The following is a 571,947-nucleotide window of genomic DNA, read 5'->3' as shown; positions in this document are numbered from 1 at the left end:
GTCATTTAACTTAGAAATATTACATTTGGGCTTAGCCAAAAGCATGAGAAATGATATGCAGAAAAAGCTGAATAAAGGCACATTGATTCTGACAGCATATTACAAAATAAAATTTTCTTCTTGATTTTAAAAGCCACTACTTCTTAGATTACTCAGATGTTGAGTAAGCAAATCAAGTGTTCCAACTTCCTTTATTTTCTCAGTTCAGTGGATAGTTTTTCTGCCCATCCTATTTCAAAATCAATCATATACTTGAAAGAAGAAAAGATAAAACTCTACACATCTCTGTAGGTACTTATAGCAAATGGTATAGGCCTGCTTACCTCTACCCGTTCTTTACAGATTGAGGGATGTCACTCTCTATACACGTCTATTGTTGGCATCCTGCCATTCTTAATATTTAATAGATTACTTTACTCATAGGCCATGTCCTTTTCTCTATCCTTTCCAAGCAATGTCTGATTGGTTTCCCTGTAACCTTGTTCTTGAACGTCTATAGCTAAAATGAGGGCCTACAATTTCCCTCTTCTAGACAAAGCTTACTTTTAAAAAAAGAATAGAATATTAGAAAAAAAAATTTCTTTTTTACTGAACGCAAGGAGAAAGGAGTACTTTTCTGACAAAATAATGATCTCTGCTGGTGTATTTGCAGTGTATTTGTGATGGGGTCATTCCTGCTCGTATCACATCGTCTGATATCACCTATAACTCATTAGTGGCTGGTTAACTTCTCTTTCCTCCTTGAGCTTTGTGAGGACCTGGAGAGATTATTTTGTATAGCAGTGAGTGAAACAGCCGTTCTTTGATTTACCTGGAATTAAGAGTGAGCATGTAAAAACGTTCTTATTCATTTAGCAGGAAACAATGATAGAGGGTTCTGTTTCTCACTTATCACTAGTCAAAAAGAATTACAATTCTCAGGAGCAAATTGAAAAGTTAGGAAGAAAAAATGTTTTCAAGAGTACAAGTTCTCCAGGTGCTGAAGGGATTGAACACATCAGATCTGACGGATGTATCAGCATTGACTTTTGTGAGAATGTACATGAAGAAATACGCATTGATTTTAAACGGTATGGCACAAAAGCCTAAAAAATAATGCACGATTTTCCGTCTTCTAACTTAGATGGAAAAACATGTGTTTTGCTCACAATTTTGTCTAAGGGAAATGTGAACTTACAGCCAATTGTATTCACATGCAGGCCTGTTTTCTGAGATTGCTTTCAAATGTAAGCATAACATATGTTGTTCTGTTAGAAAAAAAATAATAAAGTGAACTTTTACAATGTAAATGCCTAATATATAGGATTATGGGAAAGAGTTGTGTTGTTTAAAACAATGCATAGTTTTCCCTCTAGGTGGATTCATAGGGATGGGGTGAGATGTCATCGATTTTAACCCTTGCGTATTTTACATTACCCCATGGTGCCTGCATATGTTGTCAGAACAACTTTCCTCTGTTGGAGTGTAGAGAGTCAAGCTCCATAACCACATTAGGAAGAATAACAGGCCAATGGCACAAGTGTTGACAGATGTTTCTTACCCAGTGGAAAGGAGATAGAGGAAATTGGATGATGAATTTTAAGGACTGAAGCATACATTGTAGTTTTTCTAAATCTCCAAGTATTGTGTTCTTCCTGAGGTCACCAACTATGTGTTGGCTGCCTTTGGTGATGCTGAAAAATCCTTAGAGTCTAAATGAATGAGCTCTGGAATTGTTCCCATGATAAACTGCTGACCAATTTGTCTCAACCGGCACTTGAATACGAAATTAAAAATGAAGGTCTTCTGGACTGCATTGTGGTTTGTGGAAAAGCACTGAATGATTTATTCTCACTCATTTTCTCCACTTTCCATGCTAAAATATTTTTACATGGTCAATAAATTATGAAGACTGACATTAACGAGATGAACTGTGGATGAAAGTATGTGAACCTGAATATTTATAAGAATGTGAAATTGATATTTTACTTTTTCTTCAACCAGCTCTGGACTTGTGGGATCTCAGTTAAATGAGGGCATCTAACTTAATTTAGATTAATTTAGTAAGAGGTCCTGGAGCCTGATGATCATGCGTCATTAATAATGGAAAACAGAGTGCCTAAGTACTTAGGACATTTTAGTGAAAGAAGGTGACATATTTGGAACAAGTTAGATGAGGCACTCTCACTCCCTTTTGGGGAAGCCTTTGGCATCAAAACACTGAACTTGATGCTGACCTGGGGCCATACACGAGTTCTGATGTGCTGGTGATGTCTACTTATCATCCAAAGGATCAGGTTAGCATTTGGCAGAGGTTGCTGAGGGCTAATATTACAAGCTGTCCCAGTGATGGAGGCATGTTCTAAGAAAAAAGGAAAGGAAGTTTAATTCAGGCGTAGTCATTTAGACATTGGAGAGAAGCTAAAACGTTCTACTTGGAGAATGTTATATGACTTACTGCTGAGGAAAAAAACTCAAATGGTTTGAGAAATCGAAATGCTACAAAGGAATCATTAAGAAATGAGTGTCTTAGGCGGAAGACAGGAAATAGCAGTATGAGCAGCTAACATTTTGAACTTTACAATGTACTATGTTTTGTACTCTACTTTTATTTCAGCTAACTCTCAAAACTATACTATGAGATGGACATGTCTTAGGTCCTTTCTAATTTTTTGGTTATGGACTCTGGTATTTGTAGCAATAATAACAAATACGTGTTAGGCTTCTGTAGGATACAAGGCTCCATCCTAAGTCTTCAAGCAGGTGCAGGCAGGCAATTTAAAAATTTCAGAAGAGAAAATCATTACTAAACACTTCATACTAAATTGATTTATACCTGGACTTTGCATAATCAGTAATCTGAAAGCTCCCTGTGTTTTTCAGTCCTGAAGGGAATAACCTAATATATTTCCTGGAATCCATTAGGATCTAAACATTGACTCTTTTTTTTTAGATGCCAACTTCCTGAGCTTAAAAGAACTGACATGACAAGCACTTGAAGTGTATGAGTTGCTGTGACCTCATAAACATTGAAATGAAAGATGATAAAGCTTATTTTCAGCAGAGTATTTAGAGGGGTCCCATGGGCTAATTTTCACTTAAGGGCTGCTATATAACAGTTGAAGATGTGCTAATAGGGCACACTGCCATGGTCTATGATTGTTGTTATTTAGCACTTTAAGAGCTTTAAACATTATCCAAAAATATTTATTAAGTACATGTATGTGCAGGGCAAGGCTGTCTGAGTGCTGGACAAGCTTTGTAGATCTAAGAAGTGAATAATTTCCGTCTTCAGCACATGATGAGGAATGAAGAGCCATTATTCCCTATGCCCCCATTGAACAGAAGAGAACATGATTTGCTTAGTTCTTTCCACAAAAGGTATCAAGAGTTTTGAAAATTTGGAATTAGGCTTTTTCTACTCAAGTTACCTTCTCACACATATTACATATACAAAATTGAGAAATGAAAAATAACTTGGGTAGTTTAATTAGTGTAGCAGGATAGTCTGGATCAATGTAGTGCAACCCCCCCTTTTCTCTATAAAAGTTGTTTGGTGGGTGTTGTTTGGTGGGATTTGGTGGGTTATATGGATAATTTTTTACTTTTCATTGCTCTACTTCATTATGTGTTGTAGGATTTGCCAAACTTAGAGAACTACCCTATATGGACAGATCCAATTTTGATTTTTTTTTTTTATCACAATGGGATAGAAATACCAGGATATCAAAAGACAGTCTGGTCAAATGATTTTATTTGCCCTTAATTCTTTATCAAATTTAATGCCCTGCAAGATCATGTTTCTTCCAGTCCTCTGCAGAAATATGGAAACCTGCAATCATCAGAATGATCTGGAGCCCCAGAGCTGATCAAGTTCATTAATGCTGAGGATGGGGACAGAAGGTTTTCAGCCTTGTATGACAGCCAGAACCCTGTAGAGATTATCCAATGACCTGTCCAAAAAGGGGTAGGGTGTTCTGATTGCTCCATGACTTTTCCTGAGGAAAAATGAACAGTCTGTGGAGACATTTGGTTATAACTTCTTTTTGCTTTATTTGCACAAAAGACAGACTTCTTCTTCCTCTATCCGTAGTTAAGAACATAACTAAAAACAGAAGAAAACAATTAATAGGCAAAGGGCTTTCAGCAAGATATTTGCAGATATGTCTTCTTTTTCTTCTCTGCAAATAAGCATCTTAAATTTAGGAAAAAGGTATAATGACTTCAGCATACCCCAAGAATAATGATCATAATCTAATTAGACTATGCATTGCCGTGAAAAGAAAAACTCATTACACAGGGATGCCAGAGATTTAAGGTCTCAGGTCTCCACACATTCAGTCTCACAGGTGTCTTGGCTGAAGTTCAGATACTTTCAAATGACAAACAACAATCAATAAAAGAGTACATTGTCCTTACTTTGACATTTATTTTGTTTACCCAATGATTTATTTAATTCTTCTCTAGTAGATATTCTTAAACAGCACATATTGAAAAATATATATATTTATCCAATAATTAGCCATGTGAACAGAGAATAAGCACGAGCATGCATTATTATTTTGCTAGACTCAACTGTTAATACTGTATAAAAATAAAAAACAAAGCCATGAATTAAAATAATTACATTTGAAAATTGTTATGATGATCAAATAAGATATTTCTGTAATGACTTGCACAGTGCTTGGCATATGTAGGTGCCTAATAAATCTTTAATAGAATGTTTTTTGGGAAAAGATATTGATCGCCTATTAAGGGAAGATGAGCTGCTTCCCTTGCATTCTAACATCTATTTCTGAGTGTAGGGATTGTATTTTATTAATCTTCAGATACCCAGTACTCTCCAAAGCTATTTTTTGAAACTTCCTTTCATTTCTCTCTTGTGTCAGAGCCACCAGATCTTTGATTTTATGTCTCCCTCTTTCTTGCTTTACTTCATTTGCTAGAGCACATACATAGTATCTTCTTTTTTTTTTTCCTTTTTTGATTGTTAGAAGATTCCCACCATTTAGTTAATTAACACATCCATCACCTCACATATTTGTCTTTTTTGTTGTTGTTGAGAACATTTAAGTTCTACTCTCTTAGCAAATTTCAATTATATAATACAGTATTATCAACTACAGTCACCATGTTTTACATTAGATCCTCAGATCTTACTCATCTTGTAGCTCACAGTTTGTACCCTTTTACCAGCCTCTCCCTATTTCCCCCATCACCCAGAGCCTTGCAACCGCTTTTCTACTCTCTGTTTCTTTGAGTTTGACTTTTTTTTTGGTTTGGATTCCACATATAAAAGATACCATGCAGTATTTGTCTTTCTCCATCTGGCTTATTTCACTTAGCATAATGCTCTCGAGGTCCATCCATGTTGTTGCAAATGGCAGAATTTCTTTCTTTCTCATAGCTGGATAATATTCCATTGTATATATATATACCACATTTTATTCATCCATTCATCTGTTGATGGACTCAGATTTTTTCCATATCTTGGCTTTAGTGACTAATGCTACAATAAACATGGAAGTGCAGATATCTCTTCAATATTCTGTTTTCATTTCCTTTGAATAAATACCCAGAAGTGGGATTGCTGGATCATGTGGTAATTCTATTTTTAATTTCGTGAGGAACCTTCATACTGTTTTCCATAGTGGCTGCACCAATTTACATTCCGAACAGTGCACAATGGTTCCTTTTTCTCCACATCCTTGCCAACACTTATCTTTTTTCTTTCAATAATAGCCATCCTAACAGGTGTGAGGTGGTAGATATTTTATTGTGGTTTTGATTTGCATTTCTCTAATGATGAGTAATGTTGAGCATCTTTTCGTGAACATGTTGGCCATTTGTATGTCTTCTTTGGAAAAATGTCTATTCAGTTCTTCTGCCTAATTTTCAATGATTGTTTGTTTTTTTTGCTATTGAGTTGTATGGGTTCTTTATATACTTTGGATATTAACCCCTTATCACATAAATGATTTGCAAATATTTTTTCACATTCCATAGGTTGCCTTTTCATTTTGTTGATGGTTTCCTTTGCTGTGCAGAGCTTTTTAGTTTGTTGTAGTCCCACTTGTTGATTTTTGCTTTTGTTGCCTTTGCATTTTGTGTGATATCCAAAAAATTATTGCTAAGACCGATGTCAAGAAGCTTACTGTTCATGTTTTCTTCTAGGAGTTTTATGGTTTCAGGTCTTATGTTCAAGTCTTTAATCCATTTTGAGTTAATTTTTGTGTATAGTGTAACATAAGGGTCTATCTTCATTCCTTTATGTATGGCTGTCCAGTTTCCCCAACACCATTAATTGAAGAGACTAACTTTTCCCTGTTATATTTTCTTAGCTTTTTTTTTTGGATAATTTTTTGTCATAAATTAATTGACCATATATGTGAGGGTTTATTTCTTGGCTCTCTCTTCTGTTCCATTGATCTATGTGTCTGTTTTTATGCCAATACCAAACTGTTTTGATTACTATAGCTTTGTAATATAGTTTGAAATAAGGAAGTGTTATGCCTCTGTCTTTGTTCTTCTTTCTCAGGATTGTTTTGGCTTTTTGAGGTCTTTTGTGGTCTATACAAATTTTAGGATTGTTTTTTCTATTTCTGTGAAAAATGCCATTGGAATTTTGATAGGGATTTCATTGAATCTGTAGATTGCTTTGGGTAGTATGGACATTTTAATAGTCAATTCTTCCAATCCATGAGCATGGAATATCTTTCCATTTATTTGTGTCTTCCTCAATTTCTTTCATCAATGTATTATAGTCTTCAGTGTACAGTGTACCACCTTGGTTAAATTTATTTGTAGGTATTTTATTCTTTTTGATGCAATTCTAAACGGTATTGTTTTTTAAATTTCTCTTTCTGATAGTTTGTTGTTAGTGTGTAGAAATGCAACTGATTTGTGTATATTGATTTTGTGTCCTACAATTTTATTGAACACAATATCTTCTTAAATTAAGGTATGTGGCAAGCAGCTGTTTTGACAGTTTTAATTTCACATGTTTCTCTTCTAGTCTAGACTTAATATAATTTAGTTGCATAAAGAATTCTAAGTTAAAAGTAATTTTTCTTCTGTTGTTTTATGATTTTGTTGTGTTGGTTCTTTTGGACCTCAGTTATCTGGATATATTTTTTAAAAGGCATTGTCTAATGTCTCCTGGTATCTGTTGCAGCTGATGAGAATTCTGATTGCAGTCTCTTTCTTTGTCTTTTGTAGTTTTCTTTGATTTATCTCTGGAAGTTTTCAGAATCTTGTCTTTATTCTTGGTGTTCTGAAAATTCACAAAATGATAAATGTCATTTTTTAAAAATGTGTTATGATGAACACCAAATAGCCCTTTCATTTGGAAAAATGTTTGCCTTTCATGCTCATATATTCTTTTGTATAAGTGTTCTCTTAATTCCTTTCCTTGTGTCTTCTCTTTTCTTTATTCTTGTAGGTCTAATTAATCAGAAATTGGACCTCATGGATTTATGCTCATGTCTCTTAATTTTTCTCTATTGTTTTCTCTTGCTTTTTTGTTCTTTTAGGAGATATTCTCAAATTTGTATTCCTTTTGAAAGTTTTGGCGGTCATATTTTAATAGTTTTCCAAGAGCTCTATTTCTCTTAGTTCCTTTCATAGTATTATGTTTTTGTTTAGAAAATACAGTGTCTTCAAAAACCATCCTAAAGTATCTAAAAGAGTTAGGTGTATTTTTTTTTTAAAAAAACCTGAGTTGTTTTCCCTAAATATCAGTTTTCCCTGGCATAATTTTGTTCTGTCAGCGTATCTTGGTTTCTTGTTCTTGTTCTACGATTTCCTTAAATGTCTGGGGAGCTTTGACTGAAAATTTATATTTAAGAATGAGGCAATAAAAAGCCATATTAGAGCTCTAGGTTCAAGGATAGGGCTTATTAACTTTTGTGCTTTAGGTTAGTGAGTTAAAGGACCTGTTCATTACATCAAGGGATCTCCAAATGTCAGAACACAGAAGACTTTGCACTGGAGCCATTCAGCTTCGTCACTGAGGAACCCTTCCAGCTCTGGCCCTCTTGGGAATGAGAGAATGGAAAGAGATGTCTGGCTTCTGGGAGTTCTGTGCCATGGGGATATAGGAGTTTGAAGACATCCTATACAGAATTTAAATCAGTACCCTTGTCTTCAGCCCCAAGTCCCAAGTCCTGAGCCTCTCCAGAGTTCTGGAGGAACATGGACTTGCTTTCCACTGTATCCCTGTCTCCGTGTCCTCTAGGCTGTCACTTCACCCACTCTGCTTAATCAGATATACTTCTCTATTTTCCATTTTCCAAAAATTTTGACAATTTTCAGCTGTTCATGACTTGTTCCCCATTCCTCTGTCCTTGTAGGAGTATTCTGTTATATTTTTTAAAAATTGCTTTACTGCCATTTACTAGGGTCTCAAAGAGTGAGGATATTAGCATGTTGTCACTCTACAGTATGAATCCAGATGTCTTAAAGGGGCTTCATATTGTGTGCCTATTCTAGTCACTTAATAGCAGATACCTAGGGCACTATGTTCAGAAGGATTCTAAGACAATGGTTGGGCTACACGATGGGAGAGAAAGGGAGAGAAGTGATACCTATGCAATGCAGTGCTGTCGCTATATGTGTCACAATATGTGCAAAACTAGAGCATGTACTATACATTTCTGTACAGGATGTGTGTATGAAGAAAACTTGGAGCTGGAATAGATTGAGAAAATAATTAAAAAGTTCAAGGTGGACACAGAATCTCTAATTTAAAATTTTTACCTTTTCATTATAGAGAGATAAAAGCTGAGTGAGTCATTGAAAACTTTATGGGTACCCTTGTAGTTTTAAAGAGTTAATTGTAAGTTAAAGAATATGGAGTTATAGAATTGGTGATTATCTCTAGAACTTATTCAAGCTTAAAAAATAAATAGATTCAAGAAGGGTTTAGATAAATTTATGGATTGTGGATCTGTAACAGTGAATAAAGGAAATTGGGGATATTTACTGATTTATTTACTTCTAAGATAAAAGAACTTGTCATTATTGAAAAGATATGTTGGTACCACTGTCATTTTGATAGGAAAGGCCTTAATCAGCATGGCATTTATTATGTAATCACTATCCAGAGATATTAAACTTCTCAATACATTTTATACCCAAGAAGATAACCATGCAAGCTTTGCAGCGATCTTGAGAAACCGTGTACAATGATAGAATTGTTGGATAGAAGTGTTACTTACAATGAAGTAAGAGTTAGGAAACCTGGATTCCAGTCTGGGATAAGCAGATAACTCCCTGAAAGCGTGAGCTAGTCATTTAGGCTTCTCAACAGGACTTCATCTTTAATAAATGATGGGAGCGTTATATTTCCAAGACTCTGTTAACTCTTACAATACCTCTCTTGCTCCACAGGCTGCATAGCCTATAGCTAAAAGGCCCACATCATATACCATAGATCAAAGTACCACTAAAATTTGAAAAGTAACAACTGCCCCAAAGTACTTATTACAGTCACTTGCTTATTATCCATATAAATGGACAAAAAAAATAGAGGATCATCTTTTTTAAGCAGATGAACTTTAAAAATATACTTGGCTTGGGGTAGTATCACACTTAATAATATTTTACGAGAACTTTCTTTCCAGGTTATGTTTTACTTTGCCTAATGTAAAAGTTGGTGGATATTTCCTAAGAACACAACATTTGGAGAGGGCAGCCTTAGAATCAACTCAGTATGAAATGTTTTACATTTGTTGTTAATAATCCCCAGAGAGAATGATCCACAGCAGGATAAAATTAATAATAATAATACTTACACTTTATAGCAATTTGTGGTGGTTTTTAAAGATGTCTGCAATTCTTTGACACTCCTCCTATGTAGAGATAGAGTCTATGTCCCCTCGTATCAACCTGAGGAGGACTTGGTGACTGCCTTGATGAATACAATGAAGCAGAAGTGATGCTGTATAACTTCTGAGTTTAGATGAGGAATGGCTATGGTTCCTCTGCTAGTTTTTCTTGGGATACTTACTTATAGAGCTTAAGCAACCAAGTAGGAAGTCGGGCTATTCCAAGGCTGCCTTGTGGAGAGTCTACATGGAGTGATGACATATGGAGAGAGAAACAGCCCCAGCTCCAATCCCCAGATCTTTGAGTCTTTCCAGCCTAGGCACTGTGAATGAGGAAGCTTTAGAGATGACCAAAACCCTAGTCATTGTCTGACTTCAACTCCATGAGAGACCCTGAGCAAAAACTGTCTAAGTGGGCCTTATCAAAACCCAGACTCATTCTCAAAATAAGTAATAGTTATTAAGTCATTGTTTTTAGTGGTTTGTTATGCAGCAGTAGATAACTAGAACACACTTTAAAAATCATTTTTTATCTCCCAAACTTCCCTGGGTAGGCAAGCTTATATTTCTGTTTCATAGATGAGGAAATTGAGACTCAGAGAAGTTAAGTGGATAGGCACACTAGTCTAGTCCAAGTTTCTCTTTCCACCAGTGAGGAAAATGAGGGTCAGAGAAGTGAGATGACTCATAGATATCGTATAGCCTGTCAGTGGAAGTGCGGAGACTTTTCCAGTCCTCTTTCCTGTAATTGGCTATACGTATGTCCCCTGCTGCATACCAACTAGACTTGCTTTTCATCCAGGGAATAGAAGCGGCCAGGATCACTTTTATATTCATGTCATATTTTTCTTGGATCCGTAGGAATAGTGGAAAGAGCATAGGCCTTTTGGTGACAAAAGGATTTAGTTTCAGATCAACGTGCTCACAGTTAAGTTATTTAACTTCTCTGAACTATATCTTCATCATCCATAAAGTGGGGATCAAAGTACTGTCTTTGGAGCATTGTTAGAAAAACAAAATATAATGAATATGAATTGCCTGGCACAATATAAGTACTTGATAGATGCATGTCGTAAAAAGTCTCTTTTGAAGTAACTTTTCATTGTCATTATTATCATTTTTCCCCCCAGAGGGCCTAAAATGATACAAATGATAATATTATAGTATAACAATAGCAACTATAATTTAGCTCATTTAATCCTCATAGTCATCACATAAGGTCAGTAATATTATTCACATTTTTAGATGAGGAAATAAGCAAGGAATGGTTAAGCAATATGCCAGTGTTAGCTGGGATTTAAATCTTGGCAGATTGAGAGGGCAGAAAAAATGATCTCTTAGCACGATGGTAAAAAATATATATTGTTACTATTTGACGTCCTCTTAAGGCCCTTTAGGGGAATAGAGCTAAGTGTGGTATGCCTGATAACAGCCAAGTCTTCCACCAAGCCAGATCATTTCCTAATCTTGATGGAAAATAAATCAGATTCTATGTAATTGCATCTAATGTTAATGTTGCTTTAGAGAAAGTCTTTCTGTTATGTCTGGGATTCATTGTCTAAGGTCTTCAGTGTAATATTCATGTTCCAGATAAGGGCTCCTAACCTGAAATGTGCATGTTCTGATGATGCTATGAAGAGTGTTTGCAAACTGAAGCACAAAATATCACCATTGACTGTTTCAGGCTCAGGGTGAACCTGAAATGTCTGTTTGAATTACACTATAATTTTCAGATTCATGGTTCAAAATTTTTTAGTAACTTGTCTTTATTGTGATGTTACAACTAACTAGTGCATGTGGATTATATTACTTTTTTTCTATTCTTGTGGTTTTTACATTATAAAAAGCTCTGCCATTGGTCACATCATTCTTTAGTACATAATGTAATACAGTTATTACACTAGTACAAATTTCTAGTGTGCAAGTATCTTTTAAAGTTGTGACAAAGCAATTCTAATAGTTTTGATCATTTCTCTTGGCAGCTCACTAACTATTGCTCTCTGGGGAAGAGTCTGGGGAAATATCTCAGATGTTAAATCTCAAAACACACTGTGCCTGCAAGTTCTTGATATACTCAGAATTCAGACTATTACAACAGTCAGCTCATGCTCTATACTTTCTCTTCTGCCCTCCATAAACATCTCCAGGTCCTTGCTTACCCTTCCTTGCAGCTCAGATAGTAAATGAGAATGCATTGCTTGACTAATGTAGTTACATGTATGCTTTTGATTCAAGAAAGGAGAGCTGATGATTTAGCATGTTTGTGAATGAAGTCCAGCCTTTCACTTCGCTAGAAACACTTGGTACTTACACGATATCATTTGAGAGTGCTGGGAAGCCAAGTGTCCACTCTAAATTTTTTCCCAGTTTTGGTAGCCATGTCTAAAATTTTACTAATGCAGATAGATTCCTACAGTTTTGACAACACAAACACATAGAAATGCTGGATAAAATAACGAAATACACAACCAAGCAAACAAGAAAAGAAACTTACATGTGTTAGAATTAAGAGTGAACAATAGCCATAATGATAATCATGTGAGTTCATGAGGCCATGGACCACGAGGACATAGCACCTAGAGGGAGTACCTAAAATCTACTCATGAAAAAAATGTAGACTACATAAAGAAACAATCTATCAAAAGGAAGAGAAATAACACAACAAAAAGGAGAATTTGCATTCCAAGAACCTGAAAAGACAGAACTACCCAAAAGACCTTATAAAATAAATACATTTAATGTAATTAAAGAAATAAAATATGAAAATAGGGATTTTTATGAAATTGCACAGCAGTATTAAAAAAAACAAGAATATTTGAAAAAGGACATTTTAGAAATTTTAAAAAGTCATTAAAATTTAAAAGTCAATGGCCATCCTATAAGGAAAATACTATCATCATCCTCTCCATTTAACATATAAAGAAACTGAGGCTCAGAAGGTTAAATAATTTATCTAAGTTCACATAGCTTATAAATGGTAGACCTGGACTTGAACTCAGGTCTCTCTGACTCCAAAGTTTGCCTTTTTATCTATTATTTTATACTGCCTAACAAAAGTACGAATCCTATAACTATAACAAGGGTGAGTATGTATCTTTATATGTTTATCTGTATAAACATGTATGTATGTAAACCAGGGATATAGTAATATTAATAGTGGTGAATTATGCAGTTGATTTACTTGTGAATTTCTCTGCATCCAGAACATTCTACATTAAACATTATAATAGAGTAATAAATAAACACACCCTAAGTCTTCCTTGGTAAATACATTAGATGAAGCAAAGAAAAATTGTGAAACAAAACAAACCTCGGTGATAAAGATAACAAGCAGATTAGACTCACCTGAAGAGGGAATGTGTGGCATGAAAAATAGCTCTAAGAAATTACCTAGAATGCAGCAAAAGAAAAGTTATACATTCTATTTATAAATTTTAGTGCCTGCCCTTATATTTTTAACATGTATATCTGACTTTATATAATCTTAAGGTAATCAATATCTTTAGCCTCTGCCCTAACAACACAAGTTCCAACTTTTGACTCTGATCATCTTTTTGTTTCAAATATAATTTTTGTTAGTATTTTATTTCCAACTTCTTTGTGTGGCCCCATTATTGCTATTATTTATATTTCTTATACAATCAATGCTGTTTAATCACTGCTTTTTATATCTCCAGTTTCTATCTTCTTAAAATATGTTGTATTAGTATTCCATGACAGTGTAACAAATTGTTACAAACTTAGTGGTTTAAAACAATATACATCTGTTATCTCTGTTTCTGTGGATGAGGAGTCCAGACACAGTCCAAAGCTTGGACCTCTGCTCAGTTTCTCAAAAGATTGAAATCAGGTTGTCAGTTGGGCTGCATTGCTTTCTGTAGGCTCTAGGAAAGAATCTCCTTCCAAGAACATTCAAATATGTTGGTAGAATTCAGTTCTTTGTCGTTATAGGACTTGGATTCCCATTCTATTGCAGATATTGGCCAGGGGTCGTTCTCAGCTCCTAGAGGCTGCCCACCGTCCCTTGCCATGTGGCCTTCTCTATGTACTCTTATATATTTTGAATCTCTCTGACTTCATCTATCTCTGACCCCTAGGCCCAAATTTAAAGGATTCACGTGATAATCTCCCTATCTTAAGATCAACTGATTTGGGGGACTTCAATACATCTGCAAAATCTCTTCACAGCAGTACCTAGATTAATGTTTGATTGAATAACTAGTAGAAAGTGTGTTTACAACAGGGGTGAGTATCATGGGGCTGTCTTAGAATTCTGCCTACTACATAAACTTTTAAAGATTTTTTTAAAAAAGAAATTATTATTAGTAAAATCTCTCAGTATTTTCTTGTCTTAAAATCTTTATATAACTTCACTCTTGAATGGTTGTTTAGCCATTCAACTTGAATATAGAGTTCTATGTTGACAGTAATTTTCTTTCAGCTTGAAAATATTATTCCATTGTCTTCTGGCTTCTATTATTGTTGTCTATGTGTCTGCTGTCAGTTAAATTTTCAATCTTTGTAGCAAATCTGACCTTTTTTTATGGTTTATTCTTCTTTAAATTTCTCTTAGTTTTTGAAGTCCTGCAGTTTCACTAAGGTCTATCTAGTGTGGATTTAGTTTTATTTATCCTGCTTGTTACATTTCCTGAGTCTGACGATTCATGTCTTTTAACAACTTTGGAAAATTCTCAGCCACCATCTATTTGAAAATTACTTCTCTTTCCTTTTTTCCTTCTGAAACACCTATTAAACTTATGTCTTGAAACATCTATTAAAAACATTTATGACCTTCTTATTCTATCCTCCATTTCTCTTTATTTTGCTTTTAAATTTTCCATCTCTTTATCTCACTGGACTGGATTCTGAAGAATTTCATAGATCCATGTTGTAGTCTATTAATTCTCTTTTCAGCTTTGTTTAATATGTATTTGACTCATGCATGGACTTGTTAATTTCAATGACATTGTCTTTCATTTCTAATGATTCTCTTTGGTTCTTTTTCAAATCTGCCTGGTATTTTTTTTCTCCATTTTTTAAAAAAACTCTTGTCACTTTATTTTATATCTTGATTTATTAAAAGTATACTAATTTACTATCATTTGGCAACTAATATAGTAATAATTGTTTCAAGCAAGAATCATCAAGGGATCCTAAAACTAGTGAGTGACAAGTTTGACAAGAAATAGGATATTTACATAGTCTCAAAATATCTCCTCACATAAAATTCATTCACTACAAAGGGGAAATAGTAACTTTATAGTGAAGAAACCTGACACACATTGCTTAGTGCTCAAAGTTAACCTTCATAGTAATGGAGAAAATAGACATAATTTGCCTCCTGATATAATGCACTGAGAAGGATACAATATTACCTCTGTGGCATTCCCACCCAAAATGCCTAATTTGAATCTAATCATAATGCTTTGTTCCCCATCAATTGTAATTTTCCTTTGGAAAGCTATCAAGCTCTATTAATCTATAATGATGTAATATATATTAGCTGCTTATTCAGAGTACAAGATTTGGAGTTATATGGACCTGATTTTGAAAACTTGAGCCATCATCCACCTTGAAGATATAAAAAGTTGAAGCTGAAATGGCTGCGAAAGAGGATTACTGTGGAGAAAGCTGTTGATGTGTTTTGCATTTCCACTCCTGTGGGACAGAAGAGGTGCTACCTCCTCCCCCTTGATCTAAATAAGAAAGAGCGCTTCAAGGGAATTACTTGGAGGGGCTGACCTATTATCCTGGAGTCTGGAAGCATAAGGATGGCAAGAGAACCTGGAGATAGATTGGCCCAAGGCAGTAGAGCAGAGAGAAAGAGGACTACCTTGGGAGTAAAAATCTCTTCCACCAACAGCATGTAGGACAAGGACGTATGAGTTTTTCTTGTGGATCAGATACGGGAGAGAGGTATATGGAGCTACTTTGAATTCCACTTTCCCACCTCAAGAAACTGCATGGATGGAATTGCAACCTCAATGAGAGAGTTAACTGCCACATGCTCGGAGACTGAGGGAAGAAGTTTAAGCAGCCAGCAAGCAACAAGTAAGCATCAGGGAAGCTGTGATTGGAAAGATCCGGTGTGATATCATTGAGGAACTCACAGAAGCATCCTACAAGGGGAAGAATTAGCTTTAGAACACTGCCACTCTCAGAGGTTTCCATCACAGATTACTTCCATGCCACTAAAGTAAGATCGTTCCTGTTGCTTACCTGTCCTCCCTTCCTACCTCATCTCCAATTCTGATGGACCCAGAGAAGGCCTAAAAACAGTAAGAGGAAGAGAAGAAGAAAAAGGAAAAAAGAGAGAAGCCAAGAGTGCTCTTCCCTCATTCTGGATTCCAGGCCTAAAGCAATCCCAAGATGAAGGTGAGGTAAGGGGTGATGGTAGTGGTAAGAATAAGGAGCAGTGATTATGACATTTTTAGTCCTATAATGATTATGCATTAAAGTGGCTGGAGTACTTGCATTATCTGAGTATACCGGAAAGATGCTGCCAAAATTTCATTGTAGCAGTGAGTAAGAAGTAGCCCATAGAGTAAGTTTTTTTCTCTCCCTTTTTTTTCTTTATTGTGAAATTTTTGTTGTACATTATTGTTTTTCAGTCACCATATAAATGCATCCCTTCACCCCTTGTGCCCATTCCCCACCCCCTTGCCCCCGGTAACTACCAAACAGTTCTCTCCGTACATGTGTTGGTTTATCTTTCACTTATGAGTGAAATCATGTGGTGTTTGTCTTTCTCTTTCTGGCTTATTTCGCTTAACATAATACCCTCCAGTTCCATCCATGTTGTTGCAAATGGGATGATTTTGTCTTTTTTTATGGCTGAGTAGTATTCCATTGTACATACATATCACATCTTCTTTATCCACTCATCAGTCGAGGGACACTTGGGTTGCTTCCATGTCTTGGCTATAGTGAATAGTGCCATGAAGAACATAGGGGTGCATAAGCCTCTTTGGATTTTTGTTTTCAGGTTCATTGGGTAGATAGCCAGTAGTGGGATAGCTGGATCAATAAGGTATTTCTATTTTTAATTTTTTGAGGAATCTCCATACTGTTTTCCATAGATGCTGTGCCAGTTTACATTCCCACCAGCAGTGAATTAGGGTTCCCATTTCTCCACAGCCTCTCCAGCATTTGTTGTTTTTTGTCTTCGTGATTATAGCCATTCTAACGGGTGTAAGATGATATCTTAGTGTGGTTTTTTGTCTTGTTTTTTTTTTTTTTTTGTGAGGAAGATCAGCCCTGAGCCAACATCCATGCTAATCCTCATCTTTTTGCTGAGGAAGACCAGCTCTGAGCTAACATCTATTGCCAATCCTCCTCCTTTTTTTTTCCCCAAAGCCCCCCAGTAGATAGTTGTATGTCATAGTTGCACATCCTTCTAGTTGCTGTATGTGGGACGCAGCCTCAGCATGGCCGGAGAAGTGGTGCATCAGTGCGTGCCTGGGATCCGAATCCAGACCACCAGTAGCAGAGCACGCGCACTTAACCACTAAGCCATGGGGCCGGCCTCCGTGTGGTTTTGATTTGCATTTCCCTGATGATTTGTGACGTTGAACATCTTTTCATGTGTCTACTGGCCATCTGTATCTCTTCTTTGGAGAAATATCTGTTCATTTCCTCTGCTCATTTTTTGATCTGTGTTGTTTTTTTGTTGTTCAATTGTGTGAGTTCTTTATATATCATGGAGATTAATCCCTTGTCGGATATATGGTTTGCAAATATTTTTTCCCAGCTAGTGGGTTGTCTATTCATTTTGATCCTGGTTTCATTTGCCTTCTAGAAGCTCTTTAATCTAATGAAACCCCACTTGTTTATTTTTTCTTTTGTTTCCCTTGTCCGAGTAGACATGGAATTCAAGAAGATCACTTTATGACCAATGATGAATAGTATACTGCCTATATTTTTCTCCAGGGGTTTTATAGTTTCAGGTCTCATCTTCAGGTCTTTGATCCATTTTGAGTTAATTTTTGTGTATGGCGAGAGAAGATGGTCTACTTTCATTCTTTTGCAAGTGGCTGTCCAGTTTTCCCAACACTATTTATTGAAGAGACTTTCTATTCTCCATTGTATGCTCTTTACTCCTTTGTTGAAGATTAGCTGCCCATAGATGTGAGGTTTTATTTCTGGGCTTTCAATTTTGTTCCATTGATCTATGTGTCTGTTTTTGTACCAGTACCATATTGTTTTGATACTATTGCTTTGTAGTGTGTTTTGAAGTCAGTGATAGTGATGCCTCCAGCTTTGTTCTTTTTTCTCGGGATTTCTTTAGCTATTCGGGGTCTTTTTTGCCCCGAATATGAATTTTAGTATTCTTTGTTCTATTTCTGTGAAGAATATCCTTGGGATTCTGAGTGAGAGTGCATTGAATCTGTAGATTGCTTTAGGTAGTATGGACATTTTAACTACGTTTATTCTTCCAGTCCATGTGCATGGAATATTTTTCCATTTCTTTATGTCATCATTGATTTCACTCAATAATGTCTTATAGTTTTCATTTCATTTTTTCGCTTCCTTGGTTAAATTTATTCCTAGATGTTTTATTCTTTTTTTGCAATTGTAAGTTGGATTATCTTCTTGAGTTCTCTTTCTGTCAGTTCATTGTTGGCATATAGAAATGCAACTGATTCTGTAAGTTGATTTTGTACCCTAAAACTCTGCTGTAGTTGTTGATTATTTCTAATAGTTTTCTGATGGATTCTTCAGGGTTTTCTATATATAAGATCATGTCATCTGCAAACAGCAAGAGTTTCACTTCTTCGTTGCCTATTTGTATTCCTTTTATTCCTCTTTCTTGCCTAATTGCTCTGGCCAGAACCTCCAGTACTATGTTGAATAAGAGTGGTAAGAGTGGGCACCCTTGTCTTGTTCCTGTTTTCAGAGGGATGGCTTTCAGATTTTCCCTGTTGAGTATGATGTTGGCTGTGGGTTTGTCATATATGGCCTTTATTATGTTGAGGTACTTTCCTTCTATACCCATTTTGTTGAGAGTTTTTATCATAAATGGGTGTTGTATCTTGTCAAATGCCTTCTCTGCATCTATTGAGATGACCATATGGTTTTTATTCCTTGTTCTGTTAATGTGGTGTATCACATTGATTGATTTGCAGATGTTGAACCATCCCTGTGTCCCTGGTATAAATCTCACTTGATCGTGGTGTATGATTTTTTTAATGTACTGCTGTATTTGGTTTGCCAATATTTTGTTGAGGATTTTTGCATCTATGTTCATCAGAGTTATTGGTCTGTAGTTTTCCTTCTTGGTATTGTCTTTGTCTGGCTTTGGTATCAGGGTGATGTTGGCCTTGTAGCATGTGTTTGGAAGTGTTCCATCTTCCTCTATTTTTTGGAATAGTTTGAGAAGGATAGGTATTAAATCTTCTTTGAGTGCTTCGTAAAATTCTCCAGAGAAGCCATCTGGTCATGGACTTTTATTTTTTAGGAGGTTTTTGATTACTGTTTCAATCTCTTTGCTTGTGATTGGTCTATTCAGGTTCTCTATTTCTTCTTGATTCAGTTTTGGGAGGTTGTATGAGTCTAAGAATTTATCTATTTCTTCTAGATTGTCCAATTTGTTGGCATATAGTTTTTCATAGTATTCTCTTATAATCTTTTGTATTTCTGTGATATCTGTTGTAATTTCTCCTTTTTCATTTCTAGTTTTATTTATTTGAGGCTTCTCTATTTTTTTCTTGATGAGTCCGGCTAAGCGTTCGTCAATTTTGTTTATCTTCTCAAAGAACCAGCTCTTTGTTTCATTGATTCTTTCTACTGTTTTGTTTGTTTGTTTGTTTCAATTTCATTTATTTCTGCTCTGATTTTTATTATTTCCCTCCTTCTGCTGACTTTGGGCTTTGTTTGTTCCTCTTTTTCTAATTCTGTTAGGCATAGTTTGAGGTTGCACATTTAGCTTTTTCTTATTTGTTAAGGTGGGCCTGTATTGCTATGAGTTTCCCTCTGAGGACCACTTTTGCTGCATATGAGTTGGTATAGTGTATTTTCATTTTGACTTGTCTCTGGATATGTTTTGATTTCTCCTTTAATTTTCATCTATCATCCATTGGTTGTTCAGTAGCATGTTGTTTAGTCTCCATATCTTTGTCACTTTCTGGGTTTTTTTCTTGTAGTTGATGTCTAGCTTCATGGAGTTATGGCTGGAAAAGATGCTTGTTATGATTTCAATCTTCTTAAATTTATAGAGGCATGCCTTGTTTCCCAACAAATGGTCTATTCTTGAGAATGTTCCATGTGCGCTTGAGAAGAATGTATAATCTGCTGTGTTTGGATGGAGTGCTCTATATATGTCTATTAAGTCCATCTCATCAAGCTTTTGTTTAAGTTCATTATTTCCTTATTGACTTTCTGTCTGGATGATCTATCCATTGATGTAAGTGGGGTGTTAAGATCCCCTATTATTATTGTGTTTTTGTTAATATCTCCTTTTAGGTTTGTTAATAGTTGCTTTATGTACTTTTGTGCTCCTGTGTTGGGTGCATATATATTTATAAGTGGTCTGTCTTCTTGGTGGAGTGTCCCTTTTATCATTATATATTGCGGCTCTTTGTCTCTCTTTACCTGTTTTATCTTGAAGTCAACTTTGTCTGATATAAGTATGGCCACACCTGCTTTCTTTTGTTTGCCATTAGCATGGAGTACTGTCTTTCTTCCTTTCACTCTGAGCTTGTGTTTATCTTTAGAGCTGAGATGTGTTTCCTGGAGGCAGCATATTGTTGGGTCTTGTTTTTTAATCCATCCACCACTCTATGTCTTTTGATTGGAGAGTTCAGTCCATTTACATTTAGGGTAATTATTGATATGTGAGGGCTTATTGTTGCTATTTTATCACTCATTTTCCAGTTCTTTTGCATTTCTTTTGTTTCTTGACCCATGTGTTTCGGACTACCACTTCAGTTTGATAGTTCTGTATGGAGGTTCTCTTAGTTTTCTCTTTATATATTGTGTGTGACTCTGTTCTGGTTATTTGGTTAGTGGTTACCATGAGGTTTGTATTAAAAATCTCATGGGTGTGATAGTCCATTTGTTGATGGCCTCTTGTTCCCTTAGACTAAGTTGGTTGGATCCCTTTCCTCTTCCCCTTCAAAGTTGTTGTTGTCACAACTTATTCCATCTTGTCCTGTAAGTTTGTGTTTAAAGTGATGAGGTTATATTTATTTTCAGTGTTTTTCTTCCCTTGATCTTTGGTTTTAAAATTAAGTGTTTGCTAATATATTCTGATAGACAGCTGGATTTTTTTCTGGGTTTTTTGACCTATTTTCTTCCTTATTCAAAACTTTGTATCCCCTTTCTCTTTTTTTCCTCAGGCATGAACTCTTCTTGTAGTGGAGGTCTTGTAGCAATGAACTCCCTTAGCTTTTGTTTATCAGGGGTAGTTATTATTTCTCCATCATATCTGAAGGATATTTTAGCTGGATAGAGTATTCTTGGCTCAGAGTTTTTGTCTTTCAGAATTTTGAATATGTCATTCTACTCTCTCCTAGCCTGTAAAGTGTCTGTCAAGAAATCAGCTGAGAGCCTGATAGGAATTCCTTTGTACATTTTTATTTATTTATTTATTTTTTGGTCTAACTGCCCTTAATATTGTTTCTTTGTCGTTAACTTTTGCCAGTTTTACTACTATATGCCTTGGAGTGGGTCTTTTCATGTTGATATATTTAGGAGATCTATTGATTTCATTCACTGGTATTTCCAGCTCCTTCCCTCAGGTTTGGAAAGTTCTCAGCTTTTATTTCTTTGAACGAGTTCTCTGCTCCTTTTTCCCTCTCTTCTCCCTATAGAATACCTATAATCCTTATGTTAAGTTTCCTAATTGAGTCAGATCTTTCTTGGAGAGTTTCTTCACTTCTTTTTAGTCTTAGTTCTCTTTCCTCCTCCATCTGGAGCATTTCTACATTGCTGTCCTCAACACTGCTAATTCTTTTCTCCATATCGTCAGCTCTGATGCTTAAGGCTTCCAGATTTGTCTTTATCTCCTCTATTGTGTTTTTCATCTTTAAGATTTCTAATTAGTTTTTCTTTATGGTTTCAATCTCTTTTGTGAAGAAATTCCTGATTTCATTGAATTGTCTGTGTTTTCTTGTATTTTGTTGAGCTTTTTTATGATAGCTATTTTGAATTCTCTGTCATTAAGGTTATACATTTCTGTGTTTTCAGGGTTTATTTCTGAGTGCTTGTCATTTTCCTTTTGGTCTGGAAATTTAATATATTTTTGCATAGTGCCTGTCGGTGTTGGTTTATTTTTCCTCATAGTGAAAGTATCTGGTCGAAGTTTCTTCTTGCTGCTGCTGGGTGGGGGTCAAGAGCTGCGTATTCTGTGCCTGCCTTGATCCACGGATGCTCTGGTTGGCCCACAACTGAGCTGAGGCATGAAGCACAGCTGAGCAGAGGCTGCTGGGGCTGGAGATGAGAACAGCTGGGGCTGAAGTGAGGCTAGGCAGAAGCAGCTGGAGCTCAGGTGTGAGTGGGTGGAGGAAGCTGGAGCTGAAGCACGGCTGAGCTTCAGCGTGGCTGAGTGGAAGCAGCTGGAGCCAGAGCATGGGAACAGCTGGAGCTGGAGCACAGCTGGGTGGACACAGCTGCAGCTAGAGTCCAGCTGCACTGAAGCAGCTATAGTTGAAGTGTGAGCAGGCTGAAGAAGTAGGAACTGGAGCTGGAGTGCCGCTAGGCCAAAGAAACTGGAACTGGAGGATGGCTGGGCCGAAGTAGCTGGTGCCAAGTCAGCTGGAGCCTGAGTGCAGCCAAACTAAAGCACCTGGAGCCAGGGGGCAGTTGAGCCAAAGGAGGGGGCAGGGTGCGGTCGAGCCGAAGGAGCTGTGGCTGAGGCATGGTTGAGCCAATGCAGCTGGGGCTGTGGCACAGTTGAGCTAGGTCAACTGGGGCTTGAGTGCGGTCAGGCCTGAGCTGCTAGTGCCAAGGTGTGGGTGCACCGCTGCCACTAGTGAGGGGGCTCTGGGGCGCCACTGCCTCTGGTAGGGCCAGGGCACTGGTGGTCACCACTGCGGGGGCCTAGTTGTGGGTGTGCCGTTGCCACTGTTGCCCTGGCACCAGGTGGCTGCTGCCTCTGGGACTGGAGCGCTGGCACACTGGTGCCAGGGCTCCAGGGGGGCCGCCACCACTAGGGGCAGGGCTCTGGGGAGCCACTGCCTGGTGCCGGGGTGTGGGCACACCACCACCACTGGGGGGGCTGGGGTGCTGGGGGGTTCCCGCTGTTGGGGCCTGGGCACGGGTGCACCACCACCACTGGCACTGGGGCTAGGGCTGAGCTGCAGTGCCACTGAGCTGAAGCACTGGGTGGGCAGGTGGGGGGGTGATTACTTTTGCCTCCTGATCCCAGATGTTTCTCACTTCCCTGTCACACTCTGCTCTCCTGAAGGGCTAGTTTGTTGAAAGTACCCTCGAAACAGTTCTGCTCCCTTCATAGGGGGTTCCCCATGGGCTGTGAGGGATCTTGGAGAGTTTTCCCTGCAGAGAGCTGCCCCTCCCGCCCTCTCTCTGAGAGCCACGTGGTCTCAGTCTCAGCGTCCCCGGCCTTGGGGAAGGAAGGGAGCTCCTCTTACCTCCTTCCACTTCCTCTGGGGGTTCCAGCACCTCAGCCCTTGGGTGTACAGCTGCATAGGTGCCTCAGACATCCCTTGTGTTGTGTGAATAACTTCTGTTGGAATATGAATGTCCTTTTTGTTGTGTCTTAGATGGGGAGAGTTCAATGGGGGAAGCTCACTCTGCCATGATGCTGACATCACTCCCATAAAGTAAGTTTGAAGGGACAGCAGTGAACAAGAATAAAGTCATTTTATTTGTTTTTTGTTTGTTTTTCTTCTTGTATCCTGTTGAGTTCGACTCATTCAATATCCACACAACTTGTCCAGGTCATGTGGTGGTTAACTGGTGAACTGAAACTGAAATTCAGGTACTATTTACAGTATATGAAAATGACTTTCATTTTAAAAAAGAGAGAGAGAGATTGAGTGCGAGACAGAGAATATTTGGTATTTATTTACATAATTACAAAGCTTAGTTTCATCTTTGGATAATTTTTGGCCCCAAGGATAGACACATGCAAAGTGCTGGATCCACAAAATCTTCTCTCCAAGGGGGACAAGCCGAGTCTTTGCTGGCTTGAGCACGGAATTCCCCCGGATGTGAGGCTGAGACTTTGGGAGGCCAGGATTTCCCTGGGGGAGGCAATACTTATGGAGAGAGCAGATGGTTTCCAAAGTAAAACCTACAGAGAGAGTTCCCCAAAGGCGACCAGATCTTAGGTTTTTGGCAGAGAGGAGGTTGTTTCACTAGTAGAGTGAAAACATCCCACCCCCCAAAATCCACTTCCCTCCATACACACACTTGTAAAACTTTTTCTCCACAGTGACAACACACAGCACGGTGTTCGCACTGAAGGATGATCATATCTTTCTGTTGAATGCAGTGGGCTTTTCAAACAGATTATGAGGAGCCTGTCTTTTGTCGATAAACTTCTAGTAAGACCCGGAGGGAAACCAGAACACAGACTTGGGGTATGAAACTGTAGCCAGGCTAGTGACAGGAACCAGGCCTGGGCCGCCCTCCGCTGTGGAGGGGCTGGCAGGGAAGGGGGAGGGGAAACCAGGTGCGGCACAGGAAGGGGATTTTGTGCAGGATCTGCTTTCAGCTCTGCATCAGTTGGAAACGTCACTCTCGCTGGAAACCATGTTAATGAAGGGCAATCAAAGCACACAGGGGTGTACTGTTTTATAATGCAGTATTTGTTTCCCAGGGCCACTGGCCCGAATATTTGCAAGAAATTTGTGTTTTAATGTAGCATGGCTGCAATGTCTTGCGAGGGGCAGGACACCAGCCATAAATTGGATGTGAGTTTTTTACATGAAATTTTCTATCCAAGCACTTTGCCAGCCCTAAAGCACTGAAAATCAGCATGTCAGTCCCCTTCAAGAAAACCATCTGAAGCTTACTGGAGGACTCAGTATTGACAGGACGCTTAAGGTGGGTTTATTGTTCCTCCATCTCCTTTTTTATAAAAGTTACATCTTTACCCCACTTCTCCAAAAGCACCTATAAGTGATTTTTATTTACTTCTAGATAATAGGAAGGGAAGAAAGTAGAACTGATAATAACAGCCAATGTTCTTTTTGCTTGAAATTTTAAAACATTCTTCAAGAACACATTATCCTCAGCAATCATTCTCCGTTAATGGCAGCCTTAATTATTTGGACATAATTTGTTAGAAGTTCAATGTTTAACTAAAAAAATTTAGCAATAAATATATTAAATTATTATATAGAAAGTATTATAATAAACTATAATAATAAATATTTCTCTCTTTGAATAATGACCCCAAATATATAACCTACTTAATTTATTTATACACTCCTTCATTTCCTGCATAAAACATAAAGAATCACCTGTAGGAAATATTGATCATATGTTCATCATTTTTGCCATCTCTGGTTCTGATTTTACTGCTAATGTTGACAGTCAAATGATAATCGTTCAGTTTATATAGGTGTGATGTATTTAAAATAGGAGGCATGATGGGGAGGTAGATTTAGGACAATTTCAATGAAATATCCTTCCCTCTCAGACCTGAACTTGGTGTGAATGACACATAAAAATAAGCATTTATGTATTTAGGGTCACAAAATAGTAAATGTGAAATCTGTTGCTTTTCTTTTTTTTTCTCTCTCAGTGATTCTCTGATCATGTCTACTATTAATGGACTGGCCTCCCCTAATTCTAGGAGAAATTGGAGTAGCATGCTGATCTAAGAAAATATCTGATGAGAATATGAATTATTTTAATATATTGTGAGATATAAAAGAGCATGCTATTATATAATTGGAACATTATTTTTCATTTACATGTTTATATAGTAGGTATTTCATTATACTGATGCCTGACATCTATTAAAAACAATACACCACTATCAAGTATTTAAGGAAAAAATAATACCAACCCTATATAAACTCTTTCAGAAAACCAAAGAGGAGGGAATATTTCCAGGCTCATTTCATGAGGCCCCCATTACCCTGATCCCAAAAGCAAGCAAAGGCATTAAAAGAAAAGTATAAAGCAATATCCCTTGTGAACAGAGACTCAAAAATCCTTAGAAAAATACAAGCAAATTAAATACAGCAATACATAGAAAGATACTATATCATGACTGGATGGATTTTTATAATAATTATGCAAAATTGGTTTAACATTTGAAAATCAATCCATGTAACTCATCATATTAACTGAATTAAAAAAGGAAAAAAACCATATTATTATTTTAATAGATATAGAAAAAGCACTTGACAAAATCCAATTTCCATGATTGGTTAAAAAAAAAACAACTAGCCTCAAACTATGAACAGAAAGGAACTTCCTGAATTTGACAAAGTGTATTTATTGAAAACCAACAGATAATATTATCCTTAAGAGTGAAAGACTGAAGCTTTCCCCCAAGATTCTACTCAACATAGTACTAGAGTTCCTATTCTTAGTGTTCCTAACGCTAACGCAAGTAAAAGTAGAGGCGTGCGGATTGGAAAGAAAGAAAGAAAACTGTCTTATTTGTAGACAACATGATTGAGTGCACAGAAAATCCTAAGAAAACTAAAGAAAAGCCATTAGAACTTATAAGTGAGTTTGAGAAGGTCACAGGATACAAAGATAATATACAGAAACCAGTTGTATTTCCATATACATGCATAAAACAACTGGAAATTAAAATTTGAAAATGAAAAAAATGCCATTTACAATTGCATAAAAACAATAAATATGTAGAGATATAGTTAATAAAATAATACAAGTCCAATAAACTGAAAACTAGCACTTATGAAATTGAAGAAGACCTAAACCAATTTAAAAGTAGGCTATGTTTATGAATCAGAGAACTCAATATTGTTGTCACTTTTCCCCAAATTCATCTATAGATTCATGCAATCCCAATCAAACTCTAAGCAAGTCTTCTTGATAGAAATTGACAAACTTCTTTTTAAATCTATATGGAAATGCAAGTAACCTAGAATATCTAAAATATTTCAGAATAAGCATATAGTTAGGAACACATATTATCTGATCTCAAGACATACTATAAAGCTACAGCAATTGAAACAGTGTGGTATTGGCCTAAGGATAAAAACATAGATCAATAGAACAGAATGGAAAATCCAGAAATAGACCCCCAGTCAACCGATTTTCTACATGCTGTCAATGTAATTCAATAAGGAAAGAAAGTCTTTTCAACAAATCATGCTAGAAAAGCTATGGGTATGTGTATGTGTGTATATATATATATATATATATATATATATATATATATATATATATATATATATATGGAAAACTAATAGAACCTCAACCCTTGCCTCATATCAAATGTAAAAATAAACTCAAAATGGATTAAAGGCTAAACATAAAAGCTAAAACTATGAACGTTATCAGGAAAAACAGAAAAAATCTTCATGAGCTTGGATACCACATAGATTTCTCAAAGAAGACAAAAATAGCACAAAGCATAAAAAATTTGATAAAATGGACTTCATCAAAATTTAAAACTTCTGCTGTTCTAAAGATACCATTAAGAAAATGAAAAGCATTCTGGGTGAATGACAGGAATTGTAGGAGAAGGCGTTGTCTTCTGAATGATGGACTTGCAGATGGCGTCAAGGCATAGGGCAAATTGTCAGCTGTGGATTACTGGCTCTCTTTCCTCTGATATAAAGAGAAGGGTTGCAAAGATGAATTCAGGAAAAAAAAGATAGAGACATTCTTAGTGGTTATCAAAAGATGGGAACTGAAGAAATTTACCTTAGTTACCTTGTTCTTTGTAAAGTAATATGCAAGGTCATCTGTGAATAGTGGATATTGGGGTTTAAGAGAAAAGAAGAGGTTTGGAAACTGGTAACATTGGAGGTAGTATTGAGAACAATGCAAGATGAGTGAAAGCAGGATTTCACTAAGTATGATCTTAGAGAACACCCACATCAGAATCACCTGTGGGTATTTGGTAAAAATGGAGAGTCTCCAGCACCACTCTAAACTGAGTGTTCAGATAAGATTAGGTAACTGGAGTTTGTATACGAAACATTCAACTAATCTGAATTTTATATTAAGACCAAGGAATAAGAAACAAAAGCTGTCTTTAATACTAGTAGCCAATAATAAAAACATACTTAGTATTATGACAAAGGCCAGCTAATGACTTGTGGGAAGTTGATAAAAAGATGGGAGGTGGGAGGGTGGATAAGAAGATAAAGAAGTTAAAGAAAGAGTGGGAGAAGGAGAAAAAAAAGATGACAAAAGAGAAATATTTGAGAAAATGAGAGGAATACAAGGTGGAAGGAATTGGAAGCAGAAAGGAAAAAAGAGGTACACAGTTACATGGAAGAAATAAAAAAAATGTGAGAAAGGGCTAAATCAATTTTGGGGTTAGTATTAGCATACACTGCTTTTTAACTTAGCCTTCAGAATAAATTATCACATTGTTCCCACCTTCTTTGCAATTCTGATTAGCAAATTTGCTACCCTTTTTCACGGTTAGGAATTTCAGTAGTGTTGGCTAAACTGCAGTGTTTCTCAGAGGGAGGATGTTTCTCTGCAGCACTTTTGCCACAAGATGGCAAAAATTACACCCAGATCTGATGCTCTTGGAGATTTCCTATTCCGACTAGCCCCCAGGGCTCAAATAACAGGGAGGAATGGAAAAATCTGAGATGGGAGCTGTAGACGGTTATCATGGTTGGTAACCTAACCTTTGGTCATATACAAATCATCAGGTCAGTACTTTTCCTGTTGGTAATCACTTGTTACCTAGGTAACTAATCAAATAACCCTAATCTGGATGCTGGATCCCTAAATACATCATCATGGCTGATTTATATTCCTCTATAGAATAAGTTGAAACTAAAACTCTTCATTATTACAAGCCCAGCACTCCTGTGTTAGATCTGTAGCCCAACGGTGGTTGATGCTCATCACAGAGAACTTAGTGCCTAGTTGACTGATGGTATGGTGACTTTCTCGGAAATTCCTAAGTCAGGATTTAAAGAGCAGAACAGAAAACAATGAAGGAGAATTGTTCTTCCAGGTACTAAAATTTGGTATAAATAAAACTGTGTACTTATGTGATGACCTTCAACGGAGTTGGATGAGATTCAAAGAGGCATGTGTGGAGGAGAAAGAGGAATTTCTTTCAGTAAAAGCTGGAGAAGGCCTGTGGCCTCTGTGTACTTCATAGTCATCTCAACACTCTTCCCCCACTGTCTCCACCACCAATAAGACATTCCCCTCCTCCCCTAAGGCTTCAGGGCATTCTTTCATAACTTTTCTTCCCCACCATTTTTATTGTCACCTGATTTAATGAAGATAAAGATGCTTCTGATGGGATTGGGCAGCTAGTGCAGTTCTCTTTTTCCAGAGATGTCCTCCTTAACAGTCCCTGAGCCATGTACTCTGCTAAAAGTTTATTTTTAGATAGAAGAAATACTAGGCTGTTGCTATAACTTCATAGAAGATAGCAGTCTTGGACAGAGCTAGATTAATTTTCTAAATGAGTCCTAATTGTATATTATTACAAAGTTTCTGAGAGCAATTTGACATTGTATCAATAGCCCCATATCACACTGTATGCAAAAAATAAAGCTTAAAAATAATATGAAACCATAAAAATATGCATATGCTTTGGCCCCACAATCCTAACTCCAAATAGCTGTCCAAAGAAAATTGGGATACCACTAGCAACAGCTATGTGTTTACCAATCCCATTTCTCTTTCCTTCCAGGCACATAGCTCCTATCTCAGTCTGCTTTGCAGTTAGGTAGAGTTATGTGACTGAGTTCTGGCTAATGAAATGTGGGAAAAGGTGATGTACACCACTTCAAGACCTGGACTATAAAGAAACCTTCCATATAACCCTTCAGGCTCTCTCTCTTTTTCTCTACCTATGTAGCTGAATGCTGAGGAGAATAAGGTTCTAGCAGATGACTGGGCTATACAATAGGAGGCACTTGGGTCTGGGACTAATTACATAGAACAAAGTTCCCCTGCCAACCCACGCTGGACTACATGATTAAGAATTCAGTTTTATTAAGCCACTGAAATGTTTCATTTGATTATTATAGCATTTAGCCTATTTTCACAAATATATATACTACCAACACTTTACAACATTGAGAAGGAATGCCTAAGGATTAGAAAGTAGAAACAAAATGGTTAAGTTTTGCTGTTGTGGTAATCTTTATGTAATATCTAAGAGCATTGACAAAGTATTAGAAATAGTAGCAGAAGTTCAGTTATATCGCTGGAAACAAGAGGAATATCCAAAATTCATTTGTGTAACATCTATACTCAAGCATCAAGCTATATAATGAAGTTATAAAAAAGGTATTGATTATGATGCCAATAAAACCTATATGATACTCAATAAAATCTAATAAAAGATGTGAAAGAAAGACTTATATGGAGAAAAATTGGAAAAGATGACCCAAATAACTAGAGAAATATGCCATGTGTATAACCAGGCTTCTCTAGAGAAACAGAACCAATAGGATGTGTATATGTCTATGTGTGTGTATATATATATATACACATACACACACATATATACATATATATGTATACATACATATCCATATATACACAACATATATATACATATATATATTCCTTTATATATATATATATATATATATATATATATATATATATATATATTAAGGAATCAGTTCCACAATTATGGAAGGAGCAAGTCCCAAGGTCTACAAGGTGAGTTGGCAAGCTGAGACCCAGGAGAGCTGGTAGTTAAGTTCCAATCCAAAGGTCAGCAGGCTTGAAACCCAGGAAGAGCCGATGTATCAGTTTGAGTCTAAAGGCAGGAAAAAAATTGACGTCCCAGTTTGAAGACAGTCAGGTAGGAAAGAATTCTCTCTTACTCAGGGGAGGGTCTGACTTTTTGTTCTATTCAGGCCTTTAACTGGTTGGATGAGGCCCACCCACAGTAGGGGGAGCAATCTGCTTGACTCAGTCTACCAATTTAAATGTTAATCTCATCCAAAAACACCCTCACAGAAAAACTCAGAATAATGTTTGACCAAATATCTGGGCACCCTGTGTCCCAATCAATTCGACACGTAAAATTAACCATCACACCATGTTTATGGATAGGAAGAGTTAATATTATGAAAATGGCAATTCTTATCAAATTGGCTAGAATTTAATCAAATAATTTTCTCTAAAATTCCATTTTTCACACAATTTGATAAATTATTTCTAAAATTCAAATAAGAGAGTGAAGGGCGAAAAATAACCAAGATAACCTTAAAAAAGAAAAACAGTAGGAGAGAATTGTTCTTACACTTGTATTAGTTTTCCATGGCTGCTATAACAAATAACCATAAAATTAGTGCCTTAACATAACTCAAATTTATTTTCTTACATTTCTGTAGATTGGCACCAATGCATGTCTTACCAGGCTAATATCAAGGTGTCAGGAAGGCTGTATTCATTTCTGGAGGCTCTAGAGGAGCAGTTTCCTTGCCTTTTGCAGCTTCTAGAGGCTGCTGGCATTCCGGGCTCTTGGCATCCTTCCTCCATCTTCAAAGCCAACAATGTTTCGCGTGTCTTCCCGATCTTCTGTGGTCACATCTCCGTCTCACTTTGATATCTGCTGAGAAAGGTTCTTCCCTTTCAAGGATTTGTGGATTAGATTGGGCCTACCTGGATAATCCAGGATAATCTCCCCATACCATGGTCCTTAATTTAATCATATATGCCAACTTCCTTTTGCCACGCAAGGTAAAATCTTCACAGGTTGCAGGCATTAAGATGGGGACATCTTTGGGGAAACATTTTTCTGCCTACCATACTACCTATCAAACTTAAAATTACATTATGTAAGAGAGTGTGGTATTGGTATAAGTCTATGAGGATAGAAACCTAGAAAGAAAACCATGTATATTTAGAAGCTTAGACCTTTAGCTTTTCATAGAAGCTTTAGGCCTTCTATGAGAAAGGATACTTGCAAATAATAGGGTAAAGGATAAATTATTTGATACTTGGTACAGGGACAAGCTAAAAACAGATTCCCATATTATATTTTATGCAAAAATAAGTTTTTAAAATAATGTGAAAAGAAAAATTGTAAATCTTTTGAAGGAAAACATTAGAGAATAATTAGAAAATACGGCATTTTTTTAAAGAAGCATTTCTTTAACAGGATACAAAAAGCAGAAACTATAAAGAAAAGGTCGATAAGTTTGAACACTTTAAAATGAAAGCAATTTTCATGAAAAAGACATCATAAATAAAGTGAAAAGACTGAGACAGACAGGGACATATTTTGCAAGCTATATCTTAAAAACCAGTAAGAAGAAAAAGACATGCAAACCAAAAGAGAAATAGCTAAAAGGTATGAACAGACAATTCACAGTAGAAGGAGTGTAAACAGTCTTAAAAATATTAAAATATTCCCAATATCATTAGTAATCAGAGAAATTAAAATCAAAACCTCCATAAGATATAATTTCATGACCATTACATTGATGAAAATTAATTAGTGGGATGACATCAAGGGTTAGTGGTGATGTAAGGAAACAGCGATTCTTATTTATTGCTGATGGTAGTGCACACTGTTACAATCATTTTAGAGAGCAACTTGGCGATACCTGATAAGGTTGAAGATGATCATTCCATAGGATCTAGCAATTTGACTCCTAGATTTCTCCTCTAGGAAAACTGTCTTATATGTGCTCAAGGCTACATGTATAAAAATGTTCATTTCAGCAGTAAAAAGCAAAAACAATCAAACAAAAAACCTGCTATCAGGAGTCACATTTTTCTGTGAACTCCCATACATATGTACATTAATAAAAATACTTGATTAAAAAAAACAACCTGCCATCCTACTAAACGGGGCCAATCTAGCAGTTACTGTGGACTTGGACTGGTCCCTCAGGGGAAGAATGGGTTAAATACACATAAAGGAATGTTATATTGCTGTTAAATTGAATCAACTAAATCTACATGTATCAATATGAATAAATCTTAAAAACGTGTTAATTAGAAAGTTGTAAAAGGATAAATACAACATAATGACATGTATGAAAATTGTTACATAAAATGATACTACGCAGTGTTCAGGAACACAACTTAAGTAGTAAAAGTACAAACATATGTGCAAAAATGATACAAAACAATTTCAGTTAGGTTTTTACCTCTGAGGAGAGAGTGAGGGGAAAAGGATGAAGGGGTGAGGATATATTCCTACAACATTTTATGTCTATAAAAGAGAGAGATATCCAGCTTATATTGAAAAATGTTAACATCTGCTTAATCTCAGTGGTGGAAAACACAGGTCTGTTATATTATGTTCCATACTTCCCTCCCTGTTTTCTATTTCATATGAAATGTTTTATAATTTTTTTATAAAGGAAAGAAAAGCAGAGATGGGCAAGAGAGGAGAGAAAGACCAAGCAGTGAAAGAAAGCAATTCTTGAACTAAAAATCATTCACTACTTTTTTCAACAGGTTTTTACTACAGATTTACTATGTGACTTATTTTTGTGCTAGGAATTTGAACAAAACCCTATTTTTTTAAGCCATGCCAGTGGTAATTATACCACTGTTATTTAATAGTGGAACATTATGCCTTATGACTTCACCCAGCTGAAGATAAACTCAGTAAGGATGCTTTATTTTGTGTAATACAGACCAGTCCAGGTCTTTAGTAACTGCTAGATTGTTCCTGTGTAATTGGATGGCTGCTGAATCTTTCAAGGACGTAGCGCTGTTCATTCACTCAGCTTCTTCTGCACCATTCAGTGAAAACTAAACCATCTGTTGTAACGACTATAAGGCTTCCTGCTCTCAGTTCTATCTTCTGGTTCCCCCACTAAATGCTGGTTGTCACTTTCAATTTAGAGAAACATCATTATACTCTCCAATTCCTCCTTTAGAATTTTCCGGTGAGGATCTCAAAGCACTTTATCTATTTTAGGGAGGCATTGCAGTTTGTTAAGGGAATTCAGTTGTGGTGTTAGCTCCGTTTTACAGACTGGACAAATGGAGATTTCACAATTCCGGGGTTTTGTACTCATCACTTTGAAAGTTAGTGCCAGTCAAGCAGCGAAGTATGAGTTGCTACTCTTAGACCTAAAATGTCAACACCAGGTAGCGCTCTGTGGAAAGATTTCAGAAAAATGTACACAGCGTTAGAATCTAATCTGATGGACTCTGTGTCAGCCGTAGCTGACAGGTTTTCAGCACTTTTCCACTTGTAGGCTGTGGGTGGTCTCCAGGCTGCAGACCCTGGTAGAGCTGGCTAGTGAATCAGATGGGGCTAGAGAAGGAGAGAGGTGCTTGGGGAAGAGAGGCTATGAGCTGGAGTAGGGAAGGCTTTTGCCAATGGAAGTAGACATTAGAGTAGAAAATCTGGGCCTTAGAAAAGGGAAAGTATAAAACAAGCCATTAATTAATCAAGGTGCTGGTATTTAAGAGTTGTAATAGAAAAGGCAGACAATGCTCATTTGTGCATAGGAAACAGAAAATTTCACTTTAGTAATCATAAAGCAAGGAATTTAAAGGTGAATTAATCAGTTCACCTAATGTGCTTGTTTCCTTTTCTTCCCATCTTTCTTCTCTTCTTCCCTTCTCCTCTTTTTTCAGAAGCCTCTTAATATCCATTAAAGATAGTCCATGGGATATTGCTATGCGACACCTCAGCAGTCCGACCTTGTCAGATCTTGAACCACAAGATGTTCTCATTGATTGTTTTCTGAGACCCCAAGTAACACAATTCATTCCACTCAATTAAGAAATTTAAATTTTCATTTTCTGCCCTCTGTTAAAACAGAAAATCAACTTCTTAGTAATCTGGGACATAGCTAGGTCTTAAGCACTGAATCCAACCCGTTGTTGTTGTTGCTTTTTTTTTAGTGAGGTACATTGACATATAACATGATATTAATTTCAGACGTACAACATAAGTATTCAATATATATATATTGCAAAATGATCACCACAATAATTCTAGCTAACGCCTGTCACCATACATAGTTAAAAATTTTTTTCTTATGATGAGAACTTTTAAGATGCAACCCATTTTTTTAAGAAAATATAACCTATATATCATGTTTAGATGTTAGCCTAACAAAAATTAATAAGAATATATTAAAGAACAAAGCAAACAGTTACTTCACTGTGCAAGCACAAACGTCTGATTTGTCAAGAAAACAAACTTTTCATTCTGAACGCCCAAACGCCACTCTTCTTGTTTGAAGAATATATTAATCTGGTTTTTACCCTAAATATGGCCACTCAGAAGAAACCTTATGAGGTTCTGGCTTGCCCTTTTTATTGACAGAGTCAGATCTCAACTATATCAGGCCTATATCTTAAGTCTCTTTGTTAGGGACCAGCAATAAATTACCTGAGGTCAAGTTCTGTTTATACAGTGGACTGTTCTGAGAGAATTACCTTCTTGACTTAATAGCTTCCTTTTGGGTGACATTTCTCCCTGAAAGAAGACAAATTGTCTAAGGTCAGCCTGCAGATCAGCTCTGAGTGTAGGAGGAAATTGTAGTGGATCAGCCAAATTGCACCAGCTCTACCCACCAGCATCAGGCAGCACGCCGCCAGTCACGGTCCGCCCTGAGGGATTGCAGCCACTGAAGCCTGGGGCTGCTCCCTGAAGAGCAGAGTCTTCAAATCTTTCTCTTTGGGCTGCTCTTGAATTTTATTGCCCTCTCCCGCCCCTCCCCCTCAGCAACAATGAAACGGTTCAGAGCTGAGTTGCTTTAAAAGTTCTTTATTTCCCTCCATCTACTAAAGGTAATTTGGGAGTCCGGAGGGGAAACGAAGATGTCTCAGACTCAACTTAAGCTTGACTCTGTTCGGTTTCATCCACTGGAGCGGTGGAGTGAACTCCAAACTGTCATTTTTACTAAAGGGGCAACTTTAGAAGTTAGAAGACTCCACGCAATTAATAGGTTTGGGGGCACTAAAAGAAGAGTAGTTTATTCTTAAATGTGATTGTCTTCCATATGAAGCAATTCAAAAAGACAATTTCCCTGTTTCATGTTCACCTACAAAGGAACTGGTGGCTTTGCCCAGTAAGTGGGTATTTTACTCCTCCTTTAAAGGAAAAACACAAAGAAAGGGAGAAAAATAGAAATACAAGTCTCTTTTTAATTAAGCATTTTATCCTTTGAAGTTATTCTGATTTTTTTCACATTGATGATGTAATTTATGTAAATAATCATCTATCTATGAAAGGAGTGTGTCTGTCAAAAGCTGAAATAAAAAACATCCGTCATTTTGAAGTGATTAACATTCTCCAGATGTTTAAATCATCAGATTTCAGGCGTTTCTCTTTGTTGTGATAATGATATAGTATCCAGAACAAGAATGTTTACTTTTTTGTGTGGGTCAAAGGCAGATTTTTCACAATCCTATTAAGGCATGCAGTTCATTGTGATTGTATGTGCAGATGAAAGTGTATGCAGTTATTATTATTCCCCTTAATTGTAAACCGCTGCTGGTAATTTCACTGTAAAGCTCAAACAAAAGGAGTATACTTGAAAGGACCACCACTGCCCACTTATGTAATCAATTTATATACGTCAAGTTTGTACTGGGATGGTTATCCCCTTCTGTTACCAGACATGTGACAAGCTACCACCCTGCAGCTCGGGGCCATGCACGCATGCTGCTGGCTCTCTTTGCAGGCTGCTTGGAAATACAGTACATGTTGGTGATAATGTTAAATGACAGTTCCAAACTATTTCCCTGAGGCCTGTTTGACCCTTGGGTTCAGGGTAAAACAAGAATGGTTCCGCTTACCTTCAAGGCCTGAGCATCCTCACCACTGGCAGATTTAACTTGGAGGCTCGGAGAAGGTCCCTGGAGGCCCAATTACCCTTATTAGGGGACCTATTGAAACATTAATGACATGTGGGCACTTCATTCATAAAGTTGGACTCGACTCATGTCTAGTATTACCCCCCACACATCCTTGCTGCTTCAGATCTGAAATGCTGGTAGGGATTTATTAAAACCGCTTGACTAGGGCACAAACTGACTACACGCTTATTATATGCTACCTAAATGCAGTCAAGGCTGAGAGGGGGGTCTCAGATCTCCATGTGCCCAGCTCAGTCTTATAGAACTGCATTAATTATGAACAAGAGATACAGAATAATTTCTCAAGGACTGGGCATTGGTAATAATGTCTCTGGCCTTTTTTGTCTGTTGAGCCCTTGATACATATGTTCAGGAATTTAATGCAATATTATTCCATCAATGGCCACACAATTCTTCTCTCTTGAATATCAGAGAGATCTCTTGGCATCAAGAGAGGGAGGAAATGTCTTCTTTACTGTTCTTACAAGAAATCAAAGCATTACAAGGGTTAGATGATGAGGAGTAAGACATAGAATACCTTCTTTCTTACTGGACTGAAGCCTTGGTAATAGGCTAATAATTAATAGTTACCATCTGCTATCCTTTGTGCCCAACCTTCAAATCATTCTTCATTTGTATTTGAACACACACATTCCTTTTAATCATTCCATGGCCATTTAAATACTTTGATAAGCCTTGGGTCTCTAAAATGTTTCCAAATCATCCCCATCTGACATAGGCCCTCAAATTAGAACTTTATTAAAGAGGAAGTATGTATAATAAGCGACAAAAGGCTGTAGCATTGGGCTGGGATTCCGGTAACTTGGGCTCTCTTCCTTGTTATGTTCAAGCATCAAAGCAAGTGCTCAAGCCAGTCCATTAGCATTCTTGTCCCTACCTCTTCCTAAGGATTTTAATGGCTCTTCTGTCACATAAAGATGAATGTTTCAACCCTTTTTCCTATGTACTACTCATCTTTCTTCCACCTAGAAGGATGTTGGGCCTGGGATTATCTTGGAACCTGAACATCATTCTTTCTCTGAATTAGAGAAAAAGATTTGCTTCCAGATTTTTATACAACATTTCAATTCTCTTTCTTCTGGATAGTTAAAGGGTCAAGATTTTCCTGAGTAAAAGAAAAAATGTGCAGAGAAATCTGGGGACATCACAATATCATTTTCCATTCTTCACCATCGTCATATTAAGTCAATATCACTCTTGGCTTAATGCTGAGAGAGTACATTTTTATCTCTTCATATCAAATTAAAATGAGGATATTATTTAGAAATTTAAAATGGATCCAGATAGGGTGAATGACTTACCTGAGGTCTTATATTTGTTCATTCATTTATTAAGCACCTCCCATTGCTGAGCACCGTGCTTGATGCTTGTAATAGAGCAGGAACAAGCTAAGATCCCTTGTTCTAAAAAAGGGACTGGAGCCAAGACTAGAAACTTAGGAGCAGGAAAAACCATTTCTGCTTCTACTTCCGACATTTTTTTCTCACACCTGGATTCATTGTTTTTAAGCATAAAAGGATTTTCTATTGTGTTCTGGTTCTATTTTGATAATTAATCCCATGGCATAGATGGTAGCCATGCTTCTCCAGGTGGGATAGGTGATGGCCATAGAGGAGAAGAAAGACCACACAATTTATTTTTTTTGAAGTGTTATCCCTCCACATTATGATAATTATTTTTGCCTGAAATCCACAACTCATGTTTTGGCTGACACTGAAAAACAAATCGTGTCATTGCCAGAACAAGGTTCTTTTAATAAGCCAAAAATTCCTAGCCCAATTTTTGGCTCATTGGGAATTTTGTGACAGTTTTCAGAATAGCTCTGAGAAGGTTAACAGCAAACCTTTCACCTTGAGCAATTTCTCACCAATAAGTTATTATCATGGACCAATGATACTAAAGAGCTTCAAAGTTCACTAACATGAGAAGTTGGACAAACAATGGAGAATGTATCAACAAGATGTTCTCAAGACTGGCCAATCCTCCTAGATCCCTAGGAAGTAATGTAGCAAGAGACAGAGATAAACAATTTATTTTTCTGTCAATACCGTGTTAAACACATTTCTTACCAAAGCCTGGAGGTGTTCCCTTCTTTGGCTTATTGAGACTTTTAATGTACTTGAAGTCTTAGGCAAATCTTTCCTATTTCACCACAAAAATGTGATGTTCAGTTTAAGCTTAAGTATTTTTAAAAATTCAGTGAGAATGGCTACAGCCTGTTGACAAAATTAAGTTTTTGGTGATTTGTTAGCAAATGAATCTAACAAAATCCTTTCTCTCTCTGTCTTACTCTCTTTCCCTTCCTCCTCTCTCTCTCTCTTTTCTCCTCCCACCATTTGTTTTCCCTGGTATATTGCTCATACAGACTCACTGCCTCTTCCTCCTTAGTCTGTGTTGGACCTAATTGTTTCTATTACCATACCCAGGCTCTAGCAAACACTTTTTAGGTCTTAGCTTTAAGTTCATTATTTCATCTCTTGAATCACTGCCAGATTAATTTTCCTCATATTTCATTTTCATGTTAGTAAATATCTACTAGCCATTATAAAATCCAAACTCTTTTGCTTGATCTTTACAAAGTTTTCTATCACCTCACCCTCTCAGAACTCATTTCTAGCTAGGTATTATGTAACACGTTGCTGCTTGCAATGTATTTCACATCTGATAGCCCACGAGAACCTCGTAAAAATATGAGATGAAGCTCAGAGAAGTTGAGTGACTTGTCCAAGGTCTAAGAGATACTGAAAGAGAGTGCTCAGGCTTGAACCTTGGCCCATTGCATCTAAACCCTACGTACTTGTAAAAGGGTTGGCAAACTATGACCTGAGGGCCAAACACAGCCTGCTGCCTGCTACGGTAAATGAAGTCTTATTGGAACATAACTATGACCGTTGGCCTTTCCTATACAATGGCAGAGTTGAGTAGTTGCAACAGACAGTGTATAGTCTGCATAGCTGAAAATATTTAACATCTGGACCTTTACAGAAGAAGTTTGCTAACCCTTGGTCTAACGTAGCAGATTCTGATCTTTAAAATAAAAAATACTCCGCAAAATCACCTTTTAAAAAATTATAAAAGTAATACATGTTTATTGTAAGAACTTTGCAAAATATCAAAAAACTCTAATACTCATGCTATTTTTTTTTCCTTTCCCCTTCCTGACCAATTGGATCTTAGAGCCATTTGATGGGGCAGAGCAGGCACCTGTGCCTGGGGTTGGCAAGTTGCAATGGCCCAAAGCAGGAGCTCTCCTTACCCCATCCTCTTAGAGTCCTCGAGGGATTAGGGCATCTTCATAGGAGGACTGTCCTGAGCCCAAGCAAGGTGAGGAGGGCATCCCTGTGGATGGACAGCGTGTAGTACAGAGTTCCAGGGGGGTGAGGAAGGTCGGAGTAGGGCAGGCTGCCGTGAGGAGTCAGAGCCCTCGTGGGACAGGAGATTGGTTACATCTAAGGGTGTTAGTAACATAAGTAAATATACTAAGAATAATGGGAGCTAGGTTTCTCAATGTCAGGAAAGAGATTTGCAAATATGAAAAGGGAGAAAACTGGAAAGAATTGTGTGGTGTTTGATTGGAATTGAAGACATTGGTATGAATTCATAGATTTCAATAACAATAGATAGATACACTAGTAAATATAGGTATAAATGTGTATGTAAGTACATATATTCCCCAGCTATGTACCCTGAGAGGGCCTGAGGACAATGACACACTACTAACAATGAGCACATCTAGCTCCAAGATCTTGGCTTTTAAAAACCATTTTCCACTAAAAGGAACCAGGGCTCCTTGGAGAAAGGACTGATCCCAGGACTGGGGCAAAGAAAGTAAAAGATGAGCCCAGAATATCTTGTGACAGAAAGCAAAGAAGTACTCAACAAATGATAGGGGCATGCCAAAAAACACACAGACATCAGCTTGAATAAGCTCCCATGCTCAAACAGGAGATGAACTAAGCATCAAAATGAATAATGTTATTAATGAATTATAATAAAATAGGAAACCATGAATCCGTAGTGATATAAATGAAAAACCTGAAGTTGGATGAAGTACAGGATATTTACATAGTCCCCAAATACCTCCCCACAAAAATACTCAATTGCAAATAAGGAAAGAGCAACTTTACAGTGGAGAAACCTGGGAGACACAACTTTAATAAAGTGATCGAAGTGAACATCACTGCAGGGCTGACAGATAAAATCATGAGCTCCCTGATAGGATGCAACAAGAACACATCTTCACTTTTCGATATTCCTGCCACAGATGCTTAACCGGAATCTAATCACGAGGGGATACCAGACAGACTCCTCTCTCAAAAGCTGAGAGACACGCCACAAAATTACTGGCTTACAGACTTCAGAAGTGTCAAGTCACGAAAGTCAGGGAAAGACTGAGGAATTATTCCAGAACAAAGGAGACTAAAGGGCAATGAGAACTAAAGGCAACATGTTATTCTGAACTAGATTTATTTCGCTGTAATATGCATTTTGGAGACATTTAGTGGAAATTGAGTGGGGTTGAGGATTAGATGGCAGTAATGTATTATCAATGTTATTTTCGTGATTTTGATAGTTTTGTTGTGGCTATATACAAGAATGTTCTCATTTGTAGAAAATACACCCTAAAGTATTCGGAGGGGTTGAGGCAACATGTTGGCAAATGACTCACATAGTTCAGGAAATACAATGTCTTTTTACAGTACTTACAACTTTTTTGTAAATTTGAGACTGTTTCAAAATTAATAAAAATTTTTTAAGTTAAAAGAAGAGAACAAAAGTCACTTGTGAGTTCCATGTATAGAGATATATAACCATTGGTAACCTTGGTTTATAGCTTTCCAGCTTTCGTTTCTGTATATATATTTTTTATATATTATTTTATTATTTTAGTGAATCTGATCATACCATTCTTAACATTTTATAGTTTTCTTTTTTCACTTAACAATAAGCATGGTAATTTTCTTGTTTCATTTGATGTTCTTATTACTAAATAATGTAAAAGGTCTGCTAGTGTTTCATCATTTGTATTATAACAATTTAATAAATCAATTTCACATTATAAGGACATTTAGGTTTTTTTCAATCCACTCTGGTTATTTCCTTATGGAAATTTATAGAAATATAATTTCTGAGTCGAAGAATATGGATAATTTTAGGGTTTTTGATACATACTGAAAATTACCTTCCAGAAAAGTTGAACCAAGTTACATTACCATTATCAAATATTAGTGTCCATTTTTCCACAAGCTCACCAATGATGGTTATTATAAATCATTTTATCTTTTAGCAAAGAGTCAAAACAAAATATCATTTTAATTTTCACTTTGATTTTAAATAGATTATACATATTATATATATTATTAACCATTTGTATTTCTTCTTTTGGAAATTTTCCTTTGCTTATTTTCTGTGACAGTATCCTTTTCTATTGAATATATTTATACATTCTTTTTATATAGAATGATATTAACCTTTTTTCTCTCATTTATATTGTAGGTATCTTTTTTCCATTTATATTAACATTATTTCTGTTGTAATATTCTTAGGAAACAAAACCTTTTCAATTGTAATTTGTCTTTTATTTTTTTATGTTGGCAAATGTATTTATTTTATTTAGAGTCAAGTATAGGAAAGCATTTACCTCCTGAAGATCATCTATTTATACATATTCATCTATTTATATATATTATATTTTAAAAGTTATTTAGTCTGGAAATATTTAAGTGTACAGTTTGAAGTAAGGATATAGCTTTTTCCCAAAAAATAGTGATTGTGAAGATCCATTGTTAGTCACAGAAGACAACAAAACTACAAACCATGAACTCTGCTCACTTCGATCTACTCCTGGCCTTGGAGGCGCTCTCTCAGCCCAGGAAAATCCTTGTTTGTAGGCCTGGTTTCTTGGAGCAGGAGGAAAAGCAATTGTCAAGCTCCAGAAATAGAGTATGACTATGCAGTTTGAGGGCCAGTCGGATGCAGTGAGGCTTTCCACCTGATGGTCCTTGTAATTTTTCTGTCTGTGGTTTCTATCTTGAAGAAATAAAAATCTATGCTTTTTATAGTGCAGCAGAACAAATAGAATTGTGTTAGTTTACATTTTTTAAAAGAATACGTCTATCCAATATACTATCTGCAGTATTAAGAGGCAAAGATATCTTGGTGTATCTGAAGTATGTTGAAAAATCAGTGACTTGTTTTCTGGTATGAAATTTCCAAATGAAATTTAGAGGAGTCCAATTTCTGAAACAATTTCATACAGCAGTAATTAAGATTAATCCTTTTTGAGTCTAGATGGCACCTTATTTTCTTTCTTAAATTTAGTTTTTATTTTTATCAAAACATGTTTATAGGTTAAAGAGTCAAACACTATCACTAACAATAACAAGTGTGGTAGTCTTTTTGCCAAACATTTCTGGTTCTCTCCACTTTTGAGTGCGTGATAGGATTATATGTTTTTGTTCCCTTCTAGGCGGATGGAGCCAGTGAGTTGTAAGCAGAAATAAGGCAGGAAGCAGTGTCACTTCCATGCTGGAGCATTTCATTACTGAAGTGAGACTCTCCAGAGGTTTTTTTACTCTGGCACAGTGACTGGCATCATTCAAGATGGTAGCTGCTCCATCAGCCTGGGTCTATGAGATTACAGTGAACAGAGACTGCTGCTGTCAGCAGTGGACATTTAATGTGAGCAAGAAATAAACATTTGTGCTTCAAGCCACTGAGATTTTGAGATTTTTGTTGCTGCAGCATAACCTAGCCTGTCTGATTGACAGGATAGTAATGTATTAATTATTATTTTTATTATTTTATATTATTTATCATAAATATTTTATGTTTATTTATTTATCATTTTATTATTTTATATTGTTAGTTTATATTATTTTTTCATATTTATTAGTTTATCATTATAATCATTATAATAGCAAATACGTCATTCTTATTATGTGCCAGGCACTATTCCAGTGCTTTACATATATCAACTCATTTAGTGTTCATAATTATCCACTGAGGTAAGTACCATTGTTATCCCCATTTTATACATGACAAAACTGAGGAACAAGGAGGTTAAGTAGCTTGTTCAAGTAAGTGGTGGGACAGAATCTTGAACTCAGGCAGTTGTTCCCAGAGTCCAGCATCTTAACCACTGAGGCCATTCTATAAAGCTTCCTTACTTTTCTGTTGCTGCAGAATTACCAAAACTTGGTGGCTTAAAACAAGACATATTTGTTATCTCACAGTTTGTGTGGATCAGGCGTCCAGGCCAGACTTAGCTGGATTCTCTGCCTCAGGGTCTCAGCCCACAGTAAAGGTGTTGGTGTGGAGGCTTGACTGGGGAAGAATTCCCTTCCAAGCTCTTTCAGAGCTTGTGGCAGAATTTTGTTGCAACTGTGTGACTGAGGAATCTGGCATTTTGCTGGTAGTAGGGGGGTGGGCACCCTCAGGTCCAAGAGGTCACCTGCAGTTCCTGGTCATGTCAACCTTTCCATAGGCAGTACACGACACGGAAGTTTGTTTCTTCAAGGCCAGCTGGAGAGTCTCTGTAGTATGTGTGTGTGTGTGTGTGTGTGTGTGTGTGTATGGCTCCATCTTGCTAGTTTCTCTCTATATATGAAGTCTTTCTATATGTATGAAGCCATATATAGCTTCAACTTGCTAGTCTCTCTCTGTACACGTATATGTTTATCGTAATGTAACCATAGAAGTGACATCTTATTATCTTTACCATATTAACTAATGTACTTATGGACATGTCAGCCTGTCACCTTTGCCATATGATGTAATCTAATCATGGGAGTGACATCCCATCACCTTTGCCATATTCTGTTGGTTAGAAGCAAGTAAACTTCCCACCCACACTCAAAGGGAGGGAATTATACAGCGTGTGAACCACTAGGGGGTGGTCACCATAGGGGCTGTCCACTACAAGTGGCAGCAGAAAATGGAAGTGTAAGGACACATAGAAAATACCTACCACATTTTCCAAATAACTCATGTATAGAATTCTATAAAAAGGGAAAAAACATTCAAAGAATAAAAGAGGCCCTTGGATATTAAAAATATGATTGAGTTTTTTTTTTTTAATTTATGCTATCATATTTTTAATTTCCAAGGGTCTCTTTTATTCTTTGAATATCCCTTCTCCTTTTTATAGAATTCTGAGCATGTGTTATGGATGCATTATCTCCTTTTATCTCAGAGAATTTTAATAATAGTTATATTTTTCAATATTTCTCTTACCTGTATAGCCTTGCCTCCTCTAAGTTTCTTTTATCTGTTTGTTTATTTGGGTCTCAATCTCCAATATTAGGTGCTTGCCTCAAAGGTCTAGTGATTATTGACTGTTGGCTTATATTTAAGGGTGTACAGATAAAAATTTGAGTGACAGCTCTGTGATTGTGGGTGAAGTTTACCTACTGGGTTCTTCCCTGTAAGGCGATCTCATTGGGCCCTTTCATGCACCCTTCATTGTTAGCATATTCTCTTGCACTGGTCAGTTTCCCCAGAAAATACTCTTCCAGTCATGAGTGTGGAGAGCGCATGCCTGGCTGTCAGCATTTGGGGAGCTGAAAGCTGGGAGAAGACTAGAGATCTCAAGATTAAGTGAGGGAACACACACTGAATCCCTCAACTATTCTTGGTGTCCCCTAGTTGAGAGAGTAAACCTCTAGTCTTTCAGCTGAGTGGAGGAGGGAATCTGATGGGCTAACTGCTTTCAATTACACCCCTGAATTTCTAGGCCCACCGTCATCTCCCCTTCCAGAGATACCTACCTAGTGCTACTAGTTCCCAAGACTCTTCAGGGTTCCTGGAAGTAAATCATGTTGCCTCTCATGTTTTCCCACTGACAGTTTAAGATGCTGTTTTCTCAAGTCTGCAAGGTCAGTTACCTCTCATCCACACGTTTTCCAGCTTCTGAAGTTGCTGCTGCAGCCTCCTCTCCCATTCTCTCTGTCTTTGTGATTTATGTCTTTAAAAAAAAAAAGAAAAAAAACTCAATAGGTTTCAGGGAAGAATTGAATGCAAATTGGTTTGTTGAATCTACCAATTCTAACTTGAAATGATGGCTTGCAATTTATATCATCAGTTTCATGCAATATCAAATTTCATGTCCTACCATATTTCTGACAATTTCAATTTTTTTGTCTGTAGGAATAACAAGATGTTACACTGAGATATCACTTCCCTCCCTATTTCACCCTCCATCTGAACCAACCTCTTAACATGCTCAAAAGAGTTATCTTGGTTTTGTATGTCTTTTTCCCTGAGGAACATATTGTCTTCTCCTTGTCCAACAAAGGTTCATGGGGATCTGTCCTTGTGTATCAGGTATCTTATTACATTGAAGACAGCTGGTCTTTTAAAGGATGGTTCAGACATGCATACAGTATGGAGAAATAGCAAAAGCAAAAAATCCTTTTTTTTTTTTGGTGAGGCATCTGTTGCTAATCCTCCTCTTTTTGCTGAGGAAGATTGGCCCTGGGCTAACATCCGTGCCTATCTTCCTCTACTTTATATGTGGGACACCTGCCACAGCATGGCTTGATAAGCAGTGCATAAGTCCGCACCTGGGATCCGAACCTGTGAACCCCGGGCCGCCTAAGCAGAGCGTGCGAACTTAACCACTACACCGCTGGGCCAGCCCCCCAAAAATCCTCTTGTTTAGGATAAAAAGAACTAACTTTCCTGGGTCTGCTCTGAGCCTGATTTTCCCATTCTTAAAAGCGAATAATACTACTTATTTCACAATGTTGTTGTGAAGCGTCAAAGGAGAACACATGCAAAGTGTATAGCACAGGTAGACTACTAATTTAAAATGGCAGATAGAACCTCTACCAGACAAATGTGTCCCTTAAGAAAAAAAGAGTGCTACCACAGCAATCAAATAAGAAAATGACCAATAAACTTCAAAATCTAGCAACCATCAATAAGAACTGCACATTCTGAAAAGCCCTGGCTCCCAGACAACCACCCTCCACCTCCTACCCTGCTCAAAGACCAGTCTGGTCAATCAAGTGATAGGAGCCAAAGTCTGAAGGTGTTTCTCACATGGGAATGACACAATCCCCCCTAGTTAGTTCTTTTCTTACAAAAAATCCAGATGAGATCATGGTGGCTTGGAGCAGGATGGTGGATAGAAGCAGTCATAGTGGGAAAGATGATTAAATTCTGGATATAATTTGAAGGTAGAGCCTTCAAGATTGGATGTGGGTATGAGAGAATGGAGTCAAGGATAATCCCGAGTTCTTTTGGTATGAAGAACCGAAAGTATGGAATTGCTGTTAATTGAGTTAGGGAAGACTGTAGGGGAGTAGGTTTATATAGGTGGGTGGGAGAGATAAGGAGCTTAGTTTTGGACACGTTATGTTTGAGACACCTCATAGACATTTAAGTAGAGATGTCACATCAAGTAAGCTGGTTGGATATATAACTGTGGAGTTCTGAGAAATCTGGGCTGGAGATATAAATTTGAGAAGTATCAGAATATATGTATGTGTGTATATCTATGTACATTTGTATATACATGAATGTGTGTATGTCATGGGACTGAGTGACTCTGTCATTAATTCAAAGAATGAGGGAAAAGAGAGACACTAAATACCTAAAAACAGTTGTAGCAATCACCTAACTTAACCGAATATTATATAAGCCTCTGACATATGAAAGTGAAAGAGCATTATTTTTGCTCTGAAAACCAAGTTGGGGAGATTTCTGGTTAGGATGTGAAAAGCTGTAAGAAACCATTGCTCTCTACCTAATTACCAATACAAGCTGGATAAAATTTAATATCATTGTAGAACTGAGAACACAAAGAAATCAAAATTATCCATATTCCAGAATATGACATGCCCTTCATAGAAGAGAAGAGACACATGGCTACTCTCATCCCTACTGGAACAGTAGGAGAAGGAAGAATTTACCAGAGATAAAGATAAGGAGAAACCAACCAAAGTTTCAAAGAACTTTTAATGGCTACAAATGAGCAGGTATGACAGATTAGAATTCCAAGAAGCCTCAGCCACAGACAGATCTGCATCCACCCACCAATACTTTTCTAAGGACTTCACTGAGCACTTGGGGGTAGTATGCCAAAGCCTGAGGGCAGAGCAGGCAAGCTGAGAAAGAGCAAGACAGGCAGCCACCTGAAGGCAGGAGACAGGGCAGGAGCATTTGAAGAAACCCATTCAAGGCACTCTGGGATTTCAGCTGCCAACGTTGGGGTGGGGCAGGAGAGCTAAAAGAAAGCTTGCCAAGGCATTCTGGACCTTCATAGCGTATAAGCAGCTACCCTCTGAAGTTGGCAGCAGAGCAACAGGAAGGAGAGAGATTTCAGGTGCGTAAATCCTGAAGCTGACTGGAGAGCAAAGAGAACTTCCAAGCAACTCCAAAATCTGACATCCTTGTTGTAAATGGAGGGAGATCTCCCCCAGTTCAGAAAGCTACAGACGTTGCTGTAAAGCATAGAGATCTCAGGAAACTCATCAGTACGCAGAGGCTAACTTCTACTGATGGAAAAATCCTGATGCCATCCTCAAAACATTTAAAGCCAGTAGTGAACTGAGTCAAACTAATGCTGCCAAAAAGACCAGATCCACGTTGACAGCCAGTTCATGTCACTCAGCAGCCCCTCCTCACTCCAGCAGCCTGGCAGGAAAAGGGGTGTGTACTCTTTTCTGAAGGTAAATATTATTTACTTTATTCTCTATTGTTCTTTTATTAAAAATATCTGAAATACAGTAAAATATTACAAGGTACCCACAGAAACAAGAAAATGTGCTCAAGAGAGGAAGACGTCAGTAGAAGCAGACTCAGAGATGACCCAGTTGTTGGAATTATCAGACCAGGTCTTTAAATAACAATGATACAAATACTGAAGGATCTAATAGAAAAGGTGAAAAACATGCATGAAGAGATGAGAAATTTAAGCACAGACATGAGAACTATAAAAAAAAAAAAAGAGCCAAACTGAGATAGAGGAGCAAAACTGAGTACTCTGTGTGTGGTACTTGGTACGTAGATCTATACCCAAACAATCCCCATGGAGAGAAGGCTATAAGTTAAAAAGAAGAGGAGAGGGAGGAGGAATAATGATGTTGGGTGTACCCTGTGGTACCTAATAGAAGCAGCAGGGAAGGTCAATAAATGGGCTAGCACCCCATGGGAACAGTAGAACAGCAAATATCTCAAGATCACTCGCTCAATTTATTCATAAATACATGATATCTTCTGGGGACTCCTAGGAACAGGTACTGAGGACTTTGCAGGGCTCTGAGGTCTTGCAGAGTCTGTGGGGGCAAAAAACAATGAAGTCTGGGTGATTACTGTTGATATTATTCCAGCTATAAAGTAGACCAATGAGACCTGCTTGAACTCAGGTTTTGATAAATTATAACAAATCTAGTTCTTTTCTTCCAGAACTTTCAGGATGGGGAAAGTGGCTTATTTCCTTCCTGAGTATAAAGTTGCTCAGTTGATAGAACAGAGTCACTTAAGAGATCAAAGAATATTCACCTTGTTTTAGAATAAGTCTTGTTGATCTAAACCACACGTGTTGTTCTACTAATGGTTCCATTTGTTCCTGGGCAAGTGTTTCTCCCCTTCTATTTGGCATTCCTTTCTTTCCAGAGCACAGTTTATTGTGTGAGGCTATGCCTTTTCTATTTTCATTTTATAAAAGCTACTAGGAACTGTTGTAGTTACCTGACATTTATCTAACAATTTCTTGTTCCCAACTCACCTGCTTTTATTTCTAGTGAAACTTGACTATACTTAATAGGCCTTTCTATTTTAATTAATTACTTATTAGCACTGCATTTTAACTTCACTAGGTAGATTACAATCAAAAGCTTTAACTTCCTCCTTCAGTTCAGGTTTCAGTGTATTAATCTGAACAAATATGCAACTCTGTCAAAAATGGATTAATCGTGTCCTTAAGACTCAGTTATATTCTTAGCAGAGCCTCAACTCAAAGTCACTTTCTGAAAAAGTAATCTGGGTGACACATAGTACTAAGTTAAGTGGAAAAATAATACAGATAATCAGTTCTTCCTACTTGTGTACAACAGAGTTTTATGGAAACATTTCGGCTACACAACACTTGAAATTTTTAACACTATATTTGCAATAATATTTGCATCTATAAGATAAAAGGTAACAATGGTAGTTACTGACTTAGTTTTATCCAGAGTTTTGGTTAAAAAGAACACTCTGGGGGCCGGCCCGGTGGCGCAAGCGGTTAAGTGCGCGCGCTCCGCTGCGGCGGCCCGGGGTTCGCTGGTTCGGATCCCGGGCGCGCACCGACGCACTGCTTGGTAAGCCATGCTGTGGCGGCGTCCCATATAAAGTGGAGGAAGATAGGCACAGATGTTAGCCCAGGGCCGTATTCCTCAGCAAAAAAAAAAAGAGGAGAATTGGCGGATGTTAGCTCAGGGCTGATCTCCTCACAAAAAAAAAAACACAAAAAAAAAAAAAAAAAAGAACACTCTGAAGTTTACTGTAAAATCAAATAAGAGTACTCCTCAATATTTTGTGCAATTATACATGCTTTTTGGGTATGGGGGCTAAATTCATAATGGATAAAGGTGGGAAAGGAGTGAGAGTCATCTAGGGCGACTAAACTGCATTGTGGGTACATCTTGTTTATGATGCACAACAAAAGCCAGAGGAAAATCCGGACTCACAAAGTCAACTCACTAACAATCCATTCTTTAATTTTCAAAAGGATTCACTGCCGGGTACTTGTAAATTGCAGGCTCTGGAAAGTATTGAAACGCTTGCCGCTTTTATTGCTAAGAGCAAGGTGCATGCACCTGTGCTACACTCGAGCCGCGCCATGGATATTACAAACAAGTTCTAGGTCTGCCTCACAGGTAGATTTCTTTTTTTTTCCCACAAGGAAAAACAGATACATTTATTGTTAACAGTTTTAACCACATCCCTATCAAATTTGTCTGAAAAACTTGGCATTCAGCAGTGGTTGTAAAGTTGCTGCTATTAATCACTTATGTGGGTGTACCTGAGAAGAAGGAATTTCACAAATAAGGTAACACAGTGGGCCTGGGAGGGCAAAGCTCAGGGTCTCCTGCCTGAGGATGGGCTTCTTTGCATCCTGATTTTTCCTCAGCCATTGACTGTAACGCAGTGGTAGAAGCACAAAGAGTAGTGTTCATGGCTTCAGGTTCATTTATGTATGTGCATTGTTCAAAACCATTTGTGACCTGGGCAAGGCTAAATTTTGAATTCCTGCTACCCTAGTTAAGAAAAGATTCAAATGACCCACATGAAGATAGCAATGAAGAGTTAAAAAAAAAACAAAAACAAAAACAAACCTTTTTCTCCTAGGGAAAGCTTTCAGATTATTTCAAAGGAAAAGGATTAGCAAAATCATTTCTTCCTTTTCTCACACTGACTCAAGTATAGTTATTGATTTAGTTTTTAACGTTTTTTTTGCAGGGAAAGATTTGCCCTGAGCTAACGCATGTTGCCAATCTTTCTCTTTTTTTTTTTTTCCCTCCCCAAAGCCGTTACATAGTTGTATATCCTAGTGGTAAGTCATTTTAGTTCTTCTATGTGAGCTGCCACCACAGCATGGCAAATGACCGATGGGTGGTGTGGTTCCACGACTGGGAAGCAAAGCCAGGTTATGGAAGCAGTGAGCCCCGAATTTTAACCACTAGGCCATCAGGGCTGGCTCTGTTGTTAACCTTTTACTTCATTTTCTCTCTGATTCTTTAAATAATTATATTTAGAACTGATGAGGCCGGGCCCGTGGCTTAGAGGTTAAGTGCGTGTACTCTGCTGCTGGCGGCCCGGGTTCGGATCCCGGGCGCGCACTGACGCACGGCTTCTCTGGCTATGCTGAGGCTGTGTCCCACATACAGCAACTAGAAGGATGTGCAGCTATGACATACAACTATCTGCTGGGGCTTTGGGAGAAAAAATAAATAAAATTAAAAAAAAAATACAAAAAAAAAAAGAACTGATGGAATGTTGTACTCCATTAAGAGTTCAAAAGAGATTTGCTCAAAATTAAAATCTTTTATGCTTCAAAGACACTATGAAGAAAGTGAAAAGAACCCACAGACTGGGAGAAAATATTTGCAAATCATATATTCAATAAGAGACTTTATCCAGAATATATAAAGAACTCTTACAAGTCAATAATAAGAAAAAAATCCAATTAAAAAATGGGCAAAGGATTTGAATAGACATTTCTCCAAAGAAATATATAAATAGCTGATACACACATGAAAATATTGTCATCGTCATTAGTCATTAGTGAAATACAAATCTAAACCACAATAAAATCAATTTTCCACTAGAATGGCTATAACAAAAAAGTCAGACAGTGCTAAGTGTTGACAAGAATGTGGTAAAATTGGCACTCTCATACATTGCTGTTGGGAATGTAAAATGATGCAGTCATTTTGCAAAACAGTTCAGCAGTTTCATAAGTTAAACAGATTTAACACATGACTCAGCAATTTTACTCCTAGGTATCTAACCACAAAAACTGAAAACATATATCCATATACAAACTTGTGCACAAATGTTTGGATCAGCATCAATAATAGCATCCAAAAAGTCAAAACAACCCAGATGTCTGTTACTGGATGAATGTATAGACAAAATGTAGTGTAGCCATGCAATGGAGTAATACTCATCAATAGAAAGAGACAACATGCTACAATATGGGCGAACTTCCAAATCTCAAAAACATCTCAGTGAAAGATACTGACATAAAAAAAAAAACATATTATTCCATTCATATGAAGTGTCCAAAAAAGGGAAATATATAGAAACAGGAAGTGGACTAGTGGTTGCGTAGGGCTGGGAGTGGGCATGGTGAGTGATTGTAAGTGGGCACAATGTTTCTTTTTAGGATGATGGAAATATTCTAAAATTAGATTGTGGTGATAGCTGTACAACTCTATAAATATACTAAAATTCATCAAACTGTACATTAAAATGGGTGAATTATATGGTTGACAAATTATATCTCAATAAAGCTTGTGAAAAGAAAAAGAGATTTATTATGAATTCTGACCCAGATTGTGAGGGAACTACTACTTACCAGAGGATATTCTTAATTTTGGTAAGCCTCACTTAAGTATACAGGTTTATTATGATCCAGACTCGGACAGTATATTTAGAAAAATGCTAATTTGGTATTTATTTCATGGAAGTTATCCAGGCATATTTATTTGGGGGAAACAGAAGCGGAATTGGGGTGGTGGGACACAGGGTCTTATATGTGCATTATTATTTAATGATGACTGATAGGATCCAGGAAATTGCCCAAGATGATCAGCTAATTCCAACTCTGAAACTCCAGTTTCTTCTGGGAATTCTCTAATGAATTTCAAGAAGTAGAGGGGCTGAACTTAACTCCTAACAAAAATATTTCCTTATTGTTGACAGTAAGAACAGATCACCTTAAATTAGAGGAGGCATTAAATAATTTTTGAACCTGACAAAACAGGACTCCAATTTCAAGAGCTTTTAACACCTTTATCCTATAGACCTTAAATTTGGTGAAAAACTTATGAAATGCCCTCCAAAAGAAAAGCAAAGAAAAAAGCCCTTGTTTCTGTATCGTTTCCCAGAGAACAAAGACTATGCCAGTGCTAAAGCTAAATGTGCCCTCAGATGCTTTAATGTCAGCTTTGTACCCCTACACCTGTTTTATCTGGTGGGATAGATAAAGAAGTGTAAAATATACTCTAACATGCTTCAAGTCTCTGTCCACACTTATTTATTGAGTGTAGAAGTCCAAGTTCCAACATGATTGTTATTTTGAGTGAAAAAGTTTTCTCTGAAAATGTAAAATAGGCACATTAGAAAGCCAAATATACATTAGTTACCTGCTCCCATCCCCCACCCTTTATTTTTTTTTTAAGGATATATTCTGCGTGATGGAGACTAAAAGGTGGCAGCTGTGCCAAAGTAGTGGACCCTAAATCCCTGAGCAAAAATGAGAGAGGGGAGGCTCTGATTGCTCGCAGTACAGGAGTGAATATGTGCTCTCAACCACAAATCAAGCAAGCTGAAAAAAAAAAAGGCCCAATCAAGGCAGTAATGGCCTCCACTTCACAATCAGACAAGTGCTTCTTACTTGAAAAATCCTACCATTTATAGCTGATTGCTAACCCTGGCCTCATTTCTAATCTAAAGGGCGAGTAATAATTTGGAAAAGGAATTATAACAACTTCCCAACAATTTAGCAAATTGTTATTATTTCAGGAGGAGGAGAGGAGGTTGGAAAGGAGTTGCTTTTGTAACGTGTTTCTCTCGTGGGCTACCATTTTCATGACATCAAATCCCATTGCTGCCATGCTAGAACAGCAACTAATGTATATTGGAAATATGTTTTTTTTTTTAAATGGTGATATTTTCTGTCATGGCACATGTTTCAATGTGGTCAGAGTTATGGGTCTCCAAAGAAAAAGGGAAGAAGGGAAGCCGTCAATTCTTTTGTACACATTTACCTATAGTTTTCCTAAATAAGTTTAGTGAATGTCCTTGAGTATCACAGTGTTAGAAAGGACTTGACCTTTCAGAGAATTTGACTTCATAAAAAAATAATACTGTTAAATGCTCCACTGAGTTTTTCTTTTAGTGTTGCCGTGTTGATGGGTTTTGCTCAGGTAATGTTTCTGTAACTAGAAATATAGTAATATATAGTCATCTTCCACACTGTTAGTTTTGAACTTCTACATTAAAATGAACATATATATATGGTAATCACTTCATTAACATGGTACATCCATAAAAGCAAGTTATGTTTTACATAGAACTATTTTGGAGATTAATGGAATTATTTTCTACTGAGCAAACCACTCACATGTGTGCGTGCTTATAATATTCTCTTCACAAAGCAGCTGAACATACATATCTAAGGTAATATTGTACAAAAGAGGTTAGGACCATGCTGCTCTCTGAGAAAGAAAATTAGCTGATAACAGTCCAGGACAGAGGGATATATTGAATCACAGAGGCAAAAAAGGTAGTGGAGACTACCCTATTCAGCCTCTTAATTATTATGCAAATAGGGAAACAAAGGCTGGGCAAGGGTAGTAACTTCCTAAAGGTCACATGGCTAGCAAACGACAGAGATTAAATCAAAATTTGGATATTCCTACTCCCACCATCACACGTTTTGCAATATAGCCTATTCTTTCAACATCATTCTTGCAAATGGCTTTAAATTACGTGTTTTTAGGAATGTGGCACGTGAGCCTCATATAGTACAGACATCAGTGATTTTTGTAATAGGATATGCTTAACATCAACATGCAACTTTAAGCCTATAGTGTGAGCACTAATATTGTTTCTGCATGTTTCACCACTTTCCACTATCCTTGTAATAAAACTTCTCTGTAGGTTAGAACCCTTTTGTCCTTAGATATGAGAAGATTCAAATGTCACCTCTTGAAAATATACTTCATTCTCTTTTATTTTCCACATTAAGACCAGTTAGCTCAAACAAAATAGACAATTAGTAGCAGAACCAAAACACAGCGTTGTTCTTTCGTTTCTCTTTTCAGGTAGGCAGCTGACAGAAGAATTCTGTGGGCAGAATACAGGCCTCTGTAGCTGTAGCCGTGCACAGGGCAACTGACGTGCCAGCAAAATCAGGCCACAATTCTTAGTCAGAAAAAGTGGAACTCCCTATCATTTGAATCAATGTAAGCATAATGAACATTTTCTATTATTTATTCATTTTTAGTAGAAAAAATAAATTTCTTTCGGTATTTTCCATATGTCTAGCAAATACTAGTGTAGAAAATATATCTAGTTTTTGAATCAAAGGAAATACTTTGATTTAAATTGAAAATGTTAAGCATAATACGCTATGCTTTCTGAAGCACAACAGATTTTAAGCAGATCTAAAAAATTGGATTTAGAAAAACAAATATAACTATCTTTATTTATGTGTGTAACTAGAGTAAGAAGGCTAAAGTTTTTGGATAGCCAGAAGTGATTTATAGCTTGCAATTATCCACTCCATTCAATATAAACAGGATCATAATTTATATTACATAATCTATAGCGCATTCTAAAATATATAATGCTACTCTGAAAAAAATATTTTCCGTATATCATCTCATATGTTTAGCACCATGGCTTTAAAGTAGATTTTTTAAAAGAAATGAGGAATTGATATTAAGTCCCAGAGAGGGAAACCAAAGTACTTTTAGGAAGTACCTTGAAATTTAAAAACTTTAAGAGTAGGAAATCTAAGACATTGTATTGGAAGGTATTCATTTTGTTATGAGAAGGAAAATCTCCGTTCTAACGGATGCATTTGCTATACTTCACGGCAGTTTGAAAATTAGAGAAAAATAAGTAAGACTTTCACTGTGGGTCAGGAGGATCAGAATGTAAAAGCTTGAAGAGCAGGACCAAGCAAACGCACAAGTGGACAAAATATAGAGTAGCAACCACAGGCAAAAATGTGAGATAAAGCATTGTGCCCTAAGAAGCAGCCTGAACATTTTAGTAGAATTAACAAAAATGAGCTTGAGATGAGAAACTCAAAGCATACTTTTATTTTACAGTTTTAAATTAGACAAAGTACAGAATTTATTCACAGTCCAACTCAGGGAAAATTAGGGATCTGAGTCCAGCAAAATGTTTTTCAAGGATAGCACTTTTCTAGGAAATGTCATATGCCTAACCTTCTCTTTTATTAAAACTAAATATCTTAGAATATTACCCAAGCTAAAATGACCCCTAGTGTTAGGAAATAGATTCCTTGGGGTGAATCATAAGCACCAAATATCGTTTATAAATACAGTAATTGTCAGCACACTCATTTAGTCACCGCCTGTAACACAATTAGCTGCGTTAATAACACAAAAAGACACAAAGTGTACAATAAAGGCAATCTCTTTTCTCTTGCCCGTTAAATAAAAGAATATCTAATCCTCAGATCCACTTAAGCAATTTTAGATTTTTCTCATTCACAAAGGACTTTTCTCTCATTTCAAAAATATGTTTATAAACTATGAGTTATAGCAGATGTAGCTACAAGGAGAAAAAAAGGCAGGGTTTTTAATAAAAATGCTGGTAGCATCATCAAGGACAATGTGTGGAACAATTTCAGGGCAGGCTTCTCGAGTAGTAAAGTTACCTATATATGGGAAATCCTAGGTTTTATGGACTAAATGGAAAAGTATTCAAGTCGTTTTAGCTGTGTAAATCATTGGACACATTATAAGCAGATTCCAAAATTTATAAGTATTTAAAAGTAATTGTATCATTAAACCTACACAAATGAATTTTGTGGTAGCCATTTAACAGTTAATTTTTATATCTTAAAGAGCAAATTTTGGAGAGGAAATATAATATTAAGGAATATGGTTCCCACAAGGTATCAACGAAGTGCGACATGCACATTGTAAACTGATCTTTTTTCTAAGAAAAACACTTCCGAAAGAGGGTGCATTAAGATTCAATAATGAATAGCTAAACACTATTATGACTTTTTTGTATTTGTGGCAAATAAATAAAATTAGGAAATACCAGTCAGTGTGGTTTAGAGAAGCAAGAAGGGATTAGAAGAAAAATTAACAAAAACCCTGCACTTTCAATAAATGCAAAATGAAACAGTAAAATACAAAATATAGGCATATATTTAAGCTTTTTAGAAACTACAGATTGTAAATGATCGATACTTATGTTAAAAACAAGAGGTTTTATTTGCCCTGTATTATTTATCAATAAAAATTAGAAAAAAGTGAAAGTAAGAGCTAATAAAATACAGATATATGATATAGGTTAAAAAATAAAAATTACTTACCTAACATCCAAGTACAATGTAATTAACTTCATAAAAAGATTAATACTACATACATATGCATATTAAAAATAAACAAAACCATTTTCAAATATATGTTTTGAATTCTGCTCTGAGCCTTACTTATTTGAAGGCTTTCCTGGAAGAAAAAAACACCGTGTTTCTTCCTATGTGCTTATTGTTACCAGACTAATTACCTAAGAAGAATAAGCCATGATGATAAACTTCATTACTCAATAACATTAGTAAACATTAAAATATTTAAAGAATATTGTACTGCATTATGGTTTATTTTATTTAAATCTGACAATTATAGCAGCCTTTTCTTCTTGTATTTTTCTATGGGATGAATTGCTAGGATTTGATAATCTGCTGCTAATGCAAGCTGATATTACAGTCATATGACCTAATTAAACATCAGGATTCATATTTAAAATATATAATTACCAGAGCGTCATTTTTAAAAATGTAATTACTAGTTTCTACTTTAATAGCAGAATTTGATGTTCATGTCAACAGACTATGGAAAACTTTCTGGAAAATGTTTTTCTTTGATTGTAAAGGAACAAAGAAAAATCTCAGTGTTGAAACTCATTATTAATATTATTTTCATGGGATAAATTCCCTTGTCTTCCATCATTGTGGAAATTTTTGCTTCCAGAAGTATATTATGTGTCATTTCTTATTGTCACTTGGAATCCATACATCTTTCTTTATAGGAACATATTTTCATTTTTGGCATTTGAGAAATCCATGCACAACACTAGCGTGATAGGTAAGTGAAGCAACAAATTTCCATTATTTTAAAACAAAATAGACTCAAAGATTTGGGGCTTGGTGGTGGTGGAGAATTTTTCATTTCTGAATTGCACAAAATCATTCATAATTACCTCTTAGGGATTTCAATATCACAAATCCCTTCTGATTAGCCCTCTTAAAAAAAGAGACAAACTCGCTTCAGAATTGTTTGGCCCTGTTGGAAGCCTTGTCTTAGAGAACGACAGATTATATAATTAAATTGAATCGTGTATTTTCCATAGAAACAAGGCATGATACTGGAACTGATGCAAGCTATATGCTCATTTCTATATTTAGGCTGCTCAGCATCAACAGGGCAGCAGTCCGCTGACCGGCCCACCAAGAGTTAAGGCATCATATGCAGCTTTTCAATTTTAAAAATACGGAAAGACAGAAAAAAGAAGTGACTGTAGAAATGACTGATGAAACGTAACCCTTTGAAAGAACTATCCTTCATTCCTTGAGTGAAACAACGTCCCCGCAAATAGTCTTTTCCCATTTAGAGGACTGATTTGCTTAGAGTGCAATATAGACAAGTCTGGGGAAACAGTTAAGTTTAGGATCCAAAAAGGAGATCCAGACAAGAAAGCAAAGACGTAAGTTCACGGAGGAACACAGGCCAAGTACCTCCAGAAGTTTGTAAGTGAGAATACAAGTGTAATATTTAAGAAAACCGCTCCTTTGTTTTTCAAATGCAAAGTGTAAACTAGAGATTACAAGGATAAACCAGATGTCACTGTGACTATATCTAACACACAATAGCAGGAGGAAGGAAACACATTGCTAAAGGTTTCTCAGCATTTGATTGTCTTTATCTTTGTGTTAAGGATACTATTTCTTACCAGGCTTCACTTCCAAATTTTCTTAATTTGTTTCTACTTTTTACCACCAAACCACAATTTAGTCCTAAGTACCCAGCTGTGCTGTATTTTGAAATTCTGAGGACTACACTCTGAATTGAAAGTGTATTATTTACATTTTACCTATACAATCACAAAGAAAATTGTGTCACAAAAGTCCCTCAAAATCAAGGGATCAAAAAAATCTGTCAACAGTTGTACAAAATCTAGAATACGTTGTCATCAGGAATCAATGAACATTGATCTTAGAATGATTGTTTTACACCAACAGCAATGGATTATTTATAGACTTGGTGATTGAATGTAGATATTTAAATTTTGTAATCACTTGTCTAAGTATTGAACTTTATATTTAACATAAAGAATAAACAGGACTGCATGAGGAATAGTATCACTAAAAATACTGAAGAAAAAAATTTGACATGAAAATCGAGAATCCTGACAAATTTAACTATAAAATTACCCACTCTTTTTCTAGGATACCTGTAGATTTAATACAGAGATACAGAGAGAAATAGCAATTTCCTTAGAGGCCTATACACAAATAAATACATAGATTCATCTTTTGAATTTATACAAAATGATGCTTATTATGAATTCCTTACATGTACACTTTACGTGTGAAAAATATTTGAAAATATGAAGATGATCTTACAATTCTAACTGTATGTAGATTTTAGACTCAAGCAGACTAAATATTTGAGGTAAAGCTTGTTCCCAACATTTCTTTCATTTTAAGCCTCAGAAGTAATATAATTTTAGTGGCAAACTGAAACAACAAAGGTGGAAACTTCTGGATATATAGCTTTTGCTATTAAAATACCAAATGACTAAAACGTCATTTGACATTAGACAATTTCATTTCACAGAAGAATAAGTGGCAGAGTTCTTTTTTCCTAACATTATTTTTCTTAAAAATAAAATCATCAAAATATTCTGGAACTGGTTTTGTAAAGAAAATAAAACAAACCAAAGCCCACACTCAGCACCTCAGTCTTAAATGATGCTCTGTTCTTCCAGGTCCACTGTGTGTAGTGCTCTGCCACCTGGTGGCTGCGTGTGAAAAATCTGGACAATGTATTTGGGCATTCTGTTTCTTTCTTTCTTTACACTCCCCTTTACAGAACTGATGAATATACTTCAATTTGACAATATGCCTGTTGCTGTGGGGAACATCGGCTAGTTCATGTACTTACTGATTTGCTTTTGCTTCATTCCAAAGCATCGGTCAAAATTAGCTGCAAGATTCACGGGAGGTTTGAATAAGTTATTGGCAATTGTTAAATAAAATGAAATTAGCCAGAATTTCTTGATCTCTGCATAGTGCTTTTCTCCAAGGAGTTAAGAACAGTTTATTTAAGTCTTACTATATCCTGGCAAATAGGTGGGGGTAGATATAAGTCAAGAAAAGCTGAAGAACAAAGTAATTCATTAAATGCATATAATGAGACAGCTTTTCTGTGTATTAATATGAACATTTCTGCAGCTACATCGCAGAGAAATGAACTTAGTAGACAGTTTTGGATGTCATTTCTTTCAACACATCTCATGGATGATGTAAACTGCAAGATCCAACATTTGAATAATGATCGCTTACTAAATGATTATTATACACTGATGAATCATTCCATAATTATATATATGATGTATATAAAAAACAAACTTGCTGTCATGAACACACCTAGTGTTCAGAACACAGTTTCTAAATGCCAAGGAACCAGGGCTCTTTGGCTGATTCTATGGCTAGGGGCAGTATAAGATGAACCTGGAACATCTTCTTGTGCAAAACAATAAGGAAATGCTCAAAACCTGATGGGAACATGTCAAAAGAGCATGGGAGCCAACTTGAAGTGACCCCCACTGCCCAAATCTGGGACAATATAAGCATTAAAATAAAGAGTTATAGCAATAGATTATAACCCATAGAATAAAATAACAATCCATGAATCTGTATTGATCTCACACACACATACACACACACACACACACATATGGTGAAGAGGAAGTTTTCTCTTGAAGTAGATTGTCGACTAGCAAACACAGAAGGAATAAAGAACTAGTAAATTACCATTTTGCAATCATCATAGTAATAACAGATTCAGACAAGAATTATGCTAAAACTAGTGGGTAAAATTTTGATGATAAACAGGTTATTTACATATTCTCAAAGTATAGCATCCTACAAATTTCTTATTAAATACAAAAGGAAAAAATATTACCTTTAGAGTGGAGAAATCAGGCAGATACCACGTTAACCAAATGATCAACGTTAACATCACCAATAATGGGATAAACTGAAGTCATGTGACACCCTAAGTGACACATGGACAAGAACACATCATTGCTGTAGTATTCTTGCCAAAAATGCATAACCTTAATCTAATTATGAATAAATATGAGAAAAATATAAATTGACAGCTATTAAAAAATCCCTCTTTGTGTATTCCTCAAAAATGTCAGTGTTATGAAGGACAAAGTTTATTAACTGATTATTAAAGATTAAACGAGACTAAAGAAACATGAAAGCTAAATGCAATTCATGTTCCTAAATTGGATCCTGGACCAGAAAAACAAATTACTAAAAAGGATATCATTGAGACAACTGATGAAATTTGAATAAGATTTGTAGATTATATAAATTACATTGTATAAATTTTAAATTTCCTGATTTTTATATTTGTGGTGAGATTACATGAGACTATCCTTGTTCTAAGGAAGTATGCATTGAAGTATTTAAGAGTAAAGAGGCATGGTATCTTCAACTTACTCTCAAATGCTGCAGTAAAAAATGTTTATATATACATGTGTATATATATATATATAATATATATACACGCATATAACATATACACACATATATATAAAAAGAGAGAGAGAGACAGAGGGAGATGGAGTGGTCAGTCTGGGTAAAGTGTATTCAGATGTTCTTTATACTATTATAACTTTTCTGTACATTAGAAATTATTTCAAAATAAAAAGGTTTTAAAAAGGCTTGCTGTAAAAACCGACAGGACCTATCACCTTTGGTCACAAAGTATATCTTGGAATCTTGAAATGCTGGATCTGGAAACTTGCATATTTTGTGAGATATAAAGCAAGATATTATGCACATAGTCAGTGTCCTCTAAGATTATTTTTCCACTCCAGTCCCTTAATTTTATCAGTCATGTAATCAAGATTCTTCCAAGAAATGAATTTCTTGTAATGAATGAATTTCAGGTAATACAATTTGGTTAGGAATTTTGGTTAGATAATGCTCCTGAACTCTCATACAATGTGTTTATAAATTGAAATAGTGTAGAAAGTACTTGTTAAAAACCAACAATATGCAAGGCATTGGACATACAAAAGTGATGGAAATACAGCTTTCTCCTTTAAGTAGTCAAAGTTTAATAGAGTGGTGGTAGTGAATGTATATATGTGCAATTAATAAATATCAAGCTACTCCTTGATATGTATGATTATGGAGGTGTAAACCAAGTGCCATGTAATGTATAGCATTACAAAGTGTAGCAATGGGAAAGTGCTATGGGAAGACAGAGATGGAAGAAGTTAATTCTGAAATGGGCTATCAGGAAAGATTCTCAGAAGAGGCAACATGTGAGCTGGGTCTTGATTGATGAGTAGAATTTTTTGTCACTGGACCAAATGTGAGTCCCCTTCATGGTGAGTTAAATCAAACTATGCCAGAAGTAGTTGTCACACAAAGCAGAAATTTCATTTGCAGCAGGCAGCAAAGAAAATGGAGACCATAGAGAATAATTTCACAAAGCTATGGTTCCCCAAACATGAGGAGCAGGTGCCTTTTATTTGGCGTAAGTGATGAATATGCACAGAGGTAGCTTTATCTGGGGTCGTGCACAGATCTCCTTTCTTGCACACGGCACCTTCTGCGCGTAGCACCCCATTGCCATCGTGGATCCTTCTGGTTTGGGCCAGTTCTGTGGTTTGGCCATCTGACAACATTCTGTCTCAATGGGCCACCTTAGTTCCTGTAAGCATGCATAACTTCAAAAGGAAGTGCTAGGTGTGGCAAGTTGTTTTAAGGACTGCCCAACTACTCTGAGGAACTATTAACTGCTGATGGGGCTTTTCTTTTGTAAGCAACTAAACAACAAGCAACTCTTTAAGCCTAAGTAACTCTCTAAGCAACTTGGGCAGGGAGCTGGTGACAGAATTGAAAGAGTATGGAAGAATCTAGGCAGCTGTGTGACAGTGTCCGCAATACAAAGTCTTTAATAATGTTACTAGAAGGAAAGCTCTGTGAGGGTAGGGACTTTGTCTTGTCTTTATATGACTGACACATAGTAGGCACTCAACAAATATTTGTTAAGTAATAAATAAATAATAAAACTATTGTGCAATTGTTGTATATAGGTAGGAATGGCAAGTAAACAATTTGGTCATTGAGAAAGATTTCACTTTTCTTCTTGCATGACTTATATTTGGAGGAGGGACTTTCTTTTCACTTATCCTTGGATTAGCTAGAGAAAGTAGGTCATTTCTATGTCATACAGATGTATGAATAGTTTATGCTAATAAAATTGACAGAAATATCTGGAAAAGGGTATATAGAAAGGAAAAGGAATTTCTGGAATCTTTAAATAATCTGCCACTGATTTGAAAATGAACCAAACAGAACTGCTAGAAATAATAAAATATAATCTTTGAAATGTAAAACTCAGCGGGCCAGCTAGACAGCAGATTAAACACAGCTAATCTACTGTTAGATTAGAAGAGGGAGTGAGTTTACTGAAAAATAACCTGAGTAAAGGACACAGAATGAAGCGTATAAAGATAAAGAGATGGAGGGGAGGGGGTGAATGAAAAGGTTAAGAGATATGAAGAATAGATGGATAAATTAGGTCCAATGTATGACTAATAGTTTCAGAAGGAGAGACTAGAGATGAGGAGAGGAGCAAATTATGGCCTTTAGCTAATAATTATCAACATTGGCTCAACAATTGTAACAGAAGCACCACACTAATGTAAGATGTTAATATTAGGGGAAACTGTGTGATGGGGGTGGGTGCTAGGGAGGTATGTGAGAAATCTGTATTTCTCAATTTTTCTATAAACCTAAAAGCGCTCTAAAAAATGAAATTTAATAAAACAAATAAATGTGCAATGAGTTAAAATTAAAGTATACATTGAACCATTTTAAAGGCAAAAAGAAAAAGAGTTGAGAAATAAATCCTTAGCAAGAACTGAATGCATAAAAATCCAGGATGTTAAACGGTTGAGTTTAAGAACATAAGCATTTAGGGGTATTAAAATTATTTTGCATTAAGAGAAGCCTGCATGTTGAGAGCAGCAGGATAGAACAAAGAAAGGAGAGGCCTGAGGGTCAAAGCTCATTGTTAAAGGCCAAAGATCCTAAGCAAAAAATATTCCTCATTATAAACCTTATATGGCAGTGTTAGATTTGCTCCCCCTCCTCCTACCAGATTGAAGCCAGTTCAGGGTCCACCCATAGAAGGGTGACAACAGCTGTTTTTCAAGGTTCTGCAACACTTAATCCAGGAATTTACACAACTCCTGTTGAAATGGGGGAAGCCTTTGTTTTCAGAACATGGTGCTCCTCACCGCCTTTGCTCTCATTTGAAGTCCGGTGGCTCTGAAGAAGGATCCATTCACTTGCTCTTAAGTTTAGCCACTGAGACCTTTGCCCTAGCTTCCAAAACATCAGTGGTGAGTGCTCAGTCCTTGCAGGCTCCCAAACAGCCGCCCGTGGTCCTGCCACCTCAGGGGTGCGCGTGTGAGCAGGCGCCAAGTCCCCAGCACGTTGCAGAACCTGCAGCACCCCCCTTCCTAACGCGGGGAGGAAGGGTGAACACCCATTCTCCTCTTCAACTCGTAAAGCACCACGCCTCCAACCCAGGGCCAGCCTCAGGGATGTATAACTGTGCAGCTGCACAGAGCTCTGTCCTTAGAAGTGCCCTGCACTTGACTTAATGCTCTGTTGTTGCCATTTTATAATTCTTAAACGTTTTTTAACAACGGACTCTGCATTTTCATTTTGCACTGTTCTGTACAAATTATGTAGCCGGACCTGCTCTAATCTCTTATTTATTGTGTAATATACTGACATCATAATATAGTTTAATTGTCCCCAAGTACTAACCAGGCTTACCAAGGCTGGTGCCCATAGGGACCTAGCGTTGAAGTGGGAAGGATTGCAGCAGGTGAGTCAGGGAGCCAGTAGGGGGCGCTGTGACTGTGGCGAGCAGGAGAACAAGCTTTGTCCAAAAGGGGCCCCCAGTTCTTGGCTCTGCTAAGTGTTGTCATGTGGGAATGTGGGCCCGGTGTAGCCAGATCTTCCAATTTGCAAAGAAAAACTAGAGATATACTGTTAAAAAAATGAAATCATCATATTTTAAAATATTAGCTCATTTAGAAAAAAGATCCTTTGTGTGGGCCAAGCCAAACACATCTGCTTGGTCATAGCTTGGCCATTAGTTTATGACCTCTGGCCCAGAATTTCAAAAACAAAAGCATGTTTCTTAGTTTCCCTCCCCGTTTCTCAATAAATCTGACAACTTCTTTTTCCTCTTTTAGTAGTTAACTCATAGGCGATATAGAGAAATGGAAAATCCAGGCCTTAGGAATAAATGCCTGCCTCCATCCTGGGGGAAGGAAAAAAATTCCTTTCATTTTGGATGGAGCAACAACAATGAAAACAAACCACGAGATAATTCTCAATAAGTGATCTTATATATTAAATTATTACTAAATTGCCCTACTGCAGTTACTAATATTGTTGATCAGGCATGTGAATTGAATACATAAATAAAATAACATATTAAGGGATGCTAAGGAGTGAGTGGAAGTCAATGTCTTCTTGGGTTTATGGCCAGCACCTGGTCTCTCTTCTCTACCAAACTAAGAGGTCCAGGGTGGTTCTGTTACCTTAGAGAAAGGGACTAGGAGGCAGCCCCTCTCTTCCAGATTCTCATGCATGTACTCGTTTATAGAATCTTTGGAATACATAGGTCCCTGGGGGATCAGTTTAAATAAGTGAAGGAAAGTCAATGGATTATGAGCGCTTTAGAGAGATTTTTTTTTTTTTTTTTTTTTTTTTTTTTTTTTGTGAGGAGATCAGCCCTGAGCTAACATCCGCCAATCCTCCTCTTTTTTTCGCTGAGGAAGACGGCCCTGGGCTAACGTCGGTGCCTATCTTCCTCCACTTTATATGGGACGCCGCCACAGCATGGCTTACCAAGCAGTGCGTCGGTGCGCGCCCGGGATCCGAACCAGCGAACCCCGGGCCGCCGCAGCGGAGCGCGCGCACTTAACCGCTTGCGCCACCGGGCCAGCCCCTAGAGAGATTTTTAAACAGCAGAATGCATAGTCATTCCACCACAGGCCTCCCTTCCCCAAACACCGCCTCCCCCTTTCCTACAGGGGCTTATGTATTTAGGGCTTAGTTTTAAATTGTTTCTCTTCTCTTTCCATCCACCTGCCTGGCAGATATTTCCATATTCTATTCATTAAATTAGAAGAAATGGTCCAGACATTCTGACACTGTAGGATTTCTTTCCTGCCCAAAATCCCTTCTGGCAGGACTGCTATATATGTTAGTATATAAGAAGGTGCACTGTGCTACTCATATTGTCATGAACGGGAATGTCCCCTCCCGGAGCCATAAGGAGTTCAATTTATACAGCTGTACGTGTTGCCATTCCTCCTGGCAACTGCCTTAGACCTAAGGATAAGGACTGTGACTTAACTAACACGTTAGAAGCTCCTGCTTATCCTCCTATAGTACGTATACACAAAATCTATGACCCAGGTACATTGCAACATCTGATCATCTCACATTCTTTTTTCTTCATTAAAAATCTTCAATTCCTCATCAATCCCTTCAGGATGAAGTCTGTTACCACTGGATTCTAAAACTGCCAGGCTGATTGTATCAGAATCATTTGAATGAGTTGGTTAAAAAATAAAGATTTCTAGACTCCAGATTGAAGATTCTGGCTTGAGAGATCTAGAGTAGGGACTGGGAGTCAGTGTTGGAGAAAGCAGCCCGCATGCCCTGTCCTTGCTTGGGTAATTCTGACGCACAGCCATGCTTAGGAAATGCTGGTTCACCTCGACACTGGACTACAAGGCCCTTCATAATTGGGCTTCAACCCAATTGACTCATTTCATACCATATGTTATATTTCAGCTTGTCTGGAATATTTACCATCACTGAATATATCATACTCTTTGGTGCCTCAATTACATTACACATTCCCCCTGTCTGCAAGAGCTTTTCTTGGATTCTTCTGTCAAGTGAACTTGTTTCCCGTCCTTTAAGTCCTAAATGAAATGGTATTCCCTTGAATTGGACTTCTAGTACTCCCTCACCCAAAATCAATTATTCCCACTTCTAGGTTCTTAAAACAGTATGTATTATAAAAGTGATCCTCAAAAAGTGTTGGTTAGATACTCCCCCAAAAGAATTTTTAAAACTACGTACTTGACATCAAATTTATTTGCATCGTTTATATCATAAGTTTAAATCACTACCAGTGATTTAATTTCTACCGACTCTCTATAATAAATATATGCCATTGCTTTTTCAATATATCCAAAGTAATCTCAATACCTGTCTTAGGTCAGGTTCCTGCAGACGAGGACACCATTCTAGTGCAAGTGATTTATTAAGCAGGCGCTCCCAGGAGAAACCGTAAGGGAGTGGGAAGAACATGCGAGGATTCAGGTGAAGTCCCAGCCTCGGCCTGATGCTGCTGGGAGCTTAAACGGCAATTGCACATCCGAGTTCATCCCACTTCTGGGCAACGGAGATGTCTTTTGGAGCTCTGCATTTGTCATTATTGGCTATGAGACCCTGGGTGTGTATGTGTTGGTGGGGGGTGGGGGAGACAAGAAACAGACTTCCAGATTTTTCTTTGCCTATTTTAGGGTGGAGAGGCTCCAGTAGCCTGAAGTCAGAGCAGCAAAGCGTACAAGCTGGGAGATGGGGCGCAGCACTAAATTAAGGGATCTGTGTCTATTTGGATGGGTTCCAAGGGTGTCCTCAACACCTCAACAATGTGATATTAGCAATAATTTTAAACATACATTAGACTTCTGATTCTGGGAAGATGGAGTAGATATACTTTTTCCTATTTCTTCTACTAATTGCAGCTAAAGATTCTGAACATTACATATAAAACAAACATAAGACTCTGAAAGGTGAAGAGGGGAAGGTGGGCTGGCTAGGGATCTCAGGACCTAAACAACACAGGGGTGAGCTCCCTGGGTTTTCCTATCTCACATGTGCCAGGCTCGGCACTGGAAAAGCCAGCAACCCAGAAATGCCAGTGGGCTCAGACAAAAAAAAAAAATCCCATCAAAAGCCTGCTCTTTCTAACCAAAGAACCAGGAAAGGAACAGTCTCTTGTCTCTCACTAACAAGAGAGCGAATGTTTAGAAAGGAAACGCCCTACCAGAGAGGCCCAGCAGTTAGCCAGAGCATAGGAGACAGGGCAGGGCAGGAGAGTTGGGAGTCACTGTCTCAGAGGGTAGGGCTACTGGAATGGATGAGGTGGCACAGGTGAAGAGAGGAATGCAAGATGAGGGCCAAAGACAGAAACCTGACAATGCCTACAGCATTATTACTCTTTGGTTTACAATTAGGGAACTTTTAAAAAGACACACATGCCCTGGAGATTCTTGGGCCCTTTCTGTATTTTTGCAAAGTTCTAAAGATGATTCTAAGGTGCGGTAAATGTTGAAACTGTTAAAGGACTGGAGAGAAAAAGAATTGAGAAGGATTCACTATAAACAAGGAAATAATTTAGAAGACAGCATTCAGGATGCCGTGAAAGGACAGACTCGTGGGATGTGCGAGTGGTCACCAGAGCCAGATGCTGCAGGCTGGCGAGGAGATGGGGGACTCTAAGGAAGGTCTTTCTGAAACAATGAGACAGAGGGCTGTATTAGCAGTCTTCCTAAACGTTATGGGAATATTAAAAGAAATTAGGAAAGTAAATATCAGGATCTTGTTTTCAAGGCCAAAAAGAGAGCAGTTCAGAGTTAGGATAGAAAAAGGCACTAAAGAAAAAACCTCACAGTTAACTTTAGAGCTGTCTGGACACTCTCTTATGATTTTATTTAGAGGACAATAGATGTCTCAGAAGTCACTCTATTTTAAAAATGAGAGTACAAAATATGTTAGAAGGTAAGCATCTGAGTTACAAATCTAATTTATATAAAGACAAGCAAATTTTTAAAATATTAGGAAATGCCAAAATCACAACTCAATGTTTACTACCTTATATAACTTTTGTTTGATGTTCTGGTATTTTTATCTTATAATTTATTAGTTCTATGACTAGTAATTTCCCTTTAAATATATAATTTTTATGACGATAGATCCTGAATATAGTGTGAAAGCATCTTCACTTTATAATGAAAATAAATGGAAAAGTAAATAGTAACGTACATGCAAAATAGTCTATCAATAACTGCTTTCACATTTCTATTTAACTTGATCCTATGGTGTAAATACAGTAGGTATTAGAATTACTATTCTGCAGAAGAGGAAATGGAAGCCCTTGGAAATCAAGTGATTTGCTCAGGGATCTCCAACTTCTGTGTAGCAGTCAGAACTCAAACCCAAGGCTTCTGATTCCTTGCAGTTTTCCACAGCACATTCATTTTCTTAAGATTTCTGAGTCTTAAGTTATCATTTCTGTTCAGGCTCAGTGACAAAACATGCCGACCTGCCTCATGGAGACCATGCAGTGGGGAGCTCTGGTCTGTGAGCAGTAACCGGGAAAGATGGTTCAGGTATCCTGTCCTGAACAAAAAGGGTATCAGTTGTTCTATCCCCAAGGTTAAAAGAGAGGGAAAAACTTATCATTGGACTCCATGGCAACAAGAAGCAAACTCTGATTCCCCTTTAAAGGGTGGAGATTTCAAAAAATAAGTAAAATATTACTATGATTTTTATTTAAATATTCCTAATGTTAAGGTTCTCTTGAAAAGGTATTATAGTTATCCTGTTTTGCAGAAGTAGAAATTGAAACTTGAAAAAGAGAGAGACATTAAAAATCATAATTTTATTTTCGTAATGAATCTCTGTGTGACTAAAAGATGATATTTAATCAGCAAACATTATACACAGCTATTTTAAAAAGGCATCTATGTTTATAAGATGGGTTTCTCTAAGATATAGAGAAAATTAAATCTTGCTTTTCTGAATGCCTGATACACTCAACAAACTAAAATACTCTTATAAAGAGCAGCTCTACAATATCTATTAGAAACATTATTCTACCAAGACACTTCAGAACCAGATCTTAGTAATCTTCAGGGAAGATAATAACACTGACTCCTGGATCATCGTCATCATCGTTTTCAAGTTCTTTATCATTTTCTTCAGTAACACATCTGCCATGTGCTTTTTCTGGGTTTCTTTTTTTCTTAGGAGAATATGATGATTTCTTTTGCTCTTTGATTTTCTCTCTGGGATATGAGTTAGTAACAGCTTCATTTTCCAAAGCATGTTGTAGGCAGTTGTAAAACCTGTAAAGAAACAAGTACTCCTGTTATATCTGTGTGTTCTGAAACTGAATGACTGAAATAGACCTAGAACTTATAAATTATATAAATTTGATGTCTCATATTAACTTTAAAATATAAAATGAAGCAAAGAAATAATATGCTTCTTGCCTTTATAATTGTTTAATTAGGAAAAGAAATATGTTTTCAGTTTTTTAAGAACAGTCCTAAAAATTGGAGTGGAATCACCTCCTGACAACCTCTATCCTACCTCAATTTCTATTGCATGTAGGGGTCAAACAAAGAAGGTGAAAAAAAATTATTTCTTTGTAAAAAGTCATTAATGTAGTAGAGGCTCATTTTAGAGATTTTGGAAAATATATGAAGTTACAATACACGTCACCGCTACATAACTACCTAGAAATAACTACTCTCAATAATTTTCTTTCCAGTTTTATGTATTCTGAATTATGTATTTATATATGCACACATATACCTACTGTCTTCTACACAACTGTGGTATCACATAGAAAGTTTTACATTGTTTTTTCAAATTTAATATTTATTGAAAACATTTTCCATATCATCAAATTAACTACAAAATAACACTTCCTAATGGTAGTATAACATTACGTCATCTAGATTGGCCTGAATTTATTTTCAAATTTTCCCTAATACAAACAACATGACAAACATTTTTGAAAGTAATGTGATCTGAGTTTCTAGCTATTTCTTTTTTTTTCTTTTTTGTGAGGAAGATCAGCCCTGAGCTAACATCCATGCCAATCCTCCTCTTGTTGCTGAGGAAGACTGGCCCTGGGCTAACATCCGTGCCCATCTTCCTCCACTTTATGTGGGACGCCCCCACAGCACGGCCTGACAAGCGGTGCATCGGTGTGCGCCCGGGATCCAAACCCGGGCCGCCAGCAGTGGAGCGCACGAGCTTAACTGCTACGCCACGGGGCCGGCCCCTCTAGCTATTTCTTTACAATAGACACCTAGAAATGTAATTACATAGTTAAAAGGTATAAACATTTTAAGGCTCTTGATAAAGACTGTTTTCCAGAATGGATGTTCAAAACACATGCTTCTAATAGCAGTACTTGAGAGATTACTTCACCCATACATTGAATATTTCCATGAAAAAATATGCTTTACTTTGATAGGTGACAGTGGTATCTCATTATTTTAATTTTCATTTCTTGTTTGCAAGTGAAATTGAATATTTTTCATTTATTTATTAGCTATTTGAATTTTTTAAATGTAAATTTTTATTTACTTAATTTTCTACTGGAGTTTTAGTGTTAATTCTGTGATACAATAAATTATTAGGTTTCTGAAAATTCGGCTTCATTTCTCTTCTACTCCCATAGTAACACCTAACATGGTACTCTGCGTCACACAGGAGCCTCTGGCACATGCTGGAGGGCAGCAAGGTGGCATGGTGGGTTACATGCGCTTCACACCAACCTTCCATTGAGACAGCTGAGGTTGGCTAATTCCAACCTCACTGAGTCCTGATTTCCTCATTTATAAAACTGGATATTATCCTGTCCCTAGTGGGGCTGTTAGCAGGTTACAGGTAATATATGTACCTGGCACAGTGCCTGGCACAGAGTAAGTTTTCAATAATGACAATTTTTATACAATATAAACTCCATGAGATCAAGGACTCCATCTATCTTGTTTTCCATTATATTCTTAGTATATAGTGCAGTGTGGACACACTTGGTAAAAATATGCCAAATAAGTGAATAAATAACTACTGAACAAAAAAAGTAAATATGGATTTATTATCCTAGGTCCCAAATTAGAATGATCTGGAAGTTGAGAACTCCCTTGCCATTGTAGGAATCTCATCATGCTTTTATATCCTATTATAACGGGAGACTATGATAGGAAATTTTTGACCTCTACAAAATAGATTGCTATTTGGACCAATTTTCTTCCTTCTTTAATTCAATAAATAGGCTAAGTTCTACCTGCAAAGGCTCCAAAACTGCCCTAAAAAAACCCCAAATTCACCTATTTCCAAATAGTCCACAGAACTCTAACACGTACCTAACATGATCACTATGTATCCTGTCCATATTTCAAGAATGCATGTATTCACCACTGTACACCCTGATATCCAGCACCATGTTGGCATAACAGGTGCCCAGTAAGTGTTTCTTCAATGAATAAATCAATCTCAGAGAGGGAGGTACAGTAAAAGGAAAAACAGTATAGTAAGAGGTATAGCAAAAGCTTTGAAAAATATTAACTGAGATATAACGTTTTAGACTCTGTTCCATGGTAACAACCTTTCCATTCAATGCACCCTTTATGTCCTTTCTTAACTAAAACGCAGCCTCCCCACAAAGACACCATCTGCCTGCATTCCTCTCACATGGAGACTGCTGCTTCTTTCCATATCCCACCCACCAGAGTTGAGGGATGAGGTCAGAATTCAGCTGGCTCCCCAACACTTTGCCAGACTAAACTCATGTCATCTACCATGTCATGTACCAATATTCTGTTCAGTCCCTTACATTCACGAAAGTTCTAGGCTTGGCTTGGTCTTCCTCTCCAGGTCTTGTTAGGAAACTTCAAGAACTGGTTTTCTTCTCACCTTCCACACTGCCTATTTAGAATGACTTAATAAAATGACCCAATAGAATGACCCATTTTATCTAAAACATAAATCCAGGCATGCCACAAAATGGTGTGAATCACCCTTATTTGGGTGTAAGAGGCTAGCCGTGATATGCAACTTCTATCCTTCTCCACCCAACCCTGTACTTTAGACTCAGGTAACCAAGTCTTTTTTCTGGATTATACTTTATTCCTAGAAAATTAAAGGTAAGATTAAATTGCTCTTTTATGATCACAGAGAATTAACAGCTTGTGTAAAATATCTTATCAATCACATAAAAAAAGGTAACTAGAGAGGAACAGGTGCCTTACTTCAGTCTTCCACTAAAGAACCTAAGAATTCAAAGCTACATCCTTGGGGACCAAAAAACAACTGGTAAAATGGAACAAAGACCTTTTGTGCTGAGAGCGAAGAATAAAAACTTCAAATACTTTTTCCTTTTCCTTTTGTAAGGGAACTTTTACAAAGTCCTTTGGGAAACTATCTTACTCAATAAGTCAGAAATTTGCTTTCCAATTACATGTTCTCCCCTCATACCATGACCCTCGACACAGCCTGCTAAAGCCCAGTTCTGAAAGTGTAATTTTCTCAGCTCTCACAGGCAACAAAAAGAGCTCAGAGGATAAAAAGAGACGTATGCTCAGGCAGCTGGTTTTTCTGCCCCCTCAAAAGAAAATCAAACTGTCACCAGTTCTTCTACCTCTGCCATCGAGATTCTCATGCCATAGGGCAACCTGTGCTTAGTTCTCTTCATGAGAGAACTTTCCAGGCCAGCCCTGGGAAAATGCATTCTTGTTTCTCAAGTCAGTTAGAGGACCACTTGCAATAAAAGCTGCTATTTCTTTGACTTCTGAAATAGGAATATTAAATTAATGAAATCTAGGCACAATTTCACACCATTTCAGGCTTCCATTATTCACAAATAATAAAGAAGCCTATTCTTATAGATTATGTATTTGAGTTTTAACTGATTAAGCTCTGTCTATCATTTTTATTAAAAAACATCTATGTCACAAGGCCTGTGCCAGGTGCTGGAAACAGAGGTTTCTAGCCCTTAAGGAGCTCAGGCTTTCATGGGAGCTGCAGAGCTGCAGAGCTGCAAAGACACATTCAGTATGCCATGAGAAAGATAAGACAAAGTGGGAGCACACTGCTTCAAGCGAGATCATGAAATGCTCCATGGAAAAAACCCAATGCCTGGGCTAAATGACAGGGATGAATGGAAGCCGGCTAGGTGACGGGAGAGGAATTATGAGAGGAAAAAGATGACGGAAGGGGACATCCAAGGAGAAACTATCAGAATTTAAAATATGTTTTTACTTTATATTATTTATTTCCTTGATCTTAAATATCTAGGGAAATGTGTGAGTTATTTATTTACCTGCTTTAGTTCCATTTTTAACAATAAGACTAGCAACTATGGAGTCTAAGACACCTGTTGTCCTTGACTCCTCCTCCTCTGCCCCCATTTCTAATCTGTTGCCACGCTCTGTTTCTGTTCTGCAGCATCACTCCCATTCACCTTGTTACTCAGGATCCTGTAAGTCTTACCTGGACTATGTAGCAAGACCTACAAGGAGCACCTGCTCACCCCATCTCTAAGCCATCCTACTCGTCTCCCAGAATAATCATCCTAAGACTCTGAAGCCTTAAAAGTAGCACTACTTTACTGACACCAGTGTTCACTGCAGCCTTATTCACAATAGCCAAGACTTGGAAGCAACCTAAGTGCCCATCGAGGGACGAATGGATAAAGAAGCTGTGGTGTATATACACAATGGAATACTACTCAGCCATAAGAAACGATGAAATCCAGACATTTGTGACAACATGGATGGACACTGAGGGTATTATGCAAAGTGAAATAAGTCAGAGGGAGAAGGTCAAATACCATATGATTTCCTTCATTAAGTAGTAGATAATAACAACAATAAACAAACACATAGAGACAGAGATTGGATTGGTGGTTACCAGAGGGGAAGGGGGGAGGGAGGAGGACAAAAGGGATAATTCGGCACATGTGTGTGGTGATGGGTTGTAATCAGTATTTGGGTGGTGAACATGATGTAATCTACGCAGAAATAGAAGTATAATGATGGACACCTGAAATTTATACAATGTTATAAACCAATGTTACTTCAATAAACAAAAAATTAAAAAAAAAAAAGTAGCACTACTGAATGAAAAAGTCAGTTAACTAAATTTAACAAACATTTATTAAGCACTATTTTCATGCTAGACACTCAGAAAATAATGAGTAAGAATTGTCTCCAAAGATGATATATAGATGGCCAACAGGCACATGAAAAGATGTTCAACATCATTAACTATCAGAGAAATGCAAATGCAAACTACAATGAGATATCACCTCATGCCTGTCAGAATGACTATAATTAGTAAGACAGGAAACAACAAGTGGTGGAGAGGATGTGGAGAGTAGGGAACTCTCATACACTGCTGGTGGGAGTGCAAACTGGTGCAGCCACTATGGGATGGCGTAGTGGTTAAGTTCGTGCACTCCGCTTTGGCAGCCTCGGGTTTGCAGGTCCCGATCCCAGGCGTGGACCTACGCACCGCTTATCAAGCCATGCTGTGGCAGGTGTCCCACAGGTAAAGCAGAGGAAGATGGGCACGGATGTTAGCCCAGGGCCAACCTTCCTCAACAAAAAGAGGAGAATTGGCAATGGATGTTAGCTCAGGGCTAATCTTCCTCACCAAAAAAAAATGAAGAGCAGGACTATCATATGATCCAGCTATTCCACCCCTAGGTATTTATCCAAAGAACATGAAAACACGAATGCGTAAAGATACATGCACCCCTATGTTCCTTGCAGCATTATTCACAATAGCCAAGACTTGGAAGCAACCTAAGTGCCCATCAAGGGATGAAGGGATAAAGAAGATGTGGTATACATCAACAATGGAATACTACTCAGCCGTACGAAACGATGAAATCCAGCCATTTGTGACAACATGGATGGACATTGAGGGTATTATGCTAAGGAAAATAAGTCAGAGGGAGAAGGTTAAATACCACATGATCTCACTCATGAGTAGAAGATAAAAACAACAACAAACAATCACATACAGACAGAGACTAGATTGGTAGTTACCAGAGGGGAAGGGGGGAGGGAGGAGGGGGCAAGGGGGGTTTAGGCACAGGTGTGTGGTGATGGATTGTAATTAGTCTTTGGGTGATAAACATGATGTAGTCTACACAGAAGTCAAAATATAATGATGTGCATCTGAAATTTATATAATGTTATAAACCAATGTTGCTGCAATAAAAAAATTAATTAAAAAAAAAGAAATTTTCTTTGCCTTTGGGGAACTCAATATAATGTGTTCACTTTTAAGTTTCTTTACTGTTTATGATTAAATCCATAAACATTTATTGGGTTTCTACTATGAGCTAGACACTACCAAGGTTTTAGGATAAGAGATTTTTAAAGTGTGCGTTTGTGGTCGGTGGTGGGGACAAGTCAGTCCTATTTTCAATGTGACCATGTTGTAGTGGAAAAAAAAGATACACATGCAATTAAATAATTGTAATTTAATATGGTTCACACGTCTGTTTTGCACTGAGGCATAAGCTGTATGATACTGGTAAGCGATAATAAGAATCTGAACCAAGGAAATGGCTATAGGGTTGAGACTAGGATAAGAAAGATATGAAGGAAAGGCTGATGGGATACTGTAGTTAGACATCTTCAATAGGTTATTGGGTATATGGGCCCAGGACTTGGGAGAGATCTGGAAGACCCACCAGTATATGGGGAAGTAGCTGAAGCAATGGGCCTGGGACAGAATCCTGGAGAATAATGTTTAACCAATAGGTAGAATAATAAGAGAAATCCAGACGGAAACTAAGAAGGAGCACCACAAGCAGGAAGGAAAGCAGCAAAGTGATATAACAGCAATTCTCACAACAGTTACATGAAAAATTGCTCAATGTCACTAATCTTCAGGGAAATGCAAATCAAAACCACAATCAGATATCCCCTCACACCTGTCAGGATGGCAATTATCAAGAAAACAAAAGCAACAAGCGTTGGCAAGAATGTTGAGAAAAGGGAACCCTTGTGCGTTGCTGGTGGGAATGTAAAATGGTGCAGACCTCTGGAAAACAGTATGGCACTTCTTCAAAAAATTAAACAGAATTACCATCTGATCCAGCAATTCCACTTCTGGGTATATATACCGAGAGGAACTGAGAGCAGGGATATCTGTACACCCATGTTCATAGCAGCATCATTCACAATGGCTAAAAAAAGGCTAAAAGGTGGAAAAAACCCAAATGTCCATTGATGGATAAATGGATAAATAAAATGTGGTATATAAATACAATGGATTATTATTCAGCCTTAAAAAGAAATGAAATTCTGATACATGCTACAACATGGATGAATGTTGAAGACATTATGCTAAGTGAAATAAGCTAGACACAAAGGGACAAATATGGTAGGATTCCACTTATATGAGGTACCTAGAATAGCCAAATTCATAGAGACAGAAAATAGAACCAGGAGCTGGGAGTTTGGGGAATGGGGAATGATTATTTAATGGGTACAGAGTTTCAGTTTGAGATGAGGAAAGGGTTCTGGAGACGGATAGTGGTGATCGTGGTGGCTGCATAATAATTAGAATGTACTTAAGGCCACTGAACTGTACACTTAAAAATGGTTAAGAATGGTAAATTTTATGTTATATATATTTTACCACACACAAAAAAACCACCAATGATTGGAAGTAGATTCATTTACTTTGTCTCTACGATTTCCTTTATTTTTATCAACAATATTATATGCCAATATATTCAGCCCCTTTTATTCTACAATTTATTTAACATTTATTTTCTTATTACTCAGTTGGCAAAAAGATCAACATGGTTAATTTCACTCTACTCAGCCAAATAGTGGGTTCATCTGACCCACATCAGTCCTGATCTCTTATTAATAGATATAAAGATAGCCTTCCTCACATAATTGGTAAGTAGATCTCCAAATTTCATATTTTTCACCTGGAAATCATAATATATGAAATTATCTTACTCTTTCCACTAAGAAGTAGGATTGTTTTTCACAAACAAGACCTTTTTTCTATTAAAAATATTTTACCTTTTAACTTTGGTTTTCACATTTCCAGAATATTTCTTGTTGCTGAAATGTTACTCATTAGGATTTTAACTTTTAAAAATTCTCTTACTAAAGCTATTAGAATTGTGAAACTTTGGTCCTATGACAAACCAATTTTAGTATTCAGTGTCTAACTGTAGAACTCATCACCTCCAGTTTATTATCTTTTCTCTTTTCAACATCAGAAGAGTAACTTTCTTTGCATTTGGTTGCATACACAGCTGTTCCCAAAGGAGCACCCTAATTTGTTCTCCCTTTCTGAATTCACATGTAATCTTCTAATCAGTATCTTAAGACACTTTTTAACCTTCTCTAATTTTTCCCTGATTTTGTATGATGAGCATGGCTCTCTTGATAGCAGCACGCACACTATCACCTCAAAACACATTTTTGAGTCAATGGATTTATAGCATAATTTGATTTTATAGTTGGTGAACGTGGCTCAATTAACTTCACCAGGTGTACGGTTAGTTGATCTTGGGCTATATTTATAATCCTGTTGAAATTCAAGTAAGGAAACAGAGAAACTGATTTGCTACCTCCTATGTTTTAGCAAACAGTCTCGCTGGAATACTGTCGAACAAATGAAGTAAACTTTTGGAATGGTACCAATAAGTACCTACAGACAGTTCAAACCCTGTAGTCTGGTGGAGTGGCTGGATGCTCTTCAGCTTCTTACCTGAAATCACCACTTTATTGAGAAGGTTCACTCAAAGCACCTTGTGGCCAGGTAACCTCTCAGCTTCTTTCAACAAGGATTCTTCGAGAAAATTAGCCCTAGGCTGGCCCCGTAGTGTAGGGGTTAAGTCCGGCACAGTCCGTTTCGGCGACCCGGGTTCACAGGTTTGGATCCCAGGCGTGGACCTATACCACTGGTTACCATGCTGTGGCGGCAATTCACATACATAATAGAGGAAGACTGCCACAGATGTTAGCTCAGAGCTAATCGTCCTCAACAACAACAAAAAAATTAGCCCTAATGCCCTAAGACATCCATTGTATACAATGAATTAACTTCTCCCCAATCTTTCTAGATGGTACAAGTTATATACCATCCTTGGGAGAACAGAGAAATAGTCATTTGAATAATTTTGTGAATTCTGTGGTTCAACTGAGAAGCCCTGGTTGATAGAGCCTGGATGGTGGTACTGATGTGATTATAGGTTTGTTCTCACATGAATTAATGAAGAAAGAGAAGGGCTATCCTATCCTGAGAATCCATGGCATGACAGAGACAGGGACAGTCATTATACATATGCTACCTAATGTATACTAAAATTGTATACTAATACTTGAGGGAAATACCCTCAAGTTAGAGATAAGAAAAATGAAGCCAAGAGAATTGACTAAGTAGTGGTAAAACCTGGATTTAACTCGTTCTGCCTCTGAAGCCTAGGTCTACCTCTTCCCATCAGGCTACACCACTACCATTGGCACTTCTGGCCTTAGCTACCTCAAAAAAGTTCTAGGTATTAAAGAATTTTAAGCAGGGAAGTTAAGCAACAGGATTCCTTTGCACTTTACAGATAGGATTCTGATGGTGATATGGAGAATGGCTTAGCAGAGACATACTAGAAGCATTCTGCTATGAGACAAGCTAATGAGGCTATCACAATGGTCTTGAATGAAGAAAGTGGCAGTGAGGATGGAGAAAGAATGATTCAAGAGTTATGCAGGCAGTGACTGACTGGTTGTGAGGTGGCCAAGGGGGTGGGAAAAGGGAAAAAGAAAATTATAAATGACATCAAGTTGGCCATCATTGCCTGAAGAACTAGAAAGGGTATGTCTTGCTGATGGCAGGTCAGTGGCATTCTTTTCATACATGAAAGGCAGCATAACAGTCACTTCTTTATATCAAAAACTCTATTCTTAGGAAAAATTTGGAAAAGAAAGTAATGTAAGAGTTTTACCTGCCAGGATGCGAAGTTTAAGAACAAGAGAAGTAGAAAGATGTGAACTGATAGCCATGATCCTTCCTACTGGGACAATTATGGCAATTCCAGATCTAATCCATGAAAGGAGTTGGGTATTGAACTAGCCAGAGGTGTAAGATATTTATCAGACTAAAGTTAACCAGACTGTTCTCCTCAAAAGGAGATTCTAGGTATCTCCAATAGATCACACCCAGGGGCAGTGTGCACCTCTTCCCTGGCTGCCTTCAACTGGATCAGTTACGGTCTCTGTGGCTATTGGGCTCTCTTACTTGAATGATTACATTCCTCTCCTTAATGCCTGTTGCTGGGAGTCATGTGTCCCACTCTCCTCCATGGGGCGTCCCCCTTCTGCTCCCTTTAGTGCCCATCACAGCTGCCTACTCTCGTCTGTTACTTTGATCATCTTTTATTACTGGTGATAAGGTTACAAGTAGAAAAGCAGTTGGGAGTATAAACTGAAGGTGGTGTGCAATAATATTTTCAAAGATGACCTAGGCATGTAAGGATATCATGGAAATATCCAATTAATATACCTTTCAATTCTCTTCTTGTTTTCCTCCATTTTTTGGTTTGCTATCTTTAATAGGAAGTCGATATATTCCTCTGTCACCATCAGTTTTCCCTTATGGCTTAAAGGAACTTCTAAGCCATGTGTGCTCCGGACAGCCTACAAAGAACAAACGATTTAGATATGAAGACTTATGTACTAGAGACACTGAAGACAACTAAAGAAAAGTCCCAGTCAGGGCTGTGTTTAAACATAGTCAATTAAAGTTACAGCATTTAAGATTGTGCTTTGATATAATTTAGCTAAAAGTTGAATCAAGGGAGATTACACAGATTTACCCATCATATAAAGTCATTTCTAAAGAAAGTCATTCTGCACATTGTCTTTCAGAGAAGCAGATAATATCAAAGAATCCAGTAACTTGAACACTTTCAATCTCACTAAAGCTTAGGAAGCTTTAATACACTATTTAAGGAAAAGAAAGATATGAAATCTCAACAGAAGCTTCAAGAGAAAATCAAAATGGACTGGATGCAAAAGAGCCTCTTAGTGCTGCTTGAGCAGAGTGTGGGTACAGGAATAAACCATGCCTTTTTATCCCACAAAGCGGGGGCTTTCTCAGTGCTTTAGGGTTGCCAATCTCAGTAACCCTGTCCATGAAACAGTCAACATGTTCCAAGTAAGTCCAAACACTGGATATAGGTGAAGAACAACAACAAAAACTATCATGAGGAATAAATATTCATTTGCCAAACCTTTACTGAGCATGTGCAATGTTCTAGGACCCAGGTAAGAGGTGAAGATACAGGATGAATATAACATGGTCCCTGCCCTTAAAAGCTCACACTTTAGAACAAGAAATAAAGAAGTGAACAAAGAATTACAATACAGCACAGGTGCTATGATGGGAGAAACACGTACACGTGTGTGTGCGCACATGCACACGCACACACACACACACAAGTCTAAGGAAACGTACAAGACGAGCAGCTAACCCAGACTGAGGCCTTGGCTTTATGGGAAAGGTGGCATTTGAGTTGGGATTTTAAAAGATAAGTTCAATTTCACCAGACAGAAAAATGGGGCAAGGCGGGCATTCCAGGCAGAGAGACAATTTATCTATGGTCATGGAGACATGAAAAGCATGATACGCTTGGGAAACGACTAATAACTTTCTATATGGCTGGGGCATAAGTATGCCAGCAAGAGATGAGCATAAATAAGCTAGATGCAAAACAGTTTGCGTAAGGCCTTGATTATCAGGGACAATATTTGGAGACCATGACTTTTTTAAAAGGGGGATTCTGACAGTATTGGTTGGAGAGGCTGAAAGAGAAGATGGACAGACAGCAGGAAGACCTGTCAGGAGACCCCTGAAAGACTGAGGTGAAGGACAAGGAGGGCTTAAGTAGGGGCAGTGGCAGAGGGCTTGGAGGTGGGGTCAAGTGTGAGAAATTAGAGGCAGATGTGACAGGACTTGTAACTAATGAATATGGAAGATAAAGGAGAGGAAGGTGCAAGAATGGCTCTGCTCTTGCTTGGCCACCAGATGCAGTGGGGAGTCACATGGGGACACAAAGGGCACTGTGGGCTCAGATTTTCTATGTAGTCAGGCTTTATGGGTGTCTTCTTGGTAAGTGCCCTTTATTTGGGAAATAGGCTATTCATTAAAAATAGACAGAAGACAGGAAAGTCTAGGGAGCTAGAATGGAGGACAACCTGAAATAGTTCAAAAGCATACAATACGTGCCATACCAAACAGCAAAAGCAACAGTAAGTACTACAGGAGAGAATAAGGCAAAATCGCTAGGGGTTGGCTTGGCCAGGAAAGGACTCAGAGAGGGGGAGGGTCTTAGAAGGGGCCTTAAAGATCATCTAGCCCAGGGCTCAGCAAATCTTTTCTGTAGGATAGATAGTAAATATTTTCAACTTTGTGGGCCATACAGTATCTGTCACAACTACTCAATTTTGTCCTTATAGCACAAAAGCAACCTTAGACAATAATTAGTCAAATGGGTGTAGTGGGATCTGGCCCCCTGTGGGCTGGACCCCTGATATGGCTGAGAAAATGCAGACCCTGAGAGATCAAAGAGCTTGCCCAAGTGCATACGGCATAGCTGTGGTCCCACCAGTATCCGTGCAGGGGACTTTAGACCTCCTGGCTGTGATTCTTTCCACCACATCATGGTGCCTATTTAATTGGGCCTTGACTATTGAGGATGGGGAGGGCACAGAGAATCAGGTGATAAATAAGTGGAGGAGCATACTGTAAAATAAGACTGGAAATGTAAATCTAACAACTCCGGACTCTGCCCTGGAGGAAAGAGTAAGTCCCCGAGGGTTTCTGAGCAGGGGAATGGCAAGAAGCTGTGAATAGGGAGAGACCAAAGGGTCCAATCATCTGGATCACTTCACGCTCAAAGAATTGCTTTTTGCCAAAAGGTATCTTACCAACATAGTCTTTCCTCTCTTTCCCACTGTTATGCCAGAGTTCCGGAAACCAGAATCTATTGCCACTGAATGCTGTAAGAAAATAAATTTGTTAAATTCTCATAATCTGGCTAATCAGATAAACTGTTTGGATCTACAAACTGCTGAAACATATATAACCCCAAACCTGTAATTAAATGAAAAAACTAGTTGAGTAAACTAACATCACATTAATTTTTGGTAGGAGAGTTAAAGCTTAAAATTCAATCTACCCCCTACCTATAAATTCAAGAATAATTACAAAATTTTACCAGAATCTGTGCATCCTGCAGCTGTCGACACTGCACATGAAGAACAAATGGCTCAAATTTCAAAGTGGCATCACCATTCGCTTTCTTCAGCGCTACAATCTAAACAAATGGAAAATGTTTGTATCAGACACAAACATATGATCCTGTTCTTTGAAGACTCTTTATCATACATAACTTCAGTTTTTCCCAGAAACTTTGAGACTCATTCAGGAGCCTTTTTCTGCAATAACTTTTCACTCTGCTTTCTTAGTCCTCTTTCTCCAAAAACTTATTAATCTGCTTATTTTTTTTAAAGACTTGATTTCTAATTCTCCCATAAACCTTCTGTGTCATTCTTTCCAACCATACCTTGAAAAAGTAAACTACCACCACTCTATTTAATTCCATAACAGATTTTTCATTAAGCAATATGGTATGTAAAGAGAGACTAGAAAGTCTGTTTAAATGCTCTGTTGTTAGACTCAGGTTTAAGATACGTGTACTATTATGTCTGAGCTGGAATTTACATAAGGCAGTTGTAATCTCTGCCTAGTATCCCTGGGCAGCATCCTCCTTCCTTCACACCATTTGATTCTGGTGGGACTATCAATTGTGACCCCGCCACTCATCAGTCCTGCCATTGTAGTATCAGAGACACCAGGGGCCTTGGTCTGATCAAGGCCAGGGGAGAAACCTAACCCAAGCAGGACGACTCAGAGTCTTCTCTGGGAATGACACATGGATCTGAGGAAGAAGAAGTCTTTTTCTGCTGGGGTTGCTGGCAGCTATCTTTCCTGCCACAAAGACCACTTGCAGCAGAAGAGAATAAGGGCAAAATGCAGAGCACCAGGGCCCAGAGATGGAGGCACACTGAGTACTCGGAAGACAGCATGGGAGCACCTGACCCAGGAATGGCCAATGCCAGGTCTACTCCTGCCTTTTCCAGTTAATTAAATTATCTTTTTTGCTTAAGATAGTTAGAATTGGATTTCTAAATTCACTGGGAATGTCAAGCGCCTGACTAATACAAACTTATATGAACTCATCTCAACATTTTAATGTAGGAAACTAAATAATCCAGCACAGATAGGAAGATGTTCAAGAAGCAGTCCAGGTAAGTAATGTATAATTTATTTACATCTGTGTGGTAGTAATACATAAATAGTGCTAATCCCTTTCTCCTAGCTCCTTTCTCCTTCTACAATTTGTTCCAGGTTACAGTTATCAATGGCAGAACTGAAATCAAAATTTGGATCCAATATGTGTCCATTGTCCATGAACGTCTCTGCTATGTCCAAGAGGATAGTCTTGTTGAGCAGCCGTAAGTAATGCTTACATACATATTTACACTTTCAGCTCCTACAACTCAAATAAACCACTGTAATGAATGCTCCTTAGGCTTTATAACCTTGAGTCATTATAATTATGCACATAAGTCACCCTGAATTTTCTATTCTTTTCATATATATTTAAAGTGACTGCAAATTAAAAAGTATAGTTCTAAATTTATATGTAAAAACTTACCACATCATCTTTTACACAAGGTTTGTGTGTAACCAGTAGCCAGCAACAGTTTTGTTTTTGAACCTCAAAACCATTTATACCCTAAAAGAAAAAAGGAATAATTTAATTTAATCATATAATATTTACAAAACTAAGTACAATGCATAGCATTTTGTAGGCTTTCTTAAATTAATAATGCCAAGTGGTGTTTTTAAGTATTACTGAAAACAATTCAATAGGCTTTTGGGTAGTGTTAACCCCAAACAAAAAAGCAACCAAATTACTTGAGATAGAAAATAACTTATTTATTTATTTTTTTTAAGATTTTATTTATTTATTTATTTTCCCCCCAAAGCCTCAGTAGATAGCTGTATGTCATAGCTGCACATCCTTCCAGTTGCTGTATGTGGGACGTGGCCTCAGCATGGCAGGAGAAGCAGTGCATCGGTGCGCGCCTGGGATCCGAACCCGAGCCGCCGGCAGCGGAGTGTGCGCACTTAACCGCTAAGCCACGGGGCCGGCCCGAAAATAACTTATTTATTAAGGTAAAAGTACTTAATAAATATTTTCTGAAACATGGTCACACTTTTGTCAGGAGAAAAGGGATTATTACAAGGGTTGTACACTAGTAAGCCCTGAGTTGTACTTGAGATGTTTTGTTTGGCTGGCACGATATTAAAAAAGAAAAAAGAATTTGAATTCCTTCTGTAAGAAAGCACTGTCCCAATCCCACACAGGACCCACCACCTTTTACTGACACCTGAGCCGTTCACACCTTTAATACATCCCGATCTCCACAGGCAGAAATGTGTGACCTCTTGGATTAGACTTTACATGTAGCCCTGAAGGGCAGAGCTAGGACTGAAAGGGCAAAGTTTAAGGAAGGCAAATATTTTAACACTGAATTTTTTTGTTTGTTAACTGGAAAACTGTTTATTTGCAAAGTTCTATTAGGTACTTTGGGTATAAACAGATTCTACCCTCAAAGATACTGGAAAGAAGATGCAGGAACGCATGTGACTTTGAAATCACTACACTTTTACAAAGTGACTATACAGCGGGGCCACAGGAGACTCTGCGCTCTGGCCTTGGAATGGGGAAGAGCTGCGCTTGTCTTAAATAACTGGTTTGTTTTCACTGAATGACCTCAACGACTTATGTATGTAATCTTATGCTGACCGCTCTAAATCTTAGAGCCAAATGTGTGGCCCACCTCTAACAAATTTATAGAATCTACTGGCATGTTTTGAGAACTAATGCCTTCACTGGCTTTATCTTATCTATACTCCCTTTATCCAGACTTTCTCACTTTTTATTTTTCTTCTTGTATTGCCTTTTCATAAGTTGTTCCAAATCCTTCCTGAAATAAGGCAAAGTGAAAATAAATACAAGGTATGAGTTAATACATAAAATGAAAAGAGGTTCAGAAAACATCCTAAGGCAGTTCAGAGGAAGCAGTCATTCCTTCCAAGTGGATGTGGATGTGTGTGTTTGTGTTCGGGTGAGAGAGGGAAATTTGGGGAGTCATGTCTCAGGTATGAGGAGATGCAGAAACCATTTCAGGAAAGATAAACATGAGAAAGGCAGGTAATGTAAGATGAAAATGAGAATAGTTCAGTTTAGTAAATAGATAAAGATGAAGAGAAATAGTGGAAAATAGGGTTGAAAGATATACTAGAGGAGGGGTTTGGATTTTCTCATGTCGAAAAATGTGTAATAAAAGATTTCATCATAGACGAGTGACATGCACAGAGCCGTGGTTTAGAAAGGTGAATCTGTTCACAGTGTGTAACATGGTTTGGGGTAGAAAGACTGGTAGTTTAGTGACCTTTTAGGAAACCGCCATAGAAATCCAGATAAGATAGGACAGCAGAAATGAGGAAGAGAGAGAGCCAGCCGAGCATGAGTGCCAGTGCTCAGGAGGCAATGGAAGCAAAAGAAAAACGAACAGGCCCACTAATCGGGGAGACCAGCAGATGATCAGTGAGGGATCTAAACAATGAGCATATGAGTATGCTGTCTCCTTTCATGCTCTGGATGGAATCTGCAAACTAAAATTAACACAAAAAACTTTTACAATGCACTTAATAGGGGCCAGGCACGGTGCTAAATGTTTCGAATAAATTATCCCATTTCCTCTACACAAAATCCCTATGAAGCCGATAACCTTTATTATCCTCAGTTCATGGAACAGGAAGGGGCTGAGTTTAGATAACTTTCCTAAACTCACATAGCCAATAATTCCCATAACTGGGTTAGAATCTAAGCAGTATCACTCCAAAGTGATACTGCTTAGATACAAAGTGATACAAGCCTGAGGGCTTGGCCACATCTCGGACTATAGAGTACTGTCCTACTTACTGTAATGTAAAAATTACCAGAGCTGTAATGATGGAGTGAGCCACTAGGAGGCAGTGAACTTCTTAACCCTGGTGACGTTCAATCAAGTACGTAGTTAGCATGATTTGGTAGAGCGGCTGAAGAGGACAGGCCAGGCTCGCCAGGCTGGAAAGTCTTTGTAAGTTCCCTTAGTATCCAGAGAATCAAATTCTCTAATCCTTGCAACTCAAGCTCATTCCCAGGCCAGCAGTTTCGGCATCACTTGGGGGCTTGTTAGAAATGCTGAGTATCAGGCTCCACCCTAGACCTACAGAATCAGAATCTGTACTTTAAAAGATCCCCGGGTGATTAATAGACACATTAAAGTTTTAGAATCACTGGTCCAATTCACCCGGGAAGTTTCAAAGATAAAGAAACAGAGACCACCCACCAGAAGGACAAACACTGACAGGCTGGACTGGGGGGTGTTGCACGGGGTGGGCACAGGGCTCCTGGTGTTGCACACTACGGGGCAGGCGCGGGGAGGGCACAAAGGGGGCTCACCCCGTCTAGGAGGATGACGCGGCCAGCGCAGGAACTGGTGGTGAAAAACTCTTCTCGCCCATTCAGGAGCTGCACAAGCTCTACCACATCCTCGTCCACACTGCCCTTCCGGCTGAGGTCCGCTTTGCTCAGACACTGCGCCTTCCATCTCCTGAACTCCGCGCTACGATCCATGCGATGAGGGATTTAGGGTCTGTACTTTCCCGTCCGCCGTCGCCTTTCCCTGGGGGCAGCCATATTGAAGCGAGTGGTGGCCGAACAGGTCCAAACTTCCTCGTCGTTCCGAACTCAGGAGACTCTCGTGGCGTCCTCTGGGGGCGGGCGGGCGAGGCGGAGCCCGCAAATGTAGAAGAGGGCCGGGCCCGTCCCCCTTCTCTGTAGAATCCGTCAGAGCCCTCGCAGACTTTGATTACCCACTATAGAACGGGTAAGTGGTCTAAAAAAGTCCCCTTAGTAGTTCAGGCAGCGGCCGTCCCCGCCGCTCGTCCGCACGGAGCCGAGCTTGATTATGGCCGCGCCGCTGTCGGGCGCACTGTCCTGCCAGAGACCCGCTGACTTAGCGGCTCCTGGCCGAAGCCACGTTCCCCCAGGAGCTGCAAGTTTCTCATCCGCAGCTCTCCAGGGTAACTGGACCTGCGGGTCTGAGCGCCCAGCCCTGGCGCCCCCCGGCCCCCGGCCGCCCCCCGCTTGGTTTTCCCCGCGGTCCGGCCCGGGCCTCGGGATTCCGGCGGCAGCGGATTCTCCTGCTCGGGTCCCGCAGCTGCAGGGCTGCCGGAGCCCTTTGCGCCCGGCCCTCCTGCTTTGCCATCAGTGCTGCCTTCTTACTTTTGGAGAGAAATGTGTAGTCTTCTTTTGACTTTTTTCCCCAATGGCCTCCACCTAGAATAATCTGCAAAGGGAAAAAATTACAAACTCTGTTAAAACATCTTAGGTGTTTACGTAGTTCCTAGAGGAGACTTGTCTCAGTGACCGGGGAAGGTGTGTTAATGATTGAACAATTAAAGACTAAACTTTGGACTGTTCGTCCGCAGCTGGTGGAAATGGCTTTGTGATTCCCACTGCTGCTGACCGGGCGCCCGGTGAGTGTCCGGTCGGCAGCCGCAAATAATCCCACCAGCCTGCGCCGCCACCACTGGGGAGCAGCCAGCCCAGTGCCATCCAGTCCTTCCATCAGAGAACCGGGGGCGCCGGCGGGTAGTAGTGTCTGTTCAACTCCTCCCCCACCCCCTCTTATCAGAAGTGGACCCTGAGATCCAGACCAGTGAACAGGTCACACAGCCAGGAAGAGACTTGTCTTTGGCCAGTTTTAATTTTTTAAATTTTTTTGGGTTGAGAATAATAAGTAATATGCTTACATGAGTCGTTCTTGATAACAGCAGCCCATTTTGTCATGCTTGATTCTCCTTCCAAGTTTTTATTTTTTTAATTTCTTGCCAGAAATTCTTATTTAATTTTACTTCTACTTTTTTCTCGTAATGGGCGTTTGCCTTGCTTTGTGAATCGACATGTTCATTCTGTGTTAAAATATATTTCTAACATTTTTTCCTGTTCCTTTAATTTTTATTTAAACCAAATGGATTCAAGCGTAGCATGGAAAAGATCACTGAGGAAGAATTTAAATTCTGTATTTTCTAGATTTGCCAAGTATGGTTGGCAACCTTTCGTAGGTAGAAAGTAAAACCAAAAATTAAACCAGGGTACTCTAAATAACTTTTTAAAGTTTATATTTGATAAATAGAAAAACCTATTTGAAGTACAGTTTAATTAAAAAACACAAGCAACGTGACAGGCCTGCTGACTGCAAAGGATTTACTCTGAATAACAGAGCTTACTGCATGCCAGGTGTGCTGTGGAGCAGTCACCATGTGCTGTTGTAGCTCCTCTTCACAAGGATCCTATGCTGGGGAGTATTGGCCCCACTTTACAGAAAAGGAAATTGTGAGTTTTCCTAATAGAATCATGTGCTAACTTATGGGCATTTGAGAAATTTCAAACTCTGAGCAGATGCTTTAATCATAAACTATGTAATCCCCCCTGCAGGTTAGTTGAATTTCCCAGCTCTGTCTGTCTCACTGTCTCACCATCATCATTATATAAAGTATCTCTCTAGGAAATTAAGGGTCCTCTATGCCAACATTTCAAAGGGTGAGATGAAAAGGATTGTACAGTAAGGGAAAAAAATCACCTAACAACATTTAAGGCTGTTAAAAAACAAAATTCAACTGAGTAAATTTGAAGATCTAATTGGCTACATTCAAGGATTCATGGATTGGGCAGCATCCCATCTAGCAAATAGACAGGAGCTCCCAGGAGCTGTAAAAAGTGGAAAGCTTTTATAGGCAGAAGGGGATGGAAAAAGGAAGTTTCCAACAAAGAGTGGATTGTGTCAGACAAGGTCACCTCCTTTGTGGGGAGGGCAGGGGTCTGTTGTGCAGATGACCTCTCTAGTCCTGACTAGGCGATTCCAGATTAACTGGTTAGAGGTCACATTCCTGGGAGAGGCTGAAACTGCAATTAGGTTAGATATTAAGTCTTGGTTTGCTGTCCTGAGGCAAGTGACCCCATTTTGGGGCTCTTGTTTCCTTTTTTTCAGAGGTGTAGGACTTGGGTTCCAGCTCTGCTTCTGTGTGACCCTGGTGAGTCTCTTAACTTCTTGGAATGTCTCCTCATCCATAAAATCAGTAGTGTTTTATTTCCATTTCTGCATACAATTAAATGTTGGTTTTAATAACTTGCTTCTCTACATATTGTAACAATAATTATATCAATGGCCATCCAAGATGTGCTTTTTAGAAGAAATCAGGTATTGCAGGGGTTTAAGAATGATCATAATTACTATTAGCGTATTTGTGTTATTTTAGTCTTTTTATTATTCCTTTTGACGTAACACCTGTATGATGAAGCAGATGATGATCCTCTGGGTAGTTGAGGGGGTTCAAAGATTGGAGCCTGATCAGTCATAGTGGCAAAGGCTCAGTCGGAAATATCAGCCCCAGAATCGAAGTGGAGGACAGAGCTGTCAAGGTCATGTCCATCTCCTTACAAGCTTGCGAGGGTGAGGGAGAAGTACTGAGGGATGCAGGAGGGGTCTTCTAGACCCAGTGTTAAGGATGTCTCCTCCTTCCTTTGTTCTTTTCTCCCAACTTAGCAAATGTCAAAATGTAGGTGCTAAATATTTTTGACGTCCTATTTCAGGCTAATTTTGCTTTTATTCTTGCTACGGTTTTTTGAGGATAATAGTGATGTCTGTGGGTGAAAAGACAGATGGGAGTGCTTGAAAGAAAGAAATAGGTAGGAAATAGGTAGATATTGGAAGTAGAAAAGAGCTACGGATCTTACATGGCGTGTGTGTACATATGTGAGGGAATGAGGGCCCAGAGTGGGCAGGAGCTAGGGGAGGGGCTGGTCGGTTTCTCTTTGCCCTTTGTGTTCTCGAGGTTAGGACAGTGCCTCGCTTACAGTTGATGTTCAAAAAATACATGTTGAGTGAATAACAACCCGTGTTTGGTATTAATATTTTGTTTGATTCTCTAGACTGTGAACACTTTGAGGCTAAGGACTTGTTTTTACAACCAGAGTCCTGAAATATTGTTATATTCAATCAAAGATGATTATAGAATAATAGCATTGAGAACATTTTAATGAATAAGAAATTGGAAGGGAGAAAATGGATGGGAAGGCAATGCTGATATCTGCTATCCATAGGAGTCAACATTTGCCAGGTTTTGTGCTTGATCTCACCATGTCTCTAGCACAGTAACCATGAGTAGGAGCTCAGTTTTCAGACGAAGAAGCTCAAAAAGTTGACTGACGCAGGCCGGGTAAGTTCGCTGGCATGGCGGTTACGTTCACCCGCTCGGCTGCGGAGGCGTGAGGTTCGCAGGGTCAGATCCCAGGCCTGGACCGACGCACCGCTTGTCAAGCCATGCTGTGGCAGCGTCCCATATAAAGTAGAGGAAGATGGGCACAGATGTTAGCCCAGGACTAATCTTCCTCACCAAAAAAAAATTGACTGCCTTGCCCAAGGCCACATGGCTAGTAAATGAGGATAGAGCTGGGATTCATACTGAGAGCTGTCAGATTCCAAAGCCCATATTCTTTCCATAACACTATGCTGAAGACAAAAAAGAAAAAAAAAGCTGTGTTCTTAGTTCCAGAATGGAAAATCTGATCTGGGCAACCTTTTCTTTTTCTGTTTTATTTTTCTTTATTTTTTCACTTTCTTGTCTAAGAAATACCAGCTTGAGTGAAGACCCAAATAAAAATGCAGTAAGGAGGCCCTGGGTAGGTGTGGAGTGAGCGCCTTCCCAGTGCCAGCTCTCGACACAGGGCTCGGCACTCAGGGCCCGCCCAGCTCCTCCCCAGGGTGGGTAGGTTTAGGCTTTCCGTCCACTTCTGCCCCCTTTTCTTCCAGGGCTGCCCTTCGGGATATCTCGTTGCTAAACAACCTTTTAGCAAGGGAAAATTTACTATTCTCTGTGCTAGGTACTATATTAAATTGTTTTAAACATGAGGTTTTAAAATGACACAACTTTTGATTAATCATCTCAGGAACTTTGCATTAGTAACACCATCAAGATGCGTTTGACTCCCCCATGTATGGAGTGACATTCTAGAGTTAGCATGGGCTCTGTTCTGAGTAGAGCTGTGTTGAGCTTCAATACAGTGAAAGTCTGAATTCTTTCATCTCAAGTCCTGCTTTGTGCAACTCTTTGACGTTTCAGCTACTCATGGTTGATGAATACGATTATTCCAGAAGTTAGCGAAGATGTTCTAGGCGGTGGCAGAGTCGAACAATGTTTGATGTGGGTAATTTCAAGAAATTGTGATAATGCACAAATAACATTATGGAGATACAGTCAGAACTCTTTCATTACAACTCTGTAGGAATGGAAAATTTCCAAAGTTGTCTGATTTCATGTACAAATTTTCTTTACCTTTTCTTTGAGTTTATTTTAACTCTCAGTTTTCTTTTCATTTTAAAATTAACAGTGGTAGGACAGAAAAGGTTAATTGTAAATTACCATTGTAATTTACAAAAGATTACATACAAAGCAGTGTTTTATTTTATTTATTTAATTATTTTTATTGAAGTATGGTTGACATACAGTGTTACGAAAGCTGCGTTTTTAGTTTTTAATGTTTTTCCTCCTTTGTTAAAATGAAGGAACTTCGTAAAGCCAAGTGTTTCAACATTGATAAAATCCCAAAAACTTCATGCTGAGACAGAAAAGCAAGTTGCAGAATTAAGTACAGTATGACATGATCTAAATGTAGTTGAAAAACATGCAGAACAATAGCACATATTGTTTACTCCTAGGCCCACGTGTAGTAGTGGAATAACATCATGGCTGGGAATGGCGAGTGTGGAGTTTATGGTAATACCACCCCTCGAAGGGTGGGGCAGAAATGGGTTTGGGGATGGGTACAGGAGGCTTAGGTTCTATCTGTCATGTGTTAGGTTTTTAAAATGTTAAGATTTGTTAAAGCTGGGTGGCAGGTAAATGGGTTTATTATATTCTTTATTTTTTTCTACCTATTTATCTAATGTTAATAACACTTACATTAGCTTCTAATATTTCCAAGGTGTTGCAGCCCAAGCTTATACAAAAGGAAACCTGAGGTGTTGTAGCATGCTGTGTCTGTCCAGATGTTTGCGTGTTTGAGTCCCTTGTTGAAGGCACAGGAATTAGTATGAAGTATTTGCTTTGTAAGGCGAAGGATTTGTAAGATGAAAGGTCCTTAAACTTGAAATGAGATCAGTGGTAGGCTCATGATTTCAACTGTTGTTGAAAAATTGTTTGATCTGCCCCCTTCAGGGGAGAAAACATAGTGATAGCCTACATATAATACCACAATACGTTAATTGTTTTTTTTTTTATTATTATCTAGATCACCATGGCAACTGGACAGAAGTTGATGAGAGCTATTAGAGTTTTTGAATTTGGTGGACCAGAAGTGCTGAAACTCCTGTCGGATGTTGCAGTGCCAATTCCAAAAGACCGTCAGGTGGAAATAATTACTTAAATACGGGCAATCATTACACGAGTGTGAGGCTCTGGCACATCAAGTTAGTGTTCAGAAGAAGCAGACCCACAGTGATTTGTGAAGACTCTGAATTACGCAAAGTTTACACTGTTTCTGTCTATGAGCTCTGACAGAGATACCTTCATTCTAATAATTAGTGCAGTAGATGTATGAAAAGGAGTAACATCCTGTTATGAGAAAATTGTTGAAGTTGAGAATCATCTCTGCAGTGCGATATTGGATTTTTCTGAATGGAGTCATAAGTAGTTTTAAGCAAGTTATTCTTTTACAATCTTTCATGATTTTTATTTTGTACACGGTAGGAAAACTATTTTCTTCTGCATACATGCTTTCTTGCATATGATTTAGGAGAATTTAAATGTAGAGTTTAATCATTTCCAGTGACTTTAACAGTATACTTTTTCAATAAAAATTATGTATTTTCATTACTGCACCTTCCATGACTCCCAAATCTAATTTCTTTAGCAAGCCTTATGAGAGTTTTTACAGTTGGCCATAACCATCTCTATAGATTTATTTCTTATCACTCCTTCTCAGTAGACTGTATAGTAACAGCATCAGGCTTTCTCTGGTTTCCCCAAGTGGCCCTTTCATTCCTTCTGTTTTTGCACATACTATTCCTTTTACCTGAAACATCCTTTTTCTCCCATTCCAAAAGAATTTCTACTCATCCTTTAAGGCCTGGCTCAACTACCACTTCCTTTGTAAGGCCTTCCCTTACTCTTATAGCAGAAGTAATCATTTTGTATTAATTAAGGTAAAATTAGCTTCTATAGTAGATGTAACCTCAAAATCTGAGTGGTTCAACAGTAGAAAATTATTCCTCATTCACTAAATTCCAAAATTCTAAAGTGTTTGTGGGTAGCCTTCTTCCTTCAGTGATTTGGGGACTCAGGTGTCCTCTATCATGTGGCCCTGCCACCTTGAACACCTGTCTTCTGAGGTCACTATGAAAGGGAGGAAGCCCATTGTGGATTGCCTAGGAAGGTCTTTATGGGCCAGGCCTGAAAGTGGTTCTTAGCACTTTTGCTCACATTCCGTTGGCTGGAACTCAAACTTTTGGCTTCTCATGACGGTGAGGGAAGCCAAGAAATAATATTCTTCATATGTACTGTAGAGGAGGAAGACTATCCTCTACCCACTCTGGGTCCTTTCTGGCTGGGCTACAAATTAAATTGACATGAGACAGAATAACAGGAGAAAATCAAAGCTTTATAACATGTATACATGGGAGAGACCTCGGAAAAACTGGGTAACTCAACAAAGTGGCGGAGGTTCTCATCTTAAACACTATCTTCAGTTAAAGACAAAGGAGGATGTTGGGAGTGAGGGGAGTCAGCTGTGGGAGATGACAAAAATGCACAGTAAAACAATGTAAGGTTAATATGCAGATTTCAGTCCTTGCCTTCCACACTGATAAGAGTTTCTAGAGATAAGGTCATCCCCCCTTAATGGAGATTTCTCTTACAAATATAAATGTCCCTTCTAATTTTACTTGGTTTTCAGAGCTTTGATAAGAATGGGCTTAGCAAGGACCCTCCCAGTCTATCCATACCCAGAGTTATCTATGGTGATGGCCTGTCCTGGGGACAGGCCTTCTATCTTAAATTCTTTTAGGCGGTTAGTGGGGAGGAGGTCAAAGTTTCTTTCAGAGTCTTTTGTTCTTGAGGTGGCCAGTTCTGATTCCCCACAGTACCAAAGAGGAGAAGGAAATAGGTTTCATGAGCACATAGAGGTCTCTGCCACACGTCCCCTGAAATATTTCCACCACTATTTTCCCAAAATGTTTTAATATACCACATAAACCATTCTGTCTTATCTTTTTATTTGTTTGTTGGTTTGCAAAACTGGAATGTGGGCTCACTGATGGCAAGGTTTTTTCCTCCATTTTTATAGCCCCCATAATCAGTATAGTCCTAGCATAATGCTGAATGAATACCTAAATGCTCTGTGTCAACTCAAATACATTTTCTTTGCAGGTTCTAATCAAAGTCCACGCATGTGGTGTCAACCCAGTGGAGACATATATTCGCTCTGGCACTCACAATATAAAACCACTCTTACCCTATACTCCTGGTTCAGATGTGGCTGGGGTAATAGAAGCTGTTGGAGATAATGTATCTGCTTTCAAGGTATTACATTTTTAATTATTTCTATTTTGGCTTAATATTTTTTCTTAAAATATCTTAACAGAGCTTTAAAATGTATCTGTAGTTAAGTCTTTAAAAGGCCCCATTACACAATTTCTACCACTTGGGGGACTCCTCTAGTCAAAAAAGAAATTACCTTTTATCCAGAGGCCTTGCTTGTTTGCGTTGTTGGGGATAAGTGCTGGGTAATTTCTCTATCTTCACATCCCCACAGAATTGACTGTTTTCCCTTTGATTTAGCAGAAATACTTAAGGAAAGACAACAAGCAAGGAAATTATACTATTTCCTAACTCTTGATAACACCCAAGCCAACATAATTTTTAATTCCTTCTATAAATTTAGCTTCACAGAGTAAAGGAAAGGCTAAATCTTTTGAAGAAGTAAAAGATGAAAAAATGCAAGGTCATGTACATGTTGAGAGCTGTGACTCAGACAAAGGGGATTGAGTCAATGACTGTTATAATCAGGGCTTTTGTTATTTATATGCCAAAAGACTTAGAAAACATAGATAACATATTCGTGGTCTATCATCTTTCCTCATAATTCCTTGACCTGCTCAACTTGGGCAGCACATTTATCAAAATTGGACTGAGACTGAGTAGATTAACGGCGCCCTACACTGAAGGCAAGCGGATTCCTACACTGTCCCCTCCTCAGTCTGTGGCAATCTGGCTTTTGCCCCCATCTCTCCACTGAAAGGACTCTTGCTAATGTCACTAATGGCGTCTGTATTGCTGGAGTTAATGGGCCCTTTTATGTCATTATCTCTCTTGACTTCTCTGTGACATTTGACACTCTCAGCCACTTACTCTTTCTTAAAAAACTTTTTCGGGGCTGGCCCAGTGGCACAGCGGGTTAAGTACACGCACTCCGCTTCGGCAGCCCGAGGGTTCACTGGCCTGGATCCCGGGCATGCACCGACACACCGCTTGTCAGGCCATGCTGTGGCAGCATCCCATATAAAGTAGAGGAAGATGGGCACTGATGTTAGCCCAGGGCCAATCTTCCTCAGCAAAAAAGAGGAGGATTGGCATCGGATGTTAGCTCAGGGCTGATCTTCCTCACAAGAAAAAAAAAAAAACTTTTTCTTCAGCTTCTGTGACACCATTTTCTCCTGCTCTCCTCCCTGCTTCCTCTCTGGTCATCCTTTTTCAAGCCTCTTTTTCTCTGGATGCTCCTCAAATCTTGGTGTTGCCCAAGAGTCTCAGTCCCCAACTAGACCTCTGCTCTGTCTTCTTACCTTCTTCATGATGACCTCATGCACCCCCATGGTTTCCGTTATCACTTGTGACGTCCTTAGCTTAGAGTTTTCTACTAAGCTCTGGACCTGTGCTGTCCAATAGGGTAGCCACTAGCCACATGTGGCTATTTAAAATTCAAATTAAATTAAAATAAAAAGTTTGGTTCCTCAGTTGCACTAGCAACATTTCAACTGCCTAATAGCCGCATGCGTCTAGTGGCTACCCTATTGGACAGAACTGATGTAGACCATTTCCGTCAGCACAGAAAGTTGTGTTGGAGAGAATGGGACCCCATCGTCAGCCTCCAGGACCCTCTTACTCAGTGTGTCTAAAACTGAGCTCGTCTTTTCTCACGTCAGATCTGCTCCTCTCTCGTGTGACTGTCTTGGTGACTTCTGGGGTTTGAGACTTACCTCTTCACTCTCCCTCACTCAGCTCTCCCTTTCTAGAAGCCTTTTCTCTCTCCTCTTTCCATTCTTAATGCCTGTAGTTTCATTCAGGTTATTTTACCTAGTCCCTTACCCAGATTTCTATAATAAACACTTAACTTACCTCCCTCCCTCCTTCCCCTTGAATTTCTCCTTGCTCTATAAGAAGTGATTTTCTGAAATGTGATTCTGATTGTTTTACGCCTCTATTTTAATTCTTGCATTAATTCCTTCTAGATTTCAGGGTATTGTTGAAACTGCTTATGTTATGAAAGAAGACTGTTTCAAGCTCTCTCTCCCACTTATCTTTCCCTTCTTATCTTCCATTCCTTCTCACCCTGTAGTTTATTCTTTAGTAATGAGCTGGGTTCTTCCTGTACGTCCCATGCTCTTTCATCTCTTTGTCTTTGTTCCTACTGGTTCTTCTGCTTGGCAGAATTAAACTGAAACTTATAAACATGAGTTCAAGGGATTTCACACTCCAGCTTTAATTTCTTTTCATTTTATCTCCTGAAACGATTACATTCTGTACATTGGACCACTTACTCATTGGGAATGAATGCTGGCGATTTCTCAGCATTTGTTCCTGTCACTGTTTCTTTAGTTTGTCTCCTTCACTCCTAATGACTCTTCCCAGTTCTCCTTTTCAAAATCTTGTCCCATCCTTCAAGACCTACCTCAAATATTAGCTTCTCAGTGAAGCTATTCTTGAGTCCCTCAACCTAGCAATAATTCCTTTCTTTTTCTTGTACTTATCTTTGATGGCTCATCATGTTTGCCTTGCTTTGTAATTATTTCTGTCCTTTTCTTCTATCTCTTCCTAGAGTTTAAGCTGCTTGAGATTAAGGAGAGTGTCTTGCTATTAGTATCCCTCACAGAGCTCAAAGCAATGCTTCCTGTATAGTAGATTCTTAGTGACTGTTTCATTGTACAGAAATCAGTGCAACCTGTGTTTAAGCTGTAAAAACAAGATTAATCTTAACATGGTCATTCTTGACCATCTGCAGGCAGCGCCCTTAAGCGCTGATGCTTGTCTTTGACTCCAAGATGCTGCTGAATCTTGTTTGTCGATCCCCCACGCATAGTGTGTTACTTTTTCAGGTCTCTTTATTATAGGACAAATTCAAGTATGCTGACAGTTACTGCCTTAATGTTTTACTCATTCCAAGGAATATTTACACTTTTTCCCAGAAAGAGAAGTCAGGGCAGTGTTTGCAGCGAGCAGTCTGATGTCCTAGCGGGCAGTCCTGTTGGGCATGCCCGTCATGCTTGCACAGTGCCTCACCTCGCCCTCGGCTGCGCCTCTGCTGTTCAACAGCGAGGGCCTGGCACAAGTTTATTGAGAGTTTGCTGTGAGTGTGGTGCCGTGACAAGTGAAGAAGCCTGTCCTGGCTTTTCCTGCTGTCAGGATCCAGGCAGAGTTTCCTGCTTTTTGGTGTATGCATGAAAAATGAGGGACATGCAGGGGTGAAGAAATCTATGGAAAGGATTTAGAACAGGTATTTGGTGTATAGAAGAACTTTATATTTTATTTGTTTTTTCTCCCTAGTATTTTGGGCAAAAAATGATGATTTGTATTAAGTGCCATTTGCTAACTGCTTTGATCTGAGCAAGTTACTGAACTTATTTTTGCCTCAATTTCCTTGTCTGTATTGTGGGATTAATCTAAAGTGGAGATAATAAAAGTACTTACCTCATAGGCTGTTGTGAAGATCGATTAGATGATATTCACGAGACCCTTAATGCAGGGCCTAGCCCAGTGAGCTCTCAGGAAAGCTTAGTTATCCATTCTGGGGGTTCTCTTGCCTCTTATTTCCTATCCCTCTTCATTTTTCATCTTACTGGTTTCCATTAAAAAACATTTTAAAACGGTCAGTATTTTAAAGTTATTTTATGAGACCTGAAGATGTAGAATATAATATATAAATACTTATTTCTTGTTATAAGGGTTGCATTATAAAGGATTATACCCATTTTGACATCATTTTTGAGCCCTGATGCATTTATGAACTTGTTGCTTTCCCCAGAAAGGTGACCGAGTGTTCACTACCAAAACGATCTCTGGGGGCTATGCCGAGTACGCTCTTGCAGCAGATCACACCGTTTACCCACTGCCAGAAAGACTGGACTTTAAACAAGGAGCCGCCATCGGTATCCCATATTTTACTGCGTATCGAGCTCTGTTCCACAGGTAATTATATAGCCAACACCAAAGGAGGACAGTCATAATTGCCTTCCTACTGTTCGTCCATCTGTCTGTCTCTCATTTTGGGTTACCATTTCGTTACCATTAAGCTTTTGTGGAGTGTAAGCTGTGCTAATTTGGGAGATGGTTCTTATCTCTAGAGATACAAAGAAGAGCAAACACTGTCTTTGTCTTTAAGATGCTCATAGTCTAGTTAGAGAGATAGACATAAGAGTACTGTTTATATACATGTGACAAGGACAGTGATAGAGATGTCCATAGGGCTTTCTGGGATCACAAGGGATGTGACTCTGGTGATGAGGTAGGGCTTCCTGGCATGCTGTAAAACTTGGATTATTTTAAAGCCATAGTTTAAAAATCTTGTTATCCAGCCATGGAAACTAATGGCTGCAATTTGAAAGTGTAGTGTAGGGCCCTACCCCAGACCCACCAGTTTCCCTGGCTGGGACATGAGAATCTATATTTTGATCAGATTTCTTAGGTATTTGAAAAGGATCAGAATTAGGAAAGAGCCTGGGGAAGTGTAGCTGGGAGAGAGGGCTTTCTAGACAATGGGAATAGCCTGGTGCGTGGGGAAAAACATCATGGCGTCTGGGGAGAGCTATAGCAATTTGGTTTTTTTGGATAGAAGATTTCAAGGCAAAGACTGGCAAAGAATAAGGTTGGAACATAGTAATCTCTCAATAAATGTTAGTTGTCATCATCAAATAGGTAGGTATCAGATTGTAAAAAGCTAGATCATAGAACTCACACATTGTTCTGTGAGGGATTGGAGGTCATGAAATGTTTTATTCAGGAGCATGGTATTATCGTATTTGTGTTTTAATGAGATCACTTATCTGCTGTGTAAAGGATGGATTTGAAGGCAGGAATGGAGAAAGAGATGGGAGGGTCTTCTAGAAGTATCCTCTAGGCCAAATTCTTATGGGCCAGAGCAAGGGTCATGGGACAAAAGGGAGTGGGGAAGGGATGACTATTAGGGGGTAAAATCGGGACAACTGGGTGACTGTTTGCATGTGGAGAATGAGGGAGAGGAGAACTTAAGAATACTTCTAGCTTTCTAGCTTGGCTAATGTTTAACTGTGACCAAGAAAAGGAGAAAAAGTTTCAAAGGGAAGCTGAGTTCGGTTGTGGACTTGAAACCGAGACAGACGTTGTAATGGAGAAGTTCAGCAGCCTATTGGAGGAAAGAGTCTGAAGCTTGAAGTCTAGAGATATAAGATTGAGGATATCAGCATATGGATGAGAGGTGACAAGATAAAAGTGATTGAAATCCCTCAGGGAGTGAGAAGAACAGGGGAATGAGAATAGAACCTTAGTAAACATCACCATTTAAGAGTGAAGTCAGAGATAGGGGACAGAGTCCTGAGAGGACCAAAGGGAGTGTATCCCAAGGCCAAGAGTCTAGAGGTGTCCCTTAAACGTCTGTTAAGCTCATGGGCTTTGAAGGCAGGAAGACTTGGGTTAGAGTGCTGTCTTCACCTGCTCCTGGCTAGATGACTTGGTCAAGGTACTTCCCTGTCTCAGCTGCAGTTTACTGATTGAAAAACTAATAGCACCTACCTCATAGGGGTATGGTGAGAATTAAATGAGGTAATGCCTGTAGAACTCTTAGTACAGAGCCTGGCACAGGGTAAGCGCTCAGTCAGCGTTGATGGTGTTGGGGTAGAGGCTGATATTGCTACCAAGGAGGGAAGCTTGCTGTCAAATGCAGCAGTGAATAAAATAGCAGTTGGGCTTAGCAATTAGGAGGTCATTGGTGACTTTAGTCAGATCATTTTCAGTAGAGTGGTGGGACAGAAGCTTGGTTGGGTAGGTTGAGGCCAAAAGAGGAAATTGATCCCTTGAATGGAGACTAATCTACCATGGGCTGCAGGCTGGCTCGGGGAAGAAATGAGGCCAGGAGCAGCAGGTGGGCAGAAATAGAGCAGCTGAGAGACAGCAATCTCTGTGAAGTTGAAGAAAAGGTTTTTAGAGAATACGGTCTTGCAGAATTAGGGTCGGAGATTACTGTGATAATATTGGTTTACGTGCCTCATGTTTCTCAGGTAGAGTGATTGGGGTGTTACCCGGTTTAGCCCTGGGAGGGCGTGGCTAAAGTGGAGGAGAATTCAGGACTTCTGATGCGAGGTTGTCCTCCTGGTGAATGTTGAAATTTCCTAGATTGGGGCTGGATTTGTGGTGGAAGAGACAGCCTATGTGCCGGGTGCTAGTCTTCAGTGACTAGGAGGGAGTAGGGGACAGCAGCATGGAAGACCAGGCCAAGTGTTGGATCCCCTGCCATGGGTGTCAGGGGGAGATGACTGTGTTAGTCAGGGTTCTCAGAGAAACAGAGCCAACAGAATGTGGAGACAGAGAGAGACACAGAGAGAGACAGAGCGAGAGAGAGAGAGGTGCTGATGTTAAGGAATTGGCTCATGTGATTGTGGAGGCTTGGTGAGTCTAAAAATCTGATAGGGTGGACCAGCAGGCTGGTACCCAGAGAAGAGTTGCAGTTCAAGTCCAAAGGCAGTCTGCTGGCAGAATCCCTTCTTGCGTGGGAGAAGTCAGTTTTTGTTCTAGTAAGGCCTTCAACTGATGGGTTGTGGCCCATCCACATTATAGAGGGCAGTCTGCTTTATTCAGTCTACTGATTTCAGTGTTAATCTTATCCGAAAAACACCTTCACAGAAACATCCAGAGTAAAGTTTGACCACATATCTGGCACCATGGCCCAGCCAAGTTGACACATGAAATTAACCATCACAGTGACTCTACATAAAGATAGAAGGATCATAGCAGTGGGGATCCGGGGAGGATTTGGCCTTTCTCTCCACCCACCCCAGGCCCAGGGATTTAGGAGAATGTGCTGTTAGTGTCTGAGGGGTTGTTTATAAGATTTAAAAAGAAAATTCATTGGGAAGTGTTTCATATCCCATAGAATAACGTTAGTAATCCTATTCCCTTACATTTGTATTTTACTTTTAAAATGTCAAAGTGTTTGGGGGATAGTGATCTCAGTTTATCATTTCATACCCTCAGTTGAACTCACTGCCCTCAGTCTCCTTATCTCAAGCAGAGAGTGTTGGAGAAAGCTTCATTTACTGCTCATCATGGCCATTTGTCAGCTGTGGGCACACAGCTTCGAGCAGGACTCGTGTGACTGTGTTCTCACTCCCAGACTGCACAGAGTGTCTGTACAGGGTGGCCACCCCCTATTGTTCTAGGAAGTGAGGTCCTCCCTGAGAGTCAGATCTGGCTCACATGACAGATACTGGCTTGTGACCTCAGCACTTGTCCATCTGGAATAATAAAGCATCCCCTGTCAGGCTTGCTGCATGTGCCTTGTTTTCAGTATAATGGAAAAGTGGTATGAACCAGAAGTAAAAAGTATATGTCATTTCACCAGAGGATCTGGGCATTTTAGAGGGTGACATGGGAGCCTTTATTGGGCTCCCATGGGACAGGATTTATTGTATTTCCTACTCTCCTCCCACTGCTGACTCAGCTTTGCTTTCTGAAATGAGGGCTTGCAGGCTGTGCAACCCGATGTTCAGGGCATGGAGAAGGAAGAATGTTTCCCTACGTAGTCTAGCCGCTGCGTTTCCTTGGGTGTTACTCTGGAGCACAGAATAAAGACTGGGCTATACTAAACCTGTTTTGAGACGCTGTCTGTGGGAACCTGTGGGAATGAGAGACTCTACTTCCTCTCAGTTCAGCAGTTTCACTTAACACGCCTACACGGACTGCAGCCTCTTAGAAGGTTCCACCCGGATGTGATCCCGGCACCCAGCACAGTGCCTGGCACATAACAGACTCCCAGTAAACATGTGTTGAATAAATAGATGAATGAAGGTTTTCTTTTCTCTGTGGCTCTGAAGAACCATTGTTTGATCCCATGAAGCTTGGAGAAGATCTTGGCTTGTGTATCAGGACGAGTTTCCTCTGGGGGTAAGTGTTAGCTGAACCGAGGGTAGAATTTCCTTAAGAATAGTGAAAACCACCTGAGCTTACTTAGCTTCAAAGGCAGTTGATGAACCTGTGCTTTCTTTTGCAGAGCCCATGTGAAGGCTGGAGAAACTGTTCTGGTTCACGGGGCTAGTGGAGGAGTAAGTATTTTTTTTTTAAGTTTATTTTAAATGTGCTTACGTTTGTGTGTTTCACAGTATATTTCTTTCAAGTCATTTTTAGAAGCCAAGTTTATAAATAGAGCCAAGGGTGCTTTTTTCCTTTACGTAGTGAAGCTTCTTGAAATTCTGTCTTCTGAAGGTGATTCCTTGTCATTAGTTTAGCATTTCTTGGTTAATAAAATTCAACAGATTAGCCCATCAAAAATGCATGTATTAGCTTTTCCCCCTTGTGTTGGGTGTGGAAAAGATAAACTGGCTTTGCTTTTGCCTTCAGGTAGCAAATATTATAAGAATATTTATTTAGAATTTTAAAGAGTACTTGAAGGTTAACATAAATTCCATATTCCCCTAGATAAGGAAACTCAGGCTCATTAAAGTTTCACCAGTGTTGCCCCAGACAGCACTGTGAAGCCACACTGTGACTTCTTAGTCCTTCCCGTCTCCTCCCCCCTGCCTGCCTGCCGAGCTCCGATGACACTCGTGGAGTGCACAGTATAGGCTGTGTCCTTAACACCACAACCCGTGGCTTAAAATGCTGATGGGGGGGCAGGGAGGGAGGACTCCGGACGATAAAACAAGCCCTTTGGTGAAATCACCAATGCAGGGCTGTCAGAAACCTCTTCAAGAGACTGGCTCTCATCTGCCTCTGAGGAGCTTAGAGGAAAAGTTAGAGCTGTGAGGTTGGAATTTACCAAGAAATCCACATGACCTCTATCCTTCATTGGAGAGGCTTTAGAAATTTTGGAGACAAGATTTCGCATTTTTAAAATAAAGGGCCTGGGGCTAGATGGCTCACCTTGAGAAGCTGGTTAACCCTTCTCGGTGCACTTTGTATTCTGGAGAGTAGATTCAATGAAGTCGCCTATCACATGGCACATTGTCCCCAGAATAATGAGTGGCATTCTGAAAATGAATTTACCTCTAAAGGTAATACAAACAGAATTCAGTCCATTGTGTTTCTGTTACTTTTGATAGATGAATCACAGGGTTTCACATTCAGCTTCCTATGTTCCTCAAATACATCAATTCTGAAGGATTTCACAGATCAGACTTTTTACTAAAAATCACCAAGATTGTCTTTATGGGGCTTGGGAAACTATGACAGATATACCTTGTCAAAAACTCCCATTGTTTAGCTTCACTGAAGAGGCTCTTTTGGGGTTAAATTAAATTTAACCCTAAAGAAGGATCTGTCGAACACATGCATTTATTTAAATTGCTTTGGCTTTCAGAGAGCTAACCTGGTGCTCTGTATGGAGGGAGAGATTTCAGTAGGAAGGGGAGAGAAGAGTTTAAAGAAAATCTCTTTTTATTCCCTTTACCTTTTTGTAAAAAGCCTCATTGCTTCACCATGATTTTTTTTTTTAAAGGCAAAATCCACACTGTTCTCTGAGCTGGCTCAGTTTGTTAAATCCCCAGCTGGCATGATAGGCTGGTGGCCTGCCCTATCAGAGGGAAACAGCGCTGGGTTTTGTCTTGCTTCTGTTTGTACTTTCTGTCCTCATTTAATTCAAATACCTTCGGGATTATGCTGTGTATTTAAAATGATGTGAGATTTATAAACACAGCTTTATCCAAATATGTTGTTGGGGAGTGCCCTATTTTAGTGTCAGCAAAATAAACAGAAGCAAAATAGTTGACACAAAATGGTAGATAATCTATTGAAGGAGTATTGCTGGTGTAATTGTTGACAAGAATAGGATAAGCAGAGCCGTTAAAATAGCTATTGAGTGCCCATTAAGGTAGTCAGAGCATAAGTAGATGTATTTACAGTAAATCTTTAGTTTAAAACATGGTTTTAATAGAAGCCTGGTTGTTTTTTTTAATTGAAATATAAAGTAGAAAAAAGTCAATCATGCTAACCCCTTAGTGATTGTATTTCCTGAGACTGTCTCTCTCCCTCCGTGGACAGTGAGGTCTGTGTGTGTGTTTTGGTGAAATCAAACAGATCCCTGCCATCACCCAGCTGAGTTCAGCTTCATCATGCCCATGAGCCATACAGTCTTTAAGGTCTAGTTCAGGCCTAGCCGTCTGTGATTCTGTTATAATTTTAATTAGTTTCCGTCATCATTTTTCATTCTAAGTCTTTTCTGTCTTAGAATGTCCAAACCCACCTTATGGGTGCCCAACCCATAAGAATCTTATCTTCCTCTACACCAATGGTTATCTATAAGTGGTGATTTTACATCATCCCTCCTCCCCCTCAGGGACATTTGGCAGTGTCTGGGGACGTTTTTGGTTGTCACAACTGGGTAGAGGGGATCTAGTGGGTAGAAGCCAGGCATGCTGCTAACCATCCTTCTCTGCACAGGATAGCCCCACAACAAAGAATTGTCTGGACCAAAATGTCAGTAGTGCCAAGTTTGAGAAACCCTGCTGTAAGTGTATGTGACACTTACCTGTACCATTCATCTGGCATGTATTCAAACATATTTCCTAGTACTGCAGTTTAAATAATTGCTTTTATCTATATTCCTAAAATACTTTTATTTCTCCTTTATACAAAGCACATTTATCTGATGATCTAGTGATTTCATTCAATCCCATGGCATCTACAAACTGATGAATCTCAAATTTATATTTCCAACTCTGAACGCTTTCGGGTCCATACCCCTATTCAGCTGATTGCTGAACATCTTCAGTTACGGGAGCAGTATACAGCTCAGCATGCTTGAAGTGAAGTCTTGATGCTCTCACAAACTTGATCCTCCCTTATCTTCCTCATCCTCATTAATCTACCCAGTTGATCTGGCCACGGACCTAGGAGACACCTTGATTTTTCTCTTTTCCTCACCTCCCACATTCAACCTATGAGGAAGGCCCAATCTTCCTACTCCGATTTTCCCCTCACCTTCTTTTTGCCTCTCATATAATTGGAGAGTTCTTTTGAAAGCCTAAATCGGATCCTATCATACTCTTGCTTAAGCTCTCCAGTAGTTCTGCATAGCTCTTAAAGATAATCCAAAACCTTGACCTCCAAGGCCCTGTGTGCCTGGTCTCTCCGTGTCCCTCTGGCCTCACCCTCCATTCTCTCCCACATGCCACGCCCTCAAGCCACACTGATCCTCTGTTTGTCCTTTGACCCTCCCAAGCTCATTCCCACTTCACCAGGTTCACCACAGCATTCTGCCCACGACATTCTCCACGGGGCATCGCAGATCATCTCGCAGCTCGTCCCTCACCTCGTTCAGGTCTCATCTCTTCAGAGTGGCCTCTCCTGACCACCTAACTAGCCCCTCTCCCTGTCTCTTTCTAACCCATTAGGCTGTTTTATTTTTTTCACAGCACTTTTCATTTTCTGAATTTACTTTATTCATTTATTTGTTCGTGTATTTATTATCTTCCCCCTTCCTTAGGATGTAAGTTTCTTGCATGAAGTACCACGTCTAGCACATAGTAAACTCTCAATAAATGATCATCATATGGATGAATAAATTAATTTGCCCATGTACCTGTCTTTCACTTAAATGGGAGAGGCCTTACATTTGTTATATAGTATTTTGTATGTGCAGTTAAAGTGTGAAGTCAGTGAGCATATTGGGATTATCTTTAAGCCCTGCACCTTTTGCACAAAGCAGATGCTAAGCAAACGCTTCAATGCAAGGGTTAAAAGCTCAGGCCTCTCTCCAGCCTGATCTGGTCCAGCTCTGGGATTGGTCCTGTTTCCATCTCTGACCTGGACAAGTTACTTACATTTTATAAGCTTCAGTTTTCTCATCTATAGAGTATGGACAATAATAATATCTGCTTCCTAGCCTCATTGTGAGGATGAAGTAAAGCACTGCATAGGAAGTATTTAGCTTGGTACCCGGCACATTCATTTTAAATGCTCAATAAAAGTTAACTAGTGTTCTCATTTCTTCATTGAGACTCGAAGTTCCTTGAGGACAGGGTAGGACCTAGAAGCACCATAAGTTCATTATATATATTTAATAGATGTTTGCAGGGATGCAAAGAATCGAAAACTCCTGGGTTATATTTTGTTTTTCAGGTTGGACTAGCGACATGCCAAATTGCTAGAGCTTATGGCTTAAAGGTTTTGGGCACAGCTGGTACTGAGGAAGGACGAAACATTGTTTTACAAAATGGAGCCCATGAAGTGTTTAATCACAGAGAAGTTAATTATATTGATAACATTAAGGTAAAATTATTCTACAGTTTTATAAAAGTAACATTTTGTTTCTTGGGAGACATACTTTTTTTTTTTTTGTAACAACACTTTTTTTGTAAGTTCTTTTATCAACCGCTCTCTTGAAGTTGTTTACTCCATTTTTAATGCCTGTGTGTTTTAAAGTTTTAATTAATTTAAAAACAAAGATGTCTAATTTTCAAATCTTCACTATCATTTCTGTCTTGTTTATATTTATCAAATAAAATATAGCCTCTCTAGAGTCTTATAGCTATAAAAATTGGTACTCTTAGTGCAAATCACATTTTAAGTAAAGCCACAGCTTTGCATTTGCAGTTGTGAAGGGTTTTTTTCCCCAATATTTGTATATATTGCAGAATGATCGTCACAGTAAGTCTAGTTAGCATCCATTACCATACATAGAAAAATTTTTTTTGTGATGAGAGTTTTTATGATCTACTCGTAGCAACTTTCAAATATGCAATATGGTATTATTAACTAAGTCCCCATGCTGTGCATTACATCCTCATGGCTTATTTATTTTGTAACTGGAAGTTTGTACCTTTTGACCCCTTCACCCATATCACCTCCCCACCCCACTCCCTGCCTCTGGCAATCACAAGGTGTTTTTAATATAATTTCTGTTGGTGTAAATTTTCCATGGAAGGTGAGATATCCACAGATTACAAACTGGATCTGTCTAGTCTAGGGAATAAAGTTTATTTGTTAACTGGATGCTTTGGAGGAATAATCATACCTCATCCAAATCCTTTAACATGGCACTCAATGTATTTTCACAATCTGTACCAATTTACAGTCTCTTCCTACCTCTTCCCCGCTCCCCACCTCCCCAGTTACACACTCCAGCTCTGCTGTGCTACTTTCCAGGCCTGAGTTGTACTCTCAGTCCCTACGTCTTTGCTTTTCTGTTTCTTCTGTCCAGACTAACCTTGCTTCCCTTTGCTCCTCTTTGCTCTTTTTCGCTTAAGGAACTCCTGTTCATCCCTCAATGCCTACGTCATCATCTCTGTGGAGCTTTCTCTGACCTCTACAGGTGATCAGAGTTGTAACTTTTTTTCTCTATAACTTATGGTTTATTTCTGCTAATGTAGTGCTTAGCCCATTACATTACAGCTATGACAGCTGTATTTTCCATCTTTCTCCCTAGCTTTGTTTTGAGCTCCCTATGTCCATCTTTGAATTCCCAGTACCAAGCTCTGTGCCTGACACAGATACTCATCTTTTTGTTAAAATAAAATGAATATAAGGTAGACATGTATAGCTTATCTAAGAGCCAGTTTTGGATGCTGGGAACCAACATCTGAGAGCCCAAAAGAAAAGAAGTAGGGTGCCAAGCTGACTATAACACACTTAGAACAAAAAAAATCGTGCATCACCAAACAGCCAATGATTTTTTATCTTTTGATTTTTATTTTTTAATGAAAATGGGAGCCCCATTGGGGTTTTGGATTTTTTATTTGTTGTTTGTTTTTCTATGGAAATACGTTTTGAAGATAGAAAATTTTTAGCTAAGGAAGAAGTATTTTATATCAAGTTGAGTCTAAGCACCTAAAAATTCTAGACAAATTTTATTTCATTATAACAATTTATTTAGCAAAAATCTTTATCATTTTTAGTGTTGTGGCTGGTTCCTTGGAATTACATCATCACCATATATTTAGATCATTTTACAATTTGCATTATTAGTCTTAAAAATGTAGCATTTTATGTCAGTTGAAACACATTTCTGTAATATATGGGACTATGATAACTATTTTACAGTTTTTTTAGTTGTTTTCTTATCTGACTCTGCATTCTTTTATATTATACAGAAATCTGTTGGTGAAAAAGGAATCAATGTGATTATTGAAATGTTAGCCAATGTAAATCTCAGTAATGATTTGAATCTTCTGTCACGTGGAGGACGAGTAATAGTAAGTATTTCATTTTTTTTACCACTTTGACGTTTTACCGTAATTTAAAGCTATTTTGCAGTAATCTTTGACTATATACTTGGTGTTTTTCATAATAGGTTGTTGGCAGCAGAGGTCCTATTGAAATAAACCCACGGGACACCATGGTAAAGGAATCTAGTATAATTGGAGTTACTCTCTATTCATCAACCAAGGTAGGAAAAGAAGGGATTCTGATTTTGGTAACTTAAATATTGATACAATTTGCCTAGTCAGGCAGACTGAAAGTTTAAGTAGGTGTTAGGCTTAGTTATCTGACTAGGCCAGTGGGTTAAGGATTAGTCACTAGAAGATAACTATGGAGACAATATAATCTATTTTCCAAGTCAGGACACTTTTGAGAGAGACAGGAGATACTGTTAGTAATTACTCTAGCACAATAGGTATTTAGTAAACTGAGACTGTCTCAGACAAATTGGACTTATGGTTGTCCTATAGAGAACTACTTTTTCTGTAGTTCTGGACAAGTTGACAAAATCCACACATTTGTAGGAAATCTTTATGATCTAACTCTTAGATTCTGAAAATTTTTAATGCTTCTGAAAAATGTCATATGTTCTTGTTCTTCTATTAAAAAAAAAAACCTTTTTCTTAGGAGGAATTTCAGCAGTTCGCAGCAGCCCTTCAAGCTGGGATGGAAGTCGGTTGGTTGACACCTGTAATAGGTTCTCAGTATCCATTGGAGAAGGTGGCCCAGGCTCATGAAGATATCATTCACAGCAGTGGGGCTACTGGAAAGATGATTCTTCTCTCATCATGATTAATTCTTACATGTATTTCCCAGTAATCAGAGGTTTCTTACCCCAGTTTTCCTTACACTATCTTTGCTTTATTTAGCATTCATTTGATTCAGTGAATTTCTTGTATTAAAAACCAAGATTTGGCTTTAGAGATCATGGGCTTTGGAGTACAAGTTATTTTATAGGTGGCAATATTCTTTAAGCCTTCTACCTCTAATCAAGGAGTCATTGTAGTAGGAAGTAGAGTGTTAGTGGGCATGGCATTGGGGTGCATTACAGAAATTACTGATACTTGATCATTAATTCCATACCTTTGAGTAAAACATGCTAATTCAAAATAAGACTGCTTGATTTCCAAGAGTACTTCTCTTTATAAAGGTTCTTTAGTCTCTGATTAGCCTAGAACTGTATTGGACTCTGAAGGTTTTCTGGATTAAACAAGACCTGTTTTCCAAACTAATCTCATTTGGATCTACAAGTCTCTTGGAAAGGCAAGATAAACAATGTCCAGAAAATTTGTTAGTTTTCCAATATTTCCCCAAATTTTAGTACATTCGCTATGTTAGTGGTTGATTACCAATGATCCTTATATTCTGTGAGGACAACAGCCTTATCTTTGGTATAATATGATAGTAGGTACACAGTCTCCAAATAGATACTTCTTGATTGATCAGCTTTTCAAAGTAGATTTAGGATTATCTGTGTGATTAGGGGGGTCATATATTTTGATTTAAATTAATTAACAAATTTGACACATTAAGAACGATCTGCTTTTGTTTTCACAACATGGTAGCCTGCAATAAAGTCTACAAGGAATTAAAAATTGTGTTTGTCTATTTTGTCTTTGTGTAGTACTACCCTTACATCCCTTTTACACAGCTCCTAATGGTTACTTCCTAACAGTGTTCCATGCTGGAAGTCTTTATCTAAACTAAATAAAGGGGTGATTACTTAGAAATCTTACCATCAATATTATGTCCAAGGAAATGAGGTTTGATTGTTAATTTTGTTCTTGTTTTTCTTCATATGAACACAGCCTCCTGTCTGTTGTTGCATTATGTGGTTGATTCTTGATCTGAGTTATTCTATTGAATGACAACTTCTAGTTTGAACATGGAATCCTGCTTTAACAGTGAACTGCTAACTTCTGTACTTGAGGGATGTCATTGACTTCTGGCTGTACATGCTATGGCTGAAGTGGTTTTGCTATTAGCATCTTCCAGGTCTATTTACTATTTCTTTTACAGGTTAGCAGTCCTGTGCTATAACATGTTTGAAAAAAGTCTTAAAAAAACAATGTCATGAATTTAGAGACTAGCATTTTATGTACATCCTAAAACGGAGGGTTCCTTCTCATACAAAAAGATAAAAGAATAATTACTCTGTAAAAGTCAGTTTTATCTGTTTGCACATTTGCCTCATCTATAGAATGAGCAAAAGCCCACTGCTGACTTAACACTTCATAAGCCGTTGATAACAGTTCAGTTAATTTCAAAGGCAAAAACTAGTCCAACTTTATGCATTAACTGCCATATTTATGATTATATTGCATTGGACATGTTCCCTGCATTAATCTCCTTGTAATTATAATTCTATTCTTGGCCTAACCTTCAGCCAACTGTATTCACTGCACGGTTGGTGCCTAGAGCCTAAGGGCTCCCATACCAGTCACCAGCACCCGTCCCAGATACGAAGTAGAGAATAGCCCACAGAATCAACAAGCATCATTTCACGTTTCAGCCGTCTGTTTCCGTTCCTGTGTGCTTTGAACTTGGATTTATATTTGTTGAGAATCATACAATGTGTTAGAGATCAAATGGATCAGCCACCCTGAGCCTAAGAAGGTGAAATGAAGTGCCAAATGTCACATGACGAGTAGATTCAAACTCCACCAATGTTTTTTAGTAGACTTTCGATATAAAACCTGAGTTTTAGTTTCCAGGCATTTGGCTTTCCTGGCTTGTGGTACGTACCTCTGGCTACTTTAGGAGTTGAGCTGCCTGCCTTCCAGCCTAATTTTGCCCGAGGTTCCTAGTTCCCCTATTAATCATCCTTGCCTCAGTTGTCACTTATCTCCTGATCTGATAGTCTTTATGAGGGGGTTATTCTATTCATCCATTAGTTCAAAATATTTACTGAGTACTAAAGTTTAGGAAGGCACTGTGCTGGAATTTGAGGATACAAAGATGTGTGAGACATAGTCCACATCCCTGAGCTTACAGTTGAGTAGGGACAAGAGCCAAGTAAAACAAAACGTTTTAGAGTGTTATGTGTATGTACATGCAGTCATGCGTCATTTAACAACAAGGATACATTCTCAGAAATGTGTCATTAGGAGAATTCACCACTGTGCAAACGTCTCGAGTGTAGTACTTACACTAAACCTAGATGGTGTAGCTTACTGCACACCTAAGCTAGATGGCACTAATCTTATGGAGCCACCATTATATATGCGGTCCATTGTTGACCAAAATGTCGTTATGCAGCGCATGACGGTGTGCGCGCGCACACACACACACACATATGTATGTATAAAGAGATCTGTTTTAAGGAATTTTCTTATGCTGTTATAGGGGCTGACAAGCCTAAATCTATTGAGCAGGCCAGCAGGCTTTCCATATTGCAGAATTAAGGCAGAAGTCTTTCTCTGGGAAACCTCAGTTTTTGTTCGTAAGACTTCAACTGATTGAATGAGGCCTACCTACATTACTGAGGATCATCTACTTAAAGTCAACTGGTGAGTCTTTGTAAACACATAAAACATGATGATGTTGTATTGACACAGAATACTGACCATCACAAAGGGGTGACATGGGGAGACAGATGAGGGGCACTTAGTGTAGTTTGGGATTTCCAATTATACATTTAATATTTTTGATGCATTTGTTAACTCCCTTTATCCATAGTAGCTTTATTTATTTATTTATTTATTTATTTATTTATTTATTTTTGTGAGAAAGATCAGCCCTGAGCTAACATCCATGCTAATCCAGAGGAAGACCGGCTCTGAGCTAACGTCTATTGCCAATCCTCCTCCTTTATTTTTTCCCCAAAGCCCCAGGAGACAGTTGTATGTCATAGTTGCACGTCCTTCTAGTTGCTGTATGTGGGACTCGGCCTCAGCATGGCCGGAGAAGCGGTGCATCGGTGCGCACCCGGGATCCAAACCGGGCCGCCAGTAGCGGAGCGCGGGCACTTAACTGCTAAGCCACGGGGCTGGCCCTATCCATAGTAGTTTTGGCCGTAGAAGTACAAAATAACTTGGATGCTTCTGAAAGGGGGGGGAAAATCTAGTAGCATTTTATAATGTCCTTACCTCAGCTTTATTGAGGCAAGAAATCCTCTGTGTGCCAAGGGACTTCCACAATTCAAAGTATAAAGAGCTTTTTTCTGCAGCAGATAACTCTCAAGAACGGCAAAACCTATGAGGTCACTTTGACCTGGCTCTCAGCCTCCTCAGCTACGTCTCACAGACTGGAAAACACCTCAGCTCAACCCTTAATTCTATTTCCAACACTTAGCATTTGTTAGTACAATCATTTTTTTAAAAAATGTCATTTGAAAATTGTCATACGACAATTTTACTAATCCACAGGGCTGTAGGGATAGCTCATATTGTGGGAACTTCCTACATCCAAGGAGAGAGCCTAGAAATCTTACATGGGAGGAATCTAGATTCTCTGGTCTGTGTCGGTAAGTGTGGGGACTGATGGGGACAATCCATGTATGTTCTTTACAAGTGAGTCTAAATCCCAAACCGTCACATGATACAGATGCTCATTAAGCGTGTGTTAAACGTGGCCAGGGATTAGCAGTCTCCGACTGTCCTTTCCCAGCATGGTGTAAAAATACCCACAGAGACTGAAATAGTACTAGAGACTAAAGATAAATGGAAGCCCTCTGCCAAAATCCACTGGGAATTGATGCTAACTCCAGTGTCAATCATTGGATTCATCAACGCAAATTAGCTGCAGAGTAAGTAGGATAAAAGCCCCAACTCAGCCACTGCCTCTAACTCAGGACACAGGAGCTGCACTGCCTGGAAATCAAGACCCTTATTGCCCAGCCACCATCTGAGCTAGCTGGAGTTGGTCGATGCCCACCCCTCAGTGTCCCTCAGCTCCTCGCTTTCACCTGCAGTTTAGAGACGACAGGTGTCAATTTTTGTCACAACTGCAGCCTCAGGAGGGAGAGGGACTCTGCACCCCTGGATGTACAGTCACCACAAAGAAACCTTGCAGGGCCGGCCCAGTGGTGCAGGCAGTTAAGTGCGCGCGCTCTGCTGCAGCGGCCCGCGGTTAGCAGTTTAGGATCCCGGGCGCGCACCGACGCACCGCTTGTCAGGCCATGCTGTGGCGGCGTCCCATATAAAGTGGAGGAAGATGGGCACGAATGTTAGCCCAGGACCAGTCTTCCTCAGCAAAAAAAGAGGAGGATTGGCAGATGTTAGCACAGGGCTGATCTCCTCCCCCCCCCCCCAAAAAAATGAAATCTTGCAAAAGGGTGGAGAGTGGAGCATCCCTGGATTGTAGCAAATGCTGGGCAGCGTACAACGCTCGTACAAAGAGCATCTGTCTGACGCCAGCAAAGCCAGCTGATCTAAGAATTGGAGCCGAAGATGCTCATGCCTAAGTCCAGCAGCTGATGGAACTGACACAAGGTCCTTATGAGGCCACCTCACTCCAGGTATAGATCTGAAAGAACTGAGCTCCTTATGCGCAGGGAGGAGGCCCAAGCGCATATGAATCCCCCTGGTAGCGTTGTTAAGAGCAAGGGTAATGGAGGCAGAAGAGCTGGCTTTGAATCCTGGCTCTACTACTGACTGGCTGTGGAGGCCAGGGCTGATTACCTAGTCATTCCGGGTTTCAATTTCCTCACATTTAACGTGGGAGTGATATCTGCCTCAGAGTTTGTAAGGACTAAGCAAGATAATGTCTGTGAAGTTCTTAGTGCTCTGTGTTGCACAAGGAAGTGTTAAATAATTAATCTTTCCTTTTTCTTAGCTGTAAAGAAAGAATAAGTTAAGATAAATAGGAGGAATGAAAAGGGAGCATCCTGAAATATGCAAAAAATAAAAGGAACCCAAATGCAGATTCCCATAGAGGGTACAAATTAGCCTAACTGACACTACGGAAAACTTCATGGGTCATATGAGGAAATTTGATCACTCTCCAAAATGTAGAGAAAAGCGATGAGAAAAAAATAAGACAGAGCAAACAAAACAGAAATGAAAATGCAACCTTTGAATTATAGGTGTGCCCCCCCAAAACAAAAATATGAAAGAAGTAATAATTAAAGAAAATGTTCCTGAACTGACTAAAAGAGCTCTTTATTTACTGATAATTTTTATTATGTCAATGCAAAATTAATGAAAACCACTAGAAATAAGACATATCCTTTACATTTTTACATAATTAGGTATTGGAAGGGAGCACATAGAAGAATTGCTACTTACAGTATGTTGTTCATAAGCTGAGAGTGCAAGAGAACAAATGGAAAAGCTATTAAAGAGTTCAGAAAGGTAGCTGATTGCATAATAAATATAAAAATATTAATATAAACCAGTTGATCAGTTAGAAAATATGATGGAAAAAGCTTTCATTCACAATAGAAGTACTACTATTACTATTTAAAATGCAGTGAAATAAAAGTGACCAAATCTACAAGAAATGTACAAGATCCTTAAAAAGAAAACTATGAAACTCTCCAGGGGGACATAAATGAACACTCAGAGAAAGAATTCTTGGATAGACTCACGTAAAGATTTTCCCATCAAACTCTAGAAATTCAAAGTAATTCATACCAAAATCTCAGTAGGACTTTTTAGGAACTTTAAAAAATGTTTCTAAAGTTTTTTGTGGAAAAAAGGGCAAATAGCCAGAAAAATTCAGAAACAAAAATGAGTTGGAACGAGTCCCGGCAGATATGAAAATTTTTCCCAAGTTAGAGTTATTGAAGTGGAGTCCTATTAGTTCAAAAGTAACTAGATCAGTGGGACAAAATAGAGTTTAGAAATGCTTCTCACTTTGTAGGTGATAAAAATGGCTTTTCAGTGGGGAAAAAGTTATTCAGTAAGAGAACTGGCTACCCATTTGGGAAACAAAAATAAAACTAGAATCTGACTTCACATATAACTACAAAAGACTTTTAGATGGTTCAAAAATTTAAATATAATAAAATTACATAAAACAAGATGGTAGAATATTTTTTATAATCTTGAGAGGTGAAAAGCCTTTTATACCATTAGTCAAAAGCCCAAAGTATAAAAGAAATAGCAAAGCAGGAAAAGTAGAAAAAGATCTCCAACAATAGAGATTAATAATCTCAAAAAAAAAAAATACTTCAAATTAATTAGTAAATGATGAACACCCAGAAGAAAAATAGACATGAGTAGATAATCTAAACAATAATAGATACATATAGCCAGCAAACTTATGGGAAGAGTTGTTCAACCTCGTTAGAAATACAAGAAATGGACACTCATGCACTACTGATGGGAGTATAAAACGGTTTCTGATCTGGAGGCAGATAAGCATTGTCTGTAGTTTAAAATGTGGATCCCCTTTGATCTATTATCTTGTCTGAGATAGACATATCTGTAAATACATGTCAAGATTGTTTTCATTGCAGCATTGCTTATCATAGTAAAGTTGGAAACAACCTAACTGTCCATCAGTTGAGTGATTAAAAAGCTACTTCATTCATATAGTTTAATCCAATGTAGCTATTATAATGGTCATGTAGATCTATAGTTACCAACATGTGAAGATTTTCAAGGCATAGTATTAAGAATAATAGTTTAAAAAGCAGATACAGAATATGTATAATATAATTCCACTTCTATAAAACTGTCTGTGTTTACTTCTGCATTTCAAGAGATATCTGGTAGATATTTATCAAAATGTTTTGTCTTAGTGGTGGAATTAGTTGTATTTTCCCAACATTTTCAAATATTTTTTAACAAAAATTTATTTATTTTTTTTTTTGTGAGGAAGATCAGCCCTGAGCTAACATCCGTGCTAATCCTCCTCTTTTTGCTGAGGAAGACTGGCTCTGAGCTAACATCCATTGCCTAATACTCCTCCTTTTTTTTTCACCCAACGCCCCCCAGTAGATAGTTGTATGTCATAGTTGCACATCCTTCTAGTTGCTGTGTGTGGGACAGGGCCTCAGCATGGCTGGAGAAGCCGTGCGTCAGTGCGCGCCGGGATCCGAACCCGGGCCGCCAGTAGCGGAGCACATGCACTTAACCGCCAAGCCACGGGGCCGGCCCCCAAAAAGTTATTTCTGACGAATCAGCAGCTAAATTCTATTTAAGAGAAATGCTGTCTTAAATAATAAATACTAGGATCTAAAGAGTTTAATATCAAAAAGCAAAATAATTGACATTAAATTTCAGAAGACATACATATCTTTGAATCTTCTGTAGTTTTATGTCTGCACATTCAGAAGTAGTTCTTACCTGTGCTGATAATTTATGATTTTTTCTTTTTTTTAATATCTTTTTTTTTTCTTTTTTGGTGAGGAAGATCAGCCCTGAGCTAACATCCATGCCAATCCTCCTCTTTTTGCTGAGGAAGACTGGCCCTGGGCTAACATCTATTGCCAATTCTCCCCCTTTTTTTCCCTTTTTCTCCCCAAGGCCGCAGTAGATAGTTGTATGTCACAGTTGCACATCCTTCTAGTTGCTGTCAGCACGGCCGGACAAGCGGTGTGTCGGTGCGCACCCAGGATCGGAACCCAAGCTGCCAGTAGCGGAGCACACGCACTTAACCGCTAAGCTACTGGCCGGCCCCTATGATTTTTTCTTAGGACATGCTCTGTAAAAAAATTGAAGTGTATTTGTATTAAACTTGAACTAAGTGGATCATAACGATTTATTTATTTTTTTCTTGTTTTTGAAATAATAAATTGTCCTTAGAAAATATTCCATTTTGTTTTGAAAAGATAATGTCATCTTTAGGTGATGCAGACTACCTGATCTTGGGAAAACTTTGTGTTTACAATTCTCGTAATGAACTCTCAGATTTAACTCACGGTTGATAAAAAACCCAAGATGAACTGGGGCTTATCAACTTGTTTTGGATGTTTATTTTGATTGCAGCATCACTTTTGAAATCCAATTGTAAGCATCACTTCTAATCAAAGCACTTTTCGTAGGTGTGACAAATGCATTTTAACAAAATTGTACCCATGTATTATTTGGTGCAATATTATTTTGCTTAGGAATTAACAGTGTAATTCTACTTCACAGTTTATCCATGTAATTTTAATTTTTACATGTCTTGCAGTTTCTTTCATCCCAGAGTAGTTTTAAGTTTATTAGCTTGTTATTAGTTTTTTTTATAGACCTATCGCTATAGCTTCTAAGTGCTTCTCAGATTATGTTCCCTTTTATGTCTATCAAACTACATTTCCACACAAATGAAAACTCGTAAGTTGCTGGAATTCTCTGCCTCTTTATTGTCAGCCTGCTGGTTAATCAAATGAGGAACACTGTTTTCCAGAGTTTTGTTTCACCCAATGGTAGGCAATTTATCTGGACTTTTTTTCCACAGTGAAGAAAATACTAACCATATTCACACTTACAAATTTATTTGCATCCTTTTATCTTTATTTTCTGTTTCAGTGGAAGTGATGACCCCCCCTAACTTATTAAGCATAATTTCTCTGAATCCCATTGCTTTGGCCTCTTCATGAACTTTGCTCTATCAGGTAACCCCTGAATCTTGCAGCCTCCTCTTCTCCCTAAAAATAAAAACACTTCAATTTCTTCCCATCCTGACTTTCAGAACATCATTCCCCTGATGCCCCCGGTCCTTCTCAGTTTCCTTTGCAAACCTGTCTTCTTTTCGAATCTGAAATGTGGGAGTGCTTTACTTTCTGACTTTGTTCTCTATACATCCCCTGTGACAGGCACTGGAACCCAGGCATCAGTTTCACCTTTGTGCTCTCAAACCTCTATCTCCAACCTGCTCTAGGGACCACATGTGGACCACCCGCTGGACAGCATTTGGATATTCCAGAAACTTCTCGAAATCAAGATGTCCAGAATTGAATTCTTCCCAATCACAAGCCTGTTCCTCTTGTATTTCCTCTCCCAGTGAATGAAGACAACTTGTACCTGGTTACCCAGGCCCGGCGGTCACTCTCAGTTCTTCCCTCTGGTGTGTCTGCAGTCCTGCATCCACTTGGCCACTAGGCTGCACGGTGTCATTGTCTTTGTACCTACAGAACCTGCCTCACTGGTCTGAACCCTCATTGCTTCCTGCTTGGCTTTCTGTCATGGCCTTCTCGCTGGCTGCTCGGCCTTTGTTCTCGCCCTACTTTAGCTCCATTGGCCACACACTGCCAGAGTGATCTTTGTAAAATGGCTGATTAAGATCCCTTAATGTGTTTTAGGAAAAAAAGCATAAACTCCTTAGCTTTGCACACAGGCCCGGTCTCTTTAGCCTCGCCTTTCACTACACCCCACTCCTACCAGCCTGCTTGTTCTTTCTTAAATACATCATACTCTTTTATAGCTGTGTTCTGACATGCTTTTCTTCATTTTGCCACCTACCTAAATCTTATTCATCCTTCAAAACTCAACTAACATGACTATTCCGATCACCTCCTTTCACCCTGTTGAAGGAGGAATCCCCCGCCCTAAATAGTGTGAGATGCCAAACACACAACACCCAACACCAGTCAGATGAGACTGGCAAGAGTTATTAGTCTTATACTCACAGCCGGGGTAGAGGGCACTGAATGCCATGAAAGGCCATGCGGGGGGTTGCACTTAGGAGCAGAATGAACCAGAAGGGGCTGTGGGTGGCAGGCTTTGTAGTAACAAGAGGGTAGGATACTTCCTGGTTCCCACCAGGAGATGTGATTGGTTTGTTTGAAGTTTCACAGGCTGGCAGAGAGGTAAGACTCATTAAGTTGAGGACAGGATGGGTTGTAGCCAGTCCAGCTAATACAGGAATTAGCTGGGGGGATCCTTTCCCGCCAGGTGGGGGCATATCTGGCAAGAGCGGGGGGACTCACAACAAAGCCTTTAGGGCTCTGTGAGGCTCAAAGATGTCAAAGCAGCACATGGAATTTCAGGCCTTACAATATGATAACCTCCTGGAGAAAATCTTCCTTGACCACTGCTGGTCAGAGTTAGGCACCTTTCCTCTCTGCTCCTTGAGCAAATCTGAACACTTGCCACCCTGTCTAGGGTGTTAAGTTATTTTTGGAAGAAGATGGGTGTACACGCACACACACCACAACATAAATACAAATAAGCACACCTTACACTATTGCAATTTACTGTTTATTTGCCTGCTTCTCTGACTAGAGTGGTGAAAATTTCCTGAGTGCAGGGACTCTATCTTTCATTTCCTAAACCCATCTCTGCCTCACACAAAGAAGGAACTAGCAAATGTCTATCGAATAAATTAATAAACATTTATTACGCACGGATCTGTGGAATGTACCTTAACTTCTGCATGAAAATGTATGCACAATGCATTTTAAAAGTAAAAATTCAGAGCACTATGATTTTACCAAGGAATGAGGTGGGTCCTAGCACTGTGCCCATTTTTCCCAGGGGAGAGTCAGAGGCGGACAGGGGACTGGCGTGCACAGAAGAGCGGCGCTCGGTTCTTGGAGCCACAGGACCAGCGACAGGAGACTTGGTCTAGACTGCCCTGGGTCCCCCAGAAATACTTGGGGAAGATTTCTCAGGGACCTGGAGGCCCTGAACCAGACACTGGACTCACTTAAATAATAGAATCTGTGTTATTACTATCACTGCGGCCTCATTTGTCTCACGTCCAGCCCCCAGGTGGCCAGCCCTGGGAAAATTTAACACACTTTTCTAAAGTGATTAGGGAGGGGAGAAATCAGCTTCCAGAGCAGAAATAAAGTCCTTTTCCCTTATTTTAATTATTCCTGCTCTTTGACTTCATTTAGTCCCTCCATTCATTTGATCCCTCGTTGTTCCTCAGTCCACCAGCCTCACTCAGCCTTCATCTTCCACCAAGCCTAGGTGGTCACCAGAATTTATCCTTCAGCTACCTTGAACCACCATCCTACAAAAGTCACTCAATGAAACCGAACCCTGGATCACACCCGTAATCAACCTCCGATTTCCAGCCTCATTTTCACCACTTCACTTCATCCAGCCAACCTCAAGCCAATCAAATGGAGCATGTGCTGCCGAGCCTTCTCTGATTTGCCCTTCAAACCCAGAACTTTCCTGCCTCTAGTCCTGTCCATGCTCTTTATTGCCCATTCATTACACTGTCTCCAGATACATTTGGAAATTAACCATTTGATTAATTGTAAGATGACCTGTATCTATCCCTGTGTGCAGTATTTAGAAGAGGAGCAAGGCATTTCTCCCTCTGGGAGGTAGGTGGAATGTGGGAGCAGGTATTCATCAGACGTCACTCAAACCATTAGTGAGAGCAAATTGCTATGAACTGCACGAAGGAAAGAAGATGGATGGCTGGAGCTTAGTACGATGAGCAGTTGCTAATCAGGAGGAGTGGAGATTCTCATCTTTCAATTTAACTTTTTTGCACTAGAATTTAAGCTTCTTGAGGTGAGCCCTAAGAGCCAGCACAGAGCTAGTAGAGGGCAGGCACTCAAAGTTTCAGGCGTGAAGGGTTATAATGGTGGTTAGTTTTCCCACCTGTAAAATTTTCTATTTCAAGTTTCATATACACACATTTTTATGTATTTACATTTTTTTTGAGGAAGATTGGCCCTGAGCTGTCAATTTTCCTCTTTTTTCTTCCCTTTTTCTCCCCAAAGCCCCAGCAGATAGTTGTATGTCACAGTTGTACATTCTTCTGGTTGCTCTATGTGGGACGCCGCCCCAGCGTGGCCTGATAAACAGCGTACAGGTCTGCGCCCAGGATCTGAAGCGGTGAACCTTAGGCTGCCAAAGCAGAGCGCATGAACTTAACTGCTACGCCGCCAGGCCAGCCCCTGTATTTACATTTTTTATATATATACAGTTTTACATATAATACTTTTTAAATATACATTATATACACACACACATATATATAATGTATATTATGTATGTATATTTAATTTGAAGTTTAAATTGTATCACAGAAGAACACACAGAGCTATATAAACATGTTTGTACATTACCTGTAAATGGGAAATTTGATATTTGGATCAAGTATGAAAAGTTGGCTTTATGTGCTGTCAAAACTCAGCTCTGGGTACCTGCCATCTTGCTTCCAGGAAAACCTCACTTTGGATGGTTAAGAGAAAAAACTGGAATTCTTAAAAAAATAAAAGTAAAACCAATCCATTTAAACATTTATTTTCCTTTTTTATTTTGTTTGGATGAAACAAGCATCTAACCTTCTTAACCTTTTTTATTTTTTACCTTGAAAACTTGTAAAAGCCGAACTCTTAAACTTATATTCTAAATACAGAGAGTGCATAACTTGGTCAATATTAATTTTTAAAATGTCAATTCAAGTTAGTAGAAAAAAAGCAATTGATGTGCTTCAGTAATAACTTCCACTTTTTAAAAAATTTTTTTGTGTGTGTGTGTGAGGAAGATCAGCCCTGAGCTAACATCCATGCCAACCCTCCTCCTTTTTCTCCCCCCAAAGCCCCGGGAGACAGTTGTATGTCATAGTTACACATCCTTCTAGTTGCTGTATGTGGGACGTGGCCTCAGCATGGCCGGAGAAGCAGTGCGTCGGTGCGCACCCGGGATCCAAACCCAGGCCGCCAGTAGCGGAGTGCAAGCACTTAACCGCTAAGCCACAGGGCCGGCCCCAGTTCCACTTGTTTTTAACTTATTAAAGCTTGCAATTCTATTTAATTGGCATGTAATTTAATTGCCACATAAGTTATTTAATCATATGCTATAAATGGAATATGTTTTTTATAGGCAATCATATCTCTTTTGTTAAAATCTGGACTACTAGATTATCCTCAGTCTTGTGTTTATATGTAATTCCTTCATACTGATTATTTGCATTGCATAATTGAGTTATATCACATAATAAATTGATTTTGCCATTGTTTATAATGTGGTGTGTTTGTATTTTTTATTGTATTTCAGTAACTAATTCAGAGAGCCAAAATTTAATGTACTTTATAAATGAAAACAAAGGCCCAGAAGATCCATGTTTCTCTCTTCATGGAAAGTACAGTATCACGATACTTCCCACGTGCTCTTCATTCAGCCCAGCACACCCACTCTCCATTCTTTGCCACACTCCAACTTATTACTTTTGAGGGTTTACCTTAGGTGTTACTTCTGCTTGGGAGGCTGTTCTGACCTCACTACCAGGTTAGGTGGCTTTTCTCTATGTTCCTTTAAGCAGAATACCAATATAAATCCTATTATGCCTTTGCACAATGCTTGACACATAGAAATCCTGCAAAAAATTTAGCTTGCTTCTATTAGGTGCTCTATAAATATATGTTGAATGAATGGATGGATTATAATTATCTATTTTTTTCCAACTTTATTGAGGTATAATTGACTACAGTTATCTATTGACTTCTCTGACTCCCACTGCTCTGTTAGTTTATCCAGGGATGGGTCGGTTGTCTTTGGTCTCATGTAAGGTGGAGAATAGGACCTGCCACATAGTAAGTGGTGGGTAAATTGTGAAAACCTCTAGCTCGCCCATCTGACTAAAAACTTTCATAAATACTGCAAATAAGCATCATTCATTGAACAAATATTTGTCAAGCACCTACTCTGAGCCAGGCATTGTTCCACAGGCAGGTTATACATTAGTGACAGTCTCTGGTTTCACAGCATTTGCCTTTTAGTGGAGAGAGACAGTGATGAGCAGGTAGACAGGTAAATACGTGGGATGTTGAGTGACGATAAGCCCATACAGAGAATAAGCAGAGTAAGGGGTAAGAGAGTGTTGGGAGCAGCTGCCATTCTATGTAGCGTGGTCAGGGAAACCTTCCCTTGAAGGTGATATTTGAACAAGAGACCTGAAGGAAATGAGGGAGTCAGTGACGCAGACATAGAGCTTTCCAGGCAGAGGGAACAGCAAGTGCAAAAGCCCTGAGGAAGGAGGGTTCGGGTGTGTTTCAGAAAGATCAGGGGCTCTGACTGGGTGGAATGAGGGAGAGGGAGGGTAATAGAGGATGACATCAGCAAGGTAACCAGGAGCCTTGTAGATCAGTGGAAATATTTAGATTTTGAATCTGAGTTAGATGGAAAAGTGTATCCACCCCACTAGGGTTTGGCTTCAGAGATAAAAACACTCTGCTATGTAAAGCAGAAGTGGTTTATACAGGGACTAAGTGCTGGAACATCACTGGAAGGGACAGAGGGAAAGGGCCTAGGCTGGACCTCCAAGAATGACTTCTAGAACAGGCCTTTAAAGTGCCTGCCACGAGGAGTTGCTATCTCTGCTCCTATCAACGAGGTGGGAGTTAGGAAGACCACTTACCGCCATCCAGCAATTAGCAAACCACCAGCAACACCACATCCACTTCTCGCCACCCAAGGAGTTAGTGACAGACATTAGAACACTGACGGAGAAAAACCCAAAGTTTCCACGATGCTTCTTACCAGCCAATGGCCAAGTGGCAGGAAGATGGCCCTGCTCAACTTCTGTTGTTCAAATCTGGCTTGGGTGCTTCTAATTGGGAGAACTTAATTTTATCACAACATTTGATTTTTTGGTATTTGCAATACAAAGAGACAGATTAGAAGGAGGCCCCAATAGATGCTGAGATCCAATCACTGGCAATTCACTCACTATCCACCACTGGCAGCCACAGGAAGAAGTCAAGGAAATACGTGATCTGAGTTGAGTTTTAATAAGATCGCTCTGGCTTTGGTATAGATTTAGACAATGGAAGACCACTTAGAAGCCACTGCAACAGACCAGTGAGAGATGATGCGGTTTTGGTGTAATCTTGTGTTATAAGAAGTCTTATAATCTAATCCAACCCTCTCATTGAACTGATGCCATTCATTCATTCAACACTTTATGTATTTTATAATAAAATAGATTGCACCTCTAAATCTTGAGGAAATATACCTGTGTGATCTTATTGAAAACTGACTAAACATTTCTGTAAAATTGATAGTGAAATGTGTATGGCTATATGAATCAAAGCTTAACTTAAAATCATCTTTCCTATAATGGTTACATACATGCAAAGACTTCAATAGATTTTAAAAAGTTTTCTTTCATTTGTTAACATCAACAGATAAGTTAGTTTATCTCTTTTTTTGAATTCAGTCGGCTACACGTAAAGCATGTCAAAGCTTGTGGGAAAGCCAGTTATGGACAATTATTCCCGCATAGGCCTGACAGAGGACCAAAACACCTTGCACATTTGGCAACATTGCTTATTTATCTGGCGCTTATGGAGGCTCATTATTTTATAGATCAGGATGTGGTGAACATTCTGATAAAGAAATCAAGGTTATGTAGCCAAAGCTGGTTTTTATAAGAAATTTGGAGTTATATATATTTTTTCAATTCTTGAAATTCACTTTGATGTAAAATTAAAAAAATATGAATAAATGTTACCTGATGACATTTAAATTACCATCCAAAATACCTGTTGTAGATATTAAGCAGATTCAGAAATAGACTTCATCATAAACATAACTTTTTTTTTTTACAAACGGAAGAGAGTTTATTATTGAAAATTTTTTCACTGCAAGAATTCTCAGCAAACTTACCATATAGTGGCAGTGTTTACCAATGTTCTCCCTATTAAGAATCCTTTTCTTTTCTTTCTTTTTTTTTTATTGCGGTAACATTGGTTTATAGCATTGTATAAATTTCAGGTGTACATCATTATACTTTTATTTCTGCATAGATTACATCATGTTTACCACCCAAATACTAATTACAATCCAACACCACACACATGTGCCTAATCATCCCTTTCACCCTCCTCCCTTCCCTTTTCTCCTCTGGTAACCACCAATCCAATCTCTGTTTCTATGTGTTTGTTTGTTGTTGTTTTTATCTACTACTTAATGAGTGAGAAGTTACGGTATTTGACTTTCTCCCTCTGACTTATTTCACTTTGCATAATACCCTCAGTGTCCATCCATGTTGTCACAAATGGCTGGATTTCATCGTTTCTTATAGCTGAGTAGTATTCCATTGTGTATATACCACATCTTCTTCATCTATACTTCTCTTGATGGGCACTTAGGTTGCTTCCATGTCTTGGCTATTGTGAGTAATGCTACAATGAACACAGGGGTGCATGTATCTTTACACATTGGTGTTTTCTTGTTCTTTGGATAAATACCCAGCAGTGGAATAGCTGGATTATATGGTAGTTCTGTCCTTAATTGTTTGAGGAATCTCCACACGGTTTTCCATAGTGGTTGCACCAGTTTGCAGTCCCACCAGCAGTGTATGAGAGTTCCCTTCTCTCCACATCCTCTCCAACACTTGTTGTTTCTTGTCTTGTTAATTATAGCCATTCTCACAGGCATGAGGTGATATCTCATTGTAGTTTTGATTCGCATTTCTCTGAAAGTTAATGATGTCAAACATCTTTTCATGTGCCTGCTGGCCTTCTGTATCTCTTCCTTGGAGAAATATCTGTTCAGGTCTTTTGCCCATTTTTTAATCTGGTTGTTAGTTTTTTTGTTGTTGAGATGTATGAGTTCTTTATATATTTTGGATATTAAGCCCTTATCAGATGTCTGGTTTGCCAATATCTTCTCCCAATTTTTAGGTTGTCTTTTCATTTTGTTGATGGTTTTCTTTGCTGTGCAGAAGCTTCTTAGTCTGATGTAGTCCCATATGTTTATTTTTTCTATTGTTTCTCTTGCCTGGTCAGACATGGTGCTTGAAAATATGTTGCTAAGACTGATGTCAAAAAGCACACTGCCTATGTTTTCTTCTAGAAGTTTCATGGCTTTAGCTCTTACATTCAAGTCGTTAATACATTTTGAGTTAATTTTTGTGTATGGTGTAAGATAATGGTCTACTTTCATTTTCTTGCATATGGCTGTCCAGTTTTCCCAACACCATTTGTTGAAGAGACTTTCCTTTCTCCATTGTATGTTCTTGGCTCCTTTGTTGAAAATCAGCTGTCCATAGATGTGTGGGTTTATTTCTGGGCTTTCAATTCTATTCCATTGAACTGTGTGTCTGTTTTTGTGCCAGTACCATGCTGTTTTGGTTACTACAGCTTTGTAGTATATTTTGAAATCAGGGAGTGTGATACCTCCAACTTCATTCTTTTTTCTCAGGATTCCTTTGGCTATTCGGGGTCTTTTGTTGTTCCCTATAAATTTTAGGATTCTTTGTTCTATTTCTTTGAAAAATGTTGTTGGAACTTTGATAGGGATTGCATTGAATCTATAGATTGCTTTAGGAAGCATGGACATCTTAACTATGTTAATTCTTCCAATCCAAGAGAACGGAATATCTTTCCATTTCTTTGTGTCTTTGTCAATTACTTTCAGCAATGTTTTATAGTTTTCAGCATACAGATCTTTCACCTCTTTGGTCAAGTTTATTCCTAGGTATTTTATTCTTTTTGTTGCAATTGTAAATGGGATTATATTCTTAATTTCTCTTTCTGCTGCTTTGTTGTTAGTGTGTAGAAATGCAACTGATTTTTGTATATTGATTTTGTATCCTGCAACTTTACCGTATTCATTTATTACCTCTAAAAGTGTTTTGGTGGATTCCTTAGGGTTTTCTATATATGAAATCATGTCATCTGCACATAGTGACAGTTTCACTTCTTCCTTTCCAATTTGGATCCCTTTTATTTCTTTTTCTTGCCTGATTGCTCTGGTTAGGATTTCCAATACTATGTTAAATAGGAGCAGTGAGAGTGGGCATCCTTGTCTGGTTCCTGTTCTTGGAGGGATAGGTTTCAGTTTTTCACCATTGAGGATGATATTAGCTGTGGGTTTGTCATATACGGCCTTTATTATGTCGAGGTACTTTCCTTCTGTACTCATTTTATTCAGAGTTTTTATCATAAATGGATGCTGTTTCTTGTCAAATGCTTTCTCTACATCTATCGAGATGATCATGTGATTTTTATTCTTCATTTTATTAATGTGGTGCATCACATTGATTGATTTACGAATGTTGAACCATCTCTGCATCCCTGGAATAAATCCCACCTGATCATGGTGTATAACCTTTTTAATGTATTATTGTATGCGATTTGCTAGTATTTTGCTGAGGATTTTTGCATCGACGTTCATCAGTGATATTGGCCTGTAATTTTCTTGTTTTTGTGTCGTCCTTGTCTGGTTTTTGTATCAGGGTAATGTTGGATTGGTAGAATGAGTTAGGGAGCTTCCCCTCGCTTTCAATCTTTTGGAAGAGTTTGAGAAGGATAGGTATTAAGTCTTCTTTGAACGTTTGGTAGAATTCACCAAGGAAGCCGTCTGGTCCTGGACTTTTACTTTTAAGGAGGTTTTTTATTACTGTTTCGATCTCCTTACTGGTGACTGGTCTATTCAAATTCTCTATTTCTTCTTGATTCAGTTTTGGAAGGTTGTAATTCTAAGAATTTATCCATTTCTTCCACATTGTCCAATTTGCTGGCATACAGCTTTTCATAGTATTCTCTTATATCTTTTGTATTTCTGAGATATCTATTGTAATTTCTCTTCTTTCATTTCTGATTTTACTTATTTGAGCCTTCTCTCTTTTTTTCTTGGTGAGTCTAGCTAAAGATCTGTCAATTTGGTTTATCGTTTCAAAGAACCAGCTCTTGGTTTTATTAATTTTTTCTATTGTATTTTTATTCTCTATTTCGTTTATTTCTGCTCTGATTTTTATTATTTCCCTTCTTCTACTGATTTGGGGCTGCGTTTGTTCTTTTTCCAGTTCCTTTAGGAATTGTTAGATTGTTTATTTGAGATTTTTCTTGTTTGTTGAGATAGGCCTGTATTGCTATAAACTTCCCTCTTAGAACCACTTTTGTTGTATCTCATAAATTCTGGCATGTCGTATTATCATTTTCATTTGTCTCCAGGTATTTTTTGATTTCTCCTTTGATTTCTTCATTGACCCAATCATTGTTCAGTAGCATTTTGTTTAATCTCCACATATTTGTGGCTTTCCTGATTTTCTTCCTATAGTTGATTTCTAGTCTCATACCTCTGTGGTCAGAAAAGATGCTTGGTATTATTTCAATCTTTAATTTATGGAGACTTGTTTTGTGGCCTAATATGTGATGAATCCTGGAGAATGTTCCATGTGCATTTGAAAAGAATGTGTATTCTTAGCTTTTTGGATGGAATGTTCTGTATATATCTACTAGGTCTATCTGTTCTAGTGTGTCATTTAAGACCAATGTTTCCTTATTGATCTTCTGTTTGGATGATCTATCCATTGGTGTAAGTGGAGTGTTAAAGTCCCCTGCTGTTATTGTGTTAGTGTCTATTTCTCCTTTTATGTCTGTTTATAATTCCTTTATATAGTTAGGTGCTCCTACGTTGAGTGCATAGGTATTTACAAGTTTTATATTCTCTTGCTGGATTTTTCCCTTGATCATTATGTAGTGCCCTTCTTTGTCTCTTGCTACAGTTTTTGTTTTAAAGTCTATTTTGTCTGATATGAATACTGCTACCCCAGCTTTCTTTTCACTGCCATTTGCATGGAGTATCATTTTCCATCCCTTCACTTTCAGTTTGTGAGTGTCTTTAGGTCTGAAGTGTGTCTCTTATACGCAGCATATATATGGGTCTTGTTTTTTTATCCAATCAGCCACCCTATTCCTTTTAATTAGAGCATTTATTCCATTGATGTTTAAAGTAGCTATTGATAAGTATGTACTTACTGCCATTTTTTAACTTTTTTTCCTCGGTGTTTTAATAGTTCTTCTCTGGTCCTTTTTTCTTCTCTTGCTCTCTTCCCTTGTGATTTGATGGCTTTCTTTAGTATTATGTTTGGGCTCTTTTCTCTTAGTCTTTTCTGTATTTATTATAGGTTTCTGGTTTGTAATTACCATGGGGTTCACATATAGTAACCTACTACGTATATAGCAATCTATATTAAGTTGATGGTCTCTTTAGTTTGACTTCTATCTGAAAGCTCTACTCTTTAACTCCCCTCCTCCCACATTTTATGTTTTTGATATCATATCTAACCTCTTTTTTTGTGTGTTTGTATCCATTACCCTTTTATCATGGAAATAGATAATTTTTCCTATTTGTGGTCTTCTCTTTTCCCCTTAAATAAGTCCCTTTAGCATTTCTTGTAGTACTGGTTTCTTGGCGACAAACTCCTTTTTTTTGTTTTTTGTTTTTTTTGAGGGAGATCAGCCCTGAGCTAACATCTGATGCCAATCCTCCACTTTTTGCCGAGGAAGATTGGCCCTGGGCTAACATCCATGCCCATCTTCCTCCACTTTACATGGGATGCTGTCACAGCATGGCTTGACAAGCGGTGCATTGGTGCACCTTTGGAAGCCGAACCTGGAAACCCTCGGGTTGCTGAAGCGGAGCGTGCACACCTAACCACTACACCACTGGGCTGGCCCAGTGACAAACTCTTTTAATTTCTGCTTGTCTGGGAAACTTTTTATCTCTCCTTCCATTTTGAATGATAACATTGCCAGGTAGATTATTCTTGGCTGTGGCTTTTTTCCTTTTATCACTTTAAATATATAGTGCCACTGTCTTCTAGCCTGTAAGGTTTCTGCTGAGAAGTCAGCTAATAGCCTTATGGGGTTTCCTTTGTATGTACCTTGTCTTTCTCTTGCTGCTTTTAGGATTCTCTCTTTATCTTTAATTCTGGACATTTTAATTATGATGTGTCTTGGTGTGGGCCTCTTTGGGTTTATCTTCTTTGGTGCTCTCTGTCTGTTTCATTCCTTAGCTTAGGAAAGTTTTCAGCTATTATTTCTTCAAATAGATTCTCTGCCCCTTTGTCTCGCTCTTCTCCTTCTGGGACACCTATAACATGGATGTTAGTGTGCTTAATGTTGTCCTGGAGGTCCCTTAGACTGTCCTCACTCTTTTTAATTCTTTTTTCTTTTATCTGTTCAGCATGGGTGATTTCTTCTAGTCTTTCGTCCAGCTCACAGATCCAGACGAAATCCTCTACTCTGCTTTTGATTCTATCTAGTGAATTTTTCATTTCCAGTATTGTATTGTTCATTTCTGATTTTTTTTTTTTTTTTTTTTTTTTTTTTTTTTTGTGAGGAGGACCAGCCCTGAGCTAACATCCAATGCCAATCCTCCTCTTTTTGCTGAGGAAGACTGGCCCTGGGCTAACATCCATGCCCATCTTCCTCTACTTTATATGGGACGCCGCCACAGCATGAATTAACAAGCGGTGCGTCGGTGCGCACCCGGGATCCGAACCGGCGAACCCTGGGCCGCCGCTGCGGAACGTGCGCACTTAACCGCTTGCGCCACCGGGCTGGCCCCCATTTCTGATTATTTTTTGTATTTTCTATTTCTTTGTTGACTTTCTCACTGAGTTCATCCATTCTTCTCCCAAGATCAACGAGCATCCTTAACACTCTTTGTTTGAACTCTCTGTTGGGTAGGTTGCTCATTTCGATTTCATTTAGTTCCTTTTCTGGGGTTTTGTCTGTTGCCTTACTTGGAACGTATTCCTTTGCCCCCTCATTTTGCCTCTTTCCTTGTGCTCGTGTCTACGTATTAGGCAGGTCAGCTACATCTCCTGCTCTTGGAGAGGTGACCTTATATAAGTGATGCCTTATGAGCCCTGGCAGTGTGCTTCCCTCAGTTCCAAATGTTCCAGTAGTGACCCTTTTGTGGGCTACATGTGTCCTTCTCTTGTGGCGGTGTTGCTCTTCCCATAGGTACCTAGGGAGGCTGAGCTGTTCCCCTGGCCAGCTGTTGCAATGCTCAGCTGCTTGTAGTTGTTGTGGGCCCTTCAGTCTCTTTATGGGATGTGGGGCTCCCCAGCACAGTTGGCTGCAAGGTCTAATAGCACATTCCTGTTGCAGTATTTCTATTAAGTGAGTTGGCCCCCAGCATGACAGGTTGTTAGGCTTAGGGGCTTACAATTGCTATAAGCCTCCAGCCTGTAAGTCTCTCAGCTCTCTGAGGATTGCAGCTGGGTGGGGCTGGCCTCAGGCACAGGAGCCCCCAATTGTTTCAGGCTTTGGAAGGGCCAATCCCCTATGTGGGTCTTTGAGAAGCACAAGTCTTCTGCAGCTGACAAGCTCCATGGCCCACAGCTCCACACACACAGTCAACACAGCCCTGCCCAGTGCGCCCCCTGACCCCCTGAAGTGGACTCAGTCTCTCCAAGACGGGAGCCCCACACACTCCACCACCGCCCCACACTCTCCACCTGATCCTTGTGCATGCCCTGCCCCACAGAGGTGGGGCCACTCTCCAGGCTGCAGAGAATCCAAGCAGTTCACTTAGCAGGCCCACAAGTTGCCCAAGGGCTTGTCGTTGGGAGGGGCCACTCCCTAGGGTGGGCTGCTTGCCCTGGCTGAGCTGGATTAAATCCATGCTCTAGTGGGTGGGGCAGACCCTGGGCTAGCAGGCCAGGGGAAGAACTCCAATGGTGCCTGCCAGCGTCTATGTCAGCATGCCCACACCAGGTCACAACAATGGCTGATGCCCATGTCCCAGTCCCTAGAGAGGTCTCACCTCTCACCGAGATGTACTCAGAGCCTATCAGGTGAGTCTCTTTTCACCAAAGGACTGTGCACCTTTCTTTCTGGTGATTTTAGGTTGCTTTCTGAAACGAGTGAATTTGCGTGTGGGCCCTTTAAGAGCTGGCTTTAATTTCTTTGTGAACCAGCTTTTCTGGGGGTACTCCCCAATGTTGTTAGTAGCAAGCAAAGTCAGATATTATGCCACTCGGCTAGGTCGTGCGGGGTCCAAAAAAATGCCTATAGCAGGCGTGCTCCCTGGCTCATGTCCCCCATTCTTCGAGAGAGGGCTGAGTACCTGTGGGCTGCTCCCGGGCAGCTGTGAAGCTGGCGGCTTGCGAAGGTGGCGTGTTTTCTCTTCAGAAGTGAATTTCTGCATCTTCCACCTCAATTAGAATTGTCGTTTGTTGCAGGGGTTCCTCTTATCCAGTTTTCAGTTCTCTCTCAGGGGTAATTTTTCCACATGTAGTTGTAAATTGGCTGCATCTGCAGGAGGTGAGTTCAGAGTCTGCCTACACTGCCATCTTGACTTCTCTCCCAATTTTTATTTTCTGATCAAATGTTTTTACAGATAAAAATACTTCAGCTTGCCTGTTTGGTTACTGTGGGATACACATTCACAGGTGATGGTTGTAACCACATAAGCTGGCAACATTAAGTCACTTTATGTTCAAATTTTTATTCTCTTTTGTGCTGCTTCTAATATGTTCAACATATACTTTGTTTTTGAACAGAATACAGTAGTTCCCCCTTATCCAATATTTAACTTTCCACAGTTTCAGTTACCTGCAACCAACTAAGGTCTGAAAATATTACATGGAAAATTCCAGAAATAACAATTCATAAGTTTTAAATTGGGTGCCATTCTGAGTACAGTGATGAAACCTTGCGCCATCCCACTCCGTCCTGCCTGGGGCATGAATCATCCCTTTGTCCAGCATATCCACACTGTATACACTACCCCCCCCCCCCCCGCCGCCCCACGTTAGTCACTTAGTAGCCATCTCAATGATCAGATCCACTATCTCGGTATCACAGTGCTTGTGTTCAAGTAACCCTTATTTTACTTAATAATGGCCCCACAGCGCAAGAGTAGTGATGCTGACAATTAGGATTTGCCAAAGAGAAGTTATTGTTGTTAACCTCTTACTGTGCCTAATTTATACATCAAACTTTATCATAGGTATGTATGTATAGGAAAAAACATAGTATATGTAGGGTTCTGTACTGTCCACAGTTTCAGGCACCTACTGGGGGTCTTGGAACGTATCCCACAGTGGATAAGGGGGGAATGCTATACTGTCTATAATAATTATTCTTGTGGCACCATGTAATGTATTAAGTGAAACAATTTTTAAAACACGTATCTTCTGTATACAGTACCCAAAGAAATACACATATATACGTGTGTGTGTGTGTATATATATATATGTATGTATATGCAGTCACTCGCCACATAATGATATTTTGATCAACAACAGATCGCATATACGACGGTGGTCCCATGAGATTAGTACCATATAGCCTAGGTGTGTAGTAGGCTATACCATCTAGGTTTGTGTAAGTACACTCTTTGATGTTCACATAATGACAAAATCGCCTAATGACGCATTTCTCAGAAAGTATCTCCGTTAAGTAATATATGACTGTATAGATAACATACACAATAATTTGGGGTTGTTAATTCAACGGTTGCCTGATTTCTTTTTTTAAGTCTCTATAAGTTTTATTTTCATGTACCTGATTAAGGAAAGGACAGTATATTTTAGGTGTATGACACAGATTGTTAAAGGTACAGTATAAAGTTATGCTTTAAAGCTGTAAAGTTATGCTTTTTATTAAAAAAGACCCGAATTAAGTAATCTGTTCTCATTTTTCAACTATCACAGGTCAAATGTTTTTATTAAAAGAGATTTTTAGTTGTTTATTTCTAGAATATTTCCCCACACTTCACGGTTTGTGATGATTGTTTACATGGATGTATCATAATGCTACATGTACACATACATGTACTTATACGTGTGTGTGCATGTACGTAGACATATTGTGTATACATGTATATGGACATATATTTTTTTAATAAACTAAACTATTCATGGAAGGCAAAGGATTTTTTATGTTTCATATTTGTATCTTTCATAGTAGCTCATACATACAAGCACCCAGTAAATATTCGTTGAATAAATAAATACGTGTGTGATACTTATTAGACAGTATCAGACAGACCTGTCTGATACTCAATGGACACAATGTATTCCTTAGATTTATTTTGACCGAAGGGAAATCATGGTTTCTTTTGCATTTTATTTAGCTTCTCAATTTATAATTATAGCTGTTCATTTAAAAATTTCAAACTTTCCTTTGAAAAATATTATGGTGATCCAAATTTCCCAGGGACCTTGCTTTTTTTTTTTTTTTTTTGTGAGGAGGACCAGCCCTGAGCTAACATCCAATGCCAATCCTCTTTTTTGCTGAGGAAGACTGGCCCCAGGCTAACATCCGCGCCCATCTTCCTCGACTTTATATGGGACACAGCGACAGCATGGCCTGACAAGCGGTGCCTGGGTGCGCGCCCACATCGACCCCAGGCCGCAGAGGCGGAGCGCGCGCACTTACCCCGCTTCCGCCACCTGCCGACCCCCTTGCCTATGTTGTTTATGCGAGTACTTTAAGCACTGTTGATAGAAATTGGTGTCTCTGGACCCTGGTTTCCAAATTGCAGCTATTAAATGTTTTCAGGTGCAATCAGTATATTTGAAAGTCTCCAAAGTTAGTTTGTAAAATTGCACGCTTGGATTGTGGAGCAATTATGCTCTCGGGTGATGAGAAATATTTTAACTCTTTCGTAAGACCACATACAAAGAAAGGAAGATATCTCCATTAAAACGCGGGGCTTTCTCTCTTTGTTTAAAGAAATGTTCCTTTTCTTTGTAACACTAAGCATAAAGTATCTTTGAAAATCCTTCTTCTTTCACAGAGTCTGAGTCCTTTCTCAGAGCATCCGAACACGCTCCAATATTGGCTGACGCCCTTTTCCTAAAACACTCTCTGCTCTGCACGTGCCCACATTCCCAGCCCCAGTTCAGGCTCTCATCTCTCCAGAGCTCCTTTAACAGCTTCCTATTTTACCTCCCCGACCGTAACTCGTCTTCCCCTCCCTCCACACTGCGCCCACGGTGATTTTTCTAGTGGTAAATATGATCAGATCACTATCACGCTCACCTGTTCCAACGGGTCCCTGAAGCCTGGATCATAGAACTCACACTTCTGAGCTGAGCTTTCAAAGCCCTTTTGGGTTTGGGCCCGCTCCACCTCTCTAGCCTTGTCCTCTCTACGCTCTCTATTCTCCAGGCCGACTGAAACTACTTCGGGTCAGTAAACACACGGCCTCTCAAGCCTTCTGTACATGCTGTTCCTTCAGCTTCCAATGTGTAGCACCTTCCCCTCTGCACACCTTCCTACCTTGCCTCACAAAACGTACACATCCTTCCAGACTTCAGCATCACCGCCTCTGCGAAGCCCTTCCTGATCCGTGCGAGTTAGACGTAATGCAGATTCAACTGCTTATCAGATTCTTCAGCAAAAGCCTATCCCAGGTCTGCATGGCCCCTTTATGTCACGGCTTCGGTGTGCTATCACATGGTTACTGTGAAAAATAATATATTGCTAACAACCTGGAAGGTGGGGGATATACTGTTTTCAGAAAGCAATGGGCTGCAATAAATGCAATCAACTGCCATATTATTTTCCAAAGGACGTTCAATGATATTCCTTAGGGCAGGATCCTTAAACTGGGGTCCCCGGACCTCCTAGAAGTCCCTCTAAAGGCAGATGTAAAGCCTGTGAACGTGTGTACATATGTCCATTTTAAGTTCCCTCTGCGGCGTCTTACGTGTACCCACCCCAATCACAGTGCTGACACGCTTGATCATAATCTCTCTATAGATCGATGTGTAGACAGAGATATTTCTTCCTTGGGAGCCGGTTAGATTCTTGAATGGAAGGATCATACCTTGCCCCATCAATAGTTCCAGTGACTGTCACCGAGCCTGAGACATACCAGATATTCACAAAAGATTTGTTGGAATAAAATCGATGCAGGAAGCCATTGTTTGAATTAGCTTTTGCGGCTGTTGACAAAATGCAGTCTGTTCCTCACCAGCAGGTGTCGCCCGCGCTCCACGTTCTCAGCCGGGCTTTTGGCGGTTCGGCTTTGCTCCAACGCATTAATTGGGTTGTTACGGGAAGGAGATGATAATTTAGGCACTGTTTACAGAATAAAACTGATTTAACCTTCAGTTTTTCTGTGAACGTTTTTTTCAAATGTAGTGTTCCAACTGAAATTGCCAAAGTAAAAAGGAAGACTTCAAATTTAAAAAATGATTAGAGTGCAATAAAAATTCAAGATAGAGCATCAAGTTAAGAACAGAGGGAAGATGTGAAGCACAAAGGCAACATCTCAGAATGGTAATGCACAATAATAGCCACACAACCGTTTCTTTCCGTCTCGCAAGCAAAACTCAAATTGTGTTTGGCATTTGAGCAAAAGCGCTCGAAGGAGAAACAAGGCCCAGAATGAAATGTGCCCTGTTTGCAGGGTTTAAGTTTGAAGAGCTCAAGATCCTGCATAAAGAACTTTTAATCATCGACCTATGAACATTATGTATGTAACACTTTTACTAACTGAAAACCAGGGGAAACAGAGAAGCAAGCAGAAAAGGAAACACAAGGAGATAAGTGATCCCTGAAGGTGTGAAGACACAAGTGAAGAATTTTTTAAATAAGACAGAAAGTGGCCGAGTACACATTACTGAATACTTGCAGCTCAGAGCAGTAAAGGAGAGAGAGTCTTGGAATTGGAAGATCTGGGTTATGGATTCTAAAATGTACTAGCTGTGTGCCCTCGGGCTTTACAGATCTGACTTCTCAGACCGTCCGTCTTTTCCAACATGAAATAAAGCCTATCTCCAAATGGTGGTGTAAGGGTCAAATAAGATAATGCATGTATACACGCTTCGTGTTCTTTAAAATGCTGTATTAACATAAAGTTGTAGTAGAGGAGAAAAGTGAGCATAACATTTACTGAGCATTTACCCTGTGGCACTGGCGCACCTCCCATCTCTTCCAATGAGCAAGACTCTCTCCTAGTCACTGAGCTGCAACCCCTACCCTCTCCTTCCCGCATCCCCTTTCTCTCTTGGTCGTCACCATGCTCCAATAATTATCTCTCAGATATGGAAATAGATATTACTGCCCATCCCTGAACATTGGGGGATCTTCACGAGCGGTGAGCTTTATCAGAACTGGTAGTTTCCAGCGTGCAGCTGCCCAGTGGTGGTGGGGAGTTGGAGTCAGAGCTTCTAAGGAAGCGTGGGAGGTGCTAGCCAACAAATTCTTGGCGGAAACTTTTTCCTGAAGGAAAAGATGTAAAAGAATTTGTCATCAGATTAAGATCACATATACCTCTTAGACCTTATCAGGTGGATAGATGAGACTTTTTTTTTTAATCCAAATGTTTCCTCTATTACAGGGTAAAACCAGTTTCGGAAAGCCACACTTTGAGTGTAGAGTACCCTTGCCCTGGACGTGCTCTCAATAAACGTTTATTAAATAAATTAAGATTAGTCTCTATACCCAACAATATTGGCAATCTATATTTCTAAGGTTATTGATTTCAATACATGGACAGAATTATAAGTTGTTTAGTAGTTTGTGGTTTCCATTCCAGAAATAATCGGTTTCCTTCAGGCAGAATATGTTTTCTTGCATGTACATATTTTTGGACGCATTGGAGTCAAGAATGTTATTATTCTAATGAACTGAATGTGGGCTGGGGGAAAAAGGTAGGAAAAGATAAAATAGTGGAAGAGAGAAAGGAAATTCCAAGATCTTATTCGGCTTAAGGTGCAGAAAGCAGACCCTAGAAGAGTGCATGTCCTCAATTCGATCCTTTTATTTGTGCTTAGCTTTTATATAGATTATACTTGAAGTATTTGCTGCTAAAGGAAACCAAATAGTGCAGGAATTGAAACTTTTCATCCTAAAAAAATTGTAGCAGTTTGGATCAGTATCACACAAACATATTAGAATATCAGCAATCTATGCAATGGATTATAACTTCCATAGATTTTCTTGTGCACTTCTGCAAAATTATTATTTCCATGGCTGTTGAACTGAAACTATTGCCAGTTACTAAAATGGCAGGTCAAATATCATGTCAATTGCTGATTGGTAGCTCTATGCCTTGATGAGTTATCAGTGCTGCCATTTGATGTTTTTGCACAGAGTAGAATTAATGTTATTCCAGGAGGTAATGGTAATGAACTAAATTTCACATCCATGAAGAAGACTGGACAGCAGGTCAGTCTTGCACTTTGGTCTTTATATGTAATCAGATGCTTTATCACCACAAATCCTGTCTGTCAAGCTCCCCCAAATAAGCTGGATTTATTAATACGGGTTGTTACTCCTTGTTCCAATAATGAGCTGCACTACTGGTGGTTGCTCAAAGAACCACGGAAAAGCAAAGTAGAGGACGTGTCATTAGAGAGCAGACTGCATAGGCAGTGGGAATTGGATATGGCTTTTAACTCCATGTCATTGATGGTAATTTTTGGTTGCTTGCCTGATTTGCCTGGGGCAACTAAAAACATCACCTTAGTTTTATTCAGGCTAATTGTCAGCCTGTGCAGTGGTGCCAAATTTGAGAAATGATTGACAACTGGATATATATCCTCAGGTGTACGACCCTCCAGTTCATTGTCATTAGCACTCAGTCACTCAGGGCTGGCCTGCCCCAAAGACATTAGTGGAGGCCACCCATCTGACGAGACAAAAGAGCTCTGGGGAGGAGCACAGCACATTCTCACCCAGGTGTTCACGATTCTTGTTGCATCATTGACCATCCCTGCACGGGAAAAGCTGGATCGCTTAGGGCCTATTGACAACCTTGTCTGACACCCATTTGTGTGCAGGGGCGGTTCAGGCTGGACACCATCTGGCCCGACTTGGCCAGCCACTTCATCATGTGGCTGCCTCTCTGTGTTGATGGATTTCTCTGCACAGCTGAGTGTGTCGAGCATTAGCTAAGTAAAAAACAATGTATAAACCCTGATGTTACTCATCACATTTCTTCTCCATCTAGAAAATCATAAAGACTGCCTCTCTGTGGTTTGTCTATAATATTAGGGAACACACATGATTATAAAATAGATTATTATAATATCTGAGTATTATATCCATCACCTTTACAATCTAACCATATCTCAAGCTCTTTCTCTATTTATTCTTTTTTTAACACATTCCCCCACACAGTGAAACTGAATTATTCTGTGCCCATCACTTTTTTGGTGCTTCTAGCGTTCTGTTGTTTTACCAAACTTGTATCCAAACTAAAATCCATACGAACAAGCTCTCGGAGCTTACATCTGAAAACAGGACTGCTGTCGGATGTGCTAGTGCTGAAAGGTTATACCTTAGTTGGAGAAAGGCACAAAATTGTACAGTAAATGTGACTTTTCCCCCTGTCTGAGGAAAAAACATCCAAGGAATGAGAGCATTCACAGGGGTCTTCTGGTGGTCATTCTCAGTTTCTATCTTTGCTGAACTTCCTTAGATATCTGCTCCTTCCTAAGACTGTCTTTGTCTTCAGACTTGGCCCTGAGAATTTTCATCTACTGTTTGGGAAAAATCTACTCCCTACCCACTGGGGCTGGCATTGCCTGAGGAGTCAGCGACCTTCCCAAGTCTATTATTCAGTTGAGAAAGGAACACTCAGACGCTCCAGCAGGATGATGCAGGGCAGCCTCTAGCCCTTCAAATCCTGCAGAGCAATCTCAGGTGGGGGGTCGTCTTAATCAAGCCTTCTTTAGATTTTCCCACAAGTAGAGTTGTTCATACTTCTCTTTGTCTTCAGTTGCCCAGTAGATACCTGCTGGCTCACATGGAGACATAAATGTGTGGCTGGGCTCCCACTCCCCCTCCTCTGAAGGACAAGCTTTCCTTTCCAGAGACAGTAGAGTTCTAAAGCCGGTAGGCAAAATTCTAACCACAAATAATTTTTGTTTGGCCTACAGAGTGTTCTAAAAATTAGAAAATTTCACCAAAAACATCTGGCTTTTTAGCTTCTTTGGAAAAATAAGATGTGGCAATTCTAGAAGGCATTTCTAGAAGGCAATAAACAGCTGAGCCCAGGAGGAGCTGCCTTTTAGACAGGCCGTGTGGTCTCATCTGCTCCAGGCCTGTCACTCCCTAGTGTCTTCTGTTTTCTTCCTCCTTTGGGTTTATTGATTCCTGGTTTAAGACCATAAGGAGGAAGAAAAACATTCTAGATCAGACTCCTCTCTCACAGTAGAGTTGGCAGAACTCAATATACAAAGCAGTGTTACGTTCTTTATTTCTATTCTCACTCCCTTTTCAAATTGTGAATCTTGGGTTTTCAAGGAATAAAAAATAAAACAGATCCTTACTAAACCACATACTCTCTGTGGTAGTTTTCTTAGCTACATAAGATCCGAAAGATACTTTGCAATTGCCACATAGAGGAGTTGGATCAAGCACTTTATCTAAGGCCTCAGCTTCCAGGAGAGAGGTGAAGGATTTCCTTCTTCCAGGGCTGGTGGAGGTTCATAGGGGATTGTCACAGTCTCTATACCACCATATAGTCACAGAGTTTGCGTTTCCTAGAAGAAGCCTTATAATCCATTTAGTTCACTATAACTCCACGTGAGGATCTCCTCTAGAAAATTTGTGATTCCCCTTCTTGATCATTTCTGGAGATAATGAGCTCTCTACCATCAAATATTGCCCATTCCATGTTTGGACCTGTACTCTATAACATAGGTGTAAAGTGTGCCCTTACTCATAGGGTTGTTGCAATAGAGTTTCTACTTGTTTGGTTCTGGAAAGTTTTTTCTTTTACTGAGCTACAAATCATCTTATAACTTCTTCTGCTAATTATCTCCCATGAAACTTCTCACTTCTGCATAAAATCCTTTCAAATATTTGAGGATGCTGATACTTTCCATAGTCTTATCATGTTTAATTTAGATATCACCAGGTATTTCAATGGTTTCCCCTATGAAATGGTTTCCAGAATATTCACTATTTTAAGAAACTTATACTTTATATTGCATTTTTAAATGCAACTGTTTTATTTTGGAATACTGAATGTAATACCCAGAAGTAAGTGAAACAGGCTTTTTCTAGTTTATTTTCAGCAGAGGTCTCACAGGCAGAGAATAAAACAATAGCTGTCAACAGGGCCACCAAGTTGCGTAACTGCAGGGGGCACTGCTTGCATCACGGTCTGTGTGAACCGTATACCATGGAGTTGTGCGTGCCGTGCATAGCCTGTGTGCCACGTCATGGGAGTCCCAGACACACCCTAGAGAGAAGTGCTGGACACACATGTGGGATATGTGTTAGCCCCTCACTCACTTCCAGGGCAGCAGAAAGGAGACAATTCATTGGAAGAAGGCAGAAGCTGGTGGTGAGGATTTCACTGGAGAGAGCTATAAATGTGTTGCTTTATCGCTCTACCTACCACGGGAGAGAATGCTTTTCTTCTTACCTAAACCAAATGCGGAGGGCTTTCAGAGCACAGCTCAGAGAGCTTTGGCCTAGCCTCTGAATTCGTAGACTGTGGTGACTGATGTGTACCTTCACATGTAACTCTGTCATGTAAGCACAGTGTTCCAGATGCAATCAGATCAATGCAAAATACAGAAGAACTTGTACGTCTGAGAATGTAAACCAGTGTCACATTGATCTTTTTAGTTTTAAGATCACACTGATCTCAAATTGCCTTATATTGAGTTTCCAAGCAACCATCCAGGTATTTCTCAGACAAACTGCAATTCGGTCAGATATCTTGATATTTTACATGGGCAAATCATTTTTTTGAGGCTATATCAGAATCAACTTGCTACAGAGGCAGCACCATTAGATGTGGATTTGGAACGCCTTGGTCCATGTCTCACTTTGCCTATGTAGTTGGCCAACCCCTTAATCTCTCTCAGCCTCGACTTCCTCGATCTGTACCATGAGAATAATGACAACTCCCCACCCCACCCCTAGAATTGTGAGCATTTAATGAGGTTGTGTGTGTGTATGGTTAGCACTTTGGAAACACGGGTTCCCCTCTGCTTCTTGATGACACCCTCAGTTTGTGGTTTTGCTCATCCCCAGCCACCCTGCAGGGGACAGTATAACACAGCGGCTGAGAGCCACTGCTAAGGCGGTCTCACCGCTCACAAGCGTGTGACTCCAGGCAAATTGCTTCAATTCCCTACCTCTCAGAACCTTTCTCTATAAAAAGGGGGAAATAATAGCATTTGAGTAGAAGAGGAGACATGACATTTAAAGCATTTAGCACAGAGCCTGGCACACAGCATGTATTCAGTCGTTTTTTTTTAATTGTCATTACTGCTGCGACTATAGTAGAGTTTCTTATTTGCTTTGATGACAAGCTTATAACTGTCCTCTAGAAATCTGAACAAAAGTTCTCTTGGAAACATTCTTAACCACTGTGCTTTTTCTGGGGACGACTGAAGAGCCCTTAATTGAGTCAGTCTGAAAATGAGTAGCCAGTTTCCAGCAGGGGAAGGTAGAGGGAGGAATGGTCACAGAATGCCATTTGGACTGTCTCTCATTCCTTGTTTTTTTTTTTTTTTTTTTTTTGTGAGGAAGATCAGCCCTGAGCTAATATCCATGCCAATCCTCCTCTTTTTTTTTTTGTTGAGGAAGAGCGGCCCTGAGCTAACATCCGTACTGATCTTCCTCCACTTTACGTGGGATGCCGCCACAGCTTGGCCTGACAGGCTGTGCGACAGTGTGTCCCCAGGATCCGAACCTGGGCCGCCAGCAGTGGAGCGCGCGCACTTAACCACTATGCCACGGGGCCGGCCCCCATCTCATTCCTTTTGACCCAGATTTCCTACAAAAGTCTCTTGCCAATTCCTCTGAGATGTATCCTCCCCCAAATTCTAGGTGTCCTGTCTGTGTCCTCCAAAATGACAAGGTTACTTTGATCCTGTCACTCTCATTTCATCCATCAGCCCTTCCTTTTATGGAATTAACTAAAGAGGAGTTTCTTCCCTTGTGGGTTCCTCTGAATTCCCTCCCCTGCTGGTCCCTCTGCTAATACCACATTGTTTGCCATCTCTGCTTCCCCCTGTGCTGCTTCCCAGTACCTCTCTGGACTGTAGGGGACAACGAGGGTTGTTAGAAGCTAAGTTGCAAAGAGAGAGAAAAAAGTAAATTTAGGCTTGTCCTGGTCAAAATTTGAGATTTGGGATATCATAGTGTTTAACAACATTTTATAACTAAGAGCTCCTTGTACACTTTAAAAAAAAAATCATCCTAAATATACCAAAGTACAGTGTGCATTGTACTGATGTACAAATGTGCCATAATGAGATAACTCATTATAAATTCTGATAAAAAAAGAAAACTGTTATTTTTATTTAGCTTGGGCCATCTTGCCCTCTGTAAACACATTGTTTCTTCTAGACTTGTGGAAATCCTGAGAAGAGCTTGCAAACTCATCTTATTAACTTAATAAACCCTTAAGAATTAGCAACCATAGATTAGGAATTGCTAGGTGTGGCTTTAATCATTAAAACCAAATCACTTAGTAAGAAGGATGCTATGTATATTGAAGAAAATGATGCTTTAAAATTCTAAATAATTTATTCTATTTTTATTTGTTTCTTTAATAAGATGTTTATCTTGATTACTAATATATTGAAACTTATAAGTTCTCACTTATTTGGAGGTGAATTAGCTACCTTTAGGGGAGGAGGCATGGTGGAAAAAGCAAGAGTTCTGGGGCAGAAAGATCTGGTTCTACTTACAAGCTGATTGACCTTCATTAAGCTAGTCAATCTCTTTGAGGCTTGGTTTCATCATCTATGAAGAGATCAACACCACCTAACATAAGATTGGTGTGAGGCTGAGAGACGACGTCTGTAAAGGGAAGATGGTGATTGGCACAGTGTTGGTAATTAGTAAAGTGTAGTTATTATTATGAAGATGAGCAAGTTACCATTTTCTTAAATGCTTACTGTATACCTGGTCCTCTTCATTTAAAACTTGGAGTTTTAATTTGGAAAAGCTGGAGACTGTCATTAGCTATTCCATAGTCCTATAGCTATTATACGGTTGTGTTAATCACCGTAGGCCTGCTTGGCTGTGGTAGCCAATTACCCCCAGATTCAGTGGTTTTAAACAGCAAAGGTTTGCTCCTCGTTTGTGTTCCTGTCCATCAGTGGTTTGCGGGGGGGCTCTGCTCCATGTTGTCCTCACATGTGAGGATAGGCTGAGGCCAGCATCACCATCTGGAATGTTGTTGATTGCTGGGGCCAGGAAAGAAGATGGAGAATCCTGCAGAAGCTCATAAAAGATTTACCCAGAAGTGACACATATCGTTTCTCACTCATATTTCATCGGCTAGAACAAGTCCCGTGGCCATGCCTAACTTCAAGGTGATGGAGAGGTGCAAGTCTCTCCTTTAACCTGAAGTGGAGAAGAACCAGACTTTGGCAAATGGAACACCTTTCACAGTGACAGAACTCCAGTTCAAACCCAGGTCTCTGACTTACATGTGGACAAAATAGGGGAGCCAGAACCTCTCACCACTTCTTAAACCGGTTCTTTATAACATGGCCTCACTGGTACATCTGAGGAAAATTCTCACAATTTACAGTATCACACATGAGTAACTACTCAAGTCTAAGTGTGAAGGCATGATGCCAAGCAACGTGAAGGGGTTTATGGGTTTCCTGCTTTTTGTGATTATGGATAATTGAGATTAAGTATCTTCCATTTAAGACTTTGTCTCTTTCTTTGTCATTTATTTGCCTTTGAAGTCAGTAAAGCCATATTTTCTCCTCTTGACTTCTTTTCCCTGTTCACTAAATGCTTCTCCACACCACAGCACACCCCAGTGTTAACAACTCTGCTTTTCCCCACTTTGGCTCACAGCTGAGTTGAAATTTTGTGCTTCCGTTTCCAATGTTGCGGAACTTCGGCTCATTGGATTGCTTCCCCCTCGTCCCCCCCTGACTGGCCATTAAGTTCAGGGATGAAAGCTCCCTATGGTGACAGCCTGCACAGGTGCAGACAATAAACCCTATAGCCATGATTCTTCCTCCTCAACCAAAATGTGGAATGTTAAATGTGGCCTTTGTTAAATGAGAGAAAAACTTATTTAAAAAAGAAACTTAGAGGAAGGGAGAAATCCCACAATTCTGATCTTGGGTCAGCTGTGGTGGCCATGTTACAAGACTGTCTGTATCTCAAGGAAACACCAGAATTTCTTTTCAAATGCATTTGTACAGCTCAGGAGCTCATGATTTTGCTGTTTTAATCTGCCTACCTATTGATTTATTTCTACTGCTTGGGTTTTCCTACAGTTGGCCGGTGGGTAATATCTCTCTCTCCAGCTCCCGCTCCAGAATGGTGTTTCCCCTTTGTGTGTTCTTTGACGCTTGGTCCACACTTCCATTTCTTTTATCACAACAGGAAAGTCTCATTAATTCAGAGTTTGTGATCACTCCAACAATGATGAAGATTTTTTTAACCTTTGTCTCTTAGGGAGAAAGTGTTAGCTTGAGCAATTATTCGTGAAAGCATACTCAAACTCCTTCAGTCGTGCTTATTTACATGAAACTAATATGTTAATCACCAAAAAAAATCTTTAGTCAATATCTATTTCTCAAGGACCCTATCAGGTAGCACTTCCTTAATCTAGTTTGAGTTACAATATGAATTTGTAAGTAATAAAGCTATAATTTTTATTTAAAAATATATTCTATAGTTCAGACGGTTTATTTTATGAGCTTGACTTTCATCTACTTCCCATGTGAATAATCCCAGTCTTCTGCTTGAAGCCATGAATCTACTTCTTACCTGAGTTTAAGAAATGCAATGTTTTTTCTATACAATCAGATCAAGGGGCTCACGGTTTCCCCTTTCCCCCTAGCTGTAGAGAGGAGGAGAACGAGATAATTCATTGGGCACTTTGTGATGCCCGAATGTTTGAAGACCAGTGCTGTTGTACCGCTGTGGAAGAGCCAAGTCCAATGTCATTTAAACCAAATGAAGCTGTAAAACTTTTTAGAGATGGTTGCTCTTAAAGGTCAGAGGGTGTGGAATATTCTATTTACTCTATCAGAAAACAGATGCGTGGTAATCAATGAAATTCCCGCTCTTCAGTTTCTTTTTACCAGCCACATTATTGAGCCACGGTGCGTGGGGCAAGTTGGGAGAAGAACGGTTGGTACAACTGAGAACAGCTTTCCTTTGAGATCAGTGACCTTACAGTTCTTACCCTCCACGTGTGTGGTTATGCGTCCTTACAGCTGGGAGGTAGGAAGGAATAAAGTATTTAGGAGTGTGGGTTCTGGAATTGTGGAGAATGGCATCTGATCCCAGCTATGCCACTTACCAGCTGGTATTTAACTTATCTGAACCTCAGCTCCCTCCTCTATAAACAGAGATAAAAGTAACACCCACCTTACAGTTGTAAGGATTCAGTAAGTGAAGCACTAAGCACAGTGCCTGATAAATAGTAAAGTCGATGGATATTCTCTGATATCGGGCTAAGTGGAGCCTAAGTGGAGTTCTGTGGGCTCTAAGTGTGCTCTCTAGTTCTCACGGCAACCAGCAGTGGCAGCCATCTGCAGCTGCTTAGGAAGCAGCTGATCAAGTAAGCAAACCTAGTCTCCCATTGCATCAGGCCATTGTGATGGCTCTGCTCAGTTCCTTCCCCAGATTCAATGCCTATGGTTTAGAATGCATTTTTGGCTAATGGTGGACAATCATAGACATGGTGAGCTCCTTAACATCTAACATATTCACTCATACACGGGTGGGGCCAGAGCCAGAGAAATAATTATTTATGACTCTTACTATGTCACCTTCTTCATGTCCTTTCCTCCAACTGGAATGTCCAGGAAAATATGGATTATACTTCTTATATCATTTATGCAATAAATGCTTATTAAATACTTCCTAAATTCATGGTGATTTGATTGACACTGAAGGAGAGAGCAGGAACTTAGCCTGGGTTTGGAGGAGTAAGACGTGCATGCAAACAACACAGTATATGAATATGTGGCATAAGCCCCACAGACAATACACATCAGAAGAGGAGGTGACCCTCTAGCAGTGTCTTGACACACCCAAGCCCTGTTCAAATCCCATTTTCTTGAAGAAACATCATCTTCCTACCTCTTCTCTTTTTTCTCCTCTTCCTTTTTTCTGTTCCAAATCACAACCCCCATTAATGTTTGGGCTTCAGAAACCAAGACAGGGTCCACAGACACTGGCTGAGTCCACTGTTGGCTTGAGAGGCCTAAACAGGGAAGTCTTGGCTTGGGAGAGACATGCTTCTTCCCCTCAGGCCCCATCTACCTGGCCAACTCCTGCACGTCTTTTGTGGCTCATCTTAAGCACTGCCTCCTCTGTGAGTCCTTCCCTGACTTCTTAGACAAGACAAACTTTTTTAGACCTAGACAAACTTTTTTGGGGTAGGGGTGGAGAATGTATTTATCAGCAATATAATTATTAAAAAACAAAAACAAATATCCTTTATTATCCTGCAGATTTCTTAGTGGTTATGCCTCCCCAACAGCCTCTGTTTCTCTTTTCTCCCGCTCTTCTCCATCATAGCCTATCTCTTCTCTCTCCTGCTACAGAATCCCTCGGAAAGGATGATGAGGGATGATCAGAGCGTCAGGGTAGAGAAAAGAATAATGTGCTTAGTGAAAGTGATTTTCAGCCTCACAAACAGTGGGTACATGGCTGGAAATGGTGGGGGATGGGAACAGGACAGGCACATCACTCAGAAGAGACCTAGGTGTCGCACGTTATATACTTCCATCACAGCACTTAGCACTTTACTACATGAGTTTATTGACTGCCCCGTTCCAACTGAGTGGTCTTCACATTCAATCCAACTCATAAATAGACGTAGAAAGATCTGGAGACACCTTGCCTATCCAGGTACTCAGAACTCTAAATCAGGGACGTCCCTTTGAGTTGGTCACTTTGTCCAATGTTTTGAAGTTAAATCCTTGTACATTTGCTCTCCATTCTCCAGCTTCTCAATGCTACAGTTTTGAGCAACCCAAGCTACTACTGGGGGGATGTGAGGTATTAGGAAGCTCTCTTGTAAACTTAACCATCTGCACAATCAAGTGGGTCCTGATGAAATGCTTACATTACCCACCTCCCCCTGGGGTTTGATATGTTGTTGACAAAAGAAGGTAGCCCCAGGCTTACATCAAATCATCACGCATGTCTGTTATATCTGGGGAGAAAGTCTTGATGACTTGACCTTTATCTGTGGGAGAAAGACAAACACGCGGGAAAACTTATTCCTCCTGTCTGTTCATTTATACCATCAGCTGTTTATTTATTGAGCACTCACGCTGTGAGAAGCACTGTGACAGGTGCTGGGAATAAAAGAGTGAAAGATGTGGTACCTGTTCTCAAAGTCTGTGAGACTAAATTGCCTCTCTGATTGTGGTGACAATCTAGGCCAGGGGTCAGTAAACTTTTTCTGTAAAGGTCCAGATAGTAAATATTTTAGATTTTGTGGGCCATAAGGTCACTATTGCAACTACCCAACTCTGCGTTGTAGCATGAAAGCAACCACAGGTAATTCATAAACAAATGAGTGTGGCTGTGTTCCAATAAAACTTTATTTATGGATACTGAAATGTGAAGTCATGTAATTTTCATGTATCATATAATGTTATTCTTCTTTTGATTTTTTTCCAACCATTCTTAGCCACCATTGTAGCAACCATTCTTAGCTTGTGGACTGTATAAAAACAGGCTGTGGGCTGGATTTGGCTCACAAACCATAGATTGTCCACCCCTGACCTAGGAGGTGCTCACTGACAGTTTAGATCTGTGATCCCTAAGTCTGGCTCCTGTTCAACCAAAGCAGAGATCCCATCAGCATCACAGGAGGGATTCTTGTCTTTGCTCCCCTCCTACTGCTATCAATCTCCTGCCGCCAAACCCCAACTCCACAGGTCTTTCTACAAAACAGAAATCCTTTTGTGAATTTATGGTACTACTGGGGACATCTGGGGACTTGTTTTCCTGTGAGAAAATGAAAATGACTCTAGTGACTATTTGGTCTCTGAAATAGTTTTAGTTTTTTTCTTTTTTCATTTTCCCTATCTCCATACTAAAAATTAACATAAAAATTCCTTCTGGCTAAATTCCCAATATATTTTCACAGTGAGCATTTTCTGAAGCGAAAATTAGTAGCTTCCTTGCAGTTTTCATCAGGCATGTGAAATTGTGCAGCTCACAGGGGTGGAGAACTCAAACCTCATTTATGAATTAATACATGCTACTGAGGGTGCCTCGCTGTCTGCTGAGTGCCAGGGATTCTTTTCTACAGAATCCTGAGTATCTAAATAGTGTATTTTAATTTCCTTTCTCATTCCATGAGTGAGAGAATACCATTCTCTATTTGCACAAATGAATTAATATGTAACAACTACAACCTATATTAGATTATATTATTTACACCATTCTTAGGGGTTGGCAGCACTTGGGCAAATTATAATGTCTCTCTCTGGTGCCTCCTCCCTCCCTCCCTCCCAATTTTTATCCAGGTAAAATCTAGTTACAATGAGCATTAGGGACACCCTCAATGGGAACAAGTCAGTGGGGGTAGACAGAAAGGGGGCAGAAATGGCAGGTCCCATTTATGGCTGCACAATTATTAGCTATCTATAGGGCTTCCTCGTTTACGCATAAGATGCCACCTTCACACATCACATCTTCCTTCTTTGACAACCTCTGCCTCTTTCTGGCTCTAGCCATCTGGTCCCCAAAGCAGCCTTGACCTCAGTCTCAGTATCTAAGCTATTGAGCTAAAACTCTATTTTTCCCCCTACTGGGGTGGCTCTGGTCTTTCAGGTCAGAAAATTCTGATAGTATATATAATATGACTTCTGCAGCAATTCAGAAGAGTTACAGGAAAAGAAATGTTGTAATTGTTAAAAACACTTGTGGGCTTTGGAATCAGACAGACTTGGATTTGAATCTTGGTTTTTCCGCTTAGGAGTTATTATAGACTTCAGGCAAAATAATTACTTCTCTGAGTGTTTGTTTAGATAGCTATGAAATGGAGGAGAAAACTTACCTCATAGAGGAGAGATGAGGATTAAATGAGATAATAAACCATCAGTAAGTGCTCAATAAAAGGCTGAGGAGAGGATTTAGTAAGAACTCAATAAAATGCTACCACTTTTAAAGAGATTTTTTTTCTTTTTTCCTTCATTTATACTCAACCATTTGTTGAACTGTTGTTTGCTTCTGAGAATAGAGAAAAATTAAATAGATGTACAACATGAAATAGAGGAGTTCACGTTCAAGTAGAAAAGGCAGCCATAGACCAGTAAGTGCAGCACAGGTGGATAGTGTAATACCGAAGTATGTCCAGAGTGGGGGCCCCAGACATGGGAATCATCAACACACCTGGGGCATCAAAGAAGGTAGTATTCAACCTAAATATTGAAGGATGAATAGAAGTTTGTCAGGTAGACAAGGGTGGAAGTATGTTCCCATTAGAGGGACAGAATTCAGTGTAACAGAAGTGGAGAAAGTGGTCACAGGTACCACTGATGAAGGATGCTGGGGACAGATGACGAAGGGCCTTGAATGTCACTCGAAGGAGACTGGCCTCTGACATGGGCCTTCATGGTGTATGGGAAAGCAGAATGCCATAAATGAGGTGAGGCCCTTCCCCCTGTAAGTGTGGCTGAGCTCGAATAGAGATCCATGTAGAGCTCAGTCACCTCGGATGTGTCCAACTCGTCACTTATATGTGAAGAACTTGAGGCCAGAGATCAAGTCACCTAGCAGAAACCCTGACAAAGCAAGAATAGGACTAGGAATAGGTCCTCTGAATCCAGTGCTCTAAACGTCGTCCCCACCAAGGCTTTCTCATTTAAACCCAGGCTTCTTCATCTAAGCCCTGCATTCTACGCACTGGATTCAAACACAAGCACAATTTCAGCATGCTTTACTGGTAGCTCCGTCTTTCCCACCTTCTGAAGGTCAGAACCGTCAGCCCTGCCTGCTGGGGGTCGGGATGTCAGCTAGGAACAAGGTTGGGGTTTTCCAAGGGGCACATGAACCAACTGCAATGCCTTGAAGATGCAGAAACAAAATCAAAATCCAAAGCAGATTGAAAAAGACATCCTTCTTTCCCTTGAACTGGCAATCTAAGGGCTGTTGTACAACTGGGAACCCATGCGTCACACTGTAGCTGCTCCCTGCTCCTGTTAGCTTACGCTGAGCCGCCATCCAGCCCTTCTTCCCCAGGGCCTAGCAGGAAGCACACAGCTTCAACAGGTGTGTGTGTACGTGTGTTTGTCTGTTTTCATTTTACAGGTGCCTGGGGAACCCGCGCCCCAAGCAACAGAGCAGGGGCCCAGAAAAAAGGCTGGAAGCTTCGCTTCGCTTCCAGCTTCCCCAGGCTCCGTTCCAGCAGCGCCTGGACTTTTCCAGAACCCCTGCGCTTGATTCCCTCCTCTCTTAGCAACCGGGAGGCTGTGGATACCGCCAGCGGGTGGGGGCCCGGAGGCTGCGGGAGCCCGGGAGCTCAGGGGCGGCGGCGGCCCAGCCCAGGTGCCTGGCGCACAGGCGAGCGCAGTGCGGAGCCACCCCGCGAGCGCGACGGTCGTGGCGCCAGCGTGCACGGGGCCCCACGCGCCCACCCTCCGCACCTGCCGCGGGGTCCAAAAGGGATCCTGCAAAAATGAGCCATTCTCACCCCACTGGGTAAGTGACCACTGGGGCCGTTCCACGCCGCGGCAGGTGGCGGCTCCAGCCAGCCCCTCCTCCTCCCTCCTGCTGCGGAGGGAAGGGGCGAGAGGGGGGGGGGAGGGGGGGGGAGGGAGGGGCGGGGTGGGGGGCTGGTGAGAGGAGAGAAATAACACGGATTCTGCGTTGCAGCGAGGATGGCAGAAATCCCAGGCTTCATATCTCCTCCCTCCCCTTCCTCGCTTCTTTCACCGACCTTCGCCACTTTTGAAATTTTCACTCTGGAAGGATTAAAAAACGGATGTGAAAAACGCATACATTCAGCAGGACGTTAGCTGGGATCAAGAGCATCCTGTGGTGTGGAACAAATGTGTTTAAATGCAAAAGCAGAGGTCACGAAAATATGTGTTGGTTTGGAGATTTAGGACTGAAATAAATTCTCATTGTGGCGACTTGCATACAAAGGAGGTGTGAGTTGATTTCAAGTTGAGGGAGGTTTCCTTGTGGGGGGGGGTCCCTTATTTCAGGATTGTTAATCTGCCTAATCTCAAAAGGATCATGGGGTCCTTTAAAAATATTTTGACCAGGGAAGGTGGCGTGACACAGCAAAGAAAGGAGAGATGGAAGGAGTTGTGTGCCTGTGTGTTTACACCTGATCTCCCCGTTGCTTTGGGCGGGATGACACCTCAGAAGAAATATTTTGGCAATTATTCAATCTACTGTAGAAAGTTAACATGATCATTATTGGCTCTTGCAAAAAAAAAAGAAAGGTCTTAGTCCTTTCATTGGAAGGGAGAATATCTAATTTCCTTCTGAATTAAACAATGTAATGCATATTAGATGATTTTTTATTATGATACATCTAGTAAGTAGATAATATCCTAGTTGATCTCCCAACTACTTTGAAGATGCTTTCCTTTCAAATTGAATTTATTGCACATTTTCAAGAGCAACAAATTAGCAGAGGACAACATATTTAAGATCATTTGGAGTTTGTGATGTCTGAAATACCACATAAGTCGTTGTGCTTCAGATTTATAGTAAAACTTAAAAATTTTATTTTTTAATGAATTCTCTGAGCATAATGACATAAAGGAAAATGTTTGAAAAAACCAAAGGCATATAAGGTATCATGTTGAAAGTGAGTTTCAGAACTTTTTGGAAATTGATGTAGCTATGACTAAACAAGCTTCTTATTTTATCTCAAATTGAATTTAGTTTAGGTACTTCAAGGCTTTGATGCTGAACTCCTGTGCAATTTTAGTTAGGTGGGGGCTGTGTGGGATGTAAATGGCACTATTTTTCTACAGCTGCTGTTTGTAGACTGTCCCCATTTGGGAAAATGAATGTGTCAGTCATGGTTGTCTTCCTATGTTTTTCAAGTTTTTGGCTAAGTTAGAATCTGGTTAGACCATTTAATCATCTATTTTAAAATGTGGAAAAACCTCTAGCAGCTTATTAAATTAAGATGTCAGAAACTGAAGTGCAATTGTTCTGAAGCTCCATTAGTTCCAAGCTCATGGAAAAAAGGAAAATTTGTGATCTAGTGCAAGAGGATGCTTAATGGTACTCTTCAAGAAAGATATTAAGATGGCAACAGTAATTTTGCACTAAAATTGTAAGCTCCTGGAGGGTAGGTACCTTATCTCATTCATCTTTGTGCCCCCTGTACCTAGCACAGTGTCCCGCATAAAGTGAAGCTCAGCAGATGTTTCTTGAATGAGTAGTATGGTCCCGTGGTGCATCCAGTCTAGAGGTGGGTGTAGAATTCACATATGAAAACCATATTAGAGCTAAACATTTATCTGGTGCTTCCCATGTCTCAGGTTCTAGTCTAATGTTTTACATGAAATACCTCATTTAATCTTCCACCCACTCCACGAGGCAGGTTCTAGTCACCCTTGTTTTCATAGATAAGGAAACTGAGGACTGAGAAGTTTCTAAAGGTCTCACATGTAGGAGGGGTCGGGGCTGGAATGCAAAGAGCCTGTGGGCTTAGCCACTACACTACATTGCCTCTCGTGCTCAACAGCTGAGATGTGTGGGAGCCCTAAATATATAGAAATTCTTATCCAGATCAGACCAACATCTGACAGGTGACGGCTGTACATAACAATATAGTATTTTGATATATAATTAGAAAATAATTTTGTAGTAGTGTATATATGTATATACTTTTGTTTTAGTTCATCAAAAATAAATGAAAACAATAAACATAAGTATAACAACTCTAAATGCCTTAAAATTCACTCAAGAACCAAATTATTCAAATTGCTAAAGTTTTCCCTTAATATAAGGAGTGATTATTTTTCTTGCCTATGCTACCATTTGGAAATAATAAAAGTTTCAGTAGCAAATAAAAGGTTTCCTTAAAGCTGAGAAAGCTTTTCCATCATTACTGAAGCAGTTTGTACTTATTACATTTTAAGGATAAAGTGGTAATAAAGCGCAGTTGTACAATCAAACAAATTTTAAATCCCTGAATCTCCACCGATCCGTAAGGGATGCCCTGATGCTTTCTCTTGCTGCTTCCTTTGGAGTTCTCTGCTTACTTAATTACAGCATGCAACACTTCACGTAAAAATTGCAAAGGGCCTGTGCTGACTTTGTTCAGCTAGAGTTTGGAGTAAATAAAAATGCTCTTAAAAATGTCTGCCAAAGATTATAATAGAGACTTTGAATCTGAGCTGCATTGTAATTTGGGGGAAGTCAACTATACAATACCATTTCTGGCCCCGCCTTCTCGAATGAAATTGTTTTAGAGTGGAAAATTTCAGTTGCTAGTCCCTGTGGTTTGCTCCATCTTACCCTGAGTTGCTGTTCGTTTGTGTGTGTGTGTTTGTGGGTTGTGCACTACTCCTAGAGGAGGATTGGGGATTTTATACCCTCAGTCATGCATGAGGATAAAATGATCGGCTCTTCTGACTCCTTCAAAAGATCACCACTGGATCCGTGTGAAGTCGGCTCCCTGTGTGACATGTGCTGGGCTCTAAGTAGAGATAGTCACACTCGTCTGTAAATTTGCTTTGAGGGCTTGGAGAAATGGGAAGCGTTCTAGTTTATGACAAGATAAAAATGCAGAAGATGTTGTATGTTTGGAAACGTTGTTCCAAGGTTTAAAAGCATTTTTTGTGGTTTAGACTTAGCAATTTACACCTTTTAAATGTAAACAAGTATTTCTGTGGTGACAGAGTATACTGCAGTGTGGTATAGAGAGAATTAATGCATCCTTAGTACTCCCTGACAACTCAGTCCTCCTTCGTCAAAGGCAGAATGAAAGTGGCTGTCAGTAAAATTGTCAATTTTTGGATAGTGGATATGTGTATCCAAAAGTGACAAAAAATTATAAACCCATCATGTCATTTATAATTGGAGTGCCCATTGCGCTTTGTCTCTGCCTCCTTTTTTTTGTGATCCAATATGGTGTTTTTAATTTTTTCGAATTCAGATATTATTAACATGTAACATTATATTAGTTTCAGGCGTACAACATAGTGATTTGATATTGTACATATTGTGAAATGATCGCTGTAAATATGATCTCACTTATATGTGGAATCTAAACAAACAAACAAGCAAACAAAACTCATTGACGCAGAGAAGAGATTGGTGGTTGCCAGAGTGGGGGGGGTGGGGGGGTGAGAAAAATGGGGGAAAGTGGTCAAAAGGTACAAACTTTCAGTTAGAAAACAAGCAATTTGTAACTATGGTGGTGTTAGATGTTAACTAGACTTACTGTGGTGTCTCTGCCTTCTTAGTTAGCAAATAAGTGCAGTACTTTGTATGGCTGTAGTAGCATTCTAGTCTGTTGCTCACCACTCACTTCTACCTTCAAAATTATCTCTGTCACACAGAATTTCAGACTTGAAGTCATTAAATATTTGAATTCAAATTGGGTAGCTTCTATTCACCGTCCTGTTAAATATTAACAACTTAACTTCAAGGAGTAAATTGTTTCTGGTTAAAAGAGGTGAATTGAATGCGCTCATTTGTCTTGACTTCCTCTCTGATAATTTTGTTACCGTTTCTGCTCTTTTTTTAGTAGATATGATGTCTTCTCTTATCTTTTTAAAATAAATATGATGTCTTCTCTTATCCCTTCGATTAACAGACCTATTCACATAAGTAGATGAAAATGGAAAGAGATTTGTTATATAACAACACTCATTTCTTTGAATTCCTTCAGAATAATGTGCCAAAAAATCACATAGTGATCTATCACCAAAAAATGTTTTCGATGATCTTTCAAAGGACAACTCAATTAGGTCCTCCTTCAATCGTGTTGAAAGCAAAGGATTGGAAACTACTTGCAGTCACATTTGTTGCAATCACATGTGTTGTATCAACACCTATACGATTATCCCTTTGTTTCTCAGATGTTTTTATAAGTCCAATGCATCCTAATAAGACACCAGATGGTGAGAGGTGTGCCTTTCTTTTGTAAAAATAGAAAGATGATTATAAAAGGGAGAGTGGGGGGATCAGCATGACTGGAAGTGCGTTTCCAGGCAGATGGGTTTTAGAAGAGTACAGAGGACACTTGGTTGTCTAGAAATTGATTCCCATAAAACTATCCTTGCCTAGGTTCCCCTAGCAAAGTCTTTGGGTATCCCCAGGGTGTGCATATCCCAGTTTATAAACTTCTGGTTTAGAGAACAGGGTGCAGTCAGATGCAGTCTACTGTAGCGTTCCACTTCCTTGCTCCAAGTCTCTGCTGAGGAAAGGCATCTTTAACTGGGAGGAAAAGTGGAGACTTCCCCAACTTATGTTGATTATTAATAAATAAGTAAAAATTTTTCAGGGAGATGAGAAAATAAAACTTCTCTGACCCAATTTCAATTCTAAAATCAGCCTCAAATAAACTGGACCTGAAGTGTTTATGTATTTTTGAGACTTTGAATTTGCAAAGATATCATTTTCAATGAAAACTTCATTTTCTGGAAGATAGTGCTAAAATAATCTTTTAAACTTCAGTTACTAATTTTGGTACAGACCAAGAGAGGCAGTATGCAGATTGAGTTATTGGATCTTTCCCTCCAATGGCTTACTTACTTCCCCACGCAAATAGTTGAAAATAGTACATGCTTTGGAATGATTCCATAGATGTCTATCAGTTTAAAATAAACTGTCAAATTAGGTCGGGGTAAAATTTGTAAAAAAGAAAAAAAAAAACTGTAATTCAATGTTCTTAGTGGTTTGAAAGTCTCTGTGTCACTTTTTCCTAAACTTGAAATCCAGAAAGATATGTTATGAGTATGATTTATATTAAAAGAAAAAAGGGTAAGGAGGGCCCAGCCCCATGCAAAGGGGTTAAGTCCGGTGCACTCTGCTCTGGCAGCCCAGGTTCACATCCCAGGCGCGGACCTACACCACTCATCAGGCCATGCTGTGGCGGCGACCCATATACAAAATAGGGGAAGACTGGCAACGCATGTTAGCTCAGAGCAAATCTTCCTCACCAAAAAAAAAAAGACAAGGAAAGAGGACAATCAATTGAGTCACATTCAAAGTAAGACCCTTGGCACTACAAAAATAAAAAAAAGTGAACAGGCATATATTTTTATGCTTTCAATTAAAATCAACTATTTAAGGTAAATGTATTTGTATATAGTTACCTCATTAACTTAATTTTTTGTTTAAATGATCAACTACTGGTCCTGATTGCATTGAATAAGACTTGGGCAGTGCCCTCAAAGGAGAATTATTTGAATGTGTAGACACTGCATTTCGATTATTCCTTAGCTTTTTGCTTTGGCCTAGCTCTATGGTTCTCCAACTTCAGCATACAAAGAATTACTGAATAGTTTGGTATACACAAAACCATCTGTATTGTACTTTATGGATTTGATTAATGATTTTTAAGGATATTTTTGACCATATAGTATATTTGCATCTTGTGCTGACTAAAAAAATCAACCCGAATATAAGATAGGACTCCATTGTACCTCTGGTTTCCAGTGGAGCAGAAGCCTTTTGGTTCCTTCACTAGCCAGCTAAATCACCCTTTTCCTGCAAGAGGCCCAGTTAGGGAACACATCTTTCATTGACAACATCATTGCTGCAAATTGTTGTATCAGAAAATATATTTGGAGTAAAGTAATTCACCAAAGAGCTTGCCTTTCTGGATTAATGCTTTTCTGGAGGAAAGAGAAAAAGATGTGACAAATTCAGTAGATGCAGCTTGAAAAACCATGCCTTACTGAGATTCTGTCGGTATTAGGATTAAAAGTTCTTTGAGAATTGTCAGATCCTTGTTTTCAAGGTGAGCCACAAGAAACGTACTTTACACGTGAAGAACATTTCGAAGTGCTGATGTGTGGATCTGGATTCCTTAATAGTGCCTTGTTCTCTTGCGCGTCTCCTCTCATGCTCCCTCTTCTTCCTGTCTCCCTATCTCTCTTGTATCGTTAACTCTTTTTTGGTCTGTTGGCAAATTACTGTGAGGTGCAGTTTCTTCTTCTGCTCTGGGGACTCTCATTGGAGAGCTTCATTTTTCTCTCCTCATCCATCCCGACTATCTATATGAATGTGGTGGGATCCTGAAGGTATCTGTTCCCTTTTTTGATGGATCAGCAATGATCCCCTTCTGTTTGCCAGCACAGAAAATTCAGAATCAAAGTGTAGCAGTTTGGATTTCTGTGGGCCCAGGAAAAGGTTTCTGTGCAGCCCTTTGTTTCTTCTGTCTGAATCCATGTTACATGCTTAAATTGGTCACCTTTCTGCTTATACCTGTGTTGTGGACTGAATTGGGTTCCCCCACCCCCTAATTCATATGTTGAAGTCCTAACTCCCAGGACCTCAGATGTGATTGTATTTGGAGACAGAGTCTTTAAAGAGGTAAGTAAGGTTGAACGAGGTTGGTGGAGTGGGCCCTAAACCAACGTGACTGGTGTTCACATAAGAAGTGGAGATTAGGACACAGACACGTACACACAGAGAGAAGACCATGTGAAGATACGGGGAGAAGGTAGCCATCTAGAAGCCGAAGAGAGAAGCCTGGAACAGTTCCTTCCCTCATGACCCTCAGAAGAAACCAACCCTGCTGACACCTTGATGTTGGACTTCTAGCCTCCAGAACTGTGAGACTATAAATTTGTTTTGTTTAAGCCACCTGGTCTATCATACTTGGTTATGGCAGCTCTAGCAGTGAATACGACCTGTCTGCCCCTGCTGGTGCTCTTCATTACTTGCTCCTGCAAAAGCTGAAGATGATCTTTGTGAGAAAGGCAGGGTCACTGAAAATAAGTGATTTAACAATATGAGTGTCATGGGAAGTGGAGATTGGAAGCCGAAAGTTCAAAAGGGAGATAAAAATCAAAGCCAACAGAAAATATGATTCAAGGACTAGTGAAGAGAGTTAGTTAAGATAATAAGTCAATGATCTCCACTGGTAAGTATTAAACTTTTCTTTTGTTAAGTCTGGTTAGTAATCAAATTACTCCCTACGTCTCAGTGTCTGACACTAGTTGGGATAGAAAATTGAACATTTTAAGCTGGTGATCCATTTTTCTGTGACTGCTATTATTTTCTTATAATAGTAATAATCATTTATAAATTAATGAAAATTCTTCAGGCAAAATATTGAAGCAAGGGAACAAACAGCAGGGAACTAAACAGACAATATAAATTGCACATAGTAGTTATGAAACAGCATTAAAAACTAAGGATTTTAAATTGAATTGAATCATAGTGTTTTATAGTAGCAGTTAATTTGGCATTCTCTATATGCCATGGATTGTAATATTTCATATTTGTGAATATAATGTGGCTCTCATATTAAGAAGTTGTTGCTCTTCATAGCTTGCTCCAAGATATTTAGAGTAATATTGTTTCTGTTGTTTAGATTCAAATAAAAATAATCTCCTGTAAATTAAAATAATAGACTTAGAAGGGATCACAAATCTCTTGGTACTAAAGATACAAGTGGTTTTTTAGTTTCTTCTTTGTACTTATCTTGTATTTTGAAAATTTCTACTTTGAGCAAAAAAATACAAAGAGGAAAATAAAACTTTCTTGAAATCCTGCCATCCATAAATAATCAGAGTTAGCATTTTTGTCATTTTCTTTCTTCTCTATTTTCCTGTGGATTATTCCTGTTTTTAAGCCATAGTGTTTGAAAACCTGTTTCTAAGACTACTGTTTTCTTTTTTTTTAATGTTTTTTTTTAGGTGGGACAAGCAGTCAAGGAAGAGGTGTTTTTTTTTTTTTTTGAGGAAGATTGGCCCTGCGCTACCGTCTGTCGCCAATCTTCCTCTGTTGTACATAACAACTATGTACTTCCTAGCCCCAGTACATAGTTATATATCATAGTTGCAGAGTTGTAGCTCTTCTTTATGGGACGCCACCTCAACACAGCTTGATGAGCAGTGAGTAGGTCCGCCCCCAGGATCTGAACAGGCGAACTCTGGGCCGCCGAAGCGGAGCATGCGAGCTTAACCACTACACCACCAGGCCAGCCCCTAAGACTACTGTTTTTAAAATCACACCAGCCAGCACCATGCTTCCCTCATGGCATTCCAGTTGTCTTCATATTTCCCTTATAAACTGCAAACTCTCTGAGGGTACAAGCCACACCTCTCTACATATTTTGCTCCTCCATGTACCCCCCGGACTGTGCCCTGAACTTAGCCTAATAATTGCGGACATGTGTCTCCCATCTTAGTGAATGCTTACGATAAGTCCCAAGAGTACATTCGCTCATTCATTCAATTAATATTTGCTGAGTGCCTGCTATGTGCTAGTCGCTAAGCTACCATGTTAAGCACTTACTTTGTTCCAGAAATTCATTTGAGTTCTTGAAAAAGTCTGAATAGTGAGTTTTTAAAAAAGGTTTCAAAAGTCAGTGACCTTCATTGAGCTTTGCTGTCTTTGGGCAGCAGGGCGATTGTATTAGTTGGGAATGTGTTCAACTGCAAGTGATGGAAAACCAAACAAATAGTGGCTTAAGCCATGACAATATTTATTATTTATTTCACAAGTAATCTGGAGGTAGGTGATTCTATTTTTTTGTAATATCAGGACTTGGGTTCTTATCTCTACAATTTGCTTGGTCTTTTCCTTATGGTAGCAAGATGACTACCCTAGATTCAGGCATTCTATCTTTATAAAAGCATCCCAAACAGAAAGGAAAAAGACAGATGAAAAAAGGACTTTTTTGTCAGGGAGAAAAACATTTCCAGAACTTTCCAGCAGACTTTCCTTTATATCTCCTTGACCGGAACTGCATCAGTGGACATACCTAGCTACAAGGGAGAGAGGGAAAGAGTGTATTTGAATTTTCCAACTTCTGTGGGAGATAGGTGAGGGAGAAGGGTTTGGGAATGGCTTCTGGTAGCCAGTCAACAGTGTCCAGCGTAGTGCTCTCTGGTGATTAGCTGTCTGGCTCTGGACTTAGATAGTTTGAGTTCAGATTTGCCACATAGCTGCTGGGTGACCCTAAGCAAATTCTGTATAATCTCTCTGATTCTTGTGTTTTTCATCTTTGTGGAAGTATGTCTGCTTTGTAGGTTGTTCAGAGGATTAAATGAGATACTTAAAGACATTGAGCACAGGGCATGGCCTATAATGAGTGTTAATATGCTAACTTGGTGCCTAGTAGCCTAGGTACTAATGGTACATGTGTAAGCCCAGATTTCTGTACGAGAACTTCCATACCTAAGTCCTGAGCTGGTTGCAGATTTGGATAAATTGGATGAAGCATCCTGGAGAAATTGATTTTGGGGAAGAGTTTTGAAGGAGAGGAGAAACATAAAATAATGTATCTGAAAACATTTAAAGTAAAATGTACGCTCTCAAAACATAGTATTATAATTACAAACATCATTTCCAGAGCAATAGTGGCCCATTGTGACTTTGAATAAGTGAGAGAAGACAACATTAATTTGTTTACTATTTTGTTTATTATTTGTTTAAACAAATAAACATTGCTTATTTAGTTGGCATGTTCTTAGGAGCAGACAAGGATGCTATAAAACCAAGAGAAAGCTGGCCTGGCCTGAGAAGTCAGTACCTCAAATTCGGTTTTGTCTTTAAGTGGAACTTAAATGTCTTTAAGTGGTACTTAAACAGAAATGTCCCTTGCTCATTTTTTGGAACCTCAGATGCAGAACTAAGTGTACACACTAGGGCTTTTCTTTTTTAACTGAAAGATCTTTGCCTTCAATTCTAAGTCATAAATTAATTTCAGATTTATTTCTGTTCATCTCCTGAACCTTTATAAAAGTGAGTTTGAATATTTCTTCCCCTTGAAATCAGTAGTTTGGAATCTCTCTCTCGAACTGCCAGCAAATGACTATTTCACCACATAGAGATGATGTGGGGTTTATAAATGGTTATAGGGATTTATAAATGGTTATGACTGTTAAATTCTGCTTTCCTACAAATTTTTCTTTCCTCTCAGTCAAACATGAGGTTAGAGCTTTGACCCAGGCTGGAATCTTCTAGAAAAGGAAGTGGGTTTAGGGAGTGGGCGAGGCTGACCTCAGGCTGAAGTCTTTGAAGGGGGTTATTGAGATTCCAGTCCTCGGTGAGGAGATTAGCTCAGGGAAGAAAAAAAAGGAAAGTCTGTAGTTTGAGGGCCAAATGCAAGAGTGTGGAGCAGGAACCAGATCCCAAAGTCCTATGACAGGGAGCAAAGAAGCTGGGAGACGGGGCCCGAGGCAATCTAGGAACCGTAGTGGGGAGTGTGCACACAGGGTAGAGCATTTCAGAGGAGGCACGAACACGGATTTGAAGTGTTTGAAGGATTGAAACTGTCTGAAAATCGTCTTTCTTATTTTGTTGTGTTCTTCTAAATGAAAAAGAATGACATTCCAAAAGGAAAATCGATGTTTCATAAAAAAATTATGAGCTAAGTGTGCTGTAACTAATTTCTCTGTGCCTCACTTTCCTCTTTTGAAAAATGGAGCCAATAAATACCTTTTTTTGCAAGAATATTGGCACATAATGGGTCTCAATGAATGGCAGCTGCTGTGTAGTTATTTTGATCTTTGTGCAAAGCATATGTTGCTTGTCTTTTTAAATTTTTTCCCTTGTTTTATTTTTCCAGTTTTATTGAGATATAATTGACAAATAACACTAAGTTTAAAGTGTACAATGTGATGATTTTATATGTGTGTATATTATGAAATGATTACTACAATAAGGTTAGTTAACATATCCTAAGTCCTTAGGATTTAATTCTTAAAGTATATCAACCAAAAATACATAAAACATACAACTCAAAATAAGCAGAGATATGCAAAACCAATTGGGAGGGAAGACAAGGAACGTATTTCCAGTCCATAAATCACTTCATTGTTTAGTCAAGCTAATTTATTTTAAATGGTAACCTGTTCTTAAATTCATGAATTTTTACAAAGAAAATTAGCACTCACCCATCTATTCATAATCCAAAAAATAAGGTTGCCCCTTTAAAGAAACCATGATCTGGAGAACTGGGAAGTGTAATAAGAATGGAAACTCTGACCAGAGCATTTGTACTTCTCCAGCATACTTATTCTTCTCTAATTTGAGAATTCAGGACAAACTCAGGAAACTGCATCATTACTTTGACATTGACAAATGGTAAAAGGATTGGTGAAAATATTACAGATATTTTTTTAATGATCGATCATTTAAAATTTAGTCGACCACTTTAACCTTTGACCAGATGTCCTGACTATTTTAAATCTCACTCCTGCACATCAGAATTACATTTTACGAGAATGAGAAGATTTTCAAAGAGGTTGATTATGTTACCCTTCCCCACCTAACACACACGGCAATTTTATTGGTGTTGATCTCTTTGGTGGCTGTGTTTTTTTAAAATTTTAAGTGGGCTCTTTGTACCTATAAGAGATTGTATTCTAAGATCAAGTGTAAATAAGGAGTGATCAGATTTCCAAACCAACACAGCCCTCTAAGCCTATTTGACATATAATGGGTAACTGACTTCATTGACAGTGTAATAACACTATTAGAACTTGACTCCCTTTTGTTGTACTAATTCTGTGGTAAATAACTAACAAGTTTCAACTTGAGTACCAGGAATTTGTGATCTCTCTCTCCAGGACATTTTGTGTATGTTGTTCCCTCTTCTTAGCAGGAGTCTGGACAGAACCTCTGCTCCCATCATCACCCATCCATGTTTTACTCTCTCCCTCAACACTTGACTTGTCATTCGGGACCCAGTTCAGATTTCAGTTCTTCTGGGATACCCCTCCTGTGTGGGCATAGTTCATTTATTTGTGAAATGGGATGAAAACCTGACATATAGGATGTTTTGAAGATTAAATGAGATCATGTGTGCTGGGCACAATAAACGGCAGCTGTTATGATTGTAGCACACCAGACTGTCCTGCCCTTGTTTCCTTGTTGGATGGTAAGTACATTGAGGGCAGGGGCTGTGCTTATACAGCTTTGTAAACTTACAACAGCAGAGGGCCTGTTACCTGGCAAGTACTCTGTATTTCGTTTCACAAAATAATTGTATCAATCTCCTTCATGTCTGGCAGCAGGTGTGCTGACCACCCCCTTCTCAGTTTTATCCTCTGGCCTTTGAAACACAGTGGGTTCCTCCATGCTTCCCATGGGAGCTCTGGAAGTGTGTATGTGTGTGCATGTGTGTGCATGCAATGAGGGTGAAAACAAGAGCTCCACCTATAGCAGAAGGAGAGTCTGGCAGGAGGACAGAGTAAAGATAGAGACCATGGTGCTCTCTCATCCCTGGGCCTTTGTATGTGATAACCCCTCTTCCTAGAACAATCCTGATGTAAGTTCTCTCACCTCCCCCTCACATGGCTTGACACTTACTAGGTTTCCTTCTACTGGCTCAGATTTCACTTCATTCCTGATTTTTTTATTTGTCCCCCTACTCTCAAGTCTCCTTGTTGTACCTCCTCTGTGATCCCAAAGCATGGTGTGTTTACCCTTTTCAGAGCATGAGTAAATGTATATGTGACTGATTTAAGATGAAGCATTGCTAAACACTACAGCAACTAATGGTGCTGCACGCTGTACGAAGTGCTTGATTGCATCTTATTTGATCCTTAACAGAAGCTCTATGGGTGAGGCAATGTTATTTCCCCCCTTTTACAGATGAGGAAACTGACGATAGCAGTGATTAAACAACTTGTTGAAACTCATAGAGTAAAAGTGGCAATAAAAGACTTAAATTAGATCTTTCTGATTCCAGAGGGTGGAGGTAAGTGGACAACTCGCTGGTTTACATGGTCTCGAAAAGGATTAGAAACAGCATGACTTTTTTGAAAGAGCCAACTGTTGTGCAACTATCTTAAACTTTGGTGAACATAAATGACAGGCATTTAACAGAAATTATTTAGTATAATTTTAATTTTTTTTCTCATATGATGTACTCAATGACACATTTGGAAAACACAGCACCATTTTTTGCCAAGTGCACAGCTGCTGGTAGGACCTACCCATTAGGAATTTGTTGATTGTTCATTGATAGGTCAGCCTCATGCCTAGAGTTGTCTACATGGTTATCACTGGCCCAGCAGAAGGGCTGAACATTAAACGTGAAGATAAAACTGGTTTTGGGAAATAGGAGCATCTAGAAGCACATAGAATCAAAGGTCAAACTTCTTGTAGTAAATTTGAATTTTGTTCAGAAGTAGTTTGAATGAGAGTTGCCACGGAAATTTTCAGATTGGATTATGAGAAGGGATAAAAGGGGGCTTCTCAAATGTAAATTGGCTATGACATCAAGGAGTGGCAATACTTGTACTACTTGGTGACATTTTGTATCCTAACTTTAATTATTGTGGTAAAGCAAATAGGATCTTTATGAAATAGAGACGATAAGTACCTCCTTCTTGGATTTCAGAAAGCATTCTCTGCTCCCCAAGTCACCTCTTTGACTTGAGTTTCTGATTCCTGATTCATAATCAGAGCTTATGCCCTAGAATTAAGCGTTTGATTCTGTCAGAATATAAATATCCCTGCAAGAGAGAATGCTTTGCTCTGATTGACACAGAGAGACACCACCCAGATCCCCCTTCTAGGAAGGACTTGCCACCCATGTGTGGAGATGTGGTCTGTAGATCCTCCAGCTGTCAGCACCTTCAAGGTCTGCCTTAGCTCCCGAGTACCACCTTGTCCAAGGTCACGCCCTTCCTGGACAGCCCTCATTGGTGACTGAGCATGGAGGGTTATAAAGGCTCGGCCATTTCAGATGTGCTGGACAACTCTGAGGAGCAATACGTGCTGTCGAGTTCGCTGCCAGGTTGGTCAAGGCTGTGCTTGGTCTGTGTGCAGTTTGACTTCTCCCCTGCTCAATCCTGCTTCCACTTTCTTCCTTTCACAGGTGTTGGTCCCTAATGAACATCTTGCACCTAAACTGCATTTCAGCATGTGTACTGAACAATTCTGACAATTGCTTTCTCGAGAGTAGCTGAATATGGAAAAAGAGGCCGAGGAGGCAGGGGCAAGAGGAGGAAGAATCTGGTGATGCCAGCTGGTACTATGTGCAGAAGGATTGTCGTTTAGGAGTGAGAAAGCACACAGGAAAGGAAGGTTGGGTGTGTGCAGAGCAATCTTTACGTACTTATTAATTTTGCATAAGCCATCTCTGGATATCAGAATACGTAAGTGGAATAACATGGAGGTTTTTCAGATCCTCTCCAAAAGACTGCAATTTTCTGACTTGTTTACTCAAAATGCATCTTGACAACTAGATAAGAATTTGAGGATCTACAAAGGGAACAATATTTGTTTATTTGTACATTCAAAAAATATGTTCTAGGCATTGTTTTGTGTAACTGGAATACTAGGCCCTAGTGAACAGGACAAAGCTAATATTCTCATGGAGTTTATAATATAGAGAAACGATAATTAAGGAACCAGGCTTTCTAACTTCAAAAAGATAGTGCTCACACTTATATGAGCCTCTCCCTAAGAGGATAATGATTAACGAATTTTTGAGGAACAAATAAGGAGTAATAGATTTTAAGCATAACCTCCACAAGGAAGGTTTTTCTGCCGATGGGGGAGATTAAATATGGGAAGAAATGACTCATGCTGAAAATCTTTAAGAAGTAGTTGGTTTTACCACCATAGTATTATTTCAGTTCAGGTTTAATTGATGATGGGGGCGGGAGGCATACACTCAATGATAACTTCCTACATTCATTGAGCATTGACTATGTGCTAGGTAAATTGCTAAGTGCTTTATACATATTGACTCATTTTTTTCTTTTTGCTGAGAAAGATTAGCCCTGAGCTAACATCTGTGCCAATCTTCCTCCACTTTGTATATGGGATGCCTCCATAGCATGGCTTGATGAGCGGTGTGTAGGTCTGGGCCCAAGATCTGAACCTGCAAACCCCGGGTCGCTGAAGCAGAGCACGCAAACTTAACCACTATGCCACTGGGCCAACCCCCATATGGACTCGTTTAATGCCCTAAATGACTTTCTGAAATAGCACTGTTACTATTCCTGTTTTCAGAGGAAGATATAGGGTGCAGGGACATTAAGTACCTTGCCCCTGGTTGCTAATCTAGTTAAGATTCAAACTCAAAGAATTGGACTTGAGGGATCAAACTCTCAACTGCCATACTCTGCCTCCTCAAGACACAGCCAGCAGATTTTGGTGTTAAAAGGAGTGTTAGAATGATCTAGTCATGCCATTTTCCTCCTTAAAACCATCCACTGCTGTCACAAAACCATCCAGTCCCAGGAGCATTGGGAAGACCATCTTACAGGCCACTCCTTTGATTTTTAAACAATTTTCCTTTTACTGAGCCCAAATCTCCTCCCTGTAATTTCACTCCTCGTTTGTGATGATCCTGCCTTCTTAGTATCTTTCTTGGGTCACCCATTCCCTTATCTGACCCCTACATGTCTTTCCTTTTCCAGGCTGAGCTCTATGGGACCACTGACTGTACCTCATAGAACACAGTCCAGTTTAGTGGTTAAAGCAGAACAGTACCTGATTTGAATCCTGGATCTGCCTTTAACTAGTTGTGAGCTAGTTATCTAACCGCTCTACACGTCAGTTCATTCATCTGTGAAGAGAGAGGATAATAGTACTTTGTAGGGTTGTTTTGAGAATTAAAATATATAGTGCATGTTATATACAGTGTTTATTGCGTGCACTATGAAAAAATTAAGTGATCAATAAATACTAGTGGTGAAAATTATTGGTTTCTAGAACTTTCTCTCCTGTCACCTTTCCTCCAAACAGCCTCATTATCTCCCCTAGTTTGGATACTATTTTTCTAATGATGCACATGTTTTTAAGTGGCCATAATTTTTTTTTTCTGTTCAAAGACATAAAATTCTTAAGTCTCTAGAGAAGAGCTTAGGAGGCTCAAACTGCATCTGATAGGGAACTGGTCAACCTTAGTGGGTCCCAGGCCTGCTGACACCCCAGGCACTGTTTTCCTATTGCCTCATCTGTGAACACTGCAAAACTCGCTTGCCAGCAGTCAACACAGTTGGAGACTAGTTTTGTTTTTACTAGTCACTTCAAACGATCACATTCGGGCTATAAATAAAATAATATTATGGTTTTCATCTGGCTGCGTCATTAGAATAAGCTGAGAGAAATTGTAAATCAATATTTAGCATAATTGTTGAGATCTGGTGGGTTTGGACGCAAATAAAAAAGAATGAAGAATGTAATATAAAATCATTTATATAATATCAGTTCAATCACCCTCTATAAAGTGGCAGGCAGCAGAGCCTCATGGTCTGATTTTAGTTGGCAAACAGTTCTCTTATCAAGAGTTGGAAAATAATTGACCTTTATGTCAATTGCTCTTCAGTATTGGTCTTCAAGTTTTCTCAAAAGGTTTTTTTTTTCTTCTTCCCTGGGAACTTTTTCTTCTAAAGCAATGTGGTAGCACCCTGCAAAGGCACTTATTTGACAAAAACAAGACAACAAACTAACATTGTCAGCCACGATCATCCACACTGAGCACTCTGCGTTTTTAAAAAAGCCAGAATACGTATAGCACGCTTTTGAACCTATTTTGTTATAGACTCTTTTCAGTTATCCTGAAGCAGAAGAAAGTTTATGATCCTTACCCATGGATTTTTTGAAAGAATATGTGTTGAGGAATTTGACCAATATGCTTTGTTTCCATTAACTGATTTATTCATCCATTCAACAAATATTGGCTGGGGGTTTACTGTGGGCATAGTGCCATACTACGGCTTGTAAGAGGGAGACGGAGGAATCTTATATGAATCTAAAGCGAGGGATTAAACATGCTTGAAAGAAATTCTGGTGGAAGGTAGTGAGACAGGGACCCTAGAAAAGGGATAGGTACAATTCTGTGGGAATTCCTGTGACATTCTGGCATCTTCTTTTTAAGCCCTTTGATCTGAGTTTACGATGAACCATGCCTACTTTTAGAACCTCAGTTTCCTGAATATAAAATGAGGGAGTTGGCTAGACCTCATGTGGTCATTTCCACATATGAATTTCTATAATCCAATGATATAGCAGCTCCAGGTAAAGACATTTCCAGAGCAGTCAACTTAGATCATCCACTTCAGGAAGGAGTCACAGCATTTTGCCTCATGGTGATCATTATAAACGGAAGAAGATTGAAGTCTCCAGGGTCATGCATCTTGTAAGGGGTAGAATTAGAATTTGACCTCAAGCCTTCTGGCTCCAAATCCCATCCTTTTTTTATCTCATCAAATTTATTTTGGGCAGGAAGTGTTTGATATAGATTTATTTGCCTTAAGTAATTACAGGAAAATCATTGCACCTCTCAAGAGTTAAGGTGTCTAGTCACATATTTCCTAAATTTCTCACTCCTAAATAACAGACATACAATTTTTAGTGATGGAAGGCTAAATATTTTAATTTTTAAAAATTTTTCTGGTTATTTTGCTGCTTTCAGATATTTTGAGGGGGAAGTTGTTTCAATTTAGATTTTATTAACTTCTTTGCTAAGAGTCTTGCTGAGATTCAAAGTTTTAGACTTGGTTGGGTGGCTTGAGTGTGATGACTTTCTTCATAGAACTGGAACTCAGTGGATTCTTGCAAATCTTTTCTGATGGACAGTGAGAGAAGCACGTGGTCAGGAGACAGAGCTCCGTTGCTTGTGAGTTATAACGTAATGGCAATCACACCACAATATCCTATGATTTGTTTAACTTGTCTTCCCAATGCAAGGACTTGATATGTGCGTTGCAGAAACATTTTATCTGTCTGTCATTGCTAGAAGCCTGCCTTTGCAGTGGAGGTTTGATGTAGGCCCTCCTTGAACACTATCAAACTCTCTACAAATTGCAGATTTAGTGACCTCTGAAATGCAAAGTACCTCTCCATTAGGCTTTTCAACGTTAGTAATAAAACTGTGCTCATTCACCTAAGTCCCACTTGATTCTGTTGAGCATGAAATGGTGTAACCAGTTTTTCCAGATTGGTAGGTGAGTTGAACTTTTCCGTTTGTGACAATGTAAAGAGATATCGTGCATAAAATTTTTTGATTGAAATGCTGCTGAAAAATGTCAATGTATTTGCTAGAGTCCTTATGTTCTTTTTGTTAGGGATAGGAAGTAGTTGAACAGGTATATGAGCCCCTTTGGTCAAATATTGCATACAAAAGATGAATTTCTGCATTAAAAGTATGCAAAGCATACTTCTGTATGTTGAATCATAAAATGAATCATTTTATTAATGCCCTATGATATACCTTTCTACTTACTTTTTAAATTTAGTCAGTGGTGTGCTGGTAAACTGGCTTTTTAAAAAGAAAAAAGAGCCCTGATTTGTAGTGTTTGCCATTTCTATGGTGTAAACACTCCCACGATTGCCAATTTCAAGCTAACAATGGCTAGTATGAGCCAGCTCCAACACACCACTGTTATTGCTTTTTTAAATATACTTTTTATATGCTTTCTAATTGTTTTACGCATAAAATCCTTTTCTCTAATCTCATTTTGAGGTTCTTAATGGTAGGGACCCTGCCATATTCTTGTGTATGCCTTCTTTTTCCTCTTCCTGGGTGTAGTAGTAAGCACGTGCAGTAGTAAGCATGGATGGTAACCTATTTCATCAATACTAAGATGATTTTTTCACATTTTAACATTACTGATATCATTTGCTGCTTATAATCAATGGCATGTCATAGTGTAATTGGCAAAATTTTCTTCTTTCTTAGTGTTTCATATAATATTTATTTGAATTTAATGAGATATATTAAGTGCTGAATAAATGGTGTTTGACATGAGTACAATTACATCCTGTGGACTAATCTGTCTTTTCACCCATTAGATTCACCTAAAGCTAGTTACCTCTATACTGCTATCCTTATGGGAAAAAAATGTAAATTGTTTGAAAGTGCTCATATTTGGCACATCAAAATTAGGCCAGCAAGGTAGGCTCCAGCTTGTTGTGTACATCCTGGTGTGGTACCAAGAACTGCCTTCCTCCATCTGGGAAGTATCCTTTCTGAAAGTGAGGATCACTGGCATGATTGATCATTGGACGATATATGTTATAGCCCAATCCTCATGACCTTCAGTGTCCAATGTTTCTGCTCCCTGGCATCTGGCATATAGGAAAAACCTTATGATAGGCAGAATAATGGTCTCTCAAAGATGCCCATGTCTCAGTCCTCAGAACATGTGAATATGTTACTTTACATGGCAAGGGGAAATTAAGGTTGCAGATGGGATTAAGGTTGCTAATCAGCTGACCTTAAAGTTAGAAGATTATTCCGGATTGATCTGGGTGGACCCAATGTAAGTAATCACCGGGGTCCGTATATGAACAAGAGGGATGCAGAAGAGCCAGAACCAGAGAGAAGGCATCATGAGAAAGACTTGATCGGCCATTGCTGACTTGGGCAGTGGAAGGGGGCCAGGAGCCAGGGAATGTGGGCAGCCTCTAGACCGTGGAAAAGAAAAGAAAAAGGATTCTTCCTGAGGGCCTCCACAAGGAATGCAGCCCTGCTGACACTTTGATTTTAGCCCAGTGAGACCCATTTTGAACTTCTGACCTCCAGAACTATAAGATAATGAATTTGTGTTGTTTAAAGTACTAGTGTGTGGTACTTTGGTACAGCAGCAATAGTAAACTAATACAAACTGCATTAATTCAGATGGGCTAAGTCACAATTTGAGCTAAATAAAACTGATTGTGTCAAAATTATTCTTTATATTCTCTCTGAACAAGTTTGCTAAGAAAATTTGTAGTGTAAATTGGATTGCAGAAATATATATATTTAACAAAATAAGATGATTTAAAGATTTCAGTACATTGTTTTTATGCTAATGATATGGCTAATTATAAATGAAAGTTATGTATTTGTTAATTTTTCTCTATAAGAATGTTCATTTAAAATTTTCCTATCTCTATACTGGGAAATTATTGAAACTACATTTCCCTGTGAATATTTCGTGATTCATATTCTTCCATCAATATACTTAGCATCCCGGTCCCCACCTTAGCAAGCCCTTGTGAGGAGTGTTTCACTGTGATTTGGTGAATGTTACCAGGAACAAGCTTTAGGTTATACGGTCTTGGGCAATTGACTTAAACTAAGGCTTGTTTTCGTTATCCACAAAATGGGGACAATTATGCCTTCTGTTACGTACTACAGGTTTGTGTCTCCCTCAAATTCGTGTGTTGAAACCACAGTCCCCAATGAGATAGTATTTGGAGATGGGGCTTTGGGGAAGTAGGTCATGAGAGTGGAGCCCATGATGGGATTAGTGCCCTTATAAGAAGAGACACAAGAGAGAGCTTGCCTCTCTGTCAACACAATGAGAAGATGGCTGTCTGTACACCAGGAAGAGGGCCTTCACCAAGAACCTGACCATGCTGGCACCCTGACCTTAGACTTCCAGCCTCCAGAACTGTGAGAACTAAATGTTTGTTTTTTATGCCACCCAGTCTATTCTGTTACAGAGCCTGAACTGACTAAGAAATTGGTACCAAGAAGTGGAATGCTACTATAACAAATACCTACAAATGGGGAAGCAGCTTTGAAACTGGTAATGGGCAAAGACTGGAAAAGTTTTGAGGTGCAATAACTTTTTTTTCCAGCTTTATTGAGATATAATTGACATATAACACTATATAAGTTTAAGGTGGGCAACATGATGATTTGATACACATATATATATTATGAAATGATTACCACAATAAAGTTATTTAACACATCCATCGCCTCATGTAATTACCTTTTTTTTTTTTGCTATGGTGAGAACATTAAAATCTACTCTTTTAGCAGCTTTCAAGTGTATAATATAATATTGTTAACTATAGTTACCATGCTGTACATTAGACCCCCAGAACTTATTCATCTTATAACTGGAGATTTGTACCCTTTCACCAACATCTCTCCATTTCCCCCATTCCCTAGCCCCTGGCAACCACCATTCTACTCTCTATTTCTGTGAGTTTGGCTTTTTTAGATTCCACATGTAAGTGGGATCATACAGTATTTTTCTTTATCTGACTTATTTCACTTAGAATAATGCCCTCAAGATCCATCCATGTTATCACCAATGGCAGGATTTCCTTTTTTTATGGCTGAATAATATTCCTGTGTGTGTGTGTGTGTGTGTGTGTATCTCGCATCATATCATATATCATATCATCATCATATCATATCACACATATCATATATATATCACATTTTTTTTTATCCATTCATCCATTGATGGACACTTAGGTTGTTTCCACATCTTGGCTATTGTGAATAATTCTACAATGAACATGGGGTGCAGATATCTCTTTGAGATCATGATTACATTTCTTTTGGATATATATCCAGAAGTGGGATTGCTGAATCGTATGGGAGTTCTATTTTAATTGTTTGAGAAACTTTCATACTGTTTTCCATAGTAGTTGTACCAGTTTACATTCCCACCAATAGTGCACAAGCGTTCGCTTTTCTCCACATCCTCACCAACACTTCTGTCTTGTCTTTTTGATAATAGCCATCCTAACAGGTGTGAGGTGATATCTCATTGTGGTTTTGATTTGCATTTCCCTTATGATTAGTGATGTTGAGCATCTTTTCATGTACCTGTTGGCCATTTGTATGTCTTCTTTGAAAAAATGTCTATTCAGATCCTCTCCCTATTTTTAAATCAGATTATTTGGGGGTTTCTTTTTTTGCTATTGAGTTTATCAGTTGCTTATATATTTTAGATATTATCCCCTTATCAGATATATGGTTCGCAAATATTTTCTTGTGAAAGGACTTTTAAAGGTGATTCTGGTGAGTGTTTGCAAAGAAAAGAGCTAGAGAGAAAGCTTCCTTCTTCTTAGAGAACACATGAATAATCATGCACAAAATGTTGGTAGAAATGTGGATGGTAAAGGCCATTTTGATGAGGTCTCAGACAGAAATTAGGAACATGTTATTGGAAACTGGAGGAAAGGTGATCCTGTTAGAAAATGGCAAAGAACTTGGCTGAATTACATTCATGTTCTAGTGTTTTGTGGAAATTAGAACAATTGAGGCATAGAAAGGTTAAGTCACTTGCTCCCAGTTATGGAGCCAATAATGCTGGAGCCAGGATTGAACTGGAGCAGGAATCTTAAACACTACCTCCATCTCCCTCCACACGGGTAGACAGTGTGGGGACCGGCAGGGCTGGGAGAAGAGGTTGGGGTTTGGGAGGGCTGCAGGCCAGAACAAATTCCTCTATCAGTGTGATGCATGAAGAAGTGTTACCTTAGACGGGTTTTCCTAGGACTGACTCACATTAAGCAATAATCTTGTTTTGGAACTTTTCCATTTTAGGAAGACAGAAGAGCTGTAATAGTTAGCTCACATTCCAGGGGCCTAAAAGAAATCGGTGAGATTGTGTGTGTGGAAGTGCTTTGTAATCTGCAGAATGGAGTAGGGATATGATACTCCTTCTCCGGCGTAGGGCACAGTGTCCCACATGAGGACACTCAGACACTCAGGAACTATGCGTGAGTGAATTAGCCTACGACACAGGAAGATGTGAAGTACACACACGCACACACACACACACCCTGTATGTACGTGTATACCTCCCCACTAGATTGGGAGCTCTGTGATGCAGTGTCTGTGCCGTCTCTGTGTCCCCAGTGTCCTACAGAATGCCCTGAAAATAGTCAGTACTCATAAATGTCTGTGATTAGTAATATTATAGTGCCTCTCATTTTAGTGGGGGGTTTTTATGGAATAGACTTTCCCTCTTTGGGGGCAGATGGAGGGATTGATAGGAATCACTGACTTGATTACTTCAGAGCCCCGTTTATATATTCCACACAGTGGGAGGCAGGGGTTCGAGGGTTAGTATTGAAAGGCCACAGCTGGGAGGGCAGCACTCCCAGTGACTCAGCAGCCTCTGTCTAATCCTTAGCACTGCAGGGACAGGGGCGTGTATTGAAGTGGGGGAAACAGGACCCATCATAGAGACAGGATTGCTTTGATTCCTGGGGGACTGTTTTCCATGGTGCATTGAGCCAGAAAGTGGGATGTTCTCCACCCAGCGACCAGGGGGTTGTAAGTAGTCTTGTCCATCATATAAAGGGGCCAGCGAGTCAGACCGGTCTGGGCACGCAATTGTGGGACTTGGTGTGAACAGCATGGCCTGTGAGCGATATGGTCACAGTGGCCTGGTGGTTGCTGTGACCAATGCAGTTGTTGATCCTGTGCACGGGAGCAGGGGAGGGTCACAGGACTGAGGTGTGTGACCAGGAAGTCTAGCTCTGCCAACAGAGGCAGAGAGTGACTTGCAAATGGAGTGGAGTGCTCCAGATGCAACACAATCACCAACACAGTCACCAGGCCCAGGGGAGGTGACCTCATTTAGCCCAGGGCTGTGCTGAGTGCAAGAAAAAAAAGAAAAGCATGTCTGGGGGAAACAGCGGCAGTGAATGGAATGGAGAAGACAGAGGCAGAAGCATCACAAAAGCTCTGCTAATCTAAGTTTGTGGCTGGTTGGGAAAGCTCTTGCAATTGAGTAAATGCAAAGGGAGGCTACAAGCCCATACCAAGCACCCATGAAGAGGAGCAGAGCAGAAAGGATCAGACAGACCATACGTGTTACTACCATCCCCTTGTGGAGGAGGCTTGATGATCAGAACGAAGTGACATTTATATGTATGTTGTAGAAATGTTTACATTGACCCATCTTAGTCTGTTTGGGCTGCTATAACAGAATACCATAGACTGAGTGGCTTACACAACAGAAATTAATTTCTCACAATTCTGGAGGCCAGGAGGTCCAAGATCAAGGTGCCAGCAGATTCAGTGTCTGGTGAGAGCTGCTTCCTGGTTCACAGATGGCCGTTTTCTTGCTGTGTCCTCCCATGGTGGAAGGGACGAGGGAGCTCTGTGGGATCTTTTTTTAAGGGCAGTAGTCTCATTTATGAGGGCTCCACCCTCATGGCCTAATCACCTCCCAAACACCCCACCTCCTAACACCATCACATTGGGGGTTAGGATTTCAACATATGAATTTTGGGGGGAGGAATAAACATTCAGTCCATAATATCTGTTTTACTAACTCTATATATCATTTACTCTAGTACAATTTCTTGTTATCGAACTATTCATTAATCTAAAATTTTACTTAAAAAAATTCAGGCATTATCTGAAAAAGAAATAACTGAGCCTGGGTGGACTCAGCTAGTTATCATTCAGCTGTCTTGCCAAGGCCAGTTGTATGATAACAGTCATGGAAGGAGTTGTTTTACAAATGGCATCCCAACCAGGGACTCAATCTTTCCTAGACAGGGAAAGGTGAGAAAGCTGATGTGTGCAAAGGTTTCGGCTCAGCTGGATCCCCTCGACCTTTCAGTCAGACTGGAGGGGCATCAGGCGCACATGCTCGTTTAGTAGGAACCTGAGAGAGTGGAATTAAAATGATGTGGTGCCAAAGCTGGCTAAGCCTTATTATTAGGACCTAAATATCAAGAAAGTCACAAATTCTTAATGAAAAGAGGGGATCTTTCATCAGTCAATAGGGAAGTTGAGGCCCGTGTTATCCTAATTTTTTTGACCCTACTTTCCTTCATTTAATCATGGTTTTAGCACACACAGCTATCCCAGAACTATTGATATTTTAAAAAACTTGAGCCTGAAAAACAGACAAAAGACTGTATATGATATCAGTCTAATAACTTATCTTAAGAATCTGTGAACTGTGGAATCGTGATTGTTAGGACGGAGAGACACCTGCTCGCCTTTCTGAACTGAGTTGCTGAAGAGAGATTCTGAGATTCAGAAAGGGTAAGGGATACAATATTGACCTTTTGGAGACAGGAAACCTTTGATGAACTATAGGACACCAAGACAGTTCATTTAAAAGATGGTTTCAAAGCATTGTCTGGGGCTGGTTTTGTATGAGCATCACTGAAGCCCTTGGCGTGTCTTTTTACGTAAACCCAGTGAACTAATGGTTTCCGCAGTTGCTCATATATCTGCAACCTTCATGTGGTGCCTTGGCTTCTGGGCTTTGCAACCGCTTTTGAGTCTCTTTTGTGGACAGAATTAAACTTTCCTTACCATTTGACAGCAGGCGACTCTCCTGAGATGGGAGTTAAGAAGAAAAGAGACGGGAAAGGTCACCCATACCATCTCTATGCAATTAAGGCAGAGCAAACAGCTAAATAGAATTGTTGCTAATGACGTTTACTCAAGTCTATAATATGAGTCCCTGCTCTGGTCTTGGAATAAGTTAAGGATCAGCTGCTCATGAAATGTGCACACTGTAAATCTTTGTTTCAGGTAATAGGGTGTGCATTTTGTTTTTTAAGACAGCTTCATGTTTAGGGCTGTGTTTAGGCTTGTATGTTTTCTTTCTCTGTCTCTGTGTCTCTGTCTTGCTCTCTCTCCCTCTCTATATATACACTCATATTTATGTATATGTATGTATATGGATGCACATATATGCATACATGTAGACTTACATGTATATGTACGTGTATGTGCTTTTGTCAAGTAATAATAATCAATAAAGGATAGGTTAAAACTTAGAAAAATAGGTTCAAACTTTGATTTATAGACAGATTGACCATCCACCCAGGTAGAGCACGTAATCAAGGAACTAATTTGTCCTCTTTTAACTCTTAAAATGAAAGACTCTAAAAATCAAAAGTAATCTATGAATTTTTTTTGGCTCTGGATGTGGAGTTAATGAAATTGTCTGGATATATATGAGGAAGTTAAGGCTTCTAAACTGCTGAGCTTAAATTTAGTCAGAAATTTATACCAGTAAGAATGAGTTCCAAACAAAATTGTGCCTTCATTTATTGAACATATCATTATTTAGGAACATAATAAATTACATCAATAGGGATACCAAGACTAATGCACCATCCTGGCCTTCCAACCTAGCAGAGGAGACTAAGAAATAAATGATAACATATTGTGGACGTGTAACGTGACTCAAGGTCTTAGGGGAGTGGAGTGGAAGGTGACACAGAACACCCAGTTTGTATCAGGGAATGTTTCCTGGGAGAAGAGATGCTTGTGCAGCATCTCTTGACACCAGCTTGTGGTGTCATCCGCTAGCTAACAGGTGAGGGAAAGGCCTTCACAGTAGAGGGACTGTGCATTGTATCCTGCAGACATGAAAGAATATGTGGAGGGAGTGCAGGTAAGTTTGAGGAACTAGAACTTAGGGTGTGTAATGGGAGGCTGAAGAGTCCTCTGAAGGAGCCCCCACTATTCCATCAGGTTTCCTCTGTGAAGACTTTCATGACAGTTGGAGCTAGTGGTCTCCTTCTCTGTGTCCCCCTGACTTTTTGCATATTTCTATTATTGGATTTTTTACACCCAATTTAATTGTTCTTGTCTGATTTCCATATTTGTCTGGGGGATAAACAATGTCAGGACTGTCTCCCAGTTCCTATAAAACCTAGAAAACAGGAGATGTTCAATACCTGTTTATTAAGCACACACATGAATGTCTGGCTGGCTGGATGAGTGGATGATTATGCACAGTTTAGGGATGAGAAAGTCAAGAATTGCCTTGGTTATCAAGCAACACTTCATAAAACCTTAATGGTTTCATCTTTCTGTTTCAGATTACTTGCAGCATATAATAGCCTTACTGATAAACACCTGGCTGGATATTTTAACAACACCAGGATAAGGCGGCATCTCTTAAGATCAGGGCTGGTAAGATTTGGTTCACTTTCTTCTACCTGCCCTCTGGTTTCCTGAAGTCCAATAATTCCCTCCCTTTTCTGATTTCCTCTTTGAGCTAATCAGTGACATCCTTTCTCTCCCTCTCATTGTAGAAAAATTACTTTCTTTCCAAAGCTCTGATTTATCTTTTTGAGGCTGTGTTTCAAAAATAGGAAGAGAGGTCACAATAACTGCTAACTTATAAATTATTGACGGAAAACCCTATGAGTTTCCAACAGCATATTGCACTTGTTTGTTTATTCATTCATTTATTCAATACATATTTATTGAACACCTTGTATGAGCCAGGAACTGTGAGGGATTAAGAATAGAGAAGACTTTACTGTCTTCAGGAAAAAAATATTGTTTTTAATAATCACAGAATATGATGTGGAAGACATGAGCAGTTCAGAATTTCTTCTTGAATTTTTTAAAGCTGTTTCATTTCTTGGGATGGTTTATTGATACATTAGTGTCTTTCGTTAGCTCCAAAATTATCATTTCCACAAAATTTCCATTCCTTTAAATGTATTTAATGTGAAAATCTTGTAAAAATACTATAGTTTTCCATCGAAAGAAATGGGCATGCTTATAGAAAGTGTGGCTAATGATTTCAGCTGTTTACCTTCCTGAAACACAGTGGGTTTCCTTAACTATTGTTGCCATGGTGTTGAAAGGATATGCATTGCGTTTCTAATTGTTGTTTATGTGCTTGGCGCTCTGGCTGGGTAGATCTGAGAGAGCTTGCTTTTTGTCTCCTGGGGCTTTGTTATCAGACAGACCTGGCTGAAACCTGGCTTTGCCATTTACAAGACAGAATCTTGAGCAAATCACTCACTTAACTTTCTCAGCTTCAACTTCCTCAATTGTAAAATGAAGATAATGATACCCGGCCCTCAGGATTGTTGTGGCAATTAGAGATGTGTAATAAATGGGTGTTGTAATTATTGTGGTTACTGTTAACATGACTTCTTTGGATAACAATCTGTGAGCTTCACACGTAAATGGAAAGGACTTTGTATTTACTTCTCAACGTCATTAACAAGCACTTACTTAACACTGGTTATGCGCATGGCAACTCAAATAAGGAAGATAGCAGCCTTTTCTCTAGAGCAGTCATTCGCATATAGTCCCTGATTCAGCAGTGTTCAGCTTCACCTGGGAAGTTGCTAGAAAATGCAAATTTTAGAGCCCCACCCCAGACCTATTGAGTCAGAGACTGTGGGGTGAGGCCCATCAATCTTTTTTTCAACTTGCCTTCCCGGTGATTCTGATGCAGTTTCAAGTTTAAGAACTTCTGCCCTATGGCAGCTTCCAGTCTAGTTGGGGAGATCAGACAACTTCTGGAGGAGAGAGAACAATGACACAAAGTAACTGCAGAGGGAGAGGCAGTGCAGGACATTCTCAACACTTTATCTCAGTTGGACACACATGACATGATAGCCCATGGACAAGACATGTCAAAGACTGAGTTATTTGTAATTCTAAGCACACTTTCTATAACCACAGGCCTCTCTTCTACTGGAAAATGTATTCATAAAAAAAGATTATCAATAACCAATCACTGGTAGCACAAGTCTAATTGATCTCAACACTCCAATATGTTGCAACAACAGTGTTAAAAAACTACAGTTATCAAAATTAAGAAATATGTGGCCTTGGATTAGACCTGAAAAGAAGAGCAGGATTTAATTAAGTGGAAAGGAGGAAGATGAACAGTCCAGGAATAACACCTCTGTTTACAGAAGATGCAGAAAAATACAACAGATATGCTCATAGGAAAGATTAAAAGAAAATAAAAACAAGTAAATAAAAACCAGAAACTACCGCTCCTGAGACTTGCAATAATGCCAGTTGAAACCAATCTGGAACACCTTCTATCTGTGGTACTGCAGAATCTGAAAAAAATCTGAATCACAACAAATTAAATTACATTCTGGGCTGGGGAGTGAAAGAAGAAAAAGCAGTGTGAAAACAAAGTAATGAAGCCAATTATTTTTAAAACAAACTGATGAGAGCCTCTGTAGCTTACATGTTTTGCCCTTCAAAGTATTTCCTGTGAGATCATCCGGCCTGTGATCACTGCTCCTATTCATTGTCTCAAGGTAGCACCCCACCCCTTCTTCCCAAGTGTGTTCAAAAAAAAAAAGAAGTGAAAAGAACACCTGGGTTCCATCAAGGGAAAATTGTTACTCTAATGAAAACCTTGTTTTCAATGTCAAGTGCACCACCTGTGTGTGTTTCACAGTGATGGGTATATGAGACTGCCTTTCTCTTTTTTTTGCCTTATGAAATATTCATTAAAAGTGAAAGTTTATCAACCATAGTGGAATACTCCTTTAGGCTTAGAAGACACTGCCATTCTCTCTGTCTGTCTCTCTCTCCCTTTTTGGTAACTAACAATACATTTTCTGCTTTGTATGTCTATGTATGTGTTATTTATTCATGACAGATCACAAGAAGTGGAAGAATTCTTTCTGAAAAAGAATACAAACTAAATATCATGAAGAGGGATCACCAAAAATATATCCGGGAATGCTTAGCCCAGGCTATTTTCCACAAGGTTCTTGATATGGAGGTACAAGTATTTATTATTTTCTTTATAACTGATATTTTCTAATATGATAGTTAACAATACTTCTCTACCCAGAAGTAGGGGAATTCTTCCTGTATTTCATTAAAAAGGAAGAGAACAAGGTGACTGAAAAATACTCTGTATCTCTCTAGGTAGCGAGGAGCTGAGAGACTAAAGTCAGCTTTTCTCCGTTTCAGTTAGGGACAAATATGGACATCATTATATATTTTGTGATATTTAATTTAACAAATGCAGAGTTTTAATCCATAATGGCTACTCTAAAACATACCATCCCTCACCATCTGTACCTCAATTTCCATTTGCTAAAAAAAAAAGTGACATCTGTTTAAATATCAGTAATTCCACTGCCATGAATTATTTCAGATTTGTTCTACTTTTAAGGCTCTGAAGCTTAGCCGTATGCTAAATTTCAAGGAATAGGCATTGAAACATCTGCTGTCCCTCCTACTTTAGGCCACATTGGTCAGCACAGATTCACAACCCAAGCACCAACACTTTTTTTAAACCTGACATGGCATTTTTAGTTGGCTATCTAGCTAACTTGATAAATTATTTTAGCCTTGCTCTATGGAACTTGTAGTTTCAGGCATCAACGCTGTTTTAGTATGCGTGCAACAGCATGTCACTTCTTGGCTTGACCCTACAGCGGTAAATCAGGAAACTTGGCTCATAAAACCATTGACTTGTGGGTACAGTAAACATTTATGAACAACTGTGGAATCATTGATAAACCAATACTAAATGTAGGGCCACTGAAAATATTTATTATTATGCTACCATTATATTCAGCAAGTGTTGTGTTCATGTGTTCACTTAAGATGTATATGATCTGTTAATTTAGGAATTCATTTTGTGCTTTATATCATATGCATGAATTACATAGAACCATTGTTCACGACCCCCAAATTCACTTGCTTATAAAAGTATTAGTTGGAATTCTACAACTAATGTTAATAAAAAAAGTACAGTTCTGTGGCTGGCCTGGTGGCATAGTGGTTAAGTTTGTATGCTCCGCTTCGGTGGTCCAGGGTTTGCTGGTTCAGATCCTGGTCATGGACCTACGCACTGCTCATCAAGCCATGCTGTGGCAGCGTCCCATATACAAAATAGAGGAAGATGGGCACAGATGTTAGCTCAGGGCCAATCTTCCTCAGCAGAAAGATGAAGATTGGCAATGGATGTTAGCTGATGGCCAATCATCCTCACCAAAAAAAAAAAAAGCACAGTATAAAATTAATCTGTATCTAGTTTCAAACGTAATCACTAGGCACCAAGTTCTATATTAGCCCTGATCCTTGAACTTTGGTTTTCCAAAATTTCATATAACCAACACATCATAACTGTTAAATATGCTATTGTTTGAGTCTTTGTGTATTTTTAAAGTTTGGAATAAATATCTTAGATAAATGTTAGTTTGTATGCTATAATATAATTTTATGTAATATATAATTATAACATATATTATATATTAATATAATTAACAAATAGGATATTTCTGTCTAAATTGTCACATTTGTCTAACATTTAATTTATGCTGATGCTGTTTACTAATGTTGTTGTATTAATATTCATGTATTCATTCATGCAACAAACATTAATTGCAGGCTTACCACATATCAGTATGAGGCTATGTGTTGTAACTGCAAGATACAATCAAAAAAATTCTGTAGAAAGTGATCAAATGCTAGAAGAGAGGAGCAAACAGACTGAGCTAAAAAAGAAGGGAATGATGACTTGCCTCTGTGAGAGTCAGAGGAAGCTGAACAGAGGTCCTGCTATTTGAACTGGACCTTGAGGACAGAGCAAGACTTTACATGAAAATATGAGAAAGGCATTCCAGAGAGTGAAGGCAGCATGTGTGAAGTTACAGAGGCGTAAAAGGGCATTGTGGATGGAAAGGAAAGCTCACTGAAGCCAGACTGCACAGTGGGTTGGTTGAAAGAGTGGCAGGGAGTGACTCTCCAGTAAGTTGGGGCCCAATTTCTCAGGGCCTTCAATTTCCAACTAGGTTTGGAGTGTAGGGGATGAGGTGATGAAACGTGTTTCAGCAAGGGAGTGAAATAAATGAGCAGAGCTACTTTAGAAAGACGATGTTGCTAAAAATGTGGAAGATGGATTAATGAGCTGGAAAAGATTGGAGGTGGGAGGTCAATTAGGAAGCTGTTGCCAAAGGGTGTGGGCTAACAGCAGAGTGGAAATGCTGGGGAGATGCAGCTGTCCACAGAGACGTGGAAGAGAGAGAAAGACCAAAATTGACTGAATGAAGAGGGGTGAAGGGGATGGAGCCCAGAGCAACTCCCATGTTTCTAGCTTAGTGGGTGGTGCTTGCACTGCGGGAGATCAGGAACAACATGGGCTAGAAAAGAACCTTTAAGTGGTGAAAAACGTGCTGATAGAGTGGTGTCGTGGAAGCCGGGAGGCTCTCATAAGCTGCAGAATTGTTAAATAAGATGAGCACCGAGCAAAAAAAGAAATTAGGTCTGACCCAGAGGACAAAGACGTTGGTGGCCTTGGTGAAAGTAGTTTCAGCGACGGTGAAGAGGAGGGGTGGTGGGAGTGGGTGACTGAGGCGAGTTGGAAGTACATGGAAGATGGACAATGGTTGATAGTGTATTTGGTAACGAATGGTTGCGAGAACAGGAAAGAGGGAGAGAAGAAAGGGAAGTGTCAAGAAGAGGATTGATGATACTTAGATAGGGAATGAGTGAGTCTGCAGGGTCCCAAAGGCAGCGGGAGAGGATCAAGAACAGAGACAAAACACTTTTTAAAAGGGCCAAGACGTAAAACACTTTCAAATGTGTCTAAATGATTTCAGATCGAATTGTAAGCAAATTATTTTCACATGGGGTTTATTTTTACGTTCGTTATATAACTAGTATATTACAGAAAACACAAGAAAGCATAAAAAAGGAAAATAACCACATATGATCCCTCCTCTCAGAGATAACTGCTGTTAACATGCTCACATTTCCTTTTAGTCTCTATTCATATTTATACATTAATAAAAGCATTCTATGCTGTAAGAGGGACATGGTTTTGCGGGAAAACAAAGCAAAACAAAACAAAACACCAAACAAACAAAAAGTTAGTGTCAGACCAAGGTTCAAATTACAGTTCCACCACTGACTAGATGTGTGACCTGGGGCAAGCGCATGATCCTCTGCCTCAGTTTCTTCATTTGTAATGTGAGACTGCTTAGCAATTAGAGTTGTTCAAGAAGAGGCAATGCACCTTCCTAGCACAGGGACAGGTACACCATATGAGCTTGATCGATTGAATTGTATTTCTGGGAAATTCTGTGTCCTCCTTTCTTCCTGCATTACATATATTTTCCATTTTTTTTAAACAAAATCTTTATGAATCCTGTTTTAATGATTATATTCTATTCCATTATATGAATGTGCCAAAAATTTAAGCATTCACTTTAAGGTTTATATTGCTTCTGAATTTTTGCTTTGAAGAAAACACAGAAAAAGCTTTCAGCCGGCGTCTTTGTGCATAACACATTTTTGAAAAAGGTACTCAGATTTTCCCCTAGGTTTGGAAGTGAAATTTATTGGTTAAAGGGTAGGGACACTTTTAACTGCCTCATATATGTTAGGAATTGGCTTTCCAAGAGTTGTACCAATTTATATTCCCACTTGCACACTCATGCAGATGATTTTTCTCCATCTCAATGACAAGAGGGGTAACTGAGAATACAGTTAGCAGGTGGGATTATTTTCCTCTAAAAAATTCCTTGCTGTAATTGATATGATTCTCTTCTCTGTTCTTTCCTGTATGCTTAGCGTTACCATCAGCTTGAAATAAAAAAGAAACTGGAGACCTTAGCTAGGAAGGAGCGAATTCAGAGATTTAAGGTGAGGAGCGACATAACAGTCTTTTATTTCACAAAATTATTGTGTGATTTTTGAAAGCCAATGATGCTATTATTGAACTTCCTTGGGGTGCTTTACTTTTGGGTAACTCACAGTTGAGGTCAAATGATGGTTCCACCAAGCCTAAATCTTGGCCACCATTATTGCAGAAGATCATAACACAGTAGGAGCTGCCTGTGCGAAATAAGTTTTATAAGGCACAAACCTTTCAAAGGAAAACTTGAAGACATTCAAGTTTTAAATTTTGCTCTTGTATTTTCTTGAATGATATGTGATAAAGGCCAAAGGATTTTTGCCTTTTTGTCATAAGAAGATAAAAATAGGTGGTGATGTTCCCAATGTGAGGGAAAACAGGGCATTCTAAGAATTATCCAATGGCACATTTTCATGTGAACGTGACCCTTGAAAATATATGGTAGGAAAGATCTATTTTAGCAAACAAAAGCTAAGATTGAGACATTTTGTACAAGGCATTTAAAAATTCCTTGCTTGTTTTCTATTTTTGTATTTGATATCCCTTCTTCGAAGTGAGCTTATGAAATATATAAATTTGAGTCAAGAGATGAGAGATTCAATTAGGCGTGTTTGAAAGGTTTTACTTTAGGTTGGCAGTTTTACTCAATTTCTCAAGCCATTCAAACTCACACACTGCTCTTCATTTTCTGTGTCATATTAGAAATGTGGGGCTCAAGACACATTTCACAAACTGATGATTATTTGTAAAGCTTCTGTAGAATAACTTGCCATATAAGACAGTAATTTTTCCCTCTTGCCCGATAGACTCAAATCTGTCTATTTTATCACAGTCAAAAGATAATCTTGTTACAAAATGTTGCTAAATACCAGAAGATAGGTCAGTTTTTCAAGATCGGAAAAGTTGGTGCATAGAGATTTGTGGTTAATTCAACTTTGGCAATATTGTCCTACATCAAGGACTGAGTTATAGATTCTAGAATTTACTGCTGAAATTTTGATGAGGAAAAACGGTTACTGGAAATAAAGAGTGACTAGCACTGCCTGAAGCAGATTGTCAGACACACTATGTACATGTTACAGCTCAGGCAAAAATTCATGATGGACACTCCAGTTCCTCCTGCATGATTTTTATCTGTAACAGTTTTCACTTTATAGCTGCACTTGGTGAAAGACGTGTGTTTTATGTCTCTTTTATGTAATATGCAACCCTTTTGCTGGAGGGCATTATTTAATTATTTTTCAAGGTAGAAAAGTAATGCTTCCTGGTAGTCCCTACTGATCAGGGTGATGAGGAGCACTGTGCTTCTTGCAGTGATCTGCTTAAAGCAGATTAATAAATATTATTGCAAAATTGAGGATACACTGCTTCCACAGCTATTTCTTTGAGTGCAGCTATTTCTTTGAGTAAAGCAGACTCAATTTCCCGCCTTTCACTACCACACCCAACCCCCCAGTATAGCTATGAAAACTTCTTCGGTCATGATAGGTCTCACAAGGAACATTTTTCACAGTAATGAGAAAGGACTTTTTAGGCATATAGTATCTCTTACCTGGCAGGCACTAACCTAACCTAGATTACTAATTATGCATCAATTTGTTAAATCACTTTCTTATTCTAGGGAGAGCCCACAAGATGGTCTATAGAAAGCAACATGCCAATCCTGTCTCCCCGCCCGCCACTTGGCCCAAAGACCAGCCGTGGCCATAGTGTTCTGGTTGATGAAGGACATCGCAGTCCAATAGCATTGGTGAGTCATATTAAACACTCTGTCCTGCACTATCCCGACTAATTGATTTATAATTTCTTATCACTCTTAGAAAGAATGCTCTGTGGGTACATGTCTGTATAACCCTGCGAATACTACTAAATGAAAACATAGTCTTGCATCTGTTCACCTCTGTCTTTACTGAACATCCCACCTCTAATCAATGTCACCTCTGTCAAATCCATTTTGCTTGTTACTGCTAGGTTTGTTTTCTTGAAGTGCAGATTGCTTATGACACTTACATGCCCAAATTCCTTCACAGGCTCTGTCACCTATAGAAAAGCCCAGACTCTCACCTGACATTTAAGACCCTAAACCATATGACCTCAGTTTAGCTATCCCCACGATTACCCTTTTGCACCCTACAATGCAGCAAAAATGAACCACTGGTTGTTCCATACATGTTCTATATTTTCTGATCTCTAGATTTCGTTCTTGCTGTTCCTTCTACTCTCGCCTCATTTGTAAAGCTTTTTTATGCACACAAATTCAGTGGTACTGTGTAGCATTTTGGCCAGATCTTTTATCAAAAGTATGTGTACATACTCTAAGATAAAAATAATTAAATGTACCAAAATTCCATTTAAAGAAATTGCACACCGATGTTTCATTCCAGTTTGCTTCATTTATAACCTAGAGGTGGTATTTGCTTGAAGGTAAGGTAGCTTCAAACAATACAGATACAGGAAAAGATCTGCAAAATATTTGCTGGAGGTTGATGGTTTAAGTTGTAAATGAATTGCTTGATTACATCTTTATTCTTGCTTTGTGTAGCCTAATATATTTCCTTGTTAGCGTGAACATTTTTTTGGATTGCACAATATTTATAGAAAAATTGCAGTGCTTTCACAGATTGATGAAGTAGGTTTGTCACATATATGTAGTGTTAAGCTTTGACATTTTTCAAAAGGTAAATATGTTTTGACATTTCCCGATGAACAGCACAAGTTAGGAAGAGCAACTCTCTTCCCTTTGTTGTTGCCATATTTCCGGGCTTCATTTAAATGGATATGTACACACATAATTCTTTTATTTGCTGGCGAATTCACTAGACTCTCAAAAGCTTAGCCTGGTGAAACAAGAGAAACAATCAGGTGTTATTTTCTATCTTCCCACCTGTTTCAGGGAGGAAAACCCTTGAAAGGCTTTCTTTTCAATTTTCTAGTTGAACACCCTCAATAAGTAGTTTATGATACATCCAGGAGATCGTAATGTGGCAGAAGTGAGAAGGTAATTTAAAAATTACGGGAAACACTGACACCAGCACTTCAGAAGCCTTTCGCTCTGGTAAGCTACGATTCTTCACTTGGTCCCCCTATGGTGCTTCTGCACCGTAAGGATGCCTATCGTGATTCTGGAATCGTAGTTCCCATTTTACAGAAATTCACGTTCTCCTTTGTGTTTTCCCAACCTGGATACACATCCTTTAAATTTAACTCCTGTCCTCCAAGTGCCATTGAGATGAAGATAATAATCCTTTTGGGATGTTGTGGCCATTTTTCTCTTTTAATTTTCTTAAATGAATAAGGAAAGCATCCCATGAATAGTTATTGTGCTTGGTCACTAATTGCACCTAAACTTTGAAAATAGCATATAGGCTTTTAGCTGCACTGTTCCCATTAAAACTGTGGAAAATCATTCAACTAATTCTGCAGATGCTTGGCAAATTCACCCCCAGAGATCTTCTACTAAGAATTAGAAATGCTCAGCTAAGCTCGGTAATCACCAGGTAGTCAATTTCAATTCACAGCCTTGTACAGTTTTGAAAATGTTAAACTACAATGTCATATTTATTCCAAGAAAATATATTATGAATGATTTAAAATACAGCAAATTTAAGGTGGCCTTTGATGTGAACTACAACAGTTTGTAGCTCATAGCTGTTAGTTGAATCGTCCAGATTTGTTTTGGACCATTTGAATGGTCCAGATAAAGTAATCAGTTAAACATTTGACTGCCATATTCATCTAACTGAATAATATCTGTATGCAAATGTGGCGAAGGGAAATTTCGAGCCCAGCAGACAATAGATCATGTTCTAGTTTGTGGTAACGTGCTTTCTTGAATTCCTACATTAGATTTTCAATGTTTTTGTGTTCAGTTGGATTATTTGACAGGAGAGAGTCTTAGACATATTTGTTTTACAGAGTTCAAAAGAATTCTTTTGGATGCTCTAATTCCCTTGTTCAGAAACCTCTCGTTTGATTTCTCTTTGTGGGTTTAAAGACATTTCACCTTTAGGCTCATATAGTCTTATGTCCTGTTTCTTTAAATCCAGTGCTGCTCTAGTGAATCCACATGGCTTTCTGTATTGGTCATAACATAGGTTTGTGTGCAGAGACCCAAAATAACAATGACTTAAACATAAGGATGCCCTCCCCACCCCAACATGCATATGTGTCTCAGCTTGTGTGGCATCTCTATTATATGAAGTCACGAAAGTTCAGACTCCTATTGTGTGATTGATCTGCCAAACTTAGTGTGTTGCCATCATCTACATAAGCCAAGATGGTGTATCACTATGTGGATATTTCAGCCAGAGGGAAAGGGGTAAAGCGAAAGTGATAGCACACTTTTTCTAAGGGCATGATCTGGAAGTCTCACGTATGATTTCTGCTCACATCTTATTGGCCGAAACTGAGGCATACATATATACAGATTTGCAAGAGATGCTGGGAAATATAGTCTTTATTTGTGAATTTGTGCCATATTACTTGATAAAAATTCTGTTACTAGGAAGAAAGGAAAACAGACATTGGGGAATATTGTCTTTGCTACTCTTCTCATGTCTGACTCACAACTGCTCTCTTCTTACTTGGATATTCAAATTTCCCATTCTTCTTCTCTGCTCATCCATTTTCTTCTCTTGCTCATCCATTTGGATAAAATATAACTGCTTCTTTGAAACTTTAATTTTTACCAGTCTCACTGGCTTATTTCAAATAACTTTTAGTTCTAAGTTCTTTTAGTTCTCAGGTATCTTGTTATCGTCTGTTTGGCAGTATTAGCGTAGTTCATTAGGCATTAATTGTCTTATGTCAGCATTACATGTTAAAAATTACTTTTTCATCTCCTCATCGTTGGAATCCAACAAATGTTGACTTAACAAAATCAGAGATTTAGCAACATATGACGTGCTTGTCAACATGGCACTAAGACTGATTTTTGGTGGTAGGAGATGCCCCATCATCATTATTTCTGTATTTACACAACACTTTTCCAGAGTTGAATATTTGTCGTTCACCATTCTTTAGAGTCAATGTATTACACCTTATTCACAAATCATTTATATACCATTCTTCTCACATCTTCTTGCCCAAATACTCATGTAATATTCTTAACAGGTTTTCTACTATTTTATTGTAATTGAACAACTGGGCCAAAAGCCTTGTTTTTTTCCACTTTTGAAACATTGCTGATCTTTATACTAAAGTTACAGTGTTCTGTCAGTGCCCCGAAAGGCACTTCTAATTCTCCATACTGGCACTTTTGGTATTCTCTGCAGTACAGTCTTGATTAGAAAATGCATCAGTCAGGGTCTCAGCAGGAAACAGATGGCTCACACAAATAGGGTAATTAGGAAGAGTTTAATAAAGAAACTATTTGCAAAGATGCAGGCTGGGTTAAGGAAGACCAACTAGGGATGTTAAGCATGCTGGGGTCAGCAAAATGGGAAAGAACACCATGTCGGCCTAAGAGGGAAAAGGAGGGATTGATACTAGAACCAGCAGGCAGGACTTGTAAGCTGGGAGAGGACTTCCTGGTAGGAGCTTTGGACTTTGGTAGAGGGACCTGGCTGGCCCATCAGGACCTTGGTGGGAAGGGTCAGGAGAATTAAGACCCCAGTCTCATTCCCTTCTGTCTTTTGATCTGCCAGTGCCTTTCATTGGCCAAATCCAACTGGAATCCTGAGGTTAGCTGGTGTAGTCCATAAAGAAATGACTCCCAGTGGCCAGAGCAGCGCAGAGAAGGCAGAGAAGAGGGGCAAATGGAAAATATCCAGCCTGGAAAACATCTCCATTTTTACACAGTGTTTTCCAATGTTGCCAGTTACTAGTTTTCGTTTTTGTTCTCCTAATATTTCAAGGAAGAGGTTGAATAAATGGTACTACATTACAGGTAAGCATCCGCCTTTCATCTTTTTGAATCACATTGTCTGCTTTTATTTTAGCACCAATCTTAAGACTTAAAGGACTCACAGTAGAATTTATGTTGAAAACATTTAAACAGAAATGAGTCCATTCCAATCATATCCCTTTAGATCTCTAACATAGGAACATTTTTCAACTTAACATTTAATTGAGCAAAGCTATTCTATGCACAGCATAAATTACTTGTCAGCGAGTTTACAGTATGAATAAAACACAGGATCCTAACAGAGAACATCTCCTTTGTCTAGAATACTCTATAATTGTGGCGTTTAGTTATGTAGAGGACTTCCACGCCATATGTTTTAACAAATACTTTGGGTCATAAGGGTATGTATAATGGAAGGACATAATTAAAGTTTAATCTGTTCAGTAAAAAGGCACCATTAATTACTCTAGGCAATTTGTTGGGTTATTAATTGGTTCTGGAAACATGTCAAGATACTAATTTAAATGGAATTTTTTTCCCTAATTGTCTAGGCAGTCCCTCGACCATACACTGCCCCAGGAAATATGCAGCCTCCAATTCGATTACAGCCTCTTCCCAGTAATCCTGCAGTAGGAACTGTTCCAAAGATAACTTCAGGATCGAGATCAAAAGCCTCATTGCTGGAAAATGAAGCTCCATTTCCCATTGGGGTAAATGTTATTTCTTCAAGAAATATCTTTTTATTCTTGATTACAGTATTAGATTATCACAGTTTTAAGATGCCAGATTCAATTAATCTACTCAGTGAAATTTATATTGTGCATTTATTAAGTACTTACTGTGTATTTCTGTTTAATCATATCTTACTCTAACTGGAAGGTCTATAATTTCTGTATTATTGGGCAAGAAGAGTAAGGAATAGGTTTGTAAAATATAAGCTGATCTCTCCTGAATTTGAAGGTTTATATGAAAGACAGAGGAACTTTTTAGAGTCAGATATGACTTCTATCAGAAAAGACCCAGTGTTGACTACTTCCAAATTTTAAATGCATGAAACCTAGAAAATGAAACTTTCCAAGAATAGGTTTGCATTTGCATGCCGACTGACTTTACCATCAGTGTATGAAATTGCTGCAAGTCTGACTCTGGAGAAGGTTGGATATGGAAGGAAAAGAATGTCCATCTCTAAAAAATGCTGAATTAATCATACACAGGAGCGTGACTCTGCTTCCTTGTCAAGGTTATGTCTCAGGTAATTTTTACTTATTTTAATAGAGCACAGGAAGAAGGTATGGTAACCATCAAATATGAGTTATTTAAGCAGCGAGGAATAATTAGGACATTCAGTAATTAGGGAGGGTATTGTTTGTATCTCTAACACGAAGACGAAACATTTGCCAGCTTAAGAAAGAACCTGTGTCATGACTGTAATTGTCATTATGTTCAAATGAGTGAATTTAATTCCATTCCTTATTAGGAAACATAAGACATATGAAATTAAGATATTTTTATCTAAGACTGACAGATAACCTTGACACTAAGAAATTAATTCAGACAAATAAATGATTGTGTTTCACAGTAAAAGTATAAATATAACTCTAAAAATGATAACTAATATTTTAGTCCATTTAATATGCTTTTCAGCTTGTGAAGCAATTTTTGCAAACCTTATTTTAGTTAATTTAATAGTAGTTTTTCAGAAAGCAGGAGAAATTAAGCCAAAAGTGTGGCACTTTGTCTAGGGAAGACTACTTAGAGCTGGGCAGGAACTTGTTGGGCAGGAACTTGTTGGGTCAGAAGTCAATTAGGTTGACACTTTCTAGGATCTGGTCTCTGCTTTGAAGGCCCAGAGATTCTAGCTAGTGTCCAGGAATGGTCAGGTCCTGAGAGACTGTCTCAGACTCACTAAAATAACTCACAACAAGCTCATTTTCCCCCTATAGTAAGCCAAAATTTGGAACCAAATCATAATCAGGAGCCATTAATTCACCAGATATTAAGTAATCAAAGGTGGTAGAAGCCGTGCATTTTCCCCTGGAGACAGACTTACATGGGAAGCCAGATCACAATGAGAAGGTTGCCTGGTGAGCATGGAATCAGAATGAGGGGATATGGTGGAATGGAATGTTAATGCATCAGGCTAAGATGGCTTGATGCATCTATCTCATCCTAGGAATGGGCTTGCCAAAGGTACCAGAAAACTCAAAGATCTTTGGCTAAAACCCTCTGTATCCTCTAGGGATAACTTTGCCATTAGGACTAGAAATATTCCAAGTCCAATGGTTAGGATCTCCTGTTTCCTAGATAGTACTCAGATGGGCACTTTCCACACTTGCCAAGGTGATTACATTCTTTTCTAAGATCCTATAAGTATTAACTCCACTTTGATAGACACATTTTCCTGTTAGATATGTGAATACTATCAATCAGGTAATATTCAAATTCTGCCGGCTAGAGAGGGATTTTTTTTTTTCTTCAGGTGATTTTCCAAATCTGCTCTGAGCCACTGGGTGGATTTGTTAATTAAATCTGCACAGGGCCTTTTATTTTCCTGTTTTCAAGTTTTGGCATGTGAGTGACTGAGGGATAAGCACTTAATGGTGGCTTATGTGAGCTGACAGGACTGGGATCAATTCCATGTTTATTTAAACTAGCTAAACTTATGCTTTCCATTCAGTAAATATTTATTGGGCACTCACTATGGATTAGGTACTGCTCTAGGCATTGGTGATGTATCAATTATCGAGGCAGACAAATGTCTCTAACTTATTGGAGCTTATACTGCAAGGTACATAGGCAAAATATACTGCCAGAAAAGATATGTAATTTTTTCAATGTCATTGATGACGAAAATGATTTAAAATAAAATCAGACAAGAAATTCCTAAAGAATAGTCATCTGCATGATCGCTGAGTATGTAGTGGGCACCCACTAAATTCTTATCGTTTTCTTAAAAAGTAAAGGATATGCATGTGGGAATTGTTTGAATGTGCAACAGATATAACCAGGTTGACCTTTCTAAGTATCAGGAGTGAGGATCTTTGACTTAGGCAAAAGCAATTTGGTCAAAAAACAGGCTGATTGAGATGCAGTTGAGTAAAAATAATGACCTGATTGAAAATGATATCCTTAGAATGAGGGTTTCTTGTACACTGTTGATAGGAGTAGAAATTGGCACAACTATTTGTGAGGGCAATATTGGAATGTCCATCAACATTTTAAATGAACATGCTCAAGCATTTTAGCATATAGGAATTTATCCTCGGAATACACACATATGTGGAAAGAAATAGATTCAAGAGTATTTAGCATTATGATATTTGCAATAGTGAACAACTGAAAGACACCTAAGAATTTAATAGAATATTGTTTAAAAATGTTATAGTATATTAAAGTATGTTAAAAAAATAAGGTAGAATTATTTACACTGGGATGGAAAGATGTCCAAGATACTTTGGGCTAAAAAAGCAAGGTAAGGAAGAGCATGTTTTTAAAAAATTTACTAAACCATTCCCAAATAAGGCATGCAATTGACTGATAACTACTTAGAAATTAAAAAAAAAACAAAAAAACTCCAAGTCCCAAAAGTTCTAGATTCATTGATTTTATTGTTCTTATTATTTTCACTTCTTTAATTTATATTTGTTATTACAATATCAATGTATACCATCACGGAAAAATTGGAAAATGTAACAAAAGAAAAACAGAACATAAATAACACCTGCAATATCAACCATTCTAACAATTCTAAACTCCTTGGTGAATATCTATTTAAATCCCTTTCTGTTCACATAAATGTTGTTTTCAATCTAAGTATGGACTACACATGCCTTTATTTAACTTGTTTTTACTTATTTAGCAATGAGAAATGTTTGGAGAATGACTTCCTTTTCTTAAAAATAACTTTTCGCTTTTTAAGCATCTCAAAATAAAGAATAAGTTGGTTGAAAATTAATTTAAAATCATACCAAATAAATTTGTATAAAATGGATAAAAATGATTAAACATGCCTTAAGGTTTGAAAAACTATCTCAGATACGTAAAAATTACCAATTTGTGAAAATTCAGACTCAAATATACCTGAAAGATGTAATATAATTATTGATTATACCTTTGGTGATTTTTAATCATTAAGGTAACACATGTTGATTAAACTTTCAATTAATACAAAGATACATAAAATGGAAAATGATATACCCCCAATAATCCAAATCTCCAAAGGCAACCCCCTCTTCAAAGTCTTCCAGTCATCCTTGATTTTCTCAAAATCCACATATCAATTATTTAAAAGAAATGTATGATCACACCACATAGACCTTTTTATGTCAGGATGAATAGATTCACATCATTCTTTTTAAAGCCTGGTGAGAATCTATTATAAGAATAAGGCAAAATTTAGTTAAATATTCTCCTATTGGTGGACTTGATGGTTCAACTAAATTTATTATACGTGTGTGTGTGTGTGTGTGTGTGTGTATCCTTGTACACATTTGCATCAGTGTACTTGTGTAATTATCTGGGTAAGATTTATTTCTACAAGTTGAATTGCTAGGAGAAAATAAGCTATGTAGAATCTTTGGGTCAGCATCTAGGTTTGGTTCCTTGATATTATATTATCAAGGAATATTATAATACCTGGATGGGTGAAATCAATGTGAAAAAAGTAGCAACACCCCATTGTTAAGTGGGCTATCCAACTCTACTTCAAAGTACAACACTTCAAACTTCTTGATTTTAAATTGTTTAATCATACTGAGTCCCCATAGATTTAATGGGTTGTTGAGAAAAAATGTCAAAAGTATATAAAAATGCCATCACTGTATGTTTGGTTTAAAAATATACTTAAGTAAAGTTAGGAAGTCATGAAAATTTAATTTGCTATGGATACTACAAAATGCCATTTTTCAACAGACTGGAATGTTTTGAGTTTCCCTATTGATATCAGTTGTGTTTTGCAATGTCAATCATACAATCTTGTCTTTAAATTTGGGTTATGTTGGGTCACCACTTCTGTTTCACTGGTTCTTATGTCATGAAATGTGATTACAGGGCAAGAAGGCAGTGATGAAGTTCAGGAACTCCATGGACAATTCACAGAGAATGAATCGATATCCATTTCCGAACATTAACAACTACGTGATGCCTATTCCTCCTTCACCTCCTCCCACCAAAGGAAAAATCACAAGGGAAAATAGACCTGAAACATGGAGAAGGAGAAGATTTCGTCCAGTCACTGCTCCAAATGGCTTAGAACCTCTCTTTACCAAGGTGATTATGGAATCAGGTTTCCTTTTGTTGATTTGGCACAGATTACATTGCACTATTAGATTTCTGGACATGCAGTCAAAGGATCTAGGGAAATCAAATGCAAAATGTTCTGCATAAAGAAATATATTAATTTTATAAATGTAATTGTAAGCTTGAATGAATCTGAAACCTAATATTTGAGTAGTTCAGTTGAATAACTAATTTAGCACAATTGATTAAAAATCCAGCAAATCTTATGGTCAAATTGAGTTTGTACTCTACTCATTTCCAAATTATTTATTTCCTTTAATTTGCCCATTCAATCACATGTTGTCAGAAGTATTTTAACATTGAATTTGTGAAAATTCAGGGACTTACATATACCAAAAAAATAATAATATACCATATAAAATACCTTATTAAAGGTTACTTTTAGTGATTTTGGGCAAATTACTGTATAATATTAAGAAAAATTCTTCTTTCAGTGTTCTTCAAAAATATTGTAGTTCGTTGTACTCATTTCCTCAAAATACTGATAAAGAAAAGAGTCCTAAGGGCAGTTAGACTTTATACAGATACAGGCTAGTACAAAGGCAAAAGATCTCTGAATTTTTATTGCATAAATATACAACAAATAGTAGTTAAATGTAACTTTTGTGATTATTAGCAGATAGCTGGGTCAACATTTCATTGATGGAGAATCAGGGAGTGAGGTACCAACATGCACATAGGCTGCATGCTGCCTCTTCAAAACCAACCTCACTCTTAAGTGCTTTATTTACCCCTTGTCCACATCTCACTCCCAGAGTCTATCCTCGCCAATAACCTTCTCAAAAAATGGGGACTATCTTCCTCACGCTTGCTCAGATTTCCTCCTTTCAGTTCTATTTCCACCAATTCTCTTCCTTTATTACAGTCTTTGGCAGAGGACTGTATCCCTCATCTCTGAGGCCCATCCTCTGCCCTGTGTCCTTGATCTTATCCCTTTCCACTGCCTATGGGATACCAACACCATAATTCTTCTCTCTAATTTGGATTTTCAGCCCCCCTCTCATATTCATCTCTGTCTTTCAACACACCCAGGTCTTATATAGAGTAACCAAATCCTTTCCTCACATTCTGTAGCCTTAGACTTCTGTTTTCTTCTTTCCCACTGCAGAGTTCCTGAAGCGTAGTTTACTGTAACTTAGTCTAACACACAACCCCAAGCAACTCAGCTGACAACAACAACGGTTTCTTTCTTGTTCTCATTATTGTCTGTTGTCGGTCAGCTGCAGTTCTGGGACCAGAGTGGAAGAGTGGTCCCTGTCTGGGGTATGTTGGCCTCATGGACAGCAGAACCATGGAATGCATTTAAGATTCCACTCAGGAGTGACACATGTCACTTAGACTTGAACTCCATTACCAAAGCCTGCCAGTAATGGAGTAGAAAGTATCATCCTCTCACAGATAGGGACAGTAATATTTGGGGCAATGACAGAATCCACCACATCCACTAACTTACTTTTGAACTCCTTGCCTGCTGGCATTGGTCTTCACCAGGCCGACAAACATGCTCTCCTGAAGGATGTGGCCCCCACTTAGCAAAAGCAGTGACTTCTTCGTCATCCTCACTTGGTGGCAGCATTTGATTTCCTGATGTTAAAATTTATTACTGAGATAAACTCTACCTGGTCATACTTTTTAAAAAAAGTTTAAATATCTCATAAACACTAAGAAATATAAAATCTATATATACAAGTTAAACAACAATAATCAAAAAAACCCCATGTTCACACCATTACTTCTTAACAAAGTAGAACACTACAGCCATATTATGAGCCCCTGTTTCCTGCCCCATCACATCCCCTGCTGCTTCCCAGAGCAACCACCATACTGACATCTGCGTTAACTGAGTTCCTGCTTTTCTTTGGAGTTCTATCACTTATATGCATTAAACTTCAGAAATAAGCTCAAACCTAGTATTGTAATGAAGGGACAATATTTCCAGAAGAAAATAAGCTGAACAGAGTTTTGGGGTCATAGTCTGGGTTTGGTTTCTTGAGAGTTTTAAAAGCCCCTTCTGGGGAAGTCAGAGACGCCAGGTCGTGAGTGTGTCCTAGGAAAATGGGGCTCACCAGAGTCAGGGCATCTAGTGAGGTCCCAGTGTGGGCCAGCCACTGGACATCCAGCAGGAATATGGTCAGGGAAGTGGGCTTCTGTAGATGGGCACAGAGGAACGAGCAGCAACTTCTCCATTCTGTGGTCATGACAAGTGAGGCACAGATAAGCATCTGAGGCAGCTTCCCCTGGGCATTCTGCCTTCCTGGTGTCAGCAGGCATCCTGGCTTTAACAGACCTTAGCAGTCTGTCTCTTGAGTCACAAGGCTTTGGTCTAACTTGGTCGATTTTTTGTTTTTTAAACTTCTGTTCTCTCTTTTTGAAATCTCTTTTTTGGGAATGTTGGAACTACTAGACTGATGCTCTAATATTCTTAGCTTTTCTCTCCTATTTTCTACCTCTGACTTTTTGTTCTATTTGCTGGGAGATTTCTACAATTTTATCTTCCACACATTCTACTGAGTTTTTTCTTCTGCTGCCTTATTTTAATTCTAAGAACTCCTTCTGTGGTCACTGAGTGTTACTTTTAAAAACCATCTTATTCTTGTTCTGTATAATTTTGATTCTTTGGTATTTGTGGAGACTTGCTTTGTGGGCTAATATATGTTCAGTTTTTGTAAAGAATGTGATTCTCTAAATGTTGGGAGAAGAGTTCTATAAATGTCCATTAGATAAGAAATGTAAATTATGTCATTCATATTTTTACACCCTTAGCATTCTTTTTTTTCTGCTTGATCTCTCAGCTCTTGAGCTCTAATGATTATTCACTCTCTGTCATTGTAGATTTGTCAATTTCTTCCTATAATTATGTCAAGTTCTGTTTTGTAAATGTTGAGAATACCTTGTTATATGCCCTCGGATTTAAGATTACTCTATCTTATTGGTGAAGGGATTCTTTATCATTAAAAAATGATCCTCTTTGTCACATTACTTTTTGGCCTTAAAATCTATTCTGTCTAATAGTACTTATTTTCTTTAGATTAGTATTTAACTGGTATATATAGATATTCCTTTTACTTTCAGCCTTTTGATGTCTTTACATTTAAGCTTTAGGTTTTAATTGTTTTTGTATAGCATATGGGTGTTCTGTGTTTAAGCTGACAGTCTCTGTTCCTTTAATAAACAAGTTTAGTCCAATTACATTTATTTTATTTAGTAGTATATTTAGACTTACTTGTGCTATTTTACTGTGTATTTTCTGCCTACCATGATTTTTATTGATAGTAGCATTTTATGCTATTATTGCCTCTTCCTTGAAACTTTCCTCTCTTGCCTTCCATGGCACACTACTTTCATGGTTCTTTGCTATCTCCTTTTACCTCTTATCTTGCTCCTTTGTGACTCTTCTTTGTCTTGACTAGCTATCATCATAGGCTTAGACCTTGACATTTGTTTTTCTGTTCAAGATGTAGTCATCTTTGCACATGGCTTCAATAGCTTTCTAGATGTCTCTTGGATTTGTCACTAGCTCCTGGGTCCTGGGGTATAAAATACAATTGGCACAGTGTGGCAAGTTATGCACTTTACTTTAGTACTTGGATTTATTTCATTGTGATCTAGAAAAGATTCATTTAAGGAGAGGTGGCTCTCATGACTAATTTACACATTAAATTCAGTCTTTCATTTTATGACTACCACCTCCACAGCATCCTTAAAATGCTCTTAAAAGAAAGAGGTAAAAGGCAAAGAAATATGGCTTGCTGGAGGAACCACCTGTTCCTCCATGAATGTGTAGAACATGGTCCCTGGCTTCTGTGATCTCTGTTTCCAGGGGATGATTGGTGGAGCCAAATAACAAAGTGTGGTAGATCTCACAGCCCAGCATGTTGCTTCTGAGCCTGTTGCTTTGTTTCATTTTGTTCCAAGTCCTGAAGAGCTTTATACAGCTTTTACGGAATCTATGAGACTCGTTAGATTTTGCTCTGAGGTTTGCCTCACCCATCTGCAGATTTTTGTGTTCTTACTCAGGATTGCTGGTCACCTACCCTACATAGCAGCCTACTGAAAATGTGGATGGTCCCATAAATAGTGTTTATAAATGTGAAAATACAGGCTTTCAAATAAGAACCTACTTATTAACCATCACACCATACCATGCAAGGCCACATTATGTCTATCAATTAAAAAAACAAAACAAGTTTGTTTTAATTTTGTATATGTTTTGTAAAAGAGAGGACAAAGAGCTTCTCCAGGCGGGAATTAGTCTGGGGCTTTCTCCGTATCTGGTTGAGGCCCCCTACCCACTTCCTAGACTCCAAATGAGCCCTGTGCAATTACAGATGCCTGATTGGTAGGTCCTATTGCCCCTCAAATTTGACATGGTTACAATTTAAGCCAGCTTTCCCATTCAATTGCTTTATTTCTTATAAAGCATGACCTTTTCTCCAGTAATTTGGGCTCAAAATCTAGGATTCCTTCCTTCCTCTTCATCACACATTCAGGTAATTGCTAAGTCCTCCAGATCAGAGATGTCCAATAGAAAAAAATGCAATTCACATATGCAATTTTAATTTTCTAATAGCTACATTAAAAAAGGTAAAAAGAAACACGTGAAATTAATTTTAATATATTCTGTTTAATCAAGTATATCCAAAATATTATCATTTCAACAGGTAATCAATATGAAAAATTTTAATAAGGTATTGCACATTTTTTTAATACCATGTCTTTAAATTCAGTATTTTATACTTAATATATTTTATACAACACATCTCATTTGAATGAGCCACCTTTCAAGTGCCCAATGAACAAATGTGGCAAGTAGCTGCTGTCTCAGATGGCACAGCTCTAGCACCTTAACAATGGCTCGTGAATCTGATGATCCTTTTTTATTCTCACTGCTACATCTCCAGTTGAGGGGCTTGCTACCTAACTCTTAACTGGGCTACTGAAATCATCTACGTACTTATGTCCTGCCTCTAAATCCACAAGTAGCTCAATTCAGCTTTTATTAATAATGATAAGCACTATGCTCGGTGCTGAGGTTACCAAGATGAATAAGACCAAATCCTTGTTCTCAGTAAGATTGCAGTTTAGCAAGGAAGACAGAAATGTCTACAATTATCCATGATGCAATGTGATGAGTACTATCGTACTGGTATAAATAAAGCACAATGAGAACACAGAGGAAGGAAATATTAGTTCTGACTGAGAAGATTGGAGAATGCTTCAGAAAAAAAGTAGCATTTGGAATTGCCTTTGAAAGATGAGTAGCAAGTTAGCAGGTAGAATCAGGGAGCAGAGGGTAAAAGGCAGTAAAGGGAAAAAAGAGTAAGGAAAGTCCATCTCAGTATCGGTAGATTCTACATAATGATGTTAAATTAAACTTTGTAGAATAGCTCCCAACCTGCTCCTCCCCTGCTTAGAACTTTCACTAGCTCCCTCTTTCCTAATGAAAGCAGGTATATTCTTCTGCCTGGCTGTTTTAAAATGTAGGTTTTATTATTATTCAGATACTTTGAGACCTATAGATCAGGAGACGACTGCCATTGAAAAGGCAATTTGTAACTTACAGTTCCCAAGAGGAGGGGGCACGCCATGTATATTAGTCAGGGTTCCATCCAGAATAATGTATGACCACATATCTAGGCACCATGGCCCAGCTAAGTTGATAGATAAAATTACCCATCACACCACACCACTCAGGGCCACACAGGGAAGCACCAGCGTTGGTCAGGAGGCTGAGGGAGTGGGAGGAAAACATGGGCAAGAACCTTTGTTGTGGTTTCTGAGGGAAGGGATGGGCAAGGCAAGGTAAACAGGTTTTGGATTGGATAGCATGAATAATTTTGGCAGGCTCTGGAGTGTAGGGGCTGTCTTGAGTTGTCTGGTACCTGGTTCAGGGGTGAGTAGGGCAGAGGAACATTGGCCCAGAGTGTAAGATCCCAATAGCAAAATCCAGCTGGAAAATTTCTAGTTCTTAACAGACTTACTGAATTCATTCTGTGGAGGGAGATGAGAAAGGGAAGGCTCATGTGTCAACTCAGCATCCTCAAAATGTAGAGCTCTGATACCTCCAGGACTGACGTGTTTGGGGGCATGTCCGGAATAAGCATGAGATATGGGTTACACAGTAGTAAGAAAAATGGGCAAGAGGAAAGTGAAAAGAGGAAGCATAGTAAAAGCAAAGGAGGAAGGAGGAGAGAACAAGGAAAAGCCAGTGAGAAAGAGAAGAACCAAATGAGTATAGTGAGGAGAGGTTTCCATTACAACCAGCTCCTCCTGGACCTTTAGGATGTGAACATTGAGCACTCGTCCTCTGGCTCCTGTCAGAATTTTCTCTTCCTAAGACCTGAATCAGAGTCAACACGGGAACTGCCTGCCACTCTCTATGGTCGGATTTTCATCAATCTTTATCAAGGCTCAATTAGCAAGGGTGCTGCTTGTTGAACAGGACACTGTGAATCAGTTTCATGTTCTGGTGCTTATTGAGTTCCTGTAAATGTAGAAAGCTTCTGATTTAGGGCAGGGTCAACCCTACTCTAGCTTTTGTCTCAGCAAAGGGTGGAATGTGGAATACCTAGTTATTCCATGCCTGTGTCCAGTCAGATCAATGTTTATGAGGCCCTTACTAGGTGTCAGCATAGGCAAGACGCTGAAGGCTTAAAGATCAGAGAGACATTGTCTTTATCTACTGAGAGAGAGAAAAGCAAGGAAATAGTTTCAATACCATGTGACTCATACAGTTACATAGGCCTGGAGATTTAAAACATGTTGATAGTGTTTGGTCCACTACAATTAGTTCTGTCGCTGGATCTTTAAATGTAACACAGGGAATGGCAATAGTTGAGAGACAGTAGCTTAGAGAATGTAAGACATTTTATGTTATCTGAGGAATGTTGGGCCTCATCCCATGGATATTGGGAATCATTGGAGGATGTTAAGCAGGAGAGTCATATGATCTATTTAGTGACAACAGATCACTCTGATATCCAGGAGGAGAGAGATTTTGAGGGACATCAGGCTAAGAGTGGGGAGACCAATTAGTAGGGTGACCATACATCCCAGCTTTCCTGGAACAGTCCAGATTTATGCTCTTTTTTCCTAGCATAAGCATAATTATTAGTAACACCTCTTTTACTGTGTGTCCCATTTTGGATGATAAATTCTATGGTCACCTTACTAACTAGAAGTTTATTGCAGCAGTCCAAGTAAGACTTTATGATGTCTGGAGTTCATCAGAGCTTGGACAAGTGGATAGAGAGGAGTTGCTGTCAACAAGAACAGGCACTTTGACACCTAAACAGTCTCTTACATCCACTCATCACACGGTCCTGGGCAAGGATAAAAGAGACCCCAGTGAAAACTTAGTATATCAGTTGAATGCTGAATATTACAAATATATCGTGGCTGACTGGTTAATCACTCAATGGGCTTGCTGTTGATTTGTCAGCTCAGGTTGTACTTGCCTGAGAAATCTGAAAAGAAATGGGAAGGAAAGTCATAAGCAACTGGTGAAGGAAGTAAGAAAGACAACCTTTAGTTGTATAGGGGCATGAGGCCTTGTTCTTGTTCTTGAAATGGAACTGAATTGTCATGGAAGGTTTTCATACTTGCTTGAGGACAGCAGAAAGGGCCGTGAAACTTTGTTAAATTTCCTCAGTCTGGGGTCATTATAACTTGGAAGATGGCACGTATAGAGGCAATTTAGTCAACTGAAAGAAACAATTGTTCCTTTCCTAGTGCACATATTTAATCACGAGCTGTCACTTAGGCCTCCCTTAGAGCCCAGAAAACGTTACTTGGTGGCAATAATTGGGGAATATTTTAAAAAGAATGAAGTAACTAGACCCAGGAGAAAAGAGACGTTGCTATCAGGAATACACTTCAGCGGAAAAAAACTATGAATGAGTAAATGAAAACGGTGAAAGCTGTCATTTCCTTTATTTTAAACACTCTTCCTTCCAGTTTCTCATTTTGTACATACGAGGCAGGCCTTTCCTCCACTCTAATCCCACCATTACCTTGTATTTATATAGTGCCTGTCTCCCAGAAGCTCACAGGGCTACCTCTGAATCCATGCCACTTTAGAAAGTATTGCTTAACAAAAGGGGGATGCTCTTATTTAATCCATCCTATCATTAAATGTTCTGGTGGGAGCCCTGAGTTGGGTTTGCCTGGGCCGCTGACTGTGCGTTGGGCTGCACACATTCGTGTCACAGCTCCAAGTGGCCTAGGCAAGAGGAAACATGGGATGATTTTGCAACTAGTAGCTGGGCCTGCCATCATCCCTTTGCTTCAACTGTGACTCAGGGGGATGTTTTTAATCTGCAAAGGATTATCCAGTTTGCTGATTTCCCTTCATGGCTCTTGATGTCCCTGAAATATTTCTGCTAATTATCTCTCTATTTGGGGGCTGTTTGTCCACAGGCAAGACAATTTGCTTAAATTTTAAATCTCAGACTTCTCCTCCATTTACAGTTTTCAGACTGTCATTTGTGGAATTTCATTTATTTCCTCTGGTTTTTGCTTCAGAGAGATAGAATTGAATGAGGAAAAAAATTCTCTGCAGTGGAAGGGGGTGGGTTTGGAGATGGAAATATTTTAGTAGGTCCTTCAGAAATTTTTGTTGGAGGTTTGTTATTCTTAAAAAGAACACATGGTTCCAAGGCATCCATAATTCAATGAAATCAAACTCAAATAATTGCCTTGGATTCACTGAAAGTTATTCTCTGCACATTTTTCATTTAGCTAAAAATTGATGGTTAGAAAAATGAAGTGGGTTAAAAGTCATGCCTGGCCTCTGTGTAATTCTAGAAGCCAACAGTGTTCTTACTAGGCCCTCTTAAAGTCTCTCAACATGCCGTTCCTCTTTCTCTGCCTCTTCCTCCTCTTCCTTTTCCTGTTTCTTTTCCCTCATCTTCCTCTGGGAGGTTAGGCAGACTCTGTGCTCATTCACTATTATGAAAGGACTTCAGAATATGAACTAGGAGGCAAGGCATAGGACAGTTCTTTTCATTTCTGGCATTTAAGTTTATTGTTTATTTTATAAATAATTTAAATTCGTCAACACCATAGAGTATCAGATAGGTTTATGAGGTGATTTTTTTCTTGTTGGGTATATTGTTTGATATCAACGATAATATTAATAATGTTGGTTTTACATTGAAATGAATGCCTCCTGTGAAACTGGATAATCCCAGCCATGTAGCGTACGTTGTCCCTAGTCCTCAGAGTGACCACAGAAGGAATCAAACGTGTGCAGTCTCCCTCTCACATAGAATAAGCCCAGGGAAGGATATATTGTCAGCGCTCAAGTGTGAAGATAAAACACTCCATTACAAACACAATTGCTAAATCACAATCAATATGAGTTCAAATTAGAACAAAATTATGTCACCAATATTTAATTAATTAAGTTGATTTGAATTTTTATTTGATAACCAGCTAAAAGAGCGAGGAGCAGTTCCCTCTTAGGGTCATTGATATTTTCATTGTATGTAAAACATACACGTAAAATAAAAAGTGACAAACTTTGCCCAAATCGCCAGCAGTTCCATTAAAAGTACAAAGCCAAACCGTATGTGTTATAATCGTTGGAGAGATTTGTTTTGTAGTGAGCTTGACTTTCTGTGCACTGAGTAGATTGACATTTTATAAAGGTTTTGTTGCTAGGTACATAAAAATAGCCTTTTCTAGTCTTCATATTACAATGTCATTACACTCTGATTAGAAGGTAATTAGAAGGTAAAAGGAAATAGTTTAAGCTCCCTTTTTTGTTTATTCTAGGATTCAAGAAGGATTCACAAAACACCTCTGCATAGTAATGCAGCCATTACAATGATCTATTTGGGGAAAAATGTGCACTTATCCTATGATCACCCAGACTTCCGGGATGAAATAAAAGTTTATCAACAACACTGTGGTGGGGAAAACCTTTGTGTCTACAAAGGCAAACTACGTGAAAAAGGTACACATAAAACGGGAATTTTTTTAGTTGCCTGTAGTTCACGCTATAGATAAGCTGTTAATGATATCATATCAAAATGACTTCAGTCACTCTGTGATATTATGCATATCCAGGGACTTGTAAACCAGCTGCCTAAAAGTAAATCTAGATTTACGGCTCCATGATTGAAACTGAAGCAGCAATGACCCTTGCAGCTTGTGGAAGGAAGAATTTGGAGTGATTTAACCCAGTAACAGATTAATTTGGGGGTAGAGATATATGATCATTAAAATGCTGCACGAATGAACTGTCCCCCAAATTACAAGGTAACTATTTGGCTTGCCATAGTGAATTATATCATACATTATTCTAAGGGAAAAATGCCAGATTGGCAATTTGTTCTTTGGAAGTACGTTGAGATAAAATCACAAATCCAATAAACTTAAGGCTGAATCACACCTAAATAACATGGTGCAGAATTTGGCTAAATGGCCTTTAGTACATTCCTGCTTTCATTTGATCGTAAATCCATGTTTGTTAGCGTAAGAGAATTTTTATATCCAATATAGGGTTTCACGTATTGTATTGAGGTGGTTTTCATCAATATTTAGTTTTGCGGAACAGCAATTAAAAGGAAGAGTTGTTACAGGATTATATTTGTTATTTCCTTGCTTAAGAAACTCTGTTTAGAAAGTAATAGTGTTTTTACTAATTAAAAGAAATATTTATATTTGGGTAATCTTGATATAGACCTAGGGGTTAAGGGAGGAGTTGGGGGCAAACATGGACTTGTTACTTTTGGTTTTCTGATTTATCAATCAAAAACAGTGACTATTAATTTAAAAAAATTCAAGTACTTAAAGAGAAACTATACCTATTTAAGGATTAAATATTTAAAACTTTCCAACATAAAAAAGAGTAAACACTTGAATATTAGTTTTAACTTAAAGTAAAATATGTAATATTTTACTTTATAAAAATGTATAAAATTTATTTATTAGAAATAATGCTCAATAATGCTAGAAACTATTTTTCCCCATTTTATATACTTGGCTGAAATGTAATTTACTTTTGTCCCATCTTGTTATAGCAATTGCGAGTTCAGGTCTTCCGTTTTGTAGATGAGAAAAATGAGAGGAGTCCAGAGTTGCAGTGGCTTCTCAAGGTCACACGTCCAGCCCTGGGCAGGGGTCAAGAGCGGATCCCGGCCCCTGACTAGTTGCAGGACTCTTGCCCAGCACTATTGAGCCCCAGTCAGTTATTCTCAGCAGCAAAGGGTTTCCTATACTTTCATAATATGAGGGATATGAGACCCCTAATGATAGTGGCATAGATACATACACTCATTTTTTAAAAGTATAACTTTCAACTATTAATTTAGGGAATTGCTGAAATTAACTAGTCTAAAATTGGAATTAACACAATGAAACTTTTCCTGTGTCTTAGATCATACTTTATTCAAAAAAATGCATATATAATGTCTATTTGACTGATGGAAAATGTGATACATACAAGTGAAAAAAGAACAAGACTTAAAGACTTAGCTGAACGATTTTCTGGGATACCATATGTACTCTGTGATCAGAGTGCAAAACCAAATGTTATGGGAGAGTGTTACTTGGCTGGGTGCTATTTTGCATACATAGTAATCCTGGGAGTGACTTTTATGTCATTTGGCAGTCTTGAATAATAGGATGGAATGGGGACCTAAGTAATTGAATCCTGTCCACAAGATAATTTTGTCTCAGCTTGCCCTTGATTGCCAGGGAAGTAATTGCTCAAAATTGAAAAGTTGGGTGGCTCAGAGTTGACTTGTGGTTCAGCAATCTTAGCAGTTTAGCTGGACTGAAAAGAATCTGCCCTTTTTACAAATCAAAGCTGTGCATGATTCAGTGAAATGTGAATAGGTTTTTAGAAGCTTTCTGTTAAAAAAAAGGGCATTTCACATTAAGCTTGGAGCAATAAACTCATTAAAAACGTGGCAGTCGTTAATTTGTCTTGCTTTTGGATGAGAAATAACAATAAAATTAATTATTTAGGAATGAGTTAAGTGCATCTTTTATTCCCATGGTAATTCATGGTGTCCTGCAGTTTGACTTTAGACATCAAGCCACATGTTGATTGTTTATTAAGTACACCTATGAAGTCACTGAATATTTCTGCTACTCGTAAAGAGTACAGTTTTTCACAGGCATTTTTATTTATCTGTTCATCCTTTCAAACAAGGCAGACCTTGGCCTCCTGGGTTCATGTGGATACAAAGAACAAAGTAACTTTTTTCTGGTCCTCTTGTAATCCCTTCCTTTTCTGCCTCATTTTCTTGTATTTCTATAACTGATCCTGTTGCCCCTATCTGTACACTCGCCACTACTCCCTCAAAAAAACGGCTGCTTCACTGGCCCAGATCCCCCAATGCTGTTATCTTGTCTTTTCTGTGCTATTTCCTTTGTCTGCAATAGGACAAAGGATTTTAAATTCAAAATAGGATTTTAAATTCAAGTCTTACCCATCTTTTAAGATTCAGGTTAAGGCTGTGAAGCTTTCTCAGCTAACTTCTAGTCTCTTTTATCCCTCTCTCGATGGCAATGGCTCTTAGTCTACATTTAAAACTGAAGCATTTCATTGTACTGTAACTTATATTAATTGTTTTTTATTTTTCTTTTAGTCGTTATCATATATTGATTTTTTTAGTTTTTGAAAACAGTTTTATTGTGGTGTAACTTACATTCCATAAAATTGATTCATTGTAAGTGTACAATTCACTGATTTTTAGGAATGGTATAGGATTGTGCAGCCATTATCACAAACCAGTTTTAGAACATCTCCATCACTGCATCAAGTTCCCTTGTGCCCATTGGCAGTTAATCCTCTCTCATAGTCAGTCCCAGGCATCCACTGATCTGCTTTCAGTCTCTACAGATTTGCCTGTTCTGGACATTTCATATAAATGGAAATCATATAATAGGTAGTATTTTGTGTCTTGCTTCTTCCACTTAACATAATGCTTTTGAGAGTCATCCATTTGTAGCATCTATCAATAGTTGCTCTCTTCTTATATCACTGAATATATTCCATTACATAGATATACCATATTTTATTTAACCATCCCAAGTTGATGGACATTTGTATTGTTTCCAGTTTGGGACTATTATAAATCATGCTGTTATGAATTTACAAATACAAATTTTTGTGTAGACATCTGTTGTCATTTCTCTTGAGTAGATTCCTAGGAGTGGGTCTGATGGCTTTTTCTTCCTGAGTGTTGGTCACACTTTCCTGTTTCTTTACATGTCTTTTAATTTTATGTTGAAAACTGGGCATTTTAGATCATGTATTAGAGCAACTATGGATTCTGGATTCTGACTTTTCTCTCTTGAAGGTTATTGTTCTTGCTGTTTTAATTGTTGTTTTTCTGTATACAAACAACAACAAATCTGTGAAATTCCTGCTCCCTCTCCTTGGTATATAGCCAGTAATGTCTCTACTCAGATTTTTTCTTCTAATTCTATTTTTATTTTTTAAGCTAGTCTCTTAGGGTTGTTTCTCTGTTTGCATAGTTTAGTGACGATCCAATGATTTATCAGAGGTTGTAGCCAAACACTTTGAGCCAGTGAAGCCTCCATCTGCTGCCAGTGGATCTGTTTGTGAGTGTATTAGTTTCCTGGGGCTGACGTAACAAAGGTCCCCAAAACTGGTGGCTTAAAGCAACAGAAATTTATTCTCTCACAGTTCTGGAAGCCAGAAGTTTAAAATCAAGGTGTTAGCAGGGCTGTGCTCCCTCTAGAAACTCTAGGGGAGACTCTTTCCTTGCCTCTTCCAACTTCTGGTGATTCCCAGAGATCCTTGGCGTCCTTGGCATGTAGCTCCCTCACTCCAATCTATGCTTCTGTCTTCATGTGTCATTCTTCTCTGTGTGTCTCTGTATGTGTTATTTCCTTTTCTTATAAGGACAAAACAAGTCTGGGATGATCTCATCATGATCCGTCACTAATTATATCTAAAAAGACCCTATTTCCAAATAAGGTCACATTTGGAGGTTCTGGGTGGTCATGAATTTTTAGAGGGCAATATTCAACCCACTGTAGGGGGTTCGGGAAATGCATTCAAAGTTCACATAGTGTTCAAATCTGTTCCAACTTTTATTTTCCACCAGACTCTCTTACGTTTCCTTTGTGTATAGGTACAAGCTCCCAATAGGCCAGGGATGTATATGAGTAGGTTGGGCCTGCTCCAATCCATGCCTCTTCCAGTTAGCTGGGGATGTGTATAGAGTTTATTGAATGCATCTATGCCTGCCTTGTTGCCTGTATCTTCCTGTTAAATTTCTGGCTAGTCTACTGGCCTGTTTCTGGCCCTAATTAGAACTATAGTCTCAGGCTAGCAGAACCTCTGAACTTCCTTGTGAGCTTGCCTCCGAGACTGCTACTTAGTACTGGTAATGCCACTGGCCAGGGTTTTTATGTGTTCTGCTCCAAATCAGGTGAGCCCCCACTGACAGTGAAGCTTCTGGTTATCTACGGCCCGCCCTACCCTGTTAGAACCACAGTGATGAAATAGTGGCAGGTGAGGGGGATGGGAGCAGCCCCAGGCAAGGATGCCACAGATTCCCACTCTTCTTACCAAAAGTTCAGTAAGTTTTCATGAATAACTGCTGCTTAGTTTGTTTTTGTCTTTGATCCATTTTCAGAGACAAAATTTTAAGGGGAGAGGATTTGGTGACCTCACTCTGAAAGTCTGGTAAATGAATTTTATCTCTCCTGCTAAATTATAACTTCTTGAGGGAGGAGACCATATTTGATGTTTTTTCAGTATTTTTGTTTTTCTGTAGTGCCTAAAACAGTGCTACCCACTGTCAGTCAACAATGAATAACAACATTTTACAAATATTACACAATGCTTTCTAATACTGTACATTATGTAGTCTTTAAGACTGCTCTGTGAAGTGAGTAGACTGGGTTGCCCCAGCCACCCCACTCCCTCACCCACTCCCCCTGCTATCCTCATTTTATAGATGAGAATTTTGAAATGAAGCAAAGTTAAGTGACTGACCAAGAGACACTGAACTAGTAAGTGACGAACTGGGACATGGATCAAAATCTTCTGATTTTTGTTCTGTATTCTTTCCACTACTCCATACAGAAACCATCAAGTCAGGGTTGGGAAGTGTCACTAAATTTTAAAATGTAAAATTACAAAATAAATGACAAGGGAACAAAGACAGGGGGTGTCAATTCTTGTTCAATAAGTTTGAAAAAACCAAAAGAAATGGAATAATAGGTGGATGTGCCCTCCAGCCATGTGGGTACCAAATGGAAGGGCACTCACATCTAGAAGTTGGTCTCCTGTGCCCGTTCTCAGCACTTCCTTGGCTGTACTCCCTTCCAGGGCTGGGTTCTTAGGGAGTCATGGGGTATGATGCTGCGGCAGAATGGATGATATTACATGAATGTCCCATTCAAGTTTCTGTTATGAAAGCAGTGAAACTAGCTTTCTAGTCACCACCTATGGAGTCCATATACCATTAAGACAAGTAGATTTTTTAAAAAAATTTTATTGAGGTCATAATAGTTTATAACATCGTGAAATTTCAGTTGTACATTATTATTTGTCAGTCACCATATAAATGTGCCTCTTTACCCCTTATGCCCACCCCCAACCTCCTTCCCCTCTGGTAAGCACTAATCTGTTCTCTTTGTCCATGTGTTAGTTTATCTTCATATGAGTGAAATCATATGGTGTTTGTCTTTCTCTGTCTGGCTTATTTCACTTAACAAAATACCCTCAAGGTCCACCTGTGTTGTTGTGAATGGGACAATTTTGTCTTTTTTTATGGCTGAGTAGTATTTCATTGTATATATATACCACATCTTCTTTATCCAATCATCCATTGATGGGCACTTGGGTTGCTTCTGCTTCTTGACTATTGTGAATAATGCTGCAATGAATATAGGGGTGCATACGTTTCTTTGAATTGTTGATTTCAAGTTCTTTGGATATACCCAGTAGTGGGATAGCTGGGTTGTATGTTATTTCTATTTTTAATTTTTTGAGAAATCTCCATACTGTTTTCCATAGTGGCTGCACTAGTTTGCATTCTCACCAGCAGTGTATGAGGGTTCCATTTTCTCCACATCCTCTCCAATAAGGCAAGTGGATTTTTAAATCCACTATTGCATCTTAGTTTCTCCAGACACTAATTTTTCTGTTTTCTCTTTCCTAGTTTAATTTCACATCATAAATACTAAGGTATAAATGACGGAATTACCTTCTCAATAAGTTTATTCTTTAGTACAAATTGCATCTGATTTAGATTTTTTTTAAGGGCATAATGTGGTACAAACATAGTATTTCTAGATGACTATAGAAGAAATAGGTTAAAATGATAATTCACTAATTACTTATTGGGGCCTTCCTATGCCATTGTCCTGGGATCTGGGGAAACAAAGATGAGTAAGACCAGTTTCAGCTCTCATGGATTTCATAAACATGCAGGGCAGCAAACATCTAGATCAGGGTTCTCAAAGTGTTATCCCTGGACCAACAGCATAAGTATCACCTGGCAACTTGATAGAAATGCAAATTCTTGGGCTCTACCTAATTAGAAACTCTGGGGTGAGGCCCAGCAATCTGTGTTTTAATAAGCCTTCTAGGTGACTCTGATGCACAGTAAAGTGTGAGAACCACTGGTGTAGCCATATTTTAATATATTGTAATAAGTGCAGCAATAGGAAATATGCACATAGCAAAGAGGCGAAAATTATCAACTCTATTATTGGTAAAAGTAGAAGAGTTCAGGGAGGCTTCTTTTTTAGGAAGTGACATTAGATATGTCATGAGGAGCTGGCTTCTAAGTTTCTGTAGACCCTGTAGAATAGGTTTCTCAGACTTGGGGTTTGGGACCTCTAGGGTGAGACCTTTTCAAAGAGCATTGTAAAGACTTGGAATGATTAAAAACTATTAATTGCAAGCAGAGACTGTTAATTTATTGGTTGCACTTTTGGGTAGGTGGGGGAACAAGAAGGGGTCTCAAATTCAGGTAGAATTGAGAATGGAGTGGAGATAGAATAATTCTGCCTCATCCATGTATGTATGAGGTTATTTCAAGTTACAACTAAAAATACAAATTTATTTAAAAGCAATTTAAAAGGAAAATGTGATTTTGTACATGTTAGTCCAAAGTCAGTTGCTTTCACTAATGTATTTCCTTTTTTAATTGCAGAGACCTTTCAGTTTATTTCCAAAAGGCACCATAGTTTCCCCTTTAGTCTCACCTTTTTCCTGAACGGGATGCAGGTGAACAGGTTAAGCTCCTGCTGTGAATATAAGCATCGAAAAGGTTCCAGACTTGGAGGCAAACGAGGCTACTTTGGGTTTGTGCGTGTCGAGAGATCATCTCCTTGCTACAAGTATGGAAACATATGTCCTTTGGTAGAGGGCAAGTGTTGCTATATTTTTCTTCGTATGCTTTTACTGACGTATTTCTCAGCACAATTTGTTAAGAAAGATATTGGTGTGGATGAGCCTAAAATATCCAAGTTAAAGGTTGTTTATTAGAACCCTGTGTGTTGTATTTGAAATTATAAGCTATAAATTAGAATTCCAGATGTATTATGTAATGGGGATAAAAGCTGGTGGTGTTTCACATTCCTCTTTCTATTTCTCCCTTTTCTCACAAAGGGAGTTTTGTTCTGTTTTAAGTTCTGTTTTTTTTAAGTTCTGTTTCTGAAGTTAAGGAGAGAGGGTTTTTCCCCCCCTCATTCCTCTTAATAACTGGTTTTGGGCTGAGCCCCAAAGCACACGCCGAGCATCTGGCTTATGTGGTTGGATATTATAGATTATGCATATTATACGTGTGCTTGTGTTATGATGTGGCCCAATTATCATCTCATGCTCCTAGTTTTAATCTCAGGCATAACTAAATGCGTGGTGAAAGGTCAGTTTGGACTATTGGTTATTGGCTTTCATACTGGACATTCTGTTTGAAATCAGGAGACACGCTTGCAGGCTTTCTTTAATTGTTTTCTGAAAATACTCATGGAGAATTAACTATATGCCAAGCTAGAACACAGGACTGAACCAACCAAAGTACCTGCCCCATGGAGCCCATTCCAATGGGGAAGGGCAAATAACATACCAATAAACCAATTAATATATACGTCAGGTGGCAATAAACCTGATGAACACAGCACAAAGTGAGGGAGATATAGGGAGTGAGGGGGGACAAGTGTCAGAGGGCAATGTTATTTTATCTAGGATGGTCAGGAAGGGCCTTTCTGATAAGACATCTTTTGAGTGGAAACCTGAAAAAAAGTCTCCTCCTTCACATAGTTTTTCAGGTAGAGGAAAAGCATATACAAAGAGTGTGATGCAGGAGCATGCTTGGTGTTCCTAAGCTAGTGTGGTCAGAGCAAAAGTACGGAATAGGACGATAGAGGATGAGGTCAGAGAGACAGTGGAGCCAAGTCATGTAGAGTCTTAAAGTCATTGCAAGGACTTTGACTTTTATTCTACGAGAGATGCAAAGCCTCTAAGGTAGGTTTTGAGCAATGACCTATCACAATCTGACAGTAGCTCCTATGGGAAAAATAAACTAGGAAGGAGAGGGGAAGAGCACAAACTACTTTAATCCAGAGGAGAGAGGATGGTAGAAGGAGCTAGCAGTGATTGGGGTCTAAACGTATTTTGAAAGCAGAATTTACAGGATTTATTGATAGATTCGATGCAGGGCATGAGATAAAGAGCAGAGTCAAAGATAATTGAAAAGTTTTTGGCTTGAACAACTGGAAAAATGTCTAGTTAATGTGTACTAAGATAGAGAAGACTGTGGAAGAAGCAGGGTAGGGAGCAGAATGAAGGGGTTTTGGTTTTGGACACATTAAGTTTGAGACATCTATGAGATATGCAAGTAGAAATGTTGAGTAGGCAGGTGACATCTGGGGTCTGGTGAGATGTCCAGGCTGGAAATATAAATTTGAGAGTGGTTTGCATATAGATGGCATTTGAAGTCATAGAGGGGATGAGACTCCTTAAGAATTGAATGCAGAAAGAGAAGATATCTGGGTAATGATCTCCAGGTCACTCCAGTTCAAAAATAAGGAAGATAAAGAGGAACCAGCAGGAGGCCTAAGAAGGAAAGCCAGTGATTAGAAAGAGAACCCAGAGAGAGTGATGCCCTGGAAACGAACGAAATGTTTGAAGAAGAGGGCATGATCAACTGGGTTGAACGTGTAGAGAGGTGAAGTAAATGAAGAATGGGGATTGAGCATGATTTGGTAATGTGTTGGTTACTGTGATCTTGGACAAGTTATAGTGGAGTGGTAGGAATGCAAGCTTTATTGGAGTGAGTTTAAGAAATAATTGGAGAAGAGCTAAAGCCAATGAATATAGATAACTCTTTTTAAAGAGTTTTGCTATAAAGGATGGAAATTGGGTTGTAGCCAGGAGGGGAGATGTAGAGATCAAAGGGGGCTTTTTATTTTTTAAGTTGGGAGATATTATAATATGGTTATGTGCTGATAGATAAGATTGATACCCCAGAGAAGAAAAACTTTGTCAAGCATGACAAAGAGGGAGAAATTGCTGGAGCAAAGTGCTTGAGTGGACTAGAGGACGTGCGATCTGGGGCTCAAGTGGAGGCATTAACCTTAGAGGAGAAGCATTCTTCTGTAGCAGCCAGGAGGAGAGATGGCATATAGGGTAGAGAGAGAGGTAAGTTGGTAGGTATGTTGGGACCAACTGGAAGTTCTCTGCTGATTGTTCCTATTTTTTCAGTCAAACAAGAATTTAACAGCCGAGGTTAAGGCTGAAGGAGCAGAGTTTGTAGGCTTTAGAGAGAGTAGAGATATTAAAGAGTTATCCGGCAAGTGGGAGAGTGAATGGCCTAGAGCAATATAGTAAGAGCTCCCAGGTGTGCTTGTACCCACCCTAAGTTGCTTTTCTGTTCTGACTCAAATATGCTTTCTCCATTTTTGTGAGCAAGTCATTTAACAAATTTCTGTTTAGCTCCCAGGAAAGCTATGGAGCTTACATACAATCATCCACATACAAACACATTGCCTTCTTTAGAAGTTGCTGTGTTAATCCAAGGTGTAAATGTTTGGTCCTAAACACTTTCTATGGAGGCTTAATGATCAGTACCAAAATCTGATTGATGACATCTACTCTCCCATTCAACACTTACCAGCCTCTGTACAATTCTCCATATGATTTCACTCGGTCCCCACTAGCTTCTTTCTTTGACCTTTTCAAATAATAATAACAAAATGGTTGTGATATGAAAGAGTAAGGCCTATCACCTTCAACTAAAATGCACAGTTCTTACAGGACATTGGTTTTCAATTTTTTGTTAGCTTCATAACCATTTCTCCAAATGAAATCTGTGAATGTCCAAAGTAGAACAGGGTGGTGTCATTTGATGTCTGCCTGCTGCAGATCAGGTAAAAGTCGAGGCCGACTGATTTAAATGGGGTAGGGATGGGTGGGTGAGTGCTGGAGCCTTGTTTACTTGGTTCTGCCCCACTCGAGACTACTCTCATTATTCCAGTGAAAGATGGAAGATATAGAACTCCAGTGAAAGATGAGAATTACCCCTAATGAGACTGATATCACTTATAACATTTTTTTTGGTTACATCCATAATAATACTTTGAGTCATTTTAAGGGATGTACATTAATTCGTCCAATTTGTTAAAAATGAAATTAATTTTAATTTATTTAAAAAATACTGATTCCTGGAACTTTTATTATGATAAAATAAAACAATAGGGAGTTCTGTTTCTAAAGATGTTTACAAATTACCTGTTTAAAGTCTCAGAAAACAAGAAAAGCTCAGCAGTGGTCACTCCCAGAGTGTGAAGGTTCCACAATTCTACTCATCCCTCAATCACTGGAACTGGGTGAAGAGATGCGGTAGCTATTTTCAGTTGCTAGAGTGAAACATGGGAAGAATTGCCAGAGCAAGTAGAATGCAGACTGCTTTGAGCTCTAGTAATTAGAATCAACACCTCAGGTTATACTCAGAAGTCAAATAGGCAGTCAGCGACGAGGACACACAGATGTTACTCACTTTGTCTGTCCAATTCCCTTAGGCAGATGGGCACTAAAAAGTCTGTGCCTGCAGTAGGGAGGCATCAAAGGCTCTACGTGGTCACAACATAAACGAAAAGTAACAGCATATGAAAGGCTCCAAATCCACGGATTTGATGTTGTCATTGATAAGGGAAGGACCGCTTGAACAGAAGACAATGCTAGTCATCGTACTCTGGGAAGATTCATGACACTTTTATTCCAAGGGTAGCGATGTGCTATGTACATCATCATTACGGTCGAGAAATATTTATCATGCTTAATATGGGTGAGGTAAATGTATTCTTATTTCATTTTTTAGAGCCTGTTGGCTACTTTGAGTGCAAATCCTCTTAGCTTTATTTTATGGGGAGATACTGAAAAGACAAGTGATATAACTAAGTTCTCATATTTGCTTGTTGGGGGAATTAATTAAGATCAATCTCTATGCTATTTCTAGACTGGGGATGGCTGAAATTCAGCGAAATTTTCAGTTTAAGAAATTGCCATTGGATTTGATTCACGTTGAGGCAATTTTCAGATCTTACATATTATTTCTGTTCTTCCTGGACTGACAAGTCTTGACTGCATTCTGATCCCTTTTCACCTACTCTCTCTAAGTGATCCGTTTCCTGATAGTCGTGTAACATGTAGAGAAGGTGACATGTGGTTCTAGAGGAGGAGGCGTGTGGAGACTGATAACTGCCAGGCAACTTCTTCAGGTTATGGACTGTCTCCGGGCCTTGGTGACAGCTTCTCCAGGTTGTGTTAGTTTCTGGTGAGGAGGTGGTAAGCCCAGCAGTGTAACATTTGTCTGTGTAACTAGGCATCTGAGAGGCTCTACCTGCGATCTAACAAAATGGTTGTACTTCAGTGTGAAGTGATGGAATCTAACAGTCTTGGACTGGAATCCAGCTCCATCACTAACTGGGTGAACTTGGGCAAGTCATGGAACCATTTCAGCCTCAGTTTCCTCATTTTTAAAGTGGTGATGATAGTTCTTAATTTATTGATCTGTAGGGTAATGAATCCTGTAAGATAATGTATAAAGTACCCAGCAGCTAGGCACAGAGGGAGCGCTTAATAATCTTATTATTATCATAATCATCATTTTTATTAATGTATGTGTTACTATCATTATTGGAATTCTTATTTCAATATTAACTTGAGAGATAGGAAAAAAGCTATAAAGAATTTATTCACATTACTTTTATTATAATTGATTTAAAAAATATTTTTTAATGTCTTAATACATTCAGATTATCTTCTTGATTCACCAGATTTGTCTTTGAATGACTTTATGACCTCTACAAATTATTGCTGTCTTCAAAGAACAAAAGCTTATTGCCAGCAAAAATCACCAAAAGATTGGGGTACAGGCTTCAACAGGCCATTCTAAAAGCAGTAGTGACAGTTCCATTAAAATGAGCATGCAGGATCCTGAGGTGTTTATTTAAAGGGCCCAAGAACATTTGACTGTGTATGTTTCTTAAAAAATCAATCATATTTTATTTACCATCAACCTTGTATGTAAGTCTTTCGCTGTTGTGTTGTTGGAATAATAAATTGTTAAAGACTGAATGGCGTCTTTCTTCTTCTGATTATTTTTATCTCAGCTTCTCTGTGATTATAAACCTGAATGTTCTTTTATCACATAATTCTCATTTAAGGACCTGAATGATATATATGTATTAGTTTCTGTTATAAGGCCAAAAATATGCTTTAAGTCACAAATTTTATTTTGAGACTATAGTTCTTAATTTTTGTTTTCTTTCCTTGTTTATTATTGTGGGTAAAATTATTAAAAATTAGTTGGTCCATTTACAAGATTTTAGTATTAATAAAGAGAAAATAGTTTATTTTTAACTATGTGTACTATAATAAAAATATTTCTTATAAAATTTCTTACTAGAATAAGAAATAAGTGATTTAAGAAGCTTTGAGGTGCTATATATAAAGGTTAATAAACACATTATGTTAATATTTTTCACAGGTGCATTATTGCAATGGGCCTTGACAAAAAACCAGTGTCACCAAAACCTAGGAAAGAAAAGAGTATTGAGAAAAGAGAAGACCTGAAGAAGGGTGAGGGGAAACTGAGGAAGGATAGAGAGTACCTGATACCAAGAAGGAATGAGATGGAGGGGAGCAAAACTTCTGCTTCAGTCATTTCTTCAGCTCAGGAAGAAAAACCAGGGTTCAGAGAAGTGAGAACTGCTGTAGAAGAAATGGAACTAAGAGGAAAACCAGGACAAGATGTTTGGGAGGATGACCAGGAAAATATATTTAAATATGGTAATGGATAACACTGGTTCTTTTGTTGTTGCTTTTCTTAAGTCTTTAAAATGCATTTATTAAAATTGCAAAAATATCTATTAAATGTTGTTCTCAGTTCTGGTCTTTAGACAACTCTGTTGCTTGTGAGGAATCCCCGACCGCCTTCCCGCACTGTTTTGCATGGAGTCCTGTGTCACCTACCTCAGAGGAGGACAGGCCTAAGTCTAGAGGGGTTGAGGTGCTTGTGGGGGGACGAGGGGAGGGCAGTTATGTCTGTGTGAGCCAGAGGCCCTGTTCACTTCTGCAGAGACAGCATTTTGACCAAACAGAATTTTGCCTGTTTCCTTTTTAGTATTTGAATGTACTTGCTGTGGAGAAATCAATGCTTTGGCATCAGGTAGGCACAACCTATATGATTATATGGTGATGGAGTATTCCATAACTAAAGACAGTTGACGCAAGCTTGGGGTCCTGGAGCCTATCTGTCTGCCTTTCGTGCTTTCTTATTCTCCTTTCCCCTCCTCCCCCCTCCCGTCCCCTCCCCTCCCCTCCCCTTTCTCTTCTTCTTCCGCCGCCTCTTCTTTCTTTCTCTTTCCTTCCCTCTCTCCCCGTCTCTCTCTCTGTCTCTATACACATACACACACACACATTCATATATACAGTAGTAATTAATAATAATAATAAAAGTACCAGGCACTGAGTACTGGACCAAGCCCTTTCCACACACTATTTCACTTTATCCTCATCATTCCATGTGGTAGATACTATTACCCCCTCCATTTTACAGGTTGGGAAACTAATGCTGAGACATACAAAGGGAAAGTAGCAAACTAGGATTCATACTGTAGGAGAAGAAAAACTGTTCTTCCGCTGCCCATCTGAGGTTCATTGGCTGGGTTCTTGTGAATTAGACTGACAAAAGAGATTCAAAAAGGAAAAGCAAACAGAAGTTGATTAGCATGTACATCACACATAGACATGAGAGCACTCAGAGCTGAGTAACTCAAAGAGGTGGTTAGAACTTGGGCTTATTATAGCATCTTAACAAAAGAACAATAAATTTTTAGAGAAGTGACAAGACAAAGGAAAAGGACTTTGAGTTTCTAGGGGCAGCAAATTGTGGGGAGGCCAATATATGGGAAGCTAACGGTAGATAAGGGCTAGTTTTGGTGAGGTTTGTAATGTTGATTCCTCTGGTGCCATCTCTGGGCTGATAAGAGTCCAGAGTTGTCTCCTATAATTAACTTCTGTCCTCCTGGGAGAGCGGTGAGGGAGAACACCTCCACAAATTTGTGTCCTGCTTTTAGGCAAATAAAGGGAGGGCAGAGAGCTTTGCTTGTATTTACTACTTCTCAATTGCCTTCAGCTCAAAATAATCCTTATGCCAAAGTGGCATATTTTGGAGTGGCGTACTCTGCTAGTCTTCAATCGCACGCTTGTCTAATTCCAAAGCCCAGACTTTCAAATACTGTCCAACCTCCTATTCTGTGCAAGTCATCCCTGATGTTACCTGGTTGTGGGTGATATGTCCAAAGAATCAGCAAGGAGGAGCTGCCCGAGTGTCCCCCTTACACCCGAGAGACAAAGCCTGGAGTAGAGGTGCAGTAGCCATGGGCTGGGATGAACTGTGGAGGGGCTGGCACTAGGAAAGGGGCAGATACCATGTCTCTCCTTCCTCACTGCATCTCGCTGCTGCCCAAGGGGTTCAGAAATCCAGAGAACAACTACAGAGCTGTTATAGCACGGGACTTCCTGTTTATTTATTACTGAAAGAATGTGACTATCTTAAACATTTCACTCATAACACTTTGACCCAGTTTACCTCTCTCGTGATCCCTTATAGTTTTATTCTTATCTTAGACTGAGAATTAAAAATATCTATGGCAACAGTAGCAGCAGCGAGATTAACAAATGGATTGCATTTTTACTTTCAAGACATGTAGGTTTAGTAAAGCCACATTCAACAGACACTTTTCATTTTCTTCATTTCTTTCTTAAACTAACATGGCCAGTGCTATGCGTAGCGTACTTTATGCCTGGAATACAGCTTTTCCCAAGATCTTTCTTCAGTGTTGGCTAGTTAATGGACTTTAAATGCCCATTTCTATTTAAAAAAAAAAAAAAAAAAAAAGAAGAGGAAATAGCTACAGCCAGGCTTGAGCTGTCTGCAGAACAGCTGCTGATGGTCAGGGCAGAGAAGCTTGAGTGGAGGTCAGCGAGGGAGGGTTGCAGCTGGATTGATGTTGACCTCATATTGACTCACTTCCTCATTAGTGAGGACGATAAACAAGCTAATTAAATTCTCTGGAAGAAGGAAGATGAGATGGAGGAAACAGAAGAAATTATGAAAAGGAATCCAGAAAGCACGCCACCAGTTCATTCACATTGAAGACACGAGTAGATGACACAGAGGAGGGGTGCTGTGAGCTACAATGCTAATACAGTGCTCGTAGTTAATAGAAGGCTCCTATTTAGATGTGGTGATGGTGGTAGGTAGAACAAAGCCAGGGCAGCCTTGAATTTCATATTTTGAGAGAAAACACAGAAGCTCCTGTAAAATAGGATGCAGGGACTGTTCTTGTGGTTCACTACATGTTCCTTCAATTTTATGCTCTGCTTCAATAATTGCTGTAATTGTGTTCTAATTGTGGACACTTGTACGTCTCCGATTTTAATCAAGTGTCTCTATTAAAGTTTGTTGCTGTCAACAGAGCACATATTGTGTGTGATTTCTCCTGTTCTATGACTAACTCCCTCCGTGCCCAATCACAATCACTGTTACTACTAATCCGTAATATTTATTAGGCACCTCCTATCCATGGCACTGGACTAAGCATGTTCCCAAGATTCCTGCTTTTAATACTCACCACAGCTTTGTGATGCTGGTACTAACCATGTCACAGATGAAAAAACTGAAGCTTAAAGATGTTAAGCAAATTGCCTAAGGTCACACAGCTAGTTAGTATTTTAACTGGGACTTTGATACCTGACTGCCTGACTCCAAACCCCTCATGTTTCACCACTATGTGATACTATTGATGGAATTGCAGCAATTCACTCATGTTCTGTCTGGCCTCCTGCTTATCCTGTGACAGTCACAAATATCTGTCAAGTGGTATATGTATCTCTCTGTATTCTGTGGCTCACCTAAACTCCTCCTTTTACGAAGTCTTCCATGATCTCCAAATGACATTCTGCCCTACTATGATTCCATTTCGCTCATTTGACATTATTTCACATAATTAATCATAAATCCTTTATAAAAATCCATAGCAATCGAGCCCAGTAGTGTTGAAACTAACATTACTGAGGACCATGTATAAAAACTACTGAGTATAATATCTCTTGTGTACCTACATATTATTTCCTCAACAAAAGTGGAGATTCCTTGATGGCAGGGGTTGTGTTATTGTAATGTCTTTTAGCTTGCAGTTTTATCCTCTTTCACATAGAAGAGTCTCAATAAAGGCTTATTGATTGACAGCTGACTGGAACAAGTCAGGAACTATCCTATTACTTGGCCTGAAATATCTGGATCAAAATACATGTTTTTCTTAGTATTTTCCGTTTGCTTCATGCAATATAAACCAAATTCTTCATCTTCTTTCTTATTTTATAATTTTGTTTTACTGATAATAATTCACATTTCTTGTTCCCCATATTAAATCTCTTTCATGAAAACATTCTTGTGATGAATTCTCTGTTTGCCTTTCTTCGTTACAGTTTCTGAGTTCACTTTTCCTCTTACATCTCCCTCATACATGCTCTGCATTTACAGAGGTTTCTTCGTATGCACAGGGCATGTATTTCTAAATTAAGTTTCTTTCATTGCAGCAGGGTGGATAGCTCTCAATTAATTACCCGAGAGGCCCCCACCAGTGGAAAAGAAACCAGAATATCTAATAACTAAAACACACATAATAGGGGAAGCTTTATTTTTCCTGTAATTTTTATTTTACAGAGAATTGTTTATTTGCTTAATTGGTTCTGCATGAAATCATTTTGCTGTCTATCCCTGGCATGTTGTCACTTCAAGATTTTTTAGTTTTTGGTGGAAGCAAAAAGGGGAACAATTAAATATGAAAGGTGAAAAATTATAACCACAAGGAACAGCTGGAGTTTATCTGATGTGACAGTTTTCTTTTTCTGCTATAGATTTGTTGCACCTCTGTAGGGAATGAAGCAAATTAGTGGCTGTGACAAGAATATTCTATTTTATAAGAATTTTTATCCTTGGAATGTAATTATTTTATTGATTGTAGGGATGAATAATGCATATGATTTCAGTTCTGAGCTAGGTATAGAATCCTTCACAATGCCTTTTCTTGATGTCCATTTGGTTCTCAAAGAATGTGCTATTCACAGTGTTACTTCTCAGGTCCTTTGGACTTGATTAATTGAATTTTTCCACTTCACTATTCATTAACTTGATATCCAAATATTTTGAACATTCTTCCTATGAAATATGACCTCACTGGGTCTCCAAATTAACTTTCATTATTATAATCCTGTTCTCTTCATTTTTAATTTATTTCTAATGTATTGTTTTCTATCAAGTTCTTCTCTTGTCCATTTTGGTTATTGTAGATGATGATGTCCATTTGTAAATGAACTTTTATTAGGTTTCAGGCTTGTCATTTGAAGCTTCATTTCTTTTGTGCTCTTGTGTATGTAACTGATTACAATCTTTGATCATCGCTGTTAGTTTTCCATGTTCTCTAATTGTGTGAAAAAGAAGCGAAGAAAGGCTGAGAGAAGAGGGGATAATGGAGTCAAAGTTCTCATTAAAGTGAAGTGGGTTAAGTATCAGGGATTCTATTTTCATTCTCACAGTGGGGATTTGCTTTTCTCAGAATATGAAGAAGATTTTGAAGCAGATGAGGAGAAACAAGATGAGAAAGCTAATGAGGAAGGACGGGCTGATGATCAAATGAATGGAATGTCAAAGTCACCCTGGGATGATGAAAAAGATAACTCAGACCCCAGAAAGGAGAGTGAAACCTTGTGGCAGGAGGCACCAGATGCTGATGACAATGTGAAAGATGAAGGTAATGGACCCTCTGAGAGTGAATCAGAAGAAGATAAACAAGGCAAGTTGTTCGGCTTATCACGTGACACAGACTGTTTAGCGAGTGTGCTTCCTACTTTTCTTTTCCTCATATTTAATGCGCTAATCCTCTTTTAAGGGAATATTTAGAGCCTAGTTCCGTTCCCTACACAGGGATGCTGGTCAATCAATCCGTAGATATCCAAATTCTGGAGTCACTCTTTAATCCTTTCTTTTTCCTTAGTTTGATGGGATTTTTCAGCAGGGTGTTAGGTAAAGCTCGCAGTGACAACATTGTCTGTTTACTTAGAAAGTTACTACTTTTTTTAAAAAAAATCCCAAACTATCCCCTCTTAAACACACACACACACACACACACACACACACACACACACACCATTTTGTGGCTTTGGAAAACTGAAAATTACGTCCTAGTCAGTTAAAGCGAAAGTCAAAGATTCCTGCTGGAGCTCCATTTTTTTTTCTTCTTAACTTACCTTAACATAGGATGCTGCCATATTAGTTTCATGGAAGGATTCTCTCTCTTGGCAGAGGTGGGCCCCTCACAATCTTTAAGCCTAAATTGACTCTGAGAAAGATGCCCTCATCATCTGAGGCCTATTTTAAATTTTTAAGACCTTTTTGAAGACCTAATTCACTGAAATAATGTCTAGTCAAAGAAGGAACCCATTTCCTGCTTTGTCCCATAAAAGAGTTTGGCCAAGGCTCTGTGGTTCTTAGTCAATCAAAGATCTTCCCTGGTACATTTGGATCATATACCAGTAATAGCAATAACCCTCTTTTATATGTAAGTATGTGTATGTCTCTGTAGTTTGCTTTAGACTGGAGGATGAGATCATATCACAATGATTTTTTGAATTACTGTCCATTTTCCCCATTCTTTCCACCTCTCAATTTTTTTTCTGTATAAAATCTTAAATTTTTGAATTCAAGAAATATATTAAAATAATATAAAGTAAGAGTAAATTAAGTAATCAAGTAATCACCAGAGCAAATAGTTTACAGTTACACTTTCTTCAAAAAGGAACCCAAGCAAACATATTCTAAAATTTCATGCACACATATCAACACAATAAAATAGAGAGCACAAATTGTTTAGAGTAAAAGAGAAGATAATTTTACTAGGGACTGTAGACGGGAGCATGACTATACTTGAACTAAAAATTTGACCCTGAGCTTCCTGACAGTCAAAGTAAAGAGTGAAGCACAATGTGAAAAATTAGAATGATGTTAACTTTCAGCAAATTTGAAAACAAGATTTGCTGCCATTTTTATTATAGTTGAAAGAACTGCTCAATAGTAAGGTCAGACATTGAAATATTTTTTGTAGTCTTAAACTAGACCTTTTCTGTAATTTCTCTTAATACTTACATTTTGTGTTTCTAGACATGCCTAATATGTAAGCTCTTTTCTCTATAAATTTCTCTGTAAATTCTCTATAAATTTACCTTTATATTGGATTTAAGTTTGTATTCCTATATGACATAGAGAAAGTTAAAGACTTCAATGGAAAAGTGATGTCACCTGAGTGGGTAATTTTAAAGAAACTATACAAGTGACTGGAACCTGGAAGAAGTTGAAAATGTGTTTGCATATGAATATAACTGGTTCAAAACACAAAGGACTCAATTTTTTTGTTTCTTTAGTAATGGTGGGCAATTATCAAGTGTTGATTTCACGAAGATTCAGTACATTCTTTCAATGTGTGGTCATTGGGGGATTATTTTTGTGCTGCATAATCACCTTGCTTTCTTGGGATCAAACGGATGTTTTCTAAAGCAGAGTAATTTTTTTATGTTCAAACAGAGAAGGATATAGGCAGTACTTAGATCTTCCTTGGAGGGAAAGCTTTAATCATTTAGAGCTGTAATTATTGAATAACTGACAGCGATAGGTGAACTTTAACATTGACTACTGCTTGCATATAAATAATTGGAATCCTACTTTTGGAAAGGCATCTTTTAGGTATTGCTTATTAAGACTATTTTGTGCTAAGCCCTGTGCTAAATATTTTACATAAATTATCTGATTTACCTTAAACAACCTCAAAAAGCAGGTACTTTTTCTTTTTATCTCCATTTTACCAGTAAATAAACTTGGAAATGGTGAGATTAAGTAACTCACACAGCCAGAAAGTGGTGGAGCCAAGATGCAAACATTAACCAACTTCAGAGCCTGGATTTTGGAGAAACAATGTAACATTTCTCCAAATCAGAAAATATCCACTTATTTAAAATTAAAACAAATCCCCCCAAAACAAGAATTTTGCTTCCTTAAGAATATACATTTTAGAGGCATTTATCTTGAGCTCTTTACCTTATCCTATTCTCTAGCCACTGTTTTTTTGGTTTTGAAACAGAGGAAATAAAAATGGGTTTCTAAATTTACCCAAATTTAACCTTCTCTTCTCTGTATGGACTTCCTTTCCCATTCCCCGGCCTTTTGCTCAGTTCTGGCTCATCATCCTTCTCCTCCATGGCACTCTTCTATTTTGGCAGCCTTCATTGAGCTCTTTATTTTAGAAACTCCATCATTCAGTAGTTCATTTTTCACTTATTGTTCATGTGTGTTAACTTTTGCCCCTCAAGTTAATTACACAATGTCATAGCACACAAATTAATTACACTATGAAAGCTAAGACAGTATGTTGTCTCTGTTATTCCTCACAGAAGTTATTTCCTAAAAGATAGTTTGTGAATATTAAGCAATTAGTTAATTGTTTTAACACCAAGAATACTAAGGTGCTTTTGTTAGTGCCATGATAGCTAGTTACATTTGTGCTGTTCAATTGTCGTTGGAATTTTATTGAAAAAAATTGTATAGAGTTAGCGGCATTATATAGATATAGAACATAGAATATTTTAAATAGGTATGCAATGAAAGCTATCAGAACATATAAAATCTAGTCCACAAATGTTGGGAAATTTTGGAGCCAAAAATTAAATTGGCCAACTATTTTATCTTGTCATTTCGATAATAACGTTATTAAGCTATCCTTTTTAAGAGCTCTTTTGCCTCCTTGGTATTTACATTAAAACTTTGCCATTATTCTGAAATAAAATCTCATTGCTTATTACTGTTTCGTTTTTACACCTCCAGGCTCTTTTATTTTCCGTCTCTTTATTTTGATAACCTGACCTTGTTTTGTTCAAAAATATGCCTTTTAGCATGTGGAGTATCAGAATTAGAAATTTCATCCAGCAAACAAGAAGCATGTATTAAAAATAATAATGACATGATAGATTCCTTGGAACTCTCTATTGAAAAACCAGACAGCATTTCATCTTCAAAAGTGTAAGAGGCATATTGTGACCACTGAATCCCAGACACCAGTACATCCCTTTTATTGACATGATTAAGAATCTTGCTGTTAGTATTTGGATGTGTTTCATTTGAACCTGCCTGCACCTGTTCCCAGAGGGCAAACAATTGCCCGGGCTGTCACTCTTGTGACAAGTCGGCCCCATTTAAACTGCCGGCTAACAATTGCATCGGCCGCCTTGATGAATACACTGTGCTGAGCAGCCCCTGAGTGATGGAGTGCTGCAGACTGAAAGCTGACTAAGAGAGGACCCTGCTTTAGGAATGATGTGTGAGACTCACCATCGTTTAAAAAGAACGACAGCTTCCTTTTCTCTGCATTTGTGTTGGCAACCCCAGGTGCTAATTCACCAGTTGAAAAGATATTGTCATAGATGAATGTTATAAAGGTTGAGGGGAAAAGTGTCATGTGGCTGAGAAGATACTTTTAGACTTTTATGGGCAATTTGGATGATAGTGCCTATGAGTGAGAGGTAAAGACCAAGTAGCTCCTCATGAGAAAGAGCTGAGAGAAAACCTGTTCCCACAATATGGAGAAAAGAAAAGAAGACTTAAAGCAAATAGTTTTTTTTCTAGTAAGAAAGATATTTCACTTGTGCTATTTTTCAGTCTATTGAAGAAGTAAACCTTATAGACTTTTAAAATCCCAGAATCACAAAACTATGGTTTACTTGACTCACGCACTTAAGCATCTCACTCATTATTTCTCGGCCTGACCGCGGGCTTGAAGAGAAGCCTGAGGGAAGCTGCTCCTTCTGTGGTGAAATGAAACGCACTGTGAGAACACGCTCTGTGGACTCAGTGTCACTTGTCTGCTCCTCGGGCCACAGACAATTAGGGGAAGATTGTCTGTGGCCTTCTAGTCAGAGTAGCATATGTGTGATTTTTGCATAATTAGTCAAACTTGAATTTTTCTTAATGGTAAGAATTATTCAATCTATAGTCACTTTTCAATTCTTGAAGTAAAAAGTCATGGCTTTCAGGTAAATACCTAAATGCAGCATCATCTTTTCATTCACATAAAATACTTTTCTATGAGGTGTTTCTCTTGAGTTTTGAATCTGCCTTGTACATAGTAAGGCACTACTGAGACACCCAAGAAAGTCTTGTGAAATGCACGGCTGATTGACTAGATTAATGGATATGTGTAAAAAGACTTAGGCAGCACATTGTGACGCATGATTTGGTTATATTCTCAGTATTTTAGGTATGCATTTTAATGTCTAGAAAGTATAGTTAAAGGTAAATATGGAGGAACTCTTAAGCTTTTTAAATTTTTTCTTCTCCTCCTACTATATCTGCATTTACCTTTAGATATTTATCCTTACAAAGTAATGTATATATTTGTGTCATTGATTAATTGAGTGAATGAATTATCAGCAGGAGGACATATGCTCTCCCTAAGACAAATAACTAGTCACTGTTCATAGCTGGGATTTAATGATTTCTACTTCTATTTTCATTAAGCATACACTTATTCTACAATATTGATTGAGTACAAAGCACTTGTCTAATTAGGCATTATTGTACATGAAAATATTGACTGAACCACACTATCTAATACACAATATAAACATTTTTTTATGAACTCATGAGTATAATCAAGATAGAACTATTAATACAAGTAATAGTAGGGTATATAAATTCATGTGTCATGGCTAATTTGAAGAACATAGGAGCAGCATTTATGCAGATTTTGCTGAACCCTTGGACTAAGGAAAGGGAAAGAGAGATACGATTTGTACTATAGTTCAGAAGGGTGTTGGGTCCACTGGGTTGGGATACACGCTATGTCGTTAAAGTGATCTAAATATTTCACTGAATTTACGTGTTTAAATTTGTGCACTTTAATCAAGGTGTCTGTATGGCCTTTAAGCTGGTAGGCCGAAAACAGAGTAGTTAGAATCGGGACACTAATGGAGAAAATGGCGAATTTAAACTGTAGTAAAGCCGTGCTCCATGCTAGGGGAGTGAGGAAACGATTGAAAACTGAGGTCAGGACTTGTAATTGGTTCAAAAGGGACAGTATGGCTACTGAGTGCAATACGCGAATAACAACCGCTTCTAGGAGCGCTATCTGCAGTCACTTGAGGAGAATGAACAAATACCTTCATGAACATGTGCACTTGAGCTATTGTGCTCATGCCAAGGGAGGCAGTGTCTGTCTAGAGTGTGTGACCTCTGCAGAAGCAGGGACCTGGCCTGCCTTTTTTTCTGTGTCTTCAATACCTAGAACATTGCCTGACACATAGGAGGTGCTCATTTAGTGCATTCAGTGAATGAATGAATCTATGTCAGTGGGTAGGAAGGTGGAGGACAACTCAGAACCTAAGCTATGAGGAGAGAGAGCAGAGCTCATCCTGACTTTGCTGGACTGGTGTTGACTGTGGCTGTGTGTGTGGTCGGTGTCCTTTGTCAGGTGTGTATCAAGTTGGCTAGGCAGGCAGTATAAACAGTAGAGATTTAATTTCACTGGTTAAAATCAGTGGAGGTAACTGACATTATATATATATAATTTCCTATATATATATAGGTAATTTTTGTGAATGCCCACACAGTGTTCAGTAAATATTTGTTAAGTAACAAGTCACTAGATGACGTGAATATTTTGGTACACATAGTATCATGGTCAGTATTATAAATAAACCAAAGATTTTGACAGCTATCTTTTGCTTTGTTTTCATATTGTGTGCCTCAGAGTGTTTTAACTGGACTCCGTCTGGGTGCTAACGTGGTGAACAAAATGAGGAATGACCAATAGAGATATAAAAGGGAGGGCAGACCATGAATTCCATTAGTTCTGATATTTTGGAGAGAACTATTTTCCATTTGTCATTCTGAGAAACAGAATGGAAGGTTAGCTAAGAGAAGCAATGGTGGGTCCATGACAGTGGGAGCTTTCTGTCTGAAGGCCTTTTGGCAGGTAGAGGGGTCTTGGTTTTACTACAGTGGGTCATTACAAAAGAAGTGTTTCACAAACCTTGCTACTTTATAGCTAGTGGACATTGAGCATTATGTAACTTCTTTGGGCCTGATGTTCTAGATGTAGGAAAAGAAGATAAATAACTATTCTACGGGATTAAATGAGATGTTTGTAAAATGCTTACCTCATTATTTGGTACATAGTAAGTGCATAATCTTCATCAGGTTTTATCTTTTTTCCCTCAATAAATGGTAACTGTGATTACTGTTCTTAATATAATGTACAGGGTGGAATCATGAGAAAGAAATTTATTAGAATATCCTCCATATATGATTTAATAGAGGGAAAATGACTTAAAATCATAGAGAAAGGATTATTTGATTGGATTGGGTGAAAATTTTTCTCATGTAATTTCTACAATGACTTATGGAAAGCAAGTAGAATTATCTCCATTTTACAGCCAAGAAAACAGAGGCTTAGAGAAGTTAAGTAGCACAGCCAAAGTCAAAGCTAAAAAGTAGCTGAGTCATGATTGGAACACCTAGGTTTATCTTACAGAAAAACACATAATTTTCTCTTAATTTCATGTTGCATGAAATAGTAATGATGCAAAAGAAGGAATAGTTATCAATGACATGAAAGAGAAGACAGGGAAGGATTTGGGGACTGATTGAATGTGGAGAAAAGTCTGAGATCCTGCGTAGGACATGGAAACATGGCACCAAACTTGCTGGCTTTGGCGAAGGACTCAGGCAACGAGCGCAGATCATTTCTTTACCTTAAAGACCAAGAGCAGATTCTTTCACCATCAGTGCCTGTCCAGAGACAAATGGAATTGGGTAGGAGGGTAGGAGGCTGAGTTGTTTACCGACCTGCCTCCAAGGTAACTTTTTCTCTCCTTATGACAACAAAATTTACATATGTGCCCTCAAACTTCCTTTATATTAAAACTTGCTTTATTTCTAAGAGAACAAAGTTAGTGTTGAAAATCCCATTCCATGGTCCTAAAACATTTTGAGCTTTTTTGTAGCCGAAGTCTTGCCCCAGTGTCTGTATGAAAATGAGAGTAAGAAATGAGAGTGAAACTAAATCATACAGTGAGGTTAAGAGAGATTTGAAAGCTGAAATGAGTTTATATGGGAGGTCATGTCCCCTCGCCACTTTGAGGCCATTCATTCTCCTGATCTTTCTTCTCTAAAGGACCGACTCAAAATTGAACCAGGGCGTGTTTCAGCCTTTTGAAATAAAATAATACAATTAATAAAAGCTACTGAAGAAAGATAGAGGAGCACTCATTTTTTTATTCTGTGAACAACTCTTAGAGCCAAAAGTGAGAGTCAGCATGTCAATATTCAGATGGTAGAGATGACTATTTTTTGGAAGTGCAAAACAAGTATAACGTTGTGTCCTAGTTAATTGTGCAGTTAATGAAAGCCATCGATCAAACCACTAGCAAACAGTTGTTTTTCTTTTTTAAAAAAACAAATGTGAGATGCTTCAGAGAGGAGGAGCTCGTAGTCCCTAAAGTTTCTGAACTAGTACAAATAAGATGGAGAACAACTTTCCTTGATCTGCTTTGTTCCCTACAGAGACAACATATCCAGATTTTATAAATTGGAGATAAAGAATGAGTGGCTAAAGTATGTGATTCCTTTGAGAAACAGTGGTCATCTGGTGCCTGTCAAGGTAGTTGGGAGACAAGGGCAAATGGAATTGTGCTTAAGGGGTTCTGTTGCTTAAAGTCTTTTTAGAGTTTGTTTTTTACTGCTGTGGAGCATCTCTTGAATCTTTGTGGAAACACGGATATGTCTCTGTGACTATACTTAAAATGCTAAGCCCTGTCATGGAGAGCTGTTGGGGCTGGAGGGACTGAGAGGAGAGGATAAAAGCAAAGACAGGTTTTTCTTTCCTTAAACCCTGCACCAGCTGCTACAGCCATCCATGTAGCTGCCACGCAGAAATAAAAGAAACAGAAAGAAGAGTGCGAAGCATACAGAGGAGAAAACAAGAAAGCTAGGCGGCATTTAAGTGTAGGATATTTAATTTGAAATATATCTATAAAAACAATTATAAACACAGATTTCTTGGTTAAAGAGTCAAAAGCGAGTTTGTATTTCTCTGGCCTGCAATGTGAGCGGTGACTTTTAGGCCATGCATCTTCCTTATAGAGACTCAGTGTGTATGGTACTTTCTTGGAGATTTTTAGAAGTTTTTTGTGTAAACCATTTTTGGCTCTGGTTTAGTTTCTAGACTGGATATTGATAGCATCACATCTGTGTACTGCCTAGATCTCCCAGAATCTTTCACCGATCCTGTGTGCCCGTCTCCCAGCTGCTGCACCCCCTGCCGTCTTCAGAGGACAGCCCTGGGCTGCTAGAGTTGCTTCACCCTCAGGCACAAAGAGCCTGGAAGTGCCAAGGACTTATGTCCCCGTAAGGTGGCCTGTAGCCATGTCTAACTGGGGCAGAGTATGAAAGCCCAACTCTTTCCTCAAGGGAGGGAAATTCTAATGTAATTTAGACTTCAGAGGGCCCCATGGGATCAGGCTGAGGTTGAGATGTTGCTTGAAATAGCTCCTTTGATTGATTTCTTCCCCTCTCTGCCCTACTTCCCCTACACTCTTAAGAGTTTCTCCTGGAGCATATCCTTAATACATCACTTCCACAAGAATCCTCATCTCAGTGTCTGCTTCAGGGAAGCCTGAAATAAGACAATATTTCCTTCTACACACACATACACACACACACAAGAGCATCACTTTAAAATATTTCTTAAATGTCTAGGTATTGTGCAAATGCATAGACTTTCTTACTGTACCCAGCTACCAGGGTATACTAGTATGGTGGGTGTTATAATCGATGAAAATTTAAATTTTATGCACAGAGAATACTGTGGCTATCCAAGGTGATAATTAAGTAAGTGCTCTTGCTGAACAAGTAAAAGCTTTTTCAATTTCTTATATAACAAAATAGGTGCTTACAAAGGTATCCCAATAAAATGGCTTTCAAAAAATAATACAGTTGGTTTTCAGTTAAATGTGATTTCCTGTTGAAAACTTCTGTGGACTCAAAGATTACATAGGTTTTTCTTTAACATGACAATTATCTAGACTATATGGAAAAGGGTATCAAATCTACTAAACAATATTAAAAATTTTAATATGATTAGTTACTAACATAATTCCCACAATTAAATCAGTTGCTTTACGGAAAAACAGTGATGTCTTCATTTTTATTTTTTGTAGATGTAAAAACCGCTTCATCAGCCTCATCCAGAAGTCAGCCGTATTCTAGTTGCAGTGAAGACGAATCTGCACTGGGGAACAGGGAAGCCCACTCTGAAAACAGTCCAAGCGAAAGTGCCAGCAGTTCATCTTCACAGGAGCTGAGTGAAAATGATGAGCCAGGAAAATCCCACCTTCCAATTGTGGATTCCCTAGAAATTGAAACTGAAGACCAAGAAATGATAAAAGCAGATGTGGAGACCAAGCTTCTGCCAACAGAGGAAAGCTTAGAGAATGTTCTTGAAGAAGAAACGGAGGAAGGAACCCCAGTGATTGCAGAGGGCTTATCTGAGAAATCGAGGGAACATGTTTCCAAGGAAGAAAGGGAAACGGATAAGAGTGAGCTTTGGGAAGGAAGCACTGCGAAGGTGAAGGACAAAAAGGCAGGTGCCCTTAGGGTGGAGCAAGGTGGTAAGTATGGCCAGTGAGTTGGCTGCCGTTGTCCCCACGCATGGAAGCTGGTTTTGGTCCCTGCATTCTGCCAAAGCTTGAGAAACAGTATTGTGATAATGCCAGAGCGATTCGATTGTTGTCCTATTTCTCTCTTTGTCACATAATCATACATGTATTTTCAGCTTGCTGTTTTCCTTCTATTGCATTTTAAAAATTACTTGAAATTCTTCTATAGCATGTTTCCTATTTTCTGTAAATCCCTTCCTATGGTAATTCTATCTCAAGAATCAAATAAAACACAATACGTGTCCGAAGGCAAGGGTATGTGTGGCTTTTTAGAGGTTATTTAATACTAGCAATGCTATTTGTTCCTAGCTCTATATGCACTTCTATAGACATAGCTAACACTGCTAGTGCTTACTGTGTGCTAGTTCTAAACACTTATAGGCATTAACTCCTCTAATTCTCACAACAGCCCAATATCCCCATGAGTTAGGTTCTATTATCATTTCTCTTTTTTACAGATGACAAAATCGTGGCTTGGAGAGGTTAATTGTCAAGGATTCTACAGCTAATAAGGAGCATTCCTAGGATTTGAATGCAGGCAGAGTGATTTCAGATTTTCTAAAGAGTTCCTATTGTATCTGTGCAAGAGGAATTTATATTTATATAAAAACATAAAAATTTCATAGAAAATTCCAAACTTGACTTTGAGATGCTCTCTGAAACCACATAACTTCCTCGTCCAGGGGGTGTATAGGACAGTTCCATTTGACATGGGAGGAGTGAGAAGTGTCCCAGGATAATGAGGCCCCAGTACCTTAGACACATGGAAGGTCTGATACTTTTCTCAACTTTAGGAGGACAGTTAAAGGACTGAGTTGTGTCTTGTGGACAGTTGAATTGTGCCTGCCAGATACTTGGCTCTCACATAGCTGCCTGTGCCCTGTAACTCATACCTCCATCCTTTCCCCGCTCTTTCATCTGTCTCCCTTGCCAACATGGTGAGCATTCTTCTTGATTCCAAGATAAATTTGTTTTCACATTTTAATAGTACTAAAATCCAGCTGTATTTAAAACTTATGAATACTTTAGTAAATGTCTGTAATATTTCTTCTAGGACATTAAAAGCTGTTATTAAACCACTGGGGTCTACGTCTAGGAAGTGAGGATGTTGAATAGTTATCTTTCAATTCAACCATTACTATTAACCTTCTACTATGTGCAGGGCACCATGGCCAATAAGAAATGTGTAAGAGAGGGTTCTGCCCATAAGATGTTAAGAGGAAGGCTTGGCACGCCGATAACTGGACAAAGGTCAGTAGTCATAAGTAAAACCAGACAAGGTACAAATGCCGTGGAGTTTCTAGGAAAAGTCTCATTTGGTTTCACCTTGAAAGTTTTCATGAAGGAGGTGTTTGAGGAAGACTTGAAAGTTTAGATAAGACTTTGAAGGCAGAATGGAGAAGGATTACTGCATTCCAGACAGTGAGGTATAGCAAGGGATGTGACCTTTGAATAAGTTATCAAAAATAACTCTAGAATGAACAGTTTGACACACTTCAGCCCACGGGCAAAATCGGGCCCACCACATTTTTTTTGTATTGCTGTGAGCTAAGGATGTTTTTAAAATTTTTTTTTTTAAATGATTGGAAAATATCAAAAGAAGAATATGTGTTGACATGTGAAAATTATATTAAATTCAAATTTAAGTGTCAGAAAATGAAGTTAAATTGGAACAGAGCCATGCTCATTCATTTACATGTTATCAATGGCTGCTTTTGCACTACAAGGGCAGAGTTAAGTAGTTGCAACAGAGACCCTATGGTCCACAAAGCCCTAAGAATTTACTGTGGGCCCTTTACAGAAAAAGTTTGCCAACCTCTGCCCTAGAATTATACTACAAAGACCCCCTACATTTTCAAAAAGATTTTGCCATATATGAGTTAAGATTCTTGTTAAAATATGTTTGAAACTTTTATAAAATAATTCAAGTTGTTGATCTTAGATTTCATTCCTCAATTCTGGTACATGTAATGTATAACCTAGAAAATTTGTACAATTTGGCAAGCTGCTAGTCAAAAAAAGTAGAGATGTTAAAGTTCAATAGTAACATTGACATTATTATTATTAGTTCTTTTCTTTCCACTTCAGAAAACTAGATTGTTTACCTGGATTTGTGTAAGTAGATATCTTTTTGTAAAGTAAGACGCACATAATGGGCTGTCGGCTGTAATTAAACGATGGATAGAAGCAGAGATGTTGGACTAGGATCATGTCACCTGGAACATAGTGGGATTTTTTCTAGATTTGTGAAATGAAAACTGTGTTGGTTTATTATTTTTCTCAAATATATGGGAAACCTGTATTCTTGACTTGATAACATCTATAATTGTAAAACATTTTATCATCTTTTTATTAAGGCAGGTTCAATACTAGATGGCAAGGCTTGTAACTATCTTTCTTATGCTCTAATATATGTACCAAGTCTCTTTATCAGTGTTTATTTTTCATAAGCAACTTATAAAATAACATGAAATTACATTTAGAAAATAGAGAAAAGTAGTTTTAAAAAATTACCCCATAGATTTATCACACATACAAAAATCACTTTCAATATTGGGTCAGGCTTTTTATTTATAAACTTAGAATTTAGAAAGTTATGTTGTCATAGTTTTCTAAGATGTTGTATTCTGCTTTTTATCCTTAATGTTATATGTAAGCATTTTTTATGTTATTATGTAATCTTTATGAACATTTTTAATGTCTGTGTGTTATTCCATTCTGTGGTTTTCTCATTATTTAACCATTTCTTTATTGTTGGATATTTTTATATTTTTTCTTACTTTTGCTATTATTAATAGTACGTTAGTATCTTATTACCTAAGGTAATTTCAAATTTATGACCATTTTCTTAGGCTAGGCTCCAAGAAGTATAATTTCTGGACCAAAGACTATAGACATTTTAAGGTTTTTGATGTAGTTTTTTTCTTACATAAGATTGATTGAAAAGTTTAAACAACACAGAACAGATGAGAATAAAATGAAAGCTAAAGTCTTCCTTGAACACTCTCTAATCTTTTTCCTCAAAAGATAGAGAGATAACTGTGGATAACAGTTTTTTTGCACATGATTCCAGAAAGTTTTGTATATTATACATATATAAATATATACATACATATATATGTGAATATATTATTATTATATACAGATGGAAACATATGCTACATTTGTTTTTCAACTTGTTTTTTATCTCACTTGACACTGTATCTTGAATATCTTTTCATATCAGCACACATAGCTGTACTTTATTCTTATTACTGTACATGTTGTTCCATTGTATAGACTTAGTATTTTATAACTTTGCAAATTTTCTTAAAAATATGTTGATTTCTGTGCAACTCCTGTTTTGTTCTATGGCCCGTCGTCAAGAAAAGAACAAAACCTCTGGGTTATGGAGGCCCAGCGGCAAAGAGCATAATGTACACTGGAAAATAAGACATGAATAGGTAAAACAAAACAAAGACCATGTAAAATATTCAAAATGATGTAGAAGCATTAATGCTGTCAAAACCTAAGGATGAGTAGATTGCGACAGTTGGGTGCTGATGTTTTTTATTTTATTTTTTATTTATTTATTTTTTTAGAGATAGGTGGCAGGCTGAGCTGACCTTGAGCTTAGATTTATAGAACACTGGGGCTAGAAGAAAAATTTAAGATCATTGAATTCAACTTAAACACAGAAAAGGAAAAAAAAAATGACTGACTTAACTGGAAGGTGGCAGAATGAGGATTAGAATTCGCACCTGGTTTATAACTCAGTATTCTTCCCACCATACCATGCTCCTTGTGGTTCTCAACTTTTCACTGAAATGTTTATCAATATAAAGCCAAATCAAATTAAAATGAGAAAATGTTTAATTATGAATTTTATATATGCTGATTCATATCAGTTTCTGGGATTGGAGTCGATTTGAGTACAGGAAATTAAGAAATCAGATCCAACTTTTTTCTTTTTTTTACTTTTTTTTGTACTTTACAGTATATACAATTTGGCTTACTCTTCAAAACCTGTGGCCTTTTAAAAGTATACTCAAGGAAATGATGCAATAAATTTGTACATATTTAAAATAGATTAAAAGTCATAAACAGTCTCAAAGTCTTTTATATGAATAAACAATTTCTAAGAAAATTTCAGATAAAACCAACCAGGTCTTCATTGCATAATTCATAACATTGATATTAATGCCAAGCAAAGAGGTTATGGCTATTTTCTCTTTCTTAACCAAGTCTTCAGTTAGATGGCTCAGGGAAAGAGGGATGGAACCAAAAGTTATATGCTTGAAATGAAGGTCATTTAGGTGACTATGCTACAAAACCAGCTTATATAAATTAGACCAGAAGCCTGGTGAAGATTGAAATGTGTATATTTTGCTTAGATCTCAGACTAGAACCTTGGGTCAGAATGAAATGTAGGCTGAGAAAATGAGTAAAAGATTCGCTCTCATATTTGTGTGGTGCTGAATTAATCATTTTTCAATAAGACTTGGAAAAAGAAGTGTGATTATGTTAATAGTCTATGGGCTAAAAAATTACATACAATTAATGATTTTTTGTAGTGTCTAAACTAGTACAACTTAATCTGAATTGTTTTCACTTAAGATCATAGCAGTTGTTAAATTAGTAAAGTACTGCATTCAGTGCCTTCGTACCTTTCAGGTTAACGTAAAATGATATTTCCCTTCTAACTATTTTATATGTCTCACTTAATTGGGCTTTGCCCAGTCCACCAACAAATCAGGTGAATTGATATAAAAGGTGTGTTGTCCTCAGTTAAGTGGATAAAGTAAAACAATATAATTTCTAGCTACAATGAGATAGTGTCCTTGGGAGTTAACTCAGTATTATAGGGCGTAATGTTATTTTAATGTGTTTATTTTTCTTTATTTTTAGTTTAAGCTGTCTTAATGCATTGCAACAGGATCTTTGCAATATGTTCTAATGGTGGAACAATTCAGGTGCATTAATTTGTGAAGTTAATATAATTTATACATTATGAATGTAAAGAAAATAAATGAAGAATAGAGTATTTTGATGTAAAGTATAATATAAAAAGTATATGGAAGTAGGCATTTTATGCTTTTACAGGTTTACCCTGCTATCCAAAAGTAGAGCCTTTCGTAAGCCAAAATTGCATAAAGCGAAGAAGCAATTACCATAAATTTATATGGGAAAAATTTGGGGGCGTTCCCAGACCCCCAAAATAACCTACCGAAATAAATCGAGATAAAGCACAGATGCTGACAAACACAGTTCAAGGCTATGATGGCTTGATGCTGAGATGCTGAGTGTAGTTCCTCAGGAAGGAGCTTAGAGCGCCATTGTCGCTCCTGGGGGTGCATGGGGTGCCCGCTGCCTCTGTAAGGGCTCGCTGCCAAACAAACGCTGAACACTATTTTCACTTTTTTTGTAAAAGCGAATATCCTCTTCGGATTTCTTTTGATTGGCGAAAACAGGTACTAACGTAGGTCTTTCGTAAAAACGAAGTGACAATGTGAACGAACTTTCAGATAGTAGGGGAAACCTGTATATGGGAATTAGGAGAAGTCAGAGTGCTTGGCCAAGTAATACAAACCTAAATAATGGTATGAGTAAAGCACAATGCAATTTTGTCATCCTGCTGGCAGGATAAAATGGTCCTGATGAAAGAACAAGAAAATTCTGTATTGTGAGCTGCAGTCTAAATACAAGTTCTGAGTGAACAGTGAAAGCATGTCATTATTTGTCCCAATAGATTTCTTCTGTCAGCAAATATTTGTTGGGCACCTGCTTTATGCCACACACTGTTCCTGGTGCGAACATAACCAAGTCCTTGCCTATATGGAGTTTATATTCTAGGGGGAGACATGCCCAGCAAGTACAAGATAACCACGTAATGGTCTATCAGGGCTAAGTGCTAGAAGAAAAATAAATCAGGGTGATGGTTTGGGAAAGGGGTAGTGTTTTAGGGATGGCTTCTCTGATGAGCAGACATTTGAGCAGGGACCTGAATGAAGTGCAGGGATGAGCCACTCTGTCATCTGGAGAAAGAGCACATGAAGCAGAGGAAACAGCAAATGCAAAGACCCTAATTGGGAGCAGAGTTGCTGAACGAAGGATTTGGAAAGGAGGCCAGGGTGACAGGAGCAGAATGGACAAGCCAGAGAGCGGCAGAGGAGGCCAGAGGGAGAATTTTATTTTGAGATAGGAAGCATTGGAAACATTTGAGCGTAGAAATGTCATGATCTGAAAGCTTTGAAGAGACTATTCTGGCCGCTGTGTGGAGGACAGACTTCAGCTTGCGGCAACTGCTATCTTCGAACAGCTGTGATCTTGAGTTTGTAATTAATCCTGGGTTTTTTGGGCCATGTTTCAATGCCAACGCTAACACAGGAACATCTTTACTGCGTAGGTAAATGATGTTAGTCATGAATTTTGTCTTGGGGAGTTGTTGGGAAGATAATTGATTGGCTACACAAAGAATGATCAAAGCACGGGGCTAGTTTTCAAGGTGACCGGGAACTTAGAATAAACTTAGATATACCTTTACTCTGCTCTTATAGCCTTCTTACGTTCTTAAAATTCAGATGAAAAGTTCTTGGCAAAACTTTCTTCTGATGTTGAATTGCCCAGGATTCTTAGCATGCTTTAAGATGGGATCAATTTGTTTTGTTTCAAAATAAGCAGAGGAGACGGAATGAATTTAGAAAGGTTGCTTACTAATATTGAAATCTGTATCCTTGCCACGACTTTTTAATTACTAAATTATCACAATAGAAAGAATTGGTGGAAATTGTGACACTGTTAGCTGTAGTGCAGGGACATAAGGCTTTTCATCATTACAGGTGAAATTGTTAATTGATACCTTCTTTTTTGAAGAACATGTAGAAACATATATCAAAAGCTTCTAAAAATATCATGTTCTTTGACCCAGCAGTTCTAATTTCAGGAGTTTATGCTAAGGGAATAGTCAGAAATAAGTACAAAAATGATTGTAAGTGGCACTTAAAATAGCTTTATCATCACAAAAAAAAAAAAAAAAAAGAGAGAAATAACTCAATATCCAACACCAGGCAATTGGTTAACCAAATTTTAGTAAAACCTTATTGGAACATTCTACGTAGTTATTGAAGAATCTTTTTTATTTAATGATATGTGGAAATAGTCATAATATATTGCTCAATGAATAAAATGGGATACAAAATGGTATCTATAGAAAGAGTAGAGTAAAAAATACTTAGAAATCCACCAAAATGTTAACTAGTAGTTCTCTCTGAGTGGTGAAACTAGAATAATGTTTGTTTTCTTCTTTATGCTTTTTTATCTTTTCAAGCTTAGGTAATGAATATGTGCTATTTTTATATTTAGGGAAAGTACAATATATATTATTTTAAAATATATTTGTTTTCATAATAAAACAGCTAACATTGTAATACAAAAAGATTTTGGTGTTTAAAAAATATAATGTCTTATATCATTTGAGTGGAAAAGGTGCTTTTCTAAGAAATTCTCTGTGTGGGTCTCTTTGATTTTGCTGTTAATACTCTGAGAACTGACAGTTACCTTTGCTTTCAGTGGTCACCTTTATGGAGAGGTAAAGGAGAGGAGCCTTGGGGGATGAAGGGCTAGACAGATAGAGGAAACAAAGTGATGTGTCACCTTGCTGACACGGGGGTCCAGCATGCACAGTCCTCCCTTACGATAGTAGTTGAAAACAGTCGAGGTTAGACACTGGCCAAGTTCTTGCTTTTAAGTTTCAGTTTCAGAAGAGCATCTGAGAAAAAAATGACCGAGTGAGGCTTTCTCTGGTCTCACACCTAATGAATCCTTGATGCTCAGGCCAGGGTCCCACTCTTGCTGAATCTGAAACTGGCACCACCTAACTGTATAGGCTCTCATCTACTTCCAAAGCCTAACCTCCAAGGGCAAGCAGCAGACGTGGGCAAGTGGTGATCACAGTCCTGAGACAGAGGGACTACAAGCTTCACTGGCAATTCTGAGTGAGTTGTAATTTTCGGATTATGCTAGTACTGTTTGGCTTCTTAAAATAGTCTTTTGGTAAATAGCTGCTAATTGCTTATTTTACTTATTGCTTATTATTATTATTGTAAACCATATTTCTTTATAGCCTGGGGACTACTTGGACAAAACCCTAGATGTCTTGTTGGCTCTAATGAAAGAAAGCTTCATGTAATTGCTGTGAAATCAGACTTCCTCCCATCCCTGTCCTATCATCCTTGGGAGTTCTGTTATTCAGTTAGCCAAACAGATTTATATGCAAAGACCTAAAACACTGCTTATTTAAACTCTCTAGTTATACAGTGTTAACGTTATTATAGTGGGTAATATGGTATTTAACTTACATGTACTTTGTTTATAAGGTTCCTAAAACAAAGGTTGACTTGATAACAAACCCAACTATAATGTAGTTGTCATGAGTTGATGTCATCTGTAACCTATGTTATTGTAAAAACTTTTTTATTTAGCATATTGGATGAATGAGGAAAACTGATGTTCAAATTTTTTTTAAACAGAATACATTTTAACTATATGTGTCTCTTTTAATTTCCATGTTTGTCCCCTTAAGATTAATATAATTGTCATTCCATTTTTTTCCCCAAAAGCCACATGAGACAGGTATTTCACTGTTTTCAATCAGAGAGAGATCAGTAAGTAACTAATTACTCCTTAGCAATTCCCCTTAAACTGAGCAAGAGACTATATTCTAGTTTTTTTCTCTAAGTACAGTCTTTGGGTCAACTGAATCAGAATATCTGAGAGGAAAGGAAGGAAGGAAGGAAAGAAGAAAGGAAAGGAGGGAAGGGGGAGAGAAAGAGGGAGAGAGATATAGAGGGAGGGAGGGAGGAAAGGGCATTTTGAAGATACCATCTTCTCACGTAGGAAGGCAGGTCTAGGACCAGTGTTTTTTGAGTGAGTTTTTGTTAACCAGAAAGTGGCATAATGGTAGCTGTCAGGGATTTAGGGACATGGATTATCAGATGATAGGCAAGGGGTATAGACAGGAAGGTGTCAGAAACTAAAGACAAACAAATGATGTTACAGTGTTGCCTAAAATCATACCAGATTGGATGATGATACTTAGAAATGTTCATCATCATCATCATCATCATCATCATTGCTATTATTTATTAAGTGCTTAGGAGTTTGCTAATAAGTGGAAGATGAGCACGTTCTATATATATTCCTTCATTTAATCCTCCCAATAACCATTGAGTAGATATCTCTTTTTGGCAAATGAGTAAACCGAGGCTTAGGCTTAGGCCAAAGAACTTGTTAGTATAACTCAGTTAGTATGAAATATGGTTGTTGAACTTAGGTCTTTGTGATCCTGAAGCTCCATGCTAGTAATCAGCTGCAAATAACGGGAATTTCTACAACAGCTTTTACTGTCAAATTTATAGGAACCATGCAGTAGATTTTTTGCTCCGTCCACATGAAGTATTGAGGTCAAATCACTAAAATCTACTAATGGATGAAATGCTCGTAGTATAGTCAGCTCTGGTAATTTTAGCAATTTAAAAGAGCACTGATGATTAGTGTCATAAAAGCCATGACACATGTTTCTAGAAAGGAAAAGGCAACTAGACTGCTCTTTGAATCATCTCATTGCATGAGCATTTGGCAAATCTGTCACTGCTTCCGGCCGTTGTCTTTTTTTAATGCAAGTATTTCTTTGCATGGATTTCTTTACTTCGTGATCTATTGTGTTGTCTTTTTGAAATCATAGCTTGGAAGCTGTTTAATCTTAACAGATTTTTAAAACAAGGTCACATTTTAATGTGAATGCTTTGAAATTAACCCCACTTGCCGAAATGATGTGAAATAGCTCAGCAATGTTCCTATGACCCGTTTTTATACCTTTTGATATTTTATATGATCTCCAATCAGTTGGACAGATAATAGCTGAAGCTGTGGAACCTGGCTGCCACTGCCACAAGGGCACTGAGTCAGGTGTCAGCAGTGCAGATGAGGGGGAGACGTACTCGAGGAAGCCGGAGAACGACACAGGCGCAGGTAAGGGCACGTCATTACCTAGGAAAGACCTTCCGAATGCTCTGCAAAGACAGCCCATTCCCATCCGTCATCTTCCTGTCCTTGTTTCCTCCTCTACCAACTCTCCTTTCTTTTCAACTAGTGAATGGGATGGCAGGAGATGGTTGAGAGGCCTTAAGGGGAGCTTTAAAGCTGCCATCAGAGAGGAATGTTATTATTCTTTTTTGAATAGATTGGTGCCTAGAATGAAAAAAAAAAAGGACTTCAGATAATAAAAAATATTGGTAGGGATTTGCAGATCGGTCTGTTTCACAGCCCACCTCCCAGTTAGTTGACCAGGTAGGTGGATTTGTCTCGCTGACCTGTTAGAGACGTGGAGAGCCAAGGCAGATTCCACAATGATTTATTTGAACTCATTTTTTAAAATTGGGGAAGAATTCATTGCCCAATGAATTCATTGCCCAATGAATTCTTGACCTGGCTCTTGGGGATGAGCATTCCAGCTGCAGGAGGGCCAATCAGAGTGACTCAACAGACCATGACTCATGCATATCGGGTCAAACGGCTGTGTCCTTGAAATCAGGTTTCCCCATATCTAGTTGGTAACTTTTTAAAAACATCCTGATTTGAATATATGTGTGTGTGGGGGGGGGTGTGTTTTTCATTTTACTCATCATATGGTTGTATTACTCCACCTCCAATTTTCAGTGATAGTCATCAAGCATTTTGAGGTAGTTGAGATTTTACCCTATTTTCAAGCCAAGTTAGCCAGCCACAGTTTCATGGATGCTAGTGGAAGACACAAGACCCCTGGGTCAGAGAAAAAGGACTTTATTACTGACAACAAATAGCAGTAGCCAGAATATTTGCACTTGCACTGGTTCCATGAGCTCCAATTCCCCCTGGGCAAGATGGAGAGGGCCAGGTGGCACTTGAGCATGCAGTGGGCTGAGTGATAGAAAAAGGACCCTGAGCTTAGAGAATCCACATCTTTTAGAGTGGGCATTCAACCAGAGGAGTTCTAGTTCACCTCCCCAAACATTCTGCAATGCAGACACAGTAGTTGTTATCAATTAACTCTCACTCAAGCAAGAAAATCAAATCTACTGTAAGCAGTGGCAAGAAAGTATGGAAGGAAGGTTGGTTAGGGCTTTCTGTGTGTCAGGCACTGTGCTGAGCATTTCACCATTTACTATCACAAGGATTCTGTGAGTCAAGCATTACTGTTCCCATTTGATGGCTAAGAGAATGAAGGCTTAGAGAGGCGTTACTTCCCAAGTTCATACAGCTAGTAAGTGGCAGAGCGGACATTCTCCCCCAGGTCTGTCTGACTCCTAAGTACACACTCATTCCACTAAATCAGATTGCTCCTGTTTGTGAATATTGCTTGCTCTCATATTCATTATTATTTTCAAAAGCCCATGAGGCTACCATCGAAAACCGTTGTCATGTTTTTATACTAATATTTCTCAGAAGGGCTCCAATTACTCTTTCTCCCTTGCTTCAAGAATGTCCTGACTCCCCTGGAGTGTGCGTGTTCATCTAATAGCTCAGCTCGATGCCATTAGCACTTTCGCTCCTAGAATTTAGGCATAGTATATTATTATATGATGGCGAGGCAATTTTATTCCCCTGTTTTCCTGAATGTTCTTTAATTAATCTATAAATTTAGAGGCCAGCTTAGCAAAAGAGAGGATTTTATTTAAATGTTTTTTATAACTGATTTTTAAATATACTTTCCTGCAGGAATTTGATTAGCAACAGATATACTATTATAGAGACTTGACACACACTGTTGTTTCTCATTGTTTCAATTTAATTTTGTTTTAAACCAAGTAATAATCTGTAATGAAATAAAATGGACCATATTCTCCCAGGTGAATTGGCTACATGTTCTCTGAGTGCACATTTGGTTCTGCATTTCCCTCTGGGAGCTTCTAGGTACAATTTAGGAAATAATGGCTGTGATATGCTGAGGACCACCGATGAAAGTCAGCGCTGAACCTATTGACAGACCTGAAATTTCTATTTTACTCCTTTGAAAGAAGATATAAAAAGTTAGCTTCCAAATACATTTTTTAAGAGAAATGTAATATCAGCCATTATTGCCTTACCTCAAAATGGTTTATTGTAATAGCTGGCAAGAGACGAAGGGAATGCAACAAAGGATAGCCATGTTTTGTATTAGGAGAGGAAATGGAGTGATAAGACAGTCGTTGATGAGGTATCAGAATAGGAAAGAAGTGAGTAAGAGCAGGCTTTTAGGTTTCTGGTAGACTGTGGCTGATGGGATGGGGTGAGATGGCTCACAAGTAAAAAAGGCGAGCGAGTAAAAAAAATGAGCAAGATACCTTTGCCTACTTTATAAATTTACATAATTTGAAGGATGACTGGATATGATAACTTACTTTATAGTATCTAGTACAGTGTCTTTTATAAATGAAAAAGATTAGATTGGTAGAAATTATTAAGATGACCATTTTAGAAGCTCCTATCTCCCTAAGTATTATTTTGCAGTTGGAAAATTTAAATGCTTCGTGTATTTGGCATGCCGTACCTTTATTTGTTTTGCATGAATCATTTCAACAGAAACACATTGCATTTGTTAAATAATAAGAAATCCATTTGAAGTCTTTGAAGAAACATGTTGACTTATATTTATAGAAGTATGATAGCTAGTATACCCAGGTTTGCCAGGGAATTATGGATGAGAACTTATGAAATACTTCAAGAAGGTTATTTATGTTGAAAATTGTCCCAGGCTACAAAGTCTTGTCTTGCTCTGTGATCCTGTTCTGCCAAAGGCAAATCAGTTTCTGATTGTAGATGGGAGGTATCCTGACCTGTAATACAAATTGGTATCTTTAGTAAAGAGTCTTACCTTGAGCTAAAGTGTTATTTGATGACTAAATCTAAATATAGTAGCTTTAATATATGAGAATAATGTATGGGATAAGGATCAGCTCACACTGTATTATGATTATGTTGCTAAATGCCCACATGAATATGAGAAACATAGGCTGAGGACAGGCATCTGATGGCGCTATAGGGAACAATGATTTTTCTAAGATGATAAAATACTGTTTTTCTTATTGCATAATTTTTCTGCAAGTCTTAACATTTCAAATGAATGTAGGAGGTGTGTGTGCATGTGTGTATGTGTGCGCGTGAGAGAGAGATTTTACTATTCTAAGACATGGAGTTTTTGTTTGTTTTCAACATTTCTGATGCTCAATTTTCCTTTAAAATCAGTGTCCATTAATTTTGATAGCATTTCTTTTCATCATGGAAAACTCCTTGATATTATGTATAAATGTCTCATATAAGATTATGTATAATATCTCCTCCCTTGTGCACTTTGATTAAAGTAACGTTATTTTCTAACCTTATTTTTATAGCCCCAAATTTAATGATGGAGGAAAGTCCAGCACTCTACTCAAACAAGGAATCCAAGCAAGTTGACTCAGAAATGTATACACTGCAGAAGAAAGAAGCAGTGGAGGAAGATGTAGTTCCCCAACGCAGGGATGCTGATGCAATAGAAGAGGAAGGGGATGCAGCTCTGTGGGAAAAAGCAGGAGTTGATGAGGTTCCCTTGGACCGGTGGAAGCCAACAGCAGAGCAGTCAGCATTGGTAGAACAGTTTACAGAGGAAAGAGAGGTCCCTCAGGGCATAGCAAGTGGGGCAGGGGCAGCAGTCGATGGGGATAGAAGGCTGAATAAAGAGGGGTTAAACTCCATGGGAAAAGAAGCAGCAAGAGACTCCGGAGGTCTGCAGGAAGATGAGGCTCCCAAAGAGCAGATGCAAACAGTGCTGGAGACAGAGAAGGCAGCTCCTGAAGAGGAACAGGGTTTGGAGAAGTCACTGCTTCCAAGCAAGGCAGCAGCTCTGAACTTAGAGCATGTTCAGGAGACAGCAGTCTTGAGAGAAGCAGTGATGCCAGAGAAGAGAGAGGCTAAGAGAGGGGAGGCTATGAGTGAGGCAGGGCCCAAAAAGCCAGATGTGGAGGAAAGTGAAGAGGAAGCATTCACAGACCTAGAGGACATGGGACCCATGAAAGATGCTGCATCTGAGAGAGAGGATAGGTCAGAAGAGGCAATACTCAGGGGAGAGGAACCAGTCAGAGAGAGGAAGGCAGTTATGGGACTGGAAACACCTTTGAGCTCCCCAACCTCTGAGAAGGCCCAGGCAACCTGGATGGGGGTTTTGGAGGACAGCCTGGAAGAACTTTCTAAGGAAGATGCAGATGGGAAGGAGGTTGAGACTGTGGCAGAATCTAATAGGGAAGATGATAGGAAAGAAATGTTCCCTGAGGAATTAGATGCAGCAACAGAGAGGAGGAAAGCTGAGAGGCCAGAAACACCTCTGGGGGAAACTGAATCTGAGAGAGAAGAGGTGACAAGGGCAAATACCCTTCAGGATGAAGACACTTTATCAGAAGAGCAAAAGTGTAAAGGGGAAGAGAGGGAAACTGTGAGGGAAGGAAGACCCAAGGAAGAGACACAAGCCCCCCAAAATGAAATGGAATGTGATGCTGAGGATGAGGCACCGGTGGGGGCATCTGAATTGACTGAACACGCAGGGCCTCAAGGAGAAGATTCACTGAGAGAGGGAGGGGTGACCATGTTTGAAGCAGCAGCTGGATTTGAAAAGTCACTGGAAGACACAGAAGCTCTGAGGAAAGAGGGAGGAGGCGAAAGACTGCGAGAAGCTGGAGACACAGAGCGGGAAGGCAAAGCAGAGCTTCTGGGCAGGGAGAACATGGCTCCTTCGGAGCAGGATGAGGGGCCCGGCCCAGAGGGAGAGGGTGTGTTAGGAGCTCCTGAGAGTGAGCTCGCAGGAGAGGCGCAGGCCCTTGAGGCCAGGATCACAGGCAAGGCCGGGGAGTGTGCAGCCAAAGATCAAGGTGGCCTTGCAGGATGGGAGGGGAGGGAAAACGAAGAGCCTTTACAAGGGCCAGAGGGAGTAGGGGTCATGACAATGACCAAAGAAGATGTTCCTGAGGGAGATGCCGTGATGGCAGGAAAGTTGGGTGAAGAAGCGATGGATGAGGAGCCAGAGGAGGAGGTGGATAAAGAGTGCACCCTGGGGGTGGGAGTGATGAGGAATGGGGACACAGAGGGGGACAGGAGCTTGCTGGGAGGAGTGGTTGTGGCTGAGGAAGATCTCCACCAAGGAGGAGGAGCTGCCGAGAAGAGGGAGGTGTTGGAAGATTCAAAGACACCTGAAGGGAAAAGAGAGGCAGAGAAAGCCGCCTCTTTTTCAGATGTTGCTGATGAGGAAACTTGGCACCGAGTGGATGAGTTACAAGGAAAAGTGGCAGCTGCAGAGAAGGTGGCGGCAGAGGAAACAAAGCTGAGCGGGGAGGAGGTGCCAGTGGTGGAGGAGGTGCCGGTGACTTGGAGACTAGAAGCTGGGGCGGGGACTGTAGGAGCACCCTCAGATCTGGAAGGGAAGACCCCACAGCCAGGGCAGGGTCAAGAAGACGGGGCAGCTGAAACCACTCAGAGGGCAGAGTCAGCGGGGGAGGAGCCCAGGGTGGGGAGCCATGCTGGGGGGCAGGAGTGGGGTGCAGCTGAAGAATTCAGACTGGGATTATCCCAAGACAGAGAGCCAGAGCTGAGGAGAGGGAGTCTACCGGACGTGGAAACACTTCCTGTAAAGCCCGATTGCACTGGAACCCAAGAGAAGCAAGAGAGGGCAGTGCAAAGAGAAAGTAAGAATGCAGACGTTTCCCCGAACAACACGAGGGCCTAAGAGACGTGGTGGCAGACGGTGAGTTTAAGCCTGATCTGTTTGCAAGATTAAACAGATACCCCACCTGGGGTCCCCTCCCCTTTGGGATGGCTCATCCCTTTATCAGTCCCTGCATACGCATACACACAGGCTTCAGTTCTGTGCTTCTTAGCCCCAAGTCCATCAGGACAGGGGCGGATAAGGTGGAGCTGGGCCCAGGGCACACACAGTGAACCACAACCCACAACCCACCTCTATCCCCTTTGCAAATCTAAGTCCCATTCTGTCGTCACAAGCACAGCTCTCTGAAGTAGTGAGATCCGTCCCTCCCCTACAGAGCCCCAGAGATGAACTACAGAGAGAATGTGCCACAGGGAGGCACCACAGAGGAAAGTATCAAACTCTGTTCCAGCATTCACTTCCCTTTCAGTGTTTAAAAGGATGGCTGAGATTGTCTTTAAATGGGCTCTATGCCTTCGTTTCTGCAGTTTTGTGAAGTTTGATATATACATATAGATATATAGCATAAATATATAAGGTATATCAAAATATTAAAAATATATAAAAATTATAAAAGTATATGTATATATGTAAAATATTGAAGACTGTAAGTAAAGACCAAAATTATTTTTGGCGTTTCCTTGTTTTCCTGCTATTTCCTTGATACCCTCATATCCTTTGTGCCCAGTTTCTACTATCCTGATTATATTCAGAGTTCTACTATCCTTTTTATTATTTTTCAGGATATTTTAAAGATGTCTTTTGGAAGACATAAAGAGTGGAGAAAGATTCACCCAAGCATCTCGCCGGAATTTTAGATTTTATCTTTTTTTTTTTTGTTAATCACTGTGCTGTCTGAGCTGGTTCCCAGTCTGTCACCGCTAGTCAGTGGCTCAGCAAGCACCTCGAGAATGGCTGACTAGATCCGTGGGACCTCCTTAGGGGCAGTGGTTCCTAACGGAGGACTGGGAGGCTGTACGTACTCAATGTAGCTAACGTGTTCAAATCAAATTGATAGTTTTCAAACGTTTCACTTTTACCAAGATCACCTGAACGGCCCAGTCCTGATGTCTGGGGTTTGTTTAAGTTCTTCTTTATTTATAATCAAATATTAGTCCCAGTTTCATACATGAGAGTTTTATTTAAAGTCTGTGACTTGGGGCTTTAATGACCTGGTCTGTGAAAATGAGCTCTAAAGGTCCCTCCATGTACATTTAATACTTCAGATGGCTCCAGACCTGTAAGCTCTTCCAGAAAAGGATTCCACGGCATGAATATTCACTTGCACTTAGAAATATTCATTTTTTAAATTTATGCTAGAAAAGTAATTTAAAGTGGAAATCTTATTTCAAAATGCCCTTTGTTTTTTTTTGTGTGTTTCTGTAGTTTTGCTTTCTGAGGTAGACTGGGAAAGTTTGTGGGCATTTCATCCCTGATGGCCTTATTTACAGGGCCTCTCAACTGTAAATCAAAGTAGTAAATAATTTAGCTGAGTGAAATGAGTAACAATAATTGTAGCACGTAAATGTTGCACATCAGCACAGATACCAACATTCTAGACTCTTTGGTTGATGTCATTCAATGGAAAAAAAACTTGTATTAAATTAGTCTGCGGCTCACCTTCCTGAGTTCTGTTATTTCAAACCTGTGCACTAACCTTGCAGTGCATTGTAAATCAACAGTCACATCACTTTCTAAATTACTCACCAATATTACTAGAGATAGTTGTGCATCAATGTGCCTCCTGGAGATTTTGATTTCCTTGAAGACATCTTTGTTCATACCAGTACTCCAAAGGGCACATATGTTCAGCCATCTTCTCTTTATGTGAGGAGGTGAAAGAGTTTCCTAAAGCAGGGATTCTCCAGCCACACTACACATTAGACTTTCATGGGGCACTTTCATGAATGATTCAACCCCTGGCCCCACCCCAGAGATTCAGATTTAATTAGTTGTAGATGGATGTAGGCGTCAGTATTTGTTGTTTTTTTTTTTTTTAATTCTTCAATTGATTCTACTATGTAGCCAAAATTGAGAACTGCTGCCCTAAGTCATCATACAATCCATGCTGGCTGCCTTATATCCCTAGGGTCCAGGCATATTCTCTTAAGAGGTGTGTTTCATTTTAATAAATAAAGGAATCATTCAGTGATCAAAGATATAATGGACCAGTGGTTCTCAAAATATGGTCCCTTGATCAGGATAGCAGCATTACCTGAAACTGTTCTAAATACAAATTCCTGCCCTCATCTCATATCCATTGAATTGGAAACTCTGTGGGTGGGGCCTAGCAATTGGTGTTTTAACAAGCCCTCTGGGTAATTCTGATGTACACTGAAGTCTGGAAACCGCTGTCATGATCTATTGATTGTAGTGAGGATTAGTCTCAGTTGGAAAATAGATTGCAGAAGCATTGTGAACTTTCTTTGTTTCTCTACGTCTATCTCTTTCTCTCTTTTTCTCTCTCTCTATTTTTCTTTCTTTCTCTAGGAAATGGTACTCACTATGAAAGTGATGAATTCAACTTTAAACTCATTTTTATTGTGACTATAATGATTTGTATATGGAGTCCTTCAGCCCCACCCACTATTGAGAATGAGCATCACTCATGTACATCATAGATCTCTACTGTCTGTCTCAGGTTTTATGAGAGGATTTCATCTACCTTGTATCCCAGTTTCATTTATCACTGAGCTGCATTCCTGTGGAGCTCTGCAGTATTTTTTCACTGATCCCAATCTCAATGCTACAGAGCACTTTGAATACATAGCACCTTATGGGAAGGATTGTAAACTTGTTAATTCCATTGAAGAATGAGTTTTGTACAATGTGCTAAATGGAAATTGCATTGGATTATTTTTATATTTAACACATTCCGTCAAAACATTCTGTAACATAATTCTACAATCTGCATGTGGGTTTAACTATGAAATTCAGTGTTGTGATATTTTGATGAAGTGAATTCTTTCCCTGCAAATACTATGTCGATAAAATTGTGTGTTCAACTGAACTGATTTTTCCCCTAGTTTCATTATTAAAAGCATAAATAAACCATATGTTTACAGATAAGACACGTGAATCGTTCTTTATAAATAAGACTAGACTTTTAACATCTTCACTATCCTTTCCTTACAAAATTGAAACTCCATAGAGTAGAGCAGAGAGAATTAGTTTCATTGGGCTGTATTTTTTAGTATATGTGTTTATATTGACTGTCTGCATTCATACATGACTTTCACATACATGGAATAATGTCAGAGAGGAAAATTATCACTACCATTTCATAAATAAGTAAATAGAAGCTCAGTCAAGTTCAGTGGCTTATCTAAAATCATGGTTGATCTCAGGACTTCTTACTCCAAACTCTTTTTTTTTTCATCACATACACTTTCTTCTAGGAAGAGGTATATAAAATAGATACTAAGATACTATATGTGAAACTCTGCATATTTCTGTTTACTTGTAGAAGGGAAAAATCAAATCTCATTAATATATCCTGTATCAAGAAAGGAGATATATTTCCATCCAGTGTCAGTCAAAGGATACAGTAGATTATTTGAATAATTCAAGAGAAAAATAGACAACTGAAGTAAAGGTAGGCAGTATTAGGCTACTTGAATTTCTTGAGTTAAGCCTTTTCTATGGCGTTATAAACTCTTGTGTTGTAAATTTAAAGTACAGTTGAGTTCCTTAACACTTCTAAGATCAATAATTTTGCCACAATGATTGCCCTTGGAAAATGATTGTTTGAGAAAAGAAAAGAAAGCCTTAAAAAAAGATTCATCTAGTGTGTGAAATATTCCAACAGCTTCAAGGACAGCTCAAGACAGGCCACTTCTGACCTTGGGTAATATTTCCTTCCCATCTTCTGTGCCACCTGATTGTGTCATTTAGAAGAAGTTCTCAGTCACCATGACCAGCAGCAAGAGGTACAAGAGAACAGGGAATAAATACAGCTGGAATTCTTTAAAAACTGCTCTCAAACTCACCCTTCTTTTTTAAATTTATTAAGTTTGTTCCTTCCCTCTAATATCATGTCCTGTGACAGGAAAACTATGCTCTTCTAAATAACGGGAAATATAAACTCTGTATGGTAAAATGATGGATATTTGAGAATGCACATTTCTTTTGAAATTTCATCCAGAAGTCTCAGACTGTTTAATAATCTGTGCAACTTTTACAATATTTTGGAATGATGCAATACCCCCATGTTTTATTAGAGAAAATGAGGTATACAGAAGATTCCTGGCACAGATAATCTGGTACCAAAGTCTATTTAAGAATCAGATCTCTGCCTCCTTTGTCAAATGTTTCCTAGTCTTATTAAATATCTACTTATAGTTAAAGGTTATATTAAGAACAAAATTATAGGAGAAATCTTGCGGTCATTCAGGAGCTTGGTACTAATGTGACACAGAGTCCTTGAAGCTGCAGTGGGTGTACCCCTGAGGGGAGAGGAAGCTTTTCAAGGACTCACTGGCAAGTCTGCTTTGCAGATGTTCAACCTTCTCTGCACTTTTGTCATAAGATGCACTTGTCTGAGAGCTAGCCTGCAGTCAAAGCCTTCCCTTTTGCCAATCCCCCACTCTCTCTTCATAACAGAGGCCAGCCCTTCATTCATTACCAATTTTTCTGTGTTGTCTCTGGGATGTTACAAATGACAAGAGAACAATTTGAAATATGGTGTATGTATGGAAAAAGGGAATGACCTTGATGACTGGCTCACAAATCCTTCTGCAAGCCAAGTGGTTTCTGAGTCTTTGTTTTCAAGAAAACTAAATGAGGACCTACTTGAATTGTCAGCTGATAAGCCATTAAAATAATTTTTGGTATTTTATCAGTCTGTGAGTTTTGGTAAATCACTCAGTTTAAGGAAGAGCATTGCTGCACAATACTACACCCAAAATCCTTCCATTCCCATCTACTTATTTATGTGACATGCACAAATTCTATGTTTGCACATCTATACAAATAAAACAGAAAATGGAATAGAACTGATGTTGAACACTCTCATTCTAGCAGGAAATAATATTTGTTCACAGATACACAAATTAATTAAAAAGAGAAATCACTATCTTAGAGATGCATTTCTACTTTTATTTTTTGTATGTAACATTTATCAAAATTTATCATACCTGTGTCTTGTTTTGATCAAATGTATATTACTAATTATTGCAATGATAGCTCAGTCTAGAATAAATTTACCACATGGAACCTTATGTTCATAAGAAATTTTTTTAATTAAATTTTAATTTATGTAATAATTTAGTTGCAGAGAGTATGACAGGGTGATCAATAAAAGACTACATGTGAGATTTCCTAATGCTAAAGAAGAGCTTAGTTACACGCTTGTGAAAATGGCCATCTTAGGTCAGGTTCCCCAGGAAACACTGAAGAATACAGGTTTGTACGCAGAAGGTATACTGAGGTGGGGATGACACTGGGAATAACACTGTCTGGGAGTGAGGGAAGCAGAAATGGGTGGAGAGAAAACATGGACTGTGATATAGTAGCCCTGAAGTCTGCATCCATCCCAGGGGGAGCTCTGGAGCTCAGATGGCAGAATGAAGATGAAGGGGCCACATCTCTGAGTGCCCACTTTACACCAGTCGCTGGATGTTGGCTGCCTTGCCAGGAGGGAGCAGAACCTTTGACTAGGTAGCTCCCTCCATCAAAAGCACTTCCTGCGGAGAGACTCAGACACGAGCCAGCAGCAGACACCACTCCGGGCAGCTGGGAAGTGAATGTGTCAGCTGTAAAGGGGGTGTCAGAGTGGCACCCCACAGCATCCATTACACGGATAAAGGTGACATCAAACTTAAATGGCATTTCGATTTCTTAGGATACATTCAGGAAAGAGATGTAACCATTTTATAACACGCTAGAAATTACATCTGTAACTACTTTTTAAACTTATGAAAACTTGTAGATGTCAATGAAAAAATGTGAGAGAGTACTGACAGTTTTTTAAAGCTCTCTTAGTGGTATGTGAGCAAAAATATTTGACTAACGCTGGTGTAATGGACAACATGAACATGTTTCTCAAGCTACAAGGGAGGTCGGCCATCACAATTGAGTTGTAAGAACTTTGATTAATGTGTGAGGTTTGTTGCGGCTACATACTATTAAAGTGATGTCTGTCAGAAAAATAAAGGCATGGGTCGTGCAGCTTAGTTTTGCGGAAGAAGTAATAGTCCTAGCACAGTGTCTAGCTGTTTCTAGGGAAGGAAGTGTGCCCCTCGAGTGTGTCTGAGTACAGTGGGAGCAGTCAAGACTTGTCCTCAAACAGCAACTCCGTGCTGCGGAGCAGCACTTCTTCTATACAACTTTTTCTAATACATGTTTTAGGTTCTGCAGAACATACAGTCGAAACTACTCAATTCTGCCATTGGAGGGTGAAAACAGCCATAGACAATACTTAAATGAATGCATGTGCTGTGTTCCAATAAAACTTTATTTATGAAAAAAGACAGAGTGCCAGATTTGGCCTAAGAACCGTAGTTTGCCAACCTGCGCTAAAAAGCAATCAAGTAAATAGTTCTGTAACTATGTAGTCCTGCACCCCCCCCCCATATGCCACATAAATTTTAGTTTTCAAAAATACGCCTTAATCACAAAAGTTTAGAAACAACTAGTGCAGAAAACTAATCGCCCTTTAACCCCTTGTTGGAATGAATGATTTATTATAATCTTTCTCTCGTTTTAAGACTATTATTAAATTTCAGCCAGGTTTTCGATCCCTCCTTCACCATCTTCTCCGGTACATCTGTTAGAATACAAATGTGAGATCTTGTGAAGAAGGAAACAGGAACTGTGCAGGAAATTACACTTCATGTAACACAGGCTGACTTGTTCTTCAATAGAATGTCAGCTCCATGAGAGAAGAGACAGGGTCTGTTCTAGTCCACATTCAGTTCCCTGTGCCAAGAACAGTGTCTGGCAGATGACACGTGCTCAATAAATATCTGGTAAATGAATGACAGAACGAACTGAAGTGCAGATCAAGGTAATATTGTTACATGTTGTTCTGAAATTTTTTAAGCCCAAATCTGATTGATGTTGATAATCCTATCTGAATTTGTTGACTGAAGAGAAAACGATAATTATTTTCATGAAATATTAAAGGTAATGGGGACACTAGAGATCAAAGATTCCCCCAATCCCTCTTTAGCTATCAGATTGAGAATGCAGAGACCCAGGGGCCTGAGGAATGGGCCATACATTGGAAGGGACAGGACTGCAGCTCCTCTCTTTAGTCTGGAGCTTATTTCACTTGATAGTGCTGCTTCTTATTAGTCAGATTTTCTTTTTAGAGCTACAAAATCTTTTTTTTTTTTTTTTTTTTGTGAGGAAGATCAGCCCTGAGCTAACATCCGTGCTAATCCTCCTCTTTTTGCTGAGGAAGACCGGCTCTGAGCTAACATCTATTGCCGATCCTCCTCCTTTTTTTCTTCCCCCCAAAGCCCCAGTAGATAGTTGAATGTCATAACTGCACATCCTAGTTGCTGTATGTGGGACGCGGCCTCAGCATGGCCAGAGAAGCGGTGCGTTGGTGCGCATCCGGGATCCGAACCTGGGCCGTCAGTAGTGGAGCGCGCACACTTAACTGCTAAGCCACGGGGCCGGCCCGAGATACAGAATCTTAATTTCTAATCAAATTCACTTTCTAAAATTTGGTTTGTTTTTTTTTAGAATAGCTAATTTTGTTCTTGCTTTGCAAACCCTGAAATTCAAGTTTTCAAAAGCAGTGTAAGAGAAACATTTTGGTTGTCTGGATTATAGATGTCCCTGAGGTTTGTCGCTGCCGGTTTGTAACCCCCACTGAGAATGCAAAGGTTTATGGTTAGAGACAGCAGAAATCCCACATAGTGGTTATTTTACGTACACACACGCGTGCGTGCACACACACGCACACCTGTCGTTGATTAATTTAAAGAACAGATAATCTCTGAGAATGAACGGAAACTCTCCCCAATGAACTAATCATAACGTTAGTGCTCCCTACTTAGCACAGAACTCCCCAGTAGAATTCAACAGATTACAAACTTCTCTAAGCATATACAAATTGGCTTAACAAACTCAAATCTAAATCATTGGTTCTCAACTTTGGCTGCACATTAGAATTCTCCTCAGGAGAGTTTTTAAATCTCTGGGCATGAAAGTCGGGATTAGGACACAAAGAAATCTCCCCAGGTGATTACTATGAGTGGCCAAGGTTTTGCCTTACAGATGTCAAGTCTGAATAAGTGCTGAGATTAAAAGGCAGACTGTAAATATGATTCAGAAGCCTAATTTAAATCTGTATAATATAGTTTAAGACATCATGCTTTTACTATTTTACTCATTTTATTCTTTTACTCCTAAGCCTCACAATGCTATGAGGAGGGTACTATTAGCCCCACTTTACAGCTGATGAAACTGAGACACAAAAAGATGAAGTAACATATTCAAGTCACAGAGCTAGGAAGTGTCACAGCTGGGCTTTAACCAAGAAAAAATGGCTCCATGTGGAGCAGGAGTTCGCAAAGTTTAGCTTGCATTGGAATCACATGGAGGGCCTATTAAATGGGAATTTGCTGGGTCCCACTCCTAGAGCTTCCGATTCATTAGGGCTGCAAGGCACCTGAGAATCTGCATTTCTAAAAAGTTCCCACATGATGCTGATGTTGCTGAGCCAGGGACCAGACTTTGAGAATCTAGAGTTCAGACTGTATTTTAAGAAGCCCACCAGGTGATACGGACGCACACAGAAGTGTGAAAACCTTCGTTCACAAAGCTTCTCAGCCTGGGCCACACTTAGAATCTACTGGGAAGTTTTAAAATTCCTGATGCCCAGGCTGTTCCTCAGACCATTAGAATCTCTGGGGAGTAGCACCAGGCACCAGTTTTTTTTAAAGCTCCTGTGCAGCTAGGGTAGAGAACCACTGCTTTAGAGTCTACTCTCTTAGCCTCAACATTATGTCCTGCCCTCCATGCCATGGAGATGAGGGCTTCCAATGCATAGTACTACAACAATTACAAGAATAATTCTAGGATCATTATTCTGTCTCCTGAGAGGCAGTATTTCAGTCATACCCTACTAGTCTACTGTAGGGGAGCAGAATTTGCCACCCCAAAATGTGTCTCTTTGGCTCCATCATTTTTAAGAACAAAGACTCAGGAAGAAACTCTGACCTTCCCCCTAACTGGCTAAAAGGACTTAAGATAGAAGGCCTGTTCCAGGAAGGAGCTATCACCAGAGACAACTCTAGTATAATATGAACCAGGTGTGGTGGGCAGGGAGGAACCTAGCAAGGCCCATTTGATCAAAGTCCTCTCCATGTGCCACTGTCTCTGCAAGGCATGGCAGACATTTGTTTACCAAACATTGGCTTTTCCATCTCCACATGAATTGCCTTCCTCTCCTTGAAGTCCCAAACCACCACCCCCAACATCCTTCTTTGTCTTTTGCTGAAGATGGTGATTAAGGTGGTGGCTTCGGCCATTTTGGAGAGTTACTCAGTTTTCCTGGGTTTCTCCCATGTGTACAGGTTATTAAACTTCAATTTTCTTTTGTTATTCTGTCTCATGTCAGTTTTATTCTCAGACCATCCAGAAGAACTTAAAAGGGCAGAGGAAAATTTCTTCCTCCCCTACACTGCTTATAAGATGCTAATAAATATCCTTCCCTTCACCACTGAGGCCTCTTCTAGAGGGGAAATGCTTGTCAACAATTAGATTCTGTTGTTTTCAAATTTTAATCTCCATTTGCGAACTGTGAAGCTGAGTCTTGGTAGATTTGTGGCTGATTTAGCCTCTGGACAGCCATGGAGTGTTCAGTGCTGCTTCTCAGTAGGAGAGCCTGTGCTCCTGGCAACTTCCAGCCCATGCGTCTCCTAAGGCTTAGTGTAAAACGGTTGTGAACGTTGAGCCACCCAAGTCAAGGGGTCTTGTCTAACCTGAGCACCTCTAACCAGTATGATAAATAGCTCCACACCTGTCCAGTCCACACCTCAAAGCAAGTGCCTCAGTTGATCCTAAGGGGTTGGGGAAGGGCCACGTCCCCGTGTGTATTCACCTTGCCTTCCAACAGTGAAGTTCAGGGAAAATCAGGTTTGAAGAAAACCAATGCAGAGAAAAATAAATTAGACAAGGGTAGCCTGAGGGAAAGAGATGGAAAGGCACAGAGGTAGTCTCGATTATCCCTTGTTGGTATATAATATTGGTTTCCACTTACAGGTTATTATCGCTCATACTTTGCATTGTTCTCATGAAGTAGAATCTAGTAGCAAACAAGAAGATAGGGCAGGAATTTTAATTCCTATTTTACAGATGAGCAAAAAAGCTCTCAGATTTTTCCACCTTTCTGTTCCTAAATGTTGCATTCTGTGTAATTTCAGAGCTATCTGCCAATTCTCTTTTTTATTTATCTGGGTCTAATCTTCTGTTTAATGCATCCACTAAACTTGTGCTTTCAACCATTTTATTTTCATTTCTTTAAAGAAAAGTTGTATTTAGTCTGTAGTGCAAATCTACCTGTTCATTTTTGATGGTCCCATGCTGCTTGCCAATTTTTTCCTACTTCATGTCATTTCTGCTCTGAAACCAATTTTTCTAATATCTGGTATCCGTGGTGGTCTTGATCTGTAGTTTGTTATTTCTGCTGACTTTCATTCATGGTGGTTTGTTTCTCACATGTTTGTGAGTATTGAGTTAACCTTAATTTGTGAATCATCCTCTCAGGGTCCAGTTTAATGTGGCAATCTTTAATCTCCAATTTCAGTACTAATATTCCACTGCCCTCAGGGCAACCTTGCTTTTCCCCTATGTTTACCCAGATCACTGATGGTTTTAGCTCACTTTTTTTTTTTTTTTGAAAGAGTTTCCTTATTCCCTGCAAATTCAGCAATAAAATAAAAAATTAAATCTTATGCAGGATCTACTTGTATTGCAGTGGGGAGGCCCTTCAACGTATTGAGTCCCTATACTACGAAAGGCAGACTTTTGACATAACCTTAAAAATAATTATATCATTTAATTATAAAGTGAGAGAATATATTTTTTCAAATATTCTTAGGTACAAGTTCCCAAGAATAAAGTTTGGATCGACTATGAAGATACTAGTAATTGAGACTAAATTCTTCCACAACTGAAGCTTCTTAAATGATGGTTTAACACAATTGTCTTAAAATGGTTGTGGAGAGATTTTAAAATCGCAATGCTCTTTTTAGTAGCATTTAAAATTGTAATGCTCTTGTTAGTGGTATTTCTTCCCTTATTTCAACTCCAAGGAAGAGTTCATCCATGGGTCATGGGAACAACTAGGCTGTATGAAACTTTAGAGAAGCAAAGAAGTTAAGTGTTCTATCTTCTGAGTATCTCATTGTTCAGTTTTTTTCACTCTCGGGTAACTTGTCCACTGCAGCTGGTAAAATAAGATGGGCTCAGGGCCTCTTTCTATTTAGAGGTAAGCAACAAGCCCCTTTAGAAAGGGGAGTGGACCAATGTCAATTCCTGGGTTTTGATATTGCACTGTAATTATGCAAGATGTTCCATTAGGGGAAACTGGGTGAAGAAAACACAGGACCTCTCTGTACACTATTTTGCAAATTCCTGTGAGTTGATCATTACCTAAAATAAAAAGTTTAAAAAGGGTATTCTTTAAAAAAGAATAGCCAAGTGGAAACTAGGGTAAGGCCTAGAGGCAAGTGGGTGTGAAGAAGGACATTACGCTTGTCTCTGACCAGGCCTTAAAAGAGTGGGAAAAAGGGACTCTTTGTGGCACACACATCATTTATTGTAGTTCTCCAAAGGCATTGCGGCCCAAAGCCCTAACTAGTGGTAACAAGCATTCACTTGCTTGCTGTGTACTTGGTTCTGAGATCCCTGAGTGACCCAGCAGGGTGACAGGCCACTGTGTGAGGGTAAAGAAAACCAGTGACCTTCTCCTTGGAGACACAATGATTGCTCCCTTTAAATGCATGGTGTTTTTGTGTTAGTTATTAATGCCATGTTTACAAATAAACACCATAAATTAGCACCACAGGAAAAATGAACTCTATGGAGTCTATAAAAACAAGAGAAAACATGACTTTGAAGGCAGATCATTTAAAATTATAAGGGGATAAAAGAGGATCTGTTTTTTAACCAGGTTAAGAACTAAGATCATTTGTAAACATTGGTAAACACTCCTGTTTGTTGTGCAATACAGCTTTGATTAATTGCAATGTATGCTTCTATTAGGAATAATCACTTTCGATACAGTAGTAAGACATCTGACAGAAAAATTGCAAATAAGGAGATGTCTCTCTGTGAGTCTTGAGCTGTTTTAATATTTTAAATCAATTAACAGTTTAATGGGTGTGGTAGAGGAAAGGAACAAACTAATTTAGCTTCAGCAAGCAACCGGAACAGTTTCCACTACTCACTATTTTACACTTTGCAGAATTTCCATTTGTATTAATAACTTATTACTTCTATTAAACATGCATTTTCCCTAAAGCCTAATGTTTTTTCAGTGGAGACCAATTAACTGGGACAGTCTTTTCTTAGCTAGCCAATTATTTTAATTACTAGCATTTTAAAAAATGTGCTTGCTTCACATAGATTTGACCAGTTGAACCTGCCTCCAAAATGCATAGACTTTGTATTCCAGGAGATGGAAGGTTTTTGGTGGATATGTGGATGCCAAAAAAACTTTTAGACCTTTGGGATTCTGCAGAGCCATAGGCTAACAATCCTGTGCCGTGACTCCATTGCTTTTCATCTTTTACCTGTGCTTTTCCAACCCAGTAATCCATTGTTCGTTTTTTATTCAGCTTCCCTGCTCTGTTTGTGAAGAACAACAGCTTGAAGGATGGGCCTGCAATTACTGTAACTAAGGAGGAGCTATAACGTGGTAGGCGGGGCTCTACCATAACAAAACTTGAGCGTTTCTTCCTCATTCTTTAGGGACTGGTGCTAAGAAACGGGTGAAGGCCATATATAATCAGCATTGAAGAGTTAAAAGCAAAAGCAATCAAAGAGCATTTCATTCATTAAACCTCCAAGGGAGTGAGGGATGCTTAAGCTGAAAGAACAAGAATGCATCATAGAGACAGAGTTTGTTTAGGGGTTAGTACCCTCCTGGCAATGCCACGAAGCCAGTCATTTTCATGCAAATGACAGAACTTCCTGGAGGGCATGTCAAAAGTCACTTCCAACTTGCAGAGAGACACTGGACATGCAATGAGGGAGGAAAACGAATCCAGTAATAATGAAAAGGCTAAATAGGAATATACTAATAAAGTAGGAAAATGAGTAAGCAGATTGGTAGAATGAGAGAAATAACAAGAATTAAAAAGGGAGAGAGACGGGCCGGCCCCGTGGCTTAGCGGTTAAGGCGTGCGCTCCGCTACTGGCGGCCTGGGTTCGGCTCCCGGGCGCGCACCAACGCACCGCTTCTCCTGCCATGGTGCTTCTCCTGCCATGCTGAGTCCGCGTCCCACATACAGCAACTAGAAGGATGTGCAACCATGACATACAACTATCTACTGGGACTTTGAGGGGGAAAAAAAAAAAAGGAGGAGGATTGGCAATAGATGTTAGCTCAGGGCTGATCTTCCTTACAAAAAAAAAAAAAAGGGAGAGAAAAATATCAGCTTATAGAAATTTAGAGCAAAGGTAACAAATTCCTAGTAACACAGGATGAGTTTTGCTGGTGATGGGAGTGCTTCCAAAGGGCTTGTGCTGGGAACAGCATCCCACACAGCAGACTGTGAAACAGTGAGAACAGTGCAAGTAAACAAGGAGACCCTTAGACTGAGGTGGATCTAATGCCTCAGCAGCCCACGTAACTTCAGCCTAAACCTGAAATGTCTCGAAGTTAAGAAATCAAAATCTAAGGACAACCAATCACAAACAGCCAACTAGGCTTTCCCAAATAAGGCAACCCCTTAAGCTATAGCCAATTAAATAATTTCCTTGCTTTGCTCTGTCTTCTCTATATAAGTCTCGCCCCTAGCTCCTGTTGGTGGAATGCTCCTACCCACTTCTGGTTTGGTGCTGTCCAATTTGAATAGATTTTTGCTCAAATAAACTCCTGCAACCTCCTGAACCCCTACATCCACTGGTTAATTCATTCTTACTCTCATTTAATTATTCAGTCACTTATTCCTTCATTTCACAAATTTCTCCTTACTAAGTAGGAACTAGAGGTCAACATTCAATTTATTTGCATGCTGTCTATTCCAGTTTGGTCTCACCAGAAAGCAGAGCAAAAGCTCATATGCTACTACGTCTTTAGGGCGTGCAATCCCCTGGAAGCAGGGATGAGAAAAGTGGGAGGAGGAAGGAAAGGAGGGAGAGCCAACCCCACAGTGTGGTATTGAGCTAGATGCTGTTTGCTATCAGGGGGAACTCATTGTCAGTCTCCTCAGATCCTCTTCTGCAGCTCTGAGGGTGACAGTGCCTCAGGACACTCTCAGGACAGTGCCTGGGGACATGGTTGAGAAGGGAGAATTTCTTCCCTGGCTCTGGTCTCCCAGTTAAAGGTTTACTCCACAGGTCCACAAGTGTTCGCTGCCAGGTTGAGCTGCAAAGGCCTAGGGAACCTGGGACACCTCTCCACAGGGCAACAGGGGTGCTCTGTGGGAGTGATCTGGGAGTGCAGAGCAATAGGGAGCTGGCCTAACACGAGGTAAGGTGTGGTGAGGTTGTGTCCATAGCAAGTTATGGTTATGGTGATGGTGGGGGACTCAATGGCCGACGGCATAGGTGAGGCCAAGAAGATCTGAGGTGACATCTAAGAGGTATCTAATACATATTCCTTGGAGACATTAGTAATTAACTGTTCATGTTTAACTTAACTGCACTGAAAATCTGGTAATTTTATCCATGTTGTACTTTTTGTGTTATTCTCTTATTCTCCTTGTTATACAGCCTCGGTTGCAGGACCCTAATTTAGGGCTTGTCTTACAAATACTTAAATTTTCTCAAGCTGTAATCCTTTCATTAGCATCCAGGAAATAAATGACTAGTGCTTGGTGCTTGGTTGATTTCCCTCTCAGTCACGTTATATCCAGCATGGCCATTGTTATGGAACATATACCATGTGCCTGGCACAGTAATATGTGATTTTCATGCCTTATTTTACCTAATCCTCTCTATGAGGTAAAAATCATTTTCTCCACTTTACAGGTGGCTTATCTGAGGATCAGAGAGACGAAGTAAGTTGCCCACGGAAGGTCGCACAATGAGGGAGAGAACTAGATCTTCACCCAAGCCTGACTCTAAAGCTCACGCCCTCAGCCACTATGCCAGTGCTTCTCAAAGTGTGGTCCCAGGACCAGCAGCAGCAGCATCTCCTGGGAATTTTCTAGAAATGCAAATGCTTGGGCCCCACTCCAAAGCTTCTTATTCTGAAACCCTAGGGCCGGGGCCCAGCAATCTGCATTTTAATAAACCCTCCAGTGATTCTGACATGAACTGAAGTCTGAGAACCGCTCTATGCTATTCTGCTCCCTATAGTTTCACACCTGGTATAGGATAAACATGTGTCATCTAGTGACCCATTCATTTTTATTCTGATCACCTCAAATTATCCTCAACCTTGACATTGATTCTTTTTCCTCAGACTACTTTGAGTTTTGGAAAAGGAAAAAAAAATCCTGAAAGAAGAGCCTGATATTTTTCACTGTAGATTAATTTTTGAAGTGGTGTTAAGTAGACCATGGATTATTATGAGGAAAAAACTGAAGGATAAACCAACATTCAAATTATTTTTATTGCTTTTCATGGTCTTGTTGGAGTCTTACCCTTTCCTGGTTAGCCGAGATAAAAGAAGAGATGGAGGTTAGTGAAATAAGTGAGCTTCAAAGCCTTCTTTAAAGATGGCGGAGGTAGCTTTTTTTTGGCATATGAGCCCATTGCTTAAAAGACAGACACTTGAGATAATACTCTTTTTATCTCACTAACTAAACATAAAGCTGGACTGAGAGTGCTTTGGAGATGGGGCCCCATCAGCAGGGCCTGGCACCTGTGGCAGTGTTTTCATTCAGGCAGCCTAATTTAATTAGCGCCCTGCCACTGGGTCGGCTGCTGTGCTGCCTTGGATCTCTGGCCCGAGGAGGAATGTGCATCCCCTGCTCTTTTTATTTCTAGTTAGCCTCATAAAAGGTAGGATGTCCAAGGAGGGAGAGGAACTTTGCTTCTCCATCATGTTCTGCAGACGGTGCTAATTGAGCTGACAGTCTTGGACCACAGTCTGTTATTGCAGCAGCTGAGCGTCAGCTGATACCCGGGGAAGGCATCGCAAATGTCAAATGGCTCATCTTTGCCCTCGTGGCTCTTGAAATACGGAAGGGAATTGATCAGGGGGAGCTCTTCAGTCTGCATGCTTGAGTAACTGCAAGCAACACAAAACTAGGAAGGAATAAGGTATTCAAATCCTACCGGTAATGGCTACCCCATCGCTCCTTGCTTTCCTCACCCAGTGTGCTAATGAGGAGAACAAAATACGCAACTCCTTGGCTTCCCTAATTGCTGTGCTGTGCCCTCCTAACTTTTTTGTTTCTGCTTATCATGGTGAGAGTCTTGCTTCTGTCAATCATTTCTGGTTCTTTCTGCCTAGAAAATAACAATGTACGCTTTTTGAACCTTGAGATTATTCCAGCCCCTTCTTTTCCATAATTAAAACAGAGAAAATGATGATGATGATTTTTTTGGTTTTACTTTGCAATCATGAGCCACAACAATCAGAAAAGGTTTGTTTTCTGGTCCCTGAAACTTCTCATGGGGTGATTCCCCAGTTGTCCTCAGGACTGCAGAACTGCAGATTTGTTTGGTTTTACCACAATTCTAGATTGTGAACATTTGCTATTTTTACTCCTTTTCCTCCATCATCATGGAGGCAGTACTGTGTATTGAACAAATCATGGAGACTAGTGCAAGACAAACCTAGTTTTGAAACCTGGCTCCCTTCTATACTAGTGTGTATTCAATATTTTACCCATTTGAAAAATAAAGAAAAAAATTCTCTCTTTCCAGATATATTTAGAGAACTAAGTGAAATAATACACTTAAAATCATCTAAAAGCAGTTCCTGCCACATAGTAGGTGCTCAAGAAATGTGTTTTCTTTCTATTTTTATTTAGCATCCCTCTTGTTTGGGAAATTCTTTTTGGTTCTTGTATTTGATTTCTCTTCTGATTCGATTTCACGTGTAAATAAGACATTGCTACCGAAGGTTGCTGGATCTTGGCTCAAAACTGCCTCAGAAGTGCCTTGGCAGCCGGCTGTTTGCAAATGTGGGGTTTTTAGAATGTTGATAGTTATTTCCACAAGAGGAAAAATCTCCGCTGCTCTCAGTCTCTCCTTTTGTAGTACAGCTGTTTGGCTTCATGGTGATGTAATAGTAACAATAAACGACGACAACAATGTTTACAACATCTGCTATGGTGTGCCAGGAACTATACAACGCACTTTATATTGTTTGCAATCCTTACAGTAACCCTACAAGATAAATTCTATTATCACCATCTTACAGATAATAAACTGGAGCTTAGATCCATTAAGTGACTTGCTTAAGGTCACACACTGTAGAAGGTCTGAGTGACTCCAAAGTCAATATTGTTTGAGGGAGAGAAAGAACGAACGAAGGAAGGAAGGAAAGAAATTAAAGAAAGGAAGTCAGAGAGCAAGAGAGAAAGAAAGCAATCAGGCCCTTCATTTCAGATGGATTATCTACTAGCACCCATTTTTTTCTCTTTCCTAGGGAAACGCCAGCTTTGGAAATAATTTAACTCAAATCATCACTCTGTTGGAATAACTCTCTCCTGGTGCTGCTGTAATTTGGTTTACAATTATAGCTAATTGAACATCTTCAAAGTGAGCTCAGTGCTGCATGCATGTGGAAAAAAAAATTAATGTGCTAAGCATGCAAAAACATGATCAGAGAAGTTCATTTTTACTAGCAGAAAAGGAAAGCAATTAGTGAGACATTTTTCAGCAAGGAGGAAAAAAAAAACACAAAAAAACCCCATGGTCTTGAGACAAGCTCTAAGATGATCCCTGGGCCCCATTAAAGACGTAGTAATGAAGTGGTTTTGTGAGCTACAGGTTGGCATCTGTGAAAAGGTTCCCCTTCTCAGGAATCAAGACACATTAGTCTCATTATTTGCAGATACTTGACAAGACAAGAGCCAGAGAGAAGCAGCAACATCAGGAAATACAGTGTGGAGAGAGGAGGTGGCTAATTAAAGGAAACAAAGAAAGGGAGCTTGACAAATTTGTTCTAGAAAATCCTCCTTTAAAAGATGGGTATTTTAGAAGCAAACAGTCATTCCTCTGGATATGACCTCCATTCAGTGGGAACCTGGCAGCACACCTGTTTTACCTCAGCCCTGTCCTTTATGCACACTTCCTGTGAGTCTTTTAGTTAAAACAGGCACTTATTTATTTATTTTTAATTTTTTAACTTTCTAAGGTATTCCTTTCAACTCAACTCATAAAAGGACTAAGCCCCAAAGTATCCCAGGGTAGGTGCCGGCTCATTCCCTAAAGCAGCCAGAGCAGAGGAATAGAGGGAGAGCCGTGGAGGCAGGTGCTCTTCAGCCAGCTCCTTTTTCCCCCATTTCTGTCTTTGCCTGAGGGTTTACGCCTGTATGGTCTAAAGCTCCTCGGTGCTGCTTATTCTAAAGCCCTTGACAACTTCCTTGGTGGGATAGCATACCTGTGACTCCAGAATAATTGGGTGGGGAAATGAAAAGACTGGGGGCCAAAAAAATGGATAAATCTAGTTGGAAGTATCGTGGTTTCCACTTCCACCTCTGGACTTGCATTGGGCTATCACCCAGCTATTCAGAGTATGTGGCGACATCCAACTTTGCAACCACAGGTCATAAGAAAAGGCTCAGAGGGAGTTTAGAGGTGGAGTTGCAGTTCTGATAGAAACTGCCCTCAAGAAACATAATTTCTAATAGCTAGAGGGGTTGCGGAGGACGCAGGAATCTGCCACAGACATGGAAGGAGGCATTAGCTCTTCTCATCTGTTCCTTTTGTATATGAGTCCACATTACTCAGGAGGAGGAGAAGGCAGATTGGCCTAAAGGAAACCAGTCAGAGTCAGCTCTGAATTCCCTTCACTGTTCCTCAGGCCCCTACTTCCAAACCTCCTCCAGGATTCAGAGCAGTGGTTCTCAACCTGGGGCAATTTTGCCCCCAGGGCACATTTAGAAATGTATGGAGGTAGTTTTGATTGTCCTGACTTAGGGGAGCTGTTACTGGCATCTGGGGGGTGGAGGCCAGGAAGCTGTTACACACCCCTAGTGCATACAACAGCCCCCACAAAGGATCATACCCCCAAAATGTCAGTAGTGCTGAGGTCTAGACCCTTGATTCAGAGGGTACCCAATCTTCGTTTCTAATTTTATTTCTCTTGCGGAGGTTAAAAGCAGTAATTATCACATTGAATTTTCATGCTTTCCTGCTTGTTTTTTCCAAGTTTGTTTTTCAATCACAAAACTATTTTGTTTGGTGGAAGTGTTCCTGTCTTCCTGGTTGGAAGGAGCATAGAGGGCAGAGTTCTCATTTTTTGAAGGCAGCAATTTCTTCAGATTCCTCCCAGTGCACTGAGCCAGACTCTGCCATGAATGGCGGGTTTGCATTCACAGGCTGGTTTTATAACTGTACCAATAGCAAGTACGGCACCTTGGTGCTGACACCAGCAGGTTGTCCAAGCAGAACATAGAGCCCTTGGTATGATGTAGAAAGGAGGCTAAATAATTAAGTGCTATATTTTTGCAAGCTCCTTGATCTGAAGGTCATGACTTCTTTTTCTCAACACGTCTGAAGGAAGGTATTCTCAGTAGAAGTCTTGCTGGAACGAAATACACTTCTGAATCAATTTTGTATGCCACCAAAGAACCTTTAATCACAGAGCTCAACACTATAAGTAACATAATGAGATAAGAAAATGAACAACATTCTAAGAAATCAAACCCAAGCCTCTCAAACACAAGTCCACATAATTCAGTCTAGGAAAACATAATAATTGTTAAGTGCCCATCATGGACTTAGGCCTCATCTCCAAGTAACAATATAAATTTGTTTTTTCATTTACAATATTAAAACCAATTCTTCAAATACATTCTGTCTTGGTTCTTTTGCATTTCGTTCCTTAGCCACAAATCCAAAGCCCAACTTGTGGTAGGGAATTAAGAAGGACCAGTATAAACAAGCCAATTTAAGGAGACCTTAGAGGGTAAAATATTATAATTGGAATCAAACCTGCCATGCTCGGAATTGTTACTGTCAGTTTGGGGGAAAACTCTCCTTAGGTGTACGCGAACGCTGTCAGCTGCTGTCCTCAAAGCTGCCACTATTCCGGCAAGAATGGAAATGCAGCGGGCTCATGGGATCAGACACGTAGCCTGCATCAGAAAAGAAGTTCGGCTGTTACTTACTAGCATTCAGTCCATCTCCCCGTTTTTCTTACCCAGCCTTACCCAATGCAACACACAGCTGCCCAGCAGCTTCTCCTGGCTCATGTGAAGACAGAGTCTGGACAAGAGTTGCTGGCAAGCAGTTGTAAAACGAGAGTAAAATGTACAATGAAAACAGAGAACTGAGACCAGAGGAACATGAATGATGGACGGCTGATCTGGACCCACGCTGGCCAGGTGACGTTTTGAGTTTGGAACAGAGAAGGGTACAGTACAGGAAGGTGGTGTATCCTAACGGCTAAAAGCTCGGGCTCTCATGTCAGGCAAATCGGGGTTTAAACCCTGGCTCCACTACGTACTGATTCTGTGACTTTTGTTGACTTAAGCTTTCTATGCCTTAGTGTCTTCATCTGTAAATCGGAGAAATAACAGCACTTACTCATAAGGTTGGCAATACACATAAGACAATTAGTACAGTGTCTGACACATAGTCAGTGCTAAATAAATGATGGCTGAGAAAGGAAGGTGGAGACAGCGAGAGAGAAAAAGGAAAGAGCCATTCTCTATAGCAGGTTGTTTTTTATCTCCCCGAGAACCCAGTTTTTAAGTGTGCATCAATGCTTAAGTGTAAATGCGAGCGGCATTTGATGCTCATTGAAGCAATAGCCCTGGGTGTGTCTAGAGAACGGAGCCAGTGGCTCAGGGCCGGGCCACTGTCTCAGAGAACACAGGTCACGTGCAGAGAAGCAGTTACTTTCCACCCCAGGTAAGGCAGCCATTCACTGCTTCCGTGAAAATGGGCACATTTGCCAACAGCTATTGCTGCTTTTGCTCCCCTTTCATAGCTGGCTTTCAGAACCAACTCAGCCATCTACATCTTCATCAAGACATCTAGCAATGGGCAGTTGGATGGCATATTTATTTCCATAAGAAAAGTCTCTGTCCAAATCTCATATTTATTTTCATAAGAAAAGTCTCTGTCCAAATCTCTTAGGCAGCACATAAACTCTCCTGAGAGGAAATGCCGCTGCGGCTGCCGCCGGCGCTGCCGTCCTCTTTGGCTCACCTCTAGTGGGGCTGGCCCGGGTCAGATGTGAAGAAGGTTGTCGTGGGGGGAGTCTAAGATAAGGGGATTCCGGGTGCACATCATTGGATCCTAATACTGGGTGGACTAAAACAAAATCTACATCCTAGAGCAAAATATTTCCTTTCATCCAGCCTGGAACTGCCACTTCATTCCAGGCAGAGAGAGATGCTTTAATGAGCTCGTAATCCTTTTATCACTATACTCAACCTTTCACTGTACCACATGCGATTTTACTGGCCTGTGACGCTCCATGCCTCCCTCCCCACAGGACTCCAGTGGAAATCTGATGGTGAGCGTAAGTCCCTCTAGTGTGGGCGGGCTCTCCTCCAGGATGGATAGCAGAACCAGCAGAGCATTGATGCTGGCCTTTATTATTGATGCCATTATTGCCAGAGTTGGGGGACACACGTGTTGCACTTGTGTAGCCACATGGCTTAAGAGGACTCAAGTGAAATATGGCCACAGGCTTTAGGAAAAGTCTGAACCATGTCTGCATGTTTTGTTACTTTAGGGTGAAAGGTCTCAAGTACAGAGAAAATAGCTATGTACTTAATCTTCATTCTCCAGCCTCGCTCTTTGGGGGAAAAAAAAAGAAACAGTTCATAAAGTTGCTGTTATATCACAAGCGGTTTATGAAATGGGAACAGAGGGCAATTAAAATGTTCTTCCTTGCATGCTGTGATGCTCCAGGTAGGAAATATTAAATGTATCTTCTTTGTCTATAGGGGCTCTCACTCCCTTCAAACTTCCCAATGTTTTCTTCTACCCTTGGTCCAGATACTCAAAGGAAAACCCAATTTTTGTATCATTGCATCACTTTCGTCTTACTTCTCTGTCTTCAGAAATTCTGTTCAACGTGTTATCCCTTTAAGAAACAGATCGTTAAGTTAAAGAAATGCTTTATCTTGATACTCCACACTGAAAGGAAAGACTTCTGGTCAAACACACATCTCAAAGGGTGCCCTGTATTTTGTGGTTGTGCGGTCACATCTGTGAAGGTTTTGAGAAAACGATATTATATCTATAAAATAATGTGATGATGTGACACAGAGCACATTCTCCCCTGCTACTGGACTGGCCAATTAGGTCGTAAAGCTGGCGATAAAAAGCACTGGGTTGCATTCTAGACATGTATCGGGAGTCAGAAGCACTAAGTTTTCTTTCTTTAATGTTCCAAGTAGTTTGTCTGCATCTATCCAATTTTTTTTTCTTCGCTTCTTAAGGTCTTCCTAACACTTGAAGTAATGATACTCTGCAGATGAGGTGCATTGGTGAGTATCCCAAAACCGAGGGTCTCCACGGTCTACTGCCATCTAAATCAGAGAACCGGGAACACATCATCCAATTTATTCTTCTCCAAACCCAGTTCTTGTAATAAATCTGATCGCTTCAGCTGACATACATTTTTTCAGTCCTCCACATTGTCAAAGGAAGTTGCCATGAATAAATGGGCCCATTGTACTAAAATTCCAATTAAATATAGAGCCTCTCAGGCTTAGAGGTTGGAAAAAGGACATCACAGGTCTAACATATTAATATGGCAGCTGATGATAAGGGCAATTGCCCATCCTCTGGCTTCCAGGGCCCGACATAGAAATTTGTGAATTATTTCAAAGAGCTTCATTAATTCTTTCTAAAGCAGTTCTGTGCAAAATGGATCCCATCAGCAGTATCCTCACCTCCTCTCCAGCTTTTTGAGGGAATGGCCAGGTTCACAGTTTCCTCCTGGGTACCTGCTAAAGGGGAAGCACTCCTCCAGCATATGACCTAATTGTGGAAACTCATCCCTTGTTTTTCTCCTCCCCGCCTATGTAACCGTGCTGCGCGGCTTAGAGGCAGCGGACACGATACGGTGGCAACAAGGTGTTTGGAATGTCCTGAGATTCAGGCGATTATTTTCATAAGGAAAGGTGTACTTTTTCCCTTGTGCACACACACACCCATATACTCTCACATGCACTCACACACCTATGCACACACACACACTCACCCACATTATTAAATTTAAAGGTAAATGTAGAGTTATACAAGACTTATAAGATCAAAGTTTGCACTTTATTATAATATAATATTTTTAAAGCATCCTTCATTGCTGATTACTACAAAATACAATCTTTTCTCCCTCGTTGTCAAATAGGTATCACCTCTGAGGGGTAGTTTCCTTAATCAGTCTGAATAATCTGTGTACTCACCGTATTTGTCAATAGGTGAGAACTGAAGACTTCTCTTCACCTCCTCCAAAGACAGGCCTTGAGAGGAACACTGTCCAGTGCTGGAAAATTCATGAGACACACAGTTTCACATTGTCGTGGTTTGCTAATAGCATTTTCATAAAACAGAATTTATGCACTCAGCAGAGTTCCCAGAGAAATGGCAGAGTGATACAAAGGTGTTTCTATCTTACGAGTGACTAGGTGGGGAAGAATTCAGTGTTGTTTGGAGAAGGCAGATCTAGCTGTGAGTCCTGGCTCTTCCAGGTAGGCTACAGTTCCCAGCTGTTTAACCACGGTCATGTCCCTCTTTCTGGGCCTCAGTCTATTCATCCGTAAAATGAGGAAAGTACGTAAATAATTTCCAGTGTGTTTTGATAGTAAATATAACAAAAAGGAGTGTTGAATCTAAAATCTGGGTTAATAAACTTGCAATCCTTACTTAAAAGGAACTATAACCAGAACATTATTATCTTAGTAATGATCAATATAAATGAAACACATCCCAAGGGGTACCATTATTATATTGCTGTTATCATAATGATAATTATGAGATAGTGATAACAATGTTTATTGCAAGATTCTTAGGTGTTAAGCATTTACATATGTCATCTCATTTAATCCTTGTCACTATCTTATCATTAGTGTATCATTTCTCTCATTTTACAGATAAGAAAACTGAGGCTGAAACAAGTAACTTGTTACATAGGTTTGGTAAATGGCTCATCTAGGATTCAAACCCAAGTCTTTTAGTTTCCAAAGTCTGTGGCCTGTGTGCTTGTTCACTATTCGAACGTGAATTTCTTCCTGATTCCTGGCCTTCACTAGTTCTTCTCTTCCCCAAACTCCTCCTACTCTTTTACCATTTTGGTTAATGCGGTAGCTTCCTTTCTACCTCATCAGACTCAAAACCTAAGGTAATCAAAACCTTCACCCTAATATCTAATCACATCTGTTAGTTAATTATACATCAATAGTGTCTCTTGCATCCATTTCTCTGATCCATCCTTTAGCTTCCTCAAAGAGGCTAGCCTCAGTACCCCCAGAACTGCCCTTTCTATGTCCATAGCATAATTTCCCCTGTCCACCAGCCATTTCTCTCCATCTCAACTACTGCCACCACATCATTCAGTGTCTTAAGCCAAAATTCCTGGAGTCATCCTTGATATCTTTCTTTCTCCCACATTTCTCACCCAATTCAAATCTTTTTAGCTCTGCCTCCAAAATGTAACCCTAACCCATCCCATTTCTCTTCCTTCGAGGGCGAGGCCATATGATCTCTTTCTTGTCTGGACTTCTGCAATTTGCCTCCTAATTGATTTTCCTGCTTTCACTCCTGTCCCTATATAATCCATATATAATCTCCGTATAATATCCAGAGTGATCTTTTCAGAACATAAAACAGATTAAACCATTCACCTACTTAAAGCCTTCCAATGGCTTCCCAGTTCATTCAGAAAAAATGCAAATGCTTTACCTTCACCTACAAGGCCCTGGCCCTGGCTACCTCTCCAACCTCAACTCACACTTCTCTCCCTATCTCTTGCTAAGTACTTCTTTTTAGCATTCTTTCTATTCCTTGAACCCTCCAAGCTCTTTCCCGGTCCAGAGCTTTTGCCTTTGTTAACTCTGCTCTGCAGACTCTTCTTAATGAACCAAAATCCCCTTTTGCTGACCCCCTGGCCCTGCCTTCACCCATGACTGGCTCCTCTGTCATTCAGGCCTCAGTTAGAATGTCACCTCCTCAGAGAGGCCTTCACTAACCACCATTCCAAAGTGGCCATTCCCCTGCCCATAGTCACTTTCTATCACATCACATCACCCTAATTCTTTCTTTCAGGAAATTGTCTTGCTTATTTATCCATTTACTTATACGCTGTCCCTATTCTTTCCACACGGTGAAGTTGGAGGCCTTGTCTATCTCATCTCCCTGATTCACTGCTATATCCACAAGTATCAGAACAGTGCCTGGCACAAAGGAGAAGCTCAAAAATTAGTTTTTGAATAATTAATTAATTAATAAATCCCTCAATAATGTCCTTCCCTCAGTCACTCGATCCTCCCCTCCACAAGGTCTTCCTGGGATAAAAATCTTACCTGCTCCCCACTGTAGTTCCTCAGGCTGATGTTCCAAACCTTCTGCAATCTAACCCAACTTGCATCCTGTGTTTATTTTGTATTTTATAATTCCTCAATCCCTTTTTTCCCCAAGTTCAAGCCACACTAATAGATTTGGACTTTCTAAACATTCCTGAATTTTCCCTTCTCCATGGTGGTGGCTGAGCTGCTCCCATTACTTGAACCTGCCTGGTGACATCTCATTTATCCCTGATAGGAAGCAGTATGGTGTTATGGCTAAGAATGAGCATTCTGGAGCCGGACTCCTTGAATTTGAATTCTGACTCCACCACTTACTAGCTCTGTGACTTTTGGAAAATTATTTAACTGCTCTATGCCTCAGTTTATGCAACTCTAAAATGGGAATTATAACAAAACTAAGCTTATAAGGTTCATCACGGGAATTTAAAAAATCAGTAAGTTTAAAGCACTTTGAACAGTGCTGGCATTTAGTAAGCACTCGTTAATGTTAACCTACTTTTATTATTCTTCAAAGTCCAACTCAAAAATAGCGTCTTCCTCAAAGCCCTCTTAGTAGCCCCCAGTCAGAATTAACCTTTACCTCTTCAATCCCCTCTAGCACCTTGTACTCCTATCATGGTGCTTATCAGAGTCTGCCTTGGTGTAGAATTATCTGAATTCATATGCTAGTGAACCCCACTAAACAGAGTGCTCCTGGAGATCAGAGATCCTGTCAAACATCTTTGGACCTCCCACAGGGCTTAGCCAGTACTTTGTAAATAGTTAAAATAATAAAAATTGCTAAATGAAATAAATTTAAGTTATCACAAAATGTTCATTTAGAGAAATTAAATTTTTCTAAAAGCTGACATCAGTTCACAGTGATTCATTCCTTTAGCTGCCTTAAAACTGACCACATGTTTGGCCTCAATTTCTTAAGCTATAAAGTGGAGATGTTGTTTCTTAGAGAAAAGCAATGATTAAAAAGAAGAAGAAGGGGCTTAGCGGTTAAGTGCTCGCGCTCCGCTGCTGAAGGCCCGGGTTCGGATCCCGGGCGCGCACCAAGACACCGCTTCTCTGGCCATGCTGGGGCCGCGTCCCACATATAGCAACTAGAAGGATGTGCAACCATGACATACAACTATCTACTGGGGCTTTGGGGGGGGGGGGAAATTAAAAAAAAAAAAAAAAGAAGAAGAAGAAAAAGTATTGGCTTAAAGTGGGACATAGTGTGATCTCAGTCAACATTAAATGGAAAACCACACTCAGTTCTGGGCAATAGAATGTCATTCAAGATATTTTTCAAATAAAATTTACCTGTAACCTCTTTAGCACTCTAGCTCCTTTTAAGAAATGCACTATATGCAGTAGTCTTGGCAACAACAAGATAACAGGGAATAAATATTTTATCATCAAAAAGGCTATCTGGTTTCCTATGAATAAAAGCCCATCTTATTTATTCAGTTGCTGAATGCAATTCACGCCAGGGGCCTTAACCTTCCTGCCCAAGAGATATCACATAGGCTGGCTCTGGATGCTGTTCTAGGATGACAGGCAGATGGAAGCTAAGCACATCCAAGTCAAACAAAGCAGAGGAAACCAGACTCTGGTTAACAGAACTAGTTGTCCTCAACCCAAGTGTGCCCAGACTTCAGCAGCAGTTTCGCAGAAGCCCAGGGTTTAAGAGACACACCAGGACCTCTATTTGCTGAAGTTGTGGTCAGTGAAAATAGGCCTTTCCAGGGATGCAGCTGCCCCATGAATTCACTGAGAGTAAATGTGAACTAATGGCAGGTAAGGAAATCACTCAATTTCGCAGTGTTTCAATATTACTGGTCAACTAGGCTAAAGGATGATATATATCATATATAGGCACATATATGAAAGATATATAATACTATGTGGGTAATTTCATGAATACTTTTATGAGAATGGAATGAAATTTTCTCTTTTAAAGACAATAAGGTAGTCTTTAGGTTAGTTTTTGCAAACTACCACATTATACTGATATATCTTATTTTAGTGCTAAAAATTTTTCAGTCTTTTTATGCTAAACAGTTCATATTGGCTCCGTAATATATATGTAAAGATAAATATAATCATCAGCATTGTCATTTATGAAGATACACTAAGGAATGAATAATTTATCCAGAACGAAGAGCAGAACCAAAATTCAAAAAATATTTCTTGCTTCTCAATCCATGCTTTATGAGTATAGACTACCTAGTAGACTGTCTGCCAATTAGGCCAGTACACGCCCATATCTCCATTAGGTAATTTATATTTTTGTGGGTGCATGCCATTGAGGACCTGGCTTGTCAGCACAAACTAGCATGTCTGCAAATAGTCACATGGTTTGAGAATGGACTCATGCACCCTGAGCAAAGACAACAAGGGTGTTCAAAACTAAAATATGAGGCTATGTTGGCTGAAATGAATGCAGAGATAAAGATGCTTATGACAAGCACATTAAGCAAAAAATATTATCTAATGAGAAGTAAATCAATATGTATGTAAGATTACAGAAGAGCTATGAAGAATGGGAAAAGTGCTATAAGATAGAACATACCCAAATATAGCTTCAGTTCTTCAAAGCAGGAGTAAGGCAGACTCTACGAACTAAACTAGGGGATTAACGTACATTGTAGGCAAAGCTCCAGAAAAGAACATTGACATAAAGTTTTTCTGCACATTTTAAAAACGTACTGATTACTAGAAGCTACCATGGGTTCAGTAAGAGAAAAAAATCATTCTAGATTTGCTTTACTTCTTTTTGGTGAGGATAAATTTAAAGGAGAAATATATAGGCTAGAATACACTTAAGAAGGGGAGATCTGTGGCAGATGACAAATGGTTAGATTGGATTGTCGCTGGTTGAATATCCAGAACTGATACAGATCTCAGGCAGGTGACATTCCCCACAGGGTTAGCTGAGCCTTAGACTTGGGAATAGTTAAAACAAAATACCACATTTCCTAAAGTTATAATTGTCCAAAAATAGACTGACATATTCCAGAAGGGGTCACTGTCCCCTCTCTGAAAGTGTACAATCTGTGGCTAGAGCACCTTGTGGCCCTGGGTGCTGTAGAGGGATCCAGGTGTCAATGATGTGACATCCCAAGTCCCTCCATTTCTTTAGAAGGTGTTTGTGAACCACATAGACTTTGTGAAACTAGCTTTAACATGCTGGAAAGGCAGAGTGAGATTACACAGTTCCCACTTAGGCAGAAGATTTTTATCATCTTTATCTGAAGTGTCTGACATTTGGCCAGGGCTGAATGCCTGACTCCTGCATACATGCCACAGCATATCTGACTACACACTACCACTACTACTCAGGGTGGTGTTTGTAGCTTTTTGTCTATATACACTTCATTTGAAATAGTAACTGAATTGTGCTATTTGCCTGAAGGAACCATCTCCTTTAGTGCTCTGTTTTAAAAGAAGAACCACACTGTCATCTAAGATGAAGCAAAGGAAAGTGTGGAGAAAGCACTTGCACATAAACCATCATTAAGGATTTGAATGACAGGTTGTGTAAGGCTAGTACTGGAAACTCGGGCGCTGCTTCACAAAGGTTTTTATATAAGATAAATTTGTAGAATATTCATGTTGCAGTGCCTGAGGTGGGGGTGGGAGAGACGGGGGGGGGGGGGGGGGAGGGAGACTAAAGTGCTGTGTCATCTCTTAAATCTCTTAATCTAGAAAGGTATGTTGTTAAGCAAGGCCCAAGAGGACATAAGGAAAATACTGTTTTGAAGAGACTGCACGGAATTCTGGTGCCATCTCTCCAGAGTGGCGGGGACAGGCATGCCACAATGAGTCCAAATGGCCCCATTTAGAGCCTCAAAAGCAGCCAGTATTGTGGCTTCCAAACTATAGCCTGCCAAATGCTTTTGGTATTGGAGCAATGAATCATGGTTTTGGCCGTGGGATTTCATGGATTCTCAGAATATTTGCTAGTCCCATAATTGCTTCTAACTGAATTACATTCCAAAGACTTCAGATGGACATACAGTCCAAAAGAAACCATTTTTATCACATTCTTCCAAGGGTGGCCTTTGCAGAGCTGGAGACTTTTGATTTGGTAAATTACAGCAAACGAAGACTAGGCTTGAAAGCAAGAGTGAAATTAAAACAACCAAATAAAAATAAAGAGACCCAGAACATTAAGTTCTTCCATAAAGATACAATAATAATTTCTTACATTTGCAGATATAGCTTATAGCTTGCACATACCTTTCTTTATATTTATAGCTTGCACATACTATTCTATTGATTAGCTTAAAGCATTTTTACAAAACCTCCATGAGGTGTCTGGGAAGGCATTAATTTACCTCCGTTCCATGCAAGTGGAAAGTCAGGCTCAGAAAGTTTGAATAACCTGCATCAACTCACAGAGCTAGCAAGAGGCAGAACCAGAACTTGAACAAAAGGTCTTCAGAAGTCCAGCCCATGCTCTTTCTTCTAATGCACACCACATTTAATAGCAGCACATGTCAAACTCTTGGTTTGTTACCATTTGAGGAGCTCACTGAAGTAGTCACGTGTTACAGAGCTTTGGACCTTTTGCATATAAAGATGAATACTACATTCCTCACAGAGAAATATCCCTCATCATCATAGAGAATCCAGAATCAGCTTTCTTGTGTCTTGCTCTGCATAAATTAAAAAATTATACTTTCCCCTGTGCAATAATGGCTTGCCTGTCCCCGTGTAGTGACGCCAAAACATGAGACACACGCACTAAATTTTCTAAATGAGATGTTCATGATCCCCCGATGCTCTGATCTCGTGTAAGGTTTTCTAAGCTGTATGCATGGATTTATCTTCCTAAACACTGCCTTGGCTATGCTGCGAAAACCATTAGGTTACTAGTGTGATTAAAGACTTCGGGCAAAATTTTCCTCCATTCAAATCGGTCAGATTAGTTTTTATGTAGCTAAAAATGCCCTCGGGCTACCTGTAACCTGGAAGATTTAGGCATTTGGACTTTGCATAAAGCAACACCATCCAAGGCCTCACAGCTTTGCAAATATGCTTTGGGTTTGTTGGATCTTTTTGCCATCTGTCATAATGATGTTACCTATGTAAGAATATTAGCCCGAGCATCAATGCCATATGTGCCCTTATCCCTTTCCTCAAGAGGAATGTATTATTTCTTTCACTCAAAATGAAACACATATAGGTAACTGAATTTCAGTTCTTTGACGCTAGTCTAAGGGACTAACACAAAGCAAAGGTGGAGAAAGAGCCTGCTGAGATCTCTAATAAAAGTGTTTACACAAGGAAAACAAATGCCATAGCACAGGCCTTGCCATAGCACAGGCTACTAGAGTCATCCGGCTGTTCCTTTTGGCATTTAGCTGAAAACAAATAGATCTATTTAAAACATCTGTCAGAAGGGATAAATGCCTTTCGACACTTTGCAATGTCCTTCTGTGCAGCCCACCTTTTCTCTGGCCTAAAGAGAAAGACGACATTTCTATTAGAAATGAGGTCACCTTTGCCCTAACTTTGAAATAGTCCAGTCAGGCTCTTACGAATAAGTATTTGTTAATTTATCAGCTAAGTTCAACACAGTTATTTATTCATGATTTCATCCTGGCTGTTTTCAAAACATTATTTTGTCTTTGTCCATATTCCCTATTTGATTATATTGTAAATTAAAACAAATTTATCGCTCCCATTACAGTGAATGGGCAATGGCCAAAGTACTTAATGGGGCCAAGAAGTCAGTGCAAAATATCTCTCTCAGGAAAATCAAACCTATCAGCTTTCTTCCAGTGGCAAATGTCCCCAGGCTCTAAAAGGACTGAAAGCCTTGGCAATGGGTCAGGGCTCTATTTGAGCCATTAGGCAAATATCCAAGGTCTCAGTTCCCTCATTTTTAAAGGAAAAAGCAATTAGGCAAAGAATTATGAATAAGGTAAAATTCAGCAAGAACATAAAGTGTGTGTTAATTCCTTGATGGCTCATAAATTATTAATGTGCTCAACAGTAACCCAACAACACTACCACTTCTCAATTTACCTACACGTTAAGCAGGTATAAATGAGTCAATTGTACAATCCAGTAAGAGGTGACTTGCATGCCTTGATGGCTAAAATTGAGGAACATTCTTTAAATATAGCAAAATCTCTCTTCTCTCTCACCTTCTGTACTCACTATCATCCAAAAAAAGGAAAAGATTTTAAATTTTAGAACTGTGAGATCTTGGTAGCATGACGGTCCTAAAGCCCACTCCTCGCTCCTCCATTTCCCCCTCACATTTTACCGAAAAGGCAACTGAAAACTTTGACAGTGAAATAACTTACCCACGTTCATATACCAAGGTTATAGTGAAGTCAGGAATATAATCTGGAGTTCTAAACTTCTAGTCTTCTTTGATGGTTTTTATTCTTATTTTTAAGGATTAAAGAGAAACTAAAATTTGTTCCGTACCTGCTAAGTGCCAGGGACTCTACCAGATGCTTCCTAAACCTTATTGTATTTGCTCCCCCTAACAACCCATTTTACATGTGAGGAAACCAAGGCCCAGAGGGTCTAAGTCTTGTCCAGGATCATACAGTTCTAATTCAAACCCGGGCCATGCAGTACCCAAATCCCTGGCTTTCTCAGGGATTAAGCCAACTTAACTCTGTTGGCTCTAGAAATGATTTCCAAATTTATAGCTATAACCTTGTCTCTCTCCCTCTCTCCCTGTTGTTTATTGAGCACAATGCCCGGTGCTGTGCCAAGTTCTAGGGATACAGATTTAAGTATTATGGAGGCGGACTGCACCCTCTGGGTAAATAGAAATGTAGACGTGTACAGGTAAACTTCAACCCCCTGGAAGATGGCACATGCTCTAAAGGGTACCCTCCCTACACAGAGGAAATGAAGGACAAGCAAGGGTTCCTCAGAGAGGGGACATCTTGGGACAGGGCTAGGTGGGGGCATGTGCAAAGACCTAGGAAATCAAATGGCCATAGTAAATATATAATATATAGTATTAAATATTATATTGATATTGAATATATATACTTTGTTCATTTTGAAACAATCTCAAAAGTAAAGAAAAGTTGCAACAATGGTACATTTCTTTTTCTGAACCATCTGAGAGTAAGTTGCCAATCTGATGCCCATCATCTCTCAAATACTTTGGCATATTCCTAAAATAAAGATATTCTCCCACATAACCACAATATAACCATTTGATTCTACCATTTACTCTCAGACCTTGCTCAAGTTTTGCCAATTATCTCAATAATGTTCTTGATAGCAAGAGGATCCAATTCAGAATCACACACTGCATTTCGTTATGTTTCTTTAATCTCCTTCAATCTGGAACGGTTTTGCAGTCTCTACTTGAATTTCACAACCTTGACATTTTTGAAGATGACAAGACAGTCATTTCACAGAATATCTTTCAATTTGGTTTTTATCTGAGGTTTCCTAATGATGGGATTCAAATTATGCACCTTTGGCAGGAAGTATCACAGAAGTGATGCTGGGTGCTTTTCATCGTGCCCCATCACACTTTGATTTGTTAATTTTGGTCCTTTGATTAAAGTAGTGCCTGATAGTGTTCTCCACTACAAAGTTACTCTTTTCCTCTTTGCAATTAAATATTTTGTGAGGCGGTACTTTGAGACTATCTAAAGATCCCATCTCTCAACCAAATTTCAAAATCTTCATTTATTTATATCCATATGGATTTAAAGTTACTATTTTATTCAATGGATTATAATGTTACTGTCATTACTTATTTTGATGCTCAAATTATGTCATAGTTGCAAGTGGGAGCCCCTTCAAGCTGTCCCTTTGACATATAGCCATTTTTCTTTAGTACCTCTTTACTTTCTCGCATAAGACGTTCCAGGCTTATTTTGTACGTTCCCTGTCCCAGCCTTGAAATCTGCCATTTCTCCAAAGTCCTCTGTTTCCTTTTAGTGGAGAATGGTATTTAGAAATACTAAAAACTTACACTTGGTGTGCTTCTTGCCATTGAAGTGTTGCTGCTCCCAGGCCCTGTCACTGAGCAGGCAAAGCTGGAGAATGCGCACGTATATTACATACATGTGTAAACACATTTGGGCCTCTCCCCCACCCTCAAATCATAAGTTCATCTCCAATTCCAGTCTAACATCACAAGGTCCATTCCAGTTTTCTCCCTTTCCATATCTACAACACCCTTCTCTGACAGTGAGAAACCTGGTTCCCATTATCCTTAATATATTAACTTATTTGATCAATGCCTCTGAATGTACAAATCTCCTGCTGCTGTCACACTGCATGTCAACATGCACACAGACGCCCTCCTTTACCCTACTTGGGCTCCAACATCCCATAGCCACTGTTGCTTCCATAAGGATGCCCTCCTTACCCTCTTGTGTTCTGAAACCCTGCTCGGGGCTATTCCCCACACGCCTGCCCTAAGTGGGTGCTCTCCTCACTTACCCTGGGCCTCAGTGCTCAGCGCTGAGCCGTGCCCCATGCCATGCCCTCCTCATCCTGCTCGAGTTTCAATCACTTGCACTGGGCTGCCTGCCCGCATTTATACCCTCTTCCCCATCCTTGTGCTCCAACTCCTCCACACCAGGCACCCTCCTGTACAGCCACCCTTCTCAATCAGCATGGAACCACAGTGGCCACCACCTCCCGGCATAACACCCAGCTCACTGTGCTTGGGCTCCAACACTCTAGGCGGGGCCACTGCTTCACCACCCCCTCTCACCGATGCCCTCCTTCCCAGGCTTGGACTCTGACTTCCCGTTCCAGGGAATGCTCTCCCACATGGCGACCTTCTTCATCATCCCTAGGCTCCAGCACCTTGGCGGGGCAGCCCCAAGCCCTCATGGAGACCCTTTCCTCCTCTCACTCTGGTTCTGACACCGCGTGCCAGGCAGCCGCCACTCACCACTCTCCCCACGCACATGGACGTTCTCTGCACCCTCCTTGGACTCAGACACCCTGCTCCACACCCCGTGGGGAAGTCGGCCTTTCTCAGCCCTGTCTAATGGCTCTGGACTAAACCATTCAGAAAAGGAAGAGAGAGAAGAGTAACAAGGATGAACTTTTAAAAATGTTAATCAGATCATATCATGTCCCTGCTCAAAAATCCCTCAGCGACTGTGCAACATGTGTAAAACAACATCCCAATGCCCTGTCCTGGCTGGTAAAGCCTTCGTGGTCTGGCCTTTACTTACCCACCTGGGACTTCATCCTGTACCACTCTCCCCCTGCCTCCTACCCTCTGTCCACCAGGGAGGCCATCTATTTCTTGTCTTTATTCCTGCCCTATGAACTCTGCACTTTTTTTTTTTTTTTAGCTCTGCTGAATGCTGTCTCCCAGGATCTTCCTTGTTTTTGCTATTCTAACCATCCCATCTAAACTAGCCTTCCAGTCATTCTGGTTTTGTTTTTTTTTTTTTGGTGAGGAAGATTGGCCCTGATCTAACATCTGTGCCAATTGTCCTCTACTTTGTATGTGGGATGCCGCCATATCATGGCTTGATGAGTGGTGTAGGTCTGCACCTGGGATCCGAACCTGCGAACCCCAGGCCATGGAAACAGAGCGCACGAACTTAACCACTATGCCACCGGGCCGGCCCCGCAGTCACTGTTTATTCCATCAGCCTATTTTGTCTGTAAGGCACTTATCACCATCTCAGTTTTCTTGTATATTTACTCACTGTTCGTCACCTGTACAGGCAGTTCTATACAGTCACCTTCAGAAGTTTCCATACATACTCATAGTTTCCTGTGTCTCTCTGTCCCTAAAGGAGAGGTGGGGAGCTAATGCTCCTTCCCATCCACCCAAATGACCCTCGGTCAATGAGGAACAAGAATTGGTGGACAAATACTCTAGCTCCCTTGCTGTTCACTGGGAAAATTCTGAGGCATATTCTTTACCTCCAGAGGTTACAAGATAAGATGAAGCCTCAGTCACCCACAGCAGTGACTTACTCACTAACATACCCCTGACTTACTTTCTCTCCTTCCCCTCCCTTCATGGTGCTTCTTGAGATCACATCCCAGAAAAGCCATTTACACTTGAATCCTTGTCTCATGGTCTGTTTTTGGACAAACCCAAATTAAGATGGCCTCCCCTTACTAGAGGGAAGTTGCCCAGCAGCAGGGGCTTGTCTGTCTGTGTGCTACTGTATTTTGATCCCCAGTGCCTGGATCCCCAGGCACCCAATAAATATGTACTAAATGAATGATTGAATGAATGAACGATAATTCCTCCCTCGCAACTTCATTTGTGTTTATCTTTGTTTGTTTTCCTCTGATTCATTGGTCAACCTCCTTCCATTTCTTTAGCCACGGCTCAAGGATAAGCTGAACGCCCTGACCATTACATGCTTAGAGCAGCAGCCCCTGAAGGAGGCTCCCTGCTCCTACTCCCTGTCCGGCCCATTCCCCCCTCCGCATCATTGCCAGAGAAAACTGAGACAGGGTCTCCGCCGTGGCATTCCTCATCCATTCAATGGTTCTCAGTGCAGTCTTACAATGCAAAAGTGAAATGGACCACCATGGTGAGTTTCTGTTCAAACCTCATCTCTTCTGGGATGGCGGTGACGGCCATATGGGAAGGAAGAGGGAACCACAGTGGCCTCAGTGTTGCCCCAGCCATTTGCTCTCCTCACTGGCACAGAACTCATCTCATATTGCACATTTACCCGATCCACAACTGGCCTATGGATTCTTCATGGGGAGGGACCCTGCCTTATGAGTCTTTGTATCCCATGGGTCCTCACACAGCACCTGGCATTGACTAGATGAAGTAAATGTGTCGACTTCTTGAAGGCAGCCTTTATATTTCTCCCTGGGGAGAACATGAGTTTCCAATGTATGCAGTTTCAGAATTATGTGACTTAGAAAAATTGGATTTTTGTATGTCTCTAGAGCAAGGGTCAGAAAATTTTTCCTGTAAAGGGCCAGAGAGTAAATATTTTAGGCTTTGCAGACCATATGGTCTCTGTTGCAACTATTCTATTTTGTGCTGTTGTAGCACAAAAGCAGACAAAGACAATAGATAAGCAATTGAATGTGGCTGAGTTCCACTAAAGCCTTACAAAAATAGGCAGGGAGCTACATTGTGGGCCACAGTTTATCAACCTCTCCTTCAGAGCAATAGATAAACCGTATATGTTTTGCTCCCCTAAGCTATCTTCCACCGTTTGGCCAAACAAAGCAATCTTAATGAAAGTAGGATTTCCACTCATCTTTCATTTTGCTAGTTTCTTCTAGAAGAGGAATAATAAAGACTAAAATACATAAGCTAATGGCAAAACAGAAAAAATACATAGTTTACATTTATTCAGTGTTTACCATATATCAGACATGTACAAATTGTATTCTCACGTACCCCTCATTGCAATGCTACAAAGAAGGTGATATTCTTATTTTCATCCTGTAGATGAGACATTTGAGGTTTGGAGAGCTCAACTTGCCCAAGGTCACATAGCTTATAAGTGGTAGAACTTGAATTTGAACTCAGGACCATCTGAGCCTAAGCTTTTAACCACTACTTTATAATAATGTCCACTGGGTGGGTCTATAAATAAAAATCACAAAACCAATTTTGTTGATGGAAGATAAAAGCAACAACGAGATAGGAGCCTACAGAGCAGTGCATATCGGTTCCCCTTTCAGATAGAGGAAAGTTCAAAGGCCATCTGTGTTGATTTGACATCTCTAGGCTGCATTGTGTGAATTCAGATCCCTGCAAGAAATTCCATGTTCCTTTGTTCTTTATGACGGGCCAGCCTGAATGGGAAGATTTTAAAACTCCCTAAACTCTTTGAACATTCGGAACATTGATCTTCACAAACCATTTGAAACACCCTAAGGAGGTTACAAAATTACAAGCAATGTTTTTTTTTGTTTTGTTTTAAGTGAATGTATACCAAACCTCTGGGACCTTTTGCCTCATCATACAACACCAAAGCTTCCCTTTCCTCCTCTGAGTATTCTTTGCTGTCAGACCCTGCATAACAAAATGGTATTATGTTGCTAGGGTGCCTTGTTCTCACTGAAAAGTTCTTCTCCTGTCAGTAATGTGGGGACTCTTACCCCAGTCTGTGTGATGTGCTGTGATCCTTCTTTGAATCCTGGGGCAACCCAGGGTTGGACGCTTCCTGCTGAGCCGACCACTGCTCCTGCCTTCTGTGTTGGGAGGAACATGACTGCAGATGCTGTAAGAAGTGCTCTGTGGCCTTCGGCACAGCTAGACCTCCATGGTCATTTTTATATTGGTACTTATTAAGCCTTGATATGTGGCATGCCAGACGAGAGCCTTCAGAACAGGAACCATGTTTTGTTATCTATCTCTGTAGCCCTGGCATTTGGAGTCTGCCACAGAGTATGCTCTCGACACATATTCAAAAAATGAATTTGGTGGAACTGAACTCCCGGTCATTTCTTCAGCCTCATCTCTCAGCCCCAGTGCTCTGTGCAGGTTGGCCAAGTGGTTAGGAGCAGAAGGTCTGAGCCAGACAGAGTCGGATTTTCAGTCCTGGCACCTCCACTGCCTGGCTGTGGCCCTTGAGCAAGTTACTTAACCTTCCTGTGCCTCACCTCCCCCTCTGTACCATGGAGGATGATAACAGTACCTATCATGTACACAGGATCTTTGTGTGGCTTATATAATGACACATAAGTAGAGTACGAAGAAGAATCCTTAACACATTATTCCCATTCTGCCTATAGCATTCTTACTTCTCTTCTTCCTTGAGTAATGCTACTCATCTTGCAGGCCTTGGCTTCCTCCTCCCCAACATTTAGTTAGCTGCCGTCTTTAATATGTTTTTGTCCCATCACTCATCATTGCTTTTTTACCTGCTTTCTCTCCCAGTGCCCAGTCTACAGCCTGTGCTAAATAAATATTTATTAAATAACTGAATGAGAGGAAAGTAGGTTTAAAGAGCAAAGTAACTGACCACCACACCTCTCAGTGCCATAAAGTATGTCAGGTAGAGTGATCCTTTTAAAAAGCAGCCCAATCCTGCCACTTCTCTGCTCAGGTCCTGCATGGAATGCCTCTCAATCTCAGCAAATGTCCAAGCCCTCCCCAGGGCCCGCTCCTCCTTCATGATCTGTCCCCTGTCACTCCTCTACTTCGTCTCCTGTCACTCTTCCCTGTGGTCATTTTGCTCCTTCTGGCCTCCTGGCTGGTCCCTGAATTTACAGCCATGCTCTCACCTCAGGGGCTTTGCACTTACTGTTCCCACAATCTGGAATGCTCTTCCCAGGGGCCTGTGGTTTTCTCCTACACTCAGTTCACATCTTTGCTCAAAGGTTACCTTCTGGGTGAGGCCTTCCCTGACCATCCTGTTTAAAATTGCAAACCACATCTCTTTCTGCTGTCCCTACCCCCCATCCCTGCTTTAATATATTACATAATTTACTTAAAAAAAAAAAAAGTCTGTCACTCTGCTCCCCCACTAGAATAAAAACTCCATGAGGGAAGGGATTATTTTGTCGGTCTTATTTGCTGCTGTATCATAGAACCTAGAAGTGTAAGCCTCGGAAAAATATTTGCTAAATGAGTGAATGAATTCAATTAAAGAATGTCCGCAGCCCCCAGAACTGAGAAAAACGAAAAATCGTTTACGAGCTTCTTTCTGGAGAGATTTATGTGGCTTTTTGCTAATGCATTTTTCTGTATAATTTTTGAATAGAAAGGGGCTTGTGGAGGCCCCGCAGTGAGTTAGTTGGCCCTACCCCAGGTCTGGCCACGGCCAGTGGGGCTAGGCCGCAGCCCAGGATTCCATAGGGCACCAGGTGCGGAGGGCTGTACTCCCCGTGGGAAGGAGCAAACTCGCTCAACTCTGCTGCCCCCCAGAGACGTCCCCTCTGCAGGGCTCCATGAGCAGTGAACGGGGCAGAGCTCAGGCTGTTCAAATACCCAACAGCCTCTTCTGAATGTTTCCAAATACTATCTGGTACCAATTACTGCCTAGCTACCGTGCGTTTTAAAGCCTTTTCACACAGAAGACTTCACTGGAGCTTTTGCAGACACTGAAGCAAAAATTACTCAACTGTGTTTGTGGCGGGCCACCACTGGGCTGTTGCCAAATGCCAGTTTTGCAAAAACACTTCTCTAGTGAAAGCAGGAGCTCCACCTCAACCCGTGCCTTTGGAACCGTGGCTGGGGAGAACTGCCTTGGTCTCTTAGACGTGTGACCTAGCGCACGCAGCAAAACGCAAGTATCACACTCACAATTCTATGACACATGTCTTTTCAAAGCTGCAAGTTTCACAGAAGTATCAGTTACGATAATGTCTATAAAAGCACTTTAAGGGGCCGGCCCGGTGGTGCAAGCAGTTAAGTGAGCACCCTCTGCTTCAGTGGCCCGGGGTTCGCAGGTTCAGATCCCGGGCGCCCACAGACACACCGCTTGTCAAAGCCATGCTGTGGCGGCGTCCCATATAAACTGGAGGAAGATGGGCATGGATGTCAGCTCAGGGCCAACCCTCCTCAGCGAAAAAAGAGGAGGATTGGCATTGGATGTTAGTTCAGGGCTGATCTTCCTCACACACGCACACAAAACAATACTTTAAAATCATAAGCGTTAGAACATCTATTTCACATATATATTTAATTTCTCATTTAATCTTCCCAGCAACCACGTGGGATGGGTATTATTATTTTATGAAGAAACGGAAGGGCAGAAAGGCCAGGTAATTTGCCTGAGGTGAGTGACCTGGCCAGTAACAGGGGGGAGAGAGATGGCACACATGCTGCGGCTGATTGTTTCTCTGCTCTACCGTGTAGCTGCATTCCCGAAAGCCTCGTGATCTGCTGGAGTGAAGTGAATGCATGGGGTTCTTCTCTCTCACTAGCAATTTGGATTTTTCCATTTACATTGGATAAGTGGGCTTGGTGTTAGAAATTCCCGGCTTTTGGTCATGAACCGATTGAAGCTTTGGATCATGCAGTGCTGGTTTTATGTGTTCACAGTCTAATCTCAAATTCTCTCTACAGGCAAAGTTTCCACTAAAGTCAGGGGCTAAAGTAAAAAGACAACAGATTTTGAACCTGAAAAAACACCAATTTTAATCCAGATTTGAATCACACAATCAATATTCCAATCAGAAGATGACTAATGTTATTCTGGGATTGCTTCCTTAGATATCTCACACACACACACACACACACACACACACACACACACACACATTTTAAGGACTTAGAAAAACAACTGGGTACATTTTTGGAATACATAGAAGAATGATAGATTCCCTCTTTTTCATGCTACTTTTTAAATCTATACTATCCTATATACTATACTATACTACACTATCAGGAGTAAGTCTTCCATACTGTGTTGGGATAATTAGTCATGCAGCTCCCACTACAAATATGCCCCCAGCACCGCTCTGGAAGTGTATCCCTGGGTCTACATTTTAATGTGAGCATGAAGCTGAAAGGAAACTGTGTCTTGGGAGGGAGTAATCCGAGCTGCCTCAGGTTCCCATGGGAACACTAGGAACACGCTTCCTTTATTTATGCGCATTTACAGCAGCTGCCTCCTTTGGATTCTGGCTCTTAGCAAGTGCAAGCAGCAGCTCCAAGCGCAGAACTGCCCTAAATGTCTCCCTTTGAAGCCCTTAAGTCCACAGTCTTCTATTTGTGTCTGGCCCTGATTCATCATGGGCGTGAATGCTTCACCTGCCATGTTAAGTTTCCAGTAGAGCCCGAGCCAGATTTTAAAAAAAGAACAATCCCCGGCCAGTGAATCTCAGCACAAGAGAGTTGGAGAAGCGAGAAGGGTAGAAACTAAGGCAGATCGTCGTTACTTCTTCCCATCTATCTTTGTAAGGATATTGATCATTCTCCCTCTGGGTTTTTGCTCTACCTGGATCCCAGCTCCCTGTTTAGAAGATTAACAGCAGCTGGCTGCAGACCCACGCTCACTCTGGGCTTTGGAGTAGTTGTGATTCACAGCAGAAATGGCATTGAGAACAGACTGGCACAGGCTTTAAAGAAATATTTACTTATTTTCTGAGATCAAAACAATAGTTAAGTAGAAATAGCTAGAAACATTCATTCACCCATTTATTCATCATGATTCACTTATTAGACCCTGTGTGTGCCCCTCTTATCATAGAATTTATCATGCTTTGCTGAAATGGCTTGTTCACCAACTCTGTGATGGCAGAGATTGGGTCCATCTTGCTGATCACTGTATCCCCTGTGCCTGGAATATAGCGAGTCCTTACCAATCATTTGCTAAACAAAGAAAGGAAAGAAATGAAAAAGGCTTTACAGAAATAGTGGCATTTAATAGAGAACATATGTGTGTGTGTGTGTGTACGTATAAGGTAGGAATTTATTGTACTAGAATATATATTTCATATAATGGCTAACATATATTGAGCAGTAACTATGTGCCAGACATTGTTTACGTGACTGACATAGATTGTTTCTCTTAGTCCTCACAATAATCATGAAGTAAATGCTATTATTTTCCCCATTTTATAGATGAGGAAGCAAACAGAAAGAGGTTAATGAGATTGACCAACATCACACATGGCATTGCCAGGACGTGAACCCGGCCTGACCGCCTGGAAGGGTCTGCTCTTTATCACTGCTACACACGGCTTCCATACATACCATTATTTCACCTGTGCTAACTCCTATGGTGATGGAGTTAGCACAGGTGAAATGTCGTGAAGTTGAAGCTGGGGGTTGAGCCGTTTCCAAAGAGGAAATACGTGTAAAAACACTGTCCACTCAGGGCACCGAGAGCACAGAGACAGTGGATCTGTGCTCTCAGAGACGGGACCCCGACACTGCCTTAGGGACTACTCAAGTTCCTCTTTGCCTCTGCTCCCGTGTCACCACTATTCACAACTGAGCAAATTAAAGCCTCAAGCAAACACCCCGAGATGAATCAGCTCCACATGGAACTTCCAGGTCTAAGTGTAATGAGGGGCTTACCTGCCTTCTGTCAGCCTGACTTCTAGTTTCCCCAACCCAGCTGCTTAGACATGTTACAATTCAGAGACGACTCCTTTCTTTGTCACGCCCAAGTGGACCCAGATGCACTACCTCTTAGTACGTTCCAGGGCTCCCTGCCTTCTCTCTCTTTTGCTATTAGTATATTAAAAATGGAGGTGGAACAATAGGTTGTTGCTTTTTTAAAGTTATGAGACATGAATTTTGGTGTCAGAGGGCAGAAGGGAGAGAGAAGGTCAAAGGAGATGAGCAGGGACTGAGGGAGAAAGAGCCAGAGGCAGAGGAAGCAATGGGGACATGGGTGGATGGGCAAGGCCTGGGAGAAAGGGAGGGTTGGCCTCAGAAAGGAGAGGCACTATTTCTCTATCTGAGGGTAAACAGGAGATTCATGTTTGAAAGAGGTTTGGAGGGACTGAGGAAGAAAGACGATGGCAATCATGGGAGATGCTCTCAAATTTTTAAAAAAGTAGAAGGCAAGGTCACGTGAATTTCTGTGCGTGTATTTAAATGTCCTGCATTTACATTTGCACACTAAAGATCCTAGTTCAGTCAATTTTTTGAAAAAATGAATTGTCATTCATAATCAAGGCATAGATAACAAACATTTCATAAGAGAATGGTGAGTATTATAAACGTTATCCTCTGGTTCATCTCAGCCATAATGTATCCTCATTACAGATACCTGTCCTCACTTTAGGAAAATTCCATGTATAAAATCTAATTTTCTTTTAAAGATACGTTCTGTGGGATTGTTTTCTAAAACCATTTCCTTTATAAAGAGAGTCTCAGAAGTTTTCTTTCCTATCATTCTAGCTCCCTTACTATTTTAGTTTGGAAAAATCAATTTAAGGACTTATAAAAATTGTACTTTTAAGGTAAGGTAATTTGTTTTAAATTGAAGACTAAATACTCCCTCAAGGTTGCATATTTGTAAATCGTGTTTTAAAAATGCATCCTTTACTTACGGAAAAGAAATTACATAAAAGCAAAATGTGAGACCAAAAAACCAATACAATAATTTTGAACTTAAAAAATGGCTATTATTTTGAACATCATTTATCATGGATTATGAGGCCTCCGTCACTGACAGTATGTTCCTCAGAAGGCTTCAGGTAAAACACAGAAACCATAAACTTAGTTATGATTCGTAGAATCCACTAAGATCCTTGAGCAGAGCGTGAGTGACACTGCCACCCTAAAAAGGGGGAGTTATTGGGGGGAGTGGAGAATCAGTGATCCTCTGGAGGCAAGAACAGCATCTCAGAAGAGAACAAAAGTCTGTAGTTGCCCTTTGGATACATTTGTCCCTGGAGTAGAGGAAGAAGGAAAATGCTATGGAAGTCTTGTCCATAAAAACAATAAATAAAGGGAGCAAACGGTAGGACGCTGTGTGGAAACGGAAGATGAAATTCACAAGAAGGTAGATGTCCCTCTTGTCCTCTCAATTTCTACAAATGGCTCAACAATTCTTCTAGCTACTCCAACCAAAAAATAGAGGGTGGCCTCCGATGATCCCTTTTTCCTCAATCAATCATCAGATCCTCTCCATCTATTACCGTCTCTCTGTTTCTACTTGCCTTAGCTGGGAACCTCCTGGTCTGCCATCTGTCCTCTAGTACCCTATACGCAGCTGCCAGATTAGTCTTTTAAAAGCAGAAATCTGACCAGGTCACCATTTGCTCAAAAACTTTGAATGGCTCCTCGCTGTGTGCTGAACAAAGACAAATTGTCAAAGTCAATTGTATTAAGTCTTGCTTAAAGCAGTGGTTCTCAAAGTGTGGTGTCTGGATCATCAGCCTCAGCATTCCCTGGCAACTGGTGAGAAATGCAAATTTTTGACGCTGCATCACACCTACCCAATCAGAAACTCTGGGAGTGGGCCCAGCAATCTGGGCTTTAAGAAGCCTTCCGGGTGATCCTGATGCACACTAAAATCTGAGAACCATTGGCTTAGTGATTGAGACCATGAACTCTGGCTTTACACGGTCTAGCCTCAAGTCCGCTTTCTGCTAACTAGCTGTATTCCTTACACAAGTCCCTCTCTAATTCTCAGTTTCCTCATTTTAAAAATGGGGCCTAATTGAGCTTGCTGCTATGAATTATAAACAGCAGATCAAACAGATAATGCTCAACACGGGGCCTAACCTATGGAACCCTCCATAAATATCACTATTACTAGCTACCATTATTAAGAGCTATCCCTGCACTGATCCCAAACTACTTTCCACAGGCTGGCTAGTTGACCCACTCACCATTCCTGGCAGGTCTTATACCACCAGCACAGTCCCTTGCTCATAACTCATATGTGGGCTCAACTGTTTGACATATGAATCAGTGAAGAGCTAATGCCACAAAATTCTTGATACTAATTAAGTGCCCTAGGGAAGGAGCTTAGTTTGAAATTGAATGGAGTGAAAATTCTAATGAATGTTAAGGAGGCACTGATTTACTATCTGACCTGAGAAAATATGATAAACCGATTGCTCTTATTCCCATCTGTAAAATGGGATTAATGTTATTAACCTCCTTTAAAAGAATTACCCCTGCAGATACATTGTACATGGAAAGTGCCCACAGGTGCTTAGAATGATTCCTGTGATACATAATAATGAATCGCATCTGCCGAAATGGGGACAAGCTATGAATAATCTCTGTCAACAGAGCTGGGGACAATGATGTTTCTGTTTTGTTTCGAATTGTTATCAGTGTTTCCTCCTAATTCTGCTCATGGGAACACACACTGTGAATATTTCTTTTAGACTTCTGTCACATTTGAAGAGAGGCTGCTAGAGAAAATAGTCTATCATGTGGTTAACAATTAATGAGATCATCTGTGTGAATTGTCAATAAGGACATATCGTCCATGTAGAATATTCTAACACAGGAAAATCCCAGAAATAAGCTGCTTTAACCTGTCATAATAAAGGTTAGGGAAAGTGTGGATGTATGAGGGCACATCCATTATTCCTACTGGAGAAACAAAATGTTTGAATTAGTGATGAGGAATACGTAATGTGACCTTCATCTACGAAGTCGATGCCATGTTATTTGTAATCTGAATTCCCCCCACAAGACTTGCCATTCCTCTTTTAAACCTCACAAAACTAACTAAAGCCTGATTATGACAATATTATAACTGATTTCCCCTGGCACTAGGCAGCCCCTTCCCCTCTGCAAATCTGCAGACATGATCTCCCTCTAAAACAAGGCTGACCATGCCACCTACTGCTGAGGCCCCTTGGCCCACAGGAGTGAGGCCCCACGGCCCAGGTCCTGAGCAGCAGACCTGGGTCTACTTCTCCAACCTGATGCTCTCTGCCTCAGATAGGTAGGCCCCACCCCATCAACTCCTTTCTCTCAGTTTCCCTCAAATACTAAGCCCCACAGTGGAAGGACTTGCTCTTGATTATAGGCACTTATTGTATTGCATTGTATGGATTTGATAATGTCTTCTTGACTGGACTGTTATCATCTTAAATCAGGAACCATGTCTTATTTTTGCCTTTATTTTCAGCATTTAGCAAAATATCTGGAAGTTAGGAACCCCTCCCATTCCAGCAAACAGTGCTTGAACAAACAAGTGGATGAGTGAGTAGAGAGCAGCATTCGTTGACTAGTCTCAACATTAGCTAATCTTTTTATGGCTAATGGGAACTTTCAGAACAAAAAGAAATGGCCAGATTCATAAAAATCTTGAAATATCAAAGTTATCATCAATAAAAATTATAGATATGGATGATTTGCACTTCAGAGTCTCATTTTCAGCCCAGTTCCAGCTCTAAAAACCCCAGAGGATGACTTCCTCAGTGAGCGGATGATCTTTCCCTCCTCTCCACTGAGACTCCTACAGACATCAGTACTGTTCTCCATTCACATTCTCTGCCGAAGTCAAGTTCCTTCTTCTCAACTGAGTCAGATATCAACACCTTGGGGGAATAAGGGAGGTAAACTGGCTCACTGGGCATTAGGCCGGTGTGGGTAAGTATAGTCCTTTTAACAACTGAAGATCTCCAGTCTAAAGAAAAGGCCAGTTGAGAAAGGCTAGGTTTCTGAAGATGAAAACCTCAGACTTACCTTAGATTCCATCAAACTTATTGTTTGACCTAGCTCCAATGTCCTTGTCACATCCAGCTTTTAATTATTTCCATCAGCGTTGTCTCCAGCCCTCACCTGTTGTCTCTGCCCGCCTCAAACCTTGATCCCTTAGTTTGCCTACACCGGATGTCAATCACCTGCCCGACCTCAGTTGTGTTTGACCTCAATTACCTGCGATCTCTTTCTGACTCCTGCCCTAATTAGGCCTTCTCTTGTGCCTCTTGTAGGACTGGTTGCCATCAGCAACCATCAGAGAGACACCAGTGAAACCTCAGTTAAAGAGCACATCCTCTCCCAGTGTCCTTGTGACATCTGTGGGCATTATAAAATGTTAGAATTTAACCATAACTTTGGTTTGTCGTATATATTATTTTTCTGAGAAGGCACCAAAAAAAAAAAAATGTCTTTCAAATCTCTTATCGGGTTAGGTGTGGGTTTTCTGTGCAACCACAAATGACGAAGGAAAAATAACAAGAGATTGTTACTCCTCATGCAGAGCACAAGTCTTGGGCTTGTTTTCTTCCTGGGCTGGATAAAGCTCTATTATCCCCTCTGTTCATTTCCTAGGGCTGCTGTAACAAAGTTCCACAAACAGTGAGGCTTAAAACAACAGAAATTTATTCTCTCACAATTCTAGCCTCTTCTGGAGGCTGGAAGTCCAGAATCAAGGTGTCAGCAGGGTGGGTTCCTTCTGAGAGCTGTGAGGGAGAATCTGTTCCATGCCTGACTCTAGCTTCTCAGGCTTAGCAGGTACTTCTTGATGTTCCTGACGTGTAGGTGCATCACCTCTGCCTCCATTGTCTTCAAATGGCATTCTCCTGTCTGTCTTTCTCCTCTTTTTATAAGAACACAAGTCATACTGGATTAACGGCCCACTCTGTTCCAATATGACCTCATCTTAACTTTCTATATCTGCAAAAACCCTATTCCCAAGTAAGGTCACATTTTGAGGTACTGGGGGTTAAGACTTCAACATATCTTTTTGAGGGACACATTTCACCCATGACATCCCCTCACATTTTTAACTACAGCTTTGACCCTGTTTTTATCATGAGTTCCAAACAGAATTTCTTATTCTGTCCTGGAAAGAACATACATGGGCTTGGAGTTAGTCAGACTGGGGTCAACCCCAGCCTCCCTATTTACTATCTCAGGGCATATTTCCTGTTTTGACCAGTTTTACCATCCTCAAAATGGAGATAGCATTGACCTTGCAGGTGGCTAGGAATATTAAATTAGATAATATATGACAGTACATAGCAAGTCCTCAATGAATCTTATTGAGACTTTCCCTCTTTAATGAATGATTATGAAATAGCAGAGATAAAAAAAGCAATTTCTATTAAAATGAACCTTCACATCAATGTTTCTCTTGGACGTAATAATGAAGATTTCAGTACAAGAACACATATAGTCACAACAATTGCTGAAAGCATCATAAAGCCCTTTCAGTTTGTCAGCTTGTGAACTTCAAACAGAAACAGAAGTGTGGGTAAATGCCTTATAACAATCGCCCCTGACATTTCAGTAAGAATGCATTTATTAGACCGTATCTCAGACTTGATTGTGAAAATAAACAAGAGCCTAAACGATCTGGCTTTAAACGCTCTATAAAATCTGCATTTCAGTAGTACTCTGTTCTGTGATTCATAAAGAAAGCTGCTATTTTGGTGTGCCTGGGTAAAGCTGGCTATGTTAACTTGGAAACGCCTTTGAATTAAAAGACATGGTTACAGTTTACCACTTGACAATCTTTTCAAGGGAGAAGAGGCCGGCACTGCTCCACCTAGATAACTTTATTGAAACTTAATTAGTCACTGGAAGATTATTTACTCCCATTAGTCTGTAAAAAAACAAAGGTCTGTCAACACTAGACGCATCTGATTTTTGCAGATGTGGTTGTGGCTTCTGAAATCTTTAAAGATTCATCTTAAATATGCCTTCAGGTCTCCCTTTTGTGAAACTTTGACAGGATAATAGAATTAGATTTGACGAATTTCAGTAAGCTGTAAAGTAAGGTGTCATCAGCTTCGCTTCTCAAAAAATATTTCTCCCTGGTAATTCTCATCAATCTAGCTTTTCAACCCCTAAACACAAAACTCTGAAACAAAAAGGATGACTCCATCAGTTTTGCAAGTGACAAGATGTTAAACATCCCACACTTCCACATTGTAGCACCAGTTGCCTCTGGATAAGACAGACTTGCTTAGGTTTGGTTTAGAGAAAACGGAGGAGGAGACGAAAGAAGGAAGGAAGGAAAGGGAATGACTTTTGCAGTGAGAATGCACAATTCTGTGCAGATGTGGAGGATTCGGAAGAGGGATGTGCCGACTGAACACACCTTTTCTCCTGAGAGGACGCTGCAAGAGAGTCACCATCAGTTCTCAACCCCTGGCACTGCCCTGAGTCTCCACCTCTCCACGGACTCCCTCTGATAGGAGCACTTGTGCTTTGGATTAAAATTAGTCGTTCATTGAGAGAACGGGTGGGTCCTCGGTCAAACATGTTCCCACACCCCACTATAAGTGCTCAATAAATGTCGCCTGAGTGAATGAGCTGGAAAAGCACGTGTGGTCCTCTGCGTCATGCCAACTCTTTCTCCATAACCAATTCCTCATCTCAGGCACTTCGGCTGCAATCTCAGGCCAGTCACACAGTATTGACTGAGTAACGTGTATGCTCGGTTGATCCTAACAAAATCCTCTTACGGAGCCTTTGCTAACAATCCAAAACTATCATCAGCTTGAAAGAGCCAAGAGTGTTTTCTTCTTCAAGTGTCTTGTCAAGAGTAGTGCTCGTGAGTTGGTCAAGTTATCTGTGATTTTCCACAGTGAGCCATTTTCCTGGGTGGGAGGCAGAAAAGGCTAACTTTGGGTGCTCGCACAGCCTGCCCAGTCATAAGCCTTGTTAAGAGGGAGGTTTTCCATGTGAAGTGCTGCAGTGAGGGCCCATTTTGAAGAACATACTATGAAGCTCCTGACTGGGAAGACAGAACGGTATAAATAGCACTCTGTCAGTGGTAGGTGTTGGTGCTTTTACCCAACGAACTTTTGATGAGGAACCACCATGTGCCGGGTGCTATTCTAGGCACTAAAGGATGAAGGCAGATGGGAGTGGTGTGGGAATGGAGATGCACATAAAGAGGAATAAGGCATATGGCCGAGACGCTGGGCAGTTAACTCAGTAGGTCTCAGTTTCATCATCCATCTTTCAATGTAGAGATTAGCAAACTACAAGTTGTGAAACCTTTGAGTAAGTTAATATCTTTCTTTTTTTTCAATCATGATGTCTGGATCCTTACATCTTTATTTCCCTTTCCTCACCATTTAAAGAGACAGCCTCACAAATAGATGATCATGTGCATGGTGTCATCAATACAGGATTAGCTGAGTGCCAAGAGCCACTTCTCTTGTGCTGCCTGGTTTGCACAGTTCCAGGGGCCATTCTTGGGTTCAAGATGGAGCTTTACTGAGTCTATATCACTCATGTCTCATCTGTATCACCACATTTTCTCTATCCACCTGAGTCTTTCCAATGATCCGTTCTAAACACAGCTACAGAAATCATGCTCATTCAGAGTCACTTGAAATTTAGAGTCATGCCTCAGTGCAATTTCAACAAAGACTACTGATTGCTGTATCCAGTTCCATTCAGACCCTTACATGCTCACTGTCTGGATGAAGGGTCTGAGGTCTTAGTGACTGAAAAGGAAGTTACATAAAGGAAAGCTGTTCTCTTCCTTCCAATATTCCTTGGATACTGAACTCACCTGTCTCCATGTTATTCTCTTATTTCTACTTCTGCTTTAAATCTCCACGCATCTCTTCTGCTCTAGTCACACCCAACTCTTTGCTGTTCCCAAATATACCATACAGGTTCCCATCTCTTTGCCTTTGCTTCTGCTGCATTTTTTCTCTAGCACACCTTTCCTTCCCTTCTGTGCTTGGCTAATTCTCCCAGATTCAAATTAAATAGCATTGGCTTCAGGAAGCCTCTTCTGACCCTCCAGAGATTCCCAGGGCATCCTACACCTGGCTCAGTACTTATCTTCCTGTTTGCTTCTCTGACCACCTCACTAGACTGAATTCTCTCAGGGCTAGGGAGATATGTTATCCATCTTGTATTCTCAATATCCACTACAGGATCTGGCACATAGTAGATGCTCAATAAATATTAGGTAAATGCATCTCCAGTAAAACAACCTAAAGAAAGAGCAATAGAATCAGGTAAGTGAAGGGCAAGAGTAACAAGGGAATATGACACACACATTCGGTTTTCCTCACCCATACGTAAAATAGTGCTAATCCTTTAAACGAAGACCAAAAGGGAAAGACAAAGAGAGAATAAAGAATGAAAGATAACGTATTCAGTTTGCCAAGAATGTTTATACAAGACTAGCTATCAAAATACTGGGGACTCTCTGGATAGGGCCAGACACAGTTCTGCGTACTTAGTAGGAGCTCGACACGTATTTGTGAGGTAATTGATTAATTCCACAAACTTTCCAATTCTAGCCATATTCAAACTAACCTTTGTGTACTGTTCAAGTTCCTATGTATGTTTCCCTAAGATAAAGAGGAGTTTATTTAAACAAATGTAACACATAGGTCTTTGTACTTTAGGACAGATTATAGTGCAAGGTGCTGGCCTAATTCAATGGGCAGTAATTGAAAAACAAATATAAGAAACTTGATAATATTTCAATTATCTCTTTTTTCTTCTTCCATCCAGATATAAGAAAAAGAATGAGAATTTATTGCCCTTTGTGCTAAAGATCTCAGCAAGTAAAAATCTGGAGAGCAATAATGCAGCTCAACTTTTCTAAGAAGTCTTTAAACTCAGAATTGTTCACAGTTTAAAAAAAAAAAACGGAAAATAGCCAAAAAATACACAAGCAGTAGAAAACTTGTTTAAAAAAATGAAACTCAGCTCACTGAACAGCAGAAAGTAGTTCATAGGTACCTTTCATGGTCAAATACTCTATTCCTTAACATGTTACATGTCAAAAACAACAGCCACCATCTTAACATGGTATTTTGTTGTCACTTTTTATTTTACTTATTTTATGATTCTATAATTTTTTTCTCCATGGTGATGTAGAAAAATATTATTGAAGAAAAGAGTATAAGCCTCATCTTGCCCTGAACAATAAAGAATTTTTTTAACAGAATTAAAAATGTTCATTCAAGTAAAAACAGTATATTTAGATTTGTTATTTCCCAAGCATTTTAAGTCTTTTCCATTTTCGTGTAGTACTCTAGCATTTAGCAGGCACATTCACAATTAACTATAGTTTTCTTTTCAGGGATTACGAAGAAAGAAAAATTGAAATCCTCAAAAGTCATTTCCCCTGATTTCTGTCATTTTCATGTAAATAGCTGCTGGATAGAAAACATCCAGAAACCCTGACTTTAATTCAAATGGCATCTTGACTGGGGAATGATCAACAATGTTGAACTGGGCAAACAAGTAGACTAGATAGGTGAGGAAAAGCAATGAGAAATTTATGGGCAAAGCTGCTATTTAATGAGAAAAAGGAATGTCCTCTGATCTCAAAGAGAATAAGTGATAAAAAGGAGAAGAGAGTGCCTGAATTAGGATTCTGAATTGCAGGCAGACAGAGGCTTTTTCTTCCCAGCCTCAGAAAGGTGTTTACACATCTCTGGGTAGAACTATGAAATACTGGACAATTATCTGTAGTTTAAAACAAAACAACACAAACTTCCCAGGGATGACACTGTTTTATATGTATTTTCTCCAATTTTTGCAAAAACCAGGCAAGGTAATATCATGATACCCATTTCAGTAAACCCAGGCCCACATTCACACTGTTCTTAGGAGAGAGAACTGGGATGTGAACACAGGTATCTCTGGCTCCAGGACGCATGCTCCGTTCCAGTGCAGCACACCAACTCCCACTTCTGTTATCAGCAAATCATCTGCTTACTCTCGAGCCTCTCTTCACCAGACCCCTGCCCTAGGCCAGGTTCTGACCATTAATTCACTGTCAGTATTCTCAGAAGGCTTTTGATTTCTGCTAAAAGGATATAGGACAGGAAAACACGCTGGTACACACCAGCCCCCATGCCAGCTTTAAATGAAGACACGATGCCTGGAGCTGTAGTCATTTTGTGACCATGTAGCTACAGACATGAGAAAGACAGACTAACATGCTGAAGATGACGAAGGGGAAAAAAGGAGCCTGGGTCTTCTTTGGGCTTACAAGCAGCAGAACCATTACTCATGACTATCTCCTTCCAGATTTCTTGTGTGAAAAACAAGCTCCCATTTTATTAAACAACTATTATTGAGTTTCCCGTTACTTTCAGTTGAAAGCTTTCCCAGCTGATACATTAGCGTTAGCTGAAAGCTAACTAACTAGGTATTAGGTGACTAATGATATATTGAGTAGGCAAGGAAGAACATGATCTCTGTCCCTTCCCACTTCCTATTGCTTATCCTGACACCATCTGGAGGAGAGACAAACCTGATATGCCCTGAAGACTTTTCTCTTTCTCCTACAGAAGCACAGGAAAGGGCTGGCTCCCGAGGTCCAAGATACTAGAGGTCAGCTCCAGAGACTGCCCCTGTCTAAGGAGGCCATTTTTCAGTCTGGAGGAGAAGTTTCGTCATTAAATAGTCATGCAGCTATTCCTTGTTCCATTTTCCTTTTAAATATATAGCGAGTAAAAACATAGGATCCTTCTATATAGTAGACCATTCTGAGGGATAATATGAGCTCAGGGGATTGTGTGCACTGGATACTTCTCTGTTTATAACTTCTTCCCATAAACTTGTTTAAATTTACAACCTGTGCCACTAATGAGTCTGTGCCCCACAGTTTTCCTTATCTTCCATTCTACGTTTTCAGTGTCTCTCCTCTTCAGCAGGGATTTATTGCCTGGCGGTCCATAGCTAGTGTTCTTCTTCCTTTCCAAATTGACTGTCCTTTCCAGAGATGGACAAAAGGGCAAGCTTCTGGACATACCTCAAGGCCAATGGCTCGTCTCTCCCCACTCTCAGTAATACCTCCTTCTGTGTTTACACAACTCAAGAGGCACATGCTCATTACTGCATGTATCACATTGTGTTATAAATACATTTGGGGTCTATTTTCCATCCTAGACTATTTAAAAGGAGGAAAGTCTATACTATGTACTCTTCTTGATATCTCCAATCGTTTGCAAACTCCTGGCACAATGTAGGCACTCTGCAAATGTTTGTTGAATGGATGGATGACTGACTTACTGAGAGAGGGAAAAAACAAACACTGCCTCAAGTTTTAACCTTGGGTGTCCCAAAGGTACTCAAGTACCTAAGTCGCAGGGTCATGTGCCTGGAGGACTAGCTCATGTGACACTAAATTAAAGTGCCCTGTTGGTAGAGAATGCCAACATGGTTGAAAGAAGTACTTCTTAAATCTCACCACAGAGCTGTGCTTCTCCATGTTTTAGTGTCAATGAACCCTAATGTGGAGCAAAAGAGAGACTTTGGAATCAAAAGATTTGCATTGATTGAGCTATTCATTCATTCATTCGAGATACATATACCTACCACATACTATGTGCCAAACATTGTGATACACATTAGGAGTGTAAAGATGAAAGACACAATTTCTGACCTCAAGGAGTGTAAAATATGTGTGTGTCTGTTTGCAGGGGGGCAGTTGATATAATGATTATCTATGGTTTCCATGCTCTGATGGGATATGCACAGGATAAGCTGGCAATAAACATGACAGGTATTTAACCAGTTGAGGGTATCCAGGGAGACTTCCTAGAAGAGGAGATTTTGGAGTTGAGCTTAGTCTTAATTGAATCTTTCATGTATTTGTGTGCTAAAAAGGTGAAGTGAGAAAGTTTGAAAACTGCTCTTACGTGTGCTATTTGCTAGCTTCTTTGGACCCATATTCAAAGAACGCTCAGATTGTGCTTGTCTTGAAATATTCATAATAGATAATATGGGGATCTTGCAATCAGAGCACTATATGATACTGTAACTAAATTAAGATAATGATTTATTCAACATTTCTTTCAACATATTTTCTTTAGTGTAACATACTATGACAGTTGGTATTGCAGGTATAAAATTATTTCACATAGGTGGGTCTCCCCCATCAAGGAACTTATACAACATAGGCATGATCTAAGTAGAAAGTGGTAAGTGAATTAAAGTAAATGAAACTTTTCTTAGATGAGAGAAAAATCTTTCCATCAAGTATAAGGAGGGGGTTAGGAATGTGTGTTTGAGGAGGTGATGCAACCTTGGAGGAGGAGTAGGATGTAGAAATATAAGGGTGACAACATTCTAAATACACTAGAGCTAGAAGGTTTCACAGAGATTGGCAAGTCCTGCCCTTCTGAAATTTTAATGTACATTCACAAGTCACTGGTTAAAATCTTGCTAAAATGCAGATTGTGATTCAGTCAGTTCCTATGGGGCCTGGTCATCTGAATTTCTAACAAGCTCCTAGGTGAGGCTAAGCTGCTAGTCCATGGGCCACACCTTGAGTAACAAAGGTCTGGTTCACATGCCTTGGAATAGACCAGAATCCTGAAACCCAGGGCAGGAAGGGTCTTGCCCACGCCACACAGCTGATTAGTATGAGAGTAGCTCTCTGTCTCACAGCACAGCAGCTCAGCAAGTAGTGCAGAGATCACGGGCTTTGGACTCTGGCTGATCCAGGCTCAATCTTGGCCCTGCTGCTAACTAGCTACAAAGCCTTGGACAGGTCATTTATCCTTTGTGTGCTCCAGTTTTCTCATTTGTAGAATACTGATAAATAACTCCTACCTTGTGGAAGACTTGTGGTAAGTCAGTGATACGATTGGCATACCAAAAATGCACAATAGTGTCTGGAACATAGAAGTCATCAAAACTCATAATGTGTCGTCTCTTTTCCTTTTTTGGCCAGGTTAAAATTGCCATCAGAGTGCATGGTCTTATCTCAATCATATCTTCCCTAGGGCCTGGGCTGTGTTAGCATCCAGTGATGTGTAGGTGGACAGTTAACACTGGCTGGCAAATAGGTGCCTGATTAAGGCCAAAAAAGAGGGTTTCATTCTTTTTGCTGTCTCTTTGGAAGAGGATTCAGGAAGTTAAACATACGTCCACTAGTGAATTTTTTGTACTTCTTTGGAATTGAGGCCTTTAAAACATCTATTCATTAATATAAAATGCTCAGTTAATATCACAAATATTAATGGTGGATGTTTTTCATTCCACTTTGGTTGATATCGGAACTATGTTTTTTCCTGGGTCCACAATTTTTTCAGGCTGTCTTAGCTGCTTACCTAAACACCAAGAAAAACTCAATCTCATAGTTTCCAAGGAGACAATAAGAAACAATGACTTGTGAAATGTCTTCTTTAACAAGAAACTTCCTGTTTCAAATACTAGCAAGCTAAAGGAAGGATGTTGCCATTTTTTGCATTATATGAGGGTTAGATTTAGTCTCAACTGGACTAAATTGGAAGGTGCTAAAGGTGAAAAGAAGAAAAAAAATCTATGAGGAATTAAACCTGTTAAACAGTGCAGAGCCATTATAAGAGCTGCTTCAGAAATCTATTTAGAAATCATTGCTCTTGTATCTGAATCATTACAGAGACACCAGCATCACCCACTTCTTATTACTGCAAACATAGCAACAGTTGCCATGCTAGCAAGAGATTCGCAGCACAAACACTGGAGTCAGGAGAGAGCAGGGCGGGGCAGAGCTGGAGTCACAGTGTTGAAGGCACACGGTGCTGCCTGTACAGATTTAATTAGGCCAGTTGTTCTCTTTGGTCCCTGTGCTGTGTCCTCTCAGACATTTCAGCAGAGCAAAAGCAGTCTCAAAAGCAGTATTTTGGGACCAAGTCTGACTTTCAGTCGTCCACAAACGTCACTGCCAAAGGCAGCATCTGTGTGCTTTGATGTACCTAAGAGTGGGTCTGGGCACTCATTTTGGTTATGAATGGAGAAAGGGCCAGGGCTTCTCTTCATTTCCAGGAATGAAAAACTCATAAAACTCTCATCATTAGAAAGTCAGGCTATTCGTTGTCCCAATATGTCATTTTGTCTAATTGAAAACTGAGAAATCTGTCACCATTTATTTAGTGGTTTGCCGCTGGCGAATCTTTGCAGGTTCCCTTCGTGTGGCTGGGAATCAGTTAATTAGTATTACAAAACGCTTGAAGAGGGAAGTGCACTCTGGCTCGCCCTTTGGGTTATGAGGGAGCCCATTTTCGGTTGCTAACAAGCATGCTGAGGGATAGAGAAGAACACGAAATTACAGCATCAGAATGGCCACGGTGAGAGCTGCATCTCATTCTCTCTCTCAAGTGCATATGCTGTAACCTAAATATGTCACTCGCTCACTCTTTTCATGCAAATCTTTTATGCTTGACAATAAATTCAGGTCCTTACAGCTTATAAAGAAGGTGCCAATTTTACACACGTAGGGCTCTTCTCATATCTCCACTTTTATTAATTTCCCATTTTTCATCACTTCCCCTTCTGAACAGAATATTTTGTTTGATGTTCTTTCTTTTACATTTTTCATGGAGAAGCCTGTTTTAAACGAAGGGTGATTTTAAAAGTCAAGGAACTGAAGGAAAAGATTGACATTTTTCACATGCTCCTAACTCCAAGGCTGACTGCCTTTGTTCTGTGTGAAATCGCTAAGCCTCTCTCCTTGGTACAGCAGTCAGAAAGGCTGGAGGCCCCACCCATGGTTTGTCAGCTGATTGCTAGGTGGCGTTAGGAGCAAAGCAACTAGAAAAGCGTCACTAACACAATTGCTCGGGGTCCACATGAGCTGAGAGAGAGTTCTTACACAGAGCCCTATCGCATTTAAGCAGACTATTTCCAATTCTGATGATTTGTAGGATATCAGTAGCATGAAATGCAGAGGGGACTAGCAATCAATTCATAGTTTTCTGTTCACTTTTTGTGTATGAGTGCATATGGGAGTTCTTTGCTTATTTCACTATAGCGCTTTCTGGGTATGGCACCTAGGGCTGTGGCAAAGAGGTTTTATGTAAATATAAATAGATGACTATACCTATTATTTGGACCTTCATGGAAATAGTGTGAACTTCCTGCAAGACCTTTCTCTACTTCCTGTAATTTTCCCTCCTTATTACATGACATTCAGAGACATAATGAGGAGATATACCAAGTTCTTTAACACCCTCACATCCATGTGAATAGCTATATATTTTCTCTCTCAACTCCATACTCTATGACATTAGGAAATTTTCTGCTTTTGCTAATTAGAAAAACTTATGGGCACCTCAAGAAGATTTGAGCTTAAAAAGAACGAGATAAAAGGCCACTGACAGGCATCCTGGCAATTGGTTAGATTCTAGCTGCTCTCCTTTGGTTTTTATATTTTTCCAGTGCAGAACCTTAATGAGCTTGATAACTGACCTTCGGCAAGTGTCACAAAAACTATACATCCCAGAGGTGATAACTATCCTGAGAAAAGAAGTTGTCTTGTCACTAGATTAGGCAAGCAACGTCTTACTCTCCTCATTATACAAACAGTGTGAGCAAGGCCCACAGAACTTAAGTCAAGGAGTGAGTCAGGCCACTCTCTCTATAAGCTCAGAAGACATAGCTGAAGTGCGAGTTAGATAGAGATGCTCTGAAATGCGCTGAGGTCTTTTGTAAATTCTACAGATGTCATATTGTAAATCAACAGTCTTTAATAAGTAAAGAAATAGTTCAGAAATCCAAAGATGCTATCTTTTTATTGTTTCCTTAAATTTATAAATCTTAAAATTGTTTCTATGTAGAATCAGCTAAGAGATGCTAGGCCTTAATTATGTTTATGAGTGAGAAAGGGCAGTGTTTCTCTTCATTTCCAGGATTGAAAAACTTATGAAACCCTCGTCATTAGATCATCAGACTATTTGTTGCCCCAAAATGTCAGCAAAAAGATTCTCTCAAAAAAAAACCACAGTGAATGCAATTGAATACTATAGTGGAGAATATATTTAATGAGGAAATGAAAAGAAGGCCTAGTTGTAAAACAACGTACTTGATTCAATAAAGAAATCATACTAAAGTAGAGTTATCCTCAAAACTGGTCCCCAAGTGTCTAGAAGGAAAGAGTTTATCCTTTTATATGTTCTGATTGGTTCTTGCTGCTTTAGAAATGTGGCCAGGGAGTCAGGCTGGTTTCCAGAGACATCCATTAAAGAAGATAAGGGGGCAAGGTTAGGCCATGGCATGCTGGTGAATGAGGCAGTAGATGTGGAGTTTGCTGTGTTCATGTTAGTTCTGTATTAGTGCAGGCAGCTGATTATAAAGATCTGTTATGAGCAGGCATAAGCTGAGGAGGTAAAGCGGCTAGTATCAGAGGTAGTCAGAGTGAGAAGGGAAAATTTCCCTGCAATCAAAGGCTATATTAGCCATAGACTGAGAGTGCACTACGTTCCACTGGATCTGGCAGAGCTTCAGAGGGAAGTAGTTCAGCACTATGGCTAGCTCCCTGTTGATTATCCTCAAAGCACAAACAAGAGGTTAGAAGTTTCTGCTCCTTAAAGATGGTTCAAACATGTTGGTCAATCTTAGTCTTCAGAGACAGCACGGTACAATGGAAACACTACCAGACAGACCCAGATTCAACTAGTAACCACCATTTTCCCACCACAGAGTTTCATACAAATTACTTATATCATTTGAGTTACAGTTTGTTTTACCTTAAAAATGGAAACTATGAGGCCTACTTTACAAGATTGTTATGAGGATTAAATGGCATAATGTTTATGAGGATTTATCATGATCATTCATTCATTCCACAAATAGGTATTTAGCACCTACCATGTGCCAGACATTGTACTAAGTATTGGAGATACAGCATCAAAAAGGAGAGAAGTTCATGCCCTCATGATGTTTACAGTTTAGTGGAGATACTAATAAAAAAGTAAATGATTAGCTAAAACTATAATTCCAGGTGGATATAAGTGCTATGAATAAGCTCTCATACTGATTCCTGTTGGTCTAAAGCTTGAACTTTAGTGGACCACATGGGGGAAACACAGCATGGGCCCAAGCAAGGTGGGAGGTCAGATAAAAAACACCAGTATAAAGCCAAAATCCTCAAAGATAACCCCAGAGTGAACCAGGAACAAGAAAATCCACTATACATAGGGAGATGCAGAGAATAAGTGCCCTATTTTATCCTTGGCTCCAGGTAAAGTGAGAAAAATAAGAAAGTGAGATATTTACCCTGAGAAGTCCATACACAAGCCCACACAGATACAAGTTTTAAAGACAAAAATATTACTACATATGTTTTATGAAAAACTCCAAGTTGAAGTTTTAAAGTGGTCCTGAGGGGTTAGTGTCCCAGATGATCAGCAAGAGCAAAAGCAAATCATCTATGAAGTAACCTACACCCAATAAGGGCCAAAGAATTGCCAGAGATAAAGTTCCAAGGAACATGAGCTCACAATAGAAACAAAAGTCTCTAAATACATGATGAAACCAGGAGCAAGAATCTGCAGAAATAAGAAACTACACAATTAGACCTATAAAGACTGCAGAGATTAGAAATATCAGATATTCCGACATAGAATATAAAATAACTGTGTTTGAAGAAAGAAAAGAATCAATTAAAAGCATGTGGAAGGAACAAAAGATTTTCAAAACTGTCCGGTCAAATTGCAAAAAAAAAAAAAAATACAACTTCTAGAAATGGAATGGAAATTAGAAATGAATTGAAATAGAAATGCAATGAACAGAACAACATATTGGATCCAGCTGCTGAGATGATACATGAACTTGAAGATAGGTTTGAAGAAATTACCAGAAAGCAGTATAGAGAAAGTAAAGGGTGGGAAATATTAAAAAAGAGATTGAGAAATGTGAAAAATAGAGTGAAAAGATCAAATACTTCTAGAGTTCCAAAAGAGAGAATACAGGAGATGGGGTAAAGAAATAGTAAAAGAGATAGTGGCTGAGAATTATCCAGAATGTATGAGAGATGCCAATGCTCTGATTCTGGACACCCAACAAATTCAAAGCAAGATAAATAAATTAAACCTATAACTATACAAGACATACTTAAGTTGTAAGATACCAAAGACAAAGAGAAGCTCTAAAAGCAGTTATAAAAGGCAGATTGAAAATAAAAGAAATGATAACTAGATTCATAGGTGAAATTTTAACAGCAACAAGGAAAGTCAGAAACACGTGGCATGCATCTTGAAGGTGCAGGGGGAAAGTAATAAAGACCTCAAATCCTATATCCACTAAAATTTCTTTCAAGAAAGAGAGGAAATTAAGATGTTTTCAGATGTTTACTTCTCTAACAGAGTCATGTTAAAGGAATTTTTAAAGATGCATTTGAGGAAAAGGAAAATGATCTAGCAGGAAAATGTGAAATGTAAGCATAATTAACAATGAAACAGTAAATATGGTAAGTCTAAATAAACCACAGCTGTATATGACAATAAAATACTATCTAAGCTGTAGAATTAAAAAAATCATTATAGAACTAAAATAATGGACATAAGTATCATATAATTCAGGAGGGAATGATTTGCAACAAAAGTGCTCTAAGATCTCTCTTTTGTTTGGGAGTAGGACAAATATATTAAATATAGAATTTGTTAAGTTAAATAATATGTTAAAGTTTCTAGGATACCCACTAAAGAATAGAAAAACAGAGTGCATATTCAAATAATCCAAAGGAAAACAAAAAAGGATAGGGTCAGGGAGGAAAAAAAACCTAGAGAGAATAAAATAATATGGTAGCAATGAATTCAAATTATTTCAGCAATCACAATGAATGTACAATCAATATGACAAAAGGTGTATAAGAACCTCACAGAGAAGATTATAAAATCTAACTAAAAGATATTCAAGAACGTCTAAATAAATGCAAAAATGTACTACGTTCATGAAAATGGAAACTCGATATCATAAAGATGTGACATCTTCCCATGTTGATCTATAGGTTTAAAATATCTGTAATCAAAGTCCTATTTTTTGTGTGTGGAAAATGTAAGCTGATTATAAAATTTATATGGAAGAGTAAAAAGCCAAGAATAATCAAGAATAGCCAAAATGATACATGCCCTACTAGATATCGAGACTTTTAATAATGCTACTGTAATTAAAATTGTGTTCTATTGACACAAGGGTAAACAACTATCCCAATGGAACAGAACAGGAAAACTGAAAACACACCTAGCTAAATGTAAATCCTTGATATTTGAAAGAACTACTGTTACAGATCAGTCAAGAAAGGGGCGCCTATTCCTTTTAGGAAGGAAGGAAAAGAAAGTTCACAATCATTATTGCATGTTTGTTCATCCTGTCTCTTTATACCTGGACTACACCTCCATCATCTGCCTCTTCAATGAAACGTTTCTTAACTACCTCTATTCAAAGCAATCTCTCCTTTTTTAAACACACTGAGAATGAATGCATCAATCACTTCTCTCCTCACACTTTTCAGGTACCTACATTCTATCTTTTTGTTGGTTGAAAAGAAATAGGTGGACATTTAATGCCCTAATGGTGAGGCAATGAGGTGGAAAAAAGTTTGAATTAACATGTGTGATTCATTATTTTTGTACAACAATAGATTTGAACTTGATGGGAATGGAGGGGTCAAAAACTCTAAGTGCCAGAGTTTTACTCACTTAAAATGCAGAAATACAAAGCCTGGCATTCACAGCCCAACTAATGATTCCGCTAATTTGTTATAAATAAAAATATTTAATATTCACCACATACAGTTACATTATAAACGAGATATTGTAGGCACTTGAATAAAAACAAAAGACAGTTTCTGTCCTTAAACTACTTATGAGTTAATGGGGGATAAAAAATAAATAATTATAATATAAGACAAAATAATGCAAGTGCATAAAGTAGCACAAAGTACTATGGCTTTTGGTAAGGTATGGGTGGGGATGGGGTAGCCCTAGACAAGGCTCTCTCATGACATAGTGATTAAGCTGATTGAGATATTACTGAAGGCTGATTAACATTTTAACAAGATTGGGGGAGGGGCATGAAGGTTAAAATATAGTTAGGATATAGGGATAGGTTGACAGTAGGTTAAACATAGGGTGTGTATGGGAACGAGTAGAACTTCTAATTTGTCTATAGTGTGTGTCACTGGGGATGCTATCACTGTTTTGCACAGGATAATTCTTTATTATATAGGATTGTCCAAAACATTGTAGGCAGTTCAACTTTCTGGCCCCAGCCCACTAAACATCAGTAGCACCTCCCTAGTCATTGGGTCTACCAAAAAGTGACTCATACAGTTCCAAAAGCCCTAGAATGCATTTGAGAAGAGACAGAGTGAAAGCATCACTCTGTCTGGAACCACTGGAACATGTTCAGTGGGAAGTAAAATTGGAAATGTGTATCATTGATCATTTTGGATTCCAGAATGACATAATTTCACTTATTTTTAGAAGCAATGGAGAATTATTGGTGGTTTTAAAGTAGGGTAATGATATAATTAGAGTTCTACAGGAGGAAAACTATGCTGGCAGTAGAGGGTTAAGTGGATTAGGGCATGGGGAAGCTGGAATGGGAGAGAAGCTAAAGAATTTACAAAGGAAGCAGAGTGGTCAAGGTTGCACACGTGAACTGAGGTTAACTCTGTGTGAGTGTGTGAGTGTATGTGTGTGTGTATGGTGTGTGTGTGTGTGTGTGTGTGAGAGAGAGAGAGAGAGAAGGAGAGAGAGAGTTGGAGCCATGGATTGTATGAAATTACAAGAAAACTCACGAAGAAGAGAGAAGCAAGGTGGGAGGAGTTTAAGGTGCTCATGAGCACAGTGTTGAAACTGATTGTGGTGAGCTGGCAAGAAAAATAAATTGCGGATGAAGAGAGAATTGGAAGAAAAGAGAACATTTAAGGAGCCTGAGGGAAGTTTTAGTATCAAACAAGCATAGAGGAGTGGTGATAGTTTAAAAAGTATTTGACTTTCTCGGTGGCAAGGAGGAGACACTACTGCTGTAACTGGATAAACAATCCTGCTCCACAACAGCAAATGGAGGTGACCCCCTCACCGCTCTCGTTTTTTCATTTCTCCTAGAAAGATCAGTTTCATGGTGCTATCATCTTACACAATTGCTTCATTGCAGAAAAACTATGTATAAATTAAAATTTTATAATTTATACTCAACTGTTGTAGTTGGATTGCATTCTAAGTATACTAGGCAAGCTTTCTATTTAAAGGAACTCTTTGACGGATCCTTTTGAAATGTGAAACATTAATTCCAAACGTATCACTTTTACAGTTCCGATCTCTGGATCTCTGGTTTTCTTCTGGACAGCTAACTAGGTCACAGCGTTCTATTCTCAGAGCCCAGCCCCACACAAACACTAATTGGTTTTCGCATCTGAAAGGTTGTGCATCACTTTGCCATTTCTAAATTTATATGATGTAATCCATGTACAAGATGGGAGATTTCAAACCCTGCGGGAGGAGCAAGCGCCACATGCTTAGTTTTCCAAATATATCTAGAGACATGAAATATTTTAAAAGAAGCAGAATTTCAGGACAGCCTTCCTCAGTCTCAGATTTCATCAATTTGTGGTTTTAGTAGAAATCAGTGAATTTCTATTACCTGTGGAGAAAATATCTGACACAAGTTCCCACCTTGACATTTATTTTGTGAAGGAAAATAATAATCATTAAAAACAAATATGCGAACAAATAACAACCAAAACTCCCATCAAATCACGCATTACAAAACTATAGGCTGTAAACTCCATAACCAAAAATGGAAAAATAAATGTACCATTTTTAAGACATCGTTGAGGGCTCTGAGGCCCAGAATTGGGAACATTCATTAGTCAGGTCTACAGGCCAGATCTTGTACCCTTTATTTAAAAGCATGATGCCAAGCTAAAAATTATACCTTGTATGATTTCAGTGAGTGAGTTAGAATGCCTCTTAGATCAGACATTACTAGTACATTACAAGGACTTTTGGGAGAGACCATACAGGTAACCAGCCTTCAAAATGATCTCCTTTGGTCGCAGCTGCTGTTTCAGGAAACTCTGTTCTCACTTTTCTGTTTATCCCATCAGTAGCATCCCCTTCCCACAGAGTGACTGGCAGGTTAGCATTGCAGCATTCTCTTCTAGCATGCTTCTTATACTTGGATGTATATTCGAATCACCTGGGAAAATTTAAAAGCTTCTGATGTGTGGGTGCCACCCCTATCGATTTTGGTTTAATGGTCCTGGGCATTGGTACTTGTAAAAGCTCCCCAGCTGATTCTAATGTGCAGCCAAAGTTGAGAGCCACTGTCTTCCAGGCTGTTAAACTCCTGGCCCTCCTGGAGTTAGTCCATCAGTTCCTGTATCCTCAGGCTCCCTGACTTTAAAAACCTCTTGATCTTTGGTCTCACTTGCTCTGTCTTTCGTATACACAAGCTGAAAAAGCAGGCTTGGGAGGAGTAGCTGAATTCTTTCTCTGACCAACTTCCAGAAGAAACTGGAAGAAGTCCAGCAGATACAAGTATTGGCAAAATATATCAAGCTTCTGAAAAGTGCCACCTCCTATGCCAGAGAAATTCAGAAAGCATAGAGGAGTCCTGGGCGAGAATTCCAGCTCTGCCTCTATAAACCTAGGGAAGTTACTTACCCTTTCTGAGCCTCATCCTCATATAAAAATTGGAATAGCTGCTTCCTAAGGCTCACTTAGATGACTATTCAGTGTCTAAAATAGTGCCCAGCATGCAGGAGATGCTCAATAGTGATAGCTATTTAAACGGAAAGAATAGAGAAAACAGTTGAAGCTTGTTCACTGTTTATGCTCCAAACTAATGATAATTAAGATTTATTGAGTGAATTTATCCAATCCTTTATCTACGAAACAAATATTTATTGCACATTGACTTTATGCCAATTACACTGCTAGATACTAGGGATACTGCTATAAATAAAACAGACGTGATTCCTATCTTGGTGCATCTTACAGCTTAGCTAAATGCTTTACCTATTTCTGGAGTTGCTTTCAAGCAGTCCAAAGATTGAGCTTGCTAGAGGGATGGTACAACTCACAAACTGACCTTCAGTGCATGCTCACAGCACTCACGGTGTACTAAGTTGGTAAGAGAAATTTGAACCAAGTACACAGACAAACACTTATCAGAGTTCCATAACCCTTGTGAAGGGCCAGGAGGGTATAAAAAGCCTTAGGAAAATATCAAAAGGAGCATCTCAAAAAACTTGATGGGTTTTTCCCACTCCATTTGGGCGGTTTTATGAGTAGTGGTATACCTCTTTGGGTTCTTGAAGGCCAGAGAAGCCATGTTCCCTCCACCCTCAACTCACTCAATTGGGAGGGCTGCTGTGCCTCCCATGCTGTGTGGCTATGTATTGTAAGTTGTGTGACTTATCTACACTATAGGTTCTTGTATCTTTTGCTTGGGTCTGCTGGCATCTTTCAATCAATCAGTCACACCTGTGACAATACTGTCTCTCTCAATAACAATCTTAAGTGGTATTATTATCTGTGTTTTACATATAAGACTTAGGTAAATTGCCCAGGGTCATTGAGCTGGTCAATGGCAAAGCTGAGATTGAACATCCAATCTGTCTGATGCCACAACTCATCCTCTTAAACCTCTGCCTCAAGAGGACACCTGCCTCAGGTGCTTTGGAAATATCAAAATCTGACTGTTCAGAGAATTAATTTTAAAATCACAAGTAAAGAATAAGAAGAGCAGATGGAACTAAAAGATGGTGCTGTGACCGAACCTAATCTAATCTTGGCCTATGAGCCCCTTATGAAATTAAGTGAGAGACTGGAAGCCAGTAAAGAATTGTGTCCAGTTGGCCTGGTTATCAATCAAACCTGCTGATACTTAATTTCATGACATTCTGTAGATTAAAGTCTTCATGATTCAGATTCCCATCTCTTCATAGCTGCAGCTGCAACTCTTTTGTCAGACCAGGAATATAATAACTACGGCTAAAAAGGCAACAGTGGCAATTTGTAGATGGTATAAGATCCTTTCTAACTCCAGATAATCTTTCTCTACCTTCAACGTAAGAAATTATACTCAGATGATGGAGTGTGTGAGTGTGTTTACATATGCGCGTGTGTGAGTGCGCATGCATAACGGCTCAGGTGCAAATGCTTTGGAGGTCATGTGGAAGTACAGAGACTTTAAGCCAGTCATTTCTGATTTTCCATGGGTTGCAGTATGCACTTTCTAGGGTATCCATCGAGCTCATATAAGTGACTGCCTTTTCTGCTCCCCAGCCAGAACAGGGGCCCCTGGAAGCCATGATCATATTAATGAAATATGACCCCACTTCCATTCCAACTATGTTTGCTTAGACCAGAGGTGTCCATTTGATCCAAAAAGGGCCAATTGTTTTCTCTCTCGTGGCAGACTGCATTTATTCCTAATTTATTATGCTTTTTGTATCTATGCCCTTTGCCATGTGTCTTTGCAGTTCCTCCCACTGGAGGTTGAGTATATTTTCTTTCTCTATTGAAGTTAGACTCGGCCATGTGACTTGCGCGTGGAATGTCACAGGATGCAACTTGAGCAAAAGCTTTAAATGTGCATGTGAAGTTGGGCTTGTCTCATTGAGTTCCTAGCTTTTGCCTGTGAGAAGAACATGCCTTAAGTAGCTGCTGGTCCAAGGAGGGGGAGAGATACATGGAGCAGATCTGGATACAGCCTGCAGCTCAGAGTCAAGCCCACCTAAAACCAGCCCACAGACACATCAGCAAGAAATAAATGCTTATGGTCATATATTCTTAAATTTGCGTGGGGGTTTATATAGAATTCTTATGGCAATAGATGACTGATGTATCTCTCTTTGAAACTTGACAATTAAGCTGAGAGACAAACAGACTATCTATTGGGAACTGGGGCATGCAAACAGCAGAGCTCACTATAGAAGAATGCTGAACTTTTTTTTCTCTTTTACTAACTTGCCCCTTTGCTTAAATTTTTTTTTTTTTTTTGGCTTTTTTTCATTGAGGTGAAGTTCACATAACACAAAATTAACTGTTTTAAAACGAACAATTCAGTGGCATTTAGTACATTCACAATGTTTTGCAACTACCACCTCTATCTAATTCCAAAATATTTTCATCACCCCAAAATAAAACCTTGTACTCATTAAGCAGTTACTCCCAATTACCCCCTCCCCCCAGCCCCTGGCAACCACCAATCTGCTTTTTGTTTTTATGGTTTTACCTATTGCTATGGATTGAGTTGTGTCCCCCTTCCACCAAATTCATATGTTGAAGCCCTAACCCCTTATTTGACTGTATTGGAGACAGGGCCTTGAAGGAAGTGATTAAGGTTAAATGAGGACAGAAGAGTGAAGCCCTGATCTGACGGAACTTGTGACCTTATAAAAAGATGGAAAGACACGAAAGCTCTCTCTGCCATTTGAGGGCACAGTGAGAAGGTGGCCATCTGTAAGCCAGGAAGATGGCCACCTATATGTCCCACCAGAACCTGACTATGCTGGCACCCTGATCTTGGACCTTCAGCCTCCACTGTAAGAAAATAAATTTCTGTTGTTTAAACTGTTCAGTATACAGTATTTTGTTACGGCAGCCTGAACTGTGCGATACACCTATTCTGGATATTCATATAAATAGGGTCATGCAGTATGTGACCTTTTTGCCTGGCTTCTTTCATTTAACATGTTTTCAAGGTTCATGCACCTTGTAGTATGTATCATTCCTTTTTATGGCTAAATAATATTCTATTGTATGGATACCACGTTTTGTTTATTCATCTGTTGATGGATATCTGGGTTATTTCCACCTTTTGGCTATTATGAATAGTGCTGCTATAAACATTTGAGTTCAAGTATTTGTTTGAGTCCCTGTTCTCAATTCTTTTAAGTATACACCTAGGAGTGGAATTGCTTGGTCATATGGTAATTCTCAGAATTCTGAACTTTTGGTGCTCAGATCCTCAAAGATGTTTCTTGGTTCCCACACATGGAATTCTTCCTTGAGGTCCATAGATAACCCCAGAATACTTGGAATAAATTCCTTTTGTTGCTATAGCTAGATGATTCTTGTTTTAGCTAGAGTTAATTTCTGTTACTTGAAACTTAAAGAACCTAAACTAACAGACAATAAAATATCTAATTTTTGGTCATAATATTATAAGGAAAATGGGCTCAGAACTCCTGTTTCAAAGTTTGCCACAGGGGTGGTAAATCGCCTGTCGATACTAATCAAGTCAAGCGACTATCTTGCTGAGATTCTGGAATCTGACTTGACTGTAGACTACTGCTTAGATTACACTTACCTCTGGGACCAGGCAGCATAGGACCTTGCATTTAGAGCATATTCCAATTCAAAACGACTCCGTAAAGCTGCCACATGACTCCGGCCAGGCCCTCCCCGGCCCACCAGGCAATCAGAAGAAGAGGAAGGCGAGAGAGACCCACTGCTGTTACTGGATGCAGGAGACATCAGCTGAATGAAGGAGGGGCAATGTCAATCCTTTAATAAATTCAAAGGCTTAAAGGCATAGAATAGAATATGCACTTATTTTAACTTTCTATTTTAGGATTTCTCATATTTTAATTTCTATTCATCTCAGCTTGCTTCTGCCTTTTCCTTTGGGCCTCTGATAGCAACACCTAGCTAGCTTGATTTACTTTTTTGACCCAGTTCTATGCTGAGAGCTGGCCCATTAAACTTATGCTCATCTTTCAGAAAACACAGTAGGCTCAAATCAGATTTACAAAATAGGTATTTAGAAGGTTATTATTTAATGGTTAAAAGATTCTCTACATTTTCCAGTGATTCACGGCAGAGTTCCTTTAAATTGTAGTTTAAAATTATTCCCTTTACATGAGATTATTCCCTCTACATAAAGTGGATTTTGGATTAATGCACACTTTTCCAAGAATACATCCATTTTATAAAATGAAGGATGTTTTACTGTCTGGCAAGTGTGAAGATTAAATAGAGTTGTTGTGAGAGAATTTTTAAAAATAGTTACAAATGGTTAAGTATAGCTAGAAAATGGAGTATGAGAGAAGAAAATGAGAAAGACAAGAGGAAAGATAAAAAAGTAGTTTTCTTGAATTTTTGACAACCTTGCTGTTTATGTACTCTACCTAAACCAATCGAGAATGTTAATGCTTTCGACATTATAATTTCATTACACATGTAGACAGTAGACTTGGTTTTAAAAAAATAATTTATGTAAATTCTACGTTCTTCATAGTAGCCAAGACATTTCTATGTAAAGCTCTGAGAATCATGTGATGTCAGTGTTAAAATGAACCTTCAAATTCGTCAACAATTGAATCTCTTCTGTGCATCCTTTTCAAGTCAGCTATGAAGGCTGATGGGGAACCTCCAGTGATGGGGATCTCATTGCCTCCAAATCCGTTCATTTATCATAGGACAGCTCTGACCATTAGAAAGTTCTTCCTCATAATAAACCACATCTATTATTGCACTTCATTCCCATCTGTTGGCCCACAGAGAACAAGGCCAATCCCTTTGCCATACGATAGTTCTTCAGATGTTTAAAAACAGCTGTTGGACTCGTTCTAATTTTCCTTTCTCTGGGACAAGCATCCTTGGTTCCTCTAATTGATTCTCACATAATGACTTTACATTCATTCACCTTTCTGATCACTCTTCCCTACAATTTGTGTCCCAGTTTTAATTATCCCTTTAAAAGGACATAACTGGGTACTATTGTGTTTGGCTATCTCAGAACAGAGAGGAATGATTACATCCTTTTTTCTGTAGTAAGACAGCCACTTCATATTCTAACTCCCAAAGAGCTTATTATCCACTAACATTCATGATGCTCCTGAACTACATCTCCACCATTTGATACTTTTACTCTTGTTTCGTTGACTCTGGTGAGTGACATTATATTTATTCTTGTTAAATTTATTCTTGTTAGACATGTCATACTACTTTACACTACAAGATATTCTAGAATCCTGCTTTCGAATATTTGCTGTTGTGGGAGATCAAAATTGGCCACACTGAAATATATCTCTTTACCTTGATTATTTTCTCTGATGAACATTTGACCTCCCCCAAACTGCCTAAAGAATTTAACTTAGAAGACCTGTTCCAAGAAGGAGGCACTATTCGATGATGGCTGTATTATAATGCAAAATAGATGTTACAATAGGAAAGGCACCAAGCCCATTTTATCAAAAATTCTGTCTCTCCCTGGCCACATTCTCTAGGTGGCCCTACAAGGAGTTGCCAGACAAACATTTACATTTATAAGGGAAATCTCCATTTGTAAAGGTATCTCCCTCTCTGTACTGAGAAGAGGGGGGATGACTTCATCTCTAGAAACTTATCAATGTGGAAGGTGAGGCCTTAAATCTGCATACTCTTGTTTACTGTACTTTTCTGGTAATCTCCCATAGCTGTCTCGCCCCCCACCCCCAACATCCTCCTTTGTCTACCTGAATATGCTATTTAAGGTGAAAACCTTCAACATTTGTCAAGAAACTCAGTTTCCCTGGCTTCTCCCATATATACATGTTATTAAACTTTGTTTGATTTTCTCCTGCTAACCTTCCTTTTTAATTATTTGGTCAGCCATAAGAATCTTAAGCAAAAGGGCAGAGGAGGATTCTCCCTCTTCCCCAACACTGTCTCTCTCAACTTTGTTATATCTGCAAATGTGATGAGCAGCACCCTCTTGACCTTGGTCTAAACCAGTGACTAAAAACTTGAAGAATGGAGAGAATAGAGCCTTATGGAACTCTGCAAGTCAAGCCCCTTAAAGCTGATTCTGGTCCATAAATTAATGCAACCAAGTCCAGCAAATTCTCTTTGCACATAGCCCCATAGCTATTCATCTTCTCCTCTAGGGGAGACTGTGTTAAGAGGCTTGGTCAATATAACAAGACAAGCTACTTTAGCAGATCCTACCATTGTCCCTGTTTCTGGAATCCATTCTCTGATCTAACTGGATGTATCCCCAGACTTGGAGCAACCTTGCCCTGTCAAACACAAAGGTTCAAAGTGAGAGGATACTTGGAACTCAAGCCTTAAAGGCATCTCCCAACACCCAAGGCCTCTGGCAGATGCTCTGGTCGGTAAGGGCTGCTGAAGTCCCACCAAATAGACACCTACTTCTCTCCACTTTGTATGTTTCAGGACTGACGAGAGATGAAAGGAAATTTTACATCTAAAGACTGAAACTTCCCTCTACATAAAAGGCTTCCTCTTCAGAAGTTCCAATAAACAGTCATGAGACAGAGCCACTCACTGCAGGATGCAATTGCAGACCCGGAACTCTTTTCCAATAGACTAGGTTCTGGCAACTCTTAGTTGATATTTTTTTAAGAGAACTTGCTTTGAATGGTTCCACTTCGGGATTTAGTTGTACAATCTCAGGTTGATGCTCTTTCCCCCTTTTTTGCCCCTTCCCTTCACATGCACGTGTATATGAGACTGTGTGCCATGTCCATCCCCCTCTCCTAAGGCACTCATTTGCATTTGGGAATATATTACTATTTTTGAATTAGTGCTCATATTTTAGCTCCCTTGACTATCTTCAAATGCTATCTCCTGACCAGGTGTATAGAAAATTAAGGCGATTATAGAGAAAATTAAAGCAAACAGCTCCTTGATATTAAGGGAAGATGATTCCATTAGCCTGATTACCAACACATATTACTTTATGCAACATATGTGTGGTATAAAAGCAATGCTTCCCAATTAATTTAGGCAATAATTTTAGTGAAATTTTCTTTTTCTTAAACATAAATGAACAATGCTTAATATTTTAGCTTATATTTCACTGTATGTAGGAACTTTTGTATGTATAGAAAAAATTGATTTAACTAACTACCTTCTAACATTGTTATATTTTCAAATTCTTACATAACAATTTTTTAAGCGGGGCATGCCTGTGTCCATTTGCCCGCCTGATCATTTGTTAGAAGGGCCCAAATTCACTCTGAATTTGCCTTTGCCCCTATAGATGCAGTCAATTCTGCTCCATGCCAGGAATTTAAAGAACAGAGTAAAAATGTGAACAGAGTTACGGACACTCACGCTTACTTTCTCTCCGTAAGCACCATCTTACCTACGTTCCCCAGCAGCCTTGGACAGTCACAGCTTTTCTATGGACATATTTCAAAAGCTCAAGTTCTTACCTCAATGTTGCAAAGACACTCTTCTAACTTGGTAACAACTTCAGAAAATTCTGGTCTTCCCTGTAAATAAAGAAAAGACTTTTTTCCTAAAGAATAAAAGGGAGGCAACTCTTTGGATTTTAAAATTGGGTATTTGCATTTGTAAAGAATGAGATTAACAATAAAGTATATTTTCATTTAAAATACACTTGTATTGAAGTATTAATTGAATGTTCATTTGCTGCTCAGGGAGGAATGTTGAGTCTTCCTCTGATAAGAGTTTTAAGGCAGAATTTGCAACTACATTCAGATAATGAAAAAGTGGAAAAGCTTTAATTAGCTTTGCATGTTTTTAAATGGCAGGTTTTTCTCTTCAAAATGAAAGAATAAAAGTGAATACTAAAAACTATTAACTATCTCAGTGCCTTATAATATACTGTACAATGTATCTGTAGGAAAAGAACTGCTAAAGCTAATTATAAAATTAGCTTCACTTTGAAAATACCATCTCAGATGCAAAACTAAGATCAACAGAAACCTCATGACTATGCCCTATTTTAGGGGTTAAGATAAGCTTTTTATCTTCAAAAGCTGCCATTAAAGATATTGTTCATTATGAACTTCTGTGTCAGATGAGTTTGGTTAAAAAAACATGTATTGTATTGTATGCTGATTACATTCCAAGCTTTGTTCTAGTTGCTAAGGATATAAAAATGATTATGGATCTATGGAAAAAACTCTTGGAATTTTAGAAAATGTTGGTCTCTTCTGAAGAAATTATATGCCTCCTTTTGTCAGATCCAAAGGACTACATAAACCATCATTTCTCCCTTTATGAAACTTTCACTGCCAGGAGGTGGATAACCCAATTTAACATTCAGGTGAAGGAGCCAACTAATTTAGATTCTTAGTAGAGCAATTTCTATCTTAATATCTAGGCCTCCCCTGAGGACACTGCTTTCCCCAGAGCCCTCTCAAATGGAAGCCGTTTTCTCGCCCATATTCCTGGTACCACTAGGTTGGTGGGGATGGCGGTGGTGAGTGGGGGTCTGTGTCTTCCTTACTGTCATTGCAATTTCCAAATGGTTTCTCCTCTAAAAACCACCAGCTTATCAAACTAGTCTGCTGAATCACTCTCCCACATTCTTTGAAGGTTCTAGCTTTTGGCTCACTGTCCTCATGTTCTCTAACATCTCTCAGTGCTTTTATTATCCAAGTAGATAATCATTACAAAGGTCTGACCTCTGGGTTTCTTTGTCTCATCTTCTGCAATAGTCTTACCCTTCACCCTCCCTTAGTCATTTAGCTCTCTGGTCATACCCTAGACCCCGTTATTAACAATGCCTGCAACCCCTCCATGCTCTCCAGCCTCTCAGTTTCTATCAGGGCACTTTCTGGGCTCTATCTCCTTTCTTTCTAGCTCACTTCTTTTAGAACTCTGACTCCAACAATCTTTGACCACACAAACCATCTTACCATTAAAAAAAACCCAACTTTTTATTGTGAACATTTTCAAATATACCCTAAAGTAGAAGAGAATAGTACAATAAACACTCATGTATATATCACTCAGCCTTAAAAACCATGTTTTTGTTAATATTGATCTATCTATCTATCTATCTATCTATCTATCTATCTATCTATCTATCTATCATCTATTGTCTAATCTATCCCCCCCATTTTTTTGTTCATATTACCATCTTTTCACTGTCATTCACTCACCTCATTTCTCCCCTTACTTAGTTTAGATTTCATTGGCAATCATATCTCTCCCTTCCGCACAGCCTCAATTCCCTTGCCCTACCATGCATTTTGTACACTATTGGAAAAATCCCAATCGTGATTAAATTCATCCTGACTGGTCTTACTTCAAAATCATGACCCTCTAACCTCAAGTGGACCCTCAGTACTGCCTAGAGAAGCTATTACATATTTCTAGTTTACTTTCTCTCTCACAATCCAGATGGCTATTTTGTACCTTTTCCTCTTTCCTCAAACCTCTAGTTCCCACTACATCGACCACCCACCTATGTCTAAACCCATATAATCTGCCTTCACTCCCATTTCTATAGATGAACTCTGCCTGATTCTATCTGAGGCCAAGTCCTTCAGTGTGTACTAATCTTATCCCTGTTAATCTACTCAAGGACATTGCTCTAACAAAAACTCTCCCTTCTATTTTTTTGCATCATCAATAATCTCTTTGTAGTGTTTAATCCATCAACATACAGACATACTATATTCTCCCATTTTAAACAATAACAAAATAAAACTCTTGACTCCACTTCTTCCTCAAGTTACTACTCCATTTCTCTATTCACCAAAAATGTCTGAAAAGTTGCCTAAATTTGCAGTCTTTTATTCTCCTCCTTCCATGTGTCCTCCACCCCAATCAGGCTTTCTTCTACAACACTGCTGAAACTGCTTTCGTCAAGGATACAAAGACCTACTCCCTTATTGCTAAATTCAATGGTTAAGTCTCAATGCTCATCTTACTTGGCACAGCCTTAAATATAAATAATCATTCCTTTGTCCCTGAAACATTTTTCAATTGAATTTGAGGTCACTATATTCTTATTATTTTTCTCTTCTCTCACTTGCTATTTCTCAGTCTCCTCTTTTAGTTTCACTTCTCCTCTTTATCTTTAAATTTTGGATTGCACCAACTCAGTTTTTGAGTCTCTTCTCTTCTCTATAGAGTTAATGTGTGGAGGATTTATCATGACTTTAAAAAACAACTCCCAAATGTCTACATCTAGCCAGTACTCTCCCTTGAACTCTAAACTCATATATGCAATTTCTTGTATTTATAATCTTCCCTTCTTCAACAAATAGCAACTCCATCCTTTCACTTGCAGAGGCCAAAAACATAGGGTAATCTGTGATTTTCTCTTTGCTGTAGTCTTGCTTCTAATCCACCAGCAGATCATATTCATTCTGCCTTTAAAATGCATCCAGAATCTGAATAGCCAAGTAGCATTTATATTGGATCAACCTTCCCCCAGATAACAACTGTAAACTCTGGACTAAATGTAAAAGACAGCTTCCTGAAGGCAGGAGAGAGGGAACAAAAGCAGGCAGATTGTGGAGAGGAGTCACTCAGAAGAAAGGTGGGGCATGGGGTAAGTTTCCTGTCTTTTCTTTCTTTTTTTTTTGGCAACATTTACCCTGAGGGCAGGCCCCAGCTCCATTTTAGGAAGCAATTAAAATTCTGATGGAAAGTCTGCAGGGTTGCTTGCTTGAAGAACCAGAGGACAGAATTCAGGACAAACAGAGTGACTAGCTATGGTTTTGTAGTGAATTATCACAAATTCAGTGGTTTAAAACAACACCCACTTATTATCCCACAGTTTCCATAGGTCAGGAGTCCAGTACAGATTAACTGGGTCCTTTGCTCAGGGTCTCATCAGACTAAAATCAAGGTGCCAGCTAGCGCTGTCATTCTCACCTGAGGCTCAGGGGCCTCTTCCAAGCTCACTGGTTATGGGAAGAATTCATTTCCTTGTGGTTGTATGACTCAGGTCCCTGTTTTCCTGCCAACCGTTGTCTAGGGATGACTCTCAGCTCCTAGAGGATGCCCACAGTTCCTGGCCACACGGCCCCTACATGCAGTTCATAACACGGCTGTTTACTTTCTTCCTGACCAGCAAGGGCGTGCTCTCTAACTTCTTCCTCTGTGACCAACTGGAGAAAAATTCTCTGCTTTTAAAAGGCTCATCTGATTAGGTCAGGCCTACTCTTGATAATCTTCCTTTTGCCATATGAGGAAACATAATTATGGGAGTAATATCTCATCATATTCACAGCTTCTGCCCACACTCAAGGGAAGGGGGTTTTCCTCGGCATGTACACCAGGGGGCAGGAATCTTGGGGGCCATCCTAGAATCCACTTATCACACATAGACACTAGAAAATGAGAGGAGATCCTGGAAGGAGAAAGTCTGAGAGAGGGAGCCTCAGAATCTGCATATAAACTCTTTCTAAATCTCTGGCTGACCTCTGAACCACATATGCATGGGGCAGACTCTAAGCAGCCCAGGTGGGCTAAGAGAAGTGAATTGAAATTAGATCTTTCGCTCAGTGCAAGACATTGTTCTTACTATTTTGTCAGACTGGAATTACCTAACTCTTATTATCTACCTGTGGAGATCCTCTGCCCTCTTCAAGGCCCAACTCACAAGACATATCCTTGTAAAGTTTCTAAGTGATTCCACAAAGTAATTTTTCACTTTTATCCAGATTTACTTTACTCTTCCTTGTGTTTTAACTAGGTATTTACATGTCTGTATCACTAGCTAGAAAGTGCTTTGCGGGTAAGCAATGGTTTATTTACTCCTGTATATCAAGCATGTTGCAATGCACAGGATAGCTTAGTTGAGCTCAAATTTGTTACATTAAATTACATCATGATAATAAAAAACTATCTAGAATCTGACTACCTCTCATCCTTGTCTAAATCATCATCATGTCTGGCTTGCATTATTATAATTGCCTTCCCACTACTCTTGCTGCTTCTGTTCTTTGCCTATTAAAAGTATGTTCCCAACAAGGTAGTGAACCCACAGCTAACATCATACTCAATGGTGAAAAGCTGAAAGCTTTTCCTCTAAGATCAAGAATAAGACAAGGATGCCCACTCTCACCACTTCTATTCAACATAGTATTGAAATTCCTAGCCTGAGCAATTAGGCAAGAAAAAGAAATAAAAGGCATCCACATTACAAAGGAAGAAGAAAACTGTCACTGTTTGCAGATGACATGATATAATATATAGAAATCCTAAAGATTCCACCAAAAAACTGTTAGAACTAAAAAACGAATGCAGTAAAGTCGCAAGATACAAAGTCAATATATAAAAATCTGTTGTGTTTCTATCCACTAATAACAAGCTATTGGAAAGAGAAATTAAGAAAACAATCCCATCTACAATTGCATCAAAAAGAATAAAATGCTTAGGAATAAATTTGTCCAAGAAGGTGAAAGACCTGTACCCTGAAAACTATAAGTCATTGATGAAAGAAGGCGGCACAAATAAATGGAAAGATATTCTGTGCTCATGGATTGGAAGAATTAATCATGTTAAAATGTTCATGCTACCCAAAGCAATCTACAAAGTCAATGCAATCCCTATTAAAATTCCAATGTCTTTTGTACCTAATAGCTGTGTGACTTTGGATGGTTTATTAACCACTCTGGGCTTCAGTTTTCTCAGCCTCAAATTGAGTTGCAGAATTAAATAAGATAATGTATGTGCAAAAGCTCAACACCGTAAAGTGTTTTACAAAGTAACTAAATTTTTTAATAATCGATACTAATGGGTGTGCCCTGGATGGGAGATCTCTGAATTTATGGACAAATACTTTAACAGTTTGGTTTAAATTCTATACAAATTAAGGATTCTAGCCATTTGTCTGGCATCTTGCGAGAACCCAAGGTGCTCGATAAGAAGCAGAAATCACCAAAATGCCTCATGAGCTGAGTATACTGAAGTCATGGGTGATAAGTGCCGGCATTATGACGTGCCTCACCCTCTACCTCCCTTTCAGGTGGATGGCTCTTTGCCATCATGCTGCGGTGGGTGGCAGCTTGTCCCGCGTCATGTGCGGTGTGCGCCAAAGATGTGACCCTCTGTCACCAGCTAACCTACATAGTAGGTAATGAAACCAACAACTCTAAAAAACAGTGTCTTGTGTACCTGGTAAATTTGTTGCCATGCCTTTCATTGTACTGACTGCTCTCTGGGCTCAGCCTGGAAGAGCTAAACTTAAAGAGCAAGCCTTTCACAGTGACTAAAGAATGATGACATTATTTTATTTTCCTGTTCCCTGTGTCTCAACCAAAGCTTGAGAGGTAATTGAGATACTTTACCATTACAAAAGAATACCACCATTTCATGCAGCTACATACTTCTTTATAGAAGAAAAATATAGATCATTTTAATTATATTTTTGTCCACAATTTGTGCAGATTTGAACCCTACCTCTGGCTGGAAGAAATATCAATGAATCAAAAATCTGAAGTGCCATTGTTCAGCATTAGTAAGATTAAGTGATGTACCAGCAAAACAGATTATTATCAAAGTGCATCTAATTTTGAAAGTCTGGTCTTTTTTTATTGGTGGTAAATGAGCTGTAGAAATGCTAACAAGAAGCACTGCCTGTATTCATTACATACTGCTTGCTTAAGTCAACAATTTAATAAGACACCTTATTAACAAATTTGAGGAGAATGTGATTTACATCATGATATCTAAGAAGAGATAAACACGCTATAAGCTCTGCCAATGGAAAATTTTCAGAAACAAGTCTCAGTTAAGATGGAGTGAGAGAAGATGATTTCTTTTATTTCTAAAATCCTATGACTCTCTGAGAATTCAGAGGTAGCTGTTATTGTCATCCCTGACAGGAGAGAGACAGCTTCAAGGCTAGCTGGTTGTACACTGTTTCCAATCAGTATTGAAAACAACTTAAATACTAAACTCTCATCCTCTCAAATGGATTTCCTGACTTCACTACATATTTTTTTCTGATCAGAGATAGCTGGTGTCTGTAAGAAACAAATATTTCTCATCTACATTGCTGCACCTCTGTATCTCCCTTCTCATTTACAGAATAACACATTTGTGAGGTTAAATTTCATAAACACAGAGAATTAAAAGATTTGTGAGTGGAGCCTCTGTCTAGTGCTAGACAAGAAGTAATTGACAGAAACAATAGCCCGCTCCCTCAGAGTTAGTGAATCCCTAGAGGACGGGGGATCCATAAAAACAAAACTCCTTCAACCCATACCAAAAACAATGATGAGAAGAACAAAATGCCAAACTGGCCAGAATTAATAGAATTCAAATAATCAGCAATAAATACTACAAAAAACACCATGATTTAAGCTTGCTTGTGCCGTAGAGATGGGAGCAATTCTTCCAAAGGAAGGCACTCTGAAAATCCTTTGTCTTTTACTTTTTTTTTAAATTTCTTTGTTTCAGCGATGTTGTCTGAATTTCATAAGGGAATTGTGATTTGCTTCCCCCACGGTTGATTGTTCTAATATCACCTGTAGACCTCCCAGGGACAATGGACTCTTCCATCCTTATGACACTGTCATCTGCAGTCAAAACAATTTTAGCATGATAAAGATGTGTTACAATAACTCCTGATTATAATACATCTTTATTGAGTTAAAACGCTTTGATTTCTAATGACAGAGCAGTGATAGCTCTGAGGTGATTATGGTGAAGGGATTTAACAGTTGGAAGCCCTGAGTACCACCTGTCATCTCATGATGGACTTCATTGGAGGGAACAGATATTAGACAGGAAGCCAAGATGGCCGAGACTATAATGAGAACCCCACTGACTGATCCTCGGGTTGTCTGGAGAGAATATAGATCCTCACCAAGTTGCCAACTTTTAGCCTGGAGCTAAAAGGCAGAAACCAATGTTCCTCCACACTCCCCCCACCCCAACCCGCACCTTTATGTTTGGGAGAAAAGATGACTGACTTCACGGCATAAATATACATTGCTAATGGAGAACTGGTTAGGAAGCCAGACACAGACTCATCTTTGTACTGGGCCAGCAGGGCTGGAGCAGGTCAGCACACAGCCCCACAGAGAGGAAGCCTAAAAAACGCCACCTTCACAAAAACATCAATGATAATAATCCCAAACAATGAATTAACCTTGACATCTAAAGGAACAGATGGATTATGTTTCTCAAATAAACATGTCATAGTAACAAAGAATATAAAAATCCATCATTCTGATAAAGAGCCAGCTTCCCCTTCAACTAAGGAATGGGAGAATCATCTTTATTTTGTTTATTGTTCTTACCCAGGTGATAAGCTTGCTTGGAGGGTATAGATTATCTTTGCTCCTCACTGTACTCACCCGTGTGTATCTTGCTTCTAGTTTGTGCTTTTCTTCCCCACAGCAGCCCCTGTGACCACGAGGGTTTTAATCGTCACTGATGGATACCTCTCCTCTATAGAGAGCACAAATCTGTCTCTCCTATTTAATCTCGCCCTGCTCTCCTTGAGCAGAAATGGCATCGAGGATGTTCAGGAAGATGCCCTACATGGCCTCTCCAAGTTGCGGACGTTGTTGCTGGAGCACAACCACATATCCAGCTCCTCGCTCACCGATCACACCTTCAGCGAGCTTCGCAGCCTTCGGGTGCTGGTGCTCAGCAATAACGCCCTCCACACCCTGCGGGGGTCCTGGTTCCGAAACACCAGGGGCCTGACCCGGCTCCAGCTGGATGGCAATCAGATCACGAATCTGACAGACGCTTCTTTCGCAGGCACACATCTCCACAGCCTCAGGCATCTGGATTTATCTAACAATTTTATTTCCTACATTGGGAAAGATGCCTTCCGGCCGTTGCCTCAATTGCAGGAAGTGGACCTTTCGCGAAATAGGTTGGCCCACATGCCGGATGTTTTTACTCCACTGACGCAGTTAATCCTTCTGAGCTTGGATAAGAACCAGTGGAGCTGCACTTGTGATCTCCGCCCCCTTGCCCGGTTTTTAAGAAGCTACATTAAGTCCTCTGCTCACAAGCTCAGGAATGCCAAGGACCTAAACTGTCAGCCGGCCACCACAGCTGTGGCCACTGCAAAGAGTGTGCTAAGGCTGTCTGAGACCAACTGTGACACCAAGGCTCCCAACCTCACTCTGGTTCTAAAGGACAGAAGCGCCCTCCTCCCAGGGCAGGATGTGGCCCTGCTGACTGTCTTTGGCCTTGCAGGTATGCCAGGGAGAAGCGTGTCCTCCTCTTCTCACTCCTCTTGTCCATATGCCTGACGTACACTAAATGACGCCTTGCTCAGGCACCTGGGGAAATGAGCCAGGGCTGGTGAAAGAGAGAGGTTGTCAGTAGAAGCGGGAAGATGTTAGCTGATTTGGCACAGGTTGCAAGAATTTCCTGTTGCAGAGAAGCTGACTAACATAGAGGAAAGAGCCTTGCAGAACTCAAGAGCTCTAGTGCTGGTACAATTAGCACTGTGATCCTGAGTAAGTTCACTTGCTATTTAGACTTCAGTTTTCCTGTCTGTAACGTGGGAATAGTATCTGTGTTTCATCAATTATCCATTCGCCAAGGAGTACCGGTACATCCATTAAGACACCAGGAGACAGGGATTAAAGAAGTTATGAGACCCAGTCCCTTTCCTCAAGGCACTCACACCTGTGTGCCTCTCCATGGTGCAATAAGAATCAATGGGCCTTACCAAGTGCATTAGGAGATGCTATTATGCCAACCACAGGCATCCTACACTATAGTGGTTGTATAGCAGTGATTGAGTGCATGAGCTCTGCAGTTGGACTACCCAGGTTGGAATCTTGGCTCTGCTCTTACTTGCTGTGTGACTTTGGGCAAGTCATTTGACCTCTCTGTGTTTTGGTTTCCTCCTGTTTGGGAGTTTTGAATTCTTCTAAGATTTCTGTTTGTCCAACTCGTTCAAATACTTGGCCCATATCTCCCCAGGCTGACTAAGGAGAGATTAATATTCAACCCTTTAAATTTTCTATGGTAGTTTAAAAAAATTTAAACTACGCAGCAGCTATCAGGACATCTCACTGGATGAATGATATAAAGTGATGCTTGGTGTCATTAGTTGAAGACCAGATATGCATGAGATTTCTTGAGTTATCAACCTCCATGTGTATTTTTCCCCTCCGCCTGTAGTGCATGGTGAAACTCTCTGCACCTGTGGGTCACCATGGTGATGAGAAAAGTGTGTGTGTGTGGGGGGGGTGGTCCCCAAAACTGAAAAACCAGAGGCTCACAAATAGCATCCAGGACTGACCTGATGTATTTTGAACATGTGCTACAAATAATTATTCTATAGCGGCTTTCCAGAGAATTAATTGAACACCAGATTTTTAACTCCTGACAGTTAACACCTTTTTTTTTTTTGTGAGGAAGATTAGCCCTGAGCTAACATCGTTGCCAATCCTCGTCTTTTTGCTGAATGAGATTGGCCCTGAGCTAACATGTGTGCCCATTTTCCTTTATTTTATATGTGGGATGCTGCCACAGCGTGGCTTGATGGGCAGTGTGCAGATGCGTGCCTGGATCCGAACCTGTGAACTCTGGGTGGTCGAAATGGAGCATGTGAACTTAACCACTATACCACCGGGCCAGCCCCCGGACGGTTACATTTTTAATCATGATAGATGGAGACCAACGTCAGGTTTAGATGATGGAACTACCACTAGCAGTAATCAAACTCACTTGGAAGTGAATTCAAATCTTCTCAGAAAGATAAATTATTTAAAAAACTGTGTAAATACGTCAGTAATTGTATGTGTTAAGAAATAACTTACCATAAAAGATAAAAGCAATAGGGCAGCAGAGAGTTTTTCCTTAAATGTGCTTCTTAGAATACTAGTTTGAGAGGACAATTAATAGACACGCCAACAAAAACACACGGAGATGCACCTATAAGCAATAAGTTGTGGCGTTCAAATAGATTTAGGCAATGCTGGATTAAACAAAGTGAAATAGGCTTCATTACTGCACCATTTCTCATTGTCTTTCATTTTCTAATGAGCATTATGAATATCTAAGAAAAAGAATACGGAGAATTTCTCCATCTTATTTGACCATAAACTCTTTTTTTCACAGAGGATTTCACTGAATTAGTGTTTTGCAAGACATTATTTTGGAAATATTACAGTAGGATAATTTTCAGTATCTTCTAGGTATCTTTTATACCTATTTTCAGAAAAGATTTTACTAACTTATCAACTCTGCATTAATGTAGAGATAGATACAAATTTTGGAAGACTCCTAATGTTTTGTCAAAATGATAGGAAGCTTAATATGCATGGATAAATTCTGATTAATTATAAATATGATTACATATATGTTAGGTTATAGGGTGTGAAATTATCATAATAATGTATCCTTCACTGAATAATTGTTAAAGATACTATTTTTAAAAGAGATTCTTTTTAAAAAAAAACTCTGACTTTTGATATCAATTTATTCCATTAAGATTCTACTCCTGAAGTAAAAGTGTGGTCATTTATCTACACCTCTAGATTGTCGGAAAAAGACTTAGAACTATAATCTGGCCTCTGATTCCATTTTCTTCTTCAGCTATAGATAAATCATCACAATTCAAAGAAATATAAATAATCATATTCAGTGAATTTAAAACTAAAAAGTGGTTATTTGGCACCAAACACTGACATCTTGACACTTCCCATTCTGTGACCCGGTGGATAAAAAGAGAAAGCCTTCATGAAGCTGCATCTTGCTTTTGATACTTCAACGAGAGCTTATCATTAATTTTGTGTTTTGCTTTGTTTTGTTTTTCCAACTCAGAAAGATTGTCAGAACACTTTTTAAAAATAGCAACAATGCCCACGGCAATGAAAATTCAGCCATCTTAAGCACATTCAGCCTGCCTACAAGCCTCATTTGCTGCTTTTGCTCTCTGCACTAATGGAAGGCGACCACACCTGAGTGGTAATGCGATCCAGACACTGCTCTAGCATCAGCAGCAGGAGATGAGTGGTTCCTTGCCCATTAGACACAATCAGAAGAGAAATTTTATCCTATAATCAGATTATGCCTACTCTCATTTCAATGGTTGATGCATGTATTTAAGGAAATTTAGGTCTTGCTTTCCTTTATTATTTGGTTTAGTAGCTGTATTAGCCATACAAAGTATTCTCTTAATGATGTGTTTTTTGGATTTTTTTTTTCCTAATAGCTGAGTCTTCTAGGAAGTAATAGGGCAACACAAAACCTAAACAGCAGCAGCAGCAGCAATCATAACCATAAGTCACAATGACCACTCATAGAACCTTACTATAGCAAAGCACTGTATTAAACATGTTGCATATATTATGTCATTCAATCTTTGAGCGGTGTTAATTATCCCCTTATTTTTCTAAGGAAAAATAAGGCTCAGAGAGGTTAGAAAACTTACCCAAGAAAAGTGTCAGAAGAGAGCTTTGGATCCTGAGTTTTCTTATTGCATGTAAGAGATAGAGTATTTCTAAAATTGTGTTATTTTCATATATTTTTAACATTTTTAAACCAACACTCTTGTTTGGAATAACTCAAATTTTAAGATCTGGCAATAAAAATATCTGATCTAACTTTTGCTATTACTCTTAAAAAATGTGTGTCTTTAATAGAAATTAAATGATTTCAATATGTTGTAGCCCTCTCCAACAGTGTATTGTTGCCAAGTAAACTAAAATGGGGCTTATAAGACCTCAAGATCTGGTAAAACACACAAATGTTGGAGGATTTTACCAGAAACTGCTATTCTCTTTGGTTAATCTTCATCTTTAACAGAAAAAAATGAAACAACCATGCCTGACACCTTCCCTTTTTTTTTTCAAGTTTAAAAATTATCATCACTTTTCCACTCAAGTTGTCTGCAATGGAGAGAATCAGGCATGATGCAGTCAATCAATGAGCCTGGAATGCTGGCATCGTCTCATTCACATCTCATTCATCTAGAAATGCCTTCACTGCCAGAGTCAGGGAACTGAGTTCTCTGGGGGAACCGACTTGCCCAAGGTCACACAGCAAGTTGTAGGCAGAGCTGGACTTAGAACACAGAGCCCCTAACTTGACTGTTATTGACACCATGTATCATCATCACCACCATTATCACTATGATGTCTTTCTGATCATCATTTTGGGGATCTGTAAGATTAGACCGCTAGGAATTTCATTATTAGAATTCATAAACAGAATTCTTTCTGTTTATTTAAGAATATTCAGCAAACATTTCTGGAGTGCTTCCTCTATGCCTGAGTAGTGGGCACTGGAGATATAATGTTGAACAAGACCGAAAGGTCCTCTTCCTCACAGTGCTTGATTCTAGCAGGGGAGGACAGATGGTGAACAAGAAAATGAATAAGCAAACATAATAATTTTATACTGGTATAAGTGCCAAGGGAAAAAGGAAATCCTTGTGGAAGACAGGGAGATGGGGTATAACTCAGAGACTTTGGTTTGAACATCTAGGTGGTTGAGGATGCCACTGGTTGAGATGAGAAACAGCGGGGGAGAAGCAGGTTAGACTCCGCTTGAGCTTGAGAAACACTGCCCATTATAGTTTTATTCAGAGGAGAAGCTATACCTACATAGAAAATGAAACAACAGGGCCAGGCCGTCTGGGATTAGATGTCAATCATTTTACTGTGGGAGTTCATAGAAGGGAGTGATCTTTGCAAAATAGGAAAAACAGCAAAGGTATAGAGAAATGTGGAGGTATTGATTTAGATTTTAAAGAATAAATAAAATTCAAATAAGCAGAGATAGGAGAAAGTATTATAAGCATCACTAAGAGCATACACAAAGGCTTAGAAGGACATTTTAAGACTAATGAATTGAAGAGTCTGAAACATAGTGTTTGAATGTGGGAAATAATGAAAAATAAGGCTAGGAAGGGAGGTTATAGCCAGATTGCACTGAGTCTTGAATGTCAAGGAGTTTGGCCTTTATGCTAATAGGAATACAATGATGTATTCCGAGCTAGGGGTGAATCCTTTAGGAATGATTAAAATATAGCAATAGCTTGTAGAATCAATTTTTCTTTTTGAAGAGGTTATGGTATATGAGAATTTCAGGGTATATACTAAATGAGGTCTATTTTGTGGATTAACTATGGGATTAAGAAATTGGAAATTTGGAATTACACTGGTTTCCCATAGGCAGAAAAAGAATTTTAATGCAGGAATTATTTTATCTTGAATGAATTTTAGTCCATGAAAAAAACCTTTTTTCTACCAGACATTCCAGATGGTATTGTTTCTTATAATTTTTAACAGATACAAAGAAAGATTCAAATCAGAAAACAGAACAATGTCGATTAAATAGCCTCTCTCTGGACTGATATTTTTCCACATGGTGATTGACTTCCCATGCATTCCAATGCCCTTTAAGCCATTAACCTTGATATTTGTGGATTTCACATCTGGCGATTTATATGTTTCTCCTATGATGTTATCTTTTAATGGTCTCTCTATTTGTCACAGGAGCTGTTGGTCTCACTTGCCTAGGTTTAGTTGTATTTAACTGGAAACTCCAACAAGGCAAAGCAAATGAACACACATCAGAAAACTTTTGTTGCAGAACCTTCGATGAATCCCTGTGTGCTCATGAGGCAAGAAATTACCACGCTAAGGGATACTGTCACTGCCACTTAACTCAGGAAAACGAGATAAAGGTTACGTCCATTGTGGGATCCAGAAAGGAAATGCCACTTTTACAGGAAAGCAGCCATCAAGCAGCACTGGCCTCTGAGTCCACAGCCCTTGACAGATCGTTTAGAAACCTGAAAGGGAAGGACCATGGGGCAGACAGCACATTCTTCTGCCTCGGTGGCAGACTGCTACAGTCAGGATGTTCAGAGCCTCCTGGGAATATGGCAGCTCTTAATGAAGCAGGCTTATTTACACGATATTGTCCAAGAAGAGTTGAAAAGCTAAGGAATCTTGAGCATGGGGAAGGCCAACCTCAAACTCTGCCACAGCATGTAACAAGAACAATAGGTGAGTTGTATTGTTTTAGAAAATCCAACTCTGTTTAAATCCCTCTGAAGGAGGTGGCTTCCTTTAATTTCCTTGACAGAGGAATTCCATAAAAATCATTGTAGCACCAATCTATTCCTCTTCTAAAGATACTGAGGCTGTGTGCGTGTGTGTGTGGGGGGGTGTGGGTATGTTTGGGGTGAGGTGTAGATGGAGACTCCCCACCCTCAGGAGGTGAGAGTACATTTTGCGCCTGTTGGAAAGTAAATTTTTTGACCCAACACCTAACAATGTAAAAAAAAAAAAAAAAAAAGAAGCCTCTTAAATAGCAATAGTGCTGTTAAGATTTATGGGACGCTGAGTATCGGCTTCCAATCCAACATCCTTCGAGCAATTCTGCAGTAAGCAACCTTCTCAGAGCATGACATGTTAGAGGAATGGGCCTTCTAATGCTAGTGATTCATTTCAGGAATGATGTCAAGACACATACTTTGCTTGCTGAGCTGTCAGAGATGATAACTTCCCAGTCCAGGGAAAGTCAGGACTTAATTCATGGTCCCATGTTGGGAGCCAAGTGAATCTGGCCATGACATCTACCCACTGTACACGGGCGACGTCAATATTTAGGTGGAGGCAATGAATTAAATGTCTTCCTTTTTCTTCCTGAATAGTAAGGCAATGCTTTCAGGCTCAGCAGTGAAAAGTTTGACAACTGCTCTGTAAAGAAGTTCCTGTCATTTATTTGAATTGGTTTACAACAAGCAGAGCTTTCTCTCTGAACATGAATGACAGAGGTGCTGCAATAAGAAATTCTTACCATGGGGATCCAGCCCTCAGGAGGGATTTGGGGACAATTGGAAAAGAACGAAACTGTATGTTATTTCACGTGTGGCATAAGGCAGGATGTGAATTTATCCCATTGTATCCCCAGACTCCAGTTCTTAACAGTTTCTGGGGACTGATGATTTGACTCAAGAGAGCAATGGCCAAGGAAAGAAACATCTGCCATAGAAACCAGATCAGATGGGTTTTATTTTATAAAGAAATAAGCACTTAGTCTTTCAATAGAATCATACCTTAGGCAGACGCTTCTTTTTGGCTTTGTCCAACGCCTTAACCTCTCTATGGGAAACTCCTATACTGGAGGGAATGTGGTCTCTTAACCATTTAAAACCCAGTCCCTTGTTTCACACAGAGAACACTGGTTTGTCAAATTAATACAATTACTTTTAAGAAAGACTTGAAATTTTGCCACATGCCAGGCATTGTATTGAATCCGGATTGGACAGGTATTTGAGAAGTAAGCAACCAAGGCCACACCTGCTCCAGAACAGAAGTCAGTAAGAAGCAATCTTACTCTGATTATGCCTTCTCACTTGGGAACACAGAATCACAGTATTTCAGGGGTAGAGGAGACTTTAGAGGTGTTCTAGTCCAAAGGTCTTAATACTTATCTTTGAGTCACAGAACTCTTTTAGAATCTGATAAAGGCTACAAATTCTTTCCCCAAAATAATTTTGTACCCACATGAAGTTCCCATCTAGTCTAATCTCCTGATACCCAGTGAGTAAGTGGCTTCTCCAAGATCACTCAAAAAGTTGAAAGCAGATCTTAGATTAGAGTTAGATGCTAGCCTGGAGCTTAGTTCACCTCTGTCTTTCTATCACTGGACAGAAATACTTCTTTCTTCTTCTGGATGAAACAAAATTTCACAAAATAAGAGAAAGTACAGTTATAAGATGTAATTTTAAACTTAATATGCATTGTGGTTAAGAGGATGGGGTTTAGTGTCAGACAGATCTGGGTCAAGTTCTGCCCGTGTCATTTAGCTGACATGTGACTAGGGGAGACCATTCAGCCTCTCTAAGCTTGTTTGTTCATCTGTACAAGTGATAGGATAACAGGGCTTGTCCACTGGATCAGGTCTCTTGTGTCTATTAAATGAGATAATGAATGTACAATATTTAGCACAATGCCTGGCTCTTAGTATATACTCAATTAATGGTAAATATTACTATTATTTTGTTTGATTAATATTATTTAACATGTATCATTAATATTATATTAACATGCCCAACTTAAAAGTCCCAGAGAGAGATTTCTGCAACACAGACTAGTCCATGTGCCAAAGTACTTATTCATTTAACAGATATTTAATGAATAGTGTATTAAGTGATGAGAAATAAGACAGATGTGGTCTCTGCTTTGATGAAGCCAACAGTATCACAAATATTTCTCTTTTGTTGTTGAGGTTATTCTCTGTTTGAAACCTGAACACTACTCAATACTGAATCATGTTCTTCCTCATATTTAGTTCCAAGTGGGAAATGAATGCAGAAAAACATTACTATGGCCATTTGACAAGAATTTAGATATTATTCATATTTAAAGCAAATCTAACCAGCAACTAATCTAAAGAGGTATAACTATGAACATTTTTATTTCTAATTCCACAGCTTTTAAGTCAGCATCACAACTGATTAAAATGTGGCCATAAAGAGTGTCATTGCACACACACCAAAATGCCAAACGTCCTTTGTGGCTTTGGTTAAAAATTAGGAAATATTCAAGAATTGCCATAATCAGAAGAGCCATTTTTGTACCTTTCATAAGATTTCTAAGCATCTGTTTGGTTGGGGTAATAAAACTCTGCTCAGTGCTAAATTCCTGCATTTATTGTTCAGCAGATATCAGCAGTGACACATTTAGTAGAAGATATGCAACATCCGCTTCAGCCTTGGCAAGAGAAAGTCTTGAAAAGCATTTAACAAATGAATCATGGCAGCCTCCAATAGAAAAAGAAGACAATGGCTTACAACCTCACAGGCAGAGACATTTTATTACAAGCTCATCATCCAAGCCTTGTGAGCCTGAGGAACACTATGTACAAAAGATCTTACAAAAACATAGATCAAAATATGATGATCCATGTGGACTGTTAAAACGGAGCAAGCCTAGGTATTTTCAGCCGAACAATTCTCTTATCTGTAAATATGTGCCCTGTGATCAATTTCAAGATTACATGAAAAAAAAGAAGCCAAATCGTCGAGAACATTCAAAGCCCAAGAAGGAGCAAATCCAAATTAACAGTGCAATAGAAAGATTTCTTATGAGTGAGAACAACATGGAATTATCGGGGTTATCAACAAAAATCAAGAAAACATATTCCCCTAAGAGTGTCAGCTTCCATGATCCTGATTTAGTAGGAAAAAATAGGTTAGTGATGTCACCCAAAACATCAACCCATTGGAAACAGCAGAAAAGTCAAAGTAACCACCTGACCACCTTGGATGTCAAAAATTGTAGCAATCCTCAGGAGAAAAACAAAGGAGGAAAATGGCTTACAGATCCACAGATTCTGAAAAAGAAGAATACCAATCAATCTGACCTCAAAGGGAACATTAAAGGACAAAATTTAAGGATAAAATTAAATTTACACCCTTTTAGAAAAGTCAGAGTCCATCCAGAAAAATCTTTGCCAGAACTCCCAAAGAAATGCAAACAAGCATTGTTACCTCCTAATAAACTATCCAAAGCTTCTGAGAAAGAAGCGAAAACAAATCTTGTGTCCTCTGCCAATTTCTCCCAACAGCCAGAGAGTAACAACTATTTTAGACTCACTTCAAAGAGGCTGCCTCTCAAACATGTCCCAAAGCAGACCCCGTATTACAAAAAAACCACTAAAAAGGCTCCTGTGCTCAGTGATAACAACTCATCTGTAGTGAACCAGAGCTCTGTGGAAGGCAACAGTCAGCCTGATGATCACATTCCTTGTAGAAACCCATCAACATTGCTTCAGCCCCCACCCACTGTAGCTGAACACTGGTGCTCACACTCTCAATCCTCAAGTGAGCAAGCGGAAGGTGCAACTCATCTTGCATTGGAAGTTCCTGGTTATTTACCAACTATTTGGGAAAATACAGGAAGTGATATTTTACCATCCGGCTATTCCAGGGAGGCAACTGATCAAAGGGCACCAGAGCCCACTGAGCCCACGGAGCAGGACAAATTGAGGATCAGTGAGCTGAACAAGTTTGCTTTGTCTCTGGGGAATCAAACACAACTTGTAGGTGTCCACAAGACTGATGCCTATAAGGAACATACTTTAGATCAAAACCAAGCTTTACAACACATAGAGCGACACTCAAGTCATGAACAGCTTGGAAATGAAGAAAAAATATTAATGACAAAACCCAAAATGTCACATCAAATTGTGGAAAGTTGTATTATGGATGAGGGAAATAATGAAGAAGGAAAACTTCCTAAAACAGAAACTTAATATTTCTCTCCCATTCCCCAGACACAATCCAAGGGCAAGCTAACATTTATGAAGACAAATTCTACTCCATGCAAAGATACACTAGAGCTTTCTAAGGATACCAGTGTTTCTCTCAGAACTCAAGCCATGTGGCATCTCACCAACAGTGGCGAAAAAGGAATTGTCAGCGCAAATGCATTGCCCAGAGATGACAGCACTGAAACACTAGAGATAAAAATAGTAGGAAAAGAAGAGAAAAAAATGCTCCATGAAAGCAAGGCAAATTCCAGTATGTTAATTAGGACCACACAGATGACCCTAAGAGGCACTACAAAAGAAAAACAGCAAACCGGGGAAAATGGAGAAAGTGTAAAACATATATTATATGATTCAAGCTCTGCTGAGGCGACTATGACAGCTAAGGATTTGAGCATCACGAATGCCCATGAAACCAAAAATAGACTACCTCGTAGTGAGACAGATCTTAAAGTTAACAGTAACACGCATACTTTGAGAGAAGCTCAAAATATTCAGCCAGATAAAGATAACAGTGCACATAAAGAAGAAGGAAGGACAGCAGAGACGCAGGAAGCACTTTCTCTCTTACCCGAGTTAAAAGACGTTAGTTTTGAGGCAGAAAATGAGGTGCCTCTAATTCCTCGAAGAACAAATGAAGCTGAAAACTCTGCTCTAAAACCTACACTGTATCCACCATCTGCTGATTATGCTAATACACCACCCTTAGAGGCAGAACAAAGTGAACAAAATAAGTCAAATAATAATCATTTTCTATTTCAGCTTTCTTCAAAAGGACACACAAACACCCCCTAGCCTTTGCATGCATTTCAAATGCATTATTTTGGAGGAAAAATCCCCAGTAACTCTTTGTTATCAATGAAATAAAAATACACAGTTGAATATAATGCAAAAATCATAGATGGAGCCAGAAGATATGTTTGACACCATTAATTGGGTTTGCTTCTCTAAGGAATGGGAAAATGGGAGAGAAAAGTTTTGCCTAGTTCTGGAAAAGAAAGCAACATTAAAAAAAAGAAGCCTTAAGCAAATGAAAGATTAAATAAGAAAAAACTACTTGAGCAGATTTACACTTGATGTTTATTTTATGGAAATTAGTATACACATCTCAATTAGTGGTATTACAATATTGCTTTCTACACAGACGATTATATATTCATATTTGTGCCTGATCTGTTTTCCTAATTATGTTATGAAAATAAAAATTGAGCTTTGTTTGTTAACTGTAGTCTAGCTGATATACATATTGGTATATTTCAACCATTTGCAACTGTTCTGTTGACAATTATCCTAGATCATAAGTAGAAGTTTTTAAAACCTGTTATTTCTCTAAGAGAAAAAAATTACGGATTTCCAGGGGTAGTACACCATTTCTGTAAAGTCTGTAAAATCCTATAAATCCACTAGGTGGAGATCTCAGCTTCAATCATTTTAGAACAAAAGGGGCTTCAAGAACAACACAATGGATCCTGAACAAAAGGAATTTTAATGAGCTTTATTGCCAATTGTTATTAACTTTAGATTTTGAAGACTAAATTCCCCATTAGCATGTAAGCTTTCAAGGTTTGATCTCTTGAGTTTAGCGTGCCACTGTTGTTTGGTGTGAGTACTCCTCCTTGTGCACAGGAATTAAACGTCCTTATGAATATTAGATTTAAAAGCAATAGTAGAATAAGCCTCTCTCATTCAAAGCTACACTTATTTGAAAGATAGAGGTATACTCAAACAATTTTATTATTGATATGCCAGTAAAATGTTGAAAACAAACCTTCATGGTATAGAATATTACAATATTTCACCTACTGGGAAAAGAGGTTGCAAAGACAACTAGCTTTCTCCGCCCCTATCTCCACATCTAAGTCTCTGCATCTTTATATCTACATTCAGCAACATTATAAAGCCTAAAAGACTCTTAGAACAACGTAAATATTACTTACATGCCCCATCTACCTTCTGTTTTCTTTCCTATTTAGAATTGCCAGCAAAAGACATAAGTTTCTTATTTTGAAAGTCCCTAACATTATTCTCTCTCTTTTTTCTCTTTTCTCCCTGGATTCAAAATTTCCTTGCTTTTAACTCCAACTCCTCTCCCCTCTATTTTTGTTCAGCCTCTCTGCTTGAGCTTAACTCCTATGCCATCTGTCTGCCTCCCCTGATCCCACCTCATTTGGTTAAGCACCTTTAAGGTGAGAAGAGCATTGATGCCGACTTCTTGCACAATAACTTTCCTGGATTCTAGTTGACAGCTCCCTCAGTTTTGTAGACCAGGTTACTTTTTTTCTCGGTAGCTATCTTTCTTTTTCCTTCCTTTTTTTTTTAAGCACCTTCACCTTACTGCAGAGCCTTTAGCCTTGTTTCCCTCTTACTGGCAACAAGCTCCCTGATATCTAAGGGTCTAACGAGTACTCTGGTCACTAGCTGATTCTCAGAAGGCAGCGATGACGGTTTTCCTGAACTCTTTCCTCTCTTCCATTTCCCAAATCCAGTCTTTTACCTCCTTATGATGTTCTGTTTCCTCTGAAGTAGTTCTCTTGCTCCTGAATCCCCATGGTAACCACTGTAGTCTTTGAGTAGTGATCGACTGGATTCCTGCAATAACAGCTCAGCTGGAGGCTCTGACTTCAGTGTCTTTTGTTTCCATTTCAGCCCACCAGTTTTCTGTCTTTATTGGGCACAAATCACCTGTTGCTTGTTAAAATGCAAAGTGCCAGGCTCCATCCCAGAGACTTGGATTCAGTAGATTTAGAATAGGGCCCCAGAATCTTCATTTTAACAAACATTCCAGGGTAACCTGAAGCGTAATATGCAGCCCACACGTTAAGAAACAATGCTTAGCTATTCCAATGCCCACTAGAAGATAATTCAGGGCCTGCCTCACTATAGGAACTACACACAGTTCTTTGAGTAAGTGAATAAATCCTTTCATACCAAACTCAGACAAATTTTCCCAAAAAATTACCTTTATCATATCTCTTCACTACTTTAGGGACAAAAACATAATTGCCTAGAATTTTATGTCCAAATTCCCTACTCTGTTTTCTAAAGCTTTTTCCAAAATCTGATCCCATCTAACTATCCGGACTTTTTTCCACCTCTCACTGTTTTCCAATAAGCATTTCCCATCCCCATAGGCTGGTGTTCTCACTGTCCTCTTCCATCTCTGTGGGTCTTGCCTAAGAAGGCATACATAGGAGACAATAACGTGCTTCAGATTCAAGGAGTGAGGCAAAGACAGACATGAAAGAAAGAACGAGTAGTGAAGTTGATAACCTAGAAAGTAACGACCAGGAGAGCATGGTGTTCGTGTCTAAAGATGAACTTGCTTCAAATAATGCCTATTACAGAGATTTAACCCCTCAGTGGCTACAATGTTCCAATGACTAGTAAGACTCTCCCTCAAGTCATTTCTCTCAATGAATTTGCACATGTTCTCTGTGCTTGGACTGTTTTACTTTCTCACCAGCCCCTTTCATTCAGCAAACTCCTATTTATGCTTGTGATCTCAGCTTGTGTCACTTCTTCCAGGAAGACTTTCCTGACCTACACTGTCTCTTTGTCCCCCACATTCTCGTGTCCTTTACTATGCATTCTCATCCACTCTTGTTTTCCTTCATTTTGGCTTGTAACTATAAAATCATTAATGTGTTTATTCAGTTAATCTCCATATGACCACTAGGCTGGAAGCTCCATTGAGAGCACATCTTCATTGAATCCCCAGCTCCGGTTCCTGGGGCTGTATATAGTAGATACTCACTAAATAATTGTTGAAGGAAACAATGAAAACTAGCCTATTGTTTCCTTTTTCTTCACCACTCAGCCTACTGACATGGTGAAGACCTTACAGGGCAATGCTATGACGACTCAGGCATGTCACATACAGATGCAGCTCAACCTCTCAATGCTGGGGTGGGTACCATAGCCAAGCCAGGGCCCACCTGACCGACAACCCAGATATTGACCACCACTCAGAGACTTTGCTTTCCCGCTATGCTCCTCCTCATCCTCCTCCCTGATCCTCATCCCTAGGATGTGCTGACAGGCTTCACTGCTTAGCAATAAAACTTTTCCACTTAAGCACTTGATTTTGGGCCTCTTAGAAATTTATTTTTTAATCTTAAATATACTCTCCTTTGGCCCTATTCTGTTTCTTTTTCATTTTCCAGCCTGTTACTTGTGGCATCCATTCTACCCAAAAAATGCTTTTAGAAGCTGCCAATGACTTGCTTCTATCTCCAAATTAAAACTCCTATATGTCCCTTATCTACAATCATGAAGAGTCAGTTAATAAAAGCAAAAGGGATTCCCTTGATTGTTACTTTATGTTATTCTTTGGAACAGCTCACACCCCACCAAGAGAAGGAAATTCTAGATTAGGTGCTTGACACACATATTCCTAGAAAATATGCCTGCAGCTTATTTTAAAAGACAAGGAAAGCTTTACACAAACTATTTTTTTTTTTTTTTTTGTGAGGAACATCAGCCCTGAGCTAACATCCGAAGCCAATCCTCCTCTTTTTGCCAAGGAAGACTGGCCCTGGGCTAACATCCATGCCCATCTTCCTCTACTTTATATGGGACGCTGCCACAGCATGGCTTGACAAGTGGTGCATTGGTGCGCATCTGGGATCCGAACCTGCAAACCCTCTGGCCGCCGCAGCGGAGCGCGCACACTTAACCACTGCACCACCGGGCCGGCCCCTTTTGCAAACTATTTTAAGTCACATAATTTTCAAAACAAAATTTTCTGGACATTGCAATTCAGATGAGAGATTGGAGGCATTGATAAGCAATAGTGGTATTCATTCATTTACTCAACAAATACTTTTGAGCATCTACTATGTACAGGTCTAGGTGCTGGGGTTACAGCAGCAAACAAAACAAACAAACATAAATACCTGCTTTTATGGAGCTAACATTCTGGTACTGAGAGAAGACTCTACACAAATAAATATATAGAGTGTCAGATCGAATGGTCAGGAGAAGAGGTTATTTCTTTGGACATACTCAATCCTTTTCCCATAATCTTCACTTTTCTTCATAAGAGTTTCCGTCTACACTTGTGGGATTGGGTAATGACTTGGTCTGGGTTTTCTCTTTAGAAAAAGAATGGGAAACTTGCTTTCTCCTTCCAAACATCTGGACTGGGGCTTATTCTGTTTCCCCTTTGGTGAGAGCCTTCTTGAGATGACAAAAGCCCCACTTTATCTGCTCCCTTGTTGAAGAGAGATAAAGAGCCTGGGAAGGATCTGAAACAAGGTCGAATAAGAAAAGGACAGCAACAGCTAGGATGGTCTGGCCTGGACAAATAAGGGCCATTAGGCCTTTATGTATGAGGATCTCCAGTGTGAAGAATGTGAACTAATTCCCTCCACTCAGAGCAGAAAAATCAATGTGGACTGATGTCAAAATACAAGGATTTCAATAGGCAACAAAACATCCTGGCAGCGAGATTCTTCGACACTGTACTAAACTGTGTTATCAGGAGAGAGTGGCAGAATCTCCTCCTTTGTCAACCTCTGAGAACAAAGCAGACATCAATCTGTCTGGTATAGTTAAGAGGAAGCTTTCCTCAGACAGATGGTCTGGGATTTCATTCTGGGATTATATGACTGTTCCCCTCTACTCTCTTAGATCTATGATTGTATTTAAAAATATTTTTTCACTGTTTACATATCCTACTGTACTTATTCCTTCCCTAACATCAATCCCTCCACTTGGACCCTAAATCTATGTTCTTAACCACTTTGTCACACAGCCACTCAGAGAGTAGGGAAGGACCAGGACCAGGGCTCTTGCCTCCTGCTGGAGCCAGTGCTACTAAAGACCACTTGTCATGGGGCCCCTGCCTGAGGCCTGCCTCACGGTGGAAAGCCTACACAAATCCATCTTATGCCGAACTCCTTTCTCCAGAAAATGACTAAGTGTGGCTCAAGTGTAGTTAATAAAATTGCAGCTGAGATGAGACTGTGAGTCATCTGTCATACCCTGGTCTCTCTTTTACTAATCAGTGCGAGAAACATTTCAAAATCAGAGATCAGCAGCAAAGAAATATGCGATCCTTGGACCTTGAGGCAATTAGAGACTAAAGAGCAGAAGGCAAATCAGTCTTCCTGCCTTGACAGTCTTAAAATACACACTAGAAGTAGACTTCGGAGTTACACTATTGGTGACAGATTTTGACCATAACACATTTTCTAAGAGGAAATAAAAATTACTCACTTCGGGACACGCATTCCACCCTCGCATCAGCAGAGCCGATATGGGCTTGGGAATGGAATAGCCAATGGGAGGTCTGATGTGGTGGTAAGCCATGTCTGCTGCGGCAGCCGCTGCAAAACAAATGGTCGTGTCAGTTTTGAAGTTCACGTGTTCATTTCAAGAAACATATGAACAGACAATAAAAAGTGATCAGCAATCAATCTGTGCAACACCAGCAGAGATTCCTAGAGAGCTCAATGCTGTTTTTTTAAATGCTTAAACAAAATATTGGATAATTTGATGCTATAAGTTTATCTTTATAACTGTGCATTCATTCAGTTGTTAATTCAACAAATACTGAGCAAAGGGAATTTATACAGGAGCAAAAGAACACAAAAAGGAGCTTTCAAACGGCAAGTAGTTTAGTGTGTGTGTCTGAAGTGCAGGGTGTGTACATGATGTTATAGGAGGCAGAGACTGAAAGGTAGATTGGACCAGACTGTCCAGTGTCAAACCCCAGGCTAAAGACCTTATACCTGACACAGCAAGACATGGGGTGCCACTGAACTTTGCACTTCTGAAAACAGCTCTGTCACTTGGGCAAAACAGATTATTTTTTTAAGCTTAAATTCCACTGCTGTTTACAAGAATGTTGAGATTTTAATTTTTAATATTTATAAAGTAGTTATTATTTGCTAAACTTTGTTATGTACTTCAAATCCATCATTTTAGCTAATACCACTCATTAATTAAACTCCTTAGTGTTGCTTGTCTGCTTGGATTTCTGAATATTGCTCCTCTCAAACTCCCTATGACTGTATTGTGGTTCTTGGGACTTCACTGTAGAGTCTCAATTGCTGACTATTTTTCTGTTCTGCAATCAGTGATTTCTACGCTCCCTTGGAAACCAAGCTTATAGCCACTTTTATGAACGTGTTTTGTATCAGGTATCATGGTAGATACACACATAAACTCTTTCAATCCTCCTAACAACCACACAGGGTAGGTAGTACTGTTGTGTGTGTGTGTGTGTATGTCTGTAACTAGTTTTTAATTTATACAACATTTAAATATAACTGGTAGTTGGAGCAGCCTCCTATTCTAGATTCCATGCTCTCTTCAGCCACTTCACATTGAAAATACTTTGTAAACAACATATGAAGCTCTTTTTACTCCTCAGAAAAATTGCTCTGCACCAGCGAGAGCCTAAAGCTCCAAGACACTCCTGCCTCCTGTCTTCTAGATGGTGATGTCATAAGCATCTGTCTATACCTTGACGACTTTTGAGATATAACCCACAACCACTACTTCTCCTCCACCAAAGTTTACTCCAGTTAAACTCTGTTTATAGATCTACTTCCAGTAGATCTAGTGAAATTATATGTAATATAACTTGATCAACATTTGCTTTACGAATCATTCAGAATTACCATCTAATTTTGCCAAATGTAAAATGTATACTTGTTCTTTGTAGAATTTTAGAAAATAAAAAGAATTAGCAAGAATAAAATCTTATTCAGAAAGAACAATTGTTAAAATATTTTGAGTATTTCTTATATATTCTTTATGTCACTGAGCTCATCAATCCAATATATGATTATGTAATACTTTTTTCCCCTAAATTAAATATAAGCATTTTCCCATGTTATTAAAACTCCACGTTAAGATATTTTTAATGACTCCGCACTTAGTGTGATTTATTTAATCATTCCTCAATTTGGGGTTGTTCAAATTTGGGTATAAACACTTTAACGAATAACTTTTTCAATATGACTTTTCTGATTTCACAGGCTATTTACTTATGATATTTTGAGGGGTGAGATTAATATGTCGAAGGGCATAACTACGTTAAAGACTTTGGATACATACTGATAAACTATTTTCCTGAACAGCTATACTACTTTAAACTCTCATTAGCAAATGTGTGAGAGGGCTTTCATTACACCTGAAACAAAATTAGGTTTTCTCATATTATAAAATATTTTGCTAATATGAGAGGTAAATACATCAGCTCATTTGTTGTTGTTTAAATTTTGTTCTTTGATAAGTAGTGATGCTTAATATTTTCCCAAATATTTATTAGCTATCTGTATTTAAAATCTTAAATTCATGTCCTTTGCCTGTCTGGCATTTTAATATTTCCTTGCAACAGCCGTTCTAATTGTCTAGTGGTTCCAGGTTGAAGACAGAGTCAGGAATTTCACTTCTGCTTTTGTCTTCAATGCCCTTTTTCGAATATTTGCCAGCCATTTCTTGCCACTATCTGGTAGAGTTATAGTTGCTGACACAATGAAAAAAATAAACAGAAGACTCGTCAAAACAAACTTAGCAAACTTAACATGTCTTATAAAATGCGTCTTCTGTGTCACAAAAAACTAGCCATGTTAGGTTCCTTCCATTGGCTACTCTTGACTATTTTTAATTCTTTTTGGAATGAGGTAAATAAATAAGGAAACAAACTGATGCTTAATGATCACTGATTTGCGGAGTCTAATTTTTCACGTTATGACCATTTGGATATTGTTGAGCTGGTGCAGCTCTAAGCACCAGTGTAGTGAACACATTTAAACCAATTATACATATCCTAATGGGTGGGGAGGGACTATTCATAAAGTGAGTTAAGCTCAGATGCAGGTGCCAAACGTCTCCTTTGAAACTCTTTTAGACTGTGATATCAAGAATATAAAGTTACTTGTTAGCTTCTTGGCACTGTGTCTGGAAAATCAGTTTGACATGAACGGTATTTAATTCTTCATTATTCAAAGTAGATTCTGCAAGGCCTTGGCATCTCCTTCTCCCTTTGCTTTATGCACTCTTGGCAGTGATACTACTCATCAGCACCTCTGCCAGAAAGTGGGAGGTGCAGGCTGAGGGGTCATGGGATTGAAATTTGTCACCTTTGAGATCGTTTTGTCGGTCTTGCCTAAGTGGCCATGCCACACTAGCAGCTGGGAAATTTTCGAGTATTCTAGATTCGAGAAAAAGACTGTCAGCTCATTAATCTAATTTTTACCTTAACTGCTACATAAAATATGTTAAATGATTTACGTAAATATTGGTTTCTGCTTTCACAACTGACATTTCGCTATTAAAAGAGAATAAGGCTAAATTAAAAAATGTCCATAACTATTTATTGAACATCTATTATTTCTTTAGCACTACCTGTGATAACTATCAATAGTTTAGTAAAGCTTATAATCTAGATTCTAGAGTAGGACTCTCCAATAGAACTTTCTGCAATGATGAAAATGTTTTTCTGCGCTGTTCAATATGGTAGCATATGGCTATTAAGCACTTAAAATGTGGCTAGTGTACTGAGAAACTGAATTTTTAATTTTATTTAATTTCAATTAATATAAATATAAATTTAAATAGCCATGTGTGTCTAGTAGCTTCCAATTCTAAAGCACAATTCTAAAGCATAGCTGTCTCCCACTCCCATTATCCTGAATGAGACTTGAATTAAACAAAATTTTGTGAGTCAGCCTCAAGGGTGTACATAACATGGTGTCAATTTGTGGATTTAAATCCTTCATTGTTTATCAACAGTTCATCAAGAAAAGAAAAGACATGGATGGAGATTGTCAGTGTTGTCTCTCAAAAGAGACAGGCCAGCGAACTACAGAAAAGGCATTCAATGCAACATTTGATAACCTTTATTCATTTATTCATGTGACAAAATGTATTAAACATTATACATGAGCGATAATAGGCTAAGAAAAAAATGAAGTGTTATGCTTTTCAATAAAACTTGGTAGATCAATGAATAATTAATAAAGAAACGAATTACTGGATTTTTCACTGCTTTTTTATGGTTCAATCGCAAATTCTGAAATGTAATACCTTTTTCCTGGAATGCTCTTCCCTACCATCTTTTCCTGTATTACATCTATAGACATTTAGGTCTTAGCTTAGGTGCACTGTCTCTGGGTGCCCTTCCTATGTACTCCCATAGCACCCTGCACTATAATAGCATGTATTATATTACACTTAGTTGTCTATTTACTTGCTTGCCTTTGCAAATAGATCATAAGTCCCTTGAGGTCACGGACCGTGTCTTTTCACCATTATATCTCCTGTGCCTAGCACAGTGACTAGCAATTAGTAGGCATTCAATTGATACGCACTGAAAGAATCAAAAAATGAGATAGTTTAAAGTACAATTTCACTGGAAGTAATACAGATCGTGGTATATAGCACTCAGTAAACATTTATTTTACAAACAAATGAAGATGATGGATCATTGTCAATTTCTTGCTCATTATTATGTTTTTAGGCCAGAGCATAATGTCTAGTCATCAAGAAACATTGTAGAATGAGTATAATGTTTAGTTTAATATTAATTTACAACATTGACATCTGATAGCATATTTAGTCCATAATACTACCTTTTTTTTTTTTTTTGGTGAGGAAGATTAGCCCTGAGGTAACATTTGTTGCCAATCCTCCTCTTTTTGCTGAGGAAGATTGGCCCTGGGTTAACCTCCGTGCCCATCTTCATCTACTTTATATGTGGGACACCTGCCACAGTATGGCTTGATAAGCAGTGTGTAGGTCCATGCCCAGGATCCGAACCTGCAAACCCTGGGCCGCCGAAGCGGAGCACGGGGCCTTAACTGCTAAAACACTGGGTCGGCCCCCATAATACTATCTTTTGTTCAAGACATTTGGGCAGAGGCTTCAATAAACTGAAGCAGTATGACTATTAAGAAATGCCCTTAACGAGGAAATCTGGAGGCCTAATTTCCAGTCTGGCTTTGCTTTTAACTCTCTGGGAGATCCTAATTAAGCCAATTTGCCTCTGTGAGTATTAATCTCTCTAAATGTAAGATGAAGCAGTGAGGACACAGTGTAATGGTGACAAGCATGGGCTTTAGGGACGAGGAGCCATGCACTGAAGTCTTCACTATCCCTCTTACTAGCGTGTGATGTTGAACATATATCTTATCCTAATAGAACCTAAACCGCAGGCTATTGTTAGAATTAGCAGCGATAGTGTGCATAGAGCATCTGGCACATTGTTGTCTTTCAATAAGTGTTAGCTGTTGTTGCTATAAGTGTTTTCATCTACAGATCTAAGAGTCTTACTGATTCCTTTTAGTCTGAACCTAGAAAACTAGATATCAAAAAGATTGTTGTATAATTTCTGATCTGTTTAGACCAGAAATCTTAGTTCCTTTTGAGGTTTTCTTCGGGTATGAATACCAAGTAAACTATTGCACTGAGTCACTCCAAATTACAAGGCTACAAACCATCTCATCTGTCATCAGCCCCCGCTCATAAAGGAATATGGCCATTGTGGAGAGGATGACTATGCAGCTCTCCATGATGAACTTAATGAGCTATACATTGCTTATGGATAGATTCTGAATTCCTAAAGTAACCCATCACTTACTCTCTTATGTTTTATAAAAGTAAATCTAGGCATTCATATAAAAAAAAGCAATAAAGCATAATATTTTGTTTATAAGTTTTGACTAAGATAAAATTGCCAGAATTTTTTTTCAATTTTGATTGTGTGTATGTGTGTTCTAAATAACAGAATTGATTCTACTTCATTGTTTTTAATGTGCAGGGCTGTGGTGAAACAAAGCAAACGTGTTCTACCATCCGAGCAAGAGCTAAGACACATTCTTTGTTAAACTGACACTTTTCGATGATGTATCACCAGAGCATATAGCATCTGAGAGAGACCATGAGATTGCAATCTTGAGATTGTACTAAGGATGGCTTAATTTTTTAAACCGCATCCCATTCCCATTATAGACTGTCAGAAGAATAGATTAATTTGCACCATTGTCTGTTTTCATTGCAATCTTTGTCAGAGTAATGAAGTATCGAAATGTTAATATCAGCTATATTCATAGAAATATCACCATCCATTGGACTGATTTGATCTTTCCAGTGATCTGTGTAGTTATTGGCTGGCTCTGCTCTTCTCAGTGATAAACTGATAAAGATTAGCACAGCAAACATAGGGTTTCAGAACTTTAGCTCACTCCTATTTTCCTGTCGCATGTCAAAGCACAGTCCACATCATCAATGTGCTTATGCCCTTTGAGGTTATTATCTTTAGGATCTTAATCATAAATGGAGAAGAACATAATCATCAAATATTTAAGCAGGGGTAGCAAACACAAATGGCTACAAATATGAGACCTGTGACATAACTGTGTCTCTAAATATACCTTAATTCACATTTTTAAGACCATATGTAAGACAAAAAAAGTCTGCAAGCCATATTTGGCTCCTGGAATACAGTTTGCAACTATGAGTTAAAGCCTCAATATAAAGTCTTACAAAAATCTGGCTAGAATAAATGGGCAGAGGTTCTTAATTTACTGCCACATCCCAGACTTAGTTAGAGCCTGGCGTTAAGGAATCCCAGGACACAGAGTTGAGTCTCCTGGTGAACCAGCTGGCATCACACAAGCAAATGAATGTAAAACAAGAGGCTCTCTTCTTGGCCATAAACTATCATCTAAAAGTGATCTGCAAAATTTGGTAGCTGGTTATAGGGGAATGGCACTGGCTAAAACACATATTGATGGATTCATTCATGCCAGATTTCTTCTTTAGTTTTTCATGATATATCAGAGGAGACAGACCCAGGAGAGAAATCAAATCTGGGAAGCAGGTTTGGGTTTCTTCCTCTGAAACGTATCCAGGACAGGTCTTGTTTATCAGGTCACACTAGCTCCTTTTTTCCTCTTGCCTGGTTCTTCTCTCTCTGCCTGGCTTCACACTTTAGCTCCTTTTCTTCCTAATCTCATCATCTCTCTCCAAAATCTGTTCTCTTCCTGTCTCCATCATTCTCCTGCTGGCTAAGCCAGAGGCTGGAAGTCATCCTTGATTCCTCCTTCTCCCTTGCGCTCCCACCTCACTCCATCAGCAAGTCCTAGTAAAATCTCCCCAAACCCACCTCTCCTTTCTCTTCCAAAGCCACTATGCTAGTTAAAGTTTTATACATTCTCTTCTAGACTACCTGGTCTCCTTGCCTCTGGTTTTGAACCTCTCCAATCTAGCCTTTGCTTTGTAGCAAGATGGAGCATTCTGAAATAATAGTAGAGTTGTACTATTGCCCTGCTTAAAATCCTGCAGTGACTTCCATCAATGAGACACAAGGCCCTTCACCATCTGGCTCTAGTTTTACATTTACAGCACGAGTCTTGCGACTGATTCCCTTGTATTCTCTGATTCATCCCAACTGAGTTATTTGTGGCTCTCTCCTGCCTCAGCACCTTGCCCATATTGCTTTCTACTGGGACACCTACTCCACCTCCCCACAATTTACCTATTTAATTAGCACACATCTTTTTTTTTTTCTCTTTTTTTTAATTGAAGTAACATTGGTTTATAACATTATATAAGTTTCAGGTGTACAACATTATAATTCTACACGTGTATACACTACAGTGTGCTCACCACCAAAAGTCTAGTTTCCATCTGTCACCATACAATTGACCCCTTTTACCCATTTTGTCCATCCCCCAATCCTCTTCCTCTCTGGTAACCACCAATCTGTTGTCTGTATCCATGAGTTTGTTTTTGTTTTGTTTGTTCATTTTTTTAATATTCTACATATGAGTGAAACCATACGGTATTTGTCTTTCTTCATCTGACTTATTTCACTTAGCATAATACACTAAATTTCCCACCATGTTGTCGCAAATGGCAAGATTTCATCTTTTTTATGGCTGAGAAGTATTCTACTATACATATATATATGTGCCACATCTTCTTTATCCATTCATCCATTGGTGGACACTTAGGTTGTTTTCATATCTTGGCTATTATAAATAATGCTGCAGTGAACATAGGGGTGTATATATCTTTTTGAGTTAGTGTTTTCATATTCTTTGGATAAATACCCAGAAGTGGAATAGCTGAATCATAAGGTACTTCTATTCTTAATTTTTTGAGGAATCTCCATACTGTTTGCCATAGCGGCTGCACCAATTTACATTCCCACCAACAGTGCACAAGGGTTCCAGTTTCTCCACTTCCTCTCCAGTGCTTGTTATTTCTTGTCTTTTTGATAACAGCCATTCTAACAGGTGTGAGGTGATATCTCATTATGGTATTGATTTGCATTTCCCTGATGATTAGTGATGTTGAACATCTCTTTATGTGCCTGTGCCATGTGTATGCAGTTCAGTATCATCTGCTCTAAGAAGCCTTCTCTGATATCCTTTTCCCATCAGTCTAGACAGGAGACCCCTCCAGGGAGCAACCTTAGCACTCCGTGCTTCTCTCTAGTTGGGACTCCTCCCCTTATGTCCTATGAGGTCCTGAGCAATACCTTATTTCTCTTTGTTTTCGTCCTCCTCTAGCACAGCTCCTGGCCAAAGGAGCACTCAATGATGGCACAAAGATAATAATAGTAGCTAATATTTATTGAGTGCTTACTATAGCCAGTCACCATTCCAAGCTTTTGAGATAGGTCCTATTATTTTCCCCATTTAAAAAAAAAGGAAGTGAGGGGCCGGCCCGGTGGCGCAAGCGGTTAAGTGCGCGCGCTCCGCTGCGGCGGCCCGGGGTTCGCTGGTTCGGATCCCGGGCGTGCACCGACGCACTGCTTGGTAAGCCATGCTGTGGCGGCGTCCCATATAAAGTGGAGGAAGATAGGCACAGATGTTAGCCCAGGGCCGTCTTCCTCAGCAAAAAAAGAGGAGAATTGGCGGATGTTAGCTCAGGGCTGATCTCCTCACAAAAAAAAAAAAAAAAAAAAAAGGAAGTGAAGTGTGGCTAGGTTAAGTAGCTCACATAAGGTCGCAAGACTCCTGTTCTTACAAGTTATGCCAATTCTCTTTAGCCATACACTGTTAGCTGAAAAATGTTTTCTTAAAAATTGAACTAATTGCCAACATTTAAAAATCTTTACATCTCTAAACAAACACATAGAAATTAGTTGACATGGTAACAGTGAGCAGGCATCCCTACATCCCTGCATGGCATGTTTGGCTGGAGAGGAGTAGCAGCTGTCTCCTTGAGTCAGAGTATGTGATTTTATGTCTATCACATTGTCCTGTGTCCAGCATTTGTTTGTTTCCCCTGGCTCTGTGAGTATTTGATCTGGTGACTCTTGGGATGCTGGATGCCATGGCTTTTTTGGTTCCCTCTAAACTTGAGATTATAAGGTTAATTTTAACGTGTACTACGCAGAAGAAATCCCTAACTTCAAGTTCTTCTGAATGCATATCTATCACTTGCATAGGAGTCAATACTAATATTTGCATTCTACTTTTATATTTCTCTCAGGAGATAGGATTCTGCTAAATCGAGGAGGAAGAGCCATGTGTAATGTTGCTACTACCATAACTGATAATGCTGTCAACATTGTAGTCATGGATTTGTTCTTTATTGTAAATGGCTAATATGTAGCTTATATTGAATCTGATGCTTTACATAATTTATTGCTGAGCATATGCTAGATTGCCTAACCACTGCAATGATATTAACAGTTTGTTTCTTGATGCATGGTCACTGTCCTACTTTAAAAAATTCAGCATCTATCATAAACAAAGTCTCTTTCCAATAAAGTGCTATAAATTCTAATATCTGGGATATTGGAAACAAGTTATTCTTAGGCAAGACTTTTAACTGTTTTATTATATAATATTCTTCCTCTAAAACAAGTAAATATATCTAGAGGTCTATAAGAGAGGGCATCTTTACCTCTTTGAAATGTTCATTTTATAATTAGCAAAGGATAATGGAGCAGAGAAAATTGCAAAACTGTATGAGTAAAATATGATAAATACTATGATAAATGATGACTTGGGGCATGGAAGAGACTGCACTTAACTCAATATTGAAGAATTAAGGAAGATGTTTTTGGAAGAAGTAATATTTAAGCTAAGACCTAAAAGTAAATTGGAGTTAGTACAATGAAATGGGGAAGAATGTCTCTGATAAGGAGACGAACATGTGCAAAGACGTGGAAGAGAAAGGAAACACATCACTTTGGGGAAATGAAGCAGGTCTCTGTGGCTGGAACACAGATGAGAGGCTGCAAGTGGCAAGAGGCAGACTTGGGGAGGAAGGCAGGAACATAATTATTTTTTGTAGATTATTTTAAGCAATTTTGTTTTTATCTTAAGAGCAAAGGAAAAAGATTGGAGATTTTAAGTAAGGGAAGCCAGATGATCAAAGTTGAGTTTTTAGAAAGCTAAATCTAGCTATAGTATGCCAATTGGTGAAAACAAGATGGTAAGCAAAACTGGAGATAAGGATGCCATTTAAGATACCATGCATATTCTCTATGCGAAACAAGGAAGTAGCAGGGGAGAAGGAGATAGTGGATAGATTTGAGAGATATTTAGAAAGTAGGATTGAAAAAAAGAAAACAAATGAAAAAAGAAAGAAAGGAAGGAAGGGAGGGAGGGAGGGAGGAAAGAGGGAAGAAAAGAAAGAAGAGGAAAGAAAAGAAGGAAAGAGAAGCGTCAAGGATGACTTTGGAGTTTTTATACGGGCTTTCTAGAGAATAAGAGTGTCACTCCAGGACAGAATGGTAGGAAGACTAGACCTTGTGGTAGACTTTGCCCTCATCTTTCATCTTACAGTTGCAGAGAGTTTTCAATTTACAAAGTTCAGTCACAAACATCATCTCACTTGATCCTCACAGTAATTTTTGTGGAGTCATCATTAACTGCATTTACTGAGGAAACTGAGCTTATGAAAGGGCCTGGAGGCCAGAAGAAATGCTACACATTGAAGGAAGCAAAAGAAGGCTAGAGTGGCTGGAGCACAGAAAGTGAAATGATAAGAGCAAAGTCAGAGATAGAATCATGTAGAGTCTTGCAGGACATATTAAGAATTCTGAGATTTAATCCTAAGAACACGGGAAGCCATAGGATGATTTTAGGCGATGGTGACATAATCAGGTTTATGTTTTTAAAATACCATTCTAGTGGATGTGTATAAATTGGGGAGCGAGGAGAGACAAGAATAAAGAGAGAACAGTCAAACAGCTATTGCAGTACTTAAAGTGGTAAAGACGGCAGTTTGAACTAGGGTGGTGGTGGATGAAACTTTGAGAAGTAGAGATATTTGAGGTATTTATCTCACTGCTTCTATTTGGTGTTGTACTGGAGGTCCTTGGCTGTGCAAGAAGGTAAGAAAAAGATATCAGTGATATACAGATTGGAAAGAAAGAAAGAAGGTTTTCTTTATTCACAGGTGACATAATCATCTATATGGAAAATCCCAAAGAGTACAAAAAAGATACTTGAACTGACATGTTAATTTAGCAAATTTGTTGGGTACTAGGTTGTTATTTAAAAATTAATTATATCTCTATTCTAGCAAAGAACCATTGAATATTGAATTTTAAAAAGTAACATTTACAATAGCATCAGGAAACACAAAGGACATACAGATAACTCTAAAAAAACATATGTAAGGTTTGTATGCTGAAAACTACAAACACTTGGATGACAGAAATTCAAGAAGACCTAAATGAAGGGAGAGACAAACCATGCTTATCGATTGGAAGATCCAATATGATTAAGATGTCAATTCTTCCCAAACTGATCTACAGATTTAACACAATCTGAGCAAAATTCTAGCAAGCATTTTTTTTCTTTTCAGTAGAAATAGACAAGCTGATTCTAAAATTTACGTGGAAAAGCAAAAACTCTAGAACAGACAAAGCAATTGTAAAGAAGAGCAAAGTTGGAGGATTCATATTACTTGATTTCAAGACTTACTATAACCTATCAATATAGTGTGGTATTGATGTAAGGATAGACTTCTATCAATGGAACAGAATAGAGTCTAGAAATAAATACACACATATAAGTTAATTAATTTTTGACAACAATAGCAAAATAATTTAATGGAGAAAGAAGAGATTTTTCAACAAATCATGCTGAAAAAAAATTGGACATCAATATTAAAAAACAAATTAACAAAAAGACAACAAACTCAACCCATACCTTGTACTGTTTAAAAAAAACTTCAAATAGATCTTATAAACACAAAACCTAAACCTATAAGACTTCAATAAGAAAACATAGGAGGAAATCTTTGTGGCCTTGGGTGAGGCAAGAATATTTTAGATAGGATACAAAAAAAATTTGATTTAGAAGTTTGATAAGGTAAACTTCATTGAAATTAAAAACTTCTGCTCCTTGAAAGACATTGCTAAGAATATGAAAAGGCAAGACACAGACTAGAGAAAAATACTTGCAAAACAAATAGCAGATGAAAGACTTCTCTCTAGAATCTAAGAACTCTTACAAGTAAATCAGAAGACAATTTGAATAAACATTTAAAACCAAAGAAAGGGATATGAACAGCAAATAAACACAAGAAAAGACTATAAACATCATTAGTTATTACACAAATATGAAATAATACCACAATGATATACCATTATACATCTACTCAAATGGCTAATATTTTATTTTAAATAGATAACGAAAAAGTGCTGACAAGAATATGGAGCAACTGAAATTCTCATTCACTGCTGGTGGGAATCTATAATGGTACAAACACTTTGGAAAAACTTACCATAAGAACTAGTAATCATCTCTTATGTATTTATCCAAAAGTAATGAAAACATCCACACAAAGACTTGAATGGTTTTAGCAATTTTATTCATAATAGCCCCAAAGTGAGAATGACTCAAACGATCATCAACTTGTGAATGCATAAATAAATTGAGGTACAGAGACACAATGGAATTTTACACAGGAATGAAAAAGAATGAACTACTGATAAATGCAACAACATGATTCCAGTTATATGACATTCTGGAAAAGGCAGACCTATAGGAACAGAAATCAGATCAGTGGTTGTCAGGGCTAGAGGTGGGAAAAGTGGATTGACTCCCAAGAGGCACCAGGAAACTTTTTGGAGCAACAGAAATGCTCTAGCTAGTGATTGTAGCTGTGGTTATACAACTCTATATATTTGTTAACACTCACTGAACTGTTAACCTAAAATGGTAAATTTTACTGTATATAAGTTATACTTTAATAAACCTTATTTTACAAAAGACTTGCAATAGTTTAAATGATAAAGATCGTGGCTTGAGCTAGGATGGTGGTGGATGATGGTAAGTAATAGATAAACACAAGATGTACTTAGGAAGTGAAATCCACGGGAACAAGTGAATGCATTGACACAGGAGGTGAGGGGAAGGGTGACGTATCTCTCTTATGAAAAATACCACAGTATGTCTAGAATTATAACATATTTTTTTATATACTCATCTGTCTTATCAGAATGAACATTCTAAAAGGTAGAGAGACAGCAGCACGTCAGAGCAAGATGTGACAAACGGCAATTTTGGTCCAGTTCAAAATAGATTCCTCACAGCCACACTATAATAAGGGCTAAATCTCCTCATTGAAAACTATGAAAGTATAGGGAGAAAGATTAGGACAATTAAATAATCATTTTACTCAATAACTATGTACAGAGCATATAATTTGTGAAAAGCACTCTGTTAGACACTATGCAGAGTGTAATTAAAGACCATATGGTATTAGGGGGAAAAATACTTTGAAAAGACAGTATGAGATGTGCCTTTTGCTCGGCACATGAGTACTAACAAATACTGTGATCCTGGTTCAGACTTTTAACTTGTGAGCACCCATGTTTGTAAGATTTGTCTTTCCCTAACGTCACTTTTGACTTTATCCTTCTGATATATTACAATAGGGTGGCCACTAGGAGCTTACAATTCACTTAAAATTTATTTATGATTTAATTTGAAAATTACTTTTCAAGCATGCTAGGATCTGGGGATGAAAAGTCCTTACGGAGCTTCTAGTCTAATGGTGGATACAAGTAAGTAAGCAGTGTGACAAGACCCGAGAGCAACCCAAATAAAATGGGGGGACAGACACAAATAAAATGTACCTTAAACCTCAAATACATGTACATTTTTCCTGTGATTAGACTCCCCACCTCCACCTTCCACGGGTACACAGAGTTTAATGTACATTATCAACAAAAATTAGACTCAATCACAAAGCCCCGTTTTTGGAATGTACCCGTATATGTAATACAAAATTATTAGGAAAAGCAATTCTCTTTTGTATGATGTGAGACAAGCAGAAAGCAGTCCTGATAGCTTATTTTTCTGTGTTGCTACTTTCAGTTCACCCTATATACACTCTAAAAAGGCACTTCTCAAATCTAATCTCAAAAAATAAATATCACAGTGTCCACATTATTTGCACCCACATGCCACATGGCCATAAGTCATTGGCTGGTTTTATTAACAACAGATAAATCAAAGCCTGAGACTTTAATAAAATTTACCTTTACTTCTGTGTGTCTGCGTCTGAAATCACAGCGAGGTCATTAAATTTTCTGGATTGGGCACACAGCTTAAAACAATCTGAGATTGTTTACTTACCTCTCACCTTGCCAATAACCATTTTGAGGAAGAAAATGTTTCTTGAAGCTGTGGAAATGCACGGAACTCTGGAAAACAGAGACGCTCGACGCGCGGCACGGCTTACCTGGCTTGAGATGAGCGAACGGGATTTCGCCGGTGAGCAGCTCCCACAGACACAGCGCGTAGCTGAAGACGTCGGCCTTGACGGTGTAGCGCGTGCACTGCGTGAAGACCTCGGGAGCCATCCAGCGGAGGTTCTGCGTGTCGAGAAACATCCACGAGTCATTTACCAAGTTGTTAGTCCTTCCACCGGAGAACAGTGTTCTTCCTGGTGGGGATTTGTTAGGGATTCTCCCGAAGGTCTCAACAGATGTAAACGTAAGATAACATGGATACCGCCCTCAATGTGTGCAATAAAGTGGCGTGTTCATACAAATAGCATGCTGACTGTTGCTGTTCACTTTTTCAAAGGGCATTTTTTTAATCATTGGAAGATCATGAAATCCATAATTCTTCCAAAATATCCCAACAATATTAATCATCAAGTAACCCTGCCTCTTATAAAGTGATGATCACAGCAGCACTTTTGTTTGTCTCTCAGCATTTTCCCCCCAGAAGCCCTACGAGCTTCTGAACAGCCAAGCACGGATTCAGTCAAAGAACTCTACGCCTCCCTAGGGTGAAGCACGCGCTGTGGGAGGCACCTTCCCTCCTTTAAATCTTCAGGTAGTAATTTAGGAAGTCACTAAATGAGTCTCATAAATAGTACCCTCATGACCAAGGAGAGAAGGGGCCTTAGGGGAGTGCTCAGAACATTCCTGTGAAGCAGATATCTCCCTGGCAGGATCAGGTCTGTCATACCTTCTTTGTTTGCCTGGTCGGGTTATTTCTGAATGCTGTCAGTGCAATACATTCCAGAAAGGAAGCCATAAGACGTTACAAGTTTCCCTGTACAAAGTTCTATCCTCATGTTTCCATTGCATTATTTACATTTTTTTCACTTGCAATTATATATTTTTCAGTTTTAAATACGTTTCCATTCTGGGATGCAAATACATAAATTTGGTTTATTCGTGGTTTAGGAAACAGAGCACTAGATTTTGAGTTAGGAGATGACAATTCTAGTTCTGGCTCTACCCCTGACTATTTGGGCCACTCTAAGCAAGTCTCTTATGCTTCCTGGAACTCAGATTCCTCAAGGGCAAGAGAGGGGAAGCAGCCCATCCAGCTCTAAGATCCCATGGCTCCATAATCATATCAATGAACTTTGCCAAACACCTTCCTTCTTTGTATTTCCACTGAAGGAAACCAGTATTCTTTCATTACTCTTACTGAAATTCTGTGTGTGGTGCTGGCTGCTAATAATTCTTGTGAAGTGTCTACCTTATTTTGAAATCATGCATAATTACAGCTTTCCAAGAATATCTTTATTCCGATTATGGTGCTTATGTGCAATTCTTCCAGATGAGCTTTCACATTCCAAATAGCCTCCATTTGTATAGCAGATTAAGCATTGTGTCACAACATTGCATAAGTGGGAGTCGGCATACAGTATGCCCATTTTTTCACAGGGGCGTAATAGCGTAATTAGCAATCTTACATAAGGCCACATAACAAGTAAGAAACAAAATAGCCTTCAAAATAAATCTAGAGGAGCGCTGTGCTTAAAGACTACACTGCTAGGACAAGGGAATATTACTTGATGTTGGTGAAATTCAATTCAATTCTATTCAACAGAAGTTTACTTAGAGAGCCTCAACTGGCTGCATTTTAGAATCACCTGGGGGAACTTTTAAAAGATACAGGTACTAAAGATCAACCCCAGGCCAATGGAATCAGAATTTCTGGCGGTTGAATTCAGGCAGTATGTTTTTAAAAAGTTTCCAGAGTGATTTCAATGTGTAGCTTGAGTTAAGAACCACTGATTAGCTATCTCTTTGTCCCAGGACTAGATGCAGTTGGTGTATCCTATCAAAAGAGGGCTCATTCTTCCCACCTCCCTTACCTCATATCCTACCATTCTCCTCCTTGCTCTCTCCACTCCAGTCACACTGCCCTCAAACACACCAAGAACTCTCCTGCCTGAAGGCGTTTGCACTTACTGTTCCCCCTGTCTACACAGCTCTTCCCCCCACATGGATGACTCCCACATCAGGGCTCTTATCAAGTGTTATCTTCCCCTCTCACCCTATCTAAATGGCACCCCTATCACTCTCCATTCATATATTCTGCTTTGTTTTTTCTTTATAACATTTATTATCACTTGATATATATTTTGTTAATTTGTTCAGTGTCTATCTCCTTCTAGTGAATATTAGCTCCACAGGAACAAGAACTTTATTTTATTCACTACAATATGCCCAGCTCCTAGGATTACGTCTGGCATCTAGTTGGTATTCCATAAATACGTGTTAAATGAAGAGTGAAATCTAACTGGGGAAACCAGCATGCATAATCCTACCTACAATACGACATGGCCCATGATGTGGTTCCTGTTTCCTCTCTAAGTCATCTCTCACTTTTCCTCCTCACACGGTGCATGCCAACAATGCTAAGCTATCTGACCTTCCCCCAGGAAGTCGGGTGTTTCTCATCCTCCTCTGTGCCTTTGCTCAGTGTTCTTCACTCCGCCCGGCACCCCTGCCATTCTCCCTGCAGTCAGTTTATTCCTACTTATCCCCCCTGAGTTCCCATGATGCTGTGTCACATTGAACCTCCACTCTGCTTTAAATCTATCTGTTTATTACTATGTTTTCCCCACTAGAAAATGAGCTCCTTGAGATCAAGGACTAAGCCTTTATTCACATTTTGTATTCCTGGCCCTTTACAACCTGCCTGACCCATGGTAGGCCCTCAATAAATGTTTGTTGAGTGAACAAGAGTACAAAGAAACTGCTAAAAAAGCACAGAGAGAAAAGTGTATGGTGGGGTGGGGGCAGGTCATGGAAGGGAAGGAACTTAAAATGGATAAAATTTCCTGGGCCTTGCAAGATGAGTAGACTTCTCCAGGTGGGGTGCAGTGAGGGGCTTTCCAGGCAGAGACTACCACAGTGGCAGAGTCGCAGGGATGTTTGTGACAGTGAACGGCATGTTTGGGGAATGGCCAAGTGGCTTGTGTCTGGGGCACAGGGGATTTGAGAGAACCTGTGGTGGAAGAGGAGTTCACAAAGGGGCTCGGGAGCCAGACTGGGGACGGCGGGAGGCGGCCCGCATCGCTGATGGTTTACAGGAAGAGGTGAGTGGTCAGAACACAATACTTGGCTGATGTTTCAAAGAATGAACTGGAAGAGAGGACTATAGTTAGAAGCCTATTGCAATAGTCCAGGAAAGAGATGAGAGGGACCTGAGCCGAGGCAGTGAAATACGAGAGGTTGGGATGAACTTAAAAAAAGAAATAGAAACAAACAGAAAAATTGATTGAGTAACACGTAGGCACAAGCAGGAAAAGGAAGGAATAAAAAATTACCCCCTGCTTGGGTAATTAAATAACACAGGTAGTCCAGAAAGAGAAGTGTACTTTCTTTTTGGGAGGGGGATTGAAGGAAAGGGCAGGTAATGAATTTAATTGCAGACGTTTTGAGTACAATTATGCTTGCTTCAGATGTTATAATTTATATTTTACTTAAACATTAATGCTGGGCTATGCCACCTATTGCCTTATCATGCTGAAGTGGAAAAGCATGAGTTGTTAGCAGATGCAGGTAAACTGTGAATTTTATAGTTACCTATTGGATGTTAACTCTACTACTTAATACGGAGATCTAAACACGAAAGCCAATTATCCACGCCCGCCCTGTACTTTTCAATTATATTTGAAACAAATTCTGTATTATTTTATCCATAACATTTCCCACATATATATCTAATCTATTTCTCTGATAGAGCCTTGAAATAGCTCTTTTGAGGGCTTACTGAAAATAAAAACATAAAACATTATCCTGCCCCTGGGACAGTGACATTGCCTCCAGTTACAGCTGCTCTCATCTCACTTCCTCCCCCGCTGAGTTTACACATTTTAATTGTTTTGTAATTATAGGGAACACAAGCAGCGGCCAACCCCAGGTTGTTTTGTCATGTTGTCTTCATCCAGAGATTGTAGGAATCTTGATTCTGAAGGGAAACAGAAAATGAGTTCACGTCAAAGGAAGTGTCTTAAAACCAAGGCCAAAGATCACAGCTAAAATTCTGAAACCGCCCCCCCAAGCCTCTATCTTATTTAAATTCTCACTTCTTTTCTTTTTAGTTGAAGATATCAAAGAGGAAAAAACTGAAAATAAATGATATACTTTTAAAATTCAGGGTTACTGAAATCTGAATGACTTAGAGAAGTAAAGCTGTCAGCGTGACATCCATTTTCAGAGGCATCGTACAATATCAGGGACCAACCAGGAAAGAAGAAAGAAACTGATGTCATTTGGGGTAGTATTCATGGAAATCTCACCTCCAAAATCTGCCACCACAGCATGCCCGTCCTCATAGAGAAGAATATTGTGACTGTAAAAAAAAGTAGACCTAGTAAACTTTACTGTTTCCTAATCCGAATGGCCCATTGAGGAAGAAGACAATAGCTGTCATTTGTTTACCCCAGAGGCTAAGCGAGCCCCCAAAGGCTAACAGAGATCTCAGGTTAGTGGCTCTGATTTTCTTAGTTTTGCAAATTCAAAAGGAATGTTTACAAAATGTGATCATCTTATATCTAACTTGGAAAGTATACAAAGGACCCTACTTTAGATGACCACTCTAAACTTTTCACAGCCCCATTAGCCGAAGATCAGTTTTTCAGCTCATTGAGACTCATTTGCTAATACATTTGTGGTTACAGGCAAAGAGTAAACGTCGTCTGTAAGCATATTGGAGTCAGAGCACGGGAACCAGCTTGCCGGAACCCTGGGCACAAGGACCCTTCAAGGCAGGGTCTGACATGAATATAGTGAGAGGATCTGGAAAATGTCTTGGCCAATACGTTCTAGACACAATCCCAAGACAAAGGACTGTTTTCAAGGCCTGTGAAATGAGGCCAGCTGAACCACTTTTTAAGGTCTTAGGGACAAAAAGGTATGAAGGTCACCAAAGTCTCCTTTCCAACTCAGAATTAAGCTAGAGCAAGGGTGTCCTTCTTTTTCAAGAAGTGAATCAAGGCTGGGACAGTTCAAAGAAAGGCCATTCCTCCCACATCTTGGTGAACTGAACTGTGGGGTATCACACGGACAAGCATATTGTCATCCGAGGCTGTCTTCCTAGTGAATGCCTTTCCCTATGCTCCTTTCACATTTGGCTTGTAAATGAGTCATTCAGTATTAGGAGATCCCCCACTGGTTTTCCTTTAGTTCACATAGGCTATACTATAGTTATTTTATCTACTCTATCCTTAACTGTTTTGCTTCATGATCAAAATACAGAAAATACTATTATTCTCTAGTCTTGAATAGGTCCAGTAAGATATTGAATCATTTACATAAATGATTTTTTGTGCTGATTTGAGCTTTATAAGAAAGTTACTTTTGAACTTCTCTTGTATCCTTAATCAATTTTATTCTTGTGGTATAGATTTAATCCTCTCTTCAACTACCAAAAATCTAGACTGTCTTCAAAGTCACTTTGCTTGGAAGAACTCAATAATTGAGGATGTCAAAACAAAAACTCAAGTGTAAAGATACATGCACCCCTATGTTCATTGCAGCATTATTCACAATAGCCAAGGCTTGGAAGCAACATAGGTGCCCATCAAGGGATGAATGGATAAAGAAGATGTGGTATATATACACGGTGGAATACTACTCAGCCATAAAAAAGGATGAAATCTGGGCATTTGTGACAATATGGATGGACCTTGAGGGTATTATACTAAGTGAAATGTCAGAGGGAGAAAGTCAAATACTCTGTGATCTCACTCATATGTAGAAGATAAAAACAACAACAAACAATTATATAGAGACAGATTGGACTGGTGGTTACCAGAGGGGAAGGGGGGAATGAGGAGGGCCAAAGGGATGATTAGGCACATGTGTGTGGTGACAGATTGTAATTAGTCTTTGGGTGGTGAACATGATGTAATCTATACAGAAATTGAAATATAATGATGCACATCTGAAATTTATATAATGTTATAAACCAATGTTACCACAAGAAAAATAAATAAATTGTAAAAAAAAAAAAAAAAAAAACCAAGCTGCTCTCTTTATGAATTATCAATTAATACATGTGATGAGAGCAACACTGTCATGATAAAGAACTCTACAGCATCAGGAGCTTTCTGGAAGTTCAAATGCAACAAGAAAAATGCATCTAATGCTGTACCACTAGATTCTTTGAAGGATTTAGGGAAGTTTCAATACCACAATCCCTTGGCCTATCAAAGGATCATAGGTGTTACATTTCATAGTTATTGTTAAAACATGTACTGAGCACAGATTCACCAATCATAATGAATTTATACCTATAGCATCCTGTCCATTATTTTATTTTTAATTCCAATTAGTTATCTAGAACAATGGTTATCAAAAACCATTTTTAGCAGAATAAATTCAATACATAAAACAAATTTGTAAATGGAACTGTTCTAGTTAATACAGGAAAAGGCTCACAGAGCCTCTACTTAACCTTCACCTTTCCCACAACAGCAGTCATTGAGGCAATAGCTCAAAACCATGGATCTAGAGACGCCCACAAATAAGTTACTCTTCTAGGGAACATTTGTTTGTTGAAATTTTTTCCAAAGTGAACATTTTATGTTACTAAGAATGATTATACCAGCTAGCTGAATTTGGGGTGGAGTGTTTAGAAAAATTTTACTCTTGTATCAAAGAAATTTAAGTGAATTTGGTCACTGGGCTGCCCAGTGTATTTGGTGTGAGAGGCAGGATGTCTCAGGAGGCAGGGATTATGCTCATTGCTGTACCCCTAGGATTTTTAGCACACTGATCATTACATACGAGTATTCAACAAACATTTGCTGAACAAATTAATTAAAAGAAACTGAAAATAGATAGTCATGAGTTTGGAAGGGTAAAGATTATATTAGTTAATCAGCAGGTACTTATCAAATACCACTCAATCAATCTATAAACAAATATTTAGAATTCAGAGAATCCTAGAATTGGAAGAGACATTAGAAGTAACCTAGTGTAACCCTCTTAGTTTCTAAAGGAGGAGTCTAAAGTTCAGAGAATTTAAGCGTATCAACAGCTAGTGGCAGTGAAGCTAAAGAATCCAGTTCATCTAGGCCACCGTCTCAGATTTTAGAACAGTGACTGGCCAACAGTAGGTGATCAATGAATTTTATGAATCATCCTTGTGTCATATTTTAGACCTTTTCCCAAAGCATGATATTTACTTTCCTCACATTATCAAGACACCCTGAGAGATGCAAAGTGATGTAAGTTAAGGATTCCATCTTCAAGGACCTTATAATTGGCTGATGAAAATGAAGATTAATGTGGGTAATATAAGAATTCAAAGAAAACAATGTAGGTTAAAAAGGGGATAAGTTTTGAAGTGGGTCTTGAGGGACAGTCAATAAGCCTACAAATATTGGCTGAAAGCTGATCACGTGCCAGGAAATTTTCTACATACTGGAATATAGCGGTGCGCAAGACAGGCAAAGAGCTTGTGAGCTTCTGTTGCAGTGGGACGGAAATGAGGCAGAGACAAACGGGAAAAGTCCAGGCTGAGGGAAAAGCTTAGTAGAGGCCACGAGTTGGGAGTGTGAGTAGTCTACAATAGGAATTATAAGAAGAATATACTTATTAAATTGTAGAGAACATGCTGGAGAATAATGGGGAGAAGTTGAGGGGAGGTGGTGTTGCATTATGAGGCAATTTGAAGGCCAGGAAGGGAATTCTAGACTTGATACAAGGAACTAGCAAGTTTTTATGCATAGGGTGCAATGATCTGAAAGCAGAGAGACAAATGTTCAAGAGTAATTTTCGGCCCTAGGTACCGAATGACTAAAGTAAGAAAGTAGAGTGGAAAACAAAGAAAAAGATTGGGTGAATCCATCGAAACATCTGAAATAAGTGTCAAGATCTTGGGACATCTTAGATATAGAGGACAAAAGGGAACAAAAAACCAAGACTCACCTTCAAGTTTTCTAGTTTGGAGTTCTTAAGCACGAAGCAGTAACATATCCAATTAGAAAGGGTTGTCTTACTAAAAATCCTATGAATTTTTATGAAAAGGATCGTGGCTGAGTTGGGAGGCTGAGAAACTTGACTGAAGTCAATGTTGTGCTTGGAAAGACTGGACTCACCAGACAAATAACTATTATTTTTATCAAATTGAAGTAACATTCAAAATGAACTCTTGTGTTCTTAACAAACAATAGCAAGCTAAACAAAACAAAGGATGCAGTGACAATCTAGGAGCACAGGACAATGTGAGTTCATTGCAGCAAATGGGCCAAATGTCAAAAAAGATGCTATGAAAATGACACTGCAGAATGAGAACACTTTGGGATGTGGTGGAATAAAATGAAATTCTCTATTCACTTCAAGGTAGTCTTCCGGATTTTTTCGCTTCTTCTTTAACCACTCAATAGTAACAAAAACTAATTTTTAGAACTACCTCTAAGATTATCCATTCATTTTTTCAGTTAGAGCTAAGTCCTACTTCCTATGAAGGGGGACAGGCAGGGCTGAAGGGGACAGAATCTGTGCTAATCAGTGACAGCATCAAGCCCTCATGGTGGGTGTCAACTCAGAGAGCCATCTGAAGAGTCGTGAGCATTGGGGTTGAGTGTACCTAGGGAAGGGGATGAGCTTGGAGTTTAAGCCAGCTAGGACAACAGAAGTAGTACAATTATTATTAGTGATGAGTTCGAGCATTTATTACTGAGATATGTCATGAACTGCAAGTTTTGAGAAGAGTGAGAATAGTGAAAATTGTGGGACTAGTGGGGCAGGAACAGCGAGGGTGGCAGTAAAGACAGAAGGGAGTAAACATTGCCTGAGAACTTCCTGTGTGCAGGCACTAGTGTTTTCAAGATTTCTCCATTCCTCATGGAGCCACTGTGTGGTTGGTATCAGCATATCTATTCCATGGATGGATAATTGAGGCTCAGAGTGGTTACATGAGGTCGCCAGGATCACAGCTGATAAGAGGTGGAGCACTCAAATTTCAGTCTCCAAAGTCTACCCTTTTTAGGAGAAGCTGACTCCCATCATCCAGACAGGCTCTGGGGATCCAGGACTGCTCCAAATAGATGTCTAGACAGAAATTCCAGAAAGTCCACTTGGGTGAAGGGAGGCCTACCTGCTAGGGCCAAAATGCCTGTGTTCAACGTCTGAGTGTGAGGGAATGAGACTGGAGTCATCAAGCTCCGCGGAGACAAATCTAACATACCTCCATACCACCAAGACACAGCAGGCAAAGACTAACCCCCTTCCTTCCAGAGCGCGGTTAATGCGTCATATGTGGGTGAATGAAGCACAGTCACTGCGAACAGGGAACTTGCAATTTGACCTGGGAAGTAAGGCAGGCACCGGAGAGTATCAGTGCCATCAGGATCAGAAGAGAGAAACAAAAGAAAGGTGATGGGAATTCCAAAACCTGTCAGTAGTTGGTTGAGCTAGCACCTTAGTCCAAGTCTTACCACTGGGTAAGACTTGAAGAGAAGTGAGGAGCAGGCGAGAAAAGGTAGGTTACACTGAAGGGAAGGAGGAAAATGGTGAGCAGATGCTGTAACACGCAAACGTGCACATAAACAGTGCACACGCACACGCCCACACACTCGCCTTCTAAATTCTCCAGAAACATCTTTAAGGGTAAAATGCCACTGAGGAATGCTCTCCAGAAAGCAGCGAGTTTGGTAAAACCAGTAAAGGAAGAAGGTAAAGGTCAACCAGTCTTTAATTCTTACAGTAATTTTTGGCATTTCTGGATCTAACATTTTAATTTCTCCTAAAGGAGTGTGATGCTCAGGGTCTGTGCTGTTTGCTAGCTTGTAGTTTTGTCGTGTCGTGTGAGGCTTAGGCTCAGAAGGCAGCTGCTTAGCTGGCGAGTGCGCGCAGTCAGCCTCGCAGCAGCAGCAGCAGCTCAGGGGGCTTTCTGGCTGCCTTTGGTCATCCTGCGTCACAGGAGAAATAATGCGCCAGAATGGTGTTTACCAACATGGGGATTTGCACAGGTTTACTCTTCCTGCTGTGATGGAAACTGCAGTGGCTGCCTTCAAAGAGACTACAGTCTCGTGGGGAAGGAGTCAGAATACCAGGTTTTTGCTGTTACTAGTCCTGTGATTTTGGGCAAATTATAATACTTTAACTTTTTGAGGTTTCCTTTCTCATCTTTAAAAATTGTGAGACGAATGAAGGAAATTAAAAGAGATAATACACGGAATTTTGTAAATTCTGAACTGCTAAATAGGTGCTGTTTATTATCATTACATGGAAGACCTAACTTACAGAGTGTTTATACAATTTAAATGTAGATGTCCTTGGTAAACTATAAAGCCGTGTACATGTTAGGTATTAAGTGATGAATCTTGGAAGCAAAGTAACTTCCAGAATCAAAACCCACAATAGAAACTGACTTTACTATGGAATATTTCAACTCATTTTTAACCCTAGAGAGTCTCTTCTCCTTCCATTCCCATGGTCTAATTCTGCAAAACTATTGCTGCTTTGATTGAATGACTGCACTTCACCTAAAGGAATCTTTGTCCCCCAACTGCGTTGATAGCGCAGTATTTGGACAAGGCTCCAGCTTTGTCTTTTATCATGAAGCAAATGATTTGGGTCAATTGTTTATGTAACAGTACTGAGTATTTATCTCTTTGAAGTGTCTGTCCTGTACAGATCATTCCATTATAAAGTTCTTTTAACCTTAACAATGCATGCACTTAGCAGAATACAAAATATAACTGAGGGCAAGATTTTCTTCATCCAAATAAATGATGCGAATACAATCCACGCTCTGACCTTCAGTTCCTTCTTCCACAATAACACAGTTCACTTTCAGAAAAGAATAAGCAGTTTTCAATGTGGTGTGTGCGTGAGTGTGTTTGTATATTTTAAGCGTTTTCTCCAGTTTTCTTTTAAACAAAAGTGAATGGAAGTTAAATTCTGCTGGTTCCTTGTGACAAAAAATTTTCTCCAACCTCAGAACCGAATTAATTTAATGAAGTCATTATGTAAGCATTATGAGTCTTTTCATTTTAATTGCCTGTATTGAAAATTTACCTAAAGTGCTCAAATGATTCATAATCAGTTGGTTATGCACTATAGTCCAATACTAATTGTCACTATTAATCAGACCGGCCTGCTTATGAGACCATTTTCCCATTCTGACTTTCTTCCAGAGCCAGACTGAAGTTCACCGTGGCCTTAGACGGATCAAGGTGACTTCTACTCTCACTCCACTACCATTAAGAGGTTGTTTTTTGTTACTTAAAAAAAGTGCATAAACATTAATTCATTTTTTTCTGAATTATAGAGCCATGTAATTGCCTGTGTCAGTGGCTACTAACAAACACTAGTTTAAGGGCACCATGACCAACCTCTCAGTATCCTTATTTGAAGAGATGACAGCCTCAGAAGTGTAAATCTAATAGCACAACAGCCCTGCTTCCCAGACTTCCTATAAGCCACTGTTTTCTGTTATGTGCCGGAAGGTGATTAACTTACATGATTAAAGACACATGGCTATCGGCTTGCCTGGAAGCATTCCAAGGGTTAAATCAGTGGAAGCAATTAAGCTTCATTTTCAATCTCATCACACTGTGAAAGTCATTAGTTTACAAACACATCTGCCTGACAAGCAATCATTCAGACCTGATGCTGAGGAGACCCGGATCTGCCTGCTGCTACCTTTTGCTGTGGTGCTTGCTACGTGATGGCCCAGGATGCTCTTCCTACTACAGACCTCTCTCTGGGGAGTACCACCTCCTTGACCTTCAGCACAGGCACCTACATTGTTCTCTCCTCTCGAGCCACCCTTGAAAACCCCTCCTGAACCTTTGCCACTGCCAAACTCAATGTGGCTTCTTTATCTCTGAGTATGTGACCGCCATACCCTGAACTGCTTCCAGTTTGTTTCAAGTATAATGTAAGGTGCTAACCAGACCCTTGAAATGCAGTACAAACTCACGTCTACTCACTTTGGGGCTTTGTGCCCTTTCCTAAAATATACTTTCAGGTCATCTAGATCAGCTCCTTGGAGTCAGATATATTCTCATAGTCTCTCTTTTTTGGTATCTTTCTGCCTCTGATTTTATCTTTTTATCTCTGCTTATTACATCATTAGGTAACAAAAACTAATTAAAAGCTCATTATCTTCATGAGATTAACTGCCAGAGGTCCCGAGTTTGAGCCCCAGATAATGGAGACAGCACATTTAGATGTTGAGACCTTATTTATATCTCCTTATTTTGTATGTTATATGGTGATTGGACCCTCAGCAACCACTTGAGGGTCCTCACGATTTGGGCTGCACATAGAAACCTGGTAACAATTATACAGTAACATCAGAAATCATGTACTTTGCTTTACAGCCAAATAAAGCCTCTACCTATACTCTTGATGCCTCCTTTGTACCTCGTGGCTCAACATAAACCATTCCAGAACTCCTACCACGACCAGAAGATTTTGTTGTTGTTCTTGTTCTGCAAGAAAAGTGAAGCCTCTGGAACTCTATTTTTTAGATTTTATTTCATCAGGGCACCTCTCCTTGCCAAAGGCCAGAGAAGCCCAAGCCTAGGTTTCCCTATTAATCCCTTTGAAGGTAGTTCTTTACTAAAAATAAGAACTGTAATTTTATTTTTTCATGATACCATAAAGCGACCCAAGTTTGGCTTCATACAGACTGACTTGAGATGTCTTGAATCTACCCTTAATTCTTTAGAAAAGGCATGCAGGCGAAGAGCTATGTTGATGGTACAACAGCCCCCAAACTCACTCAGGGAGAGAAATATACAGATCTTGAGCATAATCTAGGTAAGAGAGAGGAATTTACCAAAGCCCCCTATCATGAACTTCTAACCGCTGAAAGCCTAATTTCAGTGAACTCTTGGAAACCATGGAAACAGAAAACTCCAATAAATGCAAAGGATTGCAGAACCTTGACTTTTCCTAAAACAAACTCCAGTCTGTCAGGAGAAGTATATTTGAAGGCTTACCTCTAAAGCTACTGGATTTGTCCCATTGCCAGTGGGACTGCAGAGCTGGATTATAAGATTTGTACTGTGGTTAAACCCACTTATTGAGGGTAATGTGAAAAAACTCCATAGTCTTCACTTACTATTTGCTCAGCACCATGAAATGCAAGCCGAAGAGGGATAATGACTGAATAAATCTAACCACACACACACATGCTATTGATTGTGAGGTGTCTGCGAGTTAGTGCCCTAGAATCAACAAGCAAGAGTAATTTCCCTTTCTATGTATGGCTACAGGTATTGCTTATCCATTTTTTCTCTTTATTCTTGTTTCCTATTGGTTTTTGTTTTTGTTTTTGGTGAGGAAGATTGGCCCTGAGCTAACATCTGTTGCCAATCCTCCTCTTTTTGCTTGAGGAAGATTGTCCCTGAGCTAACATCTGTGCCAATCTTCCTCTATTTTGTACGTGGGACGCTGCCACAGCATGGCTTGGTGAGTGGTGTGTAGCTCCACGCCTGGGATCCAAATCCGTGAATCCCGGGCCGCCAAAGCAGAGCATGTGAACTTAACCACTATGCCACTGGGCCAGCCCCCGCTTATCCTTCTTAACAGGGTACAATCTTATGAGGAATCTTAGGTATGCAAACTATAAAATGGAACATTTTCGAATGCTGAAGCAACAATCAAGATAATATCACAGGAGATGTCAGCTATGCATTTATTACATATCATTTGTTTTATTTTAATTTAAAATTGAGAAAGGGAGGAAGAATACTGGAAAATATCATATTGACTATATTTTCTTTACGGGGTCTAACATTTTCTAATGCAGTGGGACCAGGGGTGAGCAGAGGCTTTTGACTTCAGACAGTTAGTTGTGAAACCTATATTTGGGGATCACATGATGACAGTGTGACAAAATTTTCTCCCACAAAGCACATAGTCAAAACTTTGAGAAATGAAGAAAATGGCAAGGATATGTGACATCCAAGTGTGGAAAGGTAATAATTAACTAGTGTGATTACTAAAACAGAGTCACAAAACCAAAAGCATCATCGAAGAAGTCTCCAACTTATGCTCTTTCACTATCACCTAAATACTGCTTCCTAGTCACTTTTCTGAACACTGATTTTTAAAAATACTAAAAACTCTAAGGTTTCTATGCAAACCCCACTCTGTATGCAAGCCCTGAAATGCACTGGACATTTACATGTGATGAAAGAACATGAGTCTTCCCAAACAAAATGCAGACAGGAAAATAATATGAGAGTCTATGAAGCATAAACTTGAGGGACTTAGACAAACAGGAGATAGAGTGAGCAATATTTTAGAGTTGGAAGGGGTATTAGAGATTATTAAACAATCTCTCTATAAAGGAAGAATTTGAAGAGCTTTGTTTTTTGTCAAGGTCCTCTAATAGATCTCTTGACTAATAACTGTTCATTTTCCTGCATCACCTTCTTCCTTTTCCCTGATCTCTGAGGATCCAAGCTGTCTCCAGCCCATGTGATGTGTCGAGATACACATGCTAAGGGCACCAACTACAGGGCACCCATTTGTACTGAAAAGTGTCACAGAACTCTTCTCACCCATATTTAAGAAACCGGATCCAATACTAACTCTTTGGGAATGTGCCATGGGCCTTCTGAGCATCCACTTAACACTCAGACACAAAAGGTCTGTAATAAACCCTCTACATCTGCGTGTTAAAATTAAATCCTAGACACTAATGGGGAAAAAGAAATAAGGCCGGAGAGAGGAGAGAAGAGCAGAAATACATGAAAAACAAGTAAGAGAAGAAAAATCTGTGAATTCAGCATGGCAGACACCATTGATGTTTTGTGAGCCAAGTTTCCTCTTAAAAGCCCTGAGGGAGGTGTACATGTGTCGAGCAGGGGAGGGCTGAGCTTAAAAATAACAGCTGAGAGGAGAGCTGGGCTTTATCAACAAATAAGGTTTTCTGTATTAAATAGTGTGGCCTTGGACTTGGGCAACTCCGTGAGAGCAGGGAGGCAGCGGCTCTATCTCTGACAAACAGAGGCTGTGCTCCTACAGAGCTTGGCCTCCAAGGAACGTCTGCCTCTAACTTCTCAGGATATGCCACAAACGAGTGTTGAAAAAAGTATGGCTTCAGGGGAATATGTTTGCAGTCCCTTGCGAAGCAGGGATTCGTAGGTGACTCAGGAAAGGCAGCTGCTTGCCTCCTGGACTAATCTGAAACTGTGGCTTTTACTACAGAATCTGTACCCCCCTTAGCGAGCACACGGAGACTAAACGCCCACGTCTCTGCAAAAGGGCAGGTAAAAAATGTACTTAGTTCCACATGCCTTCCGTCAAGGACACTTTGAAAATTCGAAAGAAATGAACAGGTCTATTTTTAAAAAACTCACTGAACCATTCAGCATCTCTTCAGTTGCTGAGAAGAGGAGCTGTTGGTTTTTTTCAAGACACTGGATAGTCTATCCCTGTGGGATAGAAGTATTAGTCACAGAAATGTAAGTTATCAACCATGACGGTTTAGGGCTATTTTTGTTCTATCCTTTGTCAACGCTGTGTGACTGTCCCCACCATACCCCCTGGCCCCTTCCTCCCTCTCGCCTTCACTTTGTTCATCTTGTCTCCTCCAAGTCTGAATTCACTTCCAACTTTTCCCCTAAATAAATATCCCCATTTTCAACACCCTGTCCAGTGATTTCTACTTATCCTGGCATTCACAGCGCTTGTCTTCAATAAGATTATAAACACCACAGGAGCAAGACCCACGAGCCAGGGAAATTATTGTTGACCAACAAACTCTTATTGAATTAAAATTTCTTCTTGATACTGGAGGAGTAAAGGGCAAGAAAGAATGGGAACGATGGGAGATTTTATGGGGTGGTTATATTCAGCAGTAACTTCTCCTAAATTCCATAGAATTGAATTCTGCAGTTACTCAGACCAAATTGTGGTTTCATAATTTCTATAAAGATCCACATTTGCGACTCAGAATAAATTCTCTGAGACTTAAGACTTTAATTTTCCCTTTTCAGTCTTACTCCAGGCAAATTCTTATCTGTCAGCTTCCTATACAATCAGCATTTACCCAACAAATATTTGGTTAATATTTATTTGGCATCTACTATACTGCTGGATTTTGTGCAGAACACAGAAAAAGCTTTAGAACAAACCCACCTTTCCAGTAAAGATAAGGAAATGAGCTGAATAAACACTTCTCCTTAGACCTCTAATCACTGACCGCCATGAATAAGCCAGGCCCCTCTGCCTGAGGCTTTGTTCACCCCATAGACCCCTCCCCACCATGCCCTTCCTGACCACCTAAGTCCTAGGCCTGCTTTAAGGACAAGCTTAAGTCTTGTGTCTTTTCTGAAACCTCACCCAAATTTTCTAGTCCACACTAATGACTCTGTGATTGAATGCCTATAACAGTATTTTCAGTTCCATACATTTGGTACTTTGTACATGCTGTCATTTCTTATTTTTTTCTTTTTCTATGTATCTCCTTTTTCCCCAGATAGATTAAAACCATTCTTAAACCACTTTTTATCCTTTGCCACCTAGGACTTCACAAATTAAAGCAGCTCAAGAAACATTATGGTTATGAATAAGCAATACAGCTACTGATACAACATTCCGCTCTTTTCCAAGTAGCCCTCTGAACACCATTCTATGTCTCTCCTCCTCTTTATAGTCAATATTCTTGAAGAGTTTTCTTACACTTACATTTTTTCTTCTTTACTAACCACCTCGTCTTCAATCCACTAATCTCACTTTTTCCCTACCTCCAATCAACCTTTCCAAGGTGAGCTTCTGTGTTGCTAAATGCCATGGACTCTTTAGTCCTTGTACCATATAATATCCTGAGCCCTCCTCCTTCTTGACCAAAGCCGGCTTCTCTTCTCTGAGTGCAAGCTATCACCATGAATTGAGTTACCCAAGTAAAAACTAGGGAGCCATCCTTGATTTCTCCCTGTCCTTCAACCCCCTAATAAAATCAGTCACCGTGTCCTATCCATTCTACTTTTCTAATATGTTCTACACCTGTCTGGTTATGCTTTCTATACATTGAGCACTTATCTCCTTTTGACAAGTCAATAATCCAAGAATATGTTTATTAATATCCCATTTGTAGAAAAAAACTACCTAAAGGAGATCTCGTTTCAATGCTAGGCATGGTGTTAGATAGTAGGCAATAATAATAAGTAACACTTATATATTACTATGTGCTAGGTATAGTTCTAAGCAATATATGTTAACCAATTTAATGGTCACACAACCCAATGAGGTAGATACAATTATTATACCATTTTAAACATGAAGAAATTGAATTGCAGAAAGGTGAAGTAACTTCCCTAAAGTAACACAGCTAGTTACTTCAAATTCCTCATCTCATTTAGTCTCCGCAGTAGCCTTATATGGCAGTATTAATATTTCATCTTACAGCTGAGGAATTGAGGCTGAGAAGCTTAAAATAATTTTCCTAAGGCCACTCATTTGGTAAGAGTGTCAGAATTATGATTAGAATCCACATCTAGTTGGCTTCAAAATTCATTTACTTTCCTCTACACATGCTTTGACAGAGTCATACAGAATGGTTTAAGGAAAGTTAAATTAGAAAGTACAGCTGGAATTTCTAACCTGTTGCATTAATTTGGGAACTTTTGTTTTGAATGTTGTTTTTAATGGAAGCAAAGGGGATGAGTGTTAAAATGGAGTCTATAAGTTAAAGAAAGTAAGTGCAACAAAGGACAAAACATGATGACTAAGGTGAAAAGACTGGACACAGAGGGGGAAGAACAAAGGACCAAATGAAGGAGAGGGGTGAGATGTGGGAGCGGCAGTGTGCAGGAGCAGGGGTGGGGTGGTGGTGGAGGGGACCTATGGGGCCTGGAGGAGGAGTTAAGCTGGAGCATGAAAGGATGAACTGCCTTGATAGTGTTTAGGAAATCTAATGAGAATGTGTTAATAGAAATGTGGTCTGTGACTAAATAGTTCAACAACATGCATATGTCACAATATTGGTTTTATGTGACAGGGTTACTCATGAATCTACCAGCTGAAACAGAGCCAAAAGATACTCAGTGGTTTTATTCAAGTTTACCAACAGCTACCCAGACTTTGCATGCAGCATGGAAGTGAGAAATGATTAGTATTCTGAAGACGTCTACAAGCTATCCGGCATGTTATGGATACTCTGTATTCTGCACTTACCCAGCACTTAGAACATTTTGTTCCTAAAGAATTTATGTAGTGTTTTTTTGTGTTTTTGGTTTTGGTTTTGATTTGTGTATAGCTCTTCTATTTAACTCTGTGATGGAAACAACAATCATGTAAATGTTATCCCTACACCTTGTATGGTCAAGGAAACAAATGCAAACATCAATTTGAGCATCTGTCTCCAGGGGATGATAATCCGGAGTGGCCCCAAACTCAGGCCCTTGCAGTTTGGTTAGAGCGTGTTTGCGGAACATGGAATAAGGAAGGGACGAGAACCAGAGCACTTGGGTTCAAATATCAGCTCTGCCATTTAGCCAACTGAAGGACTTTGGGGGAAGAAATTAATTTACTGAACTTCAAATTTCTCTCGTTTTGCATTGCGAGCTTTTTTTTTTTAATAAAGATTAAATGAAATAATACTTGAGAAAAAAAATCATGTAGCATAAGCCTGACACATAGTGTTTTCTCAATAAAGAAAGAAATAAGGGAAATGAAATGCTAGCGTCAGAAAATTAATTAGTTGGTTTCTGATAAGAAAGACCAAAGATGACAACTCAAAAAAATGATACATTCCTCACAGAATGATAAAAAATACACATACATCTTCACTTTATGACATGTCAATGGGGATGTGTGAACAACCTTAAATAGTGAGCAAAAGAACAAATAACCTTAGGTAGAAATTACTGTAAGGCATTAGATCTTCTAGAAGATGTGCTAACATTTTATGGTGCCAAAGATTACAAGTGATTACACATCTCAAAAGAGTTCATTTAGCCCCCCAAATTTAAAAAGCTTTTTCTTAGGAGGAGTAGGTTCCTAAGAGGAAGCTATTGCACTGAATAAATTAAAAAGCAAAGTAATCCAGGGCTCTTGTTTTTTTCCCTAACTTGCACATTACTCTTGATTTTTCCGATTTTGCCCGACTGGGAAAGAAGCTTTCAGAAGGTTGCTAAACAGAGTTTGGTGATCAGGAGGACATTCCACGTAAGAGTGCTGATGGTGGTCATCTACACAGTGGGCCTGAGAAGGCCCCACAGTTGCCCAACTCTAGGACACGTCAGGCCTCTTAGGCCTCTTATCCTTAGCAATTGGAACAAGTTACCTCTCCTTATGGAGTCTCCACCAATTTGCTCATTTTACAATCGTCTTTCTTTCTAGTTTTAACTGTTACGGCTATATTGTAGTAGAAAGAACAGTCGATTCAGAGAAACGAGACTTAGACTCTAGACCAGCTCTGTCAATAAAAAGTCTTTTTTAAAAAATTTCTCAAATTATTTATGTTGCCTGAAATTCTCTTATCTTTAAGAGCTATCTTCTCAGGTTATTGTAAGGATTAAACAATAAGTCTGCACAACCTTACTAATTTGCAAAACACTATATAAATGTAACCATTCATCATTTCTGTGTACTTCTGCACCCTCACTCAGCTGTAAGCACCTTAAAAGCATTGCCCTCCTTTTTATGTCTTTGATTCTTCAGGGATTAGAAGTTGGTCACGTTTTTGTTTTTCTTACACACTGGATATTCAGGAGATATTATCCGTGCTGGCAGTATTGCAGGGGTTGTCAAATAGGAAGGGCCTTTAAACTTCACAGGAACTCTTAAGAAAATCTCAGCAATCTCTCTCCCATCTAGAAGCTAATAGGTAACTGATGATGACTATAGATGGAGGTAAAATATGTTCAAGATAAGAAAAAGAGCAACACTAATTAAAATTCCGGACAGTACAAGTAAGAACAAACCATTTTCCCCCTATTTTAAGGTGGCATGTAAATTTGAAGTCAAACAATTATTTCCAAAGATTAATAAAAGTCACATTCCCAACGTGAAAGAGCTGCCATGTGATAAGGTTTCCTCTGACACTTATTACAGCTATTGCTAAAACTGGCATCTGCGGAACATTACATCTCATGACGACATTGCCTTGTTATAGCTTGAGTGGAGGCAGGGCAGTTTGACTTCAGCTGCTTTATGACATGATCAAGAATTTTGAAAGTTGCGATGCTGTTTGCAGTGTCCTTTCTGGATAAAGTAATAGTCTGGGAGATGTATGTTGGTATTTGATAATTTTGAAAGCTTTGAGAAAGCGACGACAGCTTGGCAAAACATAGCTGGCCAAAAACCTCTTTAAAGTATTTCTCAAGCCCCGTGCCTATCCTCAAAGGCACAGTGAAAGTCAAGAAGACACTCCATGGAAGCAAATCCCTGCACCTGCATCTGGCGGTCTTGCCAGAATCTTTCAGTGTTCTTTCCCTCCTTTTGTTTGAGAAATTAGATCATAGGGTGGATCATGTGAAATCTAAAATGTTTAATTTCAAACAGCAGTTTTTAAATGTATAAATTTAAACATAGAAAATGTCTAGCAAATGTTTATTTGCAGTTTTACTCCTCCAAATATATTAAGATTTCTTCCACATAATGTCTGGCTTATATTTACATGGATTTCTACTCCTCAGTAGTTTCACATGTCTAAAAATGAATGCAAATCTATTTATTCAACCATTTCATACATATGTGGTAAAGGATCAAAACGCACATCTCAACACCTAATACTGATGAGGATGTGGAGCAACAGGAACTTTCATTCATTGCTGGTGGGAATGCAAAATGGTACAGCCATTTTGGAAGACAGTTTGGCAGTTTCTTACAAAATGAAACATGTGGTCTTATCAAAAGATCCAGCAATGGCACCCCTTAGTACTTACCGAAAGGAGTTGAAAACTTATGTCCACACAAAAACCTGCACATGGATGTTTACAGAAGCTTTATTCACAATTTACAAAACCTGGGAGCAAACAAGATGCCCTTCAGTAGATACCTGGATAAATAAACTGGTACATGAAGACAATGGAATAATTTCAGTGCTAAAAAAGAAATAAACTATCAAGCCATAAAAAGACACGGAGGGAAGTTAAGTGCGTATTACTAAGTGAAAGAAGCCAATCAGAAAAGACTGTATATCGTATGATTCCAACTATATGACATTCTGAAAAAGGCAAAACTATGGAGACAAGAAAAAGATTAGGGGTGGCCAGGGTTAGTGGGGAGGGAGGGATGAATAGGTAGAGCACAGAGAATTTTTAGGGCAATGAAACTACTTTGTGTGATACTATAATGGTGGAGACATGTCATTATAAATTTGTTCAAGCCCAACACCAAGAGTGAACCATTTAAACTGTGGACTCTGGGTGACAATGACATGCAATATATGTTCATCAGCTGTAACAAATGCACCACTCTAGTGGAGAATGTTGACAATATGGGAGGCTATGCATGTGTGGGTAAACAAGGGGTATATGGGAAATCTCTGTACCTTCCTCTCAATATTGCTGTGAACCTAAAACTGCTCTAAAAAACAGTCTATTCACTTTATTTTAAATGCACGTCTCTCCTAAAATTTTGTCTTATGTCTCTCTTCCCAACTCCCATGCCACTTGATTTCATTCTTTCCTGGGATACTTATTATCTTCTATTTTGATGTATAGCCATTTACATTACGTCATACCCTTCTGAGATATTTGAATTCTTTGAGTACAATATATGTGTCTTAATCATCTCTATACTTAGCATGGTGCTTGGCATACAGCAATCATTTCAGAAATGTGTAGTTAATGAATAAATGAAACAAAACTCAGCTTTTGCCATTCATTTCCATTTGTTGTGCTACTCTGGTAATATCTTATATACGTTATCAAAATTTTCTAGCTGATAGCCAAAAACTGGGGTGAAATTTTGCCTGAAAAACAATCAATTATATTAGATTTAATATATGTTCTGAATATCTAAGTTGTAGACACAGGTCATTGGGTACCCCTGACTTCCTTTTAAAATATCAAAAAAACAAAAACCAAAACGCACACACAGACATATGTGCACACACAGATCACAAATACATATATATACAAATTCACAATAGCATTGTGATATACACACAATATACAATAGCACAAATCAGTGATTTGCTTCTCTTTTGAAGGAAACACCCTTAATTGCAGCATGGATAGTACGATTGGTTGAATAGTGGCCTCAAAAAAGATATGTCCATCTCCTAATCTCCATACCTTGTGAATAATATCTTATTTGGATAAAGGGTCTTTGTAGATGTAATTAAGTTAAGGCCCTCAAGAAGAGATTTGGGTGGGCCCTAAATCCAATGGCAAGCGTCTTTATAAGAGACAGAAGAGGAGGAGACACAGACACATAGATGGGAAGGTGATACGAAGACAGAGGCAGAGATTAGAATGATGTGGCCGAGAACCACCAGAAGCTAGAAGACACAAGGTAGAGATGTTCCCCTAGAGCCTCTGGAGAGAATGAAACCTGTTTGGCACCTTGATTTTGGACTTCTAGCCTTCAGAACTGTGAGGGAATAAATTTCTGTTCTGTGAAGCCACCAAGTTTGTGATAATTTGTTATGGCAGCCATAGGAAACTAACATAGATGGACTGGACAGAAAAATAATGCTCTGCTAACTCAAACACAGAACTTTAAAACAGAGAAACACTAGAAGTAAAGGAGGAACTAGGAGAAGGCATCCAAATTCTCCTTAATGATTATCACCTACCTATTATGTGGGACCATTCAGCCACATCTAAACACATCCTGGTAAATTATAAAAAATTTCGATTATTGAAGATATTCTATAAGCATCCAAGAAAGAAACTAAGTTAAACAAAATGGATAAAAACCATGTCTACTTTAAGTTTTTCTTTGGCAATCTTGCATGCCAGAAGACAATAGAATAATGTTCTGCAGCATTTTGGGGAATAGGATTTTAACCAAACCATTCTATTTCCATTCATTTATTAAACAATTATTTATTGAGAGGCCACTATGTGCTAAGCACTGTTAGAGTCACTGAGGATGCAGCAGTAAGCAAAACAACACAAAATATTTGTTCCTCTCATGAGACTTACATTCATGGGGGAGAAGATAACAAACAAATACCTATACATCATATAGCGATAAGTGTCATGTAAAGGAACAAAATAAAATACAGTCATGCACCACATAAAGACATTTCAGTCAATGATTACCCACATATACGACAATGGTCCCATGGGATTAGTACCATACAGCCTAGGTGTGCAGTAGGCTGTACTATCCAGGTTTGTGTAGGTACACTGTATGATGTTGGCACAATGATAAAATCGCCTACTGACACATTTCTCAGAACATATTCCCATAGTTAAGTGACAGCATGACTGTAAGATGAACAGGGAATATGAAGATGAGGGTTCTGGTTGGTATAGGTGGCTTGGGAGGCCCTCTCTGAAAAGGTGATTTTGAGCATAGGCTTGAAGAAAGTCAAAGAGAGAGCCAGAATAATATCTGATGCAGAGTGTTCTGGACAGAAGGAGTTGCAAGTTGCAGGGCTCTGAGACAGGAACGTGCTTGTGGGCATTACACAACTGCCCAAAAGCCAGCTGCAGGGGACGGAGCAAAGGGAAGTGTGGAAAGAGCTGAAGTTAAGAAGGGGTGGGGGGCAGAGCAAGAACCACCTTGTAGCTCACTGTAAAGACTTTGGATCTTACTTTTAGTGAAATGGGGAACATTGGAGTGTTTTGAACTAGGAGTGCCATAATCTAACCCATTTTTTTAAAAGATCACTCCAGCAAATACGTAATCAGGACAAAAGCAGAAGCATGGAGAATATTTAGTAGGCTATCGCAATAATCCAAGCTAGAAATGATGGAGGGGCTATGGTGATAGAAGTGAAGGGAATTCAAAGTGGTCAGATTGTGGATACATTTTGAAGATAGAGCTGATAGGATTTGTTGATGGACTGGATATGAGATGTGAGAGAAAGAGAGGAGTCAAGAATGTATGGGAAGCAGAATCTCGTCCCCTGTGTTTCCACTCCTGTTACCGCACCAGGTCCGTTTTTGCTCACCGCCCAGAAAGGAAATCACCGAGATGACGAGATTGCAGAGAGAGAGGGTTTAATCACAAGGCAGCCAAGTGAGGAAAATGGGAGAACAAGTCTCAAATCCACCTCCCTGAAAATAGAGACTCAGGGGTGTTTATGGGGAAGGGGCAAGGTGGTCTGAAATGATTGGAGGTGAGGAGAGATGTGGTAATTGATGATCTGCGCAAGCATAGTCAGCCTTTGTGCCTCTTTGTAGGACACATGTTCACAGAACGGCAGCATTAGCATGCCCTGAGGGTGGACTTCCAACCTCTTGCCATCAAAAGGGCCCAGTTGATGGGTTGGTGGTCTCAATCCAGCATGAAGTGGACAAGGGGTTCAGTTCCTGAAAAAAATAGCTCAAACACCCATTACCATGGTGACCCCGGCTCCAGGGGGATGTTACCTATAGGAAACTGGTGGGAGTCAGATAGCATATTACCTAAACAGCACAGTTAACAATGAGTAAGTTTATCATGCAGATTTAAGTCTTCATTTTCCATTCTGATAAGTTTCTAGGTAAGGCCATTCCCCTCCTCTTCCTGGTACAGGGAAGAAGATACCTTTACAAATGGAGATTTTCTTTACAAATGTAAATGTATTCTATAAAGAATAACCAGAACTAAGAATGGGCTTAGCAGGACCAACTCAGACACCGGAGATGTCTATGGTGATGGCCTGTTCTAGGGGCACACCTCTCATCCCAAACTCCTTTGGTTAGTTAGTGGGGGTGGGGGCCTATTCTGATCACTCATAGTTACTAGCTGTTTACTCATCAATGGCTAACTCTTTGCTGGTTTCACTCCCTGGTGTTACTCCCATGGTTATGTTATGATATTGACAACAGGGACTTTGCAGACGAAATTAAGATTACTAATCAGTTGACTTTAAGAGAGGGAGACTATTCTGGATTATCTGAGTGGGCCCAATATAGAAACATGAATTTAAAAGCAAAAGAGGAAGATGGTGAGTGATTCAAAGCTTTAGAAGGCCTGGGCCCATCCTTGCTGGTAGGCTTCATGGAATGCATGAGAAGGAATATGGAAGCCTGTAGGAACAAAGTCCTTCCCCTGACTGACAGCCAGCAGGGAAACAGGACCTCAGTTCTACAACTGTAAGCAATTGTACTTGGCCCACAACCTGAATGAGCCTGGAAGTGGACTCTCCCCTAGAGTTTCCAGGAAGGAATTTAGCCCTGCTGATCCCTTGATTTCAGCCCTGAGATGCTCAGCAGAGGACCAATTAAGTCACGTCTAGAATACCCACAGAATTGTTGAGATAATCAATGGGTGTTATTTTAAGATGTTCAATTTGTGATATTTGTTATTACAACAATAGAAAACAAATACAGACTTTTGTAAGGTTCTTCTCCTAAGCATCCAGAAGAATGGACTGGGGAGAATGTTGTTTTTGGAGTGGGGACGAGAATCGAATCTTCAGTTTGGGTGCTATATTAGCTTAAGATTAAATTAGCTGTCTAAATAACAACAACAAATAATGATATCTTTAACTAGATAGAAGTTTGTTTCTTTCTCATGTTAAAGAATCCTGAAGGTAGAAGGTCTAGGGCTCACATACTAACTCCAGACATCAGGAATACAGACTCCTTCTTTCTTACTGCTTTACTCTCTCCGATGTGTTGTCTCATGGTCTAAGATGACTGCTTGAGCTCCAGTCGTTATATCCACAGTTCAGGAAGCCCTGAAGGAGGGCAAGAAATAGAGCATACCTCACTCCTTTTAGGAAGACTACCCACAAGTCCCACATAACACATATGCTTATATTTCAATGGCTAGAACTTAAAGATTAGATGATGCTTTAATTGAAACGAAGTTTTGAGCTGGATGTATTGGGCCCCAAATAAAATCAGGGATCTGTTACTGAGGAGAATGGAGAAAGTACATATTAAAACAGGCAAACACCCGTCTCGTCAACAGACGTGCTGAATTTAAGATATCTTTTTTGGTAGTTTTTTATTTTATTTTTTACCAAATTTTTACTTAAAATTTCAAATCTTCAAAAGTATAGTACCATGAACACCCACTTAATATTCTCCTAGACTTTCCAGTCGTTAACCTGCTGAGAGATTTGCTCTCCCTCTCTTTCGGCCCCTCCCTCTCTCCCTTTCTTTTTCTCTCCCTCCCTCTCTCTCTCCCCTACTCTCTCTCTTCATATATATATGAGAGCTTTGAGGGATAAAAGTGGAGGGAGCAAGAAGCAAAGAAGGCAGGGGGAGACTTGAGACTCCTGTGAAGGAGAGGGAGAAGGAAGGAGGATTGGAGAGGAAGTCTCAGAAGGCAGCACCGTTCTCAGACAGTTTTGGCCAGGCCAACGGGAAGTCCTTATTGAGCCAAAGCTGCCTGTTAAAGGAGTCCACCCCTTGCAGGAATGGCTTGTATTAATACCCTGACTCTGCACAGCCATTGGCTGGGAGTAGCCTACAGGAAGCATGTTCTTGGTTTGAACATGGGGGGGGGGGGTCAAGAAGAGCAGCACCTGGAACAGTCACTTATGCTCCCCCAACAGGAGATCTAAGTGACATCTTCATGGTTGCCACAACATCTAATACTTCACTATGTATCTCTTAAGAACACGAATATTCTCTTAGCCACAATCTCAATATTATGCCCCTGAAATTGCATGCTGACACAATTACATTATCTGATATATTCTGAGATATCTTTTAAACATTCAAGTGGAGATAACCAGTAGGCAGTGAGCTAAAAGCTTCTGGAGTTCAGTGGAGAGTAAAAAAGTAGAGACAACCTAGCCAAACCTTTATTAATATCTAAAAGTAATGGGAGGAAATTGTCAGATATTCAAAGGCTCAGATTACACACACATCATGAGGTCTTACACCAAGATATACTCTAGAAGAAATGCCGAGAAAATAAAAAGACAGAAATGGAGAAATTGTAGTACAATAGAACTCCAGAAAACATTATTACCAGCAAAATAAGTAGGTTTTTCAAATGAAAGTGATGAATACAACGAAATTAAATTGCAAGAGTGAAAATTATCCTTGAGAGACAAGATATTTAATAAGAATCAGAAAAATGCATTAATAAAAACCCATGTATCTAATTTCAGATCATATTAGAAAATATTAAGGAGTAAGATAGAGAGCAGAAAATGTTAAGGGGTGGGAAATAAAAGCTTATTTAAGTCCTTGCTTTTAATCAGAGGAGTTCAAAATTATAATATGGTTCTTCCATTTAACTATTTAAGCTATCTTTCCACAACTGCACCTACTAATGTAAAGCCTCTGTCTCCTGGAAAAGTGTACTCTAATAATTTCTAGGATGCTCAGAACTATGACACTTGTGTTCACAAATACTTCTTTTCAGTTGTTCTAGGCCAGTTCAACAATCTCTGCTTCAGCTCTGCTCATTACTCTCTGGCATTAGTGCAGCCCTTCAAGGGCACCACCCCACTGTCACTTCTGGAAGAACACACCATGACATCAAGGTGATTATCACCAGAGGTCGCTGCACATCCATGAATTGAAAAACTGACTTGGCTCTTTGAATTCCTCTGGTCTTTGAATTCCAGTGCTGTGCTATGCTTCATGCCAAAGCAAGAAAACTCCCTTTCCTCAGTTATGTGCCATATTTGGACATTTGAGGACCAGACATGCTGTTGTGAAAAGAGTACCTGTGATTCTCATGTACAGCTCCTTCCCCCAAAGATTTCAGAACTGAGACTTTGAGGAGGTGCCTGGGACCAGACTGAGCCTGGGCTATACCAGAATTTCTCCCTTTTCCACAGTGAAGGTTCTTTGTGCTCCTTCTGTCCACAGAACTCCTCATGCCAACCATCTAAAGCATTCCCTCTCCTGAAAGGAAAACCAGAAATGGCTGCACATGAGTAGTAGTCACAGCTCAGCCAAAAGCTAGGACTCTCTCCTTCCTCATTATAAACAGAGAAAAAACGTTCAATAACGGTTTACAAAAACGTAAAGATGACTACAACCTAGAACCAAGAACAGGGTGTATATTGTTCAAATCACTGGGGAAAATAAAAATAAAGAAAGCTTAGTCTACATACAAAAGGCATAAGGAAATGTAAAAAAAAATCAGTAAAGTAGAAAAAGAATAGAAACCAGAAAGTAGTAAAACCTCATAATAATTATGACAATAAATCTAATTGTATTTAAAATAAATATTAAAAACCAAATATTTTTACAGAAAGATTTTTTTAAAAAGTAAGGAAAGATTTACCAGATAAATATAACAAACAAAATCAATGAAAGAAAGGATGGTAGAAGTTAAAAAAAATAGACACCGTATCAAGCAATAACTAGCAGTCAACAAAACAGGTAAGTCCCTACACTCACGAATTTGCATACAGTGGGATAAGACAATTGACATTTAACAAACCATTTAAATAAACATCAGAGAGTGAGAAGGAAGTGTAGAAAAATACGGCAGAGGGAGGACAGCAGGAAAAGCTGAGTAGCAGGAGTTGCTGTCTGACCGAGGGCGGCCAGGGAAGGCCTCCCTGATGAGGAGACATTTGAGTGGAAGGAAGTGAGGACAATAGCCATGTAGATTGATGGGGGAAGAAGGTTCCAGGCAGATGGAACAGCAAGTGCAAAGATCTGAAGCTGAGCATGCTTGGAGTGTTCAAGGAACAGCAAGGAGGTAATATGACTGCAGTGGAGTAAACCAGGAGGAAAGTGGTAAGAGTTCATGTCAGAGCCCTAGCAGGGATCAGATGACACAGGGCCTGTAGGGGATTGTATTTTGACTTTATTCGCAAGTGATCTGGGGATTTTGAGAATAGGAGTGGTGTGATCTGGCTTTTTTAACAAAATGACTTCTACTGCTATGTTGAAAATAGAATGAAGGATTGAGGGGAGCAAGAATGGAAAGAGGAAGATGAATTAGAGATTCATCACCTGTGACAGTCCAGGTGAGAGAGAAGGGTGTTGGGATCAGGATAGCAGTGGTACACCTGGAGAGAAATGGTCCAGTTCCGGACATATATTCAAGAGAGAGCGGATAGAATCTCCTGAATGGTTAGATGCCTTTTGTAACTGTTGATTTGCTTGTTTGTCTTCCTTATAAGACTTTAAGTTCCATGATGACAGGACAAATGTATTATTCAGCTCAGATCCTTTGCACTAATATAGCATTTGCCTTATAACAAGCAACCAATTATTTTTAAACTAAATTTAATTTCTATATAAAGATATTTAAAATGGGCATTGTGGAATGGTAACAAAAGAACAATGTAAAATGCACTCAACATCACTCAAAAATTATCAGCCCATTACTTGACCTAAGTTCATGAGCAGAATAACAATCTATAGTGCAGCTGAAGAAAGGCTGATATCAGTATGCTAGACCAAATGGGCATACATTTCTTCCATTGTTATAATTTTTCATACAAAACTCCATGCATATCTTATTCTTTAAAATGAACTGCTATTAGAGTCTTACATCATAACATCAAAATATAAATTTTAGAGAAAAGGCACAATACATTTAGTACTATATAATTAAAGTTGTTGTAAAATAACCAGCATAGATTGTTATATATCATTAGAACATTTTCAAGTAAAAATTTCAAAGGATTTTTAATATGTGGTCAATTCAGATGCTACAAGTACAATAATAATAAACACAGCAGCTCAATTATAAAATTATTATTTTCGATGCACTCAATGATTAATTCAAAATTTTTACAGTAGGTTTTGATGAGGCTAAAACTTGCAGAATATTCCTATTCTACTATCATACAGCAAATAATCACTGAAAAGGATGTGCTCATTGTTACGAAATCCAATACAGAATATGTAACTTAAAGCATTCTAAGCGAAAAATAAATATACCAACCTTAAATCTCCTACCATCATGAAGCTGAGAGAACTGAATGCAACTGATTTCACTGAAATCTATATATTGTTCTAACTTTACACATTCTTTTCTGTTCTCTTTGAAAGGCATCTTGAGCATTTTTAGGAAATAACACTAAAAAGTAAAATAACTTGGATGCACACTAAAACACTAAGTGTAATGTAGTAACCTACTTATAACACATTTTTTGGCACTTTCCTGCATTCAAATTAGGCAGAACTCTCAATGTTTTCATACAGAACTTAGACTTCAATTAACTTCCATGAAAGTTGAACTTATTTTAGTATGTAATGTAATGTACTGTACAGTTTGCAATAAAGACGTTTCATCAGAGAAGATCAGTGAATTTCTTGAACAATAACAAACCAAACTTTAGAATACTCTTGAAATTTAGAAAGAATATGTGGCTCTTCTGTGACCACTCCTTTATAATTGATTACCACTCTTTTAGGAACTACAGCTTTCTTAATATAGCTCGGAATTGTTTAAGATGAGGTATGAAATATACTTTATACAGTGAAATGTATTGTGTTACTATATCAGGAAGAGGCTAGAAAAGTTAAATAAATCACTTCTAGTGATTGTTTTATACTAAGATCTAGGTCTTTCCTCTGTGTCCAACACAATTATGAACGTAACCAATATATCTATCTACTTGTTATTTATATGCTTTTTAGAAGAGCCTGTCTTATTCCTTTCTCTGCTTTTACAAGGCCTGACACATGGCAAATATTTAATAAATGTTTAAATAAATGGTTACAACATGAATGAAAGAATAAACAGGTGAATCAAGGAATGAGTTAACCAACCAATAGATTAATCAAGGTGGACTAGTTAATCTGACACCACTGTTACAATACTTGTATTGAATTGTTTTTCTAGCCGTAACTGTCTTTCCCTGAATTACCTACATTTCCTTATCTGGCCCATTCAGAACTGATGGCTTATATTTGAGGAACAGGGAATTAAGATTGAGTGTCACCAAGAAATAGTACAAAATTATGTGGCCTATTGTTATTGAGTCCGGGTGAGACAATATTTAGCAGGGATTTTGAATATCTCAAATATTCAACAACCTCCTACACTGCATCTACCTCCTCTTCCCTACTCCTAGCTTGGGCTTCTTCGAATAGTAATGGCGATGTTCCAGAGGGCAAGTCTTAATGAACAAGTACTTATCAAACCTCTGCTTGTGTCATGTTTGCTGATTTCCCTCTGGCCAGTTACATCACTTGTCCGAGCCTGGAATTGGGGTAAGAGCAGATTACATAGGGATATGGATCCCCAGGAGGCATGATTCATTAGGGTGGGGTGGGATTAATATAACAACATACCAAAGAGTAACATAATTGATTATATACTCCGGAACAGTCACCCTAGATGCAAAGTAGAGAACTGATTAGATGTGAGGAAGACAAAATTTGAGGAGGCCTGTTCAGAGCCTATTTCAGCCACTAAGGGACAGATGATAGTAGCTTGAACTAAGAAGGTGACAATAGGATAGAGAGTAGTGGGTAAATCTGAAAGCTATTTATCAGTTAAAATCAAAGAACTTGGTATGATTGGATAGGTGAGTGAGAGAGAAGGAATTAGGTAGGATGACTCTAAAATTTCTGATATGTGCACCTGGGCAAATGGTGGTACCATTTATGAGAAGGGAAGCATTGGATGAGAACAATACTGTGATCACAAGTTTGGTGCTGGATATTTTGAGTTGGAGACTCCTTTTAGTTATTCAAGTGAGAACGCCAAATAGATAGTTGGATATTCAGGTCTAGAGCACAGAGAAGAGGTCTGTGCCAAAGATAAAAACTTGAGATCATAATTAAAGTCATGAGGTCACCTTAAAAAAACCACTGCAATGGGATAATCAAGATAGAAATTCAGTTTGACGAGTACAGCATAGGCAATGAGAGAAGAGACAGAGATGGCTCAGTGTCTCAAACTTTTGCCAGAAGCTTGCCCCTGATGGGGGGAGACCTATTGGAATACCTGGAAGGATAACGGAATCAATGAATATATTTTTCTTTTGTTTGTTAATTCTCTAAAGACAGGAAAGTTTAAACATTTAAAAAATTCTCTGACAGGCAGAAACTTGAAGAGGGAAAGGTGTTGAAGACACCAGTCCTCCTTGACTCATCTACCTGTCTTATTTTGAATCTAGTAAATTAGTCTTATCACTTGCCATCAATTGATAGGACTATTCAAGAGGTATTTGGACATTAATAGGAAACAGCTCTTTAATTTACCTAATTTCCTCAGCCTGGAATGCCCTTTTTCCATGTTTCTATGTGTCCAAATCCTGTCTGCCCTGCTTCTATTAACACACACCTTTTCTATTTCTTCTTTCCCCATGCCCACTCCTCCAACAGTTGGATGTTAATAGCTCCGTACTTTATCTGTATCCCTTATGTTCTTCTCTTCTTTTTGAATGTCCTTTCTTTACCTACTCTATTATCTTCTTGAGAGCAGTGACTGTTTCTTATTTGTTTTTCTACCTTCTCAATGCAAGATACATAATAGGTAATCAAGAAAGGTTTAGTGAATAGATGTGTTGGCAGAATTTGAGGCAGCAGTCACAGGTCTTTAAGGACATTATTTCTGGAAAAGAGGAGCGTTTGTTTGTATGGAAGATGAAGGAGGTCCTTCTTCAATGCACACCATATAGTTTGTTACCTATTTGACCGACTCATTAGATCCCTTTTTGCTGCATTTGAACTAAAAGAATTACTAATTGAGGGTTGTCTCGGGTTGACACTTACAAGAGCCAACAAGTTTTACCCAAAAAGATTTTATCTCAGAATATCCACACTTAGTTGCATTCCAAATGGTTTATAATGATGATAATTAGCATTTAAATAGAACCTTACCTGTTCAGGGGTCTTACAGCCACGGTTATTATTTAATGGAACGGTCACACTATTATCCTTCATTGAGAAATCTTCAAACATAAAAACCTACGATATATAGATATCATAAAAGCCTAGGAGCTGATAGAGTTATTGATGCTATGCATTTTGCCAGCAACTTCAATTTTATGGTATTAAATTGAAACGTGGAAGACCATTAGTACTCTTCCAGCCCTGAAACTTAGCATGCAATGTACGCTCTAAGGTACAACTGCATATAGACAAAAAAAATTCCTTCCACAATAACCCACCATTTGTCAAGGAGAGAAACCTTTTCTTTTCAACAATCTCTTAATCGCCACAGGACATGAGTGAGCACTGAAAGAAATCAGTCTGTTTGAAACTCTTGGTGAGATTGTTCAAAGCCAGTATCAGGCTGTGATCACTCATAAGACACTACTGATTTTGAGAGCACCATAAGAGCATAGTTAGGCCTTCAAAGAATAAATCTCAATTCAAAATCCCTATTGGTTTCTGACAGTTATCTCATCATCTTGGCTGTTATCTTACTGTATCTGGGAAGCAATGCAAGCCTTTTTGTTTTTTTTCATTCTTGTCTTATGTGTCAAGTTTATTTCTGGTCTTTCATGGCTTAATTTTGCAGCTGGTGAGCTCTTAAGAAAAATACAGGACAAGGTCTGAAACCAGGTTGTTGAAAGAACTATAGCATAACTTGTGAAATGGTGAAAGGCAAATAAAAACAAATTTCTTATTATGTTAGAAACTAAATATAGTTTTCTATTTCTTAAGAGACCCAACATTTACTGCTTATGAAATTTGGGAGATTCAAACATTGAGGGAGCTTGGAGTACTGGAAAGAGCACTGGATTAAGAGTCAGAGAGAGGAGCGTTTTAATCTCCATTTACCATTAATTAGCCGTGTGATTTTGGGGAAATTAATATAACCTCCCTGGGAAGCGTTAAGTTCTACATTTTTAAAATAAAGATTTGGGAGTTAATAGTTACTTTAACTTCATATTTTGAGGTGAGATTCTATAAATGGAAACATACAATTAAAAAGTAGAAACTGCCTCTATTGATGTCATTAGGAGCCTGGGTCCTCTAATACATTTTATCAGAATTAATTCATCATCATGTGGCATCCCATTACTATATTCAACAATCAAGAATTATTTTAAAACAAAATTGTTCTTTCCTCTATGCTTTAAATTACTCCTACTCAATTACCTTTTTGCCTAGTCAACTGACTTTTAGCAGAAGTCAAGGCTTGAGGTCTTTCCGTAGAACCTGTGTTTCTTAAATATCTAGGAATAATCACTGAATTAGTTGGAATGTTGTTACAACTTCACTCACTGGCTTTCCCAGCAAAGTCACTAAACTATCCAAGTGCCAATAATAAAAGATAATAAAAAAATTATTGGGAAAATATCTACATAAAAATTTGCCTTCAAATTTGAGATATACACAAATGCAATCGGAAATACGAAATAAAATAGTTTACATATTGCAGAATACATAGTTCAAAGCATTATGCATGGAAGCTCAAGTAAAACCAAAGCAAGAAAGAACTCTTCTTCACATTTAAAAATAATGACAAGGGGCCAGCCCGGTGGCGCAAGCGGTTAAGTGCGCGCACTCCGCTGCGGCGGCCCGGGGTTCGCTGGTTCGGATCCCGGGCGCGCACCGACGCACTGCTTGGTAAGCCATGCTGTGGCGGCGTCCCATATAAAGTGGAGGAAGATAGGCACAGATGTTAGCCCAGGGCCGTCTTCCTCAGCAAAAAAAGAGGAGAATTGGCGGATGTTAGCTCAGGGCTGATCTCCTCACAAAAAAAAAAAAAAAAAAAAAAAAAAATAATGACAAAGAAAAGCGGCAACACAGATTAGAGCAAAGAGCACTGCATTCTGAGTAAGGAGATTTGGGTGGCTCCTTGCTGTAATGGTGAGGAGCTTGCCCTCTATCCTTAGCCAGACTTGGGTTTAAACACTGGTTCCTGACTTCCTAGTTACATGACCTTGGGCAAGCAACATAACCTCTCTCAGCCTCAATTCCTTCATGTGCAAATTGGTGATAAATGTGTCTTTCCTGACTATCTTACAGGCTGTTGAGAAGATCAGATGAGTAATGGATGGAAAAGTATTTATAAATTGCAAAGTGCTGTGCCAATGTAATTTTATTTGATGGAGTACCTAATTCCGGTACTAAGAAGACCCTTTGTTCTCCTGTCTATGTGGAGGCATTAGATGAGTGTCATCTTTCTTGAAGTCTTCTACATTTATATATAATGAACAGAGAGATTTTTCTAATTAAGAGGTATGTGTGATGAGTTGAAATAGGTTTTCTACAAAAAGTACAATACCACAAAATGTCTTACACAGACTTTGATTATGAAACTGTCAAGTTGAATGTCGAACTATAATCTTAGCTTGAAGGACTTCAAAAATGCAACATCATGTTGCATTTGGATTTGAAGCAGGGATTTTTGATTTGTTTACCAAGACACACTAAATAAGGAAGGATTTAACATTCTAGGCCTATGATTTGTGACTAACTTGACTTCACTTGATTAATAGGCACACAAAATCAGGGTGTCTATTTTTTCTGAACTTGATTTGTGGGAGGATAAAATGTGTTACATAGAGGTAGATTGCCTAGAGAGAATGAATAACCAGGAGAATAAGAATGCACACTCGACAAAAGCAAGAAAGAGAATTGAGGAAAGGAAAGTAGTATTTGTTACATACCTGCTGCATACCTGGCAGTAAGGAAGGTGTTTTAGAAACATACCCTCATTTATTCTTCATAAGAATGTTGAGCAGATGGAAATATTAATTTCAGTTTTTATAGAAGAAGAAAGCAAGAGTGCATAAAATGAGATACTTGATCTAGTCCCTGAGCTACTAAGAGGCAGAGGTAAATGAATTTCAGTGTTCGTGAAGGTCTTTTCCAAAGCCAAGACTTCCTAAGAAAGGCTGGCCATACTTGAAAATTCTCATCAGCTTTGCATTCAGAACCCTACCCAGACACCTATGGAACTTTGTGGTAGGAAGCAAGGTTGACTGGTTGTTATGAGCTATGAGGCTCTCATATCTAACCATTATATATGGTGAGGTTGAGAGGAAAATATGTTGTTCTTCAAGTGATTGAGGAGGGTTTTCTAAGAATCTGGGAATTTCTTGGAGAAAGATGGTTATTGTATTGGCCATGGGGTTGGTAGTGGTCAAGCAGTGACTGAAGTGGGGAGTAAAGCAGTTATAATTCATGAGCGAGATCTATGAGGATTAGTGTGATCATGGAACTGAGAGAGAAAAACTTGGTAATAACCATGGGCATGTACCTGAAGAGCCTGCAAAAGGAGTACATGGCTCGAGCCAGCCCTGATGGCCTAGTGATTAAAGTTCGGTGCTCACTGCTTTGGTGGCCCGGGTTTGTTTTCTGGCTGCGGAACCATACCACCCATCTGTCAGTTGCCATGCTGTGGCAGCGGCTCACACAGAAGAATGAGGACGACTTACAACTAGGATATACAACCATATACTGGGGCTTTGGGGAGGAAAAAAAAAAAAAGAGGAAGAATGGCAACAGATGTTAGCTCAGGGCAAATCTTTCCCTGCAAAAAAAAAAAAAAAAGGAGTAGGTGGCTGCTATAATACTAAGGTTCTACCTTTATTCTAATTTAGGCATCATAAATAGTGTCTCTTTACATTAACATATAGCAGATCTAGAAAAGCTAAAAGCCCCAACGTCATCTCTGGCCAGGACCTAGGAAGAGGATTTTATTTTGCACCATCCTGTGCCATTCATAATACAGAAGGGGATGGAAGTTAGAGACCAGAGAGCTGTCATGTATCAGAAGGCATCATCTCCACTTGAATTATAACATGCTCCATATTTAGAGCACAACTCTTTTTATTTGGGGCATAGCACTTTTCATCCCCATGGCATCTTAACTATTTCTTTCACTCTCTGACACCACAGGGTTTAGGCTTACAGAAAATGGATTTCTTCTTCTTTTCCAAAAATTAAAACAAAAAGAACTAAAAAAAGGCCAATAAAGATAGAAGAAATACTCTGATAATCATTTGCCTTGCTGAATTATTCTGTCACCAAGGATTGTGGTTTCTGCTTCCATCTTCTCTATAATGCCAGAAGACAAAACCATGTGACAATCCAAGTATTTCAAAATGAAGAAAGTGGATAAGTCTGGAGGAGAAGACACAAGGATCCAAGCCTAAAATCTACTCCAATATGTATTTTTAGAAAAACAAAACAACAACAAAACCTGTGATTATGCCAAAGGCAAAAATGCAGATCTTTAATCATAAGACCTAAAAAAATACTTTTAGTAAAACTTAATACTAACTTAATTAATTTTCTGTTGATACCTGCCATCACATTTCCTTTTCACATTAGGTGCCAGAATCACATTTCTGTGTATCTGATATGGCAGAAATCCCAGCTGGAAGGCAAAACAGTATAATAACTGCAATAAAGGATATTATACAATTACATCTTTCAAGGAGTTCTGAGTTAAAAGCCTATTTAGAATCCCTTGGTAGACTTTCTAGTGTATATTAACCACATCATCAATAGTTGAGTTTTTTTCACGTAATATTGATTTTCAGTGGGGAGGGGATGGCAAAAATGTGAGCAAAATAATCTTCACTGATTTTCCCATTTACTTTGGCTTTCCTTGAACATCATGCCTTCAAATAAAGGTGCTAATCCTGTGTGTTCATTAGCTTAAAAAGAACTCAAATCAACAACTGATTTACTGTTGAACAGCTTTGACAGAAATGCATTTTCACTGATACTAAAGACCCTACTTTGACAAATGGAGTGATGGAGGAGGAAGAGAAAGAAAGAAGCAAAGAGCAAATCATTAAGCAGTTAGCCTGATGTGGGCTATTTATGGAGGTTCTTCGTGCTCCTTCAGCAGAAGCAGAGAAATTCTGCAATGGCAATGGTAAATGTCACAGGCCATTTACACTGGACTATGATTTCTGTTTATCCTAGTAAACAGAAAGCCTTAATATGGATTGTGGTAGGCAGCATGGCCACCCAAAGATGTCCACACTGCAATCCCCAGAACCTATAACTATGTTAACCATACAGGGCAAAAGGGACTTTGTAAATGTAATTAAGGTTACAGACCTTAAAATAGGGAGATTACCCTGGACTATCCGGGAGGGCTCAATTTAATCACCCGAGCCCTTAAAAGCATAGAACTCTCTCAGGCTGGTGGCAGAAGAAGTCAGAGAGATTGCAGGCATGAGAAGGATTCAATGTACTTGCTGGCTTTGAAATGTAGTGGCCAAAATGCAAGGACTGGAGAGAGGTCACTAGGAGCTAACGGATGACTCCAGCTGACGGCAGGCAAATAAACAGGGACTTCAGTCCTACAAGCACAGGAACTGGATCTGCCAACAACCTGAATGACTTTGGAAGTGGGATCTTCCCAGAGCCTCCCAATAACAGCCTGGCTGACTAACATCTCACTTCTTTGGTTTCTTAGCCAAAAATCCCAGCCGAGCCAACCCAGATTTTTTTACCAATAGAACTGTGAAACAATAAGTTTACATTGTTTCAAGCTGCTAAATTTGTGGTAATTTGATACAGTAGCAACTAATTAGCAGAAATTAATACATGAATATAACTAAATGTGAAGATGCTCATATAAGCAAAAGTTCAATATTCAGATATAAAAATTTCAGATTAGTGCTTAATGGCTTTTTGAAAATCATAAGGGAATAATACTACCTCAGTGGCTTATTCTAACATTACTCAAAAATGCTTACAGGGAATCCAGTAGTTGATCATAGGAAATCATATTTCTTTTTTTCTACTCCTACAAAATTTCTTCTTTAACTCTCATTCTTTTGTCTAACTAGTCTCTTCAATCTTTCCTTCTGGTGTGCCAATTGGTTCTGGCATAAAGATAGTGAGATAGTCCTTGATGCTTTTCTCTTCTATGACATGAAGTCATATAAGTGCTATTTCATAAACAGTTTTTAAAAATCTCTTTAGTTTTCTGCATATCAGTTTTCACTATTTTGGTTTACTTTCTCATTATCATTCATTTAGTTCATCACTTATGTCCCTAAGACACTTTCCAATCCTAAAGATGTAAAGAGGATTAGATCATTTACCTGCTTAAAATCCTTCAATGACTCCCTGTAGCTCCATATGCATTTGCTTGGCCTAAACAACCCTGTATATTTTGGTCCTTGCTTAATTCTTCACCCTCATGTTCTTTTTAGACTTGTATCTATTACCCTTTGATCAACCAAACTGAGATTCTTAAGTTCTTCAGAGCTATTTATATATGCTTCACCCTTTCTGAGTGCCTTGTCTTGATTCATCAACTGGATAACCTCAACTGGCATCTCAGGGCTAAACTTACAACCTTGTCTTTCTAGAGCTTTCTCTGCTTCAACATAGTCAGGGTTAGATCTCTCACCTCTGTGTTTCTGTAGAACCCAATGCTTAACGCTATCATAAAACTTATCATATTGTATTGATATCATCAGCTTACTCAACGATATCTTCTTAAATGATAAGCTTCTCAATAATAAAAAATATATTTTTCTCATTTTGTATAGACAGTGACTGTCATATACTAGGCATTAAATAATATGTGATGAATGATGGAATGAATAAATGAACAAACCAATCATTCAATCAATCAATCAAATTAGTTAACAGAGCTCTGGTTTCTCTTCAGGGTCTGGGAAAACCAGAGTCAGAACCAGGAGTTTAGTTAGCAGGGGAACTAAATATAGTGGGTTATAAATATGTACAGATAAGAATTAGAGCCCAAAACATATGAGATTCATACAGAGGATGAACCATAGGAAGTTGAACTTAGGTAGAATGAGCCCAAAGTCTAGGGGATCAGCATAGGCCAGTGATTCTCAAAGTGTGGTTCCCAAAACAGCAGCATCAGTCTCACCCAGGAGCTTGTTAAAAAGGCAAAGTTTAGGCTCTAGCCCAAATTTACTTCATTGGAAACTCTGGGAATGGAGTCCAGAAATCAGTACTTTAATAAGTACTGATGGTACTCTGAGAAGTACCTCCAGATGGTAGTCTGAGGACCACTGATATAGGCCAAGAGAATTAGATGAGGGACTTGGATTTTAGCAAATAAGCATCAAATATCTAAAAGATCAAGTTGCTGAGAAGAAGAGGCAAAGGTAAGAAACACTGTATATGAAAAGTTAAGCTATCAATCCTGATGGAATTGAACAGGCATAAAAGAGATAGAGCAATAGTTACAAGGAAACAAAAGCAAATAAGACTGCAATATTGAGCCAATATTTCCTAAGGTGGTAGGTCTCAACAGGCTAGGGGGTAATGTGAGGTGTGTATTCTGATACATCCTTGGGGGTGATAAAAGAGAGGGGAGTAAGAATTCATATTTAATAAAATCTTTCCAGGTGATTCAGATATTCATTACCTCTTGTTCCTAGGTGAGATGCATTATCTCATTATAATCCTTATTCAAATATCCTGACTTAGCACCAGACTGAGGTTTAAGCAGAGGTAGGAAGTAGCCAATCTAGCTCAAATAGTAGGATTTTGGGGTGGAGGCCAGGTTCTTAACTGACACACATTCCTGAGTAGATAACACATAAGGAAGACTGAAGAAGTTTCAGTTCCTTACTCCAATGATGGTAATGAGAACAGGATGTAGGCAAAATAAAGCACAAGAAGTAGAACTTTAAAAACAAATACTTAGTTTACACTTCATTATCTATGGAAATATGATTAGCATGGACCTTAGCCAAGTATTTCAACTATGTTCCTCATTAACTTTGTACAAGAATTCTTAACAAGAAACACAATTTCTATGTGGTTGTGTACATGATGCCAAGGATTCATATAAGAATGAAAACCCAGTAGATTATCTAGGAATTTCCCCAAATCTAAATATTTGGCATTGTATAAACAAAGCCACTGATTTATTTTCAGTTTTCATGTAGAAGCTTTGGTAGCTATAGCCAGTACAATGTTCATTTTCCCTTCTGGTAACTTGCTATTGTTTTGAATCTATTGATCAAGTATCTATTGAAGCCCACTATATGTTCAGCAACGTCTAATTAAATTAGCAACATGATGCCCAAAGTTTGTCAGTAATACAGAAGAGGAGAGAAACAAATGTTACTTCAGGACCAAGAAAATTCAGAATGAAATATAATCCTATTTGCTATATAGAATTGAACCTGAAACTTGATGTTGACATGTTAAAGTCAGTTAAAAGATGATGGCCCTTGAGAGTTCCACTTTTGGCAATAGCAGATTGAACCTTGTTCTGAGAGGAACTATACAAAATATATTTTTTAAATCTATTTGAAGGCACAACACAGCTGAAAAACTGTGAAGAATTAAGGGGCTAAGATCAGGAGGAGAAGGAAACCTAGAGATGTAAGCCTAGAATTGGAGGTCAATTTCCCCATTTGGAAATCTTCCTCTCCATTCTTAAATAAATAACCTACAGAAGTGCATGTACATGACCACCAAAAGACATGTGAAAACTGTGCAGAGCAGCATATTCTTGCTATGGAAATAGCCCAAATATCCATCAACAGAACGGAAAAATAAGTATATTTGTAGAATGGAATACTAGAGAGTGCTTTAAATGGATTAATTCACAAAAAGAATATTGAACAAAAGAAGCCAGAGATAAAAGTATGTCTATGAGTCTACATATACAAAGCTAAAAAACAGGCAAGACTAATCCATGCTGTTAGACCTCAGGAGCAGGGAAGGGGTAATGCTTAGAGATTCGAGTTTGGATCTGACCTGCTGTGGTTCAACACTCCAATGTATCTTCAGAATAGGGGGGGAAAATGAGTTTTCCCTATGGTCCAAACCAGAAACAAGTTTTTCAGTGGGTTTTGGGGCTAAATTCTGAGCTAATAATTCTTTACTATTCTTTTCTTTGTCATAGTTCTCTGTACATAAATTTTCCTCAGCGACTTCTAAAGGAAGATCAAGGCAGGCTTTAGCTTCTTGGGTTGCCTACTGAAATATCACCTTAATACTATCCCATTCCATCACTCAAGAGTCACATAATTACTGTCAAGAGACGAAATAAGAAGTCAGGTCATTTGACCCAGTGCTATTGTCATTTATCTACATTAGGGTAACTCTTTATGATGGAACAAAAGTTAGCTATTAAAAAACAAAGAAATAAACTAAAAAATATGAAGAATGAGAACACAGATTATCTCAACTTCAGTTTATCATTCAGTGTTCAATATATACAAATCTAAACTTTGTTTCATTTCTTTGAATATCATTTAGGTTGGCAGTAATAAGCATAGATCTGAAATCGCATTCTTTCCTCTTAAAATAATGAGTTCCCCTCTAGAAGTAAATACTATGGGTGATCCAAAGCCCAGATGTAACGGCAGACCCTTACTTGAAGAACTTAATATTGAAAAATAAAATGAGCATAGTCTTGAAATAATTACAGAGCAATTTTACTGTTTGAATTTATATGGTAAAGACAGATCTGATCATATTTGACATCTTATTTCTTTTGTTATTTCCTTCTGTGTTAAGCTGTTATTATCTCTCTTAACCTCCTAATGGGAGAATTATATTTGAGCAATTGCCTCTCTAGCAACATTTATGAAAATGAGTGTAGTACACTCAAAATACTTCCTTCTGTAGCTCATTAAATGCTCTTTTCCAACTTGTTCACATGGAGTATGGATTATTTAGCTTCCCCATAACTGAACAGTAGAATTTACCAAACAATGGCAAGCTATTTATATATTTTCCCTTTTGTTACAAAATGCAGACAGGTACATGTCTTTCCATTGATAGTGTTATTAAGGATTCAATACTGCTTGTGAATAACAAAGGGCTGAATTATATAGCTAAGTATTAAAACCGATAAATAAAAAGTTTTTAAAAAATCTTTCTTCCCACTGTGAATGCATTAAAAAATTTTTTTTCTTTACCTCATCACAAAGAAATGTACAAAGTACTAGAATTGCTATGACCTGGAAAATTAACCAGATATGGCATTCAGTGTGTCATATGTATGTATGCATATGGATTTGAACGAGTTATAGAAAGAAATGTATCTATGTCTCTATCAAAGCTATATCGATATAGAAGAAAGAAAAAACCCCATAGAGGCTATGTTCACTCAATCCCTTTGCCGGTAAAGAATAGCTACTTAAAAACTGCCTTTTAGTATAAGGCTCATTGTCAACTTTGAAAAGTAAGAAAGTGAATCTTGAATTTAAAACTAAAACTTTTCAATATTCTTGACATCCTGTTTCTAAGTGCCGATTGCTCTTAGAGGTCAGCTCTCTTTTAGATTATAAAAATCACACAAAAGTTTTCTGATATTTTCTTTTCTTCCTTCCTTACAAGCAGAGAGATTGAAATGATTCAGTTCTCTGCTCCCAATGACATCAGGGCAATAATCTGAATTTCTTCTCATTCCTCTCTCTCTCACCAAAAGGCATGGGTGGATCCCTTTTTTTCTCCCCTTTTTAATTGGCTTCTCTGCTACTAAATAGCTCTTGAGAAAAGTTGCACTCTCAAATGGTGGTCTGCAATGCTGTATAGGATTTTCCTCTAAATCTCCATAATGCTTTAAACTGCTTCCGACCCTCCTCATCCCGTTGGTGTTTGTGTCTGTGCTATGTGTGAGCACTCAGTTTTCCCTAGTGACCCTCATGTGCCTTCCTCTCTCAACTCATACAGCGGTAATAGCTTGGGTATCCCTATTAAGCCCCAATTTACTCTAGCTTATTTTAGTCACTGCTGTTTTATTTTATTTTTTGTTCTGGCTGAAAATTCCTGTTCTTCAGGTCCCAGCTCAAGTATCACTGTGCTCGTGAGCCCTTCACATTCTCTGTACCGAGCAGCTTACATTTTCCTCCGTACTTTCATAATACTTGGGTTATCACTTAGGAATTTTGTCTTCCCACTGGATTTAGAGCTCCTTGAGATCAGAAACTAAGTCTTAGTCAAATTTGAATCCCCTACCACAAAACGAAATATACAACAGACTCAATTAATTCTTGCCGAATAAATGAATAAGCCAATTAGCTGTAAGAACAAGGCAAGGATACACATCCTTCATTGTATAGTCTTTACAGCAGTGATGTCCAACCCATGTACCAGGGTCCCTAGGGTGGCAATGGAGTTATTTCATGGGGGTAACACAGTTGGTAAACGGTTATTTTTGCTTGTTCAGCATACACTCATCCTTCTTTATTTTCCTTGGGAAGTCCCCTTCCTCACTTTTAGTTCGTGAGGTTCATGTAGATCTAGGATTCTAGGAGTGGTTTATGAATTATCTGGCCAATCAAAACATCACATTCTCCTATCTGTAGTGATTGGCTCAGGAATAAGTATGAGGCCAAAGCTAGGCCAATCAGAGCCAATGATATACAATTGTGGGCCATGTGTTGGTAATGAGGAACCGGAAGACCTCTTTACACGGCAACAGTGGCCACCAGGTGGAGGTGATGATATCATTTGAAATCCTAGATCTAGCCATACTTAAAACACATCTACTCCTGGATTTTTCAGGTATGTAAGCAAAAATTATTTTCTATTTTGCCTAAGCCAGGTAAGTGGATTTTCTGCCATTTGCAACTTAAAAAGGCCTAATCCAGTGTAATAAATCCAATTTGCACTAAGCTTTGTCTAGATTAGAAATTAAATATATCTGTACCACACACACATATATATGTATATATATATATATATACTGTTTTATATATATATGTATAGTGTTATTTTTCAAATATATGCAACACTACTGAAATAAATAATAAGCAGAAAAATTGTTTATAAGTGTTATTGACCTTATGCCAGCTTGCTTATGCATTCTCTTACACGATGGATTCTAAAAATACAATAGCATCCCTTGAGGTCTGCCTAACTTATAATACTAAAAGGGATTGTCATACTCAAAATCTTTATTACCACTGATTTGGAACATCTGGTGCAGTCCTGAATCTATAATCCATGTCCAGAAAATATATATTGATTGATTTCAGTCATAAGAGAAATTTTCTCCATTAACTTAAAGATACTATTACCTTGAATTATATGATTTTTTTTATAAGATATTATTGATTTGCAACCATTTTGACCAAAAAAAGAACAATTTCATATGGCTCAACCTAATAGAAGCCCAGTAAATATTTATTGAATGAATGAATCAATAAATCAATATATTTTTACTGTTTTTATTCTGTAGCTATACAATACTATTCCAAAAGAAGTAGAAATAGCAATTTTGTGAGTATTTGTTACTAGACGCACCTTGTTTTTTTTGTTCAAACTGGCTTGTGTGTTTAGATGTAGCCTAAGAGATAGAAATTGCCTGGGAAATTAATTTCCATGTCCATTTCCAGGTCTGAAACAGCCATTTCAGATGCCTGAACACCAGTAGCTCTTTCTCCACCAGCTAAAGTAAACTAATTTTCCTTTCCTCTTCCATCTTGATGAATGCATCATGTCCATGTCAGTTTTTTTAATACATTTATAATTATGTGGTGTGCTGATCCAGAGAAATGCTTGCAAATAATTTGCTTTTTTTTTCTTAAGGCTTCAAATCCTTTCTGTGCTTACTTTTTCCACAGAAGCCTTTACCATTCTATCTGTATCCACTTCTAATTCATTATTCCTTTCTCTCCTTGCTGTTTTAATTATCTGAGATATCATCTAGAATGAAATTGAAGAAAACTGCCCTGTAATTCTGAGAATAAAAGAAATATAAGACCACCCCCTTTCACCTCCACCTCTACCCATTCCCAGCGCATTGTTTTCTGCTAATTGTCACAATAACAGCCATACTGATTATTTATTTGCCACCTCTGGGAGGACTGCATGTTCTGTTTCTTCACAGTGCCTAGAGTGCTTGTGGAACAAAAGAAAACAGCTAGGAGAGGTTTGTGTTTAAGCAGAAGATATTCCCAAAATTCTAGATGCAAAATACAATTTATTTTGTATTCCTGAAGACACTTATGTACTGCCTGAACCTTAATTATGCTTCCCAACATTCGCAAAATTGAAACCTCCAATTAAACAACTCATTAATGTAGCTCCTTTGCAATTCATCCATTTGTTTCAAAAATGATAGAGGGGGAAAATTATGAATTTCAGGAGGTACTTGGTCACAACACCAACTCACATTTATTTGAATGTCTCAGAAAATAGAAACGGCAAAGCCTGCTGTGGGAAGAGTGTGGCATACAGGAAGTCAGCCAAGTGAGTAAACATGAAATGGTGGATTATCCTTGTTTGTGAAGAAGCCATTCCAGCAAGAAATTGAGTTGGGGGCTTCTGCATCTAAAACAGTGGGGCTACGGACAGCACCAGAGGGAGATTACTTTTGGGATGAGAGGTGGCCTAGACTAAGGACCATGAGCCAGCACTGTCTAGTGGCCTGAGATTTGGACCAGGAGTCAGAGATTGGGGTTGAATCCCAGGGCTGTTACTTGCCAAGTTTAAGTAAATTATTGTCAGTCAGCAGACTCGTACTGAGTCCCCACCTCTGCCAGGCCCCGAGTCAAGTGCAAGGACTTTGTTCACACAATTAGATGCTTCTATCCCGCAACATCAATTTTTGCTCTTACAGATCCTTCCATCAGCACACACACATGCTCTACTAGCTCCTGTCTTTAAAACCCTCCCCGACCCACAGACCCCTCCAGTTACAATCCAATTTCTCAGTTTCCTACTTCAAAATTCTTGAAAATTTTGTTTCTTATCGCCATGGCCCTGCCTTACATTATCACCCTCAAGCCGCTTTGATCAGGTTTTAGAGAAGCAGTACAGCAAGACTCAGATGCTGGAGTCAGGCTGCCTCGGTTCAAATCCCAGCACTGTCGCTTAGTAACTATGACGCTGGTTATTTCATGTCTGTATGCCTCAGTTTCCTTAACAGTAAAATGGAATAAAAACTGCATCTCATTCACAGAGTGTTATTATGATTAAGTGTAAAGTATGTAAAGCACTTAGATGGAGGCTGAGGCATAGTCAACACTGTGTGAGTGGTAACATTTATTATTATAGGTCCCCACCACCCAAGAAAAACTGTTCTAGTCATGGTGTCCAGTGACTCCCATCCTGACAAATCGAGTGGTCACTCTTTTGTCCTCATCTTACTTAAATTCACTGTTGCATTCAACACAGCTGATAACCCCTTACTAATTGAAACATGTTCTTCTCTTGGCTCCCATGACACTATGTTCTCCCAGTTTTCCTTCCACTTTTTGGCAGACCTTCTCAGGCTCCTCCGACAGCGCCTACTCTTCTCTCTTAGATCCTCTTCTCTTTTCTTTGTTTTCTCTCTCCTTAGATGATCTCATCAACTCCTGTGGCTTTAAAAAACCACCTATTTGCTGAGACTCTTATATGTGTGTCTCAAGTACTGATTTCTTCCTGAGCTTGAGATTTGCATTCACAACTGCCTTCTTAAGGTCCTTTCTTATATAGGCACCTCAAATTTAAAATAGCCACAAAAGACCTCTTGGTCTCTGTTTTCCCAAAGCTATTACCCAACTTTGTTGTTGTTTGTTAGTGCCTCCAACTCCTGTGGACAGCAGAGCGGAACCCTGTGCTGTCTTTTTGTGCCATTGTCTCACCTTCTGGCGCTCTATCAGACAATGTTCTGCTGCTATTCATAGGGTTTTCATGGCCAATTTTATCAGACGTCGGTGGCCAGATCCTTCTTCCTAGCTTGTCTTAGTCTGGAAGCTCTGCTGAAACCTGTCCACCGTGGGTGACCCTGCTGGTATTTGAAATACTGACAGTGTAGCTTTCAGCATCACAGTAACACTCAGCCACCACAGCATGACAGCCAAAGTATGGTGGTGTGGTTGCCTGACCAGGAAACAAACCCAGGCCGCCGTGGTGAGAGCACTGAATCTTAACCACTAGACCATGCTGGCTCTATTTCCCAACTAACATCTCAAAAAAATGGCCTCTATGTCTACCAAGTTTTTCTCTTTCTCTCTTCTCCCGTATGTATCCATCAGCGACGTAATTGCTGCAAAAAAATAGCAAATCTATTGACTTCTCTCCACCTCCGCTGTTAACATTCTAGCCCAATTCACTTTCATTTCTTACCTGGAACACCACTATAGACTCTTAACTTGCTCTCCTTGCTTCCACTCTTGCTCCATATTAATCCATTCTCCACAATACATTGAGAATATTCTATGTTAAAAGCATTAGTCTACGAAAATCTAACCTTCCTAAAGGCAGGATCTGTTTTGGTAACTGCAGTATTATACTCAGTAAATATTTGTTGAATGAAAAAGTCAGACCACGTTTCTCTCCTGCTTGAATATCTCAGTGGCTTACTATCACATTCAAAATAAGATTTCAACTCTGAAGTGGCCCATAAGGCCATATATGACCTGGCTCTTTCTAAACTCAGGTTTTATCTTCTATCACTCCTTCGCTATATAGGATGCTTCAGTCACCCTGGTCTTCTTCCTGAAGATATGTTTTATGTCTATATCTATATCTATCTCTATATATCACTATATAACTTTATATGTAATACATATAACATATATAACATATGCATAACTTTTTTTTTTCATTCCTGCTTTGGGATTTTCATTTGCTAATTTGTTTCTCTGGAATCATATCCCATTCATATCTTCACCAGGCTGTCTCCTTTGCATTAATCAGATCTCAACTCAATATATAATCTCACAGAGATCTTTGATGACCAACAATCAAAATTAGCCCCTCTCTCCCCAATAACTTTCTATCATATCTATACATTTTATAGCACTTATCATTATCTGAAATTATCTTGCTTATTTATTTTATTGTCTGTCTCCTCCCACCTACCCACCCCCCACCCACCTCTGATCTGTATGCTTCATGGGACAAGGAACCTTTGTCATCTTGTTTAATCCTGTATCTTCAGCACTGAGCACAGTGCCTAGTACATAGTAGGTATACATTAAATGTTGGTTGAATAAAGGAATGTCAATGTACAATGTTATCACTACTACAAGATGCACTTCAATGGAATTCAAATAATACATCACTTTCAGAAATAGAGTCATCTGAACTAGGAAGATTTCTAACTTAAACATTGACAGTACATACTATTATACCTTTTAAAATTAGAGCATATAAACCTGTTTGCAGTCACTCAATCAAAGCAGCATATCTCAAAATGCATTCCAGGGAATATAATTTCCTCTGGAATGTTAATAGGTAAGTTATCAAAGAAGTTAGTGAAATGTTTTGTTGAAATTGAACAATTACTACAGAACTTTTTTTTGTTATTGTGGTAACATTGGTTTATAACATTATATAAATTTCAGGTGTACATCATTTAATATTTCAATTTTTGTGTAGATTACATCATGTTCACCACTCAAAGACTAATTACCATCCATCACCATACACATGTGCCCAGTCACCCCTTTTGCCCTCCTCCCTCCCCTCTTCCCCTCTGGTAACCACTAATCCAATCTCTGTCTCTATGTGATTGTTTGCTGTTGTTTTTATCTTCTATTTATGAGTGAGATCATACAGTATTTGACTTTCCCCCTCTGACTTATTTCGCTTAGCATAATACCCCCAAGATCCATCCACGTCGTCATAAATGGCCAGATTTCATCATTTTTGTGGCTGATTAGTATTTCTTTCTGTATATACCACATCTTCTCTATACATTCATCCCTTGGTGGGCATATAGGTTGCTTCCAAGTCTTAGCTACTGCGAATAATGCTACAATGAACATAGGGGTGCATGTATCTTTACGCATTCGTGTTTTCATGTTCTTTGGATAAATACCCGGCAGTGGAATAGCTGGATGGTATGACAGTTCTAGTCTTAATTTTTTGAGAAATTTCCATACTGTTTTCCGTAGCGGCTGCGTCAGTTTGCATTCCCACCAACAGTGTATGAGAGTTCCCTTCTCTCCACATCTGCTCCAATACTTTTTATTTTCTGTCTTGTTAATTATAGCCTTTCTGACGGGTGTGAGGTGATATCTCATTGTAGTTTTGATTTGCATTTTCCTGATAGTTAATGATGTTGAACATCTTTTCATGTGCCTGTTGGCCATCTGTATATCTTCTTTGGAGAAATGTCTGTTCAGATCTTTTGCGCATTTTTTAATTGGGTTGTTAGTTTTTTTGTTGTTGAGATGTATGAGTTCTTTATATATTTTGGAGATTAACCCCTTATCAGATATATGGTTTGCAAATATCTTCTCCCAATTGTTAGGTTGTTTTTTCATTTTGTTGATGGTTTCCTTTGCTGTGCAGAAGCTTTTTAGTTTGATGTAGTCCCGTTTGTTTATTTTTTCTATTGTTTCCCTTGCCTGGTCAGACATGGTACTTGAAAACATGCTGCTAAGACCAATGTCGAAGAGTGTACTGCTTATGTTCTCTTCTAGAAGTTTCATGGTTTCAGCTCTTACATTCAAGTCTTTAATCCATTTTGAGTTAATTTTTGTGTATGGTGTAAGATAATGGTCTACTTTCATTCTTTTGCATATGGCTGTCCAATTTTCCCAACACCATTTATTGAAGAGACTTTCCTTTCTCCATTGTATGTTCTTGGCTCCCTTGTCAAAAATTAGCTGTCCACAGATGTGTAGGTTTATTTCTGGGCTCTTGATTCTGTTCCATTGATCTGTGTGTCTGTTTTTGTGCCTGTACCATGCTGTTTTGGTTACTATAGCTTTGTAGTATATTTTGAAATCAGGGAGTGTGATACCTCCAGCTTTGTTCTTGTTTGTCAGGAATTCTTTGGCTATTTGGGGTCTTTTGTTGTTCCGTATAAATTTTAGGATTCTTTGTTCTATTTCCATGAAAAATGCTACTGGAACTTTGATAGGGATTGCACTGAATCTGTAGATTGCGTTAAGAAGTATGGACATTTTAGCTATGTTAATTCTTCCAATCCAAGAGCATGCATGGAATATCTTTCCATTTCTTTGTGTCTTCTTCAATTTCTTTCAACACTGTTTTATAGTTTTAAGTGTACAGATCTTTCACCTCTTTGGTTAAGTTTATTCCTAGGTATTTTATTCTTTTTGTTGCAATTGTAAATGGGATTGTATTCTTGATTTCTCTTTCTGCTACTTCATTGTTAGTGTATAGAAATGCAACTAATTTTTGTATGTTGATTTTGTATCCTGCAACTTTATCGTATACATTTATTACTTCTAAAAGTTTTCTGGTGGATTCTTTAGGGTTTTCTCTATATAAAATCATGTCATCTGCAAATAGCGACAGTTTCACTTCTTCCTTTCCAATTTGGATCTCTTTTATTTCTTTTTCTTGCCTGATTGCTCTGGCTAGGACTTCCAATACTATGTTAAATAGGAGTGGTGAAAGTGGGCATTCTATTGAGATGATCATGTGATTTTTTATTCTTCATTTTGTTAATGTGATGTTGAATGATTTGCAGATGTTGAACCATCTCTGCATCCCTGGAATAAATCCCACCTGATCACAGTGTATGATCTGTTTAATATATTGTTGTATTCGATTTGCTAGTATTTTGGTGAGGATCTTTGCGTCGATGTTCATCAGTGCTATTGGCCTGTAATTTTCTTTTTTTGTGTTGTCCTTGTCTGGTTTTGGTATCAGGGTAGTGTCGGCTTCGTAGAATGAGTTAGGGAGCTTCCCCCCTCCTCAATTTTTTGGAAGAGTTTGAGAAGGATAGGTATTAAGTCTTCTTTGAATGTCTGGTAGAATCCACAAAGGAAGCCGTCTGGTCCTGGACTCTTATTTTTGGGAGCTTTTTGATTACTGTTTTGATCTCCTTACTGGTGATTGGTCTACTCAAATTCTCTATTTCTTCTTGATTCAGTTTTGGAAGATTGTAAGATTCTAAGAACTTATCCATCTTCTAGATTATCCCATTTGTTGGCACATAGCTTTTCATAGTATTCTCTTATGTATTTTCTGCCTCTCTAAAAGTGGGAGGTAATAATTAACCCCACTCAAACTTCTTTTAACAAAGAGCCTTTTTCCATGGCATATCTCGCTTGACTAGAATTCTGAAGAACATCCTTTAGGAAAACACTGAATTAAAGAATCCAGTAACTGTAGGGGTCATTACGAGGCCCTCTTCATTCTTCTTAAGCTCATTCTTTTAGTTTTGAAATAATAATGGATTTTTTTTTTAAAAATCCTTTATTTTGCTCTCCCAATGCTTTCCACTGTATACTACCTTTCAAAGTTCTCCAGTATCATTGTGCTATCCCTAGATATTCTGGACTTTTTGAGGTACCTGACATCTTCTTCTTTTAAAGTTCCTCCCTTTTCCCTTTATTCCTGTGATTATTTCTCTTTTCTTTCTTTAGTAGCTTCTCATCCTATATCAGCTCTTACCCCAACTGCTATTTCTACTTGGACTTTCTACATAAAGTCAGTTAATCCCACAGCCCTAGCTATAACCTCTTTGAAATGTATAATTATCCCTTTATGACTTCCAAAGATTCCAAGGCACTATTAATCATTCAACAAACAGTCTTTGAGCATTTAGTATTTATTAGGCTTTATGCTTGGTATAATGGTACTAAGGTGAACATAATGGTCATGGTCCTTGCCCTCACCAAGTCTATGTTCTAATTGAGGTGACAGAATGAAAAAGGCAATTCCAGTAAAGGGAAGTAAGTGCTAAGATAAGGAAGGAAACAAGTGCCATTGGAGCACAGAAAGGAAGCACCTAACCCAATCTAAGAGGAGAGGTAGATCAGAGAAGGCATCCAAAGGAAAGTAACATTCAGGCAATTTCCAAATGCCCTATACCATATTCCTTGCAATTTTCTATAAAATAATGATGATTATTTCACTGGCATTTCAAACACACTGTTGAAAGCAGTTTCAATTTCTTTGCATCTTATTGTGCAAATCACCAGCCACCCATGCTGAAATCTTGATCTCCTTCAATCCTTTCTTCTCCTCACTCTCACTTCAGTTCAGTTACTGGATCCAGTCAATTTCATCTCTACTATAGATCCTTATATTCCTTTTCTTTTCCATCGCTACTGTCTCAGTTCAGACCCTTATTACTGCTGGCCTGGGCTATTTTAACTTTCTCCTAACATGTGACAAACACTCCTCCACTAAGCCACTCTCTATAACATTGCCAGATGTCCTGATTCTGTGGGCCATCCCTTGCCTGTTGGCTAACAGTGAAGTAGGACATGCTCTCTCTACTCAACAATGTACTCACAGTAGTATGGGGGTTTAGAGGATGATTAAAGTTTTGAATTAGCTGCCTGTTGCAGGCAGCATGCAAATGTCATAGATGAGGGACAAGAATTCCTAGAATGGTAGCTCCTGTACTGTCCTGGACTTCCCAGCTGTTGTTCCATTGAAACCTGGAGGTGGAGAGACATCCCAAGAGATGATTTTTGGGGCAGTATGGAAGTTTAGAATGGGATTCTGTGCCTGTGATTTGATGGTAGATTTTCTAAGAGTCAAAATAAAATAATAAAATACTCTGAAAATGTCCAAGTATGAGAACCATTTCCCTTGTTCTTTTTCTCCAGATAAGCCAGAAGATCTAAGCTATGATTAAAAAAAAATTAACAAAAGTAGGATAGTGTCAATTCTCGATTATCCATCTATGAATTATTTATGGTGATCCAATATTACCTTCTTTACTTAACCAGATCTCAGGTGGCTGAGTTAAGGCAAGGTCTGACATTGCAGAAGAGGAGAGGACAGGGAGACTGATTATTGATGGTTTGACTGTTAGAAGGTATATTTTTAATAATGCCCTTTGGGCTATTCCCCTCTTTGCATTGCCATTGTCTCTGTCTGTTTTCTTCTTCATCGTAGTCCTCTTGCTCCTCTTTTTCTCTCTCTCCCCGCCCTCTCTTTCTCAGGATGATTAGTGGATTAAAGTGGACATGTTATGACCATCAGGAGGAGGAATTTTTGTTGAGTGGGAGAGTGGGAAAACAGAGAAATAATTACTACGTATTTTTCTTTAGAGATATTCTTTGCAACTTATTTGTAGCAAAGATATGAGTTGGAACTTTGATAAACATACATGCAAATAAATTACTTCTGGAAAAATTTTAGATGAAAGGATCAAGAACTAACATCCATTGACTATCTACCACATGCCAGACACTGCTATGAGGTAGATAACCTTTCCTATTTTATAAATGAAGAAATTGGTGTTTAGAAATAACTTATCAACCATTACAGCATCAGGAAGTAACAGAGCTTGGATTAAGCCTTGATATTTCTGACACGCAAGTACAGAGTCTCTCTGCCTAGTATGTGGGTTCTCTTTGATACCACCATTGCTCTTAAAACTGCCATCTCAATTCTTAGTCTCTGTATTGTTAGCCAAAACCTACAGGAACTTCTTTTATAAGAAATGATACTGAAAGCTAGTGTGGGCAAGCCAAGCTCAACATTCGGGAGAAGAGCTTCAATTTGAGAAGTCTGAAAGGATCTCTTTTTGTAACAAATCGCAGTTCTGAGTGTGGGCCTCCAAGGCAGAAACTTTTTGTACATAAAGTTGTGTAGGGGCCGGCCCCGTGGCTTAGCGGTTAAGTGTGCGGGCTCTGCTACTGGCCGCCCGGGTTCGGATCCCGGGTGCGCCCCCGACCCACCGCTTGTCAGGCCATGCTGAGGCGGCATCCCACATACAGCAACTAGCAGGATCTGCAACTATAACATACAACTATCTACTGGGGCTTTGGTGATAAAAAGGAAAAAGGAGGAGGATTGGCAATAGATGTTAGCTCAGAGCTGGTCTTCCTCAGCAGAAAGAGGGGGATTGGCATGGATGTTAGCTCAGGGCTGATCTTCCTCACACACACAAAAAAAAAGTTATGTAAGCCTGCTGGTTATACAAGCATTTGACCTTGCTATGACTTTAATAGCACTTACTGACCAAATGCTCAAAATAAAATTTTTAATCTAATTAATTTATTTGCTTTTTTGAGAGTTTCTTTCGCCTAGAGTATATTCTCCTTAGTTCTCACTACTGTAGGTTTTGTTGACCAAAAAAACTATACTTTTCCTTAAAATAGTCTGAAAAATATGAAGCAAAATAGAAAAAATATATAAAATATGGTACTTGTAATCTCCAGTTGTGGAGACATTTGAACAAAGGGGGTAAGATTTTGAAGCCAGACAATTCCAGCTTCTTTTAGTGCTTATTTGTTTTTGTAGCAAAAACTATTTTTTGTTAAATGTATTTGCTAAATTAGAGGAATATATATAGATGATATATGCTGTGTAGTTTATCTATAGATATTTTAACATTTACAAGTAAACAAATGGCTCTCTGAAATGGCTAAACCAATGTCTTCCCCTGACAATGAGTAGAGAAGCTTAGTATCCAGCTAAGTTTAGCAAAATAAATAAACTAATGCTCCAATGAGAACCATCTCAGCTACATCTTTCCGAATCATGTATAGTCATCAAGAGAAGAGTCAGTCTACCACAGATACCTTCATTGTGTTTACTGTTGAAGCTTGAACATTCACATTGCTCATTTCCTTGTCCCAATTAATTCTGAATTGTCAGTCTAATTTTCTGAATTCGGGCTAAACTGACCTTAGATCAAAGTGCAAATGGGAACATTTTTCACAGACCAGTTGCTGTTTGATATGTACTTTTTCACTTGTTGGGACTTACATGGAAGTGCTCTACAATTATAATTTTGAAGAAGTCTGATTTTATATTCTTACACATGAGTTATGCTGTTTATGCAATCTCATTTCCATGATCTTGATTGTAAATTAATTAATTCATTGTATCTTTTCTCTGTCATAGCATCAATTTTCATTAGGTTCCATAGATGTCTTCTCTAGTAAGTGACATTTTGAAAATGGAAAAAGTCATTCTGGCTGCACCCCATGATCCACAGTTCCACGCTGCATATCTAGGAGTATATGGCTTTTAATGAAATTAGTGATATTAGGTGAGTTTTTTTCTTCGGGTATTGTATCTGCCAGCTTGCAATTTCTGAGATCTAATGCCTTCAACCCACCAGGTTTTGATGATATATAAACACTCCGGGTCTTTTCTTTGTCATTCGATATATGCACTCTCACATTTGGCTGAGGAGTAAATTCTGGTACTGAATACTGTTTGCATCAGACCAGAACTGGCAAGTGTGAGTAGAGGGTAAGTGCGTAGTCTCTCATCTCCCTTCCTGTCAGTGTCTGCGGTCCTTTGACTGAACGCTAACATTGGCAGACAGCTAACTCGACCTTCGTGCGATACAGATTTGTATTCAGTGATGGCATCTGAGTAAACTCTTTCTTTCAATTCAGTTATGTTGATTCTTCTCCTTTAGCCAGAATTGGTTTTGATATCCTCAGTGAGATTATTTGGCAAATGATTATTTCTCCTTTTTAAGGTTTTAAAAAGGACAAATATCTTTTGTTCATGATTAGAAAGGTGCCAATTCATATTACTTTGCATATCTCTTTTTAAGGATTTGACATTTTATATTTACTACTTATATTACACAATTTACTTGTATCCACGTTAGAAATAAGAACTCATCTATTTAAAGACTACAACTCAATGAATTTTAGCAGACATATACTCCTGTGAAACCACTGCGTCAATCAAGATACAGAACGTTTCTGTCACCTCAACAGGATTCCTCACTCCCTTTGCAGTTCATTCTTCTTAGCCTAGCCTTAGGAAACCACTGATTAGCTTTTTGACAGGAGAGATTAGTTTGCATTTTCTAAAATTGTGTATAAATGAAACCTTATGGTATGTCCTCTTTTATTGTGCCTTCTTTCACAGGGCGTAAGTTGGATGTAGACAGAGAATGCTGACCATATTTGAATCCATTTTCGATCACTTAGGAGTGAACAATAACCGAGAATGGAAGAGGATGACTTAGGTATATGTGTTAAAGAACCAAAGGAAAAAAAATTTAATATAAATAGAAGGCATAATACATTTGTGTTGTTGAAACCAAAAGGAATATTCAAAAAAGGAACACAGATCCTTGCCAGAGAATAACTTCTGGGTCAGTTAAAAATTAAAACTTCTCCAATAAGGCATCCAATAATCACTGTATTAAAGAAGCCAAACATAAAACAAAATTGTGAAATGATTAACTTAGACATAAAAATATAACAAGTTCAGGAAATGTCACCCCTGGTTTTTCAGGTTCACATGAATCTGATTTTAGTTCCTACATACTCTTTTCAGAGGATATTTAAATAATTTGACTGTGACAAGCCAAACTGTTATGAGACCTCATTGAAAGTCAAATGAAAACATTAATCAAATGCAAAAATATTCCAGTCAGGTACAGAAATGCTGCAGGTTAGAAAATAAAAATGTTGCCTATAAGAAGGAAAATCAATCAATTCAGAAAAAGCAGGTATTGGTTCACATCTACATGGTCAGTAGTGACTAGAAATCACTAGAATTTCAGGGGATTATATTTTTCTTAAGAATCATCAGATAGTCTTGGGCTATGTCTACATTGCAAAACTAGTTTGCTTGGCTAACTTTTCACCTGAGTAAATTAGAAAATCAGAGCAGTCAAACAACTGATTATATTTTCTTTTTCACTGTCTTCACTGTTTTTTTTTTTTTAAAGATTTTATTTATTTATTTTTTCCCCCCAAAGCCCCAGTAGATAGTTGTGTGTCATAGCTGCACATCCTTCTAGTTGCTGTATGTGGGACGTGGCCTCAGCATGGCCAGAGAAGCAGCGCATCGGTGCGAGCCCGGGATCTGAACCCGGGTCGCCAGCAGTGGAGCGCGCTCAGTTAACCACTAAGCCACGGGGCCGGCCCTCTTCACTGTTTTTTTGGACAGGCTTTAGTGACTAGCATGCAAACAATTATCTATAGCACAAAACAGCCAGATAAATGACTTGTAGAATAGCAGTCTTAATTGAGCAAAAGAATGACTTTCATATTTTTAAATGACACTGAATTGTTCCATATTAAGTGAAGACTACCTTCTCATTTCTGCTATGAATTCTATAAACCATGCCTCCCTTGGTAGGGCACTCTGATAAATATTGCTTTGTTATTCAGCCAGAGCTGCTCCTGGTTTGTGGGACTAAATGACTATATTTCCCTATGCTTTTGACTATATGACTATATAGCATGGGTAGTAACCTTAATCTGTCCCCTACCAGCTGTATCACCTTGATAATGCTTTGTCTCTTTAAGCCATTCTGTCTTTATCTGCTTAAAAAAGCCAACATATAGTGTTATGAGTGTTTAACAAGCTAATGCCTATGAAACATTGAACTTAATGCCTGGCACAAAGAAACATTAATATATGATACTCTTACATCCTTGAAATGTTATTAATTTGTTCATGGATTTGACAAATATTAATTGAATTTTTATTAGGACCCAGTCACTGTGCTAAGCATTTGGGAATAAAATGGTGCAAAATCCACAACACCTGTCCTGATTAAGTTTAGTGTATAGTAGGGACTATATTCAAATATATGAGCAATTTTAACAGAGTGCTAACCTGAGATAGCAAAAGCATGGTGAGCTGTGGGAACATATAGGAGGGCTTCCTGGAGGAAGGAATAGGAATCAGCTGGGAGAGAAGTGATATTGGACAAGGGGAGTGAAGGGGCACTGAGGGGAAGATAGGGAGGAGGGACCGCAGTGGTGGATGTTTCCTTCAGAGCGAGTAGCATATGTTAAGGCCAATATTAAATTTACCTTTTCAGATAGAGACCATAGATGCAATTCAACTGAGAAAGCCAAAAAACAAAACAAAACAAAAGAAAAAAACCAAAACAACTCTTATTTTCTCTCTACTGCTTACAGTGCTGGGGAACAAGCTTGGCAAATAAGAGCTCTTTAGCCTCATATTTAGGAAGCAAAAAAGAAAAATCTTTGTCAAACCCAGAAGAGGTTAATAAAAGTGCAGTGCTAAAATGTCTGCCCTTAAGGCCAACCATATCTCAATAGACGGAGACTCAGAATATCTTTCTCATTCTTTGTATGAAATGGGAAAAAAGAAATTAAAGAAAAGGAAAGAATTAGAAGAAGCATGTAATCAATCCTTTCCTTTACAAATCCTAGCAATTCAGGAGGACTGCCAGTGGCTAAAGCTTTCAGGGACCACAGACAGGAAAAAGCCTATTAAAATGTGCTCCATTCCCAAAGAAAGGGGTCACTCAAGATCCTCAGACCCTTAACTCTGAATAGATTTTAATGAAAGCCAACTTCTATTTTAAGAATTTAGACTGGGATTTCCCTCCCCAAAGAAAAGAAGCCAGACATCATCAATGCTCTAATGCTATTTCATCTATGGCACCAGGCATGCTTTTCACTAACTTTCTGTGGGTTCTTAAAGCCATTAAATGAGGGTTTAGTGACTGAGAATACAGTTCTTCACATACAAGGCTTAAAACATAATTGATATAAAGACCATCCCTCCAGGATTAAAGAGTTCTAATCATTCTGTGAGGCTTGCATGCTCTGTTCTCCATGCTGGTCGAGGTAATATTAAGCCTTTCAGAAAAGGAGTATGTTGTTCCCCACACCATTTAGTAACCACCACACCTTTCACCCTCAGTGGGAGGAAGATAATCCAGACTACTCTACAAATAGTACAGATCCAGCAGCTGGATACAAAATGAATCTTAATCAGAGACTTTCTGGCAACTCAGTTTCATGCAATTAACATAAATGATACACAGATTTCTCTTATAGAATCTTTCTCTAAAGTGCTCTGTGTACTGTTGTCCTAACACTGGTGTCCTAACACCCTATTAACTGCAAGGTTATCTCTGTGAACAGGTAAACATAGACATCGTCTCCACTTGCAAGGGAGGAACCTGAGGCAGAAAGAAGTCAAGTGACATAACAACAGTGACACAATAAGAGCAGGAATAGAAATGAGAAAAATGATTGTCACTTGAGAATCAAGAAGGTGTAATGGGAAGAATTCTTCCTTTTCTCTGACTATTAAAGGAAGGGCAGGGAGCAACCTTCTCAATGATAATTTTGAAAACGTCCTCGCCTGCTCTTTATAGTGAGGACAATTGCTGAGTTGAGTTCCTGGTGAGCTAACTGAGCATAGGGAAGGAAAGCTGCCTAACTGTGTAGATGCTCCATACATCCTCTGCAAAACTAGGGCTTCTCCTACTTGACTTTTTTGCCTGGCATGATCTCTAGGATGTACCTCTGATGATGCGTCCCATTTTCTGCCATTATATTCACCAACAAATGATTGTTGAATGTTGAAATTGTATGCTTAAGTTTTGTGAATGTGCCTAGGAAGAAGAATCACCGAGAAGGATCTTGTATAATCAAGTAACCCTGTCAACTCTCAGCTGTTTTTATCCAAATTCTGTTCCAGATCTGCATCTACCTAATGGGAGTGTCAGACTGAATCCCTGCTGCAAGTTTGAACCATGAAGGGATAGAGAGGTCTCAGTGAAGGCATTAATATAGAGTTAGAATTCCTGGCCCTTTCATATATATATATAGAGAGAGAGATCTACAGTCAAACAATCAAGTTATCTCCTAGATCTTTAAGATAAGAAGTTAGCCCTCCGAGATATTATAAGCAAAGTTTGTGGTAATATAATCCAAGGGAGAGACAGACCATTAGAAACATTTAATTCAGTAAAGAAACTTGAACATCCAAGAATATTAAATAGTGAAAATATTCTTTCAGAAAAATAAATGAGAAAAATAATAACAATAATGACACTGTATTTTCTCATTTAAACCCAATAAGGTAGGTATTATTATTACCATCTTACAAATTAGAAAACTGTTTTTTAAACAAATTGCCCAAGGACACAGGTAAGATGTGACCGAGCTGGTATTTGGACCTGTATGGGCTGGTTCCATAGCCTGTGCTCTCAGTTGGTTCATCCTCTGGCCTTCCAGTAGGGTGGCAGCCCACACCAACACAGATTCCCAGAGAAGACTAACAGTTGAAATGTTGCTTCCTCCCAAGGCTGATAGGGAGGATTTTGAAATAGAAAATACTAAACAAGGCAAGAAAGTACACGATTATCTGTAGCTCTTTTTCTAGGCCAAATTCAAGGTATAACTATTGAAAATTCAATCAATGGGAAAAGAAATATCTACCTATTAAGCTTGTTCCTCATTTATTAGCTAGAAATTTTGGCTCTGGGTCCCTAGTCAGTTGCACGCAATTAAACTCCAGGATCTTAAGTATACAACAACATAAATGAATCTCAGCCAGCAAGGGTGAAAATGATCAACTGAGAAATGCACAGATAACCACAAGGCGGCATTAATATCATTATTGAAAGGTTATCTGCTCAGGAAATCGACAAGGTGCCAAGAGGGGCACTCAGGGTGCCTCCCAAGAAATGAGAGCAGAGAAGAAACGAGGCCAAACAGAGAAAAGCCTTTGCTGACATTTTCAAAAGCTGACTTTATACAGGCCACATCCCCGAGGAGTGGAAAATGGCAATGTAAGGAAGCAGCAACACTAGAATATTGCAGGCCAGTACTTCACCACCAGTCTCTGGGAAGCATTTGAAAGGTTTTAGAGGATCAAGAGGAGCATCACTTCTACTCCTCCACGCTTAGCCCTCGGAGGAGAGAAGGTAACACTGTTAGAGGGAAAGCACTCCTGTCACCCAGGCTTTGGGAATGCTCAAGGTATTGGTGTGCTATATTAAGGAAAGAGGCAGCAGAGTGAACCGCTTCACCACAAAAAGCACTGGAATAAGAAATCGTGAGGCCAGGTTCCAGTGTGGAGTAGTAGCATTTTTATGTCAAATCAAAAGTGAATTTTGGTATCCCAGAATTCCTGTTTTGGGCCAAACCTCAACTTTCTATGCTCCATTATACACAGAGATACATTTATTTTGCACACACATAATCTTCTGTAGTGTTTAAAATGGCACATAGTGGCTTAGAACCCACCTCTAAAATCTGAGATTCAGGGATTTGTCTGTGTGGGATGATTGAGGCAAAGATGTTGATGGAAGTTACAGCAAGAGATGGAATGTCTGACCAGATTTGTGTGAACAGTATGATAGTGTGGGCAGAATGAGCTAATTTTCCTCTGATTTAAATATACCTTTTTTAATTTAAAGGGAGTATGTGTCTAAGGGAATTTACTTATTGGGGTGTTAAGTAAGAGCACTATTTTTAGAATTAGTGGATGCAGCCAAAATTAAATGGGACATTCTAATTGAGGCAGCTGAGAGAGGAAGAACATTTTAACTGGGCCTGGAAGGAAACTTTAGCTATTTCCATTGGAGTACAAAGAGGACAACTCTGGACTAAAGGACATTCTAGCAGTGGAGTGGGGAGTGGGATGGACCTGCTATTTGGGCTCAGGATGAGGAATCTGAACCAAAATGAAATGTGATGAGAATGTGTGGGCCAGAGCTGGCCTTCTGGGAACTGTGAGAATTAGGTGAGGATGTAGGGATGGACCTACACACAGTCAGAGAAGATGAGGACGGGTGGAATGGTGAATTTCTATTTAAATAACAGGTAGGAACTTGAGAGTCAGAGAGAACTCTCTGTTTCATCTGGGGGTTCAGGGACTGAGGACAGACTGACTTTAAATGGAGACTGAGCATGTCAGAAATGGGAATGGAAATTGTGACTAAACATCAACACCTGAGTGAAGCTCATAAACAGGATTAAAGTAATTTGTAGAATTAAATGGTTAAGGAACTCCCTTCTGTTAGTTGTGGTACAACAAGATTTTCTGAATGGAGTGATCATAGTCTTTCTGTGTTTTAATTTTCATTCTTAAAGAAAAATGTGTGTGTGCTTTCGTTGACATAGAGCACATGGAACTGTGACTTATGTTTTTGAATTTATGTAGCCTATTTCATACTATTATATCTCATTACAATACATGTTTCTACTCTTAAACCATGTTTTGGTCCAGGGACATATGTCCCCACACTCCCAAATCTATTCTCCTGTCATTAATGTACCTAACAAAAGTGAATGAGAAGAATTATTTCAATATTAATTTATATATAATATGTTTTATTAAGTAGCTTTCACTACATTTCCTAATTAGTGGTATTAGTTTATAAACTTTGAAAATGTGTTTATAAACTAAAAATATTTAGTATGCAATTAACATTATATTTGTACAACTGATTCATGCAAATTCTAGACCAGCCTTCTCAAATTTTATGTTTGCCCAACGCTAGTACCTCTTATCACTAGTGTAAATACAGGGAATGTAGCAAGACTGCGGGCTGCCCACCAAAACTCATTTCGTCTTCTGGGCACACAGCTAGACTGCATTTCCCAGGACCCTGTGAAGTTAGGCATGGTCATATGATTGAGCTCTAGCCAATGAGATGTAACTGAAAGTGATGCATGCCGCTCTAATGCCTGGCTCATAAAACATTTCGTGCACATCTCACGTATTCTTGTCCCATTTATGCTCACTTGAATAGAGATGATTCCCATGGAGACCCTGGAAGCCACATGTTGAAAATGGGTCCTGAGTGACTTCGTAGATAGGGGCCACCCCAACAAACTGTTCATTCACACAATCAAGATATAAACTTCTATTGTTTTGAACCATTATACATTTTAGTGTCTATCACTGCAGCAGATAACTTACCCTAACCAATACAGATTTCATCTTGGAAAATTGTACAGCTCAGGTTTTTTTTCCATTACTTGTAGTAATGAAATCGACAGAGATTGCAACTGATTGCTTTTAAAAAAAAATTTTTTTAATTTGGAAATCTGAAGTCACGTTACAATTTTGGACATAAACATTTCAGAACTACGGGTACCCCTTAAGCCCTGAGGCCCTATGCTCTAAGACATCCACTGTATATAATGAATTAACTTCTCTTCTATGCGTCCCAAATGATAATAGCTATGTCTCATCCTTGGGAGAATTGAGAAAATCATCCCCTCAAAACATTTTCATTAGGGCTTAATTCCCTGAGAACTCCAGTTGAGAAAGGCTGAAAGCATCATAAAAACAGAAGTGGGTATGCTTATATGTACCTTGATATATAATATACACATACACATTTATATGTCTTTCTCTATATATATGTGTGTTGATTTATTATATATAGTTCTGTATTCTTCAAGGGTTTTACAGCCTTGAATACCCATATGAACTGCGTGCACTGCAAGTGTCCAATATTGAAACTTTTACTTCTGTTTTGGCTGCCTATGAAGATTGTACCCTCCTGGGAACTTTCTGGTATCAACCATGAATCATAAATTAGATGCTCCAGAATGCCTTAGTATACATAGCACAAATCCTACAGAAACTGCTGGATCTTGGGACCTACTCTGTGCCTGTGTACCATGGGACTGTGGATCCCTGTCTTCTGCATTCATTACTGAATGAATGAATGATTATACTGTACAGAATGATTATACTGTAATCATTAAGGCAATGATTCTCAAAACGTGGAGTTACGTTGTATCCTGATTCCTCAGTATTCCCACTCCACTCTGGCAGCAAGACATGAGATTGTCTGGCAAATGGTTAAGAGGAGTAATTGGCATTAGACTAGAAGGTGGTTCTCCACACTGCCTGCAGATTGGAACCACCAGGATGGCTCTCTAAAAATACGACACCTGGGCCCCACCTCTGGAGATCCTGATTTAGGTAGCATTAGGACTTTTTAAAAGTTCTCCCACAGATTGTAATGTGCAAGTAGAGTTGAGAGCCGCTGCACTAGAACAATGTTTCCTCTCCTCGCTTGATCGTAAGAATTAGCTGGCAATCTTGTTTAAAAGTTTAGATTCTCGGGGCCAATTTAGGACATTCTCAATCCATGCCTTCGAGGGAGAGGTCTTTGAATTTTTCTTTTTTTAATGTTGGCCCCCAGATGATTCTTATGATTGGGAAATTTGGGGAAATACTTTATTAGGCTCTAAGCTCTGCTAGAAAAAGTGCTATGGCCTGTCATTCTCAGTTGTATCCCCAGGCAAAGCCTAGACTCTGGCTCATATCAAACATTCAAATATTTTATATTAATTAATTAACTCACTTACTTTTAAAGTGGAAATCAATTAAAAAAAAATTTTGACAAAATTTAAAATGCCATTCGTGACTAGTGTTATACTAGAGATTTACAAGAGTAGAGTTGTGCAAGATTTCACAAGTTTCAATTGGTTCTCTTTCAAGACTTTCTATAAGTATTGTAATGTAATCAATTAATTGGTCTGCATTCAGGCTCTGCAAGATGGTGTTTGCCAATGGATGCTAAATTCTTTCGGTCTAATAGCTTATTAGAAAAGTCACAAGTGAAAGGCATATTTCAGAGTGGACTCTATAATGTGAACCAAGAAATACAATTTACCTAATAGGTAATTAGAAAAACAATTAATAACTTGTTTATTTGTACTTGATTGTTGCTTTTGTAAAAATGCAGGACTTTTATATTTTGTGTTCAATTGAAAGGCAAATGCAACGTCAACGTAAAAATAATTATTAAAATTTTTTATCAATTTTTCTGAAATCTTCACTAATTTAATTAAATGTCATCTTAAAAATTAAAATTCTTCTAGCCCTTACCAGCTTTGTCATCTTAAATTATCTGTCATCAATAAGTCGGCTGTTTTTAAATTATCACTAATTATTTTCCTTTATAATCACCCAGATAAGCTGACACTCAAAAACTAACAGTGAATCCTTCTCAGGTCTAGACTTAGACCTTCAATTAATTAGTTGTGTTTTACAAAAAGAAATACCTGTATGTACGAGAATATTGTGGAGTGTTTTTTCAGCCTCAATATCTAAGGGAACAAATGAGGAATTAATAGCAATAACAAATGGCATTTGTAGAGTGCTTCACAGTTTACAAAATGCTTTCATATGCTAATCTCACAGGAGTGCCATGGCCACTCTATGATGGAATTATCACTATTTCATTGCTTACAGTGTTGTTATACTATGCACTTATGCAAGGAAAAGACCATTCATTTGATCCATATATGTTTGCAATGATGTTTTAGTTTCAATGTCAAACAATTTGGAAAATGTACTTCTCTAAGAAAACACAGACAGCTGCTAGTATTAAGTAAAAATCTTTAAAGTCTTTAGTTGTAAACCATGCTTTGCAAACTCCAATGACACAAAATGAATGTATAAATTGAGCTAGGTGTAGGTTGGTAAGTTGGTAGGTGGTGGGGTCTATGACAAATTGGAAAGTGCATTCCTGCCTAAAGCTATATACATTTAAAAATATATTCAAACAGTATGGGCCAACGAAAACATATCTGCGTGCCTCATATGCAAACTCTGCTCCACACTAGCAGAACATGGGGTGTAGAAGAAGAAATAAAGCAGGAACACAGAAGCATAAGGAGATGATATGAGAAATGGTTTGGGTCACAGCAGTTGAGCTTGATAGGGACTGAAGTAGAAAGAGGAAAGTTGATAAATATGGCTGATGCTCATCCAATATCATCGATCTTCTTCTGTCTCTCTGTTCTGACTTGGTGTTGTTGTTGTTGTTGTTGTTGGGACAGTATAATATAGTGTTAAGAACATTGTAAGGATGTGCCCATGGACTTAAATCTCTTTAGTCAGTTTTCTTGCTGTAAAATGGAGATAATAATAACTATATATGTATTATAGAATTGTTGTGAGATTAAATGAGAGCATACATGACAAGAGTCTAGCAGAGCTCCTTTCACATTGTAAGTGCTAAATCAATCATCATCATCATCACTGGAAAGAACCATTTCCTTACTCATTCCTTGAACTTCTCCTTAGTATATACGAAAAATTGAAATTAACTTTCAGACTTATATGGTAAGAAGCTTGCCAGGGGAAAGGCAGAGTCTTTTCTTTCACTCAAATAAATCAACAAGCACATAACCAAAGATAGAAGTGTCCCCTCTCTCTGGGCTGATCTATAAGCTCAAACAGCCTTTTTTCCTTTAGAAGTATAAAAGTTATTGGGCAAGTTAGTCAGATTCTGTCTGCAAGTAGCCATACTTGTAGCAACTAGGCCATTGCTTCCTGAAATAACATTCATAGAAATGCCTTGAGAATTTGGTTCAATTAAAATGCACTGATTGAATATCTTCTCTGTGTGAGATACTACATTCAGTTCTGGAAATCTGAGATGAGGAGACCAGGATCTCTGCCCTTGAAGCCCTGAGATGCCCAGTCTAGAAGGGGAGAGAAAAATGTAAGCAGGTCATTTCAATACAAATGCAAACACATGTCTGAGTTTCTCACTCTCTGACGTGCATCTTTCCCTTTAGTCTCTCCTTCAGTGGGATTTTCTAAGCATTGTAGAAATGTGAGGATTAGTATGCTGTGAAAACACTGAGAAAAGATACTTGTCTGTTCTTCAAAGTCTAGTTTTAGCTCTACATCCTCTAGGAGGCTTTCTACTCTACTTTGATCTTTGATTTACTTGAAATCCTTTGAAAATTGCTGCTTAATCATTTTGGTCCTTAATCATTTTCTACCTTAAATGGCAATTAAATTGCTTCCTGGGCATATGTTCTATGTCCCAACCAGATCCTAGTGAGTGAGTCCTATGAGGGGAAGGACTGTACTCTTTTGGGCAATATGCAATACCATATCTGCATTAATCTGAAAAACTGAGTGTTATATTGTTGCCAGATTAGCAGAAAATAGTCCACAAATAATAAACACGATAGTTTGGGACTATATTATATTGAAGGCACCTATGAAACAGTGTTTCATAAAATTTGAAGACTTTTTCATACAATTTAAGCATTTAGATTAGATTAAACACAGAAAAAATGGTAAATACAAATTTATATCTGTTATATAGTAAGTGTTCTATTTTCACTTTTAATCAACATTTACATTTTTGGTCCTGCTGTGTAACTTGCACTTACTCACAGGGCAACAGAACACATATTCAATTCCCCCACAAATGAAGAGTTACAGCTAGAGAAAACTTTCAGTGATGCTTCATTTGTTTTAATACCACATGCAAATATGGTTAGGATGACAAGATAATGCTCTTAAAACTCATAAATTACAAGTTTGCATTATGCTAATTTATCACATAAATTTATTTCCTAAATATTTTCCTGAAAGTCAAAGAAAAAGTATGTTCATTAACACAAATGTTTTTAAAAGAGAGATAAAGAAAAGAACTAATAACTAACAGTAAAGAAATGACTTTTATTTGAAAACTAGTAAATATAAATAGATTGAGTCCTACATATGTTTACTTCCAATATCTAAGATTCAATCATCTCAAATCTAATTTATTTTCTCTCCCCTGTCTTTCATACCTGTCTCTTCCTTTCATTTCCACTGCCACTAGTGAAATTCCGCTTTTCCTCACTTCTCATCTAGATGACTGCACCAACTCCTTCACCAGTTCTTGACCCCCTTCAAGTTGATCTTTCACAAAGGTGCTGGATTAATCTTTCCATAAAACAGTTCCAAATGTGCGATTCCTAGCTCAGACATCCTCAGTGCCACCTCCTTGCTTATAGAACAACGTCTAAACTACCTTCCTCTAGCATTCACTCATTTCTGTGCTCGTTTCAACTTATTTTTTTAAATTTCTTTCCAATAGTCTGCTTCCTAAATTACATACACTACATACATTTATACGCTTCTCTAAAGTTAAACTACTCCTTGTTCCTATCTATGCCTTTAACTTTCTACTCTCTATTTTCTTCATGTCTTCTCCAAGCCTAGGACACTCTCCCAAATACTGTTATTCTTCAGGGCCAAGCTCGAATGTCAACTCTTCCACGAAGTTGTTTCTAAATTCTCAGAAGGAATTAATATTCTTCTTTCTGAAATTTTTTCACTGCCTCTTTTATAGAACTTGTAATTTTATATCTAAAATCTGTTTAGGTAAGTATTTTTCTCCTCTACTAGAGTATGAAAGCTTTTACTTTGCAAGCTCTATTGTACCAAGTATAAAGACTCTAAACATAGTAGATATTCGAATAGTTGTGCAATAAATGAGTGAATGGTATAATTAATTAATATTTAATAGTTTCAAAACCATGGACTTTGTGCAAAGTACTATATATGGGATCCATAGGAACCTTATTGATAATCATGAAATGAACGTTACTGATTTTGAAATCTGACTTGTTTCATAAACTAGATCAGTGGTTGTCCAGCTATTTTCCACAGCACCTTTGGGATTCCACAGAGGTGGCCCAGGAATCTCCCGCCTTGGCAGTGGAAAATGGCAAGTGAAGAGAATTCTCTACCCTACACTCTGCCTTCAACTAAAGCTGCTCCATTTTGTATAATGTCCTTCCTGTAAGACTTTGCTTAGAGAAAGCTCTCACCATTTAAAAAAATTTTTGAAATCCCTTGGGGTTCCACCCCTGGAACACTCTAATTCTGTATTTGTTTCAAGTTTCTATTCTACATGAAAATATCTTTACATGAAAACTAGTTAAATGAACTGCTGTGTTTTAGCTGAATTTACTACTACAAAAAATACCAAAGTGGTAGCACAAAAGTAGTGTTTCAGATAATTTTATATCAAGTCCTCCTATAATACCTGGCTTTGTATGAGACATGACATTCTATAATAGTCATTGATCTCAATCCTTGATCTGACTTTACTGACCTGAGAACTAGCTAGCCGGTGAATCTTACAGACACCACTATCTTTCTGGACATTTTTCACAGATCTGAAAGATCCCTGAGAGGCAGTAATACAGTTTTCAATTTCTGTAAAAGACAATACAAAACTTTATATTGCCTAGGCTTATAGTAGCCGGTCCCCTTACCCACAGAGTAGAAAACCCTGATCTGCAATAAATCTAAAATGTAGCTTCACTGAAATCTGTTTTAGCCTCTTCATCTGTTACACAATTCTAAGTTCATTATTCAAAGGAAAAAAAATACCTGTTTAAGTCCCGGTGTATAATTGGCTGTGTCAGGTTGTGAAGGTACTCCATACCTTTGGCAACATCTACTGCAATAATTAATTTAGACTGCAAATCAAGAATCCTAGAATTTAAAAATAGATTTAATGAGGATGAAATGGTCAAAGCCAATACCATATCTTTCTAAAAGAAATCAATGGTGTGTGTGATTTGTTATTCTGTATAATTTCAGCCTTTTTTGCTTTATTGAAGGTTAAGCTAAAAATTCAACAAATCTGGAAACACAGCTTTTCTGCATCAGATAATGCTTAATTATAGATCAATTCAGATACCAACCCCTCTTATTTAAAATATTCTACTTGATTTTATAACATTTTAATATTATACTTAATTTCTTTGTAATAACATAAAAATGGAAGCTACTTTAATCACTGAGTGAAACCACATTCTAATTATTGTATGCATGGATCTAGGAAGTAAATTCAAATTAGACTTGTGCAAGACCATTCTTTTTTAAAACTTTTTAAAGTAAATACTGTGACCCCTGGTAATTATTTTATCTGAGCTTATACATATGTCTGCTTTATTGATAGGTCAAATTTAGCCTAATTATTATAAGCTTCAGTTACTAATTTAAATTCCTTGAATTTGTTATCTTCAGTTGAATTTCTGTTAAAAAGGCACAAAAATATTTCTATTCACTAAAGCACAATTATTGGGCATTAATTACTAGCCAGCTTTAAAAAATGCCACATTTCCTGGTACTTAGAGACTTCATCCAAGCAGAAAGTCTCTGAGGTGCTACAAGGATAATTTCAATGACATGTCAAATGATAAGCCAGAACAAGAGACCCATACCTCTTCTGTTCATGAAGGAGGGAGAATAGAGAACCCCCTGATATGTACTGAGTGACGATGGCAAACTGGCTGGGGTCATTCAAGCAAGCACCCACGAACTGAATTACACACGGATGATTGAGCCGGCAGAGAATGGACACCTCTCGGCAAAACATATCCACATCTGACTTGGAGCAGTAGGTGTTGGCTCGATAACTGGAAATGGCAGCAACAGGAAATCCTCAGTCAACAGATGGATCAAAACAAGTGGCTCTCCACACATATGCTTCTCAAAGTTCACAACTCTACTTGGATGCTAAATTTTCTCATTTTCTTGCTTACCGTTTTATAGCCACTATTTTATTTCTGCATCGTCCTTTATACACTTTCCCAAAAGAACCTAAAATTGTTTAAGAGAAATAAATGAACACATTATCTTGAGCTCATTAAACTAAAGCAGCCTAGTATTTTGTGAGGTTACCTGAGCCGATAATCTCATGGAACTCAATTTCTGAGAGCTGAAGATGGAAATGTGAAGGCAATCCAGCCCTTAGGAGGAGAACATCTGCCTTCTCTGCAAACAGGAATTATTTTATTTTTAAAGATAAAAAGCAAACACATAAATGTGTACTCACACATACACATATATACTTTACTTATCCAAAAATATCATTCCCTAGTAACATTTAAGTTTTCAACTGTCATTGACTACTTGGAGATACTGAAACCATATCACGAATGGTCCCTATCCCGCTGCATTAAAAGCATGGTAGTTCTCAGTCTCTATTACCTGACCTTTGTTATCAGGGCTGAGAGTTTATTCCTGATCTGATCAACAACTAACTTGTCTGCATGACATGGCAACCCTGGAGTACAGTCCATATTACAGCATGATAAAGAGTCTTCTCCTGTCAATCCCTGCAACTGATCACAATAGGCTTAGCCAAATATCCATAAATTAAACCTCAAAGGGATGCCAATTAGATGTCTGGAAATAAGCACATGAATCATTCAGATGAAACATCTCAAAGCAAAAATAATTTTAAAAAGCTTCAAATTCTAAGTAGTTAAATATAAATTTACAGTTGATTCATATTTTTTACTTTCCTGATTCAATGGTATTAATTTCTGTGTGCAGCATACATTCAAAGAAGTCCTCAAAGTATTACTTATTTGAGATCTTTTGAAAAATAATTTTTTTCAAATGTTTTTTCCCCATGGAAAACCTATTCCCAATTCTCCTTAAAGATATTAATATTTGTAATTTACATTTTGTTAAAAATACAAATGTCTATGAGAATTTGATCCTTAACACGTGAAATTTTCACTGTCATACCTTCATGAACTGAGAAGGCATATGCAAAATAGTAGAGCAGTGAGGTTAATCATGGAATGAATAGTCTGCTAATAATATTGTTTATGCTTGTAAAATAGCATTTGTAATAGTCAAACAAAATAAAAAATTATCATATTTGAGGCAATAGTTATCCTTAGTAATAAAATATAACAATTGTCCCATATTAAAATACCTTTTGTCATGCTTTTAATCTTCCCCAAGGGTGATGGAACAGACACATAGGAGCCGTCTGGAAATCAAATTATATCATACAGTTAGAAGTAGAAATCATTTTTTTCTATATAAAAGTTAAACACCATAAAAAGAAGCAGGCGACAAAAAAAATTTTGCTAAGAAAACCAAGTGAAACTATAGCTTAAGCCCAGGTCTTTCTCTGGGTACTGAAACTGTACAGCAAGCGTATATTTAGAGTGTACAAAAAAAGATTAAAAATAAAAATCTAAGGTCTGGCAGACTCCAGCAGATTTAGTTTGTGTCTGGGTAAGAGTATTCTCCATCCTGCCTTAATAGATTACTGAAATGGAAAAGGACTACTCTCAGCTTACCCAAGCCTTCCTAGTCATGCACGAGCCTCATGAACATCCTGGCCAGGGAATGTTCAACTCAGAGGAACTGCAGATTGGTGAGTTAGAAAATAGCCTAAGTGAGACTTCTTTACTTTCAGCCTCACTCACATAAATTTTCTTAAAATAAAGGTAATCTAACATGCCCTCCTCCCTACCCCTGGAATGACAGTACTAACAGAAACACAGGTTTACTTTTAGGCACAAAATTGCATTAACAATGAAAACTGAATAAGAATGGGGGTACCTCCTCCAGGCTGAGAATATTCATTACAGGGCAATTCATCCTGCGGTCTCTTATAATGCTTGAGGAGTGTGACAATCGCATCATGTCCTTTGTGAAAAGACGAAAAGGGCAAAGAGCCTTAATTTTTGTTTGATTTTTTTCAGCTCCGCCTAACCCAGAAGTAAATAGAGGTAGCTTGAAACATAGGATGTATCTTAAGAGATAATATATTGCAATAGGAATTTAGTACTTTCATTCATTCATTCATTCAAAATAATTCATTAAGACTCTACTATATGTGAGGCACTATGTTAAGTGCTATGTTGGGTACTGGGGATACAATGAACAAGGTGACTATGGTCCTACCCTTAAGAAGTTTAGTGTAGCTGAAGGAGTAATAAGAATGATGAGAATTTCTAAAAGAGGAAATACCAAGTGCTATGGGAGTCTATAATAAAGGCACCACTAAAAGGGTGATAAGCACATATGGTAACCAGGAAGGAGAGATGTGTCCACTGTGATCGAGCATTACATTTGGTTGGCATCTGTAGTATAACATGGCACTAAGACAATTTACATAGGTTTTTGTGGCAGGAGACAGCTGGCTGTCCACCACTGTTTGTGCTCCCCATTCATGGAGTCAGTTTGTCACTGGGAATGTCCACCCAAGGACAACGGTTCCCTATCTCCTTTGCATCCAATTGTGGCCGTGTGAGAAATTCTCACCAAGGGAACGTGAGCAAAAGTGTTGTCACTTGCAAGTTTAGGCTTTAAGAAACAGGTGAGCCTTCTCTACTTTCTCCATCTGCTGGCTGGAGGCAGAGGGTTCTCAGGCCCTAGGGGATGGTAGAAGGCCATCCACTGACCAGAATTGCCCACCCTGGACTGTTACACAACTGAGAAATAAATTCCGATTATATAACACCACCAAAATTTGGGGATTTATTAAGTGCAATAGGGACTTATTGTGAAGGATAAAAAAATGCTAAATGCTCCTCTGAGTAGACTAATGATTTTCAATAGAACTAAACTTTGATACTATTTTATGTTTTAACTATAAAAATAATCTATTGAAGCTAATTTATACAAGAGGAAAACAAAGTCAACCTTAAAGACCCTGCCAAGAGATTTCTGAAATAAAACAGAATTCATTGTAAAACTGGCTAACTTTAGGAATTGAAAAAGCATAAGGTCTTATCCATCATGAAGGGTTCATAGTTAATATTGGTTCAGTATACACCTAGCTAAAATATAGAGTATATGCTGAGAGTTGTTCCTGCTTATCAAATCCTCCCTTCAAAAAAGTAATTAAAATTAATAAAGCATGCAAGATCATGAGATGGAATAATTAAGATATTTACTAGCACTAAAAGCTTTTCCAAATGTAACATCTCAAGACCAGTATCTTGAAGGAAAAAAATAATTGTGATTATGATTGCTAAAACTTGTAGCAAAACTTAAATCTATAGAGTTAACTACTAGTGTCCATTTTCTTATCATCCATAGATTTCTATTCGTGACTGGTGGATCTGTGATTTTCTCAACTCATAGACACAGGTTATGATGAAATAATAGGGAGCCAGTCCTATTAGCACTCTTTCTTTGGACTCTCATGTGCTCATAAACAGGGAAACCTCAAGACCCAAATGACATTAGCCAACATGCAAATTTCTAAAGGAAAAGCCTAATAAGCAGAAGGAACAGATAGCGCAAATGTCCCAAGATGGGAGCAAATGTGCCACGTTCAGAAAATGAAAGAAGGCCAGCAGGGCTGGAGCATCACGAGCGAGGATGAGAGTGGTACCAGAGCGGGCTGGAGAAGTGGGTAAGCACACACCACGCGGAGTAGTGCTTCACAAACGTTTTAGTGTGTAAAGAATCACCTGGAGTGCATGTTAAACCACAGATTCCTGAGCCCTAACTCCAGAGATTCTGATTGGAAAGGTCTAGCCGGACCTGAGAGTTGCTTTTCTAACTTTTCCCAGGTGATGCTGATCAGGAGTCCACACTTGGATCCTATTGATGTGGAACTTTATAGGTTAGGATAAGGAGTTTGGATTGTAATGTAGGGAAGATGGAGGACCACTGAAGGATTTTAATTAGTTGAAGGGCATGATGTTTTACTTTTTAAAAAGATCCTTATTTACAGATTAGAGCTGTTGATACATCCTCACAAGGCTGTTATAAAGATTAAGCGAGATAATGTATGTAATATGCCTAACAATTCTAACATACAAGTATGCCTTTTGGAGCCTTTCACTGCTTTCTTGCCTTACTGTTTTGCCTCAAGAATTGTAAATGAACTTGGAAACTCCTTTATGGAACTTCAGATAAATTTTCTAAATACCAATATATTCCATTTCTATTGCTGCTGTTGTTAATTACCACAAACTTAGTGGCTTAAAGAATATAACTTTATTATCCTATAGTTCTGGAGGTCAGAAGTCCAAAATGGTTCTCACTGGGCTAAAACCAAGGTATTGGCAGGGCTGCGCTCCTTTCTAGAGGCCCTAGAGGAACATCAGTTTCCTTGCCTTTTCCAACCTCTACAGAACTGACATGCCTTGGACTGAGGCCCCCTTTATATCGCCAAAGCTCTTACTTTGTATCACCCTGACCTCTGTTTCTGCCTCCCTCTTCCACGCTTAAGGAGCCCAGTGATTACATTGGGCCCCCTGGGATAATCCAGGACAATCTTTTTCTTCAAATCAGCTAATTAGCAGCCTTAATTCCATCTGCAACCTTAATTCCCTTTTCCCAAGGAAGGCTGCGCACTCACAAGTTACAGGAATAGGGCTGGACGTCTTTTGCAGCGTGTTTTGTGTGTGTGTTGGTGCTGCCTCCTGTCGAGCACCGCCCTTTCTTCCCCACTGCTGACGGCCATTTTAGCCTGAGGGAAAAAGCAGCACCACCACCACCAATTTCTGTGGAATTAAAATACCTCTTGATCTGTCCTGTTGCGAGATCCATAGGTTCTGAGGTTTTGTCTGCTGCTCTCCACACTGTCTCCACACTTTAATAGGACCTGTGGTGCTTTTGAAAATGTTTTTTCACTTAATTTTATCTTTAAGTGTTTGGGACCAGGAAAAAAAACAGAACAAAAAAAAATTTTTTTTTCTTATTTCTGTTTTTCCTAGGAGAGGCTCCTTTGGGGGAAAAAACCGACCCAAATCCCAAGCATTTACCCAAGCACAACCAAGCTGAATTGAGAGAGCCCGCTCCCCGCCTGTCTCAGCCCCTCTGTTGGACTGTGTGTGGCTGACAGCGGAGAGGGCCTCCTGCGTTCCCTCGTGAAGCAGAAGCGGCGGCGTGAATCCTGAACGCCTGCGTGAGGCAGTGATCACACCCTCGATGTTACCTTTCATTTCAACAGCTCTCTTGGCTCCACTTGCTCTGAGCAGTTTTAATTTCCTGCCAGCGCAGTGGCACAATTTGCTGGGATGCTTTTCATCAAGAGCCTAATGAGTGCCTGGGTTCTGGCTGATGATAAGCGTGAGGCTGCCAGGGAAACGCCAGGAGGCCCCCTTGGCTCTGGAAGGCATCTCCGCCAGATTTCCCACCTCCGACTAACTGGGCTGAGGCACACACGTATGGAAAATTATCTACTGCTCTCGCTACTCTGACAAACTACCAAAGTGTGTGCAAAGAAACCTGAAAACACTGGGGCCCAGCTCCTGTCCTGATACTCGGCCACAAGGAGTTAAGCAGAAAAATGGCATGATGGAACTCACTAAATGGACTTGTGAAGCCAAACTCCTGATAACGGATACACCCAGATAACAAGGCACACTAATGGAACACATCCAGAGATAATCAAACTTCCACTAATTAAATAAAATGTTTTTCCATATCTAAGAATTTTCTGTCTACATCCAAGTATTTTCTCCAAATAGGAGGTTGCTATGTTATCAGTCCAATACAGTTAGAATAACGATTTGCACTTTTAAAGTATTATTCACTGGAGCCCTGAGGGTTTTGGCAAATGGGACTCTCCTGTTGGCTTGACATCTATTTCCTGCTCCCCAATCTTCCAGTGCTGTCTGTATCCCCCAAATTCCATGCTTCCCCTGTAATTCATCTGCTTATCATGTTCCTTTACTCCTTACATTTGGAATGATGTTCCCCTCTCAAACCTCTTTGCTTTCAACTTTCTAAATAGCTCTTTATTTTAAAAGCTAAGTTATTGTTTAAGGCTACAAGTCCATCTAAAAGGCTGTTATGTAGACAGTTTAGTATCTACATCATGGTCATGTACAAAACAGAGGATTCATAATTGTTCAAGAAGGAAAAGTACAAATTTTACTATTTCCCCATAAGGTTGTCTCTCTGTCTCAACCATTTCATCTTAGGAACAATGAATGCTGTTCATTGCTATAAGAAATTATTTTAAAAACATAGAAGAAACCTTGCTATGAAAATTATTTTAAGAACTAGGTCTGAAGATTAATGGCAAGTGACACCAGTACTAAGATCTTCTCCCTGACTTTGTGACTCTGAGGCCCCCTGGGTCCACGGTTAAGTAAAGAACATGGAGATTTGGTCTCTGTTACAGAAACCAAGGAATTCCTATCGACCTCATATGTCCCACATGCCCAGGTCATCAAAAGAGGAGTCTGGGCCTTTCTTTACACCTGCCTCAAAGAAGAAAACCTTCACAGCAATGATATAGATGAGATTTTGCTTAATATTTTGCTATCTCCCCTTCCCATCATGTTAATAGCTCATTTTCCAGAAGCATTGAATAGTGGGATCAGAGGATCGCTCCTGATGTTTGCCCTTCTGTGGCTGATGTTCCTCCTGACAGTTCTGGTCCCACACACTGTCAACTAAATCAGAGGCAACACAAATTGCAGACTTGCTGCATCTTCTCATGACTTAAATCTGAAAGATGCTTTAATTTTATATTACAAGAAAGGGAACACACAGCCTCTTCCCCCCATCAATCTTGTCCCATAATCATCAGGCCCAAACAAGACCACCACCAGTCCTTCTTCACCTTGAGATAAGAATCCACAATCATGAGTGCTTTTGCCAAAAGAACATTATATACAAACCAAGTCATTCAGCATTCCCCTTTCCTCTTTTTCTCTCCTTCCCATTTGGTCTTTCTTCTCCTTCCCTTTCATTCTACAAATATTTATTGAGCACTCGTTAGAGACCAGTTCAAATAACATTTTCCCAGGGAAGCCCTCCATCACTTCTCAATTTTAAATAGTGTCCTTGAACTTTTTACTCACCCTTTCCTTTTTATTTTATTCATAGCACTTATTATTATCTGATAGTTTCTATTTGTTTGTTTGCTTATGACCTGTCTCTTCCGCTAGAAATGCAAACTTCCTAAGAGCAGGGGAATATTGTCTGTCTAACTCACTGTTTTACTTTAGTTCCTAGTACAGTCTCTGTCACATATTAGGTTTATAATAATTTCTTTTTCCAGGAATGAATGGTACAAGTTACGAGAGATATACTGTTAAAATAAAAATGCTCTTTACTCTTGTGATGAATGCTGTGTAGTAGAAAAGAGAAAAATAATTATATAAATGTTCACTCAAATTTAATTTAGCCAGGCTCTAGGAAGGAAAGGTAGAAGATGCTGTGAACACGCATAATGGTGCTATTTTACAATAGGCTGGAGGGGTCAGGAAAGAGTTTTTTGAAAAACTATCTTTCAAGCTGAACTTGAAAGATGAGTATGAGCTGATTAAGTAAAAAGGGAGGAGAAAAGCATTCCAGCCAGAGGGAAAATTTTCACAGTTCCAATGTATAGAAAGAGGAGCTTTATTTAGAGCATTCTTTAAAATTTTCTGTCTATTAATTTGAGTATTAAGACTGTGTAGTTAATACAAAACCTATGATATTTAAAGAAATACCTACAGAGACAACTGAATAGTAGTAATTAGTATTCTTGAGAATATCAACTGTATTATGACCTACCAGATGCCATTTAGTGAGACATGGAATAGAATGTTATGGCTGAAATATCTGCTCATTCTCTATTTCACTTCAACAAACATGTATTGAGCAACCATTAGGAACCAGCCATTGAATTAAGTTTTTGGAATATGAAGATTAATAGCCCAAATGTTTGCCCTCCAGAAGTTTACAATTTGGTAGGGGAGAGAGTGTTTCAATATGAAGTGGTAAATTCAGAGATAGAGATGTTCATATGGTACAATAAAACATAAAGAAACGACACATATGCTAGGCTGAATGTCAGGGAAGACTTTCTGGAAGAGAGGATCCATAAACTGACTCTTGAAGGCCAATAAGGAATCAGAAATTTAAAGAATGGAGTGGGGTGAGGAGGATGGGAGGGTATAGAGACAGAGAGAACCGCATGAGAAAAGGTGTGGAAACAGAATAACATGATATGTACAGGGAGGAACAAGTAGTTTTATATTATATCATGTAAATAGACACTGTCTCACACGGTTATTGTGCAGATTTGATGACTTAATGCATGTGAAGTATTTAGAATGTGCCTGGCACAGAATGAACCCCCAGTGAATGTCAGTAATCTAGTGAATGCGGTTATGATTGTGGCGTGTGGGTCACTCATGTGGCAGGAGTGACTGGATATGAGGGTTGAGAGGTAGGAAGGGCATGGGGCATGCCATGACAATAAACTGGGACTTTTTCCTATGGGGGATAGTGTGTCAGTGAAGGATTTTAAGCTGGGGAATTATATGCCCTATTTACACTGTGAATACATCTTTCAGACTACAGTTGCCAAATGGAATCACAAGATGCTGATGACAAAAAAAGAGTAGTTACGAGGCTATTAAAATGGATCAGGAGAAGGATGATAAGACCATGAACTAAAACAGTGATAGTAAAAATAAAGAAGAAAAGATGGATTCAAAATGTACCTCTGAAGTAAAATAAGACTTTTTGATTGAATGGATATGGGGAAAGGGAGGCTGAGGGAGAAAAAGCATTCAAGTGTCAATCTAGATTTCTAACTTAGGTGACCAAATGGATGGTAATGCCATTAAATGACAGAATTAAAAAGGGATATGGAAGAGAAACTGACTGAGGAGGACAAAAAAGATACTAAGTTCAGTTCTAGATTCGTTGAGTTTTACATCCTCCTCAGATATCCCAGTAAAGAGATCCAGCACATCAGTCGGTGTGGTGTTTTGAAAACATTGCCCAAATTCTTTGACACTTCTCCGTGACTGAGGGTGAAAACCCTGCTGTAGTAAAGAGACTTGCAAATTTGTGCTAAAGTTGTAAAATATCGTTTAATATATTTGCATGCAACTATACATATTAGAATAATGGTTTTAAATTACTTTCATAATATTTTGATTAGTGATTTTCAAAACCTCCTTGATCTTGCTTCAGTCCCAAGGTTTTAAAATGAATGGTATTACTTAAGTCATAAATAAGAAATATAAATACAACAAAAAAACACATGCTGTTATATATTCCAGATTTGTCCAGTGGTGTTTGGCAAGGATATAAACCCTTCATTAGAGGGTTTACAGAAGATGCCCATCATCCTAATATGTCAATATGTTGTGTTTCTTACTGGACACTAAAGCGTGTTGTAAATTAGGAAAGACCATGAGATTTAGGAGTTATGTGGAGCTTGATTGAATCTCTGCTATGCACTTAGTAATAACAACAGACACCACTATTTTTATTGGGAATCTGTTATGTTCCAGACATTTACATCTTATCCCTAACCCTCAGCAGAATTCTGTAAAGTGGTTATTAATTTACTCATTTTAAATTTGAAGATTAAGGCTTAGAGAAGTTAAACAATTGTCCAAGGTCATTAAGTAATATGGATGGAATTTGGACTTGGATCCTCCGAGTCTCGAGTGAGGTGCTAAGAGCTTGAACTCTGCAATAAGACAGACCTCTGTTTCGTACCAGCTCTCCATTTGGGAGCTGTGTGGCTTGGGCAAGTGTGACTAAACAGCTCTAAGTCTCAAACTTTTTATCTGTAATAGAAAGTTAATACCAGTTTAAAGGGTTATTTTGATAATTAAATTATATATACATTTATATGCATACATAAAATGTGCTTAATGAATGTAAGTTCTCTTCTACCGTCCATTTTAATGTATGTGGCTTCTTACATAGTTACATTATCCCCCTGCAAGAATGAGAGTTCTTCTCATTCTAATGAAAGTTGGTATTATTTTATTTTTAAAAGAGAGAATAACTAAACGTATACACAAAATCCCATATAGATTTTGAAATACTATCCAAATCTTTTGTTTATTCCTTCCTCTACCCCACTTCTAATCCACTCTAGCATACTAAACTAGGTTCACTAAAGTAAGTTACTAAACTCCAAGTAGGTAAGAATTCAATACAGAAGAAGCTTGGGAATTTATAATCCATGATGAAGATTTACCAAAAAATGTAATGAATCCACCTCTTCTTTCCTTTTCCTCTTCCCCTACCCTTATCTCTTAGTTATTTTTTACTGGCTGAAAACTGTAGAAACTCACAACTGTAAGACTTCATTACTTTTAGGGAATAAACTATAGTATGTTTACTATAAATAATTCACACCATACTACACTTGTCAAAAGGAATGAACAAAGTATATATCATGGTACAGGAGCCTTGATTTTTATTGTTTTTGCTCACTTACTCACTAATTCTCCAACTGCTGCTCCCTGTCACTGTGAATTAGAGTGGTTCTGCTGTATACCAATATTGTATTCTGGGTAATTAGTTATTGGGATGGGAGCCTCTGTAAATTACTTTAACTGTTGTCAGTACTGAAGCAACTAAGAAGTTTTTAGTTCTGTTTCTAGTTTGGGTTGTTTTCTGACCCTAAACAGCCTGACATAAAGGAGTGCTTTTCTTTGTCAAAGGCAACCTTTTTAAATCTAACTGCCAGACACAGTATTGAGCTATGTGTTCAATTCTAATTGGCTGAGATCTTTTCAATTCGGTAGTTTCATCTTTAATGCAATGGATGTAAGATTATGTGTAAGTCTTTTCAATGGGTTTTCCATACTGGTGATTAGGGCAGAGGATTTGAACATAAGCAGGCTGCTGGCTGTTTCTTCTGGCCAATTTAAATTGATTCATACAAGTCCTTTGTATCCCAGGGAAAGGGCAGAACAAATCCAAGTAAGTGAGACAGCTATTGCTACTCTCAGATGGAAAAGTAGAAAAGAAGAGGTTGGGGGAGATTTGGGGATGGGAAACACTCTAAATATTGTAAAATTGGACATCTGAGCAGTCTAGCAGAGAAATATTGAAACTAAACCAGTAGGCGTCTGTGTATAATCAAGGTCAGCAGGAAAATTATTTCCAAGATTGATTCTGATATCTTTAGGTTAAAAGGGCTACGTAAATGGGAAGTATGCTTCATATCTGATCCCACAAGGATTCACAGTGAGCAAACTCTTTTCTGAAAGTATTCTAAAAGACAGTAGATAGCTCTTCCAAAACTACAAAGCACCCTTGGATGTGCCATATTGGAACAGCAGAGAGGGTCAGCTAAAAAATTTGTTTGGGTGAAAAATTTGTCTTAGAACCATTCAAACAGAGATGTGTGCTATTGAGAAAGACTCCCAGTTTTCTGTTAAGATGGTAGAACGGGATGAGCTATTCAAATTGGGTGTGTGCCAAAGCACTCCTTTTCAAATAGACAGACTCTGGTTACGAATCTCCCTCCTGGTTTATCTCTCCTGGAAGAGGATAGGATACAGGGTAAACCACGCTGGGGCCATTTCTACATCATCTCTATTCTACAAAGAAGGAACGCCAAGTGAAGTTTCAGTCCTTCCTCAGCTACATCTCCAAGTTGCTCAGGAAAATCCTTAGTATGCCACATCAATTAATTTGGTGACTCCTTCTCTGAGGGAGAAAGGAAAGCATTTCTTTATCCAGAGAAAACAGGGACAGTGCACTGTTGGCAATATTTTAACAAGGCCATTTCAATCCCCCTGAACACATGGAAACAATGCAAAATTTCTCTAGCACAGGAAAATAGCAACAATTTCATTTTGTTGGTTTGACTTGCTTTGCCCTAGAACATATGCAAAACATCCATCTGTCTCCTGAGTACTAACATTCAATTTGTTACAATTCTTAGTAATAATGAAATGCAACACTGATGCCTGGAACATTAGTCAAACAAATAAGAGTGACAAGTATGGCATATGTTGCAGAGACCAGTGAGTAAGTCCTCTAAGCTAAAGGATTTTTGTTGTTGTCATTTGCTAGGATATCTTAGGAGCTTACACAATGATTCATTGTTTTCTAAAGTGTGGAATTCCGTAAAAAACAAAAGTAAAACCAGTTTTCAACCATCACTCTCAATCAACTAAAAACAAACAAACCCAGCCCCTGTGAAGAACTAGCTGTAGCAGCTATTTCTGAGCTGTCTCTTCCAGAAGACTAATGCCTTGTAAACAGTCTTTCTCTGAAACTCAAATTTCTTGAGAGACACTGTCTGAGAATCACTTGAATAAATGCAACGTGTTGAGTAAAAGAACTTAGTGAAGCCTCCTGAGGCTTCAGAATATGTAAGATTTTCCAACCGATACTCACATATAAAACTATCTGGAATTTCTTTTATACAAAGTAGAAGGCTGTTATACCTAATAGAAATGCATCCAGCTATCAAAAGACATGTACGTAAATGTTCATAGTAAGAGTATTCTTAACAGTCCCCAATTAAAAATTATCCAAATGCCCATAAACAGTAGAATGAATAAATAAATTGTGATATAGTTACAAAACACTACACCATACAACAAGATTGAATGATGTACAGCTACCTGCAACAATATGGATGAATCTCACAAACTGTCGGTCAAAAGAAGCCAGACACTAGACATATATACATAACATTCCATTCATATACAAAAAGAGGCAAAGCTAATCTATGGCCCAAGAAGGCAGTGGTACGCTCTTTGGGGAGTGACCGGAAGGAAACGTAAGGGGAGCTTTTGGGTGCTGGTCATGTTCAGTTTCTTCATCTGGATGCTGAGTGAGTTCAGTTTGTGAAAATTCATTGAGTTATAATGTGCAAACATGGGTGTGTGTATGTGTATTTATACAATACTCAGAAAGTGAAAAAAAAAAAAAAAAAAAAGCAGGCCTTTCTCTAACTCATTCCTTACTATTCCATGTCTGTTCACTTGTCTCTATTAAAGTAACTCCTATATCATTTTTTCACTAGCAGTCTTCAGACCTATATGTTTTTCTTTCTCTTCATCTATGTGCTTACAATAGCTCCCCATTTCTATCCATCAAACTCCATCTCTCCTTTCATTAATGGACTTTCATGTCCTACTTCAGGCAGAAAACCTTTTAGATCAACTTGTAGCCCGAGAAACCTTCCAGTTTAGTAAGTGCTCTTTTTTAGTATGGTATTCTAAGATTCTAGCATTGAAAAAGATAAGAGAATTTCTTTACATATGTTAAACATCCCAACAAGACAATGCAGGCAACAAAGTCTGATATATTTTACAGTATTTAGTTGTAACTCATTTCAATGACAATGTATACTGTTCTATGTCACCTAGAAATTTAAACTCCTTAGGAGCTTATGTGTATATGTAGAGCCCGCTTAGAGGTAAATATACATCTTAAGAACGATGACAAAGATGCTATTTCACTTTCTGATTGTCTCTAGTTTCCTCTCCCTTAAAATTGAAGAATTCATTATAAATCATCCTTGTTTCTGAACCACTACTATTTCCACTGTTATCATCACTGAAATACCAATTACTAGGTACTTATTTTGTGCCAGCCACTGTTGTAAGCAATTTGCCCGTATTATCTCATTTAATCTTGACAATCTTGTGAAGTAGGAGTTGTTATTATTCTCCTTTTTCAGATGAAGAAACTGAAGTTCAGCAAGAATAAAGAATTTGCCCAAGATCAAAGAATATGGCTTGATTTAAACCCAGGTGTTCTTACATCAGAGCCCAAGTTTTCACCACTTTGAGCTCAAGTAATTTTATACTTAAGCACTAATCATTGGCTCCCTTACTTTTTCTAGTGTGGGCATATTGTCATTAGGTTTAGATCTGACAAATATTCCCTTTGTTTCTTTGTATTTATTTCATTTTAGAAAATTTGCATCCACATCAAAAGTCTCCTGTATAAGAGATAAAGTCCAGCTCTATGTCGACTCCAAAAAAGTAGCTATCATTACCTATCACAATTTTGTTTCTCTAGTACCTAGGAATGTGATAGCTCATTCTCTTTTCAAAGTGCCAATACCAAGAATGCCTTCAGCTCATCTACAGCCCAGGAGTTGCCTTCCCTAGTGATGGTCTATTGGACTCTTTGATCCAAGTCCCCAAAGACTCAAATGCAATCTACAGAGAAAAAAGGAGTGTACAAGTCATGCAAACAAAAGAATTATTGATGCATTGACATAATCTATGTACACAGTTCAATGTGTCACTACAGAGATGCAATGATGAAAAATATACCTTTTTCATAAGCCCACATCAAACATGTCTGCTCATCTTTTTCACCACTAGACCTGCTGGGATCACAAGCTACCAGATTCATATCAGCTCCATTATCCAGTAAGAACTGAACCAGGCGAATGTGACCATGATAGCAAGCAGAGTGCAATCCTGTAACAGAATAGAATAAAAGTGCAAAAGGAGAAAAGAGGAAAACTGAACACTGATCTTCAAAAGACAGTCATAACCATATAACAGCAATGTGGCCAGAAATATAATGCAAGGATTGATTTCTTTGATAAAGATTGAGCAAGCAACACATACTTTAAGCAAAAGAAGTATCCTATTCTAGTCGATCTTCTATATAGACTGCCTTTTTGCTTAGCACAATTTCTAGTCTTTCTACATCCACTGTAATTACCAAGAACAAATGTTAACATCTTTGTACAAATCAAAGAACAAAGATCTCAAACAAGTACTTTTCTTGAGTAGCAAACCAAGGGCAAGGTGGTGTAGTTGGTCTGTGCCTGGTACAGGCCATAATGGATGCATCGACTGTAGATAATATACCACAATAATGAAAATGACCAAAAGTCAGTCTGCTTCTTATTATCACTGTGCACCATCAATTATAAATGATGTCACTGATAAAATATCTCTCCTCATTGCGGTTGACCACTCCCACTGCTCCCTTCCCTCTTGAGCACAGCACTGTTCTTGAGCATTGATGTACATCAGAAATTGGTGATGTTCTTACCACAGTCTTACCTGTGTGCCCGTCCCTTCCTTGGTGGTTGATGCTTACGACATTCTGATCAAGAAGAAATTTAACCAGGTCAATGCTCTTGCCATAGGTACAAGCACTGCAAAATCCAACATAAGGAAAACAGAAGGCCCCTGTTATGGGCTGAATTGTGTGGCCCCCAAATTAATACATTTAAGCTCTAACTCCCATAACTGTAAAATGTGACTGTATTTAAAGAGGTACCATTTAAAGAGGCAATTAAGTTAAAATGGAATCAATAGTGTGGGCCCTAACCCAATATGACTGGTGTCCTTATAAGAAAGAAAGATTAGTACACGGATGACACAGACAGAGGGACAACCATCTAAAGACACAAGCAGAAGGTGGCCATCTGCAAGCCATAGAGAGAGGCTTCAGAAGAAATGAAACTTACTAACACCTTGATCTTGGATTTCCAGCCTCCACAACTGTGAGAAAATAAATTTCTCCTGAGCCACCAAGTCTGTGATATTTTGTTATGGCAGCCCTAGAAAACTAATACAGCCCTGATTCATTCAGGCTATTCTAGTTGCTGATGTGTATATAACAGATCCAAAGAGACAGAGAAGGGAGAAGGAGGGAAGAGAGAAGAGAAGGAAGTGATAAAAAACAAGCACATAGAGGGGCCGGCCCAGTGGTGTAGTGGTTAAATTTGCGCACTCTGCTTTGGCGGCCCAGGGTTTGCAGGTTCCGATCCTGGGCACGAACCTACGCACTGCTTATCAAGCCATGCTGTGGCAGGCATCCCACATATAAAGTAGAGGAAGATGGGCATGGATATTAGCCCAGGGCCAGCCTTCCTCAGCAAAAGGAGGAGGATTGGCAACAGATGTTAGCTCAAGGCTAATCTTCCTCAAAAAAAAAAAAAAAAAAAACCAAGCACACAGAGCAATAAAATCCTGAAGATTCTCAAATCTGGGCCTTCAAGAAAGGAGTTGTATAAAATTTCTAATATTTTCTTATTAAATATTTCCTATTATATTAATTCTTTTCATAAAAGGAGGGAAAATATTGCAAGAGTTCCATGCATTTTTAACCACAACACCTAAGCATTCGGCAGGACAATCAAATGGGGGAACCCAGGAGGGTCCTGAGAGATTCAGATGATAAGCTGGACTTGTGATTGGCATCTGAAGTGGGGGGTAGTCCTGTGGGATTGGCCCCTTAACCTGTGAGATCTGACAGTAACTCCAGGTAGATAGTGTCAGAATTGAATTGAACTGAACAGTAGGACATCCACTTGGTGTCTGCAGAGAATTGGAGAATTGCTCTGTGTGGGACAAACTCACACACAGCTGGTGTCATGTATTCTGGAAGTGAAGTGTTGAGTGTAGTGGGAGAGTAAAGAAAAGTGTTTTTTCCTTCCAGACTTTGTTTTAGAAGAGGTAGTTCACTGGGTCTTACTATTTCATCCTGGGATGGCTTTGCCCAAATCCTTTTTATTTAATGAAATATAATTATTCTCTTTAAAGAAATACCATTATTCATCAAGCTGAACTGTTGCTTCCTCTATGAAGTCTTCTCATGAGCCAAAGGCTGAGTTCATTGCTATCTCCTCTGCTTCTCTGTCAATTCAGTCTTAGAACACTTATCACATTGTGTTATGGTAATGGAGAGACCTCTATTTACCTTACAATAGAATTCCTTTAAGGAGGGAAGGGATCATGTCATGTTAATGTTGCTACCAATACAAGGCAGGTCCTTAATAAATCTTTTTTTGAATAATTGAGTAAATAAAAAGCCACCATCTAAGTTCAATAGATTATATCAACATTAATTATTTGCACTATAAATAGGATCCATAACACTACACTTTTAACGTTCCACTATCTAAGTTGCCTCATTGTTCCTTTTCAAAGCAACTATACCGGAAATGATGAGTTCTGAATATACACATATTTGTGTATACATATTTGTGTATATGTGTGAATATATATGTGTGTGTATATATATATATATATATGAAAACAACAGACATGTATTGAGTGCTTACTATGTGCAAAGCACTGTAATTTGTACATAGAAAAATTCATAATCAAATGGAATTCCTCATGTAAAAGAAAAGCTTATTTTATACGTATGTGCTTAAAATGAATAGAATAAAAATATTAATGTGTTATTCCTAGTAGCCACAGGTTTGCACAAAATTAAACAACTGGATACATACTTTTAACTTACTTCACTAATCTTGTCATATAGATAATCTTCTGGAGGTGACAATCACCCTCTGATTTTAGTTGGTTCCAATTTGTATGCACAGAGTGGCAAAATGTTTTGAAAACTAGCCTGAGATGTGAGCCTTAACAAGTGTGACCTAATGGGGAAAGAGGACACCAGTAACCCGCACATATCGGTTCTGCCCATTGCCCCCTTGAGGGACAAATTCCACAGATCCATTTTGACTGAAGGCATGCTCTGAAGACTTACAGAGTGTGTAGAAAACAGACAAAATATTTTGGTACTAGAGTATGAAGATATATAAAAAGCACAGTATTTAGAATTAGTCAGGCATTTAATACGTGCTTTTCTAGGCATAAGAATCTTTGGCAAGTTACTTAGCTTCCTTGAGCCTCAATTTTCTCATCTGCAGAAGAGGGACAATAAATCCAACTTAATAAAATGGCCATGAGGATTAAATGAGATAATGAATGCAAATCATCCAGCATATAATCAATGCTCCATAACTGGAAATTTTCTTCACCTCCCTTTTGGCTGACCTCTTTGGTTGATAAGAAAAATCTGGAAATCCAAGTGAAATTTGACAGGTTGATGCCTGATGCAGAAGCACAAGCTTAGTTTTAGTTCAGTATGAAAAAAAGAGTCTCTTCATTTCTATTATTCAACAGTGCAATACAGATACTACGTAAATAACATATTAGTCTCAAATACATTTTTTAGAGGTTACAAACTAGCCAAGAAATCTGTAATGTGTAGCTACATGATCTTATAGTCAAGGTTTACTAAATTCAAATTACTATGTTATTTTTATAGCAAAATAGTAACTCATTGTTAAAAATGAGGGTTTTAAATTTTATAAAATATCTGCCTTTCTTTTGGACATTTTAGAGAGTTATGGTTCTGAGTTTTTAGCAACCCCTTCCCTCCCTCCTTCCTTCCTTTCCTCCCTCTCTCTCTCTCTCCTTCTCTCTCTCTTTCTTTCTTATTTGTTGTAACTTTTGCAAACCCAGTGGCTCCTTCAGTGTGCTTTTCTAGAGCACTCTGTGAAGGGCTCTCACAGATTCCTAGCAAGGAGCTAATGCCTTCTTAGGTATCTCGGTAGCCACCCTGACTAAGCTCTTACAGGCTGACAGATGGATGCCCTAGATAGGTAGATACATTTGCACATAAGGTTTAAGTGGTAAGAAAAAAAGTGTCACATTTAATGCTGATGAATTCTGGTAATGAGATTCTTGTGGGAGGAGGATTATGGGCACTACCCCTCTTGGCAGCTTTCTGCAGAGTGAAGTGGAAGAGAAGCAATATGCTTACAGATGTTGATAGGCCTGTTGCCTTGGCAACATCAGTCCCTGTCTTTGTGGTTGCTGCCTGGAATGCAGCATCTGGCTCCGGCCCCATCTGTTGTACTGACTGCAGCATCTGCCTCTACCTTTTCTTCTGTACGTCTAGCTTGGGCTCCTTGTCCTCTGCCCACCCTCTGCTCTTGCTCTCTGATCGCAACATCTGCCGCTATTCGTTCTTTATGTACACAACTCCAGGTGCTGCAGGGTGTCAGCTAAGTTTAGTGGCTATTGCACTTCAATATTCTTTTACCTGTGAAAAGCTGTTTCACTGAAGATGTTTTCCTTGGTCAGACTCTCTATTCCTGATATTTGGATGATTTCTTTGGCAACTTCAAATTTGCCATTGTAACATGCCCTAGAGTTAAAGAAAATATTTTGATAACAGCAAGAAGGTACACACGGTATACCCGGAGGACCTATAGATCTATACATAATACTCACAGGTGCAAAGGGGTGTCTCCATAGATATTAACAACATGTGGCTGAGCTTCCAGATTGCTCTGGAGCAGGTACTTCACTATATCGTGGTGTCCAAAGCGAGAACAGAAATGGAGTGGGACGTGGTCTTCATTGTCCTGAGCATTCACTGTCATCAACAAGAAAGAAAAAGGATGTTATCTGGAATCCTCTGTTTCTCAGCCTTCTCATGTGTGGTGTCAGAGACTTTTCTAAGTGCCTGAGAGACTCTTGGAAATTGCCAATTAATGATAATAATAAAGGAAATTAAGTGCAACCAATTAAAAAAGTTATAATTCTATTCTATTGCCTATTACCACATTAAACAGGCTTTCTTCTAGCTCCCATAAATTCTATGGAATGCATCTAATCAAATCTACCTTGCACAATAAAATAGTTCAGGAAACTAGTAAGCATCCAAAAGGTACTCATGGCCTCATTTCCACAAGAATCTCCTTTCAAATTGATTTTTTTTTTTCCTTTGGAAGATATTAAAAATTACAGATCCTGGCCAGAGCACCACTCCCAGAGATTTTGGTTCAATAGGTTAGGGTGGGGCCCAGCACTCTGTACACTTACAACACTAATTAGGAGGTTCCGATGTTCCCTTAACTGAGAATTTTCATACTACAGTATACAAGGTGTGGAATAATGAAAAGACAATGAGCTCTAGAGTGGGGCAGGGCTCATTAACTGTATTTCCTTAGACAGTTATTTCACATTCAATTGTTCACTCAGTAGTGGGCATTTGTTCTTCTCTTAGGCCTGCTCAGCCTCATAACCTCCTCTGACATTTGGGGAATTCCCTGTGCTGAAAGTACTGACTGGAGGCCAAGACTATGTTCTATCACAGAAGCTGAAAATGTGCTTTCCAAGCCTCCTTTGCAGCTAGTGCACAGGATTCATGGAGGGTGACCGTATGTCTCAGTTTAGGCTTGTCATCCTGGCATAATTTTTAATAGTGATCCTTTCACTCTCAACAGCGCCCCGGTTTGGACATTATCTATGGGCTCCTCCAATCAACACATTATATCTGACATCAGAGCTGAAGACACTAAAAAGCAGAGCCTCCTCTATCTTGGCGATGTAGCAGATGGTGGAGGAGCCCCATCTAATTTCCAGTGGTATTGATTCCAGCCACAGGCTCAGTGCTCTGCATCTTTGGTGCCAGAAGCACAAGTGTTGGTGTGTGTGCCTAGAAGGGGTGGTAGTGTGTCTTCAAAGGACTAGGTTGGGGCGTGATTTTGGACATTGTTCCTCACTGTGAGAATTCCAAACTTGGCTTTCCCCTCTGTCCTGGAGAAGATTCTATGTGCTAATTGATATCCTTCAATATATTCCTTTTATGCTTGAATTGGCGAGAGTTAGTTTCCAATGCTCGCCAAAAAGAATACCTGACTGATGTATACTCATTCCTCAACAAGTATTCAATGGTCACTATGCACCAGGCACTGTGCTATGTGTTGGAGATATTGATTTCTTATCAGTAACCATGGATATAATAACACTATTGTTCCAGGGATGCTGAAAGGATTAAAGGAGAGCATGATGGGAAAGCATCTAGCACGATGTCTGTCACATATTAGACACTTAATAAGAATGTCTACTCTCCCTTTTTACGAATTTTCCTCCTAGAAATTTGCTAAGTGCTAAGACCAATAAGATTTAAAAGCATTCAAATAACTAACAATCTAGTTGACTTGTCAATAATTATAGGCCTGAAGTAGTAATAACTGAACACTAAGCTGCTAAATTCTGGATCTGCTTTAGCACAAGTTTAAAACTGAACCAACTGCTCTATACCCATTTGTTTTGTTATTTGATTACTTGGTCCATCTGTACAGAATGCTTTATTCAAAACAGAAAATAATAGCCCTTAACAAATCCCATTCCTTCTCATTCTTACATACATCTATGATAAAAATTATCCATAGAACCAAAAGAATTGAAGGAAAGAAGATTAAAAAAAAATGATGAAGGGTAGGAAGAGAATGCATGGGAAGATAATAGTTAATTTAAAAAATGTGCAAGTAGTTTATTACCACTGTTGTTATAATCATCATTTAACATTTAATAAACATTGATTTAGGCCTTGTAGCTGCTATATTTATAGACCATGATTCTCATTTTATTGTTCTGCAAGATCTTAAGCCAAAGGGAAATCTTTAACAAAGTCACTGCACTCCTCCTCCCGAGGCTGTTATTGAAAAATACGTCTTTGAATCTTTTCTATTAATGAGTGGCTCAGAAGGACACCTTTCCTTCAGAATAATGTTCCTGGTTGTTTTGATTATCTTCCTTTCATGATACTTTTCCTTTGTTCACATTCTGTTGGAAGCCAGGGAGAGTCAATACCATGAGTCGATGCTTGAGAACAGTAGGAGGTCCAGGGCTTCTGGAGGTCACATCAGAGTTCTTGAGGTTCAGAAGGGACATTGTAAGGCAGAATGCAGCACAATCTTCCATTAATTCATAATTTGCCTTTGGCCATCCCTGGCCCCATCCAACATTATTCTTCTCTAGTTGAATCAATAAACTTCAAAGTAGATTATCTATTTGGTGAATTACCTGCAGTGGCCTAGACATTCTTCCCATCAAAGAAGATAGAAATACCAACAGAAGGGACAAGCCAGGAGAAATCTGGATCAGAGGCAGAGTTTATACATATATATCTGTACTTCTGCTTCAGTCATTGTGACCTGCTTAGTTTTGTCTTGGACCAGTTTACAAAAACAAAAAAAAAATATGTATATTATTACATCTTATCTGAGGAAAATTGAATGTATGAACAATATTCTATTTGCTCTAACTTAACATCTTATTGAGAGACTTAAATAAAGGAGAATTTCAAGCAAAGGAACACATGTAAATCATTATTAGGAGAATATTTAGTACCTAGTCCTCTACTTTGAAGAGAGCATGTGTTCAGTAATGTCTTGTGAAAGAATGATTGGATGAATGGGTGGGTGGATGGATGCTACTTCTTGCTTATTTCTGCTTATTGATCTTAAAGATAAATTAAAAATTTCTGTATTAACCCAGTAACATCAGTGCATCCCATTAGCTCTGTAAAACAACTCCCAAGTGTGTCTTAAATAAATTTTCAATAACAAATCCAACAAATTCAATAACAAATTTTCAATAACAAATTCAATAATAGCTCCAACAAGGTATATATTTAAAAATAAAATACTTCCTCTTACTAACCATGTCCTAGAAATATTTGTGACTTTCTATCATATCCAGTTCCATGTTAAAAGAACTATAGCATTTAACATTCAAATGATAAAAAATTAATAAGTTCTGAATTTTAAATTTTCCATTGTTAACTTTATTAAAATGATAAATTGTAAGGACTGTATCACCATTGTATTCTTATGGAGTCCAGCAATATTTTGACCTTTCCAATCTCATTCAATAAGAATTACATTTCTCCTTTTTCATTGCCCTGAGAGGTACAGGGAAGAAGACCAGAGACTTAAAACATACATGACTGAATAGGTCAGCCTCTCAAACATGCTGAACTGAAGAGATTGCTTTCAGAATTACATTTTGGCTAATTTTGTAACCTGAATTTATTTTCATTTGTGACATTCTGTTATCATGGAAACATACTGTAAATACCAGATTTCAAATGGTGTTCCTTTTGGGGTCATTCATTTACTCTTCTTCGAATGTCCATTCACCACAGGCAAGGTCCAGATCTAAGATAAATCATCTGGAGGCTTAGCTACATTTTGGAACAAGTGAACTAGCTGGTAATAAATCCTGTGCAGTGACCATCAGCACAATAGATCTTCTGGTTTATTCTTTGCAATTGGTTGAAGTGCAAAAGGGACTTAAATATCAATTGTGCATTAGAAGGAAATAAAAATACTTAAAAATTTGAGTCACGCTGTCTCTTGATTTTTTAAATGATTGAGGAGGAAGCACGTAGTGCTCGTGTGAGTCAGAAAGAAAATTTTAAAAATTATATCATATGATGCTGGTATGTAGGGGAATACGGGCGCAGTACACATTTCAATGTCTTTTGTTGAAGAGTCCTTTGATCCTGGAGGCATGCTGATCATAAATGACACTCATTTTGACACCACCGAGCTTTGGAGTTGCACAGAGGAATAAAAAGCTAAGGTTGGCATCAGTAATAAAAGTAAAAAAATGAGCGGTTCCTGAACCCTTGGAAGAGTGAAGCAGTTTCAAAAACACAATTATGTGTTCAGTAGTTCACACAGGTGTACCTCTGCCTATTCTAAACCAACAGAATCAAAGAGACTGCTTAAACAAGGTCCAAAGAACAGTGTTCCTTGCCTCTTGACAGCACAGGTTGCTTATGATAATGCTACAGAGAAGATACCTGAGTTATTGCACTGGTTCACAGAAAATGACACACACTATGTTTCTCAAACTTTACAAAATAAAATGGCCCTGTTTCCAACATGGAAACTGGAACCTGCCCTAGCCTCTTGCTGCAGTTGTCTCTGGGAGCCTTTGTGTTTTCCTTATGAGTAGATGAAAACATTGATTAGCTTTTTAAACTGCATATCAATCTCAATTTTGGACCAAGGAACGGGCAGTTTTAGAGCTTTGACAACCTCGTCCTTTTGGAAACAGGCATCGTTTCTGCTGCAAAGGCCTGCAGTTCTTACAGCTGGGCTTTTAATTAGGTCTCTTGAGGGTCAATGGAAGAATGTTGGATGTGCCTGAGAGAATTCAATGACAAGATGTAACTCTGAGTGAATTTGTGGCAAAAAATAAAGTTTGTGAGGAAGAGAAAAAGAAAGAACTTTTTTCAATACTTGTAATCGATTTTCCAAAATTCATTTCATAATTTGAAAAATAAAAAGTTGCAGGAAATTCTACTCTGTTAACTGCATCTAAAATCTTTCTGTGTATTCTAAAGCTTTTTTTCCATCCTGAGCATAGTCTAACTCTATTCCCATTAAAAATAATAGTAATATCAAATATTGGGGAGAATGTGGGGAGACACCGAAACTCTCATATATTGCCGTGGGAGTGAGAAACAGTACAAACACTTTGGGAAACTGTCTGAAATTTCCTAAAAAGTTAAACATATGCATACCCTTTAATCCAGCAATTCCACTCCTATATATATATATATATATATATATATATATATATATATATATACCCAAGAGAGAGGGAATACATACATCCACCAAAAGAATTAAATAAGAATATTTCTGGAAGCTATATTCATAAAAGCCAAACACTAGAAACATTCGAATGTCCATTAGGAGGAGAATGAATAAACAAATTGTGGAATATTCATATAATCTTCAACAATAAAAAAGAGCAAGCTATCATTCATGCAATAACATGGATTACAGTCAAAATCATCTTGTTGATCAAACGAAGGCAGTCACAAAATCATATGAACTTTTAGAACAGAAAAAACTAACCTATGGCAATAGAAACCAGAATATTGCTTTCGTTTGGTGGTGAAAGCTATTTACTGAGAAGGGGACATTAGGGAACTTTCCAGAATTCAACTTTCCAGATGGAATTAGTCTGTGTCTGTATCTTGATCTGGGTGGTTTTTATGTGGGTGTATGCATAAGTAAATATTCATTTTAGGTCAATATTCGTTTAAGATTTGAGAATTTTGCTATATGTAAATTTTATCTCAATTAAAAAAAGATTAGTGAATAACAACAAATAGGAATAATTTACCTAGGAAAATCTCATTTACTGGAGCACCGGATATATTAAGAATTGAGCTAAAACATGTAAATAAAAATTAACATACAGGGGGCCGGCCCCGTGGCACAAGCGGTTAAGTGCTCGCGCTCCCCTGCGGCACCCAGGGTTTGCCGGTTCAGATCCCAGGCGCACACCGACGCACCGCTTGTCAAGCCATGCTGTGGCGGAGTCCCATATAAAGTAGAGGAAGATGGGCATGGATGTTAGCCCAGGGCCAGTCTTCCTCAGCAAAAAAAGAGGAGGATTGGCAGATGTTAGCTCAGGGCCGATCTTCCTCATGAAAAAAAAAAAATTAACATACAGGTTTAATTAATATATTAAAAACAATAAATTATGACTTGTGGAACAAATTAGTTTATGAGTACAGGATTAATCAGCTTCAAGATTATTTCCTAGAAAATAAGGAAAGTACAAATAAAAAGTATCTATAAAGTAAAAGATAGCAAAAGTCTGCTAAACATATAATCTTACCATCTGCTTTGCTGCCTTCTTCCACCAAGAGTTTTGCAATATTAAAGAATCCTTTTGCAGATGCCAGGTGGAGGGGCCTATCTCCAACTTCACCGCTCACATTTACATCAGCACCAAATTTCAAAAGGAGGCGTGTTACCTAAAGGATATATTCATTTGGAATTAATATCAAAAATCAAACAGTAATGTAAAGCTTTCAGCAATATGGAAGAAGACATACCATTACAGCCTTTTAGATTATTTTTACCTGAAAATAACAGAAAATCCTAACTCAACGTGTTAAGCAATAGGGAATTTATTATTATATAACCTAACAAAAGCCCAAAACTGCAGCAATTTCAGGGTTGGGTCTTCATTGTACATCAAGAATCCTCTCTAAAGTCACCCGTGATCTTCTCTGACAATCTGTTCCAAAGTCTCCTTCTGGCCAGAGCCAACAGTGTTTATTTGATTCTTGATTTTCACAGCAGCTCCAGGCATAGGTCCCCGATGGTCATCTTGTTATTGGAGTTCTGATTTCTTTTCTGGATTTGTGAGTAAATGGGAGATAGCCACACTAGCCCTCACATCTTCCCCCGTTAGCCGAGATCCACATCCAAAGGAACGGAGAAAGATACAGTATTAAACAACTTAGGAGTCTTCCAGGGGCTGTTTCATGTAATTTATGGGATTCTTTCAAATTATTTACACATCTACTTGGGAACTTTCTAAATAATTCCTCTAAACCTGACATTGCCTCCCCTGGGAATTTCAGAAATCATCACAGTGATCCGAAGAGATAAGTTAGGATGCATGTGTCATTAAAACAACAGTTACGGGAGGACCCCTTCAATTGTCCTGACCACTGAGGTGTCAGCATAAAAGTGAATTCAAGCTCTAAAACCATTTTGACTATCTATGTGGCAGCAAATCAAAATGTGTTGGGCAGAAACCTCTCAAGAATATGGTACATATTCGAAAGAAATTCTAGGCAAAAAATTAGCCAGGTAGGATGTAGGGAAACTTCCTATTGAGTTTAATGGGTAAAGAACAAGCACTCGAAAATCAGTCTTCTACTTATTAGCTACATCACCTTGCATAAATTATCTGACCTTTGGAAACTGCAGTTTCTTCGTTGCTAAGATGGGGATGATAATAGTTCCACCTCATAGAGTTGTTGTGAGGATTAAATAAGTTATTACATGTATAGCATTTAGAAAAGTGCCTGGTACTCGATAAATGCTAGCAGAAGTGGTAGCACCAATGCAGAACACGTGTATTTTATCCCTTTGTTGGCTAATGGGTAGACAATCTTAATTCAGGGGCAATCAGAACAGTAGAAGTTTAGTCTCAAGAACCTTGCACTGCTAAGCAGATATTTCCACTTACACAGACTCCATAAATTCTGATTATGTGACTTGATAATGGACAGATTTAAACTATCTTTGAAATCGATTCTTTATTAAGCACTATTATTATATACTTAGGAAATATTGGTCTTGGTACAAAACATCTACTCTTCCACTTAAAAATAAATAAATAAACAAATAGCTAGGAATATGGCACATTAGGTACACTTATATAGCGAATGTACCATTTTCCTGTCAGCATATTTTAGCAAATGACAATGGCATCCATAAATTACTTATGTGCTCTCTTCGCACACAGAAAGTGAGTCCCTTATCATAAAAGGGCCATCCATGTTTTAGCATAATTTTATAAGACCGTGACTAGATATTCAGGGAAAGTAAACAAATTTAGCTGTCCACCTAACATGCACAGAGGCTCTTTATGTTTCTGCTGGGTGATGAGGTTAATCGCCAAAAGAATGACTCTACAAACAACACACATTGTATATATCCTGTCTGTGCCTGAAGTCGGAAAAGTATGGAATTTTTTCATCACCTGGGCTTTTGGATCCTGTACTTTCAAAAGCACTTTCAGTGCCCAGCTCTCCAGTGCACTCCAGTGCGCTCTGAGCAGCACATCAATGAAATGAGCAATCTTCCCTAGCTATAGGTCACGCTTCACAGGTCTGAGAGTGTCCAAGCATATGCCAGGTAGCAAAGAAATAAAGGCACAATGACTAGAACAGCACAGAGACACAAGTAAGTTTGATTTTCAATGTGAGATCCTCAGGCAGTGCAATGGCATGACCTCTATGAAAGTAAAAAGGTATAATTCTACCCCATAGTTGAGCAAGACTAGAGATCTAGAGACATAAAATGAGGAAGAGTAAAAACAGAATGTCAAAAGAACAGTTAAGTTTTGTTATCCCATTACGTTTGTATTTCTGTTTTATTTGGTTCTGTTTAGTTCTTTGAGTATAGCTAAAGGGCAGCCGTTGAAAGTAGCATATAAAAATTTCGTCTTTCAATACGTTCAGGTTGAAAATCAACGGATTTTGGATTTCGAGCACCTGGCCTTGAATTCCAGCTCTACCACTGAAGCAAGTTGCCTGGCCTTGATCATTTGTCTCACTTATAGAAGAGGGGTAAGAAGAGGATCTTTGATACTACAGGATGAATATGGGCTTTGGGATCAGACAGATCTGAATACACATTCCAGCTCTTCTACTTACTAGCTGCGTGACTCTGTCATGCTCCCTGACCTGAGTGAGCAACATGTGTATCATTGGCAAGAAGGGGCAAATAACAGCTAATTTTAGGGTTGTGGCAAAATTAGAAAAAAAAAAAATCCACATAAAGGTCTTAACACAATGCCTGTCCCATAGTATGAGCTTGCTCACATGGTAACTGTGCTTAAGTTCATAAAGTGATTGTGAAGGTCAAATGAAATTATTTATTGAATCAAGGCACATTGTAAACTTCAACACATTCTATACATGTTATTAATTTATTACAGAATATCAAGTTTTATAAATATGTACATGTTATGTAACTATATATTTAAAACAAATTATATATTTAAAGCACATTTAGTGATTGTTCTTGAGTTATCGAGGTTATTCCACATATTAGTTTCTCATTGCCACTGTAGCAAATTACCACAAATTTATTGGATTAGAACAGCACAGATTTATTCTCTTACAGTTCTGGAGGTCAGAAGTCTAAAATCAAGGTGCTGGCAGGTTGCATTCCCTCCAGAGGCTTTCATTTCCTGGCTTTTCCAGCTTCTACAGGCTGCCTGCATTCCTTAGCTTGTGGGCCCTTCTTGCATTACTTTAACCTCTAGCTTCCACTGTCACATCTTCTGTTACTCATTTTGATTTCCTGATCCCTATGATAAGGACCCTTGTGATTACATCAGGCCCACCTAGATAATGCAGGATAATCTCATCTCAAGATCCTTAACTTGATCACATCTGCAAAGTCCCTTTTTTTTTTTTTTTATTTGTGAGGAGGATCAGCCCTGAGCTAACATCTGCCAATCCTCCTCTTTTTGCTGAGGAAGATTGGCCCTGGGCTAACATCCATGCCCATCTTCCTCCACTTTATATGGGACGCCGCCACAGCATGGCTTGCCAAGTAGTGCATCAGTGAGCGCCCGGGATCCGAACCGGCGAACCCCGGGCCGCCACAGCGGAGTGTGCACTTAACCGCTTGTGCCACCGGGCCGGCCCCTGCAAAGTCCCTTTTAGAGTAACATTCACAGGTTCAGGAAATTAGAACATGAACCTATCTCGGGAGACATTTTTCAGCCTACCATATCCCAGGACAGTAGAAAAGAGGGAACCAAGTTTCTGAAAGACATCTTTTTTCAGAGAACTGTTGGAAAGGCCTTTATGATTTATTTTATTGTTATTGTCATTAGCATCATCACAGTGACATTTATTGACCATTTGCCAAACATTTTAAATTAATATCTCATCATAACAGCAACCCTATGAAGTAGGTAGTATTAATATTTTCTCCATTTTATACGTGAAGAAACTGAAGATCAGGGAGATTATATAACCCACACATGGTCACACAGCTAGGAATTTTTCAACTTCAAGCTAACTGATTCCCATGGCTGCACTCTTACCCAGGTACTCTACTGCCTCCCTTGTGCACTAAAGTAGTCAGCAGAAATGAATAACTCAGCAGCTGGAATGTTTCTGTGGATCTACAAGCTCCTCAAGGGTGGAGCTGATAAGAATATAGCAAAAGTAATTCAAAGTATATCTTAAATATCCTTTCATTGAAGCTAGGGCAGTTTAACAAAAGCCTGGAGCGCTTAAGTGGTCTTCCAGCCTTTGAAAATTCTACTGTCAGACTCACCTGCTCATGCCCATAGTATGCTGCAATGTGCAATGGAGTGAAAAACACAGCATCTTGAACGTTGACATTAGCTCCATGTTGCAGCAGCACATCAGCAGCCTGGACAAGAAAGAGAGCTCAGTTAGGAGCTTCCTTTGGGGCATTTGCCCATCAAAACTCATTTTACAACCACCAAGCCCAACTCTTCTTCAGAGGTCACCAACTTGAAACAGTTTTCTTCTACCTCCCTTCTCTGAAACCTCCAGAGGCATTCAAAGTCCTCTCAATCTGATAGCATCCTTTTTTTTTTGCTGAGGAAGATTAGCCCTGAGCTAATATCCATTGCCAATCCTCCTCTTTTTTTGCTTGAGGAAGATTAGCCCTGAGCTAACATCTGTGCTAATCTTCCTCCACTTTATATGTGGGTGGCCACCACAGCATTCCTGATGAGTGGTGTAGGTCCATGCAAGGGATCTGAACCCACGAACCTGGGCCACCGAAGCAGAGTGCACTGGACTTAAACTACACCACAGGGCCTGCCCCTGATGATATCGTTTTTAACACATTTCCCATTACTCTCTTTCATAAACTCAATTGTATAGTCAAACTGCATTCTATTTCCTGCTCCTTTGAGTCTTCATTCACATTATTTCTTCAGTCAGGAATTCTCTTCTGCCCAATCTACAGATGGTTAAACCCAAGCTAAATGCCATCTTCTCCAAGATTTCTTTGATTTCCCTCCCTTCATTGCCAACTGAAGTGCTGAAATTGTCTTCCTTTCTCTGAAATCTCATATAACTTTCTTTCAGGCTGGTTAGAACATTTAAAAAGTTTATGTACATGCCTTACCAGCTCTAGTAAAGAGCAAATTCCTTAAGGAAAAATTCATCTTTATAATCCTACCTTAGCATGTTGCTATGCAAATAGTAATCAATCAATAAGCATTCACTGAATGAATGAATGAATGAATGAGCAAGTGAAAAACAGCACCAGGAGCTATTGACCAACTGTCCTCAGGGAAAGCCACAAATTGCCAAGAAATCTACTGACCCTTCAGATTCCTTCTCCTCCCAAAGACCCATCTCTAAGTCCTTCTTCTCTGGAAAACTGATTGAAATCATTTCCTTCAGATGTGCTCATTTTCATTGTGGATTTTTCTAATGCACTGTCTATTCTTCAGTTGGTGAAATAATATGCATTTTGTGAAATTTTCAAAAGTCTGTTAGACTTCGAAGAGAAAACAGGAAGATTTAAAGAGACTTATGCTCCAACAGCTCTTCTGTTCCTATAAACAAACTGCCTCCTGAGTCAAGGTTCCTTGCCTGTTTCAATCATAGTCCTTCAGAACTGGAGCGGGACCATGGACATTACATATCAAATCCCTATGTTTTAAAGAGGAAGAAATTAAGAATCAGAGGAATTGGGATCTTTCTCGAAGTCAAGGAGCAAGTCAATGTTAGCAGGGAAGTGAATCTTCAGTCTCTTGCCTCCAGCTTTGTTTCTGAGTGCTGCATAGTTGTAAATAGTTCATTTATTCAATCATCCATTTGTTCATGCATCAACACACAATTTATTGAGCACATATGAGCTAAAACTGTGCGATTTTACATGCTTATTCTCAGAATTTTTTCAATCATTGGCATAACATTAGAACTGATTGTAATTGTCATACAAAGAGATAAGGAAATCTTGTTGGAGCATTTGGAATTTCTGGCAGGGCCAAAAATATGAGCAGGTGTATAGGCTTCTACACATTCCCAGAACAATGTTTTTGCTGATATTTGGATATTGCTGACTAATGGTCAATACAATACACAATGTGTACAGTGAGTTGTTTTTCTAATAAAAAATTAGAACCACAATTAACATTTGTTAAGGGCATATTATGCATCACACCCTGAACTAAGTGCGTAAACGGTAACTGAAGTGTCCTTTAACTGTTTTACTCCAAAACACAGAAAGGTAGATGCTACTGTCTCATTTTAAAGGTGAAGAAATGGAGCCTCTGGGAAGCCAGGTAACTTATTTGAGGGCATACAGCTAGTAAGGAGCAGAACTAGAATTCAAATCTAGGTCTGTTTGACTTTCAAGTTTCTTCCCATCAGGCCTCTCCTGTGACCTTGATCCCATTAATACCAACCTTTAAGTAAATGAACTAACTAACTCAATCTCAGATAAAAAGCTTTCTGTCAGTTGAAGTTCTGCAGATTCAGCTTGGAAAAGAATGCCAGAGCCATTTATATCAAGCGCCTGGTATCTTAGACTTCACATGCCTGCAAGTTCAATCTTAGGAACCTTTAAAGGAGGTCACAAACGATCAAGGTAAATGAAGCTTTTTACAATTTCTCTGATTTTAAATATAGCATAAAATAAAGCAGACAGCATGAATTTTTATTGTAAAGAGGGCTCTCCAATGTTAACTTATAGAGCCAATTTCTTAGGCATGGTTCCAGAACTTACTTTCATTCTAAAAGATAACGGCTCTTAGGCTTCAATAAATAGTCCAAAGCAAATTTTTTTCCTCCCAAGTTTGCACTTATCCAGTCGTTCAGAAGGTCAATCTTTTGGCTGAACTTTCATTAATTATGAAGTGTTGGCCTTCTGAGAAACTGTCAAAATGTAAGTTTTAATGAAACCACACAGAGTCATTATTCATTATTCAACTGTAGGCTTTATTTAGTTTGTTTTAAACTTCAAGGAAATATTTAACCATTGAAAGCAAAGCACATTGGACTTATCTGAATAATTTCACATTATTTATACGAGTAGAATGCATTTATTGATTTTTATGATTTTTGGAGTCATGATGGGGAGAGTATCTCCTAGCAATCTTGTGGGAATATAATATATTGTGATATACAAATATGCCTGTCATGTGGCTAAGACAAATACACTCGTGTTAACATTTAGGCTGGAACATATATCTATCAAATCATTTCATCCATGCTTCTCCTACTCCAGAAGCTGAAAAAGTTAGTAAAACAACTTCACACTCTTTGTACTACTTGAAGCCCCATGAAGTCACAGACAGAATCTGTTTTATTCACCACTATGCTAAGTATATAATAAGCATCCAAATAATTGTATTTCTAGTGAAAAAAAATTGGAAAATTTACCTACCATGAGTCATAAGGGAATTTAAACATTAACAATTTGGACCCCATTGCATGACAAATTTTAAATAATTCAATTCAACAAACCTTTATTGATCATTTATTTCAAATTAACCTTTAGCAAACCCCAAGTGCCTGCTCCATGCCAGGAACTGTGATTGGAGTTTAACATACATTATCTCATTAAGATTTTTGTAGGGCATAAAACTCTGTTGTTTTAAAATTTTTTGAGAAAATACACAGTTTTGATTTTTTTTCTCTCAAAAACAAAACACAACCATTAGTGAAATTGTAAGCAAGAAACAAGTCTTATCACAGAAAGGATATCTTAAAAAATCTTTCAACTCTTTAAAGAAATGAACTGTATCATACTTAGATTTGTATAACTGACATATATATCAGTATTATTATTAAAGAACCAATTCAAACACGGGCTAGTAACTTGGTACCTTTTACTGATGGAAGGATAAGCACCACAAAGTGCCTCCCATTAAGTAGTTGTTTTATGAGCACAGAAAATGGATCAGAGCTCTTTATTTTGCTAGTAGGGAATTACTATATACATAACCCTTTACAGATATTTTTATTTACCAGTTGACTCCCCAAAAAATCCAAGTGGAGTCCCTTCAGTTCCCAAGTTGTAATGTAAACGTTTATTTGCACATTCTGCTCTTTCTTCCCAGAAAGCTTCCCTTCTCTTTCTCTGCCTGTCGCGCACATGGTCTCAAGGCCAAAGCTCAGTTCCCATGTTTTCCGTGAGAACCTTCCACAAATATTTTACCATATTGATCCTTTCCTTCTCCGAGTGCGTACACTACTTACCGTGCAACTTCATCTTTCCATTAATTATCACTGTGGGTGAATCATTATGACATAAAATTTTAAACTTTTGTTTCATGTTCTAAACTTGTCTCAGTAAAATGTAGCAGTTCTGACTCCGGATAAAAGGATTTTTTCACCTGAGGCACTGGAATTTGATCCTTCTAATTAAAATAGCCGGATCTTATCATTTAAAATCCCAGAGATTCTAAAAGTAATGCCTATAAGAGCAAAGACACAATTGTTCTTGCTGAGTGTTTCTCCTACGGTATGACTTTAACTTATTTGACTTGGTCCCATTTAGCTCCCCCTCTACGCTGCATCTCATGAAAGTGATTGACAGCAATGCAGAAGGAAGAAATGACCATATCAAGAGGAACTAAATGTCCCATAGAAGAGAAAGTAAAATAAGGTAACGTCTAGAGGGAATGAAATGGCAATCAATCTTGGTTGAAATTGCCAAAATTAAATATAGTGTCTTATACATAGTAGACCTTCAATAAATATCTACACTTTGAAAATAAATTTTTCTTTGCTTTAAGTGATATCTCATTTCCTATGGCTTCTTTGGAGTCTTCCCCAATTTATGCTTATACCAATGTTTTCCTTAGGATTTATAGTTTGTTTAAAGCCACAATTTTCTCTTCTGTATGCCTTTATCTAACCTTTAATACTGAAACTTATAGAGAGTGGAACCATGAGGCTATACTGGATTAATACCCTTTTCCATTTAGTGGAAAAATCTGTATTAGCAAAACTTTAGAGGAAAATATTTTCTAAATCTATGCCTCACGAATTCAAAATGATTCCAAAGACATTGATATACAAGTTGATTTGGATTTCATATTTTCTGTTGCATTGATATGCAAGTTGATTTAGATTTGATATTTCCAGTTCTACATTTGATATTTCCAGATTTGATATTTTTCAACAACCAGTTCTCAGTCATGTCCTTTGAACTATTGCCCTCTCTCCTAAATTTTACAGCCAATCTTCTTTTAAGACTAGTCTCCACCTTTGTCCACATTTCCTCACCTCTTGTTCACTCCTCAGCCCACTAAAATCTGTCTTCAGACCTACTACTTCAGGGAAATTTCTCTGGAAAATGACATCAAAGCCCTCCTAACCGCCCACTCCAATGGACACTTTTTGGTCTTTTCCTTATTTTAATATTTCTCCAGCATTTGCTCCTATTTGTCTGATCCTTAAGATACTATTCTCCCCTAGATTGATCGACGTTACAATCTTTGAGTTTGCTCGTATCTCTCTGACAACTTATTATTATTCCTCTACAGAGATGACTCTCGCTGTTCATCTCTTAAGTGTTTCTTTTTCCTCACTGACACTTGTGTTTCCTTTTGATCTCCTTTGTCTGCATTAATTCTCTTGTATTATTTAAGTTAACACATGCAAAGCATTTAGCACAATGCTTGGTACATGAGAGAAAGTATTCAATAAGTAATAGCTATTAGCTATCGTGCTGCACACATTCCCTGGTTGATTCCATCTATTACTACTGCTATTACTATTACTACTACTGCTGCTTAAACTGCAGCTACAAATACTTCTACAACACACATATGCACACACACACATTTCTCTCTCCAGTTGCATGTGTCTTCCTAGACTTCCTCCAACACAGGGCCTCCCTTCTTTGTCAACTGGCAGTCCTGTTAGGCATTTCCACTCTATTTTCCAACCACTTTTACCCTGGGTTGATACAGTCCCCTGCACTGATCTCATCTGTATCACTTGCTCTTTGATTCTTGTTAATGTGAATGAAGCATTAGAAGGCAAAGGGAACTAATATTTCTTGAACGTGCTTTGAGAATATCTATAAGCTAAATGAGAATATCTATCTCATTTAATGCTCACAATCTCTCAATAGCCCCATTATAAAAATAAGAATGATGAAGTTCAGAATTACATAGCTTGCAAAGAAAAGCACCAAAGTTTAAACTCAGGTCTACAGAAGTCCAAAGCACCATACTACTCCATGCTGTTTTTCTTTTTATGTGTGTTACTATTTGAGGCCAGGTAGCCATCCCTTGCCATCACAGATAGTCCTGTAGAGGATACAGCTCTTGGTTGATGCTATTATTCAAGGATTTTCATGGATGGTCATAAAGGCAGTATATCAGCAAGAATGATCCTGACTGAGTAACCATTTGCAGTTGACTGAAAAAAAATGAAGTTAAAACTTATTCTAAGTAGGAGTTGTGTGCTGGGATCTTGAAGAGTCTTATATAGTATGACAAGAAGTTCAGGATTTTTTGTAAACTTTTTCCTTGCAGGGACTCACCAGGAGATTTTAAGTAGGAGTAAAGTATGTTCTGATTTGCATCTTTAAAAAATCCTTCTAGTAGTAGTATAACAAATGGATTGAAGAGAGTGCAAGACAGGAAGCAGGGTGATCAGCTAGCATGGTCCTGCAATAAGCTAAAAAAAAGAGAGATAAGGATAAAATGAGCTGAAGTAGTAGTAGTGGCCTGGGGATGGAGAATGGATTATAGAGATACTAAGATGGTAGAATCACGTGACTCAGCATGTGAGAGGACTGAGGATGGAGAGAGATGATAAGTTGTCAACAAATGATAGCAGTAAAGGAGGAAGCCTATAAGAGGAGATGATCGTGAAGATAAAACTTTGTCTACTTCACTAATTTAGGAAGTAGGAGCATCACTTACAGTTTCTGTCTCTCAGATTAATCACTTGTAATTGCTGGTTTCTTCCAATTCCCCTTGGCAGTTCATTGTGCTTTATCCAATACCACAAGCTGTTTCCATTGAGGCCAATCCCCGAATCAAGATGTGAACACAATTCTCAAGTTTTCAAACAACTACCAAAATCTATGCCAATTAAAGATACAATAATTGCTTATCCATTGGTATTGAAGACTTAGAAAGCATTTTAGATGGTAGCATTTGCTTTAGATTTAATAAACACTTCTTTTGACTTTATGTTCTAGTTTCCGTAGAAATTTCTATTTTTAAATATATATACTCTACTTTTTGACACCCATTACAAATGTTAGGTAAGAACTCTCTATCATGTAGTTACAGAGTTTTTCACTTATAGCTTTGACTGAATATTTTTGTAATGACTTTTTTTTTTTACTTGACATAGCTCTAATTAAATATTTGAGTACAAAAACTTATTGGAAAATAGTTTCTTCAGGTTGTCACAGAAATGAGGTTCTCCTATTTGATATTTCTCTTATTATCTCGGGTTAAAATTAAATTTGGTCTGAAAATTACTCAGAAAATGATTCCACAAGATAATACTATCAAAGAAATTAAGGGGAAGCTCCATATTCTTAAGTTGCAGAAATAGAACTTAAAGATATATTAACTTATATACAAATAATAAAAGAATTCCATTGATCATATAAATTTATCACTTCTCAGGAAATGATGAGAATGTAAGTAGAAAAGCCAATGGATGAAGAAAAGTGATGTGAAGCAGTGAGGCCAAGGCTGGAGATGCAAGTGGTAACATTTTATAGAAGTAATAATTGAAGCCAGGAGATAACACCACTTCTGTAAGGTCAGAGGAAATATTTGTGGGATATTTATGGGTAAAAAGCGGGAAAGAAGGGAGCCGGCAAAGAAAAGGCAGGAGTCATCTAAGAAGGAAAAAGAGAACAAAGGAATGCCTGTTAAGGAAGCCCACGGAAGAGATATTTTTAAGAAAAGAGGGGCAAAATTTTTGGAGCCTTCCAGCTAATCTTGCTGTGCTATTTTCTTCCTTATCTAGATATACTTTTTCACAGCATTTCCTTATGTGAGGGTCTTATTTTAAAATCTCTGGCTGAGAAAACAGGTTTCAATGTTCACTATGTTATGAATACATCATGTTCTATGCATTTCCAAAGTCACAATTTTTTTCATATGAGATTTATTTATATAGCTTGCCAAAAGCCCAATATTTTTCACTACTTTGCAATTACAGAGACTTGAAAATTGGAGTCCAAGTCAGGCTCCCTCTCACTGATGTTCTTCCCCACACTGCATACACCCTGGACATCATAATCACAGACGAGTGCAAGAACCACCTGACAACCAGTTTTCTCACGACTTCTGTTCTCCAGCCCAGGTCACCTGCGCCTCCATTTTTTCAAAAGAAGTTCTTCTGCCAAAGCATTCTGAAAACAAGTGATTTGCCTCCACTTGAAAGACCAACTTTTTTTTTGTTGTTGTTCTTTGTGAGGAAGATCAGCCCTGAGCTAACAGCCATGCTAATCCTCCTCTTTTTGCTGAGGAAGACTGGCTCTGAGCTAACATCTATTGCCAATCCTCCTCCTTTTTTCTCCCCAAAGCCCCAGGAGATAGTTGTATTTCATAGCTGCACATCCTTCTAGTTGCTGTATGTGGGATGTGGCCTCAGCATGACCGGAGAAGCGGTGCGTTGCTGCGTGCCCGGGATCCGAACCGGGGCCACCAGTAGCGGAGCGTGCGCACTTAACCACTAAGCCATGGGGCCGGCCCTAAAGACCAACTTCTAAACTATACTTTGAAGATGAGTTGGAGTCAACTCATAGAACAGAATAAGGAACACATAAAGATTTGGGTCTAAGACAAGACTAAGTGATAAGAATCCTCCTAAAAGATTATATCAAAAATTATATCAATTAATTTCCAGCAGCTAAAATTTAAAAACAAAAGAGACAGCATCAACAGTTAAGTCTCAGGCTCAAGGGTTAGCTCTGTTACAAGCACACTATATGGCATGTTTAGTGCTCCCATTTTGAGCTTCCTCATTCATTAAGCCAGAAAACTCACTATTTGATGAACTGCAAGATACTACCAAAATTTATTTTAGAATGCAGATGTGGTAATCAGTTGTGTCCTACAGGCTCTTTATTTAACAATATAATTGAAAATTTTGGTCTGCAAAAGCTTAAAATACGTGACACAGTGATACTGGTAAATCCACAGTTGTAAAAATGTTTTAACTGATATGAAACACTATGCATTGACAAGTATAAAAATCAATTATAGATCATTTTTGTTTCTAGAGAAGGAGTTTATTAAGATGAAGAACAGACATCATTTAGTCAGAGACCTATTATCAGGACAGAAAACAGTAGGCAAAATTGTGGTAAATGTATAACTATTCCATTGGTCATGTTAAACTAAGATAAATACAGGGTGGCTAAGAATAGAAGCCTACAATGAAAATAAAAAGAGGAACAGATTCAAATCTGTCCAAGTAGTTTTGGCTTCAGAAACAGAAAGGGCCAAGAAGTAACTGTGGATGGGACTCAACCCCAGACTTCTAAATCCCATCACATGGCTAGCAAATGGCAGAACGTAGATACAAAGAAACCCAGGGAGGCAGGTTTCAGAGCCTACATTCTTAACCACTGTGCCATACTATACTGCTGCAGCCAAAAAACACAGCACTAGAATCCCAGCTTTTTAATTTTTTTTCCCCCCAAAGCCCCAGTAGATAGTTGTATGTCATAGCTGCACATCCTTCTAGTTGCTGTATGTGGGACGTGGCCTCAGCATGACCAGAGAAGCAGTGCATCAGTGCGCGCCCGGGATCCGAACCCAGGCCGCCAGTAGCAGAGCGCGCGCACTTAACCTCTAAGCCACAGGGCCGACCCCGGATCCCAGCTTTTTAAACATTTCAAGCTGGCTTTTTTTCAAACTTTTATTTAATGAACTCAGAACTCAACATAAGTACTATGATATAATTGGGCTGGGTGGCACCTGGTGGTAGGGGGCATATGCCGAGTACTCCCTCCTTTCTCCCTGAATGACCTCTGAGGTACCACTGGAACCCTAGACATCCAGAGAATGTATACTGAAATCATTGGTCCACAAAAGAGAGTTGCCCGCTTTTGGAGAATAGAATTGCCACCACATCTTCTTGCTAGGTCCTCTGTGCTCCTAGGAGAAGACTGGGCCAAAGAATATGAGTATAGCATCATGCCAAGTTTCCCGGGGTTAATAGAGCCAATACCTTCCAGACATAACACATAATTCCTCTATGAATCCACCTCTAAATATATTTGTTATCGTCTTTGATAAAATATGAGTGGTATTGGATATACATGAGGCTAAGCAGTTTCCTTGAGTGTGGGCTTGACATAATGACTCATTTCTCATGAATAGACTATAGCAAAAGTCACAGACTATCACTTCCAAGATTAGGTTACAAAAAGACTGTGACTTCATCTGACTTGCCTTCTTTTGATCTCTCCATCACTTTCTCTGATGGAAGCCAGATGTCTTATTGTGAGCTTTCCTATGAACAGAATCACATGGCAAGGCATTGATGTCCTTGGATAATAGCCAGAGAGGACTAAGCCTGCCAACATCTATGTGAGTGAGCAGGAAAGTGGATTCTCTCCCTTTAAGTCCTTGAGATGACTACAGCTCCACCTGACACTTCGTGAGAGACCCTAAGTCAGGGGACCCAGCTAAGGCACTCTGAGATTCCTGAACTACAGAAACTGCAAGATAATAAATGTTTGTTGTTTTAAGCCACAAAGTTTTGGAGTATTTTTAATGTGGCAATAGTTAGCTAATATATTACTGTGCCCCTTGATTCATTACTGAAAACATCCAGATCAGAACTGACTTCTACATTAAAATAGTTACCTACTGCCCAATTGTAAATATTAAAAGAGGAGTAACAGTTCAGATCAACAAATATTTTTGAGCACCTGGGTATTTGAAGCATTGTGCTAAATTCTGGGTGTCAAAGGTAAATTAATCGTTCAAAAGCAATATACAAGTTACTGGAAGAAACAAAACAAAATATGTTATAAGGTAAATATGGATTTGATGGAGATGATACATGGGCTATCATAACAAAAACATAAATTTGTTCTGGGGAAGATAGAGAAAGCTTATAGAGGGGGAATATAAACTTGGGACTTGAAGTAGGAGTTTGCTAAGAAGGAAAGAGAAGATCAATCAATTCATTCATCTCTCAAACATATTTGATCATCCAATAGTACCTAGCACAGAACATTAGCTTGCCAAATTCTTCTATTTCTTAAAATCTAGTTCAAAGTCTACTCACTTCATGAAATCTCTTTAGATATCTAGGCTTATTGAACTAATTATCAAGATAAGTCATTAAATATCCTGATAGCTTTAGAGTCACATTGAGGCTTGTAAAAAGAATTTATTAGATACCCTCCCCAGAATTACTAAATCAGAATCTCTAGATACTACAAATCTGCATTATAAAAAAGCTCCTTAGAGACTTCCTCTTGCATCCCACATGTAGTAAAAAGGACTATTCTGGAGAAGCCAAGGTGGCTAGAGTTCATAAGACAGAGTACCAGAGACAACAGAGCTACATGAAGAGAGAACTACAAAGATCTGTAGAGGGTCCCCTAGAGGATTAAGCTGAGCATTGATCATGTGTACATGTTAGGAAGCTACCAATGACTAAGAAAAGAATCAACAAAGGAGATTAGTGGTAGTAATGCCCAGTGCTCACACAAGTCCAGGGATAATGCCTATTCCCATCACCCAGGGAAAACCTCATGATTCATGGGCATTGGGTAAAATACTCCCAAGCAACTTCCATCAGTAGTTGGTTATTAGCCCTGCAATGAGCACTGCTCCAGTCCCACCAAACAAATCTTAAAAGCTAGATGTAAAAGGACCGAATTGTTTCCAAGTAAGTTAACTGTATCCCAGTAGGGATGGGTGGATTGTCTTGAGAATATTTACAGGAATTCAAAAATATCTAGCACCTACCAACACAAAACTTGTAATGTCTGGAATCCAATCAGAAATTAACAGGAATGCAGAGGCAGGAAAATATGACTTAAAATGAAGAGAAAAGGTAATCAATCAAAATTGACCCCAAATTGAAACAGATGTTGGAATTTTCAAACAAGGAAAATAAAATAGTAATTAAAACTGTATTCTATATGTTTAGAAAGTTAAATAGAGGCATGGAATATATAAAAATGACCAAAATCAAATTTCTAGAGAGGAAAGCTATATTATATGAGATAAAAATGCAATAGATTAGCAGCATATTAGACATTACAGAAGAAAAGATTAATAAACTTGAAGATATAGCAATAGAAACTCTACAAAATGAAATATGGAGAGAAAAGAAAATTTTAAAAAGTGAAAAGGCCATCACTGAGGTTTTGGACAACCAAATTTTAATAACAATTAATTTTACCAACTTGGAAGGGTTGTTTTAAAGAGTAGGAGTTAACATATGTAAACCATTTACTACCTAGTCAGCACTAAAAGTAATTGTTATCACTACTACAGCTACTATCATTATTCTTTCTTCCTCTCTTTACTTGATTAACATCTACATAAGTCCTTGAGTTATAAGCCAAATTATTAGTTTCTCAGAGATTCTCTCCCAACCTCCACTACTAGGACTTATTCATTGAAGAAATATTAATTGTGTGTCTACTATGTGCCAGGCAGGCCCTGTGCTAGGAACTGAGAATAATGGAGAGAAAACAACAACAAAGTCTGCATCTTTGTTGAGCTTATATTTCAGCATAGGAGACAGACAGTCAAGCCAAGTAAATAAATGATAGGCTGTTATATAGTGATCAGCACTGGAGACAAATAAAGGAAGGAAGAGACTAGAAACTACCCGAGATGTGACATTTCAATTTAAAATAGAAGACCTTATAGAGAAAATTACATTTGAACCAGGATCTTAAGAGGCAAGGGAGTAAGATATTCAGTTACTAAGAAACAGCAATCTAGACAAAGAGAAGAGCAGTGCAAAGGCCCTGAAGCAGAAGCATCCCTGGAATGTTTGAGGAACTTAAGGTTGAAAAAGAATGAATAAGAAAAGAGTAGAAATTATAGTTAGGAAATCAGTACTTTTGCTTTGAATGATATATATATATATATGGGAAGCCTTTGGAACAGAGGAACAACATGATCTGATATACACTTTAAAAGGCTCAGTCAGGTTGCCTTGTCAGAATAGGCTGAGGGGGAAAGGGCAGAAGAAGGAAGAACAAATTATCCTCTTTTAGGCAGAGCACCATGATAACTTTCATAGCTGTTATCACAGTGGAATTTTATGTTTGTTTGTGTGATTATTTGAGTGCCTGTCTTTTCCACCAGACCATAAGCTCCGTGAAGCTAAGCCAGGTATCTGAGGGGTACTGTAGATATTAAACCAATTTGCTGTTTTTTCGTTTTTAACTTTAGGGGTGACTTGGGTCTGTGAGCTTGTTTTGCAGGAGAAAGAGAATGCCTTTGGGGAGGTTGCAACCACCAGATGGGTCACTGGAGGGCCGGCCCTCATCAGCTGTTGAAGTCCAGAAGTTGGATTGCCCAGAGGCTTATCAGGAGTGACCCCTTTGTTTCCCTGAAGCCCCTCCTGCCAAGTCCCTTAGCTTATAAAATTCCCCTGCTTTCTGTTCTAGAGGAGGTGGATTTGAGCAAACTCAGGCTCCCATCTACTCGTTTTGGCCAATTGGAATAAACCTTTCTCATCTCCAAGCACTGATGTCTCAGTGTTTGGCTTGCTGGGCATCGGGCACACGAACTTGAGATTAAGAGGTTTGGTAACAAACCGAAGAATTGTATATAATTTTACTCACCATTAAATTACCAGTGTCAAACACAGATCTTGGAACCTATTAGTTCCTCAATAAATATTTGTCGAATAATTGAATGAAGGAAAAAATGAATGAATATTATTATATTCCAATTTTTGATTCCTTTAACAGATTGCAAATTCCTAGAAAACATTTAAAGCCATATTTTATACTTTCAATTTCTACCACAACTAGCCTATGTTCTTGTGTATAAATGCTCAAGAAACATTTACTGACTTGATTTGCTCTTCCCTAGTCAATTTTTACATCTTCTACACTATAAATATCCTCGAGGAAAAATTTGTAAAATGACAAAAGAAAACTTCTAAAAGCCAAAATAAGCTTTAAAAGGTCTAAAGAGGGAACATGAACTCTTAAGGTTTACATATTCCCAGAAACTATGAAACTCACACATGGGAGAACCAATAATGGATTTTTTTCCTTGTCTTTTGGGAAATAAGACTTGATAATAGAAGTTTATTTATAATCATAGCTGCAAACTTGCCTCCAGGAAAGCAATAATAATGGGGCAAGCTATCTTGTTTTCTTATAGATCCAATTAAAAAAAAACCCTAAAACTTGGTCATATTTGTCAAAAACTATACTGACAGAACCAAAGCTACAGTATTTACCAATCAAGTCTCAGTCCAATTTACTAATATTGTAATACACAAACATAGGCATTAATTGGTTGACTAAAATATGCAGTAACGATACATTTTTCTACTTGAAATACTTAATAAATTTTAAATACACAATAAATATATTATTCATTGTCTAGTGGTTCTTTGTTGGGCTGAAAATAAATAATGTTTTTAAATACCAAGTTAGAAATAGTATTTAAAGTAGGCTAATAATGGAAACTTCACTGTCTCTGATTTTTTCTCTTTTTTCTCTCTAAAGACACCTATATTTGTAAAATTGCTGTTATGAGCTCTCTTTCACTATGTGACAAATTCTCTTTACTAAGTTAAAACAAAACCTAATTTCTTTCCATGAACAACCTGTATGCAAATCATGGAGTATATGCAGCATTCATATAACAGAGAAGTTCCAATGAATTGTGCCTCCTTTCCAGAAATATCCTTCAATATGACCTCACAATTAGTGGAGGTTTAGTAGAAGGCATCTTATGATTCTTTCATGATGGGACAAGCAATGAGGTAGAGACCTAAAACACAAATCTCAAACTGCTTTCATATCCTCTGACCTATTTCCTAAGTATAAATCCTGAATGACTCAAATAATTTCCCCAAGCTCTAGCAAAATATAAATGGTTTAAGAGGCTATGGAATATCATTACTATTATTTAACTAAATATGCTTTTTCCACCTCTAATCTAATCAAATTAGGGAGAACAGAAACATATATATATAATTTTCCACTCTCAATCTTTCATTTAATTATGATTTTGATAATTTTCCTGCTAAGAACACTTTCAGCAATATTTATAAAATTGTACAAGAAGTAGGGTAACATCATAGTGTGCAATCTATGCAGTCACACAGGATCCCAAACTTAGAACGGCCCCACGCTGGTTTTAATGCTCTGCTGTTACTATCTTGAAATTATCCTTATTTTTTTTAACAAGGGGCTCCAAAATTTTTTTCATTGAGACTTGAAAATTATGTAGCCAGTAAAGATATGAAGTAAATTAACTAGTCCAATCTTTAAGCAGACCAATAACATAAAAGTTTCTGAACAAAGAAGAAAGCAATAGGTGGAACCATAAATCTTTAGGTACCAAGACAGCAGCCAAAGCAAATGGCATAGCAGCAAATGAGATAGAGACAATGACAACTTTGTTGCAAATATTTTTAACAAAATTTTCTTCATTACTGAGTTAAGAAATATTTTGAGTATTATAGAAAATGAATCCTAATCAGAATCAATCAAGAAAACATTTATCTTGAAAAGTTTTGAACAACAAGTTTTTCTTGCTTTTCTAGTTCCTCTAGAATACACTCTTAACACTCTAGCCTTTCACCAAAGACAGATGGAAAAAGATAATAGGAAGCATAATTTTCAAAAGATTTATCTCATTGGTGAGGAATCTTGGGAATAATCTTTAAGAAACAGAAAAGCCAAATTTAAAAGTGGAAAAACTGAAAAATATACATAAGTAATAGACTTTCTCTTGTTAGCTTTCCCGAGGAAAGCTTTCCAAATGTCCTCTCTCTTTGGTTATACACAAAATTGATCAAGAGCTCAGTCTTTGGAGACAGACAGCCTGGGTTAGAATTTAGACTCTAATAGGCTGTGTGATTTGGTGCACATTATTTCATCTGTTTAGGCCTCACTTTCTCATCAATAAAGTGATGTGATGATTAAATTAGATGGTGTAATGATAAAATAAGCAAAAGACCTAACTAAAGGAAGTACTTCACAAATGTTCATTTTCTCAGCTCTCAGGTTAGAACATGGACCTTATCGACAGGGTAGAGAGAGCAGCTTCTCACCAGGACAAAGCAGGCAGCGAGGTGGCAAGGAATCCAAGTTATGCGTGTGCCACGTCTAAAGGCAAGTCTAGCTCCAGTGGGGCAGCTCTGAGGCTGAGTCTGTGGAGGAAGCCCAGTAGTTGGGAGTCCTGAGTGCACTAATACAGTCGAGCAGGCAGGTGATTATCTTCTGGGCAATCTGTCAACCTCAATGAGGCTCCAGAAGCCAGGACTCCAGGCTTAGGAAGAAGACCGACAAGACGAAAATAGGAAAAGAGGACCCTAAACAGGTGGCCAGATCTGGGAATTGGTGTGAGGAAATTGTGACTCCATGGCAACTTCAGACTGAGTCAGCCAGTCATTTATTCACAAGCACCTAATGCCTACTCTGTGCCAAGCATAGGCGACGAAAAGATGCCTGGCCCTGGATTTTGTGAGTTGATTGTCTAGGGTGAGAGATAAATAAACATGTGATCTCAGCATAGGGAGAGAAGTATGCTAGAGATAAACCTGGTGTTATGGGGCAAAGATGAGGCACTGGATGGAGGAGTGACTTCCCTAAAGAGATTAAGCCTGTATTAAGTCTTGCTTGGAAGGCTGCATAGGAGCTATCCAAGAGAAAGGTGAAAGAAGTTCCAAACATATAAAGACTAGGGGAATCTCAGGCTGTAGCGTCCAGGACAATGAAACATTCTTAATTTCATAGGAAGGGACTGGGTAAAGTGTGGCTGAGACTGTTTGAATACTGTCTGCTTAGGTCCAGATTGGTCCTAAAAAAACAGTCTTCTTAGGAGAGCTCAGTTGGCTCAACAGGATGAACTAGGAAGGCAGAAGCTAAGAAATTGGGGCAAGGCAAACAGGAACAATAGAGAAGATAGTAGAAGGATTGGGAAATACACAAGGAACTCCTGATTCTCATTTTAATTAAGATTTCCCCCTTCTCCTACATGGAACCTTTACTCAGTGACTACTAAAATGGCCAGATGTCATGGTCTTTTCTTTTCCTAATGCTCCCATCAAGGTAATGATGAAGACAGAAATGGCCCAAAAGACCATTTGGTAAGGGTTTGCTCGGACACTTTGCCAATTAGAAAATAGTCCAGAATAATCAGGATTGACCTGTTGTTCTAATCCTTCCTCATTGCATAATTTAAATTCCTTGTGTTGATTTGGATTGAAAATGTACAAGACCTCATCACCATCTCTCAGTAAGCCTGCAAAGGCAAGAAGATCAGTCACAAATAACCGCAGTAGAAAATATCTTGTTTCTTTTTCCTTACATTTTGTTTGTCCTTCACTTATCTCTGCTGCAATTCCATGAACACATTCTGTGATAAGCCCTGCATCTCATACAAATGTGTCACCCTGGTCACAAACCAGCCAATGCCACACACTGTAGGATGTGCACATCTTGGGATAGAGGACCAAGGGAAGCCAGAAGGACCTCCAGCCGATGGCCTCTTAGGCAGGTGACTGCTTATTCCAAGTGATATTGCTGGTGACTTAGCCTACTTTTAGTAATCTATCAAGGAGAGATCCACAATTTTTCTGACTTTCTTTTTATGGCCATATGCTTCATAAATTAAAAAATAAATAAACAAATGTATAAACATATGTAAATCTCTACACAAGAAGTATAATAATCAGATATCCCCATAAAAGGGGAAGGCCACAGAATCTTAGTACATACAACATAAATGGAAATCACAGAGGCTATCAAAGGCTGCTAATTTTATAAAGTTAGAGAGGTCTAATCCAAAGATTCATAGCTTCTATTTTAATTACTCATGATTAAGCCAGAATGCTGTGAAGTTTGTAAATTCCTTCACAACACACACCTACACCAAATATATTGTGTTTGTCATTTAGCAAAGGCCTTTATGTAAGAAGCAGGGGATTTTCCGTGCACAAAATTCCAGTATTCAGAGGAGAAGTTAGAACAAAGAGATCAAAATTCATTTTCAGACCCATGGCAAGATTCACTCCCATTTACATAATAAAATGTCCCAGGAACAAAGAAACCTCAAATTTGGTCCAGAAAACAGAAATTTCCTAATTATACTAAAAACAATTTACTACTCTTGATACCTTCATAAAATGTGCCCTGGGAATTTATTGTGGAAAGAAGAGTTTGCATCTACTTTTGTCATGTTTCAGGTACTATATTCTACTGTGTTAATATATTTTTAGCTATTTTCATAGAAAAAATAGTGAGTATAACATATCCAATCCTAGCTCATTGGAACCAAGGCGACTTATAATTGGACTAATCCCTTTTTTTACTAAGAGGGAAACTAATTAAGTAATAATTTTAAAAAACACTTCATTGTATATGACAGATTTTTTTTTCCTGACAGCTAGAAGCCTACCAGTTCTGAATTAATTTGTCTGGTTATGGGAACTGAAAACTTATTAGTATAACTCATTTTAACTCCTAAATTGCTCCACATTTGTGAAAGAAGAATAATGATTAAAAGTTATGTTTTCAAATATCAAACAGCTCTAAATTTACTGGATAGCATAGTTCAAAGGCAACAAATCTTGTACCTCAAGATTAACTGTGAAAAACAAAATCAAAAATGAATTTATATAACAATGAGCTTGTTATATGAGCTCACAATTTGAAATTTCTGTCCTGAAAAGAAATAATATTTAACTGAGAACCAAGTGACTTACATTTGTCTAAAGGTTAGCCCTGTTTTGTTTGTAAGTACCAAGAGGAAAGTATGGGTGGTAGAGATTACTGCACTTGGCTATCCTCTATCCTCTTGGCTAGAAGGAGGTGCCCCATCACTGAAACTAAGTGAACGTGAGGTGTCATGTCACAAAATTCAAATAGGAAGCAGGGCAGATACTTGTGGGCTAGACAGGAATGAACTGATTTCCCATGATGCTACATATAGTCAGCTATCTCCTTAGAAGCAAGTCAGAATCAGCATAGTAAAGGAGTGTCTGGGAGTGATATCAGCAAGATGGTAGAGTAGGAGATACCAGCCTTTGTTCCCTCCCACCCCAAAAAACAACAACTAGACTGAAGGAAAAGAGCCCGGGGAGGGCCCAAGAGTCCAGTTAAGAACCTGCGGCAACACAATGGAGAAAAAAACAGAAAATAACCACACACAAAGGATTGCTGGGGAGATCACCATAGCTGAGATGTCTGGAGATGGCTAGGAGTAAAAAAGGGTAAGAGCTATCAGTAACAGCCATGCAGCACATGCCACCAGTGACCTGCACTGCAGAGGACACCAGCAGCCTTTGTTCTGAGGACTGCAACAACACCTGCAACACACGGCAGCCACAGACTCCCCATAGCTTTCACAGTGGAGGACCCCATAGTGTTTGCTGGTGTGGACCCAGTGGCTTGCTTCATAGAGAAGACCAGCAGCTTCTGCTACTGAGGTAACCAACGGCCATTGTCACTGAAGACTACTGGAGAAGCAGATGTCACTATGCAGCCCCCAAGAAGAAGTTGCTGTTGCACCACGCTGGGACTGGGGCTGCCTCTCTCATTAATCTCACACATTCCCTGGACTCCAGAGCTTCAGCTGTTCTACACACACCTGCACTCTAGACCTACAGCAGCACCACACAACCCTGTGCCTCAGGCTCCAGAGCTACAGCCACGGTGGGCATATCTGCACCCTGAACCCCAGAGCCATAGTTGATAGACCAAGCTCCCTGGCCACTCCATGAGCACCCTTGCCTAGGACAGTAGAGCCACTGCCACAGTGAGAATGCCCATGCCCCAGATCCTAGAGATTCTATAGCTTCATGTGTGTCTGAGCTCTGGACCCCAGCTCCATCACCTCTCCATGGGCTTCTGGGCTACAGACCCTGGCCCTGTAGCTGCCCTACATGTGCCTATGCGTCAGGCACTGGTGCAACTGCAACCATCAGTACATTCATGAGCCAGACCCAATGCCAAGAGTGAGCCCCTTGGCCACAAATACTTCCATGGGAGAAAAATAGATCAAGAGAACCCCAGCAGCCTTTGCCATCAACAACCTCAACAGCCCCTGCTGCCACCATGGACACCTGCAATCTTGGCTGTGGAGAATCCCTACAATCTTCATCCATGCTGACCTCAGCTGACAGAGCTGCAAGAATACACCACCAAGCCCTCCTCAGAGGTGGAACTGCCACACTACACCCAGGTGGCACCCTCACACTCACTCATGGGTGAAAGTTTTTCTCCACTAAAAGCAGTCCATAAATTCTGGAAGTGACTGCTCCATCAAATGTGTACACATCAATGTAAGGATACAAGAAACATGAAAAATCAAGAAAACAGGACACTATCAAAGGAACACAATAATTTTCCTGTAGCTGACTCCAAAGAAATGGAGATCTATGAAGTGCCAGACAAAGAATTCCAAAAAATTGTTTTAAGGAAGCTCAGCAAACTACAAGAGAACACAGACAGACAACTCAACAAAATCAAGAAAACAAAACATGAACAAAATGAGAAGTTTAACAAAAAGATAGAAATTATAAAAAAGAACCAAACAGAAAATTTGGAGATGAAGAACACAACAAATAAAATGAAAAATGCAATATAGAGTCTTGCATCAAGTAGAAGAAAGAATCTGTGAATATGAGAAAAGATCATTTTAAATTACCCAGTTAGAGATACAAAAAGTAAAAATAATGAAAGAGTGAAGAAAGCCTACAGGATTTATGGGAAACCATCAGAAAAACAATGTACACATTATGGGGGTCCCAGAAGGAGAAGAGAGAGAGAGAAAGGGGCAGAAAGCTTATTTAAATAAATAATGGCTGAAAACTTTCCAAATCTGGGAAGAGATATTGACTTCTAGGTACATGAAGCTCAGAGGCCCCCAAACAGATCGAACACAAAGAGGACTTCACCAAACATATTATAATATAACTGTCAAAAATCAAATACAAAGAGAGAATTCTGAAAGCAGCAAGAGAAAAGAAACTGTCTCATATAAGGGAAACCCCATAAGACCATCAGAGGGTCTCTCAGCAGGAATCTTGCAGACTAGGAAAGAGTAGCATGATATATTCAAAGTGCTAAAAGAAAAAACACTGCCAACAAAGAATACTTTACCCAGCAAAGCTGTCCTTCAGAAATGAAAGAGATATAAAGATTTTCCGAGACAAAAAAGCTGAGAGAGTTCATCACCAAGAGACTTGCCTTAAAAGAATTGCTAAAAGGAATTCTTAAAACAGAAATGAAAGGACAATAATTAGTAACATGAAAACATATGAAAGTAAAAAACTCACTGGTAAAGGTAAGTATATAATCAAATTCAGAATACTCTATTACTGTAATGGTGGTATGTTATTTAATTTTAACTCTAGTATAAAGGTTAAAAGACAGAAGTATTAAAAATAACTAGAGCTATAAATATTTGTTAATGGATACACAATATATTAAAAAAGTACCTTATGCCATCAAAAAACATAAAATATGAGGGGAAGGGGAGTAAAAATGTAGAAGTTTAGTATGCAACCAGTTAAGTTGTTATCACCTTAAATAGAATGGTATAACTATAAGATGTTTTATGTAAGCCTCATGATAACCACCAAGCAAAAACCTATACTGGATACATACAAGATAAAGAGAAAGGAATTAAAGCATACTACTACAGAAAATAATTAAATCACAAAGGAAGACAGTAAGAGAGGAAGAAAGGAACAAAGGAAGTATAAAATAGCCAGAAAAGGAGTGAAATAGCAATAGTAAGTCCTTACCTGTCAATAATTACTTTAAATGTAAATGGATTAAATTCTCCAATCAAAAGATGTAGAATGGCTGAATGGACTAAACAAACAAGACTCTACCTTAGGAAACTAGAAAAAGAAGAGCAAATTAAATCCAAAGTAAGCAGAAGAAAAGAAATAAGAATTACGGCAGAAATCAATAAAATTGAAAACAGGCAATCAATAGAGAAAATACATGAAACCAAAAGCTAGTTCTTTGAAAAGATCAATAAACTCTAGCTAGGCTAACCAAGGAAAAAAGAGCGAGGACACAAATTACTAACATCAGAAATGAAAGAGAGGACATCACTACAGGTCTCATGGACATTAAAAGAATAAAAAGGAATACTATGAACAAGTCTATGCCCACAAATTTGATAACCTAGATGAAATGGATCAATTGCTTGAAAGACACAATCTTCCAAAACTCAAACAAGAAGAAATAGATGATCTGAATAGGCTTATATATATAAAATAAATTGAATCAATAATTAACAACCTTCCAAAACAGAAAGCATCAGACTCAAATGGGTTCAGTGGTGAATTCTACCAAAAATTTAAGGAAGAAATTATACCAATTCTCTATAATCACTTTCACAGAATAGAAGCAAAGGGAATACTTCCTAACTCATTCTATGAGGCCAGCATTACCCCAATAACAAAACCAAAGACATTACAAGAAAAGAAAGGTACAGACCAATATCTCTCATGACCATAGATACAAAAATCTTCAATAAAATATTAGTAAAATGAATCCAAAAAAGGCATAAAAAGAATTATACACCACAAACAAGTAGGATTTATTCCAGACATGCAATGCTGGTTCAAAATTTGAAAAGCAATTATTGTATTCCATCACATGGATTACACTAAAAAAGAAGAACCACTTGATCATATCAATAGATGTAGAAAAAGCATTTGACAAAATCCAATACCCATTCATGACAAAAACTTTTAGAAAACTAGGAATAGAGGGGAACTTCCTCAACTTGATAAAGACTGTCCACAAAAAACCTACCGCTAACATATTCATGGTGAAAAAATCGAAGCTTTCCCACTGAGATCAGTTACAAGGCAACAATTTCCCCTCTCACCATTCCTTTCAACATTGTACTGGAAGTCCTTGTTAGTGCAATAAGGCAATAAAAGGAATAAAAGTGTCCAGGCTAGGAAGGAACACATAAAGCTGTCTTTGTTCTCAGATGACATGATCATCTAAATAGAAGTTCTGAAAGAATCAACCAAAAATTCCTGGGACTAATAAGCATTTATGAAAGGTTGAAGGATAGGGGTTAATATACAAAAGTCAATTGTTTCCTACATACCAACAATGAATAAGTGAAATTTGAAATTGAAAACACAATACCATTTACATCAACATCAGAAAAATGAAATACTCAAGTATAAATCTAATGAAAACATACAAGATCTATATAAGACAAACTAAAAAACTGTGATGAACAAAATGAAAGAATTAAACAAGTGGAGAGATATTCCATGTTCATGGATAGAAAGACAAATATGTCAAGACATCGGTTCTTCCCAACTTGATCTATAGATTCAATGCAGTCCCAGTCAAAATCCCAGCAAATTATTTTATGGATATCAATAGACTGATTTTAAAGCTTATATAGAGAGGCAAAAGACCCCAAATAGCCAAGATAATATTGAAGAAGAACAAAATTGGAGGACTGATGCTACTCGACTTCAAGCCTTTCTATAAAGCTACAGTAATCAAGACAGTGTGATATTGGCAATAGAATAGACAAATAGATCAACAGAACAGAATAGAGAGCCTGGAAATAGATAGACACAAATATAGTCAATTGATCTTTGACACAGAGCAAAGACAATACCATGGAGCAAAGATAGTTTTTTCAACAAATGGTTCTGGGTCAACCTGACATACACATGTGGAAAAAAAAAAAAAGGAGGGTCTAGACATAGACCTTATACTCTTCACAAAATTAACTCAAAATGGATTTTTGACCTAAATGTGTAAAAACTATAAAATTCTTAGAGGATAACCCAGAAACAAAACTAGATGACCTTGAATATAGTGATTCCCTTTTAAATAAAGCATCAAAGACACAATCCATGAAAGAGAATTGATAAGCTGGACTTCATTAAAACAAAAAACTTCTGTTCTGTGAAAGGCAATATCAAGAGAATTAGAAGACAGCCTACCGACTGGGAGAAAATATTTGCAAATGACAAATCTGATAATGGTTTTTTCTCCCAAATATAGAAAGAACTCTTAAAACCCAACAATAAAAAAATGAACAACTGATTAAAAAATGGGCCAAAGACCTTAACAGGTACCTCACCAAAGAAGATATACAGGAACTCTCATACATTGTTGGTGGGGACACAGAACTGAACAGCCACTTTGGAAGACAGCTGGTTTCTTACAAAACTAAGCATATGCTTGCCGTACGATCCATCAATTGTGCTCCTTGTTTTTACCCAAAGGTAAATTGAAAACTTAGGTCCATACAAAACCTGCACACCAATGTTTGTAGTAGCTTTATTCATAATTGCCAAAACTTGGCAGCAACCAAGGTATCCTTCCGTAGGTGAATGGATAAATAAACTAGTACATTCAGACAATGGAATATCATTCAGTGCTAAAAAGAAATGATCTATCAAGCCATGAAAAGAATGAAGAACACTTAATGCATTTTACTCAGCAAAAGAAGCCATCCTGAAAAGGCTACATTATTCCTACTATATGACATTCTGGAAAAGGGACAACTATAGACAAAATAAAAGATCAGTGATAGTCAGGGGTGGGAAGTGGAGGAAGAAAAAATAATCAGAATTCAGTGGATTTTTAGGTCAGGGAAGACACTCTGTATGATATAAGGATGGATATATGTCATCATACATTTGTCCAAACCCATAGAATGTACATCACCATAAGTGAATTCTAAAGCAAACTATGGACTTTGGGTGATTATGACGTGTCAAGGTAGGTTCATCCTTGGTAAAAAATGTACCATACTGGTGAGTTATGTTGATAATGTGGGAGGCTATGCATCTGTGGGGGCAGGGAGTGTATGGAAAAATCTCTATACCTTTCTCTCAATTTTGTTGTAAACGTAAAACTGTTCTTTTTAGATTTTTAAATTAAATCTTTTAAAATTAAATCTTTAATTAAAAAAAAACAAACAAGACCCAACTACATGCTGCCTACAATAGACTCATCTCAGCTTTAACGACACACATAGGCTGAAAGTGAAGGGATGGAGAAATATATTCCACGCAAATGGAAACCAGAAGGGAGCAGGGGTAGCTATACTTATATCAGACAAAATAGACTTCATGTCAAACCTGTAACAAGAGACAAAGGAGGTCATTATATAATGATAAAGGTAGCAATTCATCAAGAGGATAAAACAATTGCTTTCCAAAAATCATTCATATTTCATTCCAAATCTGATAATGCTTGTTTTATCCTTATTTTATGTACATAATTTGTATTAATGGAAACTAACAAAATATAAAGAGAAAAGTAGTAATAAAAATTTATCAAGATTCTATACTCAGATTACTTTGTATCTTTAAATTCTTAATTTACTCAAAAGAAACTAAAACAGTAAATTGTAGCTGATCCATTACAATTGTTGTTTAAGCAAGAAAGAGGATTCTGAACACCAACCTGGTGACTTGCATTTAAAGAAAAGGCTTTGGCTTCATATCAAAAGTGTGATGAATAAATGTGTATTTATATATTAAATTAAAACAAAATATTCAACAATGATATGTATTTTTAATATAAGTTGTCTCTTTTACCAGTGATTTTTTAATTAGCCAGTTAAATCTGGGTCCTGATCTCTGAGATAAGAGGGCTTTGTAATGTCTGAAGAATGTATTACCTAAGCTGCTGGGAATACTTCTGGGTCAATAGCTCAGCCCTCTGCTGTGTGCCCTCTCTGGAGATTTCCCTTGGCTAAAGGGAGCTGCCTTGACACCAGAATCTAACAGCTGGTTATTTCGCCAGCATAAAAGCTCAGCCTCCCAATTCCAGTTTGGAAAACTCTCAAAGGTCATCCCAGCTTCAGAGCTCTCCCTGGGATTGACTGAGTTTTTGTTGGTATGGTAGCCCTCTTCCACACAGTCATTTAGAAGTTTCAGCTATTTTCACCAAATAGCTTCCAAGGTTCCTCTGAGAGCTGGCTTCATTCCAGACAACAAAAAGGGGAAAAGCATACGGAAGACCCGCTATGAAGGTTTTTGGAGGCCACATCTGGAAACAGTGCACTTCACTTTCACTGAGTGCTCTGTAATGAGACCACATTAAACTATGAATCAGACAGGGAAACGCAGTCTTTCTGAATGTCCAGGAAGAAGAAAATAACATAGAGTTTGGAGAGCAGTTCTGCCACACTAGGGTCATCCAAAGGCTTCATCTCTCAAGACACAGTAGGTCAATTATCTGCACTCAAGTCTTATTTTGGGACTTGTGACTAATCTATGAATTTGAATCCTTCTTCTGTTAGACCCTCTCTCTTTCTGAGCATTTAATGCGACCAATACTGTTGATCTCTTTTCTGTTCTTACCTTTTCTAGAATTATCTAGGTTACTTCCAATTTCCTATATCACTCCTTGTTACTAACCCAGATAAGAGAGAAATGTGTACATATTTTATTTTTTAAGCAGTTTTATTGAGGCATAACATATACAAAGAACTGTACATATTTACTGTATACAATTTGATGAGTTCCGACATACGCAAACCCCCATGATATCATCACCATAATCAAAGTAACAGACATATTCAACACCTCCCAGAGTTTCCTGAATATGACACCAAAATACAGGCAATGAAAGCAAAAATAGACAAGTGAGACTACATCAAACTAAAAAGCCTCTACACAGCAAAGGAAACAACAGAATGAAAACGCAACCTATGGAATGGGAGAAAATATTTGCAAACCATATATCTGATAAGGGACTAATTTCCAAAATATTTGAGGAACTCCTACAACTCAATAGCAAAAAAGAAAACTCTGATTAAAAAATGGGCAAAGGACTTGAATAGATATTTCTCCAAAGGAGATATACAAACAGCCAACAGGAATATAAAAATATGCTCACTATCATTAATTATCAGGGAAATGCAAATCAAAACCACAATGAGATGTCACTTCACACCGGCTAGGGTGGCTATTATTAAAAAAAAAAAAGATAAGTGTTGATGAGGTTGTGGAAAAATAGGAATTCTTGTATACTGTTGGCAGGAATACAAAATGATGCAACAGCTATGGAAAACAGTATGGAGAGTCCCCAAAAAACTAAAAATTGAACTACCATATGACCCAGAATTTCTGGATACATATACAAAAGAATTGAAATCAGGATCCTGAGGAGATATTAGCACTCCCGTGTTCATTGTAGCACTATGCACAAGAGCCAATATATGGAAACAATCCAAGTGTCCATCAAGAGATGAACGGATAAAGAAAATGTGGTATATACATACAGTTGAATATTATTTAGCCTTAAAACAGAAATAAATTCTGCCATTTGCCACAACATGCATGAACCGGAGGATGTTATGCTAAGTGAAATAAGCCACTCACAGAAGGACAAATACTGCATGATTCCTCTTATGTGAAATATCTAAAATAGTAGAGAATATGATAGTGGTTGCCAGAGGCTAGTGGATAGGGGAAACGGGGAGTTGTTGTTCAAGGGGTATAAAGTTTCAGTTATGCTGGATGAATAAATACTAGAAATCTGCTGTACAATATAGTTTCTATAGTTAACCATACGGTATTGCACACTTCAAAACTGAAGAGAGTCGGGCAGGTCCTGTGGCATAGTGGTTAAGTTCGCGTGCTCCACTTAGGTGGCCCGGGGTTTGTAGGTTCGGATCCTGGGCATGGACCTATGCATCACTTATCAAGCCATGCTATGGCAGGCATCCCACATATAAAGTAGAGGAAGATGGGCACGGATGTTAGCCCAGGGCCAATCTTCCTCAGCAAAAACAGGAGGATTGGCAACAGATGTTAGCTCAGGGCTAATCTTCCTCACCAAAAAAAAAAAAAAATTTAAGAGAGTAAATCTCACGTTAAGTATTCTTACCACAAATAAAACAAAGAGAATGTTGTATGTATTTCATAGATAGTCCTATCTTTAACATAATTCCAGTATACATCTCCATAGAAATGCACAATCACATTTTATCAGCATGTTTATGCTGAACAAAGGAAACAGAACCTACATATATCCATACCAGCCATGGCACCAGGCTCTTGAGCTACATTTATTCCTCAAAACAACATAAGAAGTAAATCTTGTTGTTATGATTATGTTAGAGAGAAAAAAATTTAGGGTTCAAGATGAAGCAATCACCCCACCCCCACCCCAAAGCCAACCAGGTAGAAAATAGCAAAATTAAGATTTAAAACTAAATTTGTTCACCTCCAGAGCATACCTTTACATTTAACCAATAGGTACACCGCTTCATGACTGGTGTCGGCTAGGAACTGGGATAGGAATTATGAAAATCATGCTCAATTCTACCCTAATGTCTTAGTAGAAGTATGGTCTCACTAAACTTGGGGCACCAAAGCTGTGGGCTTAAGATGTTAGGGCTCAATTTTCCTCCCCAAGCATTCTCCTGACTTTCACTTTGCCCTCTGGCAAATCATTTATGTGCTTCAATCTTCAGCTCTAATACTGGAATGATAATTTTGTAATTCCGCTCAAGGAGTTTCTATCAGGCACAGTAACTAACATTGGCTGGAGGTCAGGTACGACTTGTGTTTAAAGAAAACCTTTAGAAACCTGAGATACTGATATAGCTATTTACATACGCTGTGAAATATATGATTGTGAATGTGCTAGGTCTTTTAAAAGTGGCTTTTTCACACAAAAATAAATCTTGTGGACCACAGCCGGGATTGAATGCATCCCTGGCCAGGTAAGTCTTTTCAGAAATGTTTCTCTTTCTTACTGTGTCTCTAGATGTTCACGAGTTGCTGAGGTTTCTGTTTCTTGGAAATTATGACAGATTCCACTTAAACCTGTCCACAAAATTGATAAGGCGAAGAAGATAGTTCTACATTCAAAACCAGAGCAAATATATAGAATTCTAAGTTATAAAATTAGCTAGAAAGTTTGGAAAACTTTTTGAACGTGAAGAATAAGAATGAAATATTTCTTTATATCATTTGGTACTTCTTCAACTCAATATATTCATTTATATGTCAGTATCAGCAAATAATTCAATTTAATAAAATATAACGAATATTAGCTTCCCACTCCATTAGATGACATACAAGTCTAACCATAAGAGAGCTGCTGTCTGACTCTCCAGCATCATCTTTCCAAATCCCCTCATTCTAAACTGCAAAGTCAGACATAGAATTGTTTGTATTTCTCCACATACACCATGACGTTTCTTGCCTTTGTGACTTTGTTTACACGGTTGCCTTCACCTTGAATGTTCCGACATCCAATAGGATGATTTTGTTTCCTCATCTATAAAATGAAGATAATAATATCACCTATCTTGTGGAGTCATTATGAGACTATAAAGAGATAATCAGTGTAAAGTGCTTAGAAAACAATCGGCATATTGAAAACGCTCAATAAAAGTTGTTTTCATAGATAAGTGGCTTAATCTGTGTTATGTTTTACTTCCCAATAGGTTAGCCAATAACCGACTGTTAGTATGGAAATCTACTGTATCAAAAAATGTTTTTCAAATTTGCAAGTCTACTTATGTGATATGTAACTTTGTAAAATATTGGGCTCACACTAGCAACATGATAAAATAGCAAGATAAACAGGATTACACAAATATACATTGATAAATTATCTAAATGAAAAATAAACTTCAGTGTTGTCACAAAGCCGGTAACCATAAGCATCCAAACACATAAAGTCATCACTAGTCAGCACATCTCAGGTTAGAGGCTGCTACGTTTATGGTGGCAGATAATTTGACATGTTTCACAAAATCAATAATTTAAGAGGTTCTTTATTTCTGTTTCTCCCCCTCTGAAGAACAGGACCTCTCTCTGTCTCTTTCCACCTCTGATATAATTCAGAAAGAATAATATCAAGTCTTAATTTAAAATGAGTGATGAAGTACAGAGTTTCAGACCATATATCTCTTCAAAGCTGTCAGTTTCCTTTCACCACTTTTCCTATATTTTAAAAACAAGTTTAAATTAAACATAGATCAACACTAAATCTGCCAGTTGCTGTCTTATTTATGGCACTGTTAGAAGAGATACTGATGTTCCTTTATAAGCCAAGATAGACACTTTCTCATTCCTTCAGAATTAAAATTAACAAAACTAAAATATTTTATGGAATAGCCATGAGCTGTCTACTATTTTGATGATCTTAGGTGTTATTCCCTCATGTGTCTCCCACATAAGGTACAGGGAAGCATGCTTTATGTAGTACACGGGAAAAGAGCCTCAGTTTTCATGGCCCAATCTTGATAAGTATAAAATTATGATACGATTTGAGGATTTAAAAGGAGAGAAAGATACAGTAAAAGATGATTTAGTGAAATATCTAGGATCTGATCTATTCCAAATTTATGAAACCTCTAAAAATTTAGATGATTTAACATTTAAAGTTGAATGATCAAAAAAATTAGCATACTGTATAACATGATAAAAATTGTAATCATCAATTTGCAGTTGTGCATTTGTATTTTAATGCAGCCTACACACATGACAATTTACTACTTTGAAATGCTTACCTTCAAAATTGTATAAATGGGGGGCCGGCCCCATGGCTTAGTGGTTAAGTGCGCGCGCTCTGCTACTGGCAGCCCGGGTTCGGATCCCGGGCCAGCACCAATGCACTGCTTCTCTGGCCGTGCTGAGGTGTCCCACATAACAGCAACTAGAAGAATGTGCAACTATGACATACAACCATCAACTGGGGCTTTGGGGAAAAAAAGGAGGAGGATTGGCAATAGATGTTAGCTCAGAGCCGGTCTTCCTCAGCAAAAAGAGGAGGATTGGCATGGATGTTAGCTCAGGGCTGATCTTCCTCACACACACACACACACACAAATTGTATAAATGACCAAGAGCCTTCACAACTCACTAACAATCATTCATTACTATTTGCACCACCTGACTATAGTGTGGTGGTTGAGTCTTTGTGACAGTAATATCAGGTTATCTGCTATGTGCCTCCATTTTCTACCTTTTGAACAGGTATGTCTATTATGATTATTTATGCCTTCACCACTGTATGTTGGCTGTTTGAGAGGCAGGTAACTTGCCTCCTCGGCTCACAGGAATTTGGATTGAGATAAACCATAGTAGAGGATCAAGGATCCTCATCCACACTTGGACCTGATTTATTTGATGATATCCTGGAATCTGAGTATGATGTGGTAATGGAATGTGGCTTTAGAGGGAAATTGAAGGGGGTGAGTGTATTTTGAATATGGGATTAAAGTAGATAAATAGAAAAAAACCCACATTTGTAACATCACAGAAATTGAAAATCTGATTTTAAAATTTATAATGGATGTCAAAGGCAAAAAACAGTAATGAAAATCTTAAATAAGAACAAGATAAGCACATTTATTCTCCTGGATATCAAAACTCATTATAAAGCTTCAGCAATGAAGACAGAGTGGTTTTGACATACAACAAAGAAATAGAACAGTAGGACAGAATAGAGAGTCAAGAAACAGACCATCACATATACAGACACAATTTTTGGCGTAAAACAAGACAAAACAGATGGAAGTACAAAATATGTTGGTAGATTTAACTCTAAATTTATAAGTAATAACACTCAATACAAATGTATTAATCTCTAAATTAAAAGAATGAATATCTGGGTAGGATAAAATACAATTCAATTCTATGCTATTTACAAGAGACACCTCTAAAGTATAATATTTATAAAGGCTTAAAGTAAAAGAATAGAAAAAGATATGCCAATAAATTCTAAGCAAGAAAGCTTGATACTGCTATATTGATCTAAGAAAATTAGACTTCATGGGTAAAGTAAAGCATTGCTGGAGACAAAGAAGGTCAATTCATTGTAATAAAAGGATCAGTTCCCTCAGGAAACTATGATCATGTTAAATTTCTGCATACTTAATAACATATAACATCAAAATATATTAGGCAAAACCTTATAGAATTAAAACAAGAAACATATCCACAATCATGCTGGGAGATTTTAACACATAGTTGATAGAATGAGCCAAAAAAAAAAAAAAAAAAGCTTATAAAAGATATGAAGGACACAAACACTTGACCTAATTGGCACATAAAAAGCATGTAAAAAGCAACTACAGAATGTATACTGTTTTCAAGAACACATGGAACATTCACAAAACTGACCATACACTGACCCAAACAGCAACACTCAATACATTTCAAATAATGGGAAATCTAATGATGAAGTTCTCTAACCACAGTGCAAATTAACTTAACAATCAATAAGAAAATGGTAAATAAAAAATACTAAGTTTGTAAAGTTGGAAACCTACTTATAAATAACTTTTGGCTCAAAAAAGAATTCAGAGCAGAAGTAAGAAAATATTTTGAGCTGTATAATAACAAAAATATATCAAAACTTAAACAATATAGGCAAGGTAGAACTTTGAAATGTATAGCCTTAAAAGCTACACATTAGGAAAAAGGCTAAAAATCAATGAGCTAAGCTATGTATCAATCTTAAGAAATTAGAAAAAAAAATAGCAAAACTAACTAAAATAAATTTGAAAGTAAGATAAGAAAAAACGGTAAGAGCAAAAATTGATGAAAAAGAAAACAAACATATAATAGAGAAAATCAAAAAAGCCAGAAGTTGATTCTTTGTAAAGACTTATAAAATTGCGAAATTTCTGATAAGAGTGACAAGTAAAAACAGAGACCAAAATAACTAGTATCAGGAATGAAAAAGAACATACCACCTTTGATGCTGTGAAAAATTAAAAATATTAAGAGGATATTGTTAACAACTTGATGTGATTAGTCTGAATATCTAGATAGAATGTCTAAAACTTTTCTATAGCTAGTAATTAATGTGATAATGTTCCATGAATAGACAAACAGACCAGCTGAACAGAATAAAGATCTAGAAACAGATTCACAATTTAATGGATACTTGATATATGACAGAGTTGGTATTGTAGATCATCAGTAAGGAAAATATAGTCTTTTCAATAAAAGTTGTTAAGACAATTGAACATGGAAAAAAATTAAGTTGGACGCATACCTCATACCATAAACTGGAATCAATTTTAGGTGGGCAAAACAATATTAAAGACAAATCATCAAACTTTAAGAAGATAATATAAGAAAATAGCTTCATGAAATTGGGTCTGGGGCATTCTTAAACACCATATGAAAGCATTAACCATACATTAGGAGAAGATATTTGTAGCACATATAATCATAAAGGAGAAACGAGAGGCAGTTTAGAACAGTGGTGAAGATCACGGACTATGAAGTTAGACAACCCAGGATAGAATATCACCTACATCACTTACTAGCTGTGTGACCTACGTTAAATTATTTAACCTTTGCGTATCTCGATTTTCTAACTTCTAAAACAAGACTAATAATGATGTCTATCCCTAGATAAAACAAGATAATTTGTGTGATGTGCTTAGAACATTTCCTGGCACATAATAAGCCCTGTATAAGTCTATAATTGCTATTATTATTATTTCTCATAATACATTGAAAATAATTCCTGTGAATCAATTAAAATAGACTAACAATTCAATAGAAAAATATACAAAGGGGCTTCACAAAAAGAGGAAGCTCCAACAGCCACAAACGTATGAGAAATGTTTAATCTCATAAGTAATCAGATAAATGCAAATTAAAACAAAAATGTAACACTATTTTATACCCACCAGCTTGGAGGGAAAAACAATTGTACTATACAAATGTTGGTGAGGTATGAAGCAAGAGAACAATCATACATGCAATCATACGTTCAATTATACACTGGGTGGGACTGTCAACTAGTCCAATCCCTTGAACATTCACATACTCTGTAACTTCGCAATTCTAATCTTAGATTTATATCCTAGAGGAGATCTTGTGATAATACTCCAGGAAATACATACAAAAATTATCATACAACGTTGTCTACAATAGCAAAATATTTATAGCAACTCATATGTCCATCAAAAGTAAATTCGATAAATAAATTGTGGGAAAATAAATGAATCACAGCTACATAAATTGACATGGATCTTACAAATTTAATGTCGAAAAAAATAAACAGGTCACAAAAAATTTATGGGTGTGATTCCATTTACATAATGTTCAAAACATAAAAAAGTTAGAAACAATATAATTCGTGATGTTATATACACACACACATACATATACATAATATCTAGGAAAACAAGAGAATAGTTATAAGTCGAGAGAGAGAGAGAGAGTGATTACTCTAGGGGAAGGAGATGGATATGAAATCAGGTCACATGAAGCTCTTATGAGGAAGCTATTATATGTTTATATATCCGTATACGTCCTTTTGTAGGCATGATATTTTCTCAATAAAAATAGCTTAAAAAAAGAATAAAGGAATGTATTGCACAGTTGGAAAGCTGTCCAAAGTACTTTTTAAATAAGAAAAAGATGTTTGAGAAGCATTTAGCATGATTCCATTTTTGAAAAAAATATATATTTTTTATCTGGATATATATCTGGAATAATATCCACCAAAATGTTAACAGTAGTGACCTTTGGGTAGCAACGAGTGGGGAGAGGTGTATAGCCATTAATTGTGTACCCATTTCTGTAAAGTTGTATTTTTAAGAAAATGTATCCACTCTAGTAATAAGATAAATTAAAATGAAAAAAATAACCTTAAATGTAATAATTAAGATTAAACAACATTATATGTTTCACAAGTCCCTGTGAGCCTCTTTCCATGTCAATATATAATCTTGTAAAATGTTATATTTAATGACTGCACAGTATTAGACTGTATCCATCTACCATTTTGATTTAATCAATATTTATTGCTGGGCACTTAGATTGTTTTACTTATTTATTTTGCATGATCACCCTTGCAATTCAATCTCTTATTATTTTCACAAAAAAAATTTCTAGAAGTGGATTTGCTGGATCATAATGTGTACAAAATTTTAAGACATAAAATGCAGAAGTTTTCATCATAATTTTGACAACAGTACTTCAAAGGTAAATTTATTATTCACATATCAGTACTGGGTTTTGTTCAGTTACAAATGTTATGTAAGCTCAGAGAGATTGAAAAGGCTTAGTTACTTAAATTACACACAACTTCAACAATTCCAGAAGCCCCAGAGAGGGCTCAGACTTGATCTCTTGCAAAAAGAAAGAAATGTAGAAGTGCAAAATATGTTAAGCCAAAAATGCATCCCATACATCCCTGTCACCCCATACCTAGTATATTACCCCACATGTGAGAGTGCTCAAAGAGTGTTTGTGTAGCTGGAAATTACTTAGTTTGCCTGATTCACAGGAGATTTTTACTTTCCTGTGGAATACCCAGAAAAGATAGAGGCAATTTTCTCATAGACACAATAATACATCAAGCTAAAAAACCCAGACGCTTTTACTATAAAATATTATAACAATTCTAGAGCTTGTTGACTGGATTTTCAAGGATTTATGTATTACACTTGCTCATAGGAGTGCCACTATCTAAACCAAGTGACTGTCCCTCATTGGAACAACAAATTTCAACCCTTAGCATCATCAGTGTGAAAGTTGTGTATTCAATTTGGCAACCAATTAGGCTAAAAGATATAAAATCAAGTTGGAGAGGAACTAGACATATAGTAATTCTCTAAATACAAGGTTACTGGGGGAAAAAAGCAGATATAAATAATCCGAAGATCTTTATTTATCTTGACAGTTCATAAATGGATCACAAGCTATCAATGGTGAGGCTGTGTGATACTACAGAACTGCAAGTCAGTAACTGATTTTATGCCAGAGAGCACAATTCTCATGTTAGATTGGAGACATTATTGATTAGAATGGAGATGAGGAAAGTTCAGCCAAGACATAGAGAGAGACAAGGAGATCTAAAAGACTAATGATGCTCCCTTATGGGTATGTTGGAATTCATTTTTGTGGAGTAGAATAAATTTAAACTCTGTTACCCTCTTTTGTTAGGGTCAAACTTCATCATTAGATTAAGTCCAAATTCCTCCTTTATATTTTAAATAGGTTAAAAGATATATTGAATGGGTAGAGAAAATATTTTAAGACAAAACTTGATCGTTATTTTTGTTTGTATAGGCTATATACCAACTTCATTTTATAGGTTTTATAAGAGTAATTTATATGATGCTACTCAAGAAAATTGCTTGAAATTTTGTAAGCTACTTTCCTCATGAAAGGTATCATTATAATCTCTTCTGCATTTATTGAGAGGAGAAATAATTTTCCTCATTCTAATTTCTAAAACACTTGAATAATCATTAATTTAGTCATTCAACAAGCATTTATTAAAAACCTACTATATGCAAAAGCACAATACTGGAACCTGTGACGGCTATAAAGATTTTAGTATGCAGTTCCCATGCTCAAGAAAAAATATATAATAAAATAATCAAGTAAAACCATATTTATCAAACAGGCAGTGTTAAATGCTAGGAGAAAAGTATAGATACAGTGCTATGGTTGTTGAGAGCGTGGAAACACCTCAAGCTAGAGGGATCCAGTGGTTTCATGAACGTTGGCATTTCAGGTGAACTTTGAGGGTGGGTGGAAGAGGCAAACTATAAAGAGACTATAGTGTGCTAAAAAGCACAGGGCATTTAACTGGAACCCATTAAATTAATTTCAGGCGTGGGCTTGAAATGAAGAGCATGAGGACCCATGGCTGAAAAGGTAGGAGAGCTGGATCACCACCACTTAATGCCTTGCTGGGTGTATTCTGGAGTCAGCAAGGTTCTTGATCAGAGGAATGACTTTACTAAAGTCATGCTTTACAGAACCTGGTAAATTTTCAGGAGTGTATAGGATGAAGTGGACCGTAAAAGATTGGGAGACAGGTCTTATAAGTCAGAGTACTATTGCAGGAAGTCCAGGAGGATAATGACAGTATGACTGTAGAGAAGATTGAAGCAACATATTGATGACTGCTAGGAATATCTTTGATAGTTCTAGACAACAGATGTGCATCCATTGCCCGTTGTCTTATTTAATTTGGAATTTTCCCAAAGTCTCCTGGATAGCTCAATGTATACCTTTTTAGGAGGGAATTATGAGAATGATTCTTTAACTCCTGGCAGGATCTGCCCAGGTGTGGAGATCTGCAGTAATTATGAGACAGTTCAGCCCAGAGCTAAGGGATTTAGTTAGTAGCCTACTTCTGGGCACATAAAAAAGTAAAAGGCAGCAAGGTTAAAGATGCTTCAAGGAGTTATGCTTGAACTGCTTCTCAGAGTAACTCTAGAAGGCTTTGTAATGCTTTATAATAGCTCTATTGGCCTGTTATTCAGTTGTGCAAGAACAAGTGATAAGAGGCAGAGGTGCTGAGTGCCTTTGAGGGACACCTCAGAAGAGAGATGCTGTGAGAGAGGGCAGCAGCTAAGAGCCAGGCATGCAGGCTCTAGCCTCTCGTTCCCACTACCCCAACCTCAGCAAGTTTCTAAAGGTTCTTTGGAGATCCACCAAAAGGAGCCATCAAGGAGAATAACTCACACAATGCTCAGAGGAGAAGATTAAAATACTTAAAGGGCTCTACTCCCTAAAGACCATCCCAGAATGAATCATCCCTGAGAGAAATAGGTAGCACTTGCTGTCTACTTTAATACTGTATAGCAGAAAGTCGGGTAGAAAATATTGGTCTTCCAATGTATTCCTAATTGAGAGGAAGAAGAGTAATAATATCCTGCCCTACTGAGACATGGGGAGCTTGGAGGCTCTGAAACTCTGGGGATGTGACTTGAGCAAGCTGTAGAAACCTTGATTCATAACTCAGCCTTCAAATTCCAGGTAGGGAGTATGGTATAGGAAAAGAAGGTTAAGTTCAGATGCATCAAAATATATAGCTGTTTCTTATCAACTGTCACAAATATCTAACACAGAAATTATTTCTGCCTAGCTGATACATTGCATAATATGCTTTATATATAAAGGATATCTATGTCTATCTACATATCTATCTATCTGTATCTTCTTTTTAATGTATGAAGGACCTGGGATGTTGGAATCAAATTCAGTGCATAGAAGGGTTGGCATAGAGAGGCAAATTCACACAAAACATTGAATGGTTACAAAGGGATTTCTCATTCAGGTTGATTTGATTAGCAATAATCTTTGAATCTAATTTCTCAGGTAATGTTTCTTTCATCATTTCCCAGGGTAGCAAGCTGATGAACATCTCATTTACATTTTTATTAGCTTATAAAGCTTTTCCTGTTTATGTTCTTTTGACTCACTCCAAAAGCATTACTTAATGTTTAATAACAGCTAAAAGAATCTATGGCAAAGACTTGAGTGCCAGAAAAAAAAAAAAAAAAAAAAGTGACCCTCCAGCTAGTGTCCTCTTACATCACTCTTACAACTGATAGGTGCTTCAGGCATTTCTTCTGAGACCCTGTAATTACTGATTATGATGCATGATCTATGATCTTGCCTCAATCTCTAGACCAAAAGCCTAGACAGTAGGAGATTGCCTTCTTGTCTTTAACAAACAGTATTCTGTAACACAGGGCACATTTAGTAATTGACGCATAGAGTTTCTAGTTTTCGCTTCTGAGAAAACCACTTTTGAATGCCACAGAAGATGTAGTGTTCCTAAATCAGGTCTCAGTTATTTAAGACCTATGTGTACAATAAAGGTTTAGTTTCAGACTTAACCATTTGTCATGAAGGTACATCAAACTTTGGCATCATGGAACTGCAAATGACTATTCAGACCAAATTTAAAGTTAATGTCAATAAATGGTGATTAGAATACCTATCAATCATTAATGGCATTCACTAGAGTAATACTTACACAATAATTTATCACGATGTGCATTGACTGGTACATTTGGCCCTTGCTATGCTTTTTGTACCTGAATTGTCGTAGCCCAAGATGTTCATATAGGATTTGTCTCACTGCCTGCAAAATTTTGGAAGACATCAAAGATAAGGTAAGAGTGCTGCATACTGTGAAGTGACATAGAGTTACACACCAGAATCTCAGGGAGACTGAGAGAGAGAGAGAGAGAGAGAGAGAGAGAGAGAGAGAGGTTTTTAAACTCTTTCTACAAATCTTTCTACAGTATTTATTCCAAAAGCTGGCAAAGATAATTGTTATGGACTGAATTATGTCCCATCCCCCTGCACCCCCTGCCAAATTCATATGTTGAAGCCCTAAACCCAGTACCTCAGAATATGGCTGTATTTGGAGACGGGGCCTTTAAAGAGGTGATTAAATTAGGGTGGTCCCTAATCCAATATGACTGGCGTCCTTGTAAGAAGAGGAGATGAGGACAGAGAGAGAGAGAGAGAGAGACACCAGATATGTGCATGCATATACAACCATGTGGACACACAGCAAGAAGGCAGCCATCTGCAAGCCAAGGAGAGAAGCTTCAGAAGAAACCAAACCTGCCTGCGCCTTGATCTACAACTTTTAGCTTCTAATCTGTGATAAAATAAATTTCTGTTGTTTAAGCCACTTAGTCTGTGGTATTTTATCATGGAAACCCTAGCAAACTAACGTAATAATGCGAAGAAGGGAACCAAAGACCAACCTTACTTATGAATATTAGCAAAACAAGTGCAGGAGCAAACTGAGAGAATAAAGTGCCACAACCAACTGTGTCACTCCAGGAGTGCAAGATGATTCAACCGAAGAATGACGGCTGTCTGGGAGTATCAGCCAGTGCAATTAGGAAAGAGAAAAGCAAAATGTTTAAATGTTTGAAAGGAAGCAAAATTATTACCACATCTAGGAAATTCAATTGTAAACCAGTAATATTCAAAAGACTCGTCTAAGAACTCTATTAGAAGCAATAAGATAATCAGTAAGTTCAATGGTTATAAAATTAAAAATCATTAATCAATGTTTCTTACATACAAACTATAACAAATTAGAAAACATAATGTCATTCACATTAGCAACGTAAAGAAAATATCCAGGAATAAATTTTAACAATCATATGAGGAGAATAATCTGCTGAAAGATCTAAAAATAAACTTAAATAAATGGAAAGAAAGATATTGTTCTTGAATAGGAAGACCTGATATGATGGAGATATTAATTTTTTCTAAATTGATTTATAAATTGGGATTTATTCTAGTTAGTATACCTGCTGTTTTTTAGAAAAAACAAGTAATAAAATCAGAAACAAAATGGAGCAAATAAAAAAATGATAGCTATCATTCTTAGCACTTCAGTTCTAGGCAGCGTCTAAACTTAACATATATTAAGTCATTTAATACACACATGCACACACATACAACCAATAAGGTGGGTAATAATATAATCCACTTTCTAAAATTAGAACCGAAACCCAGAAAGGATGAGTGACTTTCCCAATGGCATACAGCTAGGAGGTGATAGATATTTGCTGGGACCTAAATGCAGAGACTCTGCCTTTGAGTCCATGCTTTTTACTACTGTATTCTAGTGCCTTTCCATGGACTAAAGTTCATGCAGAAAAATAAAAATGGAAGAATAGTCAGGAAAGTTCTCAAAAAAGAAGTGCCAGGAGAGAGTACTTGCACTTTTAGATATTAAAACATAACCTAAATCCACACTAAATAAAAGAGGTGTGTTTGGTATTAGCATAGGAATACACAAATTGACCTAAATAGAAGACAGAGGGGAAAATATGGAATATTCAATAAACACTATTTGAACACTTTTTAGGGAGGAAAAAAAACCTGGATTCCTACTTCATACCTTATAGTGAAGGACATTCCAGATACAATCTATAAATAGTAGGGAAAACAAAATTAAAAGTACTTGAAGTAAATATTCGTGATTTCTTTTTTGCACAATCTTGAAAGGAACCAAGTCTTTTTAAGCAGAGGCCACAAAGCAAAAAACTGACAAATCTGGCCATATGAATTTAAACACATTTATAAAAAATACTAAGAAAAAGAGGAAACTAATAAAATAAGCTGCAATAGCTATGACAAAGCCTAACTCCTCAATATACAAAGATCTTTTACAAGTCAGTAAGAAAAAATATTAAAACAAAAATAGGCAAAAAAAGGCAGTCTATAGGATAAAGATTATAAAAGATCAATAATATATCAAATAAAAAATCTGCCTTACATTTAACAAGATTTTATTATTTCTTTAAATTGGCAAAGATAATAGAGATTGGTAATTTAAGCAAAGTGAAGCAGGTATTCATATCATAAAGGAGTAAATATATATACTTTTTGAAAGACTTTTTGGCAATAATTATCAAAACGTAAAATTCACATATCCTTTTGCCCAGCTACACATAAAAGCCTGAACAATCACGGACATTTGCAGACAGAGAACTCTCCTGCGCCCCTGCTCCCACAGCAGCATCCACAGGTCAGTGGCATTGTCAGGGTTCATCTGTGTGGTAGCACATACCAGTACTTCCTTCCCTTTTATTGCTGAATAACATCCCATAGTATGGATATACCAAAGTTTGTTTATTCACTCATCAGCTGATGTACATTTGTTTCCACTTTTTGGTTATTATGAATATTAATACTATGAACATTCATGTACAAGTTTTTGTATGTCTTGGGTACATACCTAAGAGTAGAATTACTGGGTCCTATAGTAACTCTATGTTTCACTTCTTGGGGAAATGCCAAGCTATTTTCCAAAGCAGCTACACCATTTTGTATTCCCACCAGCAATGTATGAGGGTTCCAATTTCTCCAGATCCTCACCATCCTTTGTTATTATCTTTTTTATTATATTCATCATACTGGATGTGAAGTGGTATCTCTCTGTGATTTTGATTTGTTTTTCCCTAATGACTAATGATGAACATCTTTTCACGTGCCTATTGGTCATTTGTATATCTTCTTTGGAAAAACGTCAATTCAAATCCTTAGCCCATTTTTTAACTGGGTTATTTACATTATAAATATTGTGTTGTATCTCCATTACATTTTAAACTTTCGTCTTATATTAAATACTATGCCTATAAGATTTTATAACTCAGGAGGGACAAGAGAGGTAACATGCATGGAGTGCCTACTGTGTGTCACAGTACTAGGCATCTACTATGCATAGTGAGTGATTATAATACTGGGCTCTAGAATAAGCTCTGAATGCTGCTTCAAGAATTACTGAAACATTCTAATCAGAGTCAGTCAAAAGCAAAATTATAAAGCAAATGAAGAGTACGTCTTTCTATTCATTCATTCGTTGTTTCAAGCTATCTTTCTCTCAGATATCTCTTTTGAATCTAATTTCTCCTAATACTATGTAAGGCAGTGCCACTTAAATCTGAATATGTATATAAATCACCTGGGAATTTTGTTAAAATGCTGACTTTAGGTAGGTCTGAAGTAGGACCTGAGAGTCTATTTTCTAACTAGCTCCCTGATGATCCGACATTGCTGGTCAATGGATCATATTTCGATTAGCAAGGCTTCAGGGTATGAACTGATTACTAAGATTTTAACTATAAGAGCTAATCTCAAGCATTAGGGAATTATGCATTTTTACAGAGTTATAACTGCTTCAAAATCTAAAGAGTGAGCCTATGGTAGGCAGGGGGATTGATCATTTTGAGTGGGGGCCTTGTCTAGTCCCCATGTGAGAAGTGGTACGTCCATTCAGGAACAGGCCCTACTTGGCCACTTTTTTTAATGGGGATGTTCCTAACCTTATAATTTGAGCACATGCTTGTGACTACAAAATACAGTTTGAGGACTTGAAGTTTTAGTTGAAAATTTTCTTCCAGCATCCATTTATAAGGAAAATAGAGGAATAAATTGAAAGAACTGCAGTTATACTATTGGTTCAACTATACACATTTTGCTGTTTTGCTAAATACAATTACATACAATTACAACATAATTCTGATATAAACCAACCCTGTTGAAATAGATGAACCTTGAAAATACTATGCTAAGTAAAAGAAGCCTATTACAAAATATCACATATTATATGATTCCATTTATGTGAAATGTCCAGAATAGCCAAATCGATAGAGACACACAGTGGATTAGTGGTTAGAGGTCTGGGTAGTAGAGGGTGGATGGGACTGATGGCTATTGGATATTGGATTTCCTTTCAGGGTGACAAAACTGTTCTAAAATTATGGTGATGATTACGAAACTCTGTAAATATGCTAAAAGACATTGAATTGTACATTTTAAATGGGTAAATTATGTGGTATATGAATTTTATCTCAAGAGACCTGTTTAAAAATGTAATGTAGAAATATCAGAGCTAAGTAATAGAGCTTAGAAGAATGGGGTCCATATAAAGAGGCACCAGATTATCTTGATGTACTTGGTCTTGGAGATGATTCCGATCTGAGTATAGAGCACGTTTCCCTGACACTTATGTTCGAAGCTTCTACCTACCATTTCCAAAGCTTACATTCTGGTTGGGTGAGCTGAGGGGTTGCTGTTTGGATTAGGAGAAGGGCAGGGTAGCATGGTGACTGAGAGCTGGCTCTGGCATTAGATAGCATGTGAACACCTGCTGTACCGATTATTAGCTCTGTCACCTTGGAAAAGTTACTTAACTTCTCTGTGCCTCAATTTTCTCATTTGGAAAATGAGGATAAAATCTCAAATGAGGATTAAGACAATTGATATGACTGGCACAACATTATCACTTCAAAGTTGTTAACTATTATTATTTTTTACTATTTGTTCTGATTACAAATGAAGTTTATAAGAGACTACTGCCTATTCATAACATTCATAGCTATAAATTCATGAGTACATTATGTCTTAAAAAAAAAAGAGAGAGAGAAATCACATTTTATAATTCCAAGCATTTGCTTATTTGTGCCTTTGGGGAGAAAACTAAAGCCATTTTAAAAGAAATAACTTAGAAGCTTCTTGGTAAACAAAACTCTCTCCCGAAACATTCAGATGATTTAGTTAAGAATGAACTGGAACAACATCAATTGCATTTCCTTGAAATCAAAAATAAATTCCAAAATAACTGGGAAGCATTTCTGAAGCAGTGCTCGGATAAGTGTTTACAACCCGAAAATGGGATAGGGTAGAATAAACTCAGCTCTGAAAATAATACACTCACCTGCACAAAGTGTATGTGAAACCATGCCTTTCTGCGAAAAATAAAACACTCCACAACCCCCGTGCGTTATGTATCGCACCATCTCAGACATGTTTTCTGTTTGCTATTCAAATGGTTTTCTATAGCTACAGATAATCAATTTGTCTCCTGATAACTGCAGAAACTACTGCATGAAACACCAGTGTAACAGATTTTTAAAGAGTTCTTTGACTAAGCACAAAGTGTTTTACACTTGGGTTGTGTGTGTGCATGTGTGTGGTGTGTATGTGTGTGTTGTGTGCTCACACACATGCATTATATTTCCATAGGTTCTGTTGCCCATATACTAAGTGTATAAAGTTATTCTTGAATCCATTAATGTTGCTTTAATTGTATATGTAGCAACGTCTGGGCTTTAGATAGTAACATATTCAGCTTATGTTTTGTTTTCTGAATCCTTTTTTTGTGTCTTACGGGTGTAAGCCCTGTTTTAGCAGTACACACAAGAGTCAAAAAGGAGTAATTGTACTTTTATTTACAAGACTGCAGATTTGAAGTCAGATAACCAGGCTTGAGTCCTACCCATCTCATTTATTTATTGTCCGAATGGCCCTGTGGAAGTCATTTAGCTTCTCTAACCCTCAGTTTCCTCAAACTGAGTCTAATGGTGGCTTTCTCACAGGAGAACCAAATGAAAAATGTATATGAGTGATAAAGCACTACCAAATGTTAGCTAATATTTTTCATTTTCCACACTTGAGAGAGCATATGACTCATGTGCCCCCTGGACTCAAAGGGGAGAAGAGGGTTTAATGGTTGTTCATTGATTGCTGACAGGATCCTAGGCTTTGTATAAAGCAGCATATGCACATGTATTGATAGATGGATAAATCAGTCAGGGAGAAGTAAGGATAGCCAGGACAACCAATATTTGCCTGCTTTTCAAAGCACAGTAAATCTAAACCTGAGTCTCAAATTGCAGTCAGCATTTATAGGAATCTGCAGCACAGGCGTTCTTCTATTACTGAAGGAGACAGCTGCCGAGTCAATGTAAATATTATTGTAAAATTGTTTAACAGAATTCACAATTATGGGAGGACAAACACACGAGACACTAATGGAGGGTCTGAACTTGATATGTGTAGACAAAGAGGTCTGTCATACTTAGCATCAGTTATTGTTTCACAGAGAAATGTGGGCAATAAAGGAAAGTAGCTAATGAAAAGGAATGCCCACTGACCCATGGCCACCATCCCTGCTAACCAAGAGTGAAAAATAGGAGTGGAATAAGCATCTAAATTTTTGGTACAGTAAGTTAATACTACATGTATGTTCTATCCCACTGTACTCAACCTTTCTGCACCATTTGATACCTCAGATCCTTTACTATTGAAACTTTCTATACCGCTAATTATTGTGATACTATAATATCATTGTTTTCCTCATACTAGTCTGACCAATCCTTCTTTGTCTCCTCAGTGGCTCTTCAGTAATTCCTCAAGTCTCTGTGGATAGTCTCTTAGGCTCAGGCCTTGACCATCTATTAGACCCAATTTACAACTTTCAGCTATTGTTAAGGTTTCACATATCACCTCTACACATAGAATTTCCAAAAACCTGCATTAAGCCCCAACTTCTCCATAGAATGCCAATTGTATATTTCTAAATGAATGAACATTTCCACTTGAAAATTTAAATGTCATCAGCACAATCAACATACCTAGAGCTAACTGATTTTTACTCTAAATTGAATCCTCTACTCAATCCTTTACCTCTGTCTGTTTAATCATCATATCATCACTCGGATCCACACTAAATACTGCGGTCAAAGAAATCCTCTTCAACACATTATCAAATCTCCAATTATTCTCTAGCTCAAAAAGCCTCAATGGCTCCCCATTTCCTAAAAAAATCCAATTAGCTGTAAGTGTCTTTAAGGGGCAGAAACTTCTGTGTTCTATTAATCTAGTTATCTACCATACCATCTAGCCTTGTGTGTGGTACTTTGTAAACTACAACAATTGCTTATTGAATTGAATTAAACTCCTTGGACTTCTATTCTCAGTTTCCTTAGTATGGTCCATTCCTACAGGGACTCTTCACAATCTGCTTCACGCTGTCATTCTATTCACTCTCCCCTAAAGGTGCTCAGCTTATTCTTTCTCCCTATTTTTGAACATGATTCCTCTTCTTTTCTCTGTCCAGTTCTCACCACTCTTCAAAGTTCAGTTCAATTTCAACCCCCGCCTCATAAATTGTTCCCTAACTCCTCTAGTCTACATTGCTCTCTATTCCCAGTGAACTCTTAACACTTCTAATTTTGTGTTCTTTGCCATCTCTTGCTATGCAATTATCACATTTCTAATTATCAAACCCACTCTGATCTTTGACTCTTTTCTCTTCTGTACTTATGACTATACTGCTATTTTATTTTTGAATTGCTTATATAATTTTTGCTATGTATTCATTTTGTGTGTCCAGCTACACTATAAAGTTTTTAGGGGGAAAAACTATGTCATATTTTCTTGTATCATTCCCATATTCTAGCACTATGCTATGGAAAAAGGAGAGGCTCAAAAATATTTGTTAAATGAATGAATGAGTCTAGGGGGAAAGAAAATATATTCAAAGTGGGTATTTATTGCAATTAGTAGCTTTGAAAGAAATAATTCAAAGAAAAAGTTTCTGCATTTTGAATATGGCAGTTTTAGGGTTTCTGGATACCATTTTCCTTTATTATCTGACTTGTAACTAGAATAAAGCCTAATGTAAATACACCTGGTTTACATATCATCAGTGATTGACTATAAAAGTTATTAAATGTTATACAACAGCTAATGAAGGAAGTTGAAGAACCCACGAGGAGCTGCAAGACAAGAGTAGAGATCTGTTTGGAATTATTTTGGTAAAGTTTGTCCTAAGGCTGGTACAATCAATATGATATTTCCTTCCATACTATTAAGGCAAGCAAGAAAACAGCTACTCAGATAGGAGATGAAGAGACCAAGCTCTTAACCACCTTGCTTTTGATCTGTTATAATTCTGTCACTTACAGTGTAATCATCTCAGCACTAGACAAAAAGGATATTGTTTTGCAAAACCTATTCTGTCATTTTCCTGGCAATAAGAGGTTGTATGTGCTTCACTGGGACTTAATATCCACCTCATCAATTCTTCCACCCAGACTTCTCAATATTTATCTTCCATTTACTTTATCACTGGCTTTGGTTTCTTTTTTGGAAAAAAAAAAATATTTAAGTGATTCTAATGGGATTTCCCCTCTCCTCATAAGTAACACAAATTCACTTATACTTACAATGAATCTCACCAAAAAGATTTATTTTCTGAGAAAGAAGATAATATAGTAATGGGTGGAAATGCCAACATGAAGGAAATTATGTTGCTCTCAATGAGATATGTTAATATTTATTGAAGGTAAGAGCCTTTAGAAGTGACACTGTTAAAGAGAGATGGATCACATCTATTTTATAGGTTTTATGTATGATTTTATATGCAGCTCTATTTGTTCACAGTTGTGTGTGTGTGTGTGTTAGTGAAGAAAGTACAATTGAACTGGCAACATGACTAAAAGAGAGAAATAGACAACTATTTAGTAGTGAAGATGTAAGACTTCTCATGTATTACATTGCTGAGTTTACATGTGGTTACCACAACTGACAGAGGGTGAAAACCATGGGATTTTGAGTAAAACGATCAGGCTTCCAGACATGGTTCTTTTACTCAATGGCGTTGTAATTTGTAAAGACAATTACTATACAACAGTACAGCAAGTACAACCAAGTACATCCTTGGTTTTATGTCTATCAAATGGAGGTGATAATAAAAACTATTTCATGAGGATTTGTAAAGCAACAAATAAATAATGCAAATGAAAGTTCTTTGCATATATGAAATTAATATTTCAACAATTAAATTTAAGACAAGATCCCAAGTCCCTCCCACGGCCTTTATAACACTTTGTGATCTGGTTTGTAACCCTCCACTTGACCCCATCTCCATCACTCTACCTCCAGCTCATACCACACTAATAACTTTGGCTCACTCATGTTCCTCAAACACACCTATCTCTTTTCTGCCTCAGGGCTTTTGCATGTGCTATTATATCTATTACATGTAGCTTCACTATATAGCTTATTCATAATGGTGCCTACTACTCCATTCTGTTTTCATTTTACCTCATTTTATTATTTTTCTAGTACTGACTACTAACTGACATTATATAATATTTTTATTTCTTTTGTCTGTCTCGATCTCTACAACTAAACTCCAAGAAAAATGGAGATTTTGCCTGTCTTTCTTGCTACTGTCGCCTCAGCAACTAGAACAGAATTTGGCGCACAACAGGTGCTTAACAAATAAAATAATGCATGAATGAATGAATGAATGAATGATCTTTTGTTGAGTCTTTACTCTGTATAAAGCAATCTGCAAAGCACTTTATATGGATTATCTAATTTAATTATTACAATAGGTCTATTACTATTCCTATTTTATAAATGAAGAAAACAGAGATGTCATGAGGTACAGTAACTTGCTTGAGGTAAACATAGCAAGTGGTGGCAAATTTTTAGTTGCCTGACTCCAAAACCTATGCTCTTAATCACTGCTATGGAGCCTCTGTGTATCCAGCCATCCTATATTAATTGATGTTTGATTACACTGTTACAAAATAGATGGAATTGACTATCAAAAAAATTTATACAGCTTAATTTGATCCCCCAAATAAATGTATGTGTTCAGTAGCTAAAAAATAAACCAGCTCCTTGAATCTCAAAAGCCAGCATTTGAAAACAGTTGAGAACAAGAATCCAAAGAGGCAGGTTTGTTTTTACAGGTAACCAAGGTGTGACTTACCTCCAGGTGACCAGCTATGGCAGCAACATGCAGGGCAGTGAGGCCGCCGTACCCAACCTGCTGTATGTCAGCTCCACTGTGAAGCAGGGAAGTGATCAATTCTGCACTATCCTGTAAGGAAACACATCTTTAATGTTACTTTTCTACTAATAGGAGGCTTGAAGGCTGTGCAACAGGATTTATTGATTCCCTGACTGTCAGCCAGTTTAGGTGCTCAAAGGAAACCTAAGTGTGATTTCTGGCATAAGAGCACATGAGATAGCAGAGAGCAGCTCTCAGATGGTTGAAATGCAGGAACAGATGACAGGGCCATTCAGTTACAATCAATCCTCCACCACTTGACCATGAAAGACAGAAAGGACATTTACCTATGGTGAGGCTCTTGCAAAGTCAACTCAAACTTACATGTAGGTCATTCCAATAAATATGCTTTCTCTAGCAACTGCGGTATTGAACTGACTGCAGTGGACTATTTCACGGTACTTCAGTAATTGTTTCTTCTCTAATACATATATGTCATGGGCCCTATACATATTTAATCTTATTTAATCTTATCTGGACTCATTTTAACAGTGAAAATGTTTGAAGCTTTATTTGAGCCTTTAAATTAGAATAATTTATGCAATGACCAAAGTGACTCTTACTTTTTTCATACCATTATTTGTATTGTATTTCTGTCTTTGGAGAGACAATGGAACTTTTTAATAATGGTAACAGAAATTAACATGCAGCGAATTTTTATTATGTAATTAACCTCTATGTGTATTAATTTATTTAAACCTAGCGGATGGTAGGACTTCAAAAATGTTGTTAAAAAAATTAAAAACTTAAACACTTCTTTAAACAACCCTATGAAAAATTACTCTTATAAACCTCATTTTATAAGTCAGAACACTCAAAAGAGTAATGTGGAAGGTCACATAGTCAAAACCCCAGATCTGGTAGGGAACGCAAAGAAAAGTTTCATGTTGAATCCTCTCCCTCAAAGGAAGAATTCAAACCCAATTTCTATAATACTTGGCCCATCGACATCTCAAACACACCCAGTGGCAAGGAAATCAAATCTTCACAGGATAGGCCATGGCATTTATGCATATACATATAACTTCAAACACTGTAGGTTAAGAAAATCCTCTCATTAGAAAACAAGGCTCGATTTCTTAATGCTGTCACACATAAGTGAGGGTGTAGGAGAAGTTATAAAAAAGTGAAAAAACTTTGGTAAAGAACTTCAAATAGCAAAATTAATGTTATAGTTTCCAAATCTTCCACTCTGTTTACTTGCTCTACCAAGAAAGTTAAATAAAGATTTTTTTTCTGTTCCATTGGCTCTTTCTGCTCAGTCTATATGTTTTATGTTTTCTCCATTCTAAAAAAAAGCCACCATTTTTTCCACTGAAGCTAAGCTAATTTTATCCCTATCCTGCCTTCATTTTCCAAGGTTCTGGAAAGTTATTGACACTGCTGACAGCTCTGATCTCATTTATTTAGTAATGTCTAGCTATTTACACCCAAATCTTACATAAATCCCAATTGAGTTCATCATACTCCTTACACATTGAAGCTTGCTTATTCTCATACTATCCCTTCTCACTAAGGCAAATTTATTCTCCCTTTTTCCTTGTCTTGTATTATTAAGAGAAAACACCATGCCCGTTTCTTCCATCTGAGACATAAGGACCTCACCACTGTCCTGAAATCACCTCCTCAGTTTCAGAAGGTAACCTTCTGTTTACCAAATCCAATGCCAATCATCTTCCTCCTCTCTACAGTCAGAACATCTCTTTCTTCTTAAAATCCTTATCTCTTTTGCTTTCCTAAAACCATATTTTTCTTGTTTGTTTCTGTCTGTCTCCAAAAAGTGAGTGGTTTAGGAGTTTAGCTCTAAGCCACTTTCTCATTCTCAATGCCAACTTTGGTAATTCTTACACAATCTGATAACTTCATCTTTGGTCCTGACTTCTCTGCTAAGTACAAATCCCATATATCCTGCCTACCAATGGCACCTCAAATTAAAAATTCAAAACTGCTCTTGTAAATACCATTCATAATTTTCCCAGTGTGATCTGTCATCTCCTAGCATTCCTTATTTATATTAATGGCACTGTCTTATTCCAAATGACCTTGAAACTCAATTCAATCAGTTTCAGAATTCTGCTGGTTTTAACTCACTAGTACTTCTCACATTTCTTCTCATTTCTAACATCACTCTCCATTCTACACAGCCTCTTAACTAGTCTCTTTGACTAAGCCTTTTCCAATTACAATTCATCCTCCACACTGCTACCAGAGAAATTCTCTTATACACAATTATTTGATCACAACATTCTCCTTTTCAATAAGCCTTTCATACACTCGACAAATATTTATTGAGCATATATGGTGTGTGAAGCATTGTTCTGAGCAGTGGGGACACTACAGTGAGTAAGACAGTTAAATCCCTGCTTTCATGGAGCTTACATTTCTACTGTGTAAATGTGAGAGGAAAGAGAAATCACACAAATAATAAAATATTATATAAAGTGTCATAAAGTACCAATGGCTATGAGATAAAACAGGCAAATCATAAAGTGGCGACTTTAAATTGAGTGGTCAGGGAAAGCTTCACTGAGGAGGTGACCTTTGAAATAAATGGTAAATATCAGAAAGGAGAAATCCAAGCCACCATTTCAAGGATGGACATTCAAGGACAGGGAGTAGCTGGTGCAAAATTCCTGAGATGGAAATAAGCTTAGTGCGTTTGAAGGTCAGTGTTGAGTAGAAGGTTAAAAAAAAAGAACGGAAAGGTAATGTTGAAGGTGAGATCAAAGCCAGCCGATCTTGTAGGGCCTTGCAGGCCATGGTATCGGGTGTTCAGATTTTTCCCAAGTGCAACAGATAGCAGGGGAATGACATGATACTGAGATAGGGAAGAATCAGGAAGAAGTAGTATTTGAGATAGAAATAAAATGTTTTGTTTTTCACATGTTGAGTTTGAGATATTTATAATGCAGGGCTAAGATTGTGGGTACTAGAATTAGCCTCCCTAGTTAGAATCCCAGCTCTGTTATTGACTATGTGAACTGGGGCAAGGGGTTACATAACCCTTTACATTAATATCCTTGATTATAAACAAAAGGAGACGATAACTGTACCCACCTGATGTGATAACACACATAAAGCACTTTACAAGGTACCTGGCAAAACAAGGCTCAATAAGCTCATTACCATTGGACATGGATATCTGGGGCTCAGTATAGTCCTCAGTGGAAGCTTCCAGATAAGATCGTGATTTGACTCCATCATCTAGCTCCCCTTTCTCTTTTCCCTTGACCTCCTCCCCACAACTTCACTTCCTCCGCTTTACTAGATACCCATTGAAATAATCAAAGGAGTAAAACAAAGGAAAACTCAGGAACCAGTACTGGAAATTAGGAAATTTCTACTAGCTCTGCCCCCTCCAGAGAAAACAATTCACAGGAGTTAGTGCTAACCTCACAAATAACCTTTGATTTTGAATGGTGAGGGCTGAAAACATGGGTAGCCTCTGAGATAAATGGGAAAGACATCACCTTAAAGCATTTTTCCCTGCAAACGGGCAGGCATTTAAACACAGGGAAGCAGAGAAAGTCTTTTTAAGCATAAAACCACTTTTAAAAATAGAGGGAAAATATGACAAATTTGAGCAAATGAAAGTATTAAAAAACAATATTATAAGGTAAATGACAAATTGGAGAAATATTCACAACACGTAAAACTGACAAGTGGTTTCTATATTTAACATATGAAGAACTCGTACAAATCGGTAGAAAGATGAATACTCTTTAATTTGATGAATATTTATTAAAAAATGTCTACCTTATGACAAGCACTGTACTAGGCTAAATTAAAATAAATTATATGGAAATCATGAACCGTATGAAGTATTTATCTATCAGGCAGATTCTAGTAAACACACATTCATCCTTTCCTCAACTATCTTTGTATTTTCTCTTATTTAACCAAAATTTGTGTAATTTAAGAGAGAGCATGTTATGATTCCTTCAGAATAGTGAAGTCTTCAGAATGGTGAAGTTTAAAGTTAGAAGTACTGGGTTATCCTTTCATATCTTGGTTGGATTTCTCAAGTTGACCTCTGACTGATCTAAATATTTTTTGACTAAATACTATAAAAATAGAACTTTTATCTTACCAAGCTATGCTAAAGAGAATGTAATAAAATAATCATTGCTACTTATAAATTGCTTACTATGGGCTAAGTACCATGTAAAATGTTTTATCTAAATTATCTCTTTCAAGCTTCACAACTTACCTGTGAGGAAAACATTATTATCACTATTTTAGAGCTGATGACAGTCAGGCTCAAAGAATTTAAAGTACTTCTAGAACCTAAAATAGTTTGTAAGTGTTGGAGCTACTTACAAACTCAGGTCTGTTTGATTCCAAAATGCATGCTTCACTTTTGACTTTCCACAGTGCATTAACTGATCTTTTCTTGGTTTCCATCTCAAGAAAAAACTCAAGAGGATGTACTTTTGTTTTATTTAACTGACAAGTTCCGAAAGTTTCTCCCCTACTATACAGGAATATTGTGTCCTAATGGAATAATTTTAAAAGTCAGCAATATGGTACATACCTTTTGGAAAGGACATTCATAGAAAATGAAAACATGAGGCAAATTTTAAATATTATAAAGCTGATGACATTTATTGCTTGCACTGTAGTACACAACAAGTATCTAAGGGCAAATTTTTTAAAAGAAAGACTCTTAGGACTTGCATAGGGAATAGTCTTCTGAGGGAACTGACAGATTTTCCCTCATGCAGTCTTAGCCAAATTTACATCATTATTATTCAATGGACACAGAGAAGCATTCTAAAGCGTGGGGTAAATAAGCCTTTGTAATGCATTCATGCGTACAATATTTATTATTATTATTATTGTTTTTGTGTGTGTGTGAGGAAGATTGGCCCTGAGCTAACATTTGTTGCCAATCTTCCCCTTTTTGCTTGAGGAAGATTGTCCCTGAGCTAACATTTGTGCCTATCTTCCTCTATTTTGTACGTGGGACACTGCCACAGCATGGCTTGATGAGCAGTGTGTAGGTCTGTGCCTGGGATCTGAACCCACAAACCCCGGCTCGCTGAAGTGGAGTGCATGAACTTAACCACTATGCCACTGGGCTGGCCTCAATATTTATTATTTTTAAACAAAAGAAAATCCATATTTGGAAAATCTATGTGAGGCTTGGACAAAAAATCAGTACAACTATATCTTTGAAAAAATAGGATTTGGGGTGCAATACACCTCCATGGATTTATGTAAATGGATGGAAACTTTGGTAATGGTAGCAATTCCAACATTGTACTATGCATAAAATTCTAACACAGCATCTAACACTGTTAGCTCTGTGATTGTTACTATGGATAAAGCCAATATAAGTAGCCATTAGTGTCAGAGAGATCAGATTCTCTCCCACCAATTACATTAACTAAAAAAAAACCATATTAACAAGGGTTTTGCCAATTCTATTCCACAGTAAAAATTAAACTGGGACTTTTTAATGTGTAAAATTTAATTTCTTTTGATTATGGAAATGTGTCCTCTGGAAGTTTTAAAACATGGCAAGCATTCATTTACAATCTTCCCACTTATATGTGAAATCTGTGTCCCTTCCCTTTGAATCTGGGTAGGTTGTGACCCAAAGAGTGTGGCAGAAGGGAACTATGTTTTTTCCAAGGCTAGGTCATAGAAAGCCACATAGCTTCCTCCTTGTTTTCTGGAAAACTGGTTCTTGAAGCTCTGAGCTACCATCTAAGAAGTCCGACTAACTTGAGGCAGCCATGCTGTAAGGAAGCCCAGGCCACATGGAGAGCCTACATATCACATAAAGGCTCTCCAATCAAATGACCCAGCCAAGGCCAGCCTTATGGTCATCGCAGCACAGGCACCAGACGTGAAGCCTCCAGAGGATTCCAGTTCCCCAGCCGATGGAGTAACCCCCAGTCATTCATGTCTTCTCAGCTGAGGCCCTGAACATGGTGGAGAATCACACCATCCTCACTGTGTCTTGTCTGAATTTCTGAACTGATAATCCATGAGAATAATAAAACGATTGTTGTATTAGAGGACTAATTTTGTTATGTCTCAACAGATAACCAGAACATCTCGTAGTACAAAATGTAGAAAATAAAGGAATAAATAACAATTTAATAACCTTTAGTACTATCATATAATCACTGTTATCATTTCTCTGTGTGTTTACTTCCTTCCATTCTTCTTCCTAGAAATGTACCTTCATGAAACTAGATACAGCACCGACTAATATAGCAAAGCAAATCTGTGTTTGCATACTGATGGCCCCTCCCTACACTTGGGACATGTTTTTTAACCACTTGAGCTGTGGGGTATTTTTTTTTTTTGGAAAGTGGAGATAATAATGGTATCAATCAATCGAGGATCAAATGGCATAACGTATGTGCAAATGTTTGTAAACTCAAGATCTTTACAAATGTTAAGTTTTATATTTATATTAAATGTATCACCCACAAGATTGGCCTAAGTCTATTAGAATATTCACCTCGCGTCTCAGTCTTCTCTGTCCCCAAAGATGTTTAATCATGAAATACTTCAATTTCGTCACCTGTAAGATCTGAGTTGGGTAAATTGTTTTCTGTGATATCTTATCCACCTCTAATATTCTAATGCTCCCTGAAGTGTCCCATCAAGAACCAAGGCAGAGCTGAACTTGGTTTGGAAAGAAGACTGAGTTTCTGGATGTGAAAATAGAGACATATAAATAAATGTTTTAATAATGTGTTTGTCTAAGTAGTTTTTTTCTTCATCAGCCCAATTTACCCAGCACAGTAATTGTTATAGCCTGATTGTGTTTGTAAGGAAAAAAAGTAATAAAAGCAGTTTTGTAGTCTTCGAAGAATATTAAAGTTTCTTCTAGGACAAGGGATGATGCAGGCGTTCAGTATAAAATGTATTTAGTTCCAGGCATTAAAATTTAATGGACTAGAGCTGCCTCATGCATCATAGACACCTTCAGTGAAAGGACCCATTAATCAATATAAAAATAAGTGCTCATGAAGGTTCACACCTACATGCCTCTTGTTGAAATAATTCTGAATTTATCTTCACAAAAGATATCAATTATTAAAGTTTTCAGTGTGATGGAGATACTTGATTTTGCTTGAAATTTTGAAAAAAAGAAAGTAAAAAGAGAAGGAACACACTTTTAGACTGATAACCTGTACTCTTGCCTGGATAATGCCTCCAAATTTGCTTTTGATCTATTTTTTCTCATCACCTCTGCTGACTCTTCTTCTACTTACGGGTTTCCCACAATAACTTTCTACCTCTGAGCATTTCCAACTGGCCTTTGACTATACTTGTCCTCTTATTCAATAATATAGTGATGATTTAACAGGGAGAGGCTCATCAGAATCTCCGGGTTTTGGGGGAATGCAAATACATGCTGTTTAAAAAACAAATTGAATATTATAATTCCTTTAATGTGTTTGCACTTACATTTTATTTACTTTAAAATTAAAAAAAAAAACATTTAAACAGACTGTGAATTTTTATGTTTATCCAAAGAGGCGAGACTTTAAAAAGATTGAAAAACACTGTTGTAGAAATCTTCCTGTGATCCTGCCACTCCTCAAGATACTGCCCAAGCTTTTGCCTTTTGAAGGAGCAGTCAATATTCATTTCCCCATTTTCCTAACTCTATTTATTTTCAGCCCATTTTTATATTTTCTACTCCTACAAATTCACTAAAATATCCCTTAAAGAGATATCTGACAATTTCCTAATTTCCAATTCTAACGGCCAAAATTGGACAATATTTTGTCCCATGTCAACATGATTCTTTCTCCTTTGAAGTACTTTTCTCCTTCCTAGTCACCCTAGAATGATAACTTCATTGATTTATTTATGTAACATATATTTATTGATGAGTATACACCAGGAATTGTTCTAAGTGCTCAGAATAAGAAGTTTAGGTCTGGTCCCTTCCGTGGTGATGCTTATAATTCCTATCACAGATCACAAACCAGCTACAAGGGAAAAATGTGTATATGGTTTGGCCAGCACAGTATTTACAATTAAAATTTTAAATTAATGGCCAACATTTAAATATCAGGAAACTTCACATAATATCTGATTCTCTGAAATTTTGGGCAATACTGGGCTTACATTCCTACATGGCAATGATTAGCTGAACAGTGACTGCTCCCTTTATGTGGGGCCTAAGTTCTCTAATTTACCACAGTCCCCACCACTTCTTGTATCTCAAAAATATTGAGTCTGTGTGTGAGTTCCCATTTAATGTTGCCATATTATCTAACAGCTTATGTTATCTGCCTCATTCCTGAAGGCATGTGAGATCTGTGACCCCCAATTTAGAGGAAGATATAGAAAAGTAACCAAGTAATGAAATATAGACTCATTCACAGCATGATAAGTTAAGTACAGGGTACCAAGAGAGTACATTGGAGGGGCACCTAATCTAGCCTTGGGAGGGGTCAGGGAAGGTTCTCCAGGGAATGTTGCGGTCTAATATAAGAATTGAGGGATAAGTTAACATCTTCAGATAGCATCCTATTAACTTTTTATTGAGAACATGGTAATTTAGAAAGAGATTATGAAATATTTAGTTACTAACAAGAAATGTGAGTATAAAAAAAATCCATCTTAATGATTGCTCTAATTTGTGGGTATACATGTTCTCTAGTTCCTTAAAAAGTGAGGATCAAGTATTAAACAGTGTTTAAAAGCTGCAATTAACTGAAGGATTTACTTAAGTAGGCAAACAGTGAGATTTTTTTTTTGAGAATTTTTTTTCTGCAAAAAATTTATTTGAAGATAAAGATAAAATATCTTGACAAATTCTCATTTGGGGAAAATGCAATCATTAATCAGGAAACTTTAATTCTTCAGATAAAAAGGCAACTTGGATTTAAGAAAATATTTTGCTTTGCCCTCTAAATTAGTGGTTCTCAACTGGGAGTGATTTTGTCCCCCAGGGGCAATATATGGAGATATTTTTAGTGTCACAACTGGGGATGGGAGAGGTGGCTACTGGCATCTAGAGAACAGAGACCAGGAATGCTGCTAAGATCTAGCAATGCACAGGACAGCCCCCCACTACGAGGAATTATCCAACCCAAAATGCAGTAGTGACAAGGCAGAGAAATCTTGATCTAAACAGAAAGGATTCAGAAACTATGAAACACATGCTTTGGGTCCTGGATTTTAGGATAGTTGAAAAAAAATCTCAACTTTGCAATCACATATGTGTGCTAAGGAAGAAAAAAAAAATCAGGAAAAAGGATACAACACTTTCCAGGCTATAAATCACCATGAATAGAAAACACAGAGTTTCCCAATAGGAATAGTTGTGTAGCAATAAGAACCTAGGTCTAGGGAGCCAGACAGACATAGGCGTGAATGAAATTTTTCCCCCCTTCTATGCCCTTCCTCTGTGTAATAAATATATAAAATGATTTCTTCTGAATGATTGTAATGAGATCTTGCTAGAAATCTGTAGAATGGAATAAATAACCATTCAACATCTGCTTTTGTCAGATGAAATGCTAAGAAAAAAAGTTGCCACATCAAAATGCTACTTTTCATTCCCTTAAGAAATTTCATCAAGTGGTTTGTCTGTGTATTGAAAGAGAGGTCTGTGTGAGGTTAGATTAGATGTTCTAATAAGGTTTTTTTTTTTTGCTAAGGAATTTTCACCCTGAGCTAACATCTGCTGCCAATCTTTCTCTTTTTGTATGTGAGTCGCCGCCACAGAATGGCCACTGACAGACGAGTGGTATAGGTCCACACTTAGGAAGCGAACGTGAGCCACCAAAGTGGAGCATGCCAAACTTAACCACTAGGCCACCAGGGCTGGCCCAATAAGCTTCTGTTCATTAACATTTATATTTAAGACCTTGAAAACTATATATATCTCAATTTTTTCCCCAAAGTCTTGTGTTTCATTTTAGGGGTACAACTTAGAAAGCATACAAAGAAATATGCCCCAAAGTGGAATCCAAATATGAAATATGACAGGAATCTTGTAATAAAATTCATTAGGGTGCAAAAATAAAATATTAGAAATCTATTTATATTTACTTATATATAAAGATGATAAAATTTTACTAATATTTAACATAAAAATTTGCACTGGTGGTCTCAGTCCATATATCAGTTGGTCATGTGTCACATACAGTACCCAGAGTATAATAAATAAATACTTGGAATTCCAAACGGAGAGGTATTGAGAGTTGCCCCTCACTCTATTTTTAGTGTTAAGTACATGAGTTCGCATTATAGTTTATGAGTCAAATTAAGTAGATTTATCAATTTTAACATCTAATTTTAACTGAATCAACCCTTTAAAAAAATGACAGATTATCTTTAAAAGATTCCTGTGAAGAAACCACAGATCAAATATATATTACTTATGTAAGAAGAAGAAAAGAAAAATGGCAGAACTGGCATTTTTCTTTCTACTAATCTGAGCTTTTTGTAAGCCAAATTTCTAGGTAAAATTAATCTAATCATATTTGAAGTTAAATTTGTCAAAATATTTTGGTATTATCAAAAAGAATATTTGAAATACGATTTATAGCCACAAATTTTGACAGTGTTTGCCAAACAGTGTATTTTGCCTTGAGCTGGTGAGTTTTGTTCACAATTATAATTTATGAACAAATATATACATTTTGAGGTGCTAATTTTTATATGGCATATGATACAAAAATGTTTGGAGTCCATTGATCTAAGTATAGATCCCATTGCTTTGATGTTGTTAGGTTACATATTCTCTTCTCTTTAGAAAGTAATAGTCCAGAAGACATGGTCCATTTCTTTTTGTTTTTCTGTATAAAATGGTTGACACATTAAATCTCCAATAAATATTTGTTGAAATGAAAGTTGAACAATAATACTCACTTGAGTACTTACCTATGTGCTAGGTATTTTGCTAAGTACTGCAAATATTTTGTCCTTTTTAAAACTCTAAATCACCCAATGAAATAGATAATTCTACTTGCTCTATTTTCAAGAGACAGAGGGAGAGAGTAATTTGCCAAAAGATGCACAGCTAGTAAATCTCAGAATTGAGAGACGAACACGAGTGGTCTAATTCCTAAGCTGACAGTCCTTATTAAGCTATATTATACCAATACATATCAAGTATTGTTTGTGCTAATGTTTAGATACTCTCAAGAGTATTTATCAAAGATCTTGTACAGGTCCTATACACTGAGGAATCAAATAAAAAGACTCTCAATGCTCAAAGTTCACAGAACAACATGTGAAATATACAAATAAACAATCAAATGTTGTAATAAAAAAGAATGTGAATTTGTAATTGAAGCCCAAAAGAAAGTACAATAAAATCTGCTTGGAAGTTCAGGAAAGCTCAAGAAGGCTAAATTTATCTTAGTTTTAAATAAGTAATGTTTAATTATTTATCTATTTATTATTTAATTTAAATAAGTAATGATTTTTTTATCAGGAAAAGAAATTAAAAAATATTTAAGCAGAGGAAATAGCAAGAATAAAAACACTGAAGTGTGAAAGTGCTTGACCTAAAGAATGGAGTAATCTAAAACAGTGCTTTTCAAATTTTAGCCTGCAAACATGTCAGCTGGGATTTAAAAAAAAAAGCACCTCCTGGTTGAGTAGGGTGGGGGTAGAGAGTGAGGTTCTGCATTCCTAAAAATCTCTTATTTGAGACAGATGCTATTGATCTTCTGACACAATTTGAGTTGTAAGACTTGAACAGTGATCTTCAACATGTAGCCTCAGATTGCTTGCTTCAAAATTGCTTGGGCTGTTTGTTAAAAATTTAGATTCCCAGACTATGCTAGATGCACCAAATTAGATTGGGGTGAGATGGAGAGAGAAATATCCATTTTAAACATGTAGGTACCACCGGATTCTCATGCACATTAAATTTGAAAACCATTAGGGCTGGGAAGGCAGAGACTGCACAAAAAGAGTTTGGAACGTGATTCCAGCAAAATTCTGAATTAAGGGATCTTGAATATCTTATTTAGGAATTTGAATTTTATTATATAGGAAATGGGCGACAATAGAAAGTTTTAAACAGAACATTGACATCATATATTTGTGTCTTATGCAGACCATTTTGGAAGCAATGAAAAAATAGACGTGGGCACGACAGAATAACTTGTATGAATTTTCCCCACTGACAAGTAAAATCTATAAAATGGAACAAAATATATGACACAACTGTTCTCAGGCACTGAAGAACATGAACAAAGAAGTGTGATCTTTGGGAGAAAGGAAAGATACAAAGTGAGCCCCCACAATATTCCATGACTGCCCTGGCTTTCTGCCTGAGATACTTTTCTGCCACAGAAGAGAAGGTGGGAGGGCCATTTTACTGAGTTGAGAATGAAGACCAGATTTCTGGGATTATAAAATGGCTGTAATTTGTGGAGCAAGGTAGCTGAGCCGAGAAGAAGCTGCACAGAGATAGGATTGCAAAAGTCTACATGGACATTCACTATAGGTTCTTGAGTTGGGCTACATAAGCACAGAAAAAGACTGTAGGATGCAGAAGAGATCACCTGATTTATGGCAGAAAGGTGAATGGCAATGATACCAGATGTCAAGCAATGCTAGGAGATTTTAGAGTTTACTTTAGACTTTACTGAATAGCTTGGGCATTCAGGTGAGATATCAAAAATCCATGCCTTAGGAGTAAGAAACATATTCAGGAGTGAAGACCACATCCTAGAGTGAGAGGTATGCCATTAGGGTAAATTCAAAACTGAAATAGACCCATTCTAACAAAAATCAAATCAAGACTGATTAAATTACATGAATCCAGCAAAAATGTAAGTGCTTGCCAAAACAAAACTAACAAAAAACACAAGATCCTTTAAAGGAAAATGACATTGAAGATTTTCTATAAAAAATTATATATAATGTATGACATGCACTAAAAACTCAATATGTGAAGAAACCAGAAATTGTGATATGTAATCAAGAGAAAAAGCATTCAATAGAAACAAACACTGAGAGAATCCAGATGTTAGAAACAATAGATAAAGCATTTAAAGGAGTCATTAATGATAGATTCAAAAATTTAAAGGAAAATATGGAAAAATAAAGGAACAGATGAGTAAACATAGCAGAGAAATTGAAATTATGGTTTAATGCCAAGTGGAAATCCTAAAACTGAAAAGTACAACATCTGAAATGAATAATTCTTAGTAGATTAGCATCACATGGGAGATGGCAGAGAAAACGTTTTTTGAATTTTAATTCAAATAAATAGAAATAATCAAATTTTGAGAAGAGAGAGAAAGAAGATAGAGGAAAATGAATAGAAATTTGGTAATCTGTGGGAGATTATCAAACAATCTAACATAAATACTTCAAAAAATAATGGTCAAAATTTCTGAATTTGATGAAAACATAAACTTTCAGATTTAAGCAGTTCATTGAACTACAAAAAGTATTATACAGGGAAAATCATACATAGGACTATTATAACTAACTTGCTGAAAACCAAAGATATTTTCTTTAAAAGACATGAGTGTTTAACACAAAAATTCTAACAATATATTAGAGTTTATAACATGTTTAGATATAATGTATATGGCAACAACAGTAAAAAGAATGAAGATAAAACAGAACTATACTATTGGAAGGTTCTTACATTTAAAATGAAGTAGGCCAATATTAACAGGCAGTGTCTGTGATATACTGAGATCCATAGGATAATCAGTAGAGCCATCAGTCATAAAAACAATGCATAAAAACTTTTGCTCTTTAAATGACACCATTAAGAAAATGAAAGGCATGCTACAGACTGGGGGAAATTCTTACAAAACGTATATCCAACAAAGGACCTGTATTGAGAATATATAAAGATACCTTACAATTCAAGATAACAAACCAAATTTAAAAATTGGAAAAAGATTTGAACAGATCCTAAACCAAAAAATATTTGGTGACAAATAAACAAAGCAAATCTATCCAACTTCATTATTCATTGGGGAAATGCAAATTAGTCATAATGAGATACTAATATACATTCAACAGAATGGCTAAAATAAAAAAATACTAACCGTATCAAGTGTTGACAAGGATGCAGAACAACTAGAATTCTCATACATTGCTGATGGGAATGTAAAATGATATAGCCAGTTTGGCAATTTCTTATAAAATTAAACATGCACTTATGATGTGACCCAGCAATTCTACTCCTAGGTATTATCCAAGAGAAATAAGAATACATGTTCAAACAAAGATTTGTACATGAATGTTAATAGCAGCTTTATTTATAATAGTCAAAATCTGGAAACAACCAACAATCAAGAGATGAATGGTTAAACAAATTATGGTGTCATATATAAGGGAATACAACTCTGCAATAAAAGAAATGAATTACTGAACACACAATAACATGGATGAATTTCAGTAATTCGTTATGATAAGTGGGAGAAACCATATATAAATGAAAACATACTGAATGGATTGCATTTATACAAAAGTCTAGAAAAGGGAAAACAGTAGTGATAGAAAACACATCAATGGTTTCTAGAGGCTAGGTAGGATGGAGGAGGGAAATGACTGCAAATGGTATGAAGGAACTTTTGTATATGACAGAAAAGTACTATATCCTGCCTGTGATGATGACACGTGACTATATACATTTTCAAAAGTCGTCAAATCGCACAACTAAAATCGTGAATTTTATTGTGTATAAATTTTACTGCAATAAATCTAACTTCGGGGAAAAAAAAAAAACAAAGCAAAAAAAATGTATGATGGCTAACCAGCCGCATGACATTAAAAACTAAACATCTGCTCCACTCTTACTAATGAAAGCAGAGATACCCCCGCTGGTAAAAAATACCCAGCCCTGAAGCAGGCCCAGCATGCCAGGGTGTGGAATTGCAAGAGCTGCTGATGTGGCCAATAGAAAGATGGGAAAATTACAGTATTTGTTCTGTGAGTGTTAAGAACACAATAAAGTTCAATTGCAATATTTTTTTAAAAATCCAAAGCAATATATATAAATAACTCTTCTGTATGCATCAAAAATATTAAGATCAAGACAGGCAAGGGAAGGGAGAGTAACTCCCTCAGATTAAAGGAGACTACAGAAACAAGAAAACTAAAAACATATAATTCTGGATTGAATCCTAAACCAGAAAAACATAAACATCTATAAATGACACTATTGGGATAACTGACCAAATTTGAATTTGGGCTATAGATTATAGTATCATATCAGTATTAAATTTTCTGATTTTGATAATTGTATTGTGATTATGTAAGCGAATTTGCATTTTCTTAGGAAATAAAGACTGAAGTATTTAGTAGCAATGGGGCATATTATCTTCCATTTACTTTCAAATGATTCAGAAAAAAAATAGAATGATAACGGAGATGGGACAAATGTAAACAATTAGTAAATCTGAATAAAGTGTGTATAGGAGTTTCTTGTAATATTCTGGTAAGTTTTTTTGTTTGAAATAGTATTAAAATATACGGGAGAAGGAAATTGGAGCCCAAAATGAATTAGATACTGCAGTGGTTCAGGGAAGCAATAATTAGAACTAGTTTTAATGTGACGGTAGTGTGAACGGCTACTTTATACCGTTTCCGTGTTTAAACCAGAAAGGTAAATTTAATTTGTTTTCACCTTTGTTAAAGAATAAGTAGAGTAATCATGCATTCTATTATAGCCTTTTAAGAATTTCTGCTTATCTTGTGTCCTAAGATTCTAAATTTATTTAAACTTGCTATGAAAAAGTTATAGTCCATATATCCTTCCGTAAAATGTAAGAAAACAGAAGAAATAGAGCAAAGAAAACTCTAAAAGTGGAAATTTAGTTTTGATAAACAGAGGTGGAAGAAATATATTCTCTAAAGATTGCAGCACTAAATCATTCAGAACCCGTTTGTGTGGCTGTGTCATACTAAGTCTTAGGAAAATGAACTAACATAGAAAGAATCTCCCAGACCCGTCAGAGTCAGAATTCATGGTTTCCCATTCGGCCTTGACTATCCGTCACCCGCTTCCTATTCCTTGGAGCTCTTCTACTTTCCCCTCCTGCCATCTAGCAGAAAAGCCAGCCTTAGACACTGTTTCCTACACACTGAACTCAGCCTCCACTCAAGCTTCGCAGGATGATTGGTAGGTATTAAAGATAAATTAGTGCCTAACTGATGCCTTCTCCCAGAAGGAATCAGAATTGACTAGGCATTGACTGGGCGTGAAAAAGAGTGAGCATTAGAGCATTTGCACTGTGAATCACAGGAATATGTGAATCTGAATCATGAGGATATACAGCTCTCTTCCTCTACAGTGATAAACTCTCTAAAGGTAGGCGGAGGGATGCAGGACAAAGTGATCCTGATATGAGCAAACAACTGACCCCCCCCACACACATCTGCACACGCAAAACTGAAATAAAATCCTGTCATAGATTTACACAAAATTGAGAAAGAACAAAATATGCAATATGACAATGAGAATCTTGGAGTATGAGCCAACTGTATTTGATTCTAATCATTATTCTAACATTTACTAAATAACTAACTTTATTCTTCAGTTTCCTTTTCTGTAAAATAAACACTAATATGCATCTCAGTGAGTTATTTCAATGGTTAAAGAAATAATGTACATAAAACCTAGTGTGATATTTAGCTCATAATAAGTACAGAGTAAGTAGAAACATGATAATTAGAGAATGAACAATTTCAATTTAATTTATATATTATATAAATTTATATTTGTGACAATATTAAGGATGTATCCCAAGTCTGAGTATCCCAGTTTTTCCAATACACTTTTGTATTTACTTTCTGATCAGGTACTGAGAATAGGTTGGAACCAGGAACTGACATAAGGAAACAAACAACTGAAGCAAGTGTAGGAGAAATAAAAGAAGGAAACTAACAGGAACTCTAGAGATATTTTTTTATTAAGGAAAACATGCAGAAAAAGAATGCAGCTCCAATGTGCTTCTCACATCCTCAAATGCAACCTCATCTCCTGCACAGAGGCAGCTTGGTCTCCTGGTAAGGAGCCCTGGCGAGGGAACCTGACTGGCAGGTCTCACATCCTGGCTAATCACTGGCTAACCATGTAACCTTGGGGATAGTAATAGTATTCACTTGCAGGTTCTTGTGAGAATTAAATGTTAAACAGGGAAAGCATTAGAAAAGTATGTATCTGGTATATAGATGATACCTGCTCAATAAAGAGAAAGAAGTCCATCCAATAATGTAACGTTCTGGTCACCCTGAATGTTTTCCATGATTACTAATTTGCCAAAAAAGAAGAAGAAGAAGCCTAAAGACACACATCATCCTTGGGTCTAATACAGTCTCTATGGGAACAAAAATGCTGTACCTTGTAAACTGCCAAGTGCAAGGCTGTAAATCCATTTTTTGTCAGTCGAGATGGGCGGAGCCCTTTTAACATAAGGGTTCGAATATGTGACTTGTTGCCTTAAAGAGAAAAGAGAAAAACAGTTAAATTGTTGTGGGGGTGGACTAAGTGACTTTAAAATCTCTCTTTGACTTAATGATAAATGTCACACTGATGTATGAAAATGGCAGACTGCTGTTCTGCAGGCCATTCGTAAAGTTTTCTATTAATTGACAGCCTTACTTAGTGAACATTTCTATAACACTTATACAACTTTGTATCAATGTTGTGCATTTTCATGCATTTGTCTTACATGTTTTATTTAATATTCTCATCATCAGATGGTTTTAAAACATAAAAACATGAAAAAAGATCTTAATAAACCATTAGTGAAATTGTAGATAAAAATCTAATTGTACAAGATTTCTCAGGGCATCATTAGCAGTAGAGCTTATTCAGATCAGAGAAATCTGGAGGACACGACTAAGGTTGGGAAAGCATGTTTAAACTTGGGAGGAAGATGTGTTAAGTAGAGTCTGCTAGTTTGTTTGGGAGGAATGGTTAAGGGATATGGTTAGAGTTGATACTTACACTTTAGTGTTCTATTTAAAAAGCTAAGTTCAGTGAATACTAGTTCGGATTAACAAAATAAATATTAACAATTCACTGGGGTTCAATAAATTTATTGAGTACCTACTATATGCCAGGCACCATCCTGGGTGCTTGGGACATACAAGTGAACAAAACAGAACAAAATATGAGCCGAATTAAATTCTTAATCTTCACTTTGAGATTTTATCTTTGGCTTTTATTACCTCCCACATATCTGACTGCAGATTGTGAAGGAATTGCTTGATGATATTTTGGGGAAAAATGCTTTTCTGATTTCCAAGCACACTAAGTGCCTTGGTTCAGGATAGGACACAATGAAACTTAAATTCAGAACTAAATCAATTGGAATATCTGCCTGGTAGTTACTGCTTCAACTATAGGTTATCAGGGTTGTAGGAGCAAAGCAAAAGAGAAAATTGAGTATGAATAGAATTCTCTTGTAGACTATTAAGCAGCTCAAATCACTGACCATATATACATATAACTAGTTTATAAAGTATTGAGTTTCAAGCACTCACCTCCACAAATGCAACATAAATGAAGTAGAGACAGCCCATTTTCTGTGCGGTAATTTAAATTGACTTTACTGAAGGCATCATCAGAGCTGAAAAAAATATTTTACAGATGATCACAAATTTCATCTTTTAGTTTATACTATTTTTCCTTTGAAAAATTACAAACTGGAATCTTGTTACATAAATTCAGAAATATATCTTTTCTAGGATTCTTTTGTACCTAGAAAGAAAATGTTAAATATACCTCTATTTAAAGAATAGTTAAAATAAAGAGAAAATCGTATTGAAAATTTGATATATCAAGTTTAAATTAAAGACTCATGCACAGTTCTGTGTTCTATGTATAATTTGAACTTTTCAGGGCAACTTGAGGAATTAAAATTTATGTATAAATAGAAAACAGAGACACTTAAAAGTAAACTCATTTCTCTCACACTCAAAATTTCACATCACATTTATGGAGAAATTCAAGAAATTCCCTCTCTCTCAAAGAAAAGGGGGGTATCATTTGACAAGAGATTGGAGAAAAGAATACAGTCCCAATGTATTACAAATTCTGCCTGAAGCAAAGTTTCCTTGTACTCTGACTGGGTCAGATTTCACAGATAAAGAGGGTCTAAGCTCTGATAGGGTTCTATGATACCATCCCAGGTGAGGAGTGGTGTTAGTGATTCAATTAAAGAAATCCTTGCCTTTGTCTGAACAAATACCATCGTCCCAGGAGGGCCCTAGAGATCCATAGGTAGCCTTTGAAAAGGAATGTAAAGCTAAAATTCGTGACCTCTTGAGGTCTTTGGTACTCCCAGGACATTTTTCAGTAGAAATGAGATCATATCCTTGGCCTCCCGGGTCAATTTCAAGCTGCCTCCTGCCTATTTAAGCCTCCAGCTGCTTTAGTGAGAGAGCATAGTCTGCTGAGTGAGCCTTCCATATCATTTGTAAAGTACTTACACTTGAAAGGTACTATAAATTCAGAACATTATCATCAAGGCACCCAGTTAAGAACTTCAAAAGCTATGGGAATTTTAAAATAGAAAAAGAAAATGTGCTATTCTCCAGGGTGCTGCTAAAAAGACAAAACCTTTAAATCTAGTGACATTGAAAGATCTCAGTGAAATGTTTTAATTAGCAATGGCAAGCCCAGTGGTTTGTTTTCATAGACATGGGAATATTCTGGAACTTTCCCACCCTCCTAACTTTTTTGTTTTCCATGTTTAACTTCCGAGCGGCAAAGTTCACAGACATGCTTACTTACATTGAGAAATATAACTCAACTTGCTTTGGAATGCCATACATAGAAATACAATAAACTCCAACGAGTCATTAGTACAAATGTTAATAATACAATATAGGAAGGGCCCCAGGATTTCATGAAAAATAGTTAGGAATTTAACTCACTTCTATTTGCCTTTTCCCCGATCTCAATGAAGGATGCAAAAAAGAAATTATTTGTGATGAAAATACCACTGTTTTAAATGTCTGCCTAAAATGAGCCTAATTTGAAATAGTATAGCTATTTTATGGTATGTGCAGTAACTTCACAAAATAACATGGTTCCTGGAGATGTGTGGCCTTTGCCTGAGCCCGGCTTCTAAACTCTCACAGCCAATGGTACCAGAGATGTCTTAGAGAAATCAAGGTGTACACAGCCTCCCAGACCTGGAAATGCATCCACAGAGGTCTCCCCTGTGGTTACGATTTCAAATAGGACAGGTTTCCTGAAGAGCTGAACTCTGCTTTAACAGCTAGGTAGACTGGATTTTTCTCTTAAAGTTTCTAGGAAATCTCTGTCCATAAATAAAAAGGGAAAGAAAAGCGTGACTAAAAATTGAGGATGTTGACTGACAACGATTTGGAAGCTCTGAGCTGCTCTGGCTTTTCTTCTTTGGTCCTTCCATTATCCAGCATATGAAACACACAATAAGATTAGGAGACAGAAATCAAAGTATTGGGGTGGGGAGGAGAGAGAAGCCTTCTGTTAAATGTAAAGAACTATATAACCGTTGGCCTAAGAGAAAAGCAGGGAAAGAAGTTCTTTCTTTTGGGCTAACTATAATGAACTTGACGGCAAACACTGAAAGAAGAAAAAGCCTGGGAGCTCTCCTGTAGCAATAAACCCTTGAGAAAATTAGTTTTTCAATGTGTATCTCTAATATTTTATAGCAATACCTGCCATGTTTTGATGTTTTAAAAGTGGAAAAAATCATTTCAGCACTGTAGATAATCCTTAAAAGCTTGGTCCTTATATTTACACCAGGATTGAAATCCTATCCTGCTTCTGCCTTTTAAGTAGATTTTTTTCCCTCCTATTTGGGCAAGTTATTTAACCTCTTCAAGCCTCAGTTTCTTCAATTATAAAATGATTAAAGTAATACATATGACATTGTGCTGTTGTGAAGAATAAATGAAGTTAAGTGCTTATTACAGAACCTGGCACATGATATGTTATCAGTAAATGGTTATTTTATAGTTATCACTACCAACAGTATCAAGTTCACTGGGAATGTACAACTTTCCTTTTGTAGTCTAAGTCTTGGGAGAATTTTAGCACAATTTTCAAATCAAGTTTGACCTTCTTCGACCTCTTACATTTGACAACCTGTAAAATTCCTGATTTTGACCATCATCTCTACAGATATAAGTATGCTATGCTCACAGGGACTCTCAGGCTCCTAGAAAATGTCTGACCTTGCCTGCACATGTTTTTAAAAATGGCCACCAAGTTCCCTATTGTGACACCTCGCACCCATCAGTGATTCAGAGCAACTACTAGAATCACAGTGCTGTAACACAAATCAAGCAGCATCATTACAATAAGGAAGCTATTTTCAACACTAGAGATATTAAAAGAACAGCAAATCCAGAGGGGAATAATGGTTGTGCTGAAAATCATTTTATTGACAAGGTAGCCTCAAATGCTTTCTTATTCCAGGATCTAACTTTGATGAAGCATTCAGTCAGTCTGGCACAACACCTACTGAAGACCTACTGTGTGCTCCACCTCTGTTCTTAACGCTCACTTCAGGTTGTTTTCAACAGTCAGCTTGATATAAACTACTCACTAGTTCCTGGATCCTTCAAGTGCATCAGTCCCAGGAATATGCATGCTAGATAGGCTCCCGCAACTGACTGTAGCATTAGTCCTGATCTCTAAGGCCCCGATCAGCTTTGCAAAGAAAGTAAACCCTGAATAAACCAAAAATATAAGATGCTAATACCCATTGCTTTATTTAAAAAAAGAATAACACTAAATGGATATGTATTGTTTACCTAAGTAAAATTGAAAGCATGAATTATATTAGTGACTTTTTATTCAACAATTCTTCCTTAGCTCACTGAATCTTACACTAGATTTGACCATTCGTAAGTGACTCAGTATACAGTCTTCAAGTTCCCTTGCTCAAAACTGGGCTGCTGCCTGTTGCTTTTGTTCTCTTGAATTCTATCCTCCTAGAACTCATGCAACTTCTATTAATGCCAACAAAATGAATCAACAGAGAATAGACTCCCACAATATTTGGCAGTCAAGTGCTATTTTAATAGTACTATTTTTATCTTAACTTTAATAACTGGAATGTAATTTTTTTTAACGAGAGTTACTTTGGGGGCTTTATTTGAATCCTAATTCTGACTTCCCATTAACTTCTAGTCAAACGTTTCTGTTTTGATACATGCAATTAAAATATTCAAGATTTAAAAGCAATCATTCCTAGGAGAGATATTTCATTTTCTCTTCTTTTGCCTCTTCTAAAGGAACTGTGTATGTCAAATTCACTGCCAATTGAGCATCACTTATGTATTCTAATACCCTAAGCTCAATTTATTTTTTAATTTCCCCTTACATTTTTCATCACCTGCCATGCCATACTGTAACTTAACATACCCTAATGAGTTCATAGTGCTTGCTGGGGCATGGATGAAGTTCCTAATTAAAATGAAGTCACTATTATGAATATATTTCTAATAGTAAATTCTGTCCTTAATCATTAAAAATGGTAGTTCTGTAACCAAAGGTTACTTTCTTTCTTGTAGCATAGTGAACTCTTTTCTTAGCCTTTACCTTTTCTTCAGAAAAGTATGCAGTTTTGTGATCCAATTAAACTTCTTTCTTATGACCTCATCCTTTCAAGAAGATATCTGACATGACTACAGTGGAAACTTATTACAATGTAACATTTGAACAGTTCACAAAAAATAACACACTACTGTCCAAAATATTCAGATAGGTAGATATATATTTTTTTAAATAATTCATTGGCTGAAATGTATGGAAAGGCCAAGAAGGTAGAAAGAGGTAAGGATTTGTTATGGATCATCTAGTTTCCCAAATTGATAATTTAGGTTTCAAATGGCTGGTTGTAACTTCTTGTGTAGTTCTTTGTGGCTTCTGCTGATTTTCCCTCCAAACACCAGAAACACAAAAATCATCAATAAGATTGTTCCCAAGATATATCCCCAAGCAATATCCAGATGTATTTGTCTAATATCTCCCAGATCAAATCTGCAACCTAACCATATGAAGTATATTCATTCATTCATACAGTAAACAATTATTGAGATATGGTGGCAGATAGAGCAAGAATAACTAAGGATGATAAAATTGAGACAATAATAATTCTAATCTCATAGGGTTATTGTGAGGTTTAAATGGGTTAGACTTTATAAGACTTTGTAAATATTAGCTGCTAAAATAATTTTTACTAAAGCATCAATATTGATTATTTTCATTTTTTTTATTGTTTTGCTTTGCATTTGAGAAGGGGGATAGAGAAGGAAAAAGGGAAGATGCAGGCAGTATGAGATGGGAGGGAAGAAGAGAGGGAGGCTAAAAGGGGGGAGACAGTGAGAGCGAGTGAGGTAGCAAGCTACAGTGGGAGAGAGAGACTGAGACAGACGGACAGAGAGAAAGAGATTGAGATTAAGCTGCTTCATAAGGTTTTTACAAGATATTCATGTAAAATTATTACTCCTAAGTAGTTTTACCTAGAAGAGCAAGAAAAGAAGTAGAGTGGGAGACAGCCTTGGGGCAACGTAATTCTCTGCTTTTTGGTTTGATGTCTTTTTGCTGTTGTTGCCATTCGTTTTTTGTTTTGTTGCTAATTAGCACAATGCACTAGCCAAACATGCCAAATAATACTTTCATTCTATTTTAATTTTATAACAGACCTCCCCCCACCCCACCTCCATACTCTACTTAGCACCTTGATAGAGAATTTCACTCTTCTTTGATAAGGTCAGCCTCCAATGCTTCTGGAGCTGTTCATTTTCAATAGTTAAATTTCATAATTCATTGTTCTGAAAAAGTAGATTTGGGGAAGATGTTTCATTTGGAGGGTAAGTGTGGTGGACTGTAGCTGGGCCCAGAGGAACTTTTCAGGGAGAAAATAATAGGAAGGTACATCTCAGAAAACCTCCTTCATTTTTTTTCCCTTTTCTTTCTTTTTTTTTTTTTTTTCATTTCCTCTAAATATTGCAACTGCTTTCCCATGGAAAAGAGCATTCTTTAGACTTATTTTTGTTCGTTTATTAAACCTAATCAATTTCAAAGTGAAGTGTTATGTAATATTGACCAAGGCATATCTACTCAATGTCAAAACAGATTAAAAATGAGAAACAATAGGATTCTTTTGATTATGTTGAAAAGCCATGACATTGGAAAATTATAACTTCTCTGGAATCTCCTCACAGAGGTTCAAATTTCATATTAAAAATTAAGCAGATAAAAAGTAACCTTGACAATGAAATTAGCAAAACATAGTTCTAAAATTTCTAATGATTCCAAAACATATTGAAACGAAATAATTTAATTCGAGGCTTTTAAAAGTTGCATGTGGAGAGCCATAAGGTAACTGTTTTTCAAAGATCATGTATCACCGGAGGTGGGAGTAGGGGCATAAAATATACGCTTCCACTCCCATACCTAGAGGTAGTTTTAATACAACCGATATAGCAAAATTGTGGAGAGGCATGGGGAAAATGAAAATTTTTCAGGGATAATTCTGATCTGTACCTCTTTCCTCTGCCCAGGTTGAGAACCAAGATCACAAAGATCATAGATTTTGAAATTAAATACACTTGGGTGCAATCACAGCACAACCATACAAGTTGTGTAACCTAGTTCAAGACAGTTTAATTTGATTAACCTCATTTTCTTCAGGTATAAAATGGCAATTGCATTACCTACCTCAGAGGATTGTTAGCATAACCAATGATTAATTTTCAGCTAACGTTTCTGAGGGTTTACCATGTGTCGGTCACTGTGCTAAAGCACTTTGCATGTATACATTTAGGATTATCTGAGCTGACACAGATTAAAATACCTAGTAGCAAGCTGGCATGTGGTAGGCATTAAGTTGTTAGTTTGTTTTTCTTTTAAGTGCTATACAAATAGGTATTACAAATAAATACAAACATAAATAAAGGCAAATAAGACAAAAAGGCTGCCTTAAGTGAACACATATACTAGTGGTTAGACAGATCTGTAAATAGACAACACCATGTAGTAAGTGCTATTATATGGATAAACATAAAGATCAGAGACAGCACAGAGGCGGAAATAATCAGACAATGGTACGCCAGTGTACCACCTCTGTCTTTTCTTCTTCTCCCTTCTCTTCTTGTCTCCAAACTTATGAGTGAGTGGAACTTGATTGTGGAAGATGAAGGAACATTCCATTCCATTCCCTTCTTTCCCATATCGAGCTCTCATTCCAAAGCTGCTTTGAATTGGCATAAGCAAGATAATGGGTTAGGTCTTTTTTAAGTTCAGTACTATATTGCTCTGTACTATAGTTGGGTGAAAGCTATACCAGGAGATTGTGTATTTGAGCTGATGGAAGCCTTGGTGCATTATGGTGTGGAAAATCTCTTTTAATGAATGGCTTTAGTATCTACCATGAATGCCATAAAGAAACTTGTCAGCAAATGAAAACAACAAAAAAACTCCAAAAGTCCCCCAAACAAACCTCTATTTACATCAGTGATCATCCACCTGTGACTCTAGTGTTAAATGCTTCTTTTCGGGCATCTTATACAGTTTTCCCGCTATCTACATGTTTAAAGACAGCTTGATGTCAGGCAGCATAATACAGTTGTTCATCACAGAAGAACTCCTTATATTATATAAGGCATGAATAAAGATGAGAAAGGAAAAGTTTCTAACATCTATTTAACATCTAAAATGTCCTAGATACTCAATTAAATGTGTCTCATACAATATTATGTTTAATCTTCCCAACCACCCTTAAAATTTTGGTGTGAGTGCCAATGAGTAAGACAATTTATATTCGTAGCACTCCATTCTTTTCTTTCCTTGTCATCCATCATTTTATTCTAGAGAAAAGAAAATCCTCAGAACTTTGCCCTAGGCACAATTGACTTTCCCAATGATGCTATCTGCCTTGATGGACTCAGACAAAGCAGAGAGCTCTGTATTTGTTTGTTTGCTTGCTCCCTTGACTCTCTATAGATCATACCAGTTGCCTGCTTTCTGTTCTCATGTTCCTCATTCCTTCACTGATATCACCTCAGGCAGAGTTCTCAGTGCAACTTGGATATCTTTCTAGAAGCATAGTTTTCAAAGTGTAGCAGAAGTATCATTTTCAGAATGCAAAAGTATTACCTAGGGAGGTTGTTAAAAAATCAGGTTTCTGGAAGTCATCCTCAGAGATTCTGATTCATTTGATATGGGGTAGAATCACGGAATCTAAAATTTTAGCCAGCACTGCCAGCTACTCTACCGTAGGAGTCTTTAGCCCTTGGAGAAATATAATTCTAGGCTGTGGGTAATCCTAACCTTGGCTTCCTTGTTACCACTTCTGGCTAATGGGATATCTCCGTAGCCTCCTTAATGGCTTCAGCACCAGGCTACCCATCTTCCTCTCCACAAAATGCCCTACTGTTATTCTTAGGGAAGTTGACATCCATTTTGATGAGCCCTCTAATACTCGAGTCTGAAAATTCTTCAAATTCCTCTTGATCACAATCTTTAAAAGTTATATTTCAGGTTTTGGCACTGTCTTTAATTGTTGTAACATTTTATATTTTTACTTTTGAAAATATCCTCTTAACATAAAAACATTTTATCCTAAATTTCTCATTTCCTAACTTTTAATAAACTATTTGTTACTCCCACTTAATAATAAAATCTGTAGTTTTTCAAATTGTTCTTATTTATCCAATCAATCATGATAATAGAAACCTTCCATTATTCTATGCCTGTGTGTTACGCCCTGTACTCAGCATTTAATGGACATCATTTTGCAAATATCCTATTATTAACCTCATGTTACAGATGCAAATGAGGTTCGAGAAGATTAAGTAATATATCCAAGGACACACAGTTTGTAAACAGAAGGAACTGGATTTAAATCTGCTTGTGTGACTACAAAACCCTTACACTGATTGGCATAGCTTTCTTACTCAAGTTTGATGAAATGGTCAAGACATTAGTTTTTCTTGCCTCCCCTGGACTTTCCTTGGTATTCATCCACTCTTGCCTATATATCTCCACTGCATCATGCCTTTTATCTGCAATGCTTTTCAAAATCGATGAATAAATCAAGACTCCAAATCCTTTTTTGTGTTTGAAAACCATCTTATTTTTCCTTCCACTTAGCACTTGTCATGGACTGTCTTCTGAGACTTATTTATATATATATTTCCCTCCACCAGAGTGTGAACTCCTGGAGCAAGAAGCAGGGTGTAGTAGGAAAGCTCTCCCTATGGAGTCAGGCAGACCTTGCTACAAATCACAGTTCCAGCACTTGCTGACCATACGATCTTGACAAAATACAATGTCTCTAGTCCTTAGTTTATTATCCACCAGAATTAATATTATCTACTACACAGGATCATGGTGAGGATTAAATAATGTCTTGTGTTTGATGTGTCTGGAATAACACCTAGAGTAGAGCTGGCACATCAACTCTGAACTATACTCTCCCTGACACTGATTCTTGCCTCTCACCCATTACTAATCAGCAAAGAGGTCACATTTATTACATATAGTGGAAATGTAGGAACAGTCAGCTATAGAAGGAGCTGTAGAAACAGCTGCTGGTTGTTGCTGTGGAATAAGAATAAACTTACATCTCATGCCTATTGTTAAGCTTAATCCTTTAAAGGATATGTTTTGTTTGTTTAAATTAGTCTTGACATATTTGCCCAATACTTCTTAAATTAAAAAAAAAATAATAAATGAGGTTTCATTTTATAAAGTTGAGGAAAATCTCTTCAATTTAATCACATTTAATTCAGCATATTTATCTGAATCAATAAGAGCTAGAGGGCTTAGGATTAAGTTCTACATTCATCTCTCTTCTTGAACAAAATAAACACGTATGTATAAATCTATCATACCAAAGTGCCAGTCACATCTCTACAGGCATTTCAAATGTTTTCTCATAACTGAGCATGTGGTACCATTTGTAAAAGCCAGCTCAGGGTAACTCATCATGAGTGTCAATGCTGAGTTAATCATTTTGGGCCAAATAACACAGAGAATCAACTACTTCCCAAATCATAAATTGAGCACTTGTGAAGATCTCATCAACCCACTAATAAATTTCGTGTAAACTATATTGTACATGGAAAATTTTAGTTGCCAGTTATGCAAGCTTTGTATGTTTACTATATTTGAAATTTCTTTTGAAAAATACAGTGTTATTTGGTCATTGCTTTACATGTTTTCAAGTGAAATAGAGGAAATCTTTTGTTATGAGTGCATTACATGAGTAACACAGCGGTAAGAGAACATGGCTAATGGACCGACATGGAAATTTTCCTCAGTCAGGTAGCTAACTTAAACTGACCCTCCAAAATGCATCTAGTTTCTCAACGCCAGATTCAATTTCTCTTCAAGGTTGCTTTTGTATATAAGGGTCCTGCCCCTCTTTTCTGAACATTTTGTGTCCTCCAAGGTTGTGACAGTGCACCAGATTATTTTTCTCTTGTTATCATGGAACAAAACCCACTGAAAGCCTGAAGCCAATATTACACCTTGTTATATGATTGTTCAGGGGCAGAATGATACTCAGTTCCATTAAGCGACAACCTTTCAATGTCAAGAGATCAGAGGGTTTGTTCAAATTGGACTTACCCTAGTAGTCCAAAGAGAACAATGTGGCCAATGTTCCACCACCATTTGGGAGGAGAAGTCTTGCTGTTTGTTGCTGGCATGGTTTACAAGAATGATCTAACTCCAGAGAACATTATTCAGATCAGCAACAGCTTCTATTCAAAGGCTAGCCCTAAGGTTCCTCTCATTTTAAACTTTAGCGATGGAAGCATGCAAGTCATATTTTATAAAGATGAGATATTTGCCTTTCAGGAGCTACAGGAATGGTCAAGAAGGGATAATCTTACATTCTAAGGCTTAGAACATAACCGGTTACATCTGAGATTATATGGGTTGTGTTTTTAAATATAGATAGATCTAAAAACAAGATAAATAATAAAGTCACTTATACAAAGAAATAATAACTCTGACAACTTTACCCAAATATATTCCTTAGTTCTGTAAGTTCTTTTTCTTTGATCTGCAGGTCATCTTCTAATCTTTCTATTATAATAACATAAGATTCACTGACTTTCTTCTTCCATTCATCTAGTAAAGAAAAACAAATGGGATTGATTCATAGCTGAGCTTTGCAAAAGTAGACAAAGATCATAACATACAAGTAATTAAAACTCTAGTTTTTATTTTGAATTCTACAATACATAATTTAAGTTACTGATTGTGAGTTTAAAATGCAGATGTTTATATTTAAAATGCAATCATATTGAATTGTAGTAATAAAGAACCCATTTGATATTGGATAATATATTTACATAGAAGAATATATTTGACTTATTTCATTTGATTTTATTGCATTTTAATTATAGCAATCTCTAGTTTCTAGACAAGAGTTTTGGGGTTTTAAATACTAGATATTTAAGATATAATTCTAAAATTCCTATATTCAGCAGCATGCCAAAATCTTTTCCATAACATTACAGAAACTAATATACTTTTGTAAGAAATTTTCTGTTTTCTCTAAAGATCTTTCAAAGAAAAATAATTTGAGTTCAAATAATCTTCTCCTTAGTTTTGTAGAATATGTTATCCTCTGTGTAAAAATTAACAGATATTCCAATGAAATGTTAATTATCTATAACTACTATTAAACCATGTTATATATAAAGATATAAGAATAATTACCAGTGCAAGTTTGGGTTGGTCTAGATTTATAATTTCCCATTTGTTAGAAGTTTCTTCTTTTCCCCAGTGCCGTTCCTCAGTTACAAGATTCCAAGTTCAAGTGCAGTGACAGTCCAGTTGAAAAATACATTGATAGTCTGGCTAAAAATAAGCCGACTGCCAAATGGAATGTCATGCAACAATGACAAAGGACAAAATAGTTTGTGCTTTCAAGGGTGAAATCATAAAGGGAACTAATCAGTCTGTTTAAAAGAGTTGTATCGAGAATAAATAGTAAATGTTTCAATAGGATTATTTGCCTCCATCAATTGATTATATACCCATACATACCTTCAGGGGTCATTTCTTTCTTTTGTGTGAGGGAGATCAGCCCTGAGCTAACATCGGATGCTGATCCTCCTCTTTTTTGCAGAGGAAGATTGGCCCTGAGCTAACACCTGTGCCCATCTTTATATGGGACACCGCCACAGCATGGTGTGACAAGTGGTGCATCGGTGCATGCCCGGGATCCGAACCTGCCGACCTCGGGCCCCCAAAGCAGAGCGTGTGCACACTTAACCGCTTGCACCACCAGGCCAGCCCCAGGGCCACTTCCTTAATAGGTAAATCTAGAAAGTGGTTCAGTAACATCTGTGCTTCACAAAGAGCTGTTAAAACTACCTAGATCTTCTTTCAGGATCATTTTCTCCTGAGCCAAAGTAATGGCAGTTGGAAAAGAGTGACTAGTGATGGAATTTATCTCTCTCTATAAATAATGGAAACCCACATCCTATGGCATACTACTAATAGAAATGAATGTGAGTTTTGCCTGTATCAGAGCTAAAAATTAAATTTGTAAGAAGAAATTCTTAACATAGACCATGATTAATTTATACTACTTGATTATGTTGACTGTAAGAATCATATATACGAATCTAAGACAGTTCTACAGACAGCAATTCATAAAGTAACAATGACAAGAACAATAAGATTACAAATAATAAGATTGAGTGCTTTCTGTGTGACAGACACTAGTTTAAGTGCTTTATGTACATTTTGTCATTTCTACCTCATGCAGTCCTGCAAGGTATATAATAATCCCATAATATGGATGAGAAAATCCAGATTCATTAGTAGCTGGAGGAGTCTGAAGTCAATTCCAGGCTAGATAATTCTAAAGCTAGATATTATTATTGATACGTCCTCCATAATTCCTCTTTCTTCCATCTTTCATTTACTTCATGGAGGCATTTCTCTTAGTATATGCATATTTCTATCGATATAAATGAATTCAGGGTATGATGTAGAATAAATGGAAAATCCAGAAAGAAAAGCTGATTTTTTTTTTAATTTTTTATTTTTCTATTTTTTTTCCCCCAAAGCCCCACTAGATAGTTGTATGTCATAGCTGCACATCCTTCTAGTTGCTGTATGTGGGACACGGCCTCAGCATGGTGGGACAAACGGTGCACCGGTGGGCGCCCGGGATCCGAACCCGGGCCGCCAGCAGCGGAGCGCACGCACTTAACCGCTAAGCCACAGGGCCGGCCGAAAAGCTATCTGATTTTAACTATATATTTCTTTTGGATAATGTAACTACACCTAGAAGATATAAATTTCAATCTTGAAACTCCCCTCCAGAGGCTATAGTTTTAACGTAACAGGTATGAATTTCATATTTATTATAGTTGACTTTTCAAACTGTTTCTTTTTGAAGCAAGTGCTTAGACAAATTTAGAATTCTCCACACCTTTTTCTCAGCAAAGGTAATCTAAGTTCCAGAGGGAAGGCTCCATACTGATCAGATATAGTTGGAGAAGTAGGTATTTGATCTCATAACATCTATGTCCTCCCCTGGTTGTAACTCTCCTTATCTCTCTTCATCAGTATATGCCACCATGTCTGTTGATGTTTGCTATACTGTGGGGGCCTCTGATTACTTGGCCCATGCATTCTGCATTTTCCCTTTTGAAGGCCATACATGTTCAGCTGCACCAGCTTTCTCTCGGCACTTGTGTGACCCCTATCCCCCCAGGTTGGAAAGTCTTTGATTTCCTTAGACACGCTGCCCTCAAGTAGGCACCTGACTTCCTCAGAGCTTGGCATTGAAGACCAAGCATTTAGTACAGTTCCGAAGACCATACTGGATAGTCTTCTTTAAGAGGCTTGCAATCTCCCAGGGATACACTTTGGGAAGTGATGTACAAGCTCCTCCTTCTCTCAGATTTACCTAAAATAATCCAGGGTTTCCATACCTTGAATCCAGAGGGACAGGGATGGGAGGTAGGGCTGTAGGCCCTCTTGAGGACATCTAAATCTATTTTTCCTGATCTTCTTTCTTATTTCTCTCTCCACTATCTCAAACATTAGACCAGTGAGGGCATGTGTGTGTGTGTGTGTGTGTGTGTGTGTGTGTGTGTATTTCTTCTACCAGTGAAGGAAAAGCTAGTTTTTATATCATCTTGCATTGTCTTTCCAATTTCCCATTTGAGACATAAATTTGATACACTGATTTTTGAGATTTTTCCTTTTGATTTTCAAAAATTGTTTTATTCTCTCAAAAAGGGTGGCTTTCACAAATATGAGCTTTGGCTTTCAAAGCTACAATTTCTGCCATAAGTTTGAAAATCCGATCAGCAACTCAATTGAATTTTTCTACACTCTGAAGCAATAAATTTTGCTCAAAAAAAAAAGGGAGGATAGCAGCATAAAAATGCAGGAAATGATAGTCTCAATACCTAAAATATTAAATGTTATTGAACTATAACAATTTCGTATTTCCAAAGGAACAATATCTACAAGCCTCTTTTATGAATGTGACTCTAGGTCATGGGTGGAGTAATCCTCTTGAGTGCCTTCAGGGAGGTGAAGACAAGGCTGGAATTAGGAAACGATCCAAGATAACACTCCTGCTTTTCTTTCCTAAAGAATGCTGGAGGAATCCACATGGAAGCAGGAAATATTTTCCCCACTACTCACTACATTTCTGTAAAAATTACCTCTTTCCACCTTGAGTTGGCCACATGCTCTAGATTGAACCCTACTCTTTTCAGTTCTGAGACTTCCAGAAGACCAGAAAGAATGTTATCTCATATGTTATCAAAAACCAAACCTAAATACACATGTGGTCACCTTCTCAAACTTTAGTGAGACTAGATGCCACCTGTGGAGCTTTATAAAAATGTAGAAACCAGGGCTCCATCCCTAGAAATTCTGATTCAGTAGATCAGGAGTAGGGCCCAGGAATCTGAATTTTAACAGGCACACCCTAGTGATTCTAATGTAGATACTACTTGAGGCACATACCTCAAGGAGCACTTTTCCAAGGTTGCTTAAAGTGAGATGACTACTTACCTGAAGGTTTTTGAGACTGAATTCCACATAAGAGAAAAGAGAAGAAGATAACTGGAGGAAAGAGAAAAAGAAGATTGTTTCAGATTCTCAAAGAGTTCTTTCCTGTGGTAAGCACTGGAGCAGGAGATGACTTGGCTGTGCATGTATAGGCTCATATTGTAAAAATGAATCACAAAAATGAAAGCATCCAAGATGCCTTTTCATAGGTGAATGGATAAACAAACAAATTGTATGTGCAGCCATACAATGGAAATTCATCCAGCAATAAATTACATGAGCTACCAATACAAGAAAAGTCATGGAAGAACCTTAAATGAATATCACCAAGTGAAAGAAGACAGTCAGATAAGGCTACATACTATGATTCCAATACATGACATTTTGGAAAAGGCAAAACTATAGGGACAGTAAAAGATCAGTGATTGCCAGGGGGAGTGGGAAGAGGGGGAGGGATGAATAGGTGGAGCACAGGATATTTTTAGGGTAGTGAAACTTTTCTGTATAATACTGTAATGGTGGATACATGACATTATGCATTTGGAAAAACCCATAGAACTGTAAAACACTGATGTAAACTATGGACTTCAGTTAACAATACTATATGAATATTGGTTCATCAATGGTAACAAATATACCAGACCAATTTAAGATGCTAGTAGTAGTGGAAACTTGTTTTTCCTATTACTAACATTAAAGTGGCAGAGGGCGGGGAGGGGCGGAAGGAGTATATGGGACCCCTCTGTACTTTCTCCTCAATTTTTCTGTAAATCTAGAACTGTTTTAATGAAAGAGTCAATTAACTTGTAAAAATTAAGGAAAAAATATAAAACAATAAATAAATAAGACCAAAAAATGGTAATTCCTTAATAAGACCATTTGAGCTTTCCAAGAAATATTTATAACTTATAAGGAAAAAACTTCTCTGAGGAATACATAACTAATAATAAGTATTTTTTTTCATTCAAAATATCAGGGTAGATTTAGTAAATACTTTATGTCTTCAAATATTCCTTTTTGACCAATCTTTGTGTTCTATTGAATTGCCTAAATCTAATGTTAACACCTCCATCTTTTCAACTGATTTATCAGACTGCTTTAGCACATACATAGATATGTTCTAATACTCCTTCAATAAGGCTATTTACATTCTTTCTGAATTCCTTTATTTTGAGTTTTTATGATTTATTTATCTCAATCTACACTTGTGCATCTGCTATTTATATTTTATGCTCATCATTTTATAAATATTTAAAAGGATGCTTTCAAGATGAAAAATACAAAAATTCACCTTGACACTTTTCTACCTTTAGGATTCCAATAAAGAAATTATAAAGAACACATATCCCATGAAATCAAACTGATGCACAAACAATTCATATCACAACCCAGATCATTCTTTCATTGTATATAAGCTCTTATTAATATGTTCCTAAGCTTTAAGGAAGTTTATATTTTTGATGTATTGCATGTGGTTGACAAGCAATTAAGAGAATCATTGCTTTAAATAAGAATTACTGATTGGTATATATTTAGATTTTCTCTTTCTAATAAACATTAAATTATTTATATTGAAACAAAGTTATCTAAAAGAAAAATTTAGCATTGTCTAAGACGTCTACAATTATTCAATTAAAAAATTTCTTTGATTAATTTCTTTTTAAACAAGCATAATTTGTAATATTCTTATTTATTAAACGTTTCCTGTATTTTACACTAGAATATCTAAACTTATAGTATGTTGGATGGAAATATAAACCCATCATTATGAATCTGAACATTGTTGAGATAATATTCAGATTAATCCTCAAAAATGAATGGGACTTGAGAATATATAATAATGAAAGTAAATGTGAAAAAAATTAATATCACAGTAATTTAAAAAGGTGTTCTCAGTATCTCTGTGAGACTATATTATAGAAATAAAAAAGAAACAAACCAATATTGCTACTTTTGTTTCCAGTATACTACAACTGCAAATGCAAAGATCTTAATCTTTCCTGTGACTTCCTTTGTTGCTGGTGAACATAAAGTTTTATTAAAGAATCTAAATTAAACAGTGACGAGTCATATCTATGTCATTGGCTAAAGCTTTCTTTTCCAAATTGATAAGACTCTCAACTGTCAGTTCAGCTCTTCATTGGTTGATTGAGTCATCTATTCATTCAATAAGCATGGACTGTACCACGCACTCCAAAAAGCTCATGGGAACCAGGGATAGACAAACACAGATGCAATTGCGATAAAGCATTTGTCCTACAACAGAGAAATACATGATGGTAATGAGAAGGTGAATCTAATAAAGCCTACATTCCAATCAGAAAAAATTTCTTTGAGGCATTAAAACCATCAGAATAATCTAAAGTTTATGACTCAGGTCACTTCCATTTCTCCTTCATCATTTTTCCCCTCCCCTAAGATTCAGCTGGCTGGTAAGGAAAGAACATTGTGTTATAATTTTAGTTAAACTAATAACTAAGTATTGTCTTTGGGAAAATAACATTTCCATGCTTGAAGTTTGTCCTTGAAAAAACAAACAAACAAAAGGTGGAGGAAAGAAACAAAAATAGTTCTACTTACACTGAGTTAATTTCTTTTCACTTGTCAATTATCCACTTGTGGCTTTCATCAAAGTAAAAAGAAAACTAATTTGATGTAGGTAGGAAAAATTCCTTAAAGGTTCAAAAAGTGGATCTATATAACATGTGGTTGTTAGAGAGCCTGCTAAGTGATTCCATATGACCAGTTCTTTGTTTAGTCCCTCCAAGCAGAAGCAATCTCAGTAAGGAATCTGTCCAAGCACAGTTATCATTATTTTTGTTACATCTTCTCCTATATCTTAGTAGAAGAATGGTGACAATGGTTATCATACTATACACTTTTATGCCCCCCTCCTGCCATCTTATGTCAGTGTCAGAAATGGCATCAGCCTTTGGCATGTACTCAAAGGTTCATGATCTCCCTTTTGTTCATTGTGCAGCTCAGCACTCCACCAATCAGAACTGACATTGACTCGATTGTTTAACATTTTCTATCCATTTTATACAATAGTTGTGGAACTAGCCTGGCTCCCTTCACAGCTGAAATTTCATATACAGATAATCTTGAATGTCCTGAATATAGATTAAAAGGAGTGTTATGGTTAAATTAGTGTAAAGTTGTTGGGGGTACAAAAAAGTCAACTTTTGCCCACAGCTCCATTAATTAATACTGGACTCCATCACTACATTTGGTTGGGTGAATCAACAGAAAGTCACAGTTTGTGGGGCCACACAGCTTTCTGATTTCTTGTTGCAGGAAATCCTGCCTCTGAAGCCAATTATTAGAGAACTTGATATAGTAAGTAACGTCTGAGCGTATCCTTAATGCCAGGCAGACTTTTTATAATAAACCCAAGTTAAGTGCCTCCAATTTTATATAGTCAACATATGTTCTAATAGATTTATATCTTATTTTATTGGCATCCAAATAACATACCGTTCCCACTCAGTATTCAAGTTTAATAATCTAAGTGTATATAAAAAATTTATGTTTTCAACCAGAATTTGTGAACAAGTTACATATGTTTCCTTTACAGTTTAACTCCCCTTCTTTAATATGGATTATCAAGAGTAGACTGTAATTGTTGTGAATTTCAAGATGATTTGTTTTCATGTAAAGCCATTTTCAGAAGTTACCACTGCATTTGAATTAAGTGTGTAGTGTATTGTACTTTCCCAGTCTGGTAATATGGAGAGAGAGAGCCTCTACTATTCTTGCCCATATCTCCCACGAAAAGTCATATTCCTACTTCAGGACGCAATTTAGGTGTCAGCACCTCTGAGGAGTCTTTACAACTCCATAAACTATTTAGACCACCTTCTTCTTGCTGTTCTCATTGTATCTAGTAATCTGCTTTGTCTCTTGAATCCATATTGTGGTCGCTTGAGCTTTATACTAATGGGGAAATAAAGATGTGAATTAGTAGATTTAGCTCAGTCTGAAAAACTTACCTTACCATTTAAGATCACCACCCCCTGAGATATAAAGCAAATGATGCAAAGACGCTTATAACTGGGGCATCTCTGATGCTTAGATCTATTAAGTCATGGTAGAATATACTGGACTTAAATTTCAAGTCTGGAGTCTAATTGTTTAAGTTGGATTACTACGTGATACCATTTCCTAACTGCTGCCCAGAGTGTCCCAAGTTGAGGCCTATATATCTGATTACACACATAGTTACTGAAAATTGTCCCCATATTTCCCTACTTCAGATATGCAGCCAGGGAGAAAATGATGGAGCCTGTGGTGAAGGACAAAGTACAAAGTACAAAGCATTTGGAATTTGTGAGGGCCTTAGGTACATCAGAATGAGAGATGAATGCGTGTTATCAGTTGAGGTTTAACAAATTAAATCCACCATCATCTTTCTGAAACTTTCATTCCCCATGATGCTGAAAGGCATCCATCTTATTTAGTTACATAATACTTAACTTACTAACTAATCACAATAGTTATCTATGGATCCTCTAAAGACCACACTTCTCCTCTTTGAACTATTTTATAATTCTCAATTCTTCCATTGAGTCTGGACATGTACTAATCCACAAAATCATCTTGAGATGATATATCAGGGCTGCTTCCTTTAATGTTATTAAGCATGTCTGTTATACCTGTTCCTTTTTGATGGCAAACATATTTATATTTGGTAAGTATGTACTATAATTACATATGTGTATGTGTACACATTATATATACATACATGTGCATACCTTATATACATATATATACACTATATCTATCTATGAGATATATATATATTTCAAGAGCAGCAAGAAATAAAACAAACTGATAACACTCTTAAGTCCTACTCTAAGTGAAGTCTGTATGAATGCAACACCTACTTCTACTAAAGCACTTATTACAGAAGATATGATTAATGCCTTTGTCTCTCCTGTTAGGCTGGAAGCACCTTAAAAGCAGGAATTATGTCTTATTCATTTTTGCATTCCCAACAGCCTAGCACAGTGCCTGATATAGACATAAATTTAATACTTTTGGATTCAATTGAACTAGACTAAACTGAACCAAACTGAATTGGATTGAACCAATTGAATTGAGTAGAATCAATCTCTTCAATAAAGGAAATATTGTTAAAGTCTAGAAAAGTGGTAAGGTGAATACAGATGAAGTCATTGCCAATTCTGCAGACAAAACACACAGCATTTTTAAATTCCATGTACGGATAATTCAAACAATTTTTAATCTCTTTATTTTCCTCATCTTCCTTTAAAAATTTACCTATATCTTAACAGGTTTTTGTGTTACCTGGAGTTATTAGCATTAGTCATTTATACAAGGTATTTGATGCTCTAGAAATAATTTACAAATCAGACTTTCAGAGAGCCTTTAAACACTGCAATTACCAAACCCTATTCATGATCAACTAAATCAGAATCTGCTGAGTTTAGACCCTTGAATTAAAACAAAACAAACAAACAAAAACCCTCCAAAAGTGATTTGGACACAGCTCATTCATAAAATAAGCATACAGCAGGATCTCTGCCTGTAAAGAATTTACCACCTAATTTTATATTCAAAAATATAACTTACTCTACAAAGTAGCTTTCGATAAGTGTCAAATGAAGGTGCAAAAAACACATAGTATATAAGTTAAGAAGAGGAAAGGGTTACACTGGGCTGGCTGCAGAAAGATTTTTGAACACAGCATGACTTGAGATAGGTCTTGCCACTTGTGGAGTTTTTAAAATCTTGGAACAGAAATAACTATTTAAGCTTGAGCATATGACAAATTGAGAGTCTGGACACAATTTAAGTCATTATATTGCCTCAGAGGATTCAGAGAAATTATTAAGATGGCATTCATTAAAATCCCTATTATTGCTCTACACAGTAAAACAAATTAAACAAAACTGATGGAATCAAAGTAATTTAAAATTCATCTTGGATTTTTTTTGAGACTAATAATTGATCAGATTAAGTTAGGCAAAGTCATAAATACCAAATGACAGAAAAATTACATACAGTGGCAGCAATAGTGGAAAATATGAACAGGAAAGATTAGTAAGAGTTTCAAAAGGAAAAATAAAAGTCAAACCAAGAGAGCTTAAAAAAGCTAAGAAAACCATAATTATCGGAGGAGAGAAGCACCTGGGGAGTAGCATAAACCAGTGTTCTATCAGTGACAGGAATATGCAAATTATATATGAATTCATGGTACGTTCTGGCAAGAAACACACTGAGGAAAGTGAGTGGTTTAAACAGAGGCATCATTTTACAAAGAGGATCATAAAAATTTTGCTTGTTGTAAGTCTATTGAGATTACACTTGAGATGGAGTGTTCAATGCTGGATACCTACCTCATTATCATGAAAGAAAGAAAAACCAAAGAAAGAAAACTTTTCTTGGAAATGCAGAAATGGATTAGGAAATATATTTGTCCTGGCTAAAGAGAGTAAATGTACATATTCTCTAAATCCTCCTTTAATTATTCCATTAAATTTTTCTAGATATCATGATTGAACGGGCAGCACATTTTCATCCATTTAGAAGGTTTTTTTTTTTTATTTCAATTTGCAAAAGTCTTCCTAGATAGCAAGTTTTATCAAACCATTCCAGACTCACAATGAGCAGTGGCCCTTGGTGGACACATATCTTAACTGTTGGGTTAACGCAGATCACAGTGAGTTAATGGTGGAGCTAGGAACCAAGTTAAATGTTGTCCAATTTTTATACTTTGCCCTATGTTGAGATTTATGCTTAACTAGAAAACTATGTTCTGTTTTTATTCACTGGAAAACTTTGAATATTGTTTCATTACTTTAGCTAATGTCTGATTATGGGCTATAAAACATGCCTTTATGTAAGTATTTTGGTTGTTACTGATGTTATTTTCCTACTAAGAAACATGAAAGAAGAAGGTTTATTCAGTGTAGCTAACTACATAAACACATTTTTACTCTTTAAATCATATTGATATAATAATATCATATGTGGTGTCATTTCTATATCAATAAAAAAGCCACCTGCATACTGAATTTTTATTTCAGCACAGATGATGATAAAGTCTTGTAAAGACAAAAGGTAGCTATTCATGTCTAAACAAAAACATTTCCCAGAAATATGTGTTTAAAGAGAATATAAAATATAGGATTAAACACTAAAGTTTTGAAATCAAACTAACTTTTTTTTTCAGGTTCAAAGTAAATAAGCTTCTGTGACATATTTGTGCAATGTTAATTTGCTTGTGAACTTTCTCTTCTTCAGTTCTCTCTTGCTTCAGTTGAACACAGTTCAATATGTACTACTTACGGTTAAGCAAAGTTATCACACCAATCACCACTTTCCCTTAATTTACAGTGTTTTACTAGAAAGTGATCTGGGGGAGACACTGGGTTTTTTGCTTCTCTATTCCTTACTGTTCATCAGAGTCTAGAGTAACTTGGTCATTTGGTAGCCAAATACTGGAATGCTTACCCTTACCCATCACACAAACACACACTTCTACACACACACAACCTCACCACTTCCTCTCTTCTCTGAAAGAGATTATGGATCTTATTTTTGGTTGGCATTTTAATTTCTAAGAAGGTACCTGAACATTTTTTATAAAAGATTGTAAGTCAAGCTAAAGTTTAGACATTTCCCCAAGCCAATCTTACTTTCACACACTACACTTCAGACTGGGCTTCTTTTAGACCCTCCTATGCACCAGGCACTCTCTCCTACCGATTTTCACAAATGCTGTTCGCTCCCGCTGCCAAAACACACTCCCCTGCTCACACTGTCTCCTCCCAGCCCCTTCAAAAACAAAGAAAGAAACATAAAAAGGCCAATTCTTATTCTTCATTCAGGTCTCAGTATAAATGTTACTTCCTGGGAGAGGCCTTTCCTGAGCATGTACTTTTGTTACTCCCTTATGCTGACTGCTCCATGACGCTGTAGTTTGCTGATTGCCCCTCTAGCTACAAGTTATTACTATTACTTTTTCTCCTTGTTTTATCATTAGCTAGACTGGAGAACCCTGAGAGCAAGGAGAAATATCCCTGACACATAATTAACATTCAATATATATTTGGTAATTTGAAATCAGAGAGGGCATAATAGTAGTCTATATTATTTATCTGTTCTAAATGATAACCTTATTTTTGAAACAATTATGTAGACTCATTTCCTATTTCAAAGCACATACACTGAACACACATTTTGTCTGCTTATGCATACTCGGACTTACTCTGTAAAAGATTTAAAGTGGTTTATCATCTCTACAGCAGGCATCATGCTAGGCGCTGGGTTGTCTACCTCATTATGTGGTTTCTTTAACGTGGACTAAAAGGGATGAGGGTCATGATGTTTTCCTTATGCCCATTTTTTCTTTTTTCTCTTACTAAATTTAGCATTTCCATGATCATTCCATTCCATTACCATAACATCCATTATAAAAATATACCATCTACTGGTACCATCCCCTCCACTAATATATCAAGCCCCCTACTAATAAAAATATACCATCACTGGGAAAATGTTGAATAATAAGTCAATAAAATAAAGAATTGTAATTTATGCTTCATATAAATGAGAATAGAAGATTAATTTTTAAATGCTAAATAAAATCCAAACATCATAATCACAAAAAAGTGAAAAAATAAAAATAATAAAAGAACATACACGAGCCATTTTATTTTATTTTATTATTATTATTTTTTTAAATTTTTTGTTTATTGCAGTAACATTGGTTTATGACATTGTATAAATTTCAGGTGTACATCATTGTACTTCTATTTCTGCATGGACTACATCATGTTCACCACCAAAATACTAATTACAACCCATCACCACACACATGTACCGAATTATCCCTTTCACCCTCCTCCCTCCCCCCTTCCCCTCTGGTAACCACCAATCCAATCTCTGTCTCTATGTGTTTGTTTATTGTTGTTGTTATCTACTACTTAATGAAGGAAATCATACGGTATTTGACCTTCTCCCTCTGACTTATTTCACTTTGCATAATACCCTCAATGTCCATCCATGTTGTCACAAATGGCTGGATTTCATCGTTTCTTATGGCTGAGTAGTATTCCATTGTGTATATATACCACAGCTTCTTTATCCATTCATCCCTTGATGGACACTTAGGTTGCTTCCAAGTCTTGGCTACTGTGAATAATGCTGCAATGAACACAGGGGTGCATGTATCTTTTTGTATTGGTGTTTTCAAGTTCTTTGGATAAATACCCAACAGTGGAATAGCTGGATCATATGGTAGTTCTATCTTTGATTTCTTGAGGAATCTCCGTACTGTTTTCCATAGTGGCTGCACCAGTTTGCACTCCCACCAGCAGTGTATGAGAGTTCCCTTTTCTCCACATCCTCTCCAACATATGTTGTTTCCTGTCTTGTTAATTATAGCCATTCTGATGGGCGTGAGGTGATATCTCATTGTAGTTTTGATTTGCATTTCCCTGATAGTTAATGATTTTGAACATCTTTTCATGTGCCTGTTGGCCATCTGTATATCTTTTTTGGAGAAATGTCTGTTCAGGTCTTTTGCCCATTTTTTAATTGGGTTGTTAGTTTTTTTGTTGTTGAGATGCATCAGTTCTTTGTATATTTTGGAGATTAAGCCCTTATCAGATGTATGGTTTGCAAATATCTTCTCCCAATTGTTAGGTTGTCTTTTCATTTTGTTGGTGGTTTCCTTTGCTGTGCAGAAGCTTTTTAGTTAGATGTAGTCCCATTTGTTTATTTTTTCTATTGTTTCTCTTGCCCGGTCAGACATGGTGCTTGAAAATATGTTGTTAAGACCGATGTCGAAGAGCGTACTGCTTATGTTTTCTTCTAGAAGTTTCATAGTTTCAGGTCTTACATTCAAGTCTTTAATCCATTTTGAGGTAATTTTTGTGTATGGTGTAAGGTAAGTGTCTACTTTCATTTTTTTGCATGTGGCTGTCCAGTTTTCCCCACACCATTTGTTGAAGAGACTTTCTTTTCTCCATTGTATGTTCTTGGCTCCTTTGTCAAAGATTAGGTGTCCATAGATGTGTGGGTTTATTTCCGGGCTTTTGATTCTCTTCCATTGATCTGTGTGTCTGTTTTTGTGCCAGTACCATGCTGTTTTGGTTACTATAGCTTTGTAGTATATTTTGAAATCAGGGAGTGTGATACCTCCAGCTTTGTTCTTTTTTCTCAGGATTCCTTTACTTATTCGGGGTCTTTTGTTGTTCCAAATAAATTTTAGGATTCTTTGTTCTATTTCTGTGAAAATTATTGTTGAAACTTTGATAGGGATTGCATTGAATCTATAGATGGCTTTAGGAAGCATGGACATCTTAACTATGTTAATTCTTCCAAGCCAAGAGCACGGAATATCTTTCCATTTCTTTGTGTCTTCTTCAATTTCTTTCAGCAATGTTTTATAGTTTTCCGTGTACAGCTCTTTCACCTCTTTGGTTAAGTTTATTCCTAGGTATTTTATTCTTTTTGTTGCAATTGTAAATGGGATGGTATTCTTAATTTCTCTTTCTGCTACTTCATTGTTAGTGTATAGAAATGCAACTGATTTTTGTACGTTGATTTACCATATTCGTTTATTACTTCTAAAAGTTTTCTGGTGGATTCTTTAGGGTTTTCTATATATAAAATCATGTCATCTGCAAATAGTGACAGTTTCACTTCTTCCTTTCCAATTTGGATCCCTTTTATTTCTTTCTCTTGCCTGATTGCACTGGCTAGGACTTCCAGTACTATGTTAAATAGGAGTGGTGACAGTGGGCATCCTTGTCTGGTTCCTGTTCTTAGAGGGATAGCTTTCAGTTTTTCACCATTGAGGATGATATTAGCTGTGGGTTTCTCATATATGGTCTTTATTATGTTGAGGTACTTTCCTTCTATATCCATTTTATTCAGAGTTTTTATCATAAATGGATGCTGTATCTTGTCAAATGCTTTCTCTGCATCCATTGAGATGATCATGTGATTCTTATTCTTCATTTTATTCATGTGGTGTATCACGTTGATTGATTTGCAAATGTTAAACCATCCCTGCATCCCTGGAATAAATCCCACTTGATCATGGTGTATAATCTTTTTAACATATTGTTGTATGCAATTTGCTAGTATTTTGTTGAGGATTTTTGCATCGATGTTCATCAGTGATATTGGCCTGTAGTTTTCTTTTTTTTGTGTTGTCCTTGTCTGGTTTTGGTATCAGGGTAATGTCGGCTTCGTAGAATGAGTTAGGGAGCTTTCCCCCCTCCTCAATTTTTTGGAAGAGTTTGAGAAGGATAGGCATTAAGTCTTTGAATGTTTGGTAGAATTCACCAGGGAAGCCATCTGGTCCTGGACGTTTATTTTGGGGGAGGTTTTTGATTACTGTTTCGATCTCCTTACTGGTGATTGGTCTATTCAAATTCTCTACTTCTTCTTGATCCAGTTTTGGAAGGTTGTATGATTCTAAGAATTTATCCATTTCTTCCAGATTGTCGAATTGGATGGCATATAGCCTTTCATAGTATTCTCTTTTTTTTTTTTTAACTTTTATTTTTTTTTCCCCCCAAAGCCCCAGTAGATAGTTGTATGTCATAGTTGCACATCCTTCTAGTAGCTGTATGTGGGACTCAGCCTCAGCATGGCCGGAGAAGCGGTGCGTCGGTGCATGCCCGGGATCCGAACCCAGGCTGCCAGCATTGGAGCGCACACACTCAACCGCTAAGCCATGGGACTGGCCCCATAGTATTCTCTTATAATCTTTTGTATTTCTGAGGTGTCTGCTGTAATTTCCCTTTTTTCATTTCTGATTTTACTTACTTGTGCCTTCTTTCTTTTTTTCTTGGTGAGTCTAGCTAAAGGTTTGTCAATTTTGTTGATCTTTTCAAAGAACTGGCTCTCGGTTTAATTAATTTTTTCTATTGTTTTTTTGGTCTCTATTTCTGCTCTGATTTTTATTATTTCCCTTCTTCTACTGATTTTGGGCTTGGTTTGTTCTTCTTTTTCCAGTTCCTTTAGGTGCATTGTTAGATTGTTTATTTGAGATTTTTCTTGTTTGTTGAGATAGGCTTGTATTGCTATAAACTTCCCTCTTAGAACCACTTCTGCTGTATCTCATAAATTCTGGCATGTCGTATTTTCATTTTCATTTGTCTCCAGGTATTTTTTGATTTCTTCTTTGATTTCTTCATTGACCCAGTCGTTGTTAAGTAGCATTTTGTTTAATCTCCACATATTTGTGGCTTTTCTGATTTTCTTCCTATAGTTGATTTCTAGTTTCATACCACTGTGTTCAGAAAAGATGCTTGGTATTATTTCAATCTTCTTAAATTTATGGAGACTTGTTTTGTGGCCTAATATGTGATCACTCCTGGAGAATGTTCCATGTGCATTTGAAAAGAATGTGTATTCTTCACTTTTTGGATGGAATGCTCTGTATATATCTACTAGGCCCATCTGTTCTAGTGTATCATTTAAGGCCAATGTTTACTTATTGATCTCTTGTTTGGATGATCTATCCGTTGGTGTAAGTGCAAAGTTAAAGTCCCCTACTATTATTGTGTTACTGTCTATTTCTGTTTTTATGTCTATTAATAAATGCTTTATATATTTAGGTGCACCTACATTGGGTGTGTAGATATTTACAAGTGTTATATCCTCTTGTTGGATTGTTCCCTTGATCATTATGTAATGCCCTTTTTTGTCTCTTTTTACAGTTTTTGTTTTAAAGTCTATTTTGCCTGATATGAGGACTGCTACCCCAGATTTCTTTTCATTGCCATTTGCATGGAGTATCTTTTTCCATCGCTTCACTTTCAGTTTGTGAGTGTCTTTAGGTCTGAAGTGTGTCTCTTGTATGCTGCATATATATGGGTCTGGTTTTTTTATCCAATCAGCCACCCTATGCCTTTTAATTGGAGCATTTAGTCCATTGACATTTAAAGTAGCTATTGATAAGTATGTACTTACTGCCATTTTTTAACTTTTTTTTTTCTCAGTGTTTTAGTAGTCCTTCTCTGTTCCTTCCTTCTTCTATATAGAATTGATGGTCTCTTTAGTTTGACCTCTGTCTGAAAGCTCTACTCTTTAACTCCCTTCCTCCCTCCTTTTATGTTTTTTATATCATATCTAACCTCTTTTTTGTGCATTTGTATGCATTACCCTCTTATCATGAAAAGAGATAATTTTTCCTATTTGTGGTCTTTTCTTTTCCCCTTAAATCAGTCCCTTTAACATTTCTTGTAGCACTGGTTTCTTGGTGACAAACTCCTTTAATTTTTGCTTGTCTGGGAAATTTTTGATCTCTCCTTCCATTTTGAATGATAACCTTGCTGGGTAGAGTATTCTTGGCTGTAAGTTTTTTCCTTTTAGCACTTTAAGTATATCGTGCCATTCTCTTCTAGCCTGTAAGGTTTCTGCTGAGAAGTCAGCTGATAGCCTTATGGGGTTTCCTTTGTATGTAACTTGACATTCTCTTGCGGCTTTTAGGATTCTCTCTTTATCTTTAATTCTGGACATTTTGATTATGATGTGTCTTGGTGTGGGCCTCTTTGGATTTATCTTGTTTGGGGCTCTCTGTGCTTCCTGTACCTGGATGTCTGTTTCCTTCCTTAGGTTAGGGGCGTTCTCATTTATTATTTCTTGAAATAGATTTTCTGCCCCTTTGTCTCGCTCTTCTCCTTCTGGGACACCTATAACACGGATGTTAGTGCTCTTGACGTTGTCCCAGAGGTCCCTTAGACTGTCCTCACTCTTTTTAATTCTTTTCTCTTTTACCTGTTCACCTTGGGTAATTTCTTCTAGTCTTTCTTCCACCTCACAGATCCGTTCTTCTGTATCCTCTACTCTGCTTTTGAGTCCCTCTAGTGAATTTTTCATTTCCAGTATCGTATTCTTCATTTCTGATTGGTTCTTTTTTATATCTTCCATTTCTTTGTTGACATTCTCACTGAGTTCATCTATTCTTCTCCCCACATCAGTGAGCATCCTTAACATTCTTTGTTTGAACTCTCTGTTGGGTAGGTTGCTCATTTCTGCTTCACTTAGTTCCTTTTCTGGGGTTTTGTCCTGTTTCCTTACTTGGAACGTATTCCTTTGCCTCCTCATTTTGCCTCTTTCCCTGTGCTTGTGTCTACGTATTAGGTAGGTCAGCTACGTCTCCTGCTCTTGGATAGGTGACCTTATGTATGTGATAACTTAGGAGGCCTGCCATGTGCTTCCCTCAGTTCTCAATGTTCCAGGGGTGACCCCTGTGTGGGCTATGTGTGTCCTTCTGTTGTGGCCTGTTTGCTCTCCCTGTAGGCACCTAGGGAGGCCGAGTTATGCTCCTGGCCAGTTGTTGTAATGCTCAGCTGCTTGTAGTTGTTGTGTGCCCTTCAGTCTCTTTATCAGGTGTGGGGAGCCCCAGCACAGTTGGCTGCAAGTTCTAATACCACATTTGTGTTGCAGTATTTCTTTTAAGTGAGTAGGCCCCCAGCGTGGCAGGTTGTTAGGCTCAGGGACTTACAATTGCTATAAGCCTCCAGCCTTTAGGTCTCTTGTCAGCTCTCTGAGGATTGCAGCTGGGTGGGGCTGGCCTCAGGCACAGGAGCACCCAATTGTTTCAGGCTTTGGAAGGTGGGGCAAACCCCAACTATGTGGGTCTTTGAGAAGCACAAGTCTTCTGCAGCTGACAAGCCCTGCCGCCCACAGGTCCACACACACAGTCAACACAGTCCTGCCCCGTGTGAGTGCCCTGACCACCCAAAGTGGACCCAGCCTCTCCACGTCGGGAGCCCCACACACTCCACCGCCACCCCACACTCTCAACCCACTCCTTGTGCATGCCCTGCCCCACTGAAGTCGGCTCAGTTGCCAGGCTGCAGAGAATCTAGTCACCAATCTATGCAGGCCCACAAGTTGCCTGAGGGCTTGTTGTTGGGTGGGGCCAGTCTCTAGGGTGGGCTGCCCGCCCTGGCTGAGCTGGATTAAATCGGTGCTCTAGCGGGTGGGGCAGACCCTGGGCTAGCAGGCCCCAGGGGGAACTCCAATGGCGTCTGTGTCAGCACGCCCACACCAGGCCACAACAATGGCTGCCGCCAATGTCCCAGTCCCTGGAGAGGTCTCACCTCTCACCGAGATGCACACAGGGCCTATTGGGTGAGTCTCTTTTCACCAAAGCACTGTGCACCTTTCTTTCTGGTGATTTTAGGTTGCTTTCTGAAATGGGTGAGTTTGTGCTTGGGCCCTTTAAGAGCCGGTTTTAATTTCTTTGTGTACCAGCTTTTCTGGGGGTACTCCCCAATGTTTTAGTAGCAGGCAAAGTCAGATATTATGCCACTCATCTCGATTGTGCTGGGTCCACAAAATGCCCACAGCGGAGGCGCTCCCCAGCTCAGGGCCCCGCTCCTCCGGGGAGGGCTGCACACCTGTGGGCTGCTCCCGGGCGGCTGTGACGCGCTGCAGCTTGTGAAGGCAGCGTTTTTTCTCTCCAGAAGGGAGTTTCTGCCTCTTCCACCTCTAGTTAGGATTGTCCGTTGTTGCAGGAGTTCCTCTTATCCAGTTTTCAGTTCTGTCTCAGGGGTAATTTTTCCACAAGTAGTTGGAAATTGGGTGTGTCCGCGGGAGGAGGTGAGTTCAGAGTCTGCCTATGCCGCCATCTTGACTTCTCCCCTTACACAAGCCATTTTAGGAAAACTTGAACCCAGACATATAAGTGGAATATGGAATAAATTTTTGCCTTGAGGAATTTGCCAAAAATACACATTTGGTCTTAGGCTCCAAAGAATCAGAGAGCGGCCCAGGGCTGCCACAGGTTGGGGATTCTTAGAGGGAATCTTTGACACATTAAGCTCGAACTCCCTCTAAAATCTGACTTCAGATTAGAGATCAACTAGAAGGAAATCTGTCATCCTTTACTCCAGACCAAAGGAATTGTGGGGCAGGCTGCTTTGGCATTCAGCGAAGTAGGAGAAATTAAAAAGAAAGTTAAATAAGGTCTCTGAGAAATTATGGTCATAAATATGCTCACTGTGGATTTGCCCCCTGGATATGCAGAGTCTGGTAGGCTAGGGAACTTCAGTTGAACTTAGTCCAAGGTTGTTCCCAATTGGTAATGCCTCTCCAGTCTTCTGACAAAAACAAATGCAAAGCCCCTGGAGGAGGGTCCATTCATCTTAGGCCATGGGGAACCTTTATAGATACTAAGGACAATGACCAGCAAACAATCAAAGTTAATCACACATGCAAGAAAGCATGGCAACATGAGCTGAAAAACAACCATCAGAAGCAGATCCCCTCTGACTTTAGCTAGTGGAATTATCAAACACAGTTTACACAACAGCCATACTTGCTTACCATATTTAAAAGAAAAAAGAGACTTGGTTTTCCCATCCAGAAAATAGGGATAATAATAAGGAAAAAAACTGAGTCCCAGCATGGTTAATCGGCTTGCTTGAAATCATGCAGGTAGTGACAGTTCCCATCACACAGCATTTTCTTTTGTGGCAGATTATTAAAGAAAAAAAAAAAGAGCTAGAATTCTTGAGTCACATCACCCTTTTCCCTCTATTGCATCCCTTCTTTCTCCTCTCCTTCATGTTCATTATCTTTGCAGATATTCAGGGCATCAAATATTTTCCTCATTTAAACATTTTAAAACAAATATGTAATGTCAATCCATTGTAATCTGTAGAAATAGGCATTTATATCAATCTGAATATAACAGAGCAGTCCTAAATTATATATGTTCCTTTAAGCCGACATGGTGACTGAGGTAGGAGAACAATGGCTGTGCAAATCAAAGGTGGATCTAGCTCCCTCAACCCCATCTTGATTTGGGAGAACTTTATCCTATTCATCAAAACTCTGAGTCTGCCTCTGCACTGGTGCAGGATTCTGATAATCAGAAAATTTATTGATAGTCATGTTTGTTGGCCTGCTTTTTCCATAGGAAAGAGTGTGGGAGACCAAATTATAGCTGAATATCTCAGATATAGGAAAAAGAAATATTTCACATCATTCAACTTGCAGAAGCAAAAGTATGGTTAAGCTTAGAACTTAAAGTAGAACTAAAGAACCAAGACAAAACTTAAAAGGCTTTCATTAAAAAACAAAAAGCCAAAAAAAAATATGATAGTCTTAAGGCAGCTTTCCAAGTTGGCTTCATCCCATGTCTGGCACTTTGGCTGAGACAGCTGGACAAGCTGGGGACTGGCCACATGGTCTCTCTAGGAAGGTAATTGGACTTCTTGACATGGTGGCTCAAGACTCTAATAAAGCAAAGGCTGCCAATTCTTAAAATCTAGCCTAGATTAGGCTAGACTAGCATCACTTCTGTCACATTATATGGAACAAAGCAATTCACAATGCCAGCCCAGATTCAAGGGGAGGGGAAATAAACTCCATGTCTTGATGGAAAGAAAGTTAAATAAATAAATAAACAGATAAATAAATAAATAAAACGAAAACAATGAATTATATCAGGAAAAAAAGAGAGATGACAATGATTAATATATCTCCAGAGAACCGGAAACTCTAAAAAGGGAAAAGCACATTTCAATGAAAAGAAAACTCAGTGAATTAAAAAGCAAGAAAAAATCAGAAATTTATCATTTCATCTTTTCTAAAATATTTTCAAGAAATAATGATTAAATTATGTTTTCCATTTTTTTTTTTAAATTCACATCTGGAATTTCAACCTGAAAAGAAAAAAATATATACACCCTCCCAAAATATTTATCAACTTAATAAAAAATGGTTAAAAATTTTACTAAATGTTATATATTTGAATTTTTAGAGACCTAAGCAAATTTTTAAAAAACACCTTTGCAAAATTTAACTCTCTTCTTTATCAAATGCTAGCCATTATTGCTGAAACCTCCCTATTTCAGATTCCTGATATTTCAGGCCTCTGGAAGTAACTATACTTATTTTGATCTTAGTAATTCTCAAATACACGTGGACTTAAAGCTCAAAACAAAATATTGTTAGCATTGGACACCTGTTATTCCTTGATTCCTTTCTGAAACAAAATTATTAGAAGTCCTTGCTATGATGATGGTGTATTTTGTGTACTTCTTGGAATAAATAATGTGCAGGAATCATTCAAATGCATATTCAGAGGGAAGCCATCTGGCTCCATGTGAATTTATGAATATTTTAGCTTGCTCAGCTAGTCAAAAGTAAAATCTGGCACTTGGGATTATTATGTAGATTTGTGACATATTATAAAAAAAATTTGCTTCTATAAATCAAGAATTGACACATCTAAACCATAGTTTCTTTTATCATGGATTGAATCCACTTAAACTATATACAATATTGTATGATTACTTTGGAAGTCAACATAATTCAACCCGAATTTGAACATGCAATGTTTTATTAAAATAGTTGCATAGAGAAAGAATCTTGGCATTGGGTTGAACTTTATAGGTTAGTGTAGTAGACACTGATGTGGCACCCACATCTTCTTCAATGAAGGGCTTATTACCTCAGCTACTGGGAGTACCATCAGTAGACAGCTTTCAGCTGTCAGCCCCGTTGATGGGTTGCCTCAGCCACAGAGAGCTGTCTTTCCCAAGATACTCCTTCCCAAGGTGCCCATATCCAATGATGGTTGATGTGCAGCATAAACCATGGCCACTCAGGTCCAACTCAGGATAGCACTAAAGTGTCATTCTAGCACCAGAACTCCTACTGGGATCAGGCAATTAAGACCATCATTGGGCCTGCATCACAGCTTGACTTCATCCTTCTGCTCAATCCTGCTTCTGTCTCCTTTCTTGCATAATTATTAGTCCCAAGGGCACTCCTTAAGAAATATACTGCATTCTAAACTCCATCTGAGATCCTGTTTTCCAGAAAACTCAACCAGTAGCCATTATTTAATCCTATCTCTTACATAAAACAAGAACTTCTTGGGAAAACTTTTGGTAATTGTCTTCCAGTCACTTTGTTCAAACACTTCTGGTATTGGAAAGCTTATTATCTCATAAGGCAACCCACTCTACTACTGGACAAAGTTATTTCTAATATTGTATAAACATTTTCTTCCTTGGAACATCCAGAACAATATAAAACCAATTCCATCATCCTACTAATTTAATCATTAATGAATTAAATGACATTTTGATGCATGTTCACAATTTATAGAACTATATTTTTAACAGTTTTGAGAGTTATACTTTAATAATTAGAAATATAGCTTTGAGAGTTGATAGCACATAGATGATATGAGAATAGATGATATCCCAAAGGACTCAATGTGGATAGAGAAACCTAAACACCAAAGACTTGTGACCTTCCAGTGATCTGAGATAAGAAGGATGATATGGAACAACTTAAGGAGACTTGAAAAGAGTCACAAGTGAGTTAGGAAAAGAACCAGCAGTGTGGGGTTCCTTGAAGCCAAATGAAGAAGGCATGTTAAAGAAGAGTGATCAACTGAGACAAACACTGCTGAAAGAGAGTGAAAATGAGAACAAGAAAGCGTACTGGATTTATCAAAATAGAGAGGACTGGGAATCCTCAGAAGAACAAGTTCAGTGGAGTGAGGGTAGGGGGTAAAGACTGATTGAACTGGGTTGAAGAGTGAATGGGAGAAAAGGGATTGGAGGATGGAAGTGCAGATAATTTATTTTAGGAATTTTAGTGTAAAGAAAGGAGAGAAATTAAGTAATGGCTGAAGGAGGTGGAGTCAGGAAAGAATTCTTTTTTTTTTAATTATAAAAATAACAGCATATTTGTCTACTGCCGAGAGTGATTCAGTAGAGAGAGAAAACTGTTCATACAAACGAGGGAAGAGAGAATTGCTGGAATGGTGTCCTTGTTCATACAAATGTAAAGTTACAAAGAAATCATCACATTTCAATGGCCTTATTGCTAAATGATGGTATTTTAGAAAACTCAAAATATATGCTCATTTGAGGGGGCAACCTCAGGAATAATACAGTGTATTCCTAGGACCCATTTCAGAAGTTGTAGCTTCTTTGGAGTCACTAGAATACTGCAGCAAAGACAGAGAGAAGATTACAGAGCCTTATGGAACATTCTGATATCAGGAGAGCAGGCAATAAGATGCCTCAAGCTCAGTTGATAAAAGTAAGCTATCTTAGTTGTTATGGATGAAAACTCTTATTCATAGCACCCTTTAAGTTCAGCCTTCTCCCATAAATCACAAGAATTGTCATCCAATAATACGCAGCAGAGGCTATCCCTTAGAAAAGGGTTGTAGTAACGATATGTGGCCAGTCAGTCACTAATAACACAGACACTTTTTGGTTGTATTAGTTTCCCTTATGCCCAACTTTCAAAGAAAGCATCTGTAGAACAAAGAGAAATGTCTTTTTGTATCTGTAAAGCCTTCTAATGGAAGTGGATCTTGGTAATGAAAGGCCCTTAGGTTCTGTTAAGTATCCTGATGTGTCTGGGTATGGGAAGATCAGCCTAGTGTTTGGAATATGGTCTGGAGGGAGCAATAATGGGCAACCTATTAGAATGAGAAGGATTCAAGTGCCTAGAGATAATCTAGAGGACTTGTGTATATATATAATGAGGGAGAAGAGATTGGTTGGGGAAGAGAGAGAGAGTTGTCAAAGAGATAATTTTAAATTCAATAGAACAGCTAGTGAAGAAATTCTTGGTGATAAAGATGCCAAACGACTTCTAAGAACAAGAATAGGTATTATTCAATTTGGTGTTTTCATTGGTCTGATATACATCCTTCTCATTCCTCCTACCACCTCCCTCCATAGCTGCAATTATTCAGAGGAGTTTGCTAACCACACACAACTTGTGTGAGAACGGCTTTTTTTTCCAGACGGCACGGGGTGAAGCGGTAAGTATGGGAAAGAGGAAAAGTCTGAGACTCACAATGAATCACATAGTGAAAAATAGGCAATCAACTCATAGAATTGTGAGAAAATCATATGCAAGCCCAAACACCAGAAATGGAAGCTTAAAACCTAAGGCAATTGTGAAAATATATGCTCTCCAGGAATTCACAGATATTTGGGAGAAGTTCTGGACATCTATGGGGCTTAGAATGGAGGTTGGGCTAATGTTGCCTATATCTAAAGGGGAGGCAAAATTCCAGCTGACATCTGATTACATATAAATCTGGAAAAGATATAAAACAATGTAATATTTGATGTTTACAGAAATAATGTGATATTCTGAGATTGCAGAATGTCACCAAGCAAAACTTCACAGAAAAAGAAGTGTTAGAATGTTAGAAAGTAGTATGAATTGTCATCCTAAAAGGCAGTCTTCAGGGGAGCAAAATGAGATATAAACACAGATCAAATAAGTGAAGCGAGGCTGACATGGCCACAGTATTCCTTTTCCTCTCGATGCCCAATACAACTCAATGTCAATCTTGTAAAATATCTTTCTTTTGCAGTCTCCCAGCAACTTTGCCTTCATGCACAATTATGGAAATCAGATGACAGTTTATTACTGCACATAAAAGGGTGTTATATTGCATTAGCCTAGTTAACAGTGGCTGGTAGCTTGAATAAGGGTTGAGAGAAGTGGATGGATTTTGGTTATGTTTCCAATGTGTAGACTGCACTTACTGACGAATTGGACGACAAGGATGAGGGAAAGTGTGTGAGGAGTCATGGATGACTTCTAGGTTTTTGCTTTGATCTATTTGGTGGATAACTGGGATATTTATCTAGACGGAAAAGATCATCAGGATTGATAGAGGGAAGATAAGAACTCTCTAAATAGAGGATGCTTATTGGATCTTTTTTTCAGTGAGGAAGAGATATGAAGCAGGAAGGTACATATACAAATCTAGAATTCAGTGTTGAGTATATTATAGAGACAACTTCAAAACCATTGTAAATAAAACATAAAGTAGACTGTATGATGATGAAATAATACGGCTAAAAGTTTTGTTTTTGTTGTTGCTTATTTCTTTATTTTTATGTTTTAGGAAATTATAGCTTGTTTGTAGTCCAGAGATATGTAGATAGATTGCAGATACATGAAACATGGATAATTTTGTGACTTGCTCCTTCTCTACTGAACTCTTAGCAAACATTTCTTTTGTATCTAAACATCAGCAGTCGTAACAACTAAAACAGAATTTCTGTAAAACTCTAACCTCCTCTCTTCCTTCTCACAGGCTACCTTCCATGGACAGCTTTTGATTTGACTGGATAATCGTTAATTAGAAACTCTACTAACTTTTAACCGATTATAATGAGTGATGATCTTTCTTATTAAATTTCATTAAAAATTGATCACAGTGATATATAAGTAGTGAATTTTATAAGTTAATTTATGACCTTGTCAGTGTGCCTGTACATTTAAAATCTGCACTTGAACCACTTGTATGATCATAATTATTTGTGTAGTAAAAGTTTTCTAGTTCTAGATTTTATTAAAAATGTTTGAAACTTCTCTGAAGAACAGCATATTGGTGGATATAATTTACTTTCTCAAACCCCAAGGCTAAAAATAATAGGAAAGAAACCAATCATGTAAAACTTCATTGAGTAGTGCAACATTTCTCAACCTGCAAATGAAATGAACACTTACTTGATTTCCAGACTTGTGTTTTAAAAGATTTTTGCCTCAAGATGTAAATGCTTTAATTCTTTTCTGGGCAAAGCGATACTCTCCTACAATGAAGCGGTAAATGAAAACTAACTTGAACCATCTAAATGTTCTGCAGAGAGAAAAGAGTGGATACTAGTAAAGAAAAGAAATTAAAGAAATCATTCACATTACTTAACCACAAAGTGTTGGTTGCAGCAAAGATTTTAAGAGCCTTTAAGGAGGTTGGAGATTCAACAAGCAGATCGGTAACACACCATAAAACAATGCCCAAAGAATATAGACATTAGAGTTCAGATTGTTTCAGTGATGCATTGAAGTACAATTGAAGGAACATAATTCTGCACAGAGAAGTAGGGAACGACAGTGGCAGACGGATTACACCAGTCTGCAGCAATCAGAGATGAATTGCTCTGTTTCAATGTTGAATTTTATACTTTGGAAGGCTACTAGATTCCTGCAGCCAAAGGCTTCAAAAGATAGACTATTTGTCCAACCAGTCCAGAAGGAAACATTAAGTCTGTTAGTTTCAATCATTTACTTGCATGGGCAATAATGCCTTTCGGATGAACATCTTTAGACACAAAAGTCAATAATCAAGCCACTTTAAAGGCAGATGATACTAGTGACTAATTCACAGGCATCTTCTTCCTTCACCTCCTGTTCTTGCAAATGTTAATCCAGTAGGGAATTGGCGACTTTCATTATCCCTTTATTTCAATTTTTAACTTGACCCAAAATTGTGGTCTCCTAGACTACAGCCAAACTGGCAAGTTTGAATGATGTGGTAAGTTTGGTTTGTTGTGGCTCATGTAGATAGCAGAGATTGGCGTAATTTGCCCCTCATAAAAACAAAAAACAACAACAAAAGAAACTAATCAGAAATTTCTGTGAATATAGACAAAAGGGAGCATGAGAACACTAGGATGTTATATGGAGCTTAGCACACTGGTATTGGAGGGAAGGAGAATGTGCAGTAACCTCTGACAAAGTTCATACAAGGAATATTAATAGTACAATTCCACTAAGTATAAACAAAAGTTGTGTTCCTCAACCTCAATAGAAATTGGCTTTGTCTAAACAAAATTTTAGAGGCACAAAAGATTTAAGTTAAACTAAGCAGCTAAAGGTTGTTTCAATTATTTCTCTTGCACTAAGTGAATTAAAGAAGGTACGTTTCAAGTAAATTTAAAAAGGTCTTGGGGCAAGTCCGGTGGCACAGCGGTTAAGTGCTTGCGTTCCATTGTAGCAGCCGCCTGGGCTTTGCAGGTTCGGATCCCGGGGGCGCACCGATGCACTGCTTGTCAAGCCATGCTGTGGCAGTGTCCCATATAAAGTGGAGGAAGATGGGCATGGACGTTAGCCCAGGGCCAGTCTTCCTCAGCAACGAGAAGAGGATTGGCACTGGATGTTAGCTCAGGGCTAGTTTTCCTCACCTAAATAAATAAATAAATAAAAAGGTCTTTTTTTCCTTTAATAATTTAGTTCTTGACATAAAGACTTGTATTTTGTTTAGCTAAACAAGAACAAAAAGAGCATCTGAAAATCCTTTGGACAGTTTTTTTTTTGTGTGAGGAAGATCAGCCCTGAGCTAACATCTGCCAATCCTCCTCTTTTTGCTGAGGAAGACTGGCCGTGGGCTAACATCCATGCCCATCTTCCTCCACTTTATATGGGACCGTCGCCACAGCATGGCTTGCCAGGCGGTGCGTCAGTGCGCCCCCGGGATCCGAACAGGCGAACCCTGGGGCGTCGCAGCAGAGCGTGCACACCTAACCGCTTGCGCCACCGGGCTGGCCTCAGATTTTTTTTTTTTGGTGAGATCAGCCTTGTGCTAACATCTGCCAATCCTCCTCTTTTTTTTTGCTGAGGAAGACTGGCTGTGGGCTAACATCCATGCCCATCTTCCTCCACTTTATATGGGACGCCGCCACAGCATGGCTTGCCAAGGAGTGTGTCGGTGCGCGTCCGGGATCCGAACCGGCAAACCCCGGGCCGCCGCAGCGGAGCACGCGCACTTAACCACTTGCACAACCGGGCTGGCCCCAGACAGTTTTGAACAAATTAATAATTTTTTTTTTTTTTAGCTTTTTCTTTCCATCTTAATTCTGTGAGACTACATCAAGGTGCCTAAATTCTGGGCCTCTAAGTTGCTCAAGTTCAGAGGACATCATGGTGTATGTGAACGGCATCCCTGATTTTGTGTAATACACCAGCTAACAGCTGTATGTGACAGCCATATGTACATTTTGCAGCAGGCAAAGTTTTGATTTTGGCTCTATGCTGAATTTGGTAATCTTTATATAACACGAGAAGTATTGCTTAGCCTCAGAAAATTAATGGATTACCACAGGTCATGAGAATTAATTCTGGATTCATACCATCAAGTTTTTGTGACTTTCAGCAAATTACTTGAATTTTGGAAGTTCTATTTCAACTTAGTATACATTGATACACACTCATTTTTTTTTTTTTAATTTTGTTTATTGCAGTAACATTGGTTTATGACATTGTAAAAATTTCAGGTGTACATCATTGTACTTCTATTTCTGCATGGACTACATCATGTTCACCACCAAAATACTAATTACAACCCATCACCACACACATGTACCGAATTATCCCTTTCACCCTCCTCCCTCCCCCCTTCCCCTCTGGTAACCACCAATCCAATCTCTGTCCCTATGTGTTTGTTTATTGTTGTTATTATCTACTGCTTAATGAAGGAAATCATGCGGTATTTGACCTTCTCCCTCTGACTTATTTCACTTTGCATTATACCTTCAATGTCCATCCATGTTGTCACAAATGGCTGGATTTCATCGTTTCTTATGGCTGAGTAGTATTCCATTGTGTATATATACCACAGCTTCTTTATCCATTCGTCCCTTGATGGGCACTTAGGTTGCTTCCAAGTCTTGGCTATTGTGAATAACGCT

General features: G+C 38.3%; 5 protein-coding genes across 6 annotated transcripts; 3 read left to right on the top strand and 2 right to left on the bottom strand.

Annotated features, from left to right (window-relative positions):
* Positions 1–70,227: 70,227 nt before the first annotated feature.
* On the bottom strand, positions 70,228–88,317 carry TYW3 (tRNA-yW synthesizing protein 3 homolog). Its single transcript, XM_058538303.1, has 6 exons — positions 88,007–88,317; positions 85,145–85,225; positions 83,642–83,740; positions 83,352–83,423; positions 80,926–81,059; positions 70,228–70,712 (listed from the first exon to the last, which is right to left on the bottom strand). Exons 1-6 carry the CDS (start codon positions 88,178–88,180, stop codon positions 70,487–70,489), a joined length of 786 nt encoding a protein of 261 aa, XP_058394286.1. The 5' UTR covers positions 88,181–88,317; the 3' UTR covers positions 70,228–70,486.
* A 13-nt stretch (positions 88,318–88,330) lies between these two features.
* On the top strand, positions 88,331–111,857 carry CRYZ (crystallin zeta). Of its 2 annotated transcripts, none has more exons than XM_058538301.1 (9): positions 88,331–88,433; positions 93,892–94,015; positions 96,034–96,186; positions 99,902–100,065; positions 104,117–104,168; positions 108,181–108,330; positions 110,151–110,252; positions 110,351–110,446; positions 110,887–111,857. In XM_058538301.1, the coding sequence occupies exons 2-9, from the start codon at positions 93,905–93,907 to the stop codon at positions 111,049–111,051; spliced, it is 993 nt and encodes a 330-aa protein (XP_058394284.1). In that variant the 5' UTR covers positions 88,331–88,433; positions 93,892–93,904; the 3' UTR covers positions 111,052–111,857. The 2 variants fall into 2 exon arrangements, with proteins under 2 accessions (XP_058394284.1, XP_058394285.1); XM_058538302.1 differs by lacking the exon at positions 88,331–88,433 and adding an exon at positions 90,599–90,642.
* Positions 111,858–153,372: 41,515 nt separating this feature from the next.
* ERICH3 (glutamate rich 3) lies at positions 153,373–253,447 on the top strand. Its single transcript, XM_058538300.1, has 15 exons — positions 153,373–153,433; positions 180,407–180,500; positions 182,962–183,087; positions 186,894–186,965; positions 188,579–188,707; positions 193,354–193,512; positions 197,852–198,070; positions 207,878–208,058; positions 215,257–215,443; positions 221,095–221,396; positions 226,232–226,468; positions 235,935–236,384; positions 246,315–246,440; positions 249,818–252,195; positions 252,900–253,447. Exons 1-14 carry the CDS (start codon positions 153,411–153,413, stop codon positions 252,175–252,177), a joined length of 4,665 nt encoding a protein of 1,554 aa, XP_058394283.1. The 5' UTR covers positions 153,373–153,410; the 3' UTR covers positions 252,178–252,195; positions 252,900–253,447.
* Positions 253,448–272,299: 18,852 nt separating this feature from the next.
* TNNI3K (TNNI3 interacting kinase) lies at positions 272,300–543,182 on the bottom strand. The gene is made up of 25 exons (XM_058538296.1): positions 543,143–543,182; positions 542,440–542,548; positions 531,946–532,031; positions 530,798–530,895; positions 513,400–513,510; positions 464,704–464,802; positions 460,502–460,640; positions 454,295–454,439; positions 454,104–454,208; positions 450,317–450,411; positions 449,570–449,719; positions 437,163–437,249; positions 436,525–436,581; positions 435,477–435,569; positions 435,338–435,395; positions 435,017–435,211; positions 434,178–434,282; positions 368,874–368,926; positions 368,490–368,542; positions 364,557–364,689; positions 350,097–350,206; positions 325,103–325,162; positions 321,250–321,419; positions 275,835–275,914; positions 272,300–272,543 (listed from the first exon to the last, which is right to left on the bottom strand). The coding sequence occupies exons 1-25, from the start codon at positions 543,180–543,182 to the stop codon at positions 272,467–272,469; spliced, it is 2,508 nt and encodes an 835-aa protein (XP_058394279.1). The 3' UTR covers positions 272,300–272,466.
* Positions 330,648–344,672, top strand: LRRC53 (leucine rich repeat containing 53). Its single transcript, XM_058540315.1, is given in 4 exon segments — positions 330,648–330,735; positions 333,009–333,824; positions 339,089–339,604; positions 342,271–344,672. Coding segments are annotated over 4 exon segments (3,822 nt in total).
* Positions 543,183–571,947: the final 28,765 nt, after the last annotated feature.

The sequence above is a fragment of the Diceros bicornis genome, chromosome 4, assembly GCF_020826845.1.
Source record: "Diceros bicornis minor isolate mBicDic1 chromosome 4, mDicBic1.mat.cur, whole genome shotgun sequence".
Taxonomy (NCBI): Eukaryota; Metazoa; Chordata; class Mammalia; order Perissodactyla; family Rhinocerotidae; genus Diceros; species Diceros bicornis.
Note: the sequence above shows the minus strand (reverse complement) of the source record. Positions and strands in the feature narration are given on the sequence as shown.

Coding starts and splice junctions, on each gene's coding strand:
- TYW3 (XM_058538303.1), bottom strand. CDS start 88,180: ATGGATCGTAGCGCGGAGTTCAGGAGATGGAAGGCGCAGTGTCTGAGC. Junction 83,741..85,144: donor CTTGTGTAAAAGATGATGTG/GTAAGTTTTTAC, acceptor CCATTTGTTTAG/ATTGTAGCGCTGAAGAAAGC. Junction 81,060..83,351: donor AGAGAGGAAAGACTATGTTG/GTAAGATACCTT, acceptor TGTTCTTTGTAG/GCTGTCCGGAGCACACATGG.
- CRYZ (XM_058538301.1), top strand. CDS start 93,905: ATGGCAACTGGACAGAAGTTGATGAGAGCTATTAGAGTTTTTGAATTT. Junction 104,169..108,180: donor TTCACGGGGCTAGTGGAGGA/GTAAGTATTTTT, acceptor TTTGTTTTTCAG/GTTGGACTAGCGACATGCCA. Junction 108,331..110,150: donor ATTATATTGATAACATTAAG/GTAAAATTATTC, acceptor TATATTATACAG/AAATCTGTTGGTGAAAAAGG.
- ERICH3 (XM_058538300.1), top strand. CDS start 153,411: ATGAGCCATTCTCACCCCACTGG. Junction 215,444..221,094: donor AGATCATCTCCTTGCTACAA/GTATGGAAACAT, acceptor TATTTTTCACAG/GTGCATTATTGCAATGGGCC. Junction 226,469..235,934: donor ATCAGAAGAAGATAAACAAG/GCAAGTTGTTCG, acceptor TATTTTTTGTAG/ATGTAAAAACCGCTTCATCA.
- TNNI3K (XM_058538296.1), bottom strand. CDS start 543,182: ATGGGAAATTATAAATCTAGACCAACCCAAACTTGCACTG. Junction 454,440..460,501: donor AGAAGGCAGCAAAGCAGATG/GTAAGATTATAT, acceptor TGTTGATGACAG/TGAATGCTCAGGACAATGAA. Junction 325,163..350,096: donor GGTGGAATGCGTGTCCCGAA/GTGAGTAATTTT, acceptor CTTTATTTACAG/GGAAGACCAGAATTTTCTGA.